A 524255-nucleotide genomic window follows, 5' to 3' on the forward strand; every position below is an offset into this window, starting at 1 on the left:
CTTCTACAGTAAGATGTAATAAATGTTTCTGGAATACATTTTTTGACCATCACAACAAAACCTTAGCTTTATTGTTTTATACAGTTTTACTTAAGTTGGACATTGTGGGGCAATATAACTACACCAGGGGACACGCAGCTTTCTTAGTTAATTCTTCTGGAAGGAAATGCTTTTTGATGTTTAACATATATCAGACATGAATTGCGTTAAGTTAATGTGTTTTGTGATGCTTATAGCCGCATTTTTCAGCACTAGATCTGATATGTAAATTGTACACATGTGCATAAGTGCATGCAAATTGGATATGTAGACAGATGTGCAGTGTTGTAGGTCCAAACCTTACTTTTAGTCATCAATAAGCGGAAATGCACATTTCTTAACAAATCCCCAGTTGTTATATGGTTGGAACCAGCTCTAATTCAAAAGCAATTCAAACCTTCCTACTGTGTCTGTCGATAGAATTTATGTGAACATGTTTTTTGACCACAGAGAATAACTGCCCCTTGTGCCCAGTCAACACCCTCTAAAAGATTAGCAGTGATGCTGGAAGCCATTTCCAATGCACTCACCAGGACTTCCTTTTGCAAATGCAACCTGCGACTCATGAAGTTGTTCCACTGACAGGGCCTTGGCCCCATTCAAACCTTGCAGAAGCAAGTGTGTCAGCCATGCAAAATGGAGAACAGATGCGGTATATGGGTAGAGTAATATAGTCTTAGGCTGCCTCCGCTGCACCTGATGATATGGAGCCAATAGGGGCATTTGTCAAATGCAATCAGGTGTGATGGAGGGAAGAGATAGAGTGGGGGATAGAGAAAGAGGAAGGGGGTGGGGGACTAAACAGCTTGAGTCCTGCAAAACTCTCTTCAGAGCATCAGCTGTGTGAGGACAAAGACCAAAACATGTGTCCACCCCTACGTGAGCACAGCTCAAAAGTATCATTTACAACAAACCTTTATCACACAGGAGGGGATTTAAAAATCACACCGCTCTGTACAAGAGTATGTCCATGAGGATATTTAAACAGTGGATGATCTACAGTGCACACTGAAATGTTAGACTCAGGTGCACCTCAAATGCACAAATTTTCTACAATGCCATGAGGTCAGATTTTAATTAAAGGTAAGAGACACTCAGCTCTTCATTTATGTGTGAACTATGGAGCTATCTCCTTTTATGTGGCTCTTTTCTAAGCTTATAAAAAAGGTCCACAAGGTCAGAAGAAAGGCCAGTCCAGTCCCCTGAGTAGGGCACTTGAATGGAAAGTCTGAATCTGATTTACAGTTTGGCCACATGTGCAAGCTACCCAATGACTGGGCAGCCAGCCAATCAGAGTGGTTGAGTAGAAAGTGTGAGTCTGTGTGGCTGCAAGTAGTAATGAATGCTGGCCCTATCTCAGAATTCTGGTGTATATTGACACAATCATACTAATAAAACAGAGCACTGAAAAATGGTACGAGGTCTGTGAAATAACAGATTGTTAGTGGTCAGATCTACATCAAAGTATTATATGAGAGCTATGGACCAAATCGGCCTCAACTTGCTAGAATTTCGATCCGTGTCAGTGACATGTGTTTCACTTCTAAAACTCTGTTCAAGCTGACAAGTTTCCCTCCTTTATGTAAATGGGAAATTGCATCTCTTTTGCATGTGTTGTATCCTCAAAGCAGATGGTAATGTGGCAGTTCAGTTAAATGATTCCTAATTAAAAGGGGAATACCATTGGTGGAAAATCTGCACTAAACCAAATCTTTTTTATTTTTTCAAAAGCAAAACATTAAACCAATATACGAACATAACTCTGATATATGTGCCATTTTGCTAATTCAAATCTGTTGCACCGTGGGATGGAACTCATGCTGTGTAAATGCCACACGCTCTCTCAAACACATGAATTGCCATCATGCGTTCATCTGCATCCTTTTTTTAAGAGTACTTATTGCCTAAAAGAGGGAAGACAATTGCCCAAGATAAAAGCAAAAGGTTAGAGTCATAAGGATGGTAATATCCCAGAGACATATATAAACATTTCCAGATGCCTACATTAAAGCTTCAGTGGATATAACTTAGATGTCTTAGATGCTCAAAATTCCACATTGTGAATCTTTTAAATAATTAAAAAATAATTTGAGGATATAAATACTTATGTGTTTAGTCGAAAAAACAATACAGCCCATTATACAATAATATATATATATTTACCTGCCTCAATATCTAATATTGGTCGGGTACTATATTGAATGTTATTTATTCCTGCACGCAGATGTATTAAAGTACATCTAGAGATTGCCAAAAGGCTAAAATACGATATCAAGCCTGGGTGCAGGTAATGTGGTCATCTCCAGTTTGTTGGGGTATTTCTGCTCAAACATGGGCATTTTAGGTATACAGACACTCACTGGCATCACCACAACTTACACCAGTACACAGTTGTAGCTAGGCTGGCTGGACAAAGACAACCAGGGAACAATGCCATGTCTGGACTATGCATTGGGGCCGGCTTGAATGACTGGTGTGCTGTACCAGTGCTCCTGAGACTGGAAAAAACCCATACACACGCACATGCTTTAAATGGGTAAAACTATGGTAGAAAGGAAATTGGGAGAAAACACTGCATATCAATGTAAACACACAGTGACTGTAAAATTCTGATAACAATATGTTTTGAGAGTGAATTCAGCTCCAAAAAATGAAATCAAGTCTTTTCATTGTTTTTTTCTTCTTTCGCTTAATCTCACTTTATTTGAAGTTGGACATCATATATCCCACATTCTGCATTGCCTTTGTGATCGTGTCTGTAGCAGGTGGTTAAACTTGTTTTGGTACCACTTTCTATGAAGGTCATAGATCTAAAAAAGTCATACACATAGGCCTTTGGTACAAGACTGAGGAAGTATTGGCCAATCTCCCAGGACAATGAATGTGTAACAGGAGTAGAGAGGAAAGCGGGGTTTTGCTGTTAGTGAGCATGTGAGCTTAGCCAACCTGTGCTGGGCCAATTAAATAATTGCTAATAACCTTATGAAGTGCTGTCACTTTACCTAAAACTCAGTCATGCTATAGCGTATTATCAATGTTTATAAGAAATTATCCCAAACACTGCATTTATTTATTTATGAAACATTAGTACAGTTCTCTATATGTCTTTATAACTGACTAAAATAATGGTAGTTACAATGTGCTGTGTAACCCTGGATTCAGATTATTCTTTCAAAGACAGGAGGTATAAAGCATTAGGAATGCTGAACTTGTAATGTATTGTCAACCACTTAAAATACTTTATAAACCTTCTTCTAAGTTGTCGTTCATGATTATGAATATATACGATGAGTTTTATAGAGCCTTATAAATGCAGTATAATGTGCTTATAGTGCATTATAGACATGACCTTCATAGAAAATGTAAGAAAGTGAGAATTTTTCCTTTTCACTGAAGTTGAGTGTGTGTTCCATGTGCCCATTAAGATGTACCATGGTGTCAGTATGTCACTTCTATTCAGATATTTTGCATTAAATAAGGTTTGAGTCAAAGTAGGTACGACACAAGCAGATGGTCAAAATTACATTTACTTCCTGAGTCTGTTTTGTCTACCAAACAGCATACTCAATTCAAATGAATGCACACACAAAGTATTTGTACAAATCCCTATGCCAATTCCAAGCATGTCAAAAACAAATCAATCAAACTGGTGCATGCAGCATGCATCCTTATAGCATTACAAATATGTTATATTCATATTTTAGCATATGGGCAACAATATTGAGGGCACGTTAATAAGAAACACAACTGTAATGACAGCTCCTATTTCCTGTTAGTATTACTGTTTTGAGTGAAAGTAAGTTTTACACACACACACACACACACACACACACACACACACACACACACACACACACACACACACAAACGCGCAGAGAGAGTTGGCAGCTGGAAGACTTCCTGGCAGATGCTTCGATGCAATCAACCCGTCACTTGAGCATGATACCGCCTGTCCATTTTGTGTTCACCTCGTATCACATTCAAATGAAATTCAAAGCTGTTTCCAATGTAAGTCTGTCTTTTTTTCCCCGACATAGTAGCTAACACAAACCACTTACACTATTACACAGTTGAAGGCTAAAAAATGTGCTTCCAATATAAATGACATTATGTATTTTTCTGTCGCTAGGAGTATCACTATCAGAACAATGACAAGAGATGGACTTTTTGATGACATTGTGTAGCATGAGATCATGTGAGTTGTTTGTCTGTGACTTAGTCAGAAATAAGGTTGCATTAAAGTTGTAATTATATTATGTTTAGTGACATTTATTCATATAACACCATTCTAATCAGATTCTATTTGTGGTGATAGCTGACCGGATATCTAACAAGCAAGCCAGCAGCCAGCTACGCTGTATGGATCTGGTGTTAGTTGCTTCTTAACTTTAGTCGATTTACCAGCCAAATCAGCCTTCAATCAGAGTCTTGATAAAATAGTTTGAAGTGAGTATTTTGCTACGTTTTTTTCGCCACTGGGGAATGCGTTATGTTGTAACATTACTCCAATGGACTGAATATAAAGTCTGACAGCAGCCTTGGAGACAGACCGGACAGCTTCATTTAGCCATGGGTAGCACCTAAGATACAGCCAGGCGCAAGTCCTCTAACAAAGTTAATGCAAAAAAAACTGTGTGGCAGGGGAAAACGATTTATAATTGTTAGTGAGTATAACTTGGATATTGTGATTTACAATTACTCTTTAACACATCGGCGACGTTTCCTGTGTCACATTTTCTGTTTGGCTTTCTGACAGAAGCCCTGAAGGCTTAATTCTTCTGTGTGTGTGTTATGCCAGACTTTGGAGCAACCTGAGGGGTTAAAGGTTATATGACACCACTGCCAGGCGACGGAAGAACACACTCCGTGTTGTCAGTAAAATTACAGATTTATCTGGGTTTGCATATTTTTGGAAACATTTGGGACAATGTAAGTACACAATTATATAAAATATATAATATAGGTAGTTATTTTTAGACATTTTACATGAAAATGTTACAAGTTATATCTTTAAACAAACTGTCTCTGTGGTACCAGTAGATGAAAAAGGGAACTGAAAAAAATGAAAACCACAGACTAAATGTTAAGTGACACTAATTTGGCCAAGCCAATTCAATGAATGTAATTAAATACAATTTCTGCTTGGACAATACTCCCACCAGTTGGTCTGAGTGTCAGTGAGAGGGAATATTAACATATCCATCTCCATCATAAACACTTCCCATACAGCTGGCTTCCCCTAGAGGGAGAAATATGCTGTGATTTACCACAAAAGAGTATGTAGTAGTCAATGTATACAGTATATGGAGGGGTTAATACTTTTTCAGAATTGAAATGTATATTCTGTCTTGTACTAGCACACGCCTCTTCAGTCTACATAATTTATTTTCAGTGGGTAATTCTTCTTTAAAAGGGATGAGTGCTCCTTGGTGGCTTTTACAATGTGTGTTCAGCTGGAAGAGACTGATGCTGGGCTGGCAGTGGGCTTATCAAAAACAAGTTGAGGCAACGCTCCAGGAGGCAAGACGGAAAGAAGGATAAAATCCATGCTTCTGCTCAACTAACCATCAAACCTAATTACCTGTGGATAGGACTTATGGGCCACATGTTGGGTTCAAAGTTTCCTGATCAGGAAGTGGCTGGGGAGGGAGCTTTGGTGTATGTGTGTGCATATATATATATATATATATATATATGTGTGTGTGTGTGTGTGTGTGTGTGTGTGTGTGTGTGTGTGTGTGTGTGTGTGTGTGTGTGAGCCTGGTCAATGTGTCCGTGACAAAAAGATTAGGCTGAGAGACGAGACTTGGTGCCAGATCTTGGCTCTGTGCCATTAGTTCAATCAAGCAGATTTATTTAGCTTTTAGACAATTCGACCAGAACCCTGAGATACCACTTGAGAAAAATAAGCTAAAGATTATTCATGGCATGGCAGCTAAGATAGGGATGTGTTGTCACTTTCTAGCATCGTGTGCACATCCGCTTACTGTTTAGAAAGGACCCGGTCACAATAATGTATAGAAATTGCGGTAAATCAAACCTAGAGGTCAGCAGAACAAAGGAAAGTGTAATCATTGCCATGTAGAAACGCATGAATAAATTAGTCTGAACATAAAACACAACCACGAGATGTGTCACTCAACAACCTCAGCCCATAACCCAAAGTGCTTTCTGTTTTGACTACCAGAGAAATGTCTCAAGTAATTACCGATCACCTCATTGCACTACTGAGAATCACTGACAAGTGCTGTTGATGTGACATTACATTTATCTTATTTATGAATCCTCTGCAGGATTTTATATCCAACCAGTTTACATTTTCTTCAGAATAAATGGTATGTGCACCTTTAAAAAAAAAAGTTCCAAAAATCGAAGGTGTTTTGTGTTTCGGGTCAAGCGCAGATATCAATTTTGGCACCACACTATCAAACATCTTTGTTCATTTTTTTCTCCCCTCACGTAAATAAGTTGTATTTACATGTATAGCACCTTTTTAAAACCTAGGTTACAAAGTTCATACAAAAGTAGGTCCATGAAAGCACCCCTGCAGGTTACAGACTACCAGAGAGAGTGCTCTGATTGGTTGGCTGGTCTGCTCTGCTGTGATTAGTCAACCGTTTATGCCGCTTGCCAGGAAATGTTACACCCCTTACCTTATACCAGGGGTAGGCAATTCCGGTCTTAGAGAGCCACTGTCAGGAATGTTTTAGGTTTCTCCCTACCCTAACACACCTGAGTCTAGCAATAATCAAACTGTGACAAGCTGCTTGATAACGAGCAAATCATTACAATCAGGTATGTTAGAGCAGAGAGAAACCTAAAACATGCAGGACAGCTGCTCTCTAGGACTGGAATTGCCCACCCCTGCCTTATACAGAATCAGTTACCTCAACAGCTGAAAACACCATCTATATTGAAGCTAGCCAGGTTAGCTACGCAACATGCTAATGTTAGTTTTAACATGTTAACCTCCAAAATAAACACCAAAACATCATAAAAGTGGCTGAACATTCAGCTTCCAAGTTTGAGCCTGTGTGTAGCAGCAGGACTGATAGGGAGGTCCGGCATCTTCTACGTAGACAAATACCGTAAATTTGAAGAATTCGCTGACTGAGACCGACACCTTAGCCTTGAGAGCTGTGCAAAACCGACCCAGGACGGTCAGCAGGGCTCACTTCATCATTTGTTTACTGTTTAACTTGACTATAAAACATTAAAGTTACATTTATAGGTCAGAATAGATGGAAAAGCATAATAGGTCCTAGTAAGTACAAATAATCTGTTTTTTAAAATCAGAGGGTGACCTATGTTCCCTTCAATCACCATCATAACGCTTTAAAATTAAACAGCAAGAGAGCTATTACTTTACCAAACGTAATTCACAGTGAACAGTTAATTATCAGAGTAGATGAAACATTCTGACCGATAAATTGCCTATGCAGTATGTCATGGTTTTGATAATGGTTCTGATACTCCTAAAAGAAAGCATGATAAAATGTTACAGGAAAATATACGTCTGAATTAGATTTCCAAATTACAATGTAAAACTGTTTCAGCCACCTTCCGAGTCCTTGGTTGTTTCTAGAGCCTGAGGTTCAAGTGAGGACTTTGATTAGCTCTATTAACTAAACACACAGATAAGTGGACTCATTTTAAACTCTAACCAATAAAGGCAGGCACATAATCAGTGGTCAATTTACACTTGAGTTAATGTTCTTTGCAATGCTATGCAAACAGTGTGCCTGTAGATTCAAGGTCTTTCCCTTTCTGTGAAGTACAGCAGACGAGGACATGAGTCGTTTTACTGTAAATTTACTGTAGATGAGTTGCTCCGCATGTAGCTGTACATAAGAACACAACATATGAACCAGAATTTATAGAGACTTTAGAGAGCTGTAGCTATTTTATCGTTTTTAGCGACCGCCACCTTGGTCCAGACTGAAATATCTCAATAACTATGGGATAGTATGCAATAACATTTTGTTCAGACATTTATGGTCGCCAGAGGATACATTGAGATAATTTTAGTGATCCCCTTTATAGTTTTGGTTTTTCTCTAGCACCACCATGAGATTGACATTTTTGGTTTCGGGTTAAAAAATCTTGGCAACCAATGAATGGTATGGCAAGATAGTTCCCAAATGATGAATCTTATCAATATTTGGGCTCTCCTGACATTGTATCCAGCACCACTAGGTCATATTTTCAATGTCCACAATGTCCACAACAGCATGTTAACAACACTGTGAACATGTTAGCATGCATTTAGCCCAAAGCACAGTTGTACATTGAGCTGACCGGAGGAGTAGCTTGTCGCTACAAAAATCCCCCCAGGAACTTTTACATTTTTAGAAAGGTATATAAACAAGCCTTAAGGTAGACTAAGGTGCTGTTGAGGAGTGGCTTGTCATTAAAATGAAAATAGCTGTTCCACCTTCAAGGTTGATGAGTCTGGTCTGCTGTTGTTGCTAGCTTCGGGGCTAACTCCCTTCACTTCAATCTGCCGGTAGCAAGCAAGACACTGGGACTTGGCTTGGGTCTTGAAGAGTTGTAGCACTTTTTCACAACAAATAAACTTTACCCATACAGCACTGCTCACAACGCTACAGCTAACTCCATAATCTCAATCACACTCACATGCTAGCTGCCATGCTAGCTGTTACTTGATTAACACATTTTAGTTAAAACATTTTTTTTAAAGAATACATTTTAAAAATAAATCCTGATGCTTAAGCCCAGTGGCAAGTACACTCAGCCCCGGCAGGCCGCAGGGCTTGTGATTCTGCACACTGGGGGAAACACTGCGTCTTGTTTTAAAAATGCAAAACAAAAGCTGACAAAATAAGCATAGTTCTGAAATGAAAGTGAGGGTTTCTTAAAAAAGAGCTACAGTATATAAGAGAGAAGACACTACAACAGGTAAAGAACATAATTGGAACTGCTGCATTCACTTATCTTGAGTAGTACCCCAATTTGTTTGGCCTACTTACTCTGCCACAGCTAAATATTCCAGGATGTAATGAGACTGTCACAGCCAATGTTGGATTTTACAGTTGTCTCAAAATAAAACCTAACAAGCAATTTCTAACAACTATATAATCTAAGCCTTAAAATCTAGATAATCTAAAACTCTAACAGACCTGAGGATACCGAGACACACAGACAAACGGGAGGGAACAGCAAGTGTTTCAGATCAGTGAAACCTTTGAGACATCATTAGCCCCGCACATCAAACCCTAGCACGTTGTGTATATTTCCATGTAAGAACATTTACCTTGTGATTTAAAGAAGGATATGTGATGCGTGGGAGGCACTCATAGCATGAGGTGGAGCTACCTGTGGACCTGTTCACACTGCAGTAGGTGGCTGAAGAAGCACAGGCAATACGCTACCCATAGTTATTTTTCAACACACGCTGAATAATATATAATAATAAAAATAATAATAATACATAAAAAAAGACATACTGTCAGTCGTGGAATGCCAGTCAATCATTAAAAACACTGAAGGCAAAGTATGCTTTTTTTTATTGTAACTGCACATTTTCAAAGTTTCACAAGAGGCTTGTATATGAAGAGAATAATTATCATTATTACGGTAAATCTGATTGCCGCTGTATAGGAGGCCATGAAAAAATGTCTTCGGAAACTAACTTTCTGCAGTACAGTATATCTTTCTCTTGTTACATGTTGGACCGCAAATTGACAGTCTATAGAAAAAGCTCTTGGTTTTGTTCTTTTTTGCTGCTTTTACAGACTCATTTGGCTGGACTTCTGCACGACTGCAGAAGGCAACTTTGTCAACATTTGAAATGGTTTATGACATACCTTTAACATGGAATAAAAATTCAAATAAAGAATCAGTGTAGCAGTTTAAACTCAAGCATCATTTTGCCATCACCTTGCTGTTTAGGTATTCAGAATAAATCCATCCAGAAGTCTTCAACTCTCGATAAATCTGTGTCTATCAGCTCAGATGTACAATGATCATTCTGCATCGTCATCATTTGAGCTATACTGTGTCAACTGTCTGTTCTCCAGGTGGTGCTGGGTCATGGTTCATGCTGGTATACTGGTTTCCCAGAGCCTTACGATGGGAGGGGTGGGAATTGTGGAACACTGACAACCCTCTTTTAAAAAAAAATTCTGATGAGGATGAAAAGGGTTATTTAGGTTGGAAAGCAGTTTTGCATCCTCCTTAAACGCCGATCAGATGGAAGCTGAAATCTGACACCATCATTTTGTTTCTCATTTGGCGGCGGGATGCAGAGACACAAGGTCTGTCACTCAAAGGCCGCCATTGGCTTCTGTGGACCTCAACTCAAATATGCCTTGTCTCCACTACACTTAAAACATGCACTTGAGCCACATCAAGGAAATACATTCCATCTATCTCCTGAGAAATAGGAGTTTAGGGGACTATGCATGTCATGTTAATGTTTTTAAATGATTAAGAAGCTATCAACCCTACCATTCCTTGCCCACTGTTTAAATGAATGGCTATCTTACTATTAACACCTGCTTGATTGCTGTTGTGTTTTTTATATTTTAATTTGCCTTTTCAAAAATATGTAGGAACAGTACAACTTATTCCCATAATATGGTACACAGGAAATGAAACAAACTAATATAGAAAACAAAAAATGTAATAAAATAAATTGATAAAAGTAATTGATTAAATAAATACAATCATAGGAATGATGATAAAATTAATTTAAAAAGTCAATAAAGCAAACAGTTCTAACCATGTCACACCTCAACCATTATACCGTGACATTATTATTGGCCTACATCAGAGCCAGTTGCAGTTAAGGTCACAGCTATTCTGAAGTTGAGTGTATTGTTTCCATGTATTTAATAAAGGACTTCCAAATACTTACAAATACCTCATATTTTTTTGTCATCATATACATTTCTTTTTTCCAGAATATACATGATTTGTTTTGGTTCAGTTTCATATAAAGAGTGGAGAATCCCATTTTTCAAGTGTGATTCATTTCCTGGAAACAGCCAGATCTATATCAATGAACTTTCTAGAGCTCTAACTTGGTTGCAGATTTGTTACATTTAAAGTTTAACATTGTTGGGTTGTAGATTTGTAACAATGTTATTTTTGAAGGGTACCAACCATGCGGTTCTGGCATGGATCAGACCATAGTTCCTTCTCTATAGAAATGCCAAAATCAGATTCCCACCTCTCACTTGATCTGTGAATGTTTAGATTTGGATAGTGATCCATCATTGTTTTTATATATTTTGCTTACATATTTCTTTTAACTTTTTTTATGGTGAAGTATCTCCTCTACCTTTGTCAGGTCAGGCGAAATAACTTGTTCACTCAAACATTTTCTCAAGAACACTAAAATTAGCTTAACTTTGTGGACTTTTAGACATCAAGTAGCACTATGGAAGTGTTTTTCAATGGGTGAGTCCCGGTTCTGTTTGCACAAGTATGCACAGGAACAGTAATGTAGTACACAATCCCACCAATGGTGTCACCCAATTCCACTGACATGCAAGTGGCAGCAAATACCCCACATATGCTACAATGTGCTAGCACAGGCGGGAAAGTGGAGGACTGCAAACTGCAATCTTCTAGGAAAATCTTTTGACACGTTTATTAGACCTCAAAGACACACAAAGCGTTTTAATGAACACTGAGTGTAAACATACCTTTGACTGTTTACAAGAAAATTACACAGGGCCCCATGCTATCATATATAGAATCATCTTCATAATTTGAGCTAACAAAACAGGTTAAAATGCAGTTTTCTCAAAGCATTCTCCTGGACCTGCTTTGCAATAATGTTCAACCAGGCTCACAACATTTAAACCCATTATTACATGCAAATCTTACGTATAGCATAGAGGATATCAGTACATACTGTATTTCCCATCCATCTGGGAAATAAACCCTTCTTTGAATCTTGATTCTTACGGTATTCTCCCACAAGGGATTCCCTAAAGCCCAGATTGCCGTTTGGAAGGCAGGGGTGGAGGCGTCCACCTCCACATTGGTTTGATGGTGAGACTGCTGCAAATTACTCGTGACACTTCCTCTGATGACATTTTTCAACCTCTTCCCTGTTGAATGGCATCTCTAGCCCCACCACTACCATCCATCCACCACCAACACACTACTGCATCACACACATTAATTTCCCCCTCTATTCGTGTCACAATAGCACAGCAGAGATTGCTGCCTCCTGCCTTCACCTGATTGACCCTTTGAGCAGGTGCTGGAGCTGATCCAATCACAGTCAATCTTCTTTAAACATTTCATTCTTTAAGCAGAACAGGGGCTCAAAATTCCATCATTCAATGACCCGATCAGTCGCCGATAACACAATCAAGCCAATCCTGGCTTATCCTGAGGGAGCCATTTCAGGAGGGACAGCTGGGAGATGAGACTACAGACCTAAAGGAGGTGTCAATCTCCCCTGATCCACAGCTCTCTTTGTGAGCCGCCTATACTGCACAGCATCTAGTTGTTGGAGGAGGCAGTCTGACAGGTATTTTTAAGGATCAGCAATAGTCAAAAATGACTTTATCTTTTATTAAAGGTCTGATACTTTATGTAAAAATTCAGTAACCTGCATTAACACACACCTGTTTTCCCTCTTATCCAAAGACAGACACACTCGTGAAAAAAAAAAAAATGTGAATAGAGTAGTACAGCTCAATTCTTCAGTGCCCATTTAAAAGCTACTCTGTCGGAAAAGTTGCTGGGCCACTGGGCAAATAAAGGTCAAGGGGGATACAAAATAGTTTGTCTAACTGGCCCTTTCCCCCTGTGTGTCCCTGCAGCACCGCAGCAGTATCCACATTCATAGCCAATTCATTTATATTGCTTTGCCCTTCTCACTGCTAGTCTCAGTCACTAACTACAAGTGACTGCAATGAGATTGAAGCCTCTGGCTAAATCTCCACTGCAAGGCACATGCTCCATCATTGCTGCTCTGATCACTCCTTACAATCACTGGAATCAGACTATATCCTCCACTGATTGGGTGAATTGCAGCAGAGAGGAAACAATCACAGAATGTCAGCAGATGATGGACACCGGAACGTTGGAGTAGTTGTGGTCACTGTGAGCTGCCATGTAAATGGCATGCAAATGTGCACCTGCACTAGCTGAGGAAGTGGAATGAAGGACTGTGGGCTTTTGATTAGGTTCTTTTCACTCATCTAAAGTGTATTTTTTCTGCATTAATCAACCATGTTTGCTATTTCAGACAATGAACATGACGCAATTGCGTATTTGAGGGTTTTCTTTCCCTCAGAGCTTCCATCACTTCAATATAAGTGCATTCAATGCCTACCTCCACAGTTTCCCGTTCAAGCCGTGTGAATATGTTGCTGCTCTAAGAGCCTAATTGCATTTTCATCCAAGGTAAAATTTAATTCTGCAATCAAAAAGATAACACAACAATTATTCGACATTATCAATGTCACATGATTATTGGTGATTTGTAATCTCTGCACTGTGATTAAAATGCACTTTGTAAGGGCTGAGACAAAAAAAAAACCCAGGTCCAATTTCTAATGAGACAAAGCAACTTTACAACATTAGAAAAATGCAAAAATGCATTATTATGAGAAGCACACTACACTGAATACAATATTTCACTGATGTCTATAAATACAATTTTGTCTGCTATCTATAATTATCAAATAAACAGATTTTAGAACAATATGTGCCACTGTTAATTGTCATTAAGGCTGTTTGTTTTTACATGGAATACATGAAAATATCTAACGTTTATTAGGGCCTAAGAAGACTTGGGAAGGTATGTGAAATGATTTCATACAGTATTTATAGACGACCACACTGTTCTTTTTGTGCCATTTACAAAATCTAAGGGCACACAAAATGTCAGCCGTGGTATTAGATTACCAGAGTCCAAGAACAAATTTCATGCAGTAACCAAGGAATCTTTTTGTGATGCTTTTATAATTTCCTCTTATCTGCTTCCTCTCAGTGACAGTATGAGAGAAGTATGCAGACTCTGGCCTGACCAGAGGTGAAACACGACAGGGGCAACATGCTGCTGCTGCAGGCTGGTCTCTTCTCTGTGCTAGGACAATAATCACTGTCCATTAACACGTCATCACTCTTCTTTCCTATTCTGAGACCCCTCATATCTTAGGACTCTGCTTTGCTTGTCTAAGTAGTGACCTTTGTGCTGCCACCTTTATCCCTGCTGAGCCCAGTGGCAGTGAACTGGTTAAGTTCCTCCTCATCCTCCTCCCTTTCAGCTCCACCTTCAGCATCTGGCTCTGGACCAGTGGAGCATGAGAACCAGGACAGCCTGGACATAAAGGGGTGATTGTGGCAGCCCAGTGACATGGAAGCAAGTTGCTCTGATTAAACTAAAAGTGAGCTTCAGGCTTGCACTGCAAAGCCCAGCCAATGGACATGAGTGCAGAAACTGAGTCAGTGAGCAGGAGTTTTCTCAGCTTAGCCCAATAAGGGCTCTATGAGATGCACTCAAAAGCTGATTACAATAAACCAATGAGGAAGCATTAGACACCCCGGCTAATTATGCCTTTAACTGCTTTTTCATGCCTGGGCAGGGCTCTGCTGGTACGTCAGATCCAAATTTATAAAGCGTCATCACACCAACTCCCATCTTTAATCAAGGGCTTTTCTCAGGAGAACATTTTGGAGTGGTAGGTGTTTTGTTAACAGGTGTTGCATTTATTGGAAAATCGACTAGCCTACAAAAAAATGCTTAAGAAATCAACACAACATGCAACACATTGAATATTTCCACAAAACACTGGTGTGGCCTGCTGAAAATAATTTGACCTTATAAAGCCTTCACCTTATATGAAACGATTGATGTGTGTGGATCCTCAGACTAGTACAAAAGTAAAACTAACAAAACCAGCACATCTTCCAAACCGAAAACTGGAGACCTCCTGGGTACTGCCCAGGTGCCCTTGAGCAAGGCAGCACAGCCAATAACTGCTTGGGGCTCCTGTCCATGGGCAGCCCCCTCGCTCTGACATCTCTCCATAAATGTATGTGTATTGGTCCTGCTTGTATGTGGGTTGTATCAGGGTTGTGTATGTAATGTGTTTAATAACAACAGAGTGAATCTTTTTTTTATTTCGCCTTGAGTAAACTAATAAAAGGTATGCTATTTTTCTATCTTAGCTGCTCCTGATCTTTGACCTTGGAGCAAGCACAGTCTCTAAAGGAGTCAAAGTACATAGAAAATTATACAGACCTCACGGATGAAATCATTAAAAAAAATTCATGGGTGTCTGCTTGTTATGCAAAGCACTACAAAGCCAGGACATTCAATGTATTAAAAATACTTAAATGATACTGCAAACATAACACAATTATAAGATAAAAATGGCAACAAAATGGCAACCTGCAAGGCCTACTGTACATGAGGAAAAAACAAAAATGGGATGTCTAAGGGCTAATATTGTCTTCCCTTACAATGTACATGTTTGCACAATAGGACATAATAGCAAACACAGTACATTGATTCATTCGACTTTATTGCAAGACAGAAATAGCAGCAGCCTCCAGTTAAGAGTCCTTGAATATAAAGGGGGACCAGGCAGTGCTGATAAGATTGTCTCATTTGGCTTGCAGGGCTAAGGTGCAGTGTGCTGTCTGAGAAAAAAAAAAGCAGGATGTGGCTACTATTAGGCAGGTAATGGGATCCATCTGAGATGCATTAGAATCAGTCAAACAGAACCACACTTCAGTTCCATTCAAATGACTGTCACAATCATTCCAAATGCACACCTTCAGCATATACTGTAGGCGACAAAGAGGGGGAAAAAAGGTGGCTGTGGAGGAGGTCCTCTGATCTTGTGCCAGGTCTCGGGCATGTGCTCTTTCCTAATGGTGACGGCTGGGAGAGTGGCTGTGAGACGGATGTGCATGAGAGCTGTCAGCCTCTCCCCATAACAAATGCCACCTCTCCACCCTGACAGAATGGAGACAGAAGGGAGGGACAGAGGCGGGAGGGATGGGAGGTGTGGAGGTTACAGACAGAACCTGTGACCCAATTGTGGCCACACCAGCTGTTTCCCCTCCATTGCCTCCCAACCACCGCCATCTCTGTGGACCACATCCTGCTAATTGGCCTTTGCTGCCTCGCACACACACAAACACACCCCCACACACACTGCAAAATAATATCAGGGAAATGGCTTGTTCCCAGTGAAGAAGAACATTTGACAGTGCCTTAAGCTGTAGTTGCATGATGATTGATAAGTGCTTCAAAACATACTTCCCAGAAATATAAATTACTAGCTGCCCTGCGACCATGCGGACTAATGTCCCCCTTGACATGCACATGGGCAGACAGACAGACAGACAGACTAACTGACAAAGTGACACACATACTGCCACCAAGAATCTATGGAGAAGAAACTGAATTAATTGGTTTTCCCTTCTGTGGATAAGTCCTCAGAGTGGTGTGTATGTGGAGATAATGGTAGGTCGCAGTGACAGGCAGGTTATTTAATAAATCCTGGGATATGTAAGGCAGAACGGAAGGACACACACAACAGAGAGAGAATGATACTTCTTTTTGCTCTGTATCATGTCTGCCATAGCCCACAATATCTACTCTGATTTCAAACTCAAACCTGCTCTCACACACACACACACACACACACACACACACACACACACACACACACACACACACACACACACACACACACACACACACACACACACACACACACACACACACACACACACACACACACACACACACACACACACACACACACACACACACGCACACACGCACACACACACACCCCTAATCATGCACCCACATAAATACACTTAATCGCTGACACACTCACGCATGGCGAGAGCAGTACTGCAGATACATCCAAGCATGCACAAGTAGGCTATAAAAGCACACACAGAAACATGCACAAGATCTTGCTCAATCAGTCTGATTTGTTTGTTTCCTCCTAAGCATTTGAGGATTCCTCAAGGAGGAAAAAACTTTGTATAATCAAGTCAATTATGTCATTCAATCAAGTCGAAAATCATTTGGAGCCCTTTCTCAGATCCATTGATTGCAAAGTTGCGCTGAATGTGTGCTCGCTGTGTTGTATTGTGCAAATAAGCCATCTTTATTTGGAACGGCAGACCAGGCCATGGTGAGGTCTCTAATGCCACTTCCACAGATAAAGAGCAAAACAAAGTCCTTCACCTTGCTCGCTTTCAGTCAAGAGAATAGCAGAGGGCTTTATAGGGGAGAGATGGTTGCTGACAGTATAGTCTCCAAACAAAAACAAAAAATAACACTTTCTATTAATTTACAACTGCTATTTTATCTCTTTCAGGACATGGTACATTATGTGCGCATGAAAAATCCATCCTCAGTGAAATTGTTTAAACTCAAGGTCAAGTGCTGATGTTACAGGGACTGTATCAGCTGAAGGTGACCTTGGCTGATGTGGAATATGACATGAGGGAAAGGGATCTCCGCTCACTGTGGGGACATTATCTGTGAAATGCTTCCACTGTATCAAACCTTATTTGTGAGTGTGTGTGTGTGTGTGTGTGTGTGTGTGTGTGTGTGTGTGTGTGTGTGTGTGTGTGTGTGTGTGTGTGTGTGTGTGTGTGTGTGTGTGTGTGTGTGTGTGTGTGTGTGTGTGTGTGTGTGCAGTATGCATGTCCTTGTATGAAAGGGTTTGCATATATGCCTCACTCTGCCGAGGGTATTGGTCACGAGAACAGCATGCAGAAACTGCTGCAGCAGACAGGAACAAACAGCTGAATATGAGAGTCTGCTGAATGAACTGGCTGTGTTTTTCTTTCACAACACATCGGAACAGTGTTGCCACAATATCAAAACCCTGACTTTGATTCCCTTATATTTATATGTACCATGTTACATTTGTTTCCAATGTAATACTACCATAGATTAAAAAAAAACACACACTTGTTTTTTGTTTTTTTGCAGAGTGAAATTTGGTCATAGTAGCTGGTTGTCATTGCTTGTTAGCTCTGTGAGCAAAATGCATGTTGTTGGCCTGGCATGGGGGCTGTGCGGAGCTATTGCCATACCTTTAGTTGTTTGCTTGTCACAATAGAGTTTTTTTTTTTTTACTGTCAAGGAAGGAGCCGAACTAGTGCCAATGGCTCCTTTTAAAGCTCAAATTCCTGATAACAAATTGGAGTGCTAGCCATGTGGTCTGATTCACTATGACACTGTTGCAGACAGGGGGTGCTGCACACTGATTGTGTAATTATCAAATTAACATCTTTCACTCTTAATGATATGAATTTCATTTGTTGAAATAACGTAGCATCCAACAACACAGCATGCAGGGGAATCAAAGAGTGCTGAATTGTTGGTTATTGTGGCAACAATATGCAGGGTAATAATTATATATATATATATATAAAAAAAAAAAATTGTCTTACCTTCCCAAACTGTTCAAAATACTGCTTCACATCTTCCACTACTGTATTGGCCGACAAGCCACCCACAAATATTTTCTTTGTTCTTGTGACCATCTGGAAAGAAAAGGGGCGAGAGGAGAGGATTAGGGATGAGGCTTCAAATGCATTGCCCAACACCTTTAATGAGGCTTCAAACACAGTGAGTGAGCAGCACCTGGGATGGGGACGATTCAAAGGAGTGAGGACACATTGTTGCTAAATAGTCATGAACCGATTCACACAATTACAGTAGGTTTCAAAAACACTTTCATATTATAGCAAGGTCAAACATGCTGAAGGGGAAAAAAAGACTACTGGCTAAACAAAGCAGTTCTGTGAATTTCCCTCGCAATGACATTTCAAATTGATGCTCTAATCAAAACAGACAGTCACCAAATAAAAGTCCTCCATTTCATCTATAAAAGTTTCTGTTTATCTTTGCAGCACTAAAAAGAAGAGGGAAAAAACTGAATTAATTTACGGACTTTCAAAAAAACAATTAATGAGTGCTGGAAGATGGAATCAGAGTGCATTAAAGCCTCATTTAGTTTCAAACAGCAAGAATATTAAGGATTATTACCCAAGGCATCAAAAAGGGCATGAACATCTGCTGCTGAGAGTACATGCTAAATTTAGGATGGCAATTTCTCAGAGAAATACTGTAACACTTCAATGCCAGCGTCAGTGTAAAATGTGTGAGGGAGTATTTCTTTTTTGCACAAGATTAAAAATCCACCAGAATTTCTGAAATGGTAACAGCAGTCTTATTCTAAACTCTGAAACATCTGGTCAGAAGAGGTGGTGATTTCCCTCACTGAAACCAGACGATTTACATTTCAGTTGTAAATAACACTTTGTATTACCATGACATTTGATTTTGGACAAAATAAACAATATTGGAAAGCCTATCCTTACTGTCTCCTAATACTCAACAAATCTATACTACAGATTGAGAATTTGCTGATATAATGTGGCATATAATGATTTTTGATACACTGCTCTGTAATCTTTCTGGCAAACAAAAGAAAGGAGCAAAAAAGGCAGCAGAGAAAATCACAGCTCTGATCTCCCTCAGCTCGCCATAATCAAACAAAAGTAAATGGCCGGGGCAGGATAAACATACTCCAGAGATGCACAGCAAACTATCAGGAAGGTTGAAAGAGTCTACCTTGATCCAAATGCTGACCGAAACACTTTCAATCTATGAAAGAGGCTTAACACTGAGAAAAAAAGAAGCAACATTCAGCTCGAGCTGAAGTAACCATCTGTCAAGTGCTTTCCAGGTGCACACAGTCTCACAGGCACATAGCCTGCACATATGCACACAGCCTCCCACACATGGACCCACTCTTATTACAGTTTTTTTTTCCCTTCTGTGATTTTTTAATTTGTTTCTTATTGTATTACATTGTTTTACCGCAAAGTCCAATCAAGTCAACTTTGGTTAAAAAAAAAAAAAGAAAAATGAAAAACGTATTTATTTCCGTGGTCTACATTTATTAAGTGGTCTACAGTTATAATTCCAGTTTAAGAGAAAATAGCTCCGCACACAGCATGTACTTAAGGCCTAGAGGTGAAGGAAACAGCAAGATAAACACTCGATCAAACAAAGTAACCCCTAGTTGAGAGACCCTACATTCAATTTGTAAAAATATAAGCATCAGTCTTTTATCTCACTGAGCAATGTATTTCGCTCAGCACTGAAAATGTACAATGGGCCAGTATGTATTGTAATTAGCGACAACAATCAGGTGTGAAAAACAGACTTAACCGTCTCAGACAATCCATATATGTGCAAATATCATTACAAAAATACCACTGAGCACTAGGGTTGCACAATAAATATTTGTATTTTATTTTAGTTGAAAGAGTATCAATGAAAATCTTCACTGGAAATGTGCATTCAATGTTCAATTTGGAATAATTCGTACACTTTGATTGTCCAAAGTGATACAGTTATTGCGATATTCAACAACTTTATGACATTATGCATATTTTCCTCATATTGTGCCGCCCTCGTTACCATAGTAGTGATCGCCTCATAGCACAGCTGACGAAGCACAGCTGACGAAGCACACCTGAGGCAGTCAGCAGGCAGCCTTTAGTGAAGAAAGCAGTGCAAGTCTGACAATGTAAAGTGGGTCTGCAGCTCTAAAATGGTCCGTGTACAGAGACATGAATTCTGGTTTTCTTTAGGATGTTTTTCTTTTAGCTCTCAATTAAGCTCATGGAAGATTAGTTGTCTTTCAACTTCACAATATTTGACTGATTCTAGTGCACACGCAAAATATCAACTGAGCGGCTTAGGGTTATACACTGGCCAAGAACAAGCAGCTGCACACCCCCCCTCCCCCTCCACCCCCCTCGCGCCTCCACTTCCACCCAACAGCATGCCTCAGGCCTCAGAGGTTATCAGCCTGGGATGCTGCCGCTGGCAACCCCAAGCCAGACAGCTGCTGATAAACTGGCTATGTGACTATTTATCAACATCACTCACTTTTATCATTGCCAATCTAGGTAGAAAAATATAAACAAGTCAATGTTCATCTCTGCTTGCCTCTCTACATCAGCATGTTTGTCCTGCTTCCCTTCTGGGCCACCCAGTCCCAGGTCATTTTTCGGCCTTGTCCCATCAGGCGCAAGCCAGTCAAGTTTTCAGCCTTGTCTTTATACTTTGACATGTCTGCCCAATAGCTGATGGGATTGCTTGAGTCCCGATACAACACAATTACTTTCTCTATTTTTCTCTCCGTGACAACAGACAAGTCACATTGCTTTATATTGTGTCCCTCAATGCTTATGGCTATACCATTTGTTGCAAAAAGGTTATTAATGTTGGTCACATCTTTATGGATGTTTAATGCATGTCAACGAACACAAAATGTATCAGCTATTCCATGACCACTTAAAGAACTGCCGTTTTTTTCCCCCGCATGTAAATATGCAGCAAGTGCAATAACTAAATGACCAAGCTGATTGGAGGGTATTGTATTTAATTTGACACTGACTCATTTTACATTATAACGAATGCATTTTCTTTTTAACCAAATAACACACTACGCGATAATAAATACTAACAGAAAATTCCCTTCACTGCATTTACAGAAACATTAGTTCTGATCATTTGGGTCTGGCTGGTGTAGTTTTTCAAAGTCTTTTTCAACAACATTTCATTTCAAGCTGACAGATTCAAAAATGAACCACTCTTCAACCCAGTTTTTCCTTTAACCCACTTTCAAACATTCGGTTATTTTTGCACATCCCTAAGAGACAGTAAGGAGAGTTATGAGCATGCATGAAATGGGTGCATGTGTGCTTACACATGAATGTGTTTCTAATTTCTTGAGTGTGTGAGGCTGCGCGTGTGAATGTCTGCAACAATTACTGCCCTAGTGCATTACCATGGTAATAGAAGGCATGCCACAGATACATACAGAGAGGCAGGCAAATATGTAAAAAGCTTCTTATCGACACCTGTTAGCAGCTTCGAGCAATGACGGACAGAACAAAATGACAAAGTTTATACCTTATAAACAGCATGACCTTTTCTATGAGGTCGTCAAAGAAAAAGCTACAGGAGTCTTTCTCATAATGCCCGTCACTTAAAGGAATAATTCACCCATTTGCATTAAGCTTTGTATCGTTAGAAATCCAGTCATATTTTTGAATGGTTGTGCATCATTCCCTCATTTTCCCCTAAGATGGGATAGAGTTGCTTCAACCTCTAACACTTCCTGCTTCAAATGCCATCAAAATCGTCATTTTGGAGAGACGGGCTCTGATGAAACTGCAAGCACTAGTGCATCATTTCTTATACCTGCCTATAGTAGGTGGGACCCACTAACGCAACAGACCTATTACAAATCAGTCGGTGGTACTTCACTTGCCAAAACTAACACTCGCGATCTTACTTGGAAGCTAAGCTAAGCTAAGCTAAGAGAACGGGCGCTGTGAAGAGACTAACGACAACAGCGAAAGGTACTCAGTTTGATATGGAAGAAGGGGATTTCGAAGATCTGGTGCTCGAATCAGATGTTCGTGGCTATAAGCAATATAGCGACGAGCAGCTGAAGCTGATGAGGGGAATGGGAGGCATCTAATGCATCTTCTACAGGCAAGTATTCCTTTAAGTACTGAGGGCTAGCTCTAAACCATTTTAATATTTCCAGAAGTTAGTTAACACTATCTGTACCATCTTAATTTTAATAAAAGCACAACTCTAACTGACAACATCTGTCTTCGACTTCAATGCATCACATTCTGTTTGTTAGAAAATTGAAGGCAGAAATAATTATTCCTTGGGTAAGTAACAATGTGTAAAGTACCTAAGCCATTGTCAGTCCACATAAAAAAAAAACAATTCAGGTCACGTAAATACTGTCCGGAGAGTGCTTAAAACTAACTGCTTTGTCCATACACCTTAATAATAATATCCTACTCATGGCCTGCAGCATACACACACACAGTGAGACACTCTAAGCAGTTGCTGACATCACATAGAGGAGCAAGGAAGGATGTGGAGAATAGCCTAGTGGCAACACAAATCTGACACCTAGTAAATCCCCTGAGCTATTTAAAACATCCATACCCATCACAAAAAAATATACAAGCGTTTTACTGCATACTTTATTCCTTTTATCAAAGAAAGATTTACTGTTCTGTTCTGACACCCTGCCGAGCTCAGGACCTGAGAATGGCTGTCTTTGTATGTGCCAGAGTGGGACGCCACAGTGCAGGAAATTGTATCCCGAAATGTCGCAGTCTCATTAAGATGTTAAGTCTGAGGTGCAGTCAAATGCCCAAGTCTGATGTTCATGAGGAATTTTCAGATTCTTGTTTTTTTTCTTGTTTAATTTTCAATCTGCCATATCCTTTTTGGTATGGTGTGCAGGCGGGGACAAGTGCTTTTAAGTGGAACACTCAGCCAGACAGGTGTCAGTAATGGTCAAGTAAGGACAAAAAATGAAGTTGCCAATAATGTAAATGACCAAGAAACAAGTGACATTCAACCTTTTTATCATCCGTAAACTTAAATATGTACATTTTCAAGTGACTTTAAAAGGTGACTTTTTTGGCAAACCTTCATCGAAAGTGACAAGCCCAACAGAGCAAAAATGGGACATATCATTTTAGGCCATGCCAGGCAGATAGTAATCAAAGCCACTCAAGACCAGGCTGGTTAACTTTGATGACCCTGATCAATTGTCGGATTTGTCAGTGTCTAATTCTGTATTTCCTCTTTTCCTTAATAAGCGTAAAAATGCACCTCATTGCAAATCCTTCATAACACTGTGCCCGTGGTTTAAGTGTGCTATAAAAGTGAGTGCTGAGGATGTTGAAAAAGATAAGCCTGTAGCATACAACGTTATTATTGTTTGTGAAAATGTTTAGGACTTCTACCTGTGGCAAACAAAATTCAAAGAGCCTCTGTGTCACACCTACAAAAAGCTATTAGTGTTTTGAACATGCATGCAGAACAGAGACAGCAAAGACGAAGCGTGAATGTTATTAACTCCCCAAGTGGGATATGAGAGAAGATGAATATATTGGGAAACAATATCACTATCTTTTTTAAAGTGAGAACGAGGCAGGCAGAGTGTAAAAAAAAAAAAGTGTAACATATTTATGCAAATGTTGAAATTTTACACAGACACTCCAGCTCTCATGCTCCAGGTATGTTGTTGTCTTTTTAGATACATTCAAAAAGGAATGGCAATGATAGATGGATCAAAGTTGTAAAGTGACACCATTTATGCTGAGAGGAGGACGGAAATGTATTCACCTTTTTCTATGCCTTTTTTTCTCAAATGAAACTCACATGTCCTTCAGATCTTCAATGTGGGTGAAGGTTTATTTTAACTACTGTATGCCTTATGATGAAGGCTGCTTTCACACATTTCTGTGTTCATTATATTCAAATTCAAAAATATTTCTCAGCAGCGCCAGACTAATTTGTAAATGTCTATTAGACTGGAACATCTCAGTTCATTTTGCTATTTTTCAAAGGGTGCCTCTGGACAAAATTAGATAGACCTACAAACAATCAGAGCAACGAAATGTGACCTACAACCGGTAGTAGGTGGTGCTTGGTCCTTTATGAAGCAGAAAGAAAATGTCTGCCTGGCCAAAAGCTTTCTCAAATTACAGCTTAGCAGCACACTGACATGTGTTTCATATGAACTAGACAAGTAATAATACAGTAACTGAATCTTGATTAATATTTTATTTTCTTTCTGATTCCTGTAAGCCTGGCATGTTGAGCTGGATGGACCTGCAAACTAGACTCAATTGAATAGACCTGTAACCAATCAGAGCAGCGAATGATGACGCTCCTCTGTGATTGGCCTGGCAAGGTTCTGGTAGGCTGGAAATCTGTCTGAATGTGAGGGGTGCCAGGAAAATCTGCCAGAGCAAATAACACATGATCTCCCCACATTCATCAAAATTACCATCAGGATTGCAAAATTTTGCATCTCCTCAATTTTTAAATTTAGCGGGATATTTATTTAGGCAGCAGATGTAAATGAGCCCAGCCCCGGCTCATCTGATTTGCATAAAGTGCCTGTTTTGACGTGTGTTGCACATGTCTGGAAAGCAGTGGAGCACAAAACTAAAGGTTTCTGCTGTTGAATTTGGAATATTGAGTGAAGAAAAGACACTTTTGGAACTTCAAGTGCGTATTCATCCCACAAAAGGGATGCTATCCATATTAGAAATATTAGTTCATTATCTAAATGTCATTACCTTAGCAAAAAAGATCAGCAATGGACTGGAAAAAGTCAAGAAACTTTTCTTAAAAAATATCAAATAATAACAGTTTACTTAAAAAGTAGCTGTCACCTGCTGCTTCAATCACATCACGCTGGACCGGAGCTGCTGTGAGCCATTAAAGTCAGTAAAAACATATTCAAGCGGGAGGTCACAGAGGGAAATGGAGAGATAAAGCTGTGTGAAAAATAACAGGTTGTTGCAATGTCTCTTCTTGTGTTATGGTGCGGAATGGAGAGCGGCACCAAAGTAACTACATGCATCTTCTCATTTTAATTTATATTTCTCTGTCCATCTGTCATCTCTCTCACTTGGGTGTACAATAAAGCAGTGGCACAGATTTTGGACCTGCTTTTCCCGGACGTCAAATTTCAGACTATAATTTCTTTTGCAGCAGTGGTCAGTCTGCGGTGATGAATCAGACACAATGGCTATTGTATGAATTTCCTTTTCCTCCCCCTATAAATTATATCTCTGAACAGGAACGCCCTAAAATGCATATTGCATGAGACCCAAGCACAAAAGTTTCATCCGTGCTGCTTTTCTTCCGTTTTACCTGTGCAAATCCTTGAGACACATTTTGCTTCTATAAAAAGGCAGCAAATCCTCAATATCCAATTTTACAATGATCAATACATTTATTTTAATAATTTCCAAGGCATTGTTATAGTTAGGATGAGTGGTTCTAAATATAAAGCATGATTTACTAATGTTAAAGTGTGATGTTAGAAGATCAAGAAACCCTATATAAACAGCTGCAATGAAAAGCTTGGATCTAGTGACATTTGGCCCCATGTGTTCATGTGGAAATAGTTCAGATAATGTAGTTTCTACGTCCAATAATGATAAACCTGTGTGTGCTTGCTGAGCTGATTTCTTATATAAAAGATCAAAGATCAATAGCATTTATTTTGTGATATTGTTGCTTTCTTTCTCTTTTCAAATATAATGCCAATATAATGACTATTTCTAAATTTTCAACTAACAACACCAAGATGTTGCTGCTAAGTACTTAAAAATGAACATCTTTAAAAATGTAAACTGTAAATGAAATTGTTATAAGAGCTGAAGATTCACAAATCAGAATTCTCTTGCAATAACCTTTATAGATGCTGCTTTATCATGACATATAAAAGTGAGCGTAGTATCAGTTAAGTTGACACTTCTACCTTGCTCCCATTGCTCTTACCTCAACTCTTTCTTTATGCTCTCAGCAAAGCTTCCAAACCTTTTCATTCTGTCGTATTCCTCATTAACTGAGTGTTTCTGACTGCAATTTTTTTGTTTGTGGATCTTTCAGTCACCCGTTCCCTTCAACACGCACACACACACGCACACACGCACGCACGCACGCACACGCACACATGCACATGCACCACATCCATACTATTCTCCGAGCCAGTTCTCAGGCAGGTCGCTGAGATCACACATCCAGCTATGATTACAAGGTGTAAGCCTTTATCATGGCCCCCACCTCTCACACATAGCTCACAAACAGCTGTAAACACAGAGCCCCAGACAGGGAGGAAGCGGACAGGGGATTTCAATGTCATTTCTCATACCTAAAAATAATGGGACTGATAGAAAAAAGCCATCGCACTTTGTTGCATAAGCCACAATTGTTATCGTTCTAGCAAGGAGATATAATTACTGGCATTCAGATCCCGTCTGTGGCCTCGTTCATAAGCAACCAGAAAGCACCAGAAAGCATCTGTCAATGCAATGTAGTATGATCAAAGGCCCAGACGTTGTGCAGGCACGATACGCACACGCTAACAAACACAAACACACACACAGGGAAAACATGGTCAGTCCAGATAAACACTGCCTCTGCTCATTTGCATCACTAGAGATGACTCACAAAGAGAAAACACAGTCAATAAACAACAAACAACAGCACAATCACTTTTGCTTAGGAGGGCGTTCTGCACACGATAGAAAACAGGAGCAAAGCACCGGATAGTAAAACAGGATTAGATCATCAGTGAGAGAAGGCTGAGCAATTAGCAGCATTGGGGTGTTTGTCCAGCTACAAGTTGAGGATGAGGGGCACTATCTGGTCCAGTTCCACTCTCCTGTATGTCCTTTTAAAAAGTGGTCCAATCTCAGCTCTAGTGTGCATAAATAGATCTGTAATTGCTTATTACAATACAATTAGGGCAAAGGAGATGAGAGAAGGAAAGATGCTTAGTGCAAATGTGGAGTGACAGGCCCAAGCACCCAGAACCAGGATTACAGCGGCCATTTGCGCATGGATAGAAAATGAGCGCGATAAGAAAGAGAGACAAAGAAGGAGAAAGGGAGAGAGAGAGAGACAGGAAGAAGGAGTTGGGGGTGGGGAAAGGGCTGTCAAGCACAGATCAGAAGCTAATGACAACTCTGGCTTCAACTTGCACAGACGTCTTTGAAGCCCGGCTCTGATCAGAGCTGTGATTGCCACCGCTGCAGGGCCACTACTCCTATATTAACCTACACTAACAGCTACTCAGTGAAAGTCACAGGCTCTTTCAAAAACGGACTTCTGCTAGAGCTGGCCATCTGTGGCATGGCCCTGTGAGACAGCCAAGATGTGAGTAAGGGACACACATGCAAAGGGACACTGTTTGCATATGGCCTTGCTATAACAGTGACAGTCAGGCTGAACATGGGGCCGGTTAGAGCTGATTAGCTGCACTTCCCTCCTCAACCCACTACAGTTATGAAGATTGATAGAAGCAGCTTAGAGCTGATTATAGGGCCCTGGAGATGCATGGGCCCATACCCAAACAGCACATTCACACTGCATTCACAATGAGCACAGCATGCGATCACTAGGCACAAGCCAGGCATTAAGCAAACGTTACAGCAATAAGAGGCATATAAGAGAAATGGACAATGCCAGAAGTGCTCTTAAGAGCTTTTTGGGAAATATGAATATTATGCTAATTAGATGCTTGCTTGTGGCCAAATCTGGGACATTTGAGCAAGCACGTGATGAACCTTTAACAAATTTCCAAGACAATATATTGTGAAGATGACTGAATATCTGAATCTCACTCCAGGGTTATGAGACACAGCACGCCTTCATGTAGCTGTGGAGGTCTATTTAGCATGCAGAACACTGAAATAAATCTCGTTTTGACGTGCTTTGAAATACAAAACTAAAATAGTGGGATTCCATAATACTGTTTAATGCTACAAACACCTGGGAGTCGCTCATGTCCCACTAAAATAGGACATTTCTACAGAGTTCTTGTAGGGAAAAATGATATCCACAGTATTCTAGGTTAATGTCACAAAAATGTTATTGAGTAAAAAAAAAAAAAAAAAATCACTGTCTATTTGTCAAAAACTTTTTCAAGTCTCTTTCACAGTTCCATATGTAAAATGGCAGTAGGAGTTTTTGAACACCAGTATTGCTATGGAGCAATACTGGTTTCACGATATTTCGATCTACACGAGAAGAGTAGCAAGGTACTCGCAAAGGAAGAAAAGAATAAGACTTCTAACCAGTTAAGGATGTAGGATTTTGACAATTTTACTGGAATTGCAACATGAATTTGTGCAAAATCCAAATCACACCACAAAGTATTGTGGTGCTTTGTATTAAGTTGTATTCTACAGACTTAAGAACTTTGAGTGGTCCTAAATCCTTGCGAAAAAAATTACACCATGATCTTTTTAATATCATTTTCAACAAAAAATGAGAATGATGCAAAAAGGATCAGGAATCATATCGCAATTGCATTATCAGTCAAAATAATCGTAATTAGACACTTTCCTCGGCCCTAAGATCCCCCAACCCCAAGAAAACATGCGATGCATATAGGGTGAGAAAACATGAGAAAAAGCGACGTAACTTGTATGTTAGTAGTACAAACGTCAGTATTAGCTTTCATTTTTGGTTCCATGTTTTATTTATTTTTTTACATAAAACTGTTTTGTCTAGTATATAATTATATAAACCAAACATGGAGCTCATGAACTAATCCTGCTGACCCTCTGCAGAGGGCTGAGCAGTTTTCATGCAATGATTGACTCACTGATATAGTTTGATCCTCCCTTCAGTCCACCATGGCAAATCGAGGAGGCACAGTCAGGACCCTGCACTCACTTTTAACAGCTATATTTGGGATTGGGCTCTGTTCTTTACACTATAGCTCCTCCCATTCTACTTTGAGTCTCTGCTGCCCTCTCTCTGTCTTTCAACTTGCACCAGGTTGCAGATCCTCCAGCTTTGTTGTGTATGCTTATAACAAAATCAGGTCAAGTTCATTGAATTTGTATAGCCCGGTTTCAACTGCAGTGTATTATTGGTCTTTAAAACCATGCCTGGCTCAAGCTTATCAAGAAGACAAGAAGAAGGTAGACTTAAAGAGTGCATTAAACACACAGTTTTATGTGCACTGTATAAGGAAAGCCGTTGAAGTTAAAAAAAAAAATCCTCAGCACCATCAAATGTTTTCAACCAGGAATACCAAATGTGAAATCTGGTTTTATATAAATTGGATTTAACGCAACTTTACACAGCCTTAGTAAGTATTTTTTTCCTTTAAATTGAAATCTCTTTCCACAAATATGGTACATACATAATATATAAAGTAAAAAATATGGTGGTTTCTGAGACGAGATTGAGTACTACAACACTGACCGGGGCTACTCACACAGCTCCACCTACTGGAATTGCTCGCATGCGGCATTAAGAGCTTGCAAGAACTATGCTATCAATAAGCAGCATTTTCCTCATCAATGTGCGGTCTCTGGCTAACAAAAGGAATGAACTTTAGCTGCGGCTCATCACTCATATATTATGGACATCACGTTTTTCACGGAAAACATGGTAACAACAGCGGCATTCCTGATAGCGCCACTGAGCTAAAGGGATGCTACGTCCTCCGGTCTTATTCCCATGAGGGAGCTGATAAAGCTTGCACCTACTGGGGATATTCGGGGGCCAAAGAGTAACTGTTTTTGGTCCGAGGCTGTCGGGCTATGCACAATGTTGAATCCTGTTGTGCAACACAAACATTTTTTTAAGTAAATAATCTCTCAGCCTCAGCTGTTTGAGTGTCAGTCTTTCCAATATGTTAATGTTCTTGCATGACCCTTGACACTGATACCAAATATTAATTTTTGTAACAAGACCCCAGTCTTCGCACTGACAGTGCTACAGGGGAAAACAAATGGGATTTTAACTTCCAATTACAATAATGGCTTTTTGTGACAGGTCCTCCAACTACGTACCTTACACCCCACCCTGCACCTCTCCCTTTATATCTCTATCTCGCTCTCTTTCTCTCTCTACACCACACACACACACACACGTTGTAGGAAAATAATGCAGCTTATCATTCTGGAACCTTCTGGAAAACGTGGTCATGTGAGTGACAGGATAACAAAAGGAGGAGGAGATAAAGATGAGAGGGTAAGGCCACATAAAAGCAGGAATACCCTAGTTTCTCACATAGCACACAGATGCAGCTGAAGGTAAAACTGGCATGCTCCATTGTTTGACTCAATTTACCTCTTTAATCCTCTCACTGTCACCAATCTATATTTTTGGTAGTGCCGAACCAACCGAGCAATGATAATACGAATTGTTTTGCCAAACGATGTAATAAGCAAAAATGTGTATTTCTTACAACAGCAGCCAAATGTCTTTCTTTAAACTATACTCTCATTGTTGAAAATATGAAAAGCAATAAGTTAGTAAGAGAAAAAATCAAAATGACAGCGTGATCCACTTTTGGAGAACATTTGCTCATCACTACAGTTTTCTAAAGAGGTCTGGGTTTCTTCAGCTTATTCTACATCTTACATCCTAATATGGTCCGATAAGTGCACATTGCATATTCAATCATTACAATGGTAACAAAAGTGATGCATAATCAACACATATTTTTATAACAGCTACTGTCAGATGAATGAAGTCCTCCCGTTTTAGTTGACGAAATCTCACACCCATCTAACATTGAAAGAGTATGACAGCTGCGTTTCCATTCGGATTTCTTTCACACCATGTTCTGGCCTTTCTTTTTACTTAAGATTCATGAGGCCAGAACACCCTGCTCGTCGAAATATTGACATTGTAAACTTGTCCCTCTCATTGAATTCCTTCAGGACTGCTCTTTCACCAGCTTCACACCAGGTTGCCAGGGGACCGAAAGCTTTACCCTAAACACAAGACTCTAAATAATAAAATAAACTGTTCCGTGTATTTGAGAGAGATGTAATTAATGCTAGTGCTCAAATAATTATTCTAGTAGTTCTCTATTCTAACAGTAGATTGACAGAAAATTAATCTGTAACTCTTTTGATAATCCAGTCACTTTTCAAGCTAAAACATTTGGTGGTACCAGCTTCTTAAATGTGATTTTCTCTTTTATATCTTTATAAACGGAATATCTCTGGGTTTTGAACTGTCAGGCAACACAAGCGAGTTGAATGTCACCTTGGGCTCTGTGAAACTTTGAGGGTTACTTTTCAAAATTCTCTATCATCTTAGAGACAAAGATTGATTGATTGATTGATGAATCGATTAGTTGGGAAAATAACTGGCAAATTAATCAGTTATGAAAATAATCATTAATCGCAGCCCTAATTAATTATGTAACCATGTAAATGGTTTAAGCGGAATTTTTCACACTGGCAGTGGCAGCATTGTTGTCTAAATATGCAGCCACATATGACTAACTGAATGCAACCTTGTTAATCATTTATAAGTAAAACAAACTCCAGGCAACTGCCAAGATGATGGAAACAAAATTCATTCTACTACAAAGTTAATTATGCGCTTCATTGTGTTCCAAAAATAAACTCTAAGTGTGCATCATTATGCATGACTACCAAGGTCATCAGGCATTCAGTATCTTCAGAAACATGAATCCAACTTGCCGTTACTGGCGTCTTGGGTGCTACGCATTTGGCTGTTTACCTCCAGGACAGGAATGTCAGATTTCTTCCCCGGTTAGGATTCTGAGTTGACTTTCATCTGTCACATTTTAATGGGCAATCGGAGTTGGTTTTTCTGTTTATCATTTCACTTTATATCTACTGGCTATTTGGGCCATCTGTTTTGGCCAACTGAATCACATACAATTATTTTATATAACTTCCTATATTTATTATGCATATTTAAAGGGGACTTATTATGCCTTTTCTTATTTTCTGTCATATATACAGTATAATGAAAAACAATGTTGGGCGTTCATATTAAATGTGGCAAAAACTTCAAATAATGAGGTAAACGTACGCAAAAAAGTATTCCTTGTGAGAAAAAACATCCCAACCTCCTAAATGCTCCATTTCCAGCTGTTTTTTCTACTCTTGGCTCAAGCTTACAGCGCAGGATTTCTTTATAAGGTCATCTTCTCCACGCACATTACTGCAGTGTTCCCATAACATACACTGCTTCGTGTAGCTACATGCTAATGTTGGTTGCAAATGTTAATTTCTCCCCAATTTTGGATCACATTTCCGCTGGAACATGTCTAGTTGTGTAGTATTTAGTTAAGAACCCAATTTTTCACCGTAGAAGTTTACTTTACTTTAGCTATACACATTACAGTCATCCCTAGGCTACAATGACTTTAGCTAGTAATAACTTAACCAATGTATAATACATATACAAATCGATGCTTGCCTTTAAGTAAAGTGTGCCTAAATAACTCTACTCCTACGTCACCCACCACCCACAACCACCCTGAACCTCTGTTTTAATGTACCCTTAATATACACACTTCATACAAAACAATTACGCCTTTACAAGAACCAGCATGAATAACCAGAGAGCTCTGTGAGAAAAAAACAAGACAAGTAGTAGTGAATGATAACATTATTGTCATCACGAAATAATAACCATGATATCACTTAGGCTGAACCTTCATATATATAAGCATTATAAAATAGATCATTCATTTCATTTTTACAGTAAAAACTAATTTCTGTCTGGAAGTCTGCAGCTCAACAGTGCTCCCAGGACTGTATTTCGTTGTTGTGGTCTGTCAGCACTTTTTTGACAGTGTTTTTAGTCACTCCAGACAATGGTTGTGGTCCACTTAATTGATGTAATTAATGTTCATCATGTTGAGTGTTTGCTGAACGACTTTTAAACCCCGAACCTCTCGGCTCCTCTCAGGAGGGGAATTGGGCAAGCATGAAGCACTCGAGTTTTTTGTCATGCTTCACAGGAACCTAGAAATGAGTGGAATAATTCTCAGCTCTTAAGCATGCTCAGAAGAGCTCAGCAACGGGGCTCAACTAAGTCATTCTCCATGGTGTGGATAGCTCCCAGGCAATCCTGACCAGCCAGCGTCCAGTTACCTGGACACACATCCACTCACCCCACAATACACAATCATTTAGTGGAAGATGATGCATGGTAGAGCAGGCACAATGATCCTGACTAGATGTCATGTAAAAGGTGACTGTTTACACTCTGTCGCACTGTGTGTGTGTGTGTGTGTGTGTGTGTGTGTGTGTGTGTGTGTGTGTGTGTGTGTGTGTGTGTGTGTGTGTGTGTGGTGATGCTGCAATGCCTTGTACTGTGCTTGATGCACCTCTGTAATGCTGTCTGGAGGTGATTGGAGTGAAGCACAAGAGGAGGAGATATAGAAAAGCTGAGAGGAGGAGAAGGGAGTAAAATCACACTGTGTGTGGTAGAAGATATTTTGTTCTCGAATTATATAAACTGCTTGTGGCTAGTGGAGGCCTCAGCTGTGGCGAAAATAGGCCCCAACTGCCTCACTCCTTAACAATCTACTCCACATCTCCAAATCTTCCATCTCTGCCCCTGAGCGGTGGCAAAAACAAAGAAAAACCTCCTGCTCTCCACTCTTTGTCTGTATTTCATTTCCTCTGAGGAAGAGGGCTCTCTTAAAATATTCAGCCACTTTAAAGTGGCATGTCACACTGACCAGGCTATTTTCTTTGATGAGCTCTAGTCCTAATCCTTCAATGATACATCTTCTTCTAACTCCATCACTCATGTGAGGTACCCTACACAATAGTTATTGGTTGAAGAATCTGTGGGTGGGATTGCTGGGTTTCCAAACAGCTCTTACACATCAGGAGTATAAATGAAGCTGTGTGATACTATGGTCAAATGGATTTCGGCACACACACAGTTAACATGCTGCTGGGCCACAATCTGAGCCCCAAGCCTTGGCTCGGCCCACCTGCCCCACCTACAGTGTAATTCACTCTCCAGCTAAAGCTGGGTAGTAGGCCTGACCCCCACAGCTCTGGCCGTCACTTACTGCTGACCTCCAGCAAGGTTCCAATGAAACATGTCCATTGAGTGGTGAGCAGAACAAACTGCCTCACCTGGCTCCCGCTGACAGCTCAGCATTTTAAAGAACAGTAACGGATCAACACCGGTTGATAACCGCACCACAGCCGGGGCCGCCTTGCCTCTGGCCTGAGAAATGCACTACAGGAAGAGCCTACACTGTGAAGCCATTTTAAATCTTACCATAGTATAATTAAAACATTTTCTAACAAGTAAACGTTATAGGGCTTGAGCAATTTTTTTATGGAAAATGTAAAAACACCCAAGAAGTTGCTCTGCTGCTTCACATTGCCTCTGCTAAAAGGAGGTATTTCTTTTAATCATTTTTACACAGTTCTATGTAGTTTTTAACCTACTAGATGTGTGCACGCTGCTTCTACGGTCAGTGTAGCAGCTTTAGTTGATTATAATGGACACACTCTGCCGCGGGCCTGTGCCGTCTGTGCCCCATGTATTCTAAGTCCTAGCGTGGCTCTCCTTTCTTCATCTTTTAGTTGTAGGCCCTTCTCACACTAGGCATTTGCCATAAACTGGAAGCAGCTGGCCGTTCTTATAAAAGGAGACCCTTTTAAATAACCAGGAAACAATTCAAAATATTGGAAAAATAGAGCTTTGAATAGGTGTAGTGACTTTGTGATAAAATATTTAAGATACATGCATAATTCAACTACTGAAACATGAAAACATACTGCTTCTCTGTGCATGAATTTAAAAAGAAGTTAACACTGACATTTGATAAAGAATAAGAAAGGAAGCAAATATCATATGAACAACCGGCTATCATAATCAACAACATTCTGAGTGATATGCAAACAGATATTGTTGTTGGGGTGAAAAACAAATGAATTTCCTTGAGTCACTTCATTAGTGTAGTTTTTAATTTTCAAGAATTAACAAGCTTCAACTAAGAATATTACAAAAATAGAAACAAAGTTTAGTTTTTGAAGGAACAACACAGTTATTAAAATGCTACAGTGTATTATTTCTACAGAGTTGAGGTCCAGTAATATTTAAACAAATGAGTATAAAGCCCAATTTTACAGGGTCATAAAAGCTTATTAGAGCATTAGCCCAGAGTCCCTCTGATCTTTTGCTCTTTTTCTACTTGCTTTTCCAATTCAGTGAGAAAAAATTAGCCTTTTTGTCCTGCAAATATTTTGACCTTTATAAAATGGAGCCAGCGAAACCGCAACAACTTCTTAAGATTCCACTATTCTTATTTCTGAATACACTGTTTCTTTGTCACCCCTTTCTCTCCCTGTCTGTGCTCGCTCAGCTGTGCAGTGCAACATCATTTACATAAACGCACGTGATTGAACACAACACAGCAAACCGAAGGACCCAGGCAGACTAATAACCGTCCATTCTGCATTTGACAGCACACTCTCCGTCAGGTGAAAGTCTGGTGGTGGTTTAGTGTCTGATTCGGTTTGTACTCACAAAACAGCAACACCACCGTCAACAATTCAGAGCGTGAGAAATAGGAGGTACGGAGAGAGTGTGTCAGATTAGAGTCCATTGCAGTCTCACGCTCACTGCAGGAGATTTGGCCTAGGGCCATGTTCCAGATTTGGGGGAGTTCCAGGTGTTACTCAGCAGAGCTATCCAGTTTATCAATCACAAGTCAGGTTTGTGCTCTTGCTTCTCTCACTGCGAGCAAAACAAATTTAAATACAATCACAGATAACGAATACCCAGCACAAGCAGTACCAGAAAGGGCTAAAATGGAAAGTGGCTGGTAAACTGTCATATGTTAGCTATGTGTTAGCAGTGCTTTTAGACTCTAATAAATAATATCTGATTTGATGTTTTGCTTTATTATATATCCATTGCTTACATAAAAAACACATCCTGAGGTTCTGGGCAGTGCTGCTAAAAAAGGACAGACTTATACAGAATGAATTGGCTATCATCTTTTAAAAAAAATAATCTCATGTCTCTTTCACAACTTCAAACTGGCTCATTTACTGAATTTCATTTCCAAAGGAGTCTATTTAATGAATTTCATTTCCTTGTGCATAAGAAATGTGATTATAAATGTGAAATTCATTACATATTATTACATTACTGTCAGGTGGCAGGAGATGTATATGTTAACCCATTCATTGTGAAACTGACATTTCTGCAAATTACAGTGATAGTGGTATATCAAGAAATTATATGTATAAAGTTTATATATATATATATAAATATATATGAAAAATGTCATGTCACAGATGTCACTTTTGAAAGGCAGTGTCTTCCAATGTCCTTCCAAACCCCACGATTACAACATCATCTTATAGCCAAGAGAAAGTCAATGTTATATAACTATGTTCATGTTTATGCTTAACTATGTTCAAAAACTATTAAACTATTATCATAAAAGTTGTACATGTACAGAAACAAATACTACTTTAAGAAAACCAAAATAGTTTGTTGTTCGTTGAATAGATTATGGAAATAATCAAACTGAAACAAATCCTTTCTTAAAGGATTCCTATGGAGTATTAGCAGTGGTATGAGTGGGTCCCGGTTTTGTTTATCACAGGCACGTGCATATGGATGCATGGGGGCGCACAGGGAAGCATAAGCATAAATATAACTTGTGTTTGTTTACAAGAACACTCCACAGGGCCCCTTTAATGCACTCTTGTTTTTGAGGGCAGAAATCTCTGGTGCATGTGCATTGTGACTTATAGGGTAATCAGACTTTTCTGATCCCAAGACACACATACAGTAACCACACTCACTTAAGTACACAACATTTGTTGTTCTTTAATTATATTAGGTAGTAGACCTGGAGCTACCAATAATTGTTGAGCATTTCGCTCAAAGCTAAGGTTAGCCTTAATTTGATCTACATGAGAGGAGGTCAAAGGAGCACAGTGTGGACTAAGATTTGCCATTAATATAAAATGGCTTAAGTTAATCATGTCAACAACATGTCTAAGAGCCATAACATACTTTACTATATCTGACATGTGGTTCAGCTTAAGCCTCTGCCATTTCTATTCACAGTGCTGAGTCTTGTGATTGAGGCATAGTAATAATAATAATAATAATAATAATCACAGGAGAGTTAAAAGCTTTATACATTTTGGGTAACATAGGTGAAAGATCTGATAAGCATCCAATATATCACCCGTCAGACAGGGCATGTTCCAGGTCATCATGCATGTGTATGGTACAAACACACACAAACAAACAGTCCCACACAACAGTCATTTCTTGTCTGTCTGCACAGTAGCCAACCGTAGGCAGCACGGAGCTGCAGAAAACAGGCTTAGACACACAGTTCTACATGAAAACCCTTCTTTTCCATGAGCTGATCCTTCTTTGTTCTGCATAAATGCCAATTACATAATTCTCTCTGGCATGCAAATCAGATTAGATGAGGCCATGGCAGATCACCTATACCACTCGGTCTAGTGCTGCTGCCAAATACACAAGAATAGAACATTATGAGAAACCACATTTCTATGCATTTAACAATTTTATCAGCTTTTATTTAAGATGCAATAGCTCAAATACCATTTTTAATGTAAAAATCCATCACAGCATTAATCATTTTCACAAAGTCACTATGTCTTTCAGGTACATAGATGGTACTATTTGTGATGCAGGAGGACATATTTGGCATACACATGGTGGTATTTGATGAAATAAAACGCATCTTGAAATTTTCATAGTGAAATATCAAGGGTATTATCAAATGCTAGAGATGTCCAGGAGTATGCATGACATACTATATCAGGGGAATATTTGTATGCTGAGAAGAGACACTGACATTCAGCTTGTAGGCACTGATACCCAGAATCATGCTGGGAAAGGGAACCAATGCAAATTAGCAAATCGAAGGAAAGTGACACTTTGCTGTCGGCTGTATGGAGTCATCAGTAAAATGTTGCAGCAGTGCACAGTGCAGTCAAGAAAAGCACAAAAGGCCCCTCTCTCTCTATGCTTTGCTGGGTGCATGTGTGCAAGGGTACATGTGTGCACTTCCTTGTGTGTGTGCTTGTGTGTTTGTTTCAGCCCAGGGAACTAAAGAGCACAACAAACCAGAAGTTGCCTGACAGCACAAGACCCTACCCAACGTGAACTTTGAGGATGCAGGGACAGCTGGTGGGGGAGAAAGAAATAAAGAGACAAAAATGGAAAGCAGGAAAAAAAAGATGTTGCGACTAGAATGCATTACTCATTATATTGGTAAGAGATTGTGTCAGAAATGCCTCATATAGGACACAAAGCACTATTTGTCTAAATTCATTAATGTATGTACTGTATATATGTATGGATCTATTTATACACTATACAATGTGTATCATGCTGAGGGCAGAGATGTTTAATAAGATTTTTCTCCTTCCTGATTCTGATTTATATAATTATCGGCCATTACGGTGTATCAATCCGAGACCAGTGCATTATATATATATATATATATATATATACATACAGTATATTGTTTTTATGTTTAAAAGCTGTATGCTATTATCCCAGTATGGATGTAATATGGTTGCCATCATTGTTGCAGGGCCTGGCTCAGGTAAACCCTCTTTAAAACATAAACAACATACATACATACAGAATATGAATGCCATAGCAATTTATTTTATTATCTAGTCTGACAGTCAGAAATAACATAAAAAGAACATAAATAAATAAGAATCAAACAGAATTTGGAATCCCAGTTACTTGTTCTTAAACATGATATGTTGAAATAATACATTTTACGGCATACAGTACAGTTAAGCTGCAGGCATATTGCACTAAGTATCTAAGCATACGTGCTCTAAGTGCACAGGCCAGGCAGCATTATGTACGTTACACTTTGCATTAATAGATGCAATCCCAGTCCCACATTCCTCCGGGCTCCCTTTTGTTAATGGTATTATGAAGCACAAGAAACCACTGACATTAACTTGATATTCAGCTTCCATCTTAGCACATGCTAAAAATATATAGTGAGAAGAAATGACTGTCAATGGGTCTCTGTTGTAGATAAAGAGAATGAGCTTGCTTCCTTAATGTACTAATCCATCATAATCTGTGTAATGTTTCTATTTAACCACTAAATAGCATTTGTTTAGAAAAGCTTTTCTCTTTAGACAATACAATTTTTGCATTTGGAACACATGAGCATCCATCTGCTATAATGGCCCTCAGCTGATAAAACGTACCCTTTTTTTGTTTGTTTCAAATGTACTTAGAAAAAGGCACTCAATGCAAGTCAATCGAGAGACACACAGGTATACACTGACAAGTACTGCCAGTTGTGAGCACATCTGGGTTGTGCACATAAGGTAGACATCCTTTACGCAGTAGCCAGAGGACATACAAAAAAAAAAAAAAACATTGCACAATAATAGGTCTGATGCCTCTGTCCCCCTGTGCTAAACTATCAAACAGAGCAATGTGTCCCTGCTGTAGGCCTGGCCTCTGGGTCCCGGGGACAGATATAGAAAGATACAGATCTATAACCTGCAGTATCAGGGCCTAATTGATGCAGGTCTAGCATGTAGGGAAAATCGACATGACAGGCATCAGCCACGTGTGACAAGCTTTATCGGTTTGTCTGGGTCCTCTGGCTAGGAGGAGCTACAAGGAAAGTTCTGTTGATACGCATGCGCTGTGCACAGTTCATTTATACTGTTTTTGTCATTTCTTTGTTTAACAGTGTATGAAATTGTTGTGGAGCTTTTGGAGGCAGAGGAAGGCGGAGCTTGTCAAAATGACAGTAGAGCTTGTGGTACCACATCCTGCTTAAACAGAAAAGCCCCAGCAGTGTGAATTTGAAATGTCTGCTTGGGATGCCCCCACAGATCAGAGATGAAATGTGTTAAAATTTGCGAGAAACATCTGAAACGCAGATGTCTAGCGGATGTTTCCCATAACACTTCCTCCTCCTCTTACACGGTGAGCTGTCTCTCTTCTATTCATATGCTAATGCTCAATCAGGCCGTCCAATCCGGAAGCAAGTCGACAACTCTCTTTCTTTTTTTTTTTTCAAGCAATCAATTTACCTCAGAGAGAGATAAAAGCTTAAAGAGGCACATAAGAGGCAAGCTGGAGCAAATGGTGATATGAACTGAAAAAAAGGAGAAAAAAAAATACCAAGACGGGAAAGAGGCAGTTGGGGAATAGCTGGATAATGTCGGTATAAACACACAAGTCTGTGCCTAGGAAGGCTCGACTGAAGCTCATTCTCATCTAAGCTGAGTTCTCCCCACTGCAGGAGGGACTTCCAACACCTTCAGCTGCAATATAAATGTTAATAGAGTTCAGGGAAAGAAAACGAGGTGTAAACAAACAAATGTGGTATTCCATGCTTTGGGGCAGCAGGAGGGCCCTGCCATTGAGCAGTATGCCTGTGCGTGTGTGCATGTGTGTGCTACAGGAATGAGGAGAGAAGAGGGAATAAAGATGGGCCTTCTCACATACTCAGTATGAGCTAGGCTGTAGAGGACCTCCAGCAGTGGAGCTCTCCCAAAAGCTTCCTAAAAACTCCAGAGAGACTCTACCTCAAGACAGCCAGATCATTTTTAACATTCCTAAAAAAGACAGCATTGAGGCTGAGAGATGCCACAAATGGAAATCTACTGTCACTACTGCCACTGGAAACTACACACACGGAGCATCCAAAACCAAAACAAGAAAATGTCTCATTCTAAATTGAGTGCTTCCTTTAAATTCAAAGTATATCAAAGATACAGTATTTATCGGTCTCATATAAGGCTCTCTTCTGTGCTGCTAACAGCCATTTACAGTGCACAAAAGCAGGCCGGTGAAATGGAGGGAGAGATGAAGGGTAGTGGGTGGTAAACACTCACATCCTCATTCTGAGCAGACAGGCACCCACAACTCTCCGTCCTGACTTGTTCAAAGGGTTGGCAACCTTCAGACCAATTAGACATCACAGGGCAGCCTGCACAGCACCCGGCTTTCATATAAACGGCTCTCCATGAATTTTTAATCAGCTATAATTTAAGGATTTAAATAAAGATCAAATTCTTCCGGCTGCACTGCAATGAGGTGTCTGCCTGTGTATGTGTGCATGTCTGCATTTTTATGCAATCAAATGGAAGTGAGTGTGCTTGAATGTGTTCATCTGTTTCACTCACTGTCGTCTTCCCCCCCTTATCCTTAATGTTTCCTCTCCTTCCTCTCTCGCTCCCACTCCCCAATCCCACCTGCCTGTGTTGTGAGCAGAAGCCCGGCAGATTGTCTAACCAAGAGCAGAAAATTTCCTGACTGACTGGTTGACTGGTTGGCTGGCTGAGTGGCAGCATGTGAAGAGCAGGAGACAGATCTGCAGGGAATCACTGACAGATGTAATTAATGAGGTCATACTTCCAGTTGGCAGTCCCCTTCATATCCAATTCCTGCCGATCACAACTGAACACACCTGCAGCTCTAACAGCAGGAGAAAAAAAGGACAATACCCATTGACGGCGCGAGGGAAACAGAGACTTTGGCGGTCATTTTGTCCCTTCTGATTCTCAGGTAAGACTTTTCATAGAACGGATCCCAAAACATTATCAAAGCTGCAGTGATATTGACTTAAATGTAAGAGTGGCTGATCTTTAGAGATGGGACTGCTCCGACCCAATATTAGTATCGGGTTCTGATACTGATGTAATTCACTCATCGGATACTGTACAAACATCACCGATCCACGTACCAATCCATATCTATAAAAAAGGTTTTAATAGTGGAGATTGAGGAGTCCCACCCGCCGCGATGAGACATCTGCAAAGAAGCTAATGCTAGCGTCTTTAGCATAGAGGTTGGGTGGCTGCTCCAGAGAGTCTGACTCTAGGGCCCATAAACATCATATTACTACCATTTGTATTTTCACAGTGACCGTGACAATCATTTGGCTCTTTAAGCAGTTGGTGAGAGTCACTTACGGTACTCCCGATAAAAATTCATTCAAATGCTTAATTGTACTTACTGTATAAACTGATGCAGCCTGCCATTTGTATTATCAAAGTGATGTCTTTCAGCTCTTTAAACAGACGTCGAGAGTCACTCACAGTACTCTCGGACCCGTTTTTCAACATTACTTCTAGCTGTAATAATCTAGCCTGTTGATTATTTATTAATGCCAATCTTCCAGCAGGCAATAGGGGCACTCACAGGCATGGCAGCGTCAGACACAAACAGACCTCTGGCCTTGCCTTTTATTACTCGATCCAAAGGAATTTGTATGTTTAAAAACATCCGGTTTGTCTTCAAGCATTATGTCACGGAGCAGATTTAAGAAGCAGCCACGTACATTGCTGTAATTAATTCCTTGGATAGGTTTTTTGATAGACCGTATGAAGGAGTTGCTAATTTGCATCTTTGAACTACTTCTGAACTCATGTTTAGAAATCTAATTACTAGTAGTTGATCATTATTTACTATGCACTTGATGTATTCAAGTTTTTCCAAAACATAACTATAGCAATTTGCATTTGAAGTCTACTTCACATTTAGTTCAAATAAATTGTATTGGAATCCTTATCAATATTGGCAGACATCCAAATTCAGGTATCGAAATCGGATCGTAACGAAGTGGTAATCGAAGAAGTGGCTCAGTACATCTCGACCAAACAGTGGTTGGTTTTTCTCTCATAGATATTTAATAAACATCTTTTTATCTTTTCATTTCTGCCTTTCACAATTTAAAAAAAAGTCTAAAACTATAAACAGACTTTTTTTTACTCATTGTTGGAGATTGTATAGGCTGGTCTTCTGTACATCAGTTTTCTTAATTTTCTACTTTTATCTTTTATTTTAATTCTTTTTTTCTTTCTCACTGACTCTCAGAGATGCCAAAGGTGCATTCCATATAAATGGGCAGCCTGGGGTTGTGATCTCGCATAAATGTAATATGCTGGACATCATTTAAAAAAAAAAAAAGCCTTTATTAGTACAGCTGGAGAGATGGGACGACAAGCAGTAACATTTAATGGAACCGCTTTAGGAACACAAATCCAGAAAAAAAAAATCAGTTTTTGAATTGATGGTACTACCTAACACCAAGGTACTACTGCAGTACACGTATACAGTGCCAACTGCAGCTGTAACTGTAAATTGTGCTGAATTTATATGAGTATTCTTCCTTTTCCTCATACACCACATTATACCACCTTCTGCCTGGTTTCTAACTTCATGGTAAGGGTATTTATTACCTGTAAACAAGCAGGAAAACAGGCCTTGTCACGTTTCACTGGGGCTCCCTCACTCATCACTAATATGTGAAAATATGTATTCAGGTCAAAGATTGCAGTCCTCCCCTCGAGACCCTGTCAGTTTTCAGTCCTCCTTAACGCAAAGATGCAAACAAACACATGTACTAAAGGGCACACGTTGCCTAGCAAATACTGTATACTCAATGGAGAATACAGAAATCCATGCACACACAGCACATGACACACAGATACGGTCATTGTTTGCATGAGCATGTGTGTGCATTTGCAAGCACACTTAAATTTCCCTTCTTTTCTGCGTACCGGGCTGACCAGCCAATACAGCTTCAATGGGACACTTGCTCACCCTGAAAACAAAGGACAGCCTTGGCAATTCTCTTGTTATCCGTCACCACTTCAGTCTTGCATAAATAACTGTTAATAAATAGCATCATCGTGTCAGAGAGCTTTCAGCTGCATGGCCTCCCCAGCAGCTCCAACCTATTTTTTCTCCACTCTGCACTTTTATCCTTACTTGTTTTGCATTTTTCCTCTTTTAGCATAAAGGGATACACAGTGTTTTTAAAAAAGGGTTCTGGTGACTCTTTCAAGGATGCAATTTGCAATTTTTTCAGGATGATTTAGGTACGCTCATGCTTTTGGAGGGAATGGCAGCTGTAGTGAATTTAAAATTATCCTGACTGACCATCTTTGCCCTAGAGCGAGGTATTACCGACCTGATTAGAGTGCTCTATTTTAGGTTGGCAACACCCTCATCTACAAGGCACAGTCAATCATGGAATGGCTGGAAGAGAAAACTATGTTAATCCTACACAACTACAGTCTCAATCAACAGATCTTAATTCAAATGAATGCTTAGAGATTTTACACTGTTAACTGTCACTGCATACTCTAATTTTTGTTATTTTTTAAACCTCATATTTATTTTCATAATTATATTGTTTTCTGCACTAATTTAATGCAATTGCATATACATTAATTCTCATTATATAAGAAGTAAGAGTAAATCTTACTATTCATTTCTCAAGTGCACTGAATTTGTCCAAATATTCCTCAAAAGGTGTCCTCTTTGACTATGAGGGGACACAAAATATAAAAATCAAAGCAGTGACCCTTTCAATTAGCTACATTAATCTTATCACATGTGCAGCTGTTCTTTTCTGTCTGAAAACCTGCCTGGTTGTCATTGAATCTACAATCAAATGATCCATAGTCTGAGCTTTTTTTTGTTTCAGTATCCCTACTGCTACCTCATACAACCTTATGTCAAAAAAATTTGAGCTGTCCCTATTCTTCTGCTTCAATAGATGTGGTAATTGAGAGCGTGTTTCCAGTGTTTATGTAACAAAAGGCCTCAGGTGTTGTAGCTTGTTTTGGCCCTTTTGGTGTGTAGCAGAGTGCAAACAAACTGAAAAGCACTACAAAAAGCTCTACAGTGAAGTAATTAAGCAATAGTATTTGAACATTATAACTAATAATTGTTAAAAGTAAGAAGAATTATCCTCTAAAGCTCAAAAGATGAGTGCAAGGTAAGTCCACCCCATTCAATATCGCTTATTCTGTCTTCTATTCTTATATTTCAACCCTCTCTGGCTTTTTGATGATGAAACACTCAACAGGCGCAGCAACACATTTCAAGTGCTATCATTGTTTTAACAAAGCTTTAGCCTGGCATTCATGTTTCCTGCTTTTTTTTTCTTTCATTTTTCACACTCCACCTCAAAGAGCAGTGTCATGTTTTATCTGACCATCTCACACTGAACCTCTAACATCCTCTCTTTTCCTCATTCAGTTTTCGCAACACACACACACACACACACACACACACACACACACACACACACACACACACACACACACACACACACACACACACACACACACACACACACACACACACACACACACACACACACACACACACACACACACACACACACACACACACACACACACACACACACACACACACACACACACACACACACACACACACACCCTGCCAGAGGGTTAGGATTTTACACACACAAAAAAAACGTATTTCTTCCTAACAGCCAAAGGAGAGCTTGCTGTGTCTTTTAGTGGAAATAAGGTTATTAATAAGGTTATGGTGTCCTTCTAGGAAAAGGTTGCCTTGAGATGTCATGGCAACAGCCTTCTGAGAAAAAACAAAATCAATCACCACTTAGGGTAGATGAGATCGAATGACATCAAAAAGGGCTATAGAGAGAGTTTAAACAATGACATGTGGCTGAAATGGTGAAGACAACCTCAACTTCACCTGCACAAGCACCCAGCTGCCTCCCTCTAGGCTTTCCCATTGCCACCTCTACCCTTATATAGAGCTATTTCTTTCACTGAGAAAGACACTGGTTAAGCCCTCTTGACTATACCGAGTTATTTATAGACAGGAGGTTCCACAACAGATAACCGTTGTCCAAAGTTGGAAGAAGAAGGATGATAACTGGTCGTTAAAGTGGCAGTTCAACTTTGACTACAACAAAAAAGACTTGGGCCTTGTGCCTAAGCCCATTTCTTCACAAGACCCCTTAATGTTGCAAAATAGACAGCGAGAAACTATATTAAATGCTCAACAATGGGGTTTCTAAAAAACAATGAATCCCAGAGGGTCTACTAGAGTTAGAGGCTGTTAAGGAATCTGTCCATTGGTCTGTGATGAATGATGTGCTACCCAGCGTACTTTAGCAATGATAGCTTATAGCTCCATTAGCCTTTAACAACAGAGAAAGGGTCAGAGAAAACGGTGAACTCCCTGGCAACATACAGAGCACGGGGCTGGCTGCAGTGGACAGAAGCATTCATTAATCTAAGATGATGAGTCTTGGTAGGTGTAATTAGGCCTCCTGATACAGAGAGCCTCACTAGAGTTGTGTATAAGCACTTTATGGCAAAAAGAATTGTCCCTGATGTGCTAGCGAAACAAATACAGCAATGAAGCTGTGATATCATTATTTACAAGCATGTCTCTGTATTTTTGTAAGGTGCTGCACTGGGTCGCTGGGAGTTAATCATTCATTGGTAGCGGGTGGCTCTAAGACACAAATTCAACTCTTGCTGGCACCGGAGCTACCAGCATCACCCACACTTTCTATATATAACTCTTTTTCCATGGCTAGGCCATTTGTGGAACAGAGTTCACAAGGACACTTGACAGAGGAGAGTTCTACTCTAACGTTGTAAGGTTGACCTAAGGAAACATTATAAATATACTGTATAAATATATATAGATAGATATATCTATCTATATATATAGATATATAGATATATAGATAGATAGATAGAGAGATATATAGATAGATAGATAGATAGATAGATAGATAGATAGATAGATAGATAGATAGATAGATAGATAGATAGATAGATAGATAGATAGATAGATAGATAGATAGATAGATAGATAGATAGATAGATAGATAGATAGATAGACAGACAGACAGACAGACAGACAGACAGACAGACAGACAGACAGACAGACAGACAGACAGACAGACAGACAGACAGACAGACAGACAGACAGACAGACAGACAGACAGACAGATAGATCACAGTTTGTGACACACACACAAACAAAGTTTCCTTTCTACAGCTGTCTTCCACAGCATGGTGTAGTTCCGAATACGAACTACGAAATAGAATAAAATTGTGTAAAAGGGGAGGCAAAATCAGCCAAAAAGCTAAGGAAAGCAAAAAAATGATCTTCTTATTCATTAAAAAGGCACATAAAATGATATTTGACCACCAGGAGGAAAACAAAGACTTCAAAACAAAATTACGGCAACAAAGCCTGATTTATTACAGACACTGGAGTTCATAAGGCGGAAAAGCAAACAACTGCCCACTAAAATATCCTGCAATAACAGAGCAAAGTGAGCGTCCCATTGGAATCTCCCATTGGAAAGCCATCTGACAAATGGATCATGCAGTCTGTAAGTAGTAGAACAGTCCAATCTTTTCTTGTGTTAGGACTATATACTCCAGCACACTGGGTTTGAAATGAAACAATAACTTGCTGAAGACAAGACTAAACACAGCATCTACAGTATATTTTGCATGTATGGAGAGATTTGCATTCAAAATACATTGCGTACTGAGAAGCCAAAGCATCCGCGGTTGACTCCTGTTTAAAGCAAACGCAATGCCCAGCTCTGTAATGGGAATCGCAGCCAATTAGAATCATGCTTGTAAAACATTATCAAGTCATATTCTGGTGCATTTCATAATGTCAACTTTCTCCACTTAGCGAATTAGTACATCTTGACTTAGCCAGCGACTGGAACACTCTGTATTTGCATTTTGTCGATAGAAGCAAAGCTTTCGATCATGTTTCAATGAAATAGAATGCATTTATCAATGTGCATCCTCTTTGAATCTAAAAGCGTCAATAAATACAGAAGCATGCTGATGACACTTACGTGAGAGCTGCTCTCACAGCCCCCTTAATAACCGCTGCCAGCCGTGCCCTCGGAAGCACAACAAGCCACAGCAGAGTGCACCAATTGGGGACCCATTCCTTAAAGAACAATTAACAGGGCCATTTAAAAAAATCATCCAGCCCACGCACTCAATTAACACAACCCACTTTTGCACTTTCCCCTCTATTGTGTCCTAGAATAGCCAAGTTGAATTGGAACGATTAAGCTGTGTTGGTGGTGATGACTGCATCGTGGTAGGCCCTTGTGCTATTCCCACAGCAGCTACTTCGTTTGTCTGTAGCTTTAAGGAAAAAAGATTTAACAGCTTTAGGGATCACCTATCAAATATGTGTCTTTCAGGGGTCTAAACGAGATGTAATTACTGTCTGCTTTTTTGTTCCAGGACAAGCCTAAATACATCTGTTTTACAAATGAAGTTGAACAGAACAGAAAGACTGAAGCTGGGAGATAAGAGAGCAGCTTTTGTGCAAATATGTATTTGAAACAGAGGAAGAAAGAGCATTCTGCTTTTTGCAGTTGCCTCCACTGTCCTTGATGCTGGGTAACTTAAAAGCTTTGAGTCAATATTCATGGTCATCAAAAAATCATCTTAAAGTTCTTTGTTGACTAATAAAACCTTGACTGTCCTATATATCGTTTCACACTGTCAGAATTGAATGGCAATCAGTTCAGAGTATACAATGAATCTACTTCCCCAGTATTCTGTAAAATGCAAACACAAAGTCCTAAAAATAACTCTTATCTTGCAGCAGTCATTATCATTTGGAACACTTCAGAAAACAGCAGCCCCAGTTGTGTGTAAATAAACAGTGAAAAGCGGAGGAAGAGGAAAAAGATAACATGCAGCAGGAATTCTATCAAGAGGCAGGGTGGGATGACTCAGGAAAATAAGACTGACTTTGAGTTTATGTGGGGAAGGACAATAAAGACTTTTTTAAGCTCTGAGATTACAAAAAGGTAGCTGATGGAGCAAGCCAGGGAGACTGGGTGTTACGACAGCAATGTAGCACATACTGTGCATCAGCTCTGGTACTCACTTTTCTGGAAATACATGTAGGGCACGGCTTCATCAACCCCCTGGGGGAGGGACGCAGCCATTACATTAACATAGCTCACCTAGCGGGCAGAGGGACAGGCCAGCGCCTTTGTTGCAGTGCAAGTTCATCTTTGTCCCAAGCCAATACCCTCCATTCATTGGCCATTTGGCCATCATCATGGATTGACTGGATATGTTCCTCCTTGGATTATATCATCAGATATAATGAAGTGACTGAAATTGCTGTAACATTTTAAAAGGTGTGGGATGTAATCAAGCATACTTCAAAAGGATGTAGACTTGAATCTCAAACTGCTCATTAACAGTTCACTTATGTGGATGCTCAGAAAAATACTGAGAGCAATTAAGATCACTGCATGATCAGCTGAGGGTTTGTAATAGATGACCACTATGCATGAGATGTTTGTAGAATGAAATAACCTTGGAGAATCTTAACAGCCACACAGCAGCTTAGAGCCCCCTGTGACTGAAGTGATTAAATGTCTATTTTAAATAGAAAATTCCAGTTTGCTTGCATGCATAGCACATTAATAAACCATAATATGACGATCAAAAAATGCCTGGACTAGAGATGCACCATATCATCTCTGATATTGACTAATTAGCTGGATCGGATAACGGATGAATGAGGCCGATCCAGCTTTCTGATCCAGTCATTTCTTTTTTATTAATATCATACACAGCAAGTTAATTCAGCCATTGTTTGTTGGGTTTCAGGCAGCTGCTATATTTTATGTTACATTTTAAAATATCTGTTTGCAGTGCACTTTACATGGAAGTGTTATTTAATTCTTTTGCTGCTAATGTTCACTGTTATTTGTTAATAAATAATATTAAGTACATTTATATCTGTGTTATTTTGTTACCTTTATTTGACAAGGCTAAATGTCAATCCCGATGCCTTCACTGACATGGTAAGGTATACGGTTCATCAGATCGGTATCGAGTATCGGCCGATATGCTCAGCCCAGGTATCGGTATCAGATTGGATTGGAAAAAACTGGATCGTTGCATCTCTAGCCTGGACCCTGCCTGATCAGGACATACCTAATACATATCACAAGACTATACAAATGGCATATGCAGGCTATCTAACAGCCTTAGCCACTCACCTTTACATATATGTTCAGTGTAAATTACCTGTGCATGCTTAATAAATCAGCCCATTTATCCCTTTAAAGAGGAAGCAGGGAATCCTCTCATCTATTTTTCTCATCAGTGAGAAAGCATGGCCAAAGATGGTTGTGTACCTGATATAGAGCCTTGTTAGCAAATTCTACCTGTGATCATAGAACTGAGGTCAAAGTATTAACCTACCATACCATACATACAGTCCCTTTGATGCTCTTTATAGTTCCTCTGGATTGCTTATATATCCCTGCTGCCATCAACCTGTCTGCACTGCATATAAATGACTATTCCCTGCCCGTAATTATTACCATGCAAACTACTCAAGAAATCAGAAGTACCTAAACTTCTTTACAGAGTCAAGAAATGTGCAATCAAAGAGATGACATTTTCTGAGTAATCTGTTACACAACCTACCAACCACTCATTAGAGCCCTTCAAGTCGTGTTTTTGCGACGCAATAGCAATTTCTAAGTTCACTGCAGTCAGATACCTTTCAAAATTAGCATGTAGGCATATTATATGTTTCCCGTACAAGAAGTCGACATCAATCCATTGTTTTTTTAAACCCAATCAGCAGTGAAGTGTTTTAACTTAGCTGGCAGTGTGGGCCCTGTTAAAATCTGAATATGATCCTGAGATTCAGATTTTTTTAGAGTGCAGCAACCCGTGAACAAGCTAGTTTTAAGTATGGCCAAAGAAAGCAGTTAACATTTGCACACAGGTGCACACATACAATCACGTACGAACACACACTTTGAAGAAAAAAAAAGGGACCAAGTGTGAGTATTTGGCTGAACTGTTAGCCCCAGTGTAAGTCAGGGTCAGCACTGAGAGCTCATGAGAAGGGCAGAAAGGGAACTCTAGACCATGGGTTCAAATAACAAACTCACACCGCAGGTGGTGTTCAGCCGCAGTGCATCCCTAGGCTCTGCGCAGCTTGCATGAGGGCATCTGTCATGTAAATGAATCAACTAATGAAATGAAAGAAGTACATAAAGGACCAGATTGGGATGGTGGGATGAGATTTGTCTTATAAAAGAAATTAGTTGAAAACACAGGACTTGGGTTGGAATATCAAAATCGCTCCGTAAAGATGTGCGCACATAAACAAAGTGTGGTCACAAAATGATTATTACTTAGCTGGTGTTGTCTGTGTCAATGAAAGATAAGTCCTGAGCAGTGAGGCAAGAAACTGAGCCATAAAATCTGTTTTCCTTGTGGTTACATCAGTACTGAGTATCATATCATCATCATCTGACAACACTAGGATACTGAGATTTTACCTCAATGAACTGGAAACGCGTTGAATCTCTGGAGCTCAACGAATCCAACTTAATAATATAGTCTTTTGATAGTTTTGCTGATGGCACATAACTGAAAGAGAGGCTGTTTTGGAGTAGTAAAATGACTAGTTATTTTTGAAACGTTCACTAATCAAAGGAGTTTATTGCTTTAGAGAAAGAAATTTGGAGAAATTCTTTAACATTTATAGTGTCTAATAAGAAGAGTGGGAACTACAACTTCTAAGCAAGTACAAGGCAATTTTATTATCCCTTTAGGGAAATTCTGCCCACCATGTGTGATAAAACCAGGACACTGCAGATAATACAATAAAAAAGCAATTTACATTCACCCTCACTCATACTCAAATGTCACCCAAACACTCATTACGGCATGCCTTGGGTCCATATTTTGACATGCACGCAGACGGATATGCACTCTTCTTTGTATGATAACATTAAGAGTTTGAAATGTGTTTAAAATATGATGGAGAAAAAAACATATTTCAAACAGTCTCCATTTCATACATCACATAAAGCTTGGTAATATGTTAACACTACAAAGGAACATGAAACAGTTAAAACAGGATTACAGCTGTAACAACTCTAAAGCAAAAAGGTTATAATCTAAAGTACAACTAAACTGTTACCTTAACACAACCTATGACAAAATACAGGTGGTGGAGGTAGTGGTGTCGTATTTTTAAGATACAATGGGAATAATTTTTTTGGATTTGAATGATAGGACTCAGCATGAAAATTGGTAAAATGTCCCTTTAAGTACTGTTGGACCGTTCATTTACTTCCTCATTCTACTTGTAAATTAGGGCGTTAAACAGTTTTGGGACAAAAAATCAATATGGTGTTATATTACAATATTTCCTCTTGCCTAATGTTATCAAAGCACTTGCACCGCGTATCAATATTTTTTTTTATCAAACTAAGAGCGCTGTAATTGGATTTTCTCACATTGAGCCTGCTTCTATTTGTTGCTCACAGCATCACTACCTCATGACTTCTCCTTGTGGTGCTTATCAGATTGATGATGGATGGATGCAACGGAGCTTGCAGTAGAAATAAAATTGTGGAACAGATATTCATTATATCAAATGAATGCCATATTCATAAACTAAAATTTGTATTTGACTCTGTGAGTCTCATTATTGAAAAAAATTGATCTTGGATGTCACGTCAAAGCCCATGGCAAACGTTCTTCTACTGCAGGTATGCCCAGACAAGAAAACTATGAAAGCACTGCATTTCCAACAGTTTTAAACCTGCTCACAAACAAAACTTTAAGCCAGGATTTTAGGCCTTGTTGTGCCATACTGATTAAATTTTGAGATCAGACTTAGGATTTGCTGGCTCAGCCGATGTGAGGGTCATTGCCAAAAGTTGGAATTTCTTATCTTGTAGTCTTTTACCCCACAATTGAGTTGCAGACCAGCTGAGGCCTGGACATCTATTTTTGCCGATTATCTATAGCTCATCACTAGTGTGCGCACAGAGAATAAAAGGGGAATCTGCTTAAGTCTGTCGTATGGTATGAAAAGCTTTTCATTTTCAACGTCTATTAAATCTAATAAACCAATAAATAAATAATAAATAAATAAAATGGCAATTTCCTGGAGAAACAGCTGTGGATATATATATTAAAAGAAAAGTGATAACATCATGACAGGCAAATTTCCTCTCCAATAAGTCAACCCCATTGAAAATGAGGCATCTCCATACAAAAATAAGTTGCAAAATTATTAAAGATTTTAAATCTTAGGTTGGCCGCTTTCTTGAAATGCCTGAACACATCGTCTTGACAGTGGAGTCTATCCAGTGGAGTCTATCCAGTGTGAGATGACTCTCAATTAGTGGTTCATATGTGTCTAAAAGATCAATAAGGAGAGAAAACCATTTGTGTTAAGTTTGTCTTGAAACTGTCAGTTAAAACACATTTGGTCTTTCAACCTCAAATGCGTCTCTCTTTTTTAACCACAGGTACCAATCATGTTTGATGTGCATTCAAAGAAGCTTTTATTAGTATTGACTATCAACACAGTAAAAATTATGCAAACATTAGCCCCATTATGTCAGAGGTCAGACACTAACTATATGTATATTGTGCACAGAGTTCTACCATACTGCTGTGTGCTCATGTCACAGCAGAAAACACTCACAGTGAGCTTATAATTTTGTTCCTGTTTATATTCAAACAATCGGAAGAGCTGCAACCAGACGGACTGGCTCAGTAAACAGAGACAACAGCACATTTTCTCATTACCAGGTTCCATGAGGGAGGCCTAGGCATAGAAATTAGCTAGCAAAACTGCAAGAAAAGCAAACCAACCAGGTTATCTGCCGTGTTTGGCACCCACTGATTTTAATTTTAATATTACCGTACAAACAACAGGTGAGGAGGGGATTATACAATAAACGTGCACTTCACCCTCCCCGCTAGGCAGAGATAGTGGCATATGTATCAGTGACGGACCAATTTACCTTTCTTTACTTTATTCTAGGTAAAGAATGGTAGAAGAATAAATCCATACTGTATCATTTTCAAATTGTTGGAGGCAGGGCTGTTCACATGGTATGAGGGGCAAGACTTCAGGAAAGAGAAATGACAATCCCCATGGTCACACCTGCTTATCCTAACATGCCCCTGAGGGCAAACCCACAATCCATTGCCTAGATATTGTCAGTACACTATTCAGAAGCACAGTTTCAATAACTGTTCTGCCTGTGTTGTTAAGTACACGCATGCACGCGCAGAAAGTTTCGTTTCTGCAGCTGTCTCATTTTAAAGATCCTTTATTCTGCTAATTGTCAGGTTCAAATACACATTAGGCTGTATTTTGCATCAGTTTCAAAGCCGCGGAGAGTGGAGAGCAACTGTCATTGCTAGTTTCAGACAAACGTAGTCTTCATTTTCATACCCAGTACCTCTGTTGCGCAAGAAGCAAATGTACTTGCGCCAGTCTGTGTGTCTATGGGTGTTTGTCTTAACATGAGGTATGGCCAGGTGCAATGCTGCTACATTGCTTTCTTGAGGCAGCAGAAAGCTCCATTGACCAATACAAACCTGGTATAAAGTCAAATGTGAATGTCAAATGTGCTTTAATGCTTTTACAGGGTGGTCATAGTAAGATTAGTGACTGTGGTTATATCCCCGGCTCCGTGGTTAATCTACGGGACGTCATTAAAATAACCCTTTTGATTAAAAGTGGACGGGTGATGTACTGTTCATCACTAATAAGGAAAATGTTAACCACATTCTCTATAATGTGGACCGAGCAGAGAGCAGAGGAGAGCTGCTGTCCACAGTTGCTCTGCTGTGTGCATTCATGCACGAGGAACAGTAACTTCATTTATTATTTCAGAAACTAAAAGAGTTTTGAGTTCTGCTGCTTAAATGTCCCACGATATTTGCTGCAGTGACTTTACTGCGCACATGGTAACATTAACAATTACTGAAGGCAGCCTCTCTGATCATTAAGTAAATCACAAAATAAAAATACCAATACATCATTACGATACATAATTTAAAAAGCAAGTCTACAAGGGAGTGGAAATCATTTATTAGGATGGGGGGGCATCAGAGCCACTCCGCACATCATGCTAGTTACACACAGACGGTCATTTTTCTCCTCCTCTTCCCCAGTTAAATAGGTTATTGCTGTATTTGCTAAAATTCAGTCAGATGGAGTTGTTGATGGTACAGAGGACTGTGACGGTGGAGGAGCTGCATTTTCGTGCATGAGCAGATCAGTTCCCTCAGCAGAAAACCACTCGTTTCTCCAATTTCCATAACCCGTTGTTTAAACAACAATGTGCCCGCTGCAGGTGCTGCTGGCTTTAAAGGGAATGGGAGATGACACTCTGATTGGTTTCATTCATGTTACGCCCAAAACACACCCATTACTAATGAACAGGCTAAATACAACCCATTTGCCCCTTCCGCCTTACTTTGCGCCTATAATGTGTGTAGTCAACGTGGCAAAAGTAGAGTTTGACACGCCCTAAATACACTTGTGCCATGCGCCATAGATCATAGAAATAGGGCGGATTATTTTCTCATACTGCCTGTCTCAATATACCTGTATTCACCCTCTGAATCTGAATGTCTGAAACGCTCTTTTTTAGCAAATGTCTCCAACACATGAAAAAGCCCAGTCTATTCTCATTGGTCAGTGTTTCTGGGTCATCCGCATCTCCACTCTTGATGTCTCCGCACCGTCAGGGCAGTCTTTGAATGACTGTAGCAGCACTTTCTACCTCTATATAGTGTAACTGTGACATCACAACCAAACAGAAGTCCTGACGGCTCGGTTAAAGACAGTTGCTGTGTGCATCTGTCTGTGGAATAAGTGTTTTTTAAATAAAATAAAAACATGTAAATTTCACTTTTTATAATTAAGGACTTTTAATTGCAATAACATAACATTAACAGTCTTCTGTTTGTCCACTCTTACCTGCCCTTTGATTAACCAATCTTATAGGAAAGACCATCTACCATGTCTGTTTCACATACTGTGACCAATATCCTGCCAAGCGTCCCAGCATAGCACTGTTGTATATATAGTAAGACTATACCTGCCAGAGGTTAACTGCCAAGCACTGCACAAGGAGTTTGGGAATAATGTCTCTTCTAAGATTATGCTCTGGGCAAGCAACAAGATTCCACTTTTCCACCCCTCCCTGTTTCAATTTCGCCCCAAAGACACAGAAGCAAATAAGCTTCTTTGGCCCAGTTTCCACCATGGTGGGTCGATTTTAAATCCAAGAATACAAAAATTTTCAAACAATAATTGCTCTGACTATTAATACAGAGAGGCAACATCTGGTACTGGCTGGCTTTATTTTCAATCCAACTGTTTAATCTTATGTATATCAAAGGAATAAATATTACTCAGAGAATATGCTTAGTATCATACAAAAAAAGAATACAACTGAAGCCTGAGATGAGAGAAACTCTTAATGGTGAATTAAAGAATGCCAATGATGAATCCTTGTTGTGAAGTTAAGCACTTGCTATGAACAATATGCCACAATTTTCAAAATCTCTGTCAATTCGCCATTAACGGTTTTCCTTTCGTCATATGTCAAAGTGTTTGAGAGGAGCCAGTTTAAAATCATATCAGATCTTCTTAGATAAGCCAAGCTGACATTTATCCCCATCACACATCACACTATAAACTACAGCTGAGTGAAAGAGCGGTGTGCAGAGCACAGCGCTATTACACAGGCAGACACCCACCGCGTCATTTATCCTGCCCATAAATCAGCCCTCTGCTCTACTGCACTACCTGCTCCTCTTGTCCCAGCAGATCTCACTGACGTATCATTATATCTCATATAGCTCCACTAAAATAACTTCTACTGAGCCTAAGAGCTTAGGATGTGTGAAAAGGAGAAAATCTATCCTCTGTCCGTCTGCTTGGATGATGCTTTGCATTAGAGCATCATTTAGGCCTGCGATCTACACTTGTTGTTTTACTCCCTATTTTGTCTCTGTCTTGTGATTTGGGTGAGTAATGTTTAGAGTTGTATGACACACCATGTCTTCACAGTCTAATATAATGTCTGTGATATATCACTGCAGGTGAGAGTGTCTACAAAATGAGGACATGCTGTAATGAGGATTATTGAAGGGCTGGGTTGACACTGGGCCTTGTATCAAGCCCCAGATTGTCTTTGCTGCTTTACTTATGTGGCACTCATCCCTGAATTTGAATTCCAAACAAGCCACTTATGTCCCCTCTCCTTACAGTACATATATATTTAAAGCCGGACACCATGCTCTCTGTTCCCAGCTTGGCTGCAAGGAGTAGATCTCATCTGCAGCCTGCACACACACGCACACACACACACACACACACACACACACACACACACACACACACACACACACACACACACACACACACACACACACACACACACACACACACACACACACACACACACACACACACACACACACACACACACACACACACACACACACACACACACACACACACACACACACACACACACACACTTTTCATAGTTCATAAATTCATAAATTAAATGAATTAACGGTTCATAAATTAATTTAAGGGCTGTTGTTTGTTATGACACTGCGCGCCAGCACTTGTGTTGGAAATGTTAGCATTAAAGGGATAGTTCAGATTATGGATAAGTAACTCATACAACCCCAAACAGTGCATTACCTACAGTAGATGCTTAAAGCAGCCAGGACTTTCGACACTCAAAACCTATTTTAGCCAACTAAAAGAAGAAGTTTAAGTGTACTCTATATTTAGAATATTTTCACCACTTAACCTTGACATCAGACCGCCTTTACCGATGGGAAACTGAAGGAGTTATTTATGCTCTCGTCAAAGCCACCAGACTCTTGAATTTTTCTTTAACTAATTCTAGTAAACCGTTGCTTTAATTGGTTTGTTTGTTTATTGGTGTTATTGTGGGACTTTGGTAAATTTGAAATAAACATTTAAAAAACCCAAAGTCCCACAATAACACACACTAACGAATGGAGGCAGCAGTAAATCATAAACTTTTTCGGTCTGTTTCTGCCAAAGGAGTCTGGTGGCTTTGAAGAGAGCATAGATGACGGCTTCAGTTCCCCTTCGGAAAGGGCTTCCTGACAGCAAGGTAAACGTCACTTGCACTTAAAACTTAATATTGTGCATAAAATATGTTTTTTTGCTGCAGTTCATTGCTTTGCTTCCATGTCAGGACTCCTGCCTGCTTCTCCAAAATGGGGTTGTGCCTCCCGCCATCCGCTGTAGGTCATAAACTGACTTTGGATAAGTACCTCATACAACCCCACTTAAAACATGCTGAACTATCCCATTAGGTACAAATTATACACATAAGTTTGCATGCACCTATAATAAAATAAAATTCAAAAGACAGTTCACAGATAACACAATATATTTATGCATTTATTAATTATGTGGAGTTAAACATATATTTCCTCAGATTTGTGACATTTCCCTTTGCTTTCTTATAAAGTGCTAGAAGTGAACAGCAGAGAGGAAGAGCAACAAGGCCTGCTAGACACATAAAAAGGAGAGAGAGTAAGAGTTTCAAGTTTCTGGAAAGTAAGGGATAACAGTACATTATTAAAACGGACAAAAATAGGTGAATGCTCTGTCTGCTGAATGGAGATGACAGTAAAGAACAGACTGTAAAGTGTACGCTGTAAGGGGTTAACATTTGTAGAGGATTAAGAGATGCTGCTCATCAGGCAAGCAGGGGGGCTGAGTACTGCCTGGGTCCCCTATCAGCAGGGGCTGAATCAAGGCTCTGTGGAGAAAGGCAGAAAGGCAGTGCAGTACCACTCAGCCCTGTCTAGAGCAGACTATCTGTGTACCCCTTCACTTAGCAAGGACTCAACTTCGGCTTCAAGTGACAATGCCACAGAAAAGAGAGAGAGAGAGAGAGAGGGAGAGAGAGAGAGAGAGAAAGAGAGAGAGAGAGAGAGAGACAGACAGAGAGAGAGAGAGAGAGAGAGAGAGAGAGAGAGAGAGAGAGAGAGAGAGAGAGAGAGAGAGAGAGACGAAGTAGCAGTAGAGAAGTTAAGAGGTTGGCAGCACTAGAGTGAAAGAGAAAGAAAACACATTTTAGTAGAGGTTATAAAAAAAAGAACAAGGACCAATTTATTTTCCAACCTGTGAAGGCTAAAAAGACGAAAACCACCTACATATAAACAAAAAGTTTAAGAAGACTCACAGATTTAACTTAAATTCAGCATAAAAACAACACGTTTATTTCGACCTAACTCCCGTCCTTGTATTCCCTTTATCTCCCCTTGACTGCCCATGCCTCCCCCATTATTTCTCCACTCTCTCTCGCTCTGTGTCTCTTCCTGTCTCCACTTTGAAGAGCAGCGGTGTGTTTGTTTGAGAGGCTCTTGCATCACACCTGTTTGTTTAAGCTGCAAATGACGCTAGAGACAAAGCGTGCCTGTCTCTGTAGACTGCCCAGATATAGCCTGTGGTTGCCAACAACACAGGACTCCCTCTGCCTCTCACCCTTTTTCTTCATTCTCACTCACCCTCTTTGTCGTTGTCTCTCTTGCTCTCTAACAGGGGAAATACAGAACATTGAGCCTAAGTAAATAATTCCTACAAGCACAGCAGAGCGCTAAATACTCCCAGAGCACCTAAGCTTAGTCCCATGGATAATACAAGGTAAAAACACTAAGTGCAGATGCACTCTGCCTTGTTTAACTTCGACTTATCACCCCAGTAATACCGACGACCTATCACGATGCGTGAGCAATAACAGACCGGTAAAAGAAATCAAGGCAACCGCTTCTATGCAGTGTATTACCATCTATAAATAAAGTATAGGCTAAGAACCACCTAATTCTGGACCGCAGGACATAGCAACAATTCAGTGTAAAAGTGATGGATCTGGTGCCATTAAAAATCACCTGCACTCCAGTCTTAGCCAGCACCTTTAGAACCATACAATATGATAAGAAAATTTACACTGTCAAAAAAAAAAAAAGCCTAGCACTTATGATTTTACAGTCACAATAGGTCACGGATCAAAGCACCACTATCAGCAGTCAACATTATTCTCTCAAATAGACCTAAGAGGAATCACTCCGTAACCTCTGCTGTGCATGTAATTTTTTTTCAGATGCATCATACATAAGCAAAATCCAGCCTCACTTGCACAAGCAAACACACACACACATCATCAAAGCTGCATAACACGAAAACGCAAAGGGCAAAGACTGTTCTTTTATTTGCCCTGTGGAACAACTGTGCAGGCAAAAGGGGAGGTCAAAGGTTAAGGACATAAATACACCAGTCGGGGATAATATTCCTGCTTGTTTTGGCTCCTAAAATGGACTGAAAAAGCCATCTCTTTATTGACAGACCTTGAAGTAAAAGCAGTGGCAGGCAGCTATTTTCTAAGACCGAAAAGTGTTATTTTGCACAAGGTCTACTGTATCTGTCATCTGAGGGCTGGGTGAACTCAGGTTTGAAAAATAATCCTTTTTTATAAAAAAAAACTACCAAATTACACGTCTGTCTTTCTTTTATGTTTCTTTTAATTCTTATTTCCTTTGTGTCTTTCCATTGCTGTGTGTGCCCCTCAGCTTTGTGTCTACCTGACAAGAGCGGAATTGAATTCAGATGTGTAACCCTTGAAAGGGGGGCTCCCTTTTTTCTTTGCTCAGGTGAAATTTCCTCCAAATATTTTGTCATTTGCCTCCGCTGATGGACAAATCCACAGTGAAAACCAAAGCGGTCTCTTGTACTGATTTCGTGCAGGGGTGACCTAGACTATGAAGCAGTAAATACCAGTCTTCCCAACGAAATTGAGATTTGTTTTCAGCAAGTGTTAAATCCAGTATGTCCATCTCCTAAGGGTGAGATGGTACATATTTGCTCTGCTCAGATTAATATTCAGCTACAACATTTGCTCTTATAGTAGGTAGCCAACAGAAGGGTAAATAAACCAGTTGTGGCTTTACATTTTTTCACATTCAACTATTCCCATGCTGCTTGATATTTAGTGACTAGGCAGGTTGATACATTAAAACAGAACATTATAGGATTCTCTGTGCTGGAAAAGGCAGGAGTAACTTGCTGCCGCACAAAAAAATGGTGGAATCCATTTTTATTAAGTTGGGTGAGTATTTAGGTTTTAATTACTTCTTCTAGTAAAGAATTGAAAGCAGGCTCTGCTTGCTCTTTGCCATCCTTGTCACCACTTCCACATGTGCCTTCATAAATCAGTCAAAAACTACTCCCGGGTGCCTTCTCTCAGCTCTCCTCTCCCACTTCCAGATGTGAGTCAGTCCTTTCAGACACCATGCTCCATTATTAAAGCTTACTTTAAGTTGAGAAAAAACAGAAACAACAGTATGCATCTTTTTCTAAAAGAGATCTGTTTGAATGGCATAATCTTATCTACATGACTGAAGCCAATATACAGTAAATATGACCATTATGATACATTAAATCCCCCCCAACACTACGTGCCTTGAAGCAGGGGAGAGTGCTGCACATGGTTTCAATGGATCCAATCTTGTTATCCCTTCAGGCACAAGATGGAAAGACAGGTAGACAGCCCCAACTCTGACCACCACCTGCCATCCACAGGCCGGACCCCCTCCTCCTCTTCCACCTCCACCTCTAAGCTGCGGTGAAAGAACTTTGCCCCTCTTCATTTCACGTCATTCCTCTCCTCCTCATATCACGAGAGTCCCCCTCCATCTGTTAGCCTGAGGGAAAGGATACCTGCGACTAAAGGCCAGTAACATGGCAACCGAGTCAAAAGGCCTTCATGCCTGTTGCACGGCATGGTGCTGGCATTTACTTCCCCCATCCGCCCCCTGTTTCATCCTCGAGGCCCCTAGCCCCGCCCTGCAGGCTAAAAGAAATCCACTGTCTTTGCTTTCTCAGCTGCCTCCCTCTACTTGAGTTAGGAAAACAATATTCCACAAAAGAGAGAAAGAGAACTTCCTGTCCTTTTGTCCATTGTGCAGGCCAAAGGTGCTGTTTATTGCACGCCTCTGCGTGATTCCTGCTTCTAAACACATGGACTCGTTTTGATGGAGGAAAGAACAGAGCCCTCTTTGCTCTGTATTAGTACACAGGCAAACCTACAGGGTGAAAATAAGATGCTGCCATTCAGGGATCGTTCTCATTTCGAGACAAAATGAATTGAAAAGAAAAGGTTTTTATAGGCATGTAGTTTAGATGTAGGTCATGGGGGATGTTTGATTCTCTGTGTATTTTCATAAGGCTATTTTCACAAATAGCCACAGCAGAATGCATTGTGTCAAAGCCAATCTTTGACCAGCTGCCTGTTGCTTCACAGTATGTGTGCAAGATTTCCTCTGAGGTTTTAAATAGGTCACATTCTGACTAAAGATGTTTGATGTTTTGCTTACACAATTTGATAATCCAGACTACTCAATTCATTATTGTGATGATTTTATCTCATTTTCAGGAAAGCACTGTGCTTTTGCACCTGATTATACTGTACTATGTATCTACACAGTCTCAGAAGTATTTCTCAAATTACCACCAAGTCAAACGTCTTGTTTTTACTTGACTGAAATTCCCACAATAGATATGCTAATTTCATTAAATTACTACGATAAATAAATGACCTACAATTATTGTCCAAAGCATTCAAGCAAACATGTCTCATTTTTTGTCATCAGGGGTCAAGTTGGGTTGAAATGGCTCCATTAAGTGGTTAGGTGCAGCTTATCCTCCATCTACTGTCAACATTCAGTTTTTCTATCATAGAAAAAACATTTCTTACATATTAGAACCAGAAATGAACAGCTATTTTTCTTAACTACATTTGCCTCTCGCTTCAAATGACTGACAGCCACCATGCTGGGCTGCTTCCAGCGCATGGCACACATGATCGAGTGGAGCCAATCAAGAAGACATTGTCAATCAAGCAGAGCTAAGCGAAACTAGGACTGGATGGGCGTTCTTCCGTGTCTTGCAAGGATTTACTCACACAGACTTACACATTATAATAATAGTTTACATTTTTTTTCCAAATCACATGTAAAATGTTGAATTTGGATGGAAGCACTGTGTCTATATTGCTTTGTTCGTATGTGGGCTTAATTCCTATTTTTCTAAAGGTTTCAGTCATACCATTAATGCATTTTTGCAGTCTAATTTTAATATCTTAGAGCCCAAATAAACATTGTACCGTATGTGGACACTGATATTTAATAGAAGATCTGACAATCTTAGTGTCAGTAAGGACATTTTCTGAATAATGAAATAAATTTGTGCGTGAGTCCTAGTTTTCATTATTAGGTCCTTGTAGCACTATATTGAGCTGCATTTGACAGACTACTGCTGCTACATACTGGTGCAACCCCAGGCAATTACTCGGCTAAATCGGCCCCCCTTCCCACACAACAAATCCCAATTAAACCCAGAGATTTAAAACCAAATTACCTCAAAATGAAAGATGATTTACTTTAAGGAACCAAAACAATATTTTTGCATTAAGACTTGAAAGTCAGGGCCAACCGTTTTACACAGATCTTTTATGCAGCAATTTTTTTTTTATTATTTTCTTTCCCACTGGTGCTGGTGCTGGTGCTGGTGCTTTTGCATTGCATTGTGTGAGTTTGAGATGACTAAAATAAAACACATCAATGTCAGTGAACTGCATGACTATTAAATACGGAGATACAAGACTGTGATATATGATTATCTCTAAATTAGTGCAACACAGAGTAGCAAGACTGCAAATTAAAGAAAAAACACCATGATGTTATTAAAGAGAAACTTGGGCTTTCTACAATTAAATCATCCATCCATTCTGAATTTACATATTCAATGTAATCAATGATGGTGATGGCAAAGCCGTAGTGTTAACACACCTGTTTCAGTGATGCATTACATATTGTGATCTACAGTAATCAAATGTAGTCTTCTTTTCATGTTGATGATATACTGTATACTTCTCCTGCTTTACATTAGACCTTCTGGGGATTCCTGTACTGCGTGATGTAACACTGTATCTTCAAAGAAGGAGACGTGTTGTACTTCTAATCTTGCTTAGGGAGGTACTAACCCCACCATCTTGCAGAGTTCTCAGTCACAGAGGGAGAAGGACTTGCCCAGAGTGAAGGATCCAGTGGCAAGCTCATCGATCAAAGACTAGGAAATGTCAGATGCCAGGTAAAAGGCAGAGTTTTTATGCAAGCCACGCGTCAGCTACAGTTACACCTCACAGGCAATTACTATGAATAAGAATGCGCTTTGTCACTTGTACAGTTAGAGAGAAAATCCAGTCATCAAGCCAGTCTCTGAGAGTATTGGTCAGAGACGTGTCACTTATTATATGCACAATCTTAATGATGATACAAAATGACTTAATTTGACATTTTAATATGAGCTAAACTTGAGGTTCTATAAACTTGAGGAGCCAAATAATGAACAACTTCAGTGCAAGCTGATATATTGTAAGAAGTATTACATTTATATTATTTTACTGACATGAAGTCATATAATTGGCAAACTTTTAATAACAAATGCAAAGAATGAAAGACAATCTTTAATCAAGCATCGTAAACATTGACACATTATTGTCAACACACTGGAGTACTTCCCAATCCATTCCAGAGTGAAAATCTTCAAATCGGAGCACTGCTTGCAAATGTTTTTCTTTATCATCTCCCTTTCCTGCCTAAAATAAACCAATTCCGAATCAATGAGCAGAGGTCAAACAAAATCAGTAAGCAAACACAAAATCGACGTCCTTCTAAATACTTTCTTGTCTAAGAGTATTCATTTCCCCCTGTGTTGTCATCTGAAGCAGAGCCTACTCCTTGGTTGTGGGTTAGTGCTGCGACATTTAGTCCATTTATCAATGAGCCAATCAAAAAAATTAGCATCAACTATTGATATGATCTGTGATAAACTGTTTCCCTCATACTCAAGAAAAATGCAAAATATTAGATAGTCCTACCTCCTGAAATGTGAGTTAGAAATATTAGTCAGCCATACAGTAGATGTTGCTGATAATAAGCCCAATTAATATTGTAATCAGTGAAGCTCCCTTTTAAAGTAATCTCGCTAATGTGTTTCTCTTTCAACTAGCTGCCTGGCCTTACTTTCTCAGGGGCTGACACTGTTTACTTAAAGGGCCATTGAAATGTTTAAGAATCTAGCAAATAATTGCAGTGTAAATCCAAATGGCAAACTCATTACTCTCTCCCCTTCTGAAAAATGTATGGTAATGTAGTTGAGGGGCACTGTAGGATGCCACTTTACTGCACAGGGGGAACATTTTCCACCCTTCATATTCAACATAAACAAGCTGCTGTAGAGGTGAGGCTAAAGGATAAGTGTTACTGGCAACAGGCCGGCAAGAAGTTATGAAAGCAGTGAAAAGATAGAGGAAGATGAGAATGAGAGAGACAGAGAAACGAGTCTTCTGTTCAAGCCATTACCTTGCTCCTTGAGACACTACAGTCAGTAATGTGTGTATTGTTCAGTGAATCGATCCATCACTATGCTGTATTAAACAAAGCGGAGAAACTGCACTAATTGCAAATTATTTTTGGTGCAAACATGAGTTTTACAAAATACACTAATACATCTACAGGAAGGCATACTCTCGAAGGCAAACACTGTGTGCTCATCACAGCATTCACCACGTGTAATAAGCAATATCAATGAGTATAAATTGAGCATGAGAGTAAAAACAATTAAGGGAGTTTTTAGGAAATTTAAGCAATTGTCACACAACAGTGGGGCTGTGTTTTCTGTTTAATTTAGCTTGCCATATGTAGTCTAGCTCCACTGTTACAGTCTTTCATCCATACCAAATATGCATAATGAGAGCTGAGTAAAGATCAGAAAGCTTACGGAATCTGGATTTCCATTCACATGCACTTCTGGTTTGGAGATAAACATCTACAGTACAAGTTTTATTTTATTAAATTTGACTATGGTGTGCTACAATTTACACTAAGGACTACATTTAAAGCTGTAATCCGTAAGATTTGAGATACCTTGTTTCTAGCGCCCTCTTTGGTGGTAAGATGCAGGCGAGTCTGTTCTTTCAGAGCCCTCTTGTCACATTCACATTGGCTATGCATGTTTACGTTTTTTTTTGCTATTTGTAAACTTTATTGATGCACATTCGCCTCTCTCCTTCTGGTCCATCCCCTATATTTTACCCTCTTCAATCCATACACTCACAAAAAAGTTCCTACTACATTTCTGCCCTTACCACAAGCCTGACTAAGAAGTTGGAAGTTCCCGATTTCCGATTACAATGAAATGTAGCATACACTTCAGTGACAAGCTTCGCCTGGCAGACCAACCACTGCTGACTAATGTAAACAGGGGCACTAACCTTGCGTGCATTTGCATGTAGGGCAGGAATGTCGCCACAGACACACAGAATGGAATACTCGGCAAAGAGGCAATCATCATTGTTTAACTCACTCTTTGATAGATAGTAACTTAGACAATTAACTAGATGAAAATCTTACGGATTATGTCATTAAAAATAATTCTAAAAGCAGACCACTGTAAACACACAAATCAAGACTGCTTAAAATGTAAGGTATAACACTACAGTCATCAAAAATTCAGCTCTGATAAGGTTGTATGTAAAGCTGCTTTTGTTTGAAAACATGCAATCGACTGAAACAAAGACATAATACAGTTTGAGCCTCTTATTGCATAGGAGTGTAGAAGATTAATTGAAAGTGGTTTGAGTGAATGCTCACGTCACCCAAACGGAGCCAGCAGCTGGCACACCCCCCTGTGACGAGAAGTGAATCGCTGGGGGGGAAAAGTTAGTCCTGCTGGGCACGCTCTCTACTTCTTTCACAACCCTCTTAGCAAAATGTTTTTCTGCCACAGATGCAACCGTTTCCACTAAACCCACCATGTAGCGTGCGCATGTAGCCCTGACATATATTATTGATAAGTCTGACTTGTAAGTTTGGTTGTGCAGCGTGCTCCATCCTCATGTGTTGTAGTTTAATAACGTGTATGCATCCATTATATACAGTTCACTTACAGACCCTGAATCATCTGTAAAGGTCAAAATGTTAATTTACTTTATGAATAAATAAATAAATGCATCTTGCAGTGTAACAGTGCTTTAAAGATTACCGAGCCTTTTTATGTGTCCATGTCCAAGTTCAGCTGCTTTATTGCTTTTTTTTTTCTTGCTAATGTGTGAGCCTGTGGCTAACACATCTCTTCACGAATGTGAGCTGTGCCAAGCTTGTAAGGTGCAGCTGAAACCACTCCAGGCTCAACACACGTAATTTCTCTCCTCAACAGTCGGTGCCATATTGTAATCAAACAATGTAAGAATTTGGGAAATAAAGAGAGTGTAATGAAGGCCGCACTTGATGACAGCACGTTTGCAGCTGTAATTTAAATGGCAAAGATTCTATTAGAACCTCAGCAAGGCCCTAATTTTATAAAGCACAACCCCACTGAGCTGAACGATGTAATTTGAATATCCTGTCAGTTTAAATGTGGTCTTCTGGGACAATAATGTGGCCACTGACATTTAATTGGAGTAGAGAAAAAGTTATGGCAGAAACGGAGAGACAAAAGAGAGCAGGGAATTTCTGTGATGACCTCACGTTTTTCAAAGAGAAAATAAAAGATGATAAACATGGATTAGAGAGGCCATTTTTGTCTGCGGTCTTCTCTCTTTTTAGTCCGGCTGTCTTTGAGAAATGTGTCTCTAAATTTAGCTTCAGATTTATCAAGCCGAGGCAATCCAGGGAAAAGAAAGACTTGGGAATAGAGAGAGCAAAAGAAAGAGACAAGGTTGAAAGGTATCTAAAAGACAGGTGCAGCAGACAAAAAGATTGAGGGTAGTGGAGAGGGGAGTGGGGGTGGAGGCATTGTCTGCAAGATCCTGTCCATCACTTGCCACTTTTAGAATGAAAATACATCTCCACTAATATCCGCCACACACACACACACACACACATGCATGTGCACACACACACACACACACACACACACACACACACACACACACGCACAAGACACATACAAGACACATGAGAAAGAAATGTGAATTTCAATTAAGCAGGTAAGGAAATTAAACTAGTGTTACAGTTATGAAGTCAACCAAGCAGATAAAGACTCCAATGCTGCAAAGAAGGTGGATAGATGAGGCAGACGGACAGAGAGCCAAACACACACAAATATGCTACACCCAACAGACAGAGAGTAGAATGAAGGTTAAAAGAGGTCATGTTTACTGCTTAATTCTCTAAGTTTCCACTTTCTGTGTACCAACTGTCCACTCTTTGGAGTGAAATGGGGGCCTCATTAAGTGGTGCCACATATAACTACCAATAATGAACTCTTTGCCACTATCTACTTTTAATGCATTCATAGATGCTCATTTTTCGCTGTTTTTAATCACCAGTGGAGGTCCTGTCTACTTAATGCAAATTAAGTGCATCAGACAACGTGACTCGCCACTTTAAATCGCTGTACTCATGCACAATTTTTTCACATTTGCTTCTTTCTTGGTTGAATTGTTTTGAGACATAAGCTGTTAAAGTCAAAAGAGAGGAAGTTTCTGGGCAAGGCATCGTGTTTGTTCAATTTGAAAAACAGGGCCAACGCAATTCGGTTTACAGACTATGTGCTGCCATTCAAATGCTAACTACGGGTCAACTTTTAGTAGCAGAGAACAGCATCAAAAATAAAGTATTTTTACTGCTCTGGCTAGCTTCCTTCGCCTGCTCTTCATTGAGATTGCCCATTTGCAATGAATGAAATCCTGCCATTTATCACACTGTTTTACTGGTGGGAGTAATTTCAGCTCCTCTACTCTCCTCTGGGGTCAAATGACAGCACTGAAATTGCCCTTGTTCAGATGCAAGATTTACATGGGATACAAAAGTACTGCACAGTAGCACTGTATACACCTAACTGCAGGCTTCTTTCTGTGGTGTTCATCCAGTAAAAGATTCTGCACCAGCACCAATTCTTCCATGTCACAGTAATAGCTACAGCTTGATAATTCAAACGTTGAAGAATTGTTTGGTTAAAGTTGAATGCACATGGTGCATGTTGGGATCTAAATTCAAATTTCATCCATTGGATGAAGTCCAAATGAATACCCCACACCTTGTCTATTGAGATTCATCTAAGGTTGGTGTTTGCTCATTTACCAATGCACACATCTGCTCGACATTACATGAGAGATTAACTAGTTCCATATGAAGGATTTATCTGAGTGGAGTGTCATCATGCACCTGTATTTCCTAATGACGTATGTAAGGGCTTCCCCTCTTAGTCAATTAGTCAACTAAGTGGTCGTTACAGCCTCATTCGACTGAGGGTTTTTTTATTGATTCATTTTATATATTTTTCTATGTTGAGCAAGTCCTTTACTAGAGATTCTCTCCGGGGTCAAAAGACACTTGATATTAATTTCAGAGATTTTTTTCACTGTGTATAATCAATCAAACAATTATTATAACAGACTATTATCAATTAATTTGAGTCTCACCATATTTCATACAGCCCATGTATAGATTCATATGTTGTAAATGCCCCTATTCATTTGACAAAAGTTAATGAGGAAAGAAGGTGAAAATAATTTGGAGCAATATAAATGCAAAGCGAACAGAAGGTCAAAGTTGGACTAATTAAAAGTGCTATAAAATTGTCTAGTGCTATAAAATTGCTGCATGTAGCTATCAATTAGAAATCACAAAATGGTCTAAGGCAGTCACGGCAAGGAAATTAATCTGTCAACACTTTTCATATTGTATGATAACACAGGAGAAAATTAAGTCACAAAATAACTGTTACAAGCTGGACACAGTGTGCGTATGCATTACCTGTGTTTGATTATTTCACATTGTCTACTACTTTGCAGAAGCCACACAGACAAAGGAGGGTTTTTTTTTTCTCTGTGTGCTGTTGTTTTTGCAGTTTCTGACCGCATGTCACAAGGGGCCTTCTTTTAATGAATCAAGGTGAAAACACAACCAGAGGTGTAAATTCATGGCACTACCACATGTAGAGCCTTTAGGTGCGAGAACACATTTTTGGTAATTTTGCGACCAAAGTTGTTGGCACAGCGGTTACTGCCGCAGCAGTTACTGCCGCAGCGGTGGCACACCTGCAGTGCAGTCGCAAAATGGATTAGAAGGAATAAATAAGTAATGGATGTGGTAGGGGCTGGTATCAGTCAATTAAATGATGTCCCCTTATTTTCTTTCAAAGTAATGGGATCCCCACTATGTCGCAATGACAGTTTCCTTAAAGTCCAAACCGTCTAAACAGAAGAAAACTGTTTATATCTTTGGAGGTGCAGAGTACCCTGAGAACCAGATGAATCTGCCGAGCTCATGTTTCATTTGCTCTGGCAGATACGTCCGCAAATTACCAGACTCATGATTCACTAAATGTATTGGCTATTTCTAAAAGGTGTTCTGAAACACGTTTCAGTGTACTGTTTAGCTGAAAAAAGGTTTGTGACTATGTGCATGTGTCACTCAGTGCTTTATGGTGTTGTTGCTCTGATTAGTTGTAGGTCTATCTAATTGCATGCAGAAGCATTTTGGTCCGCACCATTGATAACGCCCCTTAGAAATAGAAAATAAACCAACATGTTTCGATTTCAATCCGCTTTTTCAAATTACTCTGCCAATGCCAGGCTAATTGTACTTTAAAAATCTCACAATTGGTACAATAAATCAAATCTGTGACTCCAAACCATTTTTGAGAATGGATAATGTCCAGTAATTACTTCAGTTAGCCTATGTGCAACCTCGAAATAACTAGACAGCATTTCAGTCAGGACAATGGTCCTGTAAAGTAGTAAATATTTCCTTTTGTTAAAAAAATAGTGGCTTGTGTTTTCTGAAAGAAACTGAGTTGTATGACAAGAAAACTGTCTCAAAAAGACTGTGAAAGAAATGTGTCAACAATTGATGTCAGTGTGGAGGTTATGGAATATTACCTTACTGTTTGGTATTCTGTGGAGATAATAAGCAGTCACACATTTAGTGCAAACACTATCTAGCCACGGCTTTGCTTCTATTGTTAGTAAAACTGCATAAAGACAGGTTTCCTGTCTATAATAACCACTGTTATTGCATTAATTAAACATCAATTACATGCATGTTGTGCACTTACTCGTCTTTGCCAGGGCAGCACAAAGTAGCTCTATGCAGTTTAATTTTTTTGCCAGAAAAAAATGACTGCTTTTGTTACAAGGTCCATTTTGTTATTTGCAGTCAAAGCACTCAAATATAACAAGTCATGTTCGTGACTTCTAAGCTTGGAGCCACAGGAGTATATACAAGGTGCACTTGGAAACAACATCACTCTGGAGACTTTCAATATGCGTGAAAAGCATTCATTTTGACTGTTATATCTGGCTGTAACAATAAGTATTTGAAAATCCTTCACCAATATACAATAACAATAATACAATAATTTAGCTATGAGTCAAAATGGTTCAGATAATCAAACGCCAAAAATATTCTTTTCCATAATGTATCCTTCCTCTCCTTCATTTTGTATTTGTGGTGTGATCATCACGCTCTCAGTCTGTTCAGGCATGAAGGAGATTTGCTGTATCATTTTGGTGTAAACTCACTGTTTACTCACTCTATTTAAACACATTGACATGCATACATACTCACACATTTTACTACATACAAGCACCTTGTTCATTCATGTAACATAGCACTCATTAAGCAACAATATATTTTTTCCCCCACTGCTGCCAGACTATGTTTACATCTGAATTATTTTCTGAGTTGAATTAAATGCAAAATCTAATCTAGCACATAAACAGACAAATACAAATTATGGAAAGCCTACATGCAAACACAAACACAAATTTGTCCCGATGATAAAATATGATGTGGCTGACACTGCCTCCAATGAAAAATTATTGGCATGAGCCAACATGTCAGCAGTATAATCATGAATGATGTGCGGAAGAGAAAGGTCACAGCTGAGAACCGAGGCATTACGTAGAGGAACAGCTAAGCTCTTTAGCGCGCTGACTTAGATGCAGTAATTCAGTATTGAACACCTTACACACTCATAACCGTATGTTTATAATCATAACCATACAATGTGACACACTGCAACAGATGCAACATGTCATCGTATAAAAATAAACATGACATTTCATTCCATCTCTATTTAGGTTGAAAAATTGTATATCATTATGGAAGTGAATGACACACCACCCAGCATGTGACTGCAGAGAAAAAGCAGGTGAGGTTCCCCACCATAAATGTGGAGCAGCATGCCTGGCTGTTGGAACTCCTGCATATATTTTCCTCTTTTGTTACAGCTCAACCTAAAGATTCTATCTAGTACCTCCTTTTACCAACAATACCACACAGATTTTCTGCCACTGGGGCCGTTTGGGAGCTATTAAGCAGTGCCTGGGCAAAGTACATGCATAACAGTAGCCTTTCAGTGGCTCCCACATCAGGTGGAAATCACAGATGTACAGTGTGAGGATAGGTACAGGCTGAGTCATTCTTATCATAAGCAATTTGGCCTCCTGCTTTAGAATGTTGCATCTGTTGCACTGTTTTATGTCAATACTCTTGAAACACTTATATCCTGTCGACCTTTTTATCTTTGATCAAGAATCATCCGTTGAAGTGAAACAAATAGCCGATAATTTTAATTAACAACAAAGAATCAAAGTCCCAAATGCTTTCTGCTAATTACATAATATTTTTACATCAAAGTGACAGCAGATACACCACGGTCACCTTCGAGAGAAGATATTTTGGGGTGTAACACAAGGAAAGCACATAACACAGCTGCTGAGAGTGACAGTAAAATAATAGTTCTGAAATATGTAATTACAGCATAGAATATGCTTCCGTTCGCTGCTTGTTATTTCTTGTCTATCCAGTCATGTTTGGTTATTATTAGAGTGTTGCTCTATTGACTGTGTCAGAGCGGTCCCTAAACCAAACTGGTTTTGGTGATGGCAAGCCATGACCTGAGGGCATTAAAAGTATACCAACACAAGTACAACAAAGAAGTCCTATGATCCACATGATTTCAATCATTAAAAAAACCCTATGGATACAAAGACATGTTAGTTAGTGCCATCTCTATTACACACACTAGCAACAATGGCACAACAGGATTGTTCTTAATTTAAGAGCCTGGTGCCCCCAAAAGAAAAAAGAAAAACAGGACAACGCATAAAAACTACAGAGCCTGAACTGTCACACAACGTCAAAGTGAGAAAGAGCAATCTGGCCTGCGAGATTCCAATATCTTACTCTACAATGACAACTGAATCCAATCATGGCAGAACACTTCAGTGAGCCAGTCAGGCAATCCTCCAATCAGTCAGACGCGTCCAACACAAAATAAGCTTTACCTTCTCAATTACAAATATACTACAGATACTGTGTGTTTAAAACCTCACTCTTCTGGTAGCATTGTGTCAGCCTCGTTTTATTTTGGCGCCCATGTCAGTCAATCTAGTTCCGGTCTGCATATTCAACCATATTCCTAACATTGAAAACATAGCATTTTCAAAAACTAAAAACTTTGAATGAACTAGGGCTGCCCCTAGTTGGTCTTAGTCGACCAAGAAGTAATTTATTAAATGCTCTTTTCATGCTGAATGACTTTATTATTATTTAAAGTGGTGCTTTAGCATGATTCTTTGTGGAGAAACTCAGTTTCAAAAATATATTGATTGGATCAACGAATAGATTGGGTGACAGAAAACCAAGTCAACTAAGAATTTTTTAATTAGGGACGGCCCTATTATTGTTTGTGTGTTTTATTTTGCGTAGTTATTGTCATTTTCATACAATATTGATCTTCAAATATGTTTCTTTTATATGCTGGTCCACATCTGTGTTTTGTAGTATGTGAACTCTTTACCATACAACCATAATATCGCAGGTATAATGTCATAAGAATACGTACAACATCTGCATGAAAATGAGCATAATAATGTTAGACAAAACACATACAGTTAACATTGTATAATATTTACAAAAGATACAAGCTGTACTTTGAAATATTTAATATATCATTCAACGATATATATACAATTGCAGACGTATTTCAGACTTGACACACATGAGCCTCTCTTGGTACCGACGGCATATTTTACTCTGTTGTACAAATCCCTGACTGCGTGTTTGAGGCACAGGGGTGAATGTGGTGAGAAGTAATGAGAATTTAAAACTGGACAGCAATGTGATGTGTCTAACAACACAACTGAATTCCTCATGACTGATTAAACCGGACGTTCCCGATTAATTATTTCCAGTATTTCACAAAGGTCACTGTAAAAAAAAATGTGAAGTACACTCCTCATTGGCCAAAGACACTCCCTGAAGTGATGACTTCTTAGTTTTTCACATTTGATGGGTGGAGACTAAAGAAGATTGGAAAAAGATTTTCATATTATGAACGGGGCTAATCCACCTGTCCCATAATCACAGTGCACTAATACAGAACAGTGCTACGGCTGTGGAGGGCCCAAGGTCAGAGTCACTATTGGTTTGTGCTGACCAAAGATTATCAGTGACATTCATGTGATGGGAGACCTAAAAACCAAACACTAATATATTAATAACAGTTTCTTGCAGTCCTTTTTTTTTACGCAACAGTAAATACGAGAACACACACAAAATATTAAAGTATTGATTATAATTAGGAATGCAGATGTATGCATCAGACATCAGTATCGGCAGAAATTCACCTTGTTGACTGCCATTGGCCCATCAGCAAATAAGACGGCATTGACTGATGGCAGTGGCTGATGTTTATTTGTTGCATCAATTTTTAGTGTTAAAATGTCGATAAGGGTTTTTTTTTTTCAAAAAAGAATCTTTCTATGTGAATAATTCCTGTAATAAAAGGTTGTTTCTTAAATTTGTATGACTGAATTTGTGCGTATTCAAAGATAGTGTAATGAAATACTGAATAACTTTAAAACTTTGTTTTTTATAATGAAGTGTTTCAAAAGGTACAAAAGGGGAAATAAATAATAACCAAAGACAACAACATCGGCTATCGGCTATATTTTTATTTTAAACATCTGTATCATCCTAAAATTTCATAATCGTTGCTTCACTATCTATAATTCACTGCTCATGTATTTGAGGAAAAACACGAAGATGTCTTTCTAAATACCTGAAAGTGTGTGTGTGTGTGTGTGTTGTTTGTACATATGTGTGTATACACATAGAGGCTTTGATAAGATGTCTTGAGAGGTATAGTGTAGGACCATGCCCTCCTCTCCTCTGCTCTCCTCTCCTCTCTATCCTGGCTAGCAGGCTGTCCTCATTACTGTCAGTCAGCATCAGGTTTAGCAGTGCCAGGCTCCTGCACAACCCTCTGTCCTCTCTGCCCTCCCAGCACTAGTCTGCCTGACTGCTGCCATTGGTAAGCATTGTAAGAGCCCCTCAATCCTCTAGAAAACCTAATTACTCTACCAAGGAGACTGGAGCAGAAAAAGAGGCAGGCAGAGGAAAGAAGAATCACACACATGTGCACTCCATTTATAAGCGCGCCGGCAATTATTCAAACAAAGGAAATGCGTGTTCATATTATATCTGGGGTAAAAAAAAAAAAATTACACTAGCAGTCAAATCTACGCAACATTTATCTTTCCATTGATGCATAAATATTGGAGGAAAGCCTGAAAAAAAGGCACATAGGGTACATTTAGGAAGTGTGAAACACACAAAAAAAAACATGCATGAATCAAACTGAGCATTGCTTTGACTACCCGTTAACTGGGTCACTCAGTTGGTGATTGTGTCTGACCACCAAACAAACAGTCATTCATATGCCTGTGCTCTGGCCCCATTTTCATCTGGAGCAGTTCCACTGAGGCCACTGAAAGCAAAGGAGCTGACTGGTCAGGGATTTAAACCCATCTCCAGCTCCGGCACAGTAGCCATTACCACAGAGGGAAAAAACAACTCCTTGTGTCATCCTCCATCTAAAGGAGGGCTTATTTATGTTGGCTGCACATCGGTTTTTTTCAGGGGTGAGAGGAGAGTGACAGTGAAGAATTCCCATCAACTCGCTTGTCACTTTTCCGTCGTCTACTGTCTGTCTCTTGGTTTCACTGAAACGTCAGTGCATTTAGTGTCAGTTGTGAAAACCATTTCAAAAGTGCATTTATTTTTGAAAAATACAGCAAATGTCTTTTCAGTTGGACATCTTGGTCCCTCACCGGGATAAGACCTGCTCCATGTGCCTTGAAATGCGACGTCAGGCTCGGATAATAGCCTGCACAACATAACATTCTTTCTCTTTCTTCCACTCTGTGTGTTATCTGCACAGTGCTTTAGAATGTCGACTAATAAGAAATAATCTTCTTTCTCATAATAAATATTTGGGAGGACTCACTGTCATAAACTGTAAAGCTGAACAAAGACATTGATACAGCATTCTGTTCGACATTAAAGACTTTTGTCCTTGAATATTCTTTCACACTCGTGCAGCTGGGCAGAGTTGGAACGGGGAAGCTGGTGCTTTTAATAAACTTGCAGGGACATTCAAAGGGGCTGGCAGCTTACAGAGGTTTCATTTTCCCAGAAGTGAGCGGTGTCATTTGAAATAAGGATCATTTTGAGAAGGGGAATATCATACCGCTAAATCTAGATCAAATAACTGAGCAAGGTGTAAGACTAGATTTGCGTGGCCTTATAATCCTGAAAGAAGCGCAGAAAAGAGCACAGAGAGGGAAAGACAGAGGTAGACAGAGTGAGAAACAGGAACAGGTTTGTTTTGAATTTGTATAAATCACAAGTGAAACGTACAAGTGAGAGTCTTTTCGGCAGGGAAAAACAAAAAAAAGCACACACTGTAAAGTGTGGAGATGGGAGTCCAAGTCAGTTTGCCATTCACAGAAAATAAGTGTAAGAGAGAAAAGAGGCAAAGGGAGAAAGAGAAGGTGACATGCAGAGACAGAGAGAGTGAGACAAAGACAAACAGAGGGCTCCAGCTGCCAGACATAGACCGACGCTAACAGTCGGCCATGAACAGGAAAGCCACAGTCACAGCTCTCATCGGCTGGAGTCAGATCTAGGGCTTTGCTGAGATGGTATTTTTGACTGATATCCCAGAAATACCTCAACCAACATACTGGCACAGTTCACCTTCCTCCTCACTAACATGAACGCAGTTTATTACAAAAAGTTTCAGGGATGAAATCTCTCATGGCAAACAAAATAAACATAATTTCTGTAAGTGTCACAGCTGTTTATGTGTAGTACACATCTATTTAGTCTACCTGCATCCCAAAGAATGCTGCCAGAGACACAGTGACAAAATGTTCGGGATGGCTTACACGGCAAATCCTTTATGAGGTACAAGGAAAGGGTTACGCCCATTGCTCTGCAAACGGTTGCTGCTCCTTCCTTTCATTTCCATAACAAGCCATCAGAACTCATCTCCCACTGAAGTGGCCACAGTCCCACTGGCAATTAAAATCATGCTGGGACATGCCATGGTCGTGTGTGACTCCACTGTCAGAAACAAAAGCAGCGGCAGCAGTGGTAATGACGCAAACAGTTGAGTGGTAAATCTCGAGCAATGTCGGCGAAAACCGTTTTGATTTCTCCAGGAAACTGAGAGCAGGCCCTGTTTACATCTTTCTGTATGAACCTTACTGGAAAATATCAAACAAGGAAACTGCATCATCTCATCTCTGTCTTATTCACCACTCTATACACAGCCACAATGCTAAAAAAGCATGTCGGTTCTTAAAGAATCGTCAGTATCGCAACAGGCTTGAAATATGGAATGAGACTTTAAAAACAAATATTTTTATGTTAAAGAGAGTCTGGCTGTAGTTAAAGGATAGGTTCAAATGTTTCGACTGCTGGGGCGTCAGATTCAGCTTCAGTTAATGCATTTTTACAGTATGAGGACTGTGAGTTTGTCCCGTCTTTACCAACAAGGAACGATTGATGTACCTAGTAATTCATTTTCAAGGGTAGGGAGGTTCTGGCAACCTGACAGGTAGAGCAACAAGGGACAGCCCACGAATGAAGCGCTCGTCCAATTATGTGCAACCATTGTGGTTGTAGGAGGGTGTACCGTATTTTTCGGATTATAAGTCGCAGTTTTTTTCATAGTTTGGCCGGGAGTGCGACTTATACTCTGGAGCGACTTATGTGTGAAATTATTAACACATTACCGTAAAATATCAAATACTAGCCAGGGCTATTATTTATCTCAGTCACGTAAGAGACTAGGCGTATATCAGCAATCGTCACACACACTCGTCAACCAGTCAAAATTCGGCGGGGGCGGGTCATGGCAGAAGTGCATTGTGAAAAAAAGGTGCTACCTGCTAATGCTTGAGCTAAGCGGCGCATTGTCTACCTTTGGGGTTGGCGGAGTTGTTCAGAAGTGACAACGAGGAAGAAGAGTTCATTGGATTTAGTGATTAGGAGTGACAGATTGTTTGGTAAACGTATAGTATGTTCTATATGTTATAGTTATTTGAATGACTCTTACCGTAATATGTTACGTTAACATACCAGGCACGTTCTCAGCTCGTTGTTTATGCGTCATATAACGTACACTTATTCAGCCTGTTGTTCACTATTCTATTTTTATTTTAAATTGCCTTTCAAGATGAAATGTCTATTCTTGGTGTTGGATTTTGGACTCTGGAGGGACTTTTAATCCGAAAAATACGTTAGTTTGTTTTCTCAGTTTGCCATTGGTCATTGAGGAGAAATTGATAGCTTCTAGTAACAAACGCATTAAACATGCACACTGGGAAGCGGGACAATCCTTCACGTTCAAAAATGTGGACACATACCATGACACACACTCCTCCTTGCCACAGTTGAATGGTCTAGAACTTTTTTAACCGGGTCGTGCAGTGCAACCAATGAACGAGAGACTGATCACCGAAGTTTGTGTTTTTTTAACCGCCGGCAGGGATACAGTTGTGCATACCATCTGAAAAAAACTTTACAGTGTAGTCATGGTAAAAAGGGTTCCCTTGCCCGACAGTATGGACAGAAGAAATAATTGTAGTGACGAATAACAAATCTAGAATAAAGTGTATATGAAATGTGAGTGTTGTATTAAGATAGACAAAAAAAATAATTAATCTCTCTTAAGAATCAAGATTTGTCAAAACTATAGAAACTGTACCGCACAAACAATCTCCAGTGTCCAGCAAACTCTTTAGAATCTTTCATATATTTTTATGAAATATAATATAAGGGTTGTTAAGCTTCAGTGGAAATAAGGATCCCTGAGTTGCATCTGGATCTGTCTGATTCAGCTCAAAAGTTGATCAATCACATTTTCCATCAGGAATAAAGGAAACCGTCGGAGGTGCTTATGACATCCGCTAACCAATTTCCTGGGACCTGCCCCGGACATTTCATGAATGATACTATGCAAAAAAATAAATGGTGATGAATATATTTTGGTCATATCGATATTCATATCCCTTTTTTCAGTAATAGGTTCCAATGAAATCTGTATAACATATCCGCATTACATGAAATATGAAATGTTTGCTGCTGATAAAGTGGATCAACAATGGCTTGTTGCGAAACTAAATGTTGAGATGCTGACTTATTTATTGTGTGTTGAAATCCTGTTATCCTAAAGCTACTTTTAGCTGCATATCTAATAAAACCATGGCTAACCCCAGCCAGGCTGAAAAGGCAAGGAGGAGACAAGGCATAAATAAATGTGCATAAAGGACCTTGCATCACATCATCATTGTTTAATCCTTACTTTCTCATCTATCAATCATGAACAGAAGAAACCTAATCCCTTAATATCTGTGGTCTGCATTGACACCTTTGACATGACTTTTAAGCACAACCTCTATTTCTAATACAAAATGTTCACTTTTAAGTCTCAAGATAAGCTGTAGTTCTGTGACATTATTCATTAATAATTTGCTTTGCATTTCTAAGCCTAATTTCTTTGATTGACAGGACCTCTGGTTATCTCCCCTTGGTGCTCTTCTTTAATAATCTAGTGCAGATAATCACAAAAAACATACAAAACTCAAACATATACAAGATTCCCAAATGCAACAGGCAAAGCAGAGAAAATCCCCATTCTGACTGATTTGTCATACAAAAATATTTTATATCTTACCATGACCAAAATACAATTCAGGTATAGTACGAGCCTTAGAAACACAAATATCTCACTTGAAAATTCTCCAGAATTGTACGTAACTATACAAATCCTCTGAGCAAACTGACTTTGTCATGCATGTCAACTCAGATATAAATTAAATGAATGCAAGGCTGTCTGCTTTAACACAGCCTAATGATTATTTGTTGCCAAACTCCTTCCTGGCTCTTTATAATGGAAATGTCCAATGTTTGGGGCCGTGTCAGTTATGCCTGCTGATACAAGTTGTTTTTCCTGTGATCCTGTCATCCCGGTGCAAACACCTTCAGTTGTTTACAGTGAAATGTCCTCTGTGTTCACCTTCACTTCGTGTCTGTTTTCAGCATTACTCTACGTGCTGTACATACTGTATAGTTTTACCATACTGCAGCATTCAGCAGCGGGAGGTCATTGGCAGGGTTACTTTTGAGGTCATTGTTAGCCGTGAGAAAATTAACGCTGATTGGTCTCGTCACGATTTGCTCTCCGAAGCCCGTGCCACAGAGGCACCTGCCAAGACGAGATTCTTTAAACAACAACGAAGCCTATTCAACAGCTGCATAAGCAGCCAGGCAGGCAGACAGTGGAGGGAAAAGAAGGACAAAAGAAAGCAAATGCAAAACAGAGAGGACTTTCTAAATGGGAAACTCAGAATGGAACTTCTTTTAAAGGTCTTAAATCAATTGAACATAAAGTATAAACCCATGCAATGTTAATCTATCTGGTTTAATCCCATTGCTTTAAGATCCTTTATAATCCACATTCAATACAACCATTTTTCTTCTCTAACAAGCTTGCCCTATAGCCATTTTATAAATCATTGGTACAAGGCTTCTGCAGTGCCACAAATTCTGTTATGTTGTCATTATTTTACTGAGTTATGAACCACACAAAGTAGAATGACAAATATGTGTAAGACCTGTAAAACAGCTCAAAATATTGTATTTCTTTCTGTGAGTCATTGCTAAGGAATAAAACACTGTTTAAAAAAAAGATTAACAATAACCACGACAGCAAGAGGAATTTCTTGTTCGCTTATCATCAACCATCTGAGCTGTTTTATTGCACCTTTGACTTTCATGAGCAAGGCTCAGAACAGCAGAAGTTAAATTGATACACTTGGCATGTAAAAAAATGTGGAGAAACACTGGTAGTTACTCAGCCATATGCCGATATCCTTAAGTCACCATGTGCTCTGGCTTTGAAAGCCCGCACTGCCAATTCCTTATTTGAAACCTGACCAATTCTTTAACAATGCCTCCCTCTGATCTAGTGGGAAGGAGAAAATCTATTATCGATTTCCACCTGGTTTAGGTGGAAAAAGCCCTGATAGCGATGTTGAATAGCACTGTACTGTGCCATCACACTAAAGCTGGGGGATGGTGTGAGAGGGCATCTTAACAAAGCCCTTCACTACGCCACAGCACCATCTGCACGCGCTGAATATTTAATTGTCAATAGAACTGTTTAAGACTTGTAATCAACAAAAGGAAAAGATAATACATCATGAGGAGCTCATACACCAGTTCTGTGTGATTGGAGTTTGGCTTATATTTTAAATCAACCATTGTTTCAATGCTAATTACATGCATGCAACACAATTAAATATATAATATAATATATAATCATGTATGTCATTCAATCCCATTCAACTCCAAATGCTTCAAAAAACAACTCAAAAGACATTATTTTCAGCCAGTGAATGTGATCAGTGTCAATGAGAAGTCATCAATTACTTATTTCATTTAACGAGGCCCTGTTACACTTTTGGGGGGGTTTCTTGTCCTTTAGTATGTTATATAGTTTGTTTGTGAATGTAAAAGGTGTTCAAAAAAATGAGTATTCCCCATGTGTGTGTCCCCCTCTGACAGCACTTCCCTTTACCCGTCTGAAACACTTTGATAGCATTCTCATGTTTACTTCCGTGAATATAGTAAGTCATTCCTTGCACCAGAAACCCCTGCTAGTTAGGCACGCCCTGAAACAGAGCAGTGCCAACCTAAACGGAGACTAGCAGCCACTGGGACCTGTAAGCTACCCGCTCCATTGTTGACCATCAGAATAGTATACTCCCATCATTAAAGGAGCTGGAAACCTAGTGGATTGACTTTATTTTTAAGGATTTTGTTAATTGTTTTGTCTGAAAATGTCCTTCAAAATGACTGTAAATTTCCCAACAAGGGTTCAGTAACTTTATGTTACATAGTTACTTCAAAACTAAAGCTCGGGATGGAACCAAACTGTTGAAAGTTCGGTCACCTGTTAAATCTAACGTTTAGCATGTTGTGCGGCTAGCGTCTTCTATATAGACTGTGGTTTCAGGCTTGCTGAGTGATTTAACCTCCGTAGCTGAACTGAACGGTTGTTATAATACTAACGTTGATTTAGCCCAGCGCAAAAAGCTTACCATGTGAAGGCCGCTTTAGGGGACACATGAGATATTGTAAAGAAGCTTTGTGATTGGCTCAATTTTGACTTTTAAAGAACAGGAGGTGATGTCACATCTGGGTTTTTATGTATATTCTCAACATTCTAACCCCCTCACAGTACAAGGAAACTCTCACTGAGCATTTCATTATGATTTGTTATCTCTTCAACACTGGATACGCTTGGTTCTGCATTTCTGTGGTTAACTGAGACATATATTTTCACAAAGAGAGATAAACATGAGCTGCAACGAAAAAAACGCCCATCCTCTGGAGTCCGATAACATGGACCTTCACCAGGAACATAAGGATTCAGGTAGTAACTGTGCTGAAATGAGTGCAAGCCTAAAGGCCATCACCCAACAGCTAAAGACGCTGTACCTTCAAACTTCACAAGTGCACAAGTGCATTTAACACAACGCGTGCAGAGGGAAAAGCTGCAAGGAAAGACTGTGCCTACATTCAAGAACAAGTGAAGGTGCTCTGTGACCAGGTCCAAAATTACAGCACAACTGACACTGAAACTCTGAAACAAACATGTCAGGACCTCCTGAAAAGCCTGAACAGATTTGATGAAGTGTCTGAAGCCACGATACAAGAGCATGAAGAGCTTCAGAAACAAATTCAAGAAGACACAGTTGTGGATGCAATGTGTACAGCAATGGAAAAGGAGAAAGAGGCAATGAGCCAGCAAAATGTCGCCCTGCAAAAAGAAATCCTGCAGCTCGAGGAGAGGCGTCAGCATGTCAAAGATTTGGTTGCATCCTACAATGTTGCAAAAGCAGAGAAAGAGGCCATCGACCAGAAGAATGAGGCTTTGCAGCATGAGATTCAGGCGATGTACAAAGAGATCCAGTTTGAGGAAGCTGTGCTGGAAAATAAGGATATCATGGAAGAGTCAAAAGACGCTGTGAGTCGTCAAAATGACACTCTGCAGCAGGAACTCCAAGATCTCGACAAAAAACATGATGAAGTAAAGATCTGGGGTGACATATGCAGGGAAACATTGGACCGGATGGACACTTTGGAGAAAGACAATGCCAATTTGAATCAGCAAATCCAGGTCGTCATTGAACAGCTTGTGATTAAAAAACATTTTCAGGACCATTTCCTAGAACTGGAGGCTGAAGAGAAAGTTCTGCTGGAAGAAAACAGAGTCCTGAGAAAAAAACATTCGGACGTCTTCAACAAGCTTCTCAAAGAAAAAGACTGGAAGCATGAGTACGACACGCTGAAGGAACAGACAGACGCCTTGAAGCTTCAGGAAGACAACGCCAATTTGAATCAGCAAATCCAGGTCGTCATTGAACAACTTGTGATGAAAAAACATTTTCACGACCGTTACGTAGAACTGGAGGCTGAAGATAAAGTTCTGCAGGAAGAAAACAGAGTCCTGAGAAAAAAACATTCGGATGTCTTCAACAAGCTTCTCAAGGAAAAAGACTGGAAGCACAATTATGACACGCTGAAGGAACAGACAGACGCCTTGAAGCTTCAGAACGACACAACAGCTGAGCAAATCAGAACTTACAATGACAAACTGGTAACTCTGAACGCTTTTAAGCTGAATTATAAATCATTGAAGGCAGACAAAAAAGTTCTAACCACCCAAAAGAACACTCTGCAAAAAGACGTTCAGAAGCTGGAGAAAAAGGTCTCAGAAGAAGAAGCTCTGAAGGAAAAATACAACGTGATGAAGTCAGAGACTGACACCCTGAGCCAAGAAAACAGCGCTTTTCAACTTAAGATCGAGGGGCTCCACAGCACACTCCAAGGTGAAAGAACTTTGGCCAACATGACCTATTCCCTGAAAGCAGAGAAGAAGACCTTGAAACGGCACAATGATGCTCTTCATAAAGAATTCCAGGAGCTTCAAGAAAAAGTGGACAAAGATGAAGTATTGGAGGAGAATTGCATGGCGATGAATGGGGAGACAACGAACAACAGAAGACAACAAGACTCCCGGAAAAAAGAACCAGTTCCCTACTGGTTACGGATGTCTTTAATGTGACACTCAATCCATGACAGTGATTGAATGGATTTACCAATCCCTTACTGTGATGGTGAGGGACTGTGATTGTGTGGGGTTTCTCCGGGTGATCCGGTTTCCTCCAACTTTACCTTATTTGGTGATTCATTAAAAACAAACAAAAAAAAAAACAGTTGTTTGCCAAATGTTTCTATTGTGAACTCTCTCTGAATCATGTACTGTCAGAGGTTGTTTTAAACAGCTAAAAATGTACTTAATATTGTTTTTATCATCAAACTTCATGACCTTTTTCTCAGAATTGCTCATAAACATGTTTTTTCATTGGGTATTAGGATTGGGCTTATGACAGCCAAACACATTCATGAAACAGAATGATGCAGCGGAGGCTGCTTTGCTTGCTGAGGAAACTGATTCCGTATATGGTAAGTGGAAACAATTTTACGAAAAGCTTTCTAACCAGCCGACCAATCATAACGTGTTTTTTGAAGATCAAAGAATGTATTAACCTGTAGCTGACCCAAAAAAGTACAAATACAACACTGAAAAGTAGCATATTAGGGCCTCTTAAGAGGCCCCACATTATGTTTATTTTCAGGTTCATCCTTGTAGTTTAGGTTTTTTTAAAAAAGCATTCTTTTTCTCATACTGTGTCTCAATGTACCTGTATTCAGCTGTCTGAAATGCTGTCTGTAGCCCCTGTGTCTTTAAGACCCCCTTCTGAAGAAGCCCAGTCTGCTCTGATTGGTCAGTATTTCCGGGTCATCAGCATCAGCAGTGTTAGCGCCTATGCACCATCATCGCAGCCTGGATATGACTGTAACAGCACTGTAGTAACCGTTTCTACCCATATATGGTATAGTTGTGACATCACAACCACACATATGTCCTGTATGTCTCTTTTAAAGACACAGTTTCTGAATATAGGCTGTGTGCATTTTACCTGACCTTTAAAAATCCATATACATACAATATATCATTAATGTGAACATTCAAGACAAGGATCTCCACTTTCTTAAATGTCCACTTTTCCTTTTAATAAAATATTCAACCAATAGCTAACGTTCTCTGCAGATATATTAGTGCCCGCATCCTGTCAGTCACAACTCCAGTCAAGGCAATAGTCAAGTTGACAAGATCATTTCACACTTTAAAGCTTGACTAAGCAAACTAAAATTGCCATGGAACTATTTTCTAATAACACAACACAACAGTTAATTTCAAAATATTTAGCATTAAAAACAACTATAATGAGGGATGAAATGCAAATATAAGCATAAAAGCACAGAACAAAATAATTTAGCTATAAAATAGTGAGGTAATACAAAATAAAAAACCTCAATCATACTGAACATTTCCTTTAAGTCTACTATTTCCAACTTAAATTGCTTTAGTGAAACAGGCAAGGTGAGAACAATGGAGCCGGACTAGGTATTTCTCTACAATAACAAACAGACAACCACTGTCTCTTTATATCTGTTGTGTGAGCACAGAAAATTAGGTAAGCCAGTGACATGAGACATAATCATTTTCTTTGAGCAGGGTTAGTCACCAATTTATTCTTACCTTAGGCTGGGCGCGACGTGGAAAGGCAACCTTAGGATCAATCTGAGAATGAGAAAAGAATAACAAAATTGTTGTTAAAAGAAAAGCTGTGATATCTAGGGGTGAAAAGCAATGAACAGATGTTGAAAATGTTTCTAAAACTGTAAGCACAAAAAGGACCCCAGATTGCAAGCATTCACATGGTCACATTTTTAATCCACTGTGGTCAGGAATAAATGCTAGGATTTAATAGAAGTCAAATGTATTCAAGACGTAATGTATTAAAATGTGATATTTTCAACTCACAATGATAACAATTTATCTGAGCCATTAAGATTTACGAAAGCTGCATAATCAGCCTCTGGCAATTCAGACAGTCTGCTTTTGAATTTGAGAAGCATTTGTTGGACACTAAAGCTGCATTCTAGAGCTGTCAAAAATTAATGCAATTACAAATGAAGTGCCCATGAAAAGCCAAACAAAGTGGTGATAAGAATATAGGAATGAGGGATTTTTGTAACATAATGGCTCCGCTTATGGAAGTCCTGAAAGGCAAGGTGAAAAAAAATAATATTTGAGCACTGTTGGCCTAAACCTTAATATATCTTGTACATATGAGATACTATCTCCTACGTAGGAGATAGTTATCTCCTACAGGGATTCCATACTCTGCTACATCATACCTGACTTTCTTGAAGTTATTTTCACCAAGGAAATGCTGTGTCAATGTTATGGGTAGCTTTACATCCTATTAACCACGTGGTCATGTTGCAGCTAAAGCTGGGTGATATTACAATATATCAAAACCTTATGAAAACGTTTATTGAGCATATTTCTCTCTTAGGTTTTCCATAACAATGTTGAAGAATCTGAAAAGATCTGTATATAAGTTTGCACTAAAGTTTTTAATAAAATGAGAAAATACTAGTGCTGCCCCCCCCAAAAAAATCGTGTCCTGTCAAAATGAGGTGAAAATCTATGTGACTGCATGCGGCCTGCCAAAAAGGCTGGAGGGCTTTTAATTTGGATTGCCAGATACAGGAAGTCATGACACTCACTCACTGTCATTATGGTTTTTTTTAACACTGAAGGCCCAGGTCAGTGTCTAAAATATGGTCTCACTTTGAAAAGAACAAGGCTAGTCCCCAAGAAGGTCACGGTCAAACTTTGCAGGAAAAACTTTGCCTATCAATTGTCCAAGACGAACATGACCTTCCACCTAAAAGTGTAAGTAACATAAGCCTAGCTACCTGCCCATGGAGGCTGAAGTTTGAAAGCAGAGATAAATACATTTTATTATTGTCTGAAATAATTTGCCAGTGTCAATAACAGGCGGCAAACTTATAGCATGTAGCCAAGAATTTCCCCTCTGGTATGAATAAAGTATAATTGATGTAAAATTCTGGTTATTAATTATGTTGAATTATGTTATTCAGTCTCTGATGCTATACTTGGGGGGGGTACATATATATTATATATATATATATATATATATGTATGTATATATATACATATATATATATGAATGTGTATATATATATTGATTAGTACACTAATCACTCTACAGTTAATGACGGCCAATGGTCGACCAAGATAATCCTTGGTCGGGGGCAGTCCTAGAAAATACTCATTTGATTTCTCATTTGTCAAGTATTGAATTCACACTGGAGTATACAAAAATAGGCTTTAACATGTGTTTATTTTATATAGACTATTTGTTCATCAACTGTTATAGTCTCTCATTTTATTTCATATTATCAAATGTATTTGTTCCCACTGACCAGTTTTCCTTGGTAAACTATAATGTAAGGCAATAATTCCTTCTCTACAACAGCCAAAAATATGCTATGTATGTCAGGATTGTCAACAGGCAGAAGACCTTTAGGTTTAAAACAAAATGGCATTCACTTCAATAAGCACTGACTAATGGCTGAGCAAAGGGGCATATTATTATTATTATTATTATTAAAGGGGCATTTTAAATTGAAATATCCCTTAAACTTCCCAAAACTGATGGAGCTCAATGGCACATTCTAGGCACAATATTTACTGCATCGGGTGCTGCACGTTAGGTAAGCATATATTTTTTACTTACAAATTAATGACCAAATTATTGGAGCTCCAAAATCATATTCTGGTGATGCCAACGGATAGATATCAAAAAAGATGGATAGATAGCAAACAACTGCTCAAAAAAATAGAAAAAAGTTGGTGTGAAGGCCAGCCACAGCATTATTTTGCTGGTAATGGTCGCAGCAGAGACTTGCTTTTATTTTAGGCAGAAATCGCTGATTGAATATGACAAGGAGAAAATGAAAGTCTGAGGCCGTTGACGCCTCCAGATATTGCCAAATAACCAGGAGGATGAGTCAGATCAGACTATTTCTCCATCTTGTGCTTGTTATCTCATTAGCTACATTTTCCTCATTAATTTCACTGGTATGAAGGTATGTGGTGGGGGGGTCTCATCAACCTTGAACTTACAATGAGACGAAAAGGTCTCAAACAGCAATGTCACCCTAAATGTTCCAATAAAATTGTAAGACGAGAAAAGATTAGCGTTTTGACATAATACTGCTCATTTGTGTTTCCCAGAAAATCATTTTAATGTTGTTCCATATTTTGCTGCGTGTTATACTGAAATATGTACAATTAGGGTAGCAATTCTACGCTTTCATAAAAGTTACTCCTTCAGCACAGATGGATATATTTAAGAAGAAGACATGTCTTCCTGCTGAGGAAAACAATGGAAAGAAAGTGAACAAAAGACACCATCTGCACGCATCAATTAAGGCAATGAGACTGAATACGTTTTAATGTGTTTGAAGGGAAACCATGATGTGCAATGTCATTGTCATCTTTTCTGTCAGTCTCAGTTATTACGGTTATCTTTCTAAATCAAGTCAAAATGAGAAATGAATTCAATAACACCTGGGTATGTCAGCCCTGCTTGTAATGAATTTCATTTAAAGATTTGTTTTAGCACTTAGCCCCAGGCATAACCAATTCAAACTCAATTATTTTGTGCGCCCTATTTGAGCAAAGACAACACATTATGCTTTGAATACCAAAGTCCTATATTCTTGGTTATGTATTTTACTTTTTAAGCCTATACAAAACATATCAAACCCCATTAAGCCATACTGCATAAACTAATTGTTTTTTCTGTCTTGCTGAGAATTCTATTCACTGTGATTCTTTCTGTTTCACCATGTACAAGAGAGCACTTAAACACAGCAGTATTGGAGGTTATATAGTTGTTGTCAGTTAAAAATATTACAACTATAACAAAGAGGCAATTATATGCAAAGGATTGTGGTCAAAATTAGGCTAGTGCAGATTGTTTAAATCACACTCAGAGCAATGCAACCAAATTTGGTAAAGAGGACTTACTAACCAATCCTTCTGAGAAATCCTGTAGCAGCACCTTTTTAGGTCACAACGTATGATGAATGACTCCTTTGAGAAATTTGAACATGAGGAGGGGATATGTAGCAATTGTTTCCCTTTGGTATAGTTCTGTGCATTGGATTTTTTTATGCATAAAGTCTCTTTATACTTAAGGCCAAGAGCAAAAAATATGCACTTCCCTTTGCATTGGATAACTGTAACTTTGAACCAGAGACAATGTTGTCTTGATTTCACCTAATACTTCCTTCCTGAAACATTTTCATTATGTAACACACACACACACACACACACACACACACACACACATCAGGGTTTGGGATCAGTCATCCGGACCTGGGTAAGTGCACTTGTTTCAGTCATTTAGTCTTTCATTTCAGTAACAGACAGTGCTTGTCAATGTTATTTTACTGAAGTCGTTTTTCATCTATCAGTACCTGATATCAGCACGATTAAATCAACAAACCAATTAGTCAAAAACAAAATTGTATGAGAGTTAGTCGACTAAAAATGTCTTTAATCAAGGATAGCCCTAAAAGATTTTAAAACTAATTACAAAAATAGCCATTAGTGAGGGATGTGTGAATGCTATTGCTTTCACTGTCATTTTTGCATTTTCCACCTAAATGCAACAAGTTTAGGCATACACTCTGTAGTTCGTTGAAATGGATTCTGGGACCAAATGTTGAGAGTAAGCATTTTTAGGGAACATGTGTACCAAATAGCCCAATAAAACCCATCAATTGAAGACATATAACTGGAGAGTAGAAAGCTAGACCTCCCTTCCAGCTGTAGCTGTATGGTTATCATCTACAGCAGTAAAAGTACTTTATTATTCCCCCTCTAGGTAATGTCTTTATCATAGAATCACGAGCAGTGCATGCAAACTAAGCAGCAAATAGATATTTAGAAACCTCACTTGGAGGTGAATGAACAATCTGCTTTGAATATGAATGTGCTCAACCTTTGAACATTATATTTTATTGGTTGCCAGATTAACGGCTCAAATGAAGGAAACCAGCACTATTAAGCAGGTTAACACTTGAAATGTACCTTCTATGCATTAGTTTGATACTGTGGAAGTATGCAGGTCATTGGGACTGTAAAGTCCATTAAGAGCATAGGAATAAACTTGGATTGATTGGATTGACTGGACCGACGTAAAACAACTTGGAAAATCCATTAAGTGGTGATGCCCATTGTTGTTGTTTAACATGTAAAAAGATATGGAAGATATGGCTCGAATATTATATTGTGATTAATAGAATGTAATTGATGGTATAACGTAGTCCTGCAAAGAATGAATACACTTATATTTATTTAGGTAGACTGTATATTAATCAGCAACTAGTTTTTATTTTCGGACTGTTGGTTAGACAAAACAAGACATTTGAGGACTTCGCCATTGGCACTAGGAAATTGGGATGTGATTTTTTGTTTTACTGTCTTTATGATGTTGTATAGGCCAAATTATGAATCGATTAATTGAAAGAATAATCAGCAAATTAATCAATTAGGAAAATAGTTTCAGCCCAAGTAAAATGTTTTCAAATTGAAATTGCAATGAAATTTCATCCTTGAAAAACAGCCATGAATGATTTAACCTAGTACTATTATTTTCTATAAGCACAATCCACAACAAAATCGTACTTTTAAACTTGTGCCAGACTCAATTCTACGTCATTGAGTGTGTTCCTGGTATCCATTTTTAGCACATATTTTTCCTTGTTTCAGACACCTGGATAAGGATATGCTACCTGGAGCACTCTGATACAATAATAGAAGCCAGGATGCTGGCATGTAAGCACCACCTCAGATAGTGAGAAATCGAAACACGATTGCACACAGGTGATCAGAAAACCTGGATATTGATAGAATTATGTATACTGAGATGTAGAGAACCCAGTTTTGAGTCTTATCTTGTTTTGGATCTAATTCAGAATATGATGTTTGCATGCAACTTGAAAAACCTGGATACTAATGTGATGTAAATGCACTCAGAGTGTTCTTTGTGAGAAAATAATTATTCTTACTCTTACTGGTAATAAGGGTGTGGTTGTTTCAGGCATCTGTTATCCACAACTGTCTGTACTGTAGGTTTTATGAGGTCCTTTTTTTCTTTGATTACATTACTGTAACCATCTAATGGTAGCCGTACCTGTTATGTTCAATTGACTGGCAGCCCCTAACGTGATGTCATTTTCAAAGGGCTCTGCAATTACAGTATATGTGCCATTTGCAATGTGGGTATCTCAGATAGCATCTTGGCAAGTTAACACAATTCAGTATGACTAGCGACATGCTAAAGATGCAGTACAGGTGAAGTAGCTGTTGTCTGTGTCAGGAGTGCTTCCCTCACTCTACAGCAAAACTGGCCTCTCCAGTGTATTGCTAAGTATTTCTCACCCTATAACCTCTTTACATCAACATAAAAAGACTGGTGCACTTTTCTCATATGATGAAACATGATCTCTCACAGAACAAAAGTGGATTTCCTCAAGACATCATACAACCTGATATGTCAACATAATAAATGAGAAGAGACCAAGACCCGCCCCACCGTCTTTTATCTTCCAGAGCCTTTTACTCTAGGGCCTCTGTGGGTCACTTCTGCATGCGACTGCGGGAGATCGGGGCAGAGAAACAGCCTATATCTTAAGTTCACATCTTATAAAAGGATTTCATATATTAATGCGGCTCTTGGGTAAACTCTCTTCCTCTCTCTTAAGACATATCTACACTAGCATGATGATGCGGTGTATAAGCTAAAAGGAAAAGGCTTATCAAAGCTTGCAGCTTTCGCCAACTTAAGTGTGTGAGCAGGTCCACAGGTGTGTCTGTGTGATACCAATGGAACAGACAAGAAATTAAAACATAAATGCTGCCTATCTGTGCTGTCAATCTTTACTGATTTCTTTTCGTCTTTTTTTGCGGTGGAATAACACACCGAAAAGCTGTTTGTCATGCTCGTCAAATCAATAATGAGAATTCTACCAAATCTCACGCTCAACAAATTGGACTGAAAAAAAGAAAGAAAGAAAGAAAGAAAATGCAACACCATTATGACTTTGATTCAGATTCACTGGTATTACACAAGATATTACATTACTGCCTTGACAAACATCTAATGTTCTGTATGTACCGACAAGAGACAGCATGAACTAATAACGCCTTCAGCCATAATTAACTGCAGAAGACAGAGCACCTGCTATACTTAACCAAAAGCACGTCAGAGTTTAGCTCACTGATTTGACTTTACTTTCAAATCCGATGGTCTGAAGAATATGATTTAAATCTGCCCATAACAGCTGATCATCAGTGTCTTTTCTCCTTCTTTACTCCTGCCTCACCTAACACATCAAAACTGCAAGACCGGCTGACCTGGAATCATTCAATAGAAGGTAAAGAGTATGGTTATCCTACAAGAAGACAGAGTTTGTGGCTTTTGCAGGTTGCAAAAACTTAAGATTTGAAACCTTGTCTATGCTGTTTAAACTAAGGTGAAGGCTATTACGGTCATGATAAATTCATATTATGCATAACCTTTGGAAGGTTCCTGATGAATATTTCATCAAATTGTATTTATAATTTTTTTATAACTGCTTTACAAAATAAAAGAGATAAAATAAAAAGACAAGAAAAGATGCCAACCTGGAATCAATCTACTGCCTTGTTAAGCTCTCAGCGGTTACTTCTCAAATGCAAAATCATGTACTATGATCTACCCTGTTCATACCAGCCTCCCTTGAAACATCTTCAGGAACAGATGCTGTGAGTTGCATATTTCTAAACTGAACAAAGCATCATGAAAAATGGTAAATATGTTCTGAATTACCAGCATGTGTGTTTTGAAGCCCCAGGCTGTGCTTCTCCATATGTCTCATTCACATTCATCCTCGAGTCTGAGTGTTTTCATAACCGGACAAAAGGCAATAAGAGGTAAAAGAACAGAAATAATGTGATGGTGTGCTTGTAATTGCACGTCCTGTTATCAGAGCTGGGCAATTTACGGTGTATATATATATATATATATAGATAGATAGATAGATAGATAGAGATAGATAAATATAAATATAGATATATAGATATTGTCCAAACATTACAACGTCTATTGTCCAACAATGCCTATATTGTTTATAATGCAATGTCATAAAAAACAGCAGCCAAACTGGGTTATGGAAATATTTACAAACAACGCTTTGGGTTCTGATCCTTTCACATCATGTTCATTTTGCACTAAAATTCTAAATAAACTAAGAAAATGCTCCATACTTTTAATTCGTAAAAGTACTTAATTATAAAAAAAATATGATTTACCATGTGGTAATTTAATATATACAATTTATTTATTTTAAATTACCAGAAAACCTGGTAAATCGTGATGTATAAATCGTGATCAAGACATGAAATCTTACAAATACACAGGGGTAGAAGATTTTGGCCATATTGCCCAGCCCTATCAGGGATTTTGTGGATGTTACATAGATTCTCTACAGCTCTTTTGATCTAAACCACAGGGAAATGTTAAGACAAAATTATGTTCCATACTGAAATCCTTTGTGAGGTATCAGTGTAATCCAAGCGGGAAATGCCTCTTGTATGTGCTTTTTAACTAATGTTACTTATTAATAATTACTATACTGTGTGTGTTTGTGTGTTTGTCAGAAAACCAAAGCTGCATTAATTTAAGTCCCACATCCAACTATATCTGTAAAATAAAATCAGATGAACAAACAAGGGGGAAAAAATGTAAATTAGTGATGATTTTGAACTTCCCTGTACGGAAAAAAATGACTCAACTTGTTCACAGTCACAGCACCTCCAGCCACTCACTCCCTTCAAGGTCACTAAGGACAAAAACATTGGTAAGCACTGCAAAAGTAGGACGCTTGTATCACACAAACATCTGCAAACACATCGAGAACCATCCCCATTTTCTGGACCGGTTCATTCTTTTTATGCATACTGAGCAACTTTATGAAGAGATATGATAGATCCTAATGCAATGATCTTGATAGTGCGAGAGTTAAGATATACAACACCACAGCAGATACGGACCAATGACTAATAGAAAGGGGAAAAAACAAAGACAGCTGCCTTAAGTTTGCAATCTTTTATTCAACGCAGACGGATAAACAACGGCACATTAGCAGCTAGGAAATATAGATTTCTGCATGTATGAGTCAGGATATTTGCTTTGACAATAATACTGTCAAACACTCATCCGATTGTAGAAATGTCAAGCAAAAAAACACTTTGTTGTTTATTTTGACGAAAGACATTAGCTGTCCCTATTATTACAGATCTATTAGTATCAACTGTATCTTTAAGGTTTGCTGAGTACGGGCACAAAATACATAGCTTTGGAAACAAACCAAATAAATCATACCTATAAAATAAATGTTTCATTAACATAAGACTGGAATGCAAATGTTATTTGGCTCCCTATCTTTTTAAATATAGGCCGTGCAAATGTCAACATAGAATATGATTATGGTAATAGTCATTAAAAACTATTAATATGAGGCAGTCTGGTAGCCTAAGGGTTTAAGACGCTGACCATGTCATCAAAACGTCCCCTGATCCCCCTCTCCCTTCATTTCCTGTCAGCTCTCTACTGTATGCAGTCTAATAAAGAAAGAAAAAAGAAAAAAAGAGAGAAAGAATGAAGGCTCTCCCAAAATTTAGAATGAAAATCCGCTTCCATAACATATAGATTTTTTAATGAATTATACATTTAATAATAAAAGGGACGGTTCACAGTAAGCCCTGAGTGACTTGCCAATTAGGTAAGGACAGATGTGCAACAAGTTTAGAGAACTTTGCTGCGCCTGTTCCCTAAGGCCACAATTCAGAGAAAATGATGATTGGAAGTCAGACCTTAAAATGTCACCGCTACGTTCTCAGGGTGAGGCACTGTCACATCTGAAGTGTATGACATAAGTCTACCAAATATGACCTATAATGAGTGCCATATAATACAAGTGTTTATATACAAAAATGGTAATTTAACATTACACATTTGCCACTTAAATATGCTTCAAAAGGAGCATTATAATTTTTAACTCCAGCATAATACATAAGAATACATGCTGACATTGTGATGATGACAATATGTATAAGCTGCAGGGAAAAGTTTGGTAACTTTAATATAAGAAAAAAGTATCAAAGACCTTTTTCTTACGGATGGAAAAAAAACGACTGTGCGATGCATAAGTCAGTTGTAACACAGAAGTAGCAGCGGATTGGGACTGTGGCAAGGCATTGAACCAACAACTGCTCTATTTATCACTAAAAGACTGGGGATGTACAGGACAGCTCCAAGTTTATTATTTTTTATGCGAAACCCTCCCTCATGTGTACCCCCCTGACCTATGCTGCGTGTGTGTGTGTGTGTGTGTGTGTGTGTGTGTGTGTGTGTGTGTGTGTGTGTGTGTGTGTGTGTGTGTGTGTGTGTGTGTATATATATATATATATACACACACACACACACACACATATGTGAGCTGTCAAGCTGTCACAAAGTTATTCGTTCAAAATGTAAAGCTTTAAGCAGCCCCTTAACCTGCTTCTACGTACCTCCTTCTATAGATGTTTGCAATTCAGTCAGTCGTACTTATTGGCCATTTAACTGCCAAGAACGTTGTCTTGTCTCTATATTCACTGATTAACAACAGAGGGACTTAAGGCCTTATCACCTTTATTCCCAAAACACATAGGACCACTAAACAAAACTAGGCATAAAGTTTGAGTGAGACTCTGAATAACCCACCTGAGACCTAAAATAACATAATAGACAGGATCTGATGGGCTGGGGAGAAGAAGAAACTAATTATCAACTATATCCCCACCATCTGTTTTAGTGGTCGACCGACATGGGTTTTTCAATGGCCATTTATCTAACACTGTTATGTCTGCATTGTCTCTGTTTAGTCTGTGTTTAGTTGTAGGCAATAATTGCAGCACAGTTTTGAAAACACAAACATCATCAGGAGTAGGAATGGGGGCTGGGGACGCCCATACAACAGGTTTTGAAGCCCTGTAAGCTAGTTTAGCTCGTTGAAGGCCTGCTACCCTGACACTGGCGCCTGCCTTTAGAATGGCAAAATTGACACAAGATGTAGTGATAACTTTGTTTTACAGCAGCTACACTGACAAGACTGCAGACATTTCTTGTGAATCAGCCTCGTGAACACAGGCATCTGCCAATGCCGATTATCAGAATAGAAGGAAAATGAAGCAAAGTCCAACAGCTGTGCCAGTTACACTTGAGCTTAAGAATATGACCTGGGCAATGGACAATAAATGGACAATGGACAATAAATCTTAAAATCAATTGCAATATCCTCTACAGATTTCAGAGTATCCATAAATACAATCTATTTTTCTTTCAAAATCCTTAAAAGTATTCCTCTTGCTAGAGTTGCCTTCAGCTGAGGTGGCACAAACAGTATGTTTCCTCAACATGCACTATTCCATTTCCAAAACTATGCTGGCATATCTGGATAATACCACCTACCGAGCAGAAATCCCTGACAAATACGATTTCAGCTGAACCCTGTCTAATCCATCACTACAGACATCTCTCAAAAATGACTAGCATCTTTAATTATTCATCTACTGACAAATTTCAAAAGGGCAAGTAGAATCCACAATAGTTCAAGTTTTTCATTAATGAGTGTGTGGGTGTATGTGGATGTCAATTGCCTTATTTATGCAAGTAAATTGAGAGGATTATTTCTATATACATTTAGAATGGTCATGGATTGCTGTTACGCTGTTACGACATTCATATAAAAATGTATATGAATCACAGTAACTAATTAATTGAATAAGATACTTGCTGTTTAAATAGTTTATTTATTCTGCTTTAGTTTAGTTTACTCACAAATACAGAAATCTGATTTTGACATCAGAGCGATATTTTTTTTATTGTTTCAAAACATTTTTTTTTTCTCCACTACAGTATCAACGCATCAGGCGTGATACAATGCAATATCTGCTGGGTCAAAAAGTAGCGAGGCAGCAGGCCTGAGACAGCACGCCCTTCAGTGGAACATGAGATATTTGCACACTGCACATGTGGCTGCAGCGAAGAAGGGGGCGTGTCAGCCCCATTCATCCAGAGAAGTGAAACACATATAATATTCACCCTGGAGTTGTGTTTTATTGCTATAAGCTTAGTGTTGAAGGGACCATCATGCATTTAGCCTTTATACATGACCTTGATCCACAAATCCTGTTAACCTAAGAGGTGTTTACCCACAAGGCCTTTAGGCAGTAAGTTATGACAGGGGGGGCTCCACTGGCAGAGTAGTGCAAACATTCAACAGAAAAATAAACATGTATATAAGTGAAGATTAAATTAACTCACCGTCTTTGAGTCTAATTCGTGGTGTTGTTGAGCTAAGACTTTATCTACACTGGCAGCATCTGTAAACGTAACGAACCCAAATCCTCTGCAAAATAAAGACACAAAGACAAAAAAAACTATGTCAAAACGCATACATAATAAATTACAATACATGTTTCTTGCAAATACGAAAATTAGATACATGCATATATAGGACTTGCCACAAAAATATTGCATAACAGAAGGCATAATATTCCTATGAGCCCGTGACCTTAGTTTGGTTACAATATTTCTAGATTAATGTGTTTATAATCCACATCATGGACGTCCTGTAGCAGATTTGAAACAGAAACTGTAGACACCGCTGATCGTTATTTGGTATGTTACAATATGAGACGACACTACACCAACATTGTGGTGCAGTCACAAAGTCAATGTCAAATTGCATTCGGCTGCAGCTTTACAGCAGTGAGCATTTAAGCTTATCTGGCTCGCTGTGAAACCACACGCAGGCGCGCGCGCACAGGGACACACACGAACACATGCGCGCGCGGACACAGAAACACACATACACGCTGGATTAATACTAAACACGGACAAAGTAAGCGATATCGTAACATGCACCGGACAGGAAAAGTAGAAAAGCCCTGTATTTACCTTGAGCGTTTTGTCGTGGGGTCTCTCATCACCATACATTCTCTTATTTCTCCGAATTTACTAAAATAGTCTCTAAGGCTGTCTGTGAATAGAGAAAACATGTCGGGTCATTTGACAGAAACATATGGGCATGCTGTTGTCACTGTATTTCAAACAAACACCCCGCGATGCGCATAGGGGTCGAATAGAGGACTTCAGATGGACGGAGATCAAAAATAACATCGTGCGCACACACTAGTGAGATATCCCATACAGTAGACTACTGCACAGTGCACATTCGCACATACACCGCCAGCAGCTACCCCGAGCACTCAGTCACAGCGACAAAAACAACAAGAAATATTGGACACGGTGTAAAAGAGAATAACAGTCTCACCTGGTGAGGTTTGCCAGCTGAGGCCACCGATAAACATTTTACTGTAAGGGGAAAACACAACAGAAGTGAGTCCAGATGTCAGTTCGGCCATTTTGACGACTAACTACTTCTAAAAGCGACCTTAAAGGATAAAGGAAGACTATGAAAACACATTCGCGCTTAATAATTATAGTCTACATATCTATCTACATAACAGAGGGAGGCCACTCTCGCTACAAAGCTGAGGTCTTTCAACTGAATGTGGAAACAGACTCGTGCACGGTTTAAGTGCGTAATGTGGGGACGAATCCAGCACGGCAGTCGAAGTCCTCTCCAAGATGTTGTAACATGAAAAAAAATCGTACCTTAGCGTTACATTTCAAAATATTCTTACCCCGGGTCATGTTGTGAATCATTTAGGCTTCCGGATGTGGCTTGACTCCCGTCTCCTTCCATATCTATTTCAAACTATAGGCTGGGACTACAGTAACAGTGACAGACACACACAGATACGGCAGGAGATATGCAAAGCCCCGCTATGAGAATATTACTGAGCCGGGAATGAAAGCGTCACACGTGGGATCAGCTCAGCCCCCTGCTCCCTCCTCCCTCTCTCAGCATGCTCTACCTTGGCCCACAGGGGGCGGAGCCTGCCTCTGTCACCTAACCAATCCAATTGACGTCAATTCAGGCAATCTGCAAACCAATCCTCCGATTTGTCATTTAATTAAGCACTAAGCCACTAGAGGTGAAAGTGGCTTATTGCTCTTTCAAATCAGTGGACATACCATTAAAAAAAAATTATATATATAATATATATATATGTATACATATATATATATATGTATATTTATTTATGTATATGTCCAACAAATGTTAAAGTTAATTAGCAATGTTTACATATTATTATTATTTAACCACCAAGTAAACCTTTACAAAGCAGCAGCATGATCTATTTGTTATTCTGTTGCCATACAATATAGTCCCTCAGAAAGAGGGAAAGAAGTGGGTCAATTCATGTTCGCAAGTTAATATTAAAATTATCCTGACTGTTATGGTGCAAAATGTTTTATCAACAAATAAGCACACACACACACACACACACACACATATATATGTGTGCAAAATTACATTTTACTTCTCATATGCAATGTGTGTGTGTGTGTGTGTGTGTGTGTGTGTGTGTGTGTGTGTGTGTGTGTGTTTGTGTGTGTGTGCTTATTTCTCGATAAAACACTTTCATTTCAATATTATCAAGTGAATAAGAATCTCTTACTTTTTTGCCTGTTTCTGAGGGACTATATTGCATGGTGGAAAAATAACACCCTTTATGTGTGTGTGTGTGTGTGTGTGTGTGTGTGTGTGTGTGTGTGTGTGTGTGTGTGTGTTTGTGTGTACAGTATGTATATAATTGTATTATTATTATTGTTTCCTGAGCTATAAAATCTTTGTTCAAGCAGGTCAGATGCTGTGGAAAAGGTCTCTGAGCATGATACTGAACTTCTGTAGCTGACCCCAAGGTTTGACCTTTAACTGATATTCATTATGAAAGCCAACAAAGCATTATCCTGTTGGGATCAATAAAGTATGGTAGCCATACATGCAGTAGATGTAATTATGAATCTTTTCATGTAGATGAGCTGTAATGAGCTGCCAGCCCTGCCCCTGCAATGCCTGTGAAAACAACTTCTGACCCCTCTTGACCCCACAGAAAAAGAAGAAATTAATGAAAAAATAAACATGCAAAAAAAAATGTTTTTTATGCACATTATTTGCACACTATGCTCTCAACAGAATGTAAGAAAAGAAACTCTCATGTTCAAATTCTGTATATGTATTATACATTTGTTTGTATCCATGTCACATTAGTGCTCACAGAACTCAGACAATGAATTCTATATAAATGCAGTTTTCATTTATCTTATTATGAGAATAATTACAACAAAACATTCCAAGCTCTGGATGAAACGTGACTAGTGATCCCATTATATTATTCACATTCAGTTTTTTTTGTATAGGCCCGTCTGTGCTGACTGTTCAGGGCAATACCAAAGGGAATTTCTTATCTAGCCAGGCAGCATGTTTTTGAAACAATGACTTAGATAAAGCCCAAATAACACGACTTTTGACAGTTTAACAGCTAAAACTCTGTCATTAGTTAGGGGACATTCCGCATTGCAGCTGTCTGTATCTCTGACACAAATGTATAGAGGCAAATGGTAGCAATTCCTTGCAGCACAGGAGTGTCAAAATGAACAGAAAAATGACACCTTGTGTGAAACACTATTACTTATTCTACCTTCTATGTGCTATTGTTCTGTCTCATGCCATTTGGGGATAAATTACACATTATTTTATTGTTGCATTTTCTATAAATTGTCAAATGTGTAACAGCGTCTTCAGCGTATGGTGTCAATGTGAGAAAATTGCATCCACTCATGCACTGCAGACAGAGAAAAGAGTGAGGGGGGATGTAAATTGATGTGGAATATCAGCTCTGTGGAACAACAGGCTTTAAAGCGATGACAAGGTGTGCAAAAATCACAGTGGATTTAACATATGAAGAGCAACTTGTTTTATGCTCAAATAAACACACTGGGGTGCAGGTTTCACAGTGTGGTTGTTAATTATTCTGCTTTTTTGAACATTGTTATCATTGCCTTTCTATTCACTGCTGATACACCATACAGAGAGAAAAGTCCAATGTGACAGGAAAGCTACAGTACATAAGGTGTGACATTTTACAGTATTTTTTATCAAGGGTTGTTTGAGCCCAAAACGGCCTGATGTCAGAGCACATCCTATTCTATTTGAAGGTCCCATATTATAAAATGTGATTTTCATGTCTATTTTGATTCTGAATCAAGTCAAGGTGCTATGTAAACACTGTGAAAGTGTCAAAATGCTCAATACACAGAGAAATGTGTGCAGCCCGTATTCAGAAACGGTGCCCTTTAAATGAGCCGTCAGGACTATATAGTATAGTTGTAATGTCACAAATACTGACCAATCAGAGTAACCAGGGCTTTCACGGGAGGAGGGCTTGAAGAGACAGGCGCTAAAACGTAGCATTTCAGACAGAGGGCAAATACAGGTATATTCAGACAGAATGTAAATGCTTAAAAAATATGAATTAACATTAAAGTTCTAGTACTGGTAGATGTTTTGCCTTTAAAATTGATTTGTACTACTGTCAACTAGCATTTGTTAAGGATTTGTTAAGGATCCTTCTTCTTATTTCTTCACTGACTGATTATCGATTTTTAAATAAAGCCGTGTTCTCTTTCAATATGAAAGTGCCTACAATGTTTTTCTTTCGTTAAGCAAGTTTAGGTGCTCTGACAGCTATGCTTTCAGAGCAGCTGAGCGTTCAGTATCGAGTGAGGAGGAAAGAGAAGCGGTTATATTTTTTCTGTGTATGAACTTGAAACTGATGCTGATCACACAGTAACATCATCATGGCATGGAAGCACTTATAAAGGTGACAGCTGTTGAAGACGTTCTGATTCAGGAGGGGGTGAAGAGACACCTTTTTATATCTTGCGTGCTTTGAACTCGTGTGTTGAACCATAATTGTGTGAATCGAGGAAAATGCAAAGTTTTTCTGAAATCATAGTTGTATCAGTGTAACTGAAGCTTGTATTCAGTGCTGAAAGATGAACCGCTTCTCAATAAAGAGAGGAAATGCAGCATGCAAGAAAGCATGTAACTAACCGAGCCTTTGCATGGAAACTGGAGGATTTGGGGAATGAGAGAGAAGTAAAATTGATAGTGTGTGAAAGAGCTGAGGGGGAAAAGAAAGTGAGAGAAGCAATAGACTCGCTGACAGTGTTATGAGATGCTGTTTTGAGACGAGGCATCCTGTTTCCTGTTGCAGTAATCATTTCACACCCTCAGAATCCTTACTTGACCTTGGAGAAATTGTTCTTGATGTCTATAACCCCCATTTCTCTCACACAGATCCCTACATATAATCTGTACACGAATCACAAAATATATGTTTAACCTTTAAATGCCTGGAGACATAAATACCGCTGATGATAGTACTGACACATATTCTAAAGTGAAACTTGAAGTCTATGGGGATTTTACATATATAATTGCATAACTCACAGAGGCTCACAGTGTGTTTTAAGCATACACTGAAATTGGAAATAATAAAATACATATTAACTTAAAACTAAAAGATGGCTAACACTAAACACCTTCTATAACATGAATACATTACATGAATTTTTTTAGGGATATTATTCAAACACTCTTGAGATGTTGTGATCCTTCAGATTTTATGAATGATTTCATATTGATCACTGTGGAGTGAGTAATCTCTGCTTTTCTCAGGAGGGCCTATTACACTGAAATTCAGAATCCAGAGGAAAGCTGAGGTGGAAGCTGCAGATGTGAACAGATTGTCTCCCTCTAGTGTCCTCTCCCTTTCTGCCTTTTCTTTGCTCATCTAACGCCTCTCAGACTGCAGGAAGAGACCCAGAAACATGTATAATTGACAGTCCTATACCAGGAATTAGGCGCCCACCAAACTGCGGTCTACCTGCTCTTTCATCTTGCCTGGAATAACTTAGCATCTTATAAAAGTCTATTTCAGCCATGTTTAATACTACCCTGGTGCATTTAATATATGAGATGTCTGTTTCCATCATGGATTTGTACATTTTCCAAAGGGTGCTCATGTAAAAACGGTCTGATCATGATATGTAAGGATCACTGGGACTGTGTGCTATTGTTACACAAAAATGTTTGAAGTCAGATCAGTAGGACGGATGTTCTGGTGATGAATGATTTCTATCCTCCATTATGTCCTCTGTAACTACACAGATGAGTTAATTAAGCTGTGCCACAGGCTACGCACTAGCATTCCAGGTATGTAGATGGACCACTGTGATATTCAGACATCTGAATTATTTAAAAAATGAAACAGTTATAGTGATGTTTGAAATATTTAAAATGTATAAGGCTCCTTAAAGGGAATATATTGTGCTAATTTTCAGGTTCATGCTTGCATTTTGGGTTTCTAATGGAACATGTTTACGTGCTTTAATGTTTGAAAAACATTATTTTTCTCATACTGTCCATCTGAATATACCTGTATTCACCCTCTGTCTAAAACGTTCCCTTTAAGCGCCTGTCTCTTTAAGCGCCTGTCTCTTTAAGCCCCGCCCTCTCCCAGTCTGCTCTGATTTGTCAGTGCTTCTTGGTCTTCTGTATCTGCACTTTCTGCACTTTCATTGCAGCCGAGGAATGACTAGAATGGCACTGTAGCTGCACTTTCTACCTACAACTCTTTATACTGAATAGTATTTTTGTGACATTTCTATGTGGATTGAGCGTTTTGATACTTTCACAATATTTAGCCTAAATAGCACCTCCACCTCCTGCTTTGTATTAAAACATTTGCTTGCAGGGCTCTTAAGAAACCTGACTCGTCAGATATTTTTTGGAAACTGATTAGGAAAGGGCAGGCGCTGTCAAAACATACCTGGCAGGTGATTGGATGAACTATCTGTCTATCAAACTCCCCTCAAAGTCAGCTTAGAGAAGAGCAAAAACATCTTGTGTTCAGTGTCGTTCTGCTCTCTCAATGAAGAAAAAATCTCCAGTTCTGACAAAATCTGAGCATCTAAGCTAACCATTGTTGTCTTGAACAAGTGGTCGCCTCTCTGGTTTTGTCACCCCTCCCATTCCCACTCCCCACTACCCCCTCCCACCTCAACTGGCAGTAGCTCCTGGTAGCAGGCTGATTGGCCTGATGACTTCTAGCCAAAACACAAATGCATAACTTGTAGCCTGACAAGATGGATTTTCGTGTGACATGTAAAAGTGATTCTCGTGTGATCTTGTGTTATCGCAAATTCGGTTGCTGTGCAAGGTAAGCTCTCTTGACCAATCGAGCTCCAACATAAGCGTGTGATGACGACATCATTTACCTGCTCCACTGGGCTGGACGATAAGCCCATGCCCCTGCTGATCCCTGGAACGTTCTGGCTGCTGTTTTGTATGACTTCACAGAGAGCTGTGTTGCAGATGATGACGAGTGGCATTAAAGCACTGCGAGGAGCCATCCTATCACCTGTTCAGTCAGCAGCGGGGAGAAAGATGTGCATGTTGGCCTTTAGGAGAGCTTTGTCAAGACAGAGGAAGTGGTAAACCCCTCCCCATACCCAGTTATGTAAGTTACATCACTCTTTTTGGATTGGTTGCACATTTTAAACTGAACATTGTTTCTGAAGTGAGCTTGATTTTGAGCTCCCCAAACTCGCTGTCAAATTACATTACAGCCTATTTTGTCGAAATCCATCTCAGGACAGCTGTGCACCATGCTCATCATCAGGCTTATCATACAAATGTACAGTACATGCTCAAGACTTCCTCTTTATAACCGTGTTCAGACATGCATGGGCACAGCTGGATTTGTAGTTGCTATACAGACAATTGGACACACAATAAGGCTACGGATTTCCAGCCTGAAGACCTCTTACATCCAGTTTTAGTCACTTTCTCTGAGTTTGTTTATGCAAGTTTTGCCTCAGACTTTTCCTATAAATCTTCCAGAGCCTGAGAATGGCATCATAGACACACCAGCTAAGTGGTGCTTTCTGTCTCCTGGCTCATTCTTCGTTTTCTACCAACCTTATCCCACTCCTTTCCTTTTTACTTTATTTATTTCCCCCTAACTGGCTGACACCACATATTCTTTCTGTTGCCAACCACTTCCACTGACCTTAACACTGACCTTGCCTTGTCTGTGCCATTGAAACAAGAACAAGAGATACTATATGCTCAGTTTCCCACCCGCTATGCTGCAGGGTTTGAATTTTTTTGCCTGTCTCATCAGTCTTCCGGCTGCTGGAGTATGCCTTGTTATTTCTTCCAGATTCCTACACGCTTCGCTTTTCAGCTGATCAGTGCCCAGACTGGAAAACATCGCTCTTGGCTCAAAGAGGCGGTGAGCCTGGGCATATAGACCCAAGCTGTCAATACAGATTAGGTTTATCAGATAAACTTTATCTGCAACATTTGAGCGTCCTTTGGTTGGAAACCAGCCTAATTCTGGGGCACAATTGATATTGTGACGCAGGCTCTAAGGAGGTTGAAATTGGCAGTCATTGTTTTAACCATAAATAGGTTGCAGTGTCCTTTTCAGGGCATGTCAGTGTGCAACAGCATGTGTGTGTGAGCTTTGGTCTATCACGATGGTCTACAGTTTTTAGACGCATTTTATTCCAAGTCTGAACATTAGTTGCATGTTTGGTGTTGAATTATCAGGTCTTGTCACTGTAGTAAACTCAAGTATTAGGCAGAGCAGAAAACCTTTTTTTTTTTTTACAAAAGATCCTTGAGAATAATCTCTGTTAGGGACAAGTTGTGTCCCGGTGAAGAGCACAATCTCTCCAAGAATTCTCTTTAGCTGTAATGTTTTTGTTTAAACATTCATTTCTTGCCCACCACCACAAGAGGGCACTTAGAGCACATGTAATCATAATAGGAACTGATGTCATTTGTCTTTGTGTGTATTCATGGAGGTGGTTCGAAGTGACACATCTCTTGTGTTCCTTCTAGGAGTGGTGAGTCTAAAACCACACACAGGTTCCCCACTTACAGTGGCCTTATGATCTCTCACACTGAAGGGAAATGACTTCCACAGGCTGCTGTAAGGGGGACTGCTAAAAGGCTGGGCTGTTTTCTGCACTCCCTGTTATTTCTGTAAACAGTCTCTGAAAAAAAAGGTTGAATCCAAACTAACTCCAGTAGGTTGGTGGTGGACCAGCTTTGTAGTGCTCGTCAAAAACAGAAAAAAGGACTCACACTAAAACATTTCTATACACTCATAAAGATTGCCTAGATTAAGATTGAAATAGAATATGTTCTTTGAGCCTTTCTACTGTATATGCCATTGTCTGAACACAGTACTGATGGGGACTTAAATGAATGAGGACACAAGAGGGCAGTGGGGTAGTCTGGTACAAAGAAGCACACTGAGGGTGAGTCTTACTGAGTGAGGCTGAAAGGAGGCAGCTCACTCAAAACCAGCCTGAGTGGAGAGATAAAGATGGGAGGCATGGCAGCTGTAAATGATGCTAGCCTTCTACACCTTGTCAGTTATTAGGAGAAGCCAGAAGAGAAATCTGACATTACTTTGTGTTGTCTTCAGAGAAAATAATTGGCTAGCGGGCCAGCTTACTGGCACCTACAGTACTGTGAAGAGATGTTTAAAAGTTCTGCAGCTAAAGGGAGGCAGAAAGTTATATCATGTATTTGTTAAGGATTAGAAAGTATGAAAGCTGTAATTTGGCACCTAAACCATTGGCAAGTGAAGATTCAGTGGTTATATTGTTTGTTTGCTTCAGTGGTTCTATTGTTTGTTTGCTTGACAATCAAAAAAACATAAAACCAAAATGATTATCTAATAATCCTCAATCCTTTCTTCACGAACGTCTTCACATCTGTTCGTGGTCAAATATCAACCATCGAATAAAAAAAAATCTTGATAGAAATGTCAGTTGTACTTCATTCTCATGTCCCATGAACTAGGTCTACAGTGGAAAATTAGCTGGCTAGTAACTAGTGCTTTGCAGAAATGTTTAATAATTAATAAGTGATTCAATGAAGATGCAAGTCAAAGGAGAGAGCGAGACTTGAGGGTAGAAATGAAAGTTACCTGTTTTTTAGACTTGAATCATGCTTGTAAATAAACAGCACACCAACCACAATTTCCTCTCTATTTTGGCTTTGGTTTCTAAGCTATAAATACACACAATTTATTCAGCAGGTGTTATCAGAAAGAAGGCTGGTGCGCAGATAAAATGATCAGTCATTTTTGTTCACCCTGTCTAACGACTTCTATTGTAGTATGTTAAGTAAATCTTCAATATACTTAAGAATTATATCTCTTTATTCAGTTGTGTAGTTTTTTTCTGTGTCAATAAGAATTTTAATACAAGTAAACATATTTTCATTTCAATTTCCATTCATCCCTTTATTCGGGTAGCTATTCCGGCATGACTCATTTCCTGGCTGGCATTACATTAGATATTCATCATTCACAGGGTGGTGAGTGACAGTGACCCCATGTTGCTCTTCTAGGCTGAACCACAGGATCACCTGCTCACCAGGCTCGCACCTCCCTGCACCATACAGTGTCAGGAGGCAGCCACATGTTCCTGCATTGGAGATTTTATCACCTCTCTTCAGGACATGCACTTCTGGGCTGTTACACAGTGCATTTCTACATAAAGTGGAAGATTCTTTTTTCATTGATCTTTAACAAAATGTCATCGCTGACATGATATTTCAGAGTGACTGCTCAATGACCTACATTAAGAATGTGTTTGTTCAGTTTCCTGGTGTAATTAACTGTAAAATAAGGTCTAAGTGGAATAAATGCTTTTGTGCTTAGCAAACGTTCCCTCATTAAAAAAAACGTCTCTGCCTAGGCCTACTAATTAAACTATTTAAGGTTCAGTGTGTAGGCTTTAGTAGCATCTAGCGGGAAGTTTGCAGATTGCAACCAACTGAGTCTTCTCCTGTGAGACAAGCATGTAGGAAAACTCTGTGCTTGCTGAAGTGAAAACACAAATGACCCTATGTAGAACCAGTGTTTGGTTTGTCCATTTTGAGCTACTGTAGAAATACAATGATCTCATTTTCAGGTAATTATAAACTAAAGAAAACATACTTATTAATATTATATTCCAATTCTGGGCCTTTAAATCTGAAAAGTCAATGTTTAACAAAATGGATTTTTACAACATTGTTTTTGTTTCTTCAGCTCCCCTTCAAGCTTGACTCGTGCAAATGGTACACAGGGCGTGTACTTGTTTAATACTTAAAAAAGCCCTCTCGCCTGAAACACTATCAATGAAAAGAGCTTGGAAACATCAGTTCTGAAGTGTAGAATGAAGTGAGGTATATATAAAAAGAAGCAAATGAGGGAAAACAATCATCAGAAGGTGAAAATATCTCATCACTTTTATTCACTGTATTCTTATTAAGTTTACCAAACGCAGCTTGCTTTGATGCATTTTTATTTTGGCACCTTTTGGAACCATATGCAAAGGTATTTCTAAAATGTGAAAACCTGCAGGCTGGCACATCACTTTTATCTATGCTTAATGCAATCGAGATAGGAATATCTAAATATTTCATATAAATAAGATGAGAATACCCGTGCTTTAGCGGTCTGCGGTAATATAGCAGCAGGTTAGTATTCCTGGAACGTTCAATCACCATGCAGATCATTTTCACGAGCATCACTGAATCATGAAGGACACTTAAGTTTAGATGTGATCAAAATGCAGAAGCGGTACTCGGCACTCAGAGTTTGTAAAGAAAGTGATGCAACATTGTCCATTTGTTTGCCCTCCCCTCCACAGAGTCTCTGTTGTTCCCTGTCATGACCAGTTTTTTACATACATACTATCTTGTACTTCGGGTGAGTTATATGGTTTGCTATGAAACAAGCAGACATGAATCAAGGACATCTCTTCAAATGGGCAAAAGAGACAAAATAAGTCCAAATGTTGTGTGTTGTACCTTTTTAAAAGCCAATGTAATAACAGTAAATAAACAAAAACTGACCATAATATGACTAAAGCAACGTCAGCCAAAACCAGCTGATAGTTGTAGAAAAAATGGGGGGAATAAAAGCTGTTCGATAAAATTTAGGATATAATGTGTAGTGGACTGCACTGTAAGTGGTAGAGTGTTGTACTGTATATGAGCACCAGGCTACATTCAGTTACATAATAAACTGGTACCTGAATGTATAGTGCCATCATGTGCTTAGCGATATTCATTACAATGTTATTTTTTCATTTGAGTGAAGGCTTATAAAAAGAGTTATTAGAAAAGATGCTTTATTTTTGACCAATTAATATAAAAGTAGCCTCATACCATACTCAATCACAATAGCAGGGATCGTTAATCTTGTCATAAAGCCTTTGTGTTGTAAATGAGAATGAGAAAGTTGGTAACATAGAAAGATGACAGTACTGCAACCGTCAACAGTCTTGTGTGCTGTATTTGTTTGTGCTTTGTGTTTTTGTCTTTCAGAGGACTTGTTGCAGAATGACAGACAGGAGTCCCAGGTTGTGTAGGAAAGGGAGCGCCGAGCGGGTGGCGCTGTTGCTGTTGCCGCCAGGGAGGGACTGATTCTTCCTCCTCACACTCCTGGTGCGAAGAGTGGTTGTCTTCTTTGTTTGGATGGAGGGGCTCTCTGTTGTAAAGAATCGGTCTGTGGCCAACGTCATACCAGCCCTGACGGGTGTTTCAGTAATTAACCTTGTATCAGGAAAAGAGGCTGTGTCAGTGGTGTGCTGCGCGTCAGTGGGTGAGTCTTCTGTTGTGCCAGAGATGAAATGGGAATCAATGTGGAGCATGTGCTCTGCAGCAGCTGGGCTAGCAGATGCAGAGAGGTGATTAATAGTTAGGTGTGTGGCTGTGCTTCTGGGTCGCAGGGTGGAGATGCTGATTGGTGTGGCTGTGAAAGGGTGGTGCTGTGTGTTCAAGGTCTCTAAGGGGGTGTGTGGGACAGACAAGTACCACCACCCCGTCACGCTGGCCTCTGAGGGCACGGAGCTCAGGACCTGGGCACTCGCTGCAAGGGGAGGCAGGTTGTAAGAGGCAAAGTGCCACCCTCGAGTCCTGCCAGGGCGCACCCCTCCGCAGACAGGCTGGGTGTGGCAGGGGCAGCCCAGGACACCTGCAGGGGTACGCTGAGTCCAGGAGAGTAAGTAGTTTATGTCAGCATAAAGGTGACAAGCCCAAGGATTGTCACCCAGAGTGATGACTCTAATTGACGTCGTCTTGTCCAAAACCCCAAATGGCAGAGTGGAAAAGCGGTTAGCATGCAGATAGAAGTGAGTTAGTCTGTGGAGCCGGTCCAGAGAGCCTGGCAGCACCTTCACAAGCAAGTTGTGAGACAGGTCAATGTTCTCCAGGTGCACAGGCATGTTAGTGGGAAAAGTGTAAAAGTGATTGTGGCTTAGGTTGAGTGTGCACAGATTGATCAGTGTATTGTTGATGAAGATGGCCCGTTCCAGCTTGTTGTCGGACAGGTCAAGCAGCCGCAGATTCCACTGGTGGACCGTATCGTTTTTGTCCAACAGCTGGAGGCGGTTGGAGGCGGCGTAGAGCTGCCAGAGAGAACGAGGCAAGCCGGCGGGCAGGTGGCTCAGCCGGTTGTGAGACAGATCAAGGAAGCGGAGATGGGTGTATGCGGTGAGCTGGCCATCCAGGTTGTGAAGTCGGTTGTGGGACATGTTGAGGGAGAGCATGTTGTGCTGCAGGCCGTCGGGCAACTGTCTCAGACCTCTCCATGAGCAGTCTACTTCCCTGTGGCTGCGGCTGCAGGAGCACATGGAGGGGCACACGGCTAGGACATGCAACCCCAGCATCAACACGAGCAGGAGTTCCAGAAGGGCCTCATTAGAGGAGAGCTTCAGCAGTACATGCCTACTAAAGGAAAGATAGAGAGGACAGGGCAGGAGAATGTTAGATTTGTCTTACACAGCATCCTTTTTACCTTCAGGAGGCACACTGTGAAAGTACAAATGATTGCCTGCCATATGCTTTGATAGTGCAGGGAATGCACTGTATAATTTCTATCTGTAGGAGAAGCACAGTCACTGCAGAATGCTGTGCTGAATACAACTTGTTTCATTTCTTTAAAGCTCCTCCCTCTACCTCTCTCTTCATCCTTTTCTCTCTTTTTCTCTCATTCAAACACACATTTCTTAGGCACATGCATACCATACATATATGCACAGGCTGCTCAATGTTTGCTGCACATCCCTGCATTGCTAGCAAAATGCACATCACATGCCAAATTGACTGCCCCAACCATGCAGCAGTGTTTATTGTTTTAGGGAGGCTTTAGCAGTATCATTTTGAGAAATGCTCATACTGTACATATGCACCATCATCTTTATGTATAACTGATAAATATTTGACCGGATCTGCAAGATGATATTTTTCGAGTCTATTCAAGAAAACCATTCATCAGAAAGGCTAAGAATCCCTGCAGTCATTTTCCCTGGCATCACTTTGCGTGTTCAGTCATCAGTGGTTGTCAGAGCAGTCAGTCCCATGCTCTCAGAGGTAGCTCAATAGATGGGTTGTATTAATGACTCCACAGAGGACTCATGCATCAGCTGGTGCAAAGGCAGGCAAAGACACATCCAGGAGCTCTACACTGCTGAAGCTGCAATATGTGAGTCAGGGTGTGGCACAATGTGTGTGTAAAAATAAAGAGTGTATAAAGGTGTCCATAACTCACCTTCTCATCTTATCATTCCAGTCACTTTTCTTTGCTCCTTTTTGCCGTCTTCCCTCTCCTGCTTGCAAGCCTGGGCTCAGCTGCTGCTCTGCTGAAGGTGATTTCTTTTTTCTTCTATACCTGAATTCCCCTCATAGAATTTGACCCTTTCTCACTTGTCCAGTGCGGGGTTTTGAGGTCGCCCTCACTGCCTTGCAGTTTTGTCCTCTTAGAAGAGGCGAGAGTTTGATATAGCCTGTATGGATCTTTGGGTTAGCGATCAGGCACTGCAGGCTCTGGATTTACTCTGTGCAGTGGAAGTGAGCGGGGAGGGGTTGGGTGTTGGTGTTGGTGGGGGGAAGTATTCGGAGGGGGGTAAGGAGAAGTGGAGCGCATAGCGGAGGGGTCATAGCATACAAGGCTGCTACAAAGACAACTCCTCAATCCCTTATCTGGCAGCTTCAGGATTTACTTCTGCATTTTAAGTGGCAGCTATTGTTGTGGTTAGATTAATTGACTGATTTCAGTCCTGTTTGTACTCAAAATAAATTACAATGTTATCAGGTATCACCTAAATCGATATCCCCTCTCTGAAGCATCCCCTTAGTAAGGCTGTGCTGTAATTGGTTGTTATTTTCCCTGCATAAATTTAGACATTGCCACAAAAACCTTCAAGATTTATTGCAGAGGACTCCGGTCCACTGCAGCTTCCTACCTGTCATCAGCAATACAGGCAACTCTCCATCCTGCACTGCATTGCTGTACTTGTGCCTCACATCATTGCCTTGGATTCTTAGGGACAGATCAACAGTGATACAGGCATGGATCAGAAGTTTCAAATGTGACAAATTTAATGTTGCATCACTGTAGATTCTTGATTTATGTAACCACAGCTAAACAAGTACCTTTTTTGCAATGTGTTTGTTACTTCCTGACACACCTCTCTCTGTACTTTACTCTCTTGCCTGCTTATATTTCCAGTAGCTACATGTATTGAGATTGAGCCTCAAAGTGAAAGCCTCACTTCCACCATCACCCACTATACAACATACTGCTGATTTTAGCTGTGTTAGCACATTGCGGCAGATAAAAACAAAACAAAACAATCTTCTCTCTTTTACCTGATTCACTTTGAATGCCTGCCTGCCTAGAGCATTTTTTTACTGCATCCCATCTCCGAACTTTGCACATCACCCAGAGTTACCGCCCGCAACTCAGCATGATCCCACCTCCCTGCTCTAAGAGTTGAGCTGGAGTTAAAGCAGGGGGCTGCATTGAGAAGGGACAAACCATTCAGACTTTTAATGAAGGCTGCACATCCATCATGACATCACAAGTGAGTAGATGAACAAATATCTGCACAAGACGGCGGTAACAGGGGCATATTGGGTTTTTGAAAAGGGTTTTTTGTTTGGGTTTGTCAGCTCTGGCTGAAATAAAACAGAGCGTTCTTTCTGAGTTGAGGGGCACTGCCCGGAGGAAGCACAGTCTTTGCTTGCTAATCAAGCAGAACTCTCTCCCTCTCTCTCTCTCTCTCTCTCTCACACTCACACATGCACACACACACACACACACACACACACACACACACACACACACACACACACACACACACACACACACACACACACACACACACACACACACACACACACACACACACACACACACACACACACACACACACACGCACAAACACACACACGCACACACGCACACACACACACACGCACATCTCAAAAAATGAAGCTTGAGACACAAATTGACTTGAACAAGTGTATTATAATATTAATATACAGAATTTTAATGTTAAAACACCTGTATATCAATTACAATATCAACCAATTATTTTCAACCAGAAATGTTCAGGGCTCAGTTTAACAGAATTAACAACACATGCAGTGAACTAAGTGTAAAGGAAAAGCTGCTGATAAAAGTATCCTTCATTAACAGTAAATGGGTTGCAAAACTATAGGGAAGTAAAGGCAGGTGCTGAGGAAACTCAGCTTTGGCATCACACAAACACAACTCTACACCACATCCTTTGAGGAGGAGGCTGCTATAGCTTGGTCAGACTGGGTGGCCTCCTCACGTGGCTTTGAGGAGGATGCATTTTCAGCAACAGGTGTAGTTAAAGCTTCCTCACTCTTTGCAATGTCCACTACCTCCTTTTTGTTCTCCTCGCCCATTTGTCCATCCTTGCTTCCCTCCCCTTCTTCTTCCTTGGTGGAACCATTACCCATCTCCTCCTGTGTTTCATGGATGTCAGACATTAACACACTGGTCTCTTTGGCTTCTGTCTCTGATGTGCTTTTGTTCTTCTTGGCAGTTCCCATCCAGTATTCATTGGCGCTGATCAGGTCAGCGTTGCTGCTCAGCATCTTGATGCGTCTGCTCAATTGGCACACCTTCCATAACAGCAACAGAGTAGAAACCACCAGAATACTACAGGCTATGATCAGTCCGCCAGACACCATGAACACTGGAATACATTCTTTCCTGTAAAACATAAACCCTTGTGGGCGAGGTGAAGGTGAAGCGTTATTACTGTTGGAGACCTGGGAAACTGTTGTAGGTGACTTAGTGGTGGCTTCCGCCATGGTGCTGGCGTCACTGCTGAGATCAGCCATTGATGGTGTTTGAGAAGCTGGAATACTGGAGCTCTCTGAAGTCTCTGTTGAAAAATTAGCAGAAGGAGGTCCTGTTGTCTTTTGAGCTGCACACAATAGCGTGCCCAGGATTTCTATGCAGTAGAACAGGTAGAGAAGGCCATTCATGTTGGTATCTGAGAAGATACAAGAAGGGATAGCAGGTCAGTTTAAACTGAGTTTTGCAATACATATCTAATACAGTAAGGAGAATGAAGAAGAAGCCCAGTCATAGTAGCACCTTACTTTATAATCTATGGGGCAGCCATAATCAAACCAAAATAATGTTTTTGTTGGGTTTGTGCTACAAGTCACCAGTGATGAAAATAATTGTACTTATGCAGATTTAAAAAAATTTTGGGGGGCCTTTTCATGGCTTAAGAAACTTTACATGCAGGACTCTTACTTATAACAGAATATTTCTACACTGCTGCTTTCTCCCACCACTGCAAATCAAATATATTTGTGATAACTGGTAACCATTTTCAAGAACACAGCAGAATATCATAGATTAATAATTTACTTATTTCCCTTTTTCTGATTTATTTGACTGCTTTGCGTCACAAACTACGTTTTTTTTGGGTGGGGGGGGGGGGGGGGGTGCTCATGTCTAATCAAATGGAAAATTGCTAATTAACTAAGACAAAGTAGATTTTTGACAATAAAAACACTGAACAACATGCTCATCTGCATGTCGTTCAGTGTGATGTGTCTTCAAGGATCTCAAGCAAGTTCATTATAGTACATCTGAACCAGCAGCTGTCCCCCAAAATATATATTAAAAAAAACTAAAGGAGGGTTTACAAAATGGTAAGCAGGGATGCACTGTAATGTATGTCATTTGAAACACTGGTATGATCCCTTAACATTGATTTAGCTTTGAATTTATTGGCTACGGTGCTTGGATTGTTTTGGGTACAAATTGTCCCCATACTTTCCCATACAGTAAATCATTCTTTTCAGATTCATCAGTTTTCAGTATCCATTATCATATTCTTGCATTGTTTGAGGACATTTTCTGTGAATATATGATTGTAATTGCACAGAAAGACTCCTGAAACAGATGTAAACTTGTGTTGAAGTAATACAAAACATTTTGTAATTTATATATTTCATAATGTACAAGGCAGCTTTTAAAGTAGTCAAAAATATTATACAGCACTAACTATAAATAGATGTTAGCACCACTTCCTTCTTATTAGGGTTCTTACCATTTGTGTCCTCAAAATAAAGTTCACACTATTATTCTTTGGACCATTCGTCAGTGTTCACAGCTTTCAAAATAAAAGTACGTATTAATGCATCTGGTACTTACATTGTTGGTGATCTTGATATAGTTCCAAGAAGAATAAGGTTTTGTATAAGTAAATATGGATGCAATGTGCTGCAAATAAGGAGAAAGAAGCGTGAAAAAGAAGCACTGACAATGTTGAATGACAGACTCATCTGGCTGCCTTTTTCTTACTTCTCCATTTGGACTATAATAAGAAAAGGAAGTGGTTTTGGTTTTACTGTTCAGTACTTGAAGTGGTCACGCATGTGTTGCCCGGCACACTAAAAAAGTTGCAAGCACTCTCAATGTTCACTCAAAGCTCATTTATGGTAAAATAGCTCTAACTCACTGATCATTTTATGTATGTTTGGCCCATAGTTGTGAGAGTAAAACTAACATTTAAAAAATCAAAAACAGTGCCCTCAGTCCAAACTAGAATCTGAATGCCACCAATGTCAGAAATTTGTTCCTTTAACACAAACAGTTAAGAAGCATTTTGCGTAGTATATAGGACAGACAGAAAATGGGCTGAGAGAGATAGAGGGGGAGACATGAGGCAAAGGGCCGCAGGTCAGAGTCTAACCCGAGGTCGCTGTCTCAAGGAGCTTCAGCCTCTTTACATGGGGCGACCAATCTAACCACTCAGCCACTGCCCACCCCATTTTGCACATTTTTTTATTTGTGAAAATTATAATGTCTTTCTGTCTCTTTTTTGGAAGCTGACATGCTGATGGGCCATTTTATCTCTTACATAGTTTATAATAACTTTGTCTTCTCACTGACGCCCACAGAACATTTTAGGTGACATAACTGGAATAAACACGCATACGTCCGTCTTCTTCAGTGTCATCTTCTTATTTTCGTCCAAGCCACAATTTCTCACAGATGACTATAATTATAGTCCATGTTAAAATGTCATGTACCAATAATACAAGGCCTTTTGACATTTTAGTCAGCTAATATCACATGTGGTGGAAAATGTTGCAGCACAACTCATGCACATAGAAACATCAGATCCAAATATGTAAGACGAACCCTGTTCAACATCAGTTCACTGCAAAAAATATAACAAATATTATTTGCATTGATTTCAAATGTATTTATTTAATAAAGTCCCCCTTCTGGTTTCCTCTGTATGTTTGCATTTCCCGTGTGATTTGTGGCCAATTCTGCTGTGTGTGCACCTGGACTCACATAACTTACATGTAGAGTGAAATGCATGATTTGATAAGATGCCTTTTCCCTGCAGGTGACACTAGCGACATGCACAAGAGAAGCTTTCAAACTTCATCCATAAACACACTCCATGCTCCAATACCATCTGTTTTGCAGGCAATGAGCTGAAGACCCTGGAGTGTAAACCCTGCTGCTCAGGATGTTGTGCTTTTGTCATCACGACAATGACACCATGTTTAGACAAGCACATCAACATGACCATAAAAAGGAATTGATAGTAAAACTGATAATAAAATTGTATGATAAAATGATAATATTGGATAACATGTTGTTATTGAGACAGAAGGATGGAAGCAAGTGTACGGGCCTGTCATCATACGTAGTGTTATGATAATAGTAGGGATCGACCGAGATGGATTTTTAAGGACCGATGCCGATACTGTTTTTTTTTTTTCATCAGCCTTAGCCAATGACCGAACTGACCGAATGGCAGCCGATACTACTTTTGCTCCCTCAATTTACATCGAAAAAATGACACATAGATGATAACAAATGCTATGAGTCTCAATTTAAAAAAATAAAAAAAGAACATAAAAAGGCGTCTCCAGCAACACAGAGCTGCCTGTGGACGCCTGTCTGTAAATAATGCCGGGGAAAAACTATTGGCGAACGTAGCAGTCCGCATCACCTGATAATATCGCCCGGCCGATGTATTGGTCTATCACTAGATAATAGTGTTATTACTGTGGCTGACCTCTAAAGCAGCATCAAATTTTTGATTTATTTGATGGTGCAGCTGAAGATTTGAAAGGAAAAAGGTGTGTGTGTGTGTGTGTGTGTGTGTGTGTGTGTGGGGGGGGGGGGGGGGGGGGGGGGGGGGGGCATGTAGCAAAGGGCCAGGATTTTGAGTGGGACCTGGGTTGCTGCTTTAAAGGGGACCTATTACACTCTTTCTCAGTTTCAGACATGTATTTTGTGTTTTTACTAGAACATATTTACATGCTTTAATGCTCAAAAAACACTTGTTCTATCTCATACTGCTCATGGCTACAGCAACCTCTGTCTGAGACGTTCTGTTGCAGCGCAAGCCCCCCTTCAGATAAGCCCAGTCTGCTCTGATTGGTCAGGCACTTCCTGGTCTCCTTCCCTGCTGTTCCTACTACTACTACTACTATTACTGTTGCTAGCTAGTAAGCACTGTGGACATAGCAGGAGAGTGCTCTAAATTTGGGGAGGAATGAGCGACAAATATTTCGGCTTTCTCTGCAGTTAGCATGTAGCTACATGTAGTAAACAGCAGCACGTTCTTCCAGAGCTGCTGGAGCTGTATTTCGTGGGCTTGCCCGACGTGCCGTGGCTGGAGCACATGATCTTATTTGACAAATCCAAGAAGGCTCGATGTCAGACCGCAGAGAAAGTAGAAAAACTGTCTGAAAGAAGGCGTTGACAGCAGATCTGCTGGGTTACCCATAAAAAACATTTACCTCGTTATTTGAGAATTTGGTCATGTTAAGCATGAAAATCCAATATTATGATAAGATTTATATGACAGAAACTAAGAAAGCATAATAGCATAATATTAAGGACTGAGCCTATGGGGCGCACGGTTAACCAGGTGAGCTACCAGGGCGCAACCCTTGATGCTGATTTAATTGGATAAAGCAGAAAGCAGGCTAAATATGTTTTAGAGGAAGTGAGAATAGAAGGAACACAGATGATTTCATCTCAGAAGCCTTAACCATCTTCCCCTGAGTGATGGAAAGTCCCATTTGTCAGTTACAACACTTACAGTAGAGGCAAGGCATGACAAGTTTAGCACTAAGCATAACACATTTCAGCGACAACACAATTCACAAGTGCTTCACATGAGACGGAAAAACATTAGAAAAAGATACCAAAGAAATGCAAGACAATAAAACAAGACACTTACTGTAAATAGTTTAAAGGAGGAAAATGAAATTACAAGATAAAAATAGAATAAGGCAGTGATGTGGGGGTGAATTTAATGCTAGCATTAAGCAGCACTTCCATTTTGTTTTTATCAGTGAATCTCAAAAGACGTGAGGCAGGGGAGAGTAAGAGAAGGAAGAACTAGAAGAATGATCCATGAGCTGGTTGTAAACATGCTGACATTGAGGCTGTAATGTTTTGTCTTTGTCACATGGAGGCTACTGTGTGTCAGGGTGCATCATGTGAGACCCAGCCATCTGCCCTGAAAAGATGCCGGAGAACAGGTTGGAGTTATCGATATTATTGATCCCTTGTGTTGAGTCCTGAGTCTGCTGAACTTGTTGATCCCTCTGTTGACCCTTGGCAGTGGTCCACTGACAAAAAGGGCCTCCAGATAATTAGACAGCTCAACTAAATCCTGCTTTAGCACTTCTGATTGCTCTCTGGAGACTTCACTGGCCCCCGCAGGTAGAGTCATTTTATTCAGTCTGCTTTTTCCCCCTTTTGCTCCACGTAAGACTTTTTTTTGTTGCCCTTTTCTGTTAGATTCTGCATAGAACTCTATACACTCCTATGTCCAAACGTGTCAGCAGTCGTCTCCACTTCCAGCTCCTTGAGATTTATTAATTGTTGAGTTTAAGTTGGCTGAATAAATGTTGTCCTCTGTTGGAGTACAGTCTTACATTTATCTTTAAGCAGTGGTGGAATGTATTATTTACTCAAGTACTGTACTTAAGAACAATTTTGATGTACTTTACTTTAAAATTGACATTTTTGTCCTATTTTACACATCTACTCCGTGACATTTTTGGGGAAACCATTGTACTTTTTACTCTGCTACATGTACTTGAAAACTTTAGTTAGTAGTTATTTTACAGATTCATTAACACAAAATATAAATTGAATAATAAATCGTGGTGCATTATTGTATATTATGCTACCTAGCAGTATACAAAGTGATTAAAACTAGCTCCACCTTTAGCAGTTGTAACATTAAAACTATTTATCTGAAATGGTTCATTCTGTATAATTAGACCTTTTCATTTTGACACTTTAAGTTATTTGTTGCTAATACTTTTACTTAAATAAAAAATTTGAATGCAGGACATTTACTTGTAGTATTGCTACCTTTACTTAAGTAGAACTTCTGAATACTTCTTCCACCACAGTTTTATTGCCCATATTTTCCCAGCAGGTAGACGTCCCATCCACAGCACAAGATTCCATAGATTTCGTTTCAGTGAGGGAAAGTTATGGTGTCATTTGGAGATCGATGGCCGAGTTGAATTCTGATGAACTAGCTCGCCCGGCTCAAGACACTGGCAGAGTGTTGTAGATTTCAAAAGACTTCTCCAGCTCAAATATCCTGGTCTCAAGCACAGCTATCTTCTGTAACAATTTATACGACGGTCTGTGCACTTCATTGATTCTGATGAGCACAGAGGCAGTCAAGTGCAGCCCGGGGCACAATACTGTCAGTATAGTTCACAGAGCGGCTTGTTAGAATTGTAAGTTACAGAAAGCAGATAACATAGATAATCTCAACTCAGACGTTATTATAAATAATCTCCCTTCTGTTGTGGTTTGAGAGGGAAAAGTAGAGCAATATGGTGTTACACTGGTGTCAATATTTCTCAAGCCCAGAATTCATAACAAAAACAAACAGATTACTAATTGTTATTTACTTTGATTACCATGCAGGAAAGAAAGGACATTCTGTGTCTGGCCTCCCACTGAAGGATACAGTTTGCCCTCACCAAATGCTGCTCATGTGATCCAGTACCAGTTGGAGTCAAAGAGCTTTTAGTTGCAGTGCATCATCAGGATACAAGGTCCTTTCTTTTCTGTTGGATTGATACCAGTATGCAGAAATCAATCCATCATTCTTACTAGTCAACGCCACACTTCAGATGCATCCTTCCTGATAACAAGTTTCAAGGACCGAATGCAAGTATTTATCATTTCACTGACAGCTCCCAAGGCCTTATATTATGTGATATACAGCTTTTAAGTGATGACTAAGAACAAAAGCGAAAAAAAAAGGAAGACCGTTTTTCCCCTGAAGCTTATAAAGCATTACCCATGCTGACAGTCCAAACAACAAGATTATAACTATGGATAAGTGTGGATAAATAAAATATCTGAGCCAGATTTGGACGTAGATGCAAGTGGCCTTACTTAACCATAGTACTGGTATATCAGTTTTGAACCAGATGATACTCTGTTACACGAAGAAGAGTCCTCCTGAATGCGCTCTGAGAAGCTTTTTTCTCCATTCATTTTGGAGCAGCTTCAGACATTTTAGCTGACAAACTCATAAATTAAAGCGGGTCCCAGATTTAGGAGATAGTAACTCATTTTCACATCAGCTGATTCAGCTGTTCTAGATTAAAGAATGCTCACTCTCTCACACCTGAACATTGCATAATACACAAAACATACACTGCAACAAAACAAGATCTGACCAAACTTCATGTTAAATGCACACAGCTGTAATAATAAAACTATTTCTTTCTGTTGTGTCTGTATGCCACCTAGAGGACAACTGGGATATTGAACATTACGCAGCTGCTGCAATCTTATTCATAACATTCTGCTCAAATAAGTGTCAAGGTCCATTATTAACCCTGAAAGGAGTTTTTGCAAGGGCTAACACTTCTCAAGCAGATCCACTTGAGACATGAAACTAGCCCAGGTGGGCTCTCAAGGGTCTGATTTCTGCGCTCTTCTTCCTTCACATTCCAGAGTGGAGCCTTATCATTTTCAGCAACCCTTTTTTCACTCTTCTAGCCACAACACTAACCGTCTTTCTAACTTGCAACAGTTATTTGTTTTGTAAAATGTAGAATTATTGTTTAAAATAAATGCATGCTTTGAATCCACATATTTGTGTGCCTCCAATCTACGTATGTCCCAGTATAACAACTCGGACTTAAAATCAATACTTTTTTTCCCTAGGATAAAGTCAAATCGATTCAAAAATTAATCACAAACTGATTAATGTGCACAATTTATGGCATTTCCATTACTTGTCTGCATTTTCTCTTTATATAAAACCGATATCTCAGTACAAGCACATGATTATTTTGTTTCATTTTCTGCACTGTGCATAGTGCAATCCAACAACTGAAACTGGTATGTATCTAGCAGTTATAAATCTCTCGTTTGTACGTGATAAACTTAGTTATTTTAAGAATAAATCAGTTATACTGCAGCCTCATATTGCTGCATTACAACAGGAGAATAAATGTGTCCACTCCTTTGTTACATGACAAGCCTCATTTTATTGTCTTTTCATGGATGAAAACAGAAACTGCGTGTACAGAATGGAAGTCACATGCAATACAAAAATATGAATTTTTACAATAACATAGAAAAACATGTATTGGCCCATTCTAAAAAAACTTGTACAGCTTTTTTACAGTATTTTATACATGAAAAATATAAATATATATACATTTGTAATCGCTATAGCAGTACCTATTCAAAAACGTGATGTATTTTACATATAAAATGTCATACAAATATTAGAAGAATCATGTCCATTTGCTATACATTAAATAATATATGTACATTACATAGCATTGGATTTGAACCACAACATTTACTGCAGTCTTTCACGAAAAACCAACCCCTACGTATTCCAACACAGTACGCTCACAGTCGCACGTGCACCCACACACACACACAGACACACAGACACACACACACACACACACAACGCATAAATACAGTACAAGCACGCCAACTGAAGCCAGCAATCACAAACAGTATACACAAGCTCGCACAAGAGGTAATGTCTTAGGAAGATATAGGACACTTTTGCGCCAGGTTCCTGATTTATTTTCTTTTTTGCGCAGAGTATGAAATAAACTTCTTGAAGAAAGGATCGTTCTAAATAACTCATATTCTTATAAGGTGCACTTTACACTTCAATGGATGGAGATTATTATTTAAAAAAAGTATTTTATTATAAATAGCCAGCATTATTCTATCCCCATGTGGATTGTGAATGATAAAGGAATATTTCACCCGTGTCTTTTCCTTTCGGCTATTGTTTAGCATACAGAAGTCTTCATCAGTGCCCAGTTTTTGAATGCATCCAATAAACAGTGAATTTACCAGGTTATACTCCAAAAAGACAACATACAAGTGACCATATCACACTGCCCAAGCCTCTTAGACCCTCCTGAAAAAAAAACCCCACTGCAAATATGACTATTCAAAACCAAACTAAACAACAACAACAACAACAACAACAACAACAACAACAATAACAAAAAGAGTTCATGATTATTATTATTTTTTTCTGGTTGACAAAGTGCATATTGTGTCTAGACATGGGCTGGTGAACATCTCAGCACATGCCAACTAAAACCATCACAAACTGAGAGAGAGGAGGAGAGAGAGGCAGTTGGTTTTTAAAACATCACTCAGCTTGCAAACGTGTGTCAACACCCCTCAGGGTGAAAACGCAGACAAATTAAGTGGTCCATTTGGTAGTAGAGTTTGTTTTATGTCCACCGGTGTGTTTGCGTGTGTTTCAGAGCGCAACAAAAAGAACAGTGTGAACAACTACATCACAGCAGCACAGAGAAAGATGAGCGGGCCGAGGACGGGGCGGCCATCAGCAGGCACGGACCGCAGCGCACTGGTCACTCTCAGCGCAGACACCACAAGCCAGTTATTCACAAGCCTCAGAGCCCCGAACAACAGTGCAGAGCAAAACCAAAAGAGAGGCAAAGAGATATTATACGATAGGAGGCAAAGCGTGAAGGACGACAGCTGTGTCCCCCCCCTCCTCCCCTCCCTGCTCCCGCCACACCTTGCTCCACCGATCCTCTCTTCCCAACAAGAAAACGCAACGCTTAGACATGGAAGATCCGACTGTGGATTAGTGGAAGCAGTGACTGTTCCGGGGAGAGGCAATGCTTTGATCAATCCTGTAAGAGTTAAGGATACAGGAGCATGCAAGGCAGACCCAGGCTTTGTTTTGCATTGCTTATGTTTCAGAGCGACTGCTACAACCTAGATTTGAAAAGAGAAAAAAGAAAAGAGAGAAAAGAGCAAAAGGAAAACACAAACGTTAGATGGTTAGTGAAAGTGTAACAGCTTTACAGTGAAGAAAAGCATCATTTGAAAAGCAGCAAGATATTACACACGTGTAGATTAGTTGAAGGACATTCACCGCATGAAAACAGGTCAGGCTGTGTGAGTTCTTTCATCAGTTTATGACAAAGCAGAGCTTTTTAAGTCATTTGCATTGTTTCCTTTTTAAAGAAATCATGCTCGCATCTCTCACATCATGCAGCTCAACAAATCTGGCATTCAACTATAGAGGATTGATAGCGAGGGCCCTTCACTACTGGTTAAAATAGAAATAAAATGGCAGCTTGCAGCCTTGGAGCAAACACAATAAAAGTTTATGAAAAAGCCAACCAGGAATGAGAAGCAGAGGACAAGTAGGAAACATGTTGTGAATGCAAGGTTGTACTGAAGTCATGTAAATTAATGTGTAGATGTTTCGTGGTGGCAGGAAGTGAAAAAGCTGGTCTGAGTAAAAAGAGGATGAAATCTATTTTGGTGCAGACATGTACATGTACATCACATGAAGAAGTGAGAAGTGAGGTTTTTTTTTTCTTACAGATTTTCCGGTTGTGACTTTTTAGATACAAAAATTCTCCTAACTCTTTTTACACTTTGGACAGTTAAACTCAACTTAAAGGAGGAGTGTGTAGCAACGGTGGCCTTCAGGTAACTTTAAAACGCGAAAGGCCCTCTCTGGAGCCAGAATTTGGTTTGTCTGTTCTGCACAACTGTAAAAACTTGGTGGTGCAATATGGCAGACTCTATGGATGAGGATTCGCTTGCTCATTCTAAGCTAACAAAAACAAAACTATTCTTAGTTTCAGGTGGTTAGAGAAAACATAATCTCTGCCAATAGATCCCCCTAAATCGTTCACACTGCTTCATTAAAATGGCCCATATTTATAGCTAGATGACAGCGAGAACAAAGAAATGACTATGTTATCACACAGTTAACCTCTTCCTTCTGCTGATTCTCGCAACTTTACTGTTGTTTCAAGCGGGCACGCACACACACACACACACACACACACACACACACACACACACACGCACACGCACACGCACACGCACACACACAGGACTGAAATTAATGCAAATACAACGCATAACTTTATATCTGTGTGGATCAGTCATATAAATCTTTACTTCTCTTGCCAGTCTCTTTTATGAAACAGGAAATTGCCATGACAACACATTATCCAATGTTTGACAGCGACAGTCATCCCTGCGATACATATTTCTGTCAAGAACGCGCAATTTCTGTCATGAAACAAACAACGAGAAAACAAATATATGAATCTTTCCCATTCACAATTCAAAATCACAAAGTTCACATTTCATTAGAGAGCAAGCGACAGCTGAGCTGAGAAGAGCTATGCTGCAGTGCAGTGAGTGTGTGACCAAGAACCGAAATTATGGAATACTTCAAACGTATTGAAGTTGTTTGATTTTTAAAATATATCAAACAGATATACATTTATGAATCTTATTCAAATATAAGACTAAGTCACCCCAACCCGAACCCCTGAAGGCTGCAGTCTCTTTATTGTTTGTAGAGTTTGGAGTCAATGACGAATAGGATCATGACTGACAAACTGTTGTACCACAAGAATGCACAACGAGAGATAAGGGATCTTTTTTTTTTGTCTCTCCAGTGTCTTCACATCTTTCTTCATTTCTGGATACCTACTCTGCAGACTTCCAGAAGTGTCCAGGGTGGGAGAGCCTGCGGTTGAGTTTGGGCAGCTTCTCCAGCATGTCAGCCAGCTGGGTGAAGGTGGGCCTCTCTCTCAGGTCGTACGCCCAGCAGGCAGACAGGATCTCCTGAGACGACAAACCATTTTGAGTCAATGCAACTGAGCCACGCACCCCCTGGACTGTGGACTATGAATGATGATCAATCGAAAACGTTCTCGCAACATCTTCAAATCTCTCCATCACTAGAGCACAGCTTATTCGCAACCCTTATACAAACAGAATGTACATTCACTTTTCTGAGTGACTGACACACTTGTGATTCCGTTTTAACTCACAGTGACCTCCTTGCCGAGGCTGATCTCCGCCAAGACCTTCTTTATGCCCTCTCCACTCCCCACCTGCCAGATAGTAGCTTCCACGTGCTGGTTGGTGATTGGCCAGTCCCTAGCCTGAAGCTCATACCAAATGGTGCTTAGAGAAGGAAAGAATAAGTAGGATTATTCCTAAATTCTCTAAGTAAAGTAAGCTTTTTTTTTTGTTTTTAAGTCAGAAACAGGTGTGACAGAACAATAGGTCGTCAGAGCTTAAACTAAGTTACCAAAAATGAGAACTTACCCAAAGGCGTATACATCTGCTGAAGTGGAAAATGGAAGGCGGTCCTCATTGTTACCTGGGCTCATCCTGCGAACAATCTCTGGTGCGAGATAACAAATCCATCCATGTGGAAGTTTAAGTTTGTTCTCACGCCTGAAAAAAAAGAAAAAAAGAAAAGGTACACATTTGTCAGTAGCAAATCAAATGGAGTGGAAAATCTGAGTGGAAGGATGCATTAACTAGAGTGGAAAATGCATTAACTAAATGTAGTCCATCTCCTACTCCTGTATGCAAAAAGCTATTCATGAAGCCATACACAAAGGGAGTATAACATTGGCAAGCTGTGTGTTCAAAATGCCCCTCAAATAACAAGAGTGCGCTGGAAAGTATTTGGATTTTTGCAATCAGGAGACTTCAGACACAAAAATACTGGCTGACAATGGGGGAATGCCTGAAGGACTGGAGCGGCTGTGGACTGCAGCAATTATTACAAATAGCTGGTTCTCCCCAGGTAATAACAGTGTGGTGTGAAAAGCACTTTGGCTGAGGTTGTGTTTTCAAGGCCTCTTGAGTGGCGTTTCTTACCTCCCCTCCTGAACGACTCCCGAGATCCCAAACAGCCCGAAGTCTGTGATTATGACTTTATTTGTATCATGGAAAACATTCTTAGACTTGAGGTCTTTGTGAACAATGCCTTTAGCGTGCAGATAGCCCATTCCCTGTGTCGGAAGACAAAGCAACTATTTGAGTCTTTTTGCTGTGGCATTGGCTTTTCATACACATATCATATTTAATAAATATGACTTTTCTTATCATACAGATTTTCCTGTTTCTTAAAATGTAAATATTTCATGGCATGCAAGTCAGTTTGTGGATGTGAAATGTGGCTTCATTACAAATGCATAAATGAGAAGTGTGAAAAAGAAGCATTACCTTTACAATCTCCTGAGCGATTTGTCTCGTCTTATTAATATCCAAAGTGTTTTTCGTGTCTCTGACAACTGAATACAGGGTCCTCCCTTTGCAGAAACTGTTGGGGGAGAAGGAAGATTCAAAATTGTAAATGACACCATGTATTCGGGGTAAAATCATTTCAGAGGTGTGTTTAATATTTCTGCTCTAACCTGGTGATGATGGCTAGGTGGGGTGGAGCCATGCAGGCCCCCATGAAGAGGACCACATTCTCGTGCCTGGTCTGCCTGTAGTTCATCACCTCCTTTTTAAAGAGCTTCAGGTGGTCCTGATTGTTCCCATCAATTTCAAGGAGTCGGATAGCTACCTCTCCGTGCCACCGACCCTTATGCACTTTGCCCCAGCGGCCCTGCAGGGACAGACGGCTTCAGCAGAAATGCCTTTTTGGGAACATGATACATATACTCTGGAAGTTTAGCTCAGATTCCTCACCTTTCCTATGAGTTCTCCGAGGTCCAGCTGCTCAAACGGGATGTCCCACTCCTGCAGGTAGACGCTGGTCTGACTCGCCTTGCGGGAGATGGGGCCCTTCCACTGGTTTCCCCGAGAGCTCGGCAGATCATCCAGCTCGTCGCACTCGCCGTCCGAGCCCATGTTCATCCTCATGTCCTCCTCATCATCGTCCTCATCTTCCCCTTCGTTTTCATCCTCATCCTCTTCTTCCTCATTATCGTCCTCCGCTTCTGGGTCTTCATCTTCAACCTCGATTTCCTCCTCCCCTTCCTGCAAGAGTGTGGTGATGGCTTTGTTAATCTATAGTATGCACTCACTGGCATTTTTATTACAAATTAAGAAAATACTGGTAAAATAGTATATAAAGCATATGCATCTCCCTATTGGAAGGCTATTTAGTTTTATGGAGGTATTGCTTTTTCCTTTGTCTCCAGCTCTGTGTTGCTGTCTCAGTTGTAAAATAGTGATATTTACACAACAGCAAGACTCTCCTGGTTAAATTAATAACACCACAGCTCCAGCATCATCACAGCCAAACAGGTCTAACATGGTTCCAATAAACAAATGTCAGAGGAGCTGCTGTTTTTGGTTAATGCCAGGCCATTAACATGAAAATTATTCACACCTGGAATCTGGGTATTTTAATGAGATGAAAAATTTAAATCATACATTATATGTTGTCCTGTTGAGCTTAATCCTCTACAATGTATCAGAGGCCCTCACATCACCTGAATAAAACAGATATAAGAGAATCCTTTGTCTTCTATGATGCTTTGTATGGTTCTCAATCTTACAGTGTCGGATAGACGACATCAAACATCAGTGAGTCCTCACACTGGAGAGGCTCATACATGTTCTCCAAGGAGACATGAATGGGTTTCCTCTGTCTGAAGTTAAATATTTTATAGGGGAGGACTATGCTGAAATCATATCAAAGGGTTTTGCAACTTTGGGATTAAGGTGATCCTTAAAGGGTAAAGTCTTCATGAACTTTAATGATCTATGTGTGTGTGTGTGTGTTTGCATGTGTTGTTTTCTTCTTTCGTCTGTTAGTCTGATTGTTTGAATGCTCAGTTGTTGTCTGTGCCTAGTACAGTCTTTGTGTTACTGTAAGTACCATTCTTTTTAAAGAGTAGTATTAGGTGTTTAACCGGTATACAGTGAAAATAAAAAGATTGAAAGAAGGAAAAATTGCTTTCATCATATTACTAAAAGGTGATCTAAAGCATCTGAATTGATGTTACAGATCTACTGCAGTTTGAGAGAAATGAGCGTGAAACATGACTCTCATGCAAAGACACATTTGAGAAAAATGACTCTCAAATACACGATAGTAAATCCTGAATTTTCTAGACTGAGTACACATCATGTTGCAACATTACCTCTTCATCATCATCTTCTACCAGTTCAGAGTGTATGTCATCTGCCGACTGCTCTATCTCACTGCTGTGACACAGAGAATGTATATCAGAGGGGTCAAATCCAAGACAAATTAAATAATTTAACGAGCGCATACTGTCACTGAATTAACTTTCAAAATAAATGTCTTACACTGTGTCTTGGAGGACATCAGGGTGCAAATGTGCAGGACTGGAGACATCTGTAGACACAAACAGGACAGTTTAAGGAGCAAAAGTTCTCTCTCCTCTGCCTTTCCCTTTAAGAAAACCTCATGGCCCACCACATACAGAACATGACTGCTCATGCAATTTCCCACTACCACCACTAGATGGTGCCAAAGGACCTTTAAGGGTCAACATGCACAGAGTGAAAGACAGCTACAGTAACTGCTACAACCCAAAAAGCAAACATGCAGAGGACGAAGAGAGCTATGGGGGGGAATTTGAGGTTTGGAGAATGGAATGATGGGAGTATTACAATGTAGCATGACACTTTGGGACCGTCAACTCACCGGGGAAGATAAACTGCTGTCTATGCTGAAAATAGCAGGCAGCTTTTGCAACAAAAAAAATAAAATAAAAATAAGAGAGGGAAAGACGGACAAGCATGGCAGGGAGAAAGACTGTTGGTTAGAGAAGCTTTGAATTAACAGATGCTGTAAAAAGCACAGTCGTTCTTCATTGTTAATGTTATATATGGAGAAAGAAGGGAAGAGAAAAGTGTTTGTGGCTCATACTATTGAAGACTGTAATGTTAGAAACTGATTCATGGAAAATACTCTGCATAATAAGGAGAAATTAAGAGTACAAAGTTAGCACGTACATTTCAGCGTGTACAGAATGTGAGTCTGGATTTGTTTGCATTTACATTTGTGTATATCTGTATGCAGGCATCAGTGAAGCTTACCTGGGAAGTTGAAGCGGATGTCCCGATGGCCTTTGGGTGAAGGGTTTGGTGGTGGAGTAGCGCTGGGAGGATTGCTCTGCTGGAAGGGTGCTGGGGAAGAAGGTGTAGACGACGTGGTGGAGGACGGATTGCTGCTGGAGTCCAGCTGATTCAGCACTGGAGGATGATCCTGGGGGAAATGAGACAGATCAGAGTTGATATAAGGTTCTTTGTACAGCTTCTACACTTTGCTTTGCTTTCATTTTACATTTTAGCAGTCATTGCAATTTCAAGAAAATCTGCTCTGCTGAAAAAAGGATTGCTTAATGGCAGAGCTAATCTTTACAACATTTTTGAAATGGCAGATGGTGAAAAGGCCAAAAAGACAATTACAAAATCACTTGCAGAACTATTTGTCGTTTCTCTTCACAACAAACACTTTGCATCTGGGACTGGATGTGCCGCAGGATCCAATGGGGATTCTGGCAAATGCGGTCTTAATTTTCATATTAAAAAAATGCTTAAATGAGACAACTCCAGTCTGGCATTTTAGTAGCTTTCTACACGATGGCTTTGCTAATTTATACAGTTTACATCAAGATGTCATAGAAAAGTAATTTTACAATCATTCAGTATTGTTGTAGTCCTCATCCTACCACCTGGGGTACCTGCAGACTCCACTCCTCATATCTCACAGTTGCTTTATTCTATCATTCCAATTTGTCTTGGCTTTTTCAGTCAATATGATCCTAATGACTTCCTATCATTGTTTTCTGTATTCATTATTGCTTTTAAAAGATATCAATGGATTGTGCTCTGGGGCACTCTGCCAGTCATTTTGAAGGAGACGGACACAGACATACAACTTGAAAAATCTAAATTTGAATTATTTCAACCCTCTGTTTTGACAGCGGGTCACAGTGAGACCAAGGTCTCTACTGTATCTAGAGGGGGAGTTTATTGAAGTTGTTTCATAGTGATTTATATAACACAAATAATGTTTACTTGAAATTACAACTGAAAACTAAATGATACAAGAATGAAAGGATGGTAAATTTAAAAAATTATTTCCACTAATGGGGATTGTATTTGGGATAAAAGCTATATTTGTATTAAAAAAGGTATATATTATATTTGCTATGATATGCAAATCAACTGTAACTTTCTTTAAATAGAGGACATTAATTACATAACTAAACATGTCTTTCTTGAGAATAAATAAGTTAACACTTGTTAACACTGTGTGCTGTAATACAGAACTACCTTTTTTGTTATTGCCTTTGGTAATGTGCCAAACTGTGGTGCTTCTGGCGGCCGGTCCACAGGGTTATTTATATCAGACGGAACAGACTCAGTCCTCCGAATTTTGGCGACTAGAAGAGAAATTGGAAATTTCACGATGTATATGCACTACACATTGTGTCCATCAATTGCAGACTGAAGATAAAACAAAGCTTACTTGGCAGAAAGGAGATTCTGCAGGATGGGGCTTCCTTTGTGCATTTGTTGTGGCACTTTAACCTGCACAGAAAGTGGTCAGCAGATCAGTATATGGCACCCAAAACACTTTTCAAGTCCAGCTCCATGCTCTCTGATGGTCAGAGCTCCTGTGTTTCCTTATTCTGCCCTCTAACATGCTACTGTCTCAGCCAATAACAAAAACACATAAACCTGAGTGAATTGAGTGACGTATCCTTTAAATAGAAACTCACCGACAGTGTTTGCACTTAACTCCGAACATCATGTTCTTCTGGCACACCTGACATGTCTGGGACAGCCAGGACTTGGTTGAAAACCTACATAAACACAAGCAAAGCTGTTAAACATACAGTATAAAGTTTATATGTTATTTCATTAGTAACAAATCTTGTTAGCTTTATTGAAACATAAGCTTAGGAAAGAACACAGTGTGCAAGGGGAAGATTTACCTATGTGTGACTGCTAGGCCGATGTCCCTCCTCACTGCTTGTGGGGAACTGCGATGCCCTGCTACGTTATCTAGCCAGAGAGATAGAGATGGAAGGACAAAGACAGTGAGAAAGGGAGAAAGATCAAGGGGAGGGTTGAGTTACATCGAGAAATGTAATGACTTGACAACAACGATGAATCACATAAGAAAACTGAACATTTAACAATTTAGATGTTGTCATTAAAACAAGGTCAAACCACCTCTTTCTATTGATCTACACAGGTCATATTGGTCTACTTTTGACACAGATTTTTTTACCAAGTAAAATAAATGCATATGCATGCATGACTCACTCTTAATGGAGCTGTGCTCCTCCAGGAGGGTGGGCGTGCCAGGCAGGGTGTAAGATGCTGTGGTGGCAGCTGAGGTGACACCAGGGGTGCGCGCAGACATGACAGGGTAACGCGAAGGCGAGTCTTCACATCCATTCCCGTTAACTTGCATATTCAGTAACAACTTATTCTTTTTAACACACCTGGAGAGAGGGGAATAGCAAAAAAATATTTTAAAAAATCGGAGTCTCAGTAGGTTTGGTATACTGGCAAAAAGTAGACTGGATGGTACAGCATGTCCACAGCATTGCTTGAACTCTACACTGTATAGGGCAGGTTATGTAAAGACTAGAGAGGCAGGTTGGAACACCTTAATAGCATTGGCATTGGATAGACAGGGTGACAACTTTAACACCGAGACTGAAGTCACAAAGGCCGACACAGCATGCAGTGTCAGCTCTGTCGTTTAACACACATGCTAATGTGAGCATTGTTAGCAACATTAGCATGTGAGTAATCATAGTTGGAAATACGCTGGAGATCAAAATTAGAGAACAAATTCTGAAATATTGTTATTTTGTATTATTCAAAATTTGATAGAATATCCACTGTGGCTATACCCATTATGTACTAGAATGTTTTTTTAAATAACCAAGGAACTTCAAGAAAAACCTCAAGCCATTACTTTGTTGCCATGGATTTTCCAGAGATCCTCTATGGGGTTTAGATCTGGACTCTGGGCTGGCCATTTCATTGTTTCAATATTCTCAACTTCAAGGAACCCTAAGAAAACATTGTTCAAATTTTCTCTTCTGACACAATAGTTACTGTTTTCTAATTTTGTTCACTGCTTTTTTCACAAAATAAAGGCTTTTGTTGAATTTCTCTGGTTATTTAAAAAACATGCTAATACAGCAGTGGTAGAGCCACAGTGGATATTCTATCATATTCTGATAATATAAAATATAACAATATTTCAGAATAAATCAAGAATTAATACTTTGTTCTCTAATTTTGATCTCCACTGTATTATCAATTTGTCTCATTTTATCCCTTCACTATCAGACCTGTGACCTGTTTTCAGATAGCTGTTGTAATAAACCATAGTGTACAAAGCCAGGATAAACTAGCAGGATCATCTGTTTGTGCATTGGCTCTATGTCAGCCATGTTTATTTCTGCCTTTGCCTGTTTGTTTGTTTTTTCTCACTAAAGCTTTCCATAAACAGACAGGATATTATGGATAAACATAATGATGGCTTGTTTGTTTATGTGCAACAATCACTATAGGGAGAGAGAGAAAAAATGAGTGAGAGAGGGGTTGTGTGTGTCTCGCCACCTCTGAGCATTAGTCCTAGGAAATACTTCCTGTTTTGACATGAATCATAATCTCTGGGAATCTGTGTGGGGATTAGCTCCACTCATATAGCCAGAGCAAAGGAGCAACGGACAGGATGTGAAAGGATGTGAGAGAGGAAAAGAGAGGGAGTGGGAGTGTGTGTGTGTGTGTGTGTGTGTGTGTGTGTGTGTGTGTGTGTGTGTGTGTGTGTGTGTGTGTGTGTGTGTGTGTGTCTGTCTGTCTGTCTGTCTGTCTGTCTGTCTGTCTGAGGAAAGCTCTGTTTCTGTCCTGAAACAGGGTAAAACTGAGGTGAGAATGAGACACTGGACAGATGAATTCAGGAAAATTGCAGCTAGCAGCTGTTCTCATCAGTGTGGGTGATAACAAACATAAGGATGCAACAGTAACCCTATCACTGTAATACCACCATGATCATGCTTGTTTAAGTAGGCAATCTAGCTCTCTGAAAATAGACCTCCTGTTGTTCACTTTACAGTGCTACATTTCAAATGTTTAAGTGCAAATGTTTTTTTATCAGTTAACTTGAAGAGGCCTTGATGACCTTTTAATTATTGCCATGGGAATTTCAGAATAATAAAGATGGTTATATGTATCAATATTTTCACTTTGCATCGATGCTGGATCGCTGATCACTGAATCGACTCACTCATCGATAAATTACGATTGATGTATTGTCACACCCCATCAATTAATTACTTTTACACGAACATACTGTGTGTCAATTAGAATGAATGTCATTGTCATTGAATGTCAATATAGTAGTTATTGTTAACAGCACATTTGTGGTAGCATCAACAGATCCTTAGATTAGAAATAAATAGAAATTGAATTCATCATACCCATCATCCGTAAAGGGACAATGGAATCAAGGTGTAAACAGAAAATGAGACAACAGGCTGTAAAAAATTGCAAAGACATTGCTAGCTAACTAAAAGATACTGTAACTCTCCTCTCCTACACACACCTGTGCCAACAAAGCCAACCTCTTACAGTTACAATGTGATCTGAGGATTCCCATTTAGTTCTAATCTGACTTACTTATAAAACGCTGTTATCGAGGTGAATTCTGTAACACATGATATGTATCAATATTTTACGTTCGACCAAACATCTTTCTTTCTTTTTTAAAGATTATTTTTAGGGCCGTATTTGCCTTTATTATAGTACAGGAGAGATAGGAAATGGGGAAGATAGATAGGGGGCGAGATGCAGCAAAGGGCTGCAGGTAGGAGTCAAACCCACAGACAACGCATTGAGGACTTTTAGCCTCGGTATATGGGGCGCCTGCTCTAACCACTAACACTAAAACCGCCCGCCAACCAAACAGCTGTCTGAGCACCTACTTGTTGGTGGGTGGGTCCTCGATGCGGTTGCCCAACTGGGACTCGTGACTTTTGCTGCGCGTCAGGGTGATGTTGGGAAGTAGATGCAGAACTTTCCGGGATGGAGGTGGCGGGGTGCAGGGGGGCTTCAGTCGGTGACGCCTCTTAGAGGGGGGAGTTATTGGTGGGGTGGAAGTGTGTCCGTGGAGCCGAGCTGCGCGAGCTAAGGACATCGGGAATGGATCAGTGAGAGGGCTTTCACCGTGGCCGTATGATGCCAGTGCTTCAGGCGTGGGCGCTGCAGACACCGAGCCCGAGCGGGGATGAGGGAAGATGGCGCAGGGGGTGGATGGGGTGGAATGGATGGCGGATGGGCGAGCGAGAGGTGAGGGACTGTGAGTGCGGAGTGGAGTCCCCAGGTTGGTTAGCTGGTCTGCTGTTAATAGGGAGCCACTGTCTCTCCTTGTTGGCTCAGACAGCCAGGGACTGCCGTCTTCCCTCAGTTCACCTCCTGGACAGCAGTCGACACAGACAGGCACCATCAGTAGAAAGAACAGAATAATATGTGATGCTTGTTGTTAATGTGGGCTCCCATGGAGAGAACACATACCTGATTCACTGGCACTCTTCAGACAGGAGAGGGCAGCACTGAGCCTGGCACATTCTTCTGAACTGGACCCTAGTCTTCGCATTGTATCCCTCACCTGAGCACCTGACATCTGCAGTAAGGCATCCAGGGACGACTTTGCTTCCACTGCCTGCAGAGGAGCAATACCAAGAAGAAGAGCGGGTGAGAACTCAATAACTATATGACCAAAACACCAGCAATATCGTGATGCATCAGTGGGAAGCTCTACAAAAAAAAATAATACAATCAGCAGATATATCAATAAGGGGAAAACAGTTACAGTGTATGAATAGATCAGTCTATAGAAACAAGATGTGTAAAAATCTGACACCCTGACAAAACTGATGACATTCGTGTCGCAGGAGGAGAAAGCAAAGACATCCTGCTTGAAGTTGTTTATAAAGCATCAATAAAAAATTCTGTTGTAAGTTTTCTAACACAACAGTGGTCTCAACACCATGGCGGGTAGCAGGCTGAAAGTCAGCATTAAAAGGGCAGCATGTTACAGCATTAAATAGGTCATACAACCTCTGACTTGCTCTGTTCCTGGAAATCGGTGGTAATCCTGTATGTTTGGGGCATTTATCATAGCGCTTCTTCCACTTATCTGGCTCTGCAGATTATACAGTACAGACATGGTTTTATGCCTGTATCATTAGGTAGGAGTAAAGACTTAAAGGGGAATTTTAGTGTTTTTTTAACCTGGTCCCTATTTACCCATGTATTTCTGTGTAAGTGACTAATGGCAACAACTTTTTTTCGAAATTGCTCCAGTATTGAGCAGGAGCGCTGCAACCTGGCTGCTGTGAACCGGGCTGCAATGTATTCCAATAATATACATCCACTAAAATGCTTGTTTTTGCCACTGACAGGCTCAGATTGTTATCATAAGTGTCTGACTACACTGTCACTGTAATTCACCACACCTTTCAGACCATCGGGTCTGCACTACTGCCAGCCAAAGAGGAGAAGACATCCTACAAAAGCATATTTTCCAAGAGTGGGGATATTTGCTGCAGACAGAGCGGAGGTAGGCAAATGCTATGAGCTAAAGTTGCTGTGTTGACCTGCATCAGTAGCTACACACCAAAGCATGACACGATAACGGCAACTTCTCCATCTTTCAACAATGTTGGAATAAAACAAGAGTGGGAGGAAGACTAAGTAGCACTGGCACAAATTAAGAAAATAACAGATACAGGGTTGCTAGGACTGAATATACTGCCACCTGGTTTGATTTGCAATTAGAAGATACAGAGCCACATTATTATTGGATATTTCTTTTATATTTTTTACACTTGCTTTATATATCTTAAAATATTTTCTATCATCATCAACTTGTTTTTAGGACTAGAATTATACAACTTTTATCTTATTTCTTTTTTTTTTTAGGATTTGACTTTTGTATTGTTTTTGCTCCTTATATCTCCTGTTTTTTTTACACCTGTGTTATTGATTTGTTTCTTTTGTAAAGCACGCTGAGCTGCATTTTATGTAATCAAAGGTGCTATGTAAATTGAGCTTTTCATTATTATTGTAATATTATCATTATGCGACAACCTGCAACCAACTACCTGAAATAGACAACTTGTCATATTAGATATTGTAATGTGAATCAACTATTTCATCACACATCTAAGAGACATCAAAATGCAACAATATTGAGGGAGAGCAACAAGGTACCACAAGTGTGCTCCAAATCAACAATGAGATTAGATTAATAAAAGAAGCCTTGGCCCTTGTTCACTACAGATACCTTATCAAATAACATGGTGGAAATTACGTATGTAACATTTTAAAAATAGTGAACAGTGTGATTGTGTATCTGTACTTAAATAATAGTATATTTTTTAGCAGCAGACTTAATGTAAATTGCACCTTTGATCTTACTTTGTTTGATTATATTCTAGATAAATAGTAGTTTGATCATCAAGCAGGAAGCTTTATTAAAAGGAAGAGCAATTGCTAACATGCTGTACATGTAAGAGAACAATTCTTAAGCTTGTTCCATATACTCCTATGATCTCTGTTTCCTCTCATTTCCTTTGGTTATACAGCATACACCACAATCAGAATAGTGTGAATACAATAGAAAAGAATGGCTGAGGATCAGGGGGTTGAAGACAGACACTGAAGTTGTATGGATAAAGAACCACAAGTATTCCATGTTCAGTTACCGAGAGACAGTAGGCAAACGACAGCACAGACTGTTTTTGGATCACAGGATGAAATAGGAGATAGGACTAGTGAGTTTAGGATGTTTTTCTGACATGGGAAGTATGCAGTTGCTTATCAGTCATGTTAAACCCTTGCTCTGAGAGGGCAAACACTGATCAGAAAACTAGGGCAACCTCCCACACTCATATGTACACTGTAAGCAAAAGGAAGCGCACGCACGCACGCACGCACGCACGCACGCACGCACGCACGCACGCACGCACGCGCGCGCAGCGCGCGCGCGCACGCACGCACACACACACACACACACACACACACACACACACACACACACACACACACACACACACACACACACACACACACACACACACACACACACACACACACACACACACACACACACACACACACACACACACACACACACACACACACACACACACACACACACACACACACACACACACACACACACACACACACACACACACACACACACACACACACACACACACACACACACACACACACACACACACACACACACACACACACACACACACACACACACACACACACACACACACACACACACACACACACACACACACACACACACACACACACACACACACACAAAGTGGATGTGGGCCCTCCGCTCCCGTCCCACTCGCTCTTAATAACATTAGAATTTTAGCACCATGAACAACTTGCATACATGATTGCAGTACTGTGGCCTCCTTGATACAGTATTGTTGGTCAGAACTGCTATGCATGTAAACACAAAAATAAACCTCACATGGTTACTGGTTCTACAAATTCTTCTACAAGTCAAGTGTGGTTTAGTTCATATAGGCCTCTTACGGTTTGTCATTTCAGAAGTCTCAGAATATAATACTCGTGTGTGCAAAGTGTAAATCTAAAAGGTCCCCTATTATGCTCATTTTCAGGTTCATACTTGTATTTTGGGTTTCTACCATAGACTGTATAAAAAATGGACGTAGCCTCTCCGTCGAAGTCCATTCCCCCAACTTGATCCAATCGTACTCGCCTCCGGGAGCCGCCACCTTTTCAGACTTTGACGCCGCCTCATTTCCTCTTACCAAAAAAGGGCATTGATGTGACGTTGTGGGGAGGGAGATACATCCATCTGGATAAGTATACTGAATTAGCAACATTAGCACCACCGCCCGGGAGCTATGCTAACACTAGATAAACAGGAGTGCGAGTCAATGTTGAGATTATTTTCCGAGACCAGGAGGGAACAGGAGTCATATTTTCAAATTTCCCGTGTCTCTAGCGGAGATTACATCGGCTTTGCGAGGCTGCCAGCATTTATGATCTATGATTTAAACTGATATTTAATACAGTACCATGCCCATAGATTGTAAAACACCGACCCTCACGGCCTGAATCCTCCCGGTGCTCCAGATTAGCATGTAGTGTAGGTGCCATAGATAGTAGGCTAACGTTATATTGCAAGTAAGGTGCAAGTGCGGCTATTTAATTAGCATAACAGAGCTAACACGTTGTGCTCCTAAAGCATCTGTTGGTACAGTTGATCGAAGAGCAAATCTTCTTGTCACTTATGATAACACCACTACACGAATGACCGCAGTCCAGGTCAAAATGATGGAGTTAGCCTGCTTATCCTGACAATTAGCCTCGGAGGATAAGTGAGAGCCAAGAGGCTTTGCCCCAATTATCCATAAACTTTAACCTCCAATAAAATAAAAAACTAGCCTGGTACAAAAAATTCAACCCCCTCAGTGTCAGGAAGATATGAACATATAGACTAGCATTTTTTGTTTGTACCAGGCCTAAAATACATTTAATTATGCTGTGAAAACTGCCTGTTCGTCATGGGGGTCAATGAAAAATTGCTCTATTGTGCCACTCAGAGAACTGCAGTTTTTGGCACTTCCATATTGGATCAACCAGGAAGTAACTGTGGTGGGGGCTTGGTTTCTCCTAAAACATGTTTATATGATTTAATATTCAAACACATTATTGTTCTCATACTGTCTGTCTAAATATACCTGTATTCACCCTCTGCCTGAAACACTCAGTCTTAGCGCCTGTCTTTTTAAGACCCCCTCCTGGAAAAGCCCAGTCTGCTCCAATTGCTCAGCGTTTGCAGTCCTTACTGCTTGTTTAAAACCACATTTTCTGAATTTGGGCTGTGTGCATTTCTCTGTGGATTAAACGTTTTGATACTTTCACAATATTTATATAGCACAAAAAATCTCAAAATGCTTTGACAACCTTTTTCTTGTAGCGAGTAAAACAAGATACAGTAAGGCTGCTTAGCAAAGCCACAGACAACATTAATTAGTTCAAAGGAAGACACATATGAATATGTAAGAAGGTTGCCAACATGGCATCCACATGCTTTTAAGGGATTATGAAATACTTCACTGTTGCAGAGAGGTTGGACTGCAATAACAGCAACAACAACAACAACAAAAAATATCATTGTAATGTTTTCAGACCGTCCATTACACAATCCAGCCTCATAATATAGAGTGAGGAACCACATTGTAGAAATCTCAGTCTAATATTGTTTGATCTAAATGGGTCATCAACAAGCAATGACGGCTTTACATCTTTTGGGAAATCCCAGTTGGTATATAACACATAAAAATGAGCACTTTTATTACGTTATCGAAAAAACTCCAACTCTTTGAAGGAGAGGTGGTGAGGTTTCAAGTGGAAAGCAAACAAAACACTGAGCATGACAGATATGACTAAACAGAAGACCAACAATCAGATATGGAACAAGGCAATAAAACAAAACTACAAGTGTACACAAGCGTGGGACACATTAAAGAATAACAAGTGCAGAAACATATAAAATAAGCAGGTTACATTTAGGTCACAAACCAAAGATAAACAGACAAGAACAATACAAACATAGATGAGAGGGATTAGAAGAGTTTACAGCGGCGCAGGAAGGGGAGCCGGTGGAAGGAGAGGAAATTGCAACAAAATCAAACAAATCACGTGGTGGAATGAGACTCGCATCAAACTTGTGAAATAAGGAAATGCGTGCATTTGATGCATTTTTGTCAGCTGTTCGTAAGCAGCTAGTAGTTTAGTGCTGGTGTAAGGAGAAGTGGTAACTGTTAACACTGTACCTTCCTTATTTAAAGGCGTGAGCATATTAAGTGTGATGATAATAACTTTAATAAACTGCTGTTGTCTCATAAGTCTGAACAAGATAATAAAAACCACAGTAATAAAAGAACTATTGCACACAGTGACTGGAGTTACCCCTTTTTGAAGCATCAAGTTAGGGTTGGGCGATTAATCAAATTTGATTTTAAGTTACGATTTTGGCTTCCAACTATTATGAAAACAGGATAATAAACATAAAATGATTGCCTGTGTGTTATAAATCCACCGCACACTTTTCCTTTAAAGACATGTGCTTTCGCCCATTTTCACTGAGTTACAGACTGAAATACGTTTAAAATAGTTGACCACCGAGCAGCTGGTAGCACAGTGGTTAGAGCAGTCGCCCCATGTAAAGAGGCTGAAGGTCCTCCAGGCAGCGGCCGCGGGCCCTTTGCTGCATGTCTTCCCCGCTCTCTCTCTCACCCCATTTCTTTTCTACCTATCTAATAAAAGGCTTGAAAACTGCCAAAAAATTATCTTGAAAAAAAATAGTTGCCAGTAGGCTGTGGCAGTGCACTATAACATGTTTAATCCAAATTATTGTGTTGTGGTGGTAAGCACAGTCGCCTCACAGCAAGGGGGTTTCAGGTTCAAATCCGAGCTGGGGCCCTTCTGTGTGGAGTTTGCATGTTCTCCATGTATCTGCAGGGGTTCTCTCCGGGTTCTCCGGCTTCCTCCCACAGTCCGAACACATGCACGTGTTAATTGATGACTCTAAATTGCCCATACGTGTGAGTGTGAATGGTTGTCTGTCTCTGTTTGTTACTTTGAATTAACAATGTGTTTGTTAATCAATTATTAAATTAATTATTACTATTTATTTATTCATACATATATATAAAATAATAAACTATTTATTTATTAAAGATTATTTTAATGCTGCTCTTTCATTTTCACTCTAACCTGAGCTGTCACTGGTTCCTCTCCAACCTATCTGATGTATATATATATATATATATATATATATATAATGACTGACTATAGATGATGTTGCATATATTATTTGCTGATCTGCTTAAAATGACGTCACAGCTGTGCATCTCTCATCTGTTCATCTCATCATCCTTAGATTTAGAATCTGCAGCTAGGTTTGGATTAAAAATTTAAAAAAACAATTGAACACACCTTATATATTTAAATGCACATACACATTTCAACAAATATTCTCACTCTCACGCTCCAAAAGTAAAGATCTTTCTTCAAGATATGTGAGCCTCCAACAAACATTTAATATGTAGAAAAACACACTTGAATAAAAGGTACTCTCCTGTCTCACTAACATGGCACTGAGACATAAATGGCAGTAGGATGGTAACTAGAATTTTAGGCAACCAAGAGGAGTTTGTTGGACAAGATTATATTGATTGATATTAGTCCTGTGAAACATGTTGACATAAAAAAAGCTTCTTTTTTATCAGTGTTAATCAGTTAAAGTTAAGATTGGTTGCCACTGTTTGCAGTGTAAATATCATGCTCATAAAAATGACACTCCCCTTTTAGAAAGACATTTTGATGGTCACTGGTCAAGTATTCCTCATGTACATGTGGGCTGGGACTGAGTACACATGCTGAATCCACATAAATGTGACACGAACACAGTCACCCAGGCTATCCAGAGAGAGAGAGAGAGAGAGAGAGAGAGAGAGAGAGAGAGAGAGAGAGAGAGAGAGAGAGAGAGAGAGAGAGAGAGAGAGAGAGAGAGAGAGAGAGAGAGAGAGAGAGAGAGAGAGAGAGAGAGAGAGAGAGAGAGAGAGAGAGAGAGAGAGAGAGAGAGAGAGAGAGACATTCACACAAAACAACGAGACCTACCTCGATGAGCTCTGGTCGCAGGTTGATGGTGCGTAGCCAGTCTCGTAAGTGCGGGTAGCTGTCCAGGGTCTCGGGCCTCTCCGTCTCTGGCACTTTCTGCTTACACTGCAGCTGTTTACAGATGTATTTCATCAGCTTCACCTGCAGGGAGCAATAGAGAACACAGCACAGGTGGGAGGGGCAGTTAGAGGGGAGACTCACAGTTACAGCTAAGGAGCAGGCCTTCAGTGTCGCACCTCTGACGGTCGGCAGTGGATTGTTTTGTGAGATAACAGAAATTATGCAGTATGTGTGCGTTTTAACACAGTAACTGTTGCTTTTACAAAAGCGGCATTACATAAGGCTAAAATACTGTATATCCTTACATTAACTAATATATATTTTCCATCATCATATGCCTCTTCAACATGTTAAAGATTAACCTGATGCTTGAATTATTCCATGCTTACACTGGTTTTCAATTCTGAACTCAATGTTCCTGCAGTAACAATTCCACTGTTTGTTTAACCCAATTTCCCAGTGTGTCCAGTGCACTAGACAGTTAATTAGATATAAACAGCTATTATCATACAGAGAAACAATGAGCTGGTCATCTAAACAGAGCATCTGCAATGCTGGCACAGCAAACAACAGCTCAGTGACATATTGACAGAAGAAAGTGCCACGTGACCAGTCACTTTTACAGGCACTGTTTTTTCTTTTCATCACCAGCTCTGAGTAAACATGGTGCGGGATTTTGTCACTATCAACCACATATGTATCTAAATCTTAGAAATATTCCTGTGTGAGTGGAGTGAGGACAAATCTATGAGGAATCATCATTTTCGATCTACTTGTGTCTCCTCATCCTCTCCAGACAGCATCACAAATGTCTCCACATTATGGTGGCACTGCTGATGAAGCAGGGGAGCGATTGAAGAGAAGAAGAACAAATGCTTTACTGTCGCTCAGAGTAGTACGCACACGCACACGCACGCACACGCACACGCACACGCACACACGCACACACACACTATCTCTCTCTCTTCCTCTCGAGGCTTGCATCTGCTAATCAGCACATTAATGACGGAAACCCTGGTGAAGACCTTTGCTGCAGTGTCTCATGACGTGGGGCGCGTCACTTAATATTACTAGAACATCTCAAAGCCAGCTGTTGTTAAAAGACAAACCTGCCACTGTCTCGAAACACTCATATTCAAAGAGCTTTGAGACTTTACCCCAACGCTTTCAAAGCCAAAGTCAAGTGCAGTGGTCCTGTGAGTAACTATCACAATGAACACCATGGTATTGGCTTGCAGCGGCTCGCGTTGTGCAGCTCAGCACGGCCGTATAGTGTGTCTCCTTATCTCGCGGTCTATCTGTAAGAGTCCATTACAGCAGGCAGCACCTTTAAATGAGCTATGCAACACCAGCTAGCTCTCGACACAGCCGCACACCTCTCGAGCAACAATGAGGAGCGTGTGTCTTTCTCTGCCCATTCAGATTTCTCCGTGACACATCTCATCGACCAGACAGAAACTCATACAGCCGCGCTACTCTCTCTAAAGTGTGGCCTTGGGATGTGAAAAGGCTGCTTCGTTCCAGCGAGGCCCACAAAGATGAAAGAGGATGGAAACTAAGTAAATGCTCTCTCTGTCGACTCTGACTGCAGCTTTCAACTCTGCCATTACTCAGCTATTAACACTATAAAGTAATAAAACAGCATATGGCATAATGATTTTAGAGGGGGATTACGGATATGGTGGCCGATATGATGCATTTTTGAGGAATGTGGATTGTGCACTGCAATGCCTCTGTAAAGGTACAAGAAGACTGCTTTCTGACTTCATTAAAGAAGATTTTATATTTTACATTATCAGCTTATTATGGGCGGCTGTGGCTCAGTGGTAGATCGCCCTCCATTCGAGAGATCGGCAGTTCGATCCCCAGCTCCCCCGGTCCACATGTCGAAGTGTCCTTGGGCAAGACACTGAACCCCGAATTGCTCCCTGTGCTGCGCATGGGTGTGTAAATGTGGTGTGAATTGTCGATTAGATGGTATGTAGATGTCCACTGCCATCAGTGTGAATGTCAGTGTGAATGTGACAAGTAGTGTGAAAGCGCCTTGAGTAGTCAGAAGACTAGAAAGGCGCTATATAAGTACATTTACCATTAACCATTTAATTGCTGACCATTTAAATAAAGGACTATGTAATGACACCATTCTAAATTTCCCCAAGCATCCTTTTTCTGCATTATATATTCTGTATAAAAGTATTTCGTATCAGCGCATACAGGACAACATATACTTCAATACAGATAGATACCGATATGTCTGTGATAGGCCATTATCTGCAAATAATATTGTCTGAAAAGTATATTGGTCTAGTTCTGATGTAAACTGATAAAAAGTAAAAAAAACTTACAAGTAAGGACAGCCATGCCTTAAAAGCTGATTGGTCCAGAAGAAAATAAATTACATGTGAATTGATTAAAATATTTTTTTCAAAAAGCATAGATAACACTTGCTTATAAAGTCAAACATTGAAGTGGTGTAATGTGGTGCCCTGCTGTTTCCAAAATATCTGGAGAGTTTGAGCCTCCTTTTAACTGACCTTAGAGACCACCCAGTAACAGTTATATGTATTTATATTTATACATGCATGCAAACTGGTAGAAAAGAAAGTATATACCAAGTAGATGGGAGACCGGACAATGTGAAGCTGTGACACATTTTTTATCCAATCCATTACAAAGCAACAGTGTGAATTACAGAGTCTTCACTGTGCTCTTATCGCGTGTCTGAATGTAGTGTGTTTCTATAGATGTGGACTAGCATAGACAGCAGTGAGAGGCCTTTACTCGACGTGGCTAATGAGCTAGCCTCCTGTTTTACCTCCCTGTACACTAGTGCAGCCCTGTGACGTCAGGTTACCTAGCAACCCCCCCTCTTCTGAGTCGTCAGCAACATTTCAGTGGGATTTTCCCATACATGTGAAACACAGAGCTCAAACACAATACATCTCAACATACAAATGTCAGTGAGTGTCTCCGCAGGACAATAACAGCAGCAGCTACTGACCTTGATCAGCATTTTTTTAAATCGCTGGTCACACGCAGATCATTCCTTTTACCCATTATCAACCTAAATAAATAAGGTGGATAGAGTTACACAAGCACACAAGTCCCTAAATCCCTCACTGATATCAGTAATGTGTGCGTTTGTGTTAACAGCACAGTCAGGCACATCAACAAACCCAGAGATAATGACAGCCCCCTCCCTTGCATATTATTTTTGGTGCAGAGAGGAGAAAGCAGCATTTGACGTGTGTCCTGGAGGTGGGAGGAGATATGGCGTCAGAGCCCACCTGTCAGCAGAGCTAAACAACACCATGGCAACGGCCCTAATGCTGTAAGGAGATGAGTGACAGCCAGTGTCGGCCACCAGAGACGGGGAGAGAGGCGTCCCAGCAGCGGCCTGGCTGACACAGCAGACTCGGGGAGCAGATCCCACTGCTCCAATTGTTTTCTCAAGGCTCTTGCTGACACAGCCACTTTTGGTGCACCTGCCAAGGATATCATGGCCTATCTGTGAACTGAGCAACAACGCTCTATCCCAGAAAAATTATCTCTGAACAGGAAGGTCAGTTCATGTCTCTCGGACTGAAAACGCTCACATTTCTTGTTGTCAAAACAGGCTCAATGAAGCATTTCTACGCCTTGTGTCATATTAGCTATGGATCATTAAATGCCCAAGCAAAATCCAGCCATTCTTACATGTACCTGACAGACATTTGCTTAACAGTGGGCCTATAATCTAATGCAATCAAACTGCTGGGATCCTTTTGTTATTTTTTTGATTCTAGCCTGTAGGCCCCTGTATCTTTATATGTGGGAGCTCCAGTCATGTCAACATGGAGTGTGACAGCAGCAGCAACAGTAGCACTGGAGCTGGAAGGTTCTGCCAAATTTAAGACTCATTTTAATATTGATTTCAAGGGCAGATTTTATACAAGATCATACAAGTAAACTATGGTGAGTAGGCTAAAAAAGAAGATGAAAAAGACAAATACACAATAGAGCCAGGCAAACCTACAGTAGTTATGTAGAGGACACGTCAGATTGACGGTGGGGATGGGGGTGGTGGGGTGTTGTTGAGCGTACACGGTTGACAGACCCGGACAATGCCCTACTGCCCCTCCTCCATCATTGTTACCGCCACTGCAAGTTGACCCCTACGCTGGGCTGGGGGGATTGAGGAGGTGACAGAGTGGCCTCCAGCTCTCTGTAGTAAGGTTGTGCAAGGTTAGTCTATGTCCCTGCCTACAACCTACGCACAGACAGACCATTGGCCTTGTTTACACTGTGACATATCTGACAGGCCATTTTATTTATCTTAAAACATATAGAAAAGTACACATTTTTAATATTACTGCTTACTTATTGCTTGTTACTTATTGATAATAGTGGACAATAGACAACATTTGTTAAGACCAAAAATGAGTATTTAAATTTATATTAAAAAAAAGTATAGTTAAGGATATAATAATACATACAAAATCAAAGATAATTGCTAACATAAATGTACAACACACAGCAAATGTAACCGTTTACAACCACACACACACACTGCTAACTTCATAATGATTTAGAGAAGGCAAATCGCCCCTTTTCTACAAAAGAAGTAGACCTCAAAATTACAGGATGTAATGCAACTCATCCTGAGTCAGTTTAAGAATAGATTTAGGCCTGCCTACGCTGTTCAACCATCCTGATTTCCACATCATGCAGCCCATTCTTATTGACTACACCGTAAAAAAGGAAACAGAGACGGAGTCGGTGGTGCTACAGTTGCTAGATTTGTGTTTCCTCCATCCCATTGTCTTCTCCTAGGACACACACACACACACACACACACACACACACACACACACACACACACACACACACACACACACACACACACACACACACACACACACACACACACACACACACACACACACACACACACACACACACACACACACACACACACACACACACACACACACACACACACACACACACACACACACACACACACACACACACACACACACACACACACACACACACACACACACACACACACACACACACACACACACACACACACACACACACACACACACACACACACACACACACACACACACACACACACACACACACACACACACAGTCATGTCATAAGAAGCAGCCCAGCGGATTGGCTTTGATTCTCCCCTCCCCTTTCCTCCCTGCTCTCCCCTCTTGCACAGGCTCTTTGCGCGTCATTTGATTTTCTTATTTAACAACCAACCCTGAAAATGCGTAGGAAGAAAGATGTCTAAATATAGATGCAGCCACAACAGCTCGCACGACGAACGCACAGCAAACTCTCCACCATGAGAAGACAAAACAGAGTGACACTTCGCTGTTTGCTGATCATTACTGAGAGCAGTGATTAAAAAAAAAAAACAAGACAGTGAATTGCTTTTATGGAAAGATTGACAGCAATGAATACATATCCGTCACGCTTGTTTAAAGTTGTGTAAAACAGCACATTATCAAAACACATACTGTTTACAGGATGTTTTGAGTTCATGTTGTTGTGTCTGAATCATGAAGACTGTTTTTTTTTTTTAACAAACCAGCTGCTGAGGCAGAGCAAGTGCATCTGATAAAGCAAAAGTCAGGAATACACAAAGAGCTACAGCAAAAAGTAACACAGTGACAGCATGAGAGGCAGAGACCGGGCTGAGTGGGATTAACATGTGAAAAGTGAAGTACCAGTTAGCACTCCATTTGAGAGGCCAGTATTATTATCCTCTCACTGGAAAGGCAGAAAAAACACACAGTTCAAGTGGAATAATAAAGCTCTCTCAATGAGAGCATAAAGTGAGTTCAAGCCTCTCGATGGCCCTCCAGTGCAACATGGGCGCGATGCCCGTTTGCACCTCGAATGTGACAACTATTTTGACCTCACTGTGCTTTAAGCTTCAGTAGTGATGACACATATTATGTCTAGCTGCTACAGAATGGTTTACATGCAAGACAATGATGTGGGAGTTGCAGATCAGATCATGCTGGCAGCGGCAATTGCACACCTCTCAGATCAATAGGTCAAGACACAACAGAGAGGAGTTTTCAGGATGTCTCGTGCATGTCTGAAATAATACAGCAGCACTTGACATATATTGGCTGAAACCTGGAATCATATACTAGGAGTGAGCCGAAAATCTATGATTAATGCTAGGATCTGCTGACTGTTTGCGGGAGGGGCCAATTGAAATCTCAAGGAGGGCTGAAGCAAGAAGTGAAAGTGCACATGTGGTTTCAAAATGGTGTGCCAGTTAAGACATAGGAAGTAAGACTGCTGATCAAGACAGCGCCACATGCCCTGCCGGTTCCACTTAAACGCTTGTTGAAAGACAACGCTTCAATGATGATGATTGCTACATTTGACTGAATTACATTTGATTACATTTTATTCTTTTATTTGAATATTATGTAGAATCGGATCAGAAGTGAACAGCTTTTTTGTCAGCTCTAACTCCTTTGTACAAATTTAAATAATATATTGACAAACTTAAAGAAAATGTTAAAAATAGCTTTTATATATTCTTCTATTCTACAGGTTACGTGCTTTGACAAATAAACTAGTGTGTTGTATTACTGATGCGTGTTGATCTTTCTTCATTCTCTCATTTCTTGTCCCCTCACAGGATGCTCAAAAAAGGTCAGACAGCTAAAGAACTACTAAGAATAAATCCAAAACTCTGTTTCAAATGTCATATGGGTTTTAAAAGGTTAATTTGAATAGACAGCAACTGTATTGTCACTTAATCTTAGAAGCACAAGTCATTTTCCCAACAGCTTTCTCAGCCCATTTTCATTCCCAGGACGGCATATGCTGACGCTTTGACACGGCCCTCATCGTCACACACACCTTTAGGGCCGAAACACGGTCCACGCATGTACGTCAGCATTTTAATGACACATCTTCATTCAGACACACATTCTGTCATCTAGGTTTTCTTTTTTTTCGCAGTACACATTCCTCCACACGTGTGTACAATATACTACTGTGGTCAAGGCAACAATGTGATTAGCCCAATATCGCCCCATATTAATTTTTTTTTTTTTACCTCCACTGGTGTGTAAAAGCCAAGCCACAACCACAGCGCTTTCCTGGTTGATCCAATACAGAAGTGCCAAAAACGTACAAAAGATTTGTAAACAAAGCGACGCATCGCGTGATGACGTGATGACGTGATGACGTGATGACGTGATGACGTATAGACAGGCAAGAAGCATTTGCGCGAGGCCCAGGCAGTGTGAGTACAAACAGGCCTGGGGCGCGGGGGAGAGGGAGGGGGGGACAAGTACCCTAAAGCCCGGGGCGCGGTGCGGTGGACAGTGTGAGTGCGCCCTTAGTGTCCATATTAGACACACTGGGCTCTCAACTGTAAACCCATCTGCAGCGATATTAGATGCTTGAAGTGCTCCAGAATAAGAGTGACAATGTCTGGGGAGATAAAAGGTGGGTATGGTGGATGGGTCAGACTTTCGCTCAGGAGACCGTAGTTTGTGTCCCATTTGTCCGGTATTCCACTTGTGTTACAGACATAGCTATTTTAACCCTGCCCACCTCTTTTCCTAACCCTTACCAAATTATTTAATTACCTAAACCAAATTTGTATGAATTCACAATGCTTACCAAGGGTTCCCCATGTTTAAAACAGGGACCATAGTGGAGCGTCACATTTTGACTCGCAGGGCTACCCAATGTGTCGATGAGTGACGCCAATGGGTCGCAACAAATCATCCGTTTGTGACAAGTTTGGATGAGAATGAGCTGGTTTTCTTGACATGTATGACAGGAAAGCAGTTTCCAAGAATCTACTTGGTTTAAGCATTAAGTGTTTTAGAATCAAGGAATAATAGAGAGGAACTCCTCACAAGTATGAGGATATGAGAAAGAATAGCGTGAAAGTAAAACAGCATGTAAGTACAACGAAGGAAAGACTTTAGGCTCACACAACTGTAAAGATTCCTAAAGAACCACAAACCATGATATTATTTACATACCACAACAAAAATGCAACTGGAACTACTATGACTTCATAGAATGACAGCAAATAATCAGTTCAGGGGGAATTTGTAGTTTTGACATGAGCTGTGACCTAAGACAATGCTAGTCATATGTTCTCAGACAAGTTAATGCAATTGTTAGTCACATTCCATCTTAACTTTAGGTTTTGAAACAGTCATAAACTGATTTAAGTACAAGCTACATATTTGCTCTGTAATGTAAGGCAAGGTAAGGTTGTATAGCAGAAACAGTTAACGATTGAAACAAAAGTACAGTTATAATCAGTTAAAATAAGATGAAACATAATGTACACAAAAGTACCACTGAGACATACATTGAACTGCGCTGTAAACCAAAAGGATGTCCCGTACCCGTTTCCAGAGCAGCAGCTTAAAGCCAGTCAGCAGCCCCCATGCAGGAAGTGGTAGATTTCAAAATCAAAAGGTTCCTAGTTGTTCTGATCCTTAAAATACAACAGGATACTGACTAGCTAACTTACCACTTCTGACTTTCAGGGATAGCCCCCTTCACAACGGCCCCACACTACAGGAAAGAGACCTCAGAGCAGTTTTAATAGCCTTCAAAAAACGTGAGAAAAAACGCGGCACAGCTTGCCCATTGTCATGTAGAACAATACCTGTGCAAAACGCTTTTAAAAAGACACAGCATACCTCAGGAAGTACTCTGCCAGGTCACGTCCTGTTCCACGCTGTGACGAGGTACGCACGACAACGGATGAAGACGAGCTGAAGCACGTAAAGCAGGACAAGGCGTGAACTTGACTTTAGGGCTTCAACTTACTATTATTTTCATTGACAATTAATCTATTTATTATTTGCTCGATTAATGGTTAAGTTGCTTGGTCTGTGAAATGTCAGCAAATGGATCAGTGTTTCCCAAAGCCACAGATAACGTCCTCAAATGTCTTAATTTGTCCACAACTCAAAGATATTCAGTTTACTGTTATAGAGGAATAAAGAAACCAGAATATACCGTACTCACATTTTTGAGGCCGGAATTGGGAAACTTTTCTTAAAAACGTCTACATTACTACTGACACCAAAAAAATAAATTATCAAAATAGATTAATTTAATAGCTGACAACTAATCTATTTATCTTTGCAGTTCCACATTTCTTTGTACAAACTCTTCAGGCAGACTGTTTTTCATTCACACCATTGTACAAAAGCAGTGGGGGGCTAAAATAGACAACATGCAAACTGATCATATTTCAGTTAATACTTTGAATTTTTTATTAAATACTGGTCTTTTTTACTTGAGCCTGTGGAAATGTGTTCCCACAGTAGCTTGCCAACTTGCATCTCATGCCTGCCAGCCAGCTAAGGAGCTACCAAATTATTTTATAGACATTATGAAAATGAATAGAAAAAAACAGCACCTTAAAACATAGGATTGCTTTGTCATCTCTCTTTTGTTCTAAAAAGGTATATCTTTTTCCTGCAGACTTTGTTACCACCAAACACAAATGGTCTTTTGTCTTGCTACCTGGCCTGCTGAGGCAAACAAAGTGACATGTAACGGCTATTTTGTAACTCTGTGACTAAATATTTCTTGCTTCTTGACCATTCTGAAGGTCACTTGAAAACTAGTTCAGCCAGGGCTGTTGCGTGTCTGTGTGATTGAAACTAAATGCTCAGAGCTTTCTGGAACATTAGTTTTTAGGGGCGACAGCACAATTGTTCGTGGGGTGTTCAGTTATACAGAAATAAAACAGACATGGATAATTGATAGCCTCCAGCCAATCAGCAGTGAATATTCCTTTTATCCAAGGTATAAGGCCTAAATAAACCATGAGCCAGAAAAACCATTTACCATCTATCATGTCAGTACGTCTGGAGCCTAGTCTACCCTTGTACAAGTTCACATCCCTTGTACTATTCCACTGTTTCTCACAACTCCATGTCTCATCAAAATGTATCATCCACTTATATCCCCCTCCCAAGCAGAAGCGGGGCCTGTTGTCCCCTCATGGCATTGTTACTAACAACATGGAGCTGGACTTTCCATGACATGATTCCTTCAGTCATCTCGCAGCTGAGAATATTACAAAAACAATATGTGACTGTAAACATCCCATGGGTGGAAACACAGTCCTGAGATAGAACTGACCGTTGGGGGGGATGTACAACATTACTATAAGATTCACAAAGTGGGAATGATAGAAATTACAATTCTATAAACACAAAAACACCTCTGATAATGGTGTAGTATTTAAAAAGAGCATTTTCAATCTACATCCGAATATTATTATTATTGTTTTATATACGCAAGGTGATGTTGACGGGATGGAGACAGAAATGAGAGTGCATCCTTTGCTGGATGCCCCAGGCATGCCTCCTCTATCACACTGCCTACTACAGTATAGTAAGATCCGCTGAGGCCCTCCACAGCCGTGCCTCTTGCGCAAAGCAATGTCAAGTCATCCCACCGCGACTGAACTGAATCTGCATCCAGATGCAGGAAAGCAGCGCGTGCACCGACCCTTCCTGCTTACGCCTGGGAACCACACACACACACACATGAAACACGGCGTACATTTCGGGTTCTACTTTGTCTTGCGTGTCCCATTGTGAGCGCTGAAAAAAGCCGTGCAGAGAACAGCACACGGTAAAATGAAAAAATGATAGCAGTGTCAGATTATTGAATGTGTGCCATTAGGCCAGGCTGGATTCGGCTGCAAAGCGCGGTGCTGTGAACTATCCGAGGGGCTCCTGGCAAATATTTCCACCTCGAGAAAGAGGTCACACAAATAACAGGATCATGCATCGGTGACGTCTCGACTACTAGGGTTATTGCACAGACATATTAAAGGCAAAATGATCCGCACCTCAATGCACGGAGCTAGTGTGTGTTGCAAAAATGTGCTCAGCTCACTGACACAGTGATAGGGCGCCTCGCTTGCAGCCAATATTCAGCCTATATGAGGAGGACATAGTGTTAGGGCTTCATGACTCCGCAATTTGACTAGACCGCTCTCTGTTGCAGTGCGGAGGTTGTGACATAGAGGAAACGCTCCTTACCTCTAAAGTGCGTATTTCTTGCTGTGTGAGGTCGTTGGACGCGGCGCATTTGGTCCGTAGCCCCTGTAAACTGGAGATGGAGATTTCAATCATATTCTGGATGAGTTCGCATTGATGTAGTGCGGCCATCGCTGCGCCACCGCCGCTATCCCTCTCCTGCTGCTCATCACTCTCGACCATCTTCCCACCTTTAGCAGACACACTATCCATTCCTCAGCATCGGGCACGGCTGGAGGGGCTGGAGTCAAAACTGTTCAGCTAAAACAAAACACATGCGGCGGTCCAGCGACGCAGCGACCTATCGTGGAAGTTAGCTGACAGCAAATGCCCCCCCTCCAGCTCCCAGTCAGGAAAAGTCAGGATGCAAAAAAAAAAGGAAGATATATATATATATTTGGTATCAAAACAAGATGCTCGACGGCAGCCCCGGGGTTGTGAAGCAGACCGAAGTGCACCGGTGCTCGACTTTGTATTTTCGCTCCGTGTAGCGCTACCGACGACGGGCTGTACTCTCTTCCACCGACAGCTCTGGCAGAGGCTTTCACCGTCTGTCAGCTGTTGGGAACATCATGGGGCGCGGTGCGATGTGGGAAATGAAGTCACACAGCATACAAAAAAAAAACAAAAAAAAACTGCACTCCACGCTACATGCCCCCCAACACACACTCTTGTGCGCGTGCTCGCACCCATACAAAGGAAGGAGAAGCACAGTAACGTGGCTGCGTTTTAAAAGGGAAGTACATGTATATTATTACAGGGACGTGTTAGCCTATAGCGCCAGTAATTACAAAGCACTAACATGTACATCACAGCTTTAATCTAATTATGACTGCATTCCATTTAGTTGTAGCCTAGATGTTCTGTTAAGGGCCCTGACATTATGACATGTCGCAGTAAGAAAAGCACAGGTGTAAATAATACATTTAATGATGGCCGACTTCCATTAAGCAGCTTCAGTTTTAAAGTCCTGGTATAGACATGCACCAGTTAGGCCAAACATGCACCAGTCCATATAGCAGCCTTGGATTGTGACATATAGAGATCAGGGTGAAAAACCAAACAAACCTCATTCACAGTATTATGGCACCTCCAACCAGCTGACACTAGCAGTTAATTCCTCTGAAATAACATTGAAATCTGACACTGACTCAACATGAGTTTGTAAATCCTTCTAACACCCTTGCAACGATAGAATGAAACAGACACAAAGCCAGGTTTCTATCCTGAACTATTTGTTGTTATTGGTCCAGTACTTTGTACATTTTTAAAGTCCCGGTATAGTTCATGCTGAAGAACTTCCCGGTCCTTTACTTAAGTGAAAGTAGAAATACCCTAGTCTAAAAATACCACAATTAGCCTAAAAGTCCTGAATTTAAATAGGCTTGAATCTGCTAAATGTAACTTAATTTACAACTCCTTTCAAATTGAAATGTTGTCATATCATATTTTTTTAAGGGGTTACTAAAGTATGCCTTCTTCTCTACAGTATATGATGATTCTGTTTATCACTAACAAATACATGTGAGAGCATTTTAATGTTGTGGCTACTTTCAGGTACTTTGTATAGGCTACTGGTTAGCAGTATGTAAAAAGTAAAAAGTAACTGTAAAATAAATGTTGTGGACTAAAAATACAGTAATTCCCTCTGAGATGTAGAGGAGTAGGCCTATTATAAAGTCGCAAAAAATGGAAATAGTCAAGTAAATAAAATAAAGTCAAAATTGTGCTTAAGTACAGTGCCTGAGTCAATGTACTTAAGCTATTTTCGACCACTGCTTACTGTCCTTTTGTCATGGCTTACTGGGACACTTGAGTAGAACAGAGCCCTTGTTAATGTTATTATTACCTCCTGTGGTTTTCCTATTATTCCAAGTCAAAATATTTGTTTTCCAAAAAGGCTTGCTTAAAAGGAATAGTATTAATATAAATTTCACCTGTGCTCTTCCTGCTGTAACACGTCAAATGTCCGCCCTGGAAAAGGCAGTGCGACAACAAAGCAGATAAAAAGTATTATGACGTATTATGATAGCTAGGATCTGCATTATAGATGTGCTATAGGGAATTCTGGGATCCAGAATACTTCTCTTTCTCCTGCACTGGTACAGCACAATTACACAGTAGTGCAGGGAGGCAGGGCTGGCAATGCAAGAGTAGCTTTGGGCCCAAAGAATAATCACCACCTTTCACATTCGCAGCACTGTGCACTGCCACTATATTCTCTGCGTTGAGCAAAGAAGATGCACCATAAGGCCTACAGAGATTTTAGCAATATGATTAATAGGCCGCAGGTTTGCTATGTATTTTATTGAAGGTACTATCTCTGAGCGGTGTACAGCCCCCTTTCCATCCCGCCAATCCAAGTCCACATAGTTGACATTCCACTTGCATGTAGTAGAGTGTACATGGTCTGCATTCAAATGCAGACTTTGCACTTTCCACAATGATGTGATGTTTGGTGTGCAAGGGGACTTCACCCCTATACAGTATTGGGCCTTTAATAGTTTAATTTGTTGTATGGTGCATATAATCTTCAGAAATCTCAAGAGTTACTACAAATGAGGTGATCAAATTAAAACTGATCAGTTAATCCTCCCACTCTTATTAATTCCACACCAAAAACAATGCAGCCAGAGCAGGAGCATACAGCCAAAACTAAAGAAATAACTGTATCTTGACTGTGATGGAACTTACTGCAACTTCAAGAGAAAGGCACAGCATTTGTTCTCATGTGAGGGACAGTGCATATCATATGCATGCATGGGGGTGGTGGGAGGAGTGTGCCGGTTTCAACAACCATGAAGCAACAGTACACATGGCTCATTGCTGCAATGAGGGTGTGATGTTCCTTCCTTTAATATACCCTGATTATACAATGGGACATGAGTCACTTCTCATGGAGCCCTGTGTTCCTGCACTCCATCTGTCTATCTGTCTCTTCTCATCCTCTGATTGCAGGGGAAATTGTTGCTCTGGTCAGACATGCACCAGATAGGCTAAACATGCACCAGTCCATATAGCAGCCTTGAGTGTTGACATATAGAGATCAGGGTGAAAAACCAAACAAACCTCATTTAGAGTATTATGGCACCTCCAACCAGCTGACGCTAGCAGTTAATTCCTCTGAAATAACATTGAAATCTGACACTGACTCAACATGAGTTTGTGAATCCTTCTAACACCCTTGCAACAGTAGAATGAAATAGACACAAAGTCAGGTTTCAATCCTGAACTATTTGTTGTTGTTGGTCCAGTACTCTGTAAATTTAGTATTTAGTCCTGCTGTATTAACAGCACAGATTTGATGGTGACATGCCAGTAGGACACCCTGCCAGTTTCAGCTCTTCTTTTTTCCTTCAAACTGAAGTGGAAGTGGAGTGATAGAAGGTTTTAAAGAGATATTTAATATTGGTTGTATATGTTCACCTTTTAGAGAGCATATCAGTCAAACCAATATGCAGCAATGACAAACACCCAAAAGTGAGGTGGAGCACTTTGTTTCACATGATGGCAGCCAAAGCTGGAAAGAGAACGATGCTAAATGCTACCCATAGCTACTGAGCTATGTCTGTTAACGAGTAAAACCTTGCAATTTCAAGCAATTTAAACCTCTCTCATACCATATGTCTAGTTTATCATCTACTGCATAACAACACCATAAGGACTCGTGCAGTGATCAAGTGATTATCTTTGTGACTACTTAACCATTCGGTTTACGGATCACAAAAAGGTGAAATGTGAGCAGAAGCATCTCTGATTAAAAACATTTCAGCGTCTCACCATTTGTTTTTCCTCCCCTCTGTGATCTCTCTGTAAGTTGCAGTTCTTTCCAAGAGTTAATTTTCCTCTCACAGAAGGATTATTGACCTGTGTTCAGTAATAAATAATGTGCAACATGCAGGCAATCCAAAAAGTACCTGCAATATATTTGAAATAATTTGCATGAGCAATGTTCAGATAGGAACTTGACAGCTTGCTGACATGACTCACTCAGCTGAGGATAACATGATCCTTTGCCAGCCTGACGGTCCCTTAAGCCGTTTAAACTGTCGTACTATTGGACAGCCAAGACGACACCACACGTAGCATGGAGCTCTCAGCTTCAGATTAAATTAGATTGTGGACTCACTGTCTGATTCCATCTTCTTTGCGGGGCAGGATTTCCACAAGCCAACCCTTCAGATGAGGTCTGGAGTCTTTGCCCTACAGTCTGCAAAAATGTTTATTAAACACTGTGCAGTACAAATGCATATGTTTCAGTACAGAATACACAATTGTGTTGATTTGCAAATATAATGAACTGTAACAGATGACTGACAAAAAGCTGCTTTATAGAAATATTTTATAACTACTGCTAACTCACAGACAAGTGGGGAAAGGAAAATGTTCCCAGAACACAGAAATGATAAATCAAAAATTGTTCGAAGTATGTAAATATTTAAAGAAATATTTTTACCCAGATGAATTAATGCTTAATAATTAATAGCGTTTATGTGATGAAAATAGCCTAACAAAGTGGCCTATGTGGCCATCCATGCCAAGATTTTTTATTAATATTCCTCTAAATGTATTGATATTGTTATCATAACTGTAAGAAAAATATCTTATATACGCTTTCCTCTTGAACCTTTCAATATATTGAAACATTCAATTGTTGGATACAGTGAATGATGGGAAGTCTTAACTATGATGGTTCTATAACAACTTGGGCAGGAAGTTGTGATGATGCAGCATTTTGAGTTAACACTTAGGAATCATTGCAGTCAATACATAAGAATCAAAATTATAATAATAATCATAATAAGTAACTTTGTACTTTTTACTATAAATTTGTTTAGTCCCAAGTCAACGTATAGAAACAATGTTAAGACTATTCAGTGAAGTTTTTATACCAACACCCACCAACTTTGGCACTTCCCATATTGCATAAGGGCAGAAAATAGTCACTAATTGAGCAGGGTCCCAATTCAATATGTCACTCAGTCACACAGTCACACAATCACTCAGTCATGTAGTCAGGGGTGTAACACCAAATTCTGGGCCCTATACATAAGCAGTCCCCACCACAACCCAAACCTCCAACCCCTCACAGGTACTTTACTGTGGTAAAATGAGGTTTGTCTTATAGTAACTAGCTCGCTAACTCCTACTTTATTCAGGTAGTAACTGTAGTTACAGCGTACCCCGCTGTGTATCCCTGTATTCCTGGGTCCTATGTTCTCCGGGTCCGATGTTCCCCAACCGAACCCTTTTCCCCTAAAGGGTTCTATGTTCCCCGGATGGCAGATTTATTTTCAGCATTTTGTTAGGGCTAGATTATCAACGTTTCAGTTACAAAGTCGGAAAAAACCCGGCTGAAACTATTAGGCTATGGTTAGCTGTTGTTAGCACAATCTGCTTTGTGAAAATTGTAAAAAACACCATGACAGCATTTCCATGTACATCTAATACTATGTATATGGCTGACTTATTGCGACAACAAATAGTAAAAAGTGTGTGGGGTCGTTCGACTTTCCCATAAGCCTATTTGCTGGTGAATTCGGCACTGACTGTGGAAAAAAATAACAGACTGGGGAACATAGGACCCTTTCTATGAAAAGATGGGAACTTCGGACCCTTTATAAAAAAAAGGTCCAATGTTCCCCGATCACATACAAAGCTGGGAACACAGGACCCGGGGAACATAGGTACGCTCCTGTACACTGCTGTTACAGCTAGCTAGCTAGCAACAGCAGCGGTGTCAATCTCAGCTAGGTAGCTGCTAGCTAGCTGTAGTAGTAGGAGTTTGCTAATAGCTAGCCACCTTTCTTTTGAAAGAAATAAATGAACAGTCTTTTCTCTTCTGGGACCCAGACTTTACTTCATTTGAGGGAAGACATTACAAAGTCATTGGTCAGAGTTTTAGCTGACACATTCTCATACTGAGTCGGGATGGGCAGACTTAACCATTTTGCGCCTTTTGTAAGGGATGAGAGAGGGCCCTCCGAGAACATCCACCACTTTTAGAAATACACAGTTCACTCTCTCAACCACAGTCACATATCATATTTTAAAGCAAAAACAAAACAAATGTAGACATTGCTGGAGATTTTCCAATGAATGGTACTTGTTCATCCCCTTGTCTGTTCTTACTGACCTTTAGGGATGTCAGTGCCCTGTGCTGAATAAAACACGAACATGTAACATAGCCACACTTTGTGTTGAAATCTAAGACACACAATTGGCTTTGCACATTTACCTTAACAATAAATTATTCCACCCCAGGCATTTAGGTAGTCAACTCTATAAAATTTCAACCACCAGATACTGCTCCCTAGAGGGTCTTTGTATATCTCAACAGCTTCCACAACCATTCCCTATGAAATAGAATATCCACTCTAGATGGAATAAAATCAAAACTTTGCCATTAAGTGAGCAAACCGGCTGCTATCATACAGGATAATGTAAATCAATAGGCCTACACTGGGGACCAGTTGGATTATTCCATCTAGGGGAAACACTGGGTAGATAAAACGAGAAAGGACTCAAATGGCACCTAACAGTGAAACATGCATACACAACACCATCTGCTGGACAACTCTATACTGGAAAAAAACCTGTTAAGTCTCAAATCAGCTGGGGCGTCCAGTAGCTCACCTGGTAGACCTATGCTGCAGGTCTCCCTCATTTCCTATCAATCTGTATTCTCAACAAAAAAGCCAAAAAAGTCTCATATTCAGATTTCAAGACTTTCTTTAGTTGCCTGATATCAGAAAGAGTCACGCTCTGTTTACATCTTCAGTCAACTCGGTGGAGTCACAAGTCTGGACCCAGGCAGCTTCATTAGTGCAGTGAGATGTTTCCATTTGTTGAATCCAGAAAATTAATTTTGATTCTATGAAGTTTTTGACAGTTGATTTGAATTGGAACCTGAAAAGACTGATAATCTATTTTTAAAGTTGTACGTAAGATTTCCATCTATTTAATTGCCTTTTAAGTTAATATCCATCAAATATTACATTACATATTCAATAAAATGGAACACCCCTGTGTCACAATAACCTCTGTTACTGTTACCGTTTGGTTGCAACTCAGCTCAAATACTACAGGCAAATATGAAAAAACATAGTTTTTTAATGCACTGGTCAATTTTGAGATTTTGGGCTATTTTTGCTTTCATGTCTTGTCCAAAATACACATTCTGTAGATTTCTCTTAAATTTCGAAATGTCAGCATTAGATATTGCCTCATTTGCATATTTAAACATAACCGTTCAGAAAAATTGAATTACATAAAAGAATTGTCTCAGTGTAAGTAATCAACTGGGGAAGTTTCATGATGATATCCATCAGTTAAAATGTTTACCCTATTCACCTCTAGTGTCTCCATTCCTTATTTAGAACTGAATTTTCTCTCTTTCTAAATGTATTTTAACCAGATAATGGATCGAGACTTGCCTAGAGAATCACTGGTAGCCTACATCCCTTTATGAGGCATCAGGACGATGTTACAGACATATTGGTCACTCACAACCATAAAGCGGGGAAAGAAGTATTCAGATCCCTTACTTAAAGAAATGTTCCAGTCCAGTAATGTAAAAATACTCTATTACAAGTAGATGTCCTGCATTCAAAATCCTCTTTACTGTGAATAATATATTATTATACAAGACATTGTTAATATCTATAAATCAATGAGTAAACAGCATTTGGCTGGAGTGAACTAGCTTTACTTGTACAATTACGTTTAATCCAGTCATTTCAGATTTAAGGATTGGGCCCCCGCTTAAGGGTCACAAGATACATTTTGATGGTCATGAGATGGTTAATGGAGCAGAATAAGAAAATAAAGTTCTACCACACAAATGTACTTGAATAAAAATCTATAATCTGTTTTATTTTGGTGACAGATAGTTCTACCACCTCGGTTGAGCTTCTAACAACTCATTGAAATAAAATATGACAAGGGGCCCCACTTAGACACTGTTAAAGGTTTGTTACCCCTCGGTGGTTTCATCTTTAATAATATATTATACTTCAGAATCAGAGTCAGAAAACCTTTAATGTCCCGCAGGAGGGGAAATTTGTTTGTCAAAGCAACATTTCATAATTTAAAAAAAGTGATTTCATTTAATTTGAAAATATCTATATGTCTGATGGATACAGTGGATTAAAAATTACTATTTTCTGCTCTAAAAAGGAATTACTATTGCAAACATTTTAGCAGTTAACTTACACCTTCAGCAGACATGGAACAACACCCCACTGGGGCGAATGTACGTATGTAATGTATGTCCAATATTTACACTCCTTTTAGCTCTGTCTAGGTCTCGAGATCTTGAGCTTGCTATCCAATATGTTTTTGACTTTCTTCACCAGCTAGCTAAGTTTAGTTGCTAACGTTGTCCATCTGCATTAGCTGCAGCTAAGTGTGTTTTTGCTTGTAAACATAAGAAAACATTTCTAGTTAAAAACTTAAAAGTATCTGCCAGAGATAAAAAGTAAACTCCTAAAAATCAGAAACTGTGGTGCTTTCTCAATATCGAACATTACTAAATACATATAAACACATTTGATAGTTTTCTTTTATTTAGACAACCCAAATAAAAGGCACATAACATTGCGCATGTTTATGTAATAATTTGACAAACATACATTTAAAAAAATGTAGGAATGTTTGACCTTTCTGCTAATCAGAAAGCCTAGCCTCTCATATATACAAAATTACCATTGTTAATGTTCTAATACAAAAGATTTATAAAAAAAAAAAATGGTTATCTTATCTTTCACATCTATTGTAACTACTATATCCTTGGAACTAAAATAGTTTTATACAAAGATATACATTCAACTGCTTTCACAAGGGTCCTGGAATTTCCAATTATTTCTTTTCCTAAAAAATAAAGAGATGTTCAATTCCACCAGAAATGTTCAGTTCATCACATTATTATTGTATCAAATTTGGCAAACAGGCTATTATAGTGTATCTACGTAAATGCATAAGAACAAAGAAAAAGCTACACTAATATTTTGTTTAAAACAAAACTTGGGAAAAATGACAAACATGCATATTGCATTTTTCAGTATAAACTGAATCAACTCAGGACTGCAGCACTGAGAACATGGCATTCATTTAAAATAGTTCATGTTCAACAGCTACAGTGTTTGGGTTCATGCAACATCAATCTTGTCCGATTATTTTGAAAGGACAAAAACTTGCATTTTATCAAACTCGCTCAGATCTCAGCCACGTAACTATGCAGCCTGAGACTGAACTTGACTTCAAAAGAAATGTAAAAAAAAAAAAAAAAAAAAAAAAAAAAAAAAAAAAAAAGGTACAGCATGTATGCCATTGCACAGTAAATTATTATTTAAATGGACGGCTATTTTTAAAATCGATTATTCTTAGACTTCTTGTTCCTGATCGAAATCAAGTCTTTTAACATGACAATGCCAAATCATATAAGGCATTTAAAAAGGAACACAGAGAGATCAAGAATTACGATACAAGATGGTGGATATACTTAATAAAAAAAAAAAAAAAAGAACCAAATTCATATGTAATGGGGCTTTTATGTGTTTCCTGAGTGAAGGGTCCTTAGTATCATCTTGGGGGGAATCACAGAAAAAAAAACAGCGTACAGAAGAGTCAGACAAAACTCATAAGTCACCATTATGACAGTAACAGCCTGAAAAAGCTTCACTACAAGGCCAGGCCTTTCCATATTCAGCCACTAGATGGCCCTCAAGTGCAGGCTGGCTAACCAACACACTTAAGACTCCAATTTGATCTTTGATAATACTGCTGTTCACCTGTATGTAGGATATGCTTTCAGTGCACGACTCATTCCACTGTGACTTAATGGAAAAATGAACACTACAAATAGGCAAATAAAAAACAAACCTTTGTGTTTCCATTCCAATAGAAAACAAAGTACAAATATTTCATTGTCAAGAGGACAGCATCAGGATATCCACTTGAATGACAAAAGCAAAAAATTTAAAACGCTGACATGAAAATACATTACTATGTCAACTGTACAAGTTAGTCACTGTACCTCAAGAGCATACCTACTATCTGAGAAGAAAAAGAAAAAGCTAAAGCACTGTGAAAAAATATTCTTCCATGCAAATGGAAGCTGCTGTCCCTTTTACTAGACTCATTTCCTATAACATTAAATAGTGATTAGCAGGCTATAATTAAAAAAAAACAACAACATACAAAGTAACACCCAGAGGCTTTGGGAGAGAACTTGTAAAACATGAAAACAGCAATTTATTGTTATTGCTTCAGTCCATTTCTCATCTCCCTTTTACAAAAGCAAAGGTGGGTTTTCCTACGGAGTTCTCAAGTGTGCTTGAGGAACCCTCTCCTCTCATCTGCCATTACACAAATCACAGTTTCATCACTAACTGACTACACTAAGTCTTACTGTTGTCCTGATTTCAAGATAAATCCTACTCGATTTCTACTCAAGTGTTCTGCATCTCACGTCAGTCACTTAACATTAGTTGGGACGTAGTTGTGACTTGGGGAGCTCCTACTGGCCGCACAGCGCATGTAAATATTCACTTTCAGGGTAAGTAAACATGGTTCAGGGGGAGAAAGAGCTGGGCTCGAGGTGCAAATAATGAGGACAGGAGTCTCTTGTTTCACTTCATTTTCCTTTTCTTTCTGGCCAGTCTGATGCTCTCTCCCTTTTTACCAGGGTGGGGAAGAAGGCAAGACTTGGGACAGAAAAGGCATGCTATCCATTGACCTCATGGCGATGTTGAGCGGACCAGCCATATTCATAGGCATGGTTGTTATAGCGACGGGGTGGGCAATATTCATGGGTGCCGTGGCAGGGATGTTGACAGAAGCGATGTTGACGGGCCCGGTGATGGTGACTGGGTGCTGGAGGCTGATTGGAGATGTGATGTTGACTGTGTTGGTGGTAATGTTCATTTGTGCAGCTATGGTGACAGGGTTGTTGGAGTGGCCCCGGTTCATCGCTGAGGTGATGGGGGCAGAAATGGTCACAGGTGTAGCTGAGGAAGAATTGCAGACTCCGTTACCCTCTGGGAAAAACACAAGAAAGAGCCTTTCACTTTTGATCTGTGGCTAGTGAAAATAGTTGCTCATTTGTATGAGGTATAGCATAATAAAACGGGCGACACTCATTACTCCTACTGCAATCCAATGTATCGTAAGATTTCAACAGTACCAAAAAACATTTTACATCATCATGTAACAACTAGGGGTGTCACGATTCAATTTGAAAACTTTTTTTCCAGCACTGATGGCTATGCCATTGTTACACTATCAAGTCTTTCTTTGTAAAGATCAACGGATCGCTTTGTTTTATACCCTGACTACTTCGAGACATTAACATTTTCAAAATTTTCCTTGAAAATACATGGTATCGGGGCGGCCGGTGGCTGAGTGGTTAGAGCTGTCATCCTATTTAAAGAGGCTTGACTTTAAACAATTTCCCCCTGGGATTATTAAAGTATTTCTGATTCTGAAAAACTGCCAAAAAAGTTATAAAAAAATACATGGTATCAAGTGTGATACAACCACCATATTTTTGGGGAATGTACTACTCTATAAACCCAACTCTCATCAGATGAATTTTGATCCGCCTTGACTCCGCCTTGCTCCACTCAACTATCTGGGAACGCTCCATAGGAAAGTGATTCCATTGGGCGAGCCAATCAGAACCGCTGGGCGGGTTTGTTTATAGAGGTTACGTAGTGGAGAAGTGACTGTTGTGATTTAGACAACAATGGCGACTCGCATTAAGGAAGCAGGTGTCAACATGGCTGCTGCTGTTTCATCCGTGTTGTCCAATCGAGCTAATATTTCTTCTTTAAAAGAACCCCAGAGAACGGCTCTGAAGGCTTTTGTTGGTGGAAACCATGTTTTCGCCCTTCTCCTGACCGGGTTTGGCTTTTCCCTGCGTCTCTTTCATCAGCGCCACGGGTTGGTTTTGATGTGAGTGGTTGAAGTAGCACGTCATGATGACGGACAAGTGGTTTATCCAATCATATGATAAGGCCCAGCCTCCTGAAATCCCTTTTTTATGGAGATCCCAGATGTATGAGTGAAGCAAGGCGTAACGAAATTCATCTGGCGAGAGTCAGGTTACCACTCTAAGGACATATGGTCAAATTTAAATAATTAATTTAAAATGTAATTAAAATACAATAAATTATTCACCAGTCAATTGAACCAACTATTAAACAACAAAAAGGGAGACACTAGATGGCAGAAGGGTACATTACAACAACAGTTTGGGTTTCTCCGAGTTTACAAGGTACACCTAATGATTTTTCATCAATCCTCTCTCTCAACTGCTGAACACCTTCCTGTTGTAGTATGAGGGGTATGTGTTTCTGACAAGTGTGACCTACCTTTATTACAAGAGTTAAAGTTGGTTTGTCCGTGAGTCTTCAAATGGCTGGTGATGTAGGCTGCACTGAGCATCTTCCCACAGATGCTACAGGTGACCTTGCCTTCATGTCTGATCATGTGGGAACGGAGTCTGTCTTTGGTGGCGAAAGCAGAGGTACAGGCCTGCAGCCGCAAAGCAGACAGGGTCAAAGGTAGGTCAGTGGAGTACAGAAACAACATTACAAATAATTATAACAATAACAATCATCTGGAAGCTGACAGTAATGACTCTTACCGTTACTTGACATTTAAACGGTCTTTCCGAGGAATGTACATGCTTCACATGGCAGCTCAAGTGGTCTGGCCTGGATAAAAAAACAAATACACATTTAAGATCTGGACAGTGATGCAGTGAGCTCCATGAGTTGTAGATGAGTACCACAGCAGTCTGTGGTGTGATTACATACTCTCCTATTCTCTGTGTTTTATTTAGAAAAGCGTACTGCTAAAGAGCTACAGGCCTTTGCTAATTCAGATTCTTAGATTAAATTGATTAATGCAGACATTTGAATTTGATTGAACAACAGTCCAATACATACTTCCTTCAAATACAAAACAGAGAGCAACCCTCGATTTTTTTTAGAAAAGACTGTTTCCTGCTATGGATCCCTAATTGGTGTGATACCAATGCAGTTAAGTCTTATATCTAATATATTTTCTGATCTATCTCCATAGGATTTTACCTATGATACAAAAATATAGGCTGATCAAAAACGTCTGTAAATGTGTATCATAAGTGTATAACCACGTACACGAAACACAAAGTTTAGTACCCCCAAGTAAGTGGTATCCTAAAAAAAAAAGCCTAATGTATAACCTTTCTATACATTGCAAGTGCAGAGGTGCAGAAGCATATGGATGTGCTCTGTTTGCTTTGATAATGAGGGGTTGGGCACACACAAAATCCCTAAAATGTCAGTCAATGGCGGTTAATTCTTCATGATCAATCGTGCGTGAATTAGTTTGACCTAGTTTTGAAAACGCACCACACAGAGATGGTAAATTTGTACACTTTCTACTTGTTTTATAGATAAATTGCCAGTTTAGCATGACACTACACTACTTCTTTTTATTTTCTTGCAGCCTTGGGAATATTTACAGAAATATGAAGAGAATGTTATTGAGAATTTCCAGGAACTTGGTTGGTAGTTTCCTAAAATTCTGGTCGGATTTGCGCAATATCTGTCCATGAGGATTCGGATGAGACTATGTACGCCACAAAGTTGATGTCCTAAAAGCTTTTTTACAAACATTGCTGTTAAACTGAAGGTTAAAAACCGCAAACAAGCATTGATGGCAACACATTCCTCAGTGTTCCACCCCATATCAGCAGTTGCAAGAAAACAGCTCTTTGCCTCTTGACCTTTACAGTTAAACACCAGCATTCAAAAATTCTTCTTGGCACGGATCCTCCCCGGTCAGCTTGTTAGTTCTAGTGAAGCTGTGAGCTGAATCATGTTAGAAGTGGCATAATGGAGTGAGTAAAGGCTAAAGCATTGGCAGCGGCTCCCAAACCGGAAAGTTTCATGCTGTTGGATTTTTTTGAAATACAAATGAGGAGTCAAGTGGAATCTTCTCAGTGGTGCCATGAACCGGAATCAGTTTTACCCCCTTTTCTTTCATTTTGCTGTCCCACTGACAAGGAGAGCAGACTCCAGACAGTGCCACATATCTGGCTGAGTGGCGGTGACTCAGTGCCCTGTTATTCAGTCCCCATTCTCACTTTCCAGTATGCTGATGAATCCCTACCCCACGTCACTGTGTTGGAGGCATGCCTGAAACTGCCCTACACGGCACAGTGCTAATGTTACAGCTTGGATAGGGTACACTGATGATGTTTTTGTTGAAGCTGTGTTGCAACGCAGAGCTCTTCTGGTGTTATCAATATCCTCTAGACATTTTGGCTCGTAAAAGACAGATGTTTTTTTTTGCGTTGAGAAATCTAAATATGAAGCTACCATGAGGCCTTCTTAAACTAAATATGTACTCACTACATAGTAAATGTGTTGACCTGAACATCACCGCATGGTTCACTGAATTCCCAGGGGAAAGAGAGTCTGTGACATGCTGGCGGGAACCGCAAAGTGACAAGTGACGCCTCCCCCTCCCTTGATACTCCCCTTGGTGCTCTCCCATGTGCGACTGTTTAAACATGTGGTTGAAATGGCGTGCGGGGAGGGAGACGGGGGCCAACCAATCTAGTACAAATCGTAACTGCTTAGCACTTTTATAAATATGAAAACACAGCCACAGGGAAGTAATGTGGACAGTACATGGCCATACAATCATCCCTCTATATGAGACCGTGGTGCGACTGAAAAATCCAAAGAGAACTGGCTGAATCACCCACAAAGAGTCATGGGTTGTTAGGAGCACTAGCATCGCTGTTCAGTGAACTTTTAGTAAAGCAAGAAATTTAATAAATGCAGCATCTAATGACTGCATTTTTGTTAAAAACAAGTGAAAGAACATGGTCATTTAAGCACATATAAAGTTACACCATAGTCTAGCCAGCATGTTTTTCTTGCTTTGGACTGACAAGTTATTAGTCAAAAAAGGTATGTTTGTTAGAATTTGTTTATCAAGTTATTTTTAGATCCCATACAGAGAAGCCGAGACGTTTTCTCTTTGAACCTGGAATGCAACCATCAGAGGGTGAAATCACTCTCCGTCTCCACTAACATAAGAATAAATTAGTTCTCAGAAGCATACTTCCTGTTTATAATAGGCTTGTTACTTGTTGATTGAAATCATATGAATAAACTAGAGCAGTTGTAAAAACAATCTATTTTGCATTTGACCCCATTTTCGCACCAGTTTAGATTTTGCTATCGTCACTGTGCATTGTCCCTGTTGGTGCTGATCCTGTTGCTTACCAAACATCTCCTCAGATACACATTCAGAACAGTTTCGCCGGCAGAGTAGAATGCATAGAGACTCACATGCCTAGACACTCGCACTTTAGTCAGATACTAAACAAACCAGCGGCTGATTCAGTTACAAGGATATGATACCCAGCTGGCCTCCCACGTGGAGACCAGGTTTATGGGGGTCTCAGGCTACACTGGGCCTGTCTCAAGAAACAGGTTTAATGAATTGACTAAATTAACTGAAAAATTAAAAGCAAAATATTTTCATAGCTGATAACTGACATAGAAATTTAACACTTAAAAGTCCATTTCAAATGCCTGTTCATCAGGGTTTGTTTTTTTTTTTTACCATTAAGCTGCTGGTCTAAGAGGGAACATAACTTATTCCACCACCTCAAGAGCTATATGAGCAATGTACGAAGACATCTGAAACAGGTAATGTTATCTCGCCATGAAATCTGTTGCCAGCACTCAACGATCATCCATTGCTCAGGGTTTTTCCAGTCTGACCCCTATGACAAGTCTGCCTGGCATCATGAAGAAAAATGTGTAAATTAATTTCACCCTTATCACATTTTGTAGTGATGGCTCAAATATTGATAAAGGTAACCTTTTGGGCATCGATAGCATTGGAGAGATATTTAATAACTAATGCTTAGTTCACACTAAACAACTTTGGTCCAGATTTTTCATGTGCAGACTGTTTTTGGTGCTCCCTGCCAAATGCCCCAGAACGGAGACAAATCGCTGTTGGATTCCGTACTTGAAAGCTGTGTGTGAACTGCTCAAAGAGAGCCGAGACGCAACCAGGCTAAATATCTGGACCGGTTGGGGAGCTACAGCCAAACATGGGTGAGGGGGTGCCTACACGATAGGAACTTTACTGTATGTGATGCATTTGCAACATGGATCAAAGTTATTGCAAATAATAAAGACATGTGGAAAGAGGCTATTTTGCACTTCAGCGTGTTATGGTGGACATTTCCTGTGTCAGTTCTGGATGTCTTACTCCAAAAAGGCAACCATTTTAACAGCTATCAAAAGGTTAAAAAAAAAAAAGAAAAAAAAAAGTGGTCCTTACCTGGAAAAGCCTTTCCCACATACAGAACATACATAGGGCTTGTGGACTCCCCCGTCATGAGAGCGGACATGGTAGGTCATTCGGTCCTTCCTCTTAAAGCGTTGCTGGCAGATGGGGCACTCAAAAGGCTTCTCATCTGAATGGGAAAGCTTGTGGCGATTCAGGTGGTAGACATCGCGAAAGGCCTTGCCACACATCTCACATCCATGGTTTTTCTTGACAGGTTTGGCAGGTTTCTTAGGGACATTTTGCTGTGGCATGTTGCCCATTGTGGATGATGTCATGATACTTGCCCCTGAGGAAACAGAGGTGGTTGCGGTGGAAAGGATGCCTGCCACCGTTGAGATGTAGGAAGGGTTGCCGTTCTCTCGTTGCATGGTAGAAATCATGGGTACCATGGTGGGGGCTGTCTGGGCAGTCTTCTTTGGCCGTGACACCATCTTGATACCGGTGTGGCTGGACTCATGGCGTCGCAGGTGGTAGCTGTCACGGAAGGCCTTGTTGCAGTAGCCACACACGAACGGCGTTTTGCCTTTGTGTTCCTTCTTTATCAGCATTGGTGGCCGTGCACCTCCTCCGCTTGCCACATTGTCTTTGAGGAGATCAGCAGCGCTGGTAGGGGGCTTCTGGTCTAAGTGGATGGGCAGGATAGGCTTCTGGTCAATTTGTTCAGCTCCGGCATTAAGAAGTGGCAGCAGGCTGTTCTGGGCCACATGGTGCTGGTGGTGGAGGGCTTCATTGGCCTGCTGATGAAACAAACACACATACAGAGATAAATATTTAGCTGAGCCTAAATTAATTCAAGACATTTATTGGGATGTTTTGATAATCTTTAAAGATAATGATATGGAAGGGTAAACATTTATTGTAGCGCAAAATTGACATTATATACAACACAGTTCAATAATGGGGATTGTAGTTTCAACAAAGTTGGAATACCCTATTGCAAAAAAGTCTGCATTAGAACTACCATAATAAACCAAAGGTGTTATGGACAGGTGAACGACCGGAGTTACACCAGCCAAGCCCATGAAAACCACAGGGATTAGTAAGATGTTACAGAGTGCTGGATCTGTTATTAATGAGACTGAAGCAGCATGCCACTTGTGCGAAACAACCTAAAAGTACTGTATGAAAGATGATCCCATCATGACGGTGCTGATTCCCCATGTGACTGCAAAGCAAGCATACCAAATTAGAGGCAAAGCAGAGTCCAGTGCTCTGAAGAGCAGGCCATTAACTCAGCTAAGAAGCTCAGTTGGAGGGCATGGTGAAGTAAAGCACACATGCACGCACACACGCACACTCGGCCCAGATGATCCGTGCCGTGCTTTAGCGAGATTGTCTCCCTTCCCTCCGCCGTCGGCTCAGGCCCTCTTCTCAAAATACTTTAAATGACCCGGACCTCGGCTCATTTAGAGTATTGTGCTACGTCATCACCCCTAGGAGTTTTAATTTTGTCTGACTGTTTCTGAATATGTTTATTTGACTCTGCAGTAAACACTCCACCTGACAGACCACCGCGAACACTTCGGCCGCATCTTTTTAAATGTCCATCACAGGGATCACTAGTAAATAAATAGACATCAGGACCACCGCAAATGCTCATGCATGTGCATCCGTGCTTTACAAAAGCCCACCACCCTCAATCGGGTCATGGCCTGGGCACGGAACAGTTGTACTCGCACTGGTCAAACGAACTAGACTTTAGCCGCAAAGTGTGCTTGGGCACGCCACAAATGGACAGTCCCTTAGTGGTTTTAGGTAATGTAGGGGTGCAAGAACAAGTCTGGGATAAAATCAGTAATCTAAAGCTTCACATTGAAAATATACTGGAAATAGCTATCAATGTAAGGTTTAAATTTTCTGAGAAATAAAATACAGCACAGCTTCTTTGTAGTGTCCAGATTACGACTTTAAGCTCATGAACATACCAAAGTCGGTGTGTCTGGGCCCTAGATTCCTGTTGACCTGGGGACTGCCCCACCAACATCCATCATTATTAATAGAAAAGCAGGCAGGAGTTGCAGGATCAGCAGGGACCAATGTTAATTGTAAATGATTAATAAATAGCCCATTCCTTGGTGGTTCTCGCTTCTCTACTTGTAATGTAAATTGTTAAGACAGCATTCTTTGCATATTAAACATATTATATCTCAGTTAACGCTGCTGTTTTGGTAAATGGACACAGTCGAGACAACTTTGTTGTGAAACACGAGCAAGAAAGGGCAAGGTGAAATGCTTGACCTTTCCCTTTGAGGTTCAATCATCCATTGCAGAAGGCCAGCCAAGTAGGGAGTTGCAAACGAGGAGGCAAAGGATAAAAAAGAAAAATGAACCACACAATGTCCTCCTTATGTCATCCAGCCTATTGTGAGAGACACAAATCTGAGCAGTGATGCCTCAGCAGGGGATCTTTGTATGCTCATCTTCATTGATTTGGCTCATCTATTCATGAGACAGGGACATTGTTTATCCACGCACTACTCACCAAAACTAGCCTTCATTCCCTCATACGCAATGGGACCTGGGAACTTGTGGAGAATGCCACCAAGCCCACCCATCCATTTGTCTAAGCACCTGCTCACACTTGCCACCTTCCAGGATTAGTCATCATGCCAATGCTAACCCGTCCGCTGGCACACCAGGGGTGGGAGGGGGGCTTTATGTTTTTAGGCGGGGGTGGGGGGTACCAGCCGGGAACCCTCTTTGTAAAGCTTGTGAACAGCAGACATAGCCGCTGCAGACAGCCTGCCTCTATACAGAGGTGCAGGGCCTGTAAGCTGCTGTGCCTTCATGCAGCTCTGACCATTTTGACACAAATGCGCTCTGACAACTGGGGCTGCTCCCTCATAAATAACATCAAAATGGAGGGAGTGTCCTGATGGCTCCACGGGCCACTGTAGACTTAAATTGAGCTCATAGTCTGAGTCAGATTATGCACTGTCTTTCTTATATCTTTTGTGTCACACTCTACAGCTGCTTGCCGTAATATATAACGAAACAAACAAAAACTATAGTTGATCAAATAAAAATGGAAGAAAGGAGGGAAGCAAAGGAAACAATATAAAATATGGGGGGGGGGGGGGGTAGTACATGTAGAGTCTCCTCTTTAAGTTTTTGAGTTTGTTCTTCACTGGTTTACAAGTTCTGAGATCTTTGGCTGCTAACCAGCTAGCTGAGTTGAGTCCTTAAAAACAACACTTCTGTACTGTTTGTAATCCTTGTTTTGATATATTAGCCTAATTCTTTCACTTGGGCTTGGATTGCATCATGCAAGAGAATGATTCCTAAGCAACTCGCCATGTCATTGGCAAAACACACTAATCAATGAGCCAAAACCTCCAAAGTTGGTAGCATTTAATACAAACAAAACATCTGACAGCAAACAGTCCCGTCAAGAACAAGGAAACAGCTGTGAGATGTAATGTGGTTTGAAATATATGAAACGCATAGCTATTACCTAGCACAAAGAGATCCCTTGATTCGAGAGAAGTGCAAACATTTCTTGAATGTGTCCACAGCTTGGATTTTTATAAAGGAGTTACTGTATCTGACAAAAGACTCAGCTGGAGTGTAGCTGATGAAGAGTAAACTCAACTTAACACACTGATCAGTTATTTTTTGGCATCACAGCTATGATGAAATTGCTGAGTTACCCATGAAGTTCACCTTTTGCCAGTGTAACCACTGCAGTTACAAACACAGTGTTGAGAAGTGGCATTTGGTCTTTGAACAGTGAGGCATTATACAACAAAAAGGCATTAATAATACAATTCTGAAAGGTAAGAGACATCTTTTCAAAGCAGACATTTTGGCTTGTCATAGCAGTAAACTCACAGGTGTAACTGATCGCTTATTAAAAACGACTGCATTCCATTTGCGTGAGCTTGTTTCAGGGCCTTGATATTGTGTATGCTGGCAGGCTCACTGGGACACTTTTTTGAGCCATGTCAAAATACATGCCTTGAATTTCATGTGACCAGCAAAATGCTGGGCCTACATACAACATTTATGCTACTCTGGCACTAGGACAATGTTAACGACTGATGCTAAAGCTCCATTCACTATTATATTTGAAATGGTAAATAAAAGTTATTTGTTTAACTTCATAAAGGGGCTGTTTGTTTTAATGGATTTGTTTCAAGCAAAATAAGCTCTAATAAAACCCCACTGTAAGGTACATACTTGGCTTCAAATGGGAAACAGAAGGAGTAAGTGACTAGTTAGTTGGTGAACAAAGTTGAACATCCAGCAAGCTAAAGACCAAGATACCTTTTTAGTGGTTAGTGGAGAACAAACCAGAGCTAATAATATCAATCGTTTGCTATCAACAACCACCATAGTGGTTGTTTATCCAACTGTAAGCTTGACAGTCAGTTTCTGCCCTAATGGACAAATGATGCTATTTAGTTGAAAATGTAATTTGAACACTTTTCTGATATCAAATGAAACTGTCTAAAATGTCATTTTTTTTATACAAATACATTGGCTAGTTTTTTTCTGTATTAAACAAAAAATAAATCAACAAAATGGCTTCCAAATGCAATGTAGTGTACTGTAAAAACAATATTATTAGTTCCCAACTGATGAAAGTAATTTTCTTTTAGACATTAAGGAACTTGTCAGCCAAACGGCTCTGATGTGAATAAAAAAGTAAAAATGTTGTTATTATATTGAGTATGTCTTCTTGCACTTAGTGGCTATTGTAGTCTCCATAGCCATAATGGAGTTTCAGGCATAGAATGATTGCATTTTATGTCTTTCTCACTTTGGAGCACCTAGTACCATTTTTCCGTTTACTTTGCAACATTACTGGTGTATCTTTGCACATCCATAGCCAAACTGCTCTGAAAAACATGATTCACTTAACTGTAGCCTGACAGACACCGGAGTTTCAATATCTTGCACATTAATCAAAAGAGGCAGTTGTACTTATGGTAATATTCAAGCTCATTTACACAACAATATGGATCATTTACAATGCCTGACAAAGTATTTAAACAAAAAAAGTTAAACATCATCTTTAAATGTACACATCTTAAAACAACACTGTTCTATAAAAAAAAGGATCAGTAGATACTGCAACGCACGGGTCAATAATGGTAGTTGAATTAGACATTCCCCTCCTTACGTCAAGTGCCTGAATGATAACTGCACACAGATTTACATGAGATTGACGGAGTAACAGTGTGTGGTACATAATGCATGCAGGGCTTCTGGCTAGAGGCCAGATACTTCACAACAAGCCACACCGTCCATCTGCCTTTTTCATTAGTAGTAATAGTGCTCAAAGATGTGAGTAAGTGATCAGTCTCTGACAGCAGAGCAAAATGTTTATAATATCATAAAAAGGGGCATATCCCAAAGGCTGTGATATACATCCTAACCGTATTATAAATATGATAAACGCAACTCAGGGAGCATTATTCAAACTCTTTCTTTGCCCATTACTATTAAAATATGTAACAACACTAAATCACTTGTTAACTACAGCTTCTGCAGCAAGACCCTTATTTACACACTTGTGAAACATTTTAAATGAGAAACTAAAACGTTCTTGAACATATTGTTGATAGTTCAAACGTCCCTGTCACACCAACTGCTCCTGTGAGTACCACTGTAGTAGAGTGGTAATGATGGAACACATGAGCCCTTCAAGTTATTTGACTTTCATCTATGCCTCCTCTCCGCTATAATTCACCAGGGCTCCCTCTCAGCGCTAGTTTCACACATTTTCATTAACCCATTTACTTGATCACTTAACCAGTGCAGTATTTGGCAAGAGATACAAGGGAAATATGTTTGTCTGCAGCTTGTACACGCGCTACAAAATATACTATTGGCTTGAATTTGAACGGGACTCAATCAGCACACTTATAACATCAAGAACTCATGACTAATACATTAATTTGAAGCGGCAGTAAAATAATAAACTTAAAAGTCAGCACGTCTTTGGTTAACATTTGAGGATGTAGGTTTGAAAGAGCTTGAAGTATTTTTGTGAATGGTAGTGAACTGCTGCAAAGTTTATTGAGGAGGTTCTTCCCATGAGGAGTTTGTCACACCCACTAAAACACAGGGGCATAACTTAATAGATAATAAAAATCCTCCTAAAACTTGAAACTACTCCTTAGACTGCGTTATACTTATATATGAAAAAAAACAGACAAATGACAACATTAAAATAAAACAATTGGATGCGCGGCAAATACATTGAACCCTTTGAAATACACATTCTCCTTAAAAACCTCAGAGTTTTACGTTTTTCACGTCCTTACGAGGCTTAATTCGTTTAGGCCAAGTAAGGCCATGGGAATAAACCATTTTATTCATTTTTATTGAACAATAGCCTTCTATCCTAATACACAGTGAAAATCACTAAACCGTGGCAGATATCACTCGTGACAGAAAGCATGCACTTTCAGTCTAAACCTTGGATTTATAAATTGCCCAATGTCGTCGCTAATTTCAAATCTTCGTTTGCTAGTGTTAGCTGATGTTGTGTGTGCATACTTTGAATTCCTTTTCCGCCACGGTTCTTCTAGAATAAATATCTAGTTAATAAACCAGGGAGCTGTACATCGCTGCTTATTAAGACATGTAACATATTAGTTTTGTAAGCTCATTGCGACAGCCTCGCCCAAATTAAGCTAAATTAGCCTGCGACTTTGATATACCTAAACATGGTTAGCTAACTTGGCTAGTTACTGTCTGAACCGGCTGAGGCGAGCGGAAAGTTCACCGCGGACTCGTCGTTAGTAAATCTCAGCAGCCGATAACCTAAGTATACACTCATTTAACGTCTACTTACACCCACCGCTTTACATAAAAATTATGTGGTGTTATTCGCGTTACAATAAAATCTTTCCCCCGACGTCTCATTATCCTCGATCAAAGCCCTCAGTCACATTGAAAAAAAAACAGGTCTGTCGCGTTTGTAACGGTGCAGTGGCGTCTCCTCTCCAGCCTTACTTCAAATTATCCCGCATGTTTTAGCTGGCTTTGACTTGGCAAACAAACTTAAAAAACCCAAACGCTGTCGAATTAATCAACATCAATAACCTTAAGTATTCGTACAATAGAAAAACAAGCCACATTTTTTCAAACGCACGTTGAGAAAAAAATGATTTTTTTGTTCTAGCGTCATTCCCAAAGCCTCACAGCTGGACGCCTGGATTCATATACCATTGTTTTGCTTGGTTACTTGATCTTGGCCATTACTCGTTTAAAACTGGTTTTATCGCTAAGCTACCCGGTGCTTACACTTTCTAATGTTGTTTTACGAGATGTCCCACTTTCCCTCTTTTCGAGTCAACTTACTTGAAAAAGAAACGTACTCCAGCTCGGCTCCATTTCCACACTTAGTAATTCTGTAGGAAACCTCGTAGAAGCCTACAACAAAGCAACCAAACATGGCAGCTGAAACAACTTCCGGTAACCTCGAGGGCCGAACCATTGTACATACTAGTTAGGGGTGTTGATAAATTTTGTATGTTAAAATATATATATTGTTGTGGGCTTTTATGCGGCACATTAAACATAGATAAATACAATAAAGACCGCATTTCTGCACAATTGATTCGGAAATATGTGCAAGACATTATCTGATCCGATCACAGAAATAATTTGATGTAGTCAGATTTGTAAACACCCCCCCTCGGATGGTTTTTCGCTGATTCTGCGAGGGGCATTTGTTATAGTCGATTGTCGCATGTGGTTTGGACCTGAATGTGTTTCACTAACACTACGGTTTTTAAGAGGAAAACACTTGTATAGCGGTTAACTCTGCGTTACAAACATTTGGCATCGCTTCTTTCACATAAGAGAAGTTTTACCGTTTTAACGGAGAAAGCCGTGTGGGCAGCAGTTTATTTTAATTCATGGCTGGGGATGAATGAAAAAGACAGAACCCATAAATTGGACGAATTGCCGCCAGTGGACCAAAATAACACACACTCAGTCTACTCATTGAGTCTGTACACTTGTATTGAATAGGCTACGATTGAACAATTGTTGTCTTTACATAATTATTTTCTACAGAATTTGCTATTTTAATATTGTTTCTAGCATTGCGTATGAAAGGTTTACTAAGAGTATCGTCACACTTGGCTTACATGTTGAGTGTTTCGAAAAAATAAATGGGAATTGGCACTTCCTCACCAATATACAAACCATCTTGTCAACAGTCTTCATACACATTAGACATGTTCATCATTCTTCTTTGAATCAAATGCAGATTTGTCCTTCCCTGTTATATCATTCATCATCAAACTGTTTTACTAATGATTACTCAACCCTCCAAAGAGTACAGTGTAAACGGATGTTACCACGCTGGAAATGAATCATAGCTGCATCATCCTGATGTTTTTTTCACCCGTCTCAAAGATGTTTCACACACATATATTGGATTTCAATTTAGTCATTTGATAGAAGGGGACACATGATATATTACTGTGAAATAAACATAAATAACTGATATTGCACACAGGCAGATACTACTAGGAGTACGGAGTGTCTGTCTGGGGTTAAAAGACACCCTTGTAGACAGCCAAGAAAAAAACTACATGAGCATCTGGGGTTACAAGAATAGTAGGTGACGCCAAATGACCTTCATAATGCACCAAAGGTTGTCCTAGAGGCTCAGATTACTTGATACAGTTATGTGCCATTCCAACATCTTTCATTCAAAACTGTCTAGGCACATACTAAGATATACTGTAACTCCATTTGACCCTTTCATATTCCATATTTGATGTAGAATATGTTAATAAACTAAAATATAAACCCTCACATTCGGCTAATAATTAGCCTTTGTGGATACAACAATCAGTGTCAAGGCAGCAAAAGAGGTTTTTTTTTTAATTAAGTTCCTGGGTATCACCAAAGCAACAATGCTCAGATTGCTTGGCAGCAGCAGCCAATGTACACAATACACACTTAGACTAGTAGCAGTATGCCAAACAATGTTAAATTTGCATTATGGCAGGAGGACCACTGTATTATATGGAGTAACGCAGTTACCACAGTATATCAAATTAAATAAGGTATAACTCAATAAGAGTTACATTCTTCTTCTAAGCCGAATGCAACTATTAACTATAAATTAAAATCAAATCTGAACACAGCCGTTGAGGTCTCTCATGCCCTTAGCTGAATGAAGATTTGTTTACACAGCCCATGTAACAACCCTAAACCACCAAAAGAGCTCTTGTTCTTTATTATTTTTTTCACTGAGGAGTTTATTGCTATTTTGTTTTTCACTAGAGTGAGAAAAGGATGGTTAAAGTTGCCCTAATTGCTCATATTTATGAATACGATTTGAGGCAGGCGTATTCTTCGCTTCACAAAAAAGAAGTTGAAAATAAAATGAAGTAAAAAGTTAGTAAAGTTAGACTTGAAAATTGATAAACTAGGATTCTTCACATTTGCACCAAGATCAAAGTATTACAATCCTCTGTGAAACAAGACTTCTATTTCAGCTCTAAAACGAAAGCGGACACAGATCCATCAGTATTGTGAACACACTTTCCAGTATGTTCTTTGAACTCTCTGCTCGTCCGTGAATGGCTGTTCAGTAAAGGTGCCCCCATTGTACATTTCAATCTTTGTCCCACTGTACATTGAAAGCCTTTATTCACATACAGTGCAACGAATGTTTCAGTTAGAGTTAGGGAATATGTGTGGTCAGCCCATTCTCCCCTCAACCAGCTGGAAGGACACGATAACATCCAACAACAGGCTCCACTTGAAAATATAGTTATGCAGATTGCCTCCTCTGATATTTTTCCAGATTTGGATAAGGAAAACTCAAATTCTCCAAAGGTAAGCTTCTCCAGGACAGGAGAACAAAATGAATAATTATGGTATATCCCTTTACCTTTGTAATAATGAGTAGATTTCTATATTTCTTTGCTAATTGATTTGTAAACCCAGAAATGAAAAAAACCCACATTTCTGTTACAGGAAATGGTGTTTGGAAAGTATTTTGTGAATGAGAGAAACTTTCGGTAATTTGCACCCTAATGCAACATCTGCTTTTATATAAATGCGTATTAAGTGATAAACTAATTCTTGATTGTAAGTCAAGCAGTTTATCCTTTTGACGAAATTCATAGCGAAAAGTTTCACTGAAGTTTGTTTCAGATTTCGACATTCTAACATGAGGCGATGAAACACCAAGGAAGCTGTTTCATGATATTTACTATGTGGTGAATTTCTAGGTCAATATCTAATATACTATTTGAAAGCCAGACATGTGCAAATACACCTGGTTTTATGCACCTGCTTCCTCAGTAAGACTATTGAGTCATACAGTATTTACGTTCCATTATGATTCAGTTATTGAAACATTCTGTATTTTCAACTTCTGTGTTTCCACAGAGATGGGAGACTGGTCCATTCTTGGCCGCTTCTTAACAGAAGTTCAAAACCATTCCACGGTCATTGGCAAGATATGGCTGACGATGCTGCTGATCTTCCGCATCTTGCTTGTAGCCCTTGTGGGGGATGCGGTCTACAGCGATGAGCAGTCCAAGTTTACCTGCAACACCCTACAGCCTGGATGCAATAATGTCTGCTATGACACTTTTGCTCCTGTCTCACATTTGCGCTTTTGGGTCTTTCAGATTGTTCTAGTCTCCACACCTTCTATCTTCTACATTGTCTATGTCCTGCAAAAAATCACCAAGAATGAAAAGTTAGAGGATAGGAAGGTTGAAGTGGTACCTAGGTCCTCACCTTTACTTGAAAAAGACAAACACATAGGAGGAGATAAAGAGACAACACTTGAAGCCGGCAGTCCCTATACCACGACCTACAACAATAAGGACTGGAGGTCACGGGAAGGTGAGTGTGAGGAGAAGAGCCAGCTGGAGGAGGATATGAAAGAGCTAGGAAAGGACCCAACTCAGCTCTCCAGCCAAGTACTACTTATCTACATCATACATGTTTTGCTGCGCTCCATCATGGAGATAATCTTTCTCATTGGACAGTATTACCTATTTGGATTTGAAGTTCCACACCTTTTCCGATGTGAGACCTACCCCTGTCCAAACAGAACGGACTGCTTTGTGTCTCGAGCAACAGAGAAGACCATCTTTCTCAATTTCATGTTCAGTGTCAGTCTGGGTTGCTTCATCTTGAACATTGTGGAGCTGCATTATCTAGGCTGGATTTATATTTTCAGAGTTTTGTTCTCGGCATGCTGTACATGCTGTGTCTCAGAAAGAAACCCTGGGCAGCGGATGGATTTATACTCCGACAACAACCCACTGTTGCTTGAGCTCAAACACTCTCTACGTGGCAGGGTCGTCCTGCAGACCACCTCTTCCGCGTCCAGGGACAAGAGCAGCGGTGTACCAAACCAAGGCCCAGCCATCTCCTTTGAGACAGACTCCACGCTGGAGTGCACTTCGAAGAGAAATCCAGATGAAAAGGAACGCAGCAAGACTAGACTGCACAATATGGTCAAAATTGGAAGAGGGAAAAAGTCATGGCTGTAAATTTTTCCTTTGTGTTATAGGCCTGTTTCCATCTACGGTATTACTGCGATTTCAGGGAGAATCTATGACAGATTCAGTGTATTTGTTTCTAGCCACAGAATATCTCACCAGTCGCACTTAACATTAATAATCTGGAATTTTGAAATGATTTGGAGATATTGCAATTTGTTTACCACTCCTGGTTCAGATAGAGGAAAGCACGGATATTAATGTATTGCAGCATTTTATGAAAATGTGTCTGTAAATATAGTCAAATCTGTGTATTTGCTGTGATTTATTCATACTGCCACTTACACTACCCTTGTTGAAGAAACAAGGACCATGACATATCCTTTGTAAATAGAAAGATGATGAGTTTCAGCAACTTCAACAGAGTTGACCTATTAAGCAGAACTGCACTAGGGCCCAGTGCCATTCTGGTTTAGAAATCTATGTTGATCTGATTCTCATTTTGTTTTGTCCTTCTGCCAGAACCCAGATTTCAGCAAAGTGAATAGAGTGTAACCTGTACAGTAAACTACCTGTACGGAGTGGAACAAAGTGATGACTTGACCATATATCTGAAAAAATATTATTGTCGTCCTTTAGACAATTACATCCCATAAAAGTTGTTGAGCCTGGGATAAAATGTAATTATATATTAAAAGGTCTCAATTGTACATGTATAAACAGGGGAGGCACACACTAGTCCTAGAATCACGCACTCAAAGATTTAAAAGAACATTCAATATATTATTAGAATTAAAATCAACACCCTTTACAAAACCTATAAATTAAGACACGTGGTTTGGCGTTGAGTTCTAAAGTGAATCATAAAAAGTAAAATTAGGCAGTATACCCAGTTTACCTGTGTCTGTACCATACCTGCACATTCAGTCTTCCACTAAGTAAAAAGACCAGGAGGGGTCACTGCTCTCCGGTTTACACTGGTGCTGCCTTCAAATGCTGTTGGAATTACTAGAGTTGTTTAAACATTAACGACCCAAATACGATTTTAGGGCTAGATTCGGCACCGTTTGCCCACATGTAACATATAGAGATAGACTTCATGAAAGCAGTTTAAGCAAAAGGTGGTGAAAGTGTTCCTTGAATCATTATTTATTTCTGTGGTGTTCTTCTATCCACATAATTCAAGTTCCATTTGCATATCCATCATTCATCTTTAAATTCGCCCATATATAGACTACATTACTACTGACCGCCCGTTTTTAAAAATAAAAACAAAAAACACAAACACGACATTGATTGTATCGCCAGGTCGTTTATAACCGACCATGATGTTGTTAAATCGGAGCTTACGGGAAGCACTTAAAGGCAGCACAAATACAATTCTCGCACCTACTATCCAATACTATCACTTCAAAGGAGGAAAATGCTGAAAACTTCAAGCAAGACAACAACGCGGGCATTTACAGGTAGGTTAGTGTCATGTCTGCAAATAGCGTTCACTCTGTGTTAATTTATATTAATGGCATTGTTGCACTCTCTACTGAAAGTGTTCCCCAAGGCCACCGGTGCTACAGAATGAGGGCAAAGCAGCTTAAAGGGAGAATATTACGGCCAAGCTCTGGACTAGTCGCAGCGACAACCTTGTGCACACCAAGTTCAGTGAAGCTAAACAACAAGAATTTGTTGTCTTTTCTTGTGAAAAGTCACCAGGAGACTATTCACAGTTGCATTGTATAGTGCTGTAAGGTTGTATTGTTATTTCATAGCCCCTGTGACCTCAGGAGATGTGATTAAGTGCGGATTAAGTGCGAATTTACTGTTTATGGGTTCACACAGGCTATGTTTGTGCAAGGCATTCAGGTTCCATGGAATGTTCGGATGTCTTGCATCACTTTAATGGTGATGCAGAACATTGACAGCAAGACATATGAGGTCAAAGCTCTTCCAACCAGTGCTTGTATGTAGGGCAACTTCAAATGCATTGTGATGTAGACACGTGTATGACTGAGAAAAGAAATCCCAAATCTTACATTAATGTTTATAGGTAATTTCCTTTGTTGAGACTAATGCATCAGTAAGGGATGCCATTTTCCATACAGCTGACACAGTGTCATCTGATATAAGTGACTTTAATTGTGTTGATACTGTGGATTGGAAACATGTCTGATTAAAATGTAGGCCACTGCAAGATGAGAAGAAGAGTTATCAAATGAGATGCGATACGATGCTTGATCAAATGTCTTTTATGTGTTGCAACAATAAGTTAAAGAAGAATGATGTTAAAATTGTGAACAGGACTTGGACTGTGTACCTTGACAACTGATGTGCCTTCTTTGTGTGGGAATATGTATTATACTGCATAAGAACACAACAAATAATGCATTTTGAAGGCGTATATTACACAAAATAAAAAAATATAACAAACATATATTTAACTTGAACGTATCTAACTTGCATGAGGAAGTTACTGTACTGCAATTTTCTTTAGCACAGCTGCCATCATTGTGCATGTGCCATTACAGATGTGCATGAAAACAATATTGGCCAATTATCTGCATGCCTGTGCCTTTGTCAGTCAAACTGAATTTAAGTTATGACTAAATTAATAAATGTAAGTTCTTAGGAAATGCTATCTTAATTTTCTTCTCCTTTTCCTCTTCCTTACAGATGATATTACAGGTCCGTGGCTACTGTAGATACTTTCACTCTGTCCTTTCGTCACTATAAAAGAATTCAAACTGTTATAAGACCACAGAAAAGTTTGAGCATGTTTCACCTAATTAAGAAAGACAAGGAGAAGGAAAAGGACTTGGGAAAGAAGGAGAAGAAAGAGAAGAAAGAGCGTATGTCCCAGGCAGAGTTAAAGAGCCTGGAAGAGATGAGCATACGCAGAGGCTTCTTCAACCTCAATCGAGGGAGTACTAAGAGGGACTCTAGGAGCAAGTTGGAGATCTCTAGTCCTATCCCAATTAAGGTGGCTACTAACATGGAGCTCAGCCTGACAGACCTGGAGGTTGAGCGCCTTCACGACACCCTGAGGCAGGATATGGGCCAAATAAGTGCAAGTAGCTCTGGTGAGGATGTGAAGGGAAATGAACTGGATCATCGCCACAGCTCTGTAAAAGAGAGAGCAGCTAAGTTTGGGGAATTGGCCAGGTCGAATTCTGTGTTGGGCCAGAGGCACGTGTCTTTTTCCCAGAAGAGCATAGAGGATGATGCTTTGAAAGCTTCAAATGTTTCTGGGCAGAACTGGACTACGTCTTTAAAGTCCCTCACCAACCCAAAAGGCACCAACATGGTTCACATTCCTGAGATGGTGGAGAAGACATTCCCTGGTGCAGACCTACAGTTGCCTATGCTCGTTGCTCCTCCAATACCAGACCCAAGAGAGCTGGAGCTACAGCGACGCAACACCGGGGATTTTGGCTTCTCTCTGCGGAGGACCACCATGGTAGACAGGCAGCCTGATGGAGGAGCGTGTCGGCGTGTGGTGCACTTCGCCGAACCAGGTGCTGGGACCAATGACCGGGCTCTGGGCCTGGTTCCAGGAGACAGGCTGGTGGAAATAAATGGGATCAATGTGGAGAACAGGAGCAGGGATGAGATCGTGGAGATGATCCGTCAGTCTGGAGAGTCAGTCCGACTAAAGGTGCAGCCGATTCTGGAGCTGAGTGAGTTGAATCGCAGTTGGCTGAGGACCACTGAAGGCCTTCGCAAAGACATATTGGATGTAAGTAGTACTGTTGTATCACTTAAAGTCCACTTAGTGGTCGATTCTAACTTGACTAACATTTACTGATTCCGTTTCTTTAATGTTGTTACATAATTTCCTACCTGTAAGTGCTTACACATCATAATGCTGCTTTTTTGTTGAATCTTGTTACAATTTCAGACTTTTTGAAATGATTCTTCGTGTCTGCCTTGCACTGAAAAACAGAGTTTGTACTGTTGTGTTGCTCCTGCAGCTGTGTTATTTTGGTTTTTAAATATATACTTGGGGGGTAAAATTTACTAAAATTACCACCCAAAATTACTGTATATGCCAGCCTGTTTTTCTCAAATTGGTATTTCTTTCTTCTAAGCATGTGGTTTTGCAACCGCATGTAGTGGATTAAACATATCTAGATTATGGGTGGAACTGTAATGACACTGGTAATGTGCTTTTGTGTTTGTATGTATGGGGGAGTGTGTGTTTTGAAAGAGAGAATGTGTTCTGTGTATATATAATCCCCCCTCCCTCCCCCCTAGTCCTTTGACACTAAACAATAGGACGCTGAAGGAAACAACGGCCCAAACGCCACCACAGACCTTGGCCATATGGTCTTGTAAGACTTGGCTGGCAGCCCATTCAGATCTTGTTGCTCGGATAATCATGTGCAACAAGTAGAGGAGCATCAAGTTAAACTCTTTATTAGCACAACAAACTCCTGAATTTGATCAGATCAGTTACTTAAGATAGTGGGTGAGATAAACTTTGTCTCTGGGCAGTATACTGTTATTTAAGCTATATCAGTAATGCTTTCATGGTGCTTTTGCATTTGTATGAAAATGCTTTAAATGTGAAGATGTAGGTTTTATTCTGTAATCATAAAATTAGAACAGATAGAATAGATAGGCCTAGTCTTAATTAAAAGCCGCAGCATATTAGTTACACTCTTAGGATAGACTTACATGTAAATAGAACGTCTCACTAGTATAATTTCAGTTTAAAACTGCAAAAAAGCCGAATACTGTTAGATGTTATAAACCTGGTAAAATTATAGTTCAGCCCTACCTTAGGTAAACTATTGTGTGTCTTCATTATGATACATAAAATGAAATAATGTACTTAGACTGATCATATTCAATCAGTTAAATAATTCCTTTTGACAGCACAGATCTTTTCAGAATCACACTACAGAGATCAGATGGTGAAATTATATAACACTGACTGACTAACTAATTCAAAGTGTTTTTGTGTAATGAAGGAGATTATCTCCATTCTTTCAGAGAACATCAGGGTTGAGGCGTGGGTCGCACAGCTTGGTGTGAAAGTTCAGTGCTTAAGCTCATATTGTGGGGCCATACTTGGTTTGTTGTTCTAGCACATAAATAAGATGTAAAAACTTCACTGTACAAGGATAGTGTGTAGAGACCTGAGAGATTACAGCAGTGACAGCAAATAACACTGGTAACACGATACCAATGTTTCCAGTGTTATTTTGTGAAGCTCACTTATTATGAGAACCATGCACGTCTTACATAGGCTACTATAACAAAAGTGAAAAATGATGGGGCAGTTTGTTTTACATGTATCATGTGTGTTAAAGGTGGGAAAGGGTGATCAAATATTAAGTTATCTGAATTGATGTGAAGTAACCTGTAAGATAGCAGGTGTGAACTTGATATGTGCTTATCTGTTTGTGTGTCACATTGTCTCTCCTTCCATTTAATCCTTTTACCCATGTAACCATAATTCGGAGTTACATGGGACTGTGACGGTGGATATGTACACAGCCAGAGACACCATTCATTTACTTTTCTTTGTCCTACATTCAAGTGATCTTGATGATTATCATAAGACAGGCCATTTTAAAAAGCAGAAAATGTGCACGTTAGCATGACCTAGAACTAAAAGCACTATTTATAGGTGGTTATAATAAGATCTGGATTCTAGATCTAGAGCTCTGCAACATACTTAGAACTCTGATGCATGGGCATTTTTAATGTTGGCTAAATGTATTTAAAAGTTAGTACTAACGTTTAACATTTTGGGAAATATGCTTATTTGTAAGGTGTAAGGTGAGACGTTTTATACCATTCTCTCATATCTGTCTGCTAAAAATGAAGCTACAGCGAGGCGACTATTAATTTAGCTTACCTGAAGCAGGAGGAAACAGCTCACCTATCTTTGTCCAAAAGTTAAATAAAAATACCTGCCTGCCAGCACCTCTTAGTCTAGCCATAACTAGTCTACTAATTAACATGAATATCTCTATCACTGTAGTGGTATCTGTATCGAGTTGGGGTTTTACAGTTTTTACAGAGCTTTTTGTGCTGGACGATTTCTTGACTTTGTGCAGTGACTTACTGGAGTCTTGTCATCACTGTGAGGTTTCCAGGCAACCATCTGTGTAACTGCAAAACTTCAAGGAGCGTAGCCTACAATAATAAATAGCTGGTTATTGAACAAAAACTAACCGTTCAGGTTTGGCATCAGCTGAACACCTGCTCTCCCTCTGTCTGCTGCAGACAGAGGTCATACTGTTTCCTCATTATATGGTTTCTGATTACAGTAACATCAGATGGTTCACTTCAGGCTGTGTAACATCCCTCACGTTTACAGACAACAAACAAATATCTTTACTTATACTTATAATTTGTCTAAATTGTCTATTTGCTATTAATAGGGTAGTAGATCACTTTTCAAGAGAAATAAACTTTAAATGTGCCTCAACATTATTCTGGGCCTAAATTAAATGATTTCATGGCGAGACCAAGTATGCACAGCTGAGCACATGAACCTTTTGTCCATTGGGTGGCAGCCATTGTCCACACTACATGAGGCCAGAACAACTATTCTTCTGTTTTGTCCCTTCTGTTTTATTTCCAATGCTTCCAGTGTCTTTCCTGAGTCACTGTACGATCTTCATAATAGACACTGAGTTTTAGACCACTCAGGCCAGTGGACGTCTCATTACTGAGATGTTTGGTTGGGTCAGATTACATTGAAATGTAGTCTGTTACTGAATACAAATTACATGGCAATTTTTGAACATCTCAAAACATTTTCAATGCAAACTAAAATGCATTTTGCATAGTCAGCATTTAGAGTAGGTTTAATCAAATTACCCTTCAAAACAGTCTGGAGCAAACTACTGGTGTACGTTGTATATTCTACAACGTGTGGAAAGCTGTTTATTTTGTGTAATTTTTTGTTGCTGCTGTTTTAATCAGAGGCCAAATGCTCTTGTAACGCAAGAGGAGCACTTACTTTTAATGTTCACATCTTCCATTTTCAAATAAAAGTACTCCATGATTCATAAATCATCAAGAAAGATGATAAACTTGAAATTAAATGAAAAATGTTTAATAATTTTAAAATTGGCATAATTCAAAGACATAATCAAGAATGTAATCAATTGTTCCTCAACAACTAACTAACTAGCTAACTTGGTAACTAAGCTCTAATTACACATTTAAAAAATGTTTTTTGGGTTGATTTTGTCATTGCAACCTGGCTGAAATGACACCAATCGACTCATTTCACTATTATGTCAAGTCACTTTCACCGTTGATAAAAATTACAATATAAAATAAGTTTGAACTATTGTTAAAAAAAATTATAACAGTATTTGAAACTTGAATTTCATCCACATGGGCTCTCTTTACAGTTACTGTGATTCCTGTATGGTTTTAACATGGGACAGAGTTTAGGAATAAAAAAAGCTTAAAATAACCAAAACCAGTCTGGGTGGGAATTTAAGATGGATCCTGTGTGTCTAAACAAGGTGCACAATGAATGATGATACCATACATCTGTTCAGTTTGTGTAAGTAAATCCTGCTGTACTGCATGTGAGCAGGTGTACAGTGTGTAAGTGGGGGCTGTGGTACCCCGTGTCTTCTGTTTGTTTCACAGACATTCTGAAGGGTGGTGCGCTGTTAGACACTTTTCAATTTTCCACCTGGTCGAGGTAAATCAATTGGCCAGAGGCAGTGTGCAGCCAAGTTAGGAGGCCTTTTTTTTCCAGGGGACTCTAAACAAGCCACTTTTTAATTTCAAAAACACGGTTTAAATATGTTAGCATAACAATAAACAGGAAAAAACAGATTGATGTAATAATTCCTAGATCGTACCAGTATGAGTAGTATTAAATTAGTCAGTCAGTGTTATATAATTTCACCATCTGATCTTTGTAGTTATTATTTTATTTTATGTATCATAATGAAGACACACAATAGTTTACCCAAGGTAGGTCCGAACAACAGTATGTTTAGACTCAAAATCATAAACACAGAAAAGTAATAAAACTCAAACTTTTTGAAGTTTGTTTATTCCAATTTTAATATATTTTAATTTAGTTAAAGTCAAATTCTTGTTTCTGTGTATCATTATGTTGAGTACATGTCTGAAATGCATTTGAATGTTTTACAATAAAAAATGGAAAACAAAATACAATAACAATAGTAATGAAAAGACAACTTTCAGGTGCACATTTTACTTTATATTTTAAATTTAATATTACTGAGAGCCTGAATGCCAGGGTGGCCCATGGCTGACCTGATGTTCCCATGTGGACATCCCCTCACATATTTGTCATCCTATACATTTCCTTTTTTCCTGCAGCCCAGACACAGTTTTGTCATTAGGAAATTAGCAAATGGTGTAATCTCCACCTCAAGCTGCCCATTTAAATCACAACATCCCCCTTTGCAGTATGGTGATGCTACAGCAGCAGAGAGTATTAGCACAGGCTTGGATTAGAAAGAGGCGGGGCTTTCCAGAATAAAGATGTTTGGTTCATGATACAGGCTATACTTAAATGTTGAATATGTAGAATCTTTATTAAAAGCGGGGTGTTTTGAGGGGTACAGAATGAAGGTATTGCTTTTCCATAAGAAATATATTTAGTCTGAATTAATATTTTAATTTTTTTTTGACGGGTTAGACTATGACTTTCTGTCACGTTCTGTTTACATTGTACCGGCCAATAGCGGCCGGCATTGCGGGTTGCCAGGGTTGTCTGTTGTTAGGCGCAGCTACTGTAGGCTGGCAGTGGGTAAAATGGAGTTTTCCAATCCTGCAGCTGCTTTGGAGCCTCAGAGAAGAGGGCGTTATATGTCCCAACAGCTGACTGACTGGAGACGGGCAAAAACGAGAGTCAATATAGGCCAAGCATTCACTCCATTGACTGAGATGAAGGAGTTCAACAGAATTAAAATGCACGGCAAAATGGCTACGTTTCTCCTTGATTGGTAAGCTACCTTTAATGTTTACTTAGCTGTAACGGCTAACGCTAACGGCCTTCAGCCTCACTGTCACTGCTGTGGAGCTGCTGGTCTGCTCACGCAGATCAGGCTACAGGAACAAGGAATCATTTTGAGTTGAGAGCTAGCTAGCTAATGGATTAAACCCCACTCGAAAAAACACTTTCAGTTGAAGACAGGCTAACGTTAAATACTGTTGTAAATTAGTTGATTAGTTGAAATTGGTCGTTACCCTGTATGATTCATCACTTGACATGCCGCAGGCTGATCGCTTGACACACTCTGCAAGGAACCTGGCAAAATGACTGCTGGAATTATTTTTTGTTGTTGCGACTACGATCTTGAGACACTAGATGGCGGTGTTCTGCTCATTGTCCGTATTCAACCTTTACGATGCCATGTTCCTATCCCTGCATTTAATATTTCATAATTTAATACTTTTTTGCCCTGGTTTCAAACCATTTGTGACTGCAGTTTGACCTGTTAAGACTCTTTTGTTTGGCACTGAATCCATTTCTGTCAGTCAATAGGACACAGACTGACATAAGCAAGAGCTATTTTGATTGAGCCTCGTTATTTTTTTTATTATTATTAGTGCCACTACATGTAGATATATTGTATATACAAGTACTTTGCATGCATTCTTGTTTGATTTAGATTATGCATTGTTATTTTGTGAATACACAGCAACCACAGGTGAGAGCACACCTAAGTTGCGGCTTCCTTTAAATCATGCCCCTGTGGCCCACTTTCAGAGAGAAGTTCTGTCTTTCATGCCTTTTTACTATTACTGGGTAAAATCTGGGTCATTGTGATGTCCCATGATTATTTCTGCTCTTAGTTCCCAAATCATATATACTGATCAGCTGTCTCAGTGATTTCTGCCTGCTTTTCTTGGATTACACTGTATGGAGATTTCAATCTGAAGTGATCCGCTTCCATCAATGAATGCAATACTTTTATTTTCGGAATTTTAATCATTCAGCCTTCAGATTTTGATAGTTTTTCTTTTTTGTCTCTTCACCTGGTCAGTTTTGCATTCCCTAACGGAGATTACAACGCAAATGTATAATGGTTTGATAAATAAAGAAATAGCAGATATTGTTGTGGGCGAAGAATCTATATTGCATTTATTTCTAACATTATTTGGACAGATCTCATATTATTGAAGGATTTAACTGGGTCAGAATCAGCAGTGTTGTTGGTGTATTGAGTCCTTAATCTTTGGCCTGCACCAACCATGTTTGGACTGTCAGCCGACACGATGCTGTGTCCTAGTAACTGACTCTGGGGATTAGCAAACTGTACTAGATAGAGCAGCTAGGCTGTGTGTTTGGCTGGATGTAGCTGAGTCCTAATATGTGAGCTTCTGTTTGTTTTGTTTTTTTTACCATGTGGAAAGAACGCTTCATAGCAGATTGTAGTCTATTTTGCAGGAAGGCACTATTATTGCACAGAAAAATTGATTCACATGATACATAAGCACCGGTTATTTGCTAAATTAAACTGTTCATGAATTGATGAAGAGGAAAAGGGCATGCCAAGATTGGATCAGCTCATCTCTGCCCAGCCAAGCCTGGGCTATGTTTTGTGTATTCCCATACTCTATGGCACGAATGAGTAGAAAACCTACCTCCAGGCAACTCACTGTTGCACATGTTTTTACTCAACTGGATTTACAATGCGTTATAAACAGAGCTCTCACTTTAAACCATGTCATGACAGATTTTGTTTTGATTGGGAGAGTAGTGCAGTTACAAATTCATATCCAATGGATATACAATCTTAATTTAGAGATAAAAAGGAACTCAGTGTGATTTGTTGTATATCTTGGCTCCTGTAACCACGGCTTTGTGCGCCATTCTACACATGCACAATATTTTAAATTTAGGTCATTCATTTGCCTGAGCAGAAAACTCTATAAAAACAGAGGAATTATTACATTAGTCTATAACTCCCTCTTGTGGTATGGTGAAGAACCTGCCTTCCACATAAATTACAGACATGGTGTGGCCTTCGATGATCAGCTTATACTTTGGTTCTTTGCATGTGTTTGCATGTTCACCTGTTTATCTGGTTTCTCACCTTACAGTGCATGGAGAGAATTCTTGTTTGTTGTGCAGATAATAATGTGTATTCTTCATACTGAGACAAATGTCTTACTCAACCTGTTTTTTCTGGAGGGGAATGGAATATAAAGTAAGCTTTCATTCAATTTGGAGTCTCTTTGGAGAAGGAAATTGTGCACTTAGTACTGAGTACTGATATATCTTATCCTCTGTCAATCTCTTAATTACTTTATTGCTTCTGTATTCCCCTCAAATGGAAAGGGGAAATAAAAGTTTGTTTATCACCTGATGATTGAGACCACCCCCTAATTCTCTGTCACCAGCAGAAGAGAGTGGCATTGAAAAGTGGCAGTGTTAATTGATGTTCTTCTGCAAGTTCTATTTATAGCCTTTCTGTATTTCAGCAGCTGTCCCTCTTCTATCTCCCTGCCCAGCTCCTCTCACATTACCCCCCCTCCACTACTCAGACCACGGCTTTACTGTGCTGTGCTGACTCTGACCCCGCCCTCCCACCCACTCATGACTAGCGAGTGTGAGCTCTTTACAGACCCAGGTCCTACCCAGCTCTAGCCCTAACTGCACTGCTTCAGTAACAGGGCGAAGATTGGAAGGTTAACCAGGCCTTGAGAGAAGGTAATGGGCGCCGGCCTCTGGTTGAGTGTGTGTGTGGTGAGAGGTGTGATCTGCTCTGGGGGTGTACATGCTCTGCTTAGCAGTTCCATTTGGGCACTGATGGCGTCTCAGAATGGCCTCCTTTTGCTGCTGAAACTATTTATAGGAGTGGACTCTGATGAAAGAAGGGCCAGAGATGGTGAAACATGTTGCTACACAACTACTTTCTATGAGTAGAAGGCCCGTTTTAGTCTAAACTGTTAATGAAAAGCAGTTGACAAATTTGAGGGAGTTGCCTGGTTATTTAGTATAGATACAGTATATGTGTGAAAATCACAAGTAAGTTTGTTTTGATTTATTTGCCATTAATATTGCTGACTTTAAAGTGTTTTGCTATCGACAACACCACTTTCTGTTGTGTGTCATATGTTTTCTGATTGATTTGTGCTATCACTATAAATGAGACAAATGACCAAGTCAGTCTGCTGAGGTGAAGGGCAGTTCTTCAGGCATAGTTACTGTAATTGATTGTAAGCAAGGCCCACATATAATAAATACCACTACTGCAGATATTCAGACTCTAAGTCCTGTTTGCAGAGTGTAGATCTTACTTTATGCTTAAGGTTAATTGTTCATGTCTCCCACTTGTCTCTTGTAGGGTTAGGGTTAGGCAAAGAAAGCGAACTATCTATTTCATCATGTTGTTCGTGTGTTCTGTCCTCAGGGCTGCATGGTCCCACTGCCCTGTTGTGAGCAGTAAATAAGTTCACAGTATCCCACCACTCACCCCTAAATTCCCATTCTTCATCGCAATGTGCAGTCCATCCTCCTCCCCTCTGCTCTCTTTTTTTTCTGTCATCATTCTATACGTTTACTCTCCACGTCTCACAGCTTGTTCCATGACTTCTGGCCTATCTCCATGGCGTACAAATCACGCTTTTCATTCTGGGAGCAAAAGGGAAGTTTCGCTTTTCTGTGTTTTTCTGTAGTCAAGTCTTTCTAGTATCTAGTATCTGCATACTTTTGTTTGTTGAATTTGTGAAATGCTCCTTTATGTTTACGGAGAAAAGCTTTGGTCTGAATGTGTGGTTTAATCTTTTTCGTATTGCTTCCTCTTGTGTAGGTTAAAGTTGAGAACAAGTCAGATGTAAGTGTTTTTTTCACCTGCATGCTTTTGGAAACTAATTCACATGATACAGTTTTGTGTGGTGTGGTACAAGATAAGAATTTCTGTAATACTTTTATACATGCTAAAGGCAGAGAAGGTAGAAAATGCACCTGTACATGCACTTAGAGCCTGTTGTCTGTTTTGCAAAAATCCACCGCCTGTATCATTCTGTCCACTCAGGGCAGGGGCGTTTGAGAGCAGTCACAGGCATACGCTAAATGATGTTAGGAATTTCTATCTATGAGTAAATTAAGTCAGTCTACCTCCGTGTAGTGTGTACTCCATGCCGTTTATCGATGAGAGAAAAGACAGCGCATTCACAGAAATCTGGTGCACACGAACTGACGAGCGCTCGATGGGAGGGAGCTGAGGAGCTCGTTGGTAGTGGCGGAGGGGCGTGAGAGTTGTAAAAATTTTAAATATGACTGAGTCAACTCGATCTGCCAGACTTGCCGTCTGCAGCTTTAACTGTATGCTGATCTGGTTTGAGGGCAAAAGCTGTTTTGAAAATGGGACTAAAGCGTGAGTTTGATAAAAGGAAATTTTTTAACAATTTAAGGTGCACTCACCCACTACCTGGACCTCGCGTGAATGCTTCTTGCCTGCCTATACGTCACACGCATTGATTGATGTCATCGCGATGCGTCGCTTTGTTAACAAATCTTTCCATAGACCTCAGAGTTTTTGTGCGTCTTGTCCAACTGTTTTGGAATATTTTCATCCCACCAAATCTGCAGTAAACACTCCAGCTCTGCATCACACCAACGTGAACCTTTCGCCGCCATTGGTTTAAATGTCCACGCATGGTCTGTCCTTCTTTTTTCTATGTCCAAACAGGCGCACATAAAATGACGTCAGAACCGCCGAGGCCTCGTGCTCATGCTCGTGCTCGTGCTCGTGCTCGTGTGCCCGCTCGTGCTCGTACATGTGCAAACGTGCTTTACAAAGCCCACCTCTCCCAAACGGGCCGTGACCGGCAAGCGCACCGCTCCTAGCAAGGTACGGTTGCACTCACACTGGTCAGACAAACTAGACTTTATCCGTGAAACGTGCTTGGGCACGGTACGGATGGACAGTGTGAGTCCTTAGTCTCTTCGTTGTCAACACTGAGCATCACTTGGCCAACTGTCTGAAACAGTGTCTACAGTGACTACAAACAAAAGTTATGTTTACATTCAGTGTTTCTCACCTAAATGCCTAACAAATGTTTCGAGTACCTTTCCAACTATTTTCCTATAAGCTCTAAAGTTTCAGAGTTACAGAAGCCCATAACTTGGTGTTGAAATCTTTGTGACAGTTTATGCCAGCCATGGGAATAATTAGCACTGTTGTTTGCTTTTCTCTGTTTATATCCAGTCTGATTTAGATAATAATCAGCCTCAGGCAGGCACTAAACCCGGGCTAGACACAGGAAGTGGTCAACAGTCAACTGCATCATCGGCCGAAGAGTCAAATGCTAACGTTGCCATGGGCGGCTCAGACAATCCAGGGGAGGAGCAGAGTTCTAGTGGTAAAAAAGTTGTGAGGATTGTGAGAAGAGTTGTTAGACGTGTGGTTCCTCCCGGGACATCAGAGCAGAACCAGTCTGCTGTTCCTGAGTCTGCAAGGGCTGCCTCTGCTGCAGACTCCATCATCAAAACCAAAGGTGCTAGGCAGGACAAGGATGATATCTCCATGGGCCTGACCAGCCTGATGGGCAGAGGTAGAACCAAGGAGCACCGGCCTCGCACCCGCACCCAGGACCGCAAAGAGGACATGAAAGAAGAGGCGAAGCAGGAGGAGGAGAAAGGAGAAGTGAAGGAAGAGGAGGAAATACCTACTGCGGAAAAAACAGAGGAGGCCACATCCACATCTGTGCCCTCTACTACAGCAACTAATGCCGCTCCACCAAGGTTTAATCCCCTCACCCCTCCAGCTGGATTCATCCCCACTGCCAAACCCGACCCTTTGGCCCCGCCTGCTGGTTTCATCCCGCTCTCCAAACAGAATCTATTGAGTCCCCCACCTGGTTTCATCCCTGCCAGAAAATCCAGTCCCGTGCCCCCAAAACAGAATCCCCTGGCAAGACCACCAGGATTCATCCCTGCCCCAAAGACAGACCCCCTCGCTCCTCCTGCAGGGTTTATCCCAAAGCCTCGTCTAGTTGCTGTAAAGAAACCGGAGGTACAGAGTGAAAAAAGTGCATGTTTGCTACTTAACCTCTGGGTGGAACACACTGATTGACAAGAACACGGCCATTACTGTTCACACGTAACATCCTCATTATCCCCTAGAAAGCATCTTCAACTTAAGCAGATTTGCTTTTGGTTATGGATCATTTTTTACAACTAGCATTTTATTACTACATGTCATCTTGGTGTTTAACAAAATTGCTCTCTTCTACTAAAGTGCAAGTTGCTGTTGAAAAAAAATAGTCTTGAAGTGAAGGGAAGCAGGGTGCATGTACCAGCTCATGATCAGATTTCATCAGTGGGTATAAGGATGTACTTATGGCCTGCACTCTTGGTCATTTAGAGTTGTCTGTGAGCACTGAGCTGTGACTCATTACTGTCACTTCTGCAGGAAGAGCATTGGAGTTGTGCTGAGGTACAGAGGCAGGGGCTTTAAGGATACGTTGGTATTCTGTTTAAAGAACCACAATAAGAATTCAAATCAAATTAGTATAGGGTAAACTAACCGGTAGTTGCCAATTAACAGCCAAAACATTTAACCAGAAAATCCAATATCCCAGGCGGTCATGCATCACCATGTGCAGCTTGGAGCTGGTTCTTGGGTTACTAGCATTCAGCTTCAGCTTTAAAATGTATTTCTGGACTTTTATTTTGTAGCTGTCCTTTCACTTTCAAACTTACTGTATATATGCTTTCATAGTCTCTCTTTCAATTTTGAACTCCAAATAGGTTATTTTTTGTCCTGTTGTTAAGTGTTTTTTGGCATTCTGTCTGCCAGCAGGCCATCGGAAAATTTGATCCACAGATGTCCATGACATCTGGCGAGCAGTTGGGTATTTGGCCTTGGAGCGAGGGATTTGATTTTGGAGATATGCACCTGGTGCTTCTGCTGAGGGATATTGTGTTTTTGTCTTCTCTTGTGAGAGATTAAGGTTTCTTATATTAAGGGAAAGATCAAGATGTGAATGTAGAAATATACATTTGTGTTTGCGCTGTCTATTGATTTTAGTTTTCTGCTCTTACTGGAACTACACAGCCATTACCATTAGACATAACTAAACTATCGTTTACAGTTTGACATGTAGTTATTTGTTTTCCCCCTTAAGGCTTTGTATGGAAGTTTGTTGAATTTCAACTTTTAGCCTATGAGATTACACAGAAAAGGTTAAGTTACTTAGCATCTTAAGATATAGGTTAATTAGAAGTAATGATTCCTTCAATGTTGGTGCAGTTGTATAATAATTCAGCTGAGACAAGCTAAATTATTTAATTACTTTAAAGAAATTTGCAACAGCTTGTTGCTTAAGTAACCATTGACAAACAAAGGCCTTGAACCATTATCCTTTTGCTGCAGCGCTTAATGATCCGATTTTCTTTAATAGTCATTTTCCCTTACTCATTTCCTGATTGAGTTAACTGGAAAATTAAATTAGCAGGAACAAACAACCCTTGAAGTTGGTAGTTCTGGATGTGTTGAATTGAATAAACCAAGCTAAAACATAAATGTCATGCTCATCTTCATCTTCCTATGTCATTTCCATCTCTGTGTGTGCACATTTGTCTGTCAAACTGTGTGTTTGTGGATATTTGCATATATTGTGTAAAGGTAAAGGAGACATCTTGTCCTCCCCTGGTCCCCGATGATAAACCCTCCCCTGTTGCACTGCCCCAGGCTCTGTCTGCACCAAATAAACAGGTGTGTGTTCATCTTTCTGCAAATGTACATCTAACTTTGTGTTTCTCACATTCAAAAAAGCACCATTTTTTTAGTGGAATACTTCTATGTGCCCACTCAGTTTTCAGTTTGTCTAAAGTGAACAATACTTTCCTCTGCATCATTAATTTTACTTTCTGGCTGCCCACTTGCAATCGCTGGCCCTGCTATCCAACTGTAGGTCCCAGAACTGATTCCCTCTGAGGAGGATTACAAGCGTGTGAGGAGGATCTTCGCCCCCAATGGCAGTGATGTAACTTCTCTCTTTGAAACTTTGCTTGTTTTGCACCTGCCGTGCTTTACCAAGGCTTACCCTATTACCAGAGTCAACTACTTGCGCCCCCATAGAGGAAAATGTTTTCAAAAATGACCCAGGTCCATGGCTGTACCAAGCGGTCTGCTGATACAGGGGTCCCCTTCATCGTTGGCCACGTGGTCTGAAATCGGAAACCCTTAGACCAAAGGGAGGTTTTCTCTCTCACAAATTATGGTGTTTACGTCAGAGTTAGTTCAGGCTTTCTTGATCTGAAATTGTGTTCCCTGAATGTTTATATGATATATTGGAGATAAACATATTTTGTGGATACTTTAAAGTGGAACCAAACCCCAGAGTTTTAGCTGAAAAAAAAATCAATAGCTGGGTGTAAACCAGAAGACACAACACAATATTTATTAATTAATTCATCCCCCCCCCCCCCCGCTCGTCCCTGTCAAGGTTGCGGGGGGGGGGGGGGGGGGGGGCAATCCCAGCTGACATTGGGCGTGAGGCGAGGTACACCCTGGACCGGTAGCCAGACTATCGCAGGGCACATAGAGACAAACAGAGACAGACAACCATTCACACTTACGGGCAATTAAGAGTCATCAATTAACCTAACACCTAACCTCTTTGGACTGTGGGAGGAAGCTCCTAAATTTCACTTCTAAATATGCATATATACTGGTTTTCAGCTGAAAACAAAAGTGCTTTTGGGGTTTAGTTGCTCTTTAATAACTGATTATAATCTTACATTTTTGATCCATACATGCTATCTTAAATGGTATGATGTATGCTATGTGATTGATTGGTAACACATTTGTTTCAGAAAACACATTTGATCTGACTTGCACACGTCTGATAATGACTTTAAAAGCTTTAGCTCTGTGTTTCTCTTGCTTCATGCCTTCCTTTTATTCTTTTTCTAGTATTATCTGCTTTGTCATCCGGTCCAGAGGAGCATCTGTGTACTGTATGACATTGTGTTGTGATTATTTTGGCAGTGCTTGATTAAATGGCAGTGTCTGGTTATTTTTTGTATGTAAGTTTAGAGCACAGAAAGGCACTTGTTTTTATCCCTTCCCCTGTTGTCTCATATTTTGTTTCATGTCTCTATTTTCGCCTCTCTGTGGGTCATCGGCTCGTGACTTGCTGCTGTTCTCTTTGCTGTTTGCATGGCTAGCGTGCCAGAGGCCGCAAATCCTCTCAGGTATGGCATGCTCGATGGTGGGCTTGCCGCACTCCCTTAGCCCGTAGAGTGCTGGAATCTAAGCTTGTTTTCCTCTACTGACCCTCTCTGCCCTACTTTGTCTGTGCCCGCCCGCTCGTCTTTGTCCCCACACTGCTCTCTTCGGTTCATTCAAGGTTCATGTGAGGACCCAGAGTATAGTAATGCAACACAAACCCGGTGGTCACCAAAGTTTTGTCAGGGATTCTTGATCAGGCTTTAGAGGACTCAACAAGACTTTACTCTAATACCTACATGTAGATACTGAAGTTACACAGTTGTCATATGCATACAGTATATTTGTATATCATATGCCATTATATCCTTGTATATCTCTAAGTTCATTAGCCTAACCAATTAAATTTTACAACTGGCTGCATGCTGCCTTGTATTTCTACCTTACTGTGTACAATAATGCTAACTAATCTTGTTAACTGTGACGGTTAATATGAAAGAATATTAATATTGTGCACAAGCCCCCACAGACCAACACACTGTACATCAATGCACCTTGTAATCTTTGCTCATTAATGCATTAATATTGGAATATGGTGAAATACTTTAATGACTCACATATTCTGCCTCCATTGCTTGACTTACTGTTGCTGGTCTTGCTGCAGTGTTTTGTGTTACGTTTTTTACTGATAATAATGTGACCTACCATATATTGTTTGGATCGTGCACTTGGAAATTGCAAGTAAATGTAATGTTTAGCTGTTTAATCAAATCACTAGAAATACTGACTTCTCAGTTGACTTCTTCTCCTTCCCTTCTCCAGTCCAAGCTTGTAGAGGACCCTGTGGCCATCCTTCAGGCAGCACACTCAGCTGCAGCTAAGGTCTGACCATGGTTACTAACGGACTGTTCTGGTTGCATCCCCAGTGTTTCATAGTGACGTGTGTCTCGTGGTTTCTGTGTGTACTTGTAAAGGGATGTGGGAGGATGCCCCAGTAGTAAGTGAGACGGTGCCACCACCAGGAAGGCCCAGGTTTCATCTTCCCTATAGCCCAAACTGTAGTATCGCCAAGCACTCTGCAGTTAACTACCTGTTGTCCCCCACATCTTAACCAGAGGGAGACAATCATATCTTGGTGGTATCAGGAATATGTTAGCTTGAGTGCATGTCAGAGTGTCTGTTTTCCATGCATGACTCTCTTGGAATACTTGACATAATTCAGCTGTTTTCTTGTTGTGTTTTAAATTATATATATTTATGTCTGCTGTCCCCCTAAACTCATGTATTCTTGTCTATGTGATGCACTTGATTGTAATACATCCCCCCCTCCCCCCCCGCACCTTTTCAGTGAAAACATTACATGCAGTCAATGAGATCAAGAAAGTAGAACGGAACAATAAATGAGCAGCGCAGTAGTATAAAGAGGAGAGGCGTCATTGGTGTTTATCTGTGTCTGTCTGTTACCTTGCTGCTAGAGAGAAATTGAGGATTGTTGTTGGATTTAATTGCTTCACATTTCTATTGGTAAGCCATCAAGTTCTATTGATTAAATGATGGGCCAAAATGGAGTTCTCAAACTAGTGAGAGAGTAACACACTTATCAGCAACAATCGGCATTTGCTCTTGAACTCCTCAAATAGTTCATTGTCTGTTCTACTCTCATTATATTTCTATTATTGACATGTTCCCCTGATGTGTTCATGAGTTGTAAGTGGTATGTGGAAACAACATGGATGCTACAAGGAGGATTTGTTATATTTTCAAGCTCAGAACATTTGAAGAATGTGTTGATAGCTGTTTCCAGTATTTATCTAACATATTATCAGGGCTAATGCTAATTAATTACATTTCTAACTAATTTAGGTCACTCTATGTGAGTATCAACTAACAGTTATCACCTAGTGCCGTATTAAAAATGTCATACAATTAGAAAAAAATGCAATATTTGAATTCATAAAAAGTTTCTTACCATCAACTTGACTATTTACTTTCATCCGCCATGTTTCTGAGTAATATGATACCAACTCTGCAAGTTGCGCACCAGCATTTTTGTAGACTCTCCAAGTTGTTCCAAATTTTCCCTGTCAGGAACTAATTTTTCCGATTATTCTGACACCACATGAAGTGAGCTCTGAAGGGTGCTTTAAAGAAGGAATATGTATGTTTTCCTGCTGGGAGGGTGTAGTGTGTAAGTGTAATGCACATAAATGCTTTCTGAAATATGAAAACAAACCAAGTCACACAAATTCATGCAGGCTTTCAAACTGAAAGAATCCCTCCACCTAAGGAACACACTTCCCCTTGTGTCTCAAGTGAATGTGAACTGCATGTTCGTGTTTGTGAAAGTTTTATTAGTAGGATCCTTGTGTAGGTTATTTTTCAATCATTAATCATTCAACTGTGTTTTTTTTTATTTCACTCCTCTATTCTGCAATGTTTAATTATTGATTATACACGTTTTTCTCATTCTGATTGTTTACTTGTTTCTAACAGGGAAGGACTGAGGAGCAGATAACGGCAGAGAGAGCCTGGTATAACACAGAAAAAGTATGGCTTGTCCACAAGGATGGATTTTCCATGGGTTAGTAAATCTGGTTCTGGGTGACATTTGATTGTTGGACTGGGTTATTGAAGCTTAGAAAATGCTTTTGATATTTTAAAATTAAAAGAGCGCACCAGAGTAGACTAGACCTTAGGCTGTGGGTAATTAGACTAAGCATGTTGCATTTTCAGCTTTAATGAAGTTTATACGTTATTGAAAGAGATACAACCGCCACATGTTATCAGGCATGTAAGATAAGGTGAAGCTTTTGAGATCATATGTCATGATGAATTAACTCCACACTTTGTGGTGATGCAGCAACTCTCCTGAAGACAGAGGCAGGCAGTCTGCCAGAGGGGAAGGTGAAAATCCGCCTGGAGAGTGATGGATCTTTATTAGATGTGGATGAAGACGATGTAGAGAAGGTATTTAATCATCAAATCAACTCTGAACCACATCAATTACGGATGACATCGGGTGAGTATGTGATTGCTTTGACTTTGACTTTGTACTTCAGGCAAACCCTCCGATGTTTGACCGAGTGGAGGATCTGGCCTCTCTGCAGTATTTGAATGAGTCCAGTGTTATGCACTCCTTGAGGCAGCGGTACGGTGGTAGCCTAGTGCACACCCATGCTGGGCCCAACATGGTGGTTGTCAACCCCATTAGCGCACCCTCGATGTACTCTGAGAAGGTAGGCTGCAGTCTATGCATATAATGATGCTCTTTTTTTATGGAATTGCAAAATATGAAAGGGTAATTAGAATCTAATAAACTTAAAATATATTAAATTATATGTATAACCACTCTTCTCCTTCACTCTCTCTTTAACTTCTTTCCAGGTGATGCAAATGTTCAAGGGCTGCAGAAGGGAGGACACTGCTCCTCACATTTACAACATGGCTCAGGCTGCCTATAGGAACCTTCTGACCACTCGCCAGGATCAGTCCATTGTCTTGCTGGGCAAGAGTGGTAGTGGCAAAACCACCAACTGTCAACACATCATCCAATACCTGATTACCATTGCTGGCAGCACCAACAAAACATTCTCCTGTAGGTTGGAAAGGAATTATTATTATAAAGGATTTCAATTCAGTGCATGTTGCCCCCCCCCCCCCCACCATACAATGTTTCTTTGTCTCCCGTAGCAGAGAAATGGCAGTCGGTCTACACAGTTTTGGAGGCATTTGGAAATGCCTCTACTTGTATGAATGGGAATGCGAGTCGCTTCTCCCACATTGTTTCCCTGGACTTCGATCAGACAGGCCTGGTCACCTCAGCGTCTATCCAGGTACAAATAAACACATTTATATATTTTATTTATTCAAATCGCGGGTGCTCAACCTCTGGATTCTGTTCTCCTGCATATCCACTATGATCGCAGACATGTAATAAATTATTTTTGATTTTCACCAAACTCTAGCAGGCTTTGTTGTTATGTTTACTTGCACTGCCCATAAAAAAACATTATTTTCTATCATGCTAATATCCTGTCCTGCCTTTCAGACCATGCTTCTGGAGAAGATGAGGGTGACAAGGAGACCAGGGGGAGAGGCCACTTTTAATGTCTTTTACTACCTGATGGCTGGGGTAGACGGCTCTCTTAGGTCAGGATTAATACTGTTATACTGCCAATTAAATGCACAGTGCACCACTTCACTGGGTTAATATGTTGATACACTGAACTGATATATTACTGCTTCCTTAACTCTGATTATGTAGGCATTAGTAAACATGAGATATGTTGATGTCTTCAATGTTGTTCTCATTTCTTCATCAGAACTGAGCTGCACCTTAACCACTTTGCTGAAAACAATGCATTCGGAATCATGCCTCAGACTAAGGTAAATTGCTAATGGGAGGTTTGCCTGTTTTTGAACAACTAAAAAATGGAAAAAAATATTGCTTCTACCAGTTTTAAGATGGATGGTTAATTATTTACTCATGTTAAAGCAGGTATCTGATTGTACCAACAATTTATAACTAAGTGGTCGGTCCATATACTGCAATGCTACTCACCTACCGTCACCCAGCAGAGTGTCATGATGGATTGCAGGAATGAACAAAACACCAAGATCTGCTGATGTTTTTAGAGTCTATCTTGTCATCACTTAAAGGAGCATTAAAGGTCCTGTGTTATGCTCCTTTTCACATTCATACTTTTATTTTGGGTTTCTCGTAGAACATGTTTACATGCTGTGATGTTCTAGAAAGACGTTATTTTTTATCTTACCTTTGTCTGAAACACTGTCCCTTTAAGCTCCCTCCGAGTCTGCTCTGATTGGTCAGCATTTCTTGGTCTTTTGAATCTGCGCCTTTTGCAGCTCGGTACTGGGGAATGACTGTAATGCCACTGTAGAAGCACTTTCTACCTATATATAGTATAGTTGAGACAGCACAACTATACGCATGTTCTGACGGCTCATTTAAGGCACAGTTACTCAATACGAGCTTTGCCTTTCTCTGTGGATTATTTGATACTTTCACAGTGTTAATATAGCACCTCAATCTTCTTTTTAATCAACAAAGCTGTGGAAATCTTTTTTATATGATATGAGACCTTTAACCATTGGCTTTTATCAATGTGTCAGCATCCATAGACACAGACAAATAACACAACATTTTTTTTTTTTTTAATAGATATGAGGATGGATCAGAAAGTGTGTGTTTTGAAACATAGCACAGTCTCAACACCTGACAGATGAATCACTGATGTTTATCAACAACTATGCTCAACCTTTGCAGATATAATTAGTTTTATGTGTATTTTTAAGTGGCCAATCTCCTAATATTACTTGAGCACATCGTATAGAGGATTTCTTATGATGCTTTTTTAAAAATATAACTAACAGTTGTAGAAATACATTTTATTCGACTTTATGTTTTACCTGCCAGACTGAGGATAAGCAGCGTGCCTCGCAGCAGTTTTCCAAGCTGCAAGCAGCAATGAAGGTTCTTGGCATCAGTGGTGATGAGCAGAGGGCCTTCTGGCTCATCCTTGGGGCCATCTACCATCTTGGGTCTGCAGGAGCTACTAAGGGTAAGATTGCTCACCAAATAGTTTCTCATTCTGTAGCTACATCAATTATTTGTTTGGATAATGTTAATCATAGTATAACGCATACCAGTACCATGGGATGAACAGGATAATTCTTGATTTATACTCACTAGAGTACGTGGTAATACGCTAAAATAGCCTGGAATGACCCTTTTTTACCCAAAATGTTTGATAACACTTTATGTAATCTAAGAAATGTCAAGACTGCATTATATCACTGTAGGTAACGCAAGACAGCTGTAATCCAGATGACTGACAGACTGAATAATGTATTTGCACTTTAAAGGAGTTGCACAGTACACAGGTATAAGGCTTCTTTACAGCAATGATCTACAGCTCAAAAATAAAAAGTTAGGCAGGGAAAAAAAGGGTCACTATGTCAGTATCCAGTAATTTTCCTGGGCATTACAGAACAGTACTTCCATATGAAAACTGACTGATATCATTTGATCTTATCTTTGCCACATATGTATCCTGCTGGCTCTGGTCTTCTTAACCTGGGCTGCTATTAATGCTCACATACAGCAGGTGAAGTGATACCTCTGTCAGGTTGACCCTATCAATCCTGGCTGAATGATCATAATAAATAATCAAAGCACTGTTTGTGCTACAGCATCTGAAACCACTGGCAGAGTATAATTGTCAGGAAACACTGAACCACTCAAGGGAAAAACATCAATCTGATTTTGCCCTTATTTGACAAATATGTTATCTTGTCATAAGAATGCGATTGAGGACTAATGGAAACAGCAGTCCCCTTAAACATGAGGATTCCTCTTGATTTTCTTTGAAGCTCTTTGTGTGATGAAACCTAATGTAAGATTATTTTTCCTCCCCGAAGTAATAGATCTGCCTCCCAGAGCTTTTGACTTTGATTTTAAAATGAGATAGCTGCCATTTGAAAAGGCTGATGCTGTCAAAAATATTTTTGACAAGTGGTGAGCTTAGCGTAATTCCCCCTTAAGTATTAAAATCCTTTACTTAAAACAGTTACAGTAGGCTTTTTAAATTATATAATTATACTATAAAAACAATGCAATTCAATTGACTGTGTTTTGGAAGCACTTGACAAACACAGTACATCAGAATACAAATCACAAGGAATCTATAGTAGCAGTGACTGTACTTAGGGCAGTTATGCCGAATTGCTTGCCAAATTATTTTCAGTGATTCCCTCCAGCTGGCTGCAAATTTTCTTGATAGCAGTATAACACCATCCAAAACAGTTTGGAAACATTCAGCAATTATTATTGTCACATAATGCAGACACTAAACAACTTCTGATCTGCAAATTACTAAGTGATTTATGGACTCCAGCTAAAACACAGTGGTTCTCAAGAAGAAACAGTGCGTAACGGGATAAAAGTTATGAAAAAGAGTCGACACATTGATGGCGATTAGATTTTGACTCCCTGTTTTAGGGAATATTGAATTTATTCATAGAAAAATAATATTATCATATTCTGGACCATTAAAAAAGGGTTTTGCTGCCAGGATTTAAATTTGTGTTTGACTATCACACACAATATAAAATGTTCATTGGCAGTGCAACTTCATGATGTAACACAAGAGGGCAGCACTGGTCTCTAATCCACCAAAGCTAATTAAAGGGACCACCTGAAATGAACTTCTCTGTATACAGTACTGTCAATATGTCTAATATCTAAGAGTGAGTGTTTTTTAAAAGAAAAATACTTTACATATGTATTTCATATCATTATATTAATAATAATAATAATAATACAATATTTCTTTGTATTTTGATCTTAAAGAGTCATGTACTCAGTGATATACAGTTATACTGGCGCACACAATTTCCTCTTTTTGAAGTTTTTCTAGAATTTATTTAATTGTGGTGGTGAATGTCTATCAAAGTAAATATCTAAATTACAACTCTATAACCATCCCGCTTATTATCATGAAAAGTATGCAGGGCTTCTGCAGCACTGATGAAACAGATAGAGCCCACTGCTCTCTGTGTGAAATCCCCCAGTTTCTCTCTCAAGTCTTAGAAGATACCACTTCACGGTGGATTAAAACTGATGTTGCACTCATATCTGCATGTTACCATCACTCAGCTACCAGATTAAAGAGAAACTAGTGTTTCCCAACAGAGGTCTTTATGCAAATACATTAATTGTGTCCCCTAATGATAAATTTTGCTTTCATTCTCAAGATATTAAAAGGAGCAATTGCTTCAAAATCATATACTTTTTTGAACATGAAACAGTAGTTGTTGAAGAAACTGGATATTTCTTTTCTACTGTAGCTAAATGTATTCAAGCCACTAACATTTGAGCATGCTTTTAGTGCATGTTCACACCAGCTGTGTCAGTGTCAGCTTGACCAGAGACATAATCCTACCCTGTCAGAGACAGGCTTGTCACAAAGCTACCAGGCTAGCCATGTGCCCGGGGTAGTTGGCAGAAGGGCTAATGGAGGTTTTTATGCACGTGTCTCAGCTGGCAGGAAACAATTTGCACGTCATGAGTGGGCCCAGAAGGCAGCCTACCTGCTGGGCTGCACCCTGGAGGAGCTCTCCTCCTCCATCTTCAAGCACCAGGCCAAGGGCACTCTGCCCAGAGCCAGCTCCATTCGCCAGGCTTCTGACGAAAATGGCACAGCAGATGCAGGTACTCTACAGACCACATTTACCAACATACCTTTTCCTCTTCATTCCTCCCGGCCTCCCTCCCCCTTTCTCTTTGTCACTCTCACTCTCACTCTGTCACCCACACACCCACACACCCACACACTCACACACGCACACACTCACACACGCACACACGCACACACGCACACACGCACACATGCACACACACAAATACGCCTCTGCTCATCACTGGAGGGAAATTGCATGCTCTGGAGAAAGTAAAGCTTATCTTAGTAATGAATACCACAGCTTTACAATGGCTATTGACAGACAAGTACACACACTGAGTTTGGACAAGCAATTTTGGATCTACTCTTCATTCATTGTCCTTGAAATCATAATTGCCTCATTGATTTTTCACATGTGCAGGTCCTCTGACTTTCATCAAGTCTGCATTAGACTTTGAAGGGCATGAGGATACAGTTAAAAGTCTGCCACTAAATAGATGGACAGAATTGACCTCTGTTTCACCTTTCCTGTACCTCACATATGCACATGCAGTCACTGATGTACACACATGAAAATATCCCTCAGGTACCATAAACTCACTAGTTTGTGTGATAGTGGAATGAGTTAGGAGAGTTTAACAGGTGGCCATTGCCGCTAGGCACAGACATGAGTATGCGCTGTTTTATGTGACCAATTCAGAAACACCTGAGTCCTAAATGACACTGCTTTACAGAGACTATTTCAGACCCAATTTGAATACTTTATGTCTGCCTCTGGGTATAATATCCAGAAATATGATGCTATTGTACATCCTTTTAGAAAAAAATGTTATGTCCATAGTTGTAGGAGTAGCTTTTACAGTCCAAAACAGCTAGACATTTCTTCTTCTAATTCCACTTGGTAATTCATTATTAGTTGATGGAGATGTTGTTATGAACTGGTCATTTCGGTCTTCTTCTTTGTCTGGCTGCCTCTCATAACAGGTTCCAAAGTTGCAGCCATGGAGTGTTTAGAGGCCATGGCATCTGGGCTTTATTCGGAACTCTTCACTATCCTCATTTCTTTAATAAATCGGTTAGTATTTTTGATCCAGTACTTATCTGATGCTTTATAAAATTGAAGAGGACATATTTTTGGCTGCACTATTATATAATGGAAATGTGCAGATGCCTTGTGCATGATTTCCAAAAAGTACCTTTGAATCTGCTTGATATATTTGATAAGTTACTAAATCTTGGCATCTTGAATAAAAATGTATGTTACTGTAGTTTTAGGGGGGTTTAATCTGTCTGTCAAGACTACATTTCTTTTTAATGGCTAAGATGCTATAATATAAACTTTAGTGCTTGAGTTTAGGTTTTAAGATTAAAACTAGGATTATGTTTAGTGAGAGTTAAAGCTAGGGATGTGGAGGAAAGAGCTGAGGTCAAAGCTAGGGGTTATATGCAGTGAATGCAATCAATAAAATGTGGTCTCAGTGTGTATGTGAGCTTGTCCTGTGTGCTTCAGGGCCTTGAAATCCAGCCAGCACTCCCTGTGCTCTCTGCTCATTGTGGACACACCAGGCTTTCAAAACCCCAGGCTGGCTAAGCGTGAGTGCGGCGCAACCTTTGAGGACCTATGCCACAACTACACTCAAGAACGTCTGCATTCCCTCTTCTATCAGCGTACCTTCGTTCAAGAGTTGGAGAGATACAAAGAGGTAAGGGCATGTGAAGTATTATGCACCGCACATACACACGGTCTCATTCACACGGTCTCCCTCCTACCTCTTTCTCTCCCTCTCCCTTTGTCTGCTGCTTTCTCTCAGATATATCAACTCCAATAGTTATGTGTTCACACATCAGATGCACTGTCCCTCCCACCTGTCACAAGCTGTGACAGGCCACAGTAGTTCATGTGTTAGACCATCTCATTAGCCATGCCAGTCTTCACCTCTTCTGTCAAGATCAAAGTAAAGTCACTCACGACTGCTTTTGGAAGACACGCCCAGCTGCACAGCAGTGGGGTTGCTCCCTGATGAAGGAAGTATTATATCTCTTTCCTCCTTCTAGTTCTGTTGAGCAGTGCTGGACCATTATAACTAGGCACAGTAATCCCTAAGAAACTATGAATTTAAGAATACCTATTAGAGATTTTTTTCTCCTTTCATCACTAGCATAAATATATCCATCCATTACTGCTGTCCCTGCTCTAATCTCAGAAATAACGTGCTTATTCAGAAACGGTCTGATAGCACACTAAAGTTAAGCAGAAATCCTGTTCATATTACTTTTAATAAAAGGATCCGGGGATTTCCCACCCACATTCCCACCCACATCCTCTGCCTGGGTGAAAAGAATTTGAGAGAAATGATGTATTGCACAAATCTGTGTAATTCTCTCTCGTCGGTGCATCTTGAAAATGATAGAAGCTGTGAAACTGTCATTGAAAACTGGGTCAAACTCATTTGGCTCAGCACACAGTACCAACAATGGCAGTGACAGGAAGGTTAAACTGTGATATACACAACAGGCACATGCTTTATATTATCTAATTATATGGTGTTGAGTTCTGCATCTGTGTGGGTAGTTTTTCTATATCCTCTGCGCATTGACTCTCCATTGCAGAGAATAAAAAGCGTTTAGGCTACTTCACGTGCACTGTCAACTAGAACACTGGCATCTGTCATGGCCACACTATTAGCACCGCCAACATTTCCCCGCATTCCAAGTGCCGCCTGCACTTTGTCACCGTGAGCTGCTTTATGCCTGTTTTGCTTTGGTGAGGGTAATTTACTGTTTTTATTTCCACTTCTATCCCAGAAATGTTATTATCTGGAACAGTAATGAAATATTTTCCATTTACCTATAGGAAAAACAAGTAAATGTCAAACGTTCTTGCTATTATAATAGATTTGTTGTGGCTTTTAGTTTTCTTACATCCAGTATGCTATTGTTTTTTTTTCATTTCATTATCCATAAAAATCTTTGGAGATTATTATGGCTGCCTGCACTTTCATAAGGTGCATGGGCCAAGCCACCCCTCTATGATGAAAGGGAATCAGGATTTTAAATTACTTGGGTGACTGTGTGCATAATTGTGGGACCACTCCACAACTGGCCTCTATTGTCTCATCTGAATGACGAGACAATAGCATGTCCAGTACCTGGAATCAAGCTTTAGCTAATCGTCATTTTTTTATTATTGCTATGACAATTATTTTTTGTTCAATCATTTGGTCTATAAAAAGTCAGAATAAAAGGACAAATGGTGTTCTATTTTCCCACAGTCCAAGGTGAAGTGTTCAAATGTCTTCTGTCAGACCAATGCTCCAAAATCCAAACATTTATGATGAATATAAAATAAATCCTCAAGTCTGAGATGCTGGAAACAGTAAAGCTTTAGTATTTTGCTTAAAAAAAAAGATTATTTTTTCGCAGTTCATTGGCTTATTGATTAATGGATTCATCGTTGAAGCTCTACCAGGGAACTCCTTGTAATCGATTACCAGTTGACATTCACATTCATGTGAGTCAGGGTCACTTGGAGGCTAGGGGTTCATCCTGTTACTTTAATTAGCATCTTTGTTTCCCCTAACTTGCTTCTCTTCCTTGTGTCTTACGAGGTGCTAAGATGCGAGGATGAGATGGACGGAAGAATTTTCATATTTCATGTGCGGAATTCAACATTAGCCTTTCTTCTGCCTTAAATAATTAGTATTCCACTTTGAAATATATAATACATTTCAAGGCGTACATTTGTGTAGTGGTGCTTGTCCCGCTATGGCTTGTTTAAATTTTGCCAGCTGCGGAACTAGAGATGTAGCATTTATACATGTGTAACAACAACACTATTGCACAGGCTGCACTTATGTATCCTAGCTTCCCTCTCCCCTGGAACTATCCTCTATCCTCAATTCCTCCGAGCGCATTTAAGGAATTGGGAGGTCCTTCCGAATGGCAGGTCACAATCAAATTCCTGGTCAAGAGATTGAGGAGTCGAGGAGGGATATTGGGGTGAACTCTTGGTTTCCTAGGGCTCATGACAACATGGGAACAGGGTTGTGTTGAGTCCTGAAAGCTACACAGTTCCAGGGTGAATCTGAAACTCCTACCTCGAGACCCATAATTTTTTTAGGGACAGGAACTATCTAAACAGGATCTAGGTTGTTGCAGTAAAACTGTGGTTCCATACAGCAGACAATAGGTACCTCACTCAGAGAAACCTCCCGTCCAACTGCACACATGGAACAACTGTTTCATTCTCCATCATCTACATTACCATTTCATGAATATCAGGCCCCTCTTGATTAAACACATTTGTCTGTGTCAATAGGAAACCCAGGCTTTTAAATTGCCTTGCATGCAGAAATCTATGTCAATCACTTCTATCACATCAATTTTTCAAGGTTCTTCTATTTTCACTCTTGTATAATACTTTTTACATCATCACAAGTCATTAAATAGTCTGCCAATCTGCCTGTCTTGTTTCAGGAGAACATAGAGCTTGCTTTAGATGACACAGAGCCCAGCACATCCCTGTCTGTAGCAGTGATTGACCAAGCCTCAAGCCAAGCCCTGGTAAGTTCAATGTTTTCATGTGTCTGTTGTCTTCATTTCTGACTCAAATTTCTGGATATTTTTTAATGCATAAATTTGGTGTTGCATCTTGATCCTTCTTAGAACACCCAAGAGACTTACATCCCTTTCAAGATCCATTTTTACACGATACTCTCTTGGCATCATTTTCTTATTCAACAATAACAGGCATCATTTAGCATCAGAAGTTTTCTTTTGTGAGTTGTTTAAATATTGAAAGGTGTTTGGCAGAGGCTCAAAACAGAGGGTAGGAGCAGGAAAAGAAAGGTTATAGAATTGACTTCAAGAAAGAAAATCGATGTTTGGCCTCTGCAGCTTGTGATCTTCACCATGGAAACAGAAATGGCAGAGTTTAGAGAGTCATAGATCACTTTGGTATAATTCCAATGTGTTTAGTTTGAATGCTTTACTTTTTAAAGGGCCCACACTCTAATGGGAATGTCATCAGAAGCATTGAACTGTAGTTCATCACACTATAAACCAAAGGGGGAAAAAACACTGATCCTTCAAAGTCATTTCCAAAGTCAACTCTAAAGATCTGCTCCTTAGAATGAAAAGACATTTGGATCATAGTTTTTTTTCACTCAGATATTTCTTTTTCTCCTATTGTAGTTCAGATGTCTGTTATCGCAAACAGCCTTAACGTTCAATTCATTGCAATCCTCATAGTTGTCATATGTCTCCTCCAAACTGATACTCTGTGTTGTATTTGAAGTCAGTGTAGTGTGTACTGCAGATAAGGATGTCTCCAGTGTAACTTCCCGATAGCTGCAGAAAACACTTTTTGGTTGTAAGTTCGGCTCCCAAGCTCCTAGGGTGGATTCAGGCATCAGCCATGCCAACCAAGCTGGCTATCTCAGTTTGGAGATTGTTCTCCCTGGAGCTCATTGTCATCCACAAAACAATATTGGCTTATTCTAAATGCCACTGGATGAAAAAGTGCATCATGTAAACTTAGGACTCTGGCAAACGTTTAAGAGCAAAAAAAACAAACACACTTTTTAATTTTCATTCTAATTTTTTTCAATTCCATGATCATCTATGCTAGAGTGGGTTTTATTTTCTTCTCTGTGTTCACACTAATTGTAATACTAATTGTATTACTTTTTAATCCCTTTTCCCCGGCTACTGTTTGTATTCATGAGCTCTTCTTGGTTTCCATTTCGATTATAAGGAAAACCTAAATTGATGATGCCATTATTGTAGTGACTGCTGGAGGGTGCAGAGACCACAAATGCTTTTTAAACTTTAATTTGTGATGCTTGTGTTACTAGTATAGGTAACAAATAAGTAAAACGGAAAGTATGCGAAACGGCACAGTGATTGTGACTCATATACTATTGTTCCCGAAGGACTGAAGGTAAAACATAACATTTTGTGTCCACATTAGGATTGCACTAAGAAGACCTCTGTGCGTCTATGTGTGTATACATGTTTATTTGACAGGTACGGACAGGGCGAACAGATGAGGCACGGGGTCTGCTGTGGCTGATGGAGGAGGAGGCACTGCAGCCTGGGGGGTCGGAGGAAACCCTGTTGGGACGTCTCTTTAGCTACTACGGACCCGCTGAGGGCGAGAGTAAAGGCAAGGAGAGGAAACACACACACACAAACACACACACACACACACACACACACACACACACACACACACACACACACACACACACACACACACACACACACACACACACACACACACACACACACACACACACACACACACACACACACACACAAAGCCAATATGAATATTTAATATAAATACTAATAATGTTATATTAATAATAATGATGTTACCAAACCAATAACATGGTGTAAATTAAGATGCTTGGTTTGAACTTCATCTCTTGTTGTTGCTTGAAACATTATGTGCAATCTGTGAGAGCAGAATCATTCTTTTACTCTCTCTTTTACAGTATTTGCCAATTCTTGCTACATATTTAGTTTTAGATACAGACATTTCAACATGTAGTATGTATATATTTTTAGATTTTCGGTGTCATGATAAACTGTACTATATCATGGAGAATTCAATGCTTCATATTTATATTATACACTGTACACAAAGCATTATCTGATTTGCTTGACCAACATCAAACTGATCATAAATACTTCAATAATCCCAGGTGGAAATTATTTAAATGTATGTTGTTGGCAACCTTGCAACAAATGTTACTTTCCAAGGTCACAACTCATCGAAATGGTACAAAAACAACTCAATTGAATTCTGAAAAAGTGTTAACTAATAACTTTTAAAATAAAAGCTCAAAAGTTCTCCTTTATACTCTTTGTATAGGCCAGATTTCACTTTGCATCAGTAATATATCTTTGATAGTCTACAGCGTGAATGACTAGGTTGGGAACAGGTTGTCTTTTATCACTGTATCAGTAAAGTTTATGTAAGTTTGTGACAGCCCATGCATACCAGAGGAAACCAGATAAACCCTTCATGCAGACTGTAAGAACACTTTCCTAAACCCCTGAGGGAGACTGCTAATTTTTGTCATCTCTCTGCATAAACCAGGGAATCTTACACTACCCCCTTCATTTACATCAGGTCACACATTCCTCTTGAAGAGTGAAAAGGACCGTCATTTCCTGCTGGGCCACAGCCACGGGACTGACTGGGTGGAGTACGATGCCTGCGGGTGGCTAAACTATGCCAAGCAGAATCCTGCCTCTACCAATGCTACATGCCTTCTGCAGGACTCCCAGAAGTAAGCATCACAAATGCATAAGGAGAGGGGATCACATCAAGTTTTCCTTTAGTGGATTTTTAGGCTAAAGTAGTGTATCTCTTGCAGGAAGATCATCAGCTCATTGTTCATGAGTCGAGCGTCTGGAGCCACCGTTCTGTCCGGTTCCATCGCGGGCCTCGAAGGTGTTTCCCAACTGTCCTTGCGACGGGCCACGAGCATGAGGAAGACCTTCACCACAGGGGTGGCTGCTATAAAGAAGAAGTCCTTGTGCATCCAGATAAAGCTTCAAGTGGTGAGAGGAGAGGATGGAAGTAATGTTGGTTGTTTTAAGCAAAGATGTCAAGTGATTATATGTAGATGCGCCTGTGGAAGATATTGCACTGAATGTCCCTAACCCTACTCTGTATTTTCCAGGATGCTCTCCTTGACATGGTGCGGAGGTCCAGGATTCACTTTGTTCACTGCATATTGCCCAAGGCAGATGCCCTCAAGGCTCTGAGTGGATCCCTGTTCAAAGGAGGGGAATGTGAGGCTCAAGGGGAGACTGGGGATCCTGGCTTAATGCAGCTGGATGTAGCCTTGCTCCGTGCTCAGCTTCGTGGCTCTAAGCTGCTGGATGCTGTCCGGATCTACAGGCAAGGTGAGGTAGCTGCCTAACTACTTTACTAAGAACGGGCACACAACAACAAACCTCTCAATTTTGTCATAGAGTCACTCCCAAAATATATGTGACCCTCGACAAACATTTCCAGAGTCTAATGTTGTTATTTGATTCTGACCTTCACAGGTTACCCTGATAACATGGTGTTCTCTGAATTTCGACGGCGCTTTGATGTGCTGGCACCGCACCTCACAAAGAAACATGGGAGGAATTACATCGTGAAGGACGAGAAGAGAGTAAGTCAATCAACGAGAGAGGAAAATGAGCAGCTCAGACAGTGGCCAAGCACAGTGAAGATTAATGTTGTCAAAAGGCAGCTTCATTACATCTGCCCCTGATTTGTCAGCATTCAATTGAAATAAATAAACTCTCATTTATCAGAGCCATTGTAATGATCTTATCAACTGAGCCTTATCAGTGCTTCACTTGGTTCAAAGCTACAAAATACCATTCAGGTAGATGCACTTATCTTTTGTAATCTGGACATTGGGAACTAGCTGCCAAGGTTTTTTCCTGTAGTTTTGACAGTACTGCAGTACAGTACAGTACAGTACAGTACAGTGAGAGTGAGTGAGTGTGAGTGTGAGTGTGAGTGTGAGTGTGAGTGTGAGTGTGAGTGAGTGAGTGAGTGAGTGAGTGAGTGAGTGAGTGAGTGAGTGAGTGAGTGAGTGAGTGAGTGAGTGAGTGAGTGAGTGAGTGAGTGAGTGAGTGAGTGAGTGAGTGAGTGAGTGAGTGAGTGAGAGAGAGAAAATGGGGTTAAGAATGTTCCCCTGTGTCTGTGTTTTGTGGCTGAGTCTCTGGGTGGAAACATTGGCAAACAAAAGCCTCTCAGTGCTCCTGGCAAACCTCTCCTGGTATAATCTAGATGTGGTCTTTTCAGACTGTAGTCTCAAGTAGAGAGAGGAGGCTGAGACAACAATGCACCTTCAGTATACAGGCTGGTAGATGGACAGGGAGAGGCTCCGGGCTGGCTGATGGTGTACGTCTGCATCGACTATATGTGTTCAAAGCTACAAGAGGGCCTGGACCACCGGAAAGGTCATGAAGAATATGCCAGGAGCAGGTGGATTATTGGGAGACAAGTTGTAATTGGTTTGTGGTTGGGTAGCCAAACTTTTCCCATGCTTACTGACTTACTTTCAAAACAAATTCCAGCCGGAAATGGATGTGAGAGAAGAGGGGGAAACTGCACTGTACCATTAGTTCAGCATGGCAACTTAGGGGAACTGCGGACTACTGAAGTGTTGCCGTGTCAGTAGAAGTCCCCTCTGGATCCAGCAGTTGAAAGTGTGTGTGTATGTTTGTGTACATGTGTGCCTTTTCCCAGGCTGTGGAGGAGTTACTGGAGTCCTTGGACTTGGAGAAGAGCAGTTACCACATGGGTCTCAGTAGGGTAAGTAATGCCACCACATCTCAAACAAATAAACAGCCTTAAAATGATTGAATAAACATTTGCTTTGAATCGCTGCCAGTTTCACTCCTATTAAAGCTTAAAGCACAGAGCTGATGTATACAGCTCTTTTTTTTAACCTTGTATTTTTTACTTACAAAGAGACTTGCTGTCTGGGGGAGTGTGCCTTTCATTACACCTGTCCCTCTTTGAGGTTTGTTTGTCATGCTTTCTTTTGGAGAGTTGCCAAGGCTTGTCCCTTCTTTTATTCTTGTAGCCTATGGCTACCCGAGAGGCATTTCTCTACCCTGCCTGACTATGTGACCGTAATTCTCTCTTTCTCTTCAGGTCATTAGAGCAAATTCTCGCAACTGATAGCCCTCTTTGTTTTTCCCCATGACCGTTGTAAAGTAATCTCAGTAAACACTGCCTGGCACACTGAGGTCTAATCCTATCAGCCAGAAAGTGGCCATCAGCCAAGAAGGAAATCAAAGGAAACAGTAACGTAGAAAACAGTGGAACTTGTGCTCACAGATACATGTGCTGTACAGGGCCCTTTAAAAACACATGACACAAGAGTGGATTCACACGGTGCCACACTTTGGAGTGTGAAATAGGCTCAGAAGTAGACAAGCACAGTTGGCCATTCACAAAGCATTCCAATGGCATCTTAGCAACCTGTCTCACTTGCATTCCAATTACATCAGCCCCTTATAACCTTATGGCGGTGGAATCACAGCTTTTGACAGAATCAGCCAATAGAGATAGCCGCATATCTCAAAGGTCCTATGTTGTAAAAAAGTGACATTTCTGTTTTTTGCTTTTTTTTAATCACACAGCAGCTTAAAGTGCTATTTTATAAATACTGTGAAAGTATCAAAACGAAATGCAAACAGCAAGTATTCAGAAACTGGGCCTTTAAATGAGCCGTCAGGACTTCGGTTCTTCTGTGGTGTCACAACTACATTATATATCGGTAGCAAGTGCCACTACAGTGCCGTCACAGTCATTCCCAGGCTGTAATGACAGTGCTAGACCGGAAACGCTGACCAATCACAGCAGACAGTGCTTTTTTAGTAGGAGGGGGGGACTTAAAGAGACAGGCGCTAAAACAGAGAATTTCAGACAGAGGGTGAGTACAGCTATATTCAGATGGACAGTATAAGAAAAATGTATTTTTTTACATTAAAGCATGTAAAAAAAATAAAGGTATACAGAAAATAAGTAGTATGGGGCCTTTAAAACAGCATAGCTATATACATTTTAGACCGTACTACATGCAACTGATGATAACAAATAGCATCTGCTCAAACCACACCAATTTACAAAGTAATATTCACTGAGGTCATTGAATGCATCACTCCTCCTCCCTGCTGGTTTGCAGATTCTCCTACTAAAGCTGCTCGATCATTTCCAGCTTCTGCTTTGTTAACAAATCACACATGGATTTGGTTATTTATAAAGCATTGGGACATGTGCAGAAAGACCTTGGATGAAGACAGTCCATCATCCATCCATTTTAATAGCTTGCTGCCATCATATCTGGAATGCATTCAAAGTGCCTAATCCCTCTGAGGTGTAAACAGGCTGTGACATGATCTGCTTTATACTGGCTGTTTACCTGTGTTTTACCTTTGGCCTAGATTAGAAACAGATAAGGCTGATTGTCTGAGATAATAACTTAATCACAGCTTTTTCACTTAGAGAAGACTCACTTGTCCACGGATTACACAACCTCTTATTGATTTACTGCTTCAGTGCACTTATTTACTTTTTAAAAGCAGGGCCTCTAAATCCAATTTCCCCCTGGTTAAAATGAGCATTACATAATCATTTAATAATGTTATCCTTTGCTAATAAGTTAATTTGATGGTGTGTCTTTGTGTTTTGTTCTAGTTGTTCTTCAGAGCTGGCACCTTGTCAAAGCTGGAGGAACAGAGGGATGAGCAGACCAAGCGTAATCTCACTCTATTCCAAGCTTCCTGTAGAGGCTACCTGGCACGGCAAGCCTTTAAGAAGAGGAAGGTAGGCAAGATGTCACAATAGGAAGAACAGCTTAGATTAAAGTTAGTCTAAGCCAAATACACCAAGGATATAGTCATCTAAATTGTTAGAGGATATGCAGTGTTTATTTATCACACATTTTATCCAAATCATCATCTGAATGAGAGGGAATCAAACGCTCTAATCAGGGTTCCACAAAACACATGGAAAATGAGAGGAAAAGTCAAATGTACGAATTAACATCTATCAGAGCTCTTTCTGAAAGAGCTGAGTTATGTTCAGGATCATATTAACTTTCCAGTGGTAACGTTAGTTTATCGACAATAGTACTTTTGTGTATGTTATGGAACCTAGGTAGGCTACTGTTTTTTAACGGCTGGTTTATCTGAGTGGAACTACTTTAAAGTTGCTAAAATATGTGGTATTGGATCAGTGTATAGATCTGCATACTCCCAAATACTCAATCCAGCATTTTAGGCAGCATTGAAGGAATTTCCGATACTGGTATCGGTATCGAAACCACTCTAGCCAATATACACCGCAGCCTAATGGTGCACATGAACATATTCATAAATGTCTTTTGTTCATTTTTTTTCTAGTAAGCATGTAAGACATGACACGTTATAGCCATAGACTGCACATCTTTTAAATCAGAAAAATAAATGTAACACATGCAATAACGAACAAAGTAAGCATCAATGTCAATAAAGTAGGTGAGGAATATGAGCCCCAGAAGACTTGTTCTTTAGAATCCACCAGGAGTTGAGATTTTTTTGTTCAGAGCTAATTTTAGAGCCAGTTTGCTCTGCTCTTTGGGTAGCTCTAACTCGCTCTGCTGTAAATCTTCAACTAATTATAAATGTGCTCTCTAAATCTATTGCCCTTTCCCCCTTCCTCCTGTTCTGTAATCCATCCAATCAGCTCTTCCAGGGAGATATTTGATACTGACACATCTATTTCTCTTGTATCAATCTACTCCCCTTAAAATGCAGCCTTATCAAACAAACTGCTGACTCACACACCCATGTGCTCCACCCATCTTCCATTTTTCTCCCAGAAAGTGATAGGTCCTTCTCTCTGGACCTCATACATGTCCTCTTGTGATGTATGGAGGCCTGCAGTCCTTCTCCCGCTCTGTGATTACTATTTAAGTGAATGTGCCGCTTCAGCTGGCTAGTGATGAACCAGCAGTAACAGAATCAACATTGCTGCTCTCCATCCAGTGTGATATGCTGTAAGTGAGTAGATGTCTTGTGGATCACTGGTTCTCAAACTGTGGTACTTGTGCCACTGGTGGTACTCAAGGAATCTCCAAAATAAATAAAAAAAGTAAACATTAACTCCATAATAATATAGTACTAAGAAAATAATTAAACTTCTAAGATCTGTGACATTTAAAATTTAAAATATGATTAGCATTTCCTGTAACATTTTTGTTTCAATATCAGCCTGCCCAGTCATGGTCATGGGTTACAACCTCAAGGTCAAATTATTGGTTATATATAATATAAATAATATAATATATAAATAATCTTCTGATTAGGAATTAACCTCCCTGTCCAAAGCTGAATAGTGTATGTTAACATTGGTCTCAGTGGTGGTAATTTAGAGGGCCTGATATTTTCTGAGGTGGTATGTCATGTACAAAGTTTGAGAAACACTGGTATAGATGATGCCATTAAAACTATTAAATTGTCATCTTTGCAATAAGGTAAATCAATATGACCTTTTACTCGACTGGATTTGAATTCCCTTATGTTGTTACTGTTTTTACCATAGGAGTCTTGACCAATAGATGTTGGTTGAAAATGGGGAACCAAGAGAGGCAAATGTATTTTCTCTATTAAGTTCAAAGGTCCTTTTTCATAGAGTGAAGCAGGCTAAGAGCCTGATGCTTGATAATCTGCGAGAACTTGAAGTAATTCAACATCAAGGAACTATTCAAAATTGCTAGGCAACTGTGCAATTACAAAAGTCATTAGCAAAGAGGCAGTTTTTTCCCTCTGCCCCCATGTGCCCCCTATCTCCTGCAAATGCATCTGTAATAGAAAGATGAGCCTTTATTTTCATTTTATCTTGTAATAGTATTGCTCTTAAACTTAGTGTAGGTTGGCAGGGTACGATCTTACATACAATTATGAATGTGATTCAATGTGACTGCAGATTCTATCGAGGCTATAGGGTGATCTAGAGTAAAGGCTTATTTAAACTATGCATATAATTACACTTTACTGGCATTGTATAATCAGCTTTTCTCAAAAGTCCGTTAATTCAATTCCATCAAAAAAAGCAGGTCAATTAAAAAGGTATATGCAGCAGCGCACACACACACAAACACAAATGTCTTCCACATATCTATAGATTTGAAATTTTAAGCAGCAGTTGTAATACTTTAAATTAATAGTACAGTGTATCTTGCAGAGAGTCAGATGAAGATTGATGCCACTGTCATGTCTGTATGGTAAATGGGAATCTAACGCCAGCAGTCAGTTATCTTAGCTTAGATTACGTTAGTTAGACTGGAAACAAGCAGGAAAAAATGGTTCTGGTTCTGTCCTAAGGTAACCATGGGCATTTTTGAAATCAACAAAGATGACTGCAGCTAATGTGGCTGATGTATTATTTTCCAATTCAGATGGAAAAAATGACAACATAGACATATTGATGCTACTCGATCACAGCTCATCTCTGCACACCGCGGTCTGTGCAGGGGCCCCAGAAATATATACTCAGTAATGCACATTTTGTTACCTTTGGATAGATCCACCGTTTATAACTAAAAATACAATCTGGTTGAGTTTTTTATATATATTTAGAAAATCAGGCATTTTAATTACTTCCACAGTGTTGTTAAAACAACTTAAAATAATAGTGAGGATGATAGATGATAAGACTGATTAGACATTTGGATAAAAAAAAACATTCACACTGTGCTTTGTCTTATACTTCTAAACAGTACACAGCATTATATGATTCAATGTTGGGAGAAGCTTGGTGGATTGGAAAAGTCCAATAATTCATTATCAAACTCTGTCTTAATGTCTTTACAATTATGGAATGATTTGACAATTAACATGTAGCCCTCTAAAAATATAAGCTTTGAACATTATTAGCTCAGTATGCAGTCAAGTGTCACATTGAGATGTGAAAATGTGCACTTTAGAGAAATCAGAAATGAGGAGCCGTGCCAAGTCTAGTTTGCTTCCCTTTTTGCGGAATTTATTAATAGTTGTGGTGTACAGTCTCTTCTTGCAATGATTACCTGAAAGGCCATTTTTCCTGTTGAATCTTATTCTGTTTATTTTAGTCCTCATTCAATTAGTCGACACCAGAATAATGAAACAGAAGCAGGGCTGTGTTGTGATTTTCATCTCCCCTTCTCTCCATGATTGTGAGTATGTTGCTCTTCAATTGTAGAGTAATCATCACATAATAACATCCACTTGCGCTTTTGCTGTTACCGTGTTATTCGTCTCTTTATATTGATAGGGCTCCATTGCCTCTTGCACTGTTTGAAGTATCCAGTCCAGCAGGAACAGTAGACGATACTTTGCCTCTGGAACAGTGCGAATGAGTTCTGGTGAAATCTCTCAGACTCTTGCTGGTTGATGTATATAGTAGATGTGACAGACAAGTCACAAGTTCCCTTGATTGATATTCCCTGGCATGTTAACCTTGTGAAGCTGTGCCAAGCCAATGTGACATTAAATGACAAAACCATAATTTTTCCTTTTTTTCTCCCCTCTTTCAACTGTCTCCTCAAGGGGACAACCTGACATTATAAAACTCTGTTATTTTGCCTCAGCAGGCTCTCACTGCATTGGGAGATTTGTCCTTCAGGTACCCTACTGATGTTATTTTTTTTAGTTCTTTGCATTGAAATCAATGTAAGCAGCAAGCATAACCTTGCTTCAGCCTAGTAATTCTATACTTATTCACTTGTCCCTTCATTTCAACAGTGCAGTACTGAATTTTAAGATACACCTTTTTCAGACAGGCGATTCTACACGATATCTCATGTATTCGAAACATACAAAACCAAGTTTTCCATATCAAAGAAACATGAATACCTCCTACCATAAAGGCCGTCATGGGCTCTGCATTGTTATTTCTTGATTTATTGCGTATCGATTAACAGCTAGGATTATATCTCTTTACAATTTATTCGGGATTGAAATGTCATGATATTAGACACCCATAGGTTCCTGATTAGGCCATACATTGACTTAGGGCTGGTGGATGGCCAAAATCGTCTATCCCGATATCAGGTTGATACAACAGATGTAATGGCGGTTGAGAGAGTGGGTCGGCCAATGTCTGAAGGGTCGGCGGTTCGATCCCTGCCATGCCCTACTTGTGTCATGGTCGTTGTGTCCTTGGGCAAGACACTTCACCCACCTTGCCTCATGTGAATATGTATGACTGCTGTATGTTTGAGGAGGTGGTCGGAGGGGCCGTAGGCGCTGATTAGCAACCACGCTTCTGTCAGTCTGTCTCCGGGCAGCTGTGACTACTATCTTAGTTTATGTATGTCTGTGTGAATGAATGGACCTTAAGTGCAAAATGAAGCAGCATCCAAGTGATTTTAAAAAGTTCGGGACCTGGTTTTCCGACATTGCGATAGAAAAGATATATAGAAATATACACAATAGACATAAAACATTGTTTTTAACAATATATACTGTATATACTGCATTTCACCCACCCCTACAAGTAATCAGAGCAGCTGTCATTTAGCAAGGCTTTATTTCACGTTGAAGAAATTCTCAGAAAATACATGTACGCCTCAGAAGTGGGATCAGAGTGACATCAGGGCAGAGCTGCTGTCATGTATCACAGCACTTGGATGTCTTACATATGTACAGACATGCCTGAACACAATATAATACGATAAAAAACATTGACAAAGGGGCTTTTTTTCTCAATCTTGGCTCACATAACTAATTTGCATCACACTGTCTTACAGCTGTCACCCTCTTAATGTGATATGAATACCAAAATGTTTATCCATGGTGTAGTGTAATCTTTTCTTTGTTTCCTTTTCATTTTTGACTAAATACTAAATATGACAAGTAAGACCTGCTTAAATCTTCTGTCAGATATTTGCTGCATTTTATTCCATGTTAAGGCTTGCACTGTGTGACAAATCCTAATTGGTCATAGAGAGTACCTTCAGGGCGAAATGTACCTGATGCTGAGAATTCTGTTGCTCTAATTGGGTTTACCCATAATCTGCTGCTGCTGCTGGAGAGCCTCATGCATAAGCAGCATGGAAATCATGTAATACTTGGAATTAGCTGCCAACATGTTTGATTTAATTAATCAAAAATTAGCTTCCAGCCTTGGAAAACACACTGAAGAAACTCTCCAGAGGAGACTGGCAAGTCCTGAGTTCTGTAAAACTATTTATTCCGGTGAGTGATTAAGATTTTGCTTATTTTCTGAAAGACATCACTGGACACTGCTGTGAGGCGGGGTACACCCTGGACAGGACGCCAGCCTATCACATAGACATTCACACCTGCGGGAAATTTAGGATCATCAATTAACCTAATATATGCATGTCTTTTGACTGTGGAAGGAGAACCCATGCAGACACAGGGTGAACATGCAAACTGTTAGTAATGTGTTTGTAAACCTGGCTGCAACCAAATTTCTCCTGGTGGGATAATAGAGTTTGACTTGACTGGTCTTGACGCCGTCATATATATAATGTTACAATGTCGGATGTTCATATTAAATATGAAGTAGCTGGAGTTAAATTTACTAGACTTCTTTCTGTGGATTGATTAAAGTTTTGTGTAATAAGTAAATGTAAAAATCTGTGTGAGCAAAAACCTCAGATATCAGACTGTTCTGAACACTCCATATAACTATATAGTGTGCGTGTGTGTCTGTCTCTCCGTGTTTTAAATTCACATATTTCGAGAAGAAAACTACTTCACACTTGGCAGGTGTATTTCTGAGTATCAAAGAGAGTGCAGTGTCTATTGTGAAGTTGATTGTATGAGTGGTTCTTGAGAATGCTGCAAGCTACGATTTTGGGCACCCTCCGAACAGGCACACATTCTGAACAGTCACATGCTCAGAACGCCCCCCAACAACACTGCAAACAACAATACCAGGAGCCTAGCAATTGGCCTGATCAAACTGGGCACTGCACTAGTGTAATAAACTAATAGTTGTAATAAGCTAATAAGCTGTAATTTTTGCCAATTTCAGATCAAACTCATGCTGAAACATTGTGTTCGATTGTTTAGTTTTTAGTTAAGATGCCGTTATGGTGATTTTTCACAGTAAAAACTGTTGTTGAAGCACTTGTTTATATTAGAAGACCAATTTACAGATTACATTAATAATACACTCCAATCGACTCAATCCGCATGTCCTTCTTTTTGGTAACAACTTCTCCGTATGTGTGTTTCAGATTCAGGACCTAGCAATCCGTTGCGTCCAAAAAAACATCAAGAAGAACCATGGCGTGAAGGACTGGCCATGGTGGAAGCTCTTCACCACAGTTCAGCCCCTCATTAAGGTCCAGCTCACTGAGGAGCAGATGCGAGGCAAAGACGTGAGGCGGCCTTTCTGTGTGATACACCTCAACCTGATTTTATTCCTCTCAGTTACACAGCCTCTAATCCACTTTAAAAATGCAGCTGCCACTTCAGAGTGGAACTTCCTGTTATTAATTGATGTTTCTTGTAATACTTAATATTTCAGTTTTACCTGTTACATTACACAAACCTTATAGCTCCATTCTGTGCTTCAGGAGGAGATACAGCAGCAGAAATCGAAGCTGGAGAGGGTGGAGAAAGAGCGGAATGAGCTGAGACTGAACACTGATCGATTGGAGAGCAGGGTGGGTCCTTTCGTCTGTGGCAATGCATGCTGGGAGGATGTTGTTTAGGACTTGCGGTGTAGTTAAACGCTTTCATGTTCGTTAAAGATCACTTATTTGTAGAAGAACAGTGTCAAGTATTTGTAATTTTGTCTTACTGTGTGTGTGTGTGTGTGTGTGTGTGTGTGTGTGTGTGTGTGTGTGTGTGTGTGTGTGTGTGTGTGTGTGTGTGTGTGTGTGTGTGTGTGTGTGTGTGTGTGTGTGTGTGTGTGTGTGTGTGTGTGTGTGTGTGTGTGTGTGTGTGTGTGTGTGTGTGTGTGTGTGTGTGTGTGTGTGTGTGTGTGTGTGTGTGTGTGTGTGTGTGTGTGTGTGTGTGTGTGTGTGTGTGTGTGTGTGTGTGTGTGTGTGTGTGTGTGTGTGTGTGTGTGCAGATCTCAGACTTGTTGGCAGAACTGGCTGATGAGAGAAGCACTAGTGAGTCAGCATCCCAGTTGCTGGAGACTGAGACTTCAGAGAGACTCCGCCTGGAGAAGGACATGAAGGATCTTCAGGCACATATACACATCGATATGAACTCACACTGTAGCATCTTAATATTTAAAAAAATTCCAATGTCAATGTGACTGCTCTTATTCTGATTGCTGCGTGAATTTTTGCATTGCAGGCTAAGTTTGACGCCATGAAGAAACAATTAGAATCACAGGAGATGGAGGTGATGGAAGCTCGGCTCATGAAATCATCAGAGCTCAACGGGGAAATGGACGACGATGATGATGATGCTGGTTAGTTGAGCTAGAAAATGCTAGTTGTCATATGCAGGTGACATCATAGACGCCAGATACTGCCCAGATTTAAGTTGGAAACACAATCTTGGTTATCAGTGTTTTTTAACATTTGTTTTCAATTCACTTATTAATTGGCTCTTTTGACATTTGCAGCAGCTCGCCAAATCTGCCTAAAGGGCATGTCAGCTCAGGTCAGAAACATCATTTTCTGAACCGTTTATACCAGCGTTGTGTTCACAATTGTAGCTGCGGGAATTAGCCGCTTTCTTTCAGCAAGAGAAATGGTCATATCTTGCATGATGCTATCAAGAATATTTTTTTAAGTTTTGGATTAACCACTAGGGGGTTAAGATATTTGCTCCCAGGCATTACGACTAATGCCTGTTGCTGATTGGTATCCACCTGCTGGGAAAGAGAGCTCCCATTTAGAGCATAGTGTCCATGCGACTTTTCTCTGTGTTCCCACCCCCCTTCAACCCACCTCAGCAGACAAGCCATTACAGAGCATATCAGAATTCTTAGATGAATGAGAAAATAATCGTTGGGATCAGAGCCGGTGGCCCTGCAAGTTGTCATTATGCTATATATATGCTAATGAGCAGCACTGATGGAGGAGTCGGTGTTGGTATGTGAAGGAGAAATGGACAGCCTCTAAAATGATAAGGCTTGGAAATGAACCCGAACCTGAATATCTTCTATAGTTCTGATAGCCTCTGACAGCTCCAGAATTAGGGTCGGCTAAGAACTGTGGAAAGTGCCACTTAGACATGTCCTTCTCTAACTACTATTGTGGTGTGCTCTGAATTCTTACCTCAGGTTTATCCAAGATTAGAGCTGAAACCCTCTTGCTGAAAGGCTGCTTTGTAGTTTCCTGTCGAGTTTCTTTTGACCTTATAAGGTTGGGATTTGATGAAAGACGTTTTATTTCCCAAAAGATTATATTATTTTGGTCCTTGAATGTGATAACCATCACGTCCAGTACAGTGCACTCCATAATCCACAGCAGTCATCATTTCTAAGCTTTTGAGCCTTTTTCATCTGTATACTCTGCTGGACCTACATTAAAGGCCCGGACATACTTTCCACGTAGGCAGGAGACACCCAAATGTCACAAAGACATTTTCTAAATTGTATGCCTTTCCTCCAGGAGGCGAGTGGCGGATAAAATACAACCGAGCCATTCGTGAAATGGACTTCACCAAAAAGAAACTCCAGCAGGAGTCTGACGAGAAGGTGGACACAGAGCAGCAGAGCAAAAGACATCTGGAGAGAAGGGCAAGAAACTTTTTTATAATCATAAATCACTGAACAAACCAAGTCTATTTTAATGTTTGAATACCACACAATGTAATGATAATGATATGCATCGAACTGTCGTGAAAGAATAATATGTTGTGTTTGTTTGCATGTGCGTGTGTGTCTGTGCGTATGCCCGCTGCAGCTGGCTGATTTGCAGACAGATAATGAGGATGTGCAGCGCTCTGTGCAGCAGCTGAAGAAGAAGTGCCAGAAACTGACGGCAGAGCTGCAGGACACCAAGCTTCACCTGGAGGGCCTGCAGAGCCGCAACCATGATCTGGAGAAGAAACAGAGGAAGTTAGTTTCTTTGTCTCGCTGCCTTTCTAGTTGTCCATCTGTATGGCTTTCTTTCGTAAACACAAATTACAGAGAACATTGCTCTTTTCTCCGTGAAAGACCAGGCACAGTCACTCTGACCCAGCCGACAGAACACTCACGTTGTCTTTCATTTGAATAGTGACTGAGATGTTCTGTAATCTGTGGAATTGCATTAGCTGAGAAAATGACTTTAAGGCTTTAAGCACTTGAGAAGCTATCGCTGTGGCAGAATGTGATCTCTCCCCTGTGGCTAATTGAAGATGCTCTGTGGGTGAAATTATTTTCAGCTGCGCTTCAGAGAGAAAAACAGGGAATTACAACGAGTTGACAGCATGAAACACTTAGCTGTTAAGTTCACTAACCATAAGTGTTTCTGCCTCAGACAATTGAAGAAAACATTTTGCATAGTATTACAACCCAATTATAAATTGATGGCTAATGGAACGGGATAACAGTTGAGGCTAAAATAGAGGTAGCGCTGAACTGACATTGGGCTTTGTGTCCAGCATAGCCTATGACGCTCAAGTAACAGTTAAGGTTAGATATTGAGTCAGCGGGCTTAATATTTTTAAATGTTCACACACACAACTACTTATCACATAAAAATAACATAATTATCTACTACATCTCCTGCAGCCTTCAGTCATCTGTGAATTATTGTCCATTTGTGAAATTTCTACAATGCTCATCTGTTCAGCCCTATGGAACATTAGTCTTATGTACAATCAACATTTTACTGAGCTGCAAATTGTCCAACCCCGGATAAGCGACCCGACCTGACTCCGGATAAGCGGTTGAAGATGAGTGTGTATTTGTGTGCGTGTATTCCAGATTTGACCTGGAGCAAAACCAGGCTCAGGCTGAGGTACAAAGAGAAAGGAGCCAGAGGGAGAAGCTGGCTCGGGAGAAAGACATAATGACTGGTGAGATGTTTAACCTCCGCCAGCAGCTGCAGGTAAGCTACTTTACACTACTGTACACACTTCAAATGTACTTTGATGCCCTCTCTCGGGGACTACATGTCTGGTCTCTCTGCTCTCTATTTGACATAACTGGGCTGGTCCAGATGTGCATTTTACTGTGTTTCTTCTGCCTGCAGGACAAGGACATGGAATTGTATGCCGTGAATATGAAGGTGCAGCAGCTGGAGGCAGAGCTGGAGGATCTGTCGTCCCAGGAGTCTAAGGACGAAGCCTCCCTGTCCAAGGTCAAGAAGCAGCTTCGCGACCTCGAGGCCAAGGTTAAAGACCAGGAGGAAGAGCTGGACGAACAGGCAGGAACTATCCAGATGCTGGAGCAGGTACAGGGCAGTGCAGATGTGGTATTTCATAACAGTACCGTACTAAGTTGCTTATATCAACCTATTCAGTGTTTTAACCTCTTAACTGTAATTCTCACCTAATATCCTTCGTGTAGTGTCACAATACCTTTGTGTCTTTTTATGATTTTATAAGAGGCTTTCTTTCATTTTTGACTGATGTAGAAATCTAATTTTGCAAGCAAACCAAAGATTATGTTCTTCTCATTTTGTTTTGTTTTTTAAAACTTTGTGCTTGTGCATTTATTTTATATGCTGTCATATGTGCACACCCCCTTCATGCACTCAGGCTAAGCTGCGGCTTGAGATGGAGATGGAGAAGCAGCGGCAGACCCACTCTAAAGATATTGAGAGTAAGGATGAAGAGGTAGAGGAGATCAGGCATTCCTGCAGTAAGAAGGTTGGTGCTGCTCATTCTCACTCCTTACATAGGTGAACATACATCTCCATCTTGAACTAAAAATTGATTAGTTCTGGTCAAGGCAGCACTACACATTTCATGCAACTTTGTTCTTGAACTGGTTTTGGTTATCCCACATGGTATGCAAATATGATGTATTTATAATTATAGTAATAATAATAATAATCATTATTTTATATATGGATTGTACACAGCAGAGGCTGCCTATCACATATTATCATGTATTAGGAACAACAAGCACAACATTAGCTGAACATTTTACATTCAACCAACACAGTACATGCATATTAATAACAAGGTACAATTTAGAATGCAAATAGTGTTTGCATCTGTATACATATATCTATACAAAAAAAAATCTATATTAAATAGTTTAATTCTTGCTAGCAGACCTGAGAGGGCAATCCATTTGTCTTTGATGTGCAAGAGCAGCCATTTCTAACAGACTGGTCGATGGTGTGTTGTGTCTGACTTTGTTTATCACTGATCATCTGTTTGTGCATCCTGACACTCTGTTCATGTGTCCTGCAGCTGAAACAGATGGAAGTGCAGCTGGAGGAGGAGTATGAAGACAAGCAGAAAGTGTTGCGTGAGAGAAGAGAGCTGGAGTCCAAACTATTAAACGCCCAGGACCAGGTACTTTCATCACTCTGCCTCTGGTCTCTGTCAGCACAGTTAACTGTGTGCAATTTAGTGTGCGCCACTTCTTTTGATCGGAAAAAAAGTGCTTTTGAGTCTGGAGAGGTGCTTTGGGTTTTTTGACAGAGGATATAAATATAGAGTGTGTGTGACAATAATGGCTAGAAATTTGTGTTTTTTCCTCCAGGTGGGCCAGAGGGATGTGGAGACAGAGAAGAGGCTGAAGAAAGACCTAAAGAGAACCAAAGTCCTTCTGGCGGACGCACAGATTATGCTGGACCACCTGAAGAGTAACGCCCCAAGCAAGAGGGAGATCGCTCAGCTCAAAAATCAAGTATACCACCCTAATTGACCTCTTTACTTTATCTTATGCTGATCCAAGACAAACACACTTTTTATGCCTCCGCAATGACTGCCACTCTGAAAAAGGAAATCTTGGCCTGGATATCTTCTGGCTACACCATAAAGTCTGAAATATATTAGCTGTTGCTCCCAAAGGCTAAATTGTCATCAGACAGATAGCCGATGGGTTCCGAGATTGAGAATTCATATGCTAACTATGACAACATTTCAAACAAATGTCTAAAAGGATAAAAACGATGAAGTGATGGCATTTTATATCCAATAGGTCAACTTCACTGTGACATCTTAATGTTCTCGAAAAAATGCTTTTCCGTTCATTATTCAACACCATAACTCACGAACAGCAGGGGAGACATTTGGTGGGATATTGAATTGGTGACACTAATCTTGAAATTGTGGTGATTATATAGATCTTCTGTGCTGTCAGGTAGAAGAAGTGTATGAAGAATCCACATTTCACCCGAAAATACGCTTAATAACTTTTGTTAAAGTCATCACTACATCAGGATGTAGCAGATTATTCTAGTTAAACTTGGTCTCCGAGTATAATTATGCACATGTTGATAAATCTTCATTCCTCTACTTATCCAGCTTAGATGCCTGATCTTGGCCGACTAATGTTTGTCCCTCACCCCGGTACCTTTTCCTTCCTCCTGTTTCTCACAGCTGGAGGAGTCAGAGTTCACTTCCACAGCTTCAGTAAAGGCTCGAAAGAGCATGGAGATTGAAATAGAGGACTTGCACATCCAAATGGAGGACGTGGTCAAAGCTAAGATATCGGTGGGTTTTTACATCAGTCTGCTACATGTCTTGAAGCTGCAGCATACAGTATTATGTAGAGTGGAACAGCACTAAATGTTTTCCAATTATTCACTTGAGTAGACTTGAATGCCAATCAGTCCTGCATATGTTTCGAACACAACACGTTTTTTGTTAGTTCATAATCAACTGTTTATATTACACATTAATAGATAATGAAATATACCTATTCCTTTTACATCTCACAATGCGGAAACGGATAAGAGAGAAATTGTTTATGTAAATCTTTCTATACCCTTCTTTAGATGAGCAAATGAAACACAAAACAACAAACAATGCTTAATTAATGGCTTTGCCTACAGTATATAACTTTCACTCTTAAAAAAGCAGCAGGGCAACATTAATATGCGTGCATCATCAAGCCATGGTGGGATATTAAAATAATAAATGCCCTTTGGCATATATCTGATTTCAACATTTTTCTCTAATGGATAAATAAGCTTTGTGGAATTTTTTTTCTCTACATCTGCTCATTAATGGCTGTCTCATGAGTACTGCCTGCATGTCAGACGTGTAGACTGAGGAGGTTTGTGTCTCTGGGGATGACACAGAGAGTGCTGTGTGCCTGTGCTTTGCTTGTTAATCGCTGTATTTATGGCAAGGGAAGGTCTTGTAAAGTCTCAGATTAAAGAATGCATAAATTGAGGGCCAGAGCCCCCCCATCCCTGAACACAGAGGATGAACCCTAAATAGGACATCACCAGTAGTGCTGCACTGGCTGCACTTTTCTCTCCCTTAATGAGCCAATTGATTATCACCAATTGGTCTCATCCTCCAGCCAGAGCCCTGTCCAGATTGTGTTTCATTGCCATCAGATGAGATTCCAGGACTGCCACGGCCTGGCCAGCTAACGGCCATTCATCATATTCAATAGCTCATGAATAAATCCTATCATTATATACTAAAATGTGTGTGTGTTTCCTCCTCATTTTGTCCTTCAGTTAGAGGAGCAGGTTAGCCGTATGCAGAGAGAGAAGAATGACCTGCAGTCTCGTATGGAGGAAGATCAGGAGGATATGAATGAGCTGATGAAGAAACACAAAGCTGCAGTTGCCCAGGTAACCCACACCTTGGTGAGCAGCTTAAAAGCCCTGGAAATACAGTTGTATGAATTCATCTGTCATCAATGCTCAGGCTGAAATGAAAAAAAGGGTAATTCCTTTGTTTAATTGTGTTTAGTTTGAGAAGATGTGGGGTACTCTCCTTTTTTATGGTGTACACACTGCAAGAGTAGGTACTTTCCCAGCACAAGAGGAACTTTGAATGAATTACATAAGTGTTCATAGATTGGTTGACCACATGGGCAAATGCAGCACCGGTACTTACCATTTTTAAGCATTCTCATTGGCAATTCAAATAGGAATTATTTTCTTGTTAATGGTTGTCATTTTTAACAACAATTGATATTCTACAATCTACATCTTTAACAGGGCAAAACACCAACAACTTGTGACACATAAACAATTTGTAACACTAATAATGTTCATTTACAAAATTCTATGTACTCATGACAGTAGAATAAGCCACCATTATTAACACCTATAATAAGGACCATTCATGCAAAAGAAAAATACTGTGATACTGCCAACATTTTAAGACACACTGTGATACAACTATTTGGTCATACCGCCCAGCACTATCTTGTAGGTGTGTCTTTCCCCAGTGGGCAGTTCCCTTCAGCGTTCAGTTTCCGTTTGGTCTGAAAACACCTATTAACATTCTGTCCTTTTCTGCATGTTTAAGCAGAGTGGCTTTGAGGTTTGGAGGACATATTCCCCTCTAAACACAGTGTGAGCTCTGCAATCAGGGAGATGCAATCTGTTCTACAGCAGATCACATGACAAATGATTTGGCACAGATGTATTATATTCATTAACCATTTACATTAAAATGGATTTTTTTTTTTTTTTTTTACAGATACAGTACTTGAAGCATACACCGACACACACTTCTCTCTCACACACATATACACACATCCTAATTCTCCGACCATTAACTTTGTGTGTGTGTGTGTGTGTGTGTGTGTGTGTGTGTGTGTGTGTGTGTGCTTGTGCGTGTGCGTGCGTGCGTGCGCGCACCAGTCTGCCAGGGACTTGAGCCAGATCAGTGACCTGCAGGCCCAGCTGGAAGAGGCCACAAAGGAGAAGCAGGAGATCCAAGAAAAGGTACGAGGAAGTATTCTAAGGCACTATAGCCGTCTGCCAGGAACCTGCCCGCTGCCTCAACACTCCTCTCTGATTAGACTTCAGCTTTCCACTGACTTTCTCTGATTATTGTGACCAAAAAATGCTCAGTTCCTGTGGCAGCATTCTTCTGAAAATTGCGATGCAATTTGCATTTGAATAGCATGAATCAGTGAAGATTTAGAGTCAAGGAGAAAAATAGTTTTTTTGTTCCCTCTCAGTACCCACATAAAAAGGAAGGGTCATGTACATAAACTCTGCAGCTTGATGCCATGGTTTAATCAATTAGATAAAATGAAAGCACTCACTCTGGTCCTTTCAACAGTTATCTCTACACTTGGTGCAGCAGCTTCTGTCTCCGCTTTTTTTAATCTTATTTGTGGTCTTGTTTGTCATTCAAATGTCAATGTATCATTTTATTTTTAAATATCAGAAAATTATGAAAACAGTGTCAGATGGTGTGTTTTGTTTGTTTATCAGATGTCCTAGCTATTGAAGTGATAAAATGAGATAATTGGACATAATAGCAACATCTTGTTAGTGTACACCTATAGAATAGAACAGAAAAACTGTGAAGATGCCATTTCACCTTGAAACATAAGAAAGGCCCTCACAACAGACGCCCACAGCATATTTGAAATGTCAAACTCCTGCTCTGTGTGACTTTTGCATCTGCTAGTTTCCTTACACACACATGCACACACGCACGCACGCACACACGCACGCACGCAAGCACGCACAAACACACACACACAAACAAAGACACACACACTACAATACCATGTAGAGAGACCCTGAGACATGAATTTTCTTGCCTTTTTGTGTGTTATTCCAAGTACAATGACCTACCTACATGAACATTTAATACACACTTATAAATATATAATTGCACCCTTTGTTTATATAGAGTGTGTGCTGTGTTCATGCGAGCGTTGGTAGCAAGTCCATCTCTGGTGTTTTTCAAAACAGTTCTAAGGCACTTTACCTCTAGCATGAGTAATGGCTGTAGCTACGTGCTTTTAATGTGTCACAAACAAGGTGAGGACTGATTGTTGGTTTGGTTGTCTGTGTACAAAGAACGTAGCATATGGTACACTTTATGCAGGCTTCCCAGTGCACGCATTGACCCTAAATTGAGGTTGAGATTTGTGGTTCAGAGTGAAATATTTGCCATGACATGCACATTCACGCTCCCCCCAGGAAGAACAAAAAATTCAAACATTTTAGTTTGCCCAACATATGACTAAATATGACACTCAGACAGTAAATTTGGGATTTATTACACCAGCTAAACATCAGCATGTTAACATTGTTATCGTTGGCATGTTTGTATATTGTACAACTGTCTTACAGCTCACTCACTAACAGCTTTTTATATGCATTATGTAACCGTCATAAGCTGTAGCTACAACATTCTTGTGCAATTAGCCTATTTCTATGTTGATTGGTGCTGTATACAGTGCTTGAGTCGCCCAGCTAAATGATTGAGGCTCAGCATAAATGTGGATTCATGTGGTAAAAAGGTTAATGTACCTGATTCAGGCCTCTGTTGATAGCAGTGCTTTTATTATTATAGTGTTTTTCTGATGGAGTTGTTCAGAGGATAACCTCTTAACATGTCGCGTGTGTCGTGCATTAATACGTGCCCGTTTTCTTTGTTGATGAATGTGTGTTGTGCAAAAATGAATTTCCTCTGAGATATTAATGCTGCATTTAATATATTACATATTTATTTTATGGCAATCTACTGTTTAGTTTGCATGCATATTATACACACTCAGGCTGGGAGTAACTGGACTTTCAAAGGGTGTCTTCCTTTAAGTGTTGATATGCAGAGTAGACTAAACAAATAAAACCATCTGCCTTGAACAGAATGTGTTTTAAATATAATTTCACTAAAGGACAGAATTGAGCTTTTGCCACCTCCTAACAGCAGACCATGTTGCTATTAGATTAAGTTATATGCGTGCCAAAGCTTTGGTCCTCTCAGTTATATACAAGGCCCACCCATCAGAACATTTTTGGCTACACTAGAGACACACAGCAGGCTGTAAGGCATTGTTAAAACCTGCCAGAGACGGCAGCGATAGCCATCTAAGGCATCTGACCTTGAAGTGGTTATCTCATCCTCAGTAGGAGGGAAATCTAGCTTCTTTAGTAATATCAAAGGAAAGCTCCAAATCCTCCTTGTCTCAGATGCAAAGTCCCCCATTAGGTGCCACGCTGCCTTTTGGGCTGGTTTTGTTGTGACATATCTTTCTTCCTTTTATCAGTCATGAGAAAACGATTCAGATGGAACAAACGTGCTTTGCATGAAGCTGCACTCTTTCCCAAGGCCTGTGAAATTACTGTGACTCTGTGTTACTCAGCCTGAACCACAAGCTCTTCTTTTGACCATTCGTGGTAAATTGGGGGCTTATCTAGAGCTCATTATTCAGGCTGGATGCACAATATTTGCACGTACCAAGATGGATTAAATTTACACAAAAAGGGTGGAAAAAGTGAACATTAATTTAGTTTTAATACATACACATGACATTAGCGCAAAGTATTTCCTAGTCCTTACTTAAAAGGAAGGAAAAAGCAGAGGTCAAGAAGGAGGTTTGCAGTCAGCACTGCTCCGCAGGGAGTGGTTGTGTGTGTTTACTTGTATGTGTGTGTGTCCCTCCTCCAGCTTCATTCGCTGCAGAGCCAGCTAGAGTTCCAAGAACAGTCCATGGTGGAAAAGTCTCTTGTGTGCCGTCAAGAGGCCAAGATCCGAGAGCTGGAGACCAAGCTGGAGTACGAGAGGACGCAAATCAAACGCTTGGAGGTGATATTTTGTGAACCTGCAACTTTGACATTGTATTTTCTATTTATCAAGAGGTAGAGATGGTAACAATTGAGGGTATGGGGTCCTTTGCATACGTCCATATCTTTGGGGTTCTGGTTAACAAAAGCATAAATATGTTTTAATTCATAATTGAGAAAAGTGCCATGCTCAAATCTTTAAAGAGACCAACTCTGTTGGGCTAGGGATAAACATTGAAGGGTAAATACAGAACAATGAGATAATTTTTGTCCACTTGTGTGACCTTTGTAAGAACAAGTTCACCTCGAATCCTCCCCAGAGCCTGGTGGGTCGTCTTAAGGAGAACCTTGAAAAGTTGACAGAGGAGAGAAACCAACGCATTGCTGCAGAAAACAGGGAGAAGGAGCAGAATAAGCGAATGCAGAGGCAGATAAGGGACATGAAAGAAGAAATGGGAGAGCTGTCTAAGAAGGAGGCCGAGGCGAGCCGGAAGAAGCACGAGTTGGTAAGGCTTTGGGTGCTGGGAGACTTGATACGATTCACTGGAATTCCCACTAGAGGAGGTAACCGTGCTTCTTCTGTGCTGTGATCCATTCAACAGGAAATGGACATCGAAAGCTTAGAGGCGGCAAATCAGAGCTTACAAGTGGACCTTAAGCTGGCCTTCAAGAGGATAGGTGACCTGCAGGCTGCCATAGAGGACGAGATGGAGAGTGATGACAATGATGACTTAATCAACAGGTACAGCACAGCTTTAACCTTCACCGAAGGAAGATACAATTGCCTTTGCTTGAGTAGATCTGTATGTGCTTGGTACATCGGAGATGTGCTGGGCTGTAGCTAGAGTCCTTAGTATCAGTACAAGTTATCTTGCTGAAAGAAACTCATAAAATGAGAACTGCTAGTTTTTTAGTAGCCTGTAAATCATAACTTGAATCTTTTAATTCTCTATCTCCCACATCTTCTTGCATCAATTTCTGTTCAACCTCTGTTGTACTCTTGGAGTCATACTACATTTAGTCTGTTCTCCAAATATATATAGTTTCATTTGACTCCCTGCTTCGGATCTTTTGTCTAAGCACAGGTTTTCCCTCTTTGGTTACTCCTTCTTTCTAGAGGGGTTGAGGGTTATGCTAGCTCTGGGCCCACTTTGGTAAACACTGACTGCAGTGGTACAGACCTCTATCACGGAAGACTTCACACAAAGAAAGGAAGGAATCCAGCAACAGCATGAGTTGATTTACAGAGTCACTGCTTTACAATGGATAGTTATTTTATATGTGTGTGTATAAGTGTAAAAGTGTTTATTTGCTGTTTTCTCAGTTGTTTGTGTCTCACCTTCTCCTTTTTCCTTTGTTCCCCTTTTGTTTTTTTCCACACTTTCGGCAGTTTGCAAGACATGGTGACAAAGTATCAGAAACGAAAGAACAAAACGTGAGAATGGAAAATGCATCCTTTGTCTTTGTTTTTTTTCTCACCTGTTTCAACCACAAGAGAGAATAATGCAGTATTCCTTATCCTCTCATTGTGTGTTGTTCACAGTAACACCACGGGAAGAAGTCATTCTCAATAAAAAGGAAAGCGGAGTCTGTGGCATACATCATGATAAAAGCTACGCTTAAAGGATGGCTTTGGTGTTTAATTTAGTTTCATTCTGTGCCTAGTGTCCAGAGGTGTCGTTGGAGATTTCGGTTCTTGTTTTGCTACGTTCAGAGCAACAAGAATTTATTCGAAAAACCTGACGGCACACACACTTTGCAGAATGTTAGAGGAAATTTAAACTAAATATGGTGAACAGACTACAGCTATAAATGACAATGGCACAAACCTTTTAGCCAGTCTTACAGCCTCATCATACACCTTCATCATGCATTCGTTTGGATCTTGGGTTGAAGCTGTTTTGCACTGAACTCCACTGATTTTTACCCATCTTCTGCTCCTGTGTGGCTCTTCCAAAGCACAGGTTCATATCTCACTGAGTTTGTACTGGGGATACACTGCAGATTATTCTTTACTTTATATGATCATGTGAAATCTGAAATATAATATGTAAGAAAATTTCCAATTTTAGTTGCTTTATAGTTTGAATGAAATTAAGATGACTTGATGACTTCCTTTTTGTTTATTGATAATAAGAAATGAGAAGAATAGGGGCTGAGACACATGTTGAAATCATAACAGCACAGCCTGAAAACAAACTAAAACTATGAAAAAATGTGGACAAATTTAGACATATTGTAAGCTTCTGAAAATAAATATAACTAAAAAATAAAAAAAAATCTAATTATGGGTTGAAGAGATGATATGTATTGTGCCCCCACACAAACTTAGCATGGTGGGAGTGACTTACATGTGCTCTGGAAGACCTTAAGCAAAACTGTGAGCGATGCCATGAAATGATTGCAGCGCACTGTCTTTGCACGGCTGCACAGTCAGCAAGTGGTGCAGGACAGTGATGGCACAGGGAGCGAGTGAAATGTTCTCATCCAAAACTTCAGCTGTTGATTTCCATGCATGCATATACTCTGCTAATATAACCTTCTTTAATAGTGCTGTAATACATTGAACTTTAAATACAAATAATCACCTTGTCTTGCTTGTAAAATGTGTAGTCACTGAATGTGAATGTTAATTGTGTTCTTTTGACTGACTGAATCCCATTTTCTTTCAGTTTTTATACAGTGAAAGGAATCTTTGTGGCATGTGAGATAATTAAAACCTTCATCAGAGCGTAGTGAAAACAAATGTAGTTTCGAGCAGATATACCCATCCATGATTTCCTGCTTTAACCTCTGATTGCTTCTTCAAAGAGACTATGCGTTATCTTTTTCCCGTGTTATCCATTTTTCATCAGACAACCCGTATGTTTCAGTGCTCTGCTTTTCTTTTTGTTCAACTCAAGAAAAAAGCAAGGCTTTTCTGTATTTACTAAATTTCATTTTACCCTCCTTCAATATCAATGCATTAGCAGCATGGGTGAACAATAATGGAAGAGGTGATTTGTCTTCTAATCTTGAAGTGGATTTTCCAGATGATTTACATTACCATTCAATATTTTTGTACCCAGTGCAGAGGTAATAATAGCTGAATTATTATTATTGAAGGGGAGATAGTATAGGTGATATCACAGTTTTTCAAACTGGGCTTCCCCTTCCAGAACAGCAGGCTATATTAGGGGCCATATTCTTTGAGAGATATGCTACCTCTGGGCCCACCTTGCTAAACAATGACTGCAGTGAAGAAAAATTACATTTCCAGATCTTCTGCATCTGCACTCTCGGCATCTCTGCACCATCATTGTAGCCGGGGAGTGACTGTGGCGGTGGGTACCAGATGTGCTTGGATTTCCAGATCGGCTTGGGATTAGACTCCTTTGCTTAGAAATGACGTAACACAATATGATTGGCTGTACATAGGAAAGTGCATTTACAGCGATAGCATTAGCATTGTGACTGTGTCTGTGACAGAATGAACCGATCCGGCAGGCCAAGCCAATCTTAGATACCTACTATGGCACGGTGTTCTCCCTTTCTACTTATATAGTTTAGTTGTGACATTACAGCCGTATGGAAGTCAAGACTTGTTTAAAGGCACAGTTTCTAAATACGGACAGTGTGCATTTCTCTTTGGACTGAGAGTTTTGATACTTTCATATTATTTATATACAATCTCAACCTGCTTTGTGATAATAAGATAATAAGACATGGAAATCTCCCTTTTTTTCCAAAATGGGACCATTAAAGTACAGGAGTTACATATAATGTAGGACTTAAAAGTGCTTCCACCAATATGGATTGACTGTAATTGTTGCAGGATTTAGTGTATTTAGTGTGTCATTAACACAAATTGATGTCCTTTGTTCTTTTTTTATCAACATATAATTAGCTTATGTTGAACAGATAACTTAAAAACATGGTATTGGTACCACAACTGCTAAACTGATATAACCAAGCCATACGAGATTTGATGCTGAGTCTGCTGAGCATTTGTGACAAAGATTTACAACCAGTGCAGGCCAATTGTCAGAAGCTATTAATGTTCACTTCTAAATTCTTGGGGCTTGTTTGTATCTGTAAGCCTCAGGACTGGTTAGCTAGTAGTGTGGGGCCAAGGACAAATCGTTTGTGACACCATTTGCACAGCACTCAATTGCAAGCCACCTTTATTTTGTGTGTGTGTGTGTGTGTGTTAGAGAGATGTTAATTTTGCTGTGGGCTGGTTTAAGTATTTTGTTGTGTGATATATCATGTTAAAAAAAAGTAACTGCATCACGGAGATGACAAATGGGCAGCATGTGTAATCAACTTTCTAGTATTAATGAACCCATTATCTTGTTTTGTTGGGTGTTTATCGCTTGTATTTTGCATGCAGTAGAGAAGAGAGGCAGTGGGAAATAGAGGGCTGATACTATAGCTTACTTGCATTTACAATTTTAGCTTCCTGCCTCCTGAAACACCTCTCAAACTCTAAAATGAAAATGTTTTACTGTATAAAAAAATATAATCAGGCCATTTAGTCTGGCTGTAATGGCGATGATGAGAAAGTTAAACATGTTAATGCCCTTAGAAATATTGAAAAGCCTGAATACCATTCAATACAAGAATTTGAGGCTTCTTTCTGTCTGTGCTCACTCCCTCACGATACTAACACACCACAGGCACTGCCACCGCTTCTCTTGTGTAAAAAAAACCCTAGCTTTTAGGCAGACCACCAGAAAAAAACTAGAAGGGAGCAGAGAGGACACTTTGTTCTCTGAGGAAACATGACTGATTGTGTGACACAAAGCTTGGTGACAAAGGAAATGGTATGCTGTTCACTAGGAGACCTACATAGATGGATATGTGGTATATGGACAAATGATAGACCTCAGCAGCCTGGCTGTCATCTCACACCTCTTTGAATATTATGCTCCCTATACAACATTTTGCAAAATGCTCTAAGGCTCAGATTGATAAACTTGTCCTAAATTGAAAATTGCAGATTCTCTACAATCCTCATCATTGCCACTGTTTTCCCTGCTACTGTGTGTTTTTATACTGTAAGTCTAAAACCAAAATGTAATGAAAGTAATTTTGGAGTGAGTTTTACATAGCAACAGACAAACACAGAATCATTCCTGACAATGACTGATACATTTGAGTTGAGAACATTTCTGACTACATACAGACACAAAATCAAACAATTTATTGTATCAATTGGGAGATATTCTAAAGTCACCATTCGCCCGGTCTGGCCCACTTGGATGCATTAAACATACTGTAAATGTCAGTATATATGGCTGCCCTAGCATCGGCTGATTTGACCACGGAGATACGAGTGATGGCTGGCTTTTTTTTTTATGATAAGGAGTATATTATGGTTTTCTTGAGATTAAACCAATTAATTAAATAATTAACTTGTGATCTTGAGATAACGGCATTAAAAAAAGTATAACATGCAGGGGCGTTCTTGATTTCCATATTTCTGAACATATGAATCTCTGTTCAATTTCTAAACTCCATCTGAATGTGAACATTATGTAGTCAAGGAAGGCAGTTTATCTAGCACTGAAGTTGGAAGCACTTCATCCTCAAACAAATGGAGAATTTTTCATGTAATCGCCCAAATACGTACATTTCGACCCTAGCCAATATTAATTTAGAGGTTTTGCCACTCTACTTCGTCTTCCTCACGATTTCATGTCATTTCATTCAAAAAATTCACAGTGGATTTGGAATGAATGAGGAATGACCTTATCCAGGTGGGATCTACCAAGATTTTTCATGGGGATACATAGGTCTCTATATATTGATTGTTTTGTCAAGCATAGGGCCACGGGGCTGTCTCATGGCTCCACTCCAATGGCAATCATCTGAAGCAGGTGACATGCCACACAGATGCTAGCTGCCCAAAAACCAGCCAAACAAGTTAATTTAGCTTCCAACAGCTTTATGTACATTCTGCCTAAATCACTAATCTACATCTGCTAAACATCTTGATTATGTTGTTATTGCATCACATAATCACCCATGACCTGTGTGGATTATCTTGCATCATACTGATCTTTAAAAACTGTAACATTACTAACAAAAAGCTTAGTGATATGTTTAAACTAACCATCATTTGTCTGTGTAATTCCTGCTATGGTACACTGCATAGTTAAGTCATTTAGACTAATTTCTTCTCTGAAAATCTGACTAAATTGATTTGAAACTGTTGCACAAGGCAGCTTAAGGCAGTTTATTTTAATAGTATCAAGAAGCTGAGCGGGGATTTAGGAAAAATAAGCTGATTTGTATTAAAAACAAGTTGAATAACCTCATTTGATTGCAAGATTTTTGCAATTTAAACTGTAAAAATGACTTAAGATGAATATTTTTGCTGTATAGGGTTAGACTGTGTTGGACTGTTGATTCTTCTCACAAACTCTAAGCTGATTCTCTCTTTTTTTCGCAGTGGGGATGAGACAGAAACTGATTCTGAGGTGGAAGATCGTGTCGATGGAGTTAAGTCTTGGCTCTCAAAGAATAAAGGGTCCACCAAGACCCTGTCAGAAGAAGGAAGTCTGAAGAGCACCAGGTTAGTGCTCAAACCCTTGTGCATCATGGCAGATAACTATGTACACCCCTGTGATAACACAGTAATACAAGTATCCACATTCCCTGTCTTAAAAAGGCCCAGGCTTACCTGGGGCAATTTGCAGCAGAAGGATGAGTATTTCATGTGTTTAGGTGTCATCTCTTTCTCCTAGTATCTGTCTAATGACAGGAGGCGAAACAGGGTAGCGGCTGCTGTCAAATTTATTGAAGTGGCCCATGGCCAGTTGGCACGCCTGCTTAATGACACCTCTGCCACAGTTAGATAGATCTCCTCACTGGTTGATTGCCTCACTTTCTACAGTATATACTGTACATAACAGCAATAAACTCTTCACTGCTCCCAAGGACAAAATGAAAATGATAAATGTAATATTCCGTCAAGGTATCGAAAGTCTCATTTACCACATAAAGCATTTTGCATATAACTGAAGATGGCAACATTTTCTTAATTAAGTATGTGGAGATGTGATTTTTTATTATCTATTTTGTTGGTTGTCTCTGGTCTCAACTTTATTACGCAATCCTTTAGATATTCAGCAAATTCAGATACCAAGGAGGTAAAAGAAGTTAAGGAGAAGATGAATGATGGAAATAAAGATGGGAAAGAGGTAGAGCAGAACAGATCAATCTCTGTCATGAGTTCCTTGAGCTACAGGAAGCGTTCCAACCTGAAAGACTCCATAGGGGGGACAGGTGATGAGAGCTCCTTGTTTAACACTCTCAAAGAACAGCCTGACACACCAGACCAAGCCTCCCTTCGCAAAGCCAAGTCGAAGTCTGGAGTGCTCCAGGAGGACTGGAAGAAAAGCCAGGCACAGGAAGACTTAGACGACAAAGGCTCTGTCATCTCTTTGGCCTATTCTGAAGCGACCAGCAGAGCCAGGAAGGGCCTGGAGTCCCGCTGGACCTCCCGCAGCAGCCCTGAATTTGATAAGGACTCCATGGTGTCCTCTGTGGCCCCCAGCAGGATGTCTACCAGAAGGGGCATGTTGGACATGGATGATGACAATAAGTCAACTATCAGCAGTGTGAGTCGCTCCAGCCCCCGGTCGCTGCGTCGCAGCAGCTCTTGGAAGGATGACAGACGCAGTAGCTCCCGCCTCTCCCTTGCACGCAGCTGCGGCCTCAGTGAATTCGGCCTACATGTAGACGATGATGATGACGATGATGGCCATAGTGTGGCTTTTAGTGAAGGGGGAACTTCATCTTTCAGTCCCCGCTCCCTCAATCGCAGTGTTTCTTCCCCCGCCCAACCACGCTCCTCAGATGGTACCCTGCCAGATTCATCTGACATTAAGACAGTCACCCACCGCAATTACTTGGACCCTGACTTGGAGGCTGCCATCAATGAAGTACTGAGCTTCAAACCCATTAAGTTCAAGCGCAGCAAACTTGATGAGTCTAGTGATGAGGAAGAGGTTGAGAAGAAGGGGCCAGGAAGCGAGGACAGTAGAAAGAGGGGAGAAGACGATGGTCTCGGTCGCAGCACATCTAGCCTACTTCGCTCTGCATCAGGCTCTGCTCTGGACTATGGCAATCGGCCATCCAGCACCCTCAGTACCAGCAGCTCCCGCCACTCCCGCAGTCACAGAGATAAAAAAAGCAAGGTCTCTCTGTCTGACGACTCTTCTTCAGATGATCGTCACAGCAGAAAGAGCTTGAGGGGGAAGAAGGGCAAGAAGTCCAAGAAGAGATCTAAGAAGAAGCAAAGTGAGTCAGAGGATTCCTCTTCCTCCTCAAACTCGTCTGAGTCCTCTTCCTCCGACTCGACCATCTCTTACCGCAGCTCCAGCAGTATTAAAAGGGCCCCCAAACAACAATCTGATAATGACGAGAAGGAGGCTGCAGGTCGTGGGGCAACCAGCAAGAAGGAAACCAAGAAGAACCAGAAGAAGATGGATGACTTGGTGATGAAGTACCGCTACAGGCCTGACAGTGACTGATACTGACAGTTGAAGGTGATGCTTGGTGTGATAATACCCAGGAGCCTGGCATAACTGAAACTGATACATTTCACTGAATGTACTAACTTAGTTTGCTGTGTGTGTAGAAGTACACTAATGTTGACTTTTGTAGTATTAGATAAGCCCTAGCTACGTTTTTCAAAAGCCACATTGGCCAATAAGTGCATGCACACATTTTTTTACCCTTTGCTCCTGCTGACATTGGTCCTCATTTAAGAAGATAGCAATTTACTGCATAATTCTTGAGTTATTCTTGTTTGCCTAACTGATACAGTGCAGTTACTTCAGTTTTACTTCTAAATGTCATCATAAACAGCTGCAGATACATTGTATTGAGTGGTATATTGTTATTCATCATTGCAATTAATTGAGAATTGCTCCTCTCTTTGTTGCTTTACCGTTTATTTGTGGTGCACTAACATACTAATCATCAGTCATACTGCTGTTGTAAAGCAAAAGTTACTTTCCTGCTTCTATTTTGGAAATTGCAAGGTTTCTTCTGACTTTGGGTTTGAATATGTTATAAGTACAGTTGGGTTGAGAGAGGGTACTCTGGCTGTGGCTGTTCCTCAAGCACAAACAGATGTTGGCAATCAAGCAAAAACTAAACAACACATTTTTTTGCTCTAAAATGTTGACTGAGAAGAGTTTAAAGATGTGTGACACGACTTTTGATATGACTTGATGCGAAAACTTTGCATCATAATTGAAACGCTAAGTTTAGCTTTAAGCTTCAAAAGCCTATCTATTTTGAGGGTAATTTTTCTGACTGTTTGAACATCTCTTTAAAAAAAAAAAAAGAAACAAGCCAGACAGGCTCATTTTTTTAATAGTCCTTGAACATGTTTGCCTCTTTAGTTGGAGTGAAATGAAGATACTGAAGATGATACTGACACATAAATGGCCATGTCAACAATATAACTGTTTTCATAAAAGTACTAAATAACAGTTTTGGACAGTGTTTAAGTTTGGAGTCACTGTGTTCAAAATATAATCTACCAGCAACACCAATACCACCAGAGAGCTTCCACATTACCAGTGAGTGTTGTTATCTAGTAAACCGTTAAGGCACCAACAAAATTATTAAACCACCTTTTTAAAAGAAAGTGTCACTTTCATTGTCGATAAACATGCCTTAAAGTAATTCTGTTCTTATTCTTGGCACTCTTTCTAATGTTTCACTATGTGATACATCATGCTCGTCTTGACTAACACATCTTGCGACACCCACATTTTGCAGTTTGTATGGCAGGACTGGAAAGCAGAAATATTCAGTACTTCAAAATTTATAGGAAAAAGTTTGTGGATTATTATAAATCATAAAAACGGTTGTTCTGTGTGAGTGTTATTCTGCTTGTGCGTTTTTTTATTCTTATTGTCCTCTGGGTGTGTATTAAAGGGCATGTGGTCATGGCATTCTGGATGTATGAACTCTCTACAGAATGTGTCCTATGTAATGCATAGAGTTCTTGTCCAGCGGTGTGTAGTCATAACAACATGATCTAAGGATGTGAAGTCGTCCTGGTTTTAAATGACCTTTAATGACTGTACCAGGCATAGATAATAATAGCTATGGTGGCAGGTAGAAGCAACACAAATTCAATTCAGAACACAATTTTTCTCCGCCGAGCTTTGTGTTGTCAATGCTGACGCCTGACATTTACCTTATTAACTGCACATACTTGGTACTAATATGTGCATGACACAATGTCACAATACTCATGCATGGCTTTACTGAAGGTTATTTATGTCAGTAAGACATTGTGATGTCTATTTCTACTGTTTCATCGAGGACCATGGGCCAAGAATATGTGATATGCGTGTGATGTATACAAAAACAACCATGATAACAATGTGCACATACAGTATGCATACCTCATGGGATTTGTTGTTTACTGCCTTCAGGAAGTGTGTCATTTTACAGCCTAAACTGCCTGTTTTCCCATGCCATATTTTTATAACAACATTTTTTTCTTCTCTACACCTTTCAGTTTTGTTTCTACTGTAAGTAGCCAAGCAATGATATAATGGTGTGTCTGTGTATTGACCCCTATAGCCCTCCTGTGTGCCGCAGACACCTGAGTCTTGGCCGATCTGATGAAGAGGATGAGGTGGACAGAGACTCCAGCAGGCAATCAGGGAGGCAGAGCGACAGTGAAGGCACATTGGAGAGTGCATCGTAATCCAAACTCGGGTCACCTCGTGCTTTCACTGACATCAAACAAGGGAGGGACACCATTTTTTTCCCACAACTTTATCACTACTTCTCAGCCAGCAAGAGAGGCTTTCAGAGGCATAGGCCGAGGAAGAATGCTGTTTCAGGTTTCAGGTATCAGATAGTTTACCCTTGGCTTTTAAAAAAACCTATTTCACTTATTATGGCGCACTCATTCACATCAAAAATTGCTATTGCTTCAATGTGTGCTTTTTCAGTTTTATTTAACACAGCACATTGAATAAGGTAGTTAATACATAACAGGAAAGTTGAGAGAAGAACTTCCTGCCACGGGTTTATTCATAAGAGCTGCTTTTCAGGCAAATTTAAGCTCTCCTCTGCACTCTCCTCTGACTATTCAGATAGCTCTGCCAAGAGGATTTAGATAAGCCCGCTCTGGCTACACTTCTCCAAGAAGGTCCGACCAGCCATTAAGACAGTTCTTATCTCTTCCCCATTAATGTTGGCTAGTGCGTTTGGAGGAATTAACCCATTTTCAATTAAATAACTTGCTGTAAGTTTATATGTGGCTCTTTTTTTGGGTTGAGATATCCACCATTTGAACAAAGTGATGCTAGGTCATGATTGCTGACATCAAAGTAAAATTATTTTGAAAAATAGATTTCTATTTGAATTAAGTTGTTAGATGTGATACATACGTTTGACAATGCAGAGACAAATCAAAGTCTGATCTAAAAGTATATATATATATATATATATATATATATATATATATATATATATATATATATATATATATAGTATCCATGGATATATGACATTATAGGTGGAATCAAAGCCTTTACATGGACATAATATGCAAATTAATTAAGATGTGTTTAATATAGCTAATGAGTGAAATATTTAACAAGATAAGGTTTACGTTATATCCCTGATTTATTATTATCTTATAGTGCAGTTCATGCCGTAATACTTTTGGTGCGCTTGTGTCATATTCTTTAAGGTTCAAAGGGAATGTATGTTTGCTATTATAAAGGAGCTGTCTGTTTTTTCTGCTTTTGAGATGCAGAGATGTATGGTGTTTTTTAAGATGCACAAACACTGGATTTCTACCGTATATCATGAATTAAAGCTCCTTTTAATATTGAAGCCTGCACAATTGTATTCCAGTATAATGCAGTTCCATTTCAATGTTTAAATATCATATTTCTGTTATTTGCTACATGTGTACAGTGCAGATTGTCTTGACCTGAGGGATTTTTTGGCCATATTGGTTTGAGCATTAAAATAGCTACATATTTTCCTGTACACAGTCCTCCCATTTTAAGGTGCCAAAGAATATGCTCATTAAACTGGTGAACATTTGAGATTGGGGCTTTTGAGGTTATTTGTCCATGACCACCAATTGGGATACTGAATGTTTTGTCAGACACTTGTGTATTTGTAATCCATTAGCTGACTGCCTGTTCTGTATTAGCTCATAGAATACTGCCAAAAAATACCCTTAAATTAAAGCCAGTCTGCTCTTATATTTCAATACCTTTATTTGATTTGTTGCTGTCCAGACACAAAATATATTCGACCTTACAGAACTATACTGATATCCTTAGATGATTGTGACCCTGTGAATTCTATTTAAATTATGTTTAGGTAGATTTGAATATCAAGGCATATACAGTATGTGTGCATATGGACTGTCTGCAGTGTGCAAAGAAAAGCCTCAAATGTCTAGCTTGCTATTTGCATATCTCCTCAGAAGAGGCTAATCTGCATTTCATGTCTTATTTTCTCTGTTTTTTTTTCAGTTGCTTCAACACATGAATATTAATGTGGAACACGGGAAACTTTGATGTCAGTGATTCAGAATAGACTTGTTAAATGAAACTATATATATTTTAAGTTTCACGCCCCTAAATTGGAGTTACTGGCATTGCACATAATGTTTTGAAAGTTTGTGCACTTTTCTATTTTCATTATTGAACAGATCATTTGTGAAGAGAGATTTTTGAGTTTCTTAAATAAACAAATAAATTCAGTTGTTTGATTACAGGATCAATGTTGGCTTGCTGTAATTGCAAAGAAGTATAAATTCGATTCAATTTTATTTCAAATTCACCCGTGTCAGAAAATAAAAATAAATTGAAGTTAGAAAGGAGGCAGGATTTTTTTTTTTTTAGCCAAACAAGCCCTTCATGTGTTTGATTGTTTGCTCATTCAACCCAGAGTAACTTCTCATAATACCCATCCACCGGTCCCATGAGACCCCAGAGGAAACAAACAATTCGTTGAAATAATTAATTCTTAGCAGTTGGAAGACTGAATTGCTCACACTACCTTGCAACACATTGGTTGTTAAAAATGAGTGCTACAGAGCTTCACAGTTCAAAACAGAGCTCGGGGCAAATTCAGGAAGATCAAAAACTGAGAGTAGGCAGTCTTCCTCCCCACATCAATCTTTATTCTACATAGGTGAAGCTTGCCAAGGTTCAAAGCGATTGATGGCTTTAGATTACCACCTTGGTTGACATTCACGCTCGATGTGTTTTACTTTAAAGATTTCCCTATTTATCCGACCAATCTGTGGTCCTCATTCCTATACACAACCTGTTCTGGCGCTTCACTCTGTGCCAGCTTTTGCTGTAATTTCACTTCACTTGCGTGCACATTCTGGGTGGCTGCATGTTTCTGCTTAAAGGCTTTCCATTGAGTGACAGATTAAATTCTGCTCTCGATTTTACTTATTTTGGCTCTAACACTGTTTCACAAGCCACTGGAGCAGGAAGTCATTAGCTTGACAAAGCCAAGCAAGTCTGTGTTTACAGTGCCACCCTCCCTGTTATTTAGACAGAATGATTCGACCACAGACATTTGCTGCACTGGAAGTCTAACGCTTCACCTCCATGGACAGGGCTGCCATGTACAAGAATGTAGAATGCCGGTCGTCCTAAATTACCCATATTATGCTGATTTTCAGATTTTGCTTGTATTTTGGGTTTCTACGAGAACATGTTTACATGCTCAAATGTTTTCATGCTGTCTGTCTGACCATACCTGTATTTACCCCCTGTCTGAAACACTCTATTTTCTCTCCCTCTAAGTCTCTTTAAGGCCCCCCTCCAAAAAAAGCCCAGTCTGCTCTTATTGGTCAGGGTTCCCGGGTCTTCTGTATCTGCACTGTAACAGCACTGTAGAAGCACTTTCTACCTCTATATGATATAGTTATGACATCACAACCGTACAGAAGTCCTGGCGGCTCGTTTTAAGAGACAATTTCTGAATTCGGGCTGTGTGCATTTCTCTATGGATTGCGCGTTTTCATACTTTCACAGTATTCATATAACCTGCTTTATAATAATAATAAAAAAGACATTGAAATCTATGTTTTCACAATAAGGGACCTTAAACATTACTACACATACTAATATTTGATTTATAATATACAGAATATTTTTAGGTTTTATGTATTCTTAATTATTGTTTGATATGTGTGAATGTGTTGTTGAGTGTGAATGGTTGTCTGTCTCTGTTTGTCTCTATGTGCCCTGCGATAGTCCAGGGTATACCCTGCCTCACGCCAACCCCCCCGACCCCCTGCAACCCTGATAGGGACAAGCAGTTGAAGATGGATGTATGACATCTGAGTATGCTGTTTCCTCATATTATTTACTACGTCTCTTGATATATTCATGGTAACCTCTTGTCTTCTTCAACAAGAGTCTTTGCCAGTACAGACAAAGAAGCACCATCTAAAATTTCAACTGAGTGAGAACTGGTTCTTGAATAAAACTGTATTCCATTTTTGGGGGGATGAACTGCTCTGTTCGCCAAGCTCCACATTTTGACCTTGTTTGGAGGCCACCCTGCCAGGCAGTAAAAAATGTGGGGGGAGCAGTTAGAGGGGAAAATGTGTTTATCAGGCATCATCTTCTACTATTAGCACTCCCAGTTTTCTGCTGGATGCCTGCTGTCAATAAAGCCCTGATTGGAGGCACTGGGACACTGCCTGCAGGGACCAGGTGAGGCTGCATTCATTTGCAATTCTAAGATGAATAGACACAGCAGTGTGCTGCTTGGGAGTCTCTCTTTGTTTGCACATATCATTTCCACTCTAATGAACACTGCACAGTAGTTGGCCCTTGTAACAAGGCTCAAAGGTAGGCTCAAACATTGTTTACATTTTGCATAGGTCTTTGTCAGGACCTGGGGAACAATGAAAGCATTTTTTTCTCTTGTATCATAAAAGTGAATCCGTTTTAGCACCCACAGGAGTGGGACATCTTTGATTTATTTTGTTTTATGCCAACCTCCATACCTAAGCACAGTTTAAACCTTGAAAACAAATTGCTGAAATCCTTGGAGTAGAAAATGTTGTAATGTCTATCACCAATTTCAGTGTTGGATTTGTCTCTATCTGCACTCCACCGTATGCAGGTGGCCAGAGTATCCTGCTGTGCTCAGAGCTGTTCAGTACTTAGTGTCCCTGCCAAAGGAGAGTCGCCGCCCCTGACACGCGCGCCCACGCGTGTGTGTGTGTGTGTGTGTGCGTGCGTGTGTGTGTGAGGGGAAAATAAAGACTTAGGATGTACTCTACAGCAGTCCACTACATCTGAGGGATTTGTAAGAGGTGCAAATGGTCTTTTCTCCCAGTAGGAAACTGTTGGAAAGATCATTAACCTATTTCCCAAATGCCTTGAACACACTTGCGTGTGATTTCCTTTGTGTCGTCTTTCACCTTCCATTGCTATTATGTTTTTAGCCCTGCAAAAGCAGAAACCTGTTAAGATGTAGACACGAGATACAGGGGGCATCCTGGAAGCCCACTGTTTCAGGGCCCCACCATAGGACAACAAGATCCTTTTGTCTTATCTAAACACGGTCCTTTTGTGCATGCCGTTTGCCTCTCTCTATCCTGGCAGTCTCTACATCATCCAGTAAATGGGAATTGGTAAAATATAAATGATCTTCAAAACTTCCACATATATACAGTTCAAAGCCTGACCTCCAAAACAAGGATTTAATGGAAAACAAGGTCTAGAGGTGACAAAAAAACATACATTTCTAATATTCAGAGGAATCCCAGGGTGTGCTGTATGTATACTCGTCAGTATTACACCGAAAGTTTAAAGGGAAAAACATTTTTCACTGCACGAAAACACCTACCCACCTGTTAGAACTTCAAAATCCTCCTAATGTTTGTCCTACTTTTGTTTTCAGCTGCTGAGTTAATACAGTGCAGAGAGAGTGAATGTCACATTTCTGTTGCAGGACCTAAAAAGCTTTATTTTCAAGGACAAAGCAGTTTTATTGCATCGGTTATACACATCTTTTGAATCTCTTTAGCCCATCACCATTGTAAGAATGCAACTTTATTGTCCATATTAATATATGGCCAAACAGATGGGAGGGTTGAGGTGGGGTGGTGATAGACTTGTGTAAGTTGCTGCAGTTGCACTTTCCTCCTGGCCTGATCAATGCTGTGATAGATTGATAAATACAGCCCTTTAGCGCTCCAGAAGAGATAGTCAATGGGAGTAAGGGAGAAGGTATTTGTTTGTTTTTTGTATCGACTGAGTTGCTCTTAAATTATTGTACTGTTCCCCATTTTGTGTGCAGCTACATTCATATATTAAGGTCTATTTCTAATGATCCTTGAATCCCGCTTCCAACCAGGAGGTCATGTTGCTTCTTGAGCAGTGCTGTCAAACTGTCCACTTCCACTTTACGTAATCACATTCTGTACAGGAACTTATCCCTGTCCCAAAGATACTGCGAGAAGCCTAATACTAATTATTTTAGACAAATCTTGTGCACTACAAGAATATCTTTCTTGAGAAAACATGAAACTAATTCAATTTTAGGAATGCTGCAGTCTTTATTCACAAAGAAAAGTTTGAAAATAAGTGTTGAAACATACAGTAAAGCATGATGACTTTACTAGACACTTAATAAATTCTTCAGCTCTGTCACTGCACGAGTCATTGCGCTGAGAGATAAAATGTTCTCAACTTGGTGCCAGCACTTGACAGCTTGGTGGTCTTTGCCACCAAACTCGTAAGCTATAAACGGATAGATAGCAGGAATTAACTACGCATCTAATTGTAGAATTTACAAGCATAACTCACTGAGCAGATGGAAGTCATTGGTGGGTTTTGAATCTCTTTATTCATCCCTGGGATATCGCACTGCATCAAAGTCCAGAGGAATATATTCCTCTCCAAAGTGGGATTTATTTAAACTAACACAAAAGCCTAGTGGCCACTTGGCTCTTGACTGGTTTTGTGTTATTTAGTCTTGGCATTTGCAAAGTGAAAATGACTCAGCTCTGCTGTAATCTATACCAGATCTGGAGGATGACTGTGATAGGCCATATGCATATCAGTGTTGTCAGGTGGCTGAGGCATCTTGGATTCACTATAATCCTGCATAATTGAAATGTAACCTTTACAACATCCTTTGGTGTTTGAAATGTTTCGATTCGGGAGAAAGCATCCTCAAATGTTTCCTATAATTATTCTGCACAAGAAATTGAAATGTGTAGAATATTTTTAAATCTAAAAATATTTTAATCAACGATTACTTCACTGGATCATCAAATCAAGGCGCTAATATGAATGAAATTATTCATTCTGATGAATATTCACAGAGATTATAGTGTCATAGAGTGAAAAAAACCTTCAGTTTCTATATTTCAAGATGTCTGGTATTTGTCATGATCTTTTCAAAAGGTGTACATGTCTGTAGTGATTGGAATATGATCCCTAAAGACATCATTTCCATTCCATTTCAACTTAACTCCACTGAAATTGGGAGAAGCAATTTGAAGTCACAGCCAACTGGAAGACCCTGAGCAGTTATTCAAGGAGGAGAACCAATCAACATCCCGCAGTGAGGTATTGAATGGGGATAATTGGGCACTGAATAGAAATTTTGAAATGCAAAAAAATGGTCAAGCAGTGCCTCAAACATATCCAGAGATTGACAGTTGGACACTGAGTGAGTCAGGCAGGATACTAATGTCTTTCCTGTCATTCGGTCTTCCCTTTTTAGCAGGCTCCATCTCACTGCCCATGTGGGACTGAGTCTGAGTGACAAGCCAGTGACATTTACAATCTCCCAGCTTCAAAGTGTGGGCAGCCTGTACCAAAATGCCATGGCAGCGGATGGTCTGAGTCATCATTAGTACATTTTATACATTATGGACACATACATCATTATATATGCTTCTCCATTATGCAGTGTTAATAATGTGTACTCTAGTTGGCCTGTTTCAGTCGAGCTGAATATTTATCCATAGCTGAAGGTCATCATTCTGCAAGTGTACCTCAAAGAACAGGAATCTCTTTATTGGATAAATAATGTTCAAAATCCACATCATCTAATTAATTCTGAAAATATCTGGCCATACATAAACATACATAATGTGCTTAAATTATAGGCTTCTTGTTGCAGTCAGAAATGCTTCTGTGACAAAACACCTACCTGAAGTGAAATGCTGCTAGTAGACTTTGTCAAGCCAAATGGAACACTAATAGGCACTGAATTATTCAGGTTCAGTACTTGAGGTGATGCTGTTAAATCAAAGGTTATATCAGCATGGAAGACTTTTTTCTTCCTAAGACCTTTGCATCTGTAAAAATGGACTGCCTCTCTCAAAAGTCAGGTGGATCCATTTATGTATAATATTTCCTCACATTAATCCTTCGGGGTGCTCATTGAAGGGCATGCAGTCAGAAGAGCTTGTGTGTTCTATCTGCTCCATGCCGCTGCTCAAGCTACTGTATGTGCATGGAGCCTTGCCATGCAAGTGGCACAAATTAATCTCCACCTGCAATAGCCCTCATACAGTACAAGGGCGAATGCATTTATTCACTTCTTCCTATGGGACCAAATATAGAGAGTCATATAATTTAGAGCTGTTGTTTCTGGCTATCTGCTGTTTCTCTGGCTAAACAGAATTTCAATGAGAGGTAAGCACTTGCCTATATTATTTATGCCTTAGCAGGAAAAAAAGGCTGTTTTCTCAAAGACATGAGACATGTGACTATACTGTAAATCTCCAGTGTTAGAAATGAATAATTGCAAAACACCTATTGATGTCTGCGGGAGGTACTGTATTTATGGTGCTTTACTCTGTAATAGAACTAACAGTGTTGGTTGTGAGGCAGCGCTTGCTGCGATTTCTATAACGAGGAACTAAAAGGAAATGGCTTGTAACGTTTTTCAGGAAAATAAGAGATTGCAAACCTGTTAAGAAATACAGCTTAAGGCCTTTCTGTGGCTCAGTCTGTAAGTCATTATGTTCAGTCAGCTACAGTATGCACTGTACATATAAATATGCGGTGAAGGTAAAAGTAGAGGGTTTTTTGTTGGAGAGATTTGTTGGGGCCATATGGTACAGTATATAACACGTATCAGGGGACCACACTTTTTTTTTGTTGGGTAACCATTAGGCTGAGTTTATCAATTTATTAAAGACTCTGTTAATAATTGCAGTGCCAGCTTACTGATTTAATTCTGTCCGTTGGTGTCAATAGTAGGTGCTTTCCTGGGAAAGAAGGCGGTGAAAAAATTGTGTTGAGTAAATTAAATATCACATTGTGTTCTGACTTGTTCAAAATGAGTTCTTACAGTCGGCTTCATGTTGAATAAATCATTACCAGAAACATTTTGAAACAAAATTACACTAAAAAAATGACATAATCACTGGGACAGTTGGCAGAATTTTACATTGTGGGGTGTCTATTGGATTTTGCATGAAATCCGGAAAAAAAGGGCTGCTCTTAAACCAACACAAACATAAAGCAGAGTGTCTGGCAAAATCCTCTTTGTGGCAGAAAAAGAAACAGCAGCACTGACATGATTGCAACAAAATATAAGCTATAAATCAGTAATACAGTATAGTTCTGAATGAAACAATGATTTAATGATGTAAACTACAATAGCACCTTCAATTTTGGCAGAACGTCTTCTGGCTTTCAGCATAAGGTTTTTCACTCATGGATTAATTTCTATGCATTCAAAAATACCTCAGTTATTACAGAACTAGACTACACTTCTGTAACCACCTCCAGATGTGTCCTGATTGCACCATAAAAAGATGATTTGCTCGTTCAGTCTGCGTACAGTACTAGTGGATGATTGCTGCAGACTGTTTAGACACGGTTTTATGTCAACCACAAAATACCAACATTGTTCCATCTGTTAAAAGACAAAAATAACATTTTTGTCTTAGTTAAAAGTTTAATGGAACAGTTTCAACAATAAAAAACCCCCAATGAGAACCAAAATCATCTCAATTGAATGTATGTGCTGACAGTTTACCTCCTGACATTTCTGACCTGTATATATAGTGTCCTGCTTGGGAGAGGTATAGAGTGTATGTCACCAGCTCGTCTCTCAAGGGCCGGTGGCTGTGACAAATCTCAAAGTGACTGCCTCAAATCGAGTGGTCCGGGTGACGGATTGCCTCCGGCATGATGTATGGCTGCTGCTTTCTTCCCACAGGCCTGCATGGGTTGTGTTTGGTCAAGTGACCTCCACTTCCTGTGCATCCAGTCGCGTCCCTGCAGCCCAGATCTGCTGTCTGGGTGTAAATATGATCCGTGGTCAAACATGGCAGACGCTGAGTGATGGGCCTCATTGTCAGTTGGACTTAAACCAGATTTTCCTAGGCTTGTTCCAGTAGCCTTTGCACTGAGGCACACTTTACGTTAGACTGGGGATTCACTCTCTTTACATTGGTTAAGTGGAAAACAGTTTTTTTTTAAGCATTGGAATATATACATTTGTACATATTCTTCATAATGCTCTTTGATATTATATTTATTTCTGCCAAAAGATTACAGTGACCAATGTCAATACTTTTTGGATGATGGTACATAGCTTGCGAGTTATTCAAGTGTTTATGAAATGCTGATCAAGTTATTTAGTATCCCTTTCTTAGCATTTAACTGTATTTGGCATTATGAATTCACATAGCTGTATATTTGATGAATGATTTAATAATATATGAAGTATGATTTAGTTCTTTGAGTTATGGAGAAGTTTTAGGACCAAGTTAAAACTTCTTCCAATTCTATTTATTTACTGTTCATTTTATTGTTAAAATCATTTAAAGCAAATCTTACATTTCTGGCATTTTTACACTTTTCTTTGTAATCTTAAAATGAGCGTATGGCACACTGAAATGTAAAAGAAATCCACCAGGTGTTGAAATTGATCAATATTCAATTATCTTACATTTCAGATAAAAAGTCTGACCTATCATTTGATTCGGTCCAAATAAAATGATTGTATGTAATGAATGTATGTTTTACACACAAGGAGTGGCCTGTATGATAAAAAAACAGACAGAGTCAGTTCAGCTAGAATTCTTATACATAATGACCCTGTATTGTGTTCAACCCTTTAATCAGTACACCTGTTCAATAATGGAGTCAAATATGTAATTTCTCAGTATACCATCAAGTAATGATCCTTCCTTTGTTGCGATGCGCTGCAGCACACACCACACCACTAAATAATGGGTCACTGAACTTCAATAACAGAGAGAAGTGCCAGGCACTGACACAATACATTTTCCCCTGCAATAGCTACTCTGGTAAATACACACACTGAGGAATTAGATTTGGCAGGTCATTCAACTCTCCCCCTGGGGATCTGCAACTTTGCAAATGCAATGCTTTCCTTTTTTCCCCCATCTTAAAATAAACAGTTCACCTCAAATGCTCCAAGTGTTTTGCAGATTTGACCATTTCCTTTAACCTCTCTTAATCTTTCAAAGCAGTGACAGGAACTGAAGAAGTGCAAAAAAGAAAATAATTAAAAGAAATACATGTAAGGGTTGAATTACAATTTCATCCTTTTTTGTTGGCCCTTTTAGAACTCTCCACTTTTACTGCGAGTAAACTAAGGCTTGCCAAAAACATAGAACTCCTAAAGGATCAATTTTGCATCATGATGATTATTTTTTATCAGATTTTCATCACACTGCTGAGCAACGAAAAATAAATTAGGAAAAGGCAAGTGAAGGTTTTAATGCTGAAGTTTGCTACCTTTAATTTAGGAGAAGCTGCTGCTTCTTTTCCTCTGCTGCTTGAGTACATTTCAGCAGCATTAGCCTCACCTCGAACTTTGCCCAGACCTGGTGGCACTGCTGGTGGATAGAGTCCTGCTCACAGATCTTCCAGAGTATTCATTTATGCCCACTGCAGCTCCCTAGGCAACAGTGAAGGAAAGGACTGCAGTCATTCAACACGGGCTGCTCTTAATCCTGAGGTGATGCTCTCGGAGCAACATGCACAATGAGAGAGTGACACATCCTTCCATTTGAAAGTCTAAAGGTTAGTTCATTCATCATTAATCAGTACACTGATTCATTAATGCTATTTAACTGTGAGCCATTAACGACTGTTGTCAAGACAAAAAGAAAAGCGCAAAGGGAAGCTTTGCCATCTGACATTAGCTGTCTGCACAATTCCACCTCCATGGTTTGTTTATCCTGTAGCAACAGGCATCAACACTGCTGACAAGACAGCAGCAGCCGCATTGTCTGCCTAATTAAATACGCTGCCTTCATTTTTTTCATCCTTTATTAAAAACAAATTATAGTTAATTCCTCTATTAATTAATTGATTTAATTCCTCTATAATAATAATTAATTTAGGCTGACTTTTTCTTCTTCTATTTCTAGTTAACATAAGCTGCATAAGGGGTTGACATTTCCATTGCCCTTTTAAAGGCAACTAAAACCTGATAGAGAACATCCACTGAACCAGAAAATGTAAGCGTGACGCCTGGATATACACACACTGACATTGTTACCTAGAACCTTATAGTCATCATGATTATTATCGTCATGATAATGATCTTCATCAACCCCGCCAGGGATATGAATTGATGAGATTTTATTGATACCAATGCTATTATTGATTCTTTATCAATTCCCTTATTGATTCCTGATACATTTTTCTGTGTGGAACAAAGAAACACTTTCATTATCTATCTATCTATCTATCTATAAGACTGAATACAGTGTAGATTAAATGAGAGAATATTCGCACAGCTTTCTTTTTTAATTCAGGATTTCAGGTTTTTCAAAGAAAAAAAACCTGCTACGCCTGCCTGTGTGACCCTAATGTTATAATAACGCCACATTTTGGACTGTTTCTTCCTCTCCGCCATGACTCAACTTGTTCTCAACTGAAACCGGTTCTCAATTCCCACCCCTAAACCCCACAATCATTGTTGAGTTGTTTAAAGAGGAACTCCACCAATTTTACCCATGGAGGTGAAACACTTCTCTAACGGTTCTCTAACTACGGACACAGATGAAATGGTACGCAGACAAAAAGAGAGTTAGACATGCTTCAACCTTCAGAAGAAGTTGTACACCTGTCCGGTACTCTAACCATAGGGCAATCTTGTACTCATATTATACAAACATTCATGGTTCCCAGAGGATAAATCCTACCAACTGATCCCCTGACATTTCATCAAGTGCAACCAGCAGTTTTGGCGTTTTATTGAAATATTGCAACAACTAATGGGTGGATTGCAATGACAGTTTCATGACGGTTCATGGTGCTCAGATGATGAACCCCCAAGTCCGAGTCCTGTACAGGTCTGACTTTCAAGACCACCCTGGCCCATGATGTGCAAATCCATACCAGCCCCACGGTTTGCACATGTGACCAATTAGTTCCATAACCTGACCAGACCCATTGAAAAGAGATCCAACACTTGTGATCCGACCCAAATGCCCTTTGTTTTACTCATGAAGAAACCGGAAATAAAATTAAAACAAAGTACCACATGCGAATCACCTTTTTTTTTTTTTATGTTTGGATTTTGCTGCCTTTATTTTTGATAGTGCAGCTGGAGATTGACAGGAAATGAGAGGGAGCGAGAGGAGGCAACATGCAACAAAGGGTCCGAGTTGAACCTGGGCCGCTGCGGTCAGGACTTTTGGCCGCTGTGTTCTGGGGCCCTGGCCTTGCCACTGAGCCTCCTCGAATCACCTCTTTTGTAAGTCACCTAGCATGTCGTACTCTGACCCAAAGACCCTGGAGCATGGTCAAAGCAGGTCAAAGTTTTCACTTATTTTCTTAAAAATATCTCAGCTATTAGGTACTGACACACAATTATGTACTGACATCCTTGTTTCCCAGATGTTCCTCTGACTTTCCTCTAGCGTGGAATTTTGGGTGATGTGCATTTATGTTTGAATTATAGCAGTCCTTGCCAATATTGTAAAAGTCTGCCAGTAGTAAAACCAAATATTTTGTAATATTTTGCAACCTGTTTTTTTTTCTGTGGTGATTCTCTTGGTCTCCTCTCTCTCAGTGTCCAAAGGTCTCCGTTTATATAAATGAACCTGACTGACAAAGGACTTCCTGTTTCAGATGTAAATGATATATGCTAGCTGGCAATCATTTTGTTTGAACTCTGCCAAGTGAAACCCTCGGTGTAAGTTCAGTGCCACTGTTATGCAAATTAGATCAGTTGAGGATAAGAATTTGAGAATAGGGGGAGGTTATGAGCCTTACAGCCTACAAATCATTTTCTCTAATTTCCAAAAAAGTGCATATGCTGAAATAGAGTTTCTAGTTTTCTAAATACTGACTACGCTGTGGGGCAATTTCTTGCTTATTTGATCCCTCCAATGATCAAATATCTAACCAAACTTCAGATAAATTAATCTTAATCAAACTAAAATAACACTCTGTTCTTTATAGGTTGATATATCATTCTGTTATATGTAACAACTGCTCAGTTTCAAGCATAACTAGGATTTGCTTTGCGAGAGAAAAAGGAAGGAAAGATCTCTCTCTCTCCCTCTCTCTCTCATACACACACAGACATGAGTTTCACACATATACTGTACACTTGCCCACACAAAATACCAGTGTGATTTGTGTATAAAGTGGAAGGCATCCTGCTGCTCCTTTAAAATTACATTCTGGCAGGTGTAAAAGTTTGCTCTGTGAGAGCGCTCCACACAGGTTGATTGTACACCTGCTTTCTATTTTACAGGTGCTATTCATGCTAGCAAACACGACGGCTTCCTCCCGAGGATCTCTCCCAAATCTCCAACCAACAAGTTGTGTGTCTGCCAGCATGATTCAAAAGCTCACTGAATCAGCCGCAGAATTGTATTTCTACCAAAAAGGTGAGCTTCATTAACCCCCCCAGCACTGATGCACTGGCAGGATTCTCACTATCATTTTGCTTTGCCTGAAATCCAGTGAATAATTAAACTGACTGGGTATAATATTGAGTTTGGACTTCCAGAGACATATAAATATTTCTGTAACATCAATGAGAATACTAATAGCTGTAGCGGCAATATCAGCTCAAACTTATCTGCTGATTTAATATCTCACTGTTGCTTTATGTGCATGTGTAACAGAGCTGTCTGCAGAAAATGGGCCATTGGGTCTGTTTTAGAAGATCATTAATTATAATCCTTGGACTGACTGAGAACACCCTCCCCATCTTTAATCCCTCAACAAATACAATTTAGATGCCATCAAACAGCATTTAACCCCCCACTGCATCAGCTCCAACAGGAGAGGATGCATATCCAGTTCAGGTTACAAAGTGTGAATATTTTTAAAATGCATTTTTATTTATTATAAAAACACATTGACTTAATTTTGGTCTTTGTTTGTCACCTTTTCAACTTTACGTTTTAAGTTTATTATTGCCTTGTGACCTACACATACCTATACATCTGTCTCTGCATTGAATCTATATTTAGGAGTGGTGGGCAGCCACTGTACAGCTCCTGTGGAGGAGGAAATTTAGGCTGACATACATGTGTTTATTCTCTGTGACGCCACCCATAGGTTTCTGAAGAGACAAAACTAAACTCAAAGCAGATGGCTCCATCCATTGCCCCAAATTTTGACAGCATCCACCTGTCACTTAAAGCGAACAAGTCCTTAATTATGCAGAACTTTGAGCATTGATATAATTTTAATAGGCGAGATATAGTATAAAAATTCAATCCAGTTGTCAGCTAGCTATAGAGACCAAATCATTGTTTTTTTTTGTACCAGTCTGTAAACATGTTTATTTCTGCTGTTATTTTTTGGCATCTTAGCATGGTGGTCTATGGGGACTGACTCCTTTGGAGCCAACCTCGAGTGGCCATTAAAGGAACTGAAGTTTCTGGCACTTACGCGTTTGCTTGGTTTTTAGTAGTGGGAGGAAACCAGAGCCCTCTGAAGAAGCCCATACAAATATAGGGAAAATATACAAACTCCACACATACCAGGGATTAAACCCAGGACATTCTTGTGAGGCGGCAGTGCTACCCAGTGAGCTGCCCATGCATGGGAACCCCCTTTTTTTTTTTTTAAGCACATACTCTATAAAGTCTATAAGTCTATAAAATGTTGTCACCCAAAACACAAAAAATTAAACAAGCACCTGTAAATATGTACAACTCTTTAGTCTTTCGTAATAATCACTCAAACTATTACAACAGTTCAACTATTTATAGAGAACAATAAAGTTTTCAAAATGTATTTAAAAAGATGTTTATTATCCACACAAACATAAATGAGAAAATGTCACCTGATTCTAAGCTTGTCTCTACACAATATATATAAAGTATAATATTATATTGCTATAAATTAAAGAGTGCAAATCAATGTTTTCACTGATGAGTAGATGGAGTCAAGAGGTAAAAATCTAGAACTTATCACAGTTTAAACTCATATTGGTGACATATTTCAAACACAAATACAAATTTAATAGAAGATTTTAATAGGCTGAATGGCTTACTTATGTGTGACTGCAGGACTTAATTACCACTCACACGCATGTATAAGTCACACCATTTATTTTTGGACCTGTTCAAATGACTATCTGCTGAATATTAATGGTGCTCTCTGAGTTGCACACAGGTTAATGTGCGTCCCTTCTGATTAATAACTAAGGGATAATGTATAATGCATAGGACTGTTCCCTGCTTGGGGCTTTGCTGTTATGCAGGTGTCCATGTTGGAAGACGTTGGAAGTCACCATCAGGAGGAATTGTTTCTCTATGCGTAATATCCTGTAATTAGAATTAGAATACGGATATCACCCTCTGACAGTGGTGTTATTATGTTGAATAAATCATGATAATCATGTTTTTGCAGTAATTCTATAGCAGTTTAATATTTTTTTGTTTCCTGCTTTGAATTAAAGCAAAGTAACTGCTTAGATAATAGTCGTGACACAGATCTTAGCTAAGAAAACCACAGCCAAAATGTAATGCTGTAAATTGTGTATAACTGTTACTTATATTCATAAACTCCATCCATGTATTTATGCTATAGGCATTTATGCTATAGGCATTTGATGTGAAGCCTACATCTACAATAATACTCCCATTATCGTAGATATACTCAAAGTGCATTTCTCAACTGTTTTGAGGTCCCCTAAATTAGCACATGCCTCAGCATCATCTATGGTAGTCTCATCTGTAGAGACTGTTTTCTAAAAGAGATGGTGGCTTGTGAGGCGGACGCTGGTGAAATAATGGAGGGAATATCTGAGAATGGCCAGAGGCACTGGGTTGTTAGCTGGCTGAGTGAAGCTGCTTTGCTGTACTAGTCTACAGACCCCTGGGCACCCAGTCCATGTAAACAGAATATTTATTTAATCGTCTTCTTGGCATGTGAAGACTGTTCCAACTCAAGTAAAATGCCGCACATGGATTTATTTCACTCTCTCCACTCGCTGAGCTCATCTTCCGATTGCGTGTAAACCTTTCCCTGCTTATTGATTAGTTGGTATATCGATTCAAAGGAGCATGTCAGTGGAAGATGCTGTTGTTTGTTTGTTGATGAAAACATTTGGCTATTCAGGTATTCAACATGAATGAGCAATTTAAAATGTGTTTTTTTTCTGAATGCTGGGGAAAAAATGCATTGTTTGTACGTGTTTGTGCTCAGTCCTATCTTGTGATGGCACATGTCTTGCCCCATGTTGTGAGTGTTCCCACTGAGTTGTAATAACACACCTCACTGCTGTCTGAAATATTCATGGCCAGGTAAGCCCATCACTCTGAGTCAGTCACATGGATTCCTTATTATCACCCCCCTCTCCTCTAGCCCCCAGGTCACTTTATTCCGCCTGCCTTTTGCTGCATCTCACTCACCTCTCAGCTTCTGTCTGCACCTTGCACAGCCACCCGCTGTCGAGCATTGAATTTAAAATGCCACTGACCCACTTTTCATTGATTTTTTGTATTGGTTTTCATATAGGGTTAGCAGAATTCAGAATACATATTTTTATGTAATCATTTTTTTTTAAATTTCTTATTAGAGTTTCAACTTTGAGTGGACATTTGTGAGAACCTCAATGTGTATAATGCATCTTCAATGTATATACATTATTTGAATGCTATACAGTATCATTTTTATCATTAGTGGCGGAGTGCGCCGCTCTCGCATTGGATTCATATTGCCTACCTACACACATATACCTAGTTTATTTTGTTGCACTGTATCACATAAACCAGCTGCTCTTTTGTTGTATTTTTGACAAAGTAGCTGCACATATGTTACATATGAAAACATGTTGAATGGCCTCAGGCCTATGTATTTAATATCATAGATATACTGTATGTTGTTTAATAATTCCTTATGTACTATGTAGACATGTGTGTGAAACAGATTTAGAGGTTGCCATATTGCTACATTTCTGTGATTTTTGTGTGAGGCCGATGGTGGAATAGATGCAGTGTTGTGAAGCACAAACAGAGCTGTGCAGAAGTAACAGTCGAGAGCTCAGTGGCAACATATGCACACATAACATAAACAAAATTCATAAATTTGTCAAGAAAAAATCTGACCTCAGACCAGTAAGGTCAGTGCTCCATGAACTCCACGTCTTCCAGCAGAAGTGAGGCCAGGCAAGAGCAGAGCAGTTGCTCGTAAGCAGCTTTTCCTGGCCAAACTGTGCTGGTCATTACTTCACAGCTGAGGTCATTCACTGAGGTCAAAGTCGACCTGCACCAGGTCATGGCTTCATTACATTATATTCTTCACACACATACCATACATACATGCATGTATACATACATACATACAACGCCAACACTTCCCTAAAATTTTATATTTAAAAACATATTGCGGGCATGGTTGATTGGGATGGTCACTAAACCGTAAACCAATAGCTATCTAATACGCAAATCAGGTTCAGGCTCAGAATCAGGTTTATTGCCAAGTAATTTGCATTACAAGGAATTTGCCTTGATTTGACGGTGCTTATATGGAAACAGACATAAACATAAGCATAAAAATAAACCTAAGCATAATAAACTATTAACCATAAAATAGAAAGTATATACATATATGTATTTACACAAGTAGTGCAGCAGGGTAGTGTGCATAAGTCCATAAGTTTCGGTCAGTCTTTAGCTGTGTTCCAAAGCCTGATGGCAGAGGGGTAGAAACTGTCCTTGTGGCAGGAGGTTTTAGTCCTGATAGACTGCAGCCTTCGGCCGGAGGGTTCTAACAACCTGTGTCCGGGGTGAGAGGGGTCAGCAGCTTTTTTCCTAGCTCTCGTCACAGTCCTGCAGGAGTAAAGATCCTGAAAAGAAGGGAGGTTATAGCTGATCACCCTTTCTGCAGAGCAAATGATACACTGCAGTCTGCACCTGTCCTTGGCAGAGGCAGCAGCGTACCAGACATTGATGGAGCAGGTGAGGATGGACTCAATCATGGAAGTGTAGAGGTAAACCAGCATTGTTTGTGGTAGGTTAAACTTCTTTACACTCTTTTAGAAATATGTGTAATATGAGCTGTCCTGATCCAGATATTGCTTCTCTTACTGAGCATTCTCAACAAAAGCAGTGGATGCAATGAAAGCAACAAGCTTCCATTCAAAATTAATGTAAATGACGCAATGACATGCAATGTCACTTCCAACGATTCGATTCGGTGGATAAGGGCGACCAAATGAAACGATGAACACGTTTATCGCGTCCATTGCCTCATTGCGAGTGTCTTGAAGTTGAAAAATTTTAACTTTTAAAGCGACATTGCATGAAGCCGTGCGGTGACAGCCAATCAGCACTGAGATCGTGGTAAGCAACTTGGCTGTTACCTGCAATTGAAGCGATGAAGCGATGATCAAAAATGTGACAAATATGATCAAGCGATCTGAGCGATTTAATCACCTCCATCACTCTATCGTTGATTGTTGGTCAGTCATGGGGAATGGTTTGCCTTTAATTGAACTTTTCCCTATAGGAGCATGGTGCTCACAACATCTATAAACCATTTTGTAAAACAATCAACAGCACAGTGAGAATCATCCTCAAGACACAGATGGTCCCATGGAACAGCAGCCAAATTTCTCTAGAAGTCAAACATCAAGTTAAACATTTGAAATAGTCTTATAGTCACTCCTGGAGGTCTTTTGAAACTTTGGTAGCCTATATATAGTAATATAGATTATGGTATGTCCAAGATAAAATGGCAAATATACCATTTGAGTATTTATTTGGAATATCTCAGTAATACTTTCAGTTCTATACCAAAATGTGTTTCTTGAGAACGTTGTGATATCCTGCACCATTTGAAATGAATAGCAGCACTCTATTTGTGGAGTAAACTTAGTTTTGTTCCCATCGGAGAGACCTAGTTTAAAAGTATTTTTTTTCTATGGAAGATTTAGAGAGCTCTGCTGTTTTTTCTTTTTTTTTTTTTTTTTTAGAACACCAAGATTCATAAAGAATCACACATGGGAACCTCTATACAACTATTACACTTTCAACTGCTTGACTGGAGGGACTGGATATGTCGTGGTTTGCACAGAGATATTGGCTGTTAAGGGAGCAGTGTGTTTTCAAACCTAGACCAATGTGCCTTCTATGAATATGGACAGTAATCACTTACAAGTGATCTGTGTAATGTCATATATCCAATGAATGAGACACGGACCTCGGAGGAAATCAACAAGGCAGAACGAAAAGTAAATCAATCACTGGAAATGTCATGCCTACAGGTCAAAATAGGGGGCTCTAGTGATGTATTTTGTTGTCGAGGTTATTGTTGATATTGTTTATACAGCCAGTAGTTTATTCAGGATGATAGCAGACACTGAAAATCACTTTTATTTTCTGCAAAAACCCGTGTGCGAGAAACATAAAATAAAATGGGATATATTCATTCTTGTGTGGTGCATATGAAATCTAATATCCTGTGTTGAAACATGACACATTTTAGCCGTTTTTTGTGAATTACCTTCCAAGGCAATATGATCACTTACACTGAGACGCACAAGTTTTTCTACCAGCTAGAGAAAACTTTCATCAGCTCGATTTCATCAGCCAAAACTTTGTTGTTTTTTTGTCTAAGCTTTTAAATCTGGTTGCCGCAATTAGAAGAAATGCTTTCTTTAAAGATGTTGTGAATCTTTCAATCATGTCACTGTCTTGTATCAAAGGAAGGAGCCCAATATGCTTTGAAGTAGAAAAGGAGAAAAAAAGAGACATAATTATAGAAAAACAGTCCAGATCGTGCTCCTATTGACTGCTACATAGAGGCCAACATAAGGCAATTAAGAATTCCAGTCCACACACAGTGAAGCAACATTAAAGGAAATAGTGATGCATGGAACAAATAAATGCCATTGGTAATGCGAGTGCTCATCCCCACTATACAGAATATGATATTTTCTTCCTAGATGTCACAGAGAGAACTTATCAGACAGTACATATTGTAAAGTATACAATGTTACCAGAGGTAAAAAAATATACTGTATACTGATGTTAAAGTGGAAAATATAAAGAAAACATTGTGATGGTCACCGACCAAGTTTCTGTGGAGCTCTTGAGAGGTTCTGTAGTCTTAGATAAGCAGACAGTTCATATGCAGCAGGACTGACAAAGGTGAGGGTTAAGTATCTACACAGATGGGATCTGGAATGCTGAACAACCATGTCAGAAAAAAGCTATGACAGAGCAGGACAGGAAAGCAGTCGGTGTGTATAAAGGAGCTGCAATGTGGCAAACAAACTCAGACGTGCGGAAAGCTCGGCTTAAGGTTTATGGACAGCAAACGATACAGTTTAAAGCTCCCAAATTATGCCCAGTTTGAGGTTCATACTTGTATTTTGTGTTTCTACTTGAACATTAGTGCATGTTTTTTTTCCCATATTGTCCGTCTGAATATCCCTGTATTCCCACTGTGTCTGAAATGCTGGAGTACAACTTTAAAAATATGTTACCTTTATTAAATGGGTTCAACAGGGCATTTATTAATATTTCTAATTAAAGGTGACCATAAAGCTCTAGTGTACTTTTATAGGACTGATGTATAGTTACTCATAGTAAGAAACATGACAATGCTATAGAAATAAAGCTGTCATGAACGTTGCAGGGAATAACTCTGAGGAGCAGGACCCAAATTCAGACTCGAACACCGAGAAAGATTTAAAGAAATATTTAATGGGGAAACAAGAAACAAACAGGATCCAGGGAACGGGGAAAAAACCAACGCGGGGATCAGGAGACGAACGCGAACAGGTGGTCGAAAAAGAGGAACTCGGGAAACTATAACAAAAGAAACAAAGAAACAGTTAACAAGGAACAGCGTAACACGGAAAGAGGACACGATCATAAGTACTGGTAGCCAACCAAGAAAGACGCGATACCACGAAAATGCGGTCTGGCGCTTAAGCAGAGCCACATCCGGCCTTTGATTCCTCCAGCACTGACGAGATGATGATCCACAGCTGGGTGGGACCATGCCTACCAGCAACAACATACAAACAAAAGGAAGAGGGAAGAGCCTGACAGGACCGGGATCCTGACAAAAACCTTTTTTCAGGACTAGAGTGAAGAGGTCGAAGATTATCACAAAACACACTATTGTACAATTATTATACAACGGTACAATTATCTGTGATTAACTGAAGTCATCAAGACAGAAAAGGCTTCGGAAGTGCCAAATGCTAACTGAACATACATATGGATTCTCTGTTTTAAAATATACAGTTAGGCCTAAAAAAAATAACCTTAAATAATGTGTCAAATACAGCTGTCACTCAAACAATAGCACAATTTAAAATGGTTTGTTAACCTGGAAGCTTTAAGAGCAGATGAAAAATGTAAAAGAATCACCATCCGTCCTCCTTTTTGACATTTGGTATTTGAGAAACACTTCAAAGAGATCTTCTATTACCTCTGTGTAGCCATCATCATACCCTTCAGCAGCGAGTACTACTGTGCTTCTATAACAAGACATGTGGGAGACTGAGGCATCTCAAAACTCCTCCTTTCTCAAGCATTTCCCTTTCCCTGCACTTATGGTATATAGCTATCATCATAGCATTCCAGGGCAACATGTATGCTCTTCCTTGCCAATATTTCACTGATTTCACTTTAAAAAATAGAAACTGTGCTCCGTCTATGTTTATTGCTCAAGAGGAAAGATTTCCTGCACTTACATCTGATTTTTCTTTGTTGCACACATAGTACTGATAAGAGCAAAAGAGGCGACGTATGACAATGTACAGTTCAATAATGTTGATAAGCTTAATATCTTACAGTATACAGTATACAATAATGTCCTTGCACATTGACAGGGTTTAGACACTGTCAGTAAAATGATTTTGCGTGCGGCCGTTTGTGACAGAAAGAGAGAGAGAGAGAGAGAGAGAGAGAGAGAGAGAGAGAGAGAGAGAGAGAAAGAGAGAGAGAGAGACGGACAGACAGACATACAGAGACAGACAGAGAAAGGGGGGAGAGCAAGAGGAAGAAGGCATAGGAAAAAGCATATTTCAGCTGGAAGGAACAATAGAAATCAAACTCAGTGGTAATAAAGTAAAATTGCCTTTTGAGTCTTTTCATAGAAGAACAATGACGCTTACTAAATAATACACTTTTTGATTCTAATTGAACATGGCTTTTAATAGAATAATGACATCCAAATGTATTTTAATGGTGGCTTGAAAAAGAAAAGAAAAAACAAAAAACAAAAATACGTTGTCAAATTCACCCACTGCCTCCCATTAGAGCAATTGCTAACACCCTGTGAAGAGAATAACATAACTTCCCTGTCCTCTCAGTTGTCAGTTTGAGTCTAAGAGCTGAGCAGTGATTGCCCCTGCTCTCCTTAGGCAGACAGCACCTTTATGGCTGAGAGTGGAAAGCAACCATTGACTTGAGGAAAGTGAGCTGAGCGGCGGGCGAAGATGAAAGCTGAAGTTAAAAGTGGCAAGACTTGCATTTCTGTGACTCAGGGCCTGCATGGTTTAAAAGGATGTCGCTGAACTCCAGACACACAGCGCAATGGACGTCCATGTGCTGAGAGCTGTGAGCCGTGAGCTGTTTGTGTGTGTAGGGAAAGTGTGTGTGTGTGCATGCGCGGGCAGGGGAAGATCTGTTGTCTTGTGCAGTCACCCGCCTTCATCTGCACTTAACTTCTCATTAGGGGCTCGTGTGACATAAGGCAACAACCTGTGACCAACTGGGAATGGTATATGGCTTGGGAGAGCTGTAGCTGGGGTGGGGTGGGGGGGGGGTGGGGTGGGGTGAGTGAGGTGGAGGCTGTTTGTGTGACTTGTTGTCACTTGTCAGGCACCGCGGCCACTAGCCTTGAGATACTTGGCTGTTGTCTGAGAGTGCTTTATCATCTTGATAAATGCAGCCTTAGAGCAGTGCACTATCAGCATGCTCAGGGGCATGAGACACACTCTGACTAATGAAAAGAGAAGGTCAAGGAGAGGGAGGGGTACGCAGCGTGCAGAAGAAGAAGAGGAGGAATCGTGAACAGAGATGTGGATGTAAAAGTATGGGACAACATGTCACACACTCCATGAAAGGGTTGTGTGAGAGAAAATGCTAATGTTTTGTGTGTTTCTGCCATAACATCTTGCATAGTGGGGCCGAGTGTACGTGTTTGTTCTGCCTTTGTGTGCTGTTGTGTAAATGAATGGTTGAGTGTTTGGTAGTATACAAACCCTTCTAGCCCAGCACTCTATTATATTTATGGACAGAAAACTCCATCTTAACATACGCCTCTGCAAATGCTCAGAGAATACTGTTATCAGGGCAAAATAGAGGTTCTCACTGCAGCAATAATTTCATTCTTTCAAAAAATGCATTGCACCATATCTGTGCCACTATTGTAATTACATTTGACAAGAGGTGTTACATTAATTTTCTAGTACCTATTTTACAGAAGACATATTCCTTCTATCTTGGATGTTATTACAGCAGGTGTTGAGACTTTCTAGTGCAGTGTTAATTTTGGAGTCATCAAAGTGACAGCACTGAGCTTGGGAATCCTTTCGGGCTCATTACCATAGTCTGCTGAATCTATTGGCAGGGCCCCGCATGACTGGGCAGACGCTGCTCCAGCCTTAGCTGTCGGATAGAAGCAATGATCAGGGGGTTAACAGATGCTGCTCAGGCTTTGGGGTCACATCCACTCTATTCCCACTGTTGGGAGTCTGAGCAGAGTGAGGACAACAACACTCCACAATGCTAACACACAATGTGCCATGGAAACAAGAAAATGGCTAGCTAAGAGAAATGTCTCCCAGCTACAGAGTGTGTCTCCAAACGATCTTGTACCTAGCAGTTACAAGTCCACAGAGCATTTTGCGAAATTCATAATTTGAGGTCAAAGGTCAGGTGGAGCTTGTAATCCCCCCCCCCCCTGTTCCTTTTTCTCCTGCAGAAAATGGATGTGTACAGAATTCTTTGAAAAACTGTCTACTGCGCAGTTGACTTGCTCAGAGGGAGCTCTTTTCCAATACATGGTAATGAGGAGTGTGCAATTAACTGGGCTCTACCAGCAGGACGTGCACAACAAAGGGGGAGGGGGGGGAGAAGAAGGAAGACAGCACAATGCCACAAACTGCACTGAGCTATTTATGCTACACAGGCATGGGCAAGTCGAGAAGAAACTTGATATTTATAGGGAAATTGGGTCATTGTTGTAGTAAGGACCATGATAAAGAGTGTATAGGACAGCAAGAAAAACAATAAATTACAGATAACACAAATACATCTCTGACTCATCACAGTGGCTCATAGATTCACATCAGTAAACAATTACATTTTCTATTTTAATATCCTATCTATATAACAGAAATTCTCCTGTAATATATACGGTATATTTCTCCAATTAAGGAGCTTTAACAGTGTTACAGACTCACCAACAGTGGTAACAGTACATGGCCACAGGTAACACATAAGAAGCAATATAGTGGATAATAGTTATTCAAGAGGATAACCTGATCACAGAAATAAGTTAAAATTACTGATTTGGAAAACTAACCGTGAATCACTCACATTAATGTTTTAATGCTGTGATTTTGTTCATTTATTTATTTGTAGTTTATTTGTTCTTAAATCTTGACATATTTGAAAGTACAATATGTATTTTTTTTACAATATCTCAATAAAAACAATAACAAAGGTCTTTAACAGAGATCTCCTCCTCTCCAAAACATAAGGACCAGATGATTAAGTCCAGTGAAACACTGATTACAAAAGTTTCACACAAAAAATCTGTGTTTCTCTCAGGTTTTCATCGGAGGAGGGCTGCTTGCTAAACTGTTAACATTTAATTTGCTCATCTTATTTCTCTTATAATTTAAAGTTATAATCCGTAAGATTTTCATCTAGTTAATTGTCTTTTAGGTTTCTATCTATCAACGAGTGAGTTAAAACAATGGTGATTGATCATATGACCCACTAATGAAAGTACTTGTATTTGCTGCTTTGCCCAGAAATACATTTTAGTGTCTGTGATGACATTCCTGCGCAAAATACAAATGCAGCCCTGTTTTAGTGACGCTTTATATGTCAGTCAGCAACATTGGTCTGCCTTGGTGGAGCTAGTCACTGCTGCATTTTATTGTAATCCGAAATCGGAACTTTTAACTTCAGTCTGACAGGTGCAGGTCCATTTAATTACTGCTGACTCACAATGGAGGATCAACACACAGTGAAAGAAGGCAGTTCAGCTTCCAGTCCAAAGAAAAAGAAACAAAATGATTGAAACTGAAAAAGGGCAAATAATCAAGAAGCATAGCGACTGGGAACGTGACGAGATGGATGGCTCTTAAAGAACACAAGAGGCTGAGGAAAGGAATTCTGGGAGATGAGGTCCCACCCAGAGGCCTGCCTGCATTTCATCTTACAAACAAAGAAACTGTTAGAAACAATGTATCTAAAATCTTACAGATCCGGAAGATTTAAAAATCCGGATGTCTGATGACTAAAATCCTTAATTGTTTTGTTACTTATAGTAGCATGTGATTTCTAACAAATGTGCATATCCTGTATGTAATTATTTGCTGTCAGTTACTGATTTTATTGGTTGACAAGAATTGTCTGTTATCCATAAAAAAGAAAACTGATTTGATTTCAACGGCACACTATTTTAACACAGTTTGTTAAACTTCACCTCAGGATTTATAACAGACAGAACAGGACTAACAGACTGGATTGTAGAATCCTTTGCCCTGATGAGGAGAGGCAGGCTAATACCGGACCAAAACAGGGTTGACTCATTCTGTTCCCTCTTATGTTTCCGAACTCCACTGGAACTGACATTTCAAGGTTAAAACGTTTGTCTTCACGGCTCTTAGATATTTAATAGGCAACACTGGCAAAACAATCATGATGTCTAATAAGGAACATTACCACATTAGTTATGCTCAGAGCACTAAGATGTTTTGTTTTACATGTAAGTATTACTGGTCATTACACCTGTGTCCAGTTTTGACTCACCAAAAGAATCGGTGGCTACTAAAAATGCATTGTTAAATGTTTAATTGGTAACATTTCCAAATTTAAATGTAGAAAAAATGAATAGACCTATGTTGTATATTTTAAGTTGTGCACTTACATTTTCCAACAATATTCAAACCCAGAAAAATCTGTAATTTTATTCAGCGTAAGGATCTGTTAAATCAATGCCATCATATTGCCTTTGCACATTCAGAAGCTCGACTTATAAGCCATTTTTAAGCCTAATGTCTATGATACACTTTTGAGACCTTAGTCATTTTACCTATATATATTAACTGGATGAAGAGAAAGGAACAGAGAAGATGTGTTCAGCTTTCTTTTATCTGTTTAATGGGTAATACAAATTAACAGCTTTCCCTGTATTTGTCTGTGAAAAGAAGCCTTGTGCTTGTGGTTAAATGAAAAGACACAGATCCACTGACACTCACGTGAACTTCGAAACATTCGCTATTGTGTTTGAATTATATCAACATTTAAAAAGAAAAAGTCATTATCAAGATGTGAAAATATATGAAAACAATTATTTTTGGATTGTGAGAAATGTGTAATTTGTTTCTTTGAATGCTGTTTTTGGTGTAGACAATTGCTTTAAAAAGAATCCTGAAATACACGTTCCAGCAATCATAAAAAGAAACTCTTGAAAAAAATCAATTTTAAGAGATTCACATTCCTGACAGTCTTACGCAGACAAAATGCCCAATAGGACTTGCTTTTCATCAGACTTCTTTGAATGTTCAATATAGTTAAACTTGTATAATACAGTTTGTAGCACTTGAGCTGTAATGATACATATTTTTTAAAAGTCTCATATTGTAAAACGTGAGATTCCTGTGTCTTTTTTTTAAATTATAAAGCAGGTGAAGGTGCTATATAAATACTGTTCAAAATGCTCAATCCACAGAGAAAGGCACACAGCCTCAATTCAGAAACTGTGTTTTTAAATGAACTGTCAGGACTTCTGTACGATTGTGATGTCACAGTCATTTCCCAGCTGCAAGATGGTGCAGAGACACAGAGAGCCCGGAAGACCTGGAAACGCTGACCAATCAGAGCAGACTGGGCTTTTTAGGGAAGGAGGGCTCAAAGAGACACTAAAACAGTGTGGTTCAGCCAGAGGGGGAATACAGTTATATTCACAGACAGTATGAGAAAAAAAATGTATTCTTTGTATAATAAAGCATGTAAACATGTTCTAGTAGAAACCCAAAATACAAGTATGAGACTGAAAATGATATGTAAAATATTCAAACTTTAAAACACGCTAAAACTTTTGAGAAAATAATCAGCCATGGATTAGGCGAAGGCTGTGCTGAGCTGCATCAGATAAATAGATAAGCTATTACTAACTGTACTAATGCAGGTATATTATTTTCTATTACAAGCACTGATATAATCCCTCAGTCTCAAATCCTAAATCTCTCACATTTTGCTCCCCTCTACATTAGCAGCTGGAGTCTGATTGGCATAGCCTAATGCAAGACAAATAGCATTAAATAACAGTGAACTAATTTTGGACCGGTTCTCTAATTGCGACTGTTGGCTGAAAGGGGTCACGGTTCTGCACTGTGAATGTAATGTACAATGATTAGCCCCGCATGCATTTCTGAGTCCTGTGTCTGCGATATTGTTGCTGTCACTGACTGTGATACGAGCTGTAATTTGTAGGTTGTAATGTTACGTGGGCAGAGACTCATTGATAGCATTTGGCACACATCCTTGCTTTGATGAAGCACTTAGCCAAGCCAGTCAATCTGAATATCACAGCGCTCTGAGTCAGTGGGAGTGTTTGTTAGCTGAACATGCCGTGTGATAATCAGTCAGTCCTTAGCCATCTAATGAACATCATCATAAGATGTTTTTTACATAATCCTGCCATCTAAGATTACCTTAATGCATGTAAAGGCTCGCTGCCGATGTGTGCCTCATTACCTTGGTACATTGGTCATTTCATTTCAAGGGTCTGATTTTCATTAACTGCTGTGCCCTTCTTACCCATTAGCAGAATGAAAGCTCGGCTGAAACCATCTGGCTGCCAACCAGACCTCAGGGCTGCTTTATGGCTCCACCGAGCTTCACTAAAGGGAAAGTTGCACTATTAGAGCCTTTTTTCTGAGTCAGGCCAGAGGGAGGACGGGAGTGATGCAATGAGTGTCCCATGCTCGGGGATGTGGGGAAAACAGAGATATACATTTAGAATAAAAAAAGGAAATGTTGGCGCAATGATGGAGGAGACATAGGGAGGCAAATTGAGACAAAATCAAATAGAACAAGTAAGAAAAGTCAACATGGAAAAAGGACACTGAGAGGCTAAAGTTAAAAATGAGTCTAAGTGCAATAGCAAGGACATGATATTTCTGAAAAGGCAGCTGTGTCTCAAGTGCCATAGATGTGAGAGACACAACACACCACACTTATGACTTAGAATGTGAAACTGCAAAGAACTGCTGCTTACATATACTATTTTAGTGTCCTCAATGACATCTGACTCAGGTTCCCTTACTGTGCTTTTACTCACCACCCCCCTCCCCATCTGTATCCTTGCCTTCTAATTGTTTTATTTTGATACTGTTTTGCTCTGGTCTCACACAACAGACTGTGAATGCACGTCAACCTGCTGCATGTTCTTCTCTTCAGGTGACAGGGTGCTATACAATGGCAAAGAAAACCATGCTGGAAATTAATGTGTTTTGTTGTTTGTTTCTTCCTGTAGACTGTGAACTATTTCTGAATTTTCCCCAATATTGTACATGCATCATGTTTGTAGCAGTAATATTGTAAGTTAGTGACTTGATGAACAGAACGCTGGCACATAGCAATTATTTCACTGGTTATATTAAGCCTCTTTTAATATAACAGGCTAATATGACCAACCTAGATAACTAAAAGGATGTGTAATGTTAAGCAAATTTGATATCTACAAAAAAATGTTCTTTATTTTTGTTTCATAAGTGCATACTTCAACAAACTTATCAGACTAGTTATTCCGGAATAATCACTTTTGTCATACTGAGACTTGATAATGAGATAATTAGTATTATTATGAATGACAAGATAGCAACTACTTTGCTGGCTTAGAAAGTCAATGATGACTTACGTACCTTATAACTGTTGTTACAACAACAATGAAGTCATACTGCATCGATTTGTTTTACTTGCTCTGACTCCACAGGGAGACCAGAGGTCAAGCACGCCACAGCAACCCTTGGAGCTTGTAGGAGTTTGGTGTCTTGCTCATGCTTCAGTTTGCTAACTCTCTGCCTACACATACGACTTAAACCGTGTCATCCTGAAGGATTTGTTTCATTGTACGTTACATCCTTGTCACAGTTTTTACCTTTTGCTGTTACACTGATCGAATACTCCATTTACTGGTTAGGCTTATCCCGCAGTAACCAATTTAGATGCCCCACTTTATTCATTAAAGTAGAGCTCTCCTGCAAGCACTGGGCAGGCAAATACATCACTGGCAGATAGATACAGCCCTAATACATAAACTGAACCTAGAAAATGGAAAAAAGAAAAAAAAAAGAAATTGACCTAAGAGACTCCGAGCCTGAGGACCGTCTCACAACAGGGTTCGTCATGCACAGTGCGGTATGAACTTTAAAAAGCCAGAATCATGCATGCTAAAGTTAGGATCTGAATGAAAAGCAATGAAATTGAATTGTGCTATGGAAAATGGCATACAAATATTACAAAGGTATTTGAATTTCTGTGTATTTCTCCTGCTAGTTGGAAGGTTATTGTTCAAACTATCATTCAATCTTATATATACATATATATACAGTATATATATATATATATATATATATATATAGACATACCTCCACCTTAAAGCGTGTTGTATTTCAGTGCACTACCCCAAAAATTATATATTCATAAAAATATGGGTTGGACTTCTTGACAGAGGGGAGTTGCACTGTATATTATTTGTCTCAAGTCTCTACTTAAAAAGAAAAAAAATCTAAAATCCAAATAATCTTTGCTCTCTGGTCAAATCCAAACACATTCATTAAAATGTTATTTCAAAAGATATTGTAATGTTATTTTTAGTGCATGTTTAGACAGATAAATTGGTTTTTGGATACTGTATCCGTCAGAAATGGAATGAGCAAAGAGTTTTGAAAGGAAAATCTCTAATTTCTTTATGTATACTGTATATATAATTCTGAAGCACATTGAGTGCCACTTGCAATTGTTTTTCTAAAAACCGATAGGTAACCACTCTCATTGTTTAAACTGTGTGGTGGTAAACTGTGTTTTGGTTGTGAGTATATATATATACATATACATAGTACATAATCATACTGCTTTAGCTCTCTTGTGCAAATATCAGTCTTGAAAATGAGACCTCAATGAGACCATTTGTTTTGATACATTTTATAATAATAAAACAAGATAACCCCACACAGTTCGTTGGCATTTGTCATACGTGAGCCATTAGAACCAGATTGGAATTATTTAGAATATGACATACTCTTAATAATAACTCAGAGAATATGAAAGAAATTGAAAGAAAAGCAGAGAGCACGGTATTTGAACCCCCCTAACTGACTCAGAGGAGGCTGTTCCATCAGCTGACGCTAGGAGCTGTCCGCGGTGCTGAAGCCTCGGCTGCCTTCTCTCTCCATGTGCCGACAGCTCACACAGACAGGAATCCGCTTCCCGAGCGTCCGAATTAAAAAGGGACCTCCGCATTTCACTTGATAATTCTCGACTGTCTTCACCTATCACGAATAGCGGAAGTGCTACAGCAAACCGCACGGCTCTCTTTGTGTTTTACAGACGTTACAATTCTCGCTTTGCTTGTTTCTTTTTCCCCCCCAAAGCCCTGGAAGTATTCTTTTTCAACACAAGGACGTGTTCTGTAGCTACACGAAGAGCGACCTCGACTTTAGTAGACATGTGTGTGAGACAAGACTGTCAATTGAAGACCCTGTTCGCGGTTTTGGTTCTCGCTGCTGCCGTGGCCAAAATACATGGACAAGGTAAGAACTTGGGTCGTTCACGCACTTTGTGGGGATTGTTCCGTGTACTTCCTTTTGTCAAACTATACAAGGTGAAGGTAGAGCTGAGTTTTCGACAATGACACCAGGTTTTCAGATCTACAAGTGTGTATGTGCTATTTGTCATTAAGTTTACACGGTGTTGGTTAAATCTTCAATCAAGCTAAAGAAACCACAATTCATTTAAAAGTTGCAGACTATAAGACAACCCTATTAATGATCTGCACACATTCTTACTATCCCAAAATACTTTTTTAAATTACAGAAACAACTAAAGATAAATATATTAATATTAAAAGAAAATCAGATTACAAGTGACTGCATACTGAACACAGATTAAATAGAAGTTATAGATCCTCACATTTTGCCACTGGGTAAATGTGTTTAACAGTCAGTTGCATAACGGTTAACTGTCAATCCCAGTTTTCAGAGGGTCTTTAGATTGCTTTAAATGCTCTTACACAAACAAACAAACAAACAAACACAAATTGCGATATGCAAGAAAACCAACCCATGGGGGAAATAAAACTTCAGAAAACATTCACTGACTAACACTATTCTAAACCAACCTAATGTGATCAGTTTTCAGTGAGATGCTTATTTATTGGATGAAACCCAGAGAAAACAGCCAGGAAGTGACTTGTTTTGGGCACAGGGGTCTGTGTGACAGACGGTGCTCCGTAATAAGACTCTAATCCTCAGGAATTGCTAAAGATTATTGACCAAGCTGTTTGACACAGTTGAGTGCTTGTGGGAAGCGGCGACAGATTCATGCACTGTGGCCTTGTCCTAATTATTTCTCTATTGTGTGTCTGTCCTCTCTTTATCATTCCAACTATACATTATGTTGATCTACCTGTGTAACAGCTTGTCTCCACAGTTTTACTATCACCCCACTCCCTCTCTATTGTGATCTGTATCTCTTCTTTGTCAATCAGTTGGACATAGACATGAACCACCTCTATAGTGCACGCATATACAGTTTGTCCAGTATGCAGGATATCTGTACTGACTTGTAAATAAGGTCAACAAAATATTATGCAATGTGCAGCCACTGTAGAGTACATAAATAAATAATTATATCTGTACTTATTCATCTGAGCAGAATAAATATATATGAAAAGGACAGAGGATATCATCAGCTATCACATACTATTGTAACACAGCCCTTTAGCATTATGCAGATTGAATGACAGTAAATGGAATTCTTTTCTACATTCACTTTTGATGAAACCTTTTATAAAAGCTGTCTGTTATATGTTCAGAATGAGGACATTTAAGAGGGACAAGTGATTACTAAGCAGTGCAATAATTGTGGGAATTAATTCACATTGCCTGGGTTCCAGTCAAAACCCATTCAGCCCATTCAAAACCAATTCTGGACAAGTGCCTGAAACAATATTTTACACTAACAAAACATCTGCGGATGGATATCTAATGCATGGAAAGTGCTGCATCGCTTAAATACAGAATTTCAGAACCGTATTGGGAAATTGCAAATGCAGTTATTTGTGATATAGCCTAACACCCCCAGAATACATTTTATATTGTTAACCTGTTCGATTAGCAAGTGAGTAAACACACTATAGTAGTGCTTGTAAGTGGTTTATAAGTGTTATCAGTCACAATTGTACATATCCCAAGAACACACCTGCACTGCTCGCTCACTGCTCAAAACTCTAGGGAGAGGAAAATGCACAGTGCACTATTTTTAGAGCAAAATAAAATGTAACAGCTTCCATTAGTGCATTCTCTGTTGTTGCTTTGCGAGCAAATGTTCACGGCTTAGTAAATTCTCCAAGTCTGGCCATTTAAATTTTTAATTCTCGTGATATTGATGTTTTGCCATTGTCTTAAGTTTTCAACATGCAGACATGCCCCCGAACGCGAGAGGTCTTAATCTCTCTTTTGTGGCACAGCCTGTTGTTGTGAACTTGCTTCAGTCTGTTACCTAGCAGGGAATACAAACACCCATCCATTTCACTGTCATGGGCAAAGGACCTAGAACTGTGACATTATTTTCCCATCTGCAGTGTGCACATTCACATTACTGTGTAAAGGCAACGTCATTTTCAGTTATAAATGTAGCTTTTTATGTAAGTGTCATCAATTTTACAAGGAACTCAGGGGTTATTTTTATTATCCATCCAAGTTGCGCCTCACTCTTTCTATTTGCAGTGCATATTCAGAACATAAACATACAATAATTTCTAATAACTGATAATCTTTTCATTTTAGAGTATGGGCAATGTAATTGAGATTGGGATTTTTTTTAACAACACCCCTGGGAACAGGATGCATATATATATATATATATATATATATATATATATATATATATATATATATATATATATGCATCCAGGATAAAAAAACATCACACTCCTCAAACCGTGTTCATTCTCTGCCTGTTTTGTAGAATTAACACTAGATTTAATTGGCTGTTCAACTGTTCATACCTTTTTAAAGCCAGAAAAAAATGTGTGTACAGATGCATTGAAAACGTTTTACATATTACAAAAAGCATTTATTGCAAAGTGTGTCCTGGCTTTTGACTATATTTTTTGGCATCAGCTATTTCTTTCATATGGTAAGCATCAAATGGACGGCAACGAATTCAAATGACAAAAGGAAATGTAAGCATGCAAGAAATAATTACCCACTGATTTAGTTAAAAAAAAAATGGAAACACGGGACTGTGGGCACAAAGTCCATGGTTGAAATAAAGAGTGTTGCTTTTAAATTAATTGCTCAAACCTTCTACATGCGTGTCATGTCTACTTGTGATAGAATCTGGCTCACATCATAAATACAATTGCAAAAAATATTTTGTTCAAATAACTCCTCACTCCATGAAATTTTCAATGAAATCATGGTAAATTATTTAGGGTTGTGTTGTGTGATAAATGGAGCTGTCCATGCACAACAAGTGTTTTGAGGATGTGATCACCACATTGCAACAAGTACTTAACATGAGAAGGCTGCAGGCCTCCAATTATCTCAGTGTGAATCCCTGAGCAACAAAGTGACATAACTTGTTACTGTATAAACATTTACTTGGAAAGACAACCTGATGACAACAGCTTGACCTTGTCATAAAAGGTATCAATCATGTTTACACTCTAGCATAAAGCACGTTATCATATGTAACTACTATTGCTTTTACAGTCCTGGGTGAAGTCAGAAATTATGTAAAAAATGTTGAGGGAACATACACTATATGCATTCGATCAGTTCGTACAAGAAACCGAATTTACATTTATTTAAAAGTCTCTCAGTGGTTTTTATGCTTGTTTCCAAGTTATTCATTACAAAACAGCTCAATAACGATTGAATCTTGCAAATTTTGTTGTTTTGAAGTATTCAGATTAGTACGTCTGATAAAATCCTGACATAATTATTGGCTCATCACGCATCCTTTCAGTGTGGGGAGTTTTTGTTGGCCTTGGTGCGCCAATTTAAGTTTTACAGAATTTAATGACATTCAGCTGAGCCTATTATCTTTATGCTTACACATTATCTCTGCCTGTTAACAATGATCTGTAGCGATCTGGGAGTTGGAGAAAGGGATGTTTTATGTATCCTAATGCTCATTAAAATGAGTTATGATCTCCTCCTGGTTGACAGAGCGCTCCTTGACATGCCACTATTGGTTTCAAAAATAGTGTGAAATATTGGTTTCTTCAGGACACAAGATTATTTATTATAGCTCATATTGGATAACACAACAGTAGATTGACAATATCTGTTGTTCATGTTATTTATCATTATGGCATTTTGCAATTTGTTTGGATTGTATAAAATAACACATTTGGATCCAATTCACATGGAGATATTTTTTTTACTCTGTTTAAGTCCCTGACCCTAAAATGAACAGGGCAAAATAAACTAAAGCTCTACTCTTCTGCTGTATTGGTCTTGAATTGAGGTTATCATATGAAAAGGTGCATATGAATACTGCACCACTGATAGGGAGGGTGAACATTTTTGTGGGCTCGCTGTATTGACACATTTTATACGCATTTTGTGTGAACTCATTCAACTCAATAGTTAATCTCCTTGTTTATCTGACGCAATATCTCAACAGTGGTTTGCTGCTTTCCAGCATGGAAGGTACTGTTCGTATTCACATGGCCATGAAATGTTCCAGGATCATGGGAATAGGATAGCATACTTCATGGGTAGACTGTTGCTTTGAGAGATGCGCTTGAAAATTCTGAACATCCTATAAATCCAGGGGAGGTAACAGAAATCATTCAACACCTGTTTGTTGGATTGCCAGTGATTAACTTCATCAAGGGCTATTCAGCATCTGTGTGCTGTCATAATTAGTTTAACTTTCCCAAGGCCTGTCAATGGTAAATGAGAGTCATTATGGCAGAATGCCCCTCTTCAAGGCTTGGCGCCTGCCTGCCTCAGCCCCTCTCTGTGCCTGTCTCGGTCTCTTTCACTGCCTCCTAGGTGGAGCTCACAGCTTGGCTGAATGCGACTCATTTTCAACTCTTCATGTGCAAATGCCTCTCTCGCTCCGTGAGAATGTTCTATGCATCCTAATTTGAGTCAATGCCTCGTATATTTTCTTCCTCCAAGTGTGGAGTTTTATTTGCAAAAGGGAAGGAGTATCTTTGCAAGGATCTTTTTGGATTTCATCACTGTTTTTCTTGGAATGGTCCTCCAACAGCTGGTTTTACCCTATAGAAAAAAAGCCTGGTGCTCTCACTATCAGGCTGTACTTCAGCTACATCTGCAGTTCACAATCAAAATTCAGTTGTGGAGAACATAAAGTGGTTAGACAGATGGTTTCATACAGTGTGGTCAAAATGCAGCATCAGCTTTAAAAATGAGGGCAAAATTGTTTTATGAATAGTAAAACAAGTTTTTTTATAACCAGTTTCCTTGTCAGGTTCTCTTTCCACATCCCTGTTTTATTTAACATTTTGCATTTCATTCTGTCTTATTGGAGACTCAGAGATGAGTGTTGTTGGCATTTGTTTGCCCCAGAGTAATTGAACATTTTAGTGTCCTTGTTTTGGGGTAAAACAATGAGCTAAACTTGTTCAGCTCTCCAGCACAGAAACATGTAAATAGGTTTTTAATTATTTTTCCTCATGCCCTGTTAGCGTACTGTATATGTATGAATGTATGCACACTCTTATTCAGTTCTACATATACTGTATTTAAACTTGTAATACATCAAACTCAGTGTAAAAATATGTACTCATACATCTGTTATATGACTGGCTATTTGACCATTAACCAATGAAGCAATAGAACTGGAACCAAAACACTATAATTAAGTACAACATTTTAATTCCAGTGCATGAGAATTTCATACAAACACACAAAGGAAAGACAGCAACAATATTTAATTTCAAGCTAAATAATTTGCTTCCTGTACATTTCATTGTTGAGCATTTTTCCTAAGCTCTTATCCCAGGTGAATTTGAGTCTATTCATGCATGATATATTAACAAATAATAATAAAAAATATTAATACTTTGCATTACAGTACACAAAATGATGAGTAATGAATGACAAGTGAGCAACAGACTATTTTACAGATTATTTTTAAATCATCATATTCAGCGTTCAGAGACTCATTCTGTAATAGCTACTCACAATTATGTGCACCCTATTTTAAAGTGTTACCAGAAAAACATAGTAAAGTAAAACATTTTAAAAATACAACAAGGCAGAGAGAAACAGGCTTTATTTCCTGAAAGCATTTCCCATTCTGATTATTTAATCACTTTGACAGTTTGGATAGACCTGAAATGGGTTATTATGTCTCGATAATTATGTGAGAGTTCTTTAAGGTAACACGCTTACGATGACATTTTTCAACACATATCCTCTGCAAAGGAGAGAAATTTCCTTAGGGTAGAGCAGGTACCCAGAGCCGTTCCGCTTATGAGCTCCCCCTCCTAGAGTAGGACTGGGCAGGACTTCCAGCAAGGAGGGCAATGGCCTCTGGGAAACACGGGAGGGGGGGAATCCCTTAATTTATTCAAAGTGAAGAGTACCCCTCTAGCAAAACAACCTAAATGAAGCGATGGCGACCACTTTGTCAAGGCAGTACGTCTCTGGCTTACTTCTACCTGTGTTGCCTTTGGCCTTGTGCCTTATCGATCCCACCATTCGTCCTCTGAAAAAAGAGAAAAAAAGAGAGCAAGGTTTGCCTCCCCCAGGCCAAGCCTCCCTTCCGCACCTTTCACGCTCTGCCTGGCCATGTACACACCTCTCTAATCAGGACTGGCGTGTTTTGCGGCTGCTGTGGGGATGGCTCTCTGAAACGATTAGGCCCGGGGACAGCTCCAGCTCTCTTCCCCTCTTCTCCATGCCACATCCCATCTAGAAAGCATTTCATCTGTGGCTGTGGTAAGGCTTATGTAGGGTCGGAGAGTGCCGGGTGAAAAGCAGCAGGTAATAGGCTGTGTAATGTGTTTGGGGGAGTAGTTTTAGTATTCACTGTTAGTGCTGACCTCTGGCAGGCTGAGCCACCCCCACAGTAATTTCCTCTGAAAAGATGTAATTGAATTCATCAGGATGAGTAAACATATTATAAGTAGCAGCGAAAGATAACAATGTTGTGGATAGATCAAGGAAGGGGATAGTAGCTCCACGAGTAATTGAAAATAGTCTTAGACAAACGTAAGTAAAGAAAGTGTGCACATCACTTGGGAAAGGCATTGCATTTATAGTTACAGCGTGTCTGCTTTTCACTCCAAATCTGTTTTGATTTTATTTCCGAAGATGCTTGCTTTAAGTATAAGTACTGCCAATGACATACTCAGACATGCTCAGACAATACTGGCACAGAGCAGAGGGATGCGATAAAACCCTGTATTGAGATGTATTGAAGGGATATCCCAGAGGACCTTGTGTATAATTTAGAGGTTCTAACATCGACCGCCATTTTCAAAATATCGAACAATGTCAGTCCTAGAAACCACCGGGTGGTCGAGCAATTGTCTGTCAGTTAAGAGGCAGTCCTCCGCCTCCAGTCCGCATCTCTCCGGGAGACGGAGAGCCGGACCATTGTGGCCATTCTCATCTGTCAAAGCAGCGAGCAGCCGTCATCTTTAAGAATGGATTACTTAGGAGCAGCTGGAGCTCTGTCAGATCATGTCATTAATTGCTGGACTATAGCTTTTAGTGGTAAAAGCTGGTCCATGCCTTCTGACATTTCTATATTATGGTAGGTGAGATAAATGGGGACGTGATGTTTAGTGGCTTGCTATTGATGGAGGAAAATATTTGTAAGAAGAACGCTTCATTTGACAAGGACATGATGCGACTCTCTGCTTATCATATGTGTGTGCTCCTTCTCGCTTTTCATTACAACTTATGAAATAAAGACATGTGAAATAAAGATGTGAAATATCTCAGCAGTTGATATAGAGATTCATGGTCCCCAGAGGATAAACTTCACTTTTGTGACCCCCTGAATTTCTCTCTAGCGCCACAATGAGCTTGACATTTTTATTTTTCAGTGAAATAACTATTGGATTGATTACTATTAATTTTGGTACAGATATCCATGGTCCTCAGAGGATGAATCATAATGTCTTTGGTGATCCCAAATCTTCCTAAAGTGCCATCAAAAGGTCATAACTTTAATTTCTTCAATACTTTGGTTTATGAGCAAATACCTGCAACGTGACCATCAGCATGCTGGCATTGTGAACATATTTTTGTCTACTATCTTACTATCCATTAAGCATTAAGCAAGTATTATGAGGGATTTACATTTTTGAAAAGGTCAGACGGACAGTAAGTTGTAAAACTCTATGTGAGTATTAATTCAATTGTATGTTGTGGTTTATATCTGTCATTTGGATTAAATACAAGGCCAATATAACTGCATGGAAATAGATGTCTGCAGTTTGTATTTAGAGGTGTTGGTGCATGTGTGTGTGTGTTTGTGTATACTGTCTAGTAATTATTAAGCCACACCTCTAGTTGCTTTCTGGTTGTTTATGGTTGATTTGAGGAAGCCCATTGACCGAAACATCCGTAGGGCATTTTAATGAAAATTATATAAAAATATTATTCTTCAAGCCCCTGAACCCAAAATCTACATGAAAAATTTAATTTGATTTAACCAAGGAATTAGTGCTTAAACAAGCAGCTTGGGGGAGGGGCATGTAGCTAGGCCATGAAGCCAGGCTGGGTGTGCTTCCAAGGATTAAGTCTGAATTATGAAGGCAAATAGAAAAAGGGAATTCTGACAGTAGGGGATGATCCTTGCCAAAGACAGGACCTTTTACAGCCTTTTACAGTATGTGCAATGTAAACCTAAGTATTCAGGAAGGGTGGGAATAGGCCCAATCATTTATGATACTCCTGTGTTGTCTTGAGGACACAAGTGAAGTCTTTGAATCATTTCTTTGATGAAACCGTGAAGATAGTCAGAAATCAATGGTAAATTTAGGGTAAAGTTACTATAACATTAAGCCCATATTAACTCCACAGTCTTATGATAAAGGAGCACTGTGTAGGTTTTTCTCCCATATTGTGTTAACCTGGTTGCAACTACAGTATAGGCACTATGTGTCAAGAAGCTGTTTACCCTCGTTTTCTGAATTTGCCGGTGATGTCGCCTTTTTAATTCTCTCTTTCTCTTTTTTGGAGACAAGGATTTCTTCTCCTGTGGTGTGGCATTAATATGGTCTTGCATTATAAATAGAGTGCAGAGCAGGATTTCAAATTTGCCGGGACAGTGACAGCTGAGCTCCTTCTCCAGTCTTCCACAGTCTCGCTGGCTCTGAGCAAAAACAAGTTTAGTCTACCGATACCACGTAGTGCTTTATGTCTCTCTCTGCTATTCATAGTTTTTTATAGACCGGAAGGACATGGAAGCCTTTGCAGACATGATCCATGCTATGTAAATACTGATAAGAAATTATTGGCTCAGAAGGATAAGTCAGATTGTTGGCAGAGGTAATTGTACACCAATGAGGACTTGATTGTTGATTTGTAGTAATAAATTACTTAAAATGCTACACAGTGTCTTTAATTGGATTATGTTCCTAATAAATAATGAAGCTAAAGATAGTTGCAGTGTTAAGTGTATTTAATGTATGCCATGTAAACAGATTAGGTTTACAGAGGTCTATAGATTTCTCACATAATGCTAACCAACCTTCAGGCTGCTGTTGAACAAGAACCACATGTAACTATGATTCTGCCGTATATTTAAAGTCTCATGTCCACTGTGTAGCAGATGTGAAATTATTTAATGAATTGTATCTTGTGTTATAACATTCATAATCGTACATGATTTAGTCACAATGATGTAAGTATATGTAGGATCCGGTGAAATCACTCTGCTGCCTTGTGGAAACCCAACTGAATCTTGCACCATCCACATTTATGATCAAGAATCTCCACACTTACACGATTTTCAATTCAATTCAATTCAATTCAATTTTATTTATAGTGCCAAATCATGACAAGAGTTATCTCAGGACACTTTACATCTAGGTAAAGACCACACTCTATGATAAACATAGACCCAACAATTCCCCCATAGAGTACTGTGGCAACGAAAACCTTCCCTATTACAGGCAGGAACGTCAGACAGACCCAGCTCTGTGGAGGACGGCCATCTGTCTTGACCGGTTGGGGAGGAAGAAAAGGAGAGAGAAAGAGAGAAAAGACGGACAGATGGACAGAGAAAGACAAAGACAGACACAAAGACAGAGACAGACACACTTCCAGTAACTATAATAATATCTATAGTAATGTGAATATGACTTATATGTTATGGCAGTTAATACAGCAGAATAGTAGAAACAAGCACAGCTAAGGTTATATAATATTATAGCAGGAAGCATCATTGATGAAACATGAATGATACAGACAGAGAGAAGAGAAGCTCAGAGTATCTGGAAAAGTATTATCCCCCGGCAGACTAGGCCTATAGCAGCATAATTAAGCAGAACAAAATCAGCTTAATAATAACAACATTGCTAAGGGCTCATAAGTTTACTCTGAAATTTGGGGACAGTGTCTGTATTCTGAATAACACTTGGGAGTTGGTTCCACAGGAGAGGAGCTTGGTAGCTGAAGGCTCTGCCTCCCATTCTACTTTTGAGACTCTAGGAACGACAAGTAGCCCTGCATTCTCAGAGTGCAGCGATCTAGTCGGGTAATAGGGTACTATGAGCTCTTTAAGATAAGATGGAGCCTGACCAATAAGAGCTTTGTAGGTAAGGAGAAGGATTTTAAATTCTATTCTAGATTTTACAGTTAGCCAGTGCAAAGAAGCTAATACAGGAGAAATATGTTCTCTTTGATTTGTTTTAGTTAGTACACGAGCTGCAGCATTTTGGACCAACTGGAGACTCTTAACAGACTTATTGGAGCAGCCTGATAATAAGGAGCTGCAGTAGTCCAGCCTAGAAGTAACAAATACATGGACTAGTTTTTCTGCATCTTTCTGAGACACAATGTTCCTAATTTTCGCAATATTATGCAGGTGAAAATATGCAGTCCTTGTCGTAAATTTTATGTGAGAATCGAAGGACATATCCTGATCAAAAATAACACCCAGATTCCTTACTGTGGTGCTGGAGGACAACACAACATTATCCAGAGTAACCATGTCTTTAGCTATTGAGTTTCGGAGGCCTTTTGGCCTTAATGCACATTTGAAGTTTATCTAACTGATGGGTTTCATCTGGTTTGATCGACAAATATAATTGTGTATCATCAGCATAACAATGAAAGTTTATGGAGTGCTTCCTTATAATATTTCCTAAGGGAAGCATATATAAGGTGAATAGAATCGGTCCAAGGACAGAACCCTGTGGGACTTCGTGACTAACTTTAGTGTGAATGGAGGATTTGTCATTAACACACAAACTGAGATCTATCTGATAAATATGACTTAAACCAGCTCAGTGCGGTTCCTTTAATGCCAATTAGATGCTCAAGTCTCTGTAGCAGGATATGATGGTCAATAGTGTCGAAGGCAGCACTAAGATCTAGTAAGACAAGTACAGAGACAAGTCCTTTGTCTGAAGCTATTAGAAGGTCGTTAGTAATTTTACCAGTGCTGTCTCAGTGCTATGATTCGCTCTAAATCCTGACTTGAAGTCCTCAAGTAACTCATTATTATGTAAAAAGTCACACAGCTGATTGGCCACTAATTTCTCAAGGATCCTAGAGAGAAAAGAAAGGTTAGATATAGGTCTATAGTTGGCTAGTACCTCTGGATCAAGACAAGAAGAGGTTTAATTACAGCTACTTTAAAAGACTGTGGTACATAACCTGCTGATAAAGATATGTTAATCATATCTTATACAGGAGTGCTAACTATAGGTTACACTTCTTTAAGTAACCTAGTTGGGATAAAGTCTAGGAGACAAGTAGAGGGCTTTGATGCTGAAATAGTAGAGGTTAATTTGTAAAGGTAGACTGTAAAAAAGCAGTCCAAGAACATATCAGGCCGTACAGTTGGTTCCTGGGTTCCTGGGTTTGAAGAAAAATCTGTGCCAAGCGAGTTGATTTTGTCTCTAATAGTTATAATTTTGTCATTAAAGAAGGTCCTGAAGTCGCTACTACTGAGGGTTATAGGAATACATGGCTCAATAGAGCTGTGGCTCTCTGTCAGCCTGGCTATAGTGCTGAAAAGAAATCCAGGGTTGTTCTTATTCTCCTCTATTAAAGATGAGTAATAGGCTGCTCTGGCATTACGGAGGGCCTTCCTATATGTTTTTAGACTTTCATGCCAAGCTAAGCGAGATTCCTCCGATTTAGAAGAGAGCCATTTACTTTCTAATTTTAGCGATACTTGTTTTAATTCACGGGTTTGTGAGTTATACCACGGAGCTAACTTCCTCTGTTTCATTATCTTCTTTTTAACGGAGCAACAGAGTCGAGTGTTGTTCGTAGAGAGCCTGCAACACTTTCAACAAGGTGATCAATTTCAGAGAAACTAACGTTAATGCAGGAATCTTGAATATTAGGATGAGGCATTAAAGTAAATGCAGATGAAATCGATTCCTTAAATTTATTTATAGCACTATCAGATAAACATCTAGTGTAGAAACTTTTGCCTAGAGGTGAGTAGTCCTGTAATATGAATTCAAAAGTTATTAAATAATGATCTGATAAAATAGTATTCTGTGGAAAGACTATTAAGTCATTGATTTCCACACCATAAGCCAAAACAAGGTCGAGGGTGTGATTAAAACAGTGAGTAGGTTTATGTACACTCTGACTAAAACCAATCGAATCTAATAGAGAGATAAACGAGGTACTAAGGCTATTATTAACAACGTCCATATGAATATTCAAATCTCCTACAATGATTACTTAATCAGATTTAAGAACTAAATTTGACAGAAACTCTGAAAATTCAGACAGAAATTCAGAGTAACGGACCAGGAGCACGGTACACTATAACAAGTATAATTGGCTGCACAGTTTTCCAGGTTGAATGTGAGAGACAAAGAACAAGACTTTCAAATGAATTATAATTTAGTTTAGGTTTAGGGTTGATTAATAGGCCTGAGTCATAAATAGCTGCAACGCCTCCTCCTTGACCACTGCCTCAAGGAATATGAGTATTAATATGACTGGGAGGAGTGGATTAATTTAGGCTAACATATTCTTCAGGACACAGCCAGGTTTCATTCAGACAGAGTAAATCAATATGGTTATCTGATATCAGATCGTTTACTAAAACAGCTTTAGATGACAGAGATCTGATGTTTAAAAGTCCACATTTTATTTTCTGATTTTGTTGCATTATCGCAGATCCGGTGTTGATTTGAGGTTTTTCTGTATAGCGCCTCTTCTGTTCATTTTTGATCTGGTTAATTTAGATGATCTTGGAGCACACAGCGTTGCTCCACAGGGAGCGCCGAAAAATGTGTTAGACTGCCACTCTGCTTCCTGGGCACCTGCGCAGAGTGGTGTATTAAACTGTGACTCTGCTTCCTGATCCCAACACTGGGTTGGCATGGTTTTATACCACTAACAACTGCGTCAAGGTTCTTAGATATGAGAGCAGCACCCTCCAAAGTAGGATGAATACCATCTCTCCTAATAAGACCAGGTTTTCCCCAGAAAGCCTGCCAATTATCTACGAAGCCCACATTATTTACCGGGCACCATCCAGACAGCCAGTGACGGAATGATGACATGCGGCTATACATGTCATCGCAAGTCAAGTTTTGAACCCTACAGTCGCCCAGCAAGCAAAAGACAGTAGTTGCTTGATACGACAAACACTTTACCATAAATTTCCAAGAAAGTAGAAGGTTGGGGGATAGGTGAGACTCGGTCCTGATGTCAACCCTTTCAAAATACTAATTCCGGGTCCATGCCAGTCCCAGCCTTGTATTTCTACAATGCCTCAGTGCTGTGTTCCCCGATGTTTGAGTAGATCTAAGTACAAAAAAAAAGCGGAATTATTATTTTACAGTTTTCCTATCAATGACACAGTGTCTCACTGAAGAAAGTAGTGATCGCAAAAGATTCACAGGTTCGGATATTGTTTTGCTTGACGGAGTGTTTGGACCCGAAAATAGTATTTTGAAAGGGTGTTACTTCAGCTTTCAATACCACATAAGCCTTTTTCAATACATTTTGACACGTCACTGTAAGAAAAATAACATGTGAATAATAAGATAAATAATGGCTAAATTCTATTTTGCCTGCTTCAGTTTAAGGATCCTCATATTGTGCATTCTGACTCACTGTCACACTGTCACGGTTTACTGGGACATTTGAACAGAACAGAGCCATCATTAGTATTGTCAGTTTGTGTTTTGAAGTTGAAACAAGCCCATTGCCCCAATTTACTTTCTTGCTGAGGGTTAAATGACAAGACTGACAACACTACAGTCTGGAGATGGTTATGTTATGTTAGCTAAGACTAGGGTTAACAGCTAGCCTGGCTCTGTCAAAAGTTAAATTCCACCTACTGACACCTCTTAAGCTCCCCAATCAACACATTATATCCTATTTGTTCAATCTGTACACAGGCAGAAATGGTAAAATAGCTAATTGTCATTCTGTTGATGCTAAGCTAAGCTAACCCTTATTGCTATAGCTTCATATTTAACATACTGTACATACATACCTTTACAACTAACTCCCGGCAAGAAATCAGACAAGCATATTTCCCAAACTCCCCAGTAAAATGGAATTGTTACCCTTGTAGGGACCAGCTTTTTGCCCCTCAATCGTAGATGAGTCCCCATATTTTAGCCTTAATGGTGATCAGATTTTTGTCCCAATAACATGATTAATAAAAAAACACATATAGACCAACTCATTCTTATACCAACTCGTCACATATATCAAGACCGCCTCAAACTTTGACATTCCACAATGCTTTTTTAAAGTAGGGGATAATGGGGTTAATGTTATGAGTTCAAACAAAACCATGTGGTTAGGTAAGGCAACAAAAATGTGGTTAGGGTTAGGAAAGGATTGTTGTTGGTTTTAACCTACCTACAGTCCAGTGACGTACAGGACACTCTTGACATGAACAGCACACATACTGTTGTCTATTGCTTGAACGTTTGGTGTTTGACCCATCCACCACTCCGACCTTATCCGTATACAGAATGTGTCGCTCTTACTTGTGGAGCACTTGCTCTGAACATTTAATTGTGCTGCAGATGGGTTTACAATTGGGGCCATGACAAAACAGCTGTATTTGATGCACTGGGAATGAAAACAGACTGCATACACAGAAAGAGACAGCAGCAGATGAATAAGCTGATGGAACCTAGGTACAGGCATAAGAATGACATCAGTTTCACCTTTGGTGGATATGTCGGCTAACTGAACCGTAAATTATTCTATTTGCTGCTGATAAATTTTAGCATGCATCAACGCACTTATTGGTGATATTTGTGTCAAATTTAATGGGTAATGGCTAATCACATCACTGATTTATATAAGTGAGGTAATGATAGTCGGTGCTTCATCTTAAACCTTATTTTATCATGTAACTCAATTAGTTTATATAGACAACAATAAACGGACCTTTAGTTCAGCGTAAGTGGGCACGCCATCATTTTGGGGTCAATCATGTGTCAGTCTCTTTACTGTAGCCAGGCAAGCACATGATGGACTGTAACAGGTGAATTTTATGATAAGACCATATCTCAGTCAAACCCAGCATATGTACTCAGAATCTACAAAGACAAACAAACTCAGATCCAACTAGCTGTGGGGCATTGTGTCAAGCCCTGTTGCTTTGAAATGCACCAGTTTCAAAGGACTGATGATTTTCTCTCTATCCTTATATTTATAATAATAGACAACACTTAGTAGTGTGCATATTCTAATCATTGCTGGTTTAAAGAGGCAGTCTGAACAGAACCAAAGAAACACCTGTGATTTATCCTTTTAGCTGATGAGCTCTAAGCTGGCCTCTTGTTCTTTCACCCCTACAGCATTAATAGCACCATAAATACATTTCTGGTTTGTATTAGTGGAGCCTGTTCTGTAGGAACAACAAAAATAATCCAGATGTTTATCAGCAAGCAGCCTTGGGACGAGAGAGAATAATCTGTGAAGGATCATCTGGGGAAATTTTTGGAGCAAGTGTTCACGCTGCTACAAACCACTGTCACACTTCTCAAGCTTTCTCTATTTCCATTACTGTTTTGTGAATGAAATGTTCTGCTACTTCCTGTGTTTTTCACAAGGACAAATAAGTAAAACTGAATTTGCAATGTTTGAGGGCAGCTTTTGAAACAGTAACAGGTTGAACTCCAGTACACATTATCTGTCTCTCATGAAGGTGACGCTGATTTCCTTGGCATTGGTTGTTTTCAAAACTGACATTCTCATTTTCTCCACACTGAATTTCAGAGTAAGACTGAAAAACATGTACACAGTATAGCATTAACATTACATATCTCACATTGAGAGGAGTAGAACATATTCACAGATGTGAGGGTATATCCTGTGTTTTCACTGCAAGACTTGTGCCTCGACTAAGGTAGCAGGTTATAAACAATTTGACATGGAGTGTGAGAACAGAGTTACAGAGACGGGGAAATAAATCAAAGCAAAGTAGTGGGGAATCTTCTCAACTTCTATTTATATTAGGGAAAACATTAGACACACCACTTGGTTGATGCTTTTACCTAGAGTGCCTTGACAAAACCATAAGAGCATGCAGGATCAAACAGAGCTCAACACCCCTACCCCTGGAAATGTTTACATCCATCAGTGTATTCTTTCAGAGCATCTTAAAAGATTCTGGCCGGACAAGTGTCATATTATTTCATGCCTAGGTGTATACAATATGGAGGACAGTTGGTAAATAGCCTGTCAATGTCAGTAGCTGTTCCTGCTTGAAGGTGCTATGATTGTGTTTAGGTGAACTTATTATATGTCCCTGTCAAAGTAATTTTATCCGGTGAGTAAACAAATCTAGACACGGTTCTGGCAAAGCTGAGAAAAAAAAAATCTCATCACAAAAGCGCACCACTTGGCTCCAGTGCAATTACCTTCTGCAAATGAAGCTCAGTCTGTCCTGTGAGTTGTTCACACTGTGCAGGCGCTTTGCACATACACTGTGTCAACAAAGCAGTATGGGCCTCTGTTTGGTAGGTGCAAGGCTGTTTACCTTTGTTTCTGTGTGGTTTGATGAGGTGGCTGTGGCAGCGGCAGGGGCATGATGTGAATAGTTGGAGTTTTACTGTGGAAAGAGGTATTTCCCCCTCAGAGGCAGCTAACTGAGTTTGACAAAGCTGTTTCTGCTGAGAGGCTGTAGGGACGCTGCCTGGCCCTGCTCCAGGAGCCCCGGCTCTGCATGTGGACGCATATTTGAGGTAGTGATGAAAGGTAATGCGGAGACAGGAGGGAGGAGGCAGCTCCCGGTAACATAGTTTAAGTAGTGTATGTCAGCTTTAATGTGTTTAATGATTCAGTAGCATGGGGAGAATACAAAAACAAGATAAAGCATGACCTGACTTCCAAGGAGCTTTATCGGATTTTTAGCTCTGTGTCTGTTATATGGTCTGTATCTGTCTAAAACATGTTAAAGAAACACAACAACTGATAGTTATAACTAAATGATCTTCCACAAGGTATTTAAGCTACATTTCAAAAGAAAAATATTTAATTTAAATGGCAAGCTAAAGAAAATTGCTATCTTCCTCACAGTCGACCCGGTTCTTACTCTGGCATGTTGATAACTTCTGTCCTTTGATGGCAATAGATTCTCTTTGAATCTGTCTTTCTCTTGTTAGATTGTTGATCATTTCTGCTTTGGGTGCTTTGGAATTGCCCATTTGGATGGCATATAGCCATCCCTATGGCTATTATAGGGGACAAACCACTATGTGATTTTCACACAGCTCCAACTGCCAAGCAAATTGGATTAAACGTCTGCTGTGATTTTGGAGTCATTTTATTTCGCAGCCTTTCCTTTCATTGTCTGTGTGCTCTCTCGATCTCAACATCCCCTTGCTATTATTGTGGGGGCTCTGTGCTCTCTCCCCCATTTTTTTTTTACACTGACAAACTTAACTTATGGACTTTTTCATATTTACTGCACTCAGCTGTAAATGAAAGTAGAGATAAGAGAAATGTTTCAAGCCAACTGGATTTGTCACCCTATAATCCAATGGGATTTGTGAGCTCACATTTCATTTCACAGCACAATCCAGTCCGTCCAAACTGACTATGAAAGCAAATATGAGCACAAATTTGAAGGCACAAGTTCAAATAGATTCTACATCAGCCCCCCAACAGCCCCCCCCCCCCCCCCCCCCCCCCCCACACACACACACACACACACTTATTTGCCTGGACATGCCGATGCTTTGCAGAAAGGGTGAAATTATAGGGATTAGATGGTCACAGTTTCTGAAACAACTCAAAATGATTGTTTTATATAGAGAAAGAAACAACTCCAACAATGACCATGGCAACTAGCTAAGTGCAACATATTGTATTATTTGGGTATTTGACATTATTACATATATTATTGTTGCCTTTTTATTTCAAACAAAGCTATGTTTTATCATGAGCTTTTAACACAAAAACACAGATTTAAATATTTTTATTGACTTTATCTCACAGTGATATGCCCCTTTATTGTTTTCTCTTGCATGGCGAAAGATATGAACAGACTCATTTTGTATTTTGTTGCTACTTCAGTTTTAATCAAACAGAAGTTAATTTGTCAAATTGGATGATGGTTCATATAAGAGCTGTTATTTATTAACTGATTGGCTACATATTCTTTAATGTCAACTTTGTGTCGATGTTGCAAGCATGCAAAAAAAAATGTTTTTTTTTATTTAAAAAACAGCATAATAATCAAGCTTATTTTGGATACATGACTTCAGATTAACATGTTCTCCTGTTATCTAAAACTAAAACTATAGGAAAAGTATAGTGGACATAGGACAGGTTATTTAAATTTCAAGAACATACTGTGACAACAACAGTTCTCTGTTCGCTCTTCTTGGTTACTCCTTGCTTAAGAGCCTATTACCTAAAAGTATTGACCAAGACACTGACAGAAGAAGCAAAGAGGTGTTATATCCACCATTTCCATTGACTCATGAATGGATCCCCAGAATAGAAGTATTTTTAATAGATCCTCGGGGAAGAAAATCGTGTTGTTTCCATGGTAATATGGGTGAGGATCGTTCACTTGCAGAGTAATCCCACTTAGAACTTTGCTTGAAATAAGGTCGCAATTGAGATACAGAAGCCTCAGTCGATCAATTTAGACATCTCATTGAGGCTGAAAACTGAGTGGAAATAAAATTATGTACCACAAAAAAGAAGTCTAATGATTGGTGGACTGGAGTGGCACAAGGTACAACAGAAAAGGGTCAATGCAAGAACACACACGCACACACTAGACAGCTCTGCCATTACGCAAATGAAGGCACTTCAGTATGTTTGCTCTTTGTCTTGGGCCATCTGAGGATTCGGTGAGCTTGAAGACAAACCGCCCCTTGATCTGAAAAACCCAGAATCACGTAGGAGATAGATCAAAGTATGTGCCTTCTTCCCAGGATGCTTCCGCTGGACTTGGGAAAGATTAGTAAAGGAAGGGAAGATAAAGGAGGAGAAGAGAGGGCAAAATTTGTTTGTGTGCCTGTGTACTCGGAGTGTGTAATTAGGGATGGTTTTCTGGTAAATGTATAGGAGGGGAGATGGATTGGCTGAGAAGAGCTGCAGAAGACACATCAGTCTCGGACACAGCCTTCGTCAGATACCGTGAGACAAAATAGGGCCTGCTAAATGATGTGTGGAAGCGAGGACTAGAATATTATCAAAAGTAAGTGGAGGAGGCAGCGTTGGTTCCACACTCATGTTATTGTGGATTAAAATACAGTCATTAAGATAGAGCTTAAATTTGATTCTAGCTGTATCAACTGAACAAATAAAAATGTTGCAATGCATTTCTGCAGCAACTTTTCAGCACTGTAAAAAACTGTTGGCACAGCTTGAGACCAATATTCAATACAGCATTCAGACCCTTGCAGGTTTCTTGGCTGTGTTCTGTGTTCAGTTAATGATTAAGCAGAAAGCTGTCCTTCTGGCCTTTATTTGAAACACTTCCTGTGAGAGAAGCCTCTTAAATTAATTATGTTTGCCTAATGAATAATTAAGTCAGGGAAAAGATAATTTGGTATAACGCAGCGAGCCAGACCATTGTGCATGTAGAGGAACCGGTGCTCTGTGTGCCTGGCTGATTTCACATTGGGACTGTGAAATGAGAATAACAAACAATTTGCCCCCTGTTCCATCCTTCACCATGACTAAAACATCACTTCTGATTATGTCTTGACAAGTGTCAGTACTGCACGCCTGTTTAACTGTACCAGAGACAGGTTGCTTATGTTCCATTGTTGTGGTTTTAAATTATAAAGTGTTATTGATTCATAATTTGAATGGAAGCAGATTGCACAAATGCTATTGTGTCAGGGGGTATTGTCTCAGAAGTGAATTGCAGGATATATAAACATATGTTAATATCTTTCTTTCTGTGGCAATGAGACACAGAAGATAGAGATTAAACCAGTAGAGATGACATTTAACAATCAAAGTCAAAGGCCTTGTAATGCTAAACATAACGGCAAAACCTCACATGAAACATTACTTAAATCATCTAGGATTTTGTTTTGAAATGCTCTAAATTAAGTTTCTAAAAATAGTATTTAATCATATAATTTTCTAAAGGTTATCTATTTAATGCATTTGATTTCTATGTTACATTGTTTTTTTAAGAATATTTGGCAGCAAAATAAAAAACAGGCATCACTTGGGGAGAGTTGTACTTTTCATTAAACACAACTGTGTATGTGAGTCTCTCACTAATATACACACCTCACTTAGTTACATTGTAACAGGACAAACACCACTGACAGCTTCAGTTATGCTGCCCCCAGTGATTTATAGGCTCCATGAGTCACTCTCGCTCACGCATGCACACACACACGCACACACACGCACACGCACACACACGCACACACACACACACACACGCACACGCACACGCACGCGCACACACACACACACACACACACACACACACACACACACACACACACACACACACACACACACACACACACGGGCGCGCGCACACACACACACACACACACACACACACACACACACACGTGCACACACACTCCTTTCTATCTCCTTGTCTCTCCCTCCCCCCTCTTTGTCCCTCCCTGGTTGTAAAGACTTGCCAAGAAATCATTGGCTCAACAGGGAAAGGGCAAATCCTCTTCAGCCAATTTAAATTCTCCTGAGCACATGGTGCTGACTATTCTAAACTAATTAATAGACATGTCATGAATAAAAACACTTTGATTATGAAAAGAGGTTGCCCTATGCCTCCTTTTAGACTTGTCATTAGTATGAGGACACATGTGGTGCATAGCTGGAGTGTTGGTACCAGCAGCCCGAGACAGCCGCAGATGCACCCACTTTATTAAATTTTTCACTCCATGTTTTATTCAGGGCTGACTGCATGGACCCAATGCCATGCCGTCTCTGATTAGCTATACCTGTACCAACAGGAGAGCCAGGGCCAGCAGGACCAGGAGGGCAAGGCCTATTCAAAGGACAGGACACAAAGACATGTGACCCTGGAGCCCTCACTCAAACAAGTACACTTCATCCCCCACTACCTACCTGCTCTCTTTGTCAAAGTGACAGCACAGCACAGATCTTCCTATAGCACCACTATAACCTGCACTTGCTCAGTTTTATTAATGTGGCTGCCCTGCACTGGGATGTTGCCGCACATTCAGTAGTAGGGTTGGAGATAGTACATGAGTTCATCTTAGGAGGCAGGTATAACTTAATTGTCTATCATGATCAAATTTAGTATTATATTAACAGCAGAAACTGGTGCATCCAATAATAACCCTCAAAAAGTAAAGTTCAGAATAAGCCTTTAAAATTATTTGTTATCACAGACAGTATGTGTAGTATTGTGAGTGCTAATAAACTATTATTAATACTTCTAATAGTCTGGAAACATTCAGTAAAAGAACATCAAGTTTTAATCATCTAAAATGCCTATTACACATTATTAATACATTACTGTACAGTAATGGCCTATGCATGACTGTTATATCATATTATTTGTATATTTGTTATTAATTATTTACAAATGCATACAATCTACTTGTTAATCATTACTCCTTAAAGCTGATGCAACAGTATCTTGATATACTGGTGCGTCAGTTGATACACTGTTTCATTGACATACTGTCAACGTGATTTATTCTTGCAAGATAAAGTGTATATATTCTCAAAACTTTATTGATCAATGTCTTTCAAACGTATCACAGTGAAAATTAAACCACATATAAATAAAATAAAAAAGAGGAATGTGTCTAAAAACTAAATTATTCCAACTGGGCAACACTAGTTGATTGTTTTTATATAATTTGTTTTTAATTCTTGAAAATGAAATTATATTTTTCATATATATATATATATGAAAAATATAATTTCATTTTCAAGAATTAAAAACAAATTATATAAAAACAGATATTTTGAATGCATTTTAGCAATACCAAATGTATATAAATTTGGTATTGCTAAAATGCATTAAAAATATCTGACTAAAATCCATTTTCTAATTGTGTAACAGTAGCATAATCATGAACCTTCGCGACTGTCAGCAGAGGCGGTTCTGCTGGGATAATGGTTTCCAGAGGGTAGTCACACATCGCATATGACTATGCACACACAGAACGGATAACACATCCACTGGAGCTGTTAGTGTTACACTCGACTGCTTTATTGATCCTGTGGTACTAGTGCAGCATCTCAGAGATGTACATGGTCTCCGAGCAGTTATAGATGGCTCTGTTGTGCCTTGTGTTACACTGTGAAGAGGTTCTGGCTGTCAACATGTGGTCCTCAGCCCAGCCGATTTCTCCCAAAGGGGGAGCCGGACCCCCTGCTGGAGCCATCTGTATCCGAGACAAGGCTATCCATCATCTTTACTGCAGCGCTCAATTTAGGCTTCTTCTGCAGACAGCTTCAGGCAGCAGTGACAGCTTTACATGTACACGTCGGTAATGAGAGCCCTTGAAACCTGGCTAGAGGCTCTCAAAGCCAGCCTCAAGGGCTGAGGAGAATCAATGAGTCAATCTCTGAGGCTAAACCCATACGCATCCTCCGGGGTTGTTCCAAATGTTGGTTTCTTCTCTAAATGTCTCATTGTGGAGATAGCAACACTCAATTAAGTGAGGAAAAAGTGATCGGTGTGTCCAGTCTTCAGAGGCTTCTAGGTCAGTGATTCTCAAACAGGGAGTGCTAACCCTCCTTTCAAAATAAGATTTATTCCACTGTTCCTCCACTCAGTGGATTTCTTTATTTGTTTATTTCCACACACATAATCTAAAAATCTAATAAGTCATCAAATATAATTTTTTATCTACCAGCTAGCCTGGGAACCAGACGAATCTGTCACATTCATTTTCATCCTTGGGGCAAAAGTTGTAGGCAAAGTAGGATTATATGCACTCATGAAATTGCATTCACTCATGCTTGAGAGCTTGCCTGCTTCAACCACAGGAAAGTGCTTTTAATTAATTTCCACACCTCAAAATTTCCAAGCAACCACCAGTAGCAAACCTGCTTCTTTAACCCTAGGCTACCACCATTGCTAGGAAACACGTCAAACGGCCAACCCTGCCCTTTAATATAGTACAGCAACAAAGAGATCTCTTTGCAGATCCTCATAAAACTCATGCCAGGGTACGGGTTGCTATGTTTTACAGTTGTCCCAGTTGTATTTATATACTGTATAAATAAACTTGACTATTTGTCTACATGTCACTCTGACAATGTGTTTATCCTAATGTCTGTCTGAGCCGCTGCATCTCTATATCCTAGTGGAAGCTTGTATCAGACTCTTCCATTGCCTGGATTCAAAGTCTGTCAGTGATGCGTTTATCTGTCCAGCAGGTTGAGTAAGTAGAGTCAATTTTGTGTCAGTTAATTCAATCAGGCTCAGCTGACTGCTGCATGCTGACGGTGCTCTCAGGCCATTGGCGACTTTGGAAAGAGAAGATAGAAGAAGTATCCTCTTGGCAGGGGGTTGAAATGTCATCGCCCACTGCCCTGGCCAGATGAGGCTGTGTAACACACCAACTTGGCGGCTCGAGACACGATAGTTACAGCTTATCATATGTAAGCTCGGGGATGGAGGCCAGTGGGCATTCCCACATTTGTGTTGTCGTATTGAGTTCACATCTCTACATTACAAATCTCATTCTTCATGCTGGTGTGCTGAGCTCTCACGCAGTTTCTCAATAATAGCATAGGCTGGTTGGCGACACATCTAAATCCCTCTTCTGCAGGTTCCGAATTCCACATGAGACTAGATATGTTTTCTGAACCACATACAAAAAACATAAGCTGTAAACAACCTCAAAAATACTGTATCATTTGTTGAAGGCATAGCCAGACAGGCATAATACCTAACCATCTTTCCATGCCTAAGATCAGTCCATCCATGTTACTGCAACCAGCGGTAAGCTTCCACCAAGGACATTTAAATTGTAAGATGTAAGGTTGATGGAATGAGTCAAGCCATGAAACTGTTTAGCACAAGGGTGAATAGCATCAGCTTACTTTACACACATTTTTTAATTTATCCTACTTCATTACTCTGGAATTGTGGGGGTGTGTGATGCAAAATAAACCCTTTGTGCCTTGTTGCATAAACATGGACATACCGGTATCGCTTGGGATAATACATGTGAAGAGTAATCTGACCTTTGAGTGTGAAAATACATCATATAAAGCCAGGATTAATTCTGCATCTAGTCACTAGTTCTGTAGCTCAGTGCCTTTTCTGCCTTTAAGCAAACCACATTGCCTATATCTTTCAATTGTATTTTGAGAAAAGTAGTGAGTACAGATACAAAGCATTACAATGAACAACATGGTGTAACATGATAAAAATTTAGAGGAAATAACGCAGTGCTTTGTGTGTGCCAAACATGACTTTGCCTTATTGTGTTTTACTGGGACTTTTCAGGTTTGCTGCAGGTACCACTGATTCATACAGTATGATGGTTAGAGTGCTTTGAAACCAGTTCTGTTGAATTTCTATCACAGCATTTAGTTCACAAGATTTGTCTGTTGATGTTGTTGTATCTATTCTTAGACAGAAAGGCCTCCAGAGGGGCCCTTGCTTTTATTTTGATCACACATGAATGTATCCTGATTTTTCCAGTAATGATCGCCATCCTCCCCGTCTGCGAGATTGGCAGCAATACTCCCTGTAGACAAACAGTTGCTGAAGTGTCAGAAATTAAAGGGAACATCTCAACAATGTAGATATATGGAAATCTTTCGGCATTAATCATACCTTGAGAGCTCTGCTTCAACCCATTAGCTCTCCTTCAAAGGGAAATACTATAAGTTGTTTGCTCTGATTTATCAGTTATCTGCAGTAAGTTATATCATCCCACGTAATTGCTCAACACAAAGTCACAATATTCTTTTGCCGCTCATAGAATCGCTTTGAAACTGAATGTCAATCCAAAGTCATCAGCACCCTCTTTTTGTTGTCTCTCAGACTGCTCTTTTTAATATCAGCAGGCAATTTCACACACCAGCTGAATGAATGCATTCTGAATTAATGCAAGATGTTTACTCTTACACTAAAACCTTGTGGGTGCATGTGTGTTCATTCAGGGTATGTCTGAGTCTGGGAATGTGTGTCTTCATGGTGCAAATGCATGTATGTAAGCCGCTGAGCATGTGGCCAAAGGACTGTCACTAATAACAGAAATTACATTTCTGTAGATTAACATATGGAGATTGCAGGCTGTGAAATTGACTTGAGGCTGTGAAATTAAAGGCAATACCGACTGAGGTGAATGCTCCGGGTTTTTTTTTTTTTTGGGGGGGGGGGGGGGGGTTTCTGCACTGTACGTGTGTATACTGCAATTCAATTAGTGCCCTGGATCATCTTCTTTAGCAAGTCTGATGTGGTGCGACTTTGCGATCCAGCCGGAGAGACAGCGGCTCAATCTTAGAGAGATGTTTGATTTATTTGTTCATTAGGAACTCCTTCTGCAGACTCAGACCTCTCATCAATCCCTGTTCACCCTCAACAAGCACAATGACGTTCCATTTCATAGCCAAAGAGAAATAAGAGAAAAATTGCCATGCATCATAACTATTGATAAGGTTGTCCCCTGCCAAAATTTTCAACTAACCCATAACGTGGTAATCCCATCTAAAGTGGATTAAATATTAAATAGTTTGGCGTGTATGTGAGGAAGGAGAGCAGGGCAGCTAGTGAAATGCCAGGAGGATTAAGTCGGAACGGATATAGTAGTAGCATGCTATCCTAGAGTTTCTGTTTCTCAATAATAGAAATGTCAGGAGGGCAAATGAGGAATGGAAAGGAGGGGTAAGTAGAATGTCCTAACTGCAAGTATTAGAAATCACAGTTTGTGCAGAATTCATCAATAGCCTACTACATCCCACAAGTGGGCTTTTAAATGGCATCGTCCTTTGCTGCTGTGAAAAGTCACACTTTACGTAAATTCCACTGACTTTTATTCAAGTTTGTTAAGAATAAATGTGCTTGGATGATTAGATGTCAGTGGTATACATTGTTTCCAAATTTCACATATTCTCACCAAATGTAATAATCCATAAGCGATTTGTTAACAAGCAACTGAGTTTATTGAAACAAAGATTAAAACAACCTTGCCTTGAGGAGGAAGTGTTATTCATATCCATTTTCATGCTTTATTTTGTAATGTTTTATCTCTCCCTGAGCGATCACTTTGTCGGCATCAGTAATGCCTATAAATCCTACTGTGGAGGAGATTAGTCTGTGAGAAGTGCTGCTGCCTGCAGTAATTAAAATTCTGCTGGATGGCCAGGGTTTCTCCTGCCATCATCTCCTCCAAACATCGCTCGGTGTCTGTTGTACTAACTCTCATTGTCCTTTTGTCCCTCTACTTTTAATCAATTACAATACATTTCAGTATTCTTTCGGGCTTAAGTGGGTGATAAACAGGAAGGACAAAGGGCCTTTGTGAGAAAAAAAAAACTACATATGACAGCCATCTATTTCTGTGGCTTTACATCTTATCTCAGATACCATGGTTACGACAGTGTACAGTGTTACAACACATTCTCACTCCCAATTCATCAAATATGGCAGCTTGGTCAGGACCCCAGGTTAGGTTTACGCAAAAAAACTACTTGGTTGGGCTAAGGAAAAGATTGCAGGTTAAAATTGATGTTTAAAATAACTTACATACTGTATGTGACGTTAGTTAAAGCTATGGTCTACATTCTGAAAATCAGTTTAGTTAACAGATTTGAAAAAAAGCATCCCGCCCCCCCCAACCAAACCCTTCCCCTCAGTGTTCCACGATCGAGCGTAGCCTTCTCCAACCCTGATGTTAACTCGTCTTTGGTTCCTATGTAGGTCACATTTCTGCCTTTTCCTCTGTTGACTTGTGTTTTCTCTAACCTTTGCCGTTGGGGCGAGCAGAGGAGGCTTGCTGCTCTTTTTCTTCTCAATGGTAATAGAAGCTCCGGTAGCTGAGCTGCTAAGCTAACCACCCAAACACATATACACTCAGAGTTTACAGAGAGGGAGGGCGAGTGGAAGGGGACAAGGAAGGACGAGGAGGAGTAGGTTAGACGAGGGGATTAAATGGAAGGTACAAAACAAAACCGAACCCTTCCGTGACGGAGGGCTCCCATTGGTCAATTTATATGCAAGTCTACGGCTGATAGACTGAATGGATTTTTTTGGTTCTTTTTGTTGTTCATATTGTGTAAATCTGACTAGAGGACCATAATCGCCTTACAAACGATGTTAATAATAATTCAAACTATTCCAAATCGTAGACCATAGCTTTAAGTATGTTGCATAATTCCGTTAAGTACATTATAGTTTTCACACCCATTGTGCCACAGCAGCACAAATCTGCTGCTGCAGATTGATTGTTGTGAGCTGTGGGGTCACCTGTTAATTTAGGGAATCATTTTTTTTTCAAATTTGTTGAAATTTCTCTATCTTGATTGAGCCATGCAGCCTTCCGCTGTTGGTGCCTGGAACTAATCCGAAACACCCCACCTGTCTGAGACTGGCTGTCTTGCTCAATAAACATGTATTTTATGACACTTTTAGCTCATAGCCTGACAATTGCACTCAATCACAAATGGAATAAAATGCCATTGTGCATGTCTTTGCAGCATCAGCACTATGCAAAGTCAATGCAAATTCTGTTCTCAAGGTTTGACAAACAGCTTAATAATTTATCATTTTCACAACCAAACTTGTGACTCCTTCCATTTGGACTTCACTGCACTGGAATAATGGAGAGACTTACATGATCTATAGATGGTCCGCATCAATCTATCATCATTATGGTCATACCGGGGAAAAGTGTGTCTTCATGTGATAAAGACCCTTAACTAGATGTTCAACACTCATACTGGACATGTAACAAAGACCATGACTTTTATTGCCACTGTAATTTCAATACTGACATGGTATTATCTATAAACAAAATTATCTTCATGAGGGGTGTTAGATTCCAACTGCTCGGTTTGCTTTATTGAATTCATATCACACCTCTGAATGTGGAATATGAGCTTTCTGAACAGACATTTTTGTTTCACTGCCATTAGTTACACATTCATAACTAAAGTGAAGAGGCTTGTTGAGAGACAGATGCGACCCTGAATGGTTTATCCATGTCTTCAGAAAGACATTCAAAGAAATAACAGACATAAAAATACTGTACAGTAATCAGTTTCTTATCTAAATCTGTCAGACGACAATGCTGCCAACTCAGTGGAGCTCTGCAGTCTGCACTTTGAAAGATTTTTGATGACGGTAATCTTCCCTGTTTCGCAAGCTGTGCAACAGACTGTATTTCAGACGAGATGAAATGGCGCCACCGTTCCTGTCTGCCTTATTTTTCTCTTGCTCTATTTTTGCCACTTGTTGCCTCAAATGTCAGCTGTTCATCTGCTTTATCACCTTATTGAACTACCCATTGTATCTGAGTTATACTGATGGTGCGATTGGTCGATGAGCCCGTGTCTCGTTTATAAGTTCTCCACGGAGTTATGAGCAAAATTCAGGAGTTTTAATCAACAACCTTGCCTGCTCAGTCTGCACCTAATTTTGTTTATGGCTTCAGTGACCTTTTCTGGGCCATAAAACTCTGCCTGTGCCAATCTCTGTGACGTGGTAGGATCATCGCTTAATCAATTATCTCTTTACTATAACAGGTACATGACCTAAACTCTCTGTCCTCAGCCATCAGGCAGAGAGAGATAGATGGTTTTATCTGAAAATGTAGCTATTGCACTACATGTGCTGACATAAATTGCCAGCTGATAAGAGGAGAGATTTACAAGCTATGTTGCAGGTAATGCTCTGCTGTATAGGCAGCATTCTGTATATAAGAGCAGAAATGAGACTGACCAGTTTTATAAATAACAGTTATAATAATATAGTATTGGGTATTAAATTAAGTGCTTGGAAGCCACTGAACAACTCATTTATTTAAAGTCATTAAAAAATATATAAATACTGTATGTTATATTTGTTTATAATTAATAAAATAATGCAAATCTTAAATTGCAAATAATGTGAAACAGCAGAAGACATTTTTAGTATGTATCGTGTGTTAAATATTCCAATCAACGCTTCTGTTCCCTGAACCTTCTCACAAGTAGTTGATTGCCAGTCTGGCACTTTGCAACACGTCCCTCATGCACAGACCTCGATCCAGGGAGTCGGCCATCAGCACTATTGATGCTAAGCTTGATGGAAATGGAATGCCACAGAGCATTGACTGAAGAAACTACAGTGAAATGCAGTGAGGCTGGTTGTCTGGCTTAGGAAAGCGCTATAGAAAATCTTAAAAACATCAAATGAATACTCCAAGACCAGCTCCACAGGAGGTTTAATTAATCCCAATATGAAAAGCGCTGTGGCTGTGCGGTGTATTTTTTCATTTAAAAAAAAAAAAAGTCTGATAAAATCAATCAATGGAGCAAAAAAAAAAACCCAACAATTTTTAACAAGGAAGATTTTCAAAAGAAAAATCTGAGATATGTTCTCTTGTGAAAAGATATATTGATCTGTATTTCATTATCCATGTTGACACCTAAAAATTGAAGACAGAGGGATGTTTCTTTGTGTTTTTGGTCCAGAATAGTGAAATAAGGGTGACCAGGTGTTCTCTGTGTCAGCTCATATCTCTAATTTAGTATGTTTTGTTTTTTCCCAGAAGAAGTGATGAAACTATGAAATGTTGCTATAAAAGATAACAACTGTTTTAGACTCAGTTGAGATCAGAATTAGCATAACCTCTCTGTGAGCAGCTGTACATAAAGGCTGCTGTCCTTTTAACCTTGTGGTTGGCACTGCTTGCAGCACTGACACGCTGATGTGTCGGGTTGCTTGCTTATTCACCTCTCCCCGGGACAGAACAGACAGGTAGCTGGAGCTGTGTAAGGGTGCTGGCAGACTAGTGATGACAAGTGATGCTGTAACAAGGTCTAAACAGTGGCAATGTCTAATTTAAGTATTTAAGCCACAGGCTGCTGGTGCCACTAAGACCTCAGGCCTTTTTTAAAGACAGGCTTTATACGTGACCGCCAAGTCTCTAATAAAAGAAGATATAACACTGGGCACTCAATTTTTCACACTGAAATCAATTTAAAAAAAAATCAATAATATACAAGTAATTTACTTATCTTCAGAACACTTAAATATATTGGTACAGATAATTCACAAAGGTTCCATATTGTAAAAAGGGGAATTTCCATGTCTTCTTTGATTGTGACAATATACTCATTCCATGGCTGCAATGAAAACCAGGAATTGCTGTCCGAGAGAACAAATTTTGTCAACATGTTTAAGTAGAACCCAAAATACAAGTATGAACCTGAAAATAAGCAAAACATGTCCCCTTGTTGCTGGTTGCAATTATCTGTCAATTTCATGTATTTGTACCAAAAACAGGACAAATATCAAGTGACCAAATGGAATAGCTCTTGCAGGGGGCTGAGATAATCTAACATTTAACAATGGGACAATGTGTCTCACATAGTATCTGTTTCCAGTAATGCTGGCTGGAATGCTATCCCCTGTGCTGGTAGATCTGCCAAGATTTAAAGGATTAGACTGGGGCTGTATTTTCCATGGTGCTACAGACCGCTTAACCTTGCGCCACTGTGACAACCATTTTCCACTAACATTAAGCCGCAAATGTACACATTCACCAGATTTACTTTGGGACAGTAAGCGTTTTGTGCCCCACTCTTTATTAAATGTAGTTGCAGTACTGATACTAGAAAATACATTATATTCTGTGACAAAGTTTGGTATTTTGTATTTCAAGGCCCATAAATTAACCATATCACAAACATACACTCCTCCTTAATCTAACATGCTTTATATTACAGAGACATATAAGGTGGTGGAAAAATGCTTGGAGTGCAGCAGAGTCCTTTAATACGTATATATGACGGAATTAAAAGCAGCATGGAAAATTAAGTGCATGAGAAAATTCAGGCTAAATGTCTAGCACTCCAAAAATGATAAATTATGAAACAAACACTGACTGAGTGTTATCACTGCTAATTGAAGAGGTTTGTTTCAAAATGTTATGTTAGTATTATGAAAAGTGCTGCCACCATGGATTTCAATTCAAAGACAGATGATTTGAGCCACATGATAATGGATCTTTCATAATCCAGGCTCTTGAGATGACTCCTTACACCAAGCCTAATTAGTACCTCGTACTAATCTGCTTCATATAACGCCAGAGATCATTTTGATTTATACCATGTAGTATATTGTTGCCCACTGGCCTCTATAGTGCACTCTTTAAGGGAGGCAGTGGATCTTTAAGATCTGATTACGATTACAAAACATCTAAATCCAAGTTCTACGCTAATAAGAAGTAAAGCTGTACTTAAAGTTAAAATGAGTGGAAGAAAACAATCAGTGTTGTGATGATTGAAAAAAACAGTATTTTGGCATTGTGCTTTTCCTCAGCCCTTAACACAGCAGCACAGACTCACATACACTATATGTCCTTGTTCAAAGAAAGACATTTTCAAAGTAGGGTGAGATTTTGATTAAGGGGCTGAGACTGTGGATGATATAAATGCCGTAGCTTTAAAGGATGAACATGTCGAAAAAAAAAAAACCTTTATATAAAATAAACTTTCTTAAAAAACTCTTCATCAAGGCCACTCACTAACACTCACTGTGTCTTTCTGTTTTTTTACACCATGCCGCAATCCCGAACAAATCACCACAGAACACTTGAACCACACTTGAATACTTGGGATATGAATATGAGGCGTTTTATTATATGGATCGCACAGAAACATCTTGCTTAGTAAAAACAGTTTATATTTTAATAGTGCTCTGGATGGAATAATATAATTCACTGGCAATTACATTGCTTTTGTACTGCACTTTGTCACTTTGTTTATAACAAAATATCATCAAATACTTACTCACTTTCATTTCCCTAATGCCTTCATCCACATTGTTCCTATAGATTTCACCATGCAGTCTATGGGGTACAACTCAGAAGTGATGAAAGATGACATTTGTGATAAATGCACTGACCATAAACTGTCAAATCAGAACAGAACCTGCCTCCTGGCTGCTCCCTTAGTTAGGCTCTGTACCCTTTCCCTCCTGTCTTGTCCGTGTAACGTCCCTTCAGCCCCACACATGGCTACCAAGTTGGACACACTTGGTCAGAGTACATTTGATGGGAGCTAAAGTGAGTCACAAAGTGGCCAAAGGCATTAGCAGCCAATGTTAGTCACCATTAAATATCTTTTCACCTCTCTCCCCATGACCCCCTTTTGAACATGAAATACTAGCCTCTGCTTCAGCTTCTATATTCTCTGACACACAGCAACTGAAAAATGTACAGGAGGACATCTGTGTGCTCCCATTTAAGACACAACAATAAAAAGAGAGGAAAAGGAGTACTGTAAGGCTAAAGGGATAAACACATATGAAAGCACCCTGCAGAAAAATGGATGGCACTGAGTTACCTACATCTGCTGGCACTCTTTTATTTTCTTCATCTGTTATTCATTCGCTGAGTTTATCTCCCGCTGACAAGTTGTCACTCTCCCCTAGTCTTTTGTCCTTTTAAAAAATACATTGAATTATTCACCCTCCTTCATGCATGATACTGCTGCTGTCAGTCCAAATCACTTTGAAAACAGATAACAGAGAAGTTTTTGGGTCATGTTTGTGAAACCTGCCAGAGGATACTGATCACCACTGATATAGTTTTTCATTGTATATATATATGGACATTAAGTCAACATTTTTTCTTATTATTTTTAATGTTTGAACTTTTTCTGTTAAACTTGAATAGAAACTTGAAAATGTGAACAGAAAGGCTTGTAATGCATTCCATATTCTTGTCATATGACCATGGGCTTCCAGGGCATGCTACAGTTAAATCTATCAGAGCTTAAACTGGGTGGAGTTGCTCTCAACTTCAAAGAGTTACTGTTGATGAACCCTGATACAATTCACCATGGTGTCACTGCGGTTTAGCATTAAATAGTTGAAGCAAGCAAACAATAGCAAAACAGGTCAAAAATAAGAACATCATGAGCAGCTAACTTCACAGGTTGTCACAGAAAGATATTATCCATCTGACTTACTGCACCCCGTGGACAGATTCACCATCTCTAAAGGTATCACAACAGGCCTGAACTTTGTATGCTGGAGCGTAAGAAATCCACATTACATTCCTTCTTTTTGGCAAATAAGTCCCTTTTGTTATGCACTAAAGTGTCATTTTGCAGCATAATAACACAACACAGATGATCACGGTGCAGGAGCTGAAGGTAGGACTTGTATGTATTCAATGCTGGAGAGAGATAATGTTTCCAGCGTGCTAACATCAAGGTCTGATAATATTCTCTCTTGCTACGTAGCTACAAAAAAACAAACACCTGCAGATGTGAGTACTAGCTTTGATGTATATCTCTTATATGAGCTATGGCACACGGGTTAGCGCTGGCGTGGGTGTTGTGAGTGACCACCTGCTGTCTTGAAAGACCTTGAGGAGAGCTCCTAGTCTCAACAGGGTTGAAAGAGGAGCATACTGCACAAAGGAGACATGAAAGAGGCAAATGAGAGAAGCATTCCCTTGTACTCAGCAAAGTATAGTGTCACTGTGCAATGTGTTCTCATATATCTTGCGGAAACTTATGCACAACAATTCATATGATATCTTACGAAATATGATATTCTATCAAATACTGTGAAACAGCAACTGGTACATTACCTTAACGGTAAATTTATGCAATAACGCCAATTGATTAGGATTAGAAAATAGGTCATGGTTTGGTTGAGTACTTCTGGGACACGAAGGCACGAGTGAAAGTCTGGGACCCATTTCATTTTGCCACTCTTATACTATGTCACCTTATTTCCTTCTTTTCTCCATCCAGAATTTCTGCAGTAATCAATATGTATTACATACACAGTGCATTACTTTGCATTGGTATATGTACGGACAGTGAATAAGGACAGCCTGCACTTCTCACCTATTAATTAGTGTTCTCTCAGTTCAATTTAGTTCAGATGGCATCTCATCAATAATAATGCCTCACATGGAAATAAGATGCATCAGATTTAAATAAAAAATACATAGACAACTTTCTGTATGGGCAGAGGGATGCCTGTTTTTAACACAGAGTGATTAGCACTGAGACTGAGTTACTTGCACATTCTACATAACTGTATACGACCTGTTTGAGATTCTACAGGCAGTCCTCCTGTAGATAAACTGCATGAGGCGTTAAGACAGATTGCTAAAATCTAAAGATTGGAACTAAAATTGAGTCTGATAGATGTTGGGTATTTGTTTTGAAACTGGGTATATGGTCCTCCAGAGCTGCAGCTTCTCTTTTAAGCTTCAGTTAGGAATACACAAGAGACACTAACGACTAGTGGGACAAATGTGATGAAGTGACAAATATGCTATGTTTGGTTTGGAAAGCACTTATTTTCTGTGGAGCTTGCTGACGTGATGATTGTGTTAATGATTTATGCTGCTCATGACTCGCAGGTATTTTTCAGCGAATAGCTATTCAATTGAAATGATTTACTGTAACTGCATGGTGGTTTTCATTGTTTCTGATCCGCATTTTCACCGTTCATGCATGCACTGGATACAAAAGCTGATGTATGCTTCTTTAGTTAACTTTGAAACATTGTTACGTGAGGGATCCTCAAATCCTAAAATGTGTTTGTGTATTGTAAACGGATACACAAGTCGCTCGTATGCTGTGGCATTTCTGACGAAGTAGCACTACAAGGTGCATTTGGTGCCTCAGTGTTTGATACTGTTTTTAAAAAAAACAACAACTCTGGGACACTTGCCATTGACCACTGCAGAAGGTGTTACCTAAGAGACCAGGGTTGAAATCTTAATGGCCTTAAAATATTATTTTCTCAATAAGCTTTGTGGTCTTTAGAATGGTTTGAAGTGGGCAGCACCCATTAAAAAAAAGAAAAAAGAATATATATACGTTTTTGAACCAGGTCGTCAGGGGATAATAAATTATATATATAGTCATATAGATAGATAGATAGATAGATAGATAGATAGATAGACAGAGAGATAGATATTTAGATGGTGGATGGATGGATGTTGGACAAAACTGAATCATTGCTTCTGTGTCTTAATACAGTTTTAAATTGGTAAGTCATTTTTTTGCATGGGCTAATAATTAATGGAGCTGAATGAATGATGCAACACTTTAATGCCACCCACATAACAGTTTAGCTGCATGAAACAGGGTGAAAACACATACTGATGAATGTCTCAAGATTTCTGCTGAGCTAGAAGAGACATACTATTAAAAATGTATATTAACAGTGATGTGAGATGGATGAATGGCTGGACACTAAAATTTCTTTTCCAGGCCCTTAAACCATTCAGGCTAAACCACTTTAATCCCCCCCCCCCCTTTTTTTTTTTTCACTCGGTGCTCTTCCACACAGATTTGCTGTTGCACCCTATGTGTTTGTAGATCCTCTTAGGGTAGCCAGGCTTGAAATCCAATTTTGGTGAAGCTATAAAGCGCAGAAATAAATAAAATTAAAAAAAGTTTATAAACTGTGATGATTCTTTTCATTACACAGGCACCCAATGAAAAACTACTTTGCAACTTTAGTGCAGAGATAGGAGTTTCTGGGATTTTATACTTGGACTCAGCAATGCTTATGTAAAGTTCCTTTCCAAAGAATAACAGCTGCTTACCAAGAGACTTCATCGTCTGGGTTTTGTTTTTACCATCTGCCAGTGCTTTGACTTTATTAGTTCTACTGATGTTCTCCAATTACCTGGTGAGGTAATTTACAGCACCTCGTAATAACCAGCTCCCGCACTAGGAGGCAGAGGGCCCTCCTTTTCTGTGAGAAGTTTAAATAAGATCAGAGCAGAATATTTGCAATCTCTCAATCATGCGTGAGAATATTGCTCTGTCACAGCTTATCAAATCTTTTTCTTGCTTTAACCAAAGTTGTATCACAGTGATGTTTTACCTGTTAGGTCTTCACATGGCACATATTTTTAAATTTGTGTTCATATTTCATATGTTCTTAGTAATTATGCATGCACAGAATGATAATCATGCTGCATAGGAGACAGACATACCAAGCTACAGTCCAGTGACAGTGACCTCCATGGTGTCAGATTTTAATGCAAAATCAACTTAAAGAATACAACAATTACTTCAAAATCTTTGTTAAACTACATTTTAATTTTGCAGCGAAAACATGACAAAAATCCCGTAGATAAAATTGAAAAGTAATGCAGTGTTACTCTGTTTCTGTTTTTATCTGCCTCACAGCTTAGCTGAGTCATATCTCTTTTTATTATCGAAGACAAATCTTGTGTTATTTTATCCTCCAGGACCTTATTGTCCTTTAACCTTTCCCATACTGTAAACACACAGTCAAACTATGGTATACTGTATGTTGGGAAAATGTGAAGGGAATCACTTGAAAACCTAAAATACCGCAGGTGGCGGGTAGATATATTGAATAGAACTGTTGTGGTGAAGAGCAACATCAATTTGAACTCCAGAGTGTAGTAACAGAAGACAGTATAATATATATTGTATTTTGGAGTAGAAGGCTGTTGATCTGCCTTTTAACTGTCGTTCTTCTTCTTCTAAAAGGCCCCTGAAACTGGTTTGGACTTGATATTTTCTACTGTGTGACCTCTGGATGCTCACTGTCTTGTCATTGATGTCCAATAGTGAACTACCACTCAGACACTCATAAACACACTAGTTGCTGGGTCAAATCATCAATTCGCCATTATAAAAACTGATAGCTCAAATCAATCAATCTTATTGGTTCATAGCCATGGTATAAGAACTACACACAATCACTATGACGTCTAATTTGCACAATTCAGTATCACTGTGTGAAAGAAAGAGAAAAAAATGTAGCAAGCTAAAACCTGCAACAAAATGGAAACGTAAGGTTAATTTCAACCTCCTGAGTGGCTATGCTAGCTGCTAGTGTAGGCTATGCTCCACAGCAGCTACCTATGTACAGGCAGCCAGCCCAGGAGGCTAAATTACAAAAATAAAACAATTTTTGGATGGACTATTTTATTGTGAACAGTATAATAAATAAAAATCTATTTAAATTGGAATGTTTCTATAACTTTCACGCTTTACTTGATGGCCTTTTTCCTAATGGGCCAAAAAAATTCCCCTTAGCTGTGATATAATCACAACATATATATTTACTAATGGTCTATTGTGAGCTATTGCTGAATTATATTATGATACGTTCTGTACTGTAGATCTTTGGCAAATTTTGGGAAAGAAATACTGGCACCATTCAAGATATGTTTTCTGGATGTAGGCAAATCTCAATCTTTTGCAGAAATTTGTTTCACTGACATTCAAGACTTAAAAAAGCAGAATTGTTTCAAGCATCTAGTTTTAATTGAAATCCAATCATCAGGATGAGAGGTGTTGGGAAACAACAGCTATTATATTCCAGATATGCAAGCTGATTGCATATTAGCAATGAGGTTGATGAGTCACAGACCTAAACAGTAGTGGCTCATACATTTAATTAGACATCAACAAACATGTACAGCAATACAAGCACGGCTGTGCAGTTTGAATGTGTTTTAGGCCTATCTGACTCCTTCAAGTCTAGCTGGCAAATATAAATGAAAAATAGCATATCTATCTTTATGCAAATTGGAGTTTCCTTACAAATGCAGGTTTTTACCTGGAATGCACCTTTTAGTAGAACATGATGCTACTCAGCTCCAAAAGGCCCTGAATCTATCAGACCTCTACAGGAAGCAGCATCATCCATCACTGTCAGTGTTAATATTGTTTCCCCTCACCTCCCAATAGGCAGCTTGTGTTTTGGTTTACAGCATTTATGTTTCCAGACTTGTGTACTCACAGGGCCTCACCTGGCTTTGCTCTCTGGCATCCCTCTGCCAAAACGCATAAAACTAATTCCGGCATTACATGCAGCCAGCATATTAAAATGCCTCTGCTAGAAGACATCTCTCTTTCTCTCTTGCTCTCTCTTTCTTTCGTTCTCGTCATTCCCTCCAGGATTTAGCTTATTATTGTTTCTGTTTTATATTCTGTTTCTTGTTTCAAGATTGTTTCGAAAAATGTTCATGTGAAATTGAGATTTGATGCAGTTAGACGATGACAGGAGTGCTGTAATCGATTACATGCTTGAAAGGTGTTTTCATAGTTAAAAAAAAAAGGACTGATGTATGCAATACTACTACTATTACTGTGTGAATATAATACACCACCACATTGGTTGGTAGAAAAAAAAGAACTGATCATAACAAGACCAAAAACTCCAACCTTTTTTATTGTTTGTTCTGTAAATGTCTTTAGTCCATTTGGATGCAATTTTCCAGCTCAAGCATTTGTTCCAGCATGTCTGTCATGTTTGGAGGGAAGAAAATAACATCTTCCTCGAAGAATGATAACCTTGTGGTTGGTGTTTCTATCTAGCTGCATGGCTGTCTTTCCTTACTAGAAATTCAACCATCATGTGTCATAAACATAGAACAATTTTAAATCTCTCTGCTCCCTCTGACTTTTCTTTTCTTTTGTAGTCCCTGTGACCACTTTATTTTACTAGCTGGCTTCAGCAGAGTGCACAGAAAATACTTGTGCTCAGATTCTGAGAGATGTTGCAGTGCCAAGTGTCTGAGAGTCTGAGAGTCCAACTGCTTCGAACCAATCCTCTGAATATATAAAGGTCAAGGTTCACACTTGAATACGCTTCTGCTCTGCTCTCCAGCGCTATTACAGTAATCACCTCTTAGACCATAAAAAAGTGAAGGAAGAAAGTTTGTGGATGCAATTCACAGGTAATTTACTGTTAGCCTAGAAGCATTTACAGTGCAGTAAAAAAGTATTAGTCCCCTTACAGATTTATTCTGTTCTTGCCTTTTTTCCCCACACTTACATGTTTCAGATTATCAAACAAATTTTAATATCAGACAAAGACAGCCTGAGTAAATACAAAAAGCAGTTTTTAAATGATGATTTCATTTAAAGGGGAAAAAGCTATCCAAACAAACCTGGCCCTATGTGAAAAAGTAATTACCCCCTAAATCAGGCATTTATGATAAATTTAAGTCTGGGCTTGTTGGTGTGCTTTAGATCATTGCCCTGCTGCAGAACCCAAGTGCGCTTGAGCTTAAGGTCACAAACTGATGGCCGGACATTTTCCTTCAGGATTTTATGGTAGGGAGTAGAATTAATGGTTCCATCAGTTACGGCAAGTCAGCATTTTGTATTGATCTGAAACATGGGAGTGTGAAAAAATTGCAAGAACAGAAGAAATCTGTAAGGGGGCAAATCATTTTTTACGGCACTGTACACTCAACTGTAGAAACCCGACCCAAGTCTAAGAGAGTAGTAACAGAGCCCGACTTTAACCTGACAGGCATTCTCTCTTGCATGAATATTTACAGCCTGATAAAGCCTAACATGACAACGCATTAATGTATTGCATTTATGCGATGTCATGTATCAAACCCTGTAACAGGACAAGATAAAAAGTATTTTCAGGGTTCAAGAACCATGCCAAGAAGGCAGAACTCAGCCCAAATCGGAACATTATTTGTAAATTTTTGTCCGAAACCAATCCTGGTGTGCTGTGTATCCATATCAGAAATCATTCTTGAAATACAATATTCATCATATGGTTATCTACAAGCTCCTAATGGCAGCATGTGAAAATGAGCAGCACTGGCTGCGAGAAAGACATCAGAAAAAAAGATGTATCATAGCAATTGTTCAGCCTAGTTTTTTAAATTTATTTATTTTTATTTAGAAAAATTGCAGCATGAAGAACTGTCCTTAATATCATACTGAAACATGACACAGCATGACCATTTTAATGGCTTGCTTTGTCCACTTTTGGGTAGTCACTGACAAAAATGAAAATATGAGTGTGACTGTGGGTTTGAAGGGAACTAAGATTTGTGTTAAAACAGGGTTATCCAGAAGTGTGTGTACTGTACACAGCACAAGTACACAGCACAAATCAGTGGTAGAGTGGTACTGTACTGTATGTCACACTATAAAAGGGGAGACAAATTGAACAGCTGGTCAGGTGAGAATTAAGGCACAAGGCACTGAATCTTAAGTCTGGACTAAAATAGACACTGAGACTGTTTCAGTGTGAATGCCAGGAGGCCTGATTCAAAGGAAGGTGACTGTGCATGAAAAGACTCCCACAGAGTTTAAGACTGAGGCAACAGATTTCAAGTTTGCCACAGTGTTTGAGTGAGGGAAAAATTGTATAATTGTGGCAGAGTGAAGTGCTTGGCAGGCCTGATGCTGGAAAGGGTATCTTTATATTCTTATTAAAGGAGCTTCTATTCTTTCTTACTTTTTCTCTTTTTCTTCCATTTTCTGCAATAAAAGCCAAATGCAGTGAAAATAACAGGGTGCCAAACAAGCCCAACTAGCCCACTTTTAACCTCATCTCTATGGCCAAGACTGCCAACCTTGCACAAACCAGTGACAGTACTCAGTTCCTTTCAAGTCAGCTTCATTATCATGAACACAAGTACAAGTGTACTTGTTGATAAAAACAATGCATGGGAAAAATAAAGCCCTCAAAGTATCTTGCTGGCACTTACATTTTCCTGGTTTCGGATTGTCCTTTCTGTCTGATAAAGAATATAAGGAAGTTCTTGAGGCGGAAATTAGCCTTGCTTCTGTGTATCGTCTAGGACTGATTCCGTGTAGTAAAAAGAGCCTCCCCATAAGAGAGTATTGACAAATATAATGGCATACACGGGCATATCAATCTATAGTAAGTACACAGATAAGGTTGAAAATCGCAAGTGATTAAAAAATGAGATTTCCATGTTTTTCTAAAATTATAAAGCAGGTTGAGGTGCTATAAAATGTCTTGAAAGAATCAAATATGCCCCTATTGACAAATCCACATAGCCCATATTCAGAAACTGTGTCTTTAAACTAGTCATCTGGATGTCTTCAAGGTTGTAATGTCACAACTATACTATATATAGAAAGTGCAGCTAGAGTGCCCTACAGTCATTCCACAGTTACAATGACATGAAACCCAGGAATGTTGACCAATCAGACCATACTGGGTTTTTTCCAGGAGGGGTGGTTAAATAGACAGGTGCTAAAATGTCGCATTTTTGACAGAGGATGAATAAAAGTATGGTCAGACAGAAAGTAAGCAAAAAAAAAAAGAATGTGTTTTTTGAACATTAAAGAATGTAAACATCTCTTAGTAAAAGCTCAAAATATATAATGAGTATGTACCTGAAAAGGAACATGATATGGGACCTTTTAAGTATAGCATCACTGTTATAATTGTAGTGCTTAAAGTATACAACTGAGCTATGAAAATAAAAAGCAACACAGGACACTACAAATAAAGGACTTAAGTTGTTGTTTTAAAATGTAGCTTTTGTTAATCTAGAACTATCTTTACAACTACTGTAAAAAAACACTTTTTGCATATGTCTCACAGTATAGTAATCAACTACAGATTTAAAAACTGTATGTCTTGTTTCACCCACTGCTCTATTCTTAATTGACTCCACCATGGAGTAAATGAGAAGAAAATGAAAAGATAAATTACTCTAATGGGAGGAAATGAGGTGTGAAAAGAAACCTTCCTCTCAGTATTTGCTAGGATGCAGTACATTGGTAAATTGAAATACAACAAGGATCCGGCTTCTATATAAGACAGATTCTGCCATGATTACAGAAAATGATGTGATTTTAATACCAGACATTTGACGCACTCTCATTCATTGGTAGAAAAAATAACAACACCAACAACAATGTAAAAAGTGAAAAGCAAATATTGCACAGAAGAAGACAAAGTACGGGCAACTGTGGCATGGGAAATGCAAATTGATTCAGCTAAGAAACTATTCGATTATGAAAGAAATGATTCCCAGTTAAACTGCATTCAACCTTTCACTGTAGAGTTCAGATTGTTTAAGGTTGGTCCATTTACCTCCTGCAGCTTTAATGCTTTACAGTAGATTTCATGCAAATAGCGGGGCTGGGAAGCTGTTTTTGTTCTGCTCCAGCTTAAAGGTCAGGTCTTATGAGCTTCTTACTGTAACACCATTAAGACACAGTTTGTTTAAAGCCTGTGTGAGGGACAATGCTCAATGAACCAGAACACAGGCAGGCTGTAATAAATGAAAGGGAAAAGTTATGGTTCCGCTCAATGAAGTCAAAGGGCAGATGGAGGATAAGAGTGTGTCTCATTTCAATATGCTGTTAACCTTACGACTCAAAACCAGACAGGAAAATGTGAAGCTTAGAAACCAGAATCCCTGCACATTCATGGTTGCACTATTCTGGTTTTATATTAGAAATCACTGTGTGACTTGTGACCTTTTTTTAAAAGGCTTTTTCTTCCAGTCAATGCTCCCTTAATTTCATTTTCTTCCTGCACCCTTTCTTTTTTATTATTATTTATTTCCACGCCCATGCAGTTGTCACACCCACAAACCAAATTAAATGATCTATTCATTAAGTTAACTAATGGAATCATTCATCAGTTGCGCCCCATTATTTCCTAGTCTGTCCTTATGGCTTGGTGCATACAAGTGTAGAATCTGCACATACTGCAGTAAATGTAGCTACAAATTCCACTACAAGGGAATGTTTACCTTATGTTAAAATGACTTCATGAGCTCAAAGCTCCACTGAGGATCCTGCAAGTAGTCATGCATCGTGATCTGAAGGCCTTGTATCTGGGCCCAGCGGAAGCTGCTTATTGATTTGCTTGTCGAGTGGCTCTCTATAACAATAAGGAAATAAAACCCCTGGATATAAGGAGATTGATGTCAATCAGCAGCCCGCCTCAAGTGTGGCTTGTCCCATCTTATTAGTGCTCTCTCCATGTGCTGAGTGTTCACTGATGACTCCATAGATATGGAACTAAAGTGAGGAGGCTGTGTGTTGTCATATTGAGGAGGACCCCCCCTGTGATTGCTCACTCTATCATCTCAGTTAGTGTCGACTGAGAGGTTGGAATGATCCATGGAGCATGAGCTTGTTTCTCACCCACACGTATTCAGGATGGCTGGACACTCTTTATTATAATTTAATCAGCAGAGATAAGTCTTAGGCATGCTAACATCATCTTTATCATTTTGAAGTCTTCTGAAAACCACATTTGCCTCATTATGTAGGGAAAAACAAACAAGCAGCCAATGAGATACGTTCAGTTCAGTTCAGATCTTTATTTGTCCCTCAAAAGGAAATTATTTTTGTGGCAAGACAACATAAACATATAAGAAAATGAAACATACAGCAAACACAATAAAAACACAAGGCAATTGAAGACATTAGAAGGGCTGGTTCTATGTGTACAATACATAAAAAATGAAGGGTGTATGATACAAGCTAAGAAAAGATATATAATGTCCAGCAATATTTGTTTTAACTATTTAGAGGGAGGACTTCACATGAAATAACATTAAAGTTCCCATACTATAAAAAGTGATATTTCCATGATTTTTTTATTTTTATTATACAGCAAGTCAAGGTGTTATATAAATACTGTGAAAGTCTCAAAATGCTCACTCCACAGAAAAATGTACTCAGAACTTGTTGTGCCTTTAAATGATGGTGCAGAGATGCAGAGAACGCAGATGCAGAAGAAATGGAAACACTGACCATTCAGAGAAGAGTGTTTTTTCGGTAGGGGGTATATTCAGGGATATTTGGACAGGCAATTTGAGAAATAAATGTTGTTGTTTTCTGCCCATTAAAGCATGTAAAAATGTTCTAGTAAAAAACACAAAATACAAGTATGAACCAGGATGAGCACAATATGTCCCCTTTTATGTGGAAGGGTGTCCTGTACAATTGTCCTTATAATTAAAGGATAATAGTGTCTTTTGCAGGAAGAAAAAAATATGAATTGTGAATTCATATTCACTACAAGTAAACTCACTTGACCTCCAGACACAGACTAGTTTTACTGAACCATTAGCAAAGGTTTGTTTTGCTAATTTAATTCTGTCAAGTCAGATTAACTAGATATCGTTAAATGACTGCATATTTGGCTTCAGTTTTAAAACCGGGACGGTGTGACATTACGTAGCTAAAAGGGATGGGTCTTCAGTTTCCTTAGAAACAGGTAGATGTTTTCCACACTCTTAGGACCTCTAGTTTCCTCTGAGACCCTGAAGAATGTGCTCTATTATATGTGCGTACAGAAGAAACATTTCATTAAGTATATTTCCCAGAAGACAATAAATGGTATTTTATTGTATTTATGACACTGCTTAGAATAAGATAACAGTAATCTCATTATGTCATGGTAATTACCACCTTTAATTTATGAAATAGCTCTACAGTAATTAACCAGCTTCAGTGTGGTGTGATGTAATGTCGTTACATGCATAACCTCTCAAGTGTGCAGCACGGCATCTTCTTTTAGCTGTTGGATCCACTGCAATAAATTAAGTTCGACTGAGGTTACACTTAATTTCACATCGGCTCCTATGGCTGCTATAGTATACTTGCTGTCACTTGCCCCTAAGCCTATAACAAAAAAATTGTTTGACCACTGGTATTACGTAAAATACACAACACAACTTTCACACACATTTGCATCTATTTTTGATTGTATTTATTGCCTGCAGCTTGATGCAACTTGCTGATGTGTGAAGGGTTAAATGTGATAGTATGACACCCATTCTGTGGACCTGACAGAGCACATCAAGATCACTTTGTTCTGACAGAAGCCTGGTTATGCCAGCATATTACCGTACATCTATACCTGATTGGAGTCCTTCAAGCACAATAAATTTAAATTGGCTGGCAGTAGGGTATGATTTTCTGATGGATACAGGTGAGAACAGAACCTGCCTGTGTTCATGTGAATCAGGATCTGGCAAAAATGGGAATTTGTGTGAATTTGACAGTAATATAAGGTTTGATAGCAATGAAAATAATTTCATTGCATCACATTTATTATCGTTGCTAAACAAATGTTTGATGACAACATGAAAACAATAGCTTGCTACTGTATATCGGCTAGTGGTATGTCAGGGATACCAATGAAAATGGCTGGTTGTCTAACACTTAACCAAGGATAGATTTGATATTTGACAACTTGCATGTTAGAATAAACATAAAACAGAATCAGTGTAAGTCATATTTGATTGAATGAATAATTTTTTGAAAGACAGCAAAGGAATGTATGGGTGGAGCTTGTGTGTGTGTGCCAAAGACTTGTGTCAATCAACAAACCAAACCTGACCTACTTGCAGCTTTTAAATCAGTTTAGCTGATATATATTGGCATCATCCGTCAGTAAACAGTTATTTTTCTTTGTTGGGCTGTAATTGTCAACTGTTTAGGCTGCGACAAGTTAATTGCCTGCCTGTTTTAGAATTGAAATTGAAAGTGAATTCTGTTATATCTTTAGTCTTTTATGTATTTCTTTTAATCTATTCTTCTTAATTTATTGTTTTTTTTATTTATGTTGCAAGTCTCAACTGAAATTATTATATGGTTTATCCAGCATTTTCCTAGCCTTGTTGAATTTTTAAGATACCATTGTGCTTTTGTTAGTGTAAATATGATATTTCAGAAATTAGTCTTGATATCTACTTGAATCTCTCAGGTTTTTAACAGCTCAGATGTAAGGTTTTACACATCATTTTCAGAAATCTAATTTCCTGTATTAAATGTCTTGATTTACGTTTCACGAATACTCAACAAACTACATTTAAAATTCAGTTTTCAGTTATATTCTGTGAAACCTTAACTGTAAACACCCAATTAAGGGCCAGAAATGAGAACAGTTTGTAAGCAGTACCCGCTTCCCTGTAATCACCACAGAGAGGTCTCTGACCTGTACACATTGATCCTGTATTGATCTGTGTATGAGAAACTCTGCTTTAACCCAGTTCTCCATTTTCACTCTCCACTTTCACTCGATATTCTGACTGAAGGGCAGCAACTGGATGGCAACAGCTGACCAACACAGAAAGAGACAGAGAGAGAGAGAGACAAAGATAAGAATATAAGAGGCGCGCCTCAGTTGCCAGTTCGGTGGAGCAATAACAGCGCTCTTGTCAAAAGCATAATTCCCCAGCTTTACCATACAGTATTTGAGATTCCGCTATACTTTGCAATTAGGAGAAGAGCTGTGTGTGGGGGGTTGGGGGGGCTTATAAACTTCAATCTATCATGAAGACCTCCCTTTACACTCTTTACTCTCGCTGGTTGTGAGACATGTCAAATATGCTTAGTTTGCCTTTATAGTGCGGCTTTTGCTGCTCTTGTTGTGACAGAATAAGGCTACGACGAGGAAATGTTTCTCCTCCATCTTAAAACATCAAAACGTCTTTGAATTGCTTCTGCCGCCAAGAAAGATAAATGTGGAGTTGTCGCATCTGCCAGTAATGTAAAACCATGTGTCAATTCTGTCAGCCTGGGAGAGGCTTTGTAACAAAATTGTTTACTCTTCCACTTGAATAGCCCGATCAAACTTTTATTAGCACGCTGGTTGGTGGTAAAACTACTCTGCATCAGCAAAATGTAACAGTGGCTTACAACTACTTTCGAAGTTTTACGAGCGAAGCAGAGCTTCTCCTATGGCGTGGGTAATTTTCCCATTAATTCACAGACACCATTTCTCATTTAAATCCTCAATGAGTGTTTCCTGTGAATCCTTATGGAATCAATAGCCCAAAGACAAAGTCAGTTTTCTTGGGTGAACGTTTGTCTACCGGCAAGCACAATCAAGCATCTGTTTCATATGCAGGAAAAGCAACTGCTGCTTGTAATCAATACACCCAAAAGGAGCCAGTGAATTGTAGAATATCATACTTTAATTGGATACGAAGTGACCACATGGGGATTAAACAAGTATACACAACAGACTGGCTGTGAAACTCACTACAAAACTTAATCACAAGATGATTTTTCTGAAAATCTGATACGGAATTTTAAGGCACTGAAGCTATAACTATAAGCATTTATAAAGACATACCAGGCAAAGGCACCTTTGAGAATATTGTTTAACCCTTGCCATGCTACTGTATTTTCCTTGAAAGTTACCATGCACTGTATACAATCATCGTAATAACATTCAACCAACCTCTAAAGACTATTTAAAAAATGAATCATACATCTGTTCTGACATCCAGCCTTCATCCTCTTGGAGTGCTGTAGTTCACAGATTCACCATAAAGATATCTCACTCTTTTGCTGTCTGTGTCAATAACATCCTTTCATCTAAAAGCATGAACAATGTGCTGGCAGTTTTTCTGCCTCATTAAGACAAAAGGATGCAAGCTAATTAAGGTGTCAAAGCTGACATCTTTGTTTCATGTACACAAGAGGATTATATGAACCTCTGTGTTTTTGATCTATCTTAGCTACTTATTTACACCATACACAAACACATACAATTGTTTTATGTTTTGATGGATTTAGATGGAAAGAGAGGAAGATGGATAGTGCATTGATGCCAAAATGAAAGCTCATTTCACCATCCTAAAAAGATGGTGATTACTATAGATGTTTAATTTTTATGTCTGGCTCTGTATTCCTACCTCTACCTTAACAAGATATATATGAACAACATAGAAACAAATCCTGCCAACACACACACACACACACACGCACGCACGCACGCACGCACGCACGCACGCACGCACGCACGCACGCACGCACGCACGCACGCACGCACACACACACACACACACACACACACACACCTTATAAAAGCCAGTGAGCACTAAAATTTCAAAAATCGGAAGAAAATTCTTTCTACATAGAGGTTCAAAAATCTTTGTTGTTGTCTGAGTGTGTGTAACTAGCAGCCAGCCGGAGAGCATTTGATCATTTAAGGATAGCTATCCTGTCATAGCCACCAAGGACATACACAGGCATTTGTCTTTGCTAATGTTTACACTGCCTGGAGGATTTGCAGAGGTGGGAACCCACCGTTCATTAGATATTCCCCAAACAACAGATGTGAGGAGAATGTATCAGATAATGGGGGTAAATATGACACTTTTGGACTCACTATGCAATCATTTTGGCTACAAAAAAACACTTAAGTTGTGTTCAGAATCTCATACTACTAGGTACTGCCTATACATAATCAGCGTGTACTGCATACTGCCTGCATAATGAACAATTAAGTATGCCATTACCAATAGACTGTTCACACTGAAGTTTGCTCAAGCAAGACAGTCACCTGACTGCCTCCCATGACTGTATTACATGACTGACCAACCTGTCCTCATCCCAACTCGTCACATGGACAGTACAGTCGTTTTTTAAGGTCTCTTCAGCGCCACTTCAATACCCTGGGTAGCCCTGTGCGAATATGTTTGCTGTTAGGGGGAAACACAAGGTGAATGCTGTGAATCCAAACAAAACTATGAGATTAGGTTTAGGCAACAAAACAATTTGGTTAACAGTAGGCAAAGGGACCCAGGGGACAAGAAATGTGGTCTCCTGGGTGAAAGTCTAATGTTTGTTTGACCCATCCACCCCCAGCGTTTGGTACTCTTAATCATGGTTCACTTGCTCCAGACGGGTTTAAAGCTGAAAGCCTGATCTGGGCCACAACAAAACGGCATTAGTGGTGGTTTTATGTCTTGGGAATGAGAACAGGCTGGACCGATGACTGATCTGACCAGGCCAGCAGCTGTCACATCTTCACCAATGGCCTGGAGGAGCTTCAGCATTTATTTGTGCTCAAACTGCTCACAGTGCATCTGCCGTCACTCTCTCCACCCCTCGCTTAATCAGCTGGCATGAATATTAGAAACCCTCTTCAATGCGGAAAAATCACATTTATTTTTCACTTGCCATGATGCATGCTTTCCTGTACAGAGTGTACACGCAGGTTTACAAGTGGACAAGCCTTATTGTTGAGCCCTGAGTCAGCTCAAACCACATACTCAGGAATTCTTGCTGATGTATAGATAGAGTTGAGACAATAATGAGTTTTATATTGGGCTGCTCCAAAATGGACGTAGCATACCCGTTGAGGTCTGTTCTCTCAACTTGATCCAATCATACTCGCCCACGGGAGTCACCATCTTGTCAGACTTTGGCTCCGCCTCATTTCCTCTTTTCAAGGAGAAGAGCATTGATGTGACGTTGGGGGGAGGGAGATACGTCCACCTGGCTGACGTATACCTCCGAGGAGAAGTGAAGGCCAGTGGCTAGCTGTCAATCAAGACCCTGCGGCCCTAATTATTCATAAGCTTTAACCTCCAATAAAATAAAAACTAGCCTGTTACAGAGCATTCACCCCCCTCAGTGTTGTCATGGGGATATGACTTAAACATAAAGACTAGGATGTTTTTTTTGTACCAGACCTTAAATAGGTTTAATTATGCTGTGAAAACGGTATATTTAACATGGGGGTCAATGAGAAATTGCCTGTGCAAACTACTCCTAGTGGACACTCTGCGAATTGCAGTTTTTGGCACTTCTGTATTAGATCAACCAGGAAGTCACTGACGTGGGGGCTCGGTTGAAACCAGAAGCTATCCTTTTCTAAATTACTCCAAAATAATTTTATGCAGTTATTAAGGCTGAAATAAAACATGTGTAGCTAACATATCCAGCTTTAATCATTTCAGTCTTTAATTTGAACAAGTTTTCTGTTTCTTACTTGCCACAGGTGGTATTAATTTATGTTTTTTGAAAGTTATTGTTTAATCAATTTAAATGCATTCCAATGTCTGTGGTTGGCCATTATTTCATTACTAAACTCTAACTGAGTTTTCCCCAAAGCAATTTCAGTCAAAAGCAACTGAACCAGGCTGGGACTGGTCAGTTGCATACATGAACGGATGAAGCCTCTTGGATGAGAGGTGAAACATTTTCCTAGACAAACAACCAGTTGAGTCCAGTTGCTTTTGACTGAAATTGCTTTTGGGATAACGATGACCTGGACAAATCGGAACATTCACAGGCTCTAACTGGGTTACCTTGGCTGTTTTAAACTGAAGCTCAGTCATTGTGAAAATAGCCTTGCAGAGAACGGCTTTTGTTTCCGCTTTTACACTACCATTTAAAATATCTATAGCTATTAAACCTGTGTCAGCAAATGTCTTATGTGATTTGTATTACTATCACATGTATTATTATTATTATTATTATTATTATTATTATTATTATTATTATTATTATTATTATTATATTTATTATTATTATTATTACCGCATTGTCTCGAATACAAGACAACCCTGATTATAAGAAGACCCTTTCTTCTCAAACCAGAAATAGTCGTCTTCAGGAACTCGTTGAAACAAACAGCATGATCAGTCAGTTTCAAAATAACCGTTGGTCAACAAAAACAAAACCAAGTCATACCTCCTGCATCTAATAGACCAGCTTTGTAAATCTCCAACAAGGAGACAGCTGTTTGACTCTGCTGCGTTAATCCATAGAATACAATCTATGCGTTAATCATAACTCCGCCTCAGTTGTCAGCTAACTTGGCCGACTTTTGAGCCACTCTATTCGGGGCGATCACTGTGTCTCTGCATGTTTCAGGCCCCTGTCACGGTAAGCTTGTGGTCTCTGTAAACAGTATGGCAACTGTGTTGTGATTGAAGGCTCATCATGAACGGAACTCTCTTAGAGATTTTTGGTGCCATATGTTCTTGTGACTGTATATTGACATGTAACACTCACACCGACTCAGTGACTGTAGCTGCGTTTCATTAGCTGTTCAACATGCCCTCCTTCAGTTTCCCTCAGCCCTATAGCGCTGTACTGCATCTTACAAATAATCACAAATACCTTTAGACTCGTTTTAATGATAGGAATTGCCCCCCCCCCCATAAAAATACCCTCAATTATTCAAAATTGAACACAATTATTTTCAGACTTCCCATTCTTGACATTTTACATTCACATCTAAAAAGAAATGATTGAAATGGTGTTTGACAAGTATATTTCTCACTCCAAATTCCATCTGCTCTCCTCCACTACAATTCAAATGAATGGTAGTTTCTTACACAGACGCTGAAGATTAGCAGGCTTTAAAAAAAAGAACTTCATATTTTGATATTCATCCATATCAATTAATCACGCATAAAGTAGTCCAATACACTGGAAGAAAAGGAAGATGGTGAGAAGACATGAGAAGACATCGCATGCCCGAGACCCTTAAAATTATGATTTACTAATATAACAGTTAAGTAAGCACTGATACATGCTGTTGGCTGTTTAGGACAAATAAAAAAGAAAGGTAAGCACAGTAAATTATTCCTTGGGCAGTACTTTCTTGAATGATAAGGCAAGCCTCTACGAAGTTGTGATTTATGGTAGCATGGTGTGAGTTGCATACAGGAAAGAAAAAAAAAATAACTTCTGTGCCCCCCCCCCCCCCCCCCCACACACACACACACACACATACACACTCAATAATGAACTGAATTATACAGTACAAGAGGACAGCCTCTCCCTTCATTAGGCACATTTTTGGTAGATTATAGCCTGGCAGACTTCACAATTCTATAATGAAACTGTCAAAAAGACGTACTGCTACTGTGTACTGTATGTTACTTTTGTAGATTACTGTCCTGTTTTCAATATTTTTGCTTAACAAAACCATATTCTCTTTTTTTCTTTTACTCTTAGCTCCAGTGGAAAGTGATGGCATCAGTAAGAGGACACTGGACCCAGACAGGGACTCGTCAACACAGGACAGAGAGAGTGAAGTCCACTCTGTCACTACTGTCTCCCCTATTAACATCCCCAATCACCAGCCTGTCCTCAGAGGTCTGCTGCTTCATGAGCACCTACTTACAAGGGATTTCCAGGGGGACCAACACTTTTTTAGGAGTGATGGCTCTGTCTCTGCGTATTCCACCATGCCAGGGTCTGTGTCTGCCTCAGATTTAGGAGACCCTGTGACGCAGCTGGTACCCCACGAGGATGCCCCAGCCTTCTCAGACATTGCTACTACTGCCACTGCAGCTGCCACCTCCCCACTGACCACATTTTCTCCCACAACACCAAGGCCGCCCATGTCTCTCCCTCAAAAGAAGTCCTCTAAGATAAGGGGGGTGGGCAAGGTAGAGCCAACGACAGACTCCCTCACCACTCAAGTGACACCAAATAATAGAGGTTCAGTGAGCGAAGACCCAGCGGCTTCCTTATCGCAGAGAAGTCGGCCTCAAAGTTGGAGTGCTTCACCCGTAGAAGCGACCCTTGCACCCTTTTCAGTGTGGATTGAGAAAGGGGATGTTAGAGAAACACCATTGAAAAACAAAACCAGCCCTGATCAGCCACTCCCCGACCTAACTTCCCGAGAAGAAGGAACCACCACGACTTCCACAACTGTCATTACTACCATCACCACCACGATGCAAACAGAAGGTAGGCATGTTCATGTTTTCGCTGACTTTTAAAGATGTACTCAGCAGAACATTCTAACAACTTAGTGAAATAAATAGCAGCTGCATAGAAATAACTTTTTTTCCCAATTCAAAATACCGTCCCCCTCAAGATTTAACACATCCATGCTGAGCATACTTGCAAACCTTGAGACCTCAAAAATAGGGCAGATTTTGAAGCCATAGCTTGGTGTCTAGGGGTTCTCCCTCCGAGTTGTTAAAGACTTTTTTTCTGCACCCTGGTGATTTTAAAAATGAAAATAAAAATGTAAGTACACAACAAGAGCATTTTATATACTCTAAATGTTACTTTTAAATTTCAGGAAATCCTAGAGAATAATTCACCCCTCTGGCATGAACTTGCATAAATATCTGTCATCAGTTTTTTACTCATTCATTCATTCATTCATTCCATACATTCATTCTTTTCTTTTTTTTTTGCCCCTGCCACTAAGAGAGTCGTGCACGCCACTGCTTTAGGCAATTGTAAACATTTTCATGCATGCAGTAATATCACTGCAGCCAATATTGTGGGACATTTAAGCAGCCAAACCTAAAACTTTATCCGCCGATTAATGCAATCACTACTGTATAGTGCCAGGAACAGGTTTTTGATAATGATAAGGTGGAAAAAAATTAAATATCATGAATTGGGAGAAATATAGGAGAATTGTGACCATGGGAGGGATCCAGGAGAGGGCAATAAAAATGGGATTCTACCGGGAAAATCTAGGAGGTTGGCAAGGATCATGCAGAGGACAATAAAATTAAGTATCAGGTCATCAACATCGCTGCTGTTCATTTCGCACGCATCGCTATTCCTCTCTCCACCAGGGATAACTGAGTCGCTCATGTGTCAGAAACAATCTGATTTTCCTGCCTGTCCTTTCCACTGACTCCGCTGACTGCCTAAATGAGCATTGTCAGAGAGGAGATCTGCAGAGATAGTTAGAAGGTTATGGGGCCACTGTGACACAGGTGGGCTGTCAGAAGAGTCAGTGGTCCGGGAAAATGGGAATAACTTGTCTTTTTACTCCTTCCCACAGAGCCATGCAGCCTGAATTTCACTGACCCTGAGGGTAAAATTGAAATCCTGCAGCAACTTGACTCTGGAGTGGAGTGTAACTACCTGATTACAGTCTACCTGGGATATGGCATTGAGGTTCAGGTAAGTGCCAAAGGCTTACTGGGATGTAAATGACAACTTCTGGGCAACTTCTAATAAAGGGCTGAAGAGATTAAAAATAGCCTCTTTAATCCAACATTAAAATATATTTTGGTACGCTGTAAATTTAACAATGGCATTTTATCACTTTTTCAATTGACGTGGCAAGCACACAGTTACCTGTTAAGTCCTGTTTTAAGTGAGATTGGTGTATTTTATGAGGAGTCATCACTCCTAAACCCCAAAGAATTTTGTTTTTCGAAACTTTAGCAGCTAAATTCTAAATTTTTAAGCATTCATAAATGAAAAGCGAAGTCAATAGTCAATGATGGATATTAATGGTTGTTTTTTTATACTTGCCAATCTCCAGAAATCATACAGCTTAAATGATGCTGATTTAAATCACAAAACCTCTCTGCCCATATGCACATCAAATGTGTAATTTTGATCCCAACCCTGCGCCCATGCAAGGGAGCCACAGGTGCACTGAGGGAGCCTGTTCACAGAATTACCAAATGTGTGTTTGGCACACTTCCGACGCAGTTGGGCAAGTTGCAAATGGCCCAATTTGAGAGAATGGTTCATTTGATCTCGTTCAGTGAAGGGCTGCCAGGCAAATGCCACTCAAAGCACTCATTGACATCCTCGTTAGGGACAAAGATTCCTGCTCATTCATTGGTTGTTCCACTTCCTATGTTTTGTGCGACTGCACCAGGGTAGCAGGTGGCATGAGTACCTCACAATAGCAGGTAGCAGGTAGTGCTTGGGCAGTAAGAGTGGGAAAAGTTGGGATTCATGAGCACACAGCACGTTTCACAGGCTGACTTGATACATTCCGACCGGACACTTAAAAGAGTCATTCAAAAAGATTTGTTTTTTCATTTTTGCCTATCAGAAGTTATTAAATATAATCTGCAGCAGCTAAATGCTAAAAAATGTTCACTAGAAGCTAGTTGCAAATTGTGTTTGCTGTTTTGTTTATAGCAAAGCCTACAGTGGGTATATCAAAGCTTTTTCATTTAAAATGGCTGCTGCATCTGGAAATGATGAGGTGTGAGACTGAACTAAAAGTGGCTGGCCATAAAAGAAAAAAACAAGCTGAGAGGAACTGCAGAATGGGGTGACAATTGTCTGAAAGTACAGTAATGGTGCAAAAAAGGGTTTCACTCAACCAGTTAAGAGCATGTGCATATTTTGGTTTAGTCTTAGCTGTTATAGTATTCACTGGTCTTGTGTGGGCTGATGGAGATAGACAGGCAACACATTGCTGGGGTGAGTGGGTGGATGGGGACACAAGTGATGGGGTCTGTCTCGGGTTGAAATATTTGCTTGGTAAGTCTTTTCACAAAAGGTTATAAAAATTAACTGTCAGTGTATGTGTTCCCTGGCATTTGCAATTTCTCAAACACCTCATTTACCACTGGGGACTTTAAAATATGTGAGCTTTGTCTTGCTGCCTCTGGAGGGCTAAGATAAGTCTTGACAGAGTATATGTTTGAGAGTGTGTCTCTCTCTGCAAGCTTCCTCTGGGTAACAAAAGTAAATCTTGAAATACATAAGCACAGGCAAACTCACCTGCTCATGTGCATGCACACACACACACATATGCATTTCACCACATCATTTGATATATCAGCTCTCAACTTCCACTGCTTCTCTTGTGCATTTGGCAGAAAACTTCTTTGGAGACTTTCAAAACAGCAAGGCTAGGAAGGGAACGTATAGACATTTTATCCTCACACATCTATCAAGCTTGATAAAGAAACAGGAGGAAGCCATGTGTTTCAGCACCACCATGTGAACAGATGGGGCCGCAGTCTTTCTCCTTCCTACAGCTAAACTGATAGTGATCTGATGGAGAAACTATATAGACAAGTGCTTGGCACGGCTGAAGAAATTAGAATGAAGAACTATGGTCTCTGTTGGAACTTCAAACCATGGAAAGTTTGAAATTGATGTAAAGTGTGTCATATCTTCTCATCAGCAATGTGTGAAGCTCCTCTGCCTGGAGGCTATTGGGGTCCCAATGTCTTAAAGGAATGACAGAGATCAGAAAGTAGACTTGTGGAGGAGCAAAAAATGTTACGCAAGCAGGATGATTTCACATCATATTTTGAATGTTTTTATACACGGATGATCAACCTCTTCACACACCTGCAGGAAGAAACAGACTGACATTTAGCTGTTGTCTCATGGGATTTAGCTATTTGATAGGACTTGACACACACACACACACACACACACACACACACACACACACACACACACACACACACACACACACACACAAACCAGCAATTATTTTGAATGTTGGAAGTCCCCACCCTTTTTATTTTTGACTTTACCATATTGATAATTGCCCCTGCAAGAAAAACAGACAGATTATTTTTTCTTTATTAAATATGCATAGAGATCCATGACTACAGTACCATTATTGTAAAGATAATGTGACTAACAACAGATCTACTGAGCAACATGCAATGTCATAATTTCTTTGAATTCATCTTAATTCTTTTCTCATAGAACTAATCTGCATTCTCAGTTATGTGTAGAGGGAAACATATTTTTCTCCCAGATTAGGTTTGTTTGTGACGTATCACAAACAAACACGAGACTTTCACCCAGAAGCTATTCCCATGTCCCGTGTGAAATCAAAATTCAATCAACGCTGAATTATTATATATAACTCACCGTTTTGAAAGATATCATACAAATTAATTGTGCAGAACCTTTCGTACGGTATACTACAAACACACAGAGTGGCCACTAAGGGCAAGTTTCATAATAGAGCAATTTCTTATTGACCCCCATGTTAAACAGGCCATTTTCACAGCATAATAAACCTATTAAAGGCGTGGTACAAAAAACATTCTAGTCCGTATTTTTAGGACATATCTCCATGATAACACCGAGGGGGGTGCATTTTTTTGTGCCACCAGACTAGTGACAGCTAGCCTGACCCTCACTTCGCCTCGGAGGTATACGTCAGCCAGATGGACGTATCTCCCTCCCCCCCAACGTCACATCAATGCCCTTTTTTGGAAATGAGTAATTAAGGCGGAAGTCTGACAACATGGCAACTCCCGTAGGCGAGTACATTTGAACGAAGTTGAGAGAACGGACCTCGACGTAGAGGCTCCATTTTTTACACAGCCTATGATTGAACCAAGTAGTTTGGTTTCAATTCACAATGCTAACAACATGTGAAAAACTGCAAATGCTTTACAACGTGCGCCTGTTGCTGGTATGAGAACATGTTAGAAATGTATATTTACCTTGAAACACAATTCAGAATGCAGTTTAGTTGTATTACAACGGGAGACAGTTTTGGACATAAACAGCAGAAAACATGGCAACTAGTTAATCTTAGCTTAATTAATTGCCTCCACTTTTCTGATGAGCTTATTTGTCTTCGACACGCAGCGACCACTGGGGAGATCACAGACCCTCGCCTGCCAATTCTCTGGTCGGATCTCGGGCAATTTGTCAATTTGTGGCTACAGATCTGTTTCTGGTATTTGGTTAGAAACACAAATATACAATTTTTTTATTTACCTTGATCAGCTGGGTTTTGATCCCAACTACTGTGTCGAGCATTAAAACAGGGAAAATGCTTATGCTCCACACTTGAGCACAGAGGAGCCGTAGGAGGGACATTATGGTTGAAGTGCATGTTCTTGTTTCTGGCAGCCAACCTCCGTTATGGAAGGGAGTCATCATTATAGCAGACAGACCAGCCCTTTGCAAGGAGAATGGAAGGAAATTAGGTGACAGGAAAACTCTGAAGAACAGATGAGCCAACTGTATAATAAATATTTATGTTGATGTAGTATAGTCATCTGGTTCAGGATATATACGTAGATAGATAGATAGATAGATAGACAGACAGATAGATAGATAGATAGATAGATAGATAGATAGATAGATAGATAGATAGATAGATAGATAGATAGAAAGATAGAAAGATAGATAGACAGAGAACACTCAGAGATTTCCACAACCATTCAAAAACATCACACAGATTGGTGGGGAATAAATAAGCAAGATCAGACCTTTTCTGTGCTTAGTCAATACTCCTTTCAGCAGCCTGGCAGCTTGCAGCAGAGGGAGGAGGAAAAATGTATCAGGAGAATTTACTGCCCTCAGCCTGACTGTTCAACCCCTCTGCCTCAGCTAACAGCATATAATGCATTACCCCATCTGGTGATTGTGGCCGCATTACAATTTATTTGCAGAATAATTGCACCAATATTAGAAGGCTGATGTAACACCGACTTTCAGCCTCGAGATAAAATAATGGTGTAATAAACATTGAAAATATATTTTTTAAAAGGTGTGTCACCTCACCATGCGTAAGTGTTCAGTCGTGTTCAATATGTGCTGGGTATTTGAACAGGTAGAGTTTTGTCTGACATTCCTAGCTATTGTGTAATGTTTAGCAATAATGAATAACTTTAAGATTATTATAACATCGGAAGGCTTTCTTTCAGGGCACATCTTACTCAGTTTTAATGCCCTTGAAATGAACTGTAGGCAGGTCCAAATATAAGATATGCAGAATCAATCTTACTACCCACGTAAATTGCTCTGGGTGTGATACATTTTTATTATAAAAAAAATCGGTTTTCATACATTTTTATTTATTTATTTTTACAAGTGAATTGGCAATATCTTAAGCGCATCTTATTTCTGTCCTCTATATCTGTCTCCTCCTCTTCTCATCAGTCACTTTTGCAATAAGGTTTTAGTAGAGGACAGATGGAGCTTTTCCTGAACTAGGCTGTGGCATTAAAGTGCTTAAAATCTGTTTTGGAGTTTCTTTTTTACTTGATCAAATAAATCCGGTGGGTGAGTTAGCTATCAGCTCTTTCCAGGCCATCTGTCCCACTCTGATTTCTCCGTCTCCTCTGCTCACTGATCTACCTGCCTGAGTCTAAAGGAGTTACCATTTCAGGCCCTGCACAGGTTGTTCTAGCTCTGTTTCATGGTGGTCACATCCCCCCACTCTTGCTAAAAGAGAATGTATTGTATGGAGAAGACTGAGAGTGTTTGATACATTTCAGGGGTTATGAGCTCAGACATGGCCAATTTCTTCCACTGCCACAAAGGCTGATTGCGGGAGTGTTTCCATTTTCTGACAGGTTTAAAGCAGCATCATTCAAAAACATGGTGAGGGAGGAATTTTGAGGTCAGCACTGTATATCTCATTTTCTTTGCTATTCTCCATCCCTTTCCCAATTCTTTTACCTTTTTTTCCCATCCTGCTCTCATTTATCAGTTTCTCTATTTGTCTAGTCCCCCTGTCTAAATCAGTTTCAGTTCTTGTGGCGAACCTGGGGATACATTAAGACAAGAAGATGTATTTTATTCTCTGTGTTGGTTAACATAATGTTAAATGTTGAGGCAGGATTTTAGGACCATAAAAAGATGGTAGATCAAAAAACAAAGTAAGCCGGAATTGAAAGAGAATATAAAACTTTTTCTTTTTTCTTTTTCTTTATTTCTTTTTATTAAAGCTTATACATCTCCTTGTGTCTCAGCGGGGAAAATTATAGCTTCCAAGTTTCCATCCTTTAATGAGGAAATATTGTTTTAGACATTCAGCTTCCGAACAAAGAAAAATAAAACTTAAGAACCAAACATCTAATGAGCTCAAGGCTGCATGTGCTAATGAGTTACCGTATCTAAGGTGGGGATGAAGTACGGTCGAGTTGGATCGCCAGTGAAATCCTCCTTTAAGTATTGAGATGTTACAGAGCCTGCCAAGTGTTTATAGCTAACCCCAACTTGAGGGTTAACGATTGGTATTTGATGCTGCCTCTGCGACCACGCTCCTCTGACTCCAATCAATAGTCATGTTAATAAGCACAAGCAAAACTTGACACACAGCCTCCTCTCTGTGCTGGGTGAATTGCTGTATTGATCCTTGCACTCTCATTTCAATTCCAGTATTTCTTACAAAAGAAGCAAAATGCACATGGCATTGACCCTGGCCGAGCGTGGCTGATGAGGGAGGGAATCAACTTTGTTTTGTCAGTGTTCAGTGACTGCTGGCGCTTTCATCAAAAGCATGGGTCACAAGAAAGTATTAGGAAATTTCGACCGAGAGCAAGTCCTGACACTTTTGTAAAACCTACTATTCCTCTTTAACATATAATGATGTCTGTTATCCTCCTTCCTCGCCTGTGACATACTAAAGGTGGTGTTTTAACAAGGTAATGCACATGTTTTGTACATTCTGTGACTCCCCAGCAGCACGAACAACGCAGATTTGTCACAGAGAAACTGAGCCTGACTGAGTTATGGAGGCCAAGACGGGCTTGTTGCCTTTAGTCAACTTGAGATGAGGCAGAGGGAAACCTTCATCATGTTGCACCTTGGGGGAATAAGGCAGGACATAAAGAAGGCCAGTTTGATCTTGATGAGCTTTTTAGGGTTCCAGGGCTTTTCTGAGATGAGCTTTCATGGGGCCTTGTCATCCTGAGAGGAATGCTTTCAGGTGACACTAATTGCTCCTCCACCCAGCTAGCTGTCATGAAGAGAGAAAACTGTCTGGCAGAAAACTCTGTTCTCTCCAACTCTCTTAGTGCCATGATGATGCTGGGAGAGTCAACATGCATGCAAGAAAATATGAAGAGTAATTAGAAATGTATGAATTTAAATCTATGCAAAATTGCACCCTTCAGCAAATAAGCGTGATGTCAATGTCAAGGCCCAAGAGGCACCTCAGAGATTGAGGCTGATTTATCAGAGAGCAAGAGTCTCATCTTATGAATTCTGTTCAAATGCTGAGGGCCTTAATGGCTTTACTGTAATTCCGGCCACACACTGCATGAGAATCAAGACGATTTTGGGCTCAATTTGCCCCTCCCGACACTGGTCAGCAAAGCCATGATTTCTTGATGGTTCAAAAGATTATCTTGCCAGATTTTCATGTTGTGCAAATATTAAACAAGTTCAATATTTACGATCCGATATCCAGTTGTGAGTGGGGAACACAGAGGACGCAGTAATGTGGAAAAGAACAATAGCATTCAAACAATATACATGATTATATTTACCATTTGTCAACTGTTTTTGACTTGTAATCTTGCTAGCATGGCGTTATATATATTCACCTGGAATCAGACAGAATTGTCAACTAGTTACACTCCGTTCACATTTTCAGTCAACTCTGTGTAGTGTGTGGATTCTCTGGTGTGGACCCAGGACAGCAAAAACATTTTTTTACTCTGAAATCACGATTGATCATGTAAAATTTTGGCTTTGAGAGTTTGGACTTGTTCGTTAAGGAATCTGTTAGTGTGTGGTGTCCTGTTTTTGCCAATTGTTGGTCTCCACATGCTATAGGAACAAAACTGATAAATGTATCATTACATATGTGTGAAGATAGGCATAAGCTTCTGAAAGGAAAAATGATAATATCTGAGAGATTGGTCACTCCTATATAACACTCAAACTATGGGCTGGGCGATATGGAGGAAATCAAATATTGTAATAGTTTTGGCTAAATAACTTAATATATTTCACTGTAATATATTGCAACACTATTGTACAGTAGGGTTGACAATTGGTGCTTTCACAAAATATTACAAAATGAGATTATTGATTACTAATCACCAGTAATGTGGATATAATGGCTAGGTGGGTAAAGGCAAATAATAGAACAGCCAAACACCCATCAATGCCCAAGACGTCTTAATTTACTCAAACTTCTGTCAAATTGCCTTGTCTGTAAGATTCTGCTTTTATAGAGCAGAGAACAGCTAATAATAGATACATTAGATCAATGGCAAGAGGAGATTGTAAAACACCTATGACAAGGACTGCCACCAGACAGTGAAAGACTGCAAAATCATTTGTTTAAAATTATTTTATAATCATGGTTAAAAGAGAATTGAGTGGGTGATAACTCTTTGAAATAACCCAAAGTGTGCTTTGTGTTATTTTTTATCTACTTGTTTTAAAGTATCTCATGAGTTCTTATGAAATGTTCTCTGCTATGTGAACAGTCTTGGCTAATTTACAGTAATGTATATTAATGTGCACTGCCCCTGTAACTTTAACGGCATTTGGCCGTCTCAGGAGCGTAAATGTTACATAAAAATGCGAAATAAGTGACAATGAGCAAGTTATAATTGTATTGAGCCACTGGCTCTGGCACGTTCTCATTAACATTCAGCTTTCACTGATCAGTAAGGATCCATTGTTTTAGTCAGCAAGGCAAACAGGAAATGGCCTTGGCTGTTTTACATAGAGGTGAATGTTCAATTAAGATAACATTTTCCATATAATGAGCACTGGAGGGATTTTTTTTTGTATGCATTTATCAGGAGATGCACAAAACACCAACTGGATATGTTGTACCAAGATTATTCAAATGTGAGTCTTCACGGGGTGATGAGGTAGGTACAGTACCAGTGTGCTCCACTGTGTCTGCCCTAGTAATGATGACACTGCAGCTGGTGAGTCCAATGGCTGTTGATTTATAGCCCCCAACAGCAGGGTCATTTAATTTCCATGTATAGCGGGATCATCTTGATTACATACTGCTCATTTCTGTATCAGCAATGGCTCCTGTGAGTCAGTGTAAATGTTCATTGCACAACACCACCAGATGTTTTCAACAATAAATTATCAGTAAGAGCTAAGCCTATCCTGACAGTTAACTCACACTGTGTGCTTATGGATAAATTAATAAATGAGTGAATAAAGATCATGTGCCATGCGTAAAAATGATAATTTGCTTGACAGATTGAAATTTGAAATCAAGCACCAGGAGAATGTTTTTCCTGCCTTTTTCTAGAGTAGACATTAAGTCCCTAATTGCATGATACATATTTTTGTTTTTAGTTTATCTCTTGTATGGACTGTCAGATACTAGCAGTGACTCTATAGTAACAGATTAAATGCCATGTCAGCCTGCTTTCTGTTTGGATGCGATAAGATGAATCTTCACCTCTGCTCACTGTTCACTCTCACATAATGCGGCACCGTGGAAGCTCCCTGTTCTATGAGAGATGACCCTCTCTTCTCTAGTCCTCTCATTTCGATTGGGCTCAGGAAAAAAGAAACACTTGAGTGGTAACAATAACTATTTCAAGGGGAAGCTAGATGACAGTTACATTTCTTGCATTCTTTAGAGTTTTCCTTTAATGACCTGGATTTTGAAAAAAAGAAGAAGCACAAAACAGACATTCTTTCTTTTCTCAAAACAACTCTCAAAATAGAACAGCACAATGTTCAGATGGCATCCTCTGATAATGTTGTGGTTGGTGCAGAAGTGTGCTTGGTCAGCCAAATCCCCGGTCCCACAGATGTGTCAGCTGAGGTTTCCAGCTAGGAGTTACTATAAGCCTGCTCTCATTACAGTCCAGAGGAACATGTATGTGCGTGTAAACGAGCACACATACATGTATGTGTGTGTGACAGTATGAGAGAGACAGATAATTCCCTCTAGGCATTTGGCTCCAGCACTGGTGGAGATAAGGTAGTGCGATGTCTCCTGACATGGCCAATGATTCATAATTGAGGCAGGGCAGCTGTTGCTGGCTGCACTGACAAGTCCCTGGGTGGATGACAGATGATAGGACCCTCTGGGGCCAACTATCTATCAGTCCAACTGCTTACCTGTCCTTCATGAGTCTTCCTGGTAAATGTAAACCAAGTGGTCACAGATATACAATCTGTTTTGACCTCACTGGATATGGAAACAATACCGTGAACACCTGTGCAATGTGATTTCTACTAAATAAACAACAGATCCCACTGTTGTAAAAGTGTTTTCTGCCATTTGCATCATGCCAGTATGAGTATATCTATCAAAGCCAGTACTAAAAATTGTGAAAAAGTTCAGTTCCATCATGGACAGGAATACTGCAATATTTTCCAAAAACTGTCTGATCCTGATTATAATTGTTGCAGCAGTACAATAGGAACAAAAGATATGAATACAGATAGTACAGAGATTAACAGATTAACAAAATAAGGTACATAAACTAAAATAGAATATGTAAAAAATAAACTATACATAGATACAATAGAAATATATGGAGTATGGACACAAAACTAACAGTCAAGTGAGTGGTGCCAGTGACAGTAAAGTGTCAGCGTTGGAATTAGTAGCAGAACAGTCAGTTCACTTCAGTTCACTTCAGTTTACTTTATTTATACCTGTAGGTAGATTTGTTGTGCAGTAGAAGAGGGCGTCTCACAAACATTAATGACAGGACATACAGAAGACAAGTTAAACCAGTCAATGTAGACAGTGTACACCCAATGATATGACATTATTAGTAATGGTATTTGTATGTATTAATGTCGAAGAATATAGTGCAAGAGTCAATATAACATATAAAAATATGATATAGAGAGAGAAATGATATTTAGTATAATATGCAGTACAGTATGATAAATGCATGTAATGAATAATAAACTATTTGTATAGCACTTTTTTTAATAAAGTTACTACGTGATCTTTATGGTAATGAACAAAGAAAGGACCAAAGTGCTTTGCAGAGAAAACTGTAAATAAAACAGAATTATTAAAATGAATATGATTAGGTGCAGAAGAGAAGCCAACATAAGCTGGCTAGTACACAAGTAATATGATCATATTGTTTGGTGCCAGCGATCGAGCTGCGATCTGAGTCAGTGGAGGAGACTCTGACAGATGCCAGCACAAACTGTATTACTGCAGTCCTGGTGGTAAAAAAAATGAAAGAATGTACAACTTTATGTCAGCAGGAGACAACAAGGATTTAATAGAGATGAAAAACAAAAACATGAAATGGCTGGTAGAAATAGCTAGTCCAATTAGTGCAAGCCCAGAAATTTTGTCATTAAATATCTATATTTTTTTAACTGTTGGAAACATCTGATATCATGAAGGAAGGCAGAACTATTGATACTAGACTTGGGGGTAGAGGAGGGTGAATTGAGCAAGAGGCTTTCCACGGAGGGCTTTAACCAGAAGGACATTCGATTTTTAGCCTGATTTTTTTTTGGAGCGATGCTTGACTGAAATATTTATGAATCATGGTGGAACATCAGCCATCTCTCATTGACTCACCAGCTTTACATAATGGTGGAGACAACAGAAACACGTCACGGAATAATAATTGGAGAGGGAATTTCAGATGAGGGAAATTATAGGCTTTGTTATTATCTGAATCCACAATAAATAAAACCTGAAACAAATATCCAATCTTACTTCACTGTAAGTGTATACTTTTCCCCTATAGTTTCCTTGAAAAGGCTACAAGTTTTGGGTACATTATACAAGACTGCATTGTAAACAATGAAATCACAGTCTATTTATGGATATATTTTAGTCTCCATGGTTGTCTAAATTTGTCAGGCAATTAAGTTAAAATGCTCAAGTTAAACCCATGCTTAAGTAAAATTATAATTCTGCATTATCATTCCATTCCATGAATATATAAGTATGGATGTTAAATTGAAGTAGAATTGTAGTGTTGCACTGTGGGGTGAATTATAATGTTATAATATAATACAATGAGCAAATAGCTGAAGTAACTTGATTTGCAAAACATCCAAGCCTTCCTTATTAACTCAGAGAGAGAAAGGCAGAAGTGGGAGGGAAAAAAAGAACTGTGCCTAAAGCTTTGTCTTTGTCATTGCCATGAAACATAGAGAAACATGGATTCTAAAATAATGTAGCATTCCTTTATTACTCACTGTTGTTTTAGGTTCCTGCAACAATATAACTACCAAAGCTATATTATGCTCATTTCAGGTTCATGCTTATATTTTGGGTATCTACTAGATCATGTTTATATGATTAAAAGTAAAAAAAAAACACATTGTTTTTCTCATACTGTCTGTTTGAATATACTCCCCCTCTGTCTGAAACACTCCGTTTTGGCGCCTGTCTCTTTGAGCCCCTTCCTAAAAATGCCCAGTCTGCTGTGATTGGTTGGCTTTTCCAAGTTTTCTGCATCTGTGCTCTTGGCACCTCTGCACCATCATAGCAGCCAAAGAATGACTGTAGCAATACTGTAGCGACACTTTTTACCTATATATAGTATAGTTGTGACATCACAACAATACAGCTCGTTTAAAGGCACTGTTTCTGAATATGAGCTGTGTGCATTTTGCTGTGTTTCAATACTTTCACAGTATTCAAAAAAATACATGGAAATATCACCTTTTTTTTTTTTACATTAGCCTCTCTGTAGTCAGCTCTCCTTTGACTGACTGACAGTTAGTCAACCTGGCCAAATTCATTTTGCTGCCACCATTGTGCAGTGTGCTCATTCTGCCCACTGTCTCAGCTTTTCCAGGCTGCTGCACTAACACTCCTGCACACATATCACCTCAGGGAATTCAGCCTATGGAGGGCAACCCGTTTTCTGCTTCATGGCATACCTGAGACCTGAGCCCACTACGTATGACAACATTAGCTCTCAGGACATGTTATGCATTTCACTGAGAGCTTGAAATAGATGTGGTTGAATTAGCGTGCACTCGTTCAAGACACGAGCTGGGTTTAGTTTGGATCTAGTTGCAATGATCAGATTCTTTGAGCTGTAAACAGTGATATTTTGTATTCATATTGTTATCTAGGCTTCAATGGTGGTTCTAAGGGGAGGGACTATTGGTGTCATATGAAACTAGACATCCATTGATACCAACACTGTCATGCTAGCTTGTCGGGAAGGGGGGTAAATAATGCTCCAATGTAAGAACTTCGGTAAGGGAAAGACGGGCATGGTTATTTTCAAAGGGGTCCCTTGACCTCTCAGCTCACGTTATCTGAAAGAAGGTTATGACCATGACCCTCCCCTTTACAGACATGCCCACTTTATGATAATCACATACACCTTGGGGCAAAAAAAATTCTGCCTTTTCTCATGCAGCACAAATGTGATATTTTGGGTGATTCTAAAATGCTAAAGGCTCAAATCATAGCATTGTAGTGTTCCTTGAGGTGTCTTAATGAGGTATTCTGGAACAAATCTGGACGATTTTTATAGATTCTTGAGTGGTCAAAAATAGTTACAATATATATATTTAGTACCAGTCTAGAACCACAGCTGCTCACCTTTTTTTTGTATCAGCACAGGCAAATGAACAAAACATTTAGCCATCATTAACAAACATTTAATCTATCTGGCTTAACTTAAATTACTGAAAGCATATTTTTTTTGAGCTTAATAAAACACACTCCCCAAACAAACTACCTAAGTATTGGATAAAGCATTTCAAATGATTTCAACACATTCAAATACATTCAATTCGGAGTTAGCTTTAATAAACGTCTGTCAAATCCCAAAGTCATTTAAAACTGCCATGCAAAAACAAGTGAAGACTTTTTGCCTTCTCCATGCATTGGAAGTAGGTGAAGTCAGAAATCCCTATTCCGCAAAAACAAGTGAAGGTGAAAGCTTTTTATTTTTTATCGTACAGAATAATAGTCATGGCCTGCTGTTAGATTAACATACTTCTTTTAGAAATTCTGTGGGGAATGAATCAGATGTTGCTCCAAAATGTGTCAGTGCTCCATTATCCAGACAGTTTAACTACGTGCAATCCTCCTGAGGTTCCTTCACCAGATTTAGCTGCAGATGCTGTTCAAACCTGTTGAAGACATAAAGCACTGCTGTCAGAGTGGCTTACAGGCACAAGGAGAACACAGAAAGAGGATAAGTCAATCATGCAACAAACCATGAGTGTAATGACCCAGACAGATTTAATCAATTACTCAAGAACGTGTCTACAATCTGGGAGCAGGTTAAAAAAGAAAAATACTAAACCAAACATATCCCTGTGCAACTGTGTTGGTAGACAACCGAGCAAAGTAACACAGCAGGTGACCCATTTTTCAGAGCATCGTCGTTAGACTAAATTTGTCTTTAAATGGAAACACAGCAGTGGGGGGTGCTGAATTAAGATCCCATCTGGTGTGAACTGAGACCTCATAAGGCAATAGTTAGTCACCAGGTTTGTGTGCACTTGGACTTTTTTATGTTCAGTGTTTGAGTTAAAAGTATGACTTTTGCCTTTGTTTTTTCAAAGAGTGGTTAGAGATAAATGTGCTAATTCACAACAGTGCTAAAATACAATGCACTCACTTTTAAGGTGGTTATCTTTGTGCAATGTGTTGCTCTACAAAGGCCCTTTGCAAAGGGTAAGCCCCTGTAAATAACTGAACCATTTGCTTCCATGACATCGTACACGATGCACAGGGTGCTGCAATAAAGGCCTATATGTGTAATCATATGTCTCTTTTTTTAGGTGCTAAATGTGAGCGTGTTGGACGGAGAGCAGGTGACAGTGGAGGACACGGGTGGCCGTGAGCCCTTCATCCTTGCCAATGAGTCAGTCTTGATAAGGGGCCTTGTACTACGCAGCTGGAGCAACCAGATCTCCATACGATTCCGTAGTGACCAACAGCACAACTCCAGAATCCTCCTGCTGCATTACCAAGGTGAGCCAGTACCATGCAAGCTATCTTGTCACAATAGTTAAAATATGCATCTGTCCTAGTACTGCTCAGCTTAGTCCTGATCACAATGGATTTAGTCATTGTGTTATTTCTCAGCACTTGTTGGATTTGGTCAAGCGAGTTATGGCAAGAAGGAAAAAAAAACTTGAGCTAAAAATGAACAGTTTTGTGAGCACTGAATTCCATATGCCTAAAACTAGACAGAATGAGTGATGAAATGTGATCAACTACAAGAGAAGAATGTGCGCCAGCAACAAAATCTGTCAGCAGAGATAGTAACTGTATGTTGTCGGAGAGTATGATGGCCCATAAATTCCTCCCCCTCCCTCTCTCTCTTGCTTGTTTTGTGCGTGACATTGATCCTCCATGTCCGCAACAATGTCTGTTTATCTTAGCAATCACACAAAGTGGCCAGCAATTACATGCCCCATCGATTTGAGTTGATGGTGGAAGCTGGTGAACAAAACATTCATTCCACCACATTACTGTGGCACTTTCATCAGCTTGAAAATGAAAGCTACCATCAAAACAGTAACGCTGACGTGAAATAAATCAGCCCGTCGCTGTTGGACGTGAGAATATTGCTGTGTGGTCAGGCTGAATAATGACAGCGAGGGGTCAGTACAGATCATACAGGGTGATGCATAGATGGGGACAGATGGTGACAAATAGCTGAAATATATCACACTGTCAGTAAGTATATTTTTCTACTTCATTTCTCCTCCTTGCATTTCAGTACCATCTTATTCAGCAGAATTTTAAGTGCAATGTTTTCCATCTTTATGATGAATGCATATCCACATCCTGTGCTATTTCCTTTCCATTCTGTACTGTTTAATAAGACTTATTCATCCGTCCATCTATTCCACATTCACTGTTAAATAATCCCAGTGTGTAGACTGCACTATGCACCTGATGCTGAGGGGGTGTCCGCAGGCAGACTTATTGGTGATGTCTGTCATGTTATTAATAAAAACTGCTGGCTGTGGCTTTTTTTGTGACCCATGCTGCATTTACTGACACCACTTTCATAAGGAACATGACATTCAAGCGTATCTTGTGTGTCCATGTGAAAATTTGATCCTAAAGAAGATCAAAACTGAGATAAGAATCATAATAACGAGATTGTGCATGTATGTGTGCAGATCTCCAGCAGTCATCTACTTAAAGTCAATTAAAGAAAATATATAATGATAAACATGAGTGCACATTGGACTGCATGAGGGGCAGGGGAAAATAAATAAAAAGGGCATCAGCTGCATGTGGTGAGCCAGCTCACAGAAATAGCATGTAGGACAGCCTGTATGGATCATATTTACATCATGTTTCCCCATTTTAAGGACATGTTAGAGGGCATTACATGAAGTTTTCTCCATTTAAGAGAACACATTAGTGCACTGCATCTTGTTTTCTCCACTGGAAAGGCACCCAGAGGGCACTTTATCATGTTTTAGCTATCATCAAGGCGTCCAAAAGAGCACTTTTGCTACGTTTAATTTAACCACAGGGGGGCGGTTCACCGGTGATGGTGAAGCTGAAATTAAAGTGTAACTAAGGATGTCCTGAGACTGATTCAGGCATTTTTGACGAATATAGCCAAAGTATTGTTTGTATATGATGCCAGATGTTTGCTCCTGGAACATCAGCTTTCAAAAACGTCCTCTCCATTAAAAATCAGCTTTCTTAACAAGTGAAACGCAGAGCCACAAAAAACTGCATATGTTAGAAAGTATCTACTGAATTTAAGACTGGTCTATTGTTTAAGAATTTAAATAAGTCTTGGTTGATAAAATGTGGTCAATACATCTGTAAGTGAAAGTTAGACACTGATAATATCTGAACCTTGGTACGGAAAGTCTGTAATTTCTTCTCTTCATTCCTGAGTCAAAAACAGTTCTTCACTGACAATGAGAAACCGGGATGATAGAGCCATACAAATATAAAGTTTTCTTATGTTCTATATCATATTCAAAATATCAGAACCAGGATGACTTGTCGCATGGACAGTAGTGTTCATGTAAAACTAACCAGTGACAACTGCCATGTGTTGGGGGAAGCACAGACCAGAAGGTGAGCAAAAAAGGAATGTCAAACTTGAATAACATTTAATTATTTGGCTATGAAAAAATCAATCTTCTAAGGGGATGCCTGATGGCACCAAAATGGCCAGAAGTAGCCATGGGTTTCTCAACCTCATATCACTTTAAATAACTTTGTTTCAAAAGGATTTATTTGATACAAACGGGGCTTCATATTAACATGAACCCAACTTAACAATGCACTCCTCTGAATAATTGTATAGATAGATCCTGCTGTCTGATAGATACTCGAGAGCACTTTATGATATCAATTCTTATGACCCTATAAAGCCCTTATAAAACACTTGCATATAGACAATATTCTGTATTGTATTTGTTGCCAGCAAAAGTGGCATATTAAAATATTGCAGTCAGATGTGTGGCGCTCATTGTCTACCAATCAACCTATTTGCTCTAAAGGTTGATGGGACAAATGTATTTTTACAGCAGAGAAAGGAGTGCAAAGAAATGCAATGAGCAGATATCTATATACTAGACATCCCGGAGACACAGAAGATATTTCAATTTGTGCACCTCTCCTTGGTAAGCAGTGTATCCCCTTGTCCTTTATAATGGGCTGTGAGAAATGTGATTGGACAAGCATGGAGAAGGAGACAGAACTGGGGAGAGATGGATCTTGGCTCAGGGTAATTAATATCTGCTACGGCGTTGGCTCTGGCAGACTGATGGATGCCTCTATAACATCAGCCGTGAGCCTGACACTTGGAACATGATTATAGGTGTGTTTTACTGTTTATATGTATCCTTATCTTTTCCTAAATATATATACACACACACACACACACACACACACACACACACACACACACACACACACACACACACACACACACACACACACACACACACACACACACACACACACACACACACACACACACACACACACACACACACACACACACACACACACACACACACACACACAAACATATCCTCACCTACATAGAACATCCATTGTCCATTCAACAATAATGACCAGAGACAGCTGGTGTAGATACAATATATGAAGAAAGGAAATGCATGCAACTAACAAAGAACCATACATAAACACAAATTGCATCCTGAGTGCAAACAACACTATATGTGTGCATAATCCATAGTCTATTCTCTGCTGGTGAAAAAAAACAGTTATCTGTTTAGAATATAGGGTTTCCCTCAAATCCTTGCAATGAAAATTATCAGAATTCCAATTTGCAAATAATCTGGCTACATAAATTGTATTTATGTATATACTATCGCTATTGTTATTGCAATGGCTAGATCCTTATATAGTGTTGTCTACGTTAGTACTTCAATATCGATATAAACATTTTTGGGCTATTCACATTCATGTGCTAGGACAACATTTTCATTACTGACACATATTGCTTGTATTATGCAGACATGTATATTCTTGCAATGTATATGGTAATGTATGTACTTACATCTACTTTTGTAATCAACTGCAATTTTAACCCATAAAACTTCAGTGAGCTACAATGCATTCAGGCCTGTTGAGAGGATACTACATCTGAATGTGTTGCTGTAGCATACAAGAGAGCAAACTAAATATAGAACAGGGAAATTAAATCCTCACCACCAAAAGCATAATGATGGGTTAATTACAGCACTATCATGCAAAAAAAGAGTTATTTGGCAAAAAGTAGAATTCTACTAGTGAAAGTTATTCTGACTCTTTTAACAGAGGGGTCAAGGAATGCTTTATTTAAAAGGAAAATCATTTATATGCATGAGCATTGCGGGTGCTAACAATTAAATATTACACTGCACATGCAAATGTGGACAACCCAAGGCCAATTTTACTCATAATTAGGAAGTTTCTTCATTTTAAATGTAACTTATGTATGTTGACCTTTAACCTCTCTGTCATTGCCGTCATATCTGACTTCTTAGCATTTATAGTTTAATTGCCATTGCAGGATTCTGTATGGATCATAATCAATGGCATTGTTAATGGCAGTGATGCTTTACAGTGATTATTGATTGGCTCTAACAAATAAGCTGGGTTGACAAGTGAGGTGGCCAGAGGACCTCTGCCATTAGCAGTGATCCACCATTTGCAACAACTTCTCAGCAGCATCGATGATATGCAGCTTCTAGTCCAAAGTTATTTCTCTTTAATAGCCTTTATTGAGTAAATGACCATTAAAATCGAGTTTTTAACCTAACCACATAAATATCAATAGGCCAGCCATATCATGGCAGAACTACGGCCTGGCTTTCTACAACTGAATCACTTTCCCAGAGACAACACTATTGATCTTTCTGTAAAAAAGTAATGCTTTAATGCACAGCCAGGGCATGAGGCTTGGATACAATGTGAGTCACACTCCCCCACAAGTCACCTGATAACTGCAGGACTGATATCACCTGCAACAAAACAACAACTCACGAGGGATAACTACTCATCAGTGCAGGATTTTCTATCTTTGGAGACACATTTTGCTGTTGAAATGTTAACACGTAACACACTGTGGATAATATTCTCCAAATACACTGTCATTAAATATAAAAATAACAATCGACAATACATTCATTATTGTGTTCTGTTTGCTGTCACCTTGTTTCATTATCTCCTGCCCTCACCTTGTCAAGTTTGATCTCATTCCAGCTCTCTACCTGAACAGATTCTAGAAACAAAAAATACAACAATGCAGCAGTTCATTAGGCCTAAATTGAAATGCATTTTATTTGTTTGTCCAAATACTGTGGATAACTTAGGTTTACTGGCTTACTCACCTCATCTATTGTGATCTATAGTCAACAATATTCCATTTTCCATTATCGGTTGAAGAGCATCACTCTCAATTTGTTGAATAAAAATGTGCACAAAGGTGAATAAGGCTCATTAATGTGAGGAGTGTGAATGAACAAATGCTGGAGTCGCAAAGTGTTTACTTTTTTAAAAATGATATACGAAAAGTTGTTCATCTTTTGACCGAGTGCTGAAGAAATCATAAGTAATTATGGGATCCAAAATACAGTTTCAGAGTTTCAGATTTGTTAAAAATACTTGAATTTTAGAGAAAAGTGAGAAAGGGCAGGAGGTAATATGAACATAAATACTTTATATATAAAAAAAGCCAGGACAAATCCATCGCTGCCTCACAGATAAGAGACAGAGAGAAATAACTAAAGCACAACAGGATTTGTTGCTTTTGACAAAAATAAAGTGAACGAAAACATTCAGCTGATGTTCAGATGTCTGATGTTTATGTATTGATTATGACAAGCTACACATAAAAAACTATTTTCTAACTTTAAACTGTGCCACTTAAATCAAAAAAGCTTTTATCTATTTTTTCCTCAGTCTTTCTCTTTTATGGACACATTACGAAACAATATTAAACAAAGTACCAATGCATCACATCGCCTCTTATAAACGATGTGTCATATAGCACACATCATAGCATTTATGCCAGTAATGTCTCCTTATTCTGACCTGTGATGCCCTCCTTCATCTAAACACTGTAATTTCGAAAGAAACATGGGAGTGTGAGTGGTTCATTTTCACTTTTTTCCCACTAGGAAACTCTATTATCTATTTGACAGTGAACATTACTGGCATTTAAATCACTTCTCTGTAATTCAAAAAACATACACATTTACCTCCTGTCTAGCTGTACCCAGAGGATTATGTTTTTGGGTTGTTCATCCCATTCTTGTGAGCGCAATATCTCTGGAACCTTTAGACAGAATTTATTCAAATCTGGCACAAATGTCAAGGCCATAACTCAAGAATTCCTATAATATGATATTTATAACGTTTCACACGTCTAATAGTATAAAAAATAAGTGATGACATTTTACATACAAAATGGTCAAAGGTCAATACCATAACTCAAGAGCAGAAGAGGAGACATTTGGTCGAGTACTGACTTGGTGAAACTAGTCTTAGGTAACCATCTTGAACTTTGCTGGTACAGATCTATGCCGCTGTTGGGTTGAAAATGTGTGTGAAGCCAGGGGAACACTCGGTCAGTTGTCCCAAGCCCTGAGGCCCGCAAAAGGGCCTCTAAACTTTAAATAATCTGATGGAATATTTTGTCAAAAACACATTTCTGAAAACTTTAAATGTATTATTATGTTATTTTTACAAATGTGTTATGTTTTATCTTCTAAATTTCCCTTGACAGTGTGGTCAAAAACAACTTTACTTTCCCTTCTTATAAAATGGTTTAGTCCTGGTTAGGGGTCGCTCTACATCCGCCCTAGAGGCAACCTCCAAGTGGCCCAACAGAATCATATAGCTATGAAATAGGCTATGCTTTATTGTTATAATAATATCTGTATCCATTTCCACTCATAGCACTGTTTGCATCTTCAAAGCCAGAAAGGTCGTACACATGCACAGCCACCACAAACCATACACAGCCAGATAGCTTATCTAACAGCTTGAATACACACAAAACTGGTATACTTTTATCAGTTTATCCTGCTATTTTCACATGCTTTCTAGTTTTAGAATTTTTTTTTAAATTCACACTGCTGTTACACTCAGCTTAGTTCAGTCAACACAAAACGTCTTCTATAACCTACAATGTGTGAAACAAATCCTAAAACATTGTATATTGGCAAGTATCTTAAACTAAATAGTTGATTTAGTCACAAATGAAGGTGCTTACATTACATGGTCACATTTTGTCTAACAAAAGAACGGCGATAAGTCCCCCTCACCATTTAGTTACTCTAGTCGTGGGTCTTGCGTCCCTCAACAGTCAACACAGAACTTGCCACCTGATCGCGCACATCGTACCAACTTATGAGATCATCTTGTCCCGGGAATGAGCAAGGCACAAGGCGGACCTGTCTGAAGCATCCACGTTTCGCCACAGAATACACTCAATTTTAAATTCCCTCTAAATCCTCACTACAAACAGTATGTTATGTAAGTCTGAGCAGACAAAGATTGGCCAGAGGCATACAACCGCAAGGCTGTAATTCTAGTTTCAACTTGTGTTTCTCTGCAAAGGCTGAAGTTTGATGTGAAAGTCCATAGTCATATTGTGAAACTGAAGGTTTGTGTGACTATTTTCTCTCCTCTACAAGGAAAAAATAAAGGCACTTTTGTTTCCTGTGGCCCTACAGTAACATCAGCTAATCTTCCTGGCTGTCTGCACTGTGGATCTATTATTTGTAATGGCAAAACAATCAGACTTTATGGCCCAGCACCGCATCTACTGGAATGGGGACCGCACGTAATTTAATACTTCAGGAATTGGCTCTACAATTTTTGCCTTCGGCTCTCCCGCTGCATGCTCAATAGGGATGTAAATGCTGCTATGATAATGGCAATAACTAGGTTCATTGGAGCTAGTGATAAACTATGTAGTGAATGGATGACCCAGGGGCAGTGTACCTCGTCCCTGTGGCTCACTGATTTAGTGCAAAAGAAAGGTCTGTTTTATTATGGTGGAAGTCAGTGGTTTGTGTGAAAGAAAAACCAAAGTCAGTCAATTAAAACATAGTAGATGGAGGCAGCTCTACAAGCCTTTATGGCCATTATGCATTTAGGGCTGTTTTCCCTCGAGTTCAAGTTCAAAGATTGAGAGAATAACATTTTTGAATATCCAATTTAGCTTCAAGGTAATGCTAGAAACATCACTTAAGTGGTGTATTTTTTTTTTATTTTCATAAATGACTGGCTAGAGTGAAAACACTTTAAATCTGACATGCTTCCGAGTGTCTCATCTTTTTTATGCTGTTAAACCAAATATATTAAAGTGTGTTTCTATTAACAGTAAGCTTTCTACTTTTCATGTCACTGCTTAAGGTTTAAATGTATGATGTTGTTTAGCGGTTTTATCTTTGTCAAAATCTTGGAACAGTTGGTATTTACTTCATCAAAGCGATTTAGATTGGGTCAAACCATGTTGGTGACTTTCAATTTCCTCAATAAGTGATACAATTCTGTGATGTTCAATTTGATAAGAATGAGGCAAAATAGCTGTAACACTTGAGTACATTTCTATAGAAGGGCTTAAACCAAAAAAACAAAAAAGCCTTGAACTATGACAGTGGAAATTGCTGCAGTCCACTTCTTAATTCTGTAAACAACAAATAAGTTGATTCATATTAACAAAGGTAGATTAAGATGTTTACCCTACATAGCCCATGCCTGATTATCATCATAATTGCTTACCGCCAGTACCATTTCAACGCTGACAGGTCTTTCAGTACGCCCTTTTCCTTGTTGTTTTCTCCTTCGATTAGCTTTTATTAAGGCTTGGCATACACTCCATTAAACTGAAACATGATGTGCAACTTGCAAAATTTTAGTAAAGTTGCAGCTTTTAAAAGGTTTCTGTAATTTGCCCAGCACACAATCACACTGTGATTGTAACACAAGCCATAGTGGGTCCAATTATGTTACTTGTTTTGTTGTTCACACGTTTCACAAGTTTCAAAGTTTGAGTTTGGTCATTAAAGTGCCTACACTAATGAGGTAGAAAAGGGTAGCTGTTAGACAGGAAGAGAAGGCTGTTTAATAGCTTCCATTACAAACTTGGTTAGCTCACTCCATTATCCATGGGAACTCAATCCCATCCTACACCATTTATTCAAAAACAAGGACGGGAAAACAATGCAAAGCAAGTCCAGGAACATTGATCTTACTCCACTGGAATCACGACTCTTTAAAAAACACTACAGAGGCAATTCCTCTTCCAGCAATCACATTAGAGGCCCATGATGTTCAACTGATCAGCAACATTTCCATTTGTCAAAGTATTTGCAGTGGGACTACTCTGCACCACACAGTGATGTTAATTACTGTAGTGTTGCAAACATGTCTCTGTACATTTGCATACTGCATTAACTGGTAAACTGCAATTAATTAAGATCTAGGGTGTTTATAAACAAAGTAGAAGGTTGGTTATAAAGCTTAAGTGCTTGTGTGCTTGTGTGCGTGTGTGTGTGTGTGTGTGTGTGTGTGTGTGTGTGTGTGTGTGTGTGTGTGTGTGTGTGTGTGTGTGTGTGTGTGTGTGTGTGTGTGTGTGTGTGTGTGTGTGTGTGTCTTGTGTGTGTCTGTGTGTGTGAGAGAGAGAAAGAGAGAGAGAGAGAAAGGGAGGGAGAGACACATGAAGCCATATTAGAATGGGAACGTAATTTGTCCCCCCACCCCCATTTATATCTAAATGTTTTGGGTGCCCATTGGCGGTTTGGAGAAATACAACATGGTCAACAATGCAACACAACAGCAGGGGTTACTCACAATGCGGGACATAGAGGATTATGTTGTGAAGCCAGTTAACAATGTTGGCTGTTTGTTTTGGCCAGAATTAGACTTTTATTCAGAATGAAACATCGAGGCCTGGGAAATTATTCATCTAACAACTTGTTTTTTTAGAAGTCTCCCTTAGGCGTTAGGATTCTGGCAGAATATTTAAAAATCATGATAAAAGTCTGAGGAAGCTGGTCTCTTGATGAAGTGTTTTATCATTCGGACATACATGTAGCTAGTCATTAAAGAGCTGAGAATTAGCACATTCATTTTCAACATAACTGAATTGCATTTTAGCAATAATGTGCTAGTCTTTAAACACTCCCTGCTCTATGACATAATGGGCATAACAGGTTACGCTTGACAGACCACAGCTGAAATCACAACCCGTAGTACATTTTACTGACATTTCATTAGCAGAACCACATTAGCACATTTCTCCCACTCTGGAGCAAGTCACTGCATATTCATTGATGAGTGCTTATCAAATCATGTATTCAAGTTTGTGGCTTTTTTTGGGCCAGTTACAGGCCACAGATATGCCAAAAATATTACAAGATTTTTTTTTTTACTCATACTGTATTTAATTAAAATGTCTCCTTTGTTCTTTCTCTCCTTCTCTCCATTTCTGTCTCTATCCTCTCCAGCCTTTGTGCTGAGCTGTTCATTCCCCAAAGAGCCTGCCGGTGGGGAGGTCTCTGTGACGCACCTCCATGCTGGCGGAGAAGCCTACTTTCGCTGTTTCACCGGTTACAAGTTGCAAGGCCCCAAAATGCTCACCTGTCGCAATGCAACCACACCTTACTGGAGTGGAAAGGAGCCCCGGTGTGTGGGTAAGACAGACCAACTGGTTCTTTGCCATACATATTAGCTCATTAGAACTAGAAGCTGTTCAGGGCAGTGAATTTGCCCTGTACTGAACTGAAACAACAATACAGCTCAAAATTCAATTATACAAAATTAAATCTCTAGAACAGTAAGTCTTATACCTTCAGGTTAATTGGGATGCTTGCCACTTTTGCTTGAGATTTAATTTTTTTTTTTTTACTCAATTACCTTTTAGTTAATACTGACTGTGGGGCACACTTAGAAGCACACTTGCATTTGTAATTAAATTTGTCCAAATGTTTTTCAAGAAACTTTGTGAAATCAATGTCCAATAGGATCTGACAGAGGGGTTTTTACAATTAAAATATGCAAATTAAGGTGAATGAGGTGTATTGTAAGCCCTCTTCTCTTCCGCTTGTCTTCGAGAATGCAGGTGAGTTTGATTAACGAAAGCTTTCGCTGGGTTGTCTCCGACCAAGTTTATTACTTACACTCTGAGGCCAAATGAGTATGTTTGCATGTGATTAGCAGCACAGGGAGCTATTCTTTGGAGACGGCCACAAAACAAGGCCATTGGACCTGGCTGCCTTAATTAGAACTGGGCCGCATGACGATCCATCTGCCAGTTCTCCGTGCCTGCCTGCAGCTGCTAGGAACTGATAGTGTTACTGCTGCAGTTTTTCTGTTCTCTTTACAAGTCCATCACACAAAGTCACACACTTTTACACCCAGGTGAGCCGCCTAGTTTAGTCCAGCCACAATCCACTGCACTGGATATTGATGCAACCAACCCACCCCCCACCCCCCACCCTTCCCCTTCATAGTTGGTGTCGTTACTTTTTTCATCTAGTCCGTCCAACACTTCTCCTCTTTTCTCTCACTGTCCTTCTTGTATAGCATCCTGTGGGGGGATGATAAAAAATGCCACCTATGGTCGTATCGTCTCTCCTGGTTTCCCTGGCAACTACAGCAACAATCTGACGTGCCACTGGGTCCTGGAGGCCCCTGAAGGCCAGCGGCTTCACATTCACTTTGAGAAGGTGGCTCTGGCAGAGGATGATGACAGGTGGTGTATGCACACTGTGTGTCTTCAGCTAATAGATGGCAATGAGCTTTGAGCTCATTTTCTGAATAACAGTAGGCCTGTGGATAGACCATTAAAACCCTCAAAAGCTATAAATAACCCAAATCTTTAGGGAGCGACAGATGAATTTGAAAGGAGCTTTTATCATTATAATCCTTTAACAGTGTCCTATCAAGCGAATGAATTGAAGGGACTACAGAGGGTAGTGAGAGGTAGGAAACAGCAATTGCATTCCATTTTTCTTCAGTAACCACTGATCCACATGGCTATCGTCACACATGGCCATTCACCTCATTACCGATTGGTGGAGAATGTTATCATAAAGTTATTACAGCCACAACTGGAACAGTGCGCAGCTCTCTGATAGCTTGTAAATTCTTTTTATGCTTCTCTTACCTTTCAAGGCTCACTTACATCTGTTTTAAAATGTTTTCCTACTGTGTGTGTGTTTAGGCTGCTGATAAAGAATGGCAACAACATAGACTCTCCCCCTGTGTACGACTCCTATGAGGTTGAGTATTTACCAAATGAAGGTGTGCTCAGTACTGGACGTTACTTGTTTATAGAGTTCACCACAGACGGCACAATGACCTCCACAGGTGCAGCCATCAGATACGAAGGCAGGTTAATCGTGCAGTTTGCAGAGTTTGATAATAATATACCTTGTCACATATGTTTGATGCCATGTATTTTTTGGGTCCACAGCTTTTGCAAAAGGCATGTGCTATGAACCCTTTGTGAAATACGGCAACTTCAGCAGCAGTTACTCCTCCTACAGCGTGGGTGCAGTGGTTGAATTCTCATGTGATCCTGGCTACACGCTGGAGCAAGGCTCTGTAGTGATTGAGTGCGTGGACGCACAAAACCCACAGTGGAATGAGACCGAGCCGGCTTGTAGGGGTAAGTCAACAGATTTCATACGCTCGAGTAATTGTGCGATATGAAAGCTTTTTTAAAATGTGTTTCCACTGGAGCAGAACTTGGAGGCAGATATGACTGACCCGAGGAGCCAGGGCTTTCATTGTCTGCTTGATCATTGCAGGAGTTAGTGAAGTCATTTTCATTCAAACATTAGAGACAGCTGGCATATCTTCCAAAGCTGCTTTCCTCTGATCCATGATACATTTCCTTGTAAAATTGTAACACTGATTTACTTTGATATGTGCGCTTGCTTGCAGGGCAGACTTTAGACATGCTTGAGATTAAAAGGCATACAAAAGTTGACCTAAGATGGCCACGCTGCACATATACACACCATACTAAATAGAAACCTAAGAGCCCTTTCCTTCTCTTCTCTCTCTCTCTCTCTCTCTCTCTCTCTCTCTCTCTCTCTCTCTCTCTCTCTCTCTCTCACACATACACACACACACATGGCAGGCTGACCTTACTCTGGGTCTTTGGTGCCTGCATGGTCATTCATCGAAATTGAAAAGCTCTCCCATAAAGCTAGATATGAGAAAATTTAATTTCTGCTCTTGAGGGTCATGGTCATCAAGCAGTTCAGTGGTAGTATGCAGTTTTACAAGGTTCATGTCAAGGAGCCTGCACACTAGATTTCAGCGGTGTTTTATCAAGCGCTGAGATTGTGGTTCCATCCTGTGAAGTCAGTAGTTCCTTTGTAGTTTCTTTCACCATGTTACATGTACATTACAAATAGCATGATTTGATATTTACTTTGCTTTCTAATTTATGTTAAACTGAGTGTATTAAAAATTTGTCTTGAAATCTGTTACAATGCATATATTTGTTGCTCATTTTCAACTTGCTGTGTGTTGCAGCTGTGTGCAGCGGGGAGATCACAGACTCTGCCGGTGTGGTGCTGTCTCCTAATTGGCCTGAGGCCTATGACAAGGGGCAGGACTGCATCTGGGGTATCCATGTGGAAGAGGACAAGAGGATCATGCTTGACATCCAAGTGTAAGAGACTGCGCTCAGGTGTAAGACTAGAAATCACACAGGGAGGTCAGAGAGGAGGTCAGATTGACATCAAGACGTTAAACACTCCATCTCCAGATACAAACACACATTCAGTTTCTTTCTCATCAATTCTCTCACTCACACTTCCGCACACACTCCAACACACACACATGGGGAAGTGTTTCTGTGGCTGCAGTCACTAATTAGATTCTTTTTGTTTTTTCATCCACTACATTAAGAATTCTGTGTAGCTCCCAACTCGCTCTCTGACCAGATTAGCCAGTAAGCTTCCCTGCTCCTACTTCCCTGGTGTGTGTCTCAGAGTTGGCTTTGAAATGAATATGCTCTGGCAGTGAACTACTCTACGCCACTTATCCAGCCCTCCCCGCTGTAATCCAACACACATTCAACACACATGCACACAGATGTCTAAAAAGACGCAAGCACACTCATTCCTCCTTCACCTCTTACTGTAGATGAATGTTTCTTCCCCCCCCCCCCCCACACACACACACACACACACACACACACACACACAAACACACACACACAGCTATCCAAGTGTGTGCATAAGAATCTGCTTAAAATAAATGTATCTGTTTGCCGTGTTTGAGTGATTCCTACAATATTTCTATGCAGGGAGGAAAAAAACTACAACTTAAGTGATTTGTGTCATTGCCTGAAGCACTTATACACAAGAGGGTGCAGAGAGGTCATATTAAACCAGCGGGACTACTGCCTGAGGTCAGAGAAAAATAGAGTCCCCGTCGAATCTGAAGCAGAGGCTATTGTTAGCTATTGGTCATGGTGGTCAGCAATTCATGCCAGCATTTTTATGTTTGGTTTTCCCTATTCATAAAACATTCTCTGTCCTGTAACAGTTTAGGAATTTGTCAGGTTTAATTACGTGATGGGGTTTGATTGCCGTGTAGATACGTTGAAACCACAGTTGTAGACCACCTAAAAGCAACAATTATTATCATTTTATCTTATTTTATTTCATGGATTTCCTATTATGGGCAATAAAAAAACACTATTGTTTCCAATTAATAAAAATAAAAATAAATATATATATAAATATACTGTATATTTCTCTTACACGTTATCTCTAGGCTTACAGGAACTGAGATATGAGCCATCAATCAAATATGACCCACAGATTAAAGGGAAAAAGAACATCAGAGGTTACCAATAATACACAATGTCTAAATACCACACAGGGTTTTGTGTGACCCTGCTTGTCTCCCTGTTCTTTAGTTGGAGATTAAGACTCAGTGATTAATGTCTGATGTTGAAAGTCAACCAGAGCACCTAGGGTAAAAAGATCAGAGAGGATTTTTCCCCCATGCAGAAGTAAACAACTTTGATTTGAGGTAAAATGATTTTCAGTCAGAAAATCTCTTTTTAAATTGCACCAGCCTTATATTTGTTTTAATCCGAGCCCCACTGGGCCGCTTGCTGCAAATGAATGGTGCCATGTCCAGCTGTAGTTTATCTCAAGGTTGGTCATGCGTGGCCTTCATGGCAGTAGAAACCCACAGCTTGTCTGATCTCTGTAAACCCTAACCCTCATGCCTGGCCCCCCTCATTTTGAGAACGGCATTCTTAAAGGCTGGGTCAACATGGGATTTGTCTATTTGTGTGCATGCATTCTGCATGTTGAAGTGACAAAAGGCTCTTGTGGATGAGTACTGTCTCATTATCAGGATGGCAAACACTTTTCCACATTAATGAGAATGTTTTCTGTATTATCATTCATCACTGTGCCTGTGCTGGCAATTACAGCGGAGCAGTGTGCATAATGAGGACTGATTAATTAATTTAGCCCAAACAGGAGGGCTGGCTCTTTGCTAATTAGCATGGAGCATGGCTCGAGCAAGAGCAGTAGACAAAAGGTTACAGCTGATATCCCCACCTGTGGTTTTTTTTAGGATTCAGTATATTGTATCTGGAAATGTATTCTACATTTCAAACACAGTGAGGAAAGTCTGTTTTACAGTGGTAATGTGTTTGTCAGTTTAATGAGTAGGATCAGAGGGGTTATAGACAAGACTTGCTGGGTTTATAGAGTCCTCTTGTGGAGACTCTGAGCATAACATGCCATTTGAAGGTCTTCTTGGCCTGGGAAATACATTTTCATTTTTATTTGAAAAGAGAACTTTTTTTTTTCACTGAGCAGAACAATTCAAATGTCAGAAATGTGTAGGAAAAGATGTAGAAGGTTGCTGTTTGAAAGCCTTACAATGAAAGCCAATTTCCATTCTGTTAAGAGTTACTGGATATTTGTCAGGTTCTTCAGACCTCACTTAACAGGTCAGTGAAGGTGACAAAAATGCCTCGAGGGTTATACAAAACACAGCTGTCATCCTCTCATCTGTAGAATTGAGCTGGTGCTGTTGGAATTTTCAGAAAGTTCTTTTTCAAAACAGTCAGATGCAAATATCCAAGTGGGATTGATGGACACAGTTCATTGAATAGGACAACTCTAAAGTATTGCCTTTCAATTGTTTTGAAATTGGCTTTGTTTCCTGTTAGCAATAACCATGTTACACATCAGCATTTTGACATCACATGGCTATTAGTATAGTTCAAGGCTTACAATAGTCGTAGTTAGTCATTCAGGATCTGTCCAATCAGAGAGTAGGATTGGTTGCCTATTTTATGCTACAGCAGATGACAGTTAGCTCACTGGCAGTTTGGAGAACCAGGAAGGAGTATTGGCAAGTAATGTAAGCAATGTACTGTCGTGGACAGGGGCACTACTCAACGTATTTTAGCCACCTAAAAAGGCCCACCTAGATATTCCATTTTTGCTTTATCTTGCTGTCAGACAGCCTATTCCTTTCACAGAAGTTTCTTCCCTCCCTCTCTTTCAGTCTCATCAGTGTTCCTCTGCTAACGTTCCCCAGTATACTCTTGCTCATAAAGGTATCCTTTTGTCTGTAAACATGTTTTAGTCATCACTGTCAAAATTACACATTTTTAATGAGAGCCACACTCAACCAGCTGCCAAGGTAAAGCAGTGAAAATATTCTAAATATAGTGTACATTCAAACAGATATTGCTTTTTGGGTGGGCATTTTTCAAGGTAGCTGAAATACATTTTGCTGATGCACCCATTCACAGCAGCTCCTGTGTCAGTACTCACACTGATTATCCAGACTGACAGCATCCTAACCAACATCCACTGTAGGTAATACACTGACTATTACTAAGTACCATGTACAAAACCACTTCAAAGAAGCCAAACTATCCCTTTAATGTTAATCTAAAATGGAAGGGAAAGATGAGTTATGGAAAAAGTAGGAGACAAATGTGTCTTTAGAAGATTAGTTGCAACACAGGACAGGTAGTGACTTTCCTATGTGGAAGGAAAACCATTAAAGGAGCCAGATGGGATGACATTTGGGGTAGAGTGATTGCCAGATTGCTACAGAGAAGGCAACTGAGCGACCTGTTGTGACTCTCCGCAGAGTGGTGTGTAAGTCTTTGGCATTGTTATGTGTTGTCGCCTGGACATGGAAAGCACTTCAAGCAGAGAGTGGATTGAATGGATGAGGTCAGTGGGGAAAATTTAAACCAAGGTTGACTGCTGCATTGTTGATGAGTTAGAGCGACAGGGGACACCATTTAAAAATCCAGACAAGAGGAAAGGTTACGTTGTGTATTAAACGGGGAAGTGTGCAATTTGCCAATGCTGTCGACAATAAATCTGATGTTTTCGGATAAAGCTACGGTGCTGGCCTTGCATCTTGTCTGACATCAGATCTTGTTGTTGTTGTCAGTTGTGAAAGAACTACTGCAGATGAACATTTTTATCCAAGAAGGTCTGTCTTGTAATCAGTTGTGTGTCCCAGCGAGTTGGGGAGAAAAAAGCTGAATTCCAAGTTCATGTCACAACGTGAGGGATGGCACAGCACAATTTTTCACATGAAAGACAATGAAGCCCAAGCGCAAACTCTCAGCAGAAAGTGTGAAGACAGAATTTCAACTCTGTGATCTCTCCATGATAAAGATGATACACTGAAAGATAACAAAGATCTTAAAGCAGATTTTCAGTAAGTGCAAAAACATGTTTGTGTTATACGGTTGAAAGAAAAGTAGGACAGTCAACAACAGCAATGCTATGGAGCTCTATCACCATACCAGATTAGTGAAACAAGCTAAAGAATACAGCGGGTTGACAAGTGACTAATGTGAAGGAGAGTATAATGCATTACAGTGAAGAAATGGATCCATGTGAAAACCCTCTGGAGAATGGCTGAACCTGTACGTATGTAGCAAAATGGAGCAGCAGGTGCTATATTGTGTCGAGTTCAACAAAATGCAGACACTGGAGATAATCACACGGTGTAAGACTGCCAATTGACAGCACCACATCCCTCCTTCTAGGGTAGTCTAAATGCAGGGAGACCTTTCGGAGGAGATAAGAGGAAATACAGTGGGATGATAAGGTGGATAGCCTTGTTGACATGAGCAGCAGAGGATTGATCCTGAACGGGAGTGAAGTGTGAGTTGTATAAAAGATGAAAAAGATGCAAACAATTTGGATGTGGTGTTTCTCTGTGGACTTCACTCGTTTTATTGTGACAACTATCGTGGCACTACTACTCCTACTACTAATAAAATCCCTGTTGTCTGTCCATGCAGTCACTAAGTGTGTGCAGAGTGCATCTTATCCATGGAGTATGCCTGCAAAAAGATGGGACAAAAATATAAAACACAGAATTTTGGAGCCCTGAGTGTGAGAAAAATCGTTCATCATTTTGATGTCCTTCTCTATTCGCACCTTAACAAATGTCATTGCAAAATGCATCATTTCCACATACACTTGAAGTGTTTTCGTGGTTGTTTGGAAATGGAAGGTGTCATTGTCATTCCTGTCACTTTTACCACAGCCGCTCGCTGCTTGTTGGAGAACATAGAGGTGTAAATTGTTCCAATAGCTGTCCAACTAACCAGAGGGAGCACCTTGTCACTCAGCACCTCATTTTAATGCCATTGCAGCTGGCATCTATTATGTGTGTATTCCAGGAGAAGCTGAAATTCAGTTTTGGCTTTGAGTTTTTATTTTAGCACGTTGCACAAGACTAGGAAAAGAATGTTTTTGTCTCAATTATTTGCCTTAAGGACTTGCTAACCTCAATATAAAATATAACCTTCTGCAATTTCCCAGCTTGGGATCAATAAAGTTTTTCTATTCTATTCTATATACACCTTCTGGGTCTAATTATAGCAACTGTCAATCCCGATAGTCAACATTAAAGGTCCCATATTGTAAAAGGTGCTATTTTCATGTCTTTTTTTAAATGATAAAGAAGATCAAGGTGCTCTAAAAATACTGTAAGTATCAAAACACTAAATCCTCAGAGAAATGCACACAGCCCATATTCAGAAACTGACAGAGAGCAGAAAACCATGAAATACTGACCAATCAAAACAGACTTTTTGTGTGTGTGTGTGTGTGTGTGTGTGTGTGTGTGTGGGGGGGGGGGGGTAAAAAGACAGAGCGTCTCAGACAGAGGATGAATACAGATATATTCAGACAGAGAGTATAGAAGAATAATGTTTTTTCAACATGAAATAATGTACATGTTCTACGTAAGTATAAAACCTGAACATTTAATGAGAATAATATGGGACCTTTGCTTTCAAAAGGGAGGATTCGTTCCTAGTCTCGTGCTTACATCTACTCAGCAGTAATGTGGATAGTCTGTATAGAAGGTTGTGAATAAAACTCTGTCAATCATAGATAAAGCGGCCCCATCAAAGGTTCCTACCACTGTATTTGTTTCAGCAACGCTTAGTTGGTCTGTGCGTGTAAAAAAAAAAAAAAATCTTCAGTGGTCTCGTCTCATGGGTAGTCAAACTGAGAATACCAGAAAAAAAGAAGAAAAAATCTTAAATCTCAACTCTAAAGAAGGATTTTTATTTTTAGGCTGTGCTTTAGTGTTTCAGCACAAATTACCCTCTTGAAATAAAAAAGACGGAACCCAAGCCATCTCAGTGACATGTATAGTGTGTCAGACAGGTGATTCAAATCAGTGAGCTCATAGAGCTCTTAGAGAGGTAGTTCATTAGGCATGGAAGCCCACATTTTCAAATTTTAACACACACAAAACAGAAAAACCAGAGGGTGAAAATTACGAAGAACAAAGTAGAATTTCACATCCAAAGATGGTATTCTTGTGTCCATGTTGGTTGACTGATGGTTCACATACCCAAGCAAGACCCAGTCCTCTCCTAACAATAAACAACAGAAAGACACATGTGAGATTTGTTTTTGGCTTCTTTGATAGGTTTTTATTATTGTATTTTGCTGTAGACATTTTGCATTTTATTTCTATATATTTATTTGGATATTATACATCCACCAAAATGTTTTAACTTTGACATTTTTTTTCTATGAAATTTTACATTTTTATTTGAAGAGTTGAAGAGTCAGAAATAAAAGTATTTCTGATTAAATTGTAAAAACAAATACTGTAAAAACCATTCTAAAAATCAATAAACCAAGTCTAGTTTGATTCATATTATATTGAGTGCACAAAAGAAAACATGATTTATGAAAAAGAACAAAACACTTGATCTCTTGTCAAAACAATCCAACATCACATTTTTCTTAGTTTAAAGGAGATTTAGATCTTTGTTTGTTTAGCCATATATACTGTACTGGGATGCATTTTGTCGTCTCCTGCTGATGAATTGCTTACATTGAAATGCACTGCATCCATGTTTTTCTACTTTTCTAAAGATTTTTACTCCAGACTTTCTTGACTCCAGACTTTCTTGACAGTTTGACTTTTCTATGAACTCTGTTCTACATGTTTTTTGTTATTTACTAAATTTAAATGAAAGTAAATCAATAGCAAAGATAAATACAGGGACAAAGACACGTGTCTTGAGGACAAGGTGTGATCTACAGCTGAGAAAGGAGCTGAAAACATTATTTTCAGGCATTTCAATTTGCATTAATGCAAGTTATGCAAAGGAAGAGAGAAAAGCTGGAGGGATTGTTATCTGTTACCATTTTGGGAAAACACTGTTTTCTTGAAAATAGTTTGATCGGCTGCCTGGTCACGTACAGCAAATAGCGGTGGAGAGCTTAAGGGGGCAGGTGATTCATAGCTATACAAAAGCAGTGCTCCTACCTATGACGTGCATGAAGAATGACATTGTGCCATTTTTACTGGAAAGTTCTGTTCAACACAGCTTGTGAATATAACACGAAACAATCATGAAGCCAATATGCACTGCTGGTTTGACACCAGCTGCCTTGAGGCACGCAAATAGCAACTGCGTTCCCCTGCTTATTACCTTCTGTGGCTGATCATGTTTTTCACCATTCTCCATCCCGTGTGTGAATAAATGTCAGGCTTTACTGATGTACTATACAGGGGGCAATGCATCTCCAAATGGAAAAGGTTAATGCATTCTTAAGTTAATCAATGACAGCAGGGATTCCGTCTAAGTGTGGCTCGGCTGCATTTTATTCAATTTTATATGAGCATTATAGCATTACATTTTAATATTTAGATTCTTTATTGGACATTGTTTTTACTTATTCAATGCCTTCAGTCTTCTATTATCTTTCTATAATCTCTATTGCAGCTTTTATTGTATAGTTCTAGTGACCTAAAGGATAATATTATATAATGCTAATATATTTGCAGCTATACACTTTAGTACATATTCATGAGACCAATGTGGGGAGCGAAGAAACCTACATCATGAATTATTTAGTGTTTACTTCACATCAGATCCATCCAATATAAACAGAATTAATATTTTCCAAGTACTGCTGACACCGCTTTATGCCATCAGCTTGTGCTTTCATCAGCCGAGGAAGATACCAGTCACTTAACTGTTAAAGCTCTGAGCAGCATACACATCAATAACCACACAACCACAAACATGGGACATTTTGTATAGCTGTACTTAATATAAACACCTTCACCAACATTGTTAGGAAGTAATGTAACCAGTTTTATGTCTGTTCTAGTCTCCATATTGGTAAGAATGACCTGCTGACCTTCTATGATGGAGATGACCTGACAGCCAACATCCTGGGCCAATACAGCGGCACACGATCACACTTCAAGCTCTATACCTCCATGGCTGATGTCACTATTCAATTTCAGTCCGATCCTGCCACCAACATCTATGGCTACAACAATGGCTTTGTGGTCCACTTCTTTGGTAAGACTGTGGTTGTGTTTTATTTTTTATTTAATTTTTAAGTAAAATAACTTGATGTAATTCTCTTGTTAACTGCAGTCCATACCTTTCTTCTAAAATTAAATGTATGATGCACTTTTTTGTGTTAAATTCCCATTGCAAGGCAGACAAGACACAAAACAATGGTACCGAGTGTGGAATGTAAAATGCTGCTCATACCAATGACCCACTAGGTTACCAATTACAAAAAAAACCCTATATTTGTCCCTCTGTCTCTTTGCCTCTTTCTCTTGATTTGCCTGAAAATAATAGGGTACACCTCAGCATCATCTGTTTTTGCCCAATGCTTTGTGTTCTCGGCCCTGTATGCTGTAGTTAAGGAGACACAGATTGACTGCTGGCAAACCACATGCTGTGTTCCTCTCGGCAAACATTACAAGCCTCTATTTTCATTGTTCTCCCAAACTGCTGCTGTTTAGTGCTCACAGAACGGACAATTTTGCAGTTGTATTCATTCCCCATAGAGGAGGTTGTTAAATATCAATGCCAGGATTTCCTTGAGGAACATGATGTCTCCTTTTACATCCCATATAAAGAATGAACATTACAATAGAACATTTAAGTATTTGTTCTGTTCAGCTTTCTCCATTGTGTCAACATAAACTGGTAGGATATCTGTTATTTTATGTACCTCATTCTGTCCGTCCTCTCTCCAACACAACTGCTAACAGAGGTGCCGAGGAACGACACCTGCTCTGAGCTGCCAGAGATCACCAACGGCTGGAAGAGCACTTCCCACCCTGACCTCATCCATGGCACTGTCATCACCTACCAGTGCTACCCTGGATATGAGCTGGTAGGCTCTGAGATCCTTATGTGCCAGTGGGATCTTACCTGGAGCGGTGATGTGCCGCGATGCCAGGAAGGTGAGAGAAAACGCACAAATGAGAATGAGAGTAAAACCTTATCAGTCAAAAACTCCCAGAATCCTTTTGTTTAGGTATCATAGTGTGCAGACTAGACTATGTACTAAAATTATCATTCTATTTTCGAGTTGGGAGCCATTTTCAAGCTTCTTTATGACTTCTTTTTAGCTGTCTAATACTACTGGCTAGCTTTTTTGTCCTATAGTCTTAAATCTCCACACACTGGTGCTGTACAAGTGGTGGAGAAAGGTTTGGCTGAACCCATCATAATTCTAAATATCCATGCTAGATGGCAAATATTCTAAACATATTCTTTGTTTATCTTCTATACAACCATTCAACGATCTAAACTTAATATAATGATCTAATGTCAAAGGTCGCTAGCTTGGAAGTTGTTGTTGTTCCACATAGCGACATGGATTTCGAACATGCAGATAGTGGAAGGGGAGGATAATCCTGTCTAAAATGAGTGGTCAGTGAGACTATTTTGCCTATGACCCTTCCTAATAGCAGTAGCTGTAACTGTGATTTGTGAACTTAATGGAGCTGTACTCAACATTAAGAAGATTAATACAGCCTCATGCAAATATTTGCTATGTAAAGATAAAGTGGAGAAATTACATCCTGAGCAGAGAATGAATTCACTTTCCCTCTGTGTTGTTATCTGAGCTTCTCCGTTTGTTTGTCTGTTTGTTTGTTTGTTTGTTTGTTTTGATAACCGGTTCCAGCCGTACATGCATGTCAGTACTACTGCATACAAAAATTGTAGAACACAAATCCTTGTGTAGGGAGTTGCATGAACTCTGATTTTTTGCGCTTCAAGTGATGTTACAAGTGAGCGTTGGTTGAGTCTGTAGCGGCACACTTGAAAAAAAAATAAAAGATGTGTGTTTGTGAAGCTCTGTCGCCTGCTCCTCATCTCTGCTTGAGGCTGGCAGCCCAAGGTTACATAATGGCCGAACTACATGGGCTGTGTACATGGCACAGCAGAGCATGTCCATTATATCCAAATGAAGCTGCTGCATGTACCACGGCACCGCTCAGCTCTAATTTTACGCAGTTAGTCTATATGGCTATACGTAACATACTACTACACACTACATAGAACTATGTAAAAAAACAAGTACAATCTATTTAAAAGTGATTAAGATACAGATCTTATTGTACCAGAGAGCAATGTGAGGCAGCACAACTTCCAAACCCTGTAGAACCAACAGCATTACAACTCAGTGGCACACATTGAAGCTGACAGCAGCAAAACACTACTGACGAGTGTGAGTAGCATTGAGTGTGAGTGTGTGGAGCAGTTCAAAATCTCTGCTGTGCCCCGCCCGCGTATGCTGCATGTCCGTTTCCCATTTATTTTGGCTGCTAAGAGCTTAGAGTTTTTTTTAACTATTACTTCAGTTCCAACAACGTTATTCCTTTTTCTATCACCACCACCAATGATAATGAATAATCAGCATCATTTGTTTCTGTGATGCCCCAGTTATGACATGTCAGGACCCTGGAAATGTGGAGCACAGTCGAAAGGTGATTGCAAGCAACCGCTTCACTGTTGGATCGACAGTGCAGTTCATCTGTAATAAAGGCTACATCCTGTCTGGCAGCAGCCTGCTCACCTGCTACAACCGAGATTCAGCCACACCCAAGTGGAACGAGAGGCTGCCCAAGTGTACCCGTGAGTCACATGAGTCATAAACACATAGGCATGGACATGCATCAACACTCATCCACACTGTTTGAATTCTTTGAATATATGATTAAACCTGTTACTATTGTGCTATTTTCTTTGCTACTTTTGTTTCAATGGTGACAACTACAACTGTAATGAATCATCAGTGGCCTTGAAAAGAAAAAAAAAGTTAATCTTGCCTTTAATGTCCCTGTTAAAATGCCTGTTGCCTTTTATATGTGTCCATATGAGCGCCAAGTGTACTGTTGAACAATGTTTTTGTGACATAAGATAATGTCCTGCCTCGCAGCTGAAAAGTACGAGCCATGCAGGAACCCTGGCGCTGCCTCCACCAGTGTGCAGAGCACTGAAAAGGCCTTTTATCAAGCAGGAGAGAGGCTGACCTTCTCCTGCCACTCAGGCTACGAGCTGCAGGGTGATGCCACCATCTACTGTGTCCCTGGACACCCGTCACAGTGGAATAACACTCCCCCTGCCTGCAGAGGTAAACCATTCACACGCACTTTTGCAAACATTCATTTTTTTGGAAATACAGTGCCACCTATACCATATTACGTGCAATTGATTGTGTTGCTGTTTGTTAAAGCTAGGACTGATTTTGTATGTGTAATATATGTAACCTGCTGTGCTTTGTGTTGCACAAATACTGACTGCAATTGTGTCTTTGTAGTATCATCAACCCAATATGTGAACGAGCGCAGGCTGGATGGTGAGTCATGTTTCTAAACATTGCAGTATCATTATGTTCATATTTCTTTTCTGTGCATATTTCACAGAAATAACATCTGTTTTGTGCTTTTTCCCCCCCCTTGTAGTTGCTAATATGGATTATAGCATGGAGGGAACCAATATTGCCCTTGCAGTTTTTATTCCGACAGCAATCGTCTTGGTGGTTGTCCTTGGGATTTATGTCTACTTTGCAAAGTAAGTAGTAACTTAAAACTGCATTTATTTCATTTGTATTTCAAACGAGCCATTACAGGATTTTCCTTGTTTCTCCACTCTTTACTCAGACTTCAAGGAAAGACGTTCAGAATGCCCACATCCTCGCCACCGTATGACAACATGACAGAAGAGTCAGCTTTTGACAACCCTGTATATGAGAGCGGAGTAAGTACAGATGTCATGAGCATGCAAGACGTGGATTCACAGAACACAAGTGTGCTGTCCTGATTCTTTCCCATCTGGCTGTCATCTTGTCATCATCTCACGGTCCACCAGCAGGGGGCACCCTCCACATCATTTTTCATCACCATCTCAATCATCAGTAAGAGCTTGTGGCCCTAGCAGATAATGGACACTTTTCCGCACCTCACTCTTTGGTCAGAGGTAATTTTGCATCCTTCATCCACTTGGAGCAGTGTGTGTGATGTGTTTTTGTCTTTCAGTACATCATACACATTGTTTTCATCTTTTACCCCCTGTCACGTAATTGTTTCATGTTGTATACTGCAATCACACAGGGTGTGTTATGCACATTTGCTTGTCTGCACAAACAAACTGTGGTTTTATTAATTTTTTTGTCAAACAGTGTCATTCATCCATCCATGTCATTGGTTTCCCCTGATTAAATAAAGGTTATGAATGAATTGCAGGATCAAAAAGCATGCTACAACATGGGCCAATCAAAGTAACATTACAAAAGGTATTCAGAAATGGTTTCCAATTAACGTATTTTATTATATAAAGATATATACAGCCATGTGTTTCTTTGTGAATCGTGATACGTGAATGACCCGACCTTGATTTTGATCCTTTTTGTGTATTGACCTCAATTGTGACTGGAGTATCCTCTCGGCTTTTTCTCTTGCTACTTCAGCACTGGCAGTCTCATTCTAGATACTAAACCCTGCCAGTCTGTCCACTCTGGCTGGACTGCTGAAGAACTATGAGGTGAGATCTCCTTCTGATGCTGAAAGCACATCTCACTCACTGTCACCTGGCCCTGCCATTCTAACCTGCCACTCATTCTGATCTTGTTTCACCGCAGAGCTTCAATTGACGCTTTGCAGATATAATTTTCTATAAATTACCTGATCATTCGGCTCTATTTTCTATTAACACACACATACATACATACATATATATATATATATACAGACACATTCCATGGCTTCTTGTGAAATACATTATGTTATGTTCTTTTACATCTTAAATAATGGCTAAAAGATTTGAAAGAGTTCAAGAGTTTTTACATGAAAACTCTATATCTAGTAAAATATCTTTAAAAAAAAAATGTATTCTAAAAAGCTATAAGGTACTTTTCTAACAGTTTTAATTTCACTTTGAACCCACCCCCCGTCCCTTCCGTTTCTCAGTCTAACATTTCAATAAAGTAGAAAATGTGCTTTTATGGTACAATAACAATTGTATTTGTGATTGCAACATCTACTTCACATGCATACTGATCATATTTTGTTATTAGTGTCTTATAGCAACACTTTACTTTATGGTGTCTAATTCATTATTTTGCTATTTCTTTATTTCTTTAAAAACAATGAAATAACTTGTTGCCAACAAGTAGCCAACAGATAAATAAATGTAGAAAATATAAGGAATAATTGGGAGAAAGAATAGTTAGATTAGTCAATCATAAAGAAACGTATCCACAACAGTATCTCTTCTGTTAACCTAATTATTTTTGAATAATGCATGTTTTGTCATTTAAGGTTCATTAAAATGTGCAAGACAAAACTTATAAACAGTGATTATTTTATAATAATGTGTCATTATGCCAGCAGTTGGAGTAGATACATTTTTCCATCTAAACTTACACGATCACTAAGGTCACTTTACATGTACTGCATGTCAAATCAGAGAACATATATTTGTTTTAATATTTCAAAGTTAATTATACTCCATTTTAATTGATTATTTGTGCATCACAAACTGTACTATCCGATCATTGAGTCCTTTTTGACAGATTGATTTGTCTGGTGTTTACAGGACAAATGAAAAAGAGTAAGAGGTGTCGATTTAGAGACCTTAAAGCAAGAACTGCTCAAGCTTTGCCTTTTGGGACCCTCTCTGCACTGCTCATCTTTTTTTTCCTCCAACCTTTTTGTTCCCAAATGATTTCTTTCCGTTTACCCTTTGTGTGGATTATTGTAAATAAATCTTTATGTCCACGGTCAAATCTGTGAATCTATCAAACACCATGGTGATATTTTTATAAAGTAAAATGGTGATGACTGTTGGTGATTGTATGTTTTTAAGTACTTTTTGATGCCCTAATCCAGTAGCAATTAGAGACTGAGAGAAATGGTGCTTTGGTTGTTAAGATCTGTTGGATACAAATTCCCCATCACCAAACATTCTTTGGAAATTTGTCACCATTACTTTCTTTTCTTTGTGTGTATGGGTCTGCTCTTTGTAAATAAACTGCCTGTCCAATATGAGTGCCTCACGACTGACTATAACCTGAGAAATCACATGTGGAAATGTTTGTAAAACTAAATCTTTTGTTAAACTATTACTTTGTATTTTTAGGCCTGGCATTCTTTGCATTCTGCGCTGTCTTCAGTCTTTTCCATCATACAGCTTCTCTTCATGAAAGATAAACAAATGATGCTGGAAGTTTTCCTATGAGGTGATGTGTAGTTACAACTGCATATAGCCTCAGAGGATTACTCACATGCTCTAAAACTTTGTTTTCATATGGGAGCCATCAGCTATGCATAACCTGTTATACTGTAAAGTCTGCCTCTAAGGATAAGTAGCAATTGGTTCATTTGTGTATGTTGCAAAACTTCAACATTATAAGACCCTGAAAAAAAAAACCCAGTGAAACTTAAAGTTACCACGTGATTTAGCTTACTTACTGACATTGGGAATAATAAAGATATCATCGATATGTGAGGCTGTGGTGTCAAACATCAGCTTGATTCCTGTGTTATAACTCAACCATTGAAATTGCACAGGGTTCTAAATAGATCCTAAATTAACATATGGGTTTTTACTTTGAGTCACATTGTTGTAATGCATCTGCTTGTGTTAAATTTGTAGATAGACATCATATCCTTTGTGCATATCCTTTATACTCTAACAAATCTTTCTTTCAGCATCACAGCTGGTCCAACCACACCCAGGAAACCAAATCACCTTTAAGTATCTATAATCCTCTGATTAGTAATGAAATAAAGTGTTGTTTAAAGTATTGTCATTGAGTCATTTATGAGTAATTTCCCATATGTTTAATAAGATATAAATAGTGGTTCATATTGCATGAATTACCTTCACAGATAATAATGAATGGGTTCTGCGAAATCAGCGAAAAATCTACATACGTTTCATTAGATAAGATGGAGATTTGTGATGCTTTAAATAACAATTTTTCACAGAGGACATCTGACATGCCACAGTTGGACAATTACAGATTTTAATACTCAAATGACTGATGGCTTTATTATATTTAGCTGCTCAGTGTCACAATGGCATGGCCTGCTGAGACACCTGATTTCAACAGAACAATAGTTAAGGTTATGGTGTTACTTCCCCATGTGCTTGACAAGTGAAAATGTCTGCTACCAGAAATCTTATATTATCTCTAAATAGTCAGGACATCACTCTGACTAAGTCAAGCACCAGAAGCAGCAGTACGGATTTGTACTTTGTTTAAACCAGGTATCGCTGTGAAATTGAAGCATGCATGTTAATATGGGAGGTCATATAGCTCTTTACCTCTAGATGGCAGCATGATAACAAGTAGGGCATGACATCCAGTTAATTTTCTTAAGCTTGTTATACTCTTCTCATTCATTGTACAGTGTATACAATTCATCTCTCATAATCCCATTTTTGTTTAATGCCATATCCAACACAAAAATATAAAGTGTTGATAGATAAATTAGACATGGAGAAAAGAGGAAGTTATGGACATTTCTGGTATGGTGAGGACTAAGTTTAGACCATCCCTTGGTTAGACTGTACTGAAGGTGGACCACATTTTAGACGGTTCAGATTCCCAGATACCGACAAATGAATCAGCCTCAGAACATTATATAGTATTGGAAGCAGGCTATACTGTATGATGACCATTCTTATTCCACTTTTTACACAGATTCACACACATTTAACCATTTTTCATGAATTAAAAACTGATTTTAAAACATGTCATAAAACCCTCCAACATGCCATAAGGTACCAAGACCTCAAGGAAGACCAAGAAAAATCCATGCTGTGATTTAGTTAAAAAAAAAAAACTTTTGACATACTGTATGTTTGGTTTTGGTTATGCCCCAAGCTGCATGGAATTAGCATCGAGTGGGTAAATAGGATGACATTGCACCGATGGATTCCTTGTCTACTATAGTTTCATATGATACCAATATCTTCACAAAGCTTTAACACCGAGCCTACAGCCTCTAAAAGACAAAACCTCAGCCAAGGATGCTGGCGTCGTCAAGAAGAGTTTAATATTAGAGAATTACAAAGAATTTGTGTGATTTGAGTAGGTTTATTAAATCAACAATACACCAAGTTGTCAGAACTCTTACTTATATAATATAGTATAGTATGGTCTAATTTAGTATAGTATAGTATAGTATAGTATAGTATAGTATAGTATAGTATAGTATAGTATAGTATAGTTTACTTAGAGTTACATTTGCAGACAACAAGAAGCTGTCTTAAAGAAAAACCATCCAAGAATGGTTTTATACACAGGACAGATCACAAAGACTTAAGTTATAATCCATTCGACCTTATTTCTGGCAGTGGTTACAGGTCACAGAGACTCTGGTTAAATGTGCATTATGACAGATTATACATGATAAGAAATGATTGATTGAATGAAATGAATCCAAAAGGTTTTATGACCACTTTTTGTTTTTGTGCCTGTGTTTATGTGGGACTTGGTTTCTCTGATTTGGTCTTTTGGGAGCAGTCGCCCGCAGTTTCAGCTGAGCTTTCACACTGATGTATGGGGCACTGAGCACTTTGAGCCATTAAAATGTAAATGCAGTCAGTCAAGGTTGAGGAAAAGGACCACAACTGAGGATCCGCTTATGTGTCATGTGGCTCGTTCTCTTTGTTCACATGTTAATCACTGACTGACTTCACTGTCCGCTGTTACAGAAAAACAGAATGCCTCTGAGAGGTAGTGAAAATATAGCTATAATTAAGCACAATGTAAAACAAACATTGATTGCTACACGATAGGCTGTTAACTGATGTGGTTTAAACCCTCCTTGTGTTTTTTGTTTGAGATTTAAATTCAAATTGTAAACATTTTATAAACTTAAAAACAGCATGTGATTTAATGCTATGAAGTGGGGACAATTTGCCAACAACAACCAATTAAAATAAAGATATGGGGACTGGGAACTACTACCAGATGAAAATTATGAAAATAATTTGATATTATGAATAATTAGCGTGGACAAAAGACAGCTAATGATGTTGACCTAAGAAAAAGAAGACAGAAGACTGCTGTGTTTCTGATATGGATTTCTTTTTCCAACTATTTCTCCATTGATATCAGAGAGGGGTTAGTTTTATTATGATGCCAGTAGGTGGCAGTCTACTGTCATTATAGTATTCCAAGGGGTGGGTGAGCCACCTCAAGTGCATCGAGGAGACCATCTCTAACAATTAATACTCCCACTATGCAGAAGTGCTGGCTGCTTGGTGTGGGGGTTTACAGGACAGGATGGTTCACAATTAAACTAAAATGCCCTACTCACAATCCAATGGAGACCAGGACATGGCAATTAACCCACTAATACTGCAGACCATTAGACCTCCCTCTCTGTGTCGGCAGCTCCAGGGCCTACAGTACGCTTATGGGGCTGTGGGATGCATATTATGAGAGATAGTTTAATGTAATGACCCATTCAAAGAGCTCTAGTGTACAGTATGCACTGAGTTGTAGCAGCTAGAAAAAGCATTGTATGCCCAGTAAAACATGTGGGTTAACATACAGTATTTAGATAGATAGATAGATAGATAGATAGATGGATAGATAGATAGATAGATAGATAGATACCCTTTACTGTCATTGCACAAGGTACGGTACAACGGAATTATATCATATGATATTATAGAAGAAAACAGACACAGTTTGCCATTATATATTAGCAATGAGTTCCCAAATGATTGCTTCTACTAGTTATTTCCTTTCATCGGTCTCACAATATAAGAGATTAGTCATGATGGCATTCTTTTATCCATTTCAGTTTATATTCATATATGCAAATATCCTTTTTCTGTCTGTTTCAGCCTTACATTTGAGGATCTGATTTATTAGAGCTTTCACACTGAGACTTCTGTCATGTTTTACATCTGTGTTTTTAGCCAACACTAGCAGGAAGCTCTTCCTTCCTAAAGCATTATTCTATTAATCTGATTAATGTGCCATTAAAACAGTATAGCAGCAAAAATGTCAACTCAGAACCTAGACAGGTTAAAGCTGCCTCTCATTCTAGGTAGCACCAGGTGCAGGGGAAATGACTGTACAGTATATGGGCCACCATGCTTCTTTTTTATGGCAGACTTGTCCATGCAGTATCGACATTAGAAGAAATTAACAAGGAGCATGTGCTTTGTATTTTACACTGCTATTGTCTTGTTATTACACCTGCAAACCTTGAGTGTTTTTTTATGAAAGTTTATTGAACAATTGCCATGCAATCTGCTTTTTTAACTGAATACACATTTGTGATGAATATAGATCTAGGAATCATGGACACATTTCAATTAAGAGGATATATAATTGCTATTGTGTTATTGTAGCGTAACAAAGACTGAGGGCTAATGTGGAGGCATACAAATACGACATAACATCTCATTTGAATAATAATTTGCTCAGTGTGTGCTCAGTCTGCTGTAACTCAGTGGGTCATTTCACTATTTCAACATTGAAATTAAATGTAATATTTTGTCAGAGGATAAAATACTTCTCTCTTCAATCTTTAAATATGAAACAATGAATTTCTTCTTATTTTTTTATCCATTAATTTCTCATGTAAGACATTTCTGCAGTATGCTACTGTATTGTATTTGTTACAGTCCCCAGGGAGCGATGGCTGATGAGGCAGGCAGCCATGTCATATCGCACAGACAGGGCTCACTGTCTTTGTTATTACAAACTGCAGCCTCAGGAAGCCATTTTGCACAAAACAAAGGGTAAACCCTCTGCACGCCCCTGGTGTTGCTTGATGTGGCAAGATGCCAAATCTCACTCTCACATGTAGGGGGTCAGGGCTTCCCTAATGCCCTCAGATCACTAAGACTTATGTAAAGAAAGAAGTGCTGTAATTATCTCCATCTCAAACCCCTGGACCCACTACTTACATAGCTGATCTCAGACAGACTTATACATCAAATTACTTTTTATATTGTTCAAAAATGTCTCTTATAAGGGAAGGACCCTGCACTAGACACTCTAATCTGAAATACTGTGAAAAGTGAAAATTAAAGTATGAAATTGTAATGTGTACTTTTATACAGGGCAGGAAGACTATCACTGTCTTTAACATCCTTTGCATTCAAAAACAAAAATGCCATTCACTGCTGCTGGTGAGGAAACGATCTTGATAAGGCTTGAATGTGACGGTGACGGTGTAAAAAAGTGGAAATTATATATTTACTAGCAAGGACATATGCCACTTGATGATCAAAGGTGGAGTGTAAATTTAGAATTTAAGTGTTAAGCATGAATGGATAGATAGGGAGGGTAAATGTTTGTTGTCGTGTATGAAGCAGGAAGTTGTTGAACTGGACTCAGTGCGGGGAATCTTTCTCTCAGGTATTATGAAGGAGAGATGGAAGAAGTATGCACAGACGTGAGATGGATGGGTAAAGGGATGAATGATGATGATGGAGGAGAAGCTTCAACAAACAACATTGCATGGGTTAACCACATGTTAAAGAGTCTGAGCCAATTGTTAAGGTTCCACTTTGCATGGCAGTTTGCTGCCATTGGTGTGTTTATATGTCTGTCTGTCTGTCTGTCTGTTTGCAGCAGGATTTTGCCATCACCATAGTGTTGATGAAACTTTACAGGTAGTTGAGTTCAAAATGAAGGCCAAATTCAAAAACGGGTGTGGTCCCAGAAAGGGCGGCAGAAGCAGGGGGGTTGAAAGATGGGAAGGGGCCGTGGCCCCACCACTTTACGCCCCTGGCCCAAATAACAGTGGAAGATACAGTCACTAAACTTTACAGGTGTGTAGCTGTGATCAAAATGAAGGCAGAGTTCAAAGATGGATGTGGTCCCACAAAGGGAGGCGAAGTGGCCTTCCGGCTGTTAAGTTGTGACGTAACGTCCTCTTAAAATATGATTTCCGGCCCAAAGCAGGTCCAAGCCTAGAATGCTGCAGTGCTGTGTTCCAGTGCATTGTTTGACAAAATATCTGATAAAAAAAAACATAACCTCATTTTCAACTTACCGTTTTCCTATTGATGAAAATGTGTCTCACTGAAGAAGTGATCGTAGTTGTTCACAGGTTTGGCCGTTGTTGTCTGTTTTGTTTGACCGAACATTTGGACAGTGGAAATCATGTTTTGAAAGGGTGTTACATCAGACTCAACAGCTAGATTGACCCACCACATCACACCTGGAACCAATTTGGCATTGCGGCTGGTGAGATCTTATGGCTACTGTTATAGTTGAGGTATGATGCTTTCTCCTGAACCATGCATTAAGCAACTCAAAGTTGTTAAAAACAAATGAACAACTGCTTTAAATAATGCATGTTAATATGTTTGAATAAATCAGTTAACCTACATTTAGCTGCTCAAGCAAGTGTTTCCATATGTTAAAAAAGTGTGTCTGCTGTCTACTCTGTATGCAAGTGTCTATCTTTGTGTGTGTGTGTGTGTGTGTGTGTGTGTGTGTGTGTGTGTGTGTGTGTGTGTGTGTGTGTGTGTGTGTGTGTGTGTGTGTGTGTGTGTGTGTGTGTGTGTGTGTGTGTGTGTGTCTGTGTATAAGGCACAGAGATCACACTGGTGTATTATCTGAGCTAGAGCAAGATAGGAGATGTTTTCCTTCCAGGATGCTGGGCAGGTTTGAGATTGAAGGGTCTGAACAGAGGGGGGACAAAAGCGAGCGAGCCAGAGGGCGGAGGGGAGTGGATGAGCTGGTGAGATGATAATGCAGCATGACACCTCTGAAATGAATCCCTGGTTACCATGGCGAAGAAGCAGGATGGGACAGTCTCTCAGGAGCCTCAAATAAAGCCAGCTGTAAATGATGTTTGATTAGTATTTAGATCATGTTCCTGCTCAGCAGAGACATTTTGTCAGCTGTTTGTGCACCAGTACCTCTACTATTGTTCAGTCTACACCAGCCTATATGAATCTTAGAACTCAAATTTATACAGTATATAGTGTCTAATTACAAAGTATGATCTAAAAAGATGAATTATTTTTGCTTTATCCTAAATGTGTAGCTATGAATAGTATGACTACATTAATATAAAAACAGGGTAACATGCAACTTGGATCGTAAATACCTTATAGATAGACAGTTACTTGATGTCTTTCAGTTTGAATGTTTTATTGATGTTTTGGAAATTATACAGTCAGAACATTTTATTCCATGTTTGCAGAAAAGTAAAGTAAAGAAAAGTATTTTTTTCAGTTTTTTTTTATACAGTATTACATAAAGCAATATGAAATACATTTTTTCTAATATATGATTTTCTAATTTACCTATGGACTAATGTTTTCAACAGAGGTGCATCTGGATACCGTAGCTTATCCATCCTATATGTAAATTTGCAGCAGACAATCCTGTTTGCTAGAAGCTTAAGCAGGGAGGTATCTGGGTACCACATTGCAAATACGGAGAGGGAGCGGGTGACATGGGCTGTCTTATTTACTCATGCACCTCATCATATTAAGTAGATTTCATTTCAGAATATTTGCCAATCAACTGGGGCATTTTTATATGTAAATTCATAGTTGTGAAGACTAAAATGTGTTTCTAAATATAGAAAATGAGATTATTTGCATATTCAAGCGAGTGTCGGAGGTCAACCTACTAAAGTCAATATGAAGCATATAGCTTGAATTTTGCAAACTAACGTAAAGTACAGCACAGCTGGTTTTAGGTTAAAAGGAACTCCTGTCATAGGTAGTCTTGAGTACAGATTAAAACATTTCGTTAGTTGAACTTCTATAGGATAAATGTATAATCAAGAAATGAAGACCTAAAATCACAATTTAGTATCTTGAGGGAGATCCTGTGAGCAATATTTGTCCTGCGTCTAAACAGTTAGGTTCTTTCCACTGCTGCCTTTACACTAGTCTGTTTTCTTCTGTCAGCCAGGCCACCGATGGACTGCTTGCCTAGCTGGAACTAATCACATCTGACTGCTTTCTGTCTCCATCAATTACATACTAGGTGCCTCTTGCCCGCCTGTTACCACTCATAGTGAAATAGATCCTATCACACATCCACAACAGACACCTGCTGAATCTGTGCAAAGCACTTATTTTGATAAAACACAAGCAGTGTTGGCTTTAAGATAGAACAATGCTTTCAATCTTTTGTCTGTGCATTCGACTCTACCTGCTTATTCCTATTGAGCGCCATTGCTAAGAAAGATCTGGGAGTGAAGGGGTAGGAAGGTTGGTCTGTCTCAGTAGCTTACTCAGATGGGCAATCACTCACTCACATTTACAGTCAGTCTTAAAGTTATCAGCTTACTTGACCTTTTTTGGACTTGGAGAAAACACAACCAAGTCACAGTGGCCATGGAAAATCACTTCTCAATAGCTCTCTTAAAAGAAAATCATTCTAGTGTGATACCATTATTGATGGTATTTGTTAATACATTATATTGTTGTGTTTAGTTGAATGCTTATTCTCAACAATGACCAATTTCGTATACTTCTGTCATGGATGAAGCTGTCATTTGTATTAAAATGTTTTCATAGAGAACTCAATACTAATTAAACTAAAATGAAATCATTAACAACTACAGAAATGTCAAACCAATTGATTGATACCATCCAAAATTGTGCTATCCACTAGCTGTCCTGTTTTCAATTGCTATTGCACAAAGTATTTACATTGCAGACTGATGGTCACCACATTTATTATACCAAAAGGGATGCATCGTAGAACAACAATTCAAATTATATTGTTCCTGTTAATTTTGTTTTATTCTTATGAAACAATACAAATGTTTCAACCCAAGCAGTGCATTAAGCGTATATTATATATATATATATGTGGATAAATTCAAAGATGATATTATTTGAACAAGGTGGAACCAGATGAGTGGATTGTAATTTTTGTCCATCTCTATATTTGATGTTATCCTGTATACTATCTTGGCCATTTCTCTTCTTCATCCCCTCCTCTTCCTCTTGTTCACTGTCTGGCCCATGTTGCATGCATGGGGGATGTCTGACAGAGACAGATTGCTCAGCCACAGCTTAAAGGTGACTGCCTCGCTCCTTGTTCCCTAACGTGTTGGATCATTGGAATCCATCATGAGCAGTAGCACTGGTCTCCATATAGACAGATCACATGGAATAGACAACAACAGACAGGCAGCACGCCAGAAGAAGGGACTACGTCTAATAAGAGAGAAAAATAGGCATGGATAACAAGAGAGCGTGGAACCAGAAGACTGGATAAGGGTGTGGTGGTTCAAATGCTGAAGAGCACCAACACAGTGCACTAATGGAGAGAAGGCTAATGCTGGAAAGCTTCACCTCTGGTCACAGGAAAGTACCGGGGGGCTGGGTGGGCACGTGAATGGGGGGCATCTATCATTATTGGCTCAAACCTCCATCCCTTGCTCAACCTGACATCCCTCCCATCTTTGACATAAATCATGATTTTTCCATAATAGATCCCCTTTCCGCCATGGAAGGGGGGATTGTGGTGTTTATATCGATTTCAGCCTCTCCTCGCTCCTCCTTACTGCATTTCAGCTCAGCACAGTGATGCATAATCATTATCAAACATTACTGATTTGGAATTTGTGGGACGCCAGGTAAAGTTTTTTTTTACACGGCTTAATTTAGATGTATGAGATACAAAGAGGGTTAAACAATAGTGAGTTTGCGAAGTTTGTGTATTGCTGTTTTCCTTGTGAGCAACTGAGAGACTCATAACCATCAAAAAACAAAACAAAGAACAAAGAAATTATTTTGTGCAAGGATTACATTTTGCTTTTGTCTGTCTGCCTCCAAAACCAAATAAATGTGTTTTACCAGAAGCTTCAAGTGCAATGCCCAGATCCACCACTAATGGCTATATATTGAAAAGTAAAGTAAAATAGGAAATAACATTTTCTCATTCAACAACACATCTTGAATTTCATCAAAACCAAAAGCATCTTAAAAACCTCAAAGTTGATAAGCAGTGGTGCTGAGGAGAGCGGATGTCTTACAGAAGGCGATGAGGAACACAAATGAACAAAGAGGACAGATCACTTTAGCTCTCACTAAGTTGAGCAGGTGCTTAAACATTAATAACTCCATTGTTGGTTTGAAGTTCAAGTTCATTTGTCAAGTGCTCTACATTTAAACCATTAGCATACAGTACACACTGCTGGGCACCTGGACTGGGGCCAATTTGAGGCGAGGATCATCTAACAAAGGAAAAAATACATTACGAAGATAAGGATAACTATTTTTGAAGGCCCTTCTAATTACCAAATAAAGAGTTATATTCACTGATTAAAAAGCTGCATTTGTCATCTAAAATCTTTGTTAGTCAAAGGCAGCGGTGGAAGCATCATACACACTACAAATAAGAATCAAAATCACTACCTGAATCATTAAAAGTCATGAATATTTCATTTAAGAGCTTTTTATAATTAAACATTAAAAATTAATATGTTCTTTAATATGTTAACCAGGAGGCACTACGGGAATATATTTTATAAGTGTCTTGATGAATCACTTTCCAGCAAATGCATTTTCAAATTATACTATGATTAATCATTTTATGTTTCAATTGAAATATGAGGAAAAGCTGAAGGAAATTTCCATTGCAAGAATGTAATTCTTCATTCAACAATAATGTTTCATTAGAAATACATTAATATCTCACAAATCTACAGTGTACTGTCAAAGAAGTGTTGATATTCCCTTTACTGTTTTTTAAATAAGGATGACCAATCTCTTTTGTTTCTGTTACCAATACATCAGTCATATCTGGCAACTTCTGGATATTTCATGCTTCAATGAGTTTAACTAGAGATCACGTTAATCGGACATTCATAATGCCTGAAGAGGGGCCTAACACACTGTCACACTGTGTACATGCAATCCCAAAGTCATTTGTAAAACAGCAATTTAATGTAGCCTGAGAGAGTAAGCCTATTAGACAAACAGTCTAGCAGCATCCATTTGGAAAGCAATGTCTAAATACTTAACTCATTCTTGTTAAAGTTCCTTTTTGTGCTTTTTTTCTCATCTCTCAGGGGGAGAGAACAAAAGGAAACACACAAACCAACAGGACTTTTCAACCAGTAGACTGCTGTTTGGGTCCTGTGTGAATGCTAGGTTAACATACATAACTATGTCACATACTTATATTTAAGACATTGAAGTTACGTCTAAATACTTATTTGATTGAACCATGATATTTTCCTAAACCTAACTAAGTAGTTTTGTTGTCTAAACCTAACCAAAATGTAATCGTGACAACGGCGAACACGCGTTTTAAACTGTGATTGTTATGCTTAGATATGAAGGCGTGTTGCTCTCCTGTCACCAGTAGAGGTGCTAATTTAGGCAACACTCCTGTGGGTCTTTGTTGTTTTTATGCCTTGCTGCAATTTTCTATTGATGCTAAAATTGTAAAATAAATCCTTCTTATTTATATGTAGGCATACTGACATGCTGCACTTCCTGTTCTTATGCTTCTTTTTGCTGCTCATAGTTTGATTTGCTGCATCAGCATTATAGAATGCTAACAGGCGGCTAGTTTTAGATCCTTTAATTCTATGGAAACAACGATATGAGGTAATCTCATGAAAAGGGAAAGTATGACTTTTTTCTCCATCATTACATATCACTTAAAGGCAGTACAGATGCACTTAAATATTGTTTTCCATAATTTCTCCTTCTTACCTTTTTAACCTGAACTTAATCTTCTGTATTTTACAATTACCGAGTGAATGTGTCTTGCCTAATGAGCTGGGCTAAGCTCCAGGCCCCCACCACACTGCACTAAATAAACTGATATGGACAACGGATGGATGGTTTCATGGAGACTTGGATAGATTGTTGGTTCATAATCACATGGTATAACTATTTAAATCAAAGATTATTCATTTAACTTGTGGTGATAAACCATAAGGACTATAAAGAATAGAGGCCTACAAAATGAGCCAGATTATATTCCTGACAAGCCTAGTTAATGACTGCCAGGCTCAACTACATATGGGGGTTAAGTATGAGGCCTATACAGATAGAGCCTAAATAAATTATCAGAGGTTTAATTGCAGTGTTCTAGGCATTTGATAATGGACTGTTTTTCCCTAATGATAAAACATGACCATCTCCAAACATCCTTCACTCAAAGTGCCTTTTTTGGCCTTTGGTTTCACAGCCCGTCTCCACAGTCCCTTAGCTGACAATGCTATTTCCAAGATAACCTAATTAGGGAAAATGCTCTCTTTTGCTTGCTATTGTAATTAGCAGAGTTATTAGATTCCTTGCTATAAATATTGTGATAATGGGAGAGTAGAGTATTTGGGCAACCAGATCCCTGTTCTGGGATTATATTGGCGTTGCAGGGGGTTCATTGCGATGACTGCAGTGTCACTGCTGTGGCAGGAACATGACAGCAAAAGGAGCATGATATGTTCTCTTAAACAAACACACAATCCTATTTCTGAAGCCTGAGGATATTTACTCCTCCGATAATGGCAGCTTATCCTCTGATGGCCAGTCATCAGACAGAGCTTAGTGGCACGTTATGGACTTTCATTAACCAATCAATGAAGTGAAGTGATTGAAGTGACATAAAAAACAAAAAAACATGTCTTTTGTTTTACATACCAAGGTAATCACGAAAAATGACCCTGTAAAGTTCATTAAGAAACCATAATGAAGGCTTACAGCAGCAACTTGTATGATGTTTTTGCTATAATGTGTAAAATACTATACATAAAGCATGGCTGAAAGTGTTGACTTCTCTCCCTTACAATCTGACTGGGTCCTTAATGTTTCTGTGCCAGCTGTGACATTTGTAATCAAAAGTATGCTGCTGAAGTGCATGAGCACAGCATTTTGTCATTTGCCTTTATCTTTTATTCAAATGATAAAGAATGATTCCGAAAGATACTAGAACATATTTACCAATTAGTTAAAGGCATGGGTACCATAAATACTCTGCAAGACGTGTTATAAAGAAAAAAGACTGCATGTATTGTGGAATTCATTGTTTCCAGAATAAAGGCACAAAAGATAGTGGGCATATATCACTCAGTTCTGATCCTTTTTGTTTTTCTTTTATAACGACTCAATTAGTTGTGATGTTTTCTTTCTTAACATTTTTGTTGTGGGGTTAAAAATACTTGGTAAAGAGATCTTACGAACCAGGCATGTGCTGTTTGTGAGTCTGTGTCTGAGACACTAAAAACCAGAGTGTTAAGGTGGGGAAGAATGATGTTGGGATACTAAAACTGACAAGCTGCAACGTTTTCTATGATTCAGATACTCTGTGACTATACAGAATTTTTCCATGCATTAAATGGTACTTTTCACAAATTAGACACTATATATGTCATGCTTAGAAATGCAGATAAAACCACAATATACAGTAGACCTATTATTATAACATCAACCCATCAGGTATTGATATTTATTTTGTTATGTGTGAAAATAGTATCTATTTGATTCTCCTAATAGTGTCCTCATTAAAATTATGTTACTGAAAGCAGAAGGAGCAATGCCTTGAAAATGTTCCTCAGTATTCACATGTAGAATTTACATTCATTTTGTGCGATGATTAAGAAGTGGGGTTTCTGTGTTAGACATAAATGGATCATTATGACATCAGAGAGCATGCACAGAGTTCATCAGAAGTCCAGCGAGAGTTCAAAACCTCAGTGGAGCCATGCACTCCACTCTCATTATGGCTATACTGTGAAGTGGAGGTGGTAATCAGCCAGATGACATACTTTTCCTCACTGAGGACAGAGTGCCACTTTACTTGTGTAATTGTCCTAATTGAACCATATCAGAGAGAAGTGACCACGGAAATGGAAGACTCTTTAAATGAAGAGCTCTTACTGTTAATTAAGAAGAAATATCAACAGCGACCAGAACGTGTCCAAGTGGGTTGGACATTTTGGGAAATATGCTTATTTGCTTTCTCGTCTAGAGTAAGATGATAGGATTGATATCACTCTTGTGTCTATATGTTCACTATGAAGTTATAGAGTTAGCAATGGTCAATTTAGCTTAGCATAAAGACTGAACAGCCAGCAGTAGCAGTAACTATAAAGTTCACTAAAACACGTTGGATCTCATTAGCTTAATCTAAATCTTAATTTTAACAAACATCACAGTATTAAAACCACAAATAGCCTTTTGGACTATTTCCCAGAGTCTAATAAGGAACCCCTTGTAAAATGGTACAGTAGATGCTTTTGTACTCACTGAATGAATCTGACATACTATACAAGCGTCAACATTTAAGTTAGCATCTAGCTAAGGTTAGCTATAATGGGTTTAGGTTAGGGTTAGGTTAAAAGACAGGGATAGGGTTACATCTCGATACTCAAGCTAAAATAACATCTGTGTGTTGACGCCTGTAGGCCTACAGTACAAAAAGAATTTTAAACATTTAAGTTCATAACATATTCCTCATCTGAAATCCAAATAGATTTCCGATCTCCTGCTACAATATGAGTAATCCAGATGACCTCTGAGGTCATATGAGACAGGTCTGCTTTTGTCCCCAGAGTCAGAACTAAACATAGAGAAGCAGCGTTTAGTTTGCACCAAATCAAATAATGAATAAATTCTTAGACTGCACTGTGACTTTAACTCTTGTATTTTATACTTGTCTTACTCAATTTAGCTTGTTTTTATTTCCTATTCTCTTTAGTGACTGCTTGTAAATACTTTTAATTGCTTTTTGATGTTGTATGGGAAGCACTTTGAATTGCCTTGTTGCTGAAATGTGCTATATAAATAAACTTGCCCTGCCTACTAACAAAATAAACAAAATGCAGTAGTAGTTTTAAACAGCTTGGCAAATTTTATGTTAAATGCTCATAAGTGACCTAATGCAGGGGCTTAAATTGTGTACGGCAAGGTATGGCAGCTGCCACAGCTTGGCTCCAGTGGAAAATTTAAATGTTCATATTTTTAAATTTCTGGGATTACTCTGTGTCAATTTGTATTTATTATTCTATTATTTAATGCATATGAATTAACTAGAAATGAAAATCAGAACAACACAATTGATTTCTCTAGATATTATCATTACCCCCTCGATATCTTGAAATGTGGTATATCCTGAAGGTCAAGGCTGGGTCATTATTGTTATTGTTATTTTGGTTTATCAAAAAAAAGGGACGTGATGGGTCTAATGTTGCTCCAGCAGTAGAGGGAGGAAGACCAGGTAGTGAAGGTGGGATTCAGGCTGTTAACCAGGCTGTTAGCCTCTCCAGCACCTGAGCCAGGGAACAGGAAGACGGAGACTACATGCATGGAGGCTGAGAACTCGTCCCCACCAATTTCTCAGATTGAAATAGCTGAATCAGACTTGGACACTTGAGATGAAGAACGTGGAGGAGGAGAAAAACATCATGTTGGCTCTGACACAACTCAACACCACATCTGTCGCCTTTTCAGAGGTCATAAAACTATTTCAAATTGCAGCAACAATTCCATTTTCCACAGCATAAAACAAAAGATTCTTCTCTGTTTTATAAAGAGTCAAAACCTACCTGTGAACCACCATGGGACCACTTAGATGACAGGCTAACACACCTTATGTTATTGGCTGTTTAGCCTGCTGTCGTAAAATCACTGGACCCAGATGAACTTGTCAATGACTTTGCTGGTTTGAGGCCTCGGTGTTAACCATTGATGGATTAATTATGAAAGTTCATCTTAAGGCAAGATACATCTTATTAATGTATTTTAAAAAATATGATTTCTCTTTTCTTCTCCCTCCCTCCCTCTCTTTGCATTTGGACTCTAACAGTTTTATGTTGACCTGGTATGTTCACGTGATATTGTTGAAATTACATAGTAAATGAAGTGAACGGAATGAGTGAAATTGTGTTTTTCAGACAGGCTATTACTGCTCTCTAACCCTGCCGCTTGTTATCCATGACTGTATTGATTGATTGACGTGCGTAGTTAAGTGTTTGTGTCCATAGTTATGTTAGCAGGATGTGAGTGAGACTGTATTTGAAAAAGTTCAAATTTCCCTAACCACACAGATAAGCTACATAGCAGGCTTTTGCTATGATTATTTGCTGGGCATGTATATTGATTGATACTGCAGTTAAGTCATGTGACTAGTAAACTTGCCATACCTTAGCTTTGGCTGAATTGACGCCGCTGCCCTTATGGATTACAACAACATGTAACAGCAAAATATGAGTTTTCAAAACAAAAATAGACGTGATTAAAAAAGCATTTATAAGACTGTACAACCAAGCGTAAAAACAAATCATGTGCCCGAAATAGATAAAAAGATAAGTGGACCATCTATGTGATGAAAATGTCAAAGTACTTCAATCACACAGGAGAATAGGCGATGTGAGGTGTTAGTAAATCGGGGGGTTATTATGGCAGATTGTGGTGGCTAAAGCCTGTTGCCTTTCCACCTGCTCTCTGTGCTGTCTTACAGTGTGCAGAAAGCCCTCTAACCTCAAATAGCAGTTTACAGAACGTTTACCCACAAGTGTCGTAATTTGCTCTAACAACTACAATTATGCCATTTATTTTTGAGACATACCGTAGGCTATAATAAATGGGAACGACAACATCTCTCATTATAACTTGTATTAGTTGTTGAAGAAAGGATGTAGCTGAATTGTCACTCGACAATCATTAAATTTTACCCTTAAAGCATAACGTGGCTCCTATTTTGTGAGTGTAAACCAAAAGTAGGGCGAGTGTTTCGCTCCTGACAAAAGCAGTAGATGAGCAGGTGGAACAACAACAGCAACAGGAAAATGGATTATCGTAAGAGTGCTGTCAACTGTTTTGAAAAAAGGTCATTTTTAAAGCAACTTCAGGGTTAAAGTCTCAGTCACATCTTTGAAAAAGGTCAGTTCGTTATTAACATGTATTTTAAATAAGGAAAGATTCTTGAACATTTAGAGATATTTTGCTGATTTAAATCCAGCTGTATGTCATGGCACTGAGGGCAGTGTGTGCAGATCATTGTGCTTGGTTTCCCTTGTAAAGTTTCCACCATAGAGAGAAGCCACACACCGTTCCTCTGCATACACTGCCCATATTGCCATGATACAAAGATGGTTTAAAATCAATAATGCATCTCTTTGTTTTATTATGAAATGGAATCATACAAAGCAGCTGCTGTTTCATTTAAAGGGAAATAAGTTAAACATCTGCAAAATTATTTTACAAATCCCAAATTCTGTTCATGTTAACAATTTGTCACTGTTGGCTGGCTGAAGGTAACCAACCTGCTCTCTGCAAACCATCCACTTCTTACTTCCTATTAAGGAATTTCCATCCACAACAGTTTATAAAAAACAATTTAATTCAATTTGTGTGCCCTTGTGTGGCTCACACAGCACTAGAGTCAGCCCTGTTTCTTATTCACAGGATGGAGGCTCTCTGCCTCTAATAATGGATCAACAAACAAGCGTGACGAACCTGATGTGTATCAGTTCATAATTTAATTACATTTTGATGGTGAGCTCTGCAGGTGTAAGAATAATGGATAAGGAGGGTAAGTTGTTGTCAATGTCATGCACTGTTTGGTATATTAGGATGTGCAGATATTGAACTGAATTCCATTTCATAAATCTAATGTTGATTTGTTTTTCCAAATCTATTTGGTTTGCGTTACCCATATGAACTGTATATAATCGTATTGTGGTTAAGAAATGTCAAATGTGAACACATGTATATGAGAAGGGAGTTCCTACATTGTTCTTAACAACAGAATAAACATGCAGGATTTGATATGCAAGCTATGTCCTCCTGTCATTACTAAGAAAAATAATAGACCTTTTTAAGCATGACAAAAACAATAGGTAGCAACAGTCTGAATTCATTTTTATGTATGAAGCCCTGTTTGCATCAGTATTGATGCTGACCTTTGGGCTGTGACTACTCCAGCACGCTCTCTGTGCACTGATGTGAATGGACAATAGTGCGCTGCTCTGGCAGGCATGTTTCTGATAAACCAGAGATGTCCCAAAGGCACATAAAAATGGGCCTGACTTCATTTACATGATAGTATTGCCACAGTGTCTCTGTGAGCATGCTGGGGTCAGACCAGTGCGCTATGGCATTAGATGGAAGCATCTTAGTGTTTGGGAGAGCGAGGGTGAGGGGAAGGTGCACACCCTGAGGAATACAAATGACATATCCTGTTTCCTAGCTTCCCTATCTGAGAAGGGAACACATGATGCACAGTGCTGAGAGTTAAGACAGGGCTCTAGTCTTTGGACAATGCATATTACATTGACACACATGGGGGCAGTAAGCAATATACGTTATTTATGTTTAATTACATATGCATAGTTGTGAATGTATGTTCTTGCTAGTTCGGTCACACATGGAAGTATTAGATACATTTCTATAGTGAAAATGACCTGACAGATAGTAGGCTATTGTTTTTAATGTACCTGCACAATATGCAATTTAACATAATTGTGCATGATACTCAAACACCAATATATTCATGCAATGTTCACATGGATAAACCTGAAACCTGAATGCCCAAATATTGCCCCATGAAATTACCTCTTCAATGATGGGACAGTAATGCCTCATTTCCACATAGATTTCTGTACATGTATGAGACAACCTTTAGTCCATTCCTTACTGCAGGGACCTCCATGATCTCCAGTGTGTTGCAAAACTCCTCCTTCTGTAAGTATGTTGAAAAATGGGAACATTTGTGGAAGGTTTTGTACAGACTGTATGCACTATAGAATTAGCAAATAAGCTAACAGGCTATTTCATTCAATTCAGTTGCTCGCCTTTGCTGATAGCCGAACTGTGTAATTGTATAATTTATAAAAAAAGCTAGTTCAGCTAGTTGTGAACACTGTGAATTTGAGTAGAAGAAGAAGAATTACTTTATTTATCCCGCCCGGGGAAATTGAATTTTTTCACTCTTATTATTATACATGTTACACACACAGGCCCAAACAGGACCTATACATGCAATTAAGGAGAGATGATAGAGCGAGGGGGCTGCCAGTGACCAGCGCCCCGAGCAGTTGGGGGTTCATTGCCTTGCTCAACAGCACCTCGGCAGTGCCCAGGAGATGAACTGGCACCTCTCCAGTCCACACAGGGACTTGAACCAGCGACCCTACGGTTCCCAGCCAAGTCACCTATGGACTGAGCTACTGCCGCCCAATGCTATTTAATGCTAAAATACATAGTTTTCATAGGCTACACCACCTAAATCCAAGTTGAATAGAAGCGGGCGAGCCCATTATTACATCCATTCTGTCCTGTGTGTGTCTCTGTAATGCTCCGTGAGCATATCCAATAACACTGAACAGCCACCAATCTCTGTGACTGGTATTTTTATCCATCCGTAAATAGTTGCATCTCCATGTGCGGCGTTCTCCATATACTTTACAGAATTATTCAAAAAACAGTGTAAACAAAACGTTTCGGTTTTAATCTTAAAAATGTAAGCTGCCTCTCAGTCAGTCCTGGTCAGTGGTGGTCCTCAGAACTTATACTTTCCAGTTCCTCATTTTCTCCATGCTCCCCTCACCTGCTTCATCCAGCTTTTCAGTCACTCCTCTCTTAAACCTTAAATCACTCGAAAATCGGTTCTCCTCTCTTCTGCTGTCCGTTGTCATTTGAGTACAAACCATTGCAACCCTCCTCCACCCTATTCCCCCCAATCTCTAGCACATCCAGCCCAGTCCTGCTCCACATCCATCATCCAGATCTTCAGCCAACTCTCTTTACCTTTTCCACGTCACAATGGCGTCAAATCGACAAAGACTCTTTACAATTTGCTTTATTGTGCACCATGTAATAAATGTATGTTTCGCTTTGAATAAGCCTCTCCTGATCGAAATGCTCTCAGATACTTACCTGTACCATCAGGGCTGAAGAGATGCATCCCTCCAATCCTCAGGATGACTCTCACCCTCAGTGGCTGCCATGAATGGTCCGCCATCATGATATTATTAGGCTTTAGACCTGTGCTCTTCAGAGACTCCAGAGCAGTTGCCAACTGAAATCCGGATTTCTGTCACTGGTTAATTAAGTTCAATATCCTGATCAACACTTGCCATTTAAGAAAAAAAAAACTAAAGATGCAAATGGAATTTTGTAAATAACTGTAAACTGCAAATAAAGTAGAGCCATCATACATTTTTCAGTTTTAGACATACTTTTGTAGGTTAGTCGTTTGTAGGTCTTTCAGTGTTTTTCTTACTGCTAATATTGTTCAAAATGTTATATAACTTTAACTAACAAAAATATATTTCTTGCACAAAAAGCCTGCATTCCAATACATTACAACCTAGTTTGGGGTTTTTCCTCTCCATCGATATAAAACCTGCCTATGACAAGGAACAAGAACTTATGTTGCCTATGGTCTATTTTACAAAATTTGAATTGTACTTGTTGCGACTTACATTGGACAAAGAAGACATATGACTATGAGTCGCTCATCAGAATAAGAAAATCAACACAAATCTGTGTGGGCTCTGCTCATGTGGACTCGATCAAGGTTTTCAAGTGTAAACCAACTTTGCTTTTATCTCCATCTCTACATCGGCAGGGGCACCAAAGCAGGCGTGGAGGAATTAAACAACAGCTGCAATGTGTGGTTCTTCAGTGCAGGGCATCCTGGTGGCCAGTGTGCAGGCGATTGATGGTAAGATGGCCAGCCTCCCTGCCTGCATCAGTTTCCAGGATGTTAGGAGCTGTGGGGTTGTTTCCCTGAGACTTGGCTGGATCCCGAAGTACCACTATACCTTTTCAAACATGTCTATACAGTAAGTTACTGAAAATCAAAGTAATAAGTCAAAATGTGGTGTTCTAATTTACAAGAGTAAAAAGTTCTTAAACAACAACCTCTCAGTGTAAATCTTTTTTTTATAGGTTTTTGTAAACCTACTACTTTCTGCTGTAGCTATTTTTTGGAATGCATTGTGCTGATGTATCAGTATCACTGGATCTTGGAAAGGTAATCAATGCATGTTTTTAGCCTTGTGTTAAATCAATTCAAATCACAGGCACAGTCACAGATGAGACAACAGAAACTTCCACTGGCTCCAACACTATTCATTTACAAAAGTTACATTGTGTAGTAATTCAACTGACACAAATGCAAAAACATAATCTAGCTGAATCTAATCCCTTCTTTGAAATTAATACATTGGGTTATTCCCTTGAGGACATTTGGCATCCTTGGTGAAACATTTATTACCTCTTTCACCTCCTAATATAAGTTATTACAAAAGCCAACACAGTGTCATCAAACAGTGAGTCAAAGTTCTTCCCCACTTCCCACCCAGGGTTAATTGACTGGAGCAGGAAAATCTGAAAAGAATAGTGTCTTTCATCTATGTTTTGCTCCAGGATTAATGGTCTGTGTTAGTGAAATAAAGCTTACTTTCATCGGAGATGCTGATGGACTGACAGAAGCTGGGCAGAGGGCACAAAAGCATTCAGTCATACTGTCAAAATACTCCAAGCATCCACAACACATTCATATATGTGCTCTGGCATGGAGCTATTATTCTGTGAACAGCATAAAAACAATACAAATGACGTCATAAAACATTCATGATATTATACAGTGTGAGTCACTTGTCATGTGGACATTTAAATAAAGTAGACTGCCACTCTGTGATTCTATGGTGTTGATCCCTGCTGAAAGGCCACAAAAACAGGTCAGAGGAATCAGCATGGGGAAGGACGATTTTCCTGAGACTGTGTAGGCAAACAAACGCATGCACACAAACACACACACACACACACACACAAAGTAAAAATAAAATAAAAAACATAAATACATCAACAACTTTGGAATAGATAACTATGAGAAAATGATAAAATGATACTGATAAAGAGACTGAGAAAATGAATACAGCAAATATGATATTAATCAGAAGTACTGTATGTGGAACAGAAATGCATCTAACTTAAATGGAAGGAGTCTTTCTGTCTGTCTGTTTGTTATCTGCCTGTCTGTCTGTCCCTTGACTTTCTTGACAACTATTCCTCCAATCGCCTTCACACTTGGCGGGTGTTGCTGGGGACCCGAGGAGGTGCAGCATTGACCGTGAGCTCTCAGACATTCACCCTGATGGCAGTGGATCTACATACCATCTGATCTAATCTAACCATTCACACAACACTCACACGCCCATGTGCAGCACGGGGAGCAATTTGGGGTTCAGTGTCTTGCCCAAGGACACTTTGACATGAGGACTGGAGGAGCCGGGGATCGAACCGCCGATTTCTCAGGGAGGACGACCCACTCTCCCTCTTAGCCACAACCGCCCACATGGCAACGGAAACCGGACTTAATGGCTTAATGCTAAAAATAGTGTCTGGCGGCACCCCAAATACTAATGAGGTCCAAAACCTCACTATCCCTCCACTGGCTGCCTGCTTCATTGCTGTCCGCCATGTTTGTTTTGATTCGGTTCCTGGCTCCCGCCTGATGTACACTATTTTTTTCAATCAAGTTTTTTCATTCATTTACCAAACAGCGCAGCGCAGGTCAGAATCATGTCAAAGTTGCATTTAATGCAACCTGACTGTTCAGATTGCGGTCGCATTCAAATAATTTTTTATACGTATCTGGTTCAGTACCACATTTAAGAGTGGCCTGATTCTGATTCAAAAATGTCAGATTAAATGCGACTTGTTCTGTTCACACTGTCAAAAGCAAATCCGATATGGGTCACATATGAGCGAAAAAAAATCGGATTCAGTTCACTGTAACTGCAGTGTGAATGTAGCCTATGAGACATACAGTATTTATTAATAGTGAAATATGTACACTCTGTGTAGTGTATTGAGAGGGGACCCCTATTAACTAATACACAGCCAGCTCACTCTGTCGCTTGCAACAGTAACTTTTGTAATGAACGCTTTGTTTCCGTAAATAGCCTGATCCCAAAATAGCTAGCTGTTAGCAAATTATGCGTATACTCTTGCATTGCTAGGGGACACAAGTGTCATGGCAACCCAAGAGACTGCAGTGTCCAATGTGAAGTTAAATGCAGGGGGCAATTCTTGAGAAAGCTGCAAGCTGCAATACCAGACGCCAAGCATTTGGCACGTTCCAAACAGGTCCAATTTGAACAGGCCCTGCTCCAGCTCATCGCATAAAACCAGCAGTCAGCCTTATCTGTTCAGAGGGCATGAAATCAAAGGTTTGATAGTTCTAATGAATGCAGTCAGGGTTTTATGACAGCAATTTTGTTAATGTTCCAAAAACACTTGCGGTTTTTCCTTGACCTGCATGTAATTTGCAGGATTGTATGTGTGAACACAAATGTGATGTACCTCATGTGCACATGCTGGGAGCCTTTGCCTTTGCTCCACACTTCATACTTAACACCATGGAGGAGGATCAGAGCTCAGCCAGACTGGGAAACACCCATAAAAAGCAGGGGGCCATTATGCACTTTCTTGATCCCTCTCTCTCTTCCCATTTGATTTCCCCTCCCCCCGCCATGACAGCATAATTAACCATCAGACACACAATAGGGGCACATGTCCCCATAGCCACGACCAGCTCCCCCAGACCTGTACATCCTAATAAGGATTAGGCCTGAAGTTAACAATGAATGAAGAAGTCCTCCAGGAGCCACTAATTCTATTCTGCTCTGTGTCACTTTTCATTCTAGGCTATTCACTACCCTGTGTTTGAACATAAGGTATAATCCTCTTAAATATCAAAGGTGTACAAATCATATTAATTTAGACATTACTTCCCCTGGCCTAAGGGCACATTATGCACTCGACACATAGCCCCAACCTCACCATCTGCTCTGCTCTCTCACCTGCCTCTGACTGATACCCTAATGCACTCAACTCTTTCTTCTCACTGTCTCCATCTGATTTTCTCTCTAATTCTTTGGTGTTTTTAGAATTTTCACAGACAAAATGGAAAATAAAGAAAGGAGAGACATTTCAAAGGTTTCGGCAAAACATATATTGATTGCTGACACTTGATATGAATCTCCATTTTGCCACATGCTACAATCAATGAATGATTAATTGGTGCTTTTTATTTTTTTATTTCTCTGTTTTGATTATACCGTCTATGAAAAAAAGAGGTTTGGACGTTTTTTTTTTTTTTAAGTTTTCAGGTGTTCCTGTTTAACATGAAGAAAACATATAACATGTTCCTAACGGATGCAACTCAGAGTTAATATACTTGTCATAAGAACAACGTTTTCCGAACTCAGGCCTATCTTTCTGAAGGGCCTCTTAGAAAGCTGCATGCTTTTTTCTGTTATCGCTATTCAACTGAATTAGTGAAGTAAAACAAACAAAATCTCAGGAACTCAATTTTGTCTACCTGGACATTGAAAATGGTTAACATCTCAGGTTACAGATACAAGGGACATAAAAGACAGTTATTGTGACTATAATATCACCAGTCTTCTAACATCAGTTATTCATTGATTAAAAGAGAACTTAACTGTTTATGCATTATTTGACTCATAATGGGCTGTTGTTATTATTATTATTATTATTAAAAAGAGAAAGAGAGAAAAATGGATCTAGCAGAACCAAAAATTGTGTCTTTTTTATTCCATACATTCAGTCAAAACCTGCTGCATACATTACCCACAATGCAACTCAGCTGCCAACAGTTTAGTCAGAGAGTCGGGTGTGTTATGCTAGTAGCGGCTAATGTAGCCTTGAGCCACTAGCCTGCATCAGAGATTAGGGCTACGCAGATCTGGTGAGCGCACCTCTTTATAACTCCACAACCCCGAATTTGTTCTTTGTACTCAACCATTGGTGACGCAAGTGATATCACTTGACTTTGCACAGTTCCTTCTAGTGCCAGAAAAAGTTTAACACAACTGTTTTCACATATGCATAGGTAAGCTACAAGACCTGTAAACAGTTATCTCATGACATTATACTATCTATCTCGTGATTTAACATTAATGAAAGCCATTGTTTTCCTGCATGAGTAAGCTGCATAAATCATTTTAGAATGGCATCACTTCACAAGGACATTTTATTCTGAATTTGAATTTATTTCTGAGCAGGCACTCATTATTTCACCGGCTAATGGAATTGTTTACATTACAAAAGGCTCTTCCAAACATACAATATGGGAAGTTATACACGGCAAGAATTTGGTCCAAGAGTAAAAGCGTATCAGTGACAGCACAATTGCCCTGTTCTCTTCACGGGTGTTATATCTGTCCTCTTGTGCAGCCAACTTCATTTCCACTTGAATTTTATCAACCTTCTGCCGGCCTCTCAAGGAGCTAGCATACACACTCTGACATGAATTAGCCCCAGATTGACTGATACTGGTTCACCCAAGGGAATTCATGAGACCCTGGCTTTTCTCATCGTTCACTCTTTTCTTCTCTCCTCTTTTCTTTCGCACCACTGCTTCTAGTTGGTTTTCTCCCCATAGCTCGTCCTTGTCACTCACCTGTCTGTGAGACGTCAGGCTTTCCCCTTTGTCTGATAGACAGGTGCTAGCAAATGTCTGATGGAGTAATTTACCACAAATGTGCAAAACACGACTGATCAGAGAAATGTCATCCAAGGTGGTGGAGAATACTAGAGCGCTGAGAATAGAGAATAGAGGTCCATTTCCATTCATCACAAGTACTGACAGATGGTCCCAGTTCTCATTTCCCATCTTTCTATACTGCGTCCCACAGCTCGTTAAAGCTCTACATCCTCTACAGGTTGATTCATTCTCCACTTGAAGTCTGTGCTTTACACCACTTGAGAAAACAACCTGTGTATTTGGAAGTGTTGGACCAGTCATAAAATGAGCAATTAGAGAAGCACTATATGATGTAAAGAATAACTGTGTGTAGAATGTGTTTATGCCCTTTTTCACAGCACTTAACCTTGTTTGCCACACTGACGTGTTAAAATAGTGTTAGTAGAGTTAATTTAGTACAGTGAGTGGGTATTCTTAGAAATTCCTCCAACCTATACAACCACATAGGTTTCTTGTACCTACTCTCTAGAGGCGCATTTATGCTCAATGTTATGGATATGGATACGGACGGACCCTTCTGTCCATACTCTGTGTTCATTTAGTTCCTATTTGTGCATGTAGCCAATTTCAAATGAGACACAACAAAGATGTGGCAATGAGAAATGGCAGAACGGATGGCGATGTACAGTATATATCATACAGAAACATTTCTATATTGATGTATTTAATAGCCTCCCAGACCATCGGCGTCTAAGATGCTGCCTCCACTTTTACCTCAAAAATAATTACATTTGTTACATAACTTCGATAAAAAAAGGGGGGGGGGGGCAGTCTCAATTTGTCATTTCTTAGTTTGTAGCTGGTTTTAAAACTCAGAAACTGATCAAATAAAATGCACAGTAATGGAAGGTTATGCATTGTCATCTCTCTAAAATAATGTATTTAATTTAGGATACATGAAAGATCTGTCAGCAGATGAAGAAGTGATGTGTCTGCCGTGGGACCGTTTGGGAGAGGTGGGCTTTTGTAAAGCACATCTGCACATGTATGAGCACGAGCGTGCGCACGTGTACGAGCACGAGCATGAGGCCTAAGGCGGCTCTGACGTCATTTTATGTGCGCCTGTTCGAACATATAAAAAAAAAAAGACGGACCATGCGCGGACATTTAAAACAACGGCGGCAAAAGGTTCACGTTGGTGTGGTGCAGAGGTGGAGTGTTTACTGCAGATTTGGTCGGATGAAAATATTCAAAAACAGTTGGACAAGACGCACAAAAACTCTGAGGTCTATGGAAAGATTTGTAAACAAAGCGACGCATCGCGATGACGTCGATCAATGCTTGTGACGTGTTACGGCGTGATGATGTATAAACAGGCAAATAGCATTAGCGCGAGGCCCAGGCAGTGTGAGTACAAACGGGCCTGGCCCGCGGGGGGAGAGGGAGGGGGGGACAAGTACCCTAAAGCCCAGGGCACGGTAAGGACGGACAGTGTGAGTTCGCCCTCAGAGTGGAGAGATGGTGAACAGTTTCTGATGTGGAGGCCCATGTGATACGATACACTACATGTCAATGTATTTACATCACCCAGGGAAATGTTCCCAACATCAATAGAATCCCACCAATTGTATTAGTGAATGCACTGCAACAAAATATACGTGCAGAATAAGACTAATCCACACAAAGACAAATCATTTTGAGGCTTTGCTCACATGATGTAACTTGTACCATGCCAATCATGGATTATCTTGGGTTCAAACAAAAAGAATGATTGAGTGATGGGTGAGAGGTTTTGGTTGCAGACGGGCATAGGTGTATCAAATCACAGGAAGCAAACAACAGATGCAGTGGAATAAAGCACCCTAATCCCCTGGGTGGGAATAGATTTAAAAATTATTTTAGGGGATTAATAGAAATCAAAATGATAATCCTATATCATACAAACTCCACCCAGGTGAACATGCTATTTTTTCTTTGTTGGTGAGGAGAGGTTTATACATTGTGATAATCATCTATTTAATATCCAGGTTAATATTATCCTTTTACCAGGCCTCATTGGTATTAGTATCTTCTTCGTGTAACATCAAACTTTCTGGACTCACTGATCCTGTCCTGAAGATGTCTTTATTTGTTATAACTTGTTTTTCTTGAAGTGTATTTATTCAATCGTTTATTATTATGTTTAGCATTATTATTTTTATCACAAAGAAGGAACATGTGTTATATATATACTTTTTATGTATTTTGGAACATTATTAAGCACTGATTAGGGGAAAAGGGAAAATACAGCAGACTAGGGGTCTTCTCCGAATACCTGGAGACAGAAAACTGAGCAGCCGTGAAGGAGCCACAAGGGTTTCTTGAAGACACAGAGGATGAAAGAAATCAATACACAAAACAACATTCAGGATTCAACACAAACACCTCAACCAAAGGCCATCTCCCCAAGTCTGCTGTGACCCTGAAATGACCATAATCTGTTATTGTTCCCTCATCTCCATTGAGAGGATAAGACCCACGGAGAATTGATTGTGTCTCCACACACTGGAGATAGCCATTGATTTTCCCTCTTCTTTTCAAAAAACAGGAACGCTTTGTTCAACTAACATATACGTCTTCCTTCCCGCCCAAGGTGGGGATACCCAAAAGCATTCTAGGTAAACAGGATTGCAGTGATTGCCCCCCTAATGCGGAAACACACTCCCAAGTCCTACTGTTCTCGGGGAAAATGCAATAGAGTGGATCAACCCTGATATCAGCCCTGCAATATTCAGAGACCAGTTTCTAGACAGAAGCCCTTCCTTCTCTCCGGGGGTTTGATGCTGATCTCTGACAACTCCTGATGGGAGAGTACAGTGTCATGGCTTCTTTTATCTCTCACTATCTCCGGAGACAGGAGCTGGAGGTGTGCTGCAGCAAGGCCTTTGACAAGAGCTCACTGTAGGTCCTGCGATATTATCTGGGGTCACATGTGACAAATCAGTCAATCACTCGTTCTACTGCTTTTTCTCTTTTTAATTCTCACTCGCCCCTCGTGGGAAACAGGATGTTGCAACTGATCAATTGCTTGCAAATAGCTTTATTGACATGACAAATGAAACATCTGCATTGATGACAAAATGCCACAAGTACTTGGCGTGGCAATGTAACAGCGGTGGTAGTCTGAAGTAGTGTCAGATACAGAATATGACCAATAGGGACTGGAAATCAGTATGATGTGAGATTTATTCTGTATGTATTTATTCTATTGTTGTTCGACCAAAAAAGCCTAAATTTGGAGATTTGGAATTGAGATAAACTGAAGAATTAAGTTTTCCTTTATGAATTGAGAAGGTTGTCTTTCTTCTGAAACTTAGTAAACAATTGCAAAAATGAATTTAAAAAAATGTGTCATATATTGTGATTATTGTGAAAAGTTGATCTTTCGGAGACAGATGATTTCCAGCAATGCTATTACCCTTGTTACAATTTACATGGCTGTCAGTGGTTTTGTGGTAAACCAGACAAGTTTGGTCCTTCTATTGTATATGAATCTAATAATTTGAAATGATTATTAGATTCATATGCAATAGAAGGACCGAACTTAAAATAAATGACAGTTATAGGAATAGTTCAATATTAGGGGAAAAATAGTAATTTGCCTAAGTGCAAGAGAAGGGAAGATTAATACCACTCCAATGTTTGTACTGTAAATACTGGCTAGCTTAGCTTAGCTTAGTTTACCTTGGGAAAGAGCTAGCTTGGCTCTACCCAAGGGTAACAAAGTCTGCCTACCTGCATTTCTAAAGCTCAATAGTTTATTACGTCTGTTTAATCCACGCAGAAAACTAAGTGGGAAAAATAGCATTTGAATTAATTCTGAACATAAAAGTAGTATCAAAGTTGAAGAGGTATTTTGTTAATTATATCCAGCTTTGTGTCATGGCAGTGTGGGCAGTGTGTGCAGATGAACATTGTTTGACTTCCTTCCATGGACACAGCGCACAGAGCTCCAAGCACTGGAGGCTCACAGAGAGTCTGAAGAAATACACCAGATGACAACATATCTTACAAAGAGCAAGGAGAAGCTTAAGATCGTTAACAGACTGAGACCATGTTGTTTTGGAGAATCAGTTAATACAATTCAACATTTGTTTTTACATATTTATAACTGGATTCTCCAAAAGTTGACCTAATATTTGACATCACTTATTAGCTTCTGGAGAGTTAGACTGGCTCACAGGATTGGCTTGTGCTGCAGTTTCTTAAAACTAACACGGAATCTGGGAAATGCAGTTTTTTAATTATTTGCACCAAACAGTACATTAAGAATTCATTTTAATGCACTATGAAACTTGATACTTGATAATGAGTCAATTCAGAAATCTTGTTAGAAATCCGATTTTTTATTTTATCATTTAAATGATCATAATTGAGATTGTACATTTAAAATAGTTTGTTTTGTGTTTTATTGTTCTCAGGTCTCTCTTGAAAATGAGATTGCAATGGGACTTAGGCCTACCTGATTAAATTAAGGTTTATATAATATACAATTTTGAGGAATATTCTAAATGTCTGTTATTTTGGTTAAGAAGCTGAAATCTGTGTTGCTTAATGCCAGTCAGTTCCAGTCCGTCCCTCGGCCATCTCCATCAGTGTTGTATTAGCAGGGCAGGGTATGTGGTGGTGAGCCAGAAGACTGTAAGAGGTTTGAATAAAGAACAGTGAGGGTGCCACAGCTATGTTTGAGATGTGTTTTGTTATGAGCATATGTCTTAGTCAAGAGGCACTGGGCTTGAAAGACGCTACTGTGTCAATCCATTAGCACTTTTCTATGTGCACCCCCCGAGTCTCACCACCAAATGCTCCGCTGACTCTCTGGCAGCTCAGTGACCAAATGCGATATGATTAATCGGGGAATAATATATTATGGTACATATCAGTTCAGATTTACAAAGTGTATCTTCATGAAAAAGCAACATCACAATTGATGTCTGGTTTTATATTGGCTTTGTATACCTGTTATCCTAAGATAATGGATAACAATATATAATAAGTGTTTATGTTTCACAGCAGATAGGCACAGTTAAGGTGTTAAGCACAAATGTAGTTTATATAAGCACACTATGTCTTTAATATTATAGTGAGTATACTGTAGTTAAAAATAAATGTTTTACCATCCGTGCCCCTTCCTATTGTGTAACCAATTAAATAATTTGAGGAAAAGACTATTTTGTGGCCATAATGCTGTGTTAAGCCCTAGGGCACCCTGGAAGAAAACAGATTAGCACATTAGCATTGTAGGGGCTGAATGAAGACTTCTGGCTCTGCCTCAGGCCCTGCTGGCTATTAAAGCCACTGCTGCTCACTGACATCAGCAGACAATTATCCAGAAAAAGAAATGTTTTAATATTAAACTCTCTGGCATGTTAACATGGGTCTATACATTTAATCCACAAAACAAACATCTGGCTCTCTGGACATTATTTGCAGAAAGCACTGAAAATGTAATCGTGAGTTATCTCCATTCCCATTACCTGACCAATTTCCGATAAAACTCCCCTTGTACAGTACATACTTCCATACTGTTATCACGCTGGCTCATTGCAGAGTTATAAGAATTAACAAAGAGCTCTGTTCGTTGTTCTCATCTCTGCCCTCTGGGCCTTGATGCAGCCACAGATGAGAAGCCACATATACACTATTTCTTCAGTGTACTCCTCTCTCTCCAGGGATATTGACCCTGCCAGTTAAGTTCTGGATGGCTGCGCTCTGCAGAGATGTTGGGACTGTCAAAGGAAATATACGGTCCTTGTCTGGAACCCAGGTGTGCTGAGGAAAAGTGTTAAATTTGGTCATTACTCTTGTAATAGTGCTTTTATGTTTCGTTCGCAAGGGTCATGCAACCGCCACAGCAGGTCTTTGTTGAAAGGTCTGCAGACAGAGACATACATATCAGTTGGCAGGAGGATCACATTAAAACAGCTTCCTGTATGTATGTATGTATATATAATATATATATATATATATATACTGTATATACACATACATACATACATACATATATATATATAGATATATATATATATCTATATATATATATATATATATATAGAGAGAGAGAGAGAGAGAGAGAGAGAGAGAGAGACAGAGAGAGATTTACATATCATTTACTGCAGAAACACTGTTGAAAAAGAGTGGTGAAAATGAACCTTGGATGTGAAAAAGCCAGACAAATCATAGGTACATGTTTTTTTTGTATGTTTGTATGTGTGTGCTTGCTTGCAGCAACATATGCATGCATGTGTTGATTTGTATGTGCAGACTGGGCTGGAGGCAGGGCCAGGGGGAGGAGACGGCAATTCTAACGGCTTTTTGATGCAGATAAATGGCTTACAGATGGCTCACTCAATATATTCAAATGAGATATAAAAATAGGGGAGGGGCTATCAATAGAGGGATGGTTCCAGGTGTACAATCATGTGATGAGAATGCATTGCGCTAACCAGACACATTTGAATTGTCACATATTTTAATGTATAAGTGATTTTGAAAACAGTTAGTTTCTTAAACTTCAGTATGCTACATTGACCCCAACAAGTTTATTCAAAAATGTATTTCAGAAAGTGGATTAACACATAATTTCAGTCTTGCCCTATGATCAATCTGCATATCGGAAACTTACAATGACATATTAGGATGGATTAAAGGAGCTAGTGATTATTAGGCTGGCTGTTTTGGCTGCCTGATAACTGTATACCTTGTAAAGCTCTTCTGAAAATTAAATTTAAAAAATCGAGGCAGTTCAGATATATCAATTTGTAAATGTGTGCAGCTAAAATAGACACACACACACACACACACAACAAAAAGTTTAATTCCTGCTGTAATTAGGTATTTGTGTTGACAGCTACACTGTAAGAGATCAATAGAAAACATGAATATACAAATGAATATAAAACCATCAAATAACAAAGGATAATGCCAGGCTATCCACCACTGAAAACAGCCTCTGGTGGTGGTATTACAACTCTCTAAGATCCAACAGTCTGGGCAGTTTATGTTTGAAGAGATAATCCTCTTCATTCAGCCATCTCAGGCTGCAGACAATATCCTGGAGGTAAGAGCTGGTAACACATTCCATACTATAATGTACAACCGGTATAAATTGTATTTACCCACATTTCACCTTTAACATTGGGCTGCAAAAGAAGCCCAAATGCGATTATGCACATGAAGAATTAATCCAGAGATGAGCACAGGGTAATGTATGGTAATTATCCAACAGGATATTCTTACACAGCGATTAGCATATCTGGGAGGCCAGGCAGGGATGGGAGGGCAGTCTGAGAGGAAGGAAAGGACACAGCTGCTGATAAGAAGCCCAATTTGTTGGTTTATGTTTTTTTATGTTTAAAATGTGGATAGTCTGGCTACAGGAATGCACTCGCTCCCTTCTCCCTCTCCTCTCTATCTCATGCACACTGAATGGACATGTGGATGTACTTGCGCACACACACACACACACACACACACACACACACACACACACACAGACACACACACACACACACACACACACAGACACACACACACACACACACACACACACACACACACACACACACACACACACACAAACACACAGACACACACACACACACACACACACACACACATACACATACACACACACACACACACACACACACACACACACAAACACACAGACACACACACACACACACACACACACACACACACACATACACATACACACACACACACACACACACACACACACACACACACACACACACACACACACACACACACACACACACACACACACACAGTGACAATATTCCTATCAATGAAGAGGGGGATCAAATCAAGGAGGTACACTCTGGATTTGAGGAAAGAAAACGCTCTCAGCCCACTGGGGAAAAGGCGCTGTATGTTTGTGCCTGTATAATACATGCATTTAAAAAGAAAATAAGTTAATTATAGACCAACAGGTGTATCAAAAATAAATTATTTAGTAAGAAGTCAACTGACAATGCATGGTTTCTTGTAAAATCAATGCAATAATGTGACAGGTGTAACGTTAAGGATGGGGCAACTGTGGAGTGACTTTAGCACAAAGGAGTGTTATCACAATGGTAATTTCACTTGTGACTATGTGATGCTTCGATTTAGTGATTGATGATTTCATTAGAGGCTCTCTGAGTTTTAGGAGACAGGCCTGGTACCTATGTTAAGTTGGATTTAATCTACCTCACGAATAAATTGTTGCCTTTACATTTTCCCTCTATTTTTTTTGTCGGTCCTAAATATTTACAAAAAGAGAGCAACGTAAATTCCTCTTTAGGCAAATAAAAAAGGAAATTTTTTTATTTTGTTTTTTTATTGCTGATTTCTATGCATGCCGTTTTCTTCTTTGCAAATCATATGTGATATGTTGTGTGTCTTCCAGCAGCTCCTGGCGTCTGCCCTGTAACCCCATTGCACAACGTGACCCCGAGCCACTGTATCAATTCTGGGTTTGGTATTTAGGTGTAATCAGCCATGTAGGACACCAGCTTGCCAAGAAGCACGGCCCTTTGTGAGACGCCCATCTGTTTAGTGCATTGGGACGAGCCCAGTCCCAAAGAGCTGCTGGAATGAAAGGGTGAGTATGAGAAGGCCCAGCTGAAAAGACATGGGTGGGCGGCAGCATCAGGACACAGTCTGTCTGCGGCACTCCTGCAGTCTTATTCTAATGCAGCGGCTATGACTCCCCTGCTTGCATACAACTCAGAGATCAGAGACGAACAGATGCACCAGGGGAAGCAGACTGGGATGTCTGACACATCCGTCCTTTCATGCATGCAGTGTCTGTGTCCCCCCCTCTCTCTCTCCGTTAAGCTTTTTGGCTAATATTTTCCTATTGACTCGGCAGTGTACATATTACCCAGCCTTGTTGACCTCTTAGTGGGACATATCTGTGTGAGCGCAGATCGATTCATACAGTGGGCTCCCCCTCCTTGTTGTCAGAATACAGTGGACGAGCTGGGCAGAGTGGGAGCATTGATAAGCTGCTATAGGCCAGTCAAACCATTCCACCAAGAGTCATGACCCTACTGCAGCAGGGCTGATTATACCTTAACTGGGGCTGCTAGGTCTGAGAATCAAGCCCCTACACTTCAGCCTGAAACACATCACCTATGCACCTCTAGGCAGACAGCAAACAGTGAGCTAAAATATTGCAGTTTTTCAAATTTGTCTTCTGTGTTAAAAATATAGAAGTAGCAGTATTTTTTGTTATACACAATAGAAGAAGTATATACAGTACAGCATACACTCACGTACATCAAACAGTCTTGAGGGTATAAACAAAGTTATTATGACTATATATGGCTATCCATTTGTAAATTTAAGCCACACTCCAGAAATAAAAATAATAAAATAAATTCACAGTTGTAACCCTCAAAAATAACAGTCTTTTGAAAACCAAACGTGAGTTTCACCTTATTAAATCTACATTAGCATTGTTCCAGAATTTAACCCCAGCAATAGAAATACATCTCAAATAACAAGTTATTTCTTTGATCCAGCACCCATCCCATTGGGCACTATGTGTGTTTTCAAATTTGTTAGTGGTTGTTGACTGCCATGCACACTGACAACTTTTATTCTGAGTTATAGAATGAACGGATTCAAATATTTGTCTTTTGTTTTAGATTAATAAGTATTATTCCACTTTGTTTTCTTTTTGTCATTTTTTAAATTCTGAATCAGTAGCTTCAATGTCAGAAATGCAAATCGTCGTTGTATATTTAGGACTTTTATTTTGGATTCTAGAAAAAAAAGAAAACTGATTTTATCCCCCCTAATATACTCAGGTGCAGTGACATTTTGCATGGTTTCTCTTGAAGTAGTTAAAAATATAACAAATAAATAAATAAAAGCAGTACCAAAGAGCAGCGGTAATTTAAAAGAAGAGAAATCTAGTAGTTATTTAGAATCATTTCAAATGTTTATTCCTCACAGCCTAGAGATGTGAGGCAGGTGACCTGCTTGTGAGAGACTTGGCATGTGTTGCATGGAAAAGAGCCCTCTTCCTCGTGTGGTAGGACCATATGCCCCCATGCTCCAACAATCCCCCATCCCTTGTCCCTCCACTTCCCCCAAACTTACACACAAGCACGCTCCTTTCCATCAACGGCCCCACCCCCTGCCCACTGTGCCTCCTCTTGCAAACACTCCTGATAACTGACAGCAGCTGCAGTGATGAGCACAATACGTGGGCCAAGGCAGCTCAGCTGGCCTCACTCCCCACTTGACACTGGTTTGACCTCTGGCATGTCAGTCTTCCTCCCCGAAGGCTGCTCTGCCTATAGCCTGACACAGCCTGTCTCTCTATCTCCTCTCCCCACACACCCAGCAACGGGTGCATCCTCAGGTCAGCCAGGTCAATTAAATTCAAATTGAGGATAAATGATTTGTAAATCATGTAGAGATAAGGAGCGAATGCACCAAAGAGGCAGGAACCACCGCTGCTTTCACTCTGGTTGAGAACTTAAAAACATATTCATGCCAAGTTCCCTGTGGATGCTTCATCAATATTTGCTTGTTGACTTTCATCTACTGACTCACAGATAGCTTTAAAGTCTCTCTCGTCCATATTGACTCTCCCCTCCACACTCATATGCACTCCCATATGTGCACAAGCAGCATCAGCGGTGCAGTATGAGTGAGCGTGAAAGGCTTGTAATAGCTCTCCCCCCTAAGGGACTGATGACACCAAGGAAACCAAACACAAGCTAATAGTGGGACAGAGCAGAGGAGGTGAGTGTGTGTGTGTGTGTGTGTGTGTGGGGGGGGGGGGGGGGTGTATTGCTCCCCTTTGCCATTCTGCTCCTTTACAACTTTACAAAATAGCCTTTTAATTTGCTGCAGCGTCTGGGGTGTCTGAATTGTGCCTGCATCAATCACCATCATCACCGGCGCCGTGGGCACTCTGGTCCCTTGGGCCCTCTCACTGAACGGCCCCTCAGGCAGATCACTCTCTGTCCCCTCATATCGGGTATGTCCTCTCCCTCGGTGCGTCTCCTCTCCCTCGCCTATACTCTTCCTCATACTCACTCGTGCAAACTATGCGGTAACCGCTTGAACCCCACCACTCGCTGCACTGACCACCTCTCGGCTTCAGCTTAGACAAACTCAGAATGCTCTTTAATGGTGTTCTGTATTCTAACATACCATAGACATGATCAGCGGGATTGATTTCCTCTTTAATTACACACAAGAGAGTTTTTACATTAACTTAATACGGATCACTCTCTCTGGGAGGATACTTCAGGGAAATTATCCCAACTACCTCTGTGCCACTATTGGTACTGCTATAATAATGCCAGTGAAAACCATCAGTAATATCAATGTATAGTTGTTAGACTGATGAAGATGCATGTGTGAATGAGTCAAATCCCTGATATGGTTTGGCAGGTCACTGTAGAGGTGGTCAATATGGATTACCCTTCACTCTGTTGCTGACAGCCCTGCATTGATGGGTTTTCCTGCTTTAGTAATGTGTGTTGTTGTGTGTGGAGGAAATCCCTTTCTGGTAGAGTGTATGTTTTTGTTATCTCTGAACTTGACCATCATATTCAGCTTTTGTTGCTACTGTCAAATAACTAGTAATTAAACTTGGTAGAAGGCATTGCTTTCTTCGACAGTACCATTTCTCTGTGTTACCTGTAATATGCTAATTCAGTCAAGCACAGGCTGTTCAAAGACAGTAGCTCTGTGCTGTGTGCTGAGCACTGCAAATGTCACGCCAAGCTGTTCCACTTCTCAGCTCTGAGGCAACTATGAAGGCAGGAGGTTAGTTGACTCAGAGCAGAAAGGGTGCCGATGGCCTGTTCCTTGGCCAAAAATGGATAATAAACTGTAGTTGACACGGACACTAGTGCTGTTTCGCACATATTCTGTTGCTAGTTTAACCTGGCTAAAAACTAATGAACATTAGAAACACTTTTCAGTATAATTATAAGCAAGTAGTAATTGGATTGAATCTTTCATGGCCCATTAACCCGGAAAAAAATGCGTTTCTGAGTTTCTTTAGATCCAAAAAACAATTTTGTTTTATTATCTGACCACACATTGTCAGGCAAATAACATATTTTTACATATGCCACATGCTGAGATATTTTTTTTGAGGGGTAAAAGCCACTTGAGAAGCAAACCGCAGTGCTCTTAATATGTTTGCTACGTTTTTGTTGATCCTAACAGAAAGCACTTGAGATGCTCAATCAGGCTGAGTTTACTATAAATATTTTTAACCAAATATTACAACTCAAACGGTGCCATACTTAATGGTACAGAAGACCATTAAATTAAAAGTAAAACCAAGTGCCAAGTGTATCTTTGCTTTTAAACTGAAAGGATAATAGAAGGAGCAAGTAAATGAGGCTGACAATGAGTCTTTTTGATTGAACTTTTGCCAAGTCTAATCCTCATCCTATTAGGCAGTTATCATGTTTTCCTCAGGTGATATTCTGATCGAACAATGGAGACTGCATTCAGCACAAAGGGACTGAATGGGTAAAGGCCATCCTGCTTCACAGTGGGGATCTCCATGAGCTGCCAGATGTAGTTGTCATGTCATATTGTGCGTTGCCAGGTATTTCCCTCCCATCTATAACTTTCCCATTCCACCACTACCTAATCAGCTTTAATTGACTTTAATTAGCATCTAGTAATTAATTTTGTTTTCTACAAATTATTTGTATGAATGGTCCCAGTGGGTGGCCTGTTCATCTCGTTAGGGCCAATTAGCTGCAATTAACAAACACTAATGACATGCTTTTTCATTCCAAAACAAACAGTGTGCACCCTGCCAGATTCCAGTGCTGCACAGAGACCTCTTATGTGTTTGGAGTGGTGCAGGGGGCCAGCAACACTGGGCTAGGCTTCTAATCAACACCTCTAATGGAGAAACACAAACCCAGAAGGAGACACTTATCCACACGACTCGCACCATGGAGATAATTACTTTCCCCTCTGGTCCTTTCATTGTCACCCACTGTTACATTTAGGCAACTGAGATCAGGTTTGCGGAACAGAATAGATGTTGGAGAAGTTATAAGCATTTGGTCTCATCAAGTATTAGTAGTATGCTCAGAGCATCCCATTTATTGCTGGATCTCTATGCAGTGCGATATCCATTTATTAGTAAGGAGACCAATTTGAGAAATGTCAGGATTTCTGAAGACAACAGCCATTTAAAACATATAATAATAATAACAAAACTCACTTGGAGCAAAGTGTGAAACATAGGGATATATTTATGGGGTCGAGATTTGTTTTACTGACAGATATTCTTGATGTATCTTTTTTTTTAGCAAAGGATATCCGTCAAAGGTTAACACTTTATTTCCACAACACATTGCAAATATCAGGATGTCTAAAATGAGACATTCTCCTTTGGAAATATGTAGGGATTTGTACACAACTACTGTTTATAATTTAAATGGGGCGATGCATTCAACACCGTGTGAACGAAACAGAGCATGTTTGGAAATTGTGACAGTAGAACACATTTTCAACTTAATAAGCAATTGCATTTAGGTGCTGTCCTTGCTCAAAGAATCCACTAGTGGGATAAACGAGTTGTTATCAAAAAATATTATTAGGATATCTGAGCTTTCCATTTATGCGAATTCACAGAAATGTACGTCCAATTAAAATCAAAAAATCTGTAAGACTTTGGGTTTTCTAAAGCTCTTTCACTGTATATAGAAGGCTCAGTTTTGCAACTTCATTTAATAGAAGATGTATGCGGAATGAAAACATTGTATTCTCAAAGAATTTGGGGATATAAGTAAGTTATTCTCTTTTTTTGCTCACATTCAAATGTCTAGACATATTAGGTGCAGTGGATAAAAAACTGAATCCGACGTATTTTTTTAGCTTCTGCAAAGATTTTGCAACTCTTTCACTCGCGTTTAATTTGATAGTGTCTGGAGCTGAGATATCAGGGAGTAACAGGGCTGCGAGCCTGTATGGGGAAATGCGCTATCTCTTTCCCCAGCGCACCAACACGGCGCGATAACATCTAGAAGAGACAACCTATCGCCAGAGATTATAACCATTAGTGATCCGTGTCCTTTCAAAGCAAATGAAGTATAATGTTGGGGCACAACATTAATTCATGTGAAAAGCTCGTGTTCGGCATGTTCATCTGTCCTCTCTCTGCATACTGCAGTGAAAGGCCCACTGATAATTTCTCATCTGCCACTGATGCATTCGTATTTCCCCACAAATAATGTATCCATATGAGACCCGCATTGACCCTCAGCAGGATATACTTGAGAGATAATCTGGCTGAGAAAAAATAATGTTTATTATAAGAATGAGAAAGTCGTGGGTGGAGATATTCCTATTTTTAATTCTCATATAGCCTATTTCTTTACAGTTACAGCTCTGCAAACTATTGCTGGAGACTTTCCTTGGCCCCTTTTTACATGCATAAATATATGCACAAATCAATCATTTTAATGGGTACATTTGCTTGTATAAATCAAATTATAGGTTATAGTTAATGTGAGTCATATGCATTGTTGCATCTTGGTATTATTGCGACTTATTATATTTCTCTTTTTTTTCCAATGCATTCTATTTTATTTTGTAGCCATAATATTGTACTTTTCTTTACATACTGAAGTACATGTGGTGGAGTGAAATGAAGCGGCTGCTCATAGGCTTGTCCCGGAGCTGACGTCACAGGTATCTTATTAGGCAATAGGCTGAGCTTTAAGAGGTGCGCTCATTACAGCGCTTCTCTCCAACTGAGAGCTCATCTGAGGAAAAATGGGACACAAATGACAAGGCTGGGCGCACTGATAGCATTTCATCGTTGTTTTTTTGTCTCTACTTTAGACACCACTCAGGATATATATCGCACAGTGGGTAGGCTTTTCCCTCCTGTGCTTGCCCGTAAATTCGCACACTCCGGATGATCTTGACGGGCCCGTCGATGATCTCCAGTCTATAATTTTGTTCCAGAAATGCTGGTGTCTTCAACAGTTAAGCTGTCGTTTGGAGCTGTTCGCCACACGTGGATTGTTGCCCCGTGGAACAGAAGAGCTACATTTAATCTCACGGATGGTGATGTAATTATTCAGATCAATTTGGATTGATTGGATTTTCGGGATCACACCCAAGCAAGTCGGCACCGAGGTGACTGGGACGTTGGAGGCAGAAAATAAACAGAGTATATTGTAGCTACCACACACTGGGCTGGGAATAACTCCAGACAATGCTTCAGTGTTCCAGCTGTGAAAAGCCTATTCTCGATAGGTTCTTACTCAAAGTTTTGGACAGACCATGGCACATCAAATGTGTCCAGTGCTGCGAATGCAAATGCACTTTGACAGAGAAGTGTTTTTCACGAGAAGGGAAACTGTATTGTAAGAATGACTTCTTTAGGTAAGCATCTAAAGTGTTTGTGGTTTCGTTTTTATTTAGGGGGGAAATAAAAACTTGTTAAATCTTTTTTGAGCTAATAAGTATATATGCTTATATAAATGAACCGTGCAAGGTAAAATCAAGAAATAAAAAACAAGGAAAAACGCCGTAATGGCCTGCATTAAAACTGAACTGACAGGGTTAAAAAAAAAACTCTTTGTTTACTGTGGAAGCTTCGTGCAAATGTTGCAGTGGTCAGTTTTGCTTTGTTTTTAATTCGTTGGTTTTGTTTTTTGATTGTTTTTTTCGAAATTTAAAAAAAATATATGTTTAACACATTGATGGAAAAAAACAACATATTTATTTCTCTGCAGTAGGCTATTATAAAATAACAGCCATACTATAAACAGGGCTTACCCTTATTGTACGTTGTGGCGCTGGACTTGCACTCATAGTGAGATTATATTGAATTTAACAATATTGTTTTATACATTTTACTTCAGGTTATTTCTGTATACCTTAAGTCTACATTAAACATGTGATTTCTTTGTGATCTAATACCCTGAATTGAAGTCAGTGTTGTAAACCCATCAGGTATCTAAACCTAAATCTAAAAACCACTCATCTCAGAGATAACTACGCTGTATCTGCGCTGAAACTTTCCCCTGACTGTTACTCCTCCTCTTCAACAGGACATTTGGGACCAAGTGTGACGGTTGCGCCCAGGGGATTTTACCCAGTGATCTTGTCCGCAGAGCCAAGAGCAAAGTGTTTCACCTGAACTGTTTCACCTGTGTGATGTGTAACAAACAGCTGTCCACCGGAGAAGAACTCTACATCCTGGACGAATTCAAGTTTGTTTGTAAGGAGGACTATCAAAACAACAATGGAAAAGACACAATCCTCCTTTCAGGTGATTCTTTAAGCAAGCTATCCATCCATTGGTGATGAGGGTTTTAAATAGATTACTTTTCTAAATAAATTAACAGATGAATAGTAACGTAGGTATTATTATTATTTTTATTATTATTATTATTATTATTATTATTATTATTATTATTATTAGTAGTAGTAGTAGTAGTAGTAATATTAGTAGTAGCCTAGTAGTAGTAGTGGTATTAATATTTAAATTAATATTTTTAGCAGCTATACCGTTCTAATTCTTTCAAAACATATCTGTAGGTCTATCAAGAGCAACTTGCTTCGTGTATTGTATGGAGTTATACTATTAAAATGTGCGATTCCGATTATTAGTAGTATATATCTGCTGCTATAATACTAATAACAACAACAACAACAACAATAATAATAATACTAATAGTAATAATAATAATAATAATAATAATAATAATAATAATAATAATAATAATAATAATAATAATAATAATAATAATAATAATAATGCCGTGCTTTTAAAATGCTACTGTGTTTCTAGAGGGATCTGGGGATATGATTTAGATTCTCGGTGTGCTAACAACCAGCATTATCATCTTATTCTCATGGCAGTCACAACGTGCAGCGACCCGAGTCTGTCTCCGGACTCTCAGGACCCGCAGGACGACGGGAAGGACTCAGAAACGGGACATTTATCAGATAAAGACAACAACAACGAGAATGACGAGCAGAGCGCCGTCGGGAAACGACGCGGGCCTCGGACCACCATCAAAGCCAAGCAGCTGGAGACCCTGAAAGCGGCTTTCGCGGCCACGCCGAAACCCACCAGACACATCAGGGAGCAGCTGTCACGAGAGACCGGCCTCACCATGAGAGTCATCCAGGTAAAAGGCAAAAGGAAGAAAACGTAAAAGCAACCCAAAAGCACGTGATCATCTACATCCATTATCGGACACCTCAGTCCCATCCGAGTTCATCGAGGACCAACACAACAGAGAATAACGTCCGAGTGTTATATACCAAACAGTCATAAAACCTTTTATGGACACAGAAAGGCAGTTGTTTTGGACAGCACGTTTTGCAGACATCCTTAGGGAATTTGTCCTTAATGCTCTGCTGATTTTTTTTTCAGATGGGGTTTTCAAAACCTTTGTTTTCCATAATCTTTACTCCCATTGCGCTCCTAAAACCCTTAAAAGCACGACTCACTTAGCACTGATGTCCATGGACATCGTTTTAAAAGCTCCCTTGATGAAATTGCCTTTCGACACCTTAATGCATTCAAAGTGAATTGTGTTTCAGTCGTTTAGTTAGTCACCGGTTCATTCTCAACTTCCAAACACTATTAATATTTTTAACTGAAATACATTTACATATGTGTTGCAAGGATTAGAGGAGGATGTGTTCAGGAACTTGAAGAGAGTCTGTAGTTCCTCTCATTTCGATCTTTAAATTATCCAAAGATTCAATTTTTACGCAGAAACGCTGTGACTTACACGGCCCTGCGAGGCATATGCAGTCTTTTCTTGTTGTAGTCTGATCTGCTTTCCTGCTTGTGTCAATCATGCCGCTCATCCAATCCGTTTTTGTCCTAAAGGTGTGGTTCCAAAATCGGAGGTCCAAAGAGAGACGCATGAAGCAGCTGAGCTCTCTGAGCGGCCGGAGACACGTGTTTTACCGCGGCCAGAGGAGGATGAGGGCGCTGGGAGAGAGACTGGAAGCAGAGGAGCTTGGACACTTCTCTTATTATGGAGGTGAGCTATTGGTTTGGAGAGGCAGGATTGATGAGTTCCTGGATGTTAAAAGTATTTTAAAGAACATGCTTTACTATAATGCATTTAATCTGCATTGAGTTCTGAGACTTTATTGACTAAAACTGCAAGAACAAAAATGTGAAAAAACATGTGGTTTATATGTTTTCTTTAAATGATTCTGATATATTCTGTGCACTAATCCAGATATGTATATGAATGCAGACTATCCGGGTGAATACTATGGCTCAGGAGGGAATTATGAGTACTACCAAGGCCCACCATCGTCCCATGCTCAGACTCCAGCAGACTTGGGCTTTGTGCCCTCCTCTGTCCCTGCTGGCACCCCATTAGGAGCCTTAGACCACCACCACCCAGGGCACCACTGTCCTGGAGAGGTGCACTGTTTCTCCGACACAGTATCTCACCATCCTGCAGACTCACCTAGTCCAGAGCCCAATATGCCAGGCTCAATGCACAGCATCTCCAGTGAGATGTGTGGCCCCAGCACACCCTACACGACTGTGTCTCTCAGTGACAACGGATACACCAACCAGCTGTCACAACCCTCCTCAGAAATGAGCGAAGGCACTGTCTGGTAAACCAGCCCACACCCCACTAAAGGCACATTTGGATTTTTAAGGCAAATCTATGTTTTTTGTTTGTTTGTTTATTTAAATGTACATTTATTTATCTATTTATTAATTTATTTGTATATTTATTTGCTTGCGTTTCTGTTAAGCTCTATTTAACTATTTATAAATCTCTATATTTGTATGTTGGTATAATTGTTTATTGACTAGCCAATCAATAGATTGTTTTAACGTGAATTTGACTCATAAATACAGTACATTCACAATGTTGGGCCTCATTGATCAAGCAATAAACAAACACATTTATATGCTGCAGAAAGTGTTTTTTCTTTTTACTGTTTACAAAACCTTTTCTGTCACATGGTTGACGTAATTGTCCTTAAAATGTTAATGTGAAGGGGCACAGCATTTTTTAATCAGTGTTTCATGCATACTGACAAACAGCACTCTGCATCCATGAGTTCGCGTGTAATACAAGATCGTATCATTTAATAACAGAATATGATTGTGATGTTCAATACATTTGACCAAATACCTCTCTCAGGACCGTGGAAACATTGTTTGTGTTTATCTTCATTTGTCAGGCATTTTTTTAAATTATTCCATTTCCCACACATACAGTATTTGCCTCCAAAGGGATATCTTTATAAAAATTTTATATGTAACAAAAAATGATTTGACTCCAGTCCAATGTTATATATAGAATACTAGAACAGTCAACTGTTTACTTAAAAGCTCCAGTATCCAGGGGTTTGAATATCAGTATTGTATTAAACAGGTGGACAGACAATTTAATGCAACCAAACCAAACACTTGTAGCTGTTATATTTGTGGTCACTCACTGTGAAAGTTTGTATGTCCTCATTAAAAAAAAAACTGAAAATAATAATTAACCGTTGCCAAATGAATGCACAGCAAAATCCTGCACCCTTAGTTGTGGGATGCAGCATTTTTAAGTGTTCACTTCCTCTTCTAATTACCCGAGCATGTTTGTAGTAAAAACAGTCATTTGCAGCTCAGTTAGTCGAACTGGTTTTGTCTTAATGGATCAAAATGTCAAATTATTCACATTGATGGTCTCATACACTGCGAGCAGCGGCAGCAATGTTTTTTCATGAGACATACTTGATTGTTCCAATTACGTTCATGAGACCAATGTTTACGACCATTCACTGTATAATAAAACACATATTGATCGTTTTTATTTGTTTATCATTTTTTTTGGGGGGGGGGGCATAGTACGTGTTCTTATAAGATTTCATAAAAGTATAATGAACAGGGATTTGTGAAGGCGCACTTGATCTTTGACCTGATTTTTTGAACGGCCTAAAATTATTATGTTAGATGTTCAGGAAAATCCCTTAAGGAAAAATTTGTATTTTCAGACAGTGTTGTAACCCCCCCCCCCCCCCCCCCCCCCTTACAAATCTGATTAAAACAAGTGGCAGTACTTAGTTATCTAAACAAGTATTTTCATATACTTAATTAAGTAACTATTAATTATCCCAAATTCACTGTATTGAGTGTCACAGAAGTTGCTTATTTTCTCTATAGACAGCTCATTTGACAATTTGTCTGTCCAGGGCACTTTGAATGGGAAAGGCACTTAGGTCTTAGAGTTACACTCTGCATCTGCATGGTGAAGCTTTTACATGTCATTATAATGACAACTTGATTTTGCTAGATGTGTTAACTGTGATTGGTTGTCTCATAGCTGAGAAAGAATTTCTCACTTTCCCAAAAATATTTTTGAGGCTATTTTCTGGGTTGATTGAGTAAAACTCTTTAGGTTTTATGAGCCACTAAACCAATACAATCTATGTTAAATTGCTGTATTTTCTATTAGTTTGTTAAATGATAGCCCTTTATCCAAAACTCCAATAGTGCAAACAGCTTGAGAAGGAGATTTAAGATTTTAATGGAATTTCATGGAGAAGTTCTCTTTACAAAAGAGCTAGCTACTGTATCTGCCTGCTGCAGCACAGTCAAACGCTCACTGTGGTGACTGACAGTGTTGGCTAATCCTGATGAAACATCTAGCCATAAATCAATGAACTTTCAAATCCAGGTGCAATTGGTCAGCATTCTTTTTCGGATCACTTTGCAAATGTTAGTAAGCTGTCGAGTTTATAAAGTGCCTGATGTCTGCTGAGCACTGCCGGGGAAGAACACACAACAACGCAGAAGTTTAAATGCTATTTGCACCTGGCAGGCACAGCTTAAATTTTATTTGCCTGTCTTCCTCTTGACTTGTCCAATCAATTCACAGTAATGTTCCAAACACTAAAAGCAAATAAAAACAAAGTAATTCTATTATAAGACACATTTTAGAGACAAATGGTTTAATTGGAAAGTTATCAATGCATAAAATATACCGTATGGGTGTGGGCAAAGGGTTTTTTTAATCAATTTTGGGAATTGTCCCTAAGCTTGCCTGAAATGTTAAGAGGCATCTCTGTTGGTAGTGAAGAAGAGATGATGACAGAGTGAATAAGTTAGAGTCACAGAAAGGTGAGAGCAGCACAAAAGAGGACAGGACACTGAATGCTGAGTATCGAACCACTGAGGAGTGGGAGAAGATCTGTGGAGCTGTGTGGGGGAGGGGCAGGACAGACAAGGAGGGTCACAAACCATAAACTAGAGGAAAACATGGACGTGGATGTGTATTATTTCTCCCATAGGGTTCTATAGGGATGTTTTGAAGATTCAGCTTGGGTTTGACATCAGGTCACACAATTTAAACTTGATCTAAGGAAGGTAAGCATGACATTGGATGAGCAAGCTGATTCACTGAAGTGAAAGAACACTTCTCTGCAACCCTTAAAAAGAACATATCATGCTCATTTTCAAATTTATACTTGCATTTTGGGTTTTTTACTTGGAAATGTTTAAGTTGTTTAATGTAGTCACCCTCTGTATGCATATACCTGTATTCACCCTCTGTCTGAAACGCTTTGTTTTTAGCGCCTGTTTCTTTAAGCCCCCCCTTCCGAAAAAGCACCATTCTACTCTGATTGGCTTGGGAGAAAATCATGGTGCACCTTTGCAAAGGTAGCTCTCAAGCCGAGGCTGGACATACTCAGCTGAGGTGCGATATATTCTCATGAGCCCTCATATGATATAGGATGGGGAGCCAAATACGAATGGCTCGCTGAATCCCATGTTTTCTCAAGGATCAAGAATATGTTTATTATCCCAGAATAATATTGTTGACATAATATTGTTATTTACCTGACAGCCAGTAATACCTTTTTTCTTTGAAGACTTTTGAACGCTACATTAACAGGAATTTTTTTATCTATTTATTATAAGCTCACGTAATAAAGTAAGTAATTTCCTGAAAAAAAATGGGCGTGGTAGTTTATAGAAAACAGTACATGAACAGTGCATTTGTTAGGTTCTGTTTTCAGCTGCAGATTAGGTGCACTAGTGAGTATTACAGCAGCAGGACATTGTATGTGGTCACCCAGTGCTCATTGATATGTTTTAACAATGGAGCTCTATGGCACAGAGGAATAAAGATATATCAGCCTTTGGATACACAGACAATATTTACAAGACGAATCAAATTTTTTATATATTTTTGTCGGATTTGTTGACAGCAGGAACTATACAGAAATCATCAGACTCACCCTTGGTTAAACCCTAACTAACACTGTTGTTGAGAGGCAAGCTCTGAATAGAGTCTGGTCAGATACAGATTTTATGGGGCCGGCTCCTAATGGGGGAAAGCTTGAGGCACCATTTCCTTCATCAGCTGGTGGTTGTTACTATAGACAGTCCAATCCCACTCAGAGATTAGTGTCTTCCACATGGCTTCATTTCACAGTGAATTTCTGTGTTACATCGACCTTTCTCAAAAGCGAATAGCTATTTTGAGGGAGAGTAATTCTCAAATGTTATGTCAGTTTGGATGCTGATCCTACTGGAACTGTGGAAATCAGTTGAAATGAGTTGTTTTCGATAACGTAGATAATACAGTAACAAGTGAAACTGATACAGTGAAACTGATTAAAGACTGACTTTCATTCAGTTTTGCTTACCGTTAGTTCTCACGGAGAGTTGAATTATTTGTCATTTCTTAGAAGAGCCCCTGGGCTGTATAATAAATTGTGGACTTTAACATAAACTGGTCAGTTTAGCATTTTGAGTTGTTCATAACAATGAATTCAAACTTGAGATGTCTAGTTCATATATCTCTGAAGAAATGTAGTCACACTAAATTAATAGTTAGTGGTCACATTGTCCGCATCATTAAGTTTGAAGCAAAAAATATGAAATGACATCAAGTGTGATATAAGGACAATAGCAGTTAAAAGAGTTTTAGAAAAGGGATTAAATATGTAGTAACATGCAATGTTTAACTCTGGTATTTGAATAATGTTGGTGGATACCAAAGATCACAAGTTTAGCTGTAGCTATACTACTTTCAATTCAATTAAAAATTATTTCAAATAAAATGTTAAAATACAAAAAGATATTGAGTGTATTAAACATGTCATATGCTGTTAATTAAAGCATGCATTTATGTCTAAAAATTACAATGTTTAAAGGTTTGGAGATAATGCTATGCTGTTAATCAAACTAATCCCTGTTTATCTGAGCAAAATGCCACGATTTAGAGAGAGATTTGCATGTCAAACACGAGGCCAGCAAATCAATTTAAACCTAGCTGACAGTGAGTATGGCGAATGCTGGAGAAACAATGCACAGTAATGGTTATCTGTCCTCTGAGGTGGGATTTTTATAAAGCTTTATTTCCGAGAACTAATTTAAATGTGTCCAAAATTATGTACATGTTTTATATTTTTGTACATAATATACATCCAAATCTGAACATTTTTGTCAAAGAAGTAACTGATCATCAAGAACAGAGCTGACTATAAGAACAGTGTCTTGTTTTGTGAAGAACAATAAAGAGACTAACTGCAGGCAACAGTAGCTGTCAGCCAAGTCAAGTATGCAGTTTGCAGTCTGTTGTCAGCTTTTAAATGTCATTTTGCGCAATTGGCTCTGGAAAAGTGAGCATAATACATAAAATCATTATGACCTTTTTGTCACTCCTCATCGGGATGATAGTGTGGACAAATGTCAACTATCTTACAGAGGAGAGTCCATTAGGTCACCACACTAATGGACTTTGCAATTGAATAAGAGAAAGACTGATATCATGTGCCTCATTCTGCCTTATGAACTTGAATACTGGGAAAAGGAAGATATAAGACCTGAGAAAAGGTTTTGAATGTAGGTAAATAGTAGGTATGTTAAACAATTGGACAAGTATGAGGATAATACTTTATTGTAATTCAAGATCTAAATCTTTTTCATTCTCTAATCTAAATCTTATTTGAACTTTGATTTGGCCTTTTTGTCGTTGCTGTTTCCTTCGAATCACTTGCAAAATGTGGCCCTATTCGCTAATTTGACTCTTTCTTCACGTTTTGCTTTAGGCTTGGCAGTCCACTTTCTGCATGAAAATCATTCACACATACAATTTTATAATCAATGCCCACAGTAATAGGATTCCTCTGGCCATGGGCAATTAATACAGTTTTTTCCTTTTTTTTCTCTCCCTGCGCTGATCTCAAAGCTACGAGACATTGGCTTCTCCTCATTTACATATTTATTGCATTGGACTCAAATCTGGCGAGTGATTGATGTGGAGCCTGCCTCCTGAATTTTTAGCGGCCCATTATTATGAAAGAGAGGGAGGGGGCTGCAGAACGTCAGTGTACTTTTGATTAAAGTTGAAGAGGACAGAATCATGAGTGTTCCCCACCTACTTTCTTTTTCCTTCAGTGCTTAATCTGCAAGGCCAAGTGCTAAGAGAATTTCAGCATGTTATAGATATTGACAAGTCATTCACTCACAAAAGCCATGACAGGTATGCTCCTTAAGGTTTAATCAGTGTTTCACTTGCTGTTCATTTTTAGAGCGTATCATGACAATATAATGCTTTAGATGTAGATAATTTTTAATAAGACAGTATATTCCACACCTGTAATGTAAATTGTAATTTTGTTTATCTTGTGATAACCTCATAACAAGAAGATGCTCATCATTACCAGTCAGTGAAATCCACTATTCATGATCTTGGTTTTGACAAATGAGGTTAGAAAGTGCTTTTCATAGCAAACAAGAAGGATAAAAGAAACCACAGCATGCAAAATAAAGATCTGGAATAGCATGCTATATGGAGGCGTGGAGAGGTATTTGGCCCCCAATTGATTTTACACAATGCTACACAATGCTACTCAATCTCCTCGCTGAATTCCTTCGCATCACTTTGTAATTGTGGTTTATAGGAACACTGAGACAAAGACATGATACAGACACACAGAAGGTTGCCGCTTCTCTCATTTGCAATCAAGCGTGTGATGTTCAAGTGTGAAAAGGATCTTCTCTGTAAAATGTGTGCGTGTGTGTGTGTAATGGGGTTGATGACCAGGGTGGGGCTGGGGGGAGGCATGTGTTCATCAGCTATAGTATTTCTGCCAAGTACACACCTCCTCTGCTTTGTACTCCTATGATCGTTTTCTCTGAGCCGCCAGAATAAATCAAGTGTAGCAGGCGAAAGCTGCCTTCTTCTGTTTGTCTTAGCAGTAAGCAGAGTTTGTTTTAGCAGTGGCTTGATTGAGCATATAACTAATGCACATATGCATCTTATAAGTGTTTGTATAAAGTATAGAAGCGCATTCACTAGTCCAATACAGTGACACTGACTCCAAGAAGTGTCGTATTGCATAGTGTCTTGTCGTGTCATGTCGTATCGTATCGTATCCTATTGTATCCTGACATGTCGTATTATATAGTAGTGTGTCTTGTCTTGTGTTGTGTTGTTTCGTGTTGTGTTGTATCATATCGTGTTGTATCGTGGTGTATCCTGTTGTATCCTGTCATGTTGTATCGTATCGTAGCGCGTCTTGTCGTGTTGTGTTGTATCGTGTCTTATCGTGTCGTATCGTGTCATATCGTATTTTATCCACCTGAAATGTACGCCTTCTTGGAGCAAAAGCGATCCGAAGCCACACCATATGCAGGTTAATCAATACATTGCTGAGTAGAAACCGTTTTTGCTGCAGTAGAGCATGGCCATGCTCAGCAATAGCCCACTGCCGTCTCTTTCCCACCAGTCTTTACTTGCTCCATAACTTATAAACATCTTTATAACACATACTAATCATAATAATTCATTCTGATTTAAATGTTTCAAACCAACACTGTCTGATGATATATTGTATGCAACAATGATTTTCCTAGTTGGCTGCCTGTGCCCTTCAGAGGCAGAGGACACTGATCACAAATAAGCCCTTCCTCAGACCCTATGAGAAGCAGTAAACCAACATTTCCATAGGGAGCTGGCTTCCACGCTCCACTGATATGCCTATAATGTATGCATTTTAATGTGGCGCACCTCTCAAAATTGGCCACTGCTGGACTGATGTTTGCATTCAGCTCAACTATGTTCATCGGCACCTCTGTGCATACCATAACTTATAATGAATAGCCAATGCTGTGCATGTTTTTGGCAGACTGCATGTTCCTCAATGTAGTCTTTTCTTGAAGCCATCAGTCAATCAGTTGCCTATTTTTATCCTGCCATGCTACATGAGAAATAAATGAGTGCCACTCCCTCAAAGCGCATGACGCCTAAAGATGCAGATTGAGTTGCTATATTTGAACCTCAAACTATCAACGCGGTTTTCATATGAGGAAACCAAGTGGCAACCTCAAGGACTGAAAATGAAGCCAAAATCGAAGTGCCAATAATTGCAGTCCCGCAAATGGCCACTTGAGGTTGGCTCCAAAAGTGAGTCAGTCCCCATAGGCCACATGTTAAAATGCGGAACTTCACGGCAGAAATAAACATGTTTACAGCCTGGTACCAAAAAAGATGGAGTGACTTTTTATAAAACTCCCCTATTTAAATTAATTAAGGCGCACAGTTAATTATGCTTAATCATGGACGTGGGTGCCACCTCTACCCATATTTAGATTAGCCATGAGTTATAGGCAGCGTCAGGTACTAAGATGGCAACAACTGGAGGAACCCACATTGAGCTTCACAACAGCTGTTCATAAATGGGTGACATTAAAGAAACTACATCCATATTTTATACAGTCTGTTAAACATGAATATGATTAACAGAGGTACCACGATATGCTTATGTCTCAACAGTGCTTGGAGCTAAAGGCTAACATCAGGATGCTAACATGCTCACAATGACAATGCTAGCCTGTTGTTTATGAGGTATAATATGTAACATCTTTAGTTTGTTAATAAGTAGTAAGCACAGCTGAGGCTGATGAGAAGATAAAGTGTTCTATCCCTATACAATAGTAACGCCGCTATTATGGCTGAAAAACACTTTTACTGAGATACTGTAACAGTCAATGGTGACTTCTTGCTGGCTCGGCCTTACCCACACTTCCAGCATGCGATGTGGATCTGTCAGCTCCTCTAATTTCCATACCAGTCAATGACCTACAGTAATAATTGTGATATATAGCCAAAGATGTAGCACCTCTGTTGCTGGCGACCTTTCCCACAATCCCATACTGGGCAACCTTCACTTCCACACACCACCCTCCCCTTCTTCAAACAGTCCTATTCGGGGGGTTCCATCCTCCCTCTCCCCCCTCGCCATTGCATCTCGTCATTGGCTCTATGTACGCGGCTCGCCACACTCCAGTGGCTCCATGAATGTTAATGTCGGGAAGGATAAGGGGGTGGCGGCGGCGGCGGGGGGGGATAGCTGCATGATAGAAGGAGCAGCTTCACCTGGTCTGCAATGCACAGCTATAAGGAGCTTTTTGCATGTTATTGTTCATATAAGTGGAGCTGTGTTTCTCTTATGTTGCAGGAATGTATTTGACTAACAGGCAAGTGCCCAAAGAGCAGCATTATGACAAACAGCAATCTTGTTACTGTGTACTCAGCTACATCATACTATCGATTTCCTCTTGAAGATTAAAGAAAAACTGACTTTTGATGTTGTTTTGTTCTAAAACATGTTGTTGGAGATGAGCTTTTAATTTAAAGTCCTCTGTCTTGTTCCGATGCCTTCTTCCTCTCTGCAGCATGTTTGTCTGCTTGTGAATTAGCCCTCCTCTTTGCTGTCACGGTGTTCTGTTAGTCAGCCAATGTTTACCAAGCTCTGACAGAATGAGAATGTATGCATTATGTGGTGATAATCACAGGGTGTTGTAATCTTTGACCCCTGTGGCACGTTCCGAACACAGATTGAAGATTAAGCCTCTCATGCAGCTGCTGGCTGACAGGCGGCCTTCTTGCCCCTGGAGAGATTCACTGCCTGACTATAAAGACGGTCACTATGCATTAAAGATACAATACGTCATTAATTATTTTTTTGAGATAGAAATGGTTTTTCATAAATTTGGTTTGCCCTTCATCATTTAAGTCTATCAAACATTATAAATCATGATCGCCTTGAAATGCATAGGGAAACCTAACTCCAGCACATCATAAAATGATATGCAAACAAAGCCAGCAGTGGGACAACAGTTCCTAACACTTAAAGAGATTCAGTGATCTCAATGACTGCTTTCATAGATTGTACCCTTCTGCTTCATCATATGAATTAAGTTAATAGTAGGCATTGAATATGTGGATTAACAGTATATTAACAATTCTAACCACTACTATAATCATTATATATGAACTTTTGATTCATGGATTTTCATTGAGTTCTAATTAAAGCTGACATCAGTAAATTTCTATGAAAAATACTTTTTTCATATTTGCTGAAATTGACATTATATGCTGACAGCACTATAAGACAGACGATCTGTAAAAAAGTCATGCCCCTCTTATTCCACCTGCCTCTCCCATCTGAAAGATTCTACGCAACTGACTTAAGACAACCAATCAGAGCAGTGCAGTCTGACACAGTGTTATAAGTGCTTGTGAACTCCGATCAAACTGAAAAAATGGAAAATAAACTTAAGCACCATTAAAAATGTGTTTATAATTGTAGACAACTTTAATAGCTATACTAAAATGCAGTTTAATTATACAAATTAAATTATTCCTGCTGTGTACGACTCAAATGACTCAATTTTAATGAATTATTAAGAATTCACTTTTAAAAAGTAGAGCTGAAAGTAAAATTTTCCCTTATACAAGCTTTATTAGGGTTGGAAAATGCACTTCAACTCACTTAGCAATGCATTTCAAAATAGTGGCTTTTGAATATGTATACAAATTTAGAACTTAAATTATAATGCAATTACAATAAAGTTAGTAGTAGACTAAAATTAATTTTAATCACATTTAAATTCATAAAAAGGTAGACATTTCCTTGACATTTAACACATTATATACTTTATAAACTTTATATATTAGGAATGGAAAATGACATTTCTTTTTTTTACTGGGACAGTATATTGTTTAATTCAGTTTCGCGTCATGTAGAGATTGAAACTATTTTGGATGCAGGTATTCTGTATGTGAGATTAACTTGACAAATGCAGGCTTTGGACCCAGTGATCACCTCTTTTTTATCCAAGACAGGCTGAATATATCAACAGTAAGTTAACTTATAAAAAACATATGAAAAGGGCCTTAGTGTTCCAGGTTGAAATGTAAAAAGGCAGGCAGGCAGAGATGAGATGAGCTCTTCAGAATCCTCAGCCTGGAAAGAATGAGAACAGCTGGGGCCTGGCAGTCCCTCTGTGTCGTTCTACTCTTTGTCACGGGCAAAAGACTCTTGTTTTCAGGCAGTAATCAGACAGCCCTGGGGCTCTGTAAAGACCCTGTTCTCTTTTCATCTCAACTGTTGCATACACCCTGCTAATTGGAATTCTGCAACTGGGTCACAGGCATTGTCTCTCAAGTGCTGTCAAGTCATTGAGATGCGTGAATGTGGAATTATGGTTGCCTCAGATGCATGATTGAGTCTCCCCCTGTGCTATCTTAATGCCTCCATTTCAATCTCATCACAGACACTGAGTTTCTCCTTTTTTCCATTAATATTTCTTGCTGTTCCCTCTGTTTTTTTGTCACTCTTCAGCCCAGCCATGACTGGGGCTCAGCAATCGGAAAGTAAAATATCCAAAATCTGTAAATATCGGTTTATAGTTCCTTTATTGTTGACTTAAAAGCAGGCATGTCTTCGACCAACAAAGGGGGGGAAAAAACCTTTCAAGATTGTTAATGTAACTACATTATGTTTTATTGTAAATCAACACTTTTGATCCACATTGTAAATAGACATTAACATTAAGCCGTTTCCTGCAGGTTTCACTGAACACTTTTGTTCTCTGAACCTGATTCTGCAGTTTGTCGGTGATTAAAAGAAGAATTAGCCAGCCTAGCATGGCACCACAAATGAGCAAAACCCTCTGGGAGACTAGAGACCATGCAAGGCACATTTCCAATTATACCACCAAATGACTCATTTTCTTATTGGGCCTCCTATAATTGTGGTGGGTATTGGGTGCATGCAACTCAATTTGTCTTAGATATTTGTTGGTAGGATGGTAAAAGAGTTGACAGAGCCATGGGAATGATATGAAAGAATGAGACAAAATAAAAAAAGAAGGCTGAGATAGATCCCTCTATATTTGTTTGATCTGCTTCATCCTACTTAATACTGTTGAAGTTTAAAAGCCAGGAAGAAAATGCCACTTTAATCATCTGTGGATTGAGGAATGGGAAGACTATCATTTTCGAGTAATCAGAAAATGTCTCTCCAGAGTAATAGACTTTGTTCTGACTGCTGAAATTAATGAGGCTTCCAGTGATGTGATTATCTGTCCTGAGGATCATCAATATATAAAAAAAAAATAATTGACAAATTAAATTACTGCAAAATTCTTGGTAACTAGAGCTTTATTAAAATTGCAAAGAGGTTTTAAAGTTTTTAAAAGCACGCACACTTCAAATAAGTTGGGTAAGCTTTATTAAGTTTGCAGACAGTTAGAACTCATCACTGTAAATTGTTCTTCATCCTTGTGTAAGAAACAATCAGTTACTTATAAAGCAACTGGACTAAATGTCAATATAAGCACATAAAGGCACAGCATTGACCATGAAGCCATTTCACATTGCTAGCGTTGCATTTTGTGCAGAGCATATGACATGATGATCTATGATCTAAGAGTGGTGCTGTCATTATGTACTCTATTCTCATACATTTGCCGCAGTTTGCCTGTCTATTGGTAACAAACTCAAGTAGAGATGTAATATGCGATTCAAACATTGTTTTCAAAAAAATAAGTAACATTTCATATACATAAGGTACAAACTTCAACAGAACAGTTAACGTGGATTACAGTGTAAATGAGATACCATATCTGACATGAAACATAAAGTCAAGTCAACAGTAAATTTAGCTTTTTTAATGATTAGCGATCTAATTGTTGGAATTTCAAAAATATTTATCGTTAAAAAAACCAAAAAAAAACCCATCAACTACAAATTATTGTTTTTCAGAGCAAACACTTAGATTAGTTGCCCCCCGAAAAAACAAAAAAAAAGACCCACAGGAGTACAGAGTATTCTTCTAAACATCGTCAATCCACACTGTGTATTATCAATGCTCATTTAAACTATCACCTCCCTGTTGATACCACTATGTGCGTGTACACAAGATGCACAAGTTATAACTCCGCAGATTTGATTCTGGATGCAATGTGAGGGAACAGTTAGCAGTAAAGTGCATCTAAAGCAGCATGTGTGTACTGTGTGAGTGAGAACAGAAGGGACAGCTGTGGTTTTGTTGTGAGGCGAGCTGCCCGTTGCTCCCTGCAGGATAACTGTGAAACAGTCGGGGTCTAAAAGGGACCTTGTCCCTGCTCCCTGCTAGGCTCTCCTGTACAGACCTGTTAAAGTGTTCCCCGTCTTTGTTCAGTAACTTAAGTGCTCCCTACTCAAGAGTGTAAAACCCCTTTCTCGCTAATGCCCCCAGCAATGTGTTGTCATTGTCAAGTTGGTCATCAAAACACTTGTGAATCTTAACAAGCATATGTCACAAACCAAGGTGCATTTTAAAATGACAACATTCTAAATGTATTGTTGCACATGCTTCAGTTCAAAAGAATGGAGGCCACTGATTATTGTGGAAGCATTCAACATCCACTGACTGAACTCCAAACATATAATTACATATTAGTCATTAGATATTTCATAGGTCATTAATCAATTGCACTTGAATACAAAATACATGGTTTTATCCAAACACTAGCATACATTTAAGACAATTTACAATACATCATAATCGATGTCAGTCATATGAACTCAGCTCAGTGAAAATCATTGCCAACACTTCATCAGTAACCTGGCAGCAGTCAAGGGCCATCACGTTGGCTCCTTCAGCCTCAGTTTCCAGCCCAGGTCTCAGTCACGGGACGGTCTGGCTGAGCCGGGCTCCTTTGGCTGTGGTTGGGGCCTGAGCTGAGCTTCGGCCAGGCAAGGAGGAGAGGCCAGGCTCCCACTAGGAGGAGGCAGACGTCTCCATTGTGGACAGGATACGCACCACCTCGGTTCTCTGTGTGGGTGAGATGTGCTGGGTCATGTGCACAATGGAATCCATGGCAACCTCTGGATTGGCTTGAACAAGGCTGGAAATAAAAGGGGGGAAACAAAAGAAAACAACATCATAATCATGCAAGGAAAGCTGGATTTCACGATTGCCAGGTGGGCGGATGGGAGTGATGACATGTGAAAATTACTTGCACTGTATATCTGATAACCACACTGAACCTGCATTGTTTAGAATTATCACCTGCGTATCTGCTTGAGGATGTGATCTCGGCTTATATACTTGATGTTCTCGTCGATGACGGACCTTGCGCCCTCTTCTTCAGCTAGTTGCTTCTCCAGCCATCCCACCACTTCTTCATTATTATCCCACAGATAGGCCTGTATAATGTAGGGAGGTGTTAAAGGAAGGAAGAAGTATCTTTGCAAGCAGCATTCAACATATTTTTTGGATAAATAAGGCCTAGATATCACTTTTTTTTTTTTTTAAATTTAGGCCTTAATGGGAATAAAAAGAAGTCCATGGAAAGATGTAAAATGAACACACTGTATGAACGTATAAAATATATAAAATATCACAATTCAATAAATAAATATCAACATCAACAAAAGAGATGGAAAGGCACAAAGTGGGGACCGGATGTCTTGTTGACTGGACCTGATAGGAAAATTAGTATTCATGAGTGCTGGCATCTCTGATCCCAAACAAAGCCAGGCTGGAGGGCTTAGCAAAGATTTGGAGGCTAAGGGGTTTAATGGGCTCTTGCCTTTTTATGAACAGTCCTGCTTGAGGTCCACAAGAACATTTAATGCCCTTATTAATCATTTTTAATCTGTTTGCTTTTAATTAAGAAACAGCGTGTTGCTCTCCTATCTGCACGTGCCAGGGCTGTGATTAATTGTGGCTTAAGACAGCCCATCCTGATTGGGATAATATATTAGCTAACAAGAAGGCCACTTCTTAAGAGATCTCAAATGCCGGGCCGGCTCCTGTCAACCCTGCGGCTGGTCCTCTGAGCCCGAGACTGGGCGGGAAGGAACAGCATTTATGCATCTCTGAGGGGTATTTATTTTCATTTACTACCAGCTATCAGTTCATCTGTACTTGATTTTACAGGAATACTTACTTACTACTAAAGCTTCACGATAAAAAGAAACCCCTCTAATCATTCCCAGCAAGAGTAAGAAGGTGTTTACTTGATCTTTATCTATACACTTCCCTGAAACTTAGCTAACCTCACGATTTTTGCCAGTATTAGTAGCTTATAGTGGCCAACTGGATTTGATGACTTTGAGTAAGAGTAGATACTTAAACTGTATTAAATCTGAACATAAATTAATAAAAAATACAAGTCTGAGCATGTGTTGCTTGTGCTTCAACATAGTCTTGTAGTGTGAAACACATTAAAGGCATCGGAGAAAAAAAATATTTTCCAGATATCTGTGTGGTTGTGAGGCTGTGTATCAAGGAAATGCTTAAACATATATTATAGGATTCTGTATAGTTTGATTCCCTACATTCTATTTCTTAGCTTTTAGTTTGATTTTATAGTACAAGATGTTTTGAGCAATTATATAGTATTTTTTCCACAAACTGACCACTCAAATGAAGCTGTACTGGCTAATCTTTGGTTGTAAAGTACCCTAACTCACATGAGGTTAAGCAGTAAATGGAATCAATTAGATTTTTATCAAAGCATATGTTTAAAATCTGTGCAAGTCAAATAAATTAAAGTGTATATCAATATGATCATCATCTATGTACAGTATCTGCTTTAAAGAGTTAGCTTAATTGAAAGTTCTTCAAATTAACCTCTAGTTTACATACAATGTTAGTCTATGAAATATTAATTATGGTTTTCTCAATTTCCACTCAGATACACTTAATACTGAGAGATTCTAGAACAAAGCCTATACGTTTATGGTGGGTTTTTACCTTGACGGCTCCCTCAGCCTCCACAAACCAGCGGCGCAGCATTGCCTGAATCTGGCCGTCCGTCAGCTCGTTGTTGGCTGCTTGGATCTTCCTCTTCACTGTATCCTCCAGCAGCAGACGCCGCAGGCGCCAGTAAAAGAACTGACGGGATGTTTGCCATTCAAGGATATCCTGAGATAAGCAAAAGACAAAAAAGTATTTATAATATAAATGCATCTACTGTTGGCAGAAGCTACTTTAGTCCACATTTTATAATTTATTAACATCAACATATAAATAACCAAAAATACACTTGATTGACATCGTATTCATTATTGGTGAATTTAAAAAGAGAATATGAATAATATTACTGACTCAACTCATTCCTGGGATGTCACAATGACATAGAAGTCATTGAGGAAACCGGACTACCCGCTGAAAATGTCTGTGCTCTACATGATATACACATACAGCCGCATTTGATTGGATTCATAAAACGACTTAGAGAATTTGAAACAGTCTTCTTTAACACAGATTACACTTAATTTAAAGGGCTAACTCAGGTGTATGAGAATGTGTCTGTGGGAATCGTTTAATTAAGGTTTGTTTCAGGAATATGTTATGTGGACTGAAGATGTGACTGTGTCATTTTAGAAGCATCACAGATGTCTCTGCTGAGCTACTACAGTTGAACATGTAGATCACTACAGTCGTCCAAGTCTTTCCAGTCCATACTGTGTGTACAGAATACACTGCTCACATGACCAGAAGGGCCTTTCACAGATGGATGGCAGTCAAAGTGAGTGTGTATATGTTTGTGTGTGAAAGAATGGACTTGGAAGGCACAGGACGAGATGAGGCCTGCCCGAGGCTGCTCTGTGCTTTCTAAGGTGATCGACCAGGGTCATCACAAGATAATTATGAGGACGAGTCTTACAGCCTGGTGAGACCAAACATTATTCACCAGGCAGGTGCAGCAGCAGATACTCCCCTGTGGGCTTTTTAGGTTATTCACATACTGCACACTCACAGTGTAGCAATACATGCCCACAAGAAGTGCTCACCGTTATTACGCCCTTCTCTTGCATGCGACCTGGGGTGTCGTGGAGATCTGCAAACTGCACAGCCACCTGGTGGTAGATAGGCAGGAGAAACTCCTCACGCTCCTTCAGCTTGGTCTCCAATTCTTTACGATCAGGGGGACTCAGTTCTGGCGTTCCTGTTGGAATTTAAATTGCAGTTAATGATAATAAGTGCAGGAAATAAAGTGTACAAGGGACTGAGATCAGGTGCTGATTTATAGTTGTAATCCGTAAGTATTGATGCGGTTGTTTCTAGCGGCCGCTTTGGCGCTAAGATGTAACTGCAGGAGAGCCTCTGCGGCCTCATGACCCAGATACATGAGTGAGCCTGACTCAGAATTCAGACGTTCCCTTTCATTGCACTTTAACTTGTCAGAAAATGGAATCCCCCGATTTCTGAGTACCAGTGAACGCAGCATAACTGATTTGCACTTGCACACACACACACACACACACACACACACACACACACACACACACACACACACACACACACACACACACACACACACACACACACACACACACACACACACACACACACAAAAATAATCGGCAAAGAGGCAAGTACTAGTGTTTCATTAGTGGGTCATATGATTAACCACCATAGTTTTAACTTACTATTTTATAAATATTAACTTAACAGACAATAAACTACATCAAGATCTTACAGATGATATTTTTAAGACAAAAATTCTACCCTCACATAGTGGTCCAATAGGATGTTGCAGTCCCATTACCACCAAATGGGGTTGCACATAAGCATGCAGCTGTGAATTAACTCAGCTAACAGCATTTTGTTTTAGAGCTCCCCCAAACCCCTGGCTGCTGTCATCAAAGACTGATTTCTGTCAATTCCAATCTGTAAGCTCTCAAACCCTCCCCAGTAACCCTTCATTCCACCAGTACGCCCACAGCGCCAAGCCCACACAGCATTGGACCTGAGTTGCTCTGAGCCTGGAGGAAAATCAATAGGCTGTGCAGGAGAGACAAGAGAGCTGGTGATTGATCTGAGCAGGCTGTGATTGACACGTCTCCCGGGGGAGTGCAGCGAAGATGATACAATCACCACCAAATAAAGAACAACAGTGAATGCACACATGCTCCCACCTGACGTATTGCTCCTTACTAAAATGAGGACAAGGCTGAGGTGGGACAAAGACGTCTGTTAAGAGCTAGAATTAGAATTGTGAGTGAAGAGAAGTAGTGGACTCACCAAGTCTTTCAGCCAAGCCCATGTAGACCGGATCCACTCTTCTCATGGTCTTCACCAGGTCCTTCCTCCGAAATTTGATCTCCACTGTTCCTTCAGGCTCCAAAACCCCACCTCTGGGGAAAAGAAGGGTTTAATTGAACAAAGGTGGTTTGATGCAGATGACACTTAATCTGCCCTTTTTTCAGTCCAACTCACCGACTGTCCTTGTCAGCGTACATCTCCATGTGACGTGGGTTGATGGTGGGATCTATAACCACCCAGGATCCTCCTCTTAGCTCAGCCTGAGGGGGAATATAAACCAGTACTGGCTGCTTGTACTCCCTCAGCCCGTCCACAATGTAGGCTCCGAACTTCAGCACCTGGTCGTACATATCTAAAAAGGAGACTTTCATATGAGAAACTGAATGGGTTTAATCCCAGACTGACTGATTACTGCTGAAGCAGAAGTACCTTTCATTCCTCCAGAAAAGCCCCTCCAGTTGGAAAACACTATGAGAGGTAGTCCCTCTCTGTTCAGGTCCTTAATGGCCTGGGCTGTTTTGAAAGCAGAATCTGGGAACCACACCTGTCCTGCCTGCTGGATTATCTGAATATACATACCATAAAAATCATCATCAGCACCTGGGTGAGTGTAAATGTCAAAACACTTAAATATATGCATCGACCCCTCACCTTCGCCTCTGAGTCCAAATTGGCTGGATCGGCTGGGATTGACAGCTCCACTGACCTGGTTTCCACAGCGACCACCCCAGTAGGTATCCCACCCAGTCTGTGGAGAGAAGCCATTTAGCGCTGACAACTACAAAACACCTTGACTGCATTTATAGTGCATACAAATTCACTATTAGCAGCGTGTCATCATGGTTTAATGTTCTGTTGGGACACTTACCTGGCTCTGCCTACCACCACACTCTGAGCCCATGGCTGCATGATCTCCATGAAGGAGCCCTGGTCAAAGAAACCACTTTGCCAGGAACCCTTTGGAGCTGTATATGCAGAGAGGAGTGGGAGAGAGAGTGAAACGAGAGAAAAGTAAGTGGAGTTAATTATCGCGAATTGGAAATGCATCTTTATTCATTTTCTCTTTCCATAGTGTTTTTAAAAATACTGCCTTCATTCCTCCTGCAGTCCGAAGTTGTTCTTTTTTCGCCCCGAATCTGTAATCTTGGCAGCAAACCATGATGGATGACTGCAGAAGGACGCTTATTCAGCTCTTTTTCTGCCTGCACACCCTGAGAAACATGCCCAGCCTACGAGGTTACTATTCAATTAAGCCTCGCCACTCATCACTACCAGAGACGTTGACTGGTTTCACACATGGTCCCCCCCCTCCACAATCTCTTTGCTGTCCCAAGCTGTAATTACACTGACGTGGAACCTGCTAAGTCCTGACCTGCAGTGTAAAACCCACTGGATCCATTTTGGTTCCTTCTTGATCTTGCTTTTAGCAGCATGATGCCAGGCATCACAGTCTCTGTTTCTTCAGATTGTGTCTCTAGAAATTAATAATTTCAACCTTTAACACAGGGGATATAAGGATTAATGATGAATCTTTACATTTGCTTTATAAATAATAGACACATAAAACGGGAGTGTGGCTCTTTACAACTGCTGAATAAGCATTTTGAATGAAAAGGATAGGATAGGCAAAATGAAATGGACAAAAGTGAAAGTATGTAAATCATCACTGCAGCTACATCCAGGATGCTCTATGAGACAATGCAACTGTTAGTGCAGGTCAGTATTTGGTATAGCTACCCTAATGTCCCATTTCTGGAGCATAGAATGGTTGTTTGAGCTGAATGTAGAGCTGCAAGTAGCAAATGTTTTCATTATGGATTAATCAAATGATTATTTAGTCATTAACATTGAACATTTATTAAAAAATCCTGATATCTCAGAATTGCTTGTTTTATCCAGTTAATAAGAAATGTTAAGATAATTAATAAAAGAAAATCGCAACGTGAGGGTCGAGAAGCAAATGTTTGGCATTGTTTCTTAAAATATTACATAATGAATTGATTATCAAAATTCAATCAAGTAGTAGTTGAATGTGAGGATGACACCAGGTATATCACTGGGGTAATCAAATGTTTTGTAAAAAGATAAATCCTACTAAATATTTACTTATCTAGCACCACAGAACAACCACTCCAACAGTACCTACCAGAACTCACCTATATTATTCTGTACCTGTATGTCAACAAAAACAAACAAGTTTCCATTAAAAGATTTCTCTGGACACCCTGAAAGGACACTCACTCTGGCTGGGACGTCCTGCTAGCATCCAACGAGGGTCGTATGGAGCCTTTGTAGGCACAAAGTCCACTAGCCGATCAAAGGGATCCTTGGCGTCGAGGATGGGTACTGGACTAGATTTACACTGAAGAAAGGAAATGTTGTTATTTTAACATTACAAATATGATAACTCTAAACATCTGGATAAGATCACTGACATATATATATTATGCAGCATCCTTTTCAAAACAACAGTTAAACATTACCATTAGATTATAAAACCTTATTAATCCCGGAGGGGAAAATCATTACCATGGGCATATAGGATAGCCACTGCAGAAGCGTGAAGACTCCTTCAAAGTCATCACAAACAGTACTGTGGGTCACACCATTGTTGTGCATGATTTGAATGCCACCAAGTTGGTTGTTCGACGTGTACACCTCTCTACCCAGCACCTGTAGTAGGAAAAGGCAAAAGCGTGGATTTTACATCAGGGGAAAAATTATGATTAAAAAAAAAAAAAACTTTTCTGTTGAATCCCAGACTGTTCCATGACAGCAAACAAGGCTTTTAAGGGTACAGCAGACAGAGTCAGGTACAGCAGCAAACCGCAGAAGCACTGCTTTTGAAACCTGTTTGAAAACTGGAGCAGTGGTTTTCTGCCCAATTTAATTTAGTGTGGATTCACCCTTTAAGAGCCTCCCTTTCTCATGCCTCCAGTGGCGCCAACAGAGTTTATCCGCTGTTCATGTTGCGCAACTTCGCCCGACAAAAGGATGGGATCAATGAGATCGCACGCAGACACGGATGCCAAGTAACAGCAGCGGGCCCTGCATTACACGATCCCACTGCCTCATCAATACAGGTAATCAGCAGCTAGAAATCTCTTCCACAGAGGCCACAGGTGGCTGGCAGCACCTAAAACCCTTCCTGGGGGATTTTCTAACAGCCAGTGTGAATTAACGCACGCCCTTTCTCATCTAAAACACTCAATTAATTCAACTGGCTTACTGATTATATCTATATCTCAATCTACCAGTTGTGCTAAAGGCTGTTGTATAAGGGTGAGGTGTAAGCCACCAAGCTGCCTTTACCTTCAAACGTGCCCCTATGCCAACCTTAAGCCATAAAATCTCACTCCCAGCCCACCCTATTTTCATAAGCAGCCTAGAACAGGTGGCAGGGCCTTGACATGTTTCCATAAAAATCAGAGAGGAGCTCAATCCTTACCCTAAGCTCTCACCTTTTCAGCCATCATTTACTTTCTTTATTACCATTAATGGTTATGTATCTGGCTACAAATCTAGGGCACTCTCTTAAAGCTGTCAGAAAGCCTGCGGCCCCAAGAAACATTGCAGTCACCTTGACATACACGAAACCCTTGTGCCTCCGGCCATCGCTGGCTTCATTAAGATTCCACAGCAAGACAGAAGAGACGGGATATAGGAGGAGGGACAGAGGGAGATGACTGGGAGGAAGAAAATGAGGAGCAAACTGGATGTAACAGCTCACTGGGGTATTTATGTTAGTAGTTACTATCGACTCCACATGAAAATATGAGCATTTTCCAGCAGCTAATGGAATGATGATCTCTGGGTGGAAGCCTCCTGCTTTCCATTAAGTTTCAGTTAATAGCCAGGAAACCACATGATAAACATGCAGGAACAACTACCATTTTCCTAGCCTGTGTCGCTGGTGAAATCAGTGCTATTTTACAATAAACACAATCGATTGTAAACAAAGGATATATTGCAATACATCACCTGCACATTGCTGACACGTTTCAGTCAGCATTACTATGAGTCTACTCCCATAAATTGAGCTAAACAGTGGGGCCATTTAAAAACAATTGAGCTCCCAGAAAATAGGTATGCCATCATGGGGCCATTTGCATGATTTGTCATGTTGTGATCTGTCATCTAATTTGAAATAGAGTCATCTTAATGCACTGACAAGGACAGAGAATGGAAAGCAAGACAAGAGGAGGTAGTGAGGCGTGAGGGCACGCACACACAAATGCACGCATGCATCCACACACCAATCAACCGCACGGAGAAAACAATCTGCCTCAGCAAAACTTTTCATTTTGATTAAAAACAAATGATACGGGTGTCCTGCACTGCAGCCTCTGGCATGCCACTCTATTTCTATGCAAATACAACTTCATGGTTCACTTTCAATTATTCCACTATGAGTGGCAGGCAGGCCTGTGGCTGGGATCAGAGAGGGAATCCTAGTAGAACAGAATGAGGCAGCAGGAGGTCTGATCGCAGATTTAGAACAGCACCACAATCATAGAACACTTTCTAATTTATTTATATATATATATATATATATATACATATACATATACATATACATATATATATATATATATACACAGATATATATATATACAGATATATATACACATATATATATATATATATATATATATATACACATATATATATATATAAATATAATACACATCTACCATGTCATTTAATATTTAAGAATCTGCTGTTTCTTATTAAAAAGAAAAATGTACTATACAGTATCAGTTGCAACATATTTACATACACAGCTACTTCCAGATCTGCTTTCACTCCCATATAAAGGTGAAATTAGTTAAAGCCAACTGGTCAGTTTTTATAGTGAATTCCTCATTAAAAATGTGTGTGTATTTAGAGATAACTAATTTGGTGCTGACCGGTAACCAGTTACAATGCACACAATCAACAGAATCATGTTTTCGACTCAAAACACTTTTTAGTGTTGTGCCGAAAAAGGGATTCATATAGTAGATCATTTTACCTTGTTGAGTGCCCCAGCTCCAGTAAGGATAATGTGAGAGTTGTCCACTTGAATGGTTCTCTGTCCAAGCCTCACAAGATAGGCCCCAATCCCTATGGCTCTGCATGTGACCTATAGGTCAAGAAAATCACGTTAAGGCTTGCAAGCTAATCAACTCTTTGTATAGAGCAAGTCTTTGTTCTTGAAAGATCACACAGGTGTGCGGCTCATGGCTAAGGAGGAGCTGTTTGTTGTACACATGCGAGCCCACTTCAGTCTTACCAGGTTCATGGTGATGATCTCATCATAAGCCAGAGATGATTCTCCAGCAATCATTCCAGACCCTTTCAGATTCTCCACACCAAGCCCTTCATCTTTTCCAATGATGTCAGTGATCTTGTACCTGCATGGCAACGCATATACAGCATTTACTGAAAGCCAGATGTGACCCTGCAATAGCTTTCCCTTCCATCTTCGTTATGTCATTGAACTTTAAACCATGAAGACGTTCATACTGGACTGATACTACAGCATCTTACAGATTGACTTTCTTGCGTACAAAGTCCCACATTGTAGTGTGTGAAATGTAATGTAAGTATGTCAAAACTACTTTACTTAGTCAGAAAGTGAAAAAAAAAAAAAACTCAGAAGAAATTGGAAGCACATCTACTGTTTCTCCCTCATTGAGAAATTCGGTATCTGGCCTCTCCCCACCCACCTCTACTGCTAAATGGAAAATCCCTGGTAACTACATTCTGGCTTCTACCCGAGGTTGACGAGCCGGCCCAAAATGAAAGAGTAATGGGCAAACGGCTCATCAAGATGTCCAAACACAGCGGAGAGAATCAGCGACAAGGCTACATGCTTGAGCTGGGTTCAGACAGCGGAGCTTCTTGGGCAGATCGCTGAATTGGCAGATGCAACTCACGGGGCCCAGCGGATGGATGGACGGTGTCTGGGATGCCTGCCCATGGAGCTAACGTTAGCAATCTGCAACTAAGTTATAGTTTCGCCCATCCTGAACCCGGCGTCAGTCAGGCCCAGACTCAGATTAGGAATCTCTGGTGCAATAAAATCAGCAAGTAGCAAACATTTCAGGATGGTAAGTGTAGTTAGCATCTTCTATTAGTTTTTGTTGTTTGTCAGCTTTTAACTGTCTGAGAGCTATGATGGCAGCGTGTTTTCTTTCTGTTCTGACAGTCTGCTCTGAGCTGGAGGTTTCAGGCTTCTTTGTCGGTGTCGATGAAGTTATTCCCTCGTCAAAATGTGTTTCACATATTAGAAAGCAATTGGTTTATGGATTAGTGGCACATTTTTAAGTGGAGGGGGACTTTAAGTATTAATGTGTAGTAAAAAGATGTACCTGGATTCTCCCTCATCCTCCACATGCTCGCAATGCACAGAGTTCAGAGCTGAAACTTTCTTGTAATCCTGAGGTGTGAGGTAGAGATACTTGAAACCCTGCAGGGGAATAAAGCAATGACTGCTTAGTTATGACAGACAATGATACAGATGCAGAACACAACAAAAAATAATCTTGTAAAAAAAATAATAGAAAAAAAGGGACAGGTAGAACATGGAAGTTCCAAAAATCAGATAATGTAAAACGGATATACACAAGAACATGCGGTATAAAAAAAACAACAAGTTGCGTGACTGTCTGAAGTAATTACATCCATTATCGGGAAATGCATTTGGGGAACTAGCAATTTACTTACAAAATAATATTCTATTTAATATTTTAGTATATTGAGTATTGAGTATATTTGTTTTTTGAAATATTGGTGAATTTTGGGTCACAAATTTGAAAACTAAAATTAGGAAGGGAAACCCCACAAACACAATATTATGTGACTGAGACTTTGCTGGCTGACCTTATAAGGGTCAGCTGTATCTTGCCAGGCCACGTGGAACATGTGTCGGATTTCCTCTGCCAGCCCAATGCGGGCACCACTGTTGGCTGCGATGTAGATTCGGGGGATGCCGCTCTCTCGTGCCATCTCTGAGGCTCGCAGGAACAACACATCCTCCTGGGGTCCAAATGAGCCTATCTTGTGTGTGATGTCGTTACTTATGACGATGATCTCACGTCCCGCTGGATATTCTGGCGTACGCAGGGTCATCCTCCATGCCACCATACCAATCTGTAGAGAAAGAACAGAGGAACTTTAGCACAATAAATACTAGATATCTATAAATAGTGCACCATAAATATACTGTACATACTTAAATTAATTTGATTTAGACTGCCATACAACAATAAAGCATTTAAAAAGCACTCAGCCCATGAAGGACAGAGACACCTACAGAGTGAAAGGGAAATTGCACATCTTGAAAGAGCATATCAAAGCAAATGGGTAATTTATTGGTTGTTTTTAAAACGTCTGTATTTATGTTTTAAACTAAAAAGGCTGACCTCATTGCCCCCTGGCAGTCGGTTCATCTGCACCAGCTGATCTTGGGGGTCAAGAACCAGCTCTGTGAAGGTAAGCAGCTCAGAAGGTAGAGGGCACTTGGGTAAGTGGGCAAAAGCCTGGAAAGAGTGCCACAGCTTTTTCAGAGCCTGGGAAAGGAAATTGGTGAGAGTTATTTCATCAACAATCAGCATTTCTTCATGACCTCAGCACAATTGTAAAGATGGGAGTTGTTGTTTTTGTATAATACCTGTCTGAACATTTCTGGAAAGTCATAGACATAGGTGGTGCCCAGAGACTGCGCCTGGAAGCGCTTAGACTGCAGCAGGTCCTTGGTGACATAGGGGGTGTTGATGAGCATGCCATGCAGTGGACCCTGCTTGTCTCCATATGCTTGGAACATGATCTGAACAAAGTGGGACATAATTAGTCACTTGTATATAGATTTACTGACAACCTTGCCAAAATATCATGATTTTGAGAATGACAATGATGATGAGCATCAGTTATTACTAGGGTTGCAACGGGGCGGAACATTTCCAGAAACTTTCCATGAGAAAATAAGCTGGGGAACTTTGGAAATATTCCAAATTGAAAACTTTCCATGAGAGTTATGGGAATTATTATTGGAAATTAGAGGTTATTTAAACAAACTGTATTATATCCAAACATAAATATAAACATTTAGTTTAGTCATTGGCAGACATCCATGCAAAATACTAGAATTTAAAAACTATACATGTTAACAGATTTATTTGGAAGTAGAACCTTAGCAAGTTTTAATTATTTTATCAAACAATCAATTTTATTATTGAAGAACAGATGTTAAAGAATAATGTACACATGAAGTGGAAACAGCCTAGAGAGGATATAAGGCTTCATCATTATACATCAGGACCATTCACTTGTGATTGTGCTACAGCAACATGTCATTGTATGCCAAAAGCATTATATTCCAAACCGACAGCTACATTATCTTATCTTCAAGTTCAATCTTCATTTTATAAATAATTGCAGGAAATAAAGCAGGTTTTTCTTGACCAGGTTTAGAATCTTAAAACAGAAACCAAACTCAACAACCCTTACATTCACTTTTATGGGTGGTTCATGATGATGGCTGGGCAGAATATTGATACTATTTCATTATCGTGATATGAGACAAAATATCTTAGATTTTGGATATGGACGATGGAACTGCTAAAGTCAGTTGAACAGGTGAAGTGAAATTAACATTGTCAGCAAACTGCGGGTTACAGACTCGATAGTGATAGAAACATTAACGTACTGTTGGAACGTTGTTTTTGTGTTTTTAGCTGAGCTAGACCAGGGAATATTCAGTTAAAACAGATTATTGAGGCTGATTTGCCCTTATTGTTCTCAACAAAGTTTGCTTGAAGTGATGCAATCAGTGATGTTTTAGGCGCACTCACACTGTCCGCCTGTACTGCGCCCCGGGCTTTAGGGTTCTGTCCTGTTGTTGTTGTTGTTGTTGTCAGCGCATGGTCCGTCTCTTTTTTTTTTTCTATGTCCGAACAGGCGCACATAAAATGACGTGAGAGTCGCCGTAGGCGTCGTGCTCGTACACGTGCGCACGCTCATGCTCGTACATGTGCAAACACGCTTTATAAAAGTCCACCTCTCTCAAACGGGCCGTGGACGGCCAGCTTGCCGCAGCTAGGCGCGGAGTGGTTGCACTCACACTGGTCAAACGAGCTAGGCTTTACCCGTAAAACCTGTTTTGGCCTGGTGCGGAAGGACAGTGTGAGTGCGCCATGTGGCCATGGTGTGTTTAGAGTGCAGTGACTGCATCGTACGATTAGACACAATTTTACAAATATCCTTTTAAATGCTAAAATGCTTGTCAGCAACCGGTCTTTATGAATTTAGAAGGCAATTTGGCCTTGTGTGCTCTGAAAAATTTGACATGCTGTGAACACAGCAGTTATGATTTTGTTTCAATGAAAACTCAACTCCCGGCATTTGCTGCTGTTCTTCACCACTGCTTTGAAAGAAGGTGTGTTTTAGAACAAGTGCTGTGTGGTGGATGGGAAGGCGGTACATGTGATTTTCTCCATATTGCCCAGCCCTAGTTGATGGACAGATGGATGAATGGCTGGATAAAGTGTAACTTACCTGATCAAATGAGAGGTAAAAGGATATTACTAAAATAATTGTCCACCAGGCTAAAGGCACAACACCATTCTGGATCTTTTCTCCAAGGCAATAAATCTTAAAGGCAGAATATTTTTTTTCTACTGTATAAACTTTACAAGATAGGCTTATAAAATTGCATTCTGGGAGCTGAGGTTACCAGGATGGAGCGGAAGCCCTTTGCCAGCAACTGGACAATAAGCAGATGAAATGGAAGATGTATGAGTGCCCCACCTGTCGGTCTTTGGGCCCCACCTGTCCCGTTCGGGCATCAGTGACCTCCTTGTACAGGCTGATGTCCAGGTAGTAGCCTGATTCATTTGTGAGGAAGAGGCGGATGGGGATTTGCTTTCCTGTTGGAGTCAGGCGGATGTTAATTTTCAGTTCAGCCTGCAGGACACGCAGCTTCCACAGACGGCTGCCGTAACGCATCACCATGGAGCGCACAGACTCTTCGATCTAAACGTTGTAGAGAAATCATTATTAACACAGAGCTGTGGTCTGACTGCGTATGAGAGACGTGGGTGTTTGATCATTTCCCAAACCTTTGATGGGTCCATAATGACTGTGGGGACAAAATTGAGGAAGATATGGTTGCAGTCAGTGCGTACAGTTGTGTTGTTGAAAGCAACCTCCAGCTCATCCATGGCTTCCAGCAACAGACGCTCTGCCTCATTGTGAAGGTATTCAAAAGAGGCCTCCTATTAAAGGAACAGAAGAAAATAAACTGTCAACAGGTATGATTATGGTGTAAAATTAAAAAAAAAAGAACAAAGAATTGTTTTGGAGAATCCAAACCCTCTGATAACAACTTTAAAAAGGGAGTGCAAAGGTTCTTCCTATGTTGTCTCACCTTTGTGACCAGATCGGAGTGGCGGATAATAGCTCGCACAAAGAAACGGTAGTCTGTGACTTCTGTGCCCACCTCCACACGGGCTGCACCCAGGTACAAGTGCATCTTGTGGTTGGCACATGGGATGGCACTTAGGGCAAAATTGCGCATACGGTTGAGCTCCAACTGGAAAGCTAGTGCCGGTTCCAAATGACGATAGATCCTGTCCTCCTCAAACTGTTGAGAAACCGACCAGACACAGTCACAAACACAAAACTACAAAGTTTTATATTACCATGCTAAAAACTTTCCTGAAAAAACTTTTTCTTTAGAAGTTAGGCTTCCTTGCCATCATCTCCTCCATTAACGGAAGTAGTTCAAATTGGCAATTTCAGGAGCACCAAGTTGATGTAAGAGTAAAAAGATGCCTGTGAGCCACACACTGTATTAAGTAAATGAAATTATGGGCAATCCCGATCTCAGAAAGCTGCTAATGGGTGTCATTTCTCTTAAATGAGAGACATAATTAAAGAGTTCATTACTTTAATGAGTTTTTGGTGGTGTCATTGTAGTGAAACTATCAGGGGTAACGGAGAAGAAAGGCCATCACTGATTGTGATAAAGTGAAATTCAACACTGCCAAGGGGGTAAAAAGTTGTTTCCTATAACCACAGCAGGGTTTTGAATAGTCTCCCAGCCAATGGAAAGTCAATGTTTTATTTTGAAAGTTTTGTGTTGCTTTGCAATGTCGCACTAATCCGATGCATTTGTATATCCCTTTATCTTTTTAATAGATGCAGCCATTTCTACATGACCAAACACCAATGCGGCCATACAGAAAACATTTAGAGTTAAAAGTGATTATTTCACACATGGCTTGTAATATGTAGACACCCACCTTGTCTCTGGCACGGAATGTGAAAAATTTGGGGAATTCTCTCTGTATGGGAGAAAGTGAGACAGAGATAGAAGAAAGAAAAAGAGGTTAAGAATACCAAATCGGTTAGAGATGTAACAACTATAAACCTAATCATAGCAGGTGACAATAAGCTAAGCTGGGCTTTGCTAAAATTGCTACACCAGTTAAGTAGAGTATTATGCAGTAATGATCAGGACCTTGTTCTAGAGTCTACATGTAGTGGACTGTATGCTCCTTTACTACTGTCATTTATCTACCAGGGAATCACTGTGTATTCACTTCAGAGCAAGCTCACATAATAATGGTAATAGGCTGTGTATATATATATATATATATATATATATATATATATATATATATATATATATATATATATATATATATACACACACACACACACCACTCACTATGCTAATGAATAAAACATTTCCTTTTTCTGAGATCCCCTGAATAATGCCCAGTAGCCCTGTTTGACGTTATCAGATGAAGTGTCCCACTTGCCAAAACAATGCCAGACCGATTGGGGATGCTCTCATCAGTTCACAGCTTACACAATAACAAGGGGACAGCAATAGTACACAACCTGGTAACCTCCACAGCCATGATTTGAGACTGTGATTACATGACATATTCATCTTCTACAATATAATGAAAAAACAATTTAAGGATGAGCATGCAGAATGGTGCTGCATACTAAAAAAAACCCTTAGTGTAACAAGGGCCACATAACGACAGTGTAACGAGTTAGCATGATTAGCTCTCATCAGTGACTGTGGTTCCATCAAAAGAAAAATCAAAGCCCATTGTCAAAAAAATGACAGCAGAGGCGAAAGAACAGGGCATTTCTCAAAATCGAATCCTGTTCTAAATCCGTCATTATCATCTAAATGCCAGTGGGTGTTCTGTTGATCATACCTGGAAAGATAAATGCACCCTTGTGTCCTACAGCACAATAGACGGAGCATATCACAAAACTGCTGATATTGGGGGGTTTAATTCCTACTTTGCTATCCATGTTAAAATGTGTGCTCACATTACTGCAAGGCACTTACAACTAACATTTCATGGTGACAAAATCTAAGCAATGAGATCCTGGTTCTGAGGATTTAATAATGTCTTTAAACTGTAGCCATACAAACAAACAGCGGCTTATTGATTCAGCATGATGGTGGGTTAGGTTTCCTTTATTTAATCTGGTGCAACAGAGTTAAATAAGCTTCCTCTTGAAATCAGGGGGTCGCAGAACCCCATGGCTTGTAATGGAAACATCATGCAGTCACTGCTGGATAAAATTCACGTCGGAATATTTGTGGACTTTCTATCTCATTAAAAGGAGAAATGTTAAACTCAAGTTCACACTTGTATTTTGGGTTACTACTAGAACGAAAAAGCAACAAAGACTGTATATAAAGATGGATGACACGTCTTCACTTTCCCCCACTGTAGAAAAGTGAATCCGAAATATCCCAGATAAAGGTGTAATTGAGAGTCAGTCTACGCAGTAATTAACTAGCAGTATCAATGTCCCGGACATCCACACGCCTGATCAATCACGAGTGCATCAAAACTGGCAATAAAAACATTTGACTCCGATTTTTAGCATCAAATAACTCATTAAAAACAAACTTATAAGAAAAAATGAACCCTGAAATGACAGAAGTCCTGGCGGCTCATTCAAAGGTAGAGTGTCTAAATATGACTCATTTCTTGCATTTCTGTGTAAATTGAGTGGATTGTGGATTGAGCATTAATGCTTTCACAGTATTTATATAGCACTTCATCTTGCTAATAACAAAAAAGACATGGAAACTATGGGACATTTAATTCTACCCTTAGGGGATCGTCTACAGTATTTTAAGACAGCTATGCTGCAGCTGACTGTATAGATCGTGCACCTCCCTGATAAGGCAGGTTAGAACTGTGCATTGATACCGAATGCATTGATACTTGTCCCATAAATCAAATCAAAGAGCCAACTGTCCTCATTTTCTTTGTCTTCCTCTACTTACATGAAACCTTTGGTCCACCTCACAGTTGACTTGCTTCCTGAAATCCTGTCATCATAAATGCAGCAAAAGCAAAGCATGCAGAAAGAGATACAGAGACAAACAGGAAAATAAGCTGTTTCAAATGCAAATTATTTCAATTACCACAATAATGTCATTCCATATAAACAAAGTTATAAAGTTGAGTTAATAAAGTATTAGTAATTACAGTGAGAAAGATAGAGAACAATTCATTTGTGAAAAATAAATAATTTGACATTCCATTAAGAACTAACTGCTGAATTGGTGACATGCAGGGCAGCATATTGAGGAGACAGGTAGTTGACTAAGTAAATATTAATTAAGCTCACCTTCTGAGCCACAAGGAAAGTCAGCCTACGTATGCCATGTTCAAAAAGCAGAAGTTTCTGGAATGAGAAAGGCAAAAACGTCAGGATGAGAAGATCTTTCTCTCTCACTGCGAAAATTGAGAGAAACAAAAGCCTAGTTGTAGACCGCTCCCACCTTTGACTGAGTGAACTCTCGGAATGCGGCTGCCAGGCCTTCGTCATCAATGTCGCTGTCGGTCTTTATAGCCACATTCAAGATATGGATAGGCTCGTCCTGGACACTCTGGATGACAAAGTGATTAAACATTGAATTCTAAAAAGGTACACAGTCACACAGTTCAATGACTGGCGTGTAATGTGTTCTCCTCACCTTGTTGTCCTCTTCACCGTACAGGACAGGATTACCTCCCTCTGGGAAGGTTGGACTTGGCGGAGGAGAATCAGAAAAGCAGCTCAAAACGTCGTTTATGTTCCTGCAGAGGAGAAAAATGCATAAATAATAATAAAAACAAACAAAAATAATTATTTAATTAATTAAACCTCAAGGTTAAGAGCTATATACAATATACTGACCTGGTGAACTCCTGGAAAGAGCGGAAAGCGACCATGGCTCCCATGCGCTGACAAGGTGGTGTAAAGGATGTATCAAGCAGAACGTCACTGACGCTGGCTACGTGCACCATGCCGTAGTGATTTAGGTTGGATGAGAATGACATCCTAGGGTATCGACAAAGAACAATTACAATGTGATTCTCCTACACCACGAGAATGACTATGTGAAGATGTTCCCCCATCCACCTTTAAGAACCTCACAACAGTTTTGATCCCTCTGCAATTTGAGATGCTGGGATATAATCCAAATGATATGCATGAAAACACACACAATCATGTGTTAATTTTAAGGGACTCTTTAGTAAATAAAAACTGAATGAGGTTCAAATTATAAAAGCAAGTAGTAACACAATGACACCATTACATGTGAACAAAGAGAGCAGCTTTGAAGTGTGTAAGGGAGTTTTGACAGACCATGTTAGTCAAATTAAAACAAAGAAAATATTCCTTTCACAGGAACAAGGAAACATAAAACCACCGGAAGACTCTTTAAATATTCACATTCCAGTTTGTTGAGTGTTAGTCCTCGATTGTAAGAAGCTGTCCCAGAAGTTACACCCACTGAAAGTGCTTAAGACGTTTTGTGTGTCAAACCTGTCCACAGATTCCGAATCTGGGGCATTTTTCTTCTCAGCATTATCATCCTTAGATTTACTATCTTGTCTTTTAAGGTCCTTGGGTTTAGTTTCCTGTAATCTAGTGTCCATGGCTATTACAATGTCCAGGATTGGCGCAGACATTTTCCTGGCAGGACAGTCACAGGTTTCAAGTTCAGGAGATTTTCACTGGTATACAACATTTCACCTAACATGTATTTGAATTTTCTTACACCACTTTTCATCCCAAGTTATTCCAAATCTCCACAAAATATAAAAGGGCATACAGTAGAGACAGTAGTTTGGAATACAACACTCTTTCACAAAGACAAACACACGCACGCAGACTCGAAAAAATGTTTGACACAGAGGCTGAATACCAAGGGCCATGCTGTTGTCAATAAAATCAAACATTGTGTTTGTCATTCAGACTTAATTCCATTTGCAAAATCTGTTTAATTTATGGACATTTTAAAGTGCCAAACTGTTGGATAACCAAACAATTTGTTGACTTCATCATCAGATTAAAATTAATTACTGCTCTGACCATGCAGCTAGGTAGTCTACAGTCAATAGTAGGGTATGCAATGAAAATAATGTTTACAATACCTGTTTAGAGTGGGGATGTTCCCTCTGCAATCAAACAACATTGATTACTATGTGGTTAGTGGCAGGCATCAGGAGAGGAAGACAGTCAAGGTGTAACAGTGAGTGTGCGTGTGTGTGTGTGTGTGTGTGTGTGTGTGTGTGTGTGTGTGTGTGTGTGTGTGTGTGTGTCTCAATTTCTAAATGAATGCAATTCATGTCAAAATGGAGGATAAAGTAAATGAAAAATGTCTTTCTATAGTCATAAACCCATGTTAAACTGCCTGACTGCTCCCTTTAAAACATGCATTATGAGATCTTGACAGAGAATCATTTCACAGTCATGCTGTCTTTAGTTCACAGATATGAGCCAAACATGGAGGTTAATACAGACATGTACGATCACAAGCATGCAATCAAATGTGTGCACGATGGCATTCAAAGAATTTCCACATAAAACAGCAAAAACAATTAAACACTAGCAATGCAAAGCGTTAACAAGCAAATACACAGGCACATACACACATTTTCACATAGACAGACCGAACACAGTCAGACAGGTGGGATGCAGAAGTGCAACAAAATGCCACAGTACTTCGTCTGGTACAAGCTTTTTTTCAAATGCTGGGAATGTACAAGACACATCCTGAGTTTGTCTGTGTTTTTTGGGGGTTATTCTCAAGTTTTACATGGCATAAGAGCGCCCAAGGTTTTTTTTTTTTTCAGGTCTTGCAAGGAAGGACTGAAAATGAGACTCTTTGAGGCTGGAAGCTTTGTTGCTTATGGCGCTGACACACTTTCGACAAACCAAGAAAAGTATTTTCAGTCTTGTAAAATACCTTCTTTTGCACATGAGGAGCACTGACACGGAGAACAACGATGTACAATGGCACAGCTAGGAAGGTTGAGAGGGTTCGTGGCACTATGGATGAAGTAAGATTGTGAAGGAACCTCAAGCACTTAGTTGTTGCAGTGATCTTAAACTTTATCATCAGGGCCTTAGATATCCATCCTATAATAATAGAAACTTGAGTGGTCTGTTTTGTGTAACCACAGCACGCCTCAGCCTATTCTATAAACATCTGAATAGCTGAGTGACCTGTGGGGCAAAATATAAAAATATACAGGTAAACACCAATCAACAACAGAGGCTGCTGCTATGCTGGTGCTCCCAACTTGCCAGCATAACGACCATCGATGACGGATTCAATATTCATCCCTATTATAAATATTGATCCCTGTCCATAGTGCCGTTTAAGGGGAGAAGCAGCGGGAACGGTGATGCACAGCATGTGAGTGTTAAAGGACTTTTATGTGCATGATACCTGTTGGGATGCGAGGTTGGAAGCATGAACTGGAACTCTACTATACACGTGTTGTCCCTCAGTTGCCGATGCTGAACGCTGTTGAGCTCATAGGCAATGTATGCTCTGCGAACGTACACCTGCGGTAATCAGACATGAATCCACAGAAAATATTAGTTTGATGCATGAATCACCATTTTATTTGATAAAATGGATTAAAGGCTAACTGAGACCATTGTTCCTCTCACCTCAAGGGCAGCCATCCTGACTACCTGATTACTGTGGTAGAAGAAGTTGGGCAGAACATCAAAGATGGATGTTTCTGAAAGGATCAGTTTCTAGAAAAAAGGAAACAAATAAGAGAAGTAAAGATATTAAGTCATCTTGAACACTTCCTGCATTTTGAGAGCATTAGACAATCCCAGCTCCCGCCTACCTGCAGGTTCTCGATGCAGAATTGGTGTCCATACATATCAATGGCAGAGAGGAAGATGGACTCCACCTGGTTGTGTCGTAGCTCATAAGAGGGGAGGTGGGAAGCTATCAACACCTGGGCAAAAATTATGAATCAAATACTGTCAGCTCTTTTATTAGTTATTAAATGATTAGTTAGAGAACACTTTTCTCTTCAACGTTTGTGTGCATGTCTGTGAAGTTGTCTTTGCTCCACCTTTTACATGTCTGTGAGACACATTTTTATTATTTTTTCTATTGTTTTGTTTTTTTTCAATCACAAAACTGAAAAAGAGTAGCTAGTGTCATCTGGTGATGGAACTCTCACAGGAGATCATGGATCATAACTTTGTGATCAATGTTGAAAAGTAGGACGTTCAATAAAATCTCTGCCCGATACATCTCTGCACACACTGGCGTCACATGAGTTGTGTTTGAGCATATCCATAAATTAATTTGACCTCACCTGAATATATGTATTACTCTATTCCAACAGTCAATCCCAACATGTGATGTCAGTAAATGGGGCGACACTGTAATCGTATGTAGCTCCACCTTGTTATAAAAGCTCATGGCATTATCTTTACATGTTATCCTACATTAAGTAGCTTTGACCACTCCAGAAGAATTCACATTTTTCAGGTTTTGACTGATTTTTTTTTTTTTAAATGCTGTTGTATACTTATTCATATTCACTGTTAAATGGGAGTTGGCATGCCCCAGTTACGAAGAAGCAAGCAGGAGAAAAGACACAGAAGCTAAGCATTGCACTGCTTTGGATGAGGGCAGAAACTGAATGTAATTTAGCCACCGAAAAAAAAGATCATTATCAGTTTAAGTGCACGCTATATTCAGAATGTTTTTACAGCTTTACCTTGCCTTCCAGAAAGCCCTGTTTAAGTTTACGCAGAAGGAACTGAAGCCGTTATCTATGCTCTCTTCATGGACAAAAAACACCAAAGTCACACAATAACACGAACAAAGTGAGTGGTCAGTTGTCTGCCTTTGTGGGACTGGGTGGGTGGGTTCAGGAGATGGAGTCGAGTTCCTTAAGACCCCGGTGCTTGGTCGAATGAACCAAATTGTTAACAGATTGTGGGGGCGTGCTGACCACCATCTACTCTAGGTAATACACTGACTATGATAAGTACCTCATACAACCCCTTCAAAAAAGTTAGGAAAAAATTAGGAATCTGACCTGCCGTGCACGCAGGGCCACCTTGGCATTGGTTGTCTTGCTGAGCTGGGTGAGTTCAGTCAAGATGGCCATCAGTTCATCTGTCAGTGTGGGATCACGGCCACACAGCTGATCCTAGACACAGGAAATTATAACATTACCGTAATCACTCGCTAGATATCTCCAAACTCGATAGTACTGACTGATCCAGGACGGACACTTACAATCAGCATAGTAACCAGCAGGTTCTTCTTGGTGACTTGAGCATGGGAGAAGATGTAGTTGAGCACATTGGCCATGTCTCCTTTGTTTTCCTCACGTAGTGCAAACACACACTTGTCATAGTGTCCTGTTAACAAGCCAACATGGAAGCGCTTGGTAAATAAAGCACAGTGTAACTGCAGTGTCACAGATGCTGAGGTGTTTACTGTGGAAGAGCTCCACCACGTGGACAGAGTGCGTAACTGCAATTCTTCTGTAAAACCATGTTACTCTTGCATGTGGCAACATGTCACCACAATGAACCATTGAAACCAATAGTTAAGTCTTTTGCTGCAGTTGCTCACCATTCTGAAACTGGATCTCCACTTTCAGGTACTGTCTGAGCAAGTCCATCACCACTGCCTTCATGTGACCTCTGATGCCACTGCGATACCTGTTGGAGAAAAACACAGTCGAGTCAGACAAAGACGAATGCAGCGTTGAATTAATCAGGCCCATGAGATCTGGTGACTAGGAAAACAAATAATATACAGCAAATCAATTTCAGTGTGACAAATAAGATCATGCCATGCAGCAAATTATCATATGAGGCTTCTAAACGTTACATCTGCCAGGCAGGCTGTTCTAGGCCTATTGTGAATGTGTAACTGGTCTGTGCTTTCTGTCACTTTGGTCATAGGCTGTACTGTAAATGTGAGTGATTATCGCATTTCATAGAGACAGAGATGATCATACTCACTTCTGCACCAGTTGAACAATGCTTTGTGTGTTCATAAAGAAGACCTCTCGCTCTGACTTCTTGTTCAGAGTAGCAGCATGGCTGTCCAGGATGTTTGCAATCTGGGAAGATAAACAATGTCAAAGACGTAATCCCAGTGGCGCTGATGACCCTTTAGTTAGTTTGCTCCCATTATATCCAGAGTGAGATACTAACTGGGTGTCAAAATTGTGATTAAAGATAGAGATTAATATAATGAGTAAAGACACATGGCAGCTATTCTGGTATATACAAGAGCCCCCTCACCGCCTGCCTCCTAGTAGTTAAGAGCGACAAAGTACATGGCAGTGGAAGGTCACAGCTGCTGAATGGGCCAAACACTGGATTTCTATCTGGAAGAAGTGTGTTCGGGTCCAGTGAGGAAACACGTTTTAACACTTAGCTGACTTATTATTTCTGCAGTTTAGTTAGGTTTATGCAACAAAACTACTTGGTTAGGTTTAATACAAAACTGTGTGCAAATAGCATCTGACTTATTATAATCAGAGGTGTGTGTGTGATATAATACTCACATTAGTGTACTGGCCTGTCTTTGCTCTATGCATACATTTATGAAAGTATAATACATGTTTTACCATCTATAACACATCAAATCCAGTGGATTGTTTAAATAATGTAGCAAATTGTCAGAAGACAAGACATCTTATCTCATTACAGACTTAATTATCGAAAATAGATATGGCAACCTCTGGGTGAACTGCTATATGTGTAAACAATATTCCTAATGCACAGACAGACAGACGGAGACAGTACATGTATTCTGCTTGTCTTTTTGAAGATATACGGTTATAAAGATATACATTTTGAAATAATTTCACATTATCAAGAAACTATACAAAACGTCAAGAGGAACTGAACACAGTAGTTTGCCAGCTGACTGGAAAATTAGAGTATAACTGAACACTACAGTTGAGAAATCCCAAAACTTTTTGAAGCAATTAATTTACTTTATATAAGAGAACTACACATTTACACATAACAAGTTACTATCTTCTCTGAGAATGAGGGTTACTGTGGAAACCAAACGTTCTTAATATTATTTATAGTACAAAAAAAAGAAAAGTGAGAGGCACAACCAGAGTTTTCCTGTTATTGACATGGTACTTTGGAATAGTGTGTGCATGTGTTGCTGGGGCACCTGCTGGCTGGGAAACTGGCAGAGCACAGAAGTGATGTTGCTGGCATACTGAGCCATCTCCTTCTTGATGGACTTTTCCACAGCAGGGGGGATGCGGCCTGACACGCTAGTCATGATGTCTTGAAGCTCCAACAGTGGCAAAGAAGGATCACGCATGGTTTTCATCAACCTTTCCACCCACTCTTTCAACTAGGAAAGACACAAGAGGCATATATTTAAGGGACTGCTTACAGTCAGAAGGTCTGATGTTGGCATGCAACCAGGTGTGTATGAATTCTAACCTTAGCACTGAAGAAAGGCTCAGGAAGACAGTAACCATTCATTATGTGAACAAGATGATCCAGTGTGTTGTGAAAGACTCTGTGTAGCTTTTCTCCTCTCAGAGCTACTGCCTGGATAATAGGCAGGGGTCCTGTGTGCAGGTCTGCCTACAAGTCAAACACAAATACTTATTAGACACAATTCACACCATTGTTGTGCATATGCTGATGTTTCATGCACAAGCACTGTCATGGTGTAGTCTAGTAAGAGGTAGTGGGTATACTCTGAAATAAACAAATTACACTAAATATAAGACGAGGAAAACAATTCCTTGAATAATGTTTGTCCAAGAAAGTAGTCTAAACGTGTAGTTTACACTTTGCTCTTCTTTAGGCATAGTTACCTAACCAGTAGTGACACATTTACCAGAAGGTGCCCCTTCTTCACCATTAAGTCTGCCAACTGACAGTCTGACATAAGCTTGGTTCAGAACACAGATTGTATAAAGGAAGTGGATGGAGCCTCTGTGTTAGAAAATTAAACCCAATGCGGAAGTGTCTTCAACCTGCATTCTGTTGAATGGCCAGCAGGCTACGACTACAGTGGTTGCAAAAAGAAATTGGATTGTGTAGAATTCAATGAGAGAACGATGATACTTCAGACTTGATTTATTACCTCAGTAAGCATTTTCCTAATGAATTTATGGACTCAATCACTAGTTTCAATTCTTCAACACTTGCCCAGGCCCACCCCTTAGAATTTGCCCACTCAACAGAGTTGCAGATAGTTGACAATTATCTCTGTTATCAGGCAACTTCAATACAGCATGATGTTCATTTGGTAAATTATGGTCCCATTTAGACAGAAGCTTAGCAATGCATATCCATTGCAATGTGTAAATTCAAATAGCTGCAAACTTGCTTTGGGGTGTTGTCCGTGTTTTCATCTTGGAACTTGACACTTTCACGGTGTATTTGCAGTTCTTAAAATTAAATTGTAACATTTAAGGTCACCAAAAAATATCATGATCAGCTTTTGCTTGTACTAAAAAACACATTTTAAGGAGTCGTTTGTTTATTTTTTCAAAAATAGCATGCCAACTAATATCACAGTTAACATATGCTACAGATGCAACTTGTTGACCAAGCTAGCTAGCGCTAACATAGCTAGCTAGCGTTACCCAATAACTTAGCTGCACCATCTTTTCATCATTTTGTCACTTCGGGCTCCAAAAAAATTAAGATGACGACAACCAAAATGCCAGTAATTCACAAACCAATGGCTGACGTCGTGGTGCCTAAATCCACTTCTTTTATACAGTCTATGGTTCAGAGGTTTATGTTGACACCATTTCCGTTCAGATAATTGAGCCTTAATCTGGCAGCCTTAATGTCCAGCCTCATTGATGTTTTAACTTCATAAAGTGAGTTGTCATGAACAAAAATGCACACTGCCAAATAACTATTATATAGGCTAAGCATAAGTAGAGTGCATTTTCTCTCTATGGAAATGCATGTAAACTCTGTCATTTTGACATCCTTTAACTTTTCATAGGAGCCTAACATTAAAATGTAAGGCTATAACTTGAACTTAACAAAAAAAAAAATCACATATCATTTTGTAGCAGGCCTATGGAAAATCCTACCAAGCGTACAGCGTATGCATGAGTAGACTGCATTAGTCAGACAAACAGTACCTGTTGTACTCTGCTTGGATCATCCAGTTGCAGCTTGGCAATGACACAGCCAGGCTCCAATGCTGCTCCAGCCCTCTTCACATAGTGAATACAACCAGACTCTGCAGCTGTTAGGGTCATTACCATTTTCATCACCTGGAATATACAAGTACAGAGTTTACATCTATACATCAAATCAAACCAAACCAAAGTGAATTTGAATTGATTCCTTTCCTGTGGCCAACATACACATAAGTGTTAAAGTACTGTACCTCTATTTCAGCATAGCACTGGCCGGAAAACACGTGCCCGCCATCCTCGACTGTGTACTGGATGAGTTTTCCCGCTGAAGGAGATCGCAGCAGCGAAGGATCATTCTCTCTTTCAAAAACACAAGTCTTGTTCCCAATTGTGATGCGATACCTGTTGAGGGGGAAATACCTACTTAATCTCAACAGAAACAGAAATCAGAAGTCTTGTGTGCATCAAGTAATTTCTGTAAAGTTGTTAACGGAATTAGCAGAATAAAGATGTGTCATTGCATTTTCCTTTCATTCTATTTAAATCACCTCAGTTGTATGGGTTATTTAGTAATGATTACATTCTAAAAATGTTTTTCCCTCTTACCTGTCCACCTCTTCCTTCATGTATGTAGTGTAGCTGCTTCCATCATAAGACAGCAAAAGACCTCCATCACTGAGCCGATGGACGTCCACCTCCGCAGAGGAGTGGTTCATGATGACCACGTAGGAGTTGGGAGATTGGCGTGTCACTGTCAGGACGTACTTAGTACCTTCATAGATCAGCTCCACGTCCACAGTGTTGAGTAGTGTGTGTGCTGGAAGCACCTGGCCCCTGGTCAGAGTAGAGAGTGTCTCCTGTTTTTTATTCAAACACTGAGAGTCTACTGCTTGAAATGGATTACTATGACATGCCATATTTATACCTTTCCAGAGAATGCAGAAAGTTAGACACACTGTTCCTTAGATTGACATCTGCCACATGAAGAGCCCCGGTCACAATTCCCAGCATGGTATCTGGACGCTCAGCCTGCACACAACATACACTTTACTTCTTAGGAAAAAGCTTAAAATCAGCATCGTGGATACAGGACAAGGTCTTACTATCATCCCAGTTTCAGAACTGACATTAAAGTGTAATTACAGCGCAAAATCCTCCCATGGTCTTTTTCGGCACTTACATACATCAATTAAGACAGTTTTTTTCATGTAACAGCTATTAACGGAGAAATCCGAGAATCTGGTTTGGTGATATTTTGAGCAGTATTAGTGGTTAAAAAAGCCATTTTAATGCCTTCACCGCACTGCCCCCAGCTAATCAGTGTTAGCCACGTCTGACTGTTAGCGACTCTCCCGGATTTCTCCATTAATAGTTGTTACACAAAAAAAACTGCCTCGATGGCTTAATTGATGTATGTAAGTGTCGAAAAAGACCATGGGATAATTTTGCAACGGAGTTACACTTTAAACTATGGGTCAGTATGTCAAAAATATCTTTTATTATTATAGTTCTCTAATAGAGCATCCAGTGGTCACAGCTGGAACATCTTTACATACCTGCATCTTCTCTGAGATAAGCCTGTCCAGCCAGCCTGTGTCAATGCTGTTGTGCTGAAAACTTTCAGTCTCCAGCAGCTTAATGAGGTATTCCACTGTGGTCCTGAAGTCTCCTCTGATAGACAACTCCTTCAGAGCCACCACCATGTTGCTAGAAAAAGGTTAAGAAAAAAAAAGTGTCAACAATAAAATCTTCTGATTGGACCGATACTTTGGGTGATCTTTCTGCATTTACTCACGAGATAGCTTCTTCCCGATTCTCTCCCCAAGAGAAACAGTGCCCAAACTGGGAGTCGGCGAACTCGTGCAGCCCTCCAGCCGCTGCAACGCTGAAGTAGCCCCACACATTCTTATTGCTACGGAAATTCAGCTCTTGCACCGTTCCGGAGCTTGGTTTGAAACCCTGCAATCACGCCAAATGTCATCTTCTCAAAAACTGAACCAAAAACAGGTCATTTGACATTAAGAGAGACATTTAGAAGTAATAACAATGCCCTTTATTTATGGTAACAACATAACAGTGTGTACCGATAGTGAGGCTTACCTCATCTGGATTTTCACTGGTGATACGTGCTGCAATGACATGGCCCCGAGGGGAGGGGGCAGTAGAAAGACCCTCAAAGTCAATGGGAGAGTCTCCCCAGGGCTGGACCCCATAAAGCATCCTGATGTCTTTGATCCTTTGAAGAGGAATACCCATAGCAATCTGACAGAAGATATCAGTATTAGTACAACACATGTTCATGCAAACATACAGGCCTTGAACAAACAGGGAAAATAAGAAATCACAGCAAATATATGGATTAGGACTGTATTTTATATGAATGAACCATGTTTTTCTCTGCATGCATTCTGTCAACATTATTTTTTCAGTTTTCATGATAACTGATGAACAAAAAAAAAAGACCCTCATCCTTTGTGCCAGACAGTGTGCCACTCCCACAGTTACATCCAATCAGCTAGGGTATAAAGCTTTCACCACTGCCCTTCCGCTTGATGGCCATTGACCTATTTACACACACTAAACACTGCAGAGAAGACCACATGATAATGTGCTGCTAAAACCACTGGATCTACTGCACCATCTCTGCAGAGTGCCTCAGTCTTTTGCAGTCCGTTGCCATGGAGACGGGGGGCCCATCTAGTGCAAAGCGGTGAAGGCGGTGAAGCGTGCTAACTTTGGCTGCTACAGGACAGTCCCAGACACAAACGTACTGTATATGTGATGTAACACTGTTAACACTGCAAACATATCTGGGGGTGACTAACCTGCAGTTGGGCAGCAGGCAAGTTGACATCAGCCACCATCTCAGTACAGGGGTGTTCCACCTGCAGACGAGGGTTGAGCTCCAGAAAGTAGAAGCTGCCGTCCTGGCTGTAGAGGTACTCCACTGTACCTGCGCTGACGTACCCCACCATCTTAGCCAGCTTCACTGCACACTGAGGAGAAATTCAATTCATGTCAAGGTTTCAATGTTTTCAATTAATCTGAATTTACTAAGTTGGTTTTTAGACCTCCATTTATCAGCTATATGCAAGTACAAACTAGGCCAGATGGGCTGTACCCTTTCCATGTCCTCAAACACATCAGAAGTGGCGATGGTAGCAGGAGCCTCCTCTATAATTTTCTGATGCCGTCGCTGCACAGAACAGTCTCTTCCAAACAGGGAAATAGCATTGCCGTATTGATCAGCCAAGATCTGGACCTCTAGGTGGCGAGCGTGTTTGGCAAGCTGCATGACAAAAATTGGTGATCCTGGGACTTCTGCCTGGACCTGGAGAACCAAAGAGAAAGTAAATTCTTGCAGTGAGGGCTGAACGACAATTCACTATGATAATTCCTCATCATACTGTACATCAAGATATAGACATAAAGTTCATGATTAAATGAGACAATACTTTTCATTTGTCAAGTATTTAATTCACAGGAGTATACAAAAATAGGCTTTACCATGTAGTATTTTCACATTGATTTTTTATTTATTAAATTACCAGCAAACATGCTATATCATAATATATATCGTTATCGAGATATGAAATGACCTATGTCTGGATAGAAGATTTTAGCCATTTTGAGTTTCCACGTACCTGTCTAAAGAGATTAGGGAAATCATCAGCAGAGTTGACTTTGCGAATGCCTTTTCCTCCGCCTCCCTCTGAGGCCTTGACCATGACAGGGTATCCGACCTTCTCCGCAGCCTGGCAAAGGAAACATACAGCATTCCAGCATAAATGCAAGTATTCACAGTAAACTTAAGCATATGCAACATTCATTTTGCATTATGAAGCGTCAGTTAAATGACACGCTTACCTTCAGGCCATCCTCCACATCGTCGATGCAACCAAGCTCATACACGTCAGTCGGAACATTGATAATTTTCTTCTTTTGATCGTTCTCTGTCCATTCTACTGTCAGGCCTGAAAAAGACAAAGAGATAACATATTCTGCATACAAGCAAACACCTACTACATGAAGTTTAAAGGTCTCATATTATATAAAGTCAGATTTCCATGACTCCTTTTTATTATAAATAGGGACGCAAACTTTAAGCAATTTATTTAATCGACAGTCAGAAACCTTAATTCTTAAACCATTAAGAATCTATGAAATTGAACAGAGTAGGCTAGGTGTTAAAAGAACAAGTAACAAGTAAACACAAAGTTACTTAAATGATAAATTAAATAACACAAAATAATGACTTCCTTTAAAAGTGCGGCGCTGCCATCTGCAGACCTGATCTACATGATGGATTGATGTGTTGTTCACTTTAGCTAACGTTATCCCAGCTGCTGGAAACAGCTGCTCAGCTGGACTGATGTCCCGGGGACAAACAATACTCATACTCTGACTAGATCTGTCCATTTACTGCCACCGCTAAAATGCATATAAACTCAGAGCGGGTGATTGCTGCTAATACAGTTAATCACTTTTATGTTGATTTAGTTGGAAGCTTGTGCTTGTGACAGTCCAGCTGTGACAGTCCAGCTGTCTGAGTTAACTGAGCAGCTGTTTAACTTAACAGCACAGCCACCAAACAACAACTTTTTACAACTTTCTGCTTCAGAGTTCATTAACAGGACCTCCTCAGTGAGCAGAGTGAGGCACGCTGCGGGTTTTACAGTTTGTATGGTCCTTTTGGGTGGTCACAAACACACATGTAACTCAATCTCAGAATATAGGACCTTTAAATCTCGGGGATTATAAGAATAATTGATTGTTTTTTGAATAATAGAGAAAAGCCTTTTCAATTATTCAAAACTGATCGTTAACAGCCTTAGCAAACTATCTTTGGACCCCACGCAAACTGTGACCTACCTCTGCCGCTCCAGGGCAGGGTTGGAATGCCAGCTGTCTGAGCCACAATAGACGAGGCAATCTTGTCTCCTAGAGCCCACATAGCCTGACTTGGGGGACCTAAGGAGGGAGAAAGCATTAAAAATAAAAACATTTTAATTGAGTAAACTGATGGTAAAGTAAATTGTCAAAGGAAGAGGGTTCTCTTACCCATGAAAGCAATGCCATTCTTGTGAAGCAGCTCTGGGAGTTTGGGGTTCTCTGAGGCGTGACCCCATCCAGCCCAAACCGCCTGTCAGGACCCAGAGAATGACAACAGGTATTCAATTAATGATACAATTATTAATTTCTGTGAGAAAACTATAGATGTATCAAGAGTGTGGTCATACCTGAACAGGTATGCGTTTAGCAATGTCCAGAATGAGCTCCACATTGGCATAGTTGTTGTTATTAGTCCCTCCTGGCACAGGCACGTAATGATCTGCCATTTTAATGTACTCTGTGAAAGACAAAACCGTAGAAAAAACATTTTTTACCTGTGTACTGTCTTCTTAATTGGCTGCGGTTCTGGTACTTTGCTATGTCCCTGGCACCACAGTGGGTGTTTGCCGTTTTCAATTATATCATTCTAAAGCTCACCTGCATTGGCCTTCAGGTCCTCTGGGGTCACCATTACAACAAAGCGGATTGCCCTTTCATTCCGAAACATCTCATAGGCCCAGCGGCGGATAGAGCGCATGCATTTGACCGCTGCAATGCCGTTGTTGGCGATAAGCACCTGGAACAACAAATAAATTGAGTTGCCAATGTTGATTTGTTCACATAAGTTAAAATACTTTACATTAATAATGGGTGATCGAATCTTGTCACGGATAGTGCAATGTCTATAGTCAAAATGACAGTTATTATATTTCATGTCTGTGTGATACATATGCATCATTTGTTCTGTTTTAAAATTATTTACTGGTTTGTTTTCATTGTTAAGAGAGGTTGCACATAGTGTGCTAAATAAAAAATAATCACCTTCTCGATAACCTTGTTGCCACCAAAGCGAGTGACAAATTCCGCAGGAGAAGCCACAGTGAAGTCCCTCTGGAGATCAATACGCCGGCGATCTCTGCCTTGCTTCACCAGGTGCAGCCCTGACATGCTTGGCCTGTTTTAAGAAATACAAAGAGTGCATTAATGACCCTTTTTAACACTTCTAGTTTTGGAAGGAATAGGGATTTGTGTAGCTATGCTATGATAACATACAGATATCTCATAAACTCTCATTTCCGATACAAGACAGACAAGAAACTGGGAGTAAAAATATTTTATGTTTGCAGCCCAGAAGATAAAAAGACACAGATATCACCTCATACTGATATAAGACTGACTGGTCTGAGGAGCAGAAGATTTGACTACTGTGTCTTATCTCAAACTTTATAGCTTGTGGTTGAGTCACAGCTTAAGCCATCAGTTAACGTTAAAGAAAACCTAAAAATGTACTATGGGAATAATGGTGATGATTTGAAAAGGCAAAAGTACAGTCTTCAAAAAACTTGTTCACATGCTGGGGCAAGTGTTTGCAGAGCTTTTTGAATCATGCTCCACCCCCCCAATAGTAACCATACAGGGGAGTACAGGGGCTGGGATAGTACCATCAGATGGTAGGTGTGGCAGTGCCTGCGCAAATTTGGCTGGCTGCCTTCTGTGGCCTGATATTGCATCATTGAACAACAGTAGGGGTTACTGACAAGAGGTAAACGAGCCCCTGCTGAATTGAGGCCCTAATTTGGGAGGACACCCCCATCCAGTATTTCTAGTTTTGAACCTGCCATCCCAGCGTCTTTCAATTAAGCCCTACATCCCTACTCTTTGTTTTTGTTAAACTGATCACACAAAACCCAACTGGACAAAGCAATTGTCCCCATTACTTGTATACAGCAGATAATGCAGTTCAATGATTGCAAGTTGCAAAAAAAATCAAACATTCCTGACTATCAAAAAAAGGTAAGTCAACAGGGAAAGACCCCACTAACCTCATGGCTGGCTATGTGGAATACCAAATTCACAGATAAACATAAAAAGCATGTACAAATGTGATAGTAATCAAGAGCAGCCCAGTGAAAAACATCGGGCTGGCAGAGAGAGTAAAAGCTGCTGCAAGCTTTAAACAAAGTTCTGTCAGTAGCAGTACTGAAAAGCTCCTTTTTGAACGTTGCATTTGGAATTTTTGTGTGAGAATATTTTTCTAACTTTCCCAAACCGACATACTGAAGACCGCCACACAGAGTCGGGACACAAAGAAAGCATTTAACAGCGTGCAGCTAGTGAAACCACATTTTTTTCACGTGAGCTGTATAAGAGGCTACCCAGGAATACATAGTCTGAACAGAACGTAATTTTGGACTACAGGCCTTCTACAACAGGAATATTTGAAGTTTCAGACTTGGCTATTTGTAATTCATATTTGTAAACCACTAAGAAATCATGTAATTCGAGGCTGCTAAATTAATGCCTTCATAATAGGTAAATTGTATGTATCAGTTGAGCATTTTACAAATGACTGAACAAAAGTAAATACATACTTATACACTTATGTGAAACCCTAAAGAACCGGTAATATTTTCCAAGTAAGGTAGATGTTTTAAATAGCTTCCTAAACATGGTACATTCTTCATACAAATTGGTCTGCATGCTTGAGAAAAGAATACCTGAACAAATCATCACAGAAAACCTGTATCCACACATATAACTTAGATCATAATATTCAGTAACAACATTGTAAGTTAACACTGAGAGACTTGAGATGAGGCAGATAGACCAGGTATGTATTCTAACCTTAAATTGTGTAAGGGGCCCTCGATGTGGTCGAATCCCAAATCAAAGGTGCTGCTTGAGCTATCGGAGGATGGTGACAAGGAGCGAGTCTCCTTTTCCTCAAGCTGCAAGTCAGGCTTCCCTTGGATTTCATCCTCCGAGTTCTCCTCCGATACTGACCCAACAATGAAGTGAGAGTGCAACGCCGCAACAGCTGGGTTCTTCTTTGCAGCGCCGTCCTGCTGTGCCATGGCTGGGCGACACGAACAGGCTGCAAATACTGGCAAGGAACACAACAGTGGCAGCAACAGTTATAAAGGAGACAGACCCAGAGTCCAAGCCCCAGGGCACATGAGACTGTGTGGTGCTGTTTGTCATATTGCAAAAGTGGGTTACATGAACTTAGGTATCTTGATAATGCAACACATATTGCAACACATAGAATCACACAGGGAGCATCAGTACAGTGTGTGCCGGGCAGGGAATTATTGAACATGCCAAAAATATTTGCCAATACTGCCTTTGCACTTAACAGTGCCCATGAGTAAAATACAGCCAGAAGTAGCTGAACCATTGTTTCAGCCATAAATAACTGTGTTAAAAACTTGAAAAACATATATTCATACAATCTGTAAAACATTTATAAATCATGCCTGCATGTGTGAGATACACTTAAAGTGTGGCTGCCAATTAACACAGATGCAAATAAAACACTTTCAGTTAATGTATGTGGCATAAATGTTAAAACATCTTTGTGTCCGCGTTACATGGAAACCTTTAGGTATTTCTATATGTGGAGTGAAACTGTGGAACAGAATAAGTGTATTGTTATGTATATATAAGTGCATTGTCCAGGCATGACCCAGTTTAAAAATAAACAGTATAAAATATGTTTTTCACAAGGTACAGGGAGGAAGAAGCAGTATTTAGATTTATTTTCTATGGTGAATACATGGGCAAAAATGTATGTTTTCCTTTCTTGAAATGTGTGCATATATACATATGTAACAGATTGTAAAGAAGGTGTTAAACATAAACTATCATATAAATATTAAGTAATTAATTATGATTATTACTATTATTATTATTATTATTTTATAGAAGTGGAAAAGGAGTAAGATTAGATAAGCTTGTGCTTCTTCCTACCTTTGCGGACATGTTAAGTTAATAGTATGTTTTTGTTCCTTTAGCTTTTATTGTATTATTACTTTATTATTTGATTTACATGTTGGAAATAACGCATTCATTCATTCATTCCATAAATTGATTTCAGGGTACATTTGGCTGATAAGACTAACAGTACCCACTCTAGTATCGGACTTCTCCTTCACTTTCTCATTTCAAAGCTAGATAACAAGAAGGTCCTAATCAACATCACCCTATGGAAACAACAATAAGATGTGATCTAACTCCCATGGCGCTTCCCCACCTGCTCGGGCAAGTGTAAAGAGTTGACTCCCAGGTGGACACGCCTTACCTATCGGTAGATGCTTGCGGGACCAGAAAAACAAGCCTAGCACTGCGGTCATACACGCTGCAAACGTGAGCCAGGGAGACATCATAAACTGATATAAATGACGGTATTTAACAGACCGAAACTTTGGACTCAAACCATATTATGTACCGGCATAGCTGTTTAACGGCGTAGCTCGTTGTGGCTAACGTTAAGTCAACTAATAAACCTGTCAAGTCAACAGCAGCCACAGATAAGCTGAGGCTCAGATGCTAATAGCGAATGTGTTAGCTAGCTTACCGGCAGTGGCTAATACAATTATAATACCACAGTCACGGCACTAATACAGTACTGCAGACTGTCTGCCGGTGTAACGTACTGCACTACAGTGCAGTGGAAACCTCCTGGACGCCACTAACGAGACAGCCATAAACTGAGATAAACATCCCGGCTAGTAGCGTGAACTCACCGGTGGAGATGCACCGGAACGTAATCCTGGAAAAAAGTTGAGTCCAAAAGATTAATCAATTAGTTGTGTCTACGAGACATCTCTGTTTCCAGTGATGATGACAAAAATCACATCATGATGAGGTAGCAGGCGCTTGAACAGCAGAGAGTGGGGTGATGTGATGATGCGCAGGCAGGTTACTCCTGGACATTGACCTCTAACCCTAACTTCCGCTATAGAAATATAGAGGTAGAAAAGACTTTATACCCAAGACGTACAAGAAATAAAGATCATATAAAATGTATATAGATATATTATATTATATTATATTATATTATATTATATTACATTATATTATATTATATTATATTATATTATATTATATTATATTATATTATATTATATTATACTGTATATTACGTTATTACATTATGGATGATATAACAAAATACTTGTGGATATGCACATAGTGTAGATTTGAAGAAAAAAAGGTGCAAAAGTAATTTGTTTGACGACAATACACTACTAGACTTCCGCCTCTATTACCAGGCACTGCATATACTGTATATGTTTAACTGGTGACAATAGGAAGATAGGTAGGAAAGACTTTACACCCAAGATGGTACATGAAATAAAGGTATTATTATATTATACTATATTATATTGTATTCTATTGTATTACATATTGTATTACATTTTATTATAGCATATTATATTGTATTATATTGCATTATATCATATTATATTATATCATATTACATTTTATAATATTACATTATGGCTGATATATAATATGAAAACAAAATACTTGTGGATATGTAGTTAGTGTAGATTTAAAGAAAAAGTGTGTTAAAGTAAATTGTTTGATGACAATACACTACTAGACTTCCACCCCCTATTACGAGGCACTGCATATATTTAGTGATATAGTTTAGTTTTAAATTAGTTCAGAAGATGATTCATATTATTGCTTTGTTGTTCTCGACCTCTGTGATCGTCTTCATACTTTCTGTCATAGCTGTGACTTGGTTGCTGTAAGAGTTTCAAACTGATTTTAATAAAGTAGTGCTCTATTTTAGCTATCTTAATATGCCATTCTGCTACAGAATTATGCTACTCCGTTCAGTAATATAATGTCAAGGATTGCATGGTAAAACATCATCAATTGTTACATCAATCAACGAAGTTACATCTTGCAAGAGGGACCTTGCTGCCTCTTGCCTGTACTGGCAAAGAAGATTAACTGTACAGCAAATACTTTCTATCTATTTCATCTAGATCTAGGAAGGTGGTGTTCGCAGACAACCAATCAGAAATCAGAGCGCGTTTACGGGGAGGGGCGGGTCCCGGAAAAGGTTGTCCCTCTTTGTGCATGGACTGCATGTGCTGTCTGCGGCATAACAGTGGCTGGAATACACAGAAGACAGGGCCGGTGCTTCACGTGTGTCCTGTTCTCATAAAATGTTCTTATACTTTCAGGACTTTTCGCTCGTGTTTAAAGCCATTTGCCAACCCGCTGACATTTCACGATTTAGAATTACAAAACTACTTTGGCCTATCATGCTATTATGACAACAATAAAGCAATAATAGGCTGGCCGCTAGATCATATTAGCAGTGCAATAAGATAAGTCATCAACCTTAAAGGTAACATAAAACTCAACACATTTTTACTCAAGGAACAAAAAGAAGAGTTGTATTGTTGTTCTTAACAAAACAAAAAATCAGAAGGGACTAGTCAATAAGTAACTAAGTAAATTAAATTGAAACAATGCCATTAGCTGTAAGGATTTAATATGAGTGAAATAACACATTCTCAGTAATAGAGTAGCCTAAGTCAAGTACTGTATATAAGCTTTTATTTTCAAAAATGCAGTGTTGCTCCACTAGATGGCTTCAGAGGCTTTCCCATCTTCTACAGTAGGCAGATACTTTATCAAATTGTCTAAACAAGACATATTTATCTTAAATTTTAAAATGCAACCTTATGGTTTCTATGATTCAAAATTGTATTTTTATCAAACAAAATATATAATTATGTTGTATCTATATTTCATATATTTGGTATTTACTTATAATACGAATGTTGCATATTTACTTATTCCATGCAAAGAAAAGTCAGTACATGTAACAAATTTGACATAAGGATATTTGCATTTCTATGAATAGACCTCCTCTTCAGCATGTGATAGTAATGACCTTTGAATCATATTTGGATTTCGTTTTTGGTTGTAGACTGAGACTGTATCCATTTAAATGCATTTGGTGCGAAAATCCACAATTCAAATGCAAGCAGTCAGAGTCAGAGTTCTCACCATCCAACCTCCCTTTCCAAACCTATCTGTAATTATATAAATGGTTTGTAGTTTGTGTATTTATGGCATATTTTACACAAAATTGTCTGTCTGATCCCTTTTTTAATGGTTTAGCGAGAATTTATACATCAAGCATCTGCACACCTTTCTGTATGTGCACTCAACAAACCCCCGCAAGACACTCTCTGCTTTATTCATGATAACACAGGCTTTTGGATGATATCCCTGTTAAGAGCATTATTCATATTGTATGCTACAGATGACTATCTAGTCTCTTTAAGCCATCTGTGTTGACATTTTTATTCTAGCACTTACTTTCAAAGGAAATTTATAGCACCAATATGCTGAGTATTCTTCCAGGAATACGTTAGTCTGATGCACAATATCGCTTTGACACTGTGCCATGAAAAGGATTATGATTAATTTAAAATCCCTTCTGAGCTCTACAGACCTGAGAAAGTGTATTTCCCTCTTTACAAATTCTGGATGAAATGATACAAGGGTAGCACCTTGTTGTTGAAATATTAAATTATATGTGAGTTAATAGTCTTCAAGTGAGCATTCTGCACACTATGCTATGCAAGTAACTACATCATATTATGCTATTGCTTGCCCATCAACTAAGTCTAAAGAGAAGGAATATGGATGGGTTCAGGGAGAAGTTATGCTGTCTGCAAAACTTTGCAGTTGACGTCCTGACCACATTTTTGAGTTAGTGGGGATGTCCTTTCCGTATAACACTATGCTCAGCCAAGGAGAAATGCACACAATAGAAGTTTGAGACAAGCCCAGCGCGGGGAGGTTGGGATAGGGGTTTGGGGGATTCAGATCGTTTTTCCTACTGGGAAACCACCTGACTTTTTTGCACCAGCAGCTACGGTGAAAAAGAAACAGTTTTGCTATGGAGTGCCATGCTTTGGTTATTTAGTAATGATTCAAAAATAAAGAACATAAAGGGCATAAAGAACTTTGAGATGATCAGTTTTTAATGAAATTTACTGACATTTAAAATACAACCCATATATTTGAACTTTTAAGAAGTACAGTATCTTGATTCTGTTAGTATTTGTAGTGATAGTTCAAACATGGCAGTTTGTTTTATTCTAAGGCACCACACTGGCCCATGTCTCAGGGAGAAACGTATAGTGTTGCAAGTGAGTGGACACCCTTTTTACCAAAGTAATTTGCTCATATAAGCCAGAGAGTATTTTTACAAATTGATTTTTTCATTTAAAAAAAGTATTTTTTAAGGCTCTGAGTCTTAATTTGTGGAAGATTGATAAACATCAAAGTATCCATGATAATCCACGACTGGCTTTTCCTTTGAATAGCTCTTCCTGCATAGTGGGTGCCACATCTGTGTTTATGTCAGGCAGATAGATGACATATCATTAGGAAAACTAGCTTTGTTACTCGGTGTGCGGCGGCCTGCATGATGACCGCAGAGAATTTACTTAGGGTCAGATACAGTGACAGTATCTGAAATGCCTCTGATACTGCCTAAAATGCTGGATCAAGTACTGGCAAGCATGCAAGTCTGTGCACCGATCCAATACCACACATTAAGCCCTCAAAAAATATACTTTAAAGTATTTTATATTACAACTGACAAACTAGATGATAAAAGACAGTTATATGATATTTGTTCATGGTTTATAAAAGGTTTAACCTGAACCAGCCCATACAACAATAATATAACTCACATTACCTCCATACAGGTTAGCATGATAAACTTTGAATATAGCCTGAGCCCTCTCTTTTGTATACATTATAATGCAGCTATCTTCATGTGATTGCACAAGTGAACTAAAGGTCATTTTTCTCCCTGTCCTTAATCAACAATGTTATCCTGTCAACTCTGTGCCCTTACACTGTGTGCATGAACATATGTGTCTGTAAATGTGAGTGAAAGCTGTACTGTGAGGGAAGGTCATCCGAGAAATATTTCAGAACATCGTATATGGACTGTGTGACTCAATATCTCATTTATATATTCAGAAGAAGTATTTTTTTCAGTGCAGCTTGAGCAGATGTATAAACAGAGAGATTAGCAACTCAAGTGTAGCTTTGCTGTCACAAGCAAAGATGTTTTGGGAATTGCCAGAGCAAGCAGTGAGCTGCACCCATGCATATGGAATGAAGTGCAGAGGACCGCAGAGTCACTCATTCACCTTTATTGCTCAGCCACCATTGCTATGCCAAGGGCATGGCAGCAGCAGCTGTTGCACAGAACCACTTTCAGTTTGCTGTGAAGCTTTATCAAATTCAATTAAATATATACGTATATATATACTTTAGGGTAACATTTTTTAATTCACCTGTTAAAAAGCGTGGTCATTATTGATTCATGGAGAGAGGGAGCAGCAGTGCAAAGATGTTTCTTTTGATTGAATTTTAAAAACATTACTTTAGAATTCTTTCTCCTACAGTCCTCCTACAACCGAAACCAATATGGAGAATAAAGGACAAGATAGAAAGTGTAGCCGCAAGGGCTGATCTTGCAACAGCATTTGGAAGTACACCATTGTAGCAGAAAGCTTAATTTAGTCAAATTAAGTTAAAGATAAGGCCTAACATCCAGACCGCTCCTGATCCCTGCTGGATGACCTGCTTCCTTGAATCCAGCTCTTAAATCCAGTTCAACTGAAATATCAAGACATTAAAAAATCTATAAAACATGCATGTGTGGACACTGATCTTTGATGGTCTGTAACATAAAATGATGACAAATGATTATTAATGAGATTCAGTATTTTTCTTCTTTGTTTAGCATTATCAAGGATTTACTTTTATTTTGTTCTTGGCTGAATATAACTGCAGGCAATTACCATATCCAGAATTCAAGAGCAGTACTGAACACACCAGGTAAACAACTACAATACTAAAACTCTCAAAATATAGACAGGCAAAGCAGTCTTAATGTACTCTGTTCTAAGCACCCTCCATGGTAATGCACTATATAAACAGTTGTGCACATTTGCCCAAGCTGCACTGAGAGATACAATTTCTAAATACATAAATGACATATTGACTCGTAGTCGATATAAGATGTTTTGAAATATTTCTCGGCTAGCTTGGTGTTAGAAATCAGTCACAAAGTATGTGAATTACCCATTTTAGATTTATCTGCTAATGTGATATCCAACCTATTTCTGACCACAGACATCTGAATATGTAATGGGCAGTGTAACATCAACAATACTTTATCCATGTATTATAAACATATTAAGACAACTGCATGAAATGTGAACAACATCTTTATTTAAACTGTGAAAAAGAAAGGAATACGGGCAAAAACAATTCACCTGAATTATTTGGCAGTAAAAGCTGCCAGATTACCGAAGACATTTTTTTTAAGTGCTGGTGAAAAAAAAAAAAAAAGAATCCTGAGTTTTCCCCTCCAAGTCCATGGTGCGGCTTTGGTACTCCAACAGAATGTGAACACATGTTATACAATTTCCTCGTATCTGAATGGTGGGTTCAACAGTGAGCAGTTACAGTATTCAGTCTCAAAAGTCTCTGATTAGTCATGTTTAATACTGTATGTGAAAATTAAAATAATGAGCAAAATATTTACACCATCATTCAGAACAAATCAATGCACCTTTAATAGTCTTTCTATTGAGCATTCCACTTTGGGCACTGCGTTTTGCATAGCTCATATTCCCCAAAGAATTGGAAGGAGCATCTTTTTAATACTTTTTTTTATTACAAAAGAACTTCCAGTAATCACTGAGTTGGTATTTTGCAATTCAAAAAACACCCAGATGTCAAGGTTAAGTGAAACTTGTTTCACACTGAAATATAGTAAATCTAATTAAGCCTAGTGTTAACATAAGTTTGTGTCTTTTGACCAGCAAATCACCCAATAAGGATTTATTTAGCAGGTTTATTGATGATATAATGACAATAGCATCGACACATGCAGTTTCTGACAAAAACATTTTTAAGGTGATTATGTGCATCTTCATAAACCTGTGTCACCCTGTGCAGGATGAAAAACAACGTACAGAGTCTATTGTGGAGGAAGTGGTTTATCAAGTCCTCTTACCGGATCATGTGTGTTCTGCAGTTCATTAATAGAACCCTTAATAATGTTTTCCGGTGGAGCCGTCTTTTGCTTGGCCTTGGTTTTGCGACTCTGATTGTCAGACACTGGACTTGACTCTCTGCTCCCTGACTTAGACAGCTCAGATTGTGAGTTTGAACTGCCAGGCGATCTTGTTGTGACCAGGTTTTGGCTTGAGGTGACAGAGCTGGGGATGTGATAAGGGCTGAATCGCAACCAAGGCCGAGAGCTGCTGAAACAGGGGTTTCTGGTCAGTGTGGAGGTTGCAGAACAGGTGGGGAGAGCTGGTGCTGCCATGTAGCCGTACGGATAGGAAAACAGTCCTCCAAAGGGTGACAGTGAGATTCCCTGTACAAAAGAATACGATTGTTAATTTTACTGACACCATAGATTTTCTGATGCTCCTACATTTTCATGCTCAGCGCAAAACCCCTACAGCCCTTTGTGTTTGCATCCCCCAGCTGAGGAGGGGTTTTGTAGAGAAAGGTCAGAAAAATAAGCAGATCTTAATATTTCTACCTGAAATAGAACCACTTGGTTAGGTTAAGGCAATACAACTCATGGTTAGGTTTAGGAAAAGATCCTGGTTTGGGTTCAAATTCGTCTGTGGCGGATACAAGTCTGTGATTGATGCAGTTACGTCTGTGACATCTGTGACATCTTTGATGTGGTTACTTACTAATGTAGTTACATTGGTCAACATTGACTTTTGGTTGCACGCAAGACACAAGTCATACTCTTCATTCTATGACTCCTGATTTCCATTTGCTCTTTACTACTGCCACTAGAGGTCGCCATATGTAAATATGGGACGTAATAAGTAGCTTGCACGGTCGAGCTATACAGGTGAGGATGATCTGCTAATTGAATCTGCAGATTTACACACTGTAACATCTATTATTTCAGATCTCTTTTGACCAGAAATTCAGGCGAGCTCCTTAAATTACCTTTCTGCTCAGACTTCAAATCAGCTCTCCCTCTCTTGAACCAAGGAACTATATTCATTTTCTCCTCACTTGTCTAGCAGAGTAAAGTATTTTGGGGCTATAGAGAAATGTCTTTAGCTTGGATCATCTTTCCACACAATGATATGACTTTAACGTTTTTTTTTTCTTTTGCAAGCACTTGTTAAAAACACTATTGTTTTTTTTTTCAAAGTAATATTGGAAGGAAGGTCACTTAAAACCACAGTGCACTTCTTGTTTGGCTGCTTGGTCAATTTAGTGGTCAAGGAATGTATTAACTCCAATGTAAATATTACTCCCTGAAGTACATTTATGTCAGTTTTCATGGTATAATCTCAGATAGACAAAAATTGCATTGTCATAATTTTTTTTAACTTGAAATACTTGATTTTATAGCTTTAGCTGGAAGCTGATAGCATAACTTCTCCCAGGACTAGGACATATTCGATACCAATTAAAAGGCCACAAAACTATATTTTCTGTTGTTTCCCAGAGGGCGTAGAGAAATCAGCTCTGAGACTTCTGTTGGCATCACAATATATGTAATTTCATTTATAGTGCTAAATTCAGCTTCTATTCTGGATAATCCACAGACCAGTTTTCAAAATCGTTAACAGAGAGGGCTGAAGATTATCCTGAAAAAAATATTGCATTGTTTCTGGAAAGACACCTTCCGTGTATTTTTTTTAAGTGCTTTAAAAAACAATGAAATCCCATTCCCCTCGGAGTGGTGGCAGATGTTTCTGTGAGGAAATTGACCATTCAACACCCTAAGCTTCCAATATCTGTTAACTATTAGAAAATGTTTACCTGAGATGCCAGCATGTGCTGTGACAGGTGAAACATGAAGGGAGATGGAGAGGTGGTGCTTTGAGAAGAGAGGCCTCCGTGTTCTACTCCAGGCAAAGAAGACAACAGATGTCCCATACCCTCTGGCTTTACTGACAACTGTCCCGGATGAAACCACAAAGGTGCCCCGAGTTTAAGAAACTGTTGGCTTAGCGCACTCGAGCAATCCAAAGTCTGAAGTTGAACAGCGTCGAGGGACGATGAGCACTGTGTTTGCAAAGTCACAGGCAGGTCCCCATCTTTGATTTCGCTCGTGTGCTTTTTTGAAAAATCAATCTCCATTGAATACATATCCTCTGAAGTTCTGAACACTGTTCTCTCCTTTGTTCTGTCCTGATTGCCGTTGCTCTGACTGAGAGCAGGTGTGTTCCACAGTATCTCCCCACTCTTCTGACTCAGAGTAGACACGTGTTCAGTCCTGGAACAGCTGCCTTTTGCAGCAACATCCTCATCTTGTAGATCAATGTCTGAATCACTTCCAATATTGTTGTCATCTGTGGGGAAAAAAACATTATATTCATTACATTTTTCATTGACTATTAAAAGTTAAACAAGCATAGTTCTGCCTTGTTAGTAATGTATATTTTTAGAACAGAGATGACTAAGTGCAAACATCTTGAGCTGTGAACAAGACAACGTTCATGCGTGACTAACCTCAAGGCGCCAGAGCAGTTGATTCATTTAAGAAAAACTATTTTTGTTTTGCCAAATTGAGTCACACAGTAAATAGGGTCTAGATGGAGATCTACATCTGAACAACTTTCCCCCAAGTATGTGTAGTTCACATTACTGCCTCCCTGATGCTTCAGTGGATAAGATGCATATCTTGCAACCGCAATGTGTCTGGTTCAAATCCTTCCAGAGACATTTGATGCATGCTATGCCCCTTTCTTTCTCCCGGTGTTTTATTTCTGTCAGCTCTCCAATAAAGGCAAAAATGCCACAAGAAAGAGGCGAACTCAATCGGGAGTTAGTGGCTAGAGGCTGTATGGAGACCATACGCTGGAGTATGTTCTGGCTGCACAAGTTACATTTCAATACCCACCATGACATGTTGGTGTGGACATCAGAGGGCTGCTCACCAGCTCCTGAGGGGAATAAAAGGGATCACTGGTAGTGGGTTGTTCACACGAGTCATCAGAATCAGCACAGTCCCGGTCCGCTTTGCTTTGGTTCTCGTGCAGCGAAGGAATTAACTGCTTATTCCTGAGGATGACAAACAGAGATTAGGTCGACATATACTACACGTACCCATGCAACAGGAATGTCCTTTAATATTATGATGAAGTGTGATGGCAAAAGAAATACCTCTTTTCTCGTCTCCCATTTCCTGCGTCTCTGAATCCTTTGGCAAAGGGATTGTTGTCGATTTTTAGCTGTGTAATCTTGTGGAGAAACAGACGAATCAGTAATATAGCCAGTGCAGAAATACAGATTAGATAAATCACTGTGAAAGGACCAGGCATCAGTGCCACAAAACTCATATGTGGCCCAGTTTTGGGGCCTCTTTTTTCAGGCCCTATAACCCAAAAATTGAACTTTTTCCAAAACATCCTAACAAGCCAGTTTATTTTTTTATTTTTTATTTGTTCATCCACATCAATCAACACCCCGCGTGTATAACGGGACACGACTAGATTAGGTCTGCTGTGTGCGCGTGTGGATGTGGATGAGGGGGAGGAGTGGGGGTACCTTTCCATTCTGATACGCAGTGACAGCGATGAACTCGGTCTCCGGGAAAACGTAGGTCCGGAAGGTGCTGTACGGAAGCTTCATGATGTCGTTGGCTCTCACAATGTGAAATCTGGGTTGGTATTTATGCATTGAATTCAAAATTGTCTGGGGAAAATACAGACAAAGAAAGTCGAATCCGAATGTTGTTAAATGACTTAACGGACTACAAATACAGAATATCAAAATTCAATAGTTGAATAAAGTTGAAAAGTAGGTCACTTTGAACTCAAAGGCCTACCGTGTCTTGGGATTTATTTATTTATGTATTTATTATCATGGATTAGCTATCAATAATAAGTCCTATATGCTAATTAAAATTAAAAGTATTGCTACTTACAAATCCATGTTTATCTGAAATATTATTGGTGAGTTTGAGTTTATGAAAAGCGACAGGCTTGCTCATCCACTGCTCTCCTTTGGACGGGCTGTCTGGGTGGATGTACATGCGCTTTGGCATCTCCGGGTCAGCTTTTCCAGCCACCACCCAGCGGGAGTTGTGAAACTTGTAGCGGCAGTCATCAACAGCGACAATGTCCATCAGCAGGATATACTTGGCTGTTTCAACCAGCCCGTCTACCCGCACTTTGAAAGCAGGAAACATCCTCCTGTAGAAGAGAAACATGTATTCCATGAATTGCATTCAAATGTATTTCAAACATGTAATAGAAACAATTTGGAGTTTTTTTTGCAAGCACGCGGAGCTTCTAATTGTCTTTTTGGAGCATTTGGATTTCGTTAATATAAAATATGAGGATGGAAGATTTAAACGTTTGGGGGGATTTGACATGTTTTGTTTGAACTTAATTGAGCAAGGATCGAACTGGACCCGGCCCTCACCTAAGAACTGACGACGCTTCTTAAAAACCACAAACACATAAGATCCCATAATAGGCCTAAATATAATGTTAGATCTTATCGGATCGTATAAAATGATGACATTTCAAACCCATGATTACGTCTCATAATGGCTTTCATGTATTTAATTAGAAATCGATAGTTTACTTACCTTCCTGATTTTGTAATAACCATCTCAGTTCCCATTTTGTGAAATTCATTCCATAAATGTTTTGACTCCAGTGTGACTTTCGGGTCATCCTCCAGCCCTTCCTCTGTCTGCAGGCTCTTCAAGGACCGCGGGTGAACTGGCTGATGCTGGCGTCCCAGAGTTCCGCGCAGCCCCGCGTCAGAAGCAGCAGTTTGCTCCGACGGAGGCTTGGACGGGCAGGCGACGTCCGGGAAAGCCAGCGCAGGGAAAAACGATGGCCGAGTGGCGGTTAGGAAGGCAGACAAGGGCAAGGCACCTGGTTGATGAGCTTGGAAAGGATGGTAAGCCATGGCAGCCGCTGTGTCAACGGGATCTCTCATCAGGACATCCGATCCGACACATCTCCATCGAAAGTCTCCGCTTGCCGCAAGCGTCTGTGTCCGAATTGTAACAAGCTTTTTGAGAGTTTGTGAGTGTGTTATATGAGAAAGCAAAGGTGGGGATGCAAATTTATAGAGGACTCCAGACACTTTGGCAAAGACGAGGATGGCACTTTGTATCCGCTGGTAGATCCACCAAGGAGAGGGTAGTGCACTTTGGGACCATGCGCAAAAACTGCAGTGGCACCGAGCAGCGAGGACAGAGCGAGTCAAAGAGATGGTGCTTATACAGTACTGTCACACGGCTGCGCTCCCCGACACGCTACACTAACGAGACAAACATCTTTCACTGCGCTTCACTCTGTCCGTACCAATTAGAAAGGCGGGGCGTGGTTTCAACCGCACAAACTACAGGGACATATCCGGATTTTAGTGGGTTAGACCGAATGCATAAACAGCATTAGCCCAGCATGGATGGATGACAATTAAAGTAGTTAAAGTTTTTTAAAATAACGTTTTAGACCCTAGCTATAACATCAATCAGAATAAGAATAACAGTATGTGTATTGTTGTTACCTGACCTATAACGCCTTTTAAAAAATGGTTGTTTATTTTGTGTGAAATACCACATAAAAAAAAACAACCAACAACAACAACAACAATAATGGGTGTGCATATAATGGTGATGCCAGTCGTGCCAATGTCCCCAATTGACAGTCAAAAGTTTAAGCTGGTGATGGTTGAATTAATGGTAACTTAAAAAAAAAAAAAGTCTTCTGCGTCGTTGCCTGACTCAATTCACTTCTCCGTCTTTTGAAAACACCCAAGGTTTTGGAGGAAGTGGGAATGCATGGATCTGTTAATTAAGGTGGACTCGGCGCCAGTTTGCTGGCGTCCCGCGAAGAGCCAAGAGCTCTCTCATGTCACTTCACATTTAGGCAACTCTCCAAATCCTCAAGTTGCCTGCTCCAGTTTTATTCCCAGCGCAGCCTACAGGCTACACTTTAGCTTTCGTGAACAGGAGAAAACCTGAGTGAAGAAATGAACATCACTCTAATGTAAGGGTCTAAATGAAAGCAGCACTCGTCTGTTTGAAAGAACTGTAGTTTCGAGATAAAACCTGGGACAAATGGACCCTTCAGTGATGACAAGACGCGAATAAGAGCCTTTTTTTTTTATTTAATTATTTTTTTGTTATCTCTTTTGTTGCTGCAGACCACTTAAGGCTAGGTCAGCTGAATGAGCTGATTCTTAGGCCTGTAAAATAAAATCATGTAAGTCAACCATAGCCTTCATGGACTAAATTGGCATTAAACCTTAGTTTGGTTGCACTAATTTCAAACATTTTTTGCTTATTTTAAAACGGCTTTAATATTTAAGTTTGTGAAAATGTATTCGTACAATATTCCACACAAACAATAGAATGGGATATCTCAAGCCACCTACCAACAATGTAGTCGTACAGAGAGGAGGGAGGGACATGTAATAACTCTCTTAGAATTACTCATAACTATAATCAATAAGTGACATGTTTTTATTTTTATTTTTCATGTAACATACTCTGTGGTTGTTGTACCATCACTTAGACCAGAACTCCTTTAAAATCAGTGAATAATGATGGTTTACTTTTAATCAATCTTTTCCTCCTAGACAAAAATAATAATAAAAAGTCTGCTGGTTTTGTCTTCACTGTACCAAGGCTTTACTACAACGAATGCAAGGTGAAGGGAAGTGCTGCTTGACAGTTACAAGGCAGGAAAGGCTCGGGACAGGAGGTGATCTCACAGGTCCCACCAATGATGAATAGCTCCCGAGAAAGTGAAGAGTAATAACTTGTAATCAAAGCCATAAGAAGTGTTCATGATTGCGAGGAGATGGGTGGGAAGATATCGTTCTCTATCCCGGTACACATGGCGTGCATGAGGTTGTCTGTCTAACACAGCCAATTACAACACTGAAAAAAGTTTGGGGTTGAAGAGGGGAGTGGAGGCGGTTGGGTCTGCTTTTCCTCACTCAGCGCTACTGAGAGAGATGGTCTTTATGCCACCATTTTTCTCTGGTGTAGCTCTCACCGACGGTTGAGAGAAGCACCAGAACAAGAAGGAGACAATCAATCTCAGTGATGCTGCATGAATTTCACCTCTCTGGTCACAGTCCACACCTGGGACAAATTCAGAAGAATGTTAGGCCATTGAGGGTTTCTGGTAAGTCATATAAAGGGCAAGCCAGTAAAGAAGGTAACACATTTCAGGGTTGGAGAGCGCTCTTAAATGACAAACGGGAGGAAAGGGTCAAGCAGATAAGGCCGAGGAGAGAGGTCTAAGGATGGGTCACCTCAAGTTTCTTCTGGGCTCTGTAGTGTCTTGTTTCAATCATGACATCATCTATTGGTAACATAATAGACACTACACATGGATCTGTTTATCCTGACTGTAAAATCTATACGCTGGGATTAGTGTAGCTCCAAAAGCAGAGACCTGCATGTGTCCTGCATATTTATGGATTCAATTATATCTTTCCTGTAATGCGCAGGAAAGATATTTGTACCCTCTGCGTCCATTTATTTTTCATGAATCGTGTATATGCGTTGTTACATGAAAATGTCTGTCCATGCTTATCTGGAGTGATTCATGATGATATTGTTTACCAAAGCTCAGAACTCAGTGTACTTTCTGAGCTCCAGCAGAGTGGGATGTGAATGTGGCTCATGATAACAAAGGGGTTAAAATGATGAACTCCATTTGTGTGTTTTATTATACGTTTGCTTCCAGAACATTTTTTTTTTACCCTTTTCGTACCAGATTTTGCATGTTTTTAGGGTTATTGCCTTCTTTGTTTTTGGCTTTCCTTTTTAAATGTTATTTTATTTTCAACAATAAAACTTATCGTCAGGGACATTTTAAACATTGAATATCTGAAGAGCAATTCTGTAAATGTGACTTACAAACAATGCATTCACACCAAAGCCTCTATAAAATATATGTAGATATTCATTACAAAATAAGTAGACCAAAAACAACGTTGTAAAAAAGTAGGACATAGATTTGGGGTGGTTCACATTAACACAGGCCTTTGACCTGGTAGATTGGTGTATCATATCCCGTGTGAAACCAAATATCAAGGCTAGAAAAAAATGTGGGCTACATACGTTGAAGAGATATTATGCTGATTTCAAACCAGGTCTGTGTCATGGCAATATCTTAAAATGAATGGGAGATCCAACGCTCCCTTACACCAGGACATCCCCCATAGAAACATTAATCAACTGAACACAGTGCCTTCATTGCCATTACACACACCTGGATTAAAATCGGCAAAGTATCCCTTTTTAAGTTGTTATCTGTAAGAAATGAGACAGTTGTTTCTAGTGGCTGCTTTGGCCCTAAGATGTAACTGCAGAAGAGCCTCTGGTGGGAGCTCTTATCCCAGACACATACGTTGCTCATATGTGTCTGGAATATGAGGTCCCAGCAGAGGCGTGAGAGTGCGTGTGAGTGTGTGAGAGAGTTTTATATGAGTATGTAGTGCATTTGCATTTAGGGAGGAAGTGTCGCCACAGACACACAGTTTGGAATGCTCTGCAAAAAGGCAAGTACAAGTGCTTTCACTAGTGGGTCATATGATCAATCCCCATTGTTTTAACTAACTCTCTTACTTAAAAGACAATGAGAGATGAAAATCTTACGGGTTATATCTTTAACTCTCTTACTTAACTATCTTACGTTCCTTAGAATGTTCACATCACAAATGTTATAATTTTAACCCAAACCATGATTTTTTTATAACCCTGACCAAATCGTTTTGTTGCCTTAACCTAACCAAGTAATGTTAGTTTTGTTTGAATTCACAGTGGACTCCCACTGATAACACCGATCCAATGGAGTGATAACATTCAAAACAGCTGCATGTGGAAGAATTTGAAATAACACAACTCCAATGAGGTCAATATGTTATAATGCTCATATGAGGCACTGGTTGCTATCGTGTTTAGACGGAACTGCAAAACTGTTAAGGACAAACTGCCAAGTCCATGGCACTTCCATCCCATAGTGTACTCAAACCTTGGATAGCTGAGCTTTATATATAACCCATTATTTTCCACATACACACACATACTGTACAGCCATGTAGACATACTTGCCCTTTGTTCTGCAATGAAAGCTATTACTCTCCTTGAAGCATAGTATTATCAGCCCTGTCTAAAGCCATTAACATAGATGAAGATGATTCAATGCTCTCACTCACCTTCCATCCTTACAAGCATCACTTGCGCTATAACTATTTAGCTCAATGGCAGAATGAAAGATTAGCCACAATAGAAGCAAGATGGATGTAAAGAACTGGAGGCGATGTGTCATTGTGTTACAGAGAAGAGTTATTCCATGTCTTACTAAAGTTTTTAGCCGTAATAGCAGTGTGGCTTTATGGATGACAATGGTCAACTTGGACTATACCATTTTGAAATATCTTAACAAGTAGGCTAATGAATGGATTGTCATTACAAATATGTTCCCCAGCTCTTGCTGACTTTGATAATCCCCCGACTTTCCTCTAGCACCATCATGAGGTTGACATTTGTAGATTTGAGTGAAATGTCTCACCAAGTACTAGAAAAATGTGGTAGACATGTTCATGTCCCACACAGGATAAATTGTCAGAACTTTGATGATCACTTAACCTTTCATCTAGCGCCACCTTTGTGTTGAAAAATGAATTAGTCCAACATTGTGCTATACTCAGTTGTCAAATAAAAACAAATAACCTAACCTGACTCGTCAGATGGTTTGTTTCAGAAAACCAACTGAGAAGGCGTAATTGAAAACTGGGAACGGGCAGGTGCTTTCAAGGATGAACTATCTGTCCATCAAACTCTTGCTGAAGTCAATCAGGAGAAGAGAGAAAACATGTATTCCATTGAGAAAAACCTTCAGTGCCCTTCTCTTCTCTCAATGAAGAAAAAAGTCTCCAGTTCTGATAAAACTGATGCTATTGCAGCATCTACTCTAACCTCTTTAGGAGGCACCGTTGTTGTTCTGGTCACCTCTCGTTTCATCATCATTACATCCTGCCGTACAGGTGTCATATCTTTATGAATGTGAACAAATTCATCCAAGGGGTAGCTTTACTGAACATCAAAGCAGACTAAGTTGGTTCAGGTGAGTTCAGTGAATGATATGAATGGGACAGTTTTACAAAATATTACACAGAGCAACTGTAGCCTTCTAACACATGTCTACTGGTCTTTGTGAAAATAAAATAGGAATTGTACTGTATTTTTGGTGTTGGATGACCCATCATTTAGTTGTAAAAGGAAAAGATACCTTTGAACTTCAAAGTTGAGATTGAGTGAAAGCGAGAGAGAATCTGTATACAATTTAGTGTGAATGGCCTGAATGGTGTGTGTGTCCACTGACTCCTGAGTGCGAGACGTGCTGTCTACGAGATAAACCTAATGTTATAGTAATGAATTTTAGGTTGTGTTAACCCATTTGTGGTTGGTGCTTCAAGCATAGACTCTGAGCGTCTGGGATTCCAACTTAATCTAATGAAAGAGAGGCAGACTACAACTAATTATAAAGAGACGACCAAGTCATTGCTCTTGCTTCAGGGACTATAAATATATAGCCCCAAATTCAATCAGGGCCTAATAGAAACACTGTAAGAGATGCAAGTCAATTCTAAACATCTTAAAGCTTTGTGTACTCCCAGTGTAAAGTGACACTGGCTACAAAAGGTACAATGGCCTTTACAAAAAAAAAAAAAGGTCTAAAACATTTGACTCATTGGCATGACAGACTTCTTATATTGGAAATAAGCCTAATGCTTAATAGAGTTGACTCCCTGCTGAGGCACTGTCACACCACTATAACTTTGTTTGTTTAGATTTATTGGATTTACAGGAAGACATGTTTTCCTACAAATTAATTTAGCAGGCTTTCAGAGGGATGACTATGTGTATGGCTCTCAACTTTGAAAGCTTCTTGCATTAATGTTTCTCATATAGTTCGGTTCGAGATGACAGGGCTTTATCATTTTTTTGTGTTACATCAAATACATCATTTATACATTTGAACTGCAAACCTAAAGCAGTGCATACCAATCTAAATTAAAATATAGAAGGATAAAGAAAGGATATGTTATTTTCTAGCTTCTACTGTTTGTCATATAAATTAATTTAGGTATAAACTTATCATGATAAAACCTGTCTTGTATCTTAGTATATATCCATGCACTACCCAGACAGGTGGGCATGTTAAATATTGAAATATTGGCTTGAACACTGGATAAACTATTAATGAGAACATACCGCTTTAGAGCCATGAAACCAACTTAGGATACTCAGTGGGACAAAGACATGTTAAAAAGAAGAAGCGATAAAGAGGTCATGTCTTACTGAGGGCATGATTGTAACAAAGGTTTAGACCTTTATCCAGTGGGATGCTGCAGCTCTCTGGTTGCTTTGCTGCATCGGATTTGCTATTAAATCATTTACTCCATGTCTTTCTAAGCTTGCCACTCCTGTGCATTTTCTGGTATCCAAAAGAATCAGAAATCCCATCAGAGACAGTCAGCAGAAGCCTTTTAACTCATCTCTACCCTGCATCACCTAAAAGTGTTTTTGGAGCATCATCTTTCAGTTCTTTTGGAACCCCCAGTAGCGGTACAAGGACTCTAAGTGTCTTCTGTGCATAATACTTTCAACACTTTCTATGTACTTTTTTTCTGAAGCAGAAGGGATCTTTCAAAGCCAAATAAGGCTGCCTCCATGCCTGAGGGCATCTGACAGTGGTGGATGGGACCTGAGAGGACAAGAGGGCTCCACAGTACTCAATATTACATGACAGTATAGTTGCGTGGCACTGCAGCTCATTTTACAGAGAAAATTAAGCTACAACGTTACACTATCTGATTATGTGGTACATTTTTTGCAACATCAAGACATGTAAGTGCTGTGCATTCATTCAAACCTTCCTGGTGTCTATTCTTTGTGAAAGTACAACAAATCACGATGAAGAAATAGACTTGTTATGGTTGCTGAGTTACAACTGGGATGTCATTGAGAGAGTTACATGACTGCTGACATGCAGAAATAGGCAGGTCTGTTTTATTGATGATGGCTGCTACAGACATGTCAACCTTGTTTCTAGCAGCAGGCAGCTCTTTTCAGCAAACAAAGCTCTGGTAAACCCACTATATACTACCTCAGAGTGTTTCACCACAATGTTTACGTGTTTTGCTGGAATAAATCATCAGTGGGCTCCTTCCTTTTGGATTGCATTTAGTAATGGACTTGTAAGTCTTTCAAAAGACTCCTGTTCACATACTACATTGTTGGTGCTTTGGTTAAAGTGAAGGGACTCTTATCAAGCTACTGCAGAGGTTTGGTGTTATTTGGAGCAGTATTAGTGGTCAAAAAATGCATCCAACTTAATCTGCCCAACTCGCTGCCCCGGGCTTATCTGTGTTAGGCACCGGCAGGTTGTTAGCTCTCTGTAAAATCTAAGTTAATAATTCATACACGAAAATAATTGTCTCGATTGCTTATTTGATGACCCAATTTGCCTAAAAAGACCCTGGGATGATTTTACACTGGAATTACACTTTAACTATGGCACACTTCCAGGCCGCAGTCCGGTTGACAGAGGGGGCTTTAGTAAAGCACGATTACACATGTACGGGAAGCATGCGTACGAGCACAAGCACGGGCAAGAGCACAACACAAGCATGAGCATTGACGACAACCCTGATGTCTATTTATGTTGACTGTTCCCCACACGGACATTTAAAAAGATGCCACCAAAGGGTTCACGGTGGTCTGATGCGAAGTGTTTACTGCAGACTTGGTCTGATGAAAATATTCAAAAACAGTTGGACGCAACAAAAACTCTCAGGGGTGATGATGTTTAGGCAAAAAACAATTGTGCTTGCAATTATCCGTATGGTTTGAATAGTGTGAGTGCACGTCGGGCCTTGGCATGTGGGGGAGGACAATCACGCTAAAGCACGGCATGGATCATCTGGGCCAAATATGAGTAGCAGTGATGGGAATAATGGCAATAAAAGATAACAGCGGTACCTTTTTCAGTAACAAGTAATGTAACGGATTACTCTTCCCATCGTTATAATGCTGTTAACGTTATTGCTAAAAAATGTGTTGCGTTACTATAATTATTAGCTCATTGAAGCTGTTTTCGTCAGTTCATCTAGATCTCTCAGCCGGGCAGCAAAGACTGTTCTTTAGGGGGGATGAGACAACAGCATAAATGATGATGACTGTCTGAGGTTGAGTAACATTTCATGGTAAGCCAATCAGAGGCACAAAATCGAAAGCATGCATGGTTGCACACACAACCACAAGTGTCTTTTCTTCTCCGTCGTTGGTGTATTTCTGTGGCAGATTTACAGCGCCATATACAGACCAGGCATGATGGACAGAATACAAACCCTTTTCCTCTCTGTACTTGCTGGCAGCGATTTCTGGCCCACTCAACCAAAAAGGCTGTTTTCTCGATCATACTGTTTATTGAAGCTGTTTCTCTTATCTTACTTTAACAGAACAAGTTTGAGCAGATGACCACACACACAAATGATGTAGCAAAGGTGTAGGCTACCTAGCTTACTCCCTAATGAGTGTGTATGGGACTAATGCACCTGGTCTTTCCTTGAATTTCAATAGAACAGTTAACTAGCCAATCCCCCTTTTTTGGTGTACTGTAAGGTGTATTAAGTGTGACATCATTGCAGCCTTTGGCTGAGTAACCTATACCAAAGTTGACAGTGCTGTTGCATTGCATTCTGGCATAACCATGTATTAATTTTATCCCATCACTCTTATGTGTACCACATGGCAACATGTATGTGTTTATTTTTTACCTGATTTACTATGTTAGTAGTGGAGATGTTGTGTAGGTGCTCTTAAGGCCTCATCTCACTGTATTGTGCAAAAGTGGTCTTGTGTACGGCACTTTCAAGACAATAAATAAATGATTCATTCATTATTGCTAATGACTTCATATCCCACAGCTTTGCCAAGTCCTAATGGAGGCTAATCACAAAGGGTTCCTAAGGCTGCAGCAATGGAGACATTATATGGTAAATGGACTTGTACTTATATAGCACCTTTCTAGTCTTCTGACTACTCAAGGCGCTTTCACAGTGTTTGTCACATTCACCCGTTCACACAGACATTCACACTGATGGCAGTGGACATCTACATACCATCTAATCTAACCATTCACACCACATTTACACACCCATTCGCAGCACGGGCAGCAATAAGGTGTTCAGTGTCTTGCCCAAGGACACTTCAACATGTGGACCGGGGGAGGTGGGGATCGAACCGCCAATCTCTCAAACGACCCACTCTGTCACTGAGTCACAGTCGCCCCATTATATTAGACCATGGTGGGACGGGAAGAGCTGAGCCAAGAAAACAACACAGGTTTTATGTTCATTTAAAATAAAGTTTGAATAACTTATTTGATAACTATGATAACTGAACTGATAACTGTTTTTCACTTCAGAATTAATTGTAAGTGTGAATCAGATGATTTTTTGTCTTGTCAGACTGAATATCTGTGTCTTGTGATGACCCTTCTTTAGTTTGCTCTATAATTCTGAATTTGTGCTCGACCCTGCATCCCCCAGAAAAGATTATCTTAAGCTAAGGTCCACACAAAACACTGTTTGCATTCGGTCAGCTGATCATATAGAACACAGGGGTTGGCTTCAAAATGCAGTAAATTCAACATGTAGTTTATTGAAAGTGCACACAGGAACACTTATTTTCAGTGTCTTGCTCTCCATTATCCAATCTGATTTTGTCACGTCTGTGAAAATCCTGGTAAATGATCTTGTTGCTGTTCAAATCGGTTCCTCTCTGGGCCGCTGTCAACCGACACTTCTGTGCTGCTCTTGCGATGCAATCCACCAATACGCCTTCACTTCCTGTGTTCCCAGCACGGCATTTACTACGGCTTAGGCCCAGTCCAGTTGGCTTCTATCCTTCTATAGTTCACATATAAATCCAGAACTCAAGTCAGATGGTCAATCTGTCTCTAGACTTATGGGACTCATACGGTTTAAAGCAATTCTTACCTTTCTGGCATTTTTACACTTCTTTTGTAATATTAAAATGCTCCTAATATGCATATGGCACACTGAAATGTAAAATAAATCCACCAGGTGTTGAAACTCAAGATATTAAATTCTCATACATTTCTGATAAAAGTCTGACTAATCATTTTATTTGGTCTGAATAAAATGATTTGCCGATCTTCATGCCTGTCTTTCGTGGCTCCGTTTCACTTGCGCTGCTCATGCTGCGCTCCAGTGACATGAGAAGTCCGAAGTTTTTAGACCTCCAACTAGACGAAATGCACTGGAATGCCTGTCAAAGTGGAACCTCCTACTAGCGAATTTGGGGTAGGTTGACTTTGACAGCATTCCAGTGCACTTTGCCTAGTTGGAGGTCCGAAACTTCAGACTTCCCCTGGCACTGGAACGCAGCATTTCTCTCTCATCACAGAGAAAGAGTCAGAGGCCAGGCAGGGGGAAGAGGATGGGACTTTGGAGGGAAGCGCTGTGAGACATGCAAGAAAGGTAAGAATTGCTTGTGATAATGATTTCATAACGGGGTCAGGAGAGGACAAAATTGATATGTGATATGTTCACCACAGTATACTATATAGTGTTGTTTTTAAAAAAAATTGTTTTTCCCATGTATGTATCAGAAACATTCACTGTATGTCACTTCGATACACAAGGTATGATACAAAAGAAGTAGTACATTTAACAGTGTTTTGTCCATGCAAAATGGGAAACATAACTGTCATAGGAAAGCATTTTTACACATATACAATCCATTGTAATGCCATCTAGTATTATCTACCAGTTTGCCAAGATAGTGTGTGACAGCATGGTGACACCGGGCTGCACTTCCAATTCAGTTGCACCCTGTCAACAACTCTAGGGCTACTCTGCAAAAGGCTGTGCCAATGTCAAGAACTTATAGCCTCAAATTAGTCTTTGAATGTTGACCATGGTTTCAACTCTTTGTCTTTATTTCTAAAAGAGAGCACACTGTTACCCAATATTTACAAATCGATCCCCAAACTGCTTTCAAGGAACCAAAATGAGCTGAATGAGAATAAAAAGGATTAGTTTAGGCAGATATATGCTTGTTAACCTGAAGCTACATTTGAAAAACAGGGGCCTCATTACAGAAACTTCCTAAATCTGAAATCCTTCCTCATCTCACTTTAAGATTATATTTTGGACTTACAGAAACATGCTTCCTATCTGCATTTAACTTATATTATCATAGGAATCTAGTCATTACAGAACCATCCTTAACCGTATCTAAGTTAGGAATTCTAAGTAAGGATGACATATATCCCGTCCTCAGTTCAAATTAACTGCCAATGTTAATGTTAATAAAAATGTTGTTAGGTCTGTATGGCAATGAAGATGGGGAACAACATGAACATCAAAATATTGTGATTGAAAGACTACTCAAACTATATTATATATATGTATTAATGGGTATAAATCAACTGCACAGATGATAAACTCTAATTAAAATGAATGAGCCACTGCTCTTGTGTAAATTCCGAGCTGATTGAAGTATTACATTTACAGTTAGGATTTCTTATGTTCAGATAAGATAAGGGGTCAAAGATAGGCTAGGACACAGCCATGAGTTTAGGAATTGCTTCTGTAATAGGAAGATAAGATTTTTCGTATCTTTGATGGGACAAGCAGTTAGGATATTTTTCTGTAATGAAACCCTTAGGCCCTGGAGTCTGCTTTCCGGATGTGTTGAGTATGTGAAAGTGTCGCTGTTAAAAGCAGCCGACACACTGGCAGTGACAGAGGAGGCGTCGGACAGCTCCCAGGCTCCAGCACGTCCTCCTGCCTTCCCTCTCACCTTAATCCAAACTGAAAAGACAACACATTCTAGCAATACCAATTCAGTGACTTGGGAGCTGCCTCCATCGCCAGCAGGGAATTAGGAATGAGATGAGTCAACTCTTTCTTTTCACTTCTCCCATCATTGTGTTTTTGCATCTGTGAGCATCTGTGTGTTTGTGCACTACCCGGATTTGGCATGAACACAATGACAAAAACAGTAAAGGACAAACAACGGCAGTCTCATCAAATGAGTTGTACACGCATTTACCAAACAAGGGCTTTTCAGAATAAGAATGTCTGCATTTGTCTCTTTCTAGTAAGATCAACAGGACTTTTGCTCATATTTCCATTGAGATTTAGTTTTTTTACATTTAAATAATTACTATTATTAATTATTTAATTTATGTTTTAAGAATTTACCTAAAAAAACCCTGGGGTGATTTTACAACAGAATTTCTCTTTAAGGGCACCAGTTCAAAGTGGTAGGTCTAGGGCAGGGGGCTGTTTCCACGTCTCCTTTTTGTGCATGTGGGGGCAGCGCCAAGTCCAAAAAGACTGATGGAAGTTGAATATCATTAGAGGCTATGGTGATTGATAAATATGCTCTCAGTAGAGTCACAACACTGGTCTCATCGCTCAACAGCTTTGCCAACAGTATGACGAATACAGTTCAACTAACGGAAAGTTGTTTGTTGTGACAGACAGTCCAGAATGTTAATGCATGTGGCCGTGAAAAAACGTCACATATCTGGGTGAGGGTCATGTGGAGGCAATTCCAACCCATTTTTTTTTTCAATATTTCGAATACAGCTCTTTTAACTATCAGCTATTGTTGCCTAAACACGCACTTTGGTTGCCTGATCAAACCAATACCTTTTATTGTCTAAACTTAACTGTCAGGGTTATATACCACTTGCCTTTTCATAGCATTAAACAGGATGTCATATTTCGTAAGATGTCATACTAATTGTCGTGCATATCTTTCTGTAAGATATATAAAACTCTTGATGAGTAAACGTTGTACAGGTGTAGTTACCCTGACCTGATTTGGCGATGCTGCTGGTGTGATCTAATCACAAGATGGTCTGAAGTCTTTCTGATTTTGTGTTTGTATCACTCTATCAGCGAAGAGCACGGCACCTCTGCATATTATATGAAAATTGTTTGAGGTATGAGTCTAGATGCTTCCGGAACCACAGTTGCTGACGTATTCTAAAATGTCATCTATCACTTCCTAAATAATAGTGTAAATAGGATGTGGTCAAACCAGAAAATTTTAATTTGTGATGGTCAGCCAAGACAACTTTATCCCTGGCCATATACTGACTTTATTATGAGGTATAAAGACTGATTAACAGTGACAGCAACAATGCTGACAGAGAAATTTCACTTTAGGAATACTGCATGTAGGGCAGGGGAGTGTAACTGAGTTAGCATTAGCAGTGTTAGGGTCACATGAAAATTGATTTGTAATTTCTTGTATATCATTTATTCTTGAGACTCGGATTTATGAGATTATGGTCTGTAAACTGTTTAATCAGGTTAGTGGGATTTCTAATAGACCTCACAAAACTCAGTGAGCGCTGTGTTTAATGTGAGCACTGGGTGTCAGGCAGGATGACAATTTTCACCCCTGGTCCACAGCGATGACCCTCTATGGCGTTATAATCCAGGCTTCAGAGGTTTGATCAGACTAAGAGCCTTATAAGCTATGGGAGGTCAGATGGACATCTGAAAGCAATGATGGCCCTCAAGGACACATTAGAAGAGGATTAAACACAGTCTTTTCCCATGGTTACATATGGTGACAAAACAGCTTTAACAAAGAGAAGAGTTGTCTCACACACCATTAACTTCTCAGCACGCCACCTTGGATAGCTATTCATTGTGTCACACTATTCCCCATGAAATCTCCTTCGACTGATTTCAATGAATTTTCTCCAAAATGTGTGCAATGGAAGCATATTGGCTTTTGCTGTAATCATAGACTGTATACAAAGGCCCATTTTGTAGGATTTTGTCCCATCTGTTGTTAGATAGCATATACAATCAACAGTATTATACCAAACTTTAATCATCCGGGTTCTTGCCTCAATTCACAAATAACAAAACACGCAATATTTGTGTGATTGCATGTTCACTCAGACACTGACGGATTACTAACACCATCCTTACACCTGGACGTGCCAATGTGCCTTAAACCTTCCTCTTATGTGTGTGAGGTGAAATAACTTTTTTTTCAAGTAAATAGCCACAGGACTTAAAGACAGCTAAGAATCTTAACCTCAACAAACCTCTAAATCCAGCTCCAAAATGAGAACATACAATCATGGGTCACGTCTCTCGCCATGGTCGGATTAAAAGACAGAGGCTCCTGCGCACAGACATGCAAAAGGCCCCCACCACTTGTCAGAGCAAGACTTTATGAGGATTTTATGTCTTTTATTTGTTATATAGCATATCTTTATAGTTGTTACATATTTCTCTGTGCTTTTGTGTCTTTTTTGGTAATTCTGTGTATTTTTTCAATCCCAAATGGGTTTCCATCCTCTGCTGCCGTATATGATCCCAGAAGAGCCTGCATTATTTCACACACACAACCATTTATTAAATGTATTCACAAAGTACAGTTTGTAAGGTTTCTTAGTCACTCTTGCATGGAGTTTCAACCAATTGAATAACATATTGAACAACAGTGTACAGTGCAGTATACAGCAGGGCTCATTGGCATTTTTAGCAAGATTGATTCACAGCCTGTGAAGTGGCTTCATGGGAATAATCACCTCCAGATCACTAGTGCAGTTAACTTATTACATTCCTTCTACATCTACCCACAGGTTTAAATGTATGCTAATTAATAATAATAAAAAGGCAGTATATTAAGGGTGGGCCATCTTCACTGAGTGAATCCATGCAGAAAGTCGAAAATTCTATAAAAAACCCCAAAATAAAACATGCATGCCTGTTGCCGAGGCAGAGGCAAGACATCAACAAGCTCCATTGTGTTGGTATAAATAATATATTTGTTGCAGAGAGTGACTGATGGGAAGTGAATGTGACTTAGGGGCTTTTTGCCAGCACAAAGAAGATTGATTTTATTCTGTGAGAAAAATGAAAGACACATTCTAATGTTGTAATTGTTCCTTTGCAGCTGGCTCTGTGCTGATCAGTTGACTGGTCAGACATAAGTTACTTTTATAGACTGTTGCAGTGTAAGTACCATTAAATTCCATGTAAAGCAATGGCAAAAGTGGGATCTGAGTTTGTCACACTAGAGAAAAAATGTGTTATTAACCACCTAGCCAAATTTGAATTAATAATAAATCTATACCTTTTAAAATCTGCATATGTGTTGAAGACATGTCAAATATCTTTCTTATGCTGTACATTTCTCTTGTGTTGCTCTTTCACATAACAGTGCATTTCCACCAGTGCATTTCCACCAGGTCAGTCGAGGACTCGAGGGGCCACGCTGCTCCACTCAGCTGGCTAAGTAGGTTAAACACCTTACCATGGAATGCACCTGAGTGGCTAAACACACAGTTTCAAACAGGAAACAACATGGCCTATTGCTCAGAAACGTTCTGTTACTCCGTCTAAACAATCCACGTGTGCCATTCCACATGAGAATGAAACTTTTAAATAACAGACATACAGGTGCATCTAAAAATCAGAATATCTTGAAAAAAGTTAATTTTTTTCCATAATTAAATTCAAAAAGTGAAGATTTCATATTTTCTAGATTAATTACACATAAAGTAAATTATTTCAAGCCTTTTTTGTATTAATTTTGATGATTAAGACTTACAGCTAATGAAAATCAAAAATCCAGTATCTCATAATTAAATATATTTCATAAGATCAATAAAAAAAAGATTTATAGCACAGAAATGTCTTCTGCAAAGTATGTTAATTTATTAATATATAATGAACTTTTTTTTACTTTTGGCCATGGTTTCTTTTGCACAAATTACTGCATCAATGCAGCGTGGCATGGAGGTGATCAGTGCTCTAAAATCTCCTGGTAGAAGGCTGCGTTAACTTTGGACTTGATCACACACAGTGGAACAACTCTAAAGCAACTTGGATTCTGTGCCTCTCCACTCTTCCTCCAGAATCTAGCACCTTCATTTCCAAAAGTAATGCATAATTTACTTTGGATCAGTTGTTTTTCTCCTTAGCCCAGGTGAGACCATATACTGTATAAGGAATTAATTCAATTACATTTTCATTATACAGTCTATGGGCAAGACACAGCCCAGGTAAGACACTTTTGACATTGTTTCTGACTTTGCTTGACAATCTTGTCCAGGCCGTGGTCGCCTGTGCTTCCTACCACACTTTTCCCTTCCAGTCAACTTTCCATGAATTTGCTTTGATACAGCACTCTGCAAGGTGCCTGCAGCCAGCCCTTTCAGCAATGATCTTCGGTTGCTGAACCTACATGTCAATGAGTGTCTTCTGGACAACTGTCAAGTCAGCAGTCTTCTCCATGATTGTAGTTGTGTGTACTGAACCAAAAAGTGATTGGAACTTGAAATTAAATATTCTATATATTTTGAGAAACATTTTTTCTATTTAATTTTTTTTACCTGTAAGCCTTAATTGTCAAAATCAGATCAAATAACATTTTAGTTTACATGTAATGAGTATAGCATATATTCCATTTAACTTTCTGAAATGACTGACAAAAAAGTATTGAATTTTTTCCACAAAACTGGCTGTGTGTACATAGACTCGCATGGCTTAATCTTTGAGACAAGCATATGCTATTGGCAGGATCGACCAGGTACCTGTACTTGTTTTAACCCAAACAACAATCTTTGTATGTATGTTGCCTTGACCTAAGCAGAAACTCTTTAGACGATAGTATTTGTTCGAATTCACACAGTTAACCATTTGTTTTTGTAACGTGGAGCATGAAAACGTGTTGGTATGTGATTAGCAGGCATGAGAACGTTTGCATCTGTTCAGATACTGTACGTTGAGATTAATTTGTATCTGCCGTTTGCAGACACGTACAATGCCAACATTTCATTCTGGCTACTAGGCTGCCTCCATGACACTTTCTCAGATTACGTTCACCCTGTGCACATGTGCTGCGATGGACAGAAAATAGTTACTTTGACCTGGAGGCAATCGGGTTGAGTGTCCCTGTGAGTTTTTGTCTATGAGCAAGAGAGTGAATAAGTGAGTGGAATGAGATACTGGAGGAGAGAAAGACGTTGTGGAAAGAGGTGCTGGACCGTGAACAAGCAATGAAGCGGAAACAGAGTGTGACGGCTGTATTAGGGGTGAAGGTGCAATTTGTCTAAATGAGTGACTCTTGTCTGAAGTGCTATCGGCAAGGTCCATGTGATCCTGGCCAACAACACAGACTATCCAGACCTCATGACCTACCACAAATGGAAGCCATTGTGTTGCAACAAGCGCCCCTATTCACCGACAATCTTCAACATCAGCTAATAAGCATAGCTGGAACTATCTGATTCATCACAAGACGTCTGTAAACCACACCAGTGCCACATAGTACCAAAAAGGCAGAGATTAATTACAACAGGACACGAAAATAATAAAATAATAATGAAACTCCTTTCATTATTTTTTTATAGTGTGGGTATGTATCAGTCCAATCTTTTACAAGATTGAAATATACAAAGACTTATTTTTATGACGAAAACAATATTTGATCACAGTCTTTCCTGCCTTCTTTGAGTCAGAGCAAGGGGTAGAAAAGGAGGGCACGTCACCTCCCATCATCCGGAGATGTCTTTCTCATCATAGCACTTACTCTAGACTCTAGTAGAGTGTCCCAAGAGTAGCAGAGGGCAAGCCATTAAAGGCCTGCTGAAACACTACCGATACTGTCAGATGGAGACAGGAGACATGGAAAGAAGGCAGGCTCCACCATAGGCTGTGACACTTTCACTGTCACAGCTCTCACAGCTCCTGTCCATACTGAGAGTGTTAAGGTGCCAGAGGAACATCGGTCTAATTTAATAATCAAAATTTAATGGGGCACTGATGCAAGGTATGAAGCTACATATAAATGTCTGTTGCATTAGATTTTATAGAGATGGAAGAAAGAGTGAGGGTAGCAGTCAAAACAGGTGTGTGACAAAGTAAAGGACTGACAACAAAAAGTGACTAAGTACAGCATTGGACAACCCCAAACCGCTTCAGATTCAGGTCTATGGCCCATTATTCTCTGTAAGGAAGCATCTGTTTATCCACTCATTTACTCAGGTTTTTCTTTAAAGTAATAATCTTGATGTTTTTCATTTAAATAAATGTCTGTTAAGTCACCAAATGAGTTAAGACAGTGGTGATTGAGCCTTTATCCCACTAATGAAAGCCCTTTACAGTATTATAAACTGCCGGGGGCATTCCAAGGAAAAATCCCAAGCGGCACACAGTAAGTGACACATTCTCCATCTCCCAGTAGTGGTTGGTCCGCCAGAGAGAGTAGGTGGAGCAAACGTAACCAACTCGCTCTTAAACTCACTCGTATGTGAAGCGGCAGGCTGTTTTTTCCCGGTGTCTGCTACCATTGCAGGTAAACAGTTACTATGGCCGAACAAACACATAAAAGATTGATGACTATATGAAACATCAAAAACAGGATAAAGTGAGATCCAAAAACACATCTGCTTATTGCCATAGATGCCACCAAAGAAACAAAAACCTTTGAGATTGTAACTTTAAATCGGTCTGTATATGCTTGACCGTCCCAGTAAGCATGGTTTGTGTGATTAGAGGATGAAAGAGAATGTCTTTTTAGACATCAAAGTTATATCTTATTTCTTCAACAAGAAGCAAATTCTATAACAGATCTACTGCACACTGAAACATAGTAGTAGCAGTAAGTTGAAAACAACAGCTTTAACTTGACATGTTAATATGTAAAATTTAAAGCCAAATACAAGACCCATTTTGGTCCAGACTAAAGTATCTATTAGACCCATTCGATGAAATATCATCAACTTTTATAGATATTCAAAGTCCTCAGAGGATGTATCCTAATGTCTTTCCCTTCAGCTCCAGCTTCAGTGATTTTGAGTAAAATATACCAGCAACTATCAGATGGATCGCCTTGGAATTTTGTCACTGAATAACTTTCTCCTTCAGGATAATTTCAAATCTTTCTCCTGACTTTTCATCAAGTGCCATTATCAATCTCAGCACATTGTCATTCTTAGGGTGTCAAATACCTCTGTGTTGTCACAGCCCTCTGCATTTGGCACCAAAGGCCCCAGGTTTTCTACTGTCAGTACTCCAGGATTAAGAGTGCCAAACTTTATGTAAGGAGGTAGGCTGGGGTGGGTGATGAGTCAAACAAAAACTAGACTGTCCTGTTCTCATTTTGTAGTTATGTCACAACGCACCTAGTTTGACCCCACCCATTATCTTTTCCTAACCCTAACCACATAGTTTTGTTGGAATTCACAATGTTAACATCGGTACTTTATTAAATACAACTAAAGGATGAACATGGTAAACAGTACACCTGCTGAAGGTTGCCACAATACCAGAACTTTAACCTCTGTTACAATATTTAACTATAATGTAAAAAAAATATTTGATGCCTCTTTCGATATGAGAACAAATATATAGATTTTTTAAAAATCTAAAAACTATCTGCCACCCCATTTTTGTTAGTTAGTTAGTTTTGTGTTTTAAAACATCAAGACCAATGTTGAATGTATTCACCATTTAACGAGTGGAAATCACTGAGGATTCTGAGATGGGGAAAAGATAAGGCTGGACCCACTAACCTGTGTTCTGATCAGGGATCCGTCTATCTTTCAATTAAATCCACCAGTCATGAATATGGAGAAATTAAAATTATTTAACAGTTGGCAGTGTACGGAGAGGGGTGTCAGAATTGTATTCGTTCTCTGAGTACCTCCTAGTTTGTCGTGTTGATGCATGTTTGTAGGAAATAGGAGGAGGGGGAGTAGAGGGAGTGGTGGTGGACAATGATACGCTCCACTGGCTGATGTTTAGTGACAGACTGTCTGCAGAAAGAGGGGAATGTTGCATGTTAGGCAGGTCAGCAGATGCTGGGCTGACAGTCAATGAAATATTCAAGTCAAGACACTGCTATCATGGATCTAATGTCTGTAATGTCTCAGAAAAAGACACAGGGCAAGGATGAGAAATGTATCTACATCAGCAGATGGCGTTTGCTCCGTTGTCACAAAACTATAGATATTAACTTCCCATTTTTCAATGTACTTTTTGGACTTCTCCTGTGTTGACTTCAAAGTGGAGCTTGATGGGTAATATTGACCTGTGGGCAAAACAACACATGGTCCATTTGTTTGTTGAAAAAAAAATATTCATGACCAAAACGTATTTCATGCAATGTGTCCTTGACATAAGCTACATTGACTGACTCACAAATATTTGTCATTTTCAACCACTTTCTATACACAAAAGCCAAGCTGCTATGTGCTTGCATTTCACAGACTCAGATTTCCTAATTAACAAAACACTGTCTGTAATAAGAAAGAGAATAATTACTGTAGTGACACATTTTAATCCCTCTACATTACCGCCATCTACTGGAATATAACATCAATGCACCCTGTACAAATGTGAGAAAAGATATTACCTCCATATTCAAGCTATGCAGTAGTTGAAGGCAGTATAAACAAGGTTCTATTAAAGTCACCATGCTAAATAGTTTCACACACTGGGCTACATGTTGTTTGACATAGACACGGCAACAGACAGAAAAGCACCAATTCAAAAATGAGAACTTTATTACAACACGCAGACACTGTATATCCAGTCACTTTCCACGCATGTAGCTTATATAGTTAGTCCTGAAAACCGGTTGCAGTGGATATGATGGCAGACCCAAGTACTGTCATTGTCAAAAACAAACCACATGCCCATTAACACCCATTGCCCCTGGACACTCCACAACATACAAAGTAGATCTGAGCATGCCAGACTCCTGAAAATCCAAATAACTTTGCATAATAATGTACTGTACAAACTTCTATTGCATATTGACTTACTGTACAAAACCAACAGACTTCGCTGTAATAAAACTGAAAAACATTAACCAGGTTTAGGAGCAGGTTTAGTATGCTGTAGTGTGGTTGGTCAAGAACAGAAGGTGCATGATAAATGGTCGAAGCTGGGCCACAGCCATGCTTACATTGACATGTCCTAGAGATTCTCACCTGCTTGAGTCCCAAATATCTCAAAAACCTGTGAACAGCACCTCTGACTCATTTGTGCAAACAAATCAGCTAAAACAGTAACTGAGCTGCCATGTTAACTTAAGTTAGAACACGCACGCACGCACACGCATGCACACACACAAACGCACACAGGTGTTTTGGTTATGGGATTAAACCACACATAAGGATACGATACATGAAGACAGAGAGGAAGGCCTGTGCAAATGGTGTTAGTGCCTGGTGGATTACAATATACTGAGGTTATAATAACAAAAGTCAAGGGAAAACTCAGGCACAAGTATTGATCTAGGCTTTTACATCAATGCCTGATACGGTACCAATACCCGTTGGCCAAATTATAAATGGAGATGCTTGGAATGGATCAACTCTCCAGCAAAGAAAACAATGTCTATCAAAGTACCATCAAAGGGTCAATTTACTAAAATCACATGGATAGATACCACTGAGGAAAACAACAGTTTTAGTAGGTTTTTTTTTTCTGATCTGCGTTATCTGACCCTTAACATCTCCTCACAAGCTATGTGTAAGGTACACCAATTAGCTGAGTAGCAATTATGATCATGACAGTACATAATTAGCCACTGGTAAAGACACAAAACGAATAAAGACTAAGAAATCAATACCCTCATAATTATCTCAGACCACTGCTTTTCAAACTTTCCCACTGTTTTGCACGCTACAGTGTTACTACTATCCAGGGCATCTATTGCACCAGGATTAACAGTAAAAGAAAGGCCGTGCTTAGATGGTCACCCAAGATTTGCTAAAAAGTCTTGCAAGAAGGTTAAGGTAAGGCATGACCTTGAATGATTAAGGTAAGATGGTTAAGATTAGACAGTGACCTCTAATGGTAAAAGTTAATATGACTCATCGGGAAGTCAGTCTTGTGAGAGTTTTGGCAAGTTTTTGCAAATCTAGGGTTACCATCTAGACACAACCTAAAAGAAACCCCTAACAGTAGTATAGTAGCACATTTGATCTAAGAGGAAAGCTTCCAACTGGTCTGAGGTGTTGACCCCAATGAAGGAAAGACTAGCATGTTATAGCATTCAAAAAGTAAAACAAAATCTAAGAGTTCATAAATTCGCTAAAAATCTAAACTGGAAGGTTGCATGTGCCACACATGTTATCTCAGATTAGTGATCCATCCTTTTTAAAATATGACTTTTGGATATACTATACATACTTATAAGTATGAAAATAGATTGTGTAGATTGAATGGATCTAAAATTTAAAATTTCCGCAAACACACATATTTAAAGAGGGGGCTGGAAGAAGAGCAAGAGGGTTAAAACAGCAACACATTTACAATCTCATATTCGTCACATATTTACAAAAACAAAAGCATTGGTATAAAAAGTATACATCTAGGAATAGGCCCGTGGCACACCTGATAAATGTGCAAAGTTGACACACTGCAGATGATCCTTCTGGGCAAAAACACTGTTTTTATGTTTTCAGCACACGCACAAGGCAGCGTTGTGGTGCTGTAGTAGGACACTGCTTTCCTCAGAGGAGCTTCTCTTTTGAGCGCGAGTTTGACGGGATTGGTGACTTTGTACATTGCTATGAGGCGTCTTCTTGGGGAAACTTTTGTTGGAGGACCGGCCAAGCCAACGTGAAGGACCTCTAAGCTCAGGTGGGATGTGCGTAGAACGGCGAGACCTTTTTAACGGAGGAGCAGGAGTAGCACAGTCCTTTTGGGTTGACGGGTCTTGCTTTTCGAAAACATTCACGGAACCATCTAAGGGGGCCAGCGTGGCCCTCGCAGAGTCAACATCAGGTAAGAGCTGTGCGTTGGCACAGAAAGCTGCTTCATACAGCCCCAATGCCTGCTCCAGGGTGGTGGAACTTTCTTTGACTGGGGAGGAAGCATTTGCTGCATCACTCCACTGAAATAAAACACATCAAACAATGTAAGTAAAAATTAATACATTTAACCTAATTCAAATTCTATTATTTTGTGAAGAAAAACAACAACTTTGAATCCCAACTTGCTATTCATCAATCTAAAATGTATACATGAGACACACAGATGGAATCTGTTACAATCAGACAACGACTAAAATCATGGAAAGAAACAATAGCTTGACAACAATATTGGGTTAAGATGTGTTCAAATGGTTGTGTTGAGTTTTAGGTGTGCTTGAAAATGATTGAGGTAGAAGAATTATCTCCATCTTGAAGGTGTTGATTTAAAAAAAAAAAAAAGACATACACATACTGGAGATCAAAAATAGAGATCAAATTATTATTTAATACTTGATTTATTCTGAAATATTTTTATTCTTCAGAATTTGATAGAATATTAAAAAACAGTGAGCAAAATTTAAAAACAGTAACCATTGCGTCAGAAGAGAAGATTTCAACAATGTTTTCTTAGTGCTATAAGATTGGAAAATGAAGAGGAAGTGTAGAGGCCACAGCTTTGAATGACTTCAGCACACCTGCGCCCACAGGACATCACTAGTTTCTCACACTGCTCTGATTTGATCTTGGTCCATTCTTCTTCAGTCTCTTCCACAGTTCAGTAACTGTAGTGGGTTTCTTAGACATTACTTTGTTGCCAAGGACTTTCCAGAGATTCTCTATGGGGTTTAGATCTGGGTATACATCTTCTCGTCTGACACAATTGTTACTGTTCTCTTATTTTGCTTACTGTATTTTTCACAAAATAAAGGTTTTGTTGAAGTGCCTTGGTTATTTAAAAAAAACATGCTAGTACAGCAGTGGTATAGCCACAGCTGATATTTGGGATTTTTTTATTTGTTTTCTTATTTTAAACTCCAGAGTATATAATGGTCTATTCAAACCTATTATTAAGGCAAAATAAATATGAAATGTTCATTTTTTCCTCCCAAAGAAAGCCTGTCTCTTTAAAAAGAGTTATGGAATGTACATTTTAGGGCTGGGTTTAAAAAAAACAATTTTCAGATTCAAATTGCTATTCATTTAAATTATCTGATATTGATTCGTAACATCCACAGATGAATCTTTTAAGAGGCTGTCCCGGATACCATTTTTTTGAGCTTGGTACTTATCGCCAGAGCATATGTTTATCTTCATTAAATCACCTAAAAACAATACCAGGCAGCTACAGTACAACCACACAGACCTCTACACACATCAGACTGCTCGGTTATAAGATGACTCAGACAATTCTCCAGTCTTTGTTGAGATTGATGGCTCAGCGCTGCAGTGTTTACACTGTATTAGCCTTGTGGCTACTGGGCTGCCTCTGCTCACAACATCATGGTGAATTTCAGCTTGCATGCATGTTTTTTGAAGGATTCTGTTATTCTATGGTTAAAAAACAATTGACAGCATTAGATATCTGAGAATCTCTTTCATATGCAGGTAAAATTGGTATTGTAGCTGAAATAGACTTAATCAAAAATCCAATCAGCACTATTGGAATTGATCTGGGAAATCGGTGGCGAGACCCAGCCTCTGTACATCTAGTTCTCAGATAAGGTATTTTATCAAAACTGGATGAGAGGATAGAATTAATAGAAATAATGCAAACAATGTGCGTGCTATTTGGTCATCCATTACCATAGTAATTAATGAAAAGCAAAGATCAACAATTTTAGTGTGGGTACATATTAAGAATGATAAACCTATAGAGTGTGAGATCCAGTGTAATGCAATTAGTGTTGGCACTGTGAATTGTATTTCCAATACGCTTTCAGTATCAGTATTCAGTAGTTTTCACTGTCTCCCTCTACTGGCTTTAGTGGGAAAACTTTCAAGGAGGCACTCCTTTTTTTTTTTTTTAAACTAACAAAGCAATTTCATGTTTTTTAATTGGTTATCTCACTTTTATGAATGGCTTTGGTAAAAACTGAGCATCATGTTTGAATAATTAAGTGAGCTACATGTCTCCTCTAGCAGAAATATCAATACAGCTGTAGCTAAACAATACCCAGCAGAGAGGACCACAGGGATTTAAGTAAGGGATTTTTGTCATTTTGATATCCAAATAGACATTTTTTTGCCACCAGGATTACAAGACCAGCTTGGCCATTGAGATTATAGATAATATAAATTACTGGCTGTCATATTGCTGACACTTTCATACACCTTTATAACTGCGCAATCACCTCACTACCACTCCAGGCACGGCCATCCCTCATGTTCCTCTCCAAATATCCCATCTTCTTCAAAAAACATGTCATCCTCATGCTCCTCCTGTTGGCCCCGAAAACAAAGAGTGATACATTGAAACAAAGGGTCCACTGACAGAAACTGCTGCTGGTATGCCATTGGTGAGTTCAAACTTTCATATTCTAACTGGTGAAAGTTAGAAACAAAATGACAATAGAAAATGGACTGGAATATATAAAAGGACAATACAGTGAATAGCAAACAACAACAAAAATTACACAAAAATATTGGTTACGTTTTCCACGGTCAGAGTGGTCCTCAGTTACCAGCACTGACCAATGTTGGATTTTGGAAAATATTTGTCATTTTGCTGTATGATTTATAATATGGTTAAACCTAACAAAACCGTATAAAAGGAGGATGGAACAAAGCTATGGCACTGACCGTTGGGACCTGACATGTGTTGTAAGTAGTTCCTGGGAATGGAACATGGTCCATTCCTGTAGACATGTCAACGACGATCTCATCTCGATGCATAGGGATAGCTGGGCCTCCGCGCACCTGTATGGCCAAGACAATGACTGTGGTGTTGTCTGCACGGAGCATGCGTTCTTTCCAAAACAGTAGGGCTGTGCATCCCAGCCGGCGGGCGCAAGACATTCCCTTTGGTCCCTGGAAGCAAAAAGAAAGTAAAAGGTTGATGATTTCAGGAAATTCTGTAAATTCTAAAGCTTCTCACAAGTGTTAAGATATTTACTGCTTCTGCTACTTTTTTCATTCTGTCAAAATTATCACTATTTAAATTTTTTAGCATTACGTACCACCATTTTATCGTGGCTATAACACATATTGACAGCATTTTTGGGTGGCATCATATTCCACAGTCCATCACTGCCGAGGATGATGTAACGATGCTGATTGGGGTCAATGGTCATCACGGTGGTATCGGGCTCTGGAGAAACCACAAACTCCCCACTGTAGAAATCGTAGCTCCAGAGATCACCTTCCAAAAAAAAAATAAAATAAAAAATGTTATCACTGTTTGAGGACTAACAAAAAAACTCATAACCAATATACGGTACAATTTCAGGGGCACTAAACCCAACAAACTGGGTGTCATCTTTACCTAGGGACCGGGCCACAGCCAGGAAGGGGATCTGGTCAATGACTGTACTCCTCCTCACAGGGCCGTTATGGGTCAGCCTGGGCCTCTTCCACACAACACGGTTCACCCCAGATTTCTTCATTACGCTGCAGTGACATGAATAATGCATCACACTTCAATACAAAGGCAAGTTTTTAAGATTGACAAGAAATACGGCAATGTTGAAAGGAACAACTGCAAGAAAAAACATTATCTGATCCTCCATGTGATGTTATTTGGCTTTTTGACATAGCCCCTGACCTTACAATACAATCTGGAAAAATGTCTTCCTTGGAAGTCCTGTACTCACCTGCCACCAAGTCGTTCAATCCTTTCTTTTTCCTTAGGATGTTCTGGTTTATGGTCTTGTGTTATTTCAAGGGCCTGGAGCCTGATATCAGAGTCATTTTCTTGCACTCCAACCACTACAGCTGAATCCCCTACATGGGCAACATACATGTGAACTCCGCGGATAACAATCACGCTGGCTGTCGTGCCTGATGTACTGGGCAGGCCAGTCATAGTTTTTGGCCACTCGGCTGTCAGGGGGAGAAAAAAGAAAATTATTAAAATCACCCGCTGTCAACATATAGTCAAGATATGCAAGAGAAACACTGTTGGTAGTATAGCACAAAGGCAATAGCACAAAGCAGAAATGTTGTTAAAACAAGAGAGCAACCTTGTTTGGCTCTGTATTCATAGTATTTGTACTGCACTAAATAATACTAAAGCTTCTTACCGCTAACCAAGTTCAATACAAGTAAAACAATTTGCCCACACTCAAACACAGGAGGAAAAGTATGGTAAAGTCAGAAATCTGACTTTAAAAGAACTGAAATACTTTGTTTTACATATGGCCCGTATTCTCCATAAAAAAGGGTGTGCAACATTTGATGAAAAAAACAAGGAAACCACAATATCACACAGCACTAATGATGAAGATAGATTCTGATAGCCACCGATCAGAGCTGATTCATAAGGCATGATGACCACATAATCCAGGCTTACTTGAGTACATTTGTCTTATTTTTGAGAAATGCAGGTTCATAAGCAGCATTACATAGGTTTCACCCATGTTACCGTATAAACGTATCCCTACAGGGTAGTTTCATGCTGTTTAGGTTCGTTTTTAGACTAAACCAGTGTTACATTCTACTAACTAGACTGAAACACCAAATTTTCTCTCAAAATCCGCCCCAACTGTCCCTGACTGCACAAAGTTCCTCTATGTCTGTGATAAGATGAGCGTTTGGCTTTGAGGTTTCAATAATTCCAGCTCCTCCTACCTCCTTTATAGACCCAATTCCAGATTCAGTGCCACTTTCTACATACCCTTTCTGCAGAAATGTGTGGATTATCCATTCCAGAGTATTTCATATACTGTGTTTCTATCCAACTAAGACATGGATGAACAAAATACACGTTTTCATTAACAGCAATGTTAAGACTGGGTTATATGCATGCTACTGCACCGTCAAAGGGTCAAGGATAACCCCAAATTGACAGAAATATGATCTTCTAATTAAGACAACTGATTAAGTTGCTGAGGGATTTCAGTTTTTTTTATTCCTTTTACCCACAATCCATTTATATCTAATACTGCGATGAAAGCATTCATCAGAGCTATATTGTAGGGGCTACGTCAACTCTGAAAGCAACTGTGTTGTGGTCAGATGACGGCTCGTGTGTTATATATAATGGGATGGACCAGTCGCCAGACGATTGGGCATCGACATACCAGCTGAGCAGGGCACTGCCTCGTGTGACAGTTTGCTTGCTATGTGGCGTTGCTGAGCGACTGTGATCGCAATAGGCAGCACTAAATATGAGGAACTTTGATGACTTACGTAGCTCTTTCCACATTGCATGGTGACACGCGATGAAGCCTTTCTTGAGAGCAGCACACACTTCACTGTGATCCTTCGACCAAAACCCCCGCTGCCTTTTCAGTATGTCCCACAGATTCTCTCTTGCGAAGTGTGCCGCTTCTCGACCCCCGTGACCATCAAAAACAGCGAAAAACGCCACAGACTTCCGAGTGTCGACTGCATGCTCTGCGACTTTCTCCTCGGTTACCGGTGCACTGTTGTCGCCACTGTCCTCAGTCGATACACTCTCGACCCACATAGCTGAAACGGGGCCAGATTCGGCAGCAACGTTATGATCGTGTGTCTCCTTTTCACTCTGTTTTGTAGGTTCACTCTCCGCTTCCCCTTGTCCTCCATGTCCCTGCGACTTTGGATAATCGTCGACTGGCGACTGCGTCGGCTCGTACTCGATTCTTATATCGACAACATCCTCCATGTATTTCCTCCCCCCTTGCTCGGAAAATGCACTCATACGAAATAGTATTCCCTCGTCCATGACTGTGAACGCCAAATGGTTGGTATCTAAGCAATAAAGGGGCACATGTAGTTGCTAACTGTAGCTTGCAAGCTAAAATTTTGAACCAATTTTGCCGCGATTGTATGGCCGAAGGCTTCCTTCCTTTTTGTTTATCTTCTCCGAGACGTCCCGCTGTACGTGGTGACGTTGTTTTAAACCACCCATCAACTGTGCAACTACGCATGGCACGCCTGCTGCCTTCACTGGCGCTCGAAAAAATTGGAACTACGTGCATCCTCAGAAATATCACATCACAGTCTTGAATATGGCCCTTTTCATGACTCACTTGATGATATCATTCTCAATTTGTCATAGACGAATCCCATCTGCTGTGCTTTCGAAGTTCGCACTGTTATTATGGTAACTCATGATAACTTAATAAAAGAAAAACCCTGAAGATGAGACATTTGCAGATAATTCACCCAGTAGGGCAGAACGACAGGTTATTAAACTTACCTGACGACAGCTGAAGTAAGTAAACAGTATTTTAAACATTTTTCCGTTGTGGTAATTACAGCTTTGTGGGTCTATCCCATAGACTGTATGGTCTATCCTCCAACTGTATAAAAACATGTATCTCAGAGGCAGCTATGCAGCATTCAAGTACATCAAGTTCATTGTAACTGTAAAATAAGCTAACTCAAAATAGACTGCTCAAAACTCAAAACTAAGCTAAAGCATGCTACCTATCTGACTTACTCAGACCCACTGCAGCGTCAAAGAACGTTAAACTGCTTGACAGGGAAGTAGGCTATAATTTTCCTTCCTTAGCAAAACCATATGCCATTTTTTGCACGGTCAGTTGTGTTAAAAAGGGTTTGAAATCACTCTCACTCATCACTCATCTTCAACCGGGGGGGCTGGAGCCGATCCCTGCTGACATCGTATGGTAGGCCGAATGTGCTACAATTTGCACAGACAACCATACACACCTACGGGGCAATGTAGAGTCATCAATGAACCTAACACCTGCATGTCTTTGGACTGTGGGAGGAAGCCGGGGAACCCACACAGACACTGGGAGAACATGCAAACTCCCCACAGAAGGGCCCCAGTCGGGATTCGAACTAGTAACCATCTTGCAGTGAGGTGACAGTGCTAACCACCACACCACAGGTTTGAAATTACCCTGCTACCCTGCCTACCTCAGACTTGGACTCAGTCTCATACACCTAGAGTTCTGTTTTACACCTAAACTAAGTGAAGCTATAGTATAGACCTTTTCAAGAAGGGCATTTTGACATGTCACAGCTGGAGGTGTAAATGCACAGGTGTAAATGATTAAACTAATTGTTACTGAATGCATTTAGCTGCTTTGTTCATTGTATTGGACCTGGTCCTAGTATTTTGTATGGCTCATTGTTACACTACCATGGCTGGGGCACTGGAATAGAATGAGGCCATTGTTAATGTTATTAGTAACACCTGTTCTTTTCTGCAATGCTACGTTAAATCTCTGCCGTGAAAAAAATGTCTCCTGCTCCTTTGCCAGTGTAAGGACAGGAATCTCCACCACACCCCAACTGTTGTGGTGTGAATGCATGTCAGCCTTGTTCTTACCATGTATTTGTAATTTATTCAATGTGGCTTATAAAGATAGTTTTATGTTGTCAAGATGCTTTTTATTGTAAGCTTCTTGTCCAGCGTTCATCTTCAATCCGGGTTGTGTTTATGTCTTGTGGGAACTTGTGGTAGTTGTTTTCTTGTGTGGAATGTGACATGTTGTGATAAACATCTCATCCCTCAGGGTAGTTGCATGAATCTCACTACAGTCTGACCTAATGAACCATATTGTGACAACTTATTGAGCCTGATGCATAGAAAGATTCAGTCCAAATCACTGTAATTAATTTGACAATGTCATACAAAGGATTCACTTAACACCATACTTGTTTGTATATAAATACAATTTAAAAGTTGCATGCCATGTCATAGATTACCTTTACTAAAGGTAGCGCATTTCAGGCTGTGCCAGTCGAATTAAATGATATACACTTCTGGTCTACTAAATGGGAATGGACAAATTTGAAAGTGTAGTGAACGTCATGTGGATGGATGTAAAGTTATGTGTGCATAATTTTTTTTATATTTCTTTTTGCTAACAGATATTTACACAGCTACTGTATTAGCCATATTTAGAATTACAAAAATGTGTTATCTGAGGTGTTCACAAACGTTAGTTGACATTACCATAGCTGTGTTGCCAGATCTCATTGTCAGAGTTTGTTACTGAGACAGAAACAGGAGTTATTTTTCTCCTGATTTCTCTGATTGAAAAATGCCGTTTTAGTGAGCTTTTTTATGAGCCTAAGGAATCCTTCATAATCTGTGTTCATTGTGGACCTGACGAAACATGTGATACAGACAGAAGAAATTAGGGTAACCTGTGTTTTGCAGGTTGGATAAATGTAATCCCATGATAGCTCGGCAGTAACAGTTGTCAGGCAACCAATTCTTGGCCTTTGATTGCCATCACTGGTAACCACTTTTTAACATTAAAAAAAATATGGACAGCAAACAGCAAAACGTGCCTCCAAAATAAACATATTTTAAAATGTCTGTTGCATTTGTGATATTTTAAAATCGCAATTACAGTCAGAACTGAAAACAGTCAATGCTGTAGACAACCCTGTACATGTGTAGGGGAGTTTTCTTGTGTACACAGGCATCTGTTTTTAGAGACAATGACAACTCAGATTGAGTTGTTTGAGTGTGGCGTGAAAAGTTTGGCTAACAAGTCAACATCACAAAGAATTTGCAAATTGATTGAACTGGCAAAGAACCAGAACCAGAATCAGAAGCTGAACAAAAAACACGAAGGAAGTCTTGGGATGCGTATCCCGGCATCTTTTCAGCTTGTTTTTTATACCAGGAATTGAATGAATTTTGTTCAGTTACTGTTCTATTCTTTTGTCAAATTTTCATTAGTCAACTGACGAATAACTGCATTGCATCTTAATTACTCAAGATATAAGGTGACTGAAAATGGCAACCATATTTTGAGTTTGGTAACTAAAAGATGCCACCACTCTAAAAAGTTATTGTTGAGTACTACCTGTGTCTGGTGTAGTTTTAAAAGAAAGGAAATCAATCCTGTTGGACTGTTGCAGTGCTTACATTTTTTATTGTTATAAAAAACACACCATTAAAAAATAATCATATTTTAGGTTTTTTTATTACTGCACAGGATGTTTGCATCAACTCTTAATGAAGTGGTGTTACATTAATGCCAGGTGGAGGCAGTGTGAATCTAATCAAAGTTACCCTTTACTCCTGTTTACTTCTTTATATTTTCACCAATGACACAGTGGTAGCTTCTATTTTATCAAAATTAAAATGTATGCATGGATCTGTTGATGTATGGTCTATGAAAACCACTTAGACATACATTATCATATGACATTGATTCAAGACTTGACAAGGTAATCCCACCATTGTTTTTATGTACTGAATGTGTGTGTGCAGTGGTGGTGGTCTGTTAACTGAAAAAGTTTACTGTTTTTATTACATAAATGCAGGTGTTTGTGAAAGTTCAGAGATATTTTCAAATCACTGGCATGCTTTGTGATAATCACCAAATAGTAATGATTGATGCTAAGAAGAGATTATTTTACTTATCTTATTCATGCATGGAAATTATACGATCTCCTTCTACATAAGGACGCATTATTATATTCAAATATTTACTGCAACCTAACAAAGTCCTGAAACCTATGCGCTCCACTCAGCACCTAGCTGTGATCTTTGCTGGTGGATTTCTCTTTTACTTTCATGGAAAATCTCTACACCCCTTTCTCTTGTGTATGAGAGGACACACATCTTTTAGGGTAGAAATAGGTATTTCTCGCATTATACTTTCCTTCACTGTCCCCATCCCTTCTTCATCCCTTAATACTCAAAACACTGACCTTGACTTTAACCCTGAAAACCCCATGTTCAAGTATCTGCTCCCCTTCTTCATTTTCTTTCTTTCCTCCTTCCCTTTTTCTTTTCTTTCTTCTTTCGTTCGATCTCTTTACTGTTTATGTTAATAGTCTAGCCCTCTGAGAGGCCCTGTCTGCTCTGCACAGAGGCCACTATTATAGATGAAGAGGCAAAGTGATTTCCATGTAAATGGTGTCAGAATGTCACTTTCAAGTGAAGCTGCTGAGAAAATGAATTCCTGAAGACGAGAGAGATTACCAAGGGGCAAAGACACCTGGATTGCATTCTCACACATTCCCCATGCAGCTCTTGTATAATGGTCCATCCACAAAAATAGCTTTGTTTGGCTCCTTGACTGTGTTGATGCTGAAGTGTCAGTCAGGCCAACCAAAGAGGAGAACGGGAAAGGGACTCAGATATTACCATATAAATGCATGGTAATATAACTGTGTGTGTGTGTGTGTGTGTGTGTGTGTGTGTGTGTGTGTGTGTGTGTGTGTGTGTGTGTGTGTGTGTGTGTGTGTGTGTGTGTGTGTGTGTGTGTGTGTGTGTGTGTGTGTGTGTGTGTGTGTGTGTGTGTGTGTGTGTGTGTGTGTGTGTGTGTGTGTGTGTGTGTGTGTGTGTGTGTGTGTGTGTGTGTGTGTGTGTGTGTGTGTGTGTGTGGGGTTGGCCATTAGTCTATATGACAGATTCATCTTACAACTAAAGGAACACATATTAAGACCATACCAAGAGTCAGCATGTTCTAGTATAATGTTCTGTACATTTACATGTACAGTTACATGAAACTCAGTACATGCAATTTAGTTTTTTTAATAATTGCTGATGTAAAAGGCCAGTACAGTCAACGCCACCGCATTCATGCACTGATAATAAAAGGGAAATGTAGCTAATACAAGTTGTAAACATGAATATCTTAAACGGCTACGTTCAGACTGCAGGCAAATCCCATCTGTTTCTCAAATCAGGCCTTAGCAATTTGTTGTTTTGTAGTTGTTAGCCACCAGCTGCCTGCTAGTTTGCCCGAAAATGGGCTTAACAGCCTGCTGGAAGCCAGCGGGAGAGCTGGGTCTATGGTCCCTCACTCTGACTCCCCCCAACTGGGTTGGACATAGAACATATATATATATATATATATATGTATATATATATATATATAATATTTGATTGGTCAGGATTTGATAGATTATCAGCTGTGGCTATACCACTGCTGTATTAGCATGTTCATTTTTAAATAGCTAAGGCACTTCAACAAAAACATTTATGTTTTGAAAAAAAAACTGTGGGAAAATTTACACTTTCAGGTACCTCCCAGTTATTGGTTAATCTGACGCCTGGTTAAGATTTACTTAATTGTTGGACACACCCTGTTTATCTGGCAGCTCTCGCAGCAGGTTGTCCAGATGAAGACCACAGGGATGACCCTCTCAGCCATTGCAAGAGAGGTTGGGCTTTCCAAGTCTGTGATTTCAAGAACATTGAGACTTTACAAGGACACAGATTAATTTAAGTCCCTCAAAAAGGCCGGTCGTCCATGTAATACAAGTGCACGAGAGGACAGGATTATGCCAAAGTCTCAGTGGGGAATCGGTTCAACACTGCAGCTGGAGTTGCTCGGTGGTTCAGTGCTAAGAGGGCAAGGATCTGCCCTGTCAGTGTTTCATCGTTTAAACCTCCTTTGGCAACATGCAATACCTTCACTGCAATTGTCCCCCAATCAGCCTGCAATTTTCATGCAAGACAATGCCCCTGTCACACAGCAAAATGGGTTAAGCAGTCCTTGAAGCTAATGCTGCAATCACACCGCACACAATTGACCCGATAGAAGCAGCGCAATTACATACAAAGTCAATCTACAGATGCGATTTGAAGGCGTGCGGCACGTTACTCATGTTACTTGCATTACCCGCGGCGCAATAGACACGAAAATGTATCAATATTCACGTCCAACGCCTCCAACCTATCCAACGTGCAAGTTGAAAATATTGAACTTTTCAGCTGAATCGTGTGGCGCTGTGGCGCGTCAGCCAATCAGCGTTGAGATTGCGGTAAGCGCCATAACATCCAGGATCACCACAGCCACCACTGTTGAAGTTCTGGGTACATCAAGGAAACCGGACTATTCCTATGGATATAACATAATGGATATAACTATGACCTGTGGATGGCAGCAACGTGCGGTCCATGAAATCAAGAAGAAGAAGAAGAAGAAGAAGAAGACCCCACCCCCACCCCCAGCTCTCAGAGTGTCTAGTAGGTTTAGTTTCCCGTAGCTGGAGTAATCTTTGCTAGATACACGGGAGTTCAATGCCCTTTTTTGGGAAGAGGTTAAATCACTGACAGCCAGATCTCACTGCAACACAACGGCTCTTTTGAGAGTCACATACTTCATCTGAGTGCTCATTTCTGTTCTTTTAAGCATTCAGATCCCTGGTTAGCACTAGCATAACTTCCCATTTAGCACAACAGCAGAGTTTAGCTGCAGGCAGCTAGCCACCGGCTGCTACCCAACTGTCTCGGCTCTCCAAACGCACGACAGGCACCATACTCCAAATATGATCCAATTATGATCAAGCAGCTCGTTACTCATTTTTCATGCGATTTCATCGCATCTATTGCGTGTGGTATGATTGCAGCTTAAAAATTTTGAAACAGTGAAATGGCCTGCCCAGAGTCCGGATCTAAAGCCCATAGAGAATCTCTGGAAAATCCTACAGTTAACTACAGTTACTGAACTTTGTAAGAGACTACAAGAAGAATGGACCAAGATCAAACCAGTGTGAGAAAATAAAGGTATTGGTTGAAGTGCCTTGGTTATTTAAAAAAACATGCTAGTATAGCAGTGGTATTGCCACACCGGATATTCTATTCTATTCTGAACAATAAAAAAACTGTATTTCAAAATAAATCAAGTATTAAGAATTTGTTCTCTAATTTTGATTTCCAGTGTATTTCATCATGTACAAATGAACACGGAACAATTGATACAATTAACTAAAGAGTCACTGCAAAACATTTCTCTTTTATTTGTATAAATATGTAGGCTATGTAATATGTTGAGGTGATCTCCAACATACTAAGTTGTTGAGAACACCCAAACTGAACTTCTGTAAAACGGTCTACACTTACAGTTTTTTTTAAGATAATTAAAGTAGTAATTATCTCATGTTGCGATTGTCCTATTTTTTCCGTGAAACAGCTGTTTCTTCATTTAATAATTATAAAATCGATCGGAAATGAAGAAACAGTCCCGGAATAACAACGTTTTGTTTAAAAAGGGAAGTCCATATGGGAGGTTACTGTTGTTTGCAGCACCACAAAACATTTAAGAAATATCTTGCATCCTCCAACTAAACCAAACAGATTTTGTTTATGACTAGCTGTCACTTACTGACCGACTTTGTCTATTTCCACTGCGGTTAAAACTGCAAGTGAGTTGGTTATTCTGACCAGCTGGGCAACATTTTTGCTCAAGAAGACCACAATTCCCCTTGAGATGATTATCTTTCCAATGTCACACTCACAAGTCTGCTCCTGTCAGCGTGATAGATGACCATGATATTGACTTGAGGTTAATTCAAAACCACACTGCTGAGTTAGATGAAGGATCTTGATAAGGGTGCTATTGATAAGAGTGCTGTTGATAAAAGTGCAGTTGAAAAGAAAATTGTTTTGGGTCACATGCCCTGATGCCCTTTTACAGCATCACTCTATATATTTCCCCACCGTTTTTTCTACAGAAGAAATATAAGTAAGCAAAAAATAATAATTAAAAAAGCCAAACAGCTACATGTTTAAGTTTGTATGGATTTATAAATGCTCTTCACCTCACTGATATGTGTTTGTGTCTATGGTATAGTTTGCAGGTTTTAGGCTTGCACCGCCCTGATGTTTGTATTCTGAAAATGAATGTCTGAACATAGATTGATCTTTCTATAAATAAAAGAGGAGCCAAGCTTTATTTTCATGACAGCAGTAATGTAACTAATTGTTCTGTTTGGCTGACATGAATGTAACAAAAAAATAATAATTATAGAGCTCATGTGTATTTGCCTGATTTGTGCAAACCACTGAGCCCATCACCCTGCTGTATGGTAGACTAAATTGAATAAATAGCTGCTGAGCATTGTTGCGGATCAATTCTCCTTTTTGTAACACACATCATTACACAGAAGAAGATGCATTCATCAGTCATTGTGGACATCGTTTCCAATAAAACAAAGAAAAAAAAAATCAATTATTGTAAACAACTATTCATTGGATGTGGGCAAAGAGGAGTATATAGTGAGAGACCAAAGAAAAGAGCAGATTTACACAGACAGGCAAGTCAGGTAGACTGGGAAATCTAAAGTTCTTTTTGGTGTAAATGTGTTTGTCTTTGCTATCTCCATGATGAATTGGGTGTTTTCCTGACATGTGGCCTATGCATGCTAAGGTTCCAGCACCCCCACTGTTTTTACCTGAATGGGAATAAGCAGCAAAAAATAGATGGGTGAAAACAACCCCATTTCAATTTCACTTAGTGAAAGAGACAGAGGCAAGCTGGTTCTGCTGTAGGTGAGCGTAGACCCTGTGGGATGTTTTCCAAGATGCAGGGATGTGTCCCTGTATTGCAACAGCACAGACTGATTCTTTACGCATTGCTGCAGGTAGCTTGAACTGTGATGCCTCATTTGGAAGACCATAAAAATATCAACCTATACTGTATGGACACTGGACTACAAAATGTGATAAAACCAGGCTAATAATGGCCCACTTTGCAATGCAAAGCCTTATAAATAATGAATAGCTGATAAATGATGAAGTAGGGTTGCGATAAGTATGACATATATGTAAATATACTCTTATTGATTATTACTGTAGATTACCACTCTGGTTTACCATTGCACAAACATTCAGAATCTTCAGAATTTCAACTTGCCACATATTAATTATGTAGTCCTCGATGTTCCCAATGACTGATAAAGGACTGAAAACTGTAAAACGCTGTTTGAAAATTGAATCAAAATGCTAATTTTATTGAAAATACACATTGTTGAAATACACCATTTTCTAATGTCCTTGAGTGTGTGAGATGTCAGGCTTAATCTGTAAGAGTAAATTGTCTGAGTGCAGCCTTAGGACCCTGAGGATATTGGACCTAGGTTGCTGCAGAGGTAGCTTTGTGATTTGTATGCACCCCATCTGATAGCGTCTCCCGGATCACAGATGGATTATTTAGGCTTTTCCTTCACCACAGGCTTCTTCTTTTGATTTTTTCTCTCCTTTTTCCACATTGTATCTTCTTTTCCCTTTCTGTCTCTGCTTTCATTGTTGGGTACTTGCATGCCTTAAAATCACACACTAGCAGAGATTTGGCTTCATCAGAAAAATGGAACAATAATGCTGGAGGAATAACCTGGAGGGGTAAGTTGTAAAGTTGTACTCATTCATATTAGTGAGGGTTGTTTAGTATCTGTAGAATTTTTACTGTTGTTAGTGCACATGTTTTTGGCATAGGAGGTTTCTGAATGAATTAAATAATTTCTCTGCAAATTGATTCACTTGGAGCAGATGCTGTCCACGTGCTGTGGTGCTGAAAGTTATTTGTGGCTAATACAGATTTGTAGTGAATCTTATTTGTATTCCGGTGATTGCATGTCATATCATAGCATTTGTTTTGCTGTACTTTGCAATAAAGGTTTGAAAATAAGCTGAATTTGAACTTAATTGTACTAGAATACTTTAAAAAATTACATATTTTAAGAATGCATTGTACTTTCATTAGAAAAGGTAAATCTAGGTACAGTACTTCACAGTTTGCATTTTTATAAAAACAAGGTCTTCATCTTTTTCTCTCTCAATGCTCTCGGTTTTTTTGCTTCTGGCTTCTGGTTCTAAAAATCCTTCAGTGGTTAAGAAAACCTCAAAGGGATTAAGCTTGGCTGTGTACAAGTTACTATTGCTAGAATAACATTCAAGCAAAGCCAAACTCATATCTTAAAGGATCACTTCATCTGGTGGATTTAGTTCATTTGGCTGTATGATCAACTCAAGAAAATGTTGCACTTAACTGACGTTGCTGGCCAAATAAAGTGATGTTTTCTTTTCAACCAATGGTGAGGAGGTATGAGCATTTAACAGTACAGTACTGTGAATGAGAGCATTGACTGTTACATCACTTTCCAAGTTGAGTCAATGGTTTCATTCCCTATTAAATCCCTTAATCTATAAATGTTCTTAAGTGGGCCTGAGGTGTTGTTCAAGGAGGGATCAAACAGGTTAACTGCAGTAAGCACCTTACTGCACAGTCTTTGGGGTGATCATCAATATTCCCCCATTCCTATCACATTTACACCACATCACACATACAATACATTTTCTTCATTATTTGCAAATGCAGTTAATGGCATGTTTTGTTATCTAAGGTCTTCTTGCTGACATATCAGGGTCCATTGTCCTCTGGGGCCAAAGGTCACTGTCCCTTGTGGCAAGATCATCTCTCTCCTCAGGCTAGTTTTTCTCCTCCACAATGACGACTCAGCCGACTATGACTTGTTACGATGGGCCCTGACAGGGCCCCAGACACTGCCTCTCATACTTTTAATATCCTTTGTCTTGCTCTGATAGCTCCCATAATGCATTATAGTGGCAGCGATGAAAGCCTGTATTTGTCTCCCCATCCATTTCCCCAAAAGAAACAGCCATATGTCAACGATAACTGCCAGGTGTTGATAAAAGCTCTTCAGTCTTACATGAGGAGACAGTGAGCCTTGTACAATGTTAAAGTGTGTGATGTATGGCTTTGCTTGATTGACAGTAATATATGCAGGCGGTTTGTTTGTTGTGTGTTTATCAAATATCTGAATCTGTATCAAAAGCAAAAGCCTCTTCTTCCACATACCTCCCCCTCTGTGCTCTTGATTTAGACAGCTTTTGTGTGGAAATAAAGTCAGTGAATCACACTTCCTGGTTATGTCCTCTTTCACTCAGCACCCCGGTGGTGTCGTACTTCAGAGCTGCTGATTAACCATCACATCTCAGTCTACAATGTGCAAGGAGATGTATACAGGTTTGGCCTTGTATAAAAATAGCCAATACCATATTAAAGGTCCTATATCGGCTCAACTCAGGTTCCTGCTTTTATTTTTAGTTTCTACTAGAACATGTTTACATGCTTAAATGTAAAAAAAAACACATTGTTCCCTGTTGGTCAGTGTTTCTGCATCATGACGGCACTGTAGCAGCACATTCTACCTACATCACAACCTCACAGAAGTCCTGACCGCTCGTTTAAAAGCACAGTTTCTGAATACCGTCTGTGCGCATTTCTTTGTGGATTGAGCATTTTGATAAGTTCACAGTATTTGTACAGAAATTCAACCTAGTTTATAATAAAAAAGACATGGACATTTAGTTTTTTCCTATATGACACCTTTAAAATAACAAAAGGTGCATATTACATGCCTGTAAATGCTACAGGTGCAGTGAAATATGACTGCCTTTCCTTGCAATTTGCATCCAAAGTAAATATGAATTTAAGTATCTCCCCTTTACCTTTTGACACAGCATACCTGGTATAACATATTGCATTTCACCTATCTATCTCTGAGTACAGGGGATTGAATTTAGGGGGGAGAAAAGATGGGGAGGAGGAATGCTGAAAGCCAATTCTGTTCACGCTCCAGTGCTCTCTACAGTATGTGATCTGTCTGCTGTGGTATAGGGGGGGCTCCTGTTCTGTCTTATTGACAATATGTTAGATGGTAAGCTGTGATTATTCCCCAGTAGACAGAAGAAGGAAGGGGACATCAGCAGTCTTGTCTCCCTTGAGCTGTAGACTCTCCCCATTAGCTCAGAGCAGATGACTCTAACAGATATTTTATTGTCATTTTTATTCAGTATAGGCAACTTTGAGTGTGTTGAGTATCAGTGCTTGCAGGTCTGTGCATGGTTGTTATGAGTAGGGATGGGAATTGATAAGATTTTGTGTCCAAACTGGATTCTGGATTCATATTATTATTCAGCTTTTAGTCAGAGAACGCCTGCCTGCATGGTCCTAATGCCATTATAACACAAGATACATGGCATTCGTGGAATTTAAGCCAATGTTTTGCAGAAATATGTTCCAGTATGTTGCTTTTGTTACCACCCTTACTTACCATTATCATTTTACAGACAGTACAATCTACACTGTTGTCATCTTTCTCTACCATGACTCCTTGTTTCCAGCAGCATAGACACATGAGCTTGATGTCATTGTTTTGCATAACACAGGCAATTGATAAGCAATACTAATGAGATGAACACAAAATCATCTATAATGCAAAAAGTACTGCTTGACTGCAATCAATACTAATCTGTAAACCACCCCTTACTGTTTTTGTTCATTTCACTAGATCTATCCCTTTCCTAGTTTCTTCATATCAGGTTTTCACTCGTAGCTTTTTTCTTCGACTGGCATATTTTTAAATTAGATCTTGGATTTATTGTATTTTTTTCCCCCCTTTACACCCACTTTCATTCTCCTTTGTGTATTCCCCATAAGATATGTTTTCTAAAACTAAACAATATAATGGTATTATTATCACCCACATTTAATATTCAGCACCCTACAAAATGTAATCTTCCTTGCTCATTATGTCAGTGATATATCCTTGTGTAGATTATGTACAACAGATTTCAATATGAATGTTATTCATATTGAATATTATATTACTATGTAATATGTTTCTGGCTTTCATACTTTTGAAACCTCAGCATCTTTACTATATTGGCCAGTGTAACACTGTAAAATCTCAGTAGAAGTTTTTTTTTTTTGCTGTGTCATGCATATACAAATATGCCAAAAATAATAAACCCTGTTTCAGAATGAAGAAGAGAGCTAAAGATAAAGAATAATAATTCACCTCTTTTATCATTAAATGTCAGACTAACAAAATTCGTAACAGTGGTTTTATAACGATGCAAAATATCTCTCTCTCTCTCTCTCGCTCTCTCTCTCTCTCTCTCTCTCTCTCTCTCTCTCTCTCTCTCTCTCTCTCTATCTCTATCTATCTATTTATCTATATATATATATATATTTCTGAATTTCAATTGTCAATCTAGCCTTATTTTCCAAGGCTTTAAAATAGAGTTAGTCATAGATTTAAAATGAAAACAACCATTCCAATCTTTTTTGATCCGTAGGAAAAAAATAAGTTATTTTTATGCCATTACGTGAAAAATTAATAACAAGAAACAAACCAAAAACATATACCTAAGTAACCCCTTCTTCCATTTCATATACAGAAAAGGTATTTGATTCAATTTTCTGAAACTAACAATATATCACTAGTTTGTAGATACATTTCAATTACAAGTTTTTGGCATATTTACAATGTTGGCTGTTGGTGCGCATTTCTTAGAACAATTAAAGTGGTGCATGGAGTTGATGGCCACAGGGTGCCAAGACATCCCAGGAATCTGGCTGTCCATCAGATAGCTAGGATGAGTTGCAAAGCTGTTTGTACCACAGATGGCTGATCAGTACAACTGACTTCCTATTTCTCCCGCCTGGCGCTGTCACTGTGTCTCATCACCAGTCTCACTTGAGGGCAAGGGTGCGTGCGTGTGCGTGTGCGTGTGCGTGTGCGTGTGCGTGTGCGTGTGCGTGTGCATGTGCGTGTGTGCGTGTGTGTGTGTGTTTAGGGGGGTTAGGTTGGAGTGTGCAGCAGGGAAGCGTGAGGATGCTTGATTGGTGTTTGACTTGGACATGAAATTTTGATGCTACACTTGAACACAAAGCGTACACATACACAGTTTTGCACAAAGCACACCGAGAGCACGTTTAAGATGTACTGTAGAAGCTCACCAGTGTGTTGGAATATGATAGTAATCTGCATTCCCTCGATATGTGAGGATGGATCAGATAGAAACAGACAGACTCGGAGTTTGGCCGCATGCTGGGTGGGTTTCAGAGCAAAGTCCATCTGTCTTCCTCTCTTCTTTATAGTGGAATTTCACACAGAAACATGGTTGTATTTAGTGCTCGCCAGAAGGGTGGTGGATGAGGAGTTATGGGATTTTAGAGAGGAATTCTATAAAAAATGTTTACCAATAGGACTTTATTAGGCTAATGATAGTGTAATGTAAGTCTGTTTATTTTCTAGTCTATTTTACGTCCTTCTGTCCAATACTCACATTAGAATAACAAAAAGATAAGTTACATGTACTGTCAAACACACAACTCTGTATAATAAGGGCTCATAGGTCTCATATTGTAAAATGTGTGTCTTTGATAAAGCAGTTTAAGGTGCTGTATAAATACTGTAAAAAGCATCAAAACACTCAATCCAGAGAAATGCACATGGCCATATTCAGATATTGTTTATTTAAACGAGCCGTCAGGACTCCTGTACAGTTGTGATGTCATAATTATGTTACGTATAAGGAGAAACTGCTACTACAGTGCTGTTACAGTCATTCCCCGCTGCAATGAAGGTGTAGAGATACGGAAAGGTGCGAAATATCTGAGAACACTGACCAATCAGAGTAGACTGGGCTTTTTAAGGAGGGTGGCTTAAAGAGATAAGCACTAAAATGGAGCGCTTCAGACAGAAGGTGAAAACAAGTATATTCAGAAAGACACCATGATACAAATTACGTATGTGTTATTTGAACATTAAAGTCCCCCTCGAATCAAAATGTTTTTCTTTTGTTTATGGCCCCTAGAGAGGTGTTTTCACATTCTCTCTGATGTGTTCAGTAATCTTGGGGGTTTGTGTGGTGCTTTTTCACCTCAGGTAGAAACTAGTAGAATGTAATCATCGAGGACTGTCAACCTAGCATAAGCATGAGCAGCGGTGGGCGGGGCAAGGCCAGATGCAGAAAATCTATCTATCTAATGCTATCTGACTGACATTGGGGCAAATTGTTTATTGTGGTTAT

At 39.6% G+C, this 524255-nt stretch overlaps 12 protein-coding genes across 33 annotated transcripts in view; 4 read left to right on the forward strand and 8 right to left on the reverse strand.

Annotated features, from left to right (window-relative positions):
* msi2b (musashi RNA-binding protein 2b) overlaps window positions 1-99542 on the reverse strand; it is a 251582-nt gene extending 152040 nt beyond the window's left edge. For all 10 annotated transcript variants that reach the window (XM_083927062.1, XM_083927054.1, XM_083927058.1 and 7 more), the window contains exons 1-6: window positions 99419-99542; window positions 99046-99086; window positions 98670-98751; window positions 98034-98118; window positions 86273-86314; window positions 18469-18561 (exon numbers count right to left, since the gene is read on the reverse strand). In XM_083927062.1, coding sequence (XP_083783188.1) covers window positions 18469-18561; window positions 86273-86314; window positions 98034-98118; window positions 98670-98751; window positions 99046-99086; window positions 99419-99480 — 405 coding nt within the window. In that variant the 5' untranslated portion in view covers window positions 99481-99542. The remainder of the gene's footprint in view (window positions 1-18468; window positions 18562-86272; window positions 86315-98033; window positions 98119-98669; window positions 98752-99045; window positions 99087-99418) is intronic.
* Window positions 99543-110087: 10545 nt separating this feature from the next.
* On the reverse strand, window positions 110088-112422 carry LOC310956935 (oligodendrocyte-myelin glycoprotein-like; the record flags this gene model as incomplete). Its single annotated transcript, XM_083927312.1, has 2 exons — window positions 112316-112422; window positions 110088-111495 (listed from the first exon to the last, which is right to left on the reverse strand). The coding sequence occupies exons 1-2, from the start codon at window positions 112321-112323 to the stop codon at window positions 110088-110090; spliced, it is 1416 nt and encodes a 471-aa protein (XP_083783438.1). The 5' UTR covers window positions 112324-112422.
* A 1658-nt stretch (window positions 112423-114080) lies between these two features.
* Window positions 114081-116361, reverse strand: LOC310957144 (uncharacterized protein). The gene is made up of 2 exons (XM_083927590.1): window positions 116258-116361; window positions 114081-115079 (listed from the first exon to the last, which is right to left on the reverse strand). Exon 2 carries the CDS (start codon window positions 115069-115071, stop codon window positions 114325-114327), a length of 747 nt encoding a protein of 248 aa, XP_083783716.1. The 5' UTR covers window positions 115072-115079; window positions 116258-116361; the 3' UTR covers window positions 114081-114324.
* Window positions 116362-124180: 7819 nt separating this feature from the next.
* On the reverse strand, window positions 124181-154532 carry ksr1a (kinase suppressor of ras 1a). 2 transcript variants are annotated; one of them, XM_083927357.1, is made up of 20 exons: window positions 154289-154532; window positions 143150-143290; window positions 135965-136112; window positions 135376-135865; window positions 132695-132876; window positions 132361-132430; window positions 132145-132228; window positions 131892-131953; window positions 131696-131805; window positions 130454-130622; window positions 129698-129746; window positions 129529-129592; window positions 128126-128416; window positions 127846-128042; window positions 127655-127751; window positions 127307-127440; window positions 126743-126874; window positions 126463-126598; window positions 126120-126253; window positions 124181-124369 (listed from the first exon to the last, which is right to left on the reverse strand). In XM_083927357.1, exons 1-20 carry the CDS (start codon window positions 154496-154498, stop codon window positions 124363-124365), a joined length of 2907 nt encoding a protein of 968 aa, XP_083783483.1. In that variant the 5' UTR covers window positions 154499-154532; the 3' UTR covers window positions 124181-124362. The 2 variants fall into 2 exon arrangements, with proteins under 2 accessions (XP_083783483.1, XP_083783484.1); XM_083927358.1 differs by lacking the exon at window positions 154289-154532 and adding an exon at window positions 151619-151742.
* Window positions 154533-164413: 9881 nt separating this feature from the next.
* On the reverse strand, window positions 164414-178017 carry LOC310956519 (vascular endothelial zinc finger 1-like). Of its 2 annotated transcripts, none has more exons than XM_083926769.1 (5): window positions 177974-178017; window positions 170651-171396; window positions 166935-167004; window positions 166660-166822; window positions 164414-165294 (listed from the first exon to the last, which is right to left on the reverse strand). In XM_083926769.1, exons 1-5 carry the CDS (start codon window positions 178004-178006, stop codon window positions 164966-164968), a joined length of 1341 nt encoding a protein of 446 aa, XP_083782895.1. In that variant the 5' UTR covers window positions 178007-178017; the 3' UTR covers window positions 164414-164965. The 2 variants fall into 2 exon arrangements, with proteins under 2 accessions (XP_083782895.1, XP_083782894.1); XM_083926768.1 differs by having other exon boundaries at window positions 164414-165324.
* A 3018-nt stretch (window positions 178018-181035) lies between these two features.
* Window positions 181036-182154, forward strand: LOC310956687 (gap junction delta-2 protein-like; the record flags this gene model as incomplete). The annotated part of the gene is made up of 1 exon (XM_083927017.1): window positions 181036-182154. One exon carries the CDS (start codon window positions 181036-181038, stop codon window positions 182152-182154), a length of 1119 nt encoding a protein of 372 aa, XP_083783143.1.
* Window positions 182155-193657: 11503 nt separating this feature from the next.
* On the forward strand, window positions 193658-248988 carry LOC310956443 (unconventional myosin-XVIIIa-like). 8 transcript variants are annotated; one of them, XM_083926652.1, is made up of 48 exons: window positions 193660-193774; window positions 194645-194709; window positions 194875-194900; window positions 196278-197084; window positions 198699-198788; window positions 198988-199059; window positions 199992-200030; window positions 201069-201128; window positions 202740-202827; window positions 203107-203213; window positions 203306-203482; window positions 203631-203841; window positions 203937-204079; window positions 204295-204395; window positions 204569-204632; window positions 205684-205828; window positions 208309-208479; window positions 209432-209522; window positions 209958-210150; window positions 212924-213010; window positions 214475-214613; window positions 215589-215748; window positions 215836-216022; window positions 216145-216370; window positions 216518-216627; window positions 217719-217784; window positions 219678-219806; window positions 226213-226356; window positions 226555-226644; window positions 227055-227174; window positions 227288-227405; window positions 228556-228683; window positions 228850-229004; window positions 229857-229980; window positions 230125-230325; window positions 230633-230743; window positions 231296-231400; window positions 231591-231737; window positions 232433-232546; window positions 233527-233643; window positions 234667-234750; window positions 237443-237580; window positions 237879-238064; window positions 238161-238300; window positions 238949-238993; window positions 243995-244117; window positions 244667-246095; window positions 248176-248988. In XM_083926652.1, exons 2-47 carry the CDS (start codon window positions 194673-194675, stop codon window positions 246078-246080), a joined length of 7530 nt encoding a protein of 2509 aa, XP_083782778.1. In that variant the 5' UTR covers window positions 193660-193774; window positions 194645-194672; the 3' UTR covers window positions 246081-246095; window positions 248176-248988. The 8 variants fall into 8 exon arrangements, with proteins under 8 accessions (XP_083782781.1, XP_083782778.1, XP_083782784.1 ...); XM_083926658.1 differs by lacking the exon at window positions 199992-200030 and adding an exon at window positions 200246-200272; XM_083926651.1 differs by having other exon boundaries at window positions 248158-248297.
* A 30694-nt stretch (window positions 248989-279682) lies between these two features.
* On the forward strand, window positions 279683-373310 carry LOC310956200 (seizure protein 6 homolog; the record flags this gene model as incomplete). The annotated part of the gene is given in 17 exon segments (XM_083926356.1): window positions 279683-279732; window positions 279734-280041; window positions 331792-332532; window positions 333596-333717; window positions 347974-348166; window positions 358156-358341; window positions 359234-359402; window positions 359874-360040; window positions 360126-360320; window positions 361199-361337; window positions 369340-369536; window positions 370247-370441; window positions 371931-372122; window positions 372427-372621; window positions 372808-372846; window positions 372953-373061; window positions 373151-373310. Coding segments are annotated over 17 exon segments (3357 nt in total).
* A 42902-nt stretch (window positions 373311-416212) lies between these two features.
* On the forward strand, window positions 416213-419608 carry LOC310957018 (LIM/homeobox protein Lhx1-like; the record flags this gene model as incomplete). The annotated part of the gene is made up of 5 exons (XM_083927426.1): window positions 416213-416382; window positions 417054-417274; window positions 417868-418139; window positions 418853-419009; window positions 419232-419608. The coding sequence occupies 5 exons, from the start codon at window positions 416213-416215 to the stop codon at window positions 419606-419608; spliced, it is 1197 nt and encodes a 398-aa protein (XP_083783552.1).
* Window positions 419609-431517: 11909 nt separating this feature from the next.
* On the reverse strand, window positions 431518-469515 carry acaca (acetyl-CoA carboxylase alpha). 4 transcript variants are annotated; one of them, XM_083927470.1, is made up of 55 exons: window positions 469382-469515; window positions 467481-467739; window positions 465678-465810; window positions 465294-465432; window positions 465044-465153; window positions 464865-464946; window positions 464676-464774; window positions 463671-463777; window positions 463448-463558; window positions 462925-463134; window positions 462629-462799; window positions 461904-462065; window positions 461599-461762; window positions 461360-461510; window positions 460729-460832; window positions 460410-460637; window positions 460055-460205; window positions 459804-459938; window positions 458128-458274; window positions 457847-458035; window positions 456670-456770; window positions 456275-456363; window positions 455933-456057; window positions 455730-455843; window positions 454515-454628; window positions 454327-454416; window positions 454100-454218; window positions 452799-452822; window positions 452188-452337; window positions 451555-451698; window positions 451352-451454; window positions 451157-451264; window positions 451003-451059; window positions 450656-450700; window positions 448626-448667; window positions 447749-447964; window positions 447441-447596; window positions 447130-447354; window positions 444995-445150; window positions 444747-444893; window positions 444205-444474; window positions 443694-443791; window positions 442613-442733; window positions 442352-442462; window positions 439867-440010; window positions 439579-439699; window positions 438206-438302; window positions 437989-438085; window positions 437767-437902; window positions 437512-437689; window positions 437317-437429; window positions 436083-436237; window positions 435040-435210; window positions 433348-433484; window positions 431518-433183 (listed from the first exon to the last, which is right to left on the reverse strand). In XM_083927470.1, the coding sequence occupies exons 2-55, from the start codon at window positions 467708-467710 to the stop codon at window positions 433057-433059; spliced, it is 7224 nt and encodes a 2407-aa protein (XP_083783596.1). In that variant the 5' UTR covers window positions 467711-467739; window positions 469382-469515; the 3' UTR covers window positions 431518-433056. The 4 variants fall into 4 exon arrangements, with proteins under 4 accessions (XP_083783596.1, XP_083783598.1, XP_083783597.1 ...); XM_083927472.1 differs by lacking the exon at window positions 452188-452337; XM_083927471.1 differs by lacking the exon at window positions 450656-450700.
* A 6174-nt stretch (window positions 469516-475689) lies between these two features.
* LOC310956936 (T-box transcription factor TBX2b-like) lies at window positions 475690-480656 on the reverse strand (the record flags this gene model as incomplete). Its single annotated transcript, XM_083927313.1, has 7 exons — window positions 475690-476091; window positions 477519-478051; window positions 478603-478763; window positions 478866-478942; window positions 479250-479396; window positions 479629-479896; window positions 480298-480656. 7 exons carry the CDS (start codon window positions 480654-480656, stop codon window positions 475690-475692), a joined length of 1947 nt encoding a protein of 648 aa, XP_083783439.1.
* Window positions 480657-501496: 20840 nt separating this feature from the next.
* LOC310957206 (protein phosphatase 1D-like) lies at window positions 501497-509429 on the reverse strand. The gene is made up of 6 exons (XM_083927675.1): window positions 508886-509429; window positions 507349-507577; window positions 507021-507145; window positions 506716-506897; window positions 506339-506566; window positions 501497-503679 (listed from the first exon to the last, which is right to left on the reverse strand). The coding sequence occupies exons 1-6, from the start codon at window positions 509400-509402 to the stop codon at window positions 503245-503247; spliced, it is 1716 nt and encodes a 571-aa protein (XP_083783801.1). The 5' UTR covers window positions 509403-509429; the 3' UTR covers window positions 501497-503244.
* Window positions 509430-524255: the final 14826 nt, after the last annotated feature.

Source organism: Echiichthys vipera, assembly GCF_963691815.1.
Source record: "Echiichthys vipera genome assembly, chromosome: 14".
NCBI classification, from domain to species: Eukaryota; Metazoa; Chordata; class Actinopteri; order Perciformes; family Trachinidae; genus Echiichthys; species Echiichthys vipera.

Bases quoted from the DNA above. Each gene is read 5' to 3' on its own strand.
- LOC310957144 (XM_083927590.1), bottom strand. From the start codon at position 115,071: ATGAATGGCCTTCTCTACCTGTTCTACTGCATAGAAATCCTGGGCACG.
- ksr1a (XM_083927357.1), bottom strand. From the start codon at position 154,498: ATGGATAGTGTGTCTGCTAAAGGTGGGAAGATGGTCGAGAGTGATGAG. The intron at 131,806-131,891 runs GTAAGCTTTGTT...TTTCTCTTCTAG, and splicing joins CAGAATCTCCTTTCTGCCAA to TCGCCAAAATTCGGAGGACT. The intron at 128,043-128,125 runs GTGAGGAATCTG...CTGTCCCTGCAG, and splicing joins TCGGAGAACTCATAGGAAAG to GGCCGCTGGGGCAAAGTGCA.
- LOC310956443 (XM_083926652.1), top strand. From the start codon at position 194,673: ATGGCGTACAAATCACGCTTTTCATTCTGGGAGCAAA. The intron at 230,744-231,295 runs GTTGGTGCTGCT...TGTGTCCTGCAG, and splicing joins GGCATTCCTGCAGTAAGAAG to CTGAAACAGATGGAAGTGCA. The intron at 238,065-238,160 runs GTAAGGCTTTGG...TCCATTCAACAG, and splicing joins GCCGGAAGAAGCACGAGTTG to GAAATGGACATCGAAAGCTT.
- LOC310956519 (XM_083926768.1), bottom strand. From the start codon at position 178,006: ATGGAGCCGAGCTGGAGTACGTTTCTTTTTCAA. The intron at 167,005-170,650 runs GTAAGGACCACT...TTTTTTATCCAG, and splicing joins TGTGGGAAAGGCTTTTCCAG to GCCAGACCACTTGAGCTGCC. The intron at 165,325-166,659 runs GTAGGTCACACT...TGTTTTTCCCAG, and splicing joins CTTTAACTCTTGTAATAAAG to AGGGTAACGGAGTCTGCAAT.
- acaca (XM_083927470.1), bottom strand. From the start codon at position 467,710: ATGGCACAGCAGGACGGCGCTGCAAAGAAGAACCCAGCTGTTGCGGCG. The intron at 455,844-455,932 runs GTAAGTGTCCGT...TCCTGTGTCTAG, and splicing joins TGCTGGTTACTATGCTGATT to GATCAGCTGTGTGGCCGTGA. The intron at 439,700-439,866 runs GTAATGATTTTC...TCCTTTCTTCAG, and splicing joins GGCTATCCTATATGCCCATG to TGTAAATCTAGTCCAGTACC.
- LOC310957206 (XM_083927675.1), bottom strand. From the start codon at position 509,402: ATGGACGAGGGAATACTATTTCGTATGAGTGCATTTTCCGAGCAAGGG. The intron at 506,898-507,020 runs GTAAAGATGACA...TTTTTTTGGAAG, and splicing joins GGCTGTGGCCCGGTCCCTAG to GTGATCTCTGGAGCTACGAT. The intron at 503,680-506,338 runs GTCAGTGCCATA...GTTTTATTTCAG, and splicing joins ACACATGTCAGGTCCCAACG to TGGAGTGATGCAGCAAATGC.